At 44.2% G+C, this 481,902-nt stretch overlaps 6 protein-coding genes and 2 long non-coding RNA genes across 13 annotated transcripts; 5 read left to right on the top strand and 3 right to left on the bottom strand.

Moving 5' to 3' along the window:
* Window positions 1–3,331: 3,331 nt before the first annotated feature.
* Window positions 3,332–14,486, bottom strand: FGF16 (fibroblast growth factor 16). Its single transcript, XM_021525318.1, has 3 exons — window positions 14,204–14,486; window positions 7,903–8,006; window positions 3,332–4,343 (listed from the first exon to the last, which is right to left on the bottom strand). The coding sequence occupies exons 1-3, from the start codon at window positions 14,478–14,480 to the stop codon at window positions 4,098–4,100; spliced, it is 627 nt and encodes a 208-aa protein (XP_021380993.1). The 5' UTR covers window positions 14,481–14,486; the 3' UTR covers window positions 3,332–4,097.
* Window positions 14,487–182,744: 168,258 nt separating this feature from the next.
* ZDHHC15 (zDHHC palmitoyltransferase 15) lies at window positions 182,745–203,368 on the top strand. Its single transcript, XM_021525273.3, has 12 exons — window positions 182,745–182,904; window positions 185,758–185,784; window positions 187,759–187,853; window positions 188,511–188,631; window positions 190,099–190,168; window positions 190,536–190,568; window positions 191,640–191,760; window positions 192,894–193,026; window positions 194,179–194,305; window positions 194,880–194,989; window positions 196,121–196,203; window positions 197,153–203,368. The coding sequence occupies exons 1-11, from the start codon at window positions 182,787–182,789 to the stop codon at window positions 196,162–196,164; spliced, it is 999 nt and encodes a 332-aa protein (XP_021380948.1). The 5' UTR covers window positions 182,745–182,786; the 3' UTR covers window positions 196,165–196,203; window positions 197,153–203,368.
* UPRT (uracil phosphoribosyltransferase homolog) lies at window positions 201,211–218,022 on the bottom strand. Of its 2 annotated transcripts, XM_077786586.1 has the most exons (8): window positions 217,711–218,022; window positions 212,195–212,237; window positions 208,454–208,523; window positions 207,327–207,389; window positions 206,082–206,243; window positions 205,383–205,481; window positions 204,507–204,656; window positions 201,211–204,034 (listed from the first exon to the last, which is right to left on the bottom strand). In XM_077786586.1, exons 1-7 carry the CDS (start codon window positions 217,998–218,000, stop codon window positions 204,550–204,552), a joined length of 834 nt encoding a protein of 277 aa, XP_077642712.1. In that variant the 5' UTR covers window positions 218,001–218,022; the 3' UTR covers window positions 201,211–204,034; window positions 204,507–204,549. The 2 variants fall into 2 exon arrangements, with proteins under 2 accessions (XP_077642712.1, XP_031360678.1); XM_031504818.2 differs by lacking the exon at window positions 201,211–204,034 and having other exon boundaries at window positions 204,258–204,656; window positions 217,711–218,021.
* A 670-nt stretch (window positions 218,023–218,692) lies between these two features.
* Window positions 218,693–220,804, bottom strand: LOC110467904 (uncharacterized). 2 transcript variants are annotated; one of them, XR_004148300.2, is made up of 3 exons: window positions 220,732–220,804; window positions 219,986–220,105; window positions 218,693–219,182 (listed from the first exon to the last, which is right to left on the bottom strand). It is a non-coding gene; the product is annotated as an uncharacterized LOC110467904 (long non-coding RNA). The 2 variants fall into 2 exon arrangements; XR_002464939.3 differs by lacking the exon at window positions 220,732–220,804 and adding an exon at window positions 220,369–220,696 and having other exon boundaries at window positions 219,028–219,182.
* Window positions 220,805–225,229: 4,425 nt separating this feature from the next.
* On the top strand, window positions 225,230–260,674 carry ABCB7 (ATP binding cassette subfamily B member 7). Its single transcript, XM_077786585.1, has 16 exons — window positions 225,230–225,403; window positions 231,138–231,215; window positions 232,692–232,778; window positions 237,494–237,613; window positions 244,829–244,961; window positions 245,812–246,080; window positions 247,247–247,335; window positions 247,857–247,944; window positions 248,574–248,748; window positions 250,133–250,290; window positions 250,823–250,986; window positions 251,161–251,290; window positions 251,786–251,957; window positions 255,520–255,623; window positions 257,096–257,203; window positions 259,683–260,674. The coding sequence occupies exons 1-16, from the start codon at window positions 225,230–225,232 to the stop codon at window positions 259,899–259,901; spliced, it is 2,268 nt and encodes a 755-aa protein (XP_077642711.1). The 3' UTR covers window positions 259,902–260,674.
* A 15,996-nt stretch (window positions 260,675–276,670) lies between these two features.
* On the top strand, window positions 276,671–440,963 carry NEXMIF (neurite extension and migration factor). Of its 3 annotated transcripts, XM_077786584.1 has the most exons (5): window positions 277,343–277,456; window positions 384,811–384,945; window positions 425,208–425,332; window positions 428,960–433,232; window positions 433,956–440,963. In XM_077786584.1, the coding sequence occupies exons 3-5, from the start codon at window positions 425,257–425,259 to the stop codon at window positions 434,116–434,118; spliced, it is 4,512 nt and encodes a 1,503-aa protein (XP_077642710.1). In that variant the 5' UTR covers window positions 277,343–277,456; window positions 384,811–384,945; window positions 425,208–425,256; the 3' UTR covers window positions 434,119–440,963. The 3 variants fall into 3 exon arrangements, with proteins under 3 accessions (XP_021380951.1, XP_077642710.1, XP_021380953.1); XM_021525276.3 differs by lacking the exons at window positions 277,343–277,456; window positions 433,956–440,963 and adding an exon at window positions 276,671–276,686 and having other exon boundaries at window positions 428,960–433,618; XM_021525278.3 differs by lacking the exon at window positions 277,343–277,456 and adding an exon at window positions 278,099–278,218 and having other exon boundaries at window positions 428,960–433,959.
* Window positions 353,413–355,236, top strand: LOC144247102 (uncharacterized). The gene is made up of 2 exons (XR_013340780.1): window positions 353,413–353,585; window positions 355,100–355,236. It is a non-coding gene; the product is annotated as an uncharacterized LOC144247102 (long non-coding RNA).
* A 15,434-nt stretch (window positions 440,964–456,397) lies between the features above and the next one.
* RLIM (ring finger protein, LIM domain interacting) lies at window positions 456,398–473,578 on the top strand. Of its 2 annotated transcripts, XM_021525281.3 has the most exons (4): window positions 456,401–456,523; window positions 465,686–465,874; window positions 466,696–466,779; window positions 467,615–473,578. In XM_021525281.3, the coding sequence occupies exons 2-4, from the start codon at window positions 465,706–465,708 to the stop codon at window positions 469,147–469,149; spliced, it is 1,788 nt and encodes a 595-aa protein (XP_021380956.2). In that variant the 5' UTR covers window positions 456,401–456,523; window positions 465,686–465,705; the 3' UTR covers window positions 469,150–473,578. The 2 variants fall into 2 exon arrangements, with proteins under 2 accessions (XP_021380957.2, XP_021380956.2); XM_021525282.3 differs by lacking the exon at window positions 466,696–466,779 and having other exon boundaries at window positions 456,398–456,523.
* Window positions 473,579–481,902: the final 8,324 nt, after the last annotated feature.

The following is a 481,902-nucleotide window of genomic DNA, read 5'->3' as shown; positions in this document are numbered from 1 at the left end:
CGGCAGAGGACGCGTGCCCTGGCCGTGTCTGGTGTGGTGACCTGCCCTGCTCGGTGGCATCTCGGTGCCAGATACCTCCTGGCACAGCGAGGGAGGAGCCTGAGAATCCCTGGCATTTGCTGGTCTCCTGCCCCAGCGCAGGTGGGAGGTGACAGCCTTGGTGTTCTCCATGATGAGAATTCAGCAGCTCTGGGGCAGTTTTGGAAAAAGCAATAACCAGTGCTGTCCCAAGGGGTGCAGATGTCTTTGTCTCCACATCAACACAGGAACTTCAGCCCTTCTCCTTCAGGAATGCTCCATCCCTGGGTGCCCTTCCAGGAACGTCTCAGCCACAGTCTGGCAGCAGCAGCAGCACATCTCTCTGGATGTCCAGCCAGATGGGACAACACCAGGACATCTTCATTGCCTTCCAGCAGTTTCTAGATTTTCTGGAGTTCTTCGGAGTTTCTGGAATCCCTCTGCAGTTTTGGGCTCTCCATCACTGTCTCCACATGAGGTGAGTCTTTGAGGCCTCCTCTCCTTTTCCCCCTTGGAGAAAGGAGCCCCAGGCTGTGCATTCCACCCAGAAGAGCTTCCCACAGGCAGCAGGGTCTCCATGGGGATGTCCCTCAGGGCACATGGATATTGCCACTTGTATGTCAGTCTCCAGACAATCCATCCCTGTGGCCTGGATCATGAGCCAAAGCCAGGGAGAAAGGCACTGCCGTGCTGGGCTCCACGTTGGCCTCTCCCAGGCAGCTCCCCTCTGTTCCTGCACCCTCCATAGTGAGACTCCAGCACTTTCCCACCTCTTTGCTGGAGCCTCCTCCCTCCTGCTCTGCACAGCTGTCCCAGGATAATGTTTCCCCCGGAGCAGGCCCACCCCTCTCGGGTGGAAGGAGGAGGGTTGAAGAGATGCCTTTGTCCCTTTTGCTATGGTGTTTCCAGACCCACAGCCTTGTGTGTAGAACAGCTCTGGGGTCAGGGGCACAGTGGGGTTTCTGGGGATCACAGCCATCCCCTGCACCAGCCTTTGCCTCCCCTTTGAGAGAAGTTTCCAGCTGGCTGTTGTGACTTTGAATCCCATGGAATCTACATGAGCTGAGACCCCAGACAAACACTTTCCTTTTGCTGACTTGGGAGATTCTGTTAGCTTGAAGCAACCCAAACATGTTTTCCTCTCAAACTTTCCTAGCAAGGTCCATCTGCCAGCCCTGTAACCCGTCCAGGTTGAAGGAGCAGTTGGCATCTTCAGCTGGGGTAAGAGCTGGGCCAGAGGGGATGGGATGGGGTGGAGAGATGAGTGTGTCCACACAAACCCGCTGTGCATCACAGCCCCCTCCTGTGCCACTCAAAATGCACCCCATGTCTCTGGTGGTTCCCTCTGCTCCTGTTCAGCTCCCAGGTCACTCAGGTCACTCACATCTTCAGTTGCTTTGCTGAACCAGAATCAAACAATGTAGATTCCTGTGAAAGAACAATTTGGGTGGGATTTAGCAGTGCTGAATTCCCCATTTAATGAATGCACTGCACAGGACAGGACACCAGCCTTTACCAAGGGCTTTCCAGTACATTCTTTGTGGATTTTGCTTTTTTGCAAGTATGAGTTTTTTGAACACAGATCCTGAAAAGGTGTTTTACAGCATCCCTGGTACCTGCGTGTCCCTTTGTGGCAGGAGGCTCTGCTGGAGCATCTCTTTGAGTTGGGTATCAGAAGAACACATCCAGTGTTGCCCCCATGGGCAAAATCATCTCTCTTTGGAGTTGGTAAAAAATGTACTTGGCATTGCTGAGATCAGGTTTTGACCTCCATTTAGAAAAGGAGCACAATCTTAACCACCAGATTTATCTTCAAGCACAACGGAAAGCCTTGGCTGGAGGGAGCAGGATCATCCCAGGGGGCAGAGCAAGGCTCCAGGGCTGAGGGATTTCCCTTCATGCAGGGGAAGGTCAAAAGTGCACCTGAGGACATGTCTCGTGATTGAGCCCCCAACACAGCAGCCAGGACGAGATGTTTCAGCAGTGACTCAGAGGAAGAAGCTAAATAAACTCTTTTTATTTCAAACACAGGATTAAATTCCTTCATGTCTGGATCATTGAAGGTAAAGCTCCTGTAATCTCCTCATTGCCAAACCCAGCCTGTTGTCTGGTGGCTGCTGGACCTGCTGGGACAGTGAAGGGACATGGCAGGGACATGGGAGGTGGCAGAGAAGGCGAGAGACAGTCGGGAGCAGAGCTGGCCTCTAGGGCTGCTGCTCCATTAGTGATGTAGCTCATGAAGAAGCTGGTGTGGATCATCTCCAGGTCACGGAAAATGTCCTGGGAATTCACAGGCTGAAGATGAAGGAGCTGAAGGTGTTGCCATGACTGTTTTGCAAGAAGGAGGAGGTTAAGAAACAGCACTGGACAAAGCAGTTGTGGTAAGGAAAAGCCAGAGGCACCACAGCTGTAGTTGTTCAGGTTTTTGCACACCCCAGAGAACCCTTTTTACTGTCAGCCTCTCCTCGTGCTGCAAAGTTCCTGTGCCTCTGCAACCACACCTGGTCCCACCGTGTGCTGAAATCCCTCTCTGCTGATCACAGGGGACAAAACATGAGCTGGCATCATTGCTGGAAGCTTTCCCTGCAGGTCTGTGACATCCCAAGCAGGCAGCAAAGGGCAGGCGTGGCACAAGTGTCACTTGAGGGCCTGTGCTGGCTCAGCCAAGCCTCCCCCATGAGTGTCCCTGGCCTGGCCTGGCTGGAGGAGGGCTGTGCTCCCTGGCACTGTTGGGCACCAACTGGGAATACGGGACTCGTTCAGGGATGCCACATGTCATCAGGTTTGCTGAGCCCAGGTGGAAGCAGAGGAAAGGCAACAGGACTGTGGGACCAGGCAGCTTCTGCAGAGGAAAATGCCACACAGCCATGAACATCCAAGCACTGCCTGCAGCAGGGGATGACCCTCATGCACGGTAATTGCCTAAAAGTTGAGGGGGTTTTAGAATTGCTGCTGTTGCTTTCTATTTCTCCATGGATTTTTCATGGTGCTGCAGGTAAACCTCATGCAAGATGTGCTGGTTTTATTGCAGGACTGATGGGTCCACCCAAAACACAGCAGATGCTCCAAATGTTTGTCCTCTTGGTTTTGAGCAGGATGGTAAATCCACGAGGGTGCCTCATGCCCCAAGGAGACCGAGCCGGTGCTTCCCAGACCTGTGATTTGATGTCATCTTCCTGCAGGAGTTTGGGGCTTAGGTAATTGATCTTTACTGCACAAAGCCCTTTCAGAGGTGGATTTATTGTTCATGTTGCTGGGGAAATACCGGGTTAGTTGTTGAAGAGGGCCAAAAAAAAAGGGCTAGCAAGAAATCTATAATATAAAGACAATTTTATTGCCGATAAGCTCTTAAAACGCATTTTTTTTTTCCTGTTTCAGTAGGACCTTATTCTTCCTGATGAAAATCCGGTCATAGCATCTCTCATTAAAAATAAAATTATTTTGAAATAAATAAATATATAAAATAAATATCATATACATTTTATAAATAGTTTTGTCCTTATGCACAGTATCCATGCTTACATCTGAATTATGTTCCTTGCCCCATTCCCACCCCAACAGCAGGAAGAACCCCACAAATCAGGACCAGTCCATGGAGCATCATCCATGTAGCAAACTCCCAGGCTGCTTAAGCAGGGCACCACTCAAAGGCTTTTCCTTAGCAGGGAACTATCCCAGCTCAGCAGCAGCATCTGCAGCAGTTCTGTGGTCTTTGTTTTCTTCTCTTCATTTTTAGTTTGTTTTGGGGCCTTCTTTTCCCCAGTGATCATTTGCTTACCTGCTCGTTCTTTTAAGCAACCGTAACATTGAATATTCAGCCTCTCTTGTAGCAACCGGGTAACAAAAGTGAACAAAAATGGAAGATTAAATGTAGGGTTCCCTCCCTTCCCCTAGCCCCACCCCATAAATAACCCAGGTTCGATATACACTGGAAACAAGGAGGAACAGCAGTGTCTGAATTCAATGTAAGTGCTTCCCTAGGTCATCTACTCTTACAGGAATGATGGAATGACTATTAATAGAGTGCTCTGGGAAAAAGCTTGGGAGCCCAAGTATGTACACTGACACCGCAGGAACCATCACCTGTAGTGGAAGAGGTCTCTGTACATGGCAGGGATTTTGGCAGGGTCCACAGGCCGGGGTAAGAAGTGGGTGAATTTCTGGTGTCTCTTAGTCCTGTACCCCTCGCGGGGGGAGCCGTCCTTGTTGAGGGCCACGTAGTACTGGCGCTCCGAGTCGGGGTGCTTGTACAGCGTCGAGGCGTACGTGTTGTACCAGTTCTCCTCAAACTGCTCGCGGAAAACGCACTCCCGGGTGAGCTTCTTCTGCCGTGGGCAGCGCAGCAGGGCAGCAAGGAGACACAAAGAGACATGTCAAAAAGGTAAAAGAGAAAGCATTGTCACCATTCCTTACTTTGTTTTTCTAGCATTTTCCCAGCTGCCTTCTCCTGGCTCCCCTGAGGATGAAGACTGTGCTGCTGGGGATGCTCCCCCTGTATGAAAACTAGAAATGGGCATAATCCAAGACCCAAGGACCTCTGGAGCTGGAGGAGGAAGGGGACAAAAGCAGGAGAAGGTGGGTGTGGATTTTGCAAAGATGCTCCATGAATACATGAGACAGGTACACAACAAAGCTGCAAACCTGTCCAGGTGTGGGGTGGTCATGCCACCAGGCAGGGACACGCCCCTCATAGCAGCCCCCTCCAAGGTACCACACACCCCAAATCCCCTCTTTTGGGTGAGAGAAGCAGCAGGCAGCACATCTGAAGGGTCTAAATAGGAAAACAGGAGCAAGCACTGCTTTGGAAGTTCAGGGCACAGAGTTGGATGCACTGAGATGGGAATGAAAGCATGGCTCAGGATTTTACCTCCTGGAGTGGCAGTGACCTGTGATGGGAGGCTGTAACAAGACCCAGAGGGATGTGGGATGTCAGACCCCAGGGAAGATTTAGGGTGGTGATAGGTGATGTGATGAGGGTGTGCAGCTGGTGCACCCCATGCTGGCGTGGGGACACAGATGGCACTGGTGTCACCACAGACAGAGCCAGCCTTCCCATCCAGCCCTTACAGCTGGGGGCTCTTGGCAGTGGCTGTTTGATGATGGACTTTTCATTCATGTCGTGTTCCTTCCGTCTCCCTACCATCTCCATGTGTCAGCTACAGGGATGTGCCTGGCTGCAGTGGGAGCAAGGCTGTCCCTCTGCCCCACAAGGACAAAGGTAGCTTTGCCAGCTCTGCTGTGCTGTCACAGAGGGTCCAGCCCCCCCGTCCCATCCCACAAGGGTACTGCCAGGGTGACTGGAAGCCCTTTCAGCTGAAGGGCAGCCTGCAAATGTAGAGTGCTCTAATATTACAGCCACTGTCCCTCCGCTGTAAACTATCTGGGCAGGGAATGTGTCCCCTCCACGGCACACTGAGTGCTCAGTAAATGTTACTGCCTGCAGTAAATGTGTTTTGTAACACAATCTAGGAGCTCACCTGTGCTCAGAACCTGTTTTCAATGTTCTGCTGCTAATTAAATAAAGCCTGAGGTGAGTTGTGAGCCCTCCAAAAGTCCTAGGCCACAGCCTTGGCCATCTGAGACCCACAGAACTGCAGGCTTCTCTTCCCAGCTCTGTCAATAAATACAGGCTGGGTTTTTTCCCTCCTCTCAGATGCCATCTACTTGGAATATGTTGGAACCTGATGACTGGCTGAACTCTGGCTGTTGCTTTGTCCCCATTCCCCCGAGCTGCATTGGGCAGTTTGGAGTACAGTGCTTGTGGAAAATGTTTGGCGAGTCTGGGGTGATTCTGCAAGGTGTGATTTATTCCTTTCCAAGCCCTGGGATGTCCCCACTGAACCTGACACCACACAGGCAGCACAAGGTGCTGCCCACAACTTTTGCTGCCCTAAGTATTAGTGGCATTTCTGAAATCCTTGGGGAGCTTTGCAGAAATGCTGGCACGAGGTCAACAGGGACAGGCGGAAAAGCTCTGTGTCCTGAGGGGACTCCACGTGTCGCTGTGGGGATGGTTGGCCCTGGCTGCATCAACACAGGCATCAAGCAAAATTGGCACAGAGGGAAATAATAAACTTGCTGAAAATTTAAAAATACTGCTGTACTGTGATCTCCCAAAATACCATTGTAATGCTAATGCTGTTGTCAGGCGCTGTTTTATGGACCTTTAATTAAGAATACTGTAGTGGCTTTTGAGTTCCAAAAGCCATCATTGTACAACCCACGTGTCCCAGATTTTAAAACTCCGAGGTTATTTGGGGACCTGGCTCGTGACACTGGAAGTTTGGATGAGCCTTTTGAGTGTGTGTCCCTGCAGTGTCCTGCCTGGTGCATAAGATCCCAGAATGGTTTGGGTTGGAAAAAACCTTAAAGCTCACCTCATTACAGACCCCTGCCATGGGCAGGGACAGCTCCCACAACTGTCTTCAGGTCAATTCTGTTTCCAGATTCAGTGCTGTAAAATGTTACCCTATTTTTGTTTCTGTGTTGTAACATGAACATGGGATCTAGAATTTAATTAACCCATCATGAAACTCAATTCACAATCAGAGCTGCAGGGTTTGAATTCAAAGAGGGGGGGATACAAGGGCTCATGTTCTCCAGCAGTCATGAGTGAAAGCTGAAACTCCAGGAGCTGCTGAGCAGCCTTAGAATTTGACAGGAGAGGTGCTGCTCCAGCTCTGCTTTGTGACGTGTTCTTCAGGAGATTTTGTGTTTTGTGTAATCCTGGTGATTTTTTTTTTTTCTGTTTTGCACATTTTTAATTTAACCACTGTTTTGCATTTAACTGCTGTGCAGGGCAGAAGCTGTTACAGAAATGAGATGGGAGAAGAACAGTTATTGGTGCATGCAGTGTTTGATGATCAGAGAATCACAGAGTGGTTTGGGTTGGAAGGGACATAAAGCTCATCCCTGCCCTGGGCAGAGACACCTTCCACTGTCCCACATTGCTCCAAGCCCCATCCAGCCTGGCCTTGGACACTTGCTGGGATGGGGCAGTCACAGCTTCTGTGGACAACTATCTCATATAAACATCAGCAGATGTGTCTTAAATGATGGAAGGGTCTGTGGTAGTCTCAGGTGGAAATGTGACAGGGAAAAATGAGCTGAACTCATGATTTACTGTTTGCCAAACAAAGGTTTTCTTACAGCTTCTGGGTATGCAGAGTACATGAGTTTTAACTTGTACAATGAGGCTTATCTGATGGTGAGAGGAAGTGCTGCCTTTTGCTTTGGTTTAAAACTGGTTTATTTAGTTTTATTTTTACAGTGATCCACCCTTAATTGAGCTAAATAATTACGAATTGAGCTAAATTAACCTGTAGGAAGCACCTCTGCCCAGCTGTTAAGATCTGACATTTTGACTGTAAGTCATAACAATTAATGAGTTTACACATTTGGTTTTTAGTCAAAACATGGAAAATTTTAGCCTGAAAAGGGGACTTCTAGGAAATCATGAACAGCAGCCCTAAACTTCAGATTCTGTTGGTTAAAGAGCTGTAATACAAAGATAAGACCTGCAGATAGGTGCAGACCTGACCACAAGGAGAATGCAACTGATGTGTTACTCAGGCTGTATAAACACATAAACAGTTCGTAGCTTTATGCTTAATGTCCCCCTGCCTTTACCTGGCCATTGTCACATCATTTGTGAAAGGCAAAACCTCAGTGTGATGTCTGGGGGCTGGGCACCACTGTGGGTTCCTACAGCAGGAGTGAATCCTCCCTCAAACCTGATTTCCTATATATCATTTATGTTAAAACAGCAGTGGCATCAAGGGTAGGATGGAAATCACGGGCACCACAAGGACGTGGAGGGCCTGTGACAGAGCATTTGTGACACAGCTGAGGCCACAGGCTGCAGTCAGCCCAGCCTGAACTTACCGACCCATAGAGCTCGCCTCTCTCATTCATGCCGAGGTAGAGTCCGGAGTCCACCCCACGGATGCTCACCAGCCCCACTGCCAGGCTAATAAACTCCAAAATCCCTAAAAAAGAAAAAAACCTGCAAATCATACAGAGGGAAAAAAACAACACCCAGCATCAGCAACAAAAACAAACCAGCCATTCCCAGCAACAATACAGTTCTTAACTCTGTACTCCCATCTGTGCGCAATCTTCTGATTTCCAGTCTGGGCTTCTCCCCAGCATTGTGAATTTGAGTTGCCCAAGAGGGATTGTCTTTGCTAATGAGAAAAGCTTTGCAAGGTTTTGTTGGTTTGAGTTTGGATTTTTTTCATAATTATCACCAAGAAGACAGATGTAGAAACTTGGGCCTGGCCACTAGCAATGTCAGAAGGCTGTTACCATGCTACATTTTATTCTTCAACAAAATGAGTGCCGTTTTGTCTTCTAGAATAAGATGATAGTCCTACAGGTTTTAAAGTCATGGGTACAGTAAAAAGAAGTGAAAAGCACTAGAAGAGATGTCTGTGAGGACTATCTTCATCCTGGCACTCCAGTGGCATACTTGCCAACCCAAATGTATATACAAGCCATAGGGATAAAATCCAGCTTCAAAGCACGCAGGTAAAAATGCATCTTCCTCTGCAGCCATCGGAGCCATGACACTGCCAGTCCTTTCTCTGTCACCCCCTGCCACTGTTACTGCCAGAACCCCTTCCTGCCCACTATGTCCTGCTGCCTGACCCAGCCTCCTGCCAGCCTCTTCCCAGTCCAGCAGCATCTGTCCCAGCCATCCCTAGACCTGCAACAGCAACTGTTTTACCCACGGGCTGCAGCCTGCTATGATGGTGGCAGCCTCATTTCCTCTGGAAGGAAGCAGCAGGGTCTGGCTACTGCACCCCCACAGCTGCAGCTGTTTCAATGGGGAAAGACTTGTAACAGGAGAACCTTTGGTGAAGCACTTAAAAACAAACGGCCCCGTCCCAACACCACAAGTGGTGGGGACCTTCAATCTTCCCAGGAAGACTGCCTGAAGGCAGTGGTGGGACTGTGTTATTATGGATTTCACACACTACCTATGTAGAGGTCACAGGCAGTTGTGCCAGTGTCCAGTGCAGCATTAATTATCTGGGAGGCAGGAAGGAAGAGGGTTTTCCTCATCTCATTTGATGACTGTATGTCCCCATTGACTGGAGGGGAAAGCTGCTCTAACCTTTAGCGTGGCTCCAGCTCTCCTAATATAGCTCCCAAAACATCTAGCCCTGGGTAATTGATGCTCTGATCAGGTAACCTCCGAGAGCTCTTCTTAAAAGTATTGCCTTGGTTTTAAGTATTGCCTCGTCACCGCGTGACAAGCGGCCACCTGAGCCAGCTGACTTCAGTGGCAGCCACAGCTCTGGGTCACCCCACAGCCTGGGGCATGGATGTGACAACTCTCAGATGACACTGCATCACTGCCTAAATACAGGACAGCCCAGACGGCGATGGATACCCCTGACCCACTTTGTGCAGTGCAGACTCATCGTCAGGTGCTGGCAGCTACGATGGCTGCAGAAATTCCTGCCTACCCTCAGACCTTCTGTCCTCCTTTTCCCCTGTGCATCTAATCCAGCCCTCCCTGAAACCAGTGGGTGCTAGAGGACATGAAATATGGACTTGGGAGCAGCAAGGCTTGGAGACAAACAGAGAAGCAAACACCACAAAACACTCTTTATGGACTGGAGCAGACATTTTACAGGCTGAAATATACTCAGCTACACATCCTGGCCTGGGGACACATCCTGCCTGCAGAAACATCAGGAACAGGCAGCCTAGGTAAGGAAGGCAGCCTTTCCAAGCCAGACAGGCACAGACCCTGGCTCTGTTCTTCTCAGTAGCTCTTGTGGTTTCTTAGCTGAAAAGAATCCCAAACAGGGAGGAGAGAGGTGCAGGATGAGAGGTGGTTTCCTCCCTTAACTGTCCACCAGTTCTGACATGAGGAAGTTACTGAACTGCTGAGTGCTTTTTCCCATCTGCAGACAAGAAATTAGCACAGTCACTCTTTGAAAAGAAGGGAGTGAGGAAAGATGGACAACTACAGGGAGCATAAAAAGTAAAGTAGGAATACAGAGATACACCCAGGCATGGGGGAGTCTTTCCTAGGCTGGAGACCAAGGAATATTCAAGTGAAACATATCAAGTAACTGGAGAATGGTAGATGGACCTTCCTGTAGATATAGACACAGTCCTCAGCATCAGTACTTTGTCTCCTGTCACTTCTGAGAAGCAGGAAAATGTTGTTGGTTCCACTGAGGAATGTCTAAAGCGGGGGAACTCAGATCTTGAGTATGCCCACACACGTGCTGTATGAGGCATATCAATCCAGATCTCCAAAGACCTGGGAAGGACCAAGCCAGGAGCAACATCAGCATCTTCCTTCTCTGAGCAACGAGGCATCCCTCAGCTGGTGCAAGTTGGATAGATATGGGTTTTGCAAATGGAATTTCTTCCAAGATGTGCCCATGACAATCTCTTCTGACAACATCCCTTGTAGTATTCCTCTTTTCTGATCTCTGAGTGGCATTTGGAGACATGCATGGAAGATAACTATGTTGAAAGAGCATTAAGAACGTAACTTGAGCCCACAAAAGTCAGGAGACAGAGTGAAGGCTGAAAATATGTGGGCGGATATCCATCCTGTCCTTAACTCACTCCAATTCTAGACAAAATTGCAGCTTCGTACATCTGATCTCCAGCAGCACAGGGAGTGGCCACTGGGGCCAGCTCAAGAATCTGCTTTCCAATTGTAGCGGTGTGTTTTTGTGGTAGACCATGCTTTTGTTTTTTTCTTTTGCTTTTTTTTTTCCTTCCCCCAGGACTTTCCTCTTTTTTTTCCCCCACTTTATTCATTCTCTTTGTTCCTTGAGTCTTTCCAGATAAGACTTGGAGAGATTTGATTAAGACTCTGACTGGATTCATTTACCACTAAAGCACTGAATAATCTCCTGAGCTTTGCCATAGCCAGACCCACACACTCTCGCCTTACTCTAAACCACCCCTCAAAGAAAAATTCAGCTCCCTGCACCTGTCTCTTCTTACATGACTGTATTCAGGAGCTGGGGTACAGAAACATCAGATGTTGTATTAATGGCTACAAACTTAAAGCTTCGGCTAAAAACCTCAACAACTGTTCAGCAACAGGTGCACTATGGTCTGAATGTCAAAATTACAGCCAAACTTTCTCTGGAGGTCTCAGCAGCTTCTCTAGGAGTCTGTGTAACATATCCATGAGCAGGTTTGTACCCCTGAAGAGCTTTGTTTTCTGCTTTTATTCATCTGCAGTGCAACCTCAAGGCCTCTTTCCTCCACTGCATGAATAGCACCGTTGGGTTCACTTCTTTAATGCTGCTGTAAAAGAGGCAGAAAAGGAGCAGTTCTTCCTGGCAGGGATTTTCCTGGCAAATTTCTCTCAGTTTCATTCTGGGAAGGATTGTCCTTGGGGTGTTAATGTCAGTCCAGACACCCTCCAGATTTTGATTGTCCTTTATTTCTTTGTTTGAGCAGATGCAGTGAGAGAGATACATTCTGGAAAACACTTTATTTTTTGGGGGGTGAACTTGCCAGAGCTGCCAGTTCAGAGACTGAATTTGGGCACTTCTGTAGTGCAAGAATGAGCTTTCTTCCAAGAAACCTAGAGGGCTTTTCCACATTTTGCATTAAAGCTCCTCTAGGAAAAATAAGTTGCACTCCATTGTTCTTGCAAGAATCTGTGGTTTTAGAAGTATAAAATATCACATTCCAGAAGACAGGTGTGATTTAGGAAAGCTCCAGTCCTTGACAGATAAGAGGCAGTAGTTCCTGTGATTGCTCAGCCAGTGTGGGTGGATGATGCCAGTACCTCCCATGTCCTACAGTCACACCCCCAAATGCTGTGGTACAAAAGAATCTCTTCTTTTAACCCTCACTGTTGGGACCTTGGGACTCCGTTCTGCATCAGCAGGTCTTTGGGTATTTTCCTCTCTGGAAGATGTGGATGTCTTGCACATCTGGTAGCTTTTGGGATAGCTGCTCATGGGAGGGTGCAGATACCCTCATGGAAGGGTGCAGATTCAGGGATTCTATCCCTGAATCCCTTCCAGATTAAGAGACAGGGATGCCAAGTCCTGTTCTACCCTACATCACACCTGCAGCTGGACACGTTCCTGGGCTGTGGCATCACAGCCATCCATGGAGCACCTTAATTATCTGCTCATTGTACCAGCGAGAACATTCCAGCCACGTGGGCTTGATCCTGGATTTCTAAGTATTTCTCCAGGTGCTTCAAGATTTAAGGCAGCTTTAAAGTGCTTCCCTGAACCCCTCATCTACCTCTGCATCCCTCACCATAGCTTTGGAGTCCCCAGAATCACTCAGGCTGCCTATTCCCATTATAAGTTACTTCTTTCTGACTGTTGCATGCAAAATTTAGGAATGCATCGATACATGACATCCTAATATGAACCATACCAGTAACATTGGAATTTAAATATTCATGGCTACTGAACACAGATGGTGAATACTTTGTGCCAATACATTATTGCTTTGAGTCTCTGCTGAAGCAAGGCTTAGTCCAACTTGATCTGAACGCAAGGATTCCAGTCTAATCCTTTGGGGCTTTGTCTTGCAATTACAACAAATAACTATTTATTTTACACCACCTCTGGGAAAACCCTGAAGCAGAAAACTATAATATCTGAAGTCTGGTCTAGTTTACAGAGCTGGATGCGGACTGCTAAAACACTTAGGGAATGCCAATGTTTCAATTTATTGAAATCACTGTGTGACTTAAACTTCAGTGTGCAAAATCCATGGAAAGTTTTAGCATGTCTAACATGTTTTTCCAAGTTGAAAAATATACTTGTTTTACTCAATCTTTATAAAAAAATGGACCTGAAATAAATGCTGCCATTTGAAACTGGCTGTTTAGTTCTACGAAGGTAGAGAAAAAGAACTGATAGACAGAAACACTACGTGGCAGCTTGAACTAAAACCAACCAGATGCAATGGGTTTGCTTTCAACTCTTTGAATGTGGAAACCCATTGCATATTACAGCACAAAAGGTTAAAAGATGGGTGTTTTCAGGAGGTAATTAAAGAGCACTCGCCCCACGAACATATTAGTGCCTGACTCTGACCCGCGGGTTATGACTTTCTTGTTGATTTAGGCAGGGACATGCCATGCACACACCTGGTGTTTATGGAAAGATAAGCTTCCCCAATTGTTCCAAAAACCTGCCTTACACCTCCAACAATAGCAGTGGCAGCACTTCTCGGAGTATCAGAACTGACTGGTTGCAAACAAGTAAAGGCAAAAAAATAATTCCTTTCACTGAGGAATTAAATCACTTGAAAACTGTAAAAAGTCTTGCAAGCACGTCTTGCAACCTGTTGACAACATAGCTGAGATCACTGGCATGGGACTTGTTGATAGCTTATACAGACACCTGCACTAGATGCTGGAGTAGCGGGAATTTCTCTTTACTGTGCTCAAACTGACTGTACTCTTTTGCCTGTGGCTTGGGATGCATTTTTTGAAGATTACATATAGTCTCATTAGAGGTCACTGCTCGTGTATGCCACTGATACAGGCACCGCAGTCTTCTAGCTTGGTCAGCAAGGTAAATCCATGGTACTCTGCCTATTGTTCCATCTTCTTTCTTCCGAGGTTCCCTAAGTGTTTTTCCCTCTTCAGCTTCCCCCTTTCCTTTCCAACAACCTTCCCAAACTTAGCTCCTGACACCCCTCCAGCCAACAGATCCCTGCCCGGGAGAAGCTCTTCTAATCAAAGTCATGCATATAAAAGAAAGCAGCTCACAAGTATCTACAGATGCCAGAAAGGAGGAGTTAAAAAAAAAAAAAAAAAAAAAAAAAAAAAAGCCCGAAACAACTAAAAAAAGCAAGGAATTTCTTTTTCCAACCTAGGAATTTCCAAGAAATTCCAACGAGGAACGTCTCTGTTTTGCCTCCCTCCTCACCACTAACTTCAGAGGCAGAGCTAAAACTGGTCATCGTTCTCTTTTTTTAATTAATTTTTTTTTTAACTTTTTCTCTTTTTCCCCCTTGCAAAGGCATGTTTTAGTGCACCTGCAGAAAGGCTGAGCGCCGGGAGAGTAGGAAATTGGAAATAAAAACTCCCGCATTGCTGGGGAGTGAGCGCATTTGTTTAGGAGGCCAATTATATCCATCCCGGGATGATTTATATTAGCGGGGTAATTAGTTGTGCGCGCGGGGCACCTGCTCGGGCACCCCCCCGGCCCCTTACCGAAGCGGCTGTGGTCCTGCCGGGTGCCCTGCACCGTGCCGTTGGGGAAGATCTCCAGGTGGAAGCCGGTGCGGCAGTAGAGCTGCCGCCGCCGCAGGATGCCCTTGAGGTGAGCGAAGTCGGTGGGGGAGCCCCGCTGCAGCCGCCCCTCGATCTGCCCCAGGCGCTCGTTGAGGAAGCCGGGGGAGTCGGCGAGGGGCAGCCCGGCGCCCAGCGCGGGGGGAAAGCCGTGCAGGTCGGGGTCCAGCGCGCCCAGGAAGCCACCCACCTCGGCCATGGGCGCGGAGCGGAGCGGCCCCGGGGGCGCGGGCAGAGCGGCCGCTCAGAGCGCGGGCTGCGGCCGCCCGGCCCCGCGCTGCCGGCCCCGGCCCGGCCCCGCGCCGCCCGCGCCTCCCATCGCTGGATCCAGTGTCCCGCCGTCGGATGCGAACTGCACTTTATATACGTACACACTCCCCTTACATTGACATATTGGATATTTAAATGCAAGCCACACCTCACTGGCATCCCCTTTGGCTATTGCTTCCCTCCCCCCCCCCCCCCCCCCTCATTCTCTGATGCATTTGGCTCTTTTTTTTCCCTTTAAAAAAAAAAGGGCCCGCTTCACTCCCTCTTTTATTATGAAAAAAATGGCAGGAAAAAGCTACACATCGCAGTGAGGCGTAACAGCTCTTGGCAGGTCCCCGCCAGCCGACGATGAAATCATGGAGCCCCCGCACGCACCCGCTCCCGCACCGCCGGCAGCCGGGGCCCCGCTCCCGGCCCTGCCCGGCCCCGCAGCCGCGGCCCCAGACCCCGCACGGGCCCGCTGGGTCGGACCCCAGCCGGGTCACCGGCCCCGGGGCCGTCGGCAGCCCCGGGGCTGTCGGTGCCGCCACCGCCGCAGCCCCGAGCGTGCCCCCCACCCACCGCCCCCCGGAACGGACACGGTGGAAAAAAGCAACACGTGAGGAGAGGGTCGAGTCGCGTTTTTCAGCCGAATGTGTAAAAACGGAATGTGATCTTTCTGAAAGGCGATCCCGCGGGCTGTACGGCCGGGTTACAGCCACCGAGAGGGGAGGGAGCCCGCGGCGGGGCCGGGCAGTGCCGCTCGCTGTCCCTCCCCACCTTCCCCATGTTGGAAACAGGTGTTTCCGCGCTCTCCCGGCCCGCCGACGCCGTATCCGCGGCGGCAGCTGCGGCCGCGCTGCAGACAGACGGAGCCGGCGGAGCGGCGGGCAGCGGGCACGGACGGGCCGGCAGGGCCCCAGGGCGGGGAGCGCCCCCGCCCTGCCCGGCAGGCGGCGCTGCTGCTCGCGCCGCGCCGCCCCGGGGCGCCGGGCCCATGGCGGTGCTGAGGGGGGCGGGCGGGCCCGGACCGGGCTGTCGTGTCCCGGGAGCGGGGTACCGCCCGCGCCCTCTGCCGTGCCCCGCCAGGGGACACAGGCTCCACAAACAACCAGAAGCACCCAAAACTGCTCCCAAGCCACCGGTCCGCTCTGCTGCAGCGGCTCCCCCGGGTGGCATCAGCGTGCAGAGCTGAGGCATCGGTGATGTCCTCCTCAGCGGGTCTCCCACACGGGGTAGCCCCACCGTGGGGTCTCCTCCCAGGCGGGTATCCTCTCAGAAGGTCTCTCCCCTCAGTGGGTCCCCCCGTAGTGGGTATTCCCTCAGCAGGTTTGTCCCCTTATCTGGTCTCTTACTTCAGCAGATCTCTCTGCAGCGTTTCTCTCACAGTGAGTCTCTTCCTCCAGCAAGTCTTCTCTCAGAAGTTGTCTCAGTAGGTCTCTCCTCAGCAAGCCTACCACATGGCGGAAGAGGACTCAGCATGTCTGTCACTTGAGAAACTCTCACCCTTCCAGTAGAATTTCCTTCAGGGGGTTCCCACTAAAGTGGGTCTATCCCCTCATCAGGTCTCTTCCCTCAGAAAGTCTATCCCATAGGAGATCTAAGCCCTCAGCAGGTCTTTCCCCTGGGAGAGTACGTGCCCTACTGTGGATATGCTCTCGGTGAGTTCCCACCATAGTGGGTCTCTCCCCTCACGGAGTATCTTCCCTGCTGTGGATTCTCCCTCAGAGGGTCCCCACCATGGTGGGTCTTCCCTCAGCGGGTCTCTCCCCTCAGAAATGGTCTCCACTGCAGTGTGGCCCCCCATTTTGAGTCTTTCCTCAGCAAGTCTATCCCATAGTGGGTCTCCCCTCAATGGGTGTCTCCCTCACAATGGATTCCTCAGGGGCTTCCTGCCACAGCAAGTCTCTCCCCTCAGGGAGTGTCTCCCACACCGTGGTTGTGCTCTCAGCAGGTTCAGACTCACCATGGGATAGACAATGTCACCATCGTGAGTCTCCCCTTAGAGTGTCTCTTCCTCAGCAGGTCTATCCCACGGTGACTCTCCCCGCAATGTGTCTCTCCCCTCAGACTGTGTCTCCCCCACAGCAGATTCCCCCCTCAGAGTGTTCCTGCCATGGCGTGTCTCCCCTCAGTGTATCTCTCCCATCAGAAAGTCTCTCCCCATCAGGAAGTTCCTGCCATGGTGGGTCTCCCCTCAGCAGGTCTCTCAATTTGGAGAGGGTCTCTCTCACAGTGGATTCCTCCTAAGTGGATTCCTGCCATGTGGAGAAAATCTCTCCCCCTCAGAAGGGTTCCTGCCATGGTGGGTCTTTCCCCCTCAGCTGGGTTCCCACCATGGTGGGTCTCCCCTCAGCATGTCTCTTCCCCTCAGTAAGGTGCTGCTCCCCACATCACCCTAGAGGGAGGGTTAAAATGGTCCCTGCTTGCAGGTCCTTTCCCCCATACCCAGGCAGTGCTCTCCTGTGAAGACCTGAAGGAATTTGTGATACAGTGATATGAAACCGTGAAACGCCCATGTGTCTGCAGTAGGTGAAGAGTCTGGTTTGTAAATGGGGTTGGGGTGGTTTTCCTGTCAGAGCTGTGGCTATTAATGGGGTGTTGATGCAGAATTTTACACATGAAGCCTAAACTTATGTTTTTTATAAAAATATAGGCTGTTTCAGAGGTAGTAAAATCTACTGAAGTGCATTTGTTGACTATTTGTTTATCATGTTTGGTTACATGGAGATATCACCGTCTGAGGAGTTCAAGCATCCCACTGCAAAAATTATGGTTTTATTGCTGTAGTAGCTATATAAAAACTCAGGTGTGATGACATAACTGAAGGAAATAAATCGTGCTTTGGTGAAAATGACAGAGGTCCAAGATGAGGAGGTGCCAGACACTGCTGATGGGACACTCCAAACCTGGAATTACTGTTAAGGATGTAATCCTGTAAAGGCTATGAATTTAAAGCATAAGATTAATGTAAAGTGAACGATCCTGCTACAATCAAAGACACTCTTCTGTGAAACCTGGATTTGCTGATATGTGTGAGGTTTGCTTGTGGATCCATAGCAAATTCATGGTTTTGAATCCTTATTTCTGCACGTCTGAAGGCTGATCCCAGGGGGATTAAGAAGTGAGGAAGACCTAGTTTCCACAGAGGAGGACTAGCCAAACTCTGCAGAGGCCTCTGCCACAGACTTCAATCTCCTCTGGATCTGTCTATAATATCCTTAAACCCAAATCCACACAAGCACTTAGTGGAACACTTAGGAAACTGAAAAAAGGTAACAGAGTTCAATTATAGTACAGTAAAATCCAAGATAAAGTAAAAACCCACAAACCTTCGTGCTTAACTAATGTATAACAAAAGCAGCACAATCCCCCATCCAAGCTGACATTCCTCACTTAACTCTCCTGATTATGGTCAGCTTTTGAAGTGTCCGCAATACATTTTATTGAGAAATTGTACATGCTGGTACAACATGTTCTATTTAGGCACAACAGGATGTGGAAAAGGTAGCTTTCTCATCTTTTTTCTTTTTTTCTTTTTTTTGTCTTTAATTTCCTGGTTTATTTATGCTTTTACTAAGCTGAGGAAAAAAGCAGATTTGTGCCCTGTGTTTTTGAAAAGAAAGAGGGATATATTTTAAGTACTGAAAAAGCTAGAATGATTCCTCCAAAAGCAGAAAATATCTTAGCGATTGTTTTATGCATGACAAAGAACACAGTTCTGCACTCAGTAATTTCTTAAAGGAGGACTAAAACTTACTTACAGTTTGTGTCACAGAACACAGTGTTACAAAATTAACTTTCTGCTCTGCTTTGTTTTGGTTGATTTTCAGTTCCGCCACGTTTATTCTTTGATTACAGTTTGTATTGCCTACCTTGGGAACTAAAATGGCTACTGCCAAACTGCTCAGTCTTTCAGTTTTCAGAGGAATTAACTATGATTTTTATACCCAGTTTGCTAAAACAGACCTTGCAGACTCCTTCCACACGCTGTAGAAGTGTATTTAGTGAGGTAGTAAAAATATCAATGGCACTTACTCTCAGAGTAATTTCTATCCATGGAGTGTAGCCACATTTGGTATCTGGCTATAAAATCAAAGGAAGAGCAGGACTGGGATCCGAACAGTAAATAGATTAGAAAAGAATAAGATAAATAACTGCAATGAGCCAGCCCAGTATCTGAGCTACTAGATACTGCATATCCTCTGCCTGGGGCTATTCCATTTGGTAAAGAAAAGATCAAGACAGCTGAAATAATTTGAAGTAACAATGGCCATGAATGCAAAAACAGACGTGAAGAATATCTGAGGATAAAGAAACAACAGAGCCCTGAGCTTTAATAAATAATACTTCTGATTCCTTGGCACTTCCCACCTTGAGATCTTACAACAATCTTTGTAAACTAGTTAATTAAGAATCACAAGGTCATTGTGCAGCACCTTTTCCCTGGACAGTCTCCTTTTCCGCTAAGAGATGTTGTCAAAAGGATATTGATGGCTTTCTGTATTTGTTTGGGATTTTGGATGCATAGCAGCCCTGCTGGAGCAGAAGCTCTGACCAGGTTTCTGTATATCCAGAAACCAGACATGTCCACTGTGAGCCTTTCTGCCTTTTGTGGTGTGGTGACCATCTGTGCTGCACATGCAAGGAATGTCTGAGCTCTCAGGGCAGATAAATACGGCAATCTCCTTTGTCAGGGGGTGAATAAATAAATTTTCTTAAGGGGAACAGAGGATGGCTTATTGTTTTTTATCTTTGATTGGTTTTACTTAAGCTACTATTATTATTATTATTATTATCATCTTTTGCAGTACCACTTCCAGGCCGTAGACCCTATTTGTGCTGGATACTTCGTTAACAAGTGTGTAACAAACCTGAGTGCTTGACCTGAGGAATCTCACTGTTCTGCCTTGTGGAAGGATTCCTACTGGAAGGCAACAGAATCTCCATCAAGGTATAGAACCAGGTGTAAAAGTATGGAGTTTTGACACACTTAAATTGGTGGCAGAATGAAGGTAAGAGTCTAAAGGATAAAGCTCTGAACTTGCCTACCTGGGTCTTGGAATCAAATGCCTAAATAAATGATGTGACTTTCAAAAGAGGAAGTACCCAGCTCTTCCAGTTATTGATAGTTTGGTGTCAAACACGAACCTGCTGGTTTTAATTATCCCAGTATGGATTAACAGTAAAAAGCAGAACTGTTCTGGCTCAACTCTGACTTATGAAAACTCACACTTGGAGATGATTGTTGTAACTGAGGTCTGCAGTCTTTAGGGGAACAAATCAGGGACAAATATGTGCAAATGAGCATCATGTGCAAATGAACATGGGAGCTTTGCTGACCCTCAGGTAGGTTGTTTTGCCATGGTTCTGTCCCATTTGAAAATTACAGGTTCCCTGGCATGGCTAAAGACAGGTTTGAATCCTGACTCAAATGATTCATGTTAATACATGTCCAAGTGCTGTATGCTGACTGAAGAATGGGGAAGGCTCCTTTCTTGGAGTAAAGTGGTGCATAATACTGTTGCCTCCATTTGTAACTTTTTTTCCCCTGGGGATTTGGGCTAGAATTACAGGACCACTGAGTCATTAAGCCTAACAGCCAACTTTTGTAGCTGGTTCTCAATTGAAGCTTGCCCCTTTTGCTGTAATTACAGAATAAAAAGGAGGTTGACACTGCAACTCCTCTCTGGAAAATACAGAACGCATCAAATTAAATACAAGAACTGGTTCTGGTCTTCCTCAAATAAAAAATGCTGTCCTTTATAATGTTACTCTTCTAAGTGTGCACCTTTTAACTGTAGCAGCTTCTTATGGTGGGGTGTGTGTTTATATTTGCATCAGTGAGTATTAGTCAAATACAAAAAAGAGTCACAGCAAAGTTCTGTCTAGCCCCATATCCTGCCTCTTGATAATGGCTAATAACTTGTATATAGAAAACAGGACGAGTATAGAATGACACTTCCTTTGGTAAACCCTCCCAGCTTCCAGTGGTTTCTGGTTTAGAGACCTTCCTGAGCTGGAGACTGCAGCTGTATCATTGTTTTTGATATTCCTTGATGGACCTTTTTCCATAAAATTGTCTAATCTTTTTTTTTTAACCACTTGTATTTTTGGCTGCCATAACATCCCGTGGCAATGAGTTCCACAACATCATTAGGCATTGTGTGAAAATGAACTTCCTTTTGTTTGCTTTTCAACCCGCTTGCTGCCTGCCAGTTTGAGTTGGTGCCCTATTATTTCTGTTAAGAATACTTTAAAATAATCATTTCTGTTTACCTTTTCTGTGCTGTAACAACTTGTCTAGAACTTAATTGTTATTATCCTTGTTTTCCAGGTTGAAAGGCTCTGGCTTGCTTAAGTTTCCCTTGTGCTAAGGCTTTCTAACACCTTGCACGCAGCTTTGGTACATTATGCTTCTTGCCCTTTCTGTGGCTCTCTATTTCCACAGTTACTAGAACTGCACTCAGTACTGAAGAGATGGGCATACTGTGGGTTTATTCAGAGGAATAATACAATTTTCTACTTTGTTCCCATTCTTCTAAAAATTGTTAACAGGATAGTTTTCCCCAAATGCTGACAGCTGACACTGTGCTGGTCTTTTTGCAGAATGATCCACTTCTCCAATATTTCTTTCATTACTGGTAATAGAGGATTTAAAGTATGGCAAGAATGGCATTTTCCTCATCCAGTATTTTTTATCCATGCACTTAGAGTTAAATTTACTATTTTAACACCCACTGGCCTTGTATCATTAGCCACATACCCACAGCATTTCCAGATCATTTATGGATTATGAAGCAGCAGGAGACACATCACAGACCCTATTTGGAGTCTATAGGGAGCTCCAACATTCCTGACATCAAACATTTATTTTTCTTGGTTATAATCACCAGTTATGTCACTTATTCTCTCATCCTTGCAGTGAGGCTTGTTCACGACCTGGATTTCATACCAAAGTTAATGGCCTGGCAATTTCCCATGGGATACCTGCAGGGATCATCAGTTAATCTTCATATCATTGTGTTATTTTCATCTGTGATGCTGCCTTAAATTCATTCTCCTTGCAAAATAGCCGTAGGTGTCTGTATTGAACATCAGCACAAAGATTCATTGAGTTTTCTTGCTATCATCTTTTCACCTGGGACTATCTTTTCAATGCCTTAGGCAACTCTTGGTGCTGTGACTGTCCAGATTGAGGCACAGATTTACACAGTGGAACAGGGTCTGTAGTGTTCTGTGGTCAAGTTGCTTTGGAAGTTTTGGCCCAGTATCTCTATATGTGTCTTTAGGGATGACACTTGTTCTCTCACTGGAGACTAGAACTGAAATATATTGGTGTGTGAGGTGGAGTTAGGAATCTGAACTCAGGGTTATTCTAGAAATGAATGATTAGATGGGACATCCTAAAATAAAAAATAAAGGGACAAAAAAGGGAAAAATAAAGTAAAATTAAAAAAAAGATGTCTCCTACTTATGCTGAAAAGCTCCAGTTTGTGCATTTTTGGTGACTGAATCTTTTCAGCTTTACTGCTGTTCATGTGAATAACATGACTCAAGTTCCTTTGTACAATACTGGGTTAATGTGTATAGCATGCTTATAAAAAGATGCATAAAAACTTGAGAACATAAATAACCTGATTTGATAATTATTCTGTAATTATTATTTTCTGTATATTAATTCAGTATACCTTACAAAGTTTGTTCTTTTCTCTAATGAATCAGGTAATTAAAATGCAGCATTAAAAAAGCATCTAGGTACTTTGCAAACTTGGTTAGAGAAATGGTAGTTCCACAATCAAGCAACCAACTGCCCCACAAATCATGATGCTTCATCACTAGATCTCTGTGGAGAGAGGAATTAATGGGCTGAGAAAAACACAGTGAAGGTGTACTTGTGATGAGTTCTGCAAATACCCAAAGGATAGGGAGGGCACAGATCTGCTTGCATCCCAAGACACCCACAGAGATGTTTGTTTTCAGGAGAGCCACTTGAGTTTCATAACATGAGTTTCCTTAAAATCTGCCTTATAAATCAGGAGTTAAAGAACCCAGTTTCTATAGTCTTAACCTTTCATAAATGCAGTATTTAGTAATCACAGTTCTGGTAGATTGAGTTTCATGTGAGATCTCAAAATGTTTGTTTTACAGCATCCTTTGCTGTGTTTGTGCTGCGTTTCTGTTGCCTTTCTCCAGATGGGAACATGCAGGAATGCAGGAACCAGGTGGATTGCTCAAGGACATGAGGATGTATCTTGAGTGCAGTTAACTGGTGCCTTACTGGCACTCTTGTTAGTTCTGCTTTGGTCTGAGCAGTCACCTGGGTTGTGTTTACTTCCCTTAGCATTCCTCAACTCCACGTCCTGCAAGGAAGTTACCCTGAGGATGTGTAGGGTCCTGAGCAACAAGCAGAACTCTGGATTCTCAAACTTCTGCTTTAATAGTATGGGTTATTTATGGCCTTATAAAATTTGGGAAAAAAGATGAGAGGCATCTTCTCATGCAGTAGTGTTGGGAAATCCTGTTGCTGAAGTTTTCTAAAAGATTAGAAATTTCTCAGATATCTCACTCAGCATTAAACTAGTCAAAAGATGAAAATTCAAGTATCCTTCTCAAAAACTTGTGAGCTTCAGTGTGGCAATAACTTTGAAGATCATGCTGGGGCTCCAGTTTAGTGTAGTTGGAGTCTGGTTCTGTCATTAGAAAAATTAGAATCAAATGAAAAAATTAAAATAACACTTCTGCAGCTTCCTTTGTAAACAAATCTGAAACCTTAAGGCCAGGAGAAGAGTACTGTGGCTACCAACTGGTATAACTCAGTTTGGGCTTCATAGAAGGAAATGATAGATCTCAGATATACCTCACAGGAATATTGTAATGAAATCCAGACAGCTTCAAGGGAAAAACAAAACTTATTGATTTTATTCCAAGGGAAGGAAGAGAAAAAGAACAGATGTGTGGAGTCTTCTGTCCACTCACTGCAATCTGTAGTGCCGACTTAAGCCATTGTTTCTTCTTGTGCCTACTTCTCTAGAAATGCCTGGGTTTAGGCACTAAATGATTCAATTTGGGATAGTAGAGAGGAAGGGGAACAAGGACCTCACGCAAGAACTGACCTAAACTCTGAGGAGGTTTGTATAATCTAATTTGCAATAAAATGGTATTTACAATGTTATCAGACAAAGCTTAGCAGTGTTAAGTTAAACAGCATATAATGTGATTAGTGGGGGAGTCATGCCCATGATGTCATACACATTCTCTGAGCTCTTGGAATGGGCAGATAATGTCTCAGGCATTTATTCTCTTGTGACACACACCAAAAACTCCGTAAAGCTTTGGGGGATGGGAAGGAAATGTGCACATGCTCTCGGCACCGCGCGTGGAGCTCGCAGCACCACAGACGGCTTCTCCCTTTGGCGCAGAGCTCGACCTGTGGTTGCACCCTGCCAGCACAGTGCTGTGTAGTGGTTAAAACAGGCCTTTGGGAATAGTTTAGAAGCTTGAAATTCTATTCTTGACTCTGCCGCAGACTTGGGTTTTGACCGCTAAATCTTCTTTGCCTCTGGTAACTCCATTTTTAACTAGCAAAGGTAGTCAGCCGTGTCTGTGGAGTGCCCGGAGTGAGGAGCTGTATGGAGATGGAAACCACTGGCATTCTGTTCATTATGCAGAACAAATACAGCTAGACCACAAAGAGCTTTGCTGTAGATAACGGCGAGCAATTTCACAGCTAGTAATGGCCCATTCAGAGAAAATTAAATCTTTATCTTTCTGTCTCTCCAAGGCATGCAAAATGGTATTTAAAATTTTGTCTAGTCTAATTCATACGGATAAGCAATATAAATCTCACCTATAGGTTCACATAAAATGTAATCTAGACTGCATTTATTTTATTGTTTTGCTTTAAAAAACTCTTGCTAAAAGCTGCTGAACCAGGCAGAGCTCCTTTTAAACTTTCAGGTTATTTTAGTGGTTGTGAAAGGACAGATTCTGGAACATTAAGAGTATTTTGCTCCTCAAGTCCACCAGGGACAATAAGCCCATATCACTTCATGCATGTTAATGTTTAAAAAAAACCACAAAGATTGCATAAACATTTTTTCTGCCATGGGGTGAAGGCTGCATAAACTGTTTAACTCTGCTGCAGAGATTGACTAGGTATTATTCCTGTTTTCAGTGATGTAAGGAATTAATATGGACTAGACATGAGGTGAAATGGGAGTTGCAGATGTGCAGAATGAGATGGGGGCTGCAGAGCTGAAAGAAATTTAAAGGAAGGAGGTGGACAGGAGGGAGTAAGGGAGCTTGGAAACTATGGCTCATGCAATGTCAACTCTATTATATGTTAAAATCAACTGCAGCATTTGCATGATCCCCATCTTTTATCAGAACAAGTAGTCATTGTCTTGTCTTGTAACATTCATGTCAGTTTATGGCATTGGTGTGGATTTGTTGAGAAATGCATACAAGGATTTTATTTGACTGCAGAGGGATGCCATCAAGAATAAATCTTTGTTGTTCAGAAAGGGGAAGCCAAGCTTTTGTCTCTATGGCTGATAAATGAGGAACAGGGGCCAAGTGTAATATGAACAGAGCATTGGCCAGTCTGGTCAGACATGTGGGATGTACTAACAACAACAGGGAATGAAAGCAAAGCCTGCAGGTAGACACCTTTTAAATAATCAAGGCTGACAGTTTTACTACAGTAGCACTGTTTAACACTTTGTAGGTATGTGCTGCATCCCAGATGCTGCTTATATTAAATAGTCTGCAAGTATTACACAGCTTATTTAAAGGATACCTTTTATTTCAGGCATTTTAACGTTTGTTAATGTAATTACAAGTGAAATATCCCATTGTTGCAGATGCTATTCCCGGTGGATGACTCTGAATGATGTACCAGAAAGACATTTTAGATTACTTAGACTAAACTCACAGAGGACTGGGCATCCCAGTTATTTCTCAAACACGGAACACTTCCAGGAACGGGCATTTCTGACACTCCTTACTGAAGCCATGTACAAATAGTTACTAGATACTTGAGTAATCAGAGAAGCTGTGTTGAGGCAGATTGCACACAGTGCCTTAAATCTTGAGGGCTGGATTATGGACATGCTGGACTACCATGGTGAGATGTGCTGGCCCGTGCCTCAGTTTACCTACCTGTAAAAAGTGGGTGTGATGCTATGTATAGAAACTGGCCTAGGAAAAGTATTTTGAATTGCTAGTGACAAACACCAATTAGGGATATACACAGTCCTTAAGGCAAAAGACTTCACAAACTGTAGAGCCTGAAATCTCAGTAAGCAAAATGCCTTCCTCCCAGCTCTCACAGGAAGCAAGTTAATTGGGAGGCCAATAACTATAATGAGGCAGAACCTGGGGTTTTGCATGTGTATAGCAAAATCCTCCCCTTGGGGCCAGATTCCTGTTCCATATTATGAAAGCAGTAAAAGGTCCCCTCAGCAGGTGCTGTGTAAAGGCATTTCAGCTTTGCCTTTGCAGTGCTGGAATTGCCAAGCTATTGCTTCCCTGAGTCTCCAAATGAATTCCCCAAGTCAATGCGGAACAGCTGTGTGAGAGATACAGCCTTGAGAAAAGGGGTGGCAAAGGAACACAACAAATGGGGATTTAATCAAATAGCACATGGCTGTGAAACAGCATCAGTGTCTTTCAGCTCAGCTTTCCTCTGGGTAAGGGAGAAACTCTCTGTATCAAAGCTCAGAGAAGAGAGGCAAGGTGTGATCACTGTGTGCTATCGAGGGTCTTTTGTGTGGTGAGAGTGAGCCAGTGGCACCGGCTGTATTCATTCCTGCAGTGAGAGACAGCAGCACTTACCTGCAAGGATGCCTAAGAACTGGAGAAAGAGCTTTCTTTTTTCCTCCTACCTGAGTGTGGCTGCTGCCTCTGCAGAGGTTTCCCAGAGCACCCAGGCTTGAGCTACTGGAGCCAGGAAGTGAAGTGGGGCAAGTCTGGGCAGGTGGAATCAATTCTTGTGCCCTGTTAGGGTATGGAAGCTTTTCCTCCATATATGATTGTGGAAGTAGTTGTTTTCTCCCTTATTGAAGCCTTCTGAAATATGGTTTGCACATAAAAAAAAAAAAAAAAAAAAAAAAAAAAAAAAAAAAAAGAGTCCTCTCAACTGAAAAAAATATTTTTCTAAGGCCACAAATGGTGAGAGTTACTGTTTTTCACTTGAAATTATTTTATTTAATAACTTTTGAAAGGAAAGTTTGTTGTGTGTCAAGTCTACCTACCTGAATTTCCAGAGTGCTTCATAAGAGCTTTTTAGAAATCCATCTACTCTGTCAAATACTGACTGTGCCTGTTGGAGTGATTGCTTAGTTATAAGTGTTATGTCTGAAATATAAAGCAGACAGGGGATAAAGGAAAATGAAGGAGAGTTTGTAACAAGCAAAATATAGCTGGCTAATTACTGTGGCAGGATAATGTCTTAGAAAAAAACCACCATTATGAAACTCATTTTTTTTCTTGTTTCCATGACATAGAATTTCCTTGAAATCTTTTGCTTTTGAGTGTGTGTGCACTTTCCAAAGTGATCAGAGCTAAATGGCAGCATCTGTCAGAGAAGATAAATGACCTACCAGCAAATCCTCTCAGTTAAAAGGAAGACAAAAATCTATGGAGTAGGGGAATGAGTTTTAAATTAGCCATTTCACTTAACTTTGCCCTAATGAAGGACTAATCTTTGGACCCCTGCAAAACAAATGAGAGCATCTCTTAGATCCAACGGAAACTGGTCATTGAAAAGGCTTTTGCCTTATGAACCTAATTGGAAGCAAAGTAATTCCTTTGATAGCTGTCTTCATTGAACAGTATCTTTCCCTTTTCCTGATTTATATACAGTAAATGAAGGACTCTGTTAATTACAAGCACATTTGCCTGTTTGCAGATTGACAACTAAATATGCTTGGGTGAAGCTTGGTAGGCACAAAGGTCTGCAGTGCCAGTTCTTCAGGGGTTGTCTGAGCAGAGTCTCCTGCAGAAGAAAGAAAGGGAGCTGCTCTTAAAAATGCTTTCCTGGATATTGAGGTGACCACGTGCTCAGGTTTAAGCAGACTGAGGGCCACTGTGGAAATTAGCTAAATTTACACAAGCTAAAACCTGATCTGGGATTTCAAAAATATTTATTTATTAAATTAGCTTGCTCTTCTATTTCTGTATGTAATGGTAAAATAAGGATTCCCCCCCCCCCCCCGCCAAAATCCAATGAATGATAGAAAAAACACTGGACACTTGCTGTAGAAGCAGGATTGTGCCTTTAAGGCAGATGGAAGGAATGTGTCAGTCATGGCCCCTCTAAAACTGGGACTTATCTTGATTACAGTGTTAGCTTGGCAGTAGAATATGATCTCATCACTGTGAAAGATTACATGAAGTATCAACTTGGCTGCCCTTGAACCAGCTCTATTCTCAGTTACATTTTCGATTGCTGCAGCTGACATGGGGTTTTGTAAATTGAAGAGATGGCCATAAAGATGGTTTGCAGGATTTGGCCCTGCAAACCATTGGCTGCTTCATATGTTTTCCCTTTGACTGTATATATTTTATCAGTTTTGTTTTTGAGAATGACAAGACTAAGCAAGACTTGGATACTCTTAATTTTACAGTACTTAGAACTGATATAAAACCTAGGAAGATAGATACCTGTCTGGTAGAAAGTCACTGAGGTCCATCTAGGCTAAAATGAAAATTATTTTCTACCTTCAAGGATTTATACTCTTGAGAAGATTAAGTGTGTAAGACAGTAATGAGCAGTTGGTGTTCTGGGTGCTCTAACTAGAGGCTAATTCAGAAGGTATATTAATTTGCTTTCTGTGTATATGCAGTGTATCTCCTTTAGGTATTGATCATTATACCTTATGCCCAAATTCAGATATAAACACTACTTTTTAAAAAATACTGTTCTCAGTGTGACTTCTCCAGGGGTTTAGTAGATGCCATGCACTAAATGAAATAAATGTCAAATGATGGAAGCCATTTGGGCATGGTGTGAACCCTGGATCTGTGCAAATTAAACATCAGTAGACCTGCCAAGCCTAAGAAAATCTGTTGTATTTCTGGGGATGTATCCCAGAGATAGTGATGAAACAAGGTAGCTCTTAGTCCTGTTTCTCTGTAATAATCCTGGAAAAGAGTGCAAACCATGAAGAAAGTCATTGCAGAGCTTTCCACTAGAGTGCAATAGGTGTTGGCTCAGAACCACAATTCCTTTAACTTGTCCTTCAATGTTCAAAAATTTCCTTCTTTGTCATGGTGCTCAAAAATCCTGGGAGTCTAACCTGAAGCTCAGAGGTGTTTTCTCTGCAACAAACCTGCAGTGGCTCTCAGGAGGTGCAGAGAGAGGTGTGAGGTTGTGGTGAAACACTCCCCTGCAACTCTGCAGGGTCTGACAGATTTTTTGAGATGAAAGGGAATTGTGCATTGAGTATCTTAAATTCTTTCCAAAGAATCTCATAGATAATTGGGAGTGAAGACAATGAGGAATTTCTTGGGAGAGGATTTTGGTTTTATATCCTCAATACAACATGTTGCAATAATAATAATAATAATAATAATAATAATAATAATAATAATAATAATAATAATAACAGATAGAAACAAATCCATTCAGGCTGGAGTTTTGACCCAGTCTGTTTCTGCTGCTACTTTGCATTGATATTTGCTGGTGTGAATTGTATGGTTTTGATTTTTCTCTCAGCAACAGTATTTCTTATTATGCCAAGTGGGACCAGCAAGAAATAGAACAACACAAGTTTATGCTTTAAGCCTTTATGCTTATTTCACATGAGCCAGGCCTATGCTGTAGTTCTCTGTTTCTTTGAGGAGGTTTAAAATTTGTCTAAATAAACCCTGAAGCATCTAGTTTTTCATTCATAAGTTAGAAATGTGCAGCATGTGTTACACTGGCTTAAGGGAATTTGCTTTTCTTGAGCTACTGAGATAGTGTACATTTTTCATTAGATTTTTTTTTTCTTTTTCCCTCCATAGTTTTCCTGTTCTTGGTCTCTGCTAATCAAATCTGAACTTAATGCTTGAATCAAATTCTAAACTCAGATCTTCAAAGTAGATTTGTGACTAGGCTGAAATAATTCATTCTGGCTATGCTGAACCCACCTAATCTACTTGCAGGTTGTATTCTTGCCCTGTGTAGTGCAACATTTATGTCACCCAAGAAAGAATAATAGATCTTTACATGCTTGGCTGATTCTTGTAAGCCACTGTTCAGTGAATAGCCCCTTTGGTGTGTCTTTTTTTTTTTTTTTTTTTTTTTTTTTTTCCCTGCTTGTTTGATAAACTTGAGACATAGTTACTTTGAAGACTGGGCATTATCTACCTGCTCTGGGAACAGTTCCATGAAAACTGAGATTGGATCTCTGGGCTGCTGACAAGCTAATTCTGGACATTATTGGGAGCCTCAAGGTCAGTGTGCTTTCAACAGCAGAATAGAATTTCTGGTGCATTCATCTCTCATTTTAAATAGGTCTCCCTAAACCTCAGCTATGCTTTCCTAGTGCTGTGAGAATTCAGGCTTACATACATTGTAGAGAATTTTAAAGATACTGAGATAGGAAAAGAAGACAGCCTTCAGACCCTCGGGAGGTTATTAAGTAACAGTGTGAGTTTTCACCCTAATGAACCTCCATTCAGCATCTTGGCTGAACAAAACCACGTTACTGTGTTACAGTAACTGATGTGAAAAGAGCTGCTGAACACATACATGTTTTCTGGGAGACAAATGCAAGGGGCTTCTGGAGTGATTGTTATTATTTATAGGCAGAACTGCAATAAGCCAATTTATTGGCAGTTTCAGTGAGGAGGTGAAAGAGATGAAAGACAGAGATGCTGAACTTGATTTTTCCAGAGCAAAAAGAAGGTGTTGATATGAGGCCATAGGGACCTTTGTGATTTGTAGGTGCCACTCTTCTCTGACTATCTGCGAGAGCATTTGCCCCTAAAATTCACTCCTGGCAGTTGTGTGCAGTTAGGGGACTATACTGCTGTCAGAAAGGATTATTGGGTGACTTCTGCTGTGCTGTCAAAGCCTGCTTAGCTTTTCTATTGTTGCCAATTAGTCTGGATCAAGTATTTAGGCAGAGTAGAACTCTAGTGTGTGTTGATAGTGTATAGAAATCTGGCAAAGAGGATACCTTGCAACAAATAGCAAGTGATAATTCAATCAAGTTAATGCTGTTACCTGCAGACTGACAGGATTTTTTTTTGCCAATAGAATAGTTTAGATTGGGAAGGACTTTTAATTGCCATCTGATCCAACCCCCTTGCAATGAGCAAGGGCATCTTCAACTAGATCAGGTTGCTCAGAGCCCCATCCAACCTAACTTGAATATTCCTGACTTGAATATCCAGCACCTCTCTGGGCAACCTGTGCCAGTGTTTCACTGTCTTTGTAATTAAAAATGTCTTCCTTATTTCTAGTTGAGATTCATCCTTTTTGAGTTTAAAACAATTGCACCTTGTCCTATTGCACAGGCCCTCTTAGAAGGTCTGTCCCCATCTTTCTTGTAGGCCATCTTTAGGTACTGAAAGGTCTCCTGGGAATTTTCTCCAGGCTGAACATCCCCAGCTCTCCCACCTATCTCCATGGCAGAGGGGCTCCAGCCCTCAGAGCATCTTTGTGACTTCCTCTGGACTTGCTCCAACAGGTCCACGTCCTTCCTGTGCTGGGGACCCCAGAGCTGGACACAGCTCTGCAAGTGGGGTCTGACCAGAGCAGGGCAGAGGGGCACAATCCCCCCTCACCTGCTGCCCACGCTGTCTGTGGTGCAGACCAGGACACAGTTGGCTCTCTGGGCTGCCAGTGCAAATGGCCAGGGAATGTCCAGCTTTTCATCCATGAGCACCCCCAGAGTCTTTCTCAGCAGGGCTTCTCCCAGTCTCTGCACACCCCAGCCTGTGCTGATAGCAGGGGTTGCCTTGATCCAGGTGCAGGGTTTTGCACTCTTCAGGATTGAGTTTCTGCAAAGAACCTGGAGTAGACGTTGGATTTGCCAGCCCTTACAAATCTGTAATGAAGCCACCTCCTTATGGAGCGTCAGGAGAAGCTGGGCCAGCACCCCCTACCCTATGAGATCAGTGTCCCTCAACAGGTGTTGGGTGTGCCAGAACAGAGGATCCACCTCTTCCTTGGGAAGTCAGCCAGGAGGCCTTGTTGCTTCACACTGCAGTCTCCTGTGTATCTCTGACCAACAAATCAGCTCTGGGGTGTAGATAGTTCCCAGCTAGATGGAACCAAACAGCTTCATGACGAAAAAGATCAGCAGTCAGAAACACTTCAGTTTTCAGGCAATGGGGTAACAAACATAAACACAGTAACTCATAAAGAGATTTAGGAGTACAGAATCTCTAGTCATTCCTTTCCAGGCTGTGGAGAAACAGAGAGGATGTGTCCTGCAAGAGATGTGTGCTCTGATACACTCACTGTGCATGAATGTGTGCAAATTGTTATCTTTGTGCTTTGATTTGTCCAGGAAATAGGGGAAAATTGCAGTCAGATGAAATATACCATGTCAATTATTTTTCTTTCTTATGAAAGATCCTTCCTCTTTATCCACACCCTGCAATGTGTGCCATGTTTTGCATGCTCTCTCCGAACACTCTGACTTGCTGACCTTCTTTGGGCAAATGAAGGTCTGATGTAACTTCCCATGAGTCCCATCTGATACAACTTCCTTTTGAACCCATCACAGCTGGTTTATGATGACTGGAGAGAATGCTGCAGAGCTCCCAAAGTTCAGGTTCTTGTCTGACCACTGTAGACCCCGACTGTCTGGAAAATCAGAACTGCCTCTGGAGAGAGTCCCTCAGCTTGCTGGAAAGTAGCAGAGAATGGCAGCTAAATTTAAACTTTAATAAAGGTTTTCTGAGCAGGATTAGGTGTTTATGGAATGTCTGCACTAGTGCATAATATGAAAGAATATCTTAACATTATTGCAATTGCATTTGAGCAGGGGAGAAGACACTGTAATTTTTAATGAAGTGCTTATGGCTTTGTTGATTGCAGACGTGTCCAGTTCCCAGTGCTGTGCAATTGCAGAGGTCCTGAAGAGGTGGTTTAGCTTGGGTCTGCATGTTCAGACTGATGTGGCTGAGTCTGGACTACTGACTGCTGAAATCCCATCTTTGACCTTGCATGATTTAAGTAGAAGTTGGCAGAAATCTTGCAGGAGTAACTTTCTACCTCATAGAGGACCCTATCACCATGGGATGAGATTTGCTAAGGCAGGACTCTGGTTTGGTCATGCTGGAATCAGCTCTGTGTTTCTTCTGAATCAAAATCTGCATAAATTAAAACCAAAGCATGGTACTTCATTCAGAGACTTTAAATCCAGCCTGTTCGTACTCTATTTTCAAGAGGTTCACAACTGAGTGTTGGATTTCAGGAAACTTTGATTGAGGGAGTGACTCTTTAAAGAGTTGCAAGAGCCCTAGAAACCAGAGTTCTTTATTCACAAGCCATGCACAGCACAGACAGCAGCAATTGCAGCAATCCTTTTCCCCAGGAATTGCAAACAAGCTTAACCCTGAGCTGGAAAGCCCATGCTCTGGAGAGGTGAAAGGAAATTCAATATCTGAGCTGAATGTGTTCTGACTTCCTTGGAAGACAGAGTGCCAACTGTACAAAGAGATGATGATGATGATGATGATGATGATGATGATGATGATTGATGATGATGATGTGGTGAGGACCCAAGGTTCACTGAGGCCTCCATCAGCTAGGGACATGCATGGAGGACTCCAAGATCAGCAGTCCCATGGGGTGGGGGACATGGGGTCGACAGTAGGCCTGTGTTATTCTTATCCCTACTGCACTTGGATGCCTTGGACAGCTTCAAGGTAAACCTTTTGATGACTTTTTTACAATGACCTGTTTCTCCACATATTTTGAAATGTCTGGTTCCAATGGTACTAAAAATTTGCTGTGACTGAGAACTTTTCCAGTGCAAAGTACTTGTTAAAATACAACACAAGTCCAGAGTAGTCTTGAATAAAGATTGTACTATTCTTCAAATTATATTAGAACTTTGGCAATTTTCTTGTACTTACAATATAACTTTCCATTGAAGTCTAATTATAGACTTAAAATTAAAAAGTCTTCCCTGTTTTATAAAGCATAATAGTGACATTCTATTAATTCAATCTCTATTGGACTTGGTAAATGTCACTATTTTTGAAGTGACATTTTGGAAAATCTCTATTTTTAAAGTCAGATATTCAGAGATGTTACTATTTGTGCTTTTTTTCTTCTACTTAAAACAGTGTCATTTTTCCCAGTCTGTTTTCTGAGCAATGCCATTTCTGTTTGCAGCCCTCTTTGTCATAGGTAAATGTTCCTGCTGGACTATTTGTGTCACCTTTCCATGTGCTGCTTCTGTCCCTGTTGGTGTGGGTCTTGTTTCTTTATCCTTACAGCTGTTATTTGGCCCTGGTCTGTGTTTGTTCCCCAGCTGGAGGTGGGTGTTGCATGATACTGCTCCTTTTGGATCTTTCTCTTCTCTTAAAGAGAATTTTCCTAGCATAGCAAGCAGGTGACATTTTCTAATAAAAGGAATGTCCTCTCTTTTCCTGAAACCAATATTGTCTTCTCAGTCCAATGCTTGGATTTTAAGAGTTAAAATACTGCTTTTATTTGCATATTTCTCATCGTTTTAATGCATCTGCCTGTTCTGTCAATCTCTTTAATTCAGTGAAAGCTCTGGGGTAAAGAGATACTGTGGAAAAACAGCTATTTTTGATTCTGTGTCCCTTCACAAACTTCTTTCTGTTCAAGTTTAGTTGATTATTTTATGATTTTCCACTAGTGAGATTTATACTGTGCAATTTTATCCAACCAGCACAAGAGCTCAAAGCCTTTAGTACAAAATATTTTGATTGAGAGCTTAATAGAGATAATCAGAAGCATCTATTTAAATATTTCTGTAGAAAATATCAGCCAGATTTTTGAATGAAGACTTGTGTATATGTTTTATTTTTATAAATTTATTCATATTTTCTTTGCCTGTCTTTCTCTACCTTAAATATGACAGGCCAGAAATTGTATTTTTGTGGATGGCACGGACTTTTCTTTTTGGGTATATGATTCCTTATGGCTCTTGCAAAATTATTCAGAAGTAAAATCCTTAATTATAATTATAGGAACTAGATAATTAAGGGCTTGTACTTTCTGACATAATATGGCTAGACAGGTAGGTACTTTTCATTTGGTACCCTTGGATTCAGATCTTGAGTCCATTATTCTGCTTAATAAAATATTTCCTTGCAATGGCATAAGGTTTTGCCATTACTGAAAGGAGAGAAAAAAATAGATGGAAAAAAGCAGGTGAGAAAGATACAAAAGGAAGGCTGTGGTATTTTCTTTTCAAAGAACTTGTAAACATAGATGTGAGGCTTCTCCAGCATGAGATATGTAAAATATTAGACATGTTCCTTCTCTATCAAAGTTCATTTTTTGTTCTCATAAACAGTCTGTATTAGATTTTGAAATCTAACCTGAAGGTTGCTAAGATTGGAACAACTCAGTCTCAGGACCCTCTGTACAGGTCACTTCCACAAAGAAACACCCAGTCCTATTTTCAAAACAAAGGGTGTCAGATCAATAATAAAACCATGGGACCATCTGAGGTTTAGTCATCACCTTTATTTTCTCACATATGCATATGTTACACATGTGCTATGTAAAAATTAGAGGTTTTTGCTCCCCATTAGAGATTTGTGCTCCCCTTTAGAGATTTGTGTTCCCCCTGGTTACAGCTGTTTTTTATGATTTATTACATTGTGGCAACACCGAGGGGCTGGGATTCCCATGTGTTGAGTGCTGGGCAGGCAGTGGGGGAAGCTCCTTCAGGAACCTCCTTGTTTTTGCTTCAGCCCTCCCTGGGGAGGAGGTGGCCTTGCTGCTGGAGTCCCCTGAAGGGGGGCAGGTTTGTGTTGTCACTGCTCTCAAGCATGATCTTCACTTGGCACAAACCCAGGAGTCAGCCCAGGTGGGTTAGACCAGACACACACTGGGAGTGACTGGCAGGGACATGGGGATGAGCATGGGGGGTGTTTGTATGCATTAATCCTAAAATCATGCTGAGAGAAACCGTGCTCTGGGGTGTATTCTCCTGTGTCCTCCCAGTGTTGTACTCTCATGTCTGATTTTGATTTGAGCAGGTGAATGACTTGAGAGCCCATTAGTGAGCATTTGACCTGCTGTGTTCCCCATTTCCCTTCCCACTCTGACACTCCCTGTAATTTATGTAGCGATTACACTTCAGCTGTAACTCAATTCCCGGATTTGTTCCTTTTCCAGAAATTAGTACTGAAAGGCATAGCAGTGATGGAGGGCTTGGAATAACCACCAAGTTATTTGTCTATTTAATACACATTTTTTTTAAAAAAATAGAATTTTAATGTTTGAGAGAGCACAAGGAAGTTGACTGTACTTCAGAAGTTCGGGACAGGTTTTCAGACTCTTCAAATTTGAAGCTGCACCATCAACACTGAGTGATATCACTAAAGAAATGTGAAATGCAGAGCTACCCTCTCCCCCCTTCCTATTCCCCTTGCAGAATAAAAAGCAGGGCAGAAAAACAATGCTATTCTGACTTATTTATCTTTATCCAGTTCCTCTGTCAGTAAGGGGATGAAGCGAAAAATTCAGAACAAAGTAACTTAAAAAAATCAAAGGATTAAAGCCCCATGTATGTGATCCTGATGAATTGGATGATTCAGAAGATGTTAACCAGAGCAGCAGCTGTAATGGAAGGAGAGTCTGTAGCAAACAGGTTTTCTGATTTATCGGGGTAATCAAGCATAGAAGTGGGCAGGCACTGGGTGGTACAGAATACCAACATTTTTTTTGTGCTGCCTGGGAGATATATTTGAACCTCTAGGGAAGAATTGCCCTCTCCCCCTTAATTCCCCTGAAGATTTTTTTTCCTTTTTTTTCCTGAAAACGAAAGCAGGGAGCAAGCATTTCCCTGAATCCCATTTTGAATCTTTCTAAGTTTGAAATGGTTATTGCTTGTTTATTATTTTTGGCAATGTAATGACCCTCACAGGAGAGACTAATCCTGCGTGGTGAGGACTCCATTCCTTAACATAAGGGAGATAATGAGGGTGGGGAACCTGGCAAATACAAATCTAGAGATGCTGCTCTGCTTAGAAAACAATTGCCCTGTGCTGTTTTCAGGGTGGTTTATTCTGATAGCAGCTACTGGTCCTTGGGTTGAAGACTTCTAAGAACCCACCTCCAAATTTCTCTTAAGCCCATCTCTAATGTTTTTTTCCTTGCTTGCTAAGGCAATATCCCAACCTCTCTTTCATGTGTAAAAACAACAGGAACATGATGCAGACAAAGTTTAACATGACCTGACCATGTTCAGGTTCTTAGAGATAATAACCTACATCCAGTGTAGTGGGACTGAGGCTTTCATCCAGTTTTGTCCCCTCTAATACCCATCACAGAACGGGCTGTGCAGGTTTGCACTCAGGGAGCACATCCCAGGCTCTCTAAGGCTACTCCCTGAAATCCCTTGAGTGATATATTTGCTGAAAAATGACAAGTCTTGGAATTCTCAGCCTGGAAGTTTTCTTCTGCACAGCCATTTTCTTCTTTGGATCCCATGCCCAAAGAGAATCCCTATCTAACCTTGACTGGGCATTTTGAGCTTATACATGTCTGGTTGCATCATCAGTTTCTTTGGTTTTATTACTTATGGGTATTTTCCATGGTGTGCCCAGCAGCATGATGGGCTCATCTCAGTCCCATCCACAGCACGTTGCAAAGCTGCCTCTATGCAACACCAGCCATAAGTAATCCATGTGTGTCAATTCCAGCCACTCTTGACTGGAAGAAGGAAAGATTTTCTTTTCATCAATATCACAGGTTTTTTTCTTACTCTTAAGATCTTTCTCAGTAGTGCTTTTGTCTGTTGAATGTTTATTAAGAAAATAATTTTTGTTTGCTTGTTACAAGAAGAAAGAAGTTCTCTGCACACATGGGATAATATTTGTTTGATTTCCTGATGTGGTTCCTGAAGCCAGAGAGTGAAAATGTTGATATTGCCTCTTGAGATTAATATCACAGGAAAGTAGTCTTTTCCATTGTGTGTGCACAATTACCCGGATTTACTTACTTTTTTAAAATTATCACTATTATTCTTGTACTATAGACCCCTCAGAATAGGCTATTAGTGGTTGTTACTGTTGGTTTTAACATGATACATGATTTCGTGGTCAATAATTTCTCTGAAAGACTTTCAGCAAAGCCTTTACCAGGTTGTAAGTTTGCTGAGAGAGTTGAACTTTCTTTCTCTTCCCCAGCTGGATGCAAGTTCAAAACCATTGCCTACTCTTAGCTTTGGCCATTTGCTCTTTCTACTGCTGGATCTGCTGCATTTGCTGCTTTGAGATTAATTTTTCTGTGAGGGAAGAACACTCAGAGACTGGGAAGCTATTCTATTAGGCTGAATCCAGTGTCTCCTTAAATGAGAAATCACCTAAAAATAATATTGGAATAATATCACAGAGCATCCAAACAAGCAAAAGAAATAAAAAAATAAATGAAAAAAACAGACTGCCTTCTGTGCCTTCAGGTGGAGCAAATCTGGCCTTCAGTAAATATTTTCCCTGGGTTTGTGATTTCATAGCTGAGCGACTCCCAACAGAGCCACCTGTTTGCCAGCTTTCTACCAGCCCCAAGCTACTCCTTTCTCCCCCAAGCCTTCCAGAAATGTTCCTGCTTTGAGCACCCCTAAAACAAAGCCCCTGAAACTGCTGTGGTTGCCTGCCTGGCTGTCACATCCCCTCTTCCCTCCCACGCTGGTCTTTGCCTCTCCTTGGCCATTCTGGTCCACTGAGTCCACCCATTGATTCACCTTTCACCACAGAAAGCAGTTCCCCATCTTCTGGGGCATTGCTCTGGTAGCAATTTAGCAATTAGCTCTGGTAGCAATTTAAGAAAACCTGGACGCCAGCTGGGACTTCCAAGGAAGAAAAATAAGATGTGTCTGAGAGAAAACAGGTGCACCACAACTCTGGGTTTGGTGAGCTCTAACAATACATCTGATGAAGCAGCGAAAATATTTTGGGTAACCTTAAGAAAAGCTGTCTTCTGCACTACATTATCATTAATAATGGCACATTCTTGGTTTCAGTAAGTATATCCAGGATGTTTATTTTAAGGAGAAAGGGCACAGTTTATTTTGCACAGAACCTGCTTGGGAATGTTTGTCATGATGTGTCAATGACAATCCCAAAGACCTGGTGCTGCCCTCTTTGCCTATCACTGCCTCCCTTAGCTCCCATCAGTTTGCTTACTTGGTATTGAATGTATCTCCCCCAGTGAAATGTAGGTAGTATTTTTGACAAAAAGAGCCTTTGTATAATTGATATCTGCAAGAAACTGAGCTCCAAAAGCATGTTTTAACCTGTGTATTTTGTAAACACAACATGAAAAATTCACAGAGAATTTCTGTTACATCCTGAGGCAACTGTGAGTCTTTTCCAAAGTAAAGGCTATGGAGCTCTATGGTGTATAAGGAAGAGAAAGTGAACAAAGAGATGCCAGATGCGAGTCTACAGGTAGAGCTTGCAATTAGTATGTCTTGTGCATCCAGCAAAAGCTCTTCATTGTGCTGTGGCTGCAGGACAGACAACCTCGTGGAGGCACAGCATATTCTGCCAGCAGGTTTTTTGGTGGCTTAGGGACTTCACCTTCCTGAACAGCAGAAGGTGCACTCACCTGGATTTTGCTGCAAGCACAGATAATATCAAGTCCCCAGAGTCCCACCATTGTAACAGTGTCAGCTATAGGATGTGTATTTTCCATGCCCTGAGCTGACCTTGGGAGTGCAAAACTTTGGTGAAGCCTTGCTGCGTAGACATGGCCTAAGGCAGGTAGGATTTGCCAAACGTGGTGTTTAATGAGACAGCCAAGTGTGTGTAGCACACAGCAAGTTCAGTAAAGCCCCTGAGGGCTGGGGTCCGAGGAATGTGCTGTGATGGAGCAAAAGAAGCCAATGATCCTTTTCATCCACCTCCCTGGTTAGGCTGAGCCTGGCTCCTCAGGGATGCAGCAGGGCAGAGCTCAGAGCAGAGGGATACCAGCAGAGCTGCCTCTCTCCTGCAGTGTTTATTGGTGCCTCTCTGCACTCCCTGGGCTCTGTCCTCCTGTCTGGGTGCTCAGAGCACAGCCGTGTCCTCAGGACACTTCCACAGGCAACAGGAGAAGGGCCCAGAGGTGCTGTACCTGCCTGGTGCAGAGCCAGGCAAAAGCCATGTGGTGTCATGGAAGCACTGCCCAGGCAAGGGGAGGGTGAGCCCAGAGGGAGGATATCAGGCAACGACTAGAGATGCTTCAGCTGTGAGTTTACTCCCTTATTATCAGCTCCTGGTATAGGAGATTTTATGTGGGATCCCCAAATTTAGACGCTGTAATTTGGTGCCACTACAGAACAATCAAGTATGTAATTTTTTTGGTTAGAAACATAGTTATTCTGAAATGCATGTTTCCTGGTTTGAATAGTTTTTATCTCAAGGATTTAAGGTACAGCAGTTGCACGTTACTGTATTCCCCTAAAATGTTTTGACACTACCATTGCAAATTCTGTATCTCTTTTGTAAGTAAACCTGCACCTCTGCACAAATGACTGTATCACATCACAGACACACAGATCAAACCTGTCTACTGCCCTGTCATTGTCAACATTTCTACAGTTGGATACACGAAGAAAAGATTAAAAAGTGGATTTCTAAAGAGTCCAAAAGACAAGTGAGGTTTTTCTGGGATGGTCTATTTTGTCTTTTATATATATATATATATATATATATATATATATATATATATATATTTTTTTTTTTTTTTTTTTTTTTTTTTTTTTTAAGGCAAATTCTTCCATGTCTTCTGCTACAAGAGCTGCTCACTGATCTTGGGGTTTGTGTGGATGAGGAGCAGAACCCATTGCTCTGTACACAGGAGAGAAGGCAGTGATCACTGACTGAGGCTTTCCTGTCTTTAGCACCTGCTGGGAGATGTAACACCTTTTGAATCTCAGAAAATGACACTTGATTGAATTTTCTTTCATTTCTGGATAAAGTTCTTTTCTCCTTTCCCACAGCTCTTGTTCTTTTAGATTGATTTAATCACAGATTAGATCCATTAGAAACATATGGGTTTGAGAGACCTCCTGGACAGGCATCAGACCACACCCAACAGATTTGTCTGTATTTTGCTGGCAAAAGTTTAAACTGCAAGGAGAACCTAATGGGAATGTTAGGAGTTGCAGTTCTAAAAACGGAGCTCTCTCTGAACACAATCTCTTTGAATGTGAGAGAAATTAGTTCTGTTTCATCAAGGAGATAAAAAAATAAACATGATCATTCCTTGGCTCTGAAATGCTTTTTATTCAACAAAGTAATCTGTGTTTGGAAAGACATTTAGAGCTTGCCTGCTTGACAGTAGCTTGTTCTCTGACACTCTTCTGTAGATTTTAAGAAAAAATTGAATAATGCTGCTTATTTGTAGAATTTGGAAATCTTTTGAGAAGACTCTGTGAAGCAAACAGAAGTTTAAGCCAGAAGGAAGGCCTGGAGGGTGGGAGCATAGCCCTGGAAGGGTAGGGCATAGCACAGAGGGGGAGGAGAGAGATTGAAGTGCTGCCTGCTTGGCTCCCTCTTCTCCCATTTCTGCTCTGTGAGCACAACCTGAAGCACACTCCCTGCTGATGTGGAGGTCACACGGTTTATTTCTGTCACACTCACGTGGCCTTGCCAATACTGCGGGAACATGAATCAGAAGCTTATTTTAAAACCAAAAATATATGGTGTCACTTTGTATTCTGATAGCATCCAAGGACCAGTTAGGATCAGGGCTTTGTCTGTTACATGCTGAATCTATTACAAGGTGAACACGTGTGGTATTTGATCCTCTGAGAAATTTCAACCCAAGATGCAACCAGCTGTAGGAGGAGAAGGGAGGGCAAAGGAGCCGAGTGTTGGGTGGTCTGCATAATGCTGGAAAGGAGGCAGAGAGCTGTATGTAAAAAACTGTCACTTAGAACTATTTAGGCAAGTAACTGAAAGACTTGGAACAGAGGAAAAGACCTTCTTTGTTTAACTAAACATTAAAGACATCTGAAAGATCTGGGGTTGATGTGGGGCTGGGGTGGGAGGAGGCAGGACAGGCAGGTGAGCAGATTAATGGCATTGTTGCAGCTTGCCCATATGGTGTTTGGGCTCTATTTCCTCAGCTATGTTTGTCTGCTGGGATATTCTTAATACAAGCTTGATCTGGAAAAGTAAAATCAATGTATTTGAAAAGTTCAGCTTCATGAGAATTGTCTGATTGAGCACCTACTGTTTTTCAGAGCTTGTAATCTGTGTGTGCAGGTGACTGACAGCCATGACTGCCAAACAAATTGGAGAAGAGATGAAGACATGACTTGTGCTGAGGATGTAAAATGGTGAGGAGAGAGAATGAAACCAGTTTGTTGCATGTTGCGAAAGTGTCTCTTTCTGTCACATATTCCACTTCTTAATTATTCTCTTCAGGCACTCAAATGAAAAGGCAATTAAGTGATTTGTGCATAGATGCTACTGCCATCTCCAGAAGGAAAAAAAAATAATGCTTGATCAGAATAAGAAATTCAATAAACTCTGGCTACTGATACTCTCCTTCAACCTAAACAGCACTCCTGGAGTAGGATATTCAAAATCTTCCTGTCTCCTGGAAAGTCCATGGAGTTGGAGGCAGTATGATGGGAACCTCAGCTGGGTATGTAGCATTCAGCAGCTTCACAGATGAGCTTCCAGGAAATCTTTACAGCTTTTGTAATAAAAATAGCATTCATATATGACTTTGTTTATGGTGAGGCCCCAGGGTGAATTGTTTGGGCTTTGTCTGTAAAATTTCTTGCCAGTTGGTCTTGCAGAGAACAAGTGTAAATTGGAGCCTCGTGGAGTTTAAACTCAGTGAGAAGGAAATAATATTTGAAGAGAAATAATATTTTGGACCCAGCAAGTTTGACACTGGCTAATGCTGCCAGAGTTTGAATATTATTGAATTCGACAATCTTTTCCATCAAATTCCAGAATCATCTGGAACATTCCCTCTTACGTGAAATAAATGCTTGCAAACTGCCAGGTGATTAACTCTGTTAACTGAGATGTGAGGGTGTCTCAGGAGACTCTGCTTTGTTTTGCTACTGTAATTTCCAGTAAAGATTTGGTCAATTCTTGAAACTGTCTCAAATGATGTATTTTGCAGCTTTAAGTTAAATTCAGACCTGCCAAAAGGTTCTTGATTGTTAGTTTTTCTGGCTGAAACCTGCTGATTTTTCCACTGTGCTTTGTCCATGGAATTATGGATCACTGTTTTATCTCTCTGGCTTCAGAAAAGACAAACACTGTATCATCTTCTAAGTGTGAGGGCAAAAAAACCTACTAAAATATTAGTAAGAATTTTCAAAGGGTTGCAAAATAATCAGATATTGTACAAATAAACACTGAGAGTGTAGGCCTAGTGAAAAGATTTAAAGCCTGAAAGAGGCAAGCCATTGGTTGCATTTAAAGGAAAGTGTAGAAGTGGAGAAACTGGATTTGAGGAGGAATCTAAATTGAGAGATCATTTGGCAGATAAAATGAAAGAATAATCAAGCATAAAGAACAGCAAAAAATCAGTTACAAAATAAAGCAAGGAAGAAGTATAATCAGTTACATAATTTAGTAATTTTTGCCTTTTCACAGTTGAAATACAGTTAAACAGATCTAAACATTATTTATAGGAAAGAAATGCATTTGGAATGAAAAACCATCAGAAGCATGTGAACATTGCTGCTTTGTAAGCCATAAAATTGTTATTTATAAAGAAATGGTGGCTGGGACTAAAGATTTCAAGAAGCATTCCATCTGTGTATTATCCTTCAGCTGTATCCTACATCAAATGAGTGACAGGTCTTGCTCTTCCCACACTGGTTAGAGTTTGAAGAGTCCCCAAAGTAAGCAGATCCCAACTTTCTGAGAGGAAAGGCCCAGGATTGGATCTTTCTGTATTAGACTTCAGTATTCAAGAGATGAGTTACTATGAGGAGACCTTAAGAAAGTGACGTTGAAAAGACAACTCAATTTGCTTGAAAAATATAATGACAACATGCAATAGGAAAGCAAAATCCTGAAGTTTTGCTGCCATGTAAGTGCTGCAATGTCAGATAACCTCCAGCACGGGGCGTGGATGGCAGACGAGGTAACGTGGAAGTCAGATAAACGGAGGCAGGATCTCAAATAGATCCTTCAGGGAAGAGCCAGTTGAGGTTTCCAGGTCAGCACATGAAGCTCTCAGCATCCTTCATTACATAACCTGGGCAGGAGATCCTGCAGCCTCTTGGGCGTGAGCCAGGGTGGAGAGCTGCAGTGTAGGAACCTTCTCTGGCAGGAGCAGGAGGAGATGCAGGACTGACCTAGGAGGTATTTCCCTACTCATCAAAAAGGAACAGGAATAGAGAAGCCATGGAGAGCACAGATTGCCTTCTGTACAGCTCGAGTGTCTCACCTTCTATTTTTAACTGTCTTGTGGAAGCATTTAGGAAAAGCAATATAAAAGAGAAAGAATGTAAATATTATGGTTTCAAGGATATCAGCCCCAGTCCAAGTGCAAAAATCTGCCTTTCAGTGAAAGCTTTGAGGGGCTTCTAGTTCAAAGGATTCCAGAGCTATGGAGAGGCAGCTATGCACATTACTTTCTTCTCTATCAATTAGTCCTTATTGATGGCAGCCAAGTTAAAATAAGGAAGAGTATCTCTCTTAAACAGTTCTGAGAGGATAGAAAAACTGCCATGGGAAAGAGCAGCTACAAGGTGGTAAATACTTTTTCAAATGACAGAATAATTTTTCTGCTGAGGTTGGAAATGTCAGTGTTGAACTTTTGCTTGTGCCTCAGACCTCCTCAAGCAATTGGCTATTTTATTGTGTGGCAAAATAATCAGGGAAACTCCCCACAGTTACAAGGCTTTGTTTTAGGAGGGCTTTTTGTCCTGCATAAATGTAATGATCTTATTCTGGTTTATCTTTCAGGATTAAAGGACTACTGGCAGATATTTTAGGATTAAAATATGGGTTAGACTTGGCTTTCTGTTTTGTTTTTTACAGAGTCTGATATGAGTGGGAATATCTGTGAGATGGAAAATACATCCACAATACCCTGGAAACTGCATGTTTTTATTTAAACAGTCCTGCTGTGTTTAGTGTTAGGGCTAAAAAGGGAACCTGGTATGAACAGAAAATGAAGCAGAAAACTACAGTTTGGCTTTCCCAAATCAGTGAATGGCAAAATCAAGAGACTGTAAAAAGTGGATGCTTAAAATGTTTTGGATTTAATCATGCTTTTTGTTAAGACTCATTTTTAAAAAGACACTGTTTGCTAAAATAGCATCTTACATGTTCACAGACTGCAGAGCAGCCTGCAAAATTCTGTCCAATTAATTACTTGGTACATTAGCATAAGCATACTTTCAAAGATTTTGATAGTTTTTGTTTTATTTCTCATATCTGTATTCACATAAGGTCTCTGTGTTGACAACATGAAAATGCTTTCTAATTTGTGATTAATGCAGAGCAGCAAGAGGAAGAGTTGGCAGGAATAGCTCTCAACAAGTAAGGTATGTGATTCTTTTTTATCTCTCAGCCAGGGCTTTGTCAGAGCAGAGGAGCTGAGACTGGTTAATACTCAGACAGCCTGCTGAAGTTCCAGTCTGGTTTTCTAATTTAGAAGTGCTACTGGATGACATAAATGGTAGGAATAATTGTGAATTCTATGTGAAAAAATCAAATGGGAGTCATGGAGACTGTAGGAATAGGTCTAAAGTAGCCCTTTGAAAGTTAGAAACAGCTTCAAAAATTATTATACTCTCAGTGTGGTTGTTTTGCTTATATTTCAAGTGAATATTTTTCTCACTATGCATTGTTTAAGCTCACATTATGTTTATTTGCAATCTAGTTCAAATCAAGAAAACTAAAAACACTGAATGTTAATCAGTGAGCTATCCTTGAAAAAATACAGGACTGAGAGACTGGACAAAGCCAGCAAGAAAAAGGGTGTTTAGTCTTTTCAGAGCCCTTCTCATCTCTGGGAAGGCTGCAAGAGAAAAAGGTTGAGGGCAGATAATGGTAATACAGGTTTGGGGAAAATATTGGTCTTATTGTGTTTCTTTTCTTTTTTCTTGTCTTGCCTTTTTTGGTCTGCTTTTATTTTCCCTAATTTTTTTCCCCACTGTTTGAAGAGAGAAGAACATAGAAAACCCAACAGGTCATCTGTAGCCAGAGTGTTCTGCAGCTTCAGCACAGACTCTTAAGAGATGCTTCCCTTCCATCATCCCTAAAAGCAAAGGTAATCTTAGTTTATCATGCCTCTCAACTAACCTGTCACAGAAGGCAATATTTCAAGAGTACCAAGTTTGTTTGAAAACCATGAAGTCTTGCAATGGATTACTTGGGCAGAGGGGATAACTGGGCTGGAGATGGTGGGGGACTGAGCAGTCTCACCTGGTGAAAGGAAAAGATTGGTGGGGAAGGAAAAGCCTCCTGTGCCTGCTTAAAATGCCATGTACCTAGGACTGGTCCTGTGTAAACTGTCAGAGCTCCCGAGTCCTGGCTTTTTGTACTGTACTTGAAGTGAGACCAAAGGATGGAAAACTGGTTGTCTGAGCTATATTGAGGTTTTTATTATGTTCAGGGATTAATTTGGATAACAACAATGGTGTTTTCAGTGCAGCAAGTAGAATTAAATAAGCAGGCTGGCAGAAGATCTGAGAAGCAGATGGTGAAAATAAATAAAATGGAGCAGTGAAGAATGCAGAAAGAAACAGAAAGTGTTCAAAGGCATGTAAATGCCATGAAGGCTGAAGCCAAATCCATATGCAAATACCTAAGGTACAAATCCTCTTCCCTCCTTTTCTCCTTGCCCTGACCAGGTGCCTATGCAGCCCCTTGCCCCCTCTTGTGTTTACTCTCATGGCAGAATTTAAGCAATGGAACAGAGGAAAAAGGAGGCAGATGTGACTATGTGGGAAGTTGCTTTGCCACTCAGATGTGTATGGGAACCACATCTTTTTCTGTAGTTTGTGGAAGAGGGATTTATTCTTTCAGCATTTTGAGAAAGACTTATGATTCCACCTGGATTTATGCACAATAGCTTTTCTGTCTGTACTTTTTATCTTTCCTTGAGAGCTTTCTGACTAAGTTATTTTCCTCCTGGGATGTATAAAGTATACTCTCACCTACAGTGGGATAAAAGACTCTTGAACACAAAGGCCTCTGCTGAAGGCCTTTTGCAAGTATTGTCCGTTCCCATCTAATTTCACCTGGAGCTCATCTGTAGGGCCTTGCTTAGGTTGGGCCATATGGTAAGGCTTTACAAACTCAAAATGGTGTAGCTGTGTGCTGTGATACTCACTCTAGGAAGTTCACACCAAAGCTCTAAATTAGCCATTTAGGCTTTCTAATTGTAATGGTTTTTAAGTCATCTCACTCCAGGCAGTGGTACAGTGAAAGCTGAAATCATGCTGGAGTGCTTTGCTGGCTCACAGCCCAAGCTGGCTCTCAGTGTGTTATAGGCAGCCTTTCCTGGGATGGTGGTGAATTAGAATTGTGGTAAAGTAGTTCTAGCAAGATGACAAATCACCTTGCATCTAAAGGTTTTATTGCTTTTTCCGCTGTCTATGAACTCAAAAACGAGGCCATTTCTATGAAAAATGGCACTTGAGAATATGAAATTTCCAGAAGAATTCGGGATCTCTTTTCTAACAGAAGCTGAATGCATGGTGAACAATCCCTTTTGTTACCTCAGGAAATAGTTGTCACACGACTGTGTAAAGCTTTGGGCCTGCAAAATTAACCAAATTCTGGGATATACATCTGGTTCTAAATTAAATTTACCTTAGTGTCCAATCCTGCACTGAGTTCTGCCCAGAGCTGGTGTGAGAGGGCTTCAGAGAAGCCTGTGAACCTGCACGACTGTGTCCGGTTCCTGCTAATGCTTCTGTTCTCAATTTCTCAGTACAGAGCTGCTTAGCGAGTCCACCCAACATGCTGCTCCTGAAGAAGAGACTGCTGTTTGTGAAACAGAAAGAAAGTAATGGCCAAGAGTTACACAGTATTGAGAGTTTCTGCTCTTCTTTGTGTGTTTCTCCACACACTTTTGTTGTGCTCTAGCAGGTACTCCAAAGAGCCAGACTCTTCTGTAGTCTGTAGTTGCAGAGTGAGTAATCTGAAACCATGTAATTTATTTAACGCCACTTCACTACTTAGCTTGCAGAATCTCTGTGAGAAATATTCCAGGTGCCTTGACCTTATTTTTTTTAGATTTGTTTTGAACAGCATGTCTGGAACATGTGTTTCATGTGTTATATTTCCTCTGTGGATTCATCTTTGACATTCAATGTGTGAACTTTTCTTATAATTAGTTCTGATCAGTAGAGCTAGTTCAAGTACCACTGCAGATAGTTTAACTCGGATTTCTTGTTGGCAGTCACAAAACTCTCACAGGATGCAGTGCTGTAGCTGGGCAGGAGCGGATTCCTGCTCCTAACTCGCGTTGTACTCAAGTCAGAGGGTATCAGGCATACTTTGGATGCCCACAACAGGTTTGCAAAACCAGTGGTTAAGAATCTAGTAAATGTATTCAACACACAAATTTACTCAAATCCCTCAGTTTTTTTAGTTAGATAAATCTGTCTCTCAGATGGATGAGGTTTTATTCCATGATTTCATAAGTACTTGCTTTACAAACATCTGTAAATTTAAAGCAGATTTACTTTCAATACCTTTACCAGTTGGGTTTTATTGCTTCAAGTGCCACCTGAGGAGAAAAACAAAAGGAGCATTTCAGTACTTAGAGCAGACTCTTTGAATATACTGAAATATTCTTTTTTTGCCTTTGCTTGCTTGGGTTTTTGAGTAGATTTAAGGAAGAGATGTGTTAATTAGTCATGGGAAAAAAATCCAAAGTAGCAAGAGCCTAAAACCCAGACTGCTCCGGAAACGGTGTGAGATTTTTTCTTTACCTTTGATTGTATATCTTGCCTGCACTATTTTTGCCAACAATTGCAGAAGTCTTGCCTTTCAGGAAGGAGATGAGGCCACTGGAGAAATGTTGACTGTTTTATTCATGATTATCTTAGTATCATTAAATAGTTCACTGTGCTGTCCCCGCTTGTATTACGTGATGACTTTTGTGTCTCTGAGTGAGAGGACAGAGAGAGCCGCTAGAGCAGAGAACACGAGCTGCGTTTTGGGCACGCTTTTTGCCAGGGAACCTGTTGCCCATGGGCTGGGAGGCTGTTCCCTGGCCCCAGCTGCCGGCCTGCCCGGCACACCCTCTGTGTACATTCTGCACATTCCAGCCGGGAATTTGCTTACATAACCCCGGCTGCCCTGCCTTCCTCTCCCCGCACAGGTGAAGTGCCGGCTGCCCTGGCTCCGGCTCCCCGCCCTGACCCACGGCCGCGCTGCGCTGCGGGTTGGGCGCTCTGCTTTCTACGGCCAAGCAGAGTGCCAGGCTCGGGGCATTGCTTTCAGGACAGAGTTAAGGCAGTTGTGTGGCAGCTGCAGGAGCCCCAGTGGCTTTGTGTGTTACTGTACATTCCTGAACTGAACTCCTCAAAGCTGCCCACCCAGGAGGCTGGAGCAGTGTGGGTGCTGGAAGGCTGAGCCCAGCACACGAGGCTGCCGCTGTTTGCATTGAAATGCCTCATGCTGAGCAAACCTGGGCACCTCTTCCCTTCCCACAGAGAAGGGAATGCTAACTCAGCTTGTTAAAAAAAAAAACAACCCAACCAAAAAGAACCCCCCAGACAAACAGTCCCCCCAAACCTGTGAGATCCTTGCATGCAGATTTGCTTTAGGTACCAAGAATACCTACATACATCTAAAATATTTATGCAGGACATGAGTTCAGGTATCAGCTTTTCTTGCCAGGTATTGGTGATTCCACAGAAGTGAGCATTTTCCTGCTTGGATTGCTCTACCTATGTTGTCAATATTCTCTTGGGAATAATTGGTAACAAATAATTCTAATGATAGTGATGTCAACGGCAGTACCCTTAATAAATAAAGAAGTTCCTGCTCAGTGGCAGGTTGCACATGCAAAGGGAGTAATAGTCTCAGAAATCTCTGTTCTATAAACAAGCTTATTGTGTTCTACTGGTTTAGGATTTCTAGTTTTAAAATTTGGTTTCCTAAAATTTTAAGTGTTCCCTTTTAACAATCATTGGATTCATCTGTGAAAATTTCTGCTGGAAAGAACAGAGGACAGTTTTCATTTCCAGAGCTGCAGAGCATTTCTGGCTTTCACTGCAATTGTGGGCATACAGGAACTTTAGGAATGAATTGTTAGTTGTTGTTATTAATTTATTTGGGAAACACAAACACTGTGACTCATTAACTCATGTCTTGAAAAATGCTGTACTCTTTCTTCACAATCATCAAACTGCTAGAAAGCTCTCCCTTCTGACAGTGACATGAAGTAGGATCTGAGCAACAGAATTATGAATGTAGACTTACTTCAGTAACCTAAAAAGCCCGGGAAAACTGGTGGTGATACAGACAAACACAGACAAAAAACCCAGGAGTTCAAAATTATGTGCCTTATATCATTAATGAAACCACCAGAAAATGTCTGAATGACACAGGACATATATAAATATGATGTCACCAGCTTGAGAGCATGTCTTCCTGAGGTCGGCGCATTGGTTCCTGATCTGGGATTTTAATTTGATGTCATCTATTTGATCATTATATCCTGTTTCTTTTTAAATTATTGGCTAATTTACTTTCTTTTGCTGTAATTTCCATTTCCAAATTCTCTGATAAGTGTCAGCCAGTGCCATTTCAGACATTTCCTCTGTATACAACCCAGAGAGCTGCTTAATCATAAGTCATATGTGCAGCAATATGGTTTTATTATTATTCATGTCTTTCTAAAAGCTGAAGCCAGATCTTAATTTGAGAGCAGAATAGCTGAGGCTTTGAAAAAAAGGTAAAGAATAGGAAGGCAGTCACTGTGCACCCAAAAATTTCCTTAGCAGCCTTTCATAATACAGACCTCTGTAAGGCACTTTTCACTCGTAGATTCTGTCACCCGTGTGTCTCTGCATCTGCCCCTTTGCTCTTGTGCCAGTCCTTGCTCAGGCAGGTTCTGGACCAGAACTGAAGGGATGTGTTTCTGAAAGCTGGACTTCAGAAGGAATCACCTTTCTGACTCTTCTTTGCTCTGCTCCTTTTTGGTAAGGTCAGAATCCCTCTGGGAGGGACCTCTGTGTCACTGAGGGCCAGTTCATGGTGTCATCTTTGAGAGTGGCGGTAGTCCCAGGACCTCTCAGTGCTGTAAGTAACAAATTTCACATCTATGTTCTTAGTGAGAAATACAAATAGAAATCAAAACCAGTTGGGCAAATGTGTTCTGTAAATAAGCTGCAAAAAAAAGCCTCCTGCCTGCACTGAAACTCTGTCTGTACTTCCATCGATACATTCTGTTTGCTGGCTGTAAATCAAAATCACTGTGGCTGAAGATACTTGCAAACAGATCATCTGGTGGAGAACTATTAAGAGAGAGAGATCATCTAGCACAGGAAATATTTTATTGGCATGAAGAAAAAAATTGATAAATTGACTAAAAATGCACTATGTTTTGCATGTTTAACGCTCTAAAAATAAACTGGGAAATTCTTTGCTTTTGTTCTTCTCCTTACCAGACATGTGTACTCATAATATTTAATGGAGTGGAATTGCCTGAAAGAACTGGACCATTAATACACCTTTCTGTGGCTCCTTGGTACATATGTGAACAATTTGAACAAAAAAATGTTGATTTGTAGCGATTCTTAGACATCTTGTGGTAGATCATCTGTACTGGACAGATGGATTTGGTCACTGTAAGCCAAATAAATAAATTAGCGCTATCTTTGAAATGTATAGCCACAACTGGCATCTCTTGTTACTGTACTCCCCTCCCTTAGCTCAGATGCCTTCCCCTGCACTGCTGAACTGGCCTAACTTTATATTCTGCTTGGCCTTGAGTCAGAACAGAGGACCACCTGCAGGAGAGAGATGTGAAATGTTATGCGTGCCTTTGCAATGGGATAAAGCACCAGAGTACCAAGTCTGCAAATATTTTACTGAGCAGGTCATGTATTAAGTAAAGCAATGAAAGGTAAAATGATAAATGATGAGGTCATCGTTTTAAAAGTGGTGTCCAGGTGGTGGAAAGCCAAAGGGCTGAGATGTAGAAAAAAGGGACTTCCTTTCAACTTGCCTGACTTAGTGTGTTGCCTTCATTGCATGGGATGAAGTCGAACTGTCTTGGGGAGAGTTTTGGCTTGTTTGTGTAGAGATCTGCCTATAAAGCAGACTCCTTCTAAAGGAAGGATATAAATCTGCCTTTAACTGTCTTGATTAATCTGTTCAAGTGCCTCACAGTCTGCAAAAATGTATTCTGTATAATGCTAGATTTTTACCTAGTTTAATGTAACTATTTGTGAAATGCTTTAATTAACTCTTCCTGACAGGGCCAGTCATAAAGGCTGAATTTGACATTTTTCCTCTCCTCCTTTGCCCCATTTTTAACCCAAAGCTGTGTATCAGCTGGTACCTGCAATCTCTAAACCAACCAACTTTCCAACCCATTGTAAAAAACTTCAGGAGAAAACTTTCTGTCCTGTCCTGTGTTTTGGAGTTAGTTTTCTGCCAAATTACTAGGTTGCAGCAGAATCTAATAACTGCAGGAAATGGGGTAAAAGGTGTTGGATTGAAGCAGGGCATTTCATGCAACTTCTCTGTCACTTCTGCTATGAAGTGGTGTTAGTGTATCCCAAAGGGAGATGCTGTTTGATTTGGACCTGCCTCTCTCAGCTGAGTAGGTTCCTTTCCTTCAGTGTGTGATCTGGGGGCCTGGGTGTGAAAATACACATGTAGACTGATGTGGGTAGCACAAAGGTATGGGGTGGAGGGCCCATCAGTCATTTTTCAAAGCACTCATGCTTTGTCAACTATGCAGCAAGCTGCTTTATTCTCCTCCTTCTGCCTGGGGCAGTAGAGCATCAGTCAAGTATTTTCAGAGTGAAAGTCAGTTGTTTTCTGGTGGTCTGGAGAGCTTAGTGTGCTTCCTAAGGGCCAGTTCAAGCCAGGACTGAGGAGAAGGGAGAAGGGAGAGAATGTGGGCAGGGGAAGGGCAGGTAGAGGGACAAAGCTTATCTGTGGCAGCAAGCTGGGAGCAGGTAGAAAAGGTGGTCCTGTAAACTGGCACGATTAAAAGAGAGTTTCAAGAAAAGAATTCAGGATTGAATTATATGCATATGTAATTTTTGCCTTTAGGCTCCCTCCTTAAAAAGTTAAATGCACTGATGTTCAAGGACTGTAGTTTCCTTATTTCTCAGGGACTTTATTTCTGAGGGACAGAATTCATCTCCTCCTTACCTGTTACTGCCCTAAGGCATTTCCCTGACAGTAATGTCATTGCCTCCTTTCCTGAGTGGAAAGCTCATCACAGATTCAGAGGTGGGGTGGTGGCCCATTGCCATCATCCTGGCAGTCTGTACTATCTGGAAGGTGCTACCTTGTTGCATAAAAGGTTTTCTGGTGGAAATATATCCTGGGGTGCCCGTGGCCAGGGCACAGCAGTGGTGAAGAGACAAGAGAGTTGTGTCCAGCCTGGCTGTGCACTTGCTCAGTGCCAAGTTCTGAACTCTGTCTTGAACCTTCTTTCTGTTTGGAGAGAGGAGATAGCAAGAAAATGCACACCTTGCCTAAATGTAGTGGAGAATTTGTCCTCAGGCAGGAGAATCACACAGTTACCCCATGAGAATTTATTTCTCTTTCTGTGTTTATTTGAATGTAATAACACTTGGAAAGCGTACAAACACTCACAGCTCAGCTCTGAGAGAGGCAGTGCTGAAGCACAAAGTAGGCAAATTTGAAATTGTTTGGAGACTTTTCAGAGCTTTTCATTATCTCATTTGTGCATTTAATGATTCTTGTGGGTGCAGTTTTTGAGGTTTGGATGCCACTGGCAGCCTGTTGGAGAGAAGAGTCCTACCTGCAGCAGGGCACAGCAACAGCATTGATAGCCTGGGTCATTCTGTGTGGCCAGAACAGGCAGTCCTGTGTGGGATGGGTGATCTGCTTTTTTATCTTGGGGAGGCAGGAATTTGGGAAGAGTTCCAGTACATTAAGAGTGGAATCATCCCTGAAAAACAGGAGTTTTACGATTTTAAGTCATCTGTGAGCTTTTGAAAATGATGTTGTCTCTGAAGTCCTCAGCAGAAGCTCTCAGCTAATAAAGGCGTTCAAAGCAGAAAATACTCCTCACACAGCAGGGGTGGAGCCCAGGTGGGTGTGCAGCCAGGGAGGTTTTGCTCAAACAGGATGAGGTGGTGCTCAGAACAGGCTGAGAAGCTGACAGGCTTAGCTCTGTTGTAGTGATTTGTCTGAAAGGCCATGAAATCAGTACAGGATTCTCATGCATGTGTCATAAACCCAGTCCTAGCTGAAAAGAGAGAGAGGCTAAACAATGAGGTTTAGAGGTTTTTACCTGTAATTGCTCTTATAACAATAAAATATGAAAGCATGAAACTAAGGGCTGCCTATAACTCCTGTCCAAGGCACTGCTTACTTATGATTGAAGCAACAGGATGCAGTAAGGTGAAGAAATTAAACCACAATAATTGAGTGAAATTTCTGATGAATTAAAAAATTAAATTAAAACCTTATGTAAAAATTCTACAGATAAATCAATTCATTTTCCCCCTGTCTTTCTTTTTCTCTCTTTCTGTCTTTCTTGGAATCCACCCTGAACCAGATGTTGGGAGTCTGTAGTTTAGTGTTTTTGGATCCGTGCCCAGACTTTTACCTATCTTTTCAGCTATTTACATGGGTTTTATTTCTCCAGCTGTGCTTTCACTGATACTGTACAGTCACAGACTTTCTCAGTCACTAATGGAGGCAGTTACTGGATTCTCATTGAGATGAACAGTGATACCAAACATCAAGTGGAAATAATTTTGTCTTTACTCAAATAGTAAGGGAATCAGGACTAATGAAGGGTGTGAAGAAATCTGCTGTGGACAATGATAACACAGGAGGAGGGAAGGGAGTGGTACAGGAATTTTCTTTCCAATGCCATCACAGAGAAGGAGGAGACAGCTGCTGCTGCTGTGTATGGGAAAAGGTGCAGGGAAATGTCTTTTGTTTAAAGCAGACACAGCTTCCATTGTGTCATTTGGCTTTAAGTGATTTTTTAAAGTTTTGATGGTCCCTAAGATTTAATTTCCATTAAAGTGATTTTCTCCTTTTTATACTTAGCCATTATTAAGGATTTTTAGTTGGATTATTGATCCATAAATATTAATAATGGAGGGAATTAAAGATTATTGACATAACTGCTCTGGACATAGAGAACTGTTGCCATTTGTCTCTTTTGTTGTAGTGGGACTATTTTTGAACAGAAAATCATGACCCTACACATCCCTCCTCTGAAAGACCACTAAATCTAGCTCATGGCATTGCACAAAAACTTTTATTTTGTGTTGGCATAACATTTTGCACATTTCTGAATTAAAGCTTTCCAACTTGTCTCAGCTGTGAGGTTCAGACTGGAAAGAGGAGAAAGTTTCTCAGCAGAGGGCTGGTGAAGGCTCTCCCGAGTGAGGCTCTATGATTTTTAAAGGTGTTGTGTGGCAGCCTGCCTAAGAGACTGATGCTTCTCATTTGGTCCTGACTCTGGATTGGAGCCAGTGCCCTAGAGATTAAATATTCCACAGCCTGTTAACAATCCCCTGAGCAATCTCCTGTCTCCAGGTGCTGGTCTTTTACACAGACTTCTCAAAAGCAATTTCATTGGCAGGAAGAATCAGCTAGTTCAGTTCAACTGGAATGTTTTAATGAAGTCTCTCATACCAGTCAGGCTGAGGATCATCTAATGGAAGGAAAGGCAAGGGAAAATGGGGATATTCTGGAAGGCTGTTTTGCAGTGCTGTGTCTAGGAAGAGATGTCAAAAGTGTATGACTGATGCCTTTTGGTGCTATCTATAAACAGAGGCCAGACAAAATGAGAGAATAAAAAGCAGTTCTATTTATTGAAGGGCCTTCAGGTACATTCGGGACAGACAAACCCCTCAGAGAGGCTACACCCAAAATGGACCATGGGTCATGGGTTTTTCACACTTTTATAAGTTTGATCCATTTGCATATAGGGGGTTAATTTTCCTATTACACCTTCAGGTAATGAAGTAATTTACCCCCAGTTTGCTCCTCCCCAACTCACTTTTGTTTACATCTCTTGGGGCCTGAGGCAGTGGGGAGTCCTTGATTCCCAGGACTGGAGAGGAATTAGTGTGCCTGACCCAAAAGTGAAGAGAGTAGCTAGCACTGTGTATGGAGTACAGAGTTATACACAAAAGAATTATAGGATTACAAATATATGAAAAAGATAAAAGCTAAAATCCTGAGGTCTCATAAGGATGGCTGTAATGAGCCTGGATGTCTCAGCTAGCTCAGGACAGCCACACTGTGCTGAGTTTGCTGTGGGAAATGCAGAACTTATTTCCCAAACAGCTTTAGCAGTAACTATTTGAAAGAAACCCCCCTAAAACATAGCTTGTCAGGATGGTCATAAAATGGAGGCCTGAAATATTGTGACCCTGCACAGGTGACAGTGGTGGCCCTATTCTTTAAGGGGATTATATCCCACAATCACTTTGCTTGTCCCCTGCTGGTGGCTACTCTACAAATATCCAAAGTTTATACAAATCTGGGTACTTACGAATGTTAATGTTGTATTAGTAGCTTCCTTTAGGACAGTATTTCTGAAGGCAAGTTAAAATGAGACAGATTTAAAGTTACTAACTTTAGTGCCCAGAGTCAGACAGAGGTGATCAATGGATCAAGATTGTATTTTGTAACCCAGACTCTCTCCTTGGTGCTCCTAATTCAGTTACATGTTTTATATTTACAGCGACATTTTGGCCCTACAGTTCCTTTTCTTCCACACTATTTTCTACCAAAGACAAAGTCTACTACCTGAAAATGGCCATTTAGATTAGTATTTTTTTATCATGTGGATTTTGATCCCTTTGATTCCTAAATAGTTTATTGGGAATTTTAAAGTTTTGCTAAAAAATTGAAAAAGTGCACAGTTGATGTGTAAGAGGTATGAGGGGGATCACTTTGTGTAAAAGTGTATGGCCACATGAACCAAAAGAGACTGAAAGAGAACTCTTTATTTTTTTAATTTATACAATTTGTTAATGCTGTGTTCCATTTTAAGGACATCTTGAGGCTGCCCAGTTTGTGCCTTGCAGAGATGCTTCGTTGCAAACATGGCTCCTGTTAAAACCCGAGGCTCTGGTTCTCTACTTACATGGTGATTGTGATTTGATCCTTATTTCTACAACTCACATTTCACCATTTTCTTCCCTTCAATTTTTTTCCCATCCCAGCAGCCATATGGTACTTTCTTCTGTCAGCCAAGTTTCTGTTCTTTACCTGGAGCCTTTCAAACAGCCACTCTTGAAGAGAGTGGATTAACAGTTGTCACTGGAAAATGAGTTTACTTCCAGCTGGAAAAGCTGTGAAATATAACTATTCATTCATTGATATGTTATGCACTTCTGCTTGGACACTCTTAATTCTATTTGAAGGCAATTACCTGGGAACAGTTTTCCTTAAAAATCTGTGAGAAGACTGTTAGTACCTTTAAAGTGAGTTGGCTGATTTGACTTGCTCCTATTATGCATAGGGTCTCAACATAACAAATATGTTCTTTGGCAGGCAGGTATTTGGGATTAGCCAGAGATGATTTTTGAAACTTTAATCTGTGTCAGATTTAGTCCAAATGGAAGAGATTTGCGAGCATTCTGCTATGCTTATTTTTTCTTTTTCCTTCCTTTTCTTTAGCAAAATATGAAGTTTGTATTTGTCCTGCATCATCTTTGTTCCTTTTAAAATAAAAGTAGAAGTGCATGGGTCACTTGAGAAGCAACTTATTCTCTTTTCTCTCGTTTATTTTCAGCATCCAAAGAATAAAATTTTCTCATGTACTATTAATTATCTCAAGAAAAAAATATCTAGGCTAGTAGTAAAAGTGTCATGAAATTACCGTGAGGTTGCTTGAGTTTTGGCTGTAAATCTTATTCACCTTGACTAGATCTCATACTTTAATTCACTAGGGTATAAAATACCATTTACATTAGTTCTTAGTTCACTTAATCATAATTAAATTACTTCAGAGGCCAATAATTCTTAGAGACTCTTTCTTTGATGTGACACAAATAACAAACTGTGTTTGTAATGTGAAGGTGTTCTACTTCACTTTTACATTTGTCCCAGCCTTATCCAGCATATAATGTTCTCTTTAGGTGCAGACATATGCTCTTGTTACATGCACCATATGGGTCACAGATGTGGCTGACATGGCTACATGACATCTTTTTTAATTTCATTGCACTATACCAAGGCTGTGCACAGACCTTTTCATGATGGTTTGAAGGGATTTCTGCTCAAGATTTTAATTTTTTTTTCACCAGAATGTTGAGTTGGGGGAGGGAGCCCACCTTTTCTGCTATCAGGTTATATTGTGGTAATAAAAACCATCAGGAAGGTAATATTTTGTGGCTGCTGAATTCATTGTCACCTTAAACATGGCTTCTCTGCAAAGTACTTGTAGTTCCTTTTTCTAATACTTAAACTTTGCCTTGGTTAAGAGGAAAACACTTCTGATCACAAAGGATGATTTTTGGAAGAAGAAGTGCATGGTTTCACCCTAAACATAAAAAGTTTGAAACCCAGATTTCAGTTTTTCAACTGAATTTTGATTTAAATGCTACTTAAGAAATAGTTTTATGGTAAGGAGCATATTTGGAAGCAGGGTTTTGCTGCAGTGAATGGAACATTTGGATGTTACCTTAGTCAGAATCTGTCTAACTAACTAATTAATTAACTAACTAATTAATTAACTAACTAACTAACTAATTACAGGCTTAGTGAACTCTCAGTTTGGTTATAAGAGATTGAGGAACAGAAGTTATCTGAAAAACAGTGCTGGTTAGGAAGTGAGCTAATAAAATTCCAGAGCAATACTTGTTAAAGGCTCTCATCATTTATAAATATTTTTTTTATTGTTGCCTCCAGAGGAAGCTGGGTTAGTTCTGAGAGGAAACATATAATTTATTCTATCAAATTTGAACAGGAGATTATTTGTGTTCTCCCAACAGCAGCAAACACAGCCATGGAGGAAGAGTGCCCATGTTAGGTTAGAGGTGAAGATCGGTCATGACTTGGATTGGCTGCCAATGAACCATGGACAGGCAATGAGCACAAAAAGGGATATTTGGATTAGGCAATTGATCCAACACTATCCTTGTTCATCCAGTGAAACCCATTCTTGGCCAGACTGAAAACTGTCTGTTTCATCCACCTAAACTCTTTTTTGTCAGTATATCATGTAGCCTAATGTGAAGATGAGAGGACTGAAGGGCACAAAGCCCTAAAGGACAGGACTGGAGCACTCCTGGGTGGGGGAGAACCTGTCACACTTAGCAACATTCTTTGCTGCAATTTGAGGTTCTGATGAGTGGCTGACAGCTTGCAACTTGGTACTTCTTAGGATAGAAAAAATTATAATTAAGCCAGAAGTGGTTTCATTAAAACATTTTATACATGTAAAAATTTTTTTCTTCTTTTCCAATGCATGAAAAAATCCATGAGTTGTGTAAGTATGGCATTTGTTTTTAACAAAGTGACCACACATAAAACCAGACACTGAAGGACAGGGAGTGACGTGGAGCTGCTTCAAGTGCTCTGACAACCCAAAGAGCAAATTTGGTGTGAGTGTGGTGGAGCTCAGGAGATCTCAGGAGATCTCTGCTGTCTCGGTACACAGCGAGTTCCAGGGCATGTGGTGGCTTCCTGTCATTAATGCTATCTAGGAGATCAGGGCAATTCTTTTTATGACATTTGGAAAGTTCTCATCTCAACTTTGACCTTTTATTTGAATGTATGTTCATTTCAAATTGAAAAGCAGAACTAGATTGCAATTCAAAGGAACTAATTTGTTCAAAATATTTTGGAAAGGACATTGGGACATTTTCAAAAGGTTTTGGCTTTGTTTTGATGGGAAATTTGCCCAAATTAATTTGCTTCCACAGTTTCTGTTTTGCTGAAACAGCAGACAGTCTTCATGTACCTCCCCACCCATATACTCTCTTCTTAATAAACCTTCTGAATCTTACTGATATTGCCAGAAATTAGATATAAATTATATTCATGTGAAAAAAGTAAATTCAGAAATGGGTTTGAATTGACATTCATCACTGTTGGCAAAGATAATTGGACTAATTATACCAAATTTGCCTCTTTATTTTGCAATCCAGAGGCTGGGTACTGCAAGTGGAACCATCTCTGGCCTGGATCTCTTGATCATAGTTTTTCCATCAATATATTCAATATATTCAAGGTTCTCCTTGATTCTTTACAGCTCTTATGGGATCATTTCAGCTTACAGCATCTTTTCCCAAGGTTATCTTGTAAAACATTATGCAAAGGGAAGTAGTCCTGTTTCTGCAGAATAATTGTTGAAGGTCACAGCCTTTTTCCTCCTTCTGAAACTTTAGGAGAACTTTAGGTTTCGTATCCCCTACAAGTATTAAGAATTCCATTTCAAAGCAGTGAATGTGAGAGATGTACACATGAATCTTTCTAACAAATAACTGGATTTTTTTTTTTTTTTACTTGATCCTTTTAAGCACAACATTGAAAACTTACCCAACAGCATCCATCTGAAAAGTCTTCAGTCATTCTCTAGGATAGAGAATTTATGGGCAAACAAGGTTTGAGCTTTGATTAATTTGATCTGTGTTACTGTAAGCAAAAGATAATTAATTGTCTTCTGGCCATTTAGATTCCATGGGGCAACTGCTGCCAAAGTTGACCATGGCAAGGTCCAGTTGTACTGTAGCCTACTGATATAGGTAGGGGAAGGTGTGCCCATAACCCTGCTGCTGGACAAGGAACTTATTTCCCAGCTCTGTTGCTGGCCCATAACATCCTGACACCCCATGCTGGTAAACTGGCACTTCATCCTGTCAGCTGCTTCCACATCAGCTTTTCACAGCAATCTGGAATGCACTTTTTTGAGAGATTGCTTCTCTATGTCTTGTTAAGGTTCAGACAACTGAAATTCAGCTTCAAACCATGGGTATCCTGTGAGGAGGAGTTCCCATCACAAAGAAAGGTCAGCTGAGAAGAGAAACTGAGAGGTAAGGGAGGGCAGGGACTGTGAGAGATGGACAGGCAGGCTGGGATAGTGGTGGCTGGGAGCTGAGATTGTAGAACAGCCATTAAAAAGCTGAGCATTGAAAGGGGAGACTGAAAAAATGAACCCAAGGTCCATTCCCAGTTTTTCATGTCACAGGAGTCCTTGATGAGAACAACCTGAATTCACCTGGCACATTTACCTGCTAGACTTGCCTAAACTCAAATGGGCTGATCCTCTTTTCCTCTGCAGAGACCATGAAGTCCATGGTAGGTTTCTTGTTGCTTTGTGACATTGTCACTCAAACCCAAATATTTGGCAAGTCCTGTAGAGAGGGACTTTCTGAGCTTGGCTTCAGCCAAGGCAAAGATCAAGCTTGTACTGAAGGTGTTTCATGGATTCAGGACAGGAGCTGCACAAAGGCAGCTGAGACCTAATGGGACCATTTCCTGAGGTGCTTTCAAACTATCTGTGTCCTGAGAGGTTCTGAAAGAGGAGCTGGCTTTGAGCCAGAAGCAGTCTAAGGGGAAAAAAAAAGCAACTGGATGAATTAGATGGAATAAGTAATATAATTATATAACTGGATACAGTCAGAGGTAATTCTAGCAAGTCAGTTTTTGACTCTGCTCCCAGACATTAAATCTCCAATACCACAGCATAATTCTGTAGTCTAAATACCAGTATGAACCCTGAATAAATCAATGGAAAAAACCTTTCTATTACCTCTTAAAGAATGAGGGCTGGGGGTTGTCATTTTTATACAGTGAAAACCAATTGCACTTACCCTTGGATATATCTGTGGATGAGGTATTTCTTTAATAGTGTGTGGCTACTGATCTATGGCCTCAGAAGGTATCCTCCATCTGGATGATTCATTCAGCTGGATTACTTATCCAATCCTGGGATCTCTAGTAGAAAAGCAAGCAATTAACCTTTCCTAATAAGAGCCAGAAGTAGGCCTTAAGGAAGTTAAAATGAAGAAGGAAGCTGGTGTTTAGTTTCCAGAGCAAGTTTTAACACCAGCAGATGGTGCTAAAATGTCCATTAAAAGGGGAAACAACCCCAACAACCCAAACATCTCAAATTTCCTTAAAATCATAAACTGTCAGGGAAAGATAAATTGAGATACTTTAGCTAATTGCTGTGGAAAGTTGAATCTAGGGTGATGTTAGTCATCTTTTTACTTAGACTAGCTTAACACACATGAAGATGTGTGTAGCCCTTATTTTCTAGTTTGCTTTCAAGATGGATCAGTTTTCCTCGAGTCAGGTCTTTATCTTGAATAAGGCAACTCAAGTATTTCAGGAATTTTCATTCATATTCAAAGAAGGGATTAAAAGCTTTGTTGTATAATTTTGCTGATGAATTATAGGAATGATTTATGATTTTTAGACTCATTTTCACTCTGAACAACTACTTGAAGCAACTGGCAGTTGTTTTTCAAAGGATATTGCTGTATAATTTTGTTAGTCACTAAAGAAAAGCTATGCGGTTTTTTATATACAGAAACCCCTAAAATCACAAAAAGAATAATCTTAAAAATACATTGTAAAGGAGTTGTGTGGTTAAATTAAGGAAATTGGCATAAGAATTAAGAAATATTCTGTTCTAATTCAACATTGGTCCAAAGCTGGTAACTTCTGAAGGCTGCTGGCCACTAAGAAGTGTGTTAGGAGAGTTTAGTGAGGCAGCCTGCAGGCACCCTGGGCAGTCTGCAACCAGAACAAGAAATTAAAACCGTCTTGATGGCCTCTGCAAATGGGGAACACCGTGAAAATGGCTCTTTTCCTCTTAGATCTAAATGTAATATGGATTTGCACACGTGGTAGCAAAGAGAAAAATGGGGGTTGAGGGGGTAGTTTGTGGAGAGAAGGTGATCTCAGAACTCCCCAGCTGTTTAGGGAATATCCACTTTTCCTGGGTTCACTGCTTGGATCTCAGCCCCTCAGGTATGGGATGTGTGGAAAAATGGAAATGCAGGGATTTATAATGGGGGCATTTAGGGTCAGTGTCGGGCACATTTCTTTAGGCAGTGTAAAGAAACTATGCTGGAATTTCTGAGCACTAATGCTGCAGTAGAGGCCCAAAGCAACTGACAGGCATTCCAAATGCCATATTCAAGTTTAAAATGTACTGCCCTGGGAGATTTGGGAGTTAAGGACTCTGCAACAAACTTGGTTTATATTTAAAAGTCCTTGGCTTCATAACCAGTGACTGTCCTATGTCTCATCAGAGGATGAAGAAACATGTAAGTACTGCAAGTCTAGAAAACCTGCAAAGCCAATCCTACAGAATGACACCATCCCTTCTAAGGATCTAAAAGTTATTCCTAACAAGATAAGTAATACAAAATTATTTCTAGCAGAATAATTTTGCCAAATGTATCCATGAGTGGTGAGCTACATCCTGGTGTCTCTTACATGCTTACATTACTTGTGACAGCTGTGCCTGAATAAGGGCTGAGAAATAGCTTCTAAATGTTCATTAATTGTGTGGCCACTTGGGACTGCACATCTGCACCTCCCTGCTGCTTCCTTCATGAAAACTTCTCTGCAAGAATCATCCAGGTGACCGAGTGATGCAAGGTGTAGGTGTACACAGTGATGCATTATAATATCCTATTTAATTATTTTTTGGCAGGGATGGTGTATAATTATTTACTGACCTGTGGAATTGGTCACTCAATGACTGTGAAATTCAGATTCTAAGCAGCACTGTCATTTTGGTAATTAGAGACTCTGCCTTACGAGAATGTGTGCTCATTAAGTTGTAATTTGCTTAAAAAAATAAATTAAAGACAGAGGTTATTTAGGAAGGAAGGCTTAAGACCAAGATTATATTCAAAGGAAATTAAAGACAGGAAGCCCCAGGGTATTCCAGCCCTGCCATGCAGCTCCTATTAACAAAAATGAAGTCTTACAAGCAGTACAAATCGTGGTGTCTGCCATAAGGCTGCCCAGCACTTTCTGTTATAAGGTCTTGTTTTCTATTGCTTATGGCTTTGCAAAACTTAAAATTTTGGCCAGAATGTTTTCCATGCTGTCTATCTTGGGCAAATATTTTTGAAAGTTTGTACTCAAAGTCCTCTTCCATTTCTCCAACTGGAATTAGGGAAAAAAAAAGACAGATATTATTTGCCCATGTTTACAGGGCTGTGTGAAGGTAATTATGGCCATGTGTAAGAAACCCAAGAAATTTTGAGAAATATTAGTGCCTACATGGTCTGCAGTGGGGCGATGAGGACTTTGATGTTGAATCTGAAAACGGACAATTTTAACATGCTCAGCTGAGAGTAATTTGAATTTTTCAACTATATTTTTGGGAGGTGCTACCAGAATGCTCTGATATGGAATCAGCTCACATGCAGCCCCTTCGGCAGACAAACTGAGCATGGGCTGGAGAGGCCTTAGCAATCATTTGCATCTCCTGGTTGCACTGTAGCTGTAGTAAGTGTGGTCAGAACAGAGAAAAATAGGAATGGCTGGTGTTCCTAAACTCCCAGTGCTCCTCCTGGCTTGTGCTAAGGCACTGGAGAAGAGGAGGAGTCTGCTTTGCTGAGGTACAAAAGTTGGAGAGCAGTGGATGAGGGGAAGAATGGCAGGGCAAGAGCCGAGTAGTAAAGGAAACAAAAGGAATTTAAGAAGGCAAGGGTACAAAAACCCTGAAAAAATAGTAGTGAAAAATTGGAAAACATGCTCTGGAAGCAGAGAAACATCCCAGAGAAACAGGGACAGAAGTGCTTTATAATCATTACACCTCTGCACTTGAAACACAGAGAGGAGGTTTGTTTCTCCATCTCTTTCTAGTGGCAAATGAGGCAGAGTGGGTTGTGTATCCTGGGCAGGCTGACCACCTGGAGGAGTGGAATTCTGCCTTGTGACTTTTGATTTGCAGTGTAAGCTTTTCAAAGGATCCATAAATAACCCCTTCTCTCTACAAACTATTAAAATAATCCCTACAATGTGAAGTCAAAGGTCTTATGATGGTTAATTAAGAACTTAAACATTATTTTAATATCTTGGGGTGTGTTGTTCATTTATGTCCATTTGCCATTGATCTACAGCTTTCACCCTGTGCCTCCCACACCATGTTCCCATTTCCCATCTCATCGCTGCCCTCTTCAGTGAACTCCTTTACTATTCTCCTTCCTTCATACCCTTTTTTCCATTACAGTTTTGCTCCCTTTGTTAGACCATTTCCCTCAAATCCTAGTCGCTACATTTACACTTTTTGTTGCATTCCCCTTTCCTTTCACTCTCATGAGCAGACAGAACATTCTCCCATTGCTGAAGGCAGGATCTTGGTTTCTTTTTCATCTCTTCTCTAGCCTGGCACAGGCTGGCTCTGGGAAAATCCTTCTATCTCTTCAGCAGGGCATGCAGAGCCCCTGCCCTGTCCATCAGTAGGTGCCCTAATTTGCACAGATGTTTCTGGGCTCCTCTTGGCTCAGGTTTTACCAAGGCGGAGCCCTCCCCTCTGCCCTTGCTCTCGGCAGCCTCACCCTTACACAGTCCCTTTGATGCCTTGAGGATGACCTAGAACAGAGGCTGGACAGAGTTAAAGAATAAAGCAGAGATTTATTCAAAGGATCTACTCCATAGATCCACCTTGGGCAGCACAAGAGCCCAGCCAGGGCTGCACCCAAGATGAACCAAAATGGTCCCAAAATGCACAAGCGCTCCCAGGGGCTCTCACTTTGATCAGTTCTGCTCCATTTCCAGATTGGAGTTCATTTTCCAATTCCAGCTCCAGCCCATGAAGTCCCATCCTGCTTGTTTTTCTCTCTCCAGCCCACGTTGTGCTCTTGGGCCTGAGATTTGGATCATTTGTCCTTGGTCCCCAGCTAGAGAAGGAATTGTTTTGTCTCCCTACTCTGTGAAGAGAGCTCACCATCCCACAATATGAAGCTCGGATTAAAGCAGTACAGAATCTGAAAAATATAAAAGCTAAAACCTGAAGCATCACCTTCAAACTCTGCTCCTTAGATCATTTTCCTGGCTCTTCATCCTATTTCACACGTTCTGCTGTCTTGCTCTTCTCTCTTCCACTTGTTCTGTGTCTCAGCTGCTGCTACATCATTTACAGCTGTCTTCACTTCCCAGCAGTGCGAGCTTTTGCCATGTGGGAATTCTGCTCCTGCAATCATTTCCATGCTTTTTCTTGTGATCTGAGGTGTCTAAGAAAGCCTACAAAGCTAACAATTTATTATTTAAAACTTCTAAAACTGCCTTCTATCAAAATGCTTGCTGAACAATGCTGGCATGCCAAGCTACATGAGCATCTCTACTGATTTCTGCTGCCTTGTCTTTCCATTCATATTGGTCAGCCTTTTTCCCCATTCAATCCTCTGTTTCTTGAAATTAACTCTGAGTATAAGGTATGACCTGCGTTTTTTTTACAGATTACAGTAAGTCTTTTTTCCAACCCTTGACAAGCCTCAGGCCATTATGATATATGTAATTTTAGAAGTAATTTATACCATTTTGAAAGAACCCAAATAATTTAGAGATTTGCCTTTTGAAAAATGGGGCCAGTATCACAGCGGTAGCAAAGTCTCATTTTATGTAATTAGGACAGAGTATCTTACATTGTTGTTGAGCATTTTGAGTATTTATGGAGGTTTTTTCCTTTCATCTTATGTTGGTGTGTGTTGTCTTTGCAACAATACTTTTCGCTATGGTAACAACTCTTTTATTGGAATCCAGAGCATGAACATGTAATGCTGCATCGACCCTTTTACTCTTGAGACAAATTAACTTCAGGAAGATTTGTTTTGGCCAAACTTTCAAGGAGGAAACAAAGTGTAAAAATGTGCATTAATTGAAAAAAGGCTTGCTTTTAAACAATATTTCCTATTATTATTGCCATTATTGTCCTTTCATTAGAGCCGTAGGTTTGAGGTCATTAGTAATTTTTCTGTAAATCACAGGGTGGGGAATATTATTTTGCTCCCATTATTTTATCCTCATTTTGCACATCAGAAAGCAAATGATTTCTTAAGTCAAATGCACAACAGCTGGATGTTCCTGTACCCCCTCCCATTCTTACACTTGGGAATCCACATCAGCTGTGGCTTTGTGCAGAGGCACAGAGTAGGATCAAGGCTGATTTAGCATCCCATTCAGCTGATATGAATATGTAATTATACTTAGGAGCTCCAGGGTCCATCAGCACATGCACAAGCCTGGAATTTAGTTTGTGTTTTGATGTATTATACCTCTCAACTCCCTGGTGGGTAATAGATATGCAAGCCAAGAAAAGCCAGAGGTGAGAACTTTGTCTGGAGGTACTGCAGGGCTTCCCTGGAGGTCCTTCAAACAGTGAATCATCAATGTTGAAGTGCTTGCAGCTGAATTCCCAGCTCAGGCTCAGCTACAGAAAGAAGAAAATTGAAGGCAAATTGGGCAATTGAATTGTCCACTCAGGATGCCTGGTGCTTGACAGACCTCTAAAATTAGGACAACACAAAATACTGAGGGCACAGAGCTTGACTAGCCCTAACTCTGCTGTATGCCAAGGACCTTTTAAGATCTTCCAAGTATCATCTTTTCTGTCCAAAGTCAATGGGAGCACTGCCTAGTGATCAAGGAAGGACAAGAGAGTCCAGGGCTGTTCACCTGGCACTGGGCTTCCAGACTGTTCCTTCCTGAGGCAGAATCTTGCATTTCGTGAGGGGGCTCAGCTCTCATTTGGAACAGAAACTGTTGTGCCCCATAATACAGGTAAGGATTTGATGGTTTTTTAAACACCAAAAGAATACTCAGTGTATTCTTTACCCTTATCTGTGAACTAGTAGTTATTAGACCATTTTGTCCCTGAGCCACCTTTCGAATATCTCTTGGTTTTGCTACATTTTAATATAAATAATGCAGAAAGAGGCTAAAACTGCTGGGTTTCACTCAGATAAAACTCCATGTATGTCAGTGGGTTCAGATCTAATTTGCAAAAGTCCTCCCCCTTCTCAATGAGGTTTGCACAGGTTTGAAATTAGTCCCTTGATGGGATATCCATTCTCGCAGAAATTAGGGACTAGAACTTCCTCTCTCCTATAGGCCCTGCTTTGGTTTCCACAACTCCTGCAACTCAGCCTTTACAGGAAGGATCTGCCTTCAGCTCATTGTCAGCACTTGGTCCCCAGAGTAACCAGGAATCAGTTCTGTTTTGAGATGTGCCAGTGGCCCCAGAGCAAACTTAGGGTGAACGTGCAGTTAATCATCTCACCCTACCTGTGGGCACTAGCCAAGGTTTTCTGTTTGTTTTAGTGCCCAGGAGAAGGAGGTTACACTGATCAAATAAATTTTGCACTAATTTATGAAGTGAATGATTAGAATGTAAGCTGACCTGAGGTAGCATTCCTGGCAATCCCATTTTTCCAGCCACAGTGTCAGAATGGTTGGGATGGACCTGGACAATCATTTGATGTGAACATCAGCCAGAGCTTAGGGGACAAGTGATCCTCACAGATTCAGAGACTTTCTGCTGCAGCCCCTTTGATCTTGTGGCGATGCTGAGCGACAGCTTCCTTGAATGAGACTTATCTACCTGTGGGAAAAGGACTATTAAAGCAATAACCTTTCATATCCACTTGAAGAAAGGAATTTCAAAAATGCCAAAAAAAAAAAAAAAAGTATAAATGAATCTGTGCTAATGGGAACTGTCAGCAGGGGAATCTTGTGCAAGCAGTTCCCAAACGGATGCAAGATATTGTAGATAACCAAGACTGTTCCACTCTGGAAATAAAATAAAGCACCGAGAATGGAAAATGTATATTTAACACATTTGCAAGAAAAATCTTCAACTTCATATAAGGTAGAATGAATATTCTTCTTTCTTTTGAAATTCTTGGATAGTCTGTAGAAAACTTTGTAACTTTGGAATGCTGTCCAGGGGCTGTGTTAATATCTGTCAAAGCATGTAGTGCAACAACTCTAGGTAAATTCCAAATTATAGGAATCCCACTTATTTCATAGTTATATAAAAAAAAAGACAGAATTTTGATGTTCCTTTTAGATTTATACCAGTCCGTCCACTCTGGTATAAGTGGAATTATTGATTTCCTTCCGCCTGGATATTTAGGTACAAAGCCACATCAGATGCTTGTGTGAGCACTTCAGAACCCTGCCTGAGGTACCTAAAATGCACCAAAGCAGCATGAAACAGAGGCCAGTTAATATCCAGTGAAGAGGTCGGGTGGGACAGGGATTTTTGGAAAGGTACTGAAGGATGTGAGTTCTGTAGTTTCATTCTTCTGGACGTAGGAATTGAGAAAATTGTGTTGGTTTAAGTTGGAGGTCTGGGTGAAAATGTCTCTAATATGAAAATGATTTTGTTAAGGACTCTGCAAAAAGGAATTTTGATGTTAGGCTCCTAGACTTCACAGTTCTGACTATTTATGCCATTAACCAAGCAGAGATACCTTATAAATTTGAAAGAATCTTACATAAGAGTGTAAATTGCTGAATTTTATAGCTTTGATGTTTACATATTTCAGTTACTAAAGAAAATGGGGCCAATAATCCATATTTGGCAGCCCCAATACAAAAGTTTCCTTATTTCTCTATTTTTTCTATTCTAATTTTATTTAATTAGGAGAGTTTTAAAAATTGTGCTGTAATTACCTGTTTCTAGGCATTATGTAGAAGGATGTTGAGAGACATGTGATTATAAAATCCAGACTGCTGTGTGCTGACATTTATGGCTTTCTCTCTCAGCACTAGCATAAATAGATGCTAAATTTTTTCAAGGTAAAATGTAGCTGGAAGGTTTCTGGTAAAAAGCAATTTGCATTTTTGGACAACAAACAGAAAAAAGGGCAGATACAATTTTCCAACACCTGCTCTGGTTTTTAACTTCTTCCATTGAGTCTCTGTATTGTTCAGAAATGATTGTCTGCCTTTCCCTGGAATGCCTAAAACTGGCCTCTGACAGAAATAAAATATTAGAATAATTGGATTCTGTCCTTTTTCATTATATCATTCTTTGTTTCTGTCAACATGAAATCCATTGAAGAGATATTTCTAACATTTCCTGAAAAATGTCTTTCAGCATAAGCTTTTTCCATCTGCTTTTGGAAAATCAGAATATTTTATAACTTTACAGTCATCTTGCTAGAGTTACTTGTTTTCTATTAAAACATTTTGTACTGTATGAGGTGTCATCTAAGAAAGATTTAGGAAAAGTGAGAACTAAAATTCACCTTTCTGTCTAAAATTTGCTCATAGAGAAAGATAACTGGACAGGCTTGCATTTTTGAGAATGATGTCAGAATTTCTCTCTAGATATCAATTATCTATTAGCTTATGATGCAATTACATCATTCATCTTAAACATTGGGTAATGAAGCTTTTGCTAACTGTTCCCTAACTGTGGTTTAATGGATGAAGCCCTCACTAGTTTCTTAAAACTGTTATTCCAGCTTGGAACTGATATGCTTGAGATAAATTTGGACTATTAAGTGAGAGTTTCATAGAATCATAGGTTTGGGTTGGAGGCACCTCAAAGCTCATCCAGTGCCATCCCTGCCATGGCAGGGACACCTCCCACTGTCCCAGGCTGCTCCAAGCCCCATCCAGCCTGGCCTTGGGCACTGCCAGGGATCCAGGGGCAGCCACAGCAGCTCTGGGCACCTGTGCCAGGGCCTGCCCACCCTCACAGGGAACAATTCCTTCCTAACCTAAAGCCTGCTGTGAGTAAGGGTCCAGTTAAAATAGAAGAGTCAACCAGTATGGTAATTGGAACCTGTTAAGATGTTTGAGATTGAGATAAATTGAGTGTGGGGGATTGACTCAATCTAATGTACTTTTAAATTTTTTAACTTCTAGATAGTTGGAAATCAGGAAGGAATGAAGAAACCTATAGCGATAAAATACATTAAAAATTACATAATCTGAGTAAAAGAAAAAAAATGTAGCTCATTTGAGACTTGTCAGGATAATCCTCATCCTGCTGGGCTCTGCTTGCTATTCTTGCTCGGCTTCTTGATGAACACCCTGAAAGGATGAGCACAGAGAGGAGCTCTGCCCCTCGCTGGGCTGTGCTGGGCACGCTGTGGGGCCCCGCAGGGAGCGCAGCGCCGGCAGCGCCCCGATCCCCGCGGCCGCGCCCCGGGCTCGGCTCGGAGCGCGCCTGCTCCCTGGCCCGCTCACCGCAGGGCACGGGCGGGTTAAAAACGGTTCGAGGGTCAGCTCCTACCAAGACGTGAAAAACCAGCTCTGGAGAAGTGGCTGCAGGAAAGTCCTGCAGCGCCATGCCAGGAGTTCTGTGAATTATTAGGTTTGCAGTACGTAAATAATGTGCTTTAACTCAGTTTGTGTGTACGGCTCGCTGCTGGACGAAGCCGTGGCTCCCACTGGCTTCGGTGACCGCTGTAAGTGCACAGTCTGATGTGTGATATGGTTCCTAAATGCTGCGTTCAAAAGAGATAGAAGCCCTGAATTAACCCTTTCAAACCAATAATTCCTGCAAAAACACTCCTGCTTTCTTGTCTCAGGTTTGTATATCCAGGCATTTACCAGGTGTCATCATGCTCTGATCACCCCAGAGCAGTTTTCATGTGCTCAGAAGCCTCACTCATCTATGATACACACATGTGCAGGGTTCAGTCAATTTAATTGCATTTAATTGTGTATAAATATGCAAATCATGTGCTTGTCCAAGAAGCTGAGCAAATTCTTCTATTACAGCCACGTTGTGTAATGGAAGCAAAAACCTGCCTATTTGTTAATTACAATGGATTAGACCCTGAGTGCTGGTGGATGGTTCCCATGAATAAAAAAGGGAGAGTAAAAGGAAAGGCGTTTGAAAGTTTTGCTAGACCATAGTCTTGGATATAGAAAATATAGGAAGGCAAATAGCAATGACAGAATGTCCATGTCCTTGTTGTTTAGAGTGGAATGACCAGGAGAAAGAGTAGAAAACATATGTATAAATGGTCCAGTGGGAATTCAGACACATGGACTGAAGAATTTCTCTTATGGAAAAAAAAAAGGGCAATGTTGGTTTATATCTGAAAGGTGATTACAAAACCAGGGATGTTGATGGGACCTTCACTGTAGGTGTACTGTGGCCACATTTCCTGGAACAGGGAGGAACATGAATAATTAGGTTTAACAGCAATTAGGTTCAATATGCTGGATTATCTGAATATTTTTAGAACCAGAATTGGATGTAAGATAATAAAGATGTTCTTTTGTGGAAGTGATTAACAGACTGTGTTTATGGGGGTGAAAAAAATAAATAAAAGCAGTAGACATGGTAACATTTCCTAATGCTCTTTCACCTCATCTGAATCCATACTTGTCAGGGAAGGTAAGGCTTAAAAAGGAAACCCTCTGGAAAAGCCTGGGAGCTGCTACTTTAATCTTCATCTTCTGAGAAGTTTCAAATATCAAGAGCAGAGAGAGAGGCTGAGTCTCTAATTAGTGAGTGAGGCAGGTAGGACATTAATTGATTTGCTATGCTACTTCTTTGACCTGAGCTGTTTTTGAGAACAATAGAGGAGCTGTAATGTTCTCCACAACAGAGCAGAGCTTTAATGTGATAGCAACTTAAAAGCCTTTAATCACAAACGGGGGCTGTAAATATGTAATTTTATAATAGTAATTTTTTAGTAATTTTTGCTACATGTATTTTATTTTTAGGGGTTTTTTTGTTTTGGTTTGGTTTGGTTTTTTTTTTTTTTTTTTTTTTGCTTGGGAACCAGTTTCTCTGACTTTGGGCTACTTTCTCATTTTACACAGGGTTTGGAAATCCTGAAATCAATGAATCAATGTCACTTTTCTAGTAATGGCATAGTACAAATCTAGCAATGTTCGTGAGGAAGTGGGATAGTCTGGATTTATGTATGATCAGGTCATTATAAATGTAAAAAAAAAAAAAGAAAATATGAGAAAGAAGGTGCAGAAAGACAGAGGAAGGATTACTTTTTACCTGTCCTGGATTTTCATCTAGGGTCTAACCTACTGTGTAACTGTGTCTGTCATGGCTCCAGAGTCCCAGATTTCACAGTGAAACTTGATCCTTTTCAATCCTGTCACTGCACAGTCCTTTGAAAATGGTTTTGGTAAAGGTGCTTATTACTGCAAAGATTTTCATTAATGTTTTAAAAAGAAAGAGGTGTACCTATTGGGACAATTTGGTATCAAAACTGTTGGTTTACAAAAATGTGTGGGCTTAGGCCTAATTTAATCAGTTTGTTGGGAAGGAGAACAAATAACAAAAAGGATGTCCCAACTCCTATATAGTCCCAGAGCAAAATAATTAACTAAGAATTCAGTGAAAATGTGCAACACAAACACACAAGCATCAGAGGTCTCTAAAAAGAAACTTATTTACAAATTATTTATTTGAAAACATTTATTTGCAAATAAAAGGTCCTTAACACTGAAGATAACTCCTGGTGATGGGTTTTAACCTTTTTTTTGGGGGGAAAGATGGCTTTCCCTGATGTCAGCAGCCAGTTTAAAAGAGATCAGGCAATCAGCCAGAGTTCCAGATAAAAAATTTAGGTTTCTGTTTGTCAGGGTTCCCTGTGTAGCAAAAAGAAAAGACAGGGGTAATCCATCACACTACAGAGAGATGGCTCAGGTATTCAAGATATTGTGCCCTGGTGGGATAAATTGTCCTTTGCAAGTGCTGGTCCAAAATCACAATCCAATGGCAACAGAATGATCTTGAATCTTGTATCTCAGCTAGACTGTGGATGGAAAACAACATAATTGCATGGTAAAATAATTTAAGTAAACACTCTTATCTGGGCAAGTCACTTCGGAGAGGATTTCACCTGAAACAAAGCAAACCATTTTTTATTTGGTAGAAGAATGCCCAGATAGGGAAATGGGCTTGTTTATTTGTAGTGGTTTAACTCAACATCTGTGTAATGAATAACATTTTAGATGTGGGACAAGTCCATATATCAAAGCAAAGTGTTGCCTTTCCTGAAAGGAGCATTTCTTGGCTGTGGCCAGATGGCTCCCTGTGCTTAAGAGCCTCAAGACCAATTGTTTTGTATGGGGTGATGGGTTTGAACATAACATTTCTTGTTTATCCCTCTTTACCTTGAACCATGCTTGTGCTTGTCATTCTACAAGATTATGTCAATTGCAGTTCAGTGTATTATGTACAAAATTAGGAAATTCTTTACTTGGTTTTGGTACATGAAGGTCCAAGTGAAAGAATGAACTTTACGTTTTCAGGAGAACACAACTGTCTATTTGTTTATAAAGTGGCATTCTCTTTCATGGCCCTCTGGATAGTAGAATATAAAATAATACTTGTGGGTGGGAAGAATATCCAGTCCTGCTCTGGAAAAAAACCCTTCAGCCAAAATAAGTATTTGACTGTTTTGTAAGATAATGTCCAGCATGATGTAATACCAGGCACCTGGTGCAGACTCATCGCCATTGGTTTCAGCTTTTCATCATGACTAACAAAAATTAGGCAACATATTCCAAAACCAAAACAAAACAGAAAAACAACCAAAAAAGAAAAAAACTCTAGGCCAGATGGTTTTTGAGAGCTGACTAAAGTGGGAGGTGAAGTAAGCACTTGACAGGAATGCATGGGGAAACGATTAATCATCACTTCATGTTCTGTGTCCAAAACAATAGTGTCTTTGTTATCTGTGATGCCTGATTTTGAGTAAGACAACAGGCATTCCTTTTCTGGGACACTCAACTGTCCCTCTGAATGAAAAATGGGATTGGGCAGATGCAAAGAGCCTGCATTAGTCAGATATCCACAACACAAAATTAATTAGAGTTATTTATACAACTTCATCACAAACTACAACCATGGTATGCCAAAGTCAACAGATGAGCTGTCTGAAGCACAGAATAATGCATATTTAAATAGATAAAAATATTTTCATCTCAAATTAAAGGCCACCCTGGCTATTTGTGTTTGTTTATTTGCAATAGGATTCATGGAACATCCTGGGAACATGCAAGAGATGTGTAAATTGTGTCAAGTTGAGCTGCAGGGGTAGCAGGTAGCACCTTCAGGCAGCACCTGCTTGTTCTGAACTTTTTATCTGTGTGCATGCCATGACCTGGGAGTGATGTGAGTGTCTGAAACCATCCCTGGGTGTGTTGCCACATCCCCAGAGCTAAACACGGCAGAAAGTTGGATGCAAGTGGTTTACAAATTGAACATTGCACTTGTCAGAACACTCATGTTCCTTGAAGAACATTTGTTTTGTAGATCAGAGAGCAAACACTGGATAGAAGAACAAACAAGGGACAGAGGACAGGAAATCATAACTATACTCCCATTAGCCTTTTCATTCATATAAACATATGTAGAGTATGTTGAATTTTGTATTTTAATGACAATGCTAAGTGTGGTCTGCCAAACTTTTCCAGCATTTTTAAATTTTATAATCAAATTCCAAAAGCATTGATCAAAGTTCTACTACAAAGCTAATAACTATTTGCAAATAACCTGATACAGGCCATAGGTTTCTATGATAAGAATAATTTTGTTAAATAATGTTCTTTTGGGACAGTTTCCTCTAAGGACCTGGCAGCTGGTTATTTTGTGCACAAAGTGAATACTTAACTCATTTCTATGCAGGTAGCTAGCAGTGGTCCTAATACACACACAAACACACTCTATTTGTCTATGTATATACATATGTATTATATATAAGTACAACATTTGACACAAATATAAATTTTTGAATTTTTATGTTCCTGATTAATATTATCTTGTAGTATTCTGTGACTATTTGATCTATTAAAGCCTGTAATATTTAGAGTGTTAACACTATTACAAAAGCAAAGTTCTTTTTTTTTTTTTTTTCATTACTCTCAGGGCTATCAGCCTTCATTTCACATCCTGTTTTGTGAAAAGAGAGGCCAGTTTCAACAGGTTTGGATTTCACTTTTGGGAAAGAGAAGAATTAGGAGTTCAGAAACGGCTCAGATAAGCCTGACCTTAACTGACACAGTGTATGGTTAGTTTGTGCTCAGTCAAGGAGAAAAAGGGAGAAGCAACATTGCCAAAAACTTAAAAATCAGGAAGATTTCAATTTAGATTTTCTACAGATGACTAAAAAGACATAGAAACTTTTATAGTTAAACATATTTTATCTCAGTGACCTCACATTAGGATATCCTGGGCAATCCCTTTTTGCCATGAGCACAGTCCCTGCTGCAGGGGACACTTCATGTGTGGGTTTTGATTCTGACCTTTCCAGCTTCTCTCATTTTCATGGCACTCACATTGTTACTCTGGATGGCTCAGCCTTGGCTTAAAACCAGCTTGGGTTTCCCTGTTCTATCTTTCTGGATTAAATGGTGTTTGCGATTGCTAAGCATTTTTTTTTTTTTCTGCTAAATTTCTTTTCTGCTGCTCGTATAGCTTTGACAGTAAGAAACTTCCAAATGATCTCTAGGTATAAGCTGCTTACAGGTGAGTTTTGCAGGGGCATATGTTGCCTTTATTCATCCAGGCTGATGCTGTGCCTCCAAAACTGGGATAAAGGCACAATGAACATGACAGCTGCTAGTTTCAGAAAAACTCCCCTAAAGAAAACATTCTTTCCTGATATCTGGTAATTAAAAATTCACATCTTAGGGTTTATTTCCATTCTAATTCTCTCCCGAGGTTCAAAAATATTTTATTTCTTAGTAATGTAGTTATTGATGTTGTTGTCATTGATGAAATATTTGGTTCTTTGGTATGTAGCTTTACTCTTGGTCTTAATTATGTCATGGAGCATTAGGTGCTCATGGAAGGAACAGATAAACACTGCAGGCAGCAGCAGCAGCACATGCTCCAGTGCTATCCAGCCAACATTCCTCAACTCTGACCCGAGGACCACCTCTGGAGATAAGAGTCCCTTCTTATCAGTGAGTCCTCGCTTGCTCTGCCAAGACTGTCAGCAAAAAAAGGACAGTCAGAGCCAGCTGTGCAGTTGTACAGCAGGGGCTTGTTCACCAAAAACTGCTCTGTGATCACTAAAGGGATTTCACATCCACCACCACAAGATTTATATTGTAACATATTCACATTCCCATTTCACCCAGAGCTTGAACCCTGGAGATCTGGCGCAGGGCCAGGGCTGTAACTCATTTGTTTCCTCCAGACCTGGCACTTATGTAAGTGTTTCTCTCTGAAGTGAATCAGGAGTCGCACGCACGCTGGCTGCGCTCTGCAAACCAGGAGGTGTTGTTACCTCTTTAAAGGTGAAACCTTAGAACTGTTGAATATTCTCGAAAAATCAAACATTTTAATCACTATCTCTACTCTTATCTACTCTTGATGTAAGCTGTCATGTTATGGAATTTAAATATTCATCCTGTGACTATTTGCCTAAATAAAAAATTTTAGTTTTCCTTCACACATAGCTGATATGGCAATTGCTGATTTTCAATTCTCCAAAGCCATTGCCTTATAATCAGAGGGGTGGCTGACAGACCAGTTATCTTAAAAGTTTTGGTTCTGCAGACTTGGCTGTCTGTTGTTCAGTAGCAACATAGAATAGCAACACAAAAGAGCAACATGGATTTCTCAGAGTGCCAAGCCATCTTGAATAACTCTGCATTCAGTTTTCCAAAATATGCATGAAAAGATTAGAAATTAGCTAATAATTTCTCAGTCATGACCTTCCAGTCATATAATTTTCCTAGGATGACCTTAAAACAGTTAATAATTTTGTTTCGTGTATCTGTCTGAGTATAAAACTGTGCTCATGCATCATTTCACACTGCTCAGCTGGGGAGGGTCCTTGTTTTGGCAGAGCTGGGTGCTGACGTCTTTATGGATGGAAAATTTTGGTTTTATATTATATCAGTAACTCTAGAAAATGTGATACTGGGATTTAGGGATCTCATCTCCTGGAAAATGATGGGTGAGGCCCAGCTCTATTATTGCTAAGCTTTGAGAGACAGGCTGACACCAGGTGCATCTGCAAGAGCTGTTTAGTTGTTTGCTTGAAACTGGAAGTCTGAAGAACATTTGTAGCCTGGCTCCAGCATATGTATTTATAGAATACCCAGATTCTCTTTATATTTTATTTTTAAAGTAAAGCTTTAAAAAGCCTGAAACTTGAAATGTCATTCTCTTGGAATAGGACATTATGGAATATTTATTCTTCCTCTTGTCCAATATTTATTGTCTTACAGCCTGCAACTACTGTCTCACAGCACAGAGAAAAGAAATCCTGATTAAATCTGACAATTTCACCTTTGCAATGTGAACAGCATGGGCTATTTTCTGTTTCTACAGAAGCTTGTTGGAATCTACCATGGAAGTTTTGTGAGTGCTTCAGGTTTGTTCTTCTCTATACATGACCTGTCTGTATATTGCAGAAAATGTTCATCCTCATTTCCTTGGCAATGATCTTTGCCTTTCTTGTATTTAGCATGAATTAAAGTACAATAACTGAAGATTAGAGTATCAAAAGAGCAGCCACTTTCCACCCTCTGTGGACCCAAATCATGTGGGATCCATTTTCAGGATACTACTACAAGACAGAGCAGGTCTGTAGCCTCACTGTGCTGTGGAGCAGAGAATTCCACAAAGCTTGAGGTCAGGCAGCTTTGCAGGATTCTTCTTAATGCTCCATGACACTTTGTATCCAAAAGCAGTAAATCCCAAGTTTCCCCCTCCTGGGTATTACAAATGATGTCTTAATTTACCAGCACTAAGAAAATTCATTTTTATATCTTTGTTTATAACACATTTTAAAATTTCTAACAGAAAAATACAAAAGCAAGTCCCACAAGCTTTCAATTTAATTTTTTAAACTAAATTAGCTGTCCTGAGTCTGTCTACAGCAGGCACTGTCAAGACAATTCCATCTTGAATACTTTCTGTTTTAAAAATATTCTGCTCAGAATATATGTTTTAAAATTTTGATTAGTCTTTTTTAAGTGATAGGCATCTGTTGTTGAATATATTGAGATGAACAGAGAAAGTTTTTCCTACTAATTATTACAGTGTTAACGCTTATGTCACATTCCAAATTTATTCCCAAATTTGGGAGGTAGGTAAATAAAGATAGAGATTCTCCTTCTGCAGAAGGAAGGGCAAAGGTGGAATAACAAGGTAGAGCCAGGTTCTGGAGCCAGCAGTTTACAGTTTCAAGTTCTGTGCTCAGATCACTCCACACCATTATAGTGACTGTCACTGGTTCATTCAGGGCCTCCAGAAATCTAATAATTTTCAACTTTCCAGTGTTCAAGTTCACAGTAACATTTATTACAACGCAGAAGTCTGGTTTTTTCAAGACAATTAAGAGATATGAAGAGAATTGGTGGAAAAGTGAATCAGGGGTCATAGTGTAGTTCAGTATACAGCCAAGCAGTGCTCAATCTGACAAATGAAAATAAAATACAAAGCTTGAGAGGAGCCAAACAAGATGTTAATAGATAATTAGAGTTTCTGTGTTTCAGGGAGCTGGGTTTTCTTGGCGACAGTGAGCAGCAGTGGTTTCTGAACAAACAAGATTGAGTTTGTGTCTTGTGGAGCAGTGCTGGGAGCCTGTTTGTCGTGCTGCGCCGCGGCCGTTTCCGACTCTCCGTGCCAGCTGAACTTCCTCCAGCTACTGGAGGTGGACAGGAATGTGGTGCACTCACAGGATGTGCCTCAGCTGAGATCGTCCTGTTCTCCGAAGGCATCTCAGGCAGGGATGAGTGTGTGGGACAGTGCTGGGGACATCTGCTTTGAGTGAATGAGGAGCTGACGAGTTGTACCTGTGCTTTGGAGCCCAGGGGTGCTGAGCTCCTGCACCCAGCCATGGCCAGGGGGGTGCTATGAGTTCAGCAGCTAAGAACAAACAAACCAACAAAACCCCAAGGCCTGCAGGTGAGATTTATAGGTGCCTGCAGTGCAAGCACAGCAGTTCATTCCTGTCCTGAGTGTGATATGGGGAATAAATGCATTTCTACAAGAGGCCAGCCCTGGGAAACACCTCCATAATCAGCTGCCAGTCATGCTTACAGAAGGGCTTTGCCACAACAAGGTATTAACTGGTGGCAAGAGCAAAATGGAAACCTGAGGAGTAGGAAGCAGCCAGGGTTGCCTCTCTCCTCATTATGTGTGGTGGTGGGGAGCCCAGACTCTGGATTATTGTCCTTTCCCATTCCCTGTGGGATCTTCCTTCCAGCCCACTGCAGCACAGGCAGGGCTGGGGGTGAGCAGCCAGAGGGGCTCTGGAGCAATGGGCCACGAGGGGAGCAGGATTCACCCTTCTCTGCATTTGCTGCCTCTGCCAGAGGCTCCTCTCATTCCCCCAGTGGCCTTAAAATAAAGCACCCCCCTCCTTCTGCACCTCTCCCCTCTGTGCAGCTCCTCCTGTCCCTCAGCTTCTAGGGGAAGGAAAAAACAGGTACAAAATTAACACTTCTTCCCTTTTCTACAGCTCTCTTGCACCATCCTTTTCTCCCCTTTGGCCTTAAGGGGACTGTTCCAGCCTTGACTGCCATCACCCCTTTAACTCCTGGCACCTGGTGCCCTGCTCACATTTAAAGGTTTGCAGCTTTAAGAGAGTGTTTGCTATAATTAGGAGGGAATGTAAAAAACCTGTTGCCAATGATTGGTGCCAAAGCCTGATTGGTTGTGAGGAGAGGTATGGATGTTGTTTCCTGCTCTTCACCTCTGCTGGAGGGTAGCTTGGCTTTGCTGAGGAGAGGTGGTGGAGGTCACATAAGGTGTGTGAGTACAACCCCACTGAGGGCTGGAGGGAAAAGGGGAGTTAGAGGAGGGTCTCAAACTGCTGCTGACTTCAGTTGGGTCTGATACACTGGATAGAGTTAATGCTGAAAGGTTTGGAGTTATGGAGCAGAGCTGGTGCTTCTGTGAGGAGAACCTTAATTTGCGAAAGAGAGAAGACTCTCTGGATCTGGGATAATTTGGGATTTCTATGGAGGAGCTTGCCAGCTGAGCTAGGGAGTCTTGGTTCCTGCTGGTATGGCTCAGCCTTCCTAAGAAGACACTTCAATGTGTGTTTAATTAAGAAGAAAATGGGCAGAACAAGTGGAAAATAACAGTATATCTCAAATAAAATTCCAGTGGGCAAGAGCTGTTAGTTGGCTTCAGATAGAAAGGCTGGGCTGTTCTAAGTGATCAGCTTTTTGGAGGTGAGGGAGAGGGGTACAAGTGCATGCTCCAGGGTGTGAGGAATTAAAGGGCAGCACAGCTGCTAAAAAATTGGAGCTGATGTATTTGCCTCTCTAAATGCAGCATGTTTGCCAGAACTCTGCAGTTGGATTAAACTCAAAGCATATGTTCTCTGACTTCAGAATTATCCCACACTGGGATGTATCCATCACTCCTGCTCTCTCCTCAGCAGAACAGCTGAAGTTCTGGAAATGAGCAGAGTTGCCCATCTGAAGTCCAGCAATCCTTGCACTTCCAGTTCATGCCTTAAACTTCCTTTTCTCCCTTGTCCACTTCTTTCTCCATATAGCTGCTTGCCCTTTTTTTTTTTTTTTCCCTCTTCTCTTTCTTTTTCTTTTTAGTGTCTTGATTTCTAATGTCCCTTCCTTAGTTTTTTTAGAGCTTTGGCTCTGCTATTTGTTCAGTGACATTCTAGGTAAAGTAAGTTTATGTTCTTGCTTTTACTTCCTTCACGTTTTGGAGAGGCTCCTTAGAATCACCTCAAAATAAACCAAACTTTCTGTTTTCACATGAACAAAAATCAACTGCAATAGGCTTCTGGTTTCCTGAGATTACTCCTGTTTATTGTCAGCAATGCTTCTTTGGTGTTTCCTTGCTATTTTCAGTCTTGTTTTGATTGTATAAAAATTGGATCAGGGTCTTGTCTTTCTATTACAATATTGAAAACTAGGATGATTAAATTTGTCTTGTTCTTAAGACTCACAGTGAATCCTAAGCTGCTGATACCAAAATAATTCAGCAAAGTGAAATCCACCTTTCTGTGAAAGGTATTTTCTACAGTCATTGAGAATCCATAAAAAAGATGAATATTTTCCAGTGGAACATGAAACATATTGATGACCTCAAGTTGTCTACTTATCTTTGTAACTGGCATGAAATCCAGTATGGCTGGGAGTCCAAATCCTGTCATTTTGGCTTTGCGTGGTCATCCTGCAACATCTGTTCATGAAACCTCTCTCTGGGAAAGTGGGTTGGAAACATTTAGGTGAAGATTTTTATTTTAGTATAGATTTGCTGTTTTGTAAAAGCATAAGAATGTTAATGATAGAATAAAAGACTCTGAACTTTCCTGTTGCAAGCCATGATAGTTATACTAACTCAAAAAGAATAAGCTCTTTACATTGCAGTGGTTTTGCCATTTTTGTCTTATTCAGTTTTGAAATATTAAAATTGAGACTGATTAAAAAAAAAAAAAACAACAAGAATTTAATTCTGCTACTTAGTGGTACTGTAGCTTATGAATTCTACTGGACAGAGCTGTAAAAACTACATTTGCTGCAATTACAGAAATATACTGATGTCAATACAGAGCTTATTGTGCCAAAGGCAAACTGCAAGGAACATTGATTTTTCTTCTCTGTTCTTGCCTTGACTTAATTTTCTCAGACCATTTTGCCTCATCTGCACCTCTTTTCCAAACCTGCTGTACCCAAGCTGTCTCTTGTGCCTGGCAGACCTCTTTGTCCTTCTGGTTTGGGGTGAGGCCCCACTCAGAGGGTCTTGACTTCCAGAGTTGCCATTGTTTTAGTTGACAGCTTCAACTGAGGAGATGAATTCTTTCTGTAGCCATCCTACAGGGATGGAAGGATGTTACAGCATAACTGGGAGCTATTTCCATGTTCTGGCCATGAGATAGTGGCTGCTAGGATTGGTCATGTGTGGCTCCAGTTGTATGTGAAAATTGATATTTGTGACCTTCCTTTTCAATGTATTCAGCACTTCTGATCCAGGGGAGGTTTCAGATCCAAGGGAGGAAGGAGATGCATAATTAAGAATAACTTGATACTTAATCTAGATTGATGGGGGGGAATAATAATTAAAACTGCTATTAAAGGTTTAAGCAAGTCCAACCATGTAGGATGCTGAGTTCCCTGTGGACTGATTGCCAGGTACAGAGTGTGAGCCCTGGGATCTGCCCACAGGAGGAGCAGAGGAACCAGAGGACAGCAAAAAACTGGGAGAAACCATCATGAGCATGGCCCAGAAGGATAATGGCAGTAGGACTCCACAAATTGCAGAAAAGAAAGCAAACTGGAAATTGTGCATGATGAATCTACTCACTGTTTTCTCATTGTGTTGTGGAGACTTGATTTTATAATCTGAATTGTGCCAAAGAAATATCTGGTTTGTATTATCAATCTTGTCTCTGTATGGAAACAAGTCAGATCAAATATCAAGATTTCTTATTCTTTTAAGTGTGATTGTGTTTTACTGCATCTTTTGATATCGCTCATAACGTTTTCCTTTTTATTTATCCTAAATGATTAATTCACTAGGCAGCCAACCTCCCTTGAGTGCTGCACGGCTCTAAATTGCTTATTTTGCCAGAAAATATTTGTTACTGGATCAGAAAAGCTTGACTGACTACTAAGGAGGGAATTCTTCCATGTAAATGTTTCTTCTGGGTGAGTATGACTCTACATTGGAAAAAAGAGAATATTTCTGAGAAGTGTTCAGAGTTGTTTTACTTACTGTACAAATTGGAGTTGTAAGAGGCACTTTGCCATTCCTGCCTTGTGAAGATGTTCTGACAGACAGAATAAATTTTTAATCTCAAAAATTATTTTTGACTGGGAGGGAGATTTTATAATGTGCAATATTACAAAAAAAACCCCTCAGATCTATTATTCACACCTTAATGCAGATATAATATTAATGTTAGACTGATGTAGTGGTGCATTTTTCTGGACTCTAATTTCTGAAACTGCTTGCAGAGAGGGACAGGCTTTCTGATTTTTGTCAACATAATTATACAGCTCTCAAAGGATTTGCTCCTATTTTCACCAGTCAGGAGAGCAGTAGTAGACTTGTAATATGCAACTAATAAATTCCACTTCCTGCCTTCAGATCGCTTGGTCAGAGAGATGAAGGAAGATAAAGGAAAAAAAAGCACACAAACAAAGGGGTGAAAGTCATATTTGGTCTTTTTGGAGAAAATGAGAGTGGAGTTGCTCTGGCTGGACTGTAATAAGAGTTGCTTCAAAGAGGAGGGGGTGGCAGGAGGTGGGTCATTCCCTCTGCCAGATTTTGATTTAAACCTGAACACAATGCTCAGGCACCTGTTGAGAGCTGAAAGCTTTTCTGGAGATCGTGGTGCTAATTGTCCCTCAAAGCTGGGGGATTATGTGTAACCCGAGCAGCCAGCCCTGCACTTCTCAGGGCAGCCCTGACAAGCACTGAAGGGGAAAGTTCCTCTGTTTTCTGCTCTTAATTCCACAAATGGGGAGTTGTAAAGTTTATCTTTAATCTCATTTTGCAGTGATGCCCTCTGCAGAAAGAGAACTACAATCTGCAAGTAAAGCCACTGTAAATAAAAGTATTTTAACTTCACAAGAATATTATATTACATACATGGCTGAATCAAATCTCTCGTTCTCTGTGCAGTAGGACAGTGTGTTGGGGGTATTTTGCCTCCCTTTCTGCATTTTAAAAATACCTTTCATTGTATAAACACACTTAATCTAAATGGATCTTTTGATGCCTGGAATTGCTGAGTTAATAGAGCAACAAGAGTTTATTTTATTACTGCTTAAGTCTCCATTCACTTCATAGAGCCATACTGAGATCAGTGTATTTGAATATGAGGAGAATTCATGCAGTTTTTTCATGTCCCAAGGAAGCAGAATGACTTGGGTGCTATCAGCCTTTCCTCAGTCACCTGAGGCCAGGCAGTAGAAAGCATCCCTAGAGGAATTGTAACTGGGTGCCATGCAGAAGGAAAAGCAGCAAGTCAGGAAATTAGGTTTAAAACCTTTTTCTTCTTCACTTATAATCCAAAATAGCTCTGGAAGCTTCTTAAGGTTTACATTAAAATGTGGTTATGGATGACAGTTCAGCACAAATTTGGGGTTCTTAATTTACTATGGCCTAGACTCTAACAAAAAATAATTAAGAAGCAATTTAATTTAATGTTTCTTACATAAGCACTGCAACCCACTTTTGGAGAACATTAGCTATAAGTTACTTTTCAGCAAATCAAACCAGCTGCATTTGTTGTCTGCCCTATTTTTTTCTAAAGTTATCAATCTATAGTTAAAAAATCATTGTGGAAGCATTAAGAAAAAGAACCAAAGAATAGTGTTTCCTCCACAGGTGCCTTTAGAAGATACTGTGTACCTATTGAGCGTATAAATGTTTATGTGAAGTCTGACAATTTTGGTGACAAAATTTTGAAGACGTTCTAGCGCAGGATTATTTCATTAGAAAATGGTGTTGTATTCTCTTCCCCCTTGATAACACTGGATTCTCATCTGAAAGCTGCTTTTTTTTCCCTGTACCAGACAAAATGCTTCATATTTAGGACTAGCTGAGCTTCTGTCAAAAAAAGGCATCTGAATTTCAGTAGCATTTCTAGTCTTTTGTTTAATAACAAGGGCTACAAAAGAATACAGAACATTCCTTTGCCCCAAAGGAATGCCTTTGGATTGCTTAGACAGCTTTCAATTTACCCACCTACCTTGACCATGCTGCAGTTTATCCCCACATTTCAGAAGGGAAATGATCCCAATGTTTACAGCACAAGCTGTAATGGAATTATTTTATTTAGGTTCAAGCCTGGCAATGAAGATGCAATTTCTGCAGTGGGGAGCTGGGTGTGGACTTGATAACACTGACAGAGGAAGTAGTAACACCTGAGACTGATGAGCACTGGATGAAAGCTCCTGTGTAGTTCAGCTGAGGCTTCCAACAAGGTAAAATGCAAAACTTTCATCAGAACTGCTAAAAGGAGGAGGTTATCTTGAATATTGCAGTGACAGAACTGTAATTTCTGCAACTGAGTGATTTTTGTTGTTTATTTACACTGTTTGGAAGAGTGGAATGCAGTACTGGCACTTGTCACCTTTAAAAGCTTTCTTGAAAATGAAAAAATATTCTGGTTTGCCTGGTTTATCTTATTATTCATGTTCAGTATTTCCAGTGGGTTATCTACAGCTCACTAAGCAGGCAGACATAATTTCATAAATGTTATTCAGTGCAACAGGGATAAATCTAAAACAAAAAATGTCATTTCAGTATGGTAAGTGCAGCAACTTGTATTGTTTTAGTTTAGCATAGTTGCAAATATAAATCTCCTAAAAAGAACCAGGAGAAAAGGTACACTTACACACATTTTTAAAAGACATGGTCACTTGCTTGTGTTAAAAGCTGCTCATCTATAGGAAATACTTGGAACATTCAGGTTTTTGAACGATTGACTAATTTTTAAAAAATTAAGATGCATGGTGAAAGGAAATTTTCTTGTTGAAGAAACGTGAAAGTAACATTTTTGGCAGGCTACTTTGGGTGATGTCACTCTCCCAAATGTGCCAAAGTCTGGTATTTTGCAGCAAGAACTGATTTCTCAAGGCAGGCAGAATCCATGGGCACTTGGTGCTGCTCTCAGCTTCAGCCAGCCAAGATTTGTGTGTTTTTACACCCTGTTTGATGTAATAAACCATGCACACTTCTAAACATGGCACTCAGAGGCTTCACTTTAATGTGCAAACACACTCACATGGAGCTTTACATGCCTGAAATGCTTTGCACACTTTTCATTGTGTGGGTTTGTCTCTTGGCTGAGGATCTGCTCAATGCTAGTGTTGGGTATTCATTGCCTTCTGTGTTAATTGTTAAACTGATTGGAATCTGTGTAAGTTATCGAAGAGGGAGCACAAATCCAATCATCTTTGGAGGCCTTAAAGGATTGTCCCACTAAGGGCCAATAAATGTAGATCACTTGTGTGAAAATGCAGCCAATATTTGGATTTCTAGCATTTTATATTATTTTATTCCATCAATTTGAACAACTTGGCCCGATAGTGTGGAATAGGTACTTTAAAATAAAAATCGTAAAGAATACAGATGGTAGCAAGGAATACCCAAGGCCTGATTCTGGAGAAATTTTGTGGACTGCTAATGGAATGAGGTGTTTCTTGTCCCATGGTAGACTGCCCTTGTGATTATTGCATCTGAAAGAAAACTGCTGCATACTTTTCCCTGTTTTACTTCTAGTGACAAATACCATGGCAACAGTCTGAGTAAAATTTTTGTTACTAGGTGTATATTGAAATAATGTTATATCAATCAAGATATCAGTGGCTTATGAGCAGGTTTATTCCTTATGATATTAGGAATATAATCAATATTAGAAATCAATATGATTTATGTCACAAAGTACCAAATCAATATTTTCATGCTAGCAAACCAAATAAAGGAATAATGATACTGCTTTATTCAATTTGCTAGCATGAAAATACTGATTTGGTACTTTGTGATTCAAGGACTTTCTACATCTATTGAGGAAAATCTGTTTGGTAAAGGTCTGGAAAGAAAATCCATCAAGTCCTCTCAAGTTTTATCAAGTCTTATTAACATTAAAAAAACGTATGTATTTGATCCAAGTTTGGTGGGCACCCTTTATTATAAGACTCATTTTATAATGTTGAGTATTCAAAACCAGCATTTTGGAAGATTTCTGCCTGTAGATAGATTATAGTAACTCTTTGGCTGTGGGATCCCAAAAGAGTAGCACCCCTTACAGGCACACCTGCATTAATGGTGGAAAGTGCATCAGGACCTCAGTCTTTGTCCCAAATAAAGATTTCAGGTAGGTTGCAGCAGAGGAAGGGTGTGGCAGCAGTGGAAGAATGGAGGTAAGACAAAAATTTGAACAGTTGTTCTTCTCATTCCCCAAATGAGCCCTGAATGAAGAATGTTTAAAGCTGTCTGAGAACCAAAGTTTAAAAATGTCTATCCATATAAAAATTACTTGGCAGTAGTGAAAGCTTCATAGTTCATTAAATGCAGTGCAAAATTGTATCTGTTTCTGTTTCAAAGTAGTTATCAGTGCTCTTCACTGGTACCATGAACTATTTAATATTCAATATACTTGCCAGGTGCTGAAGGTCTAATTTCATTTTTAAAAAGTCACTGCCAGCCAGGCTTAGAATCCACTGTCACTGTAGGACTCCTTGGCTGTCATAACCAAAGCTGAAACTGGAGCTTTGTGCCTGGTGTTGACCAAATAATTTCACTTAAAAATAGGTAATTTTAGCAAGTCTTCATTAACAAAATGCAAAAGCATTTTTGTTATGACTACTAGACCTTCCTAATAAAAAGAAATAATCAATGAATATCTGGACTATAGTAGGCTTAGCATCTAATTGCAAAATGTAAATAACTATAATGGATATTTCTGTAACTATTCAATATTTTTATTATGTTTGTGGTCTTGGACATGTCCGGCTGTGTTTGAGTGTTTAAATGTGTCACTGAAACCTGCTGTGCCTCTGCAAAAACTCTTGGGAGCAGCTGCTGCCTGGGCTGGGCTTGCTGGGGTACAGGAGGATTCTCCCCCCTCTTCCTGAGCCAAGATTTTATTTGGCTGGCTTGTAAATCAGAGGGATAGATGTCTGCTGAGTTGGGATTTTTGGTTATTGCTGCTCTGAACCAGGACTTTGGTGTTTTAAACATTCAGCAGCTTGACTGTATTGAGTTATTTGGGAGTGAGCAGCAGCTGGGGGAGATTCAGCACCATTTGCTGGCAGTACCTGTGCGCTGACAAATCCAACAGGCAGATCTACACTCAGGAGTGTCCTACAACAACCTCGTGGACTTCTGGGTTGCACTAAAAATGGGGAGGAGAGGCACCTTCATCTAGGGCAAAACTGCTTTATCATGTTGTATAACCCATGTCCTCCCTTTCCATTGTAGGACTTAATTCCTCAGGATTTGGACTTTCTGGAAGTCTTGTTTTAATTTTACAACATAAAGAATTACAGGGGCAGAGACCGTGTCTTATTTATTGCTTTTATGAGTCATTTAGTTCATTTTTGGATGCTTGACAGATAATAATGTGTTTGATTGCATCATGTGGTACACCAGGTCTGGAGGAAAACAGACTTTCAACTCTGTAATGAAGTCTTAAGTCTGATTTACTGTTTACTCATTCAACAGCAGATGCAGGCCAGAATTCAGCTCATTTAAATTCTATGGACTGGCTCAGCCAAAGGCAATATAAAATCAGGTGTCATCAGTGTACATCTAATAGTTCATACTGTGTAACAATGTCTAGATTTTCATCATTAATATTCCTGGACTAAACATGGAGCATTGGATAGCAGAAAACTTGGATGAATTTCAGCTGGAAAATATTTCCAGTATCTAAGAGTTCTATAGAATAACATGTTAATGGTTGTCACTTTGCACTAGTCCTTATGCACTCCATATTTCCCAATTGTTGAACCCTACTCTAAACTCATTAAAACAAAAACCTTTCCCCCTTTTTGATCCCACCCCACTTGTGTGGTCTTAGGAAAGCCAGAGTTGTAGAAACACCAACAAATTAATTCTTAACAGAACAATTGAGCTGACAGCTAAAGAAAAGCTCACTTTCTCAAACACTTAAAAAAAGAATACTTTTGTTAGAATTTTGTTCTCCATTATTGATTTTTTCCTTTGAGTGAAGCTGAGTCTGGTGCAGAGGGTTAAGGAGGCCTGGGGAAGTGGTGTTCAGCCTGAGCAGCCCAGGGAGGAGCTCTGGATTCCTTTTCCTCCTGAGGGACATGGCAGTGGTCAGTAGTTGAGGACAGACCTCATTCTGGGGCATGTGCTCAGCCAAGGAAACTTGATCAAGCTGCGTTATGTGAGCAAAAATCCCAACCTGACATGAATGGGGAGTGTCAGAAAGGCAGGGCAGCTCTGGCTGTGGTGAAACTCTTGTGACAGAGGGGTGAATTAACACTTACTGCAATGGGGCTGCCTTGGGGTCTGAGCTTCCAGTCTCCCTGAGGTTTCTCAGTGAGCTCAGCCATGGCAAAGGGCTGAGAAAGAAAAAGGACTTAAATGTGATGGAACATTAATTGAGCCTTCTTGGTAATGGAGGGATTTCCAAAGCGGGGGAGGCCAAAGTGGTCAAGTCCAAATAATGCAAAACTGACTTGATATATTTGATTCAGATTTATAACATCTCAGTTGAATGGCTGGACAGAATCATGCAAGTTAATTTGGACTTCCAGAGCAAGATCAGGAAAGGGAAACCAAGGATGCCCTCAGGAGACCATTGAGTCCATCAGTGAATCCTAATAACTTACTGGAGAAGTTAAAAGAAATTGTCTTTAATGAGGAGAATGGAAGTTGGAAACTATTTTTGTTCAATTTTGTCTTTTAACACTTGATCCTAACCCAGCTTATGACACATGAGAAGATAAATTCCAGATGAGTTCTCAAATTAGCATTAGATATAGGCACTAACTGGAGACTTATGCCCATCCAAAACCTGAACCGGTTTTAAAAAATGGACTTCTGGAATTTAAAAAAAAATCTTTGTAGCTATGAAAATGAGTGAATGGACTGGTATTTTATTATGACTAATACCTTTATTGAAATGTCAGACGAATTCAGGCATTAAAAGCTTTAATAATGTGACTCAGATCAAGAGATGATTTGGTTTTTGGGTTGCATATTTTGTTGATAAATTACTGTGTTTTGAAGGACAGAAGGCCTAATGTCACCATAACCTACTTCTGAGAAGGTAAAGGGAATATCTGACACTTATTTTGAAATCTGAAATCACACCTGTGGAAGTTCAAATATTTTCCATTCAAACTGCAATATCTCAAATCTCCAAATTTCAGCTCAGTTCTTGGATCAGTAGTAGGTGATATTCTGGTAGAGTTATCAGTTGGTTTGTTCCAGAGCCTTTGTGTTTGTATTTATTAGACACAATACCATTCTTACAGAAAGAATTCTCCATTCTTTTAAGTGCTACTGCCATTATCCAAAATGTTACATATATGAGGAAAACCACTTTATTGGGAAATCTAGGAAGATTCAGATAATTCTCTTGCTCATTATAGTTCTTTATATTGTATGTCAGAATTCCCTAGAGACTCTTGGAAACTATGTATGCCTCTACATACACACAAGCTGCTCTTGACTTTGCCTTTTCTATATATTCGTTGATCTATATATGTTAAAAGAACAAATCCTATGGACCAGAGGTCCTCATGAGCTGCCAGATTATGCTCCCACATGTAAAGATTTTTGTAAAGGAATAATGTGAGTTGAAGCATTGTCAGACCAGAGCTTTTTAAAATGTCTGTTGTAACTGCTAAATTGTTGACTCAAGGGCCAGGTTGTTTCGCTAAGCATTTTGAACAGGTAGTTTCTAAGAAACAAACCCAGAAAGAGGAGGCAAAATTGTGTTTTCACTGAAGCCTGTGATAGCTTTACAATGTTTTATGCAGGGCTGGTGTTTGCTTCTTGCTTATTGGTGTATCTTAATTTGTAGTTCTTGCCAGGGCTTGGTCTCATGCACTCTGACCACATCTGCTCAAACATGCTGGCAAAGGAGCAGGAATTCTTTCAACAGTCCTTTGAGTAAGGATCAGCTACTTTTAATTTACCATGAGATGAAAACATTTACATGATGTTCCCACAGCACAGGTAATGCACCCTAAAGGTTCATAATGCAGTTTACCCTGTACTGATTTGCTCCTCTATCTCTGTTTTAGTCTTCTGGTAGCTGCTTTATTGTGTGAATCAGCTGTAACTACCATGAACAACATGTTTATGTCATGTAAAGGAGACAAAACCTTTTTAAAAGACACTTTTAAATTTCATTAGATTCAATATCATATGGTGAAACACACCGTTTAGTAACTTCCTCTGAATGCTTAGCAAACAGCATTTCTAATTAGACACGTTGTGCTTGCCCTTATATTCCTTTTGTATTACACAAATGGTTGGAGCAGAAAATGGTCACGAAAGCCAGGAGTGCCTAATAACTGGTGTGATAGAAAAGCAAATTGGTAGCTCAGTACCTTTTAAAACAGCTGTAAAGTTTTTACTTGGTAGCAGAAGTCAATTGATTTTTTCCTTTCTTCCTTACTTTGCTTTTTGGGCTGTAGTCTGACGATATATTTTTTTTCCTGCCACAGCTGCCTGCAAAAGCGCCAGGTTTGGCAGCTCCCACCTGTGTAAGCACTTGAGGTAGAGTGGTGTGAATTAGCCAAAAACTGCTCAGCTCAAACTGTTGTGCTCAGAGGAGGCTGAGGAGGGAGCTGCTACCAGGAAGGGTTTCCTGCCTTCTAAACTAAAATAATTTTTGTAAATGTGGGTCTCTGGTTTTTGGCTTTGGCTGTGTTGCATATATTCAGGGCTCTTTATGTGAGATTTTTGTTTCCTTGTCCAGTTAGGAAATCAACTGGACTCTCTAGCCTCTGCCCTTGGAGACTTTATTGTTTTTACATATTTGTATATTGCATCAGTAGTAATTGGGAACATGAAATAAAAACTGAACTTTCAAGAAGGGGATTGACTATTTTTATCATTGTAAGCTTTATTTAAAAAAAAAAAATCTCTTGACTTTTGCCTTGTAAACATTTGAGAACCCAAGTGCTCCCATGCCCACTTAGATTGGGCCACTGAAATCACCTTCCACTGCCCAACCTGCTCAATCCACAGAGAGCATACCTTGATTTCCATGTTTCCTGTGAGCAATGGAAACAGTGATCCTGTTGTAAAAGCACAGCTTAAGCATCTTGATTCTGTGGCTGGTTTCAGGTTGTATTTAATGTTTATTCCTTGGGGTTTGTTGCTGCAGAAATAGAACTGCTCTCTCTGCTCTGCAGTCCTGGGTATCCACCTTGGGCTTTCTCCTTTCCGAGGAGGGTGTTTTTAGAGGCATTGAGCCTACAAGATATCAAAACCAGTCAAGTCCACCCCATTAGCAAGGACTACTCAGTCTATTCACACAACAAAGGGAGGGAAATTTCAGGTTCCTTATTGTGTTTGAAGCCAACTCTGGTGATGGATGTACTGTCCAAAACCAGGTGAGTGAAGACTCAGTTGGAGTGGTTGCCATGTTTATCCAGAAGCTGACAAATCTTAAAAAGAAGTTATTCTCAAAGTACAGCTGAAACAAAGAATGTGGGGTGTGTTTAGGAATCGTGCTCTCTGGGTGAGTGGGTAATCTGTGTGCATTTTCACATTTGTAGCTGTGTGGATGAGCTCCTTTGTACCAAGTCCTCCTCTGGAAAGGAAGAGGAGGTTTTCTTGGTTCTTGCCCCTCTGGAGGACATGGGGAGGGGTGGAGTTGAAGCAGGTGGTCGCTACCAGAGGTTGTTACTATATTTGAGCACCACCTTGGCTTCGGAGTGAGAATTGCTCCCATGGAGAAGGGCTTCTCTGGCAAAAGGGGAAAAGTGTTTCCTGGGATTAACAGCAATTCCTGCTGTTACTGTTATCTGGTGTTTGTGTTTTTGCTGGCAAGTGATGGTCCTGCTTTGGTTAATTACAGTCAGTCCTATTTAATGCTGTGATGTGGTGAATGGCCCACAATTGTCAAACAAAACAATTCATTAGGCTCCTAAATCTGTTGAGTCCTCCTTATTCCCTTTTAATTCAGTCTAGTGTGTTCCCTTATTGCTATCTTAAAGATATCATAGCTGCCCAAAGCTGTTCATATTTCTGTAACCCCTCTGTGTTACTGAAGACTGAGTTTTTCACTACCAGCTTTGACTGGGAGTTTTGTGATTCCACTAAGAAATTTTACCTACAAAAACCTGTCTCAGCAATAAAAGGTTTTAGAAGGATAGGGCATAACTCAGGAGTCCTTCCTTTGGAGTCTAACTCATGAATCTGGGATCCAGTGTGAATACATGATGTTATCTTGGACCTAGAAGTTGGCTGTGTTTTTTCCTTATTGACCTGTGGCTGATTATCCTTGGTTTATGTGGCTGGAGTTTGTACAGTGACCTGTCATGGGTAACTATGAATATTTTGTGTTAATAAACTGAAGTGTGTTTCCAGCTTGGCTTGTTAGTCAGTTGAGCTGGGATAGCCACTTGAGGGGGAACATCTTCTGTCTTTACAGTGGTTAGACTTAGTTGAGTTCAAAAGTTACAAACCCAGCCTAGCAGTCTGCACCATTATTATGGGACAAAAAGAAGGTATTTACTATGCTAAAGAAAAAGAATCCAAAATAACCAAACCACTTCTACTTATTATAAACAAACTGTGCAAATTTCTATCCTATGCAGTATCACTGCCTTTACCACAGATGAACAGTGTGAATCAGTGACTGCAGTGATTCATCCTGCAGTTTTTTTTCTTTCCTTGCTTTACTTTTTTAGCATAAATGTGACACTTGCAGAAATCAAGGAGAAAAAAACATTTCACTTTGGCAAGCATAGTGTGGGTAGAGAGTATAAAATTGCAAACACAGCTGTGCCAATGTGCTTCAGTCCTAACTTAAAACATTTCCTGCTCTTCCAGAGCTGGGGCTGTCTCAGGGATTGCCAGTCATGGCACTTTTTATGGTGGTTTTGTGCTGTGCACCAATGGGGACCAGAATGAAAGCAGCAGACTAATTTTAGTTCATGATCTGAGGCTTTGAGTCCAGGTCTGCAGAAGTGAAAGATTAGTGTGTATTAGCTCACTGAAAATTTGAGCCCATTCTCCAGCTGGACTGCCTTGACACCTGCTAACTTGTTGATAAGGTGAGAGATTGGGCACTTTGGGTCCAATTCTGACCTCATGTGCCCTGGTGTAACTTACGTGGGTTTGAAAAATCAGTTTCAATTGTTTGATTTAAACTTTAGCTAGCCTAGATCTCTCTGCTCTTTATTATTTTAAATAAAACCATAGCACATTTGTTTTTTGCTTGTATAACCTTTTTTTCTTTCCAATTTCTCAGTTTCCTGAGCCATCAATTTTTCTGCTGGTCTTGCTTTTCATAATACCACCATAAAATAGCTTTGTGTTTGTCTTCTGTGATCCTTTCTTCTTCCAGTGTATGTACCTAAATGTGTTAGAATGTACCTAAAATGTGTTTGCTGTCTTGGTATTGCCTTTTCTCCACCTTTGTAAAGTTTCATGGCAATAATTCAGAGACTACATAGAGCACCCTGCTTTGTCATTGCTTCAGAACACAAGAATATTGGTTGTATGGGATGGTCTGCAGGTGGGTCATGGCATCCTGTTCAGAACTAGCTACTGCATTTCAAATCCTTGGATGCTCTGTATGAGGAGTCCTGAAGGGAATTTGCCTATTCCCCGTTGGATGTGAGAAATTTTGAGCAAGTTCTTACCTCCTGGGTAAGTCACTGACCTCGAATGGCTTCATTACCTGGCTCTGACACAGGTTTCCTTTGTGGCTTTGACCATAAAATTTAATTCCTTGAAGGCTGGCTTTCCTTATCAGTGTGCTGTCCAGAGATAATAGAGCCCCCTTGCATCCCAACAGCTCTGGAAATAATTGCATGCCAATTTGGTTGGCAGAACACACCAAGACCTTGCTGTTTCAGGGCAGCTGCATCTTTGCATGCCATCAACTCTGACTTGTCCAGTGTTTACAGAGGCAATCAGATTTTCAGAAATTAATCACAACTTTTTCTTGACTGCTTAGTGGCACCAAGTAAGGCAACATGTCAGTGTGGTATTTTCCCTGAAATTTAAAGATTGTTCTAAAGTTGCTTGCAGTGAATGAAACTGCTTGTTCATTTCTAATTAAAAAAAAAAAAAAATTAGAATAACTAATGTTTACCCATGTAAAACAGAAGAATGCTCTAATTTTTTATTTATAATGAGGCACTGCTATATTAGATGGCATTTTCTAGGACACATTCCCACGTAAAGAATTAAAAACCCACGTTCTTGACCCGACTAAAATCCAGGTGCCTGTGTTTGGAAAAGAGGGTGAGCAGAGGGCTCTGCAAGCCCTGAAGAGCTGAATGCTCGGGTGCCACCTAGTGCTGCAGGGCCCGGGGATGGCTGCAGCCTCCGCGGCTCCTGTCCCCTCTGCTCGGGAGATGAATGAGCTGACTGGAAATGCACCATCAGCCCATGTCCCCCTGAACTTTACATTTGAATGAATTGCTGAGAAACTCTGGGTTGGAGTTGCAAGAGGAACATGTGTATATATATATATATATATATATATATATATATATATATATATATATATATATATATATGCACATTTATATACACACACACAACATAACAGGCTAAACTTAAAGGAGCTGATTCTTTTCCTCATAACGTTGTTTGAAAATGAAGAGATTAAGATACATTTACTGATGAGAAAGCAGTGTGAGAAAAAAAGAATAAAATCATCATGCTTCAATTAAAATAAGCATCTAGGAGTTTGGGAGCTAATCCAAATGTAGAGGAATCTCTTGAGGCATCAGTGTAATCTGGATTTCCAAGTTTTGCAACTTCTTTCACTTTTTGGTTCTTTCATTCATGAGCTCCATGCAAGAACCCTACTGAACTGAGAAAATAAGAAAAGGAGCGGATTTAGTCTATTTCTTTTAAACTGCACACTGCAGGTTGGTGGGAGTTTAGCAGCTCTTTAAATTTGTTCTTACTCTTACTGGGTTGGTTTTTTTGTTTGTTTGTTTTGGATTTTTGGTTGTTTTTTTTTTTAAGGGGGCGAGAATGGCTAAATGTGATTTAAGGGTACAATATAAGAACTGAATCATCACAGGTGTCAGTTTTGATCTGCATCAGAATGTGGTATCACCATGATAATGATTTCAATGAACATAGAACTTCTTAAAACATACTTGACTATAGGTACTGTTGAAATGGGGGCAAATGTGCATTTAAAGAAGAATCTTGTAAACAACTTTACAAATATGGGCACAGCCTTTCTTTCTGTACAATCAAGGTAACTGCATTGGTTTTGAAAGGAAATTAAAATGGAAGAAATATATGTAATACCCATGACAGCTCTCTTTTTTAACAGAGCATTTTAAAATAGTAAAAAATCCATAGCTGCTTTCCCCACAGCTGTTTAATAAGTAGTCTCTGAAAGCTGGATGGAAAACTCCCCTCTGATCTGCTACTGCATTGCTGTGCATTTACTTTTTGACCAGGCTGCTCACATGATGAATTTTCTCCTTACCCTCAAGGAAGGAGAAGGAAGCAGTTTCAAATAACAACACAAAAGTCTTTCCTTAAGAAGAACTGGTCACCAGCCCAATTACAGCAGAGCCTCCCCTACCTCAGGCTGGTGAGCAGAATGTTTTTCTGGCATGGAAGTTTTCCAGCCATGTGAAATAACCATGAAGGGATTTCTAAGGCTCTAATGGCTTTTGAAAAAAACTGTACTATGTGAGCCCTTACAGCTCTGGCTCAGGAACTCTTTCCCAAGTAGAGCTATGTGGAAGTAAATGGCAACTGTTGCATTTTGACAGTCTTAAAGCTTTTGTGCTTTAATCTCTTGTCCTCCTTAGAAATTCCTTATTACAGTATCTTGCAAGCCCTGGTAAATTAAGCCATGTGCTTGGCTGAATCCCACTTTCTGTTGTTAACTTACTGAGTGATTACAAGTGAATCACTTCCCACAAATGCAAAATAGGAATTGGAGTACTTGGATGATAATTTCTTTGGCCCAAGTCTGTCTTTTGTTCCATTCTAGAAGAGTAGCACAGCAGGGGTGCAATTCTAGACTGGGTCCCAAAGTGCTACCACAGCCCAGCCACTGCTGCCTTTGAGTGCTGCTGAGGCATTCCTTCTTGGATATCATGATGGAGCATCATCAAAATTATTGGAACAGAATGAGATAATGCATATAAAATACTTTTGCTTCAAACTTCTTCTGTAGAAGAGCTTGCATTAATTGAAGGATGGTTGTGTTCCAAGGTGATGTCACATGCCAAGCTGGCCATTAAAATATGCTCAGTTTGTGAGTCTGGGCTTGGATTGTAACCAGTTGCCTTTGGTAGAGGAGGTGGAACACTGGGGTTTGGCCTGAGCTCCTCTGTAGATAATGAGGAGCATTTATAACCTTGCAGTTTTCATTCTAGGAAGGGGTTTTTAATTTTACCCAGAGAGGCTGTGGATTCCCCATCCCAGGAAGTGCCCAAGGCTAGGTTGGATGGGGGCCTGAGTAATGTAATCTGGAGAATGTCATCCCTGTCCATGGCAGGGGGTTGGAACTGGATGATCTTAGAAGTCCCTTCCAACCCAAACCATTGGGTGATTCTATAACAGAACATTCCACTTGATAGGGAATGGAAGTGCCACCTGGTTTTCTTGAAAGTTCATTCAGTGCATTCTGTCCTTCAAGGGAGACCCTACTTCTTATCATCTTTGTCCAAAACCAAGACTCTTGTTTGATTTTTTTTTTTTTTTTTAATTTCATGATGAGAAATACTTGACCTCCTTTTTGTCTCTCTTAGCAAAGCAATTGAATTTAGAAAGATTTTCAAGGAAGATGTAGAAATTATGAATTCTGTATTCCACAACTTCTGTTGAAAGCTGCTCTAGATATTGAAACTTGCTCTTGGTTGTACATTGAGGGGTTTTTGGAAGAAAGCTTTTTTCCACTTCTAGAAGGCTGCATCCTATTAAAGGTTTTGTTCTTATCAGGGAATGCTTTTTACTTCACTCATGCAGGTGATGCATTATTACTCCTGGAGAGAATGGCAGTGTCCATGGATTTTACACAGAGGGCATCTAAGTGTGACTAATATCTTCTAGTGAAGGGTTTTGAGAGCAGCTAAACTTAGATTAGATACTGCACTGCTTCGTTTGGATGGATTAATAAAGACAAAAGGGGTAGAAAGAAATTGTATCTCACAGAGATTTAATGCTGAAAAATCCCACAGCACTTTGTCCAGCTGTTGAACACTCATTAAATCTATACAGTGATTAAGTATAAGAATCACAAATACTATTAGAGGTAAAATAGTTACCTAACTTGAAATGTTGTAAGGTTTAGCATTCATAGTCCTATTCAAAAAAAAAAAAAAAAAAAAGCAAAAACTTGGGGTTTTTGCTCAGTTTCTGCAAGTTGCCATTTGAGAGGATGCTGCTGCTTCCAGAGCCTTAATGGTGATTCTGGGGATGAAAAGATGGATGGAACAGGGAATGCCACTGGTTCATAAATAATTACCTGCAGATAGCTTGGGGGAGAATAATTTGAATGGTAATGTCTGTAACAGTGCAGCATTCTTAGAACCAAGCTCGGGCATTGGCTGGCACTGAGTTGGAGGAGAAACTGCAGGGCATTGTTTTGACAAAGAAGGGATGGGAACAAGGTGGGAGCTGCTTGGGGAAGGGATTGAAGCTCAAGTCAGTAGTTTAAAGCCAGTGCTAGATTAGGGCAAGTAGCACTGGTGTCAGAGGATGAAAGTCTGGGGGAGAGCCCACACTTCAAACTTTCTAACTCTGGAGAGTATTGCCAAAATGTGTGTCCTTGCAAGATCAACTAAAGCGAGGAAATCACCAGCAGTGAAGTGGTCCTGGGCTATACAAAAAGAATCATTAATGGCCTGTTTGACTTGTCCTGTCCTGAACTCTTTTGCAGGTTGGCAGGTTCTTCTCTCTGTGTCCTGCATAAACAATGTTCTTATTTTATTGAATTTAAAGTCATGAGTAGACAAGGAGATAGAGGTGCTGTCCTGAGACTATTCCCTAAATGCACTTGCCCTGCTGTCTCTGGGGCTGCAGCAGTTTCCGAGCTTGGTGTTGTCTAATTCCCCAGCACAGTGTTTTTTCACTGCTAGTGCAGTTTGCTTTGGCCTTCTGGTGAGAAGATATCCATGGAAAGCCACAGTGCCCAGCCAGACACCTATTTTTGTCCTGAATCAATAGAGCTCTGCAAGCACAGGTCCAGGATCAACAGAGATCCATGGAAACTCTTGCAGTGCTCCCAGCAGCGAGGGCTCTGTGCGCTCCAGAAATTGCTTTGTCCTTCTAATCTGTGTTCTGGGTAAAGCACAAACCAGTGCAGGGAGAAATGGGGGGAAATACTAAATCTGTGAGGTATTTCTGGAATAAATGAGATGTTCTGGCACCTACAGTAAGGATTCTTACTGAACTTTACCCCATTTCAGCTTGAGCACAGGTGTGCAGTCAAGGCACAGCTGCTACCACATGGCTTTGAGTTTTCAGAGTTGGGAAAGAAGAATCCAGAATAACACAGGGAGAAAATACATCCATTTCCTTTAATAGCTGCAGGAAACAGATTGTGTGTTATGATTGCAACTTTTATTTTAATGCATGGCTGCTTTAAATGTGGAAGCTTATCCCAGTGAGGAAAGTGAGGCATAAACAAATAACCTGACTGGTTCTGTAAGACACAGAGCTGTTGGGATAGGCTGGGAGGGCAACCTAGACATTCCAGGCCCTTTGTGTAATCAGCAGCAGATAACTGTGCAGCCTGAGAGGAGGCTGGTCCAACCAATCAGCTGCAGGACTTGAACCCCAAATATTCTTCCAGGCTGCATTGTCTGCTTGGGAATGGAAATGGCACAGAATTATTTATTTATATATATTATTTGTCTGCCTTGCTGCTGACACAGGAATTAATTACTCTAGATAAGGTGTGAGGCCTTACAGAATAGGACCTCATTTTACCTAGTAATAAGCCTAGGGCAAAATATTACAATATTATTTTAGGGATGTTTTTCTCCCAGGAATCCTGAATTCAAGAACTGCTGCAGACTGATTGTGCCTTAAACCCCTCTGAATGTCTTTCATTTTCTTGTTTGATCTTTCCATGAACACCTGTAAACTTTCAGCACAGACAAGTCTCTCTGAACCAAGTATTCCATGCTGTAAATTCTGTACTGTGAAACTGAGGAGCTGTGTAAAATTCAGATACATTCAAATATTTTCAACAGAAGCCTAAATTCCTTTTTTGCAACTTGAGAAGAAAAGTGGGGTGAGATTCTGGTTTTGACCTATAGATGTGCTGAGAGAACATTTAAGAATTAACCATGGATAACCTGCTTTGGTGACCCTGGTGTCTTCCTTGTGAGTAAACCAGGAAAAGCATCTGTTCTTCTCTCTTATACGTGGAACGTGGGAAAAGCAGGGGAGCAGTTCCTCACCTATTGAAGCTGTTCTGCTTTGCAGAAAAGCTGACAATTCCCTGTGTTGTGTAAAGGTGGAATGAGGGATGCTCTGGTTCTGTCTCTGAGCTCTTATGGGAGAGACATTCCAGCCCCACAGAGCAGCTCAGTTTGGGTTTAGTTACAAGGCTCATTTGTCTGTCTTAGGGAGTGTAGGCTAGAGGGACACAAAACTTTCTGCTTCAGTTTCCTGTACAATTGTTTAAACTGTTCTACAGAAAAAAGCCCTGTGTGCTCAGTGGGAAAGGGAGTTGCAGCAACTTGCTTTTGAAATACAGCAATGAACCTTGGAGAACTCTTGGAAATTTGTATTGTGATGTATTTTTCTAGTAGCGAGTGGTATTGAATAGCCTCCTGTAATGTATTCTCTCTCTGGAATAATTCATTATAATATCTTTCTAAAAATATACTCAATCACCCCAGCTGAACCCTGTCCTTAAAAGTTCAAGCCTGTATCACACTGTTTAGGATTGTGTGTTACTAGAGAAATGACATAGGTTAGGACAAATTTCAGAAAGACTTTGAGACTGACTTAGCAATGAAATGGCTGATGTAATTCAGCTTCTAAAAAATGTTGTTTTATGTGGGGAAATGACAATAGTGCTTTCACATATAAAATGTGAGGCAAGATCTTGGGGGTGATGACAACAGTTCCAAGGGAAGATCACCTTAGACCCTGGCAACAGCAGGAGGAAGAAAGGAAATTGCGTATTGGTAGTACTGGATTAGAAAATCTGACTTGCTTCTTGTGTGCTACCTGTATCTCTAAAAGGACATAAAAGTGAATTTGTAATGAGGAAGGACACAACAGGTGAAAAAAAAAAAATTATAGGTGGAGTCAATTCAGTATTAGAAATGAGTAAGGCCTTCAGTCAGGAAGGAAACAAATAAAATGGTGGATATTTGCACAGTCTCAATGGCACAGAGTGGGTCAGGTGTTTATTACTTCTCTTGATACAAGAACTAAAGGGCTATCTTGTGAAGCTGTTGGGGCTCACTCAAAATGGGAGCAAGGGAAGGTCTTCATGGGATGAGGAGCAGACCTGTAGAACCTGCTAAAGGACACTGTGGATGCTCCAAACTTGAGAGGCTTCAGAACAGACAGAGCAAGCTCATCAAGGAGAAGCCCCTTGAGGATTAGCAACTTGGAATGGAAAATATGTCGAGGCTGGAAAGGAAGTGTAGTATACATATTCCAATTAACAGAATTACTCGAGATAGGCTGGGTGGACCTTGGAGCTGTTCTGATGTGCAATCTGACATGTGTCCCTTCTCTGGACAGTGCCTGTACATTGTGTACAGCTGGGGAGAGTGGACAAAAAAGTTTCCTGCTCCATTGGAAGGATCAGAATTGTTCTGTCTGCACAGATGTTGAAAAAACGCCCACCTGGCTGCACCTCAGGCTGCCCTGGGCAGCCAAGAGAGCAGGAACACACCTGGAAGAGATGTGGCACCTACACCTGCAAAGGAGAGGTCTCCTCCTCACAGGTATCATTTCCAGGTGGCTTTTTCCCCCTCAGAGGAATTCTGAAGTGAAGATTTCAGCACAGACGCTGACTCTGCTGCTGCAGCAGATTCTGAAGCCTTACAATGGAGAGGAGACAATAGCATTTTCTTACCTCTGTTTGGCCTCCTTGCTCTGTACCATTAGAGAGTTCTCAGTAATTCTGTTAAACAACATTTCCATCAAAACTTATTCTTGGCATTTCCTGCAGATTTTGCCAGGACTGACTCAATATGGCTCGTGTTTCATGCAGTGGAACTTATGGCATGGTGGGTTTTTTCTTCTAGAGGATTTGAAATTAGTCAGGCAACAGAATATTTTAAAACTTTTTTTAATGATGAGACTTCTGATGTTTCTCAGTTGAATATTTTGCTAGGTTCTCTATTTGAAGTTGTTTGGCTTAAAAAGTCCAGGTTTGTCTCAATGAGATAATTTTGTCAGGAACTTAATATTCACTATTTGGGTGCTCAGTCTGGGCTTTAGTTTTTGAGTGTGATATCTGCTTTTGATATAAAAATGGAGTTTATAAACTCAAAGTTGCCATAGTGGAGGAAAAAAGGGAGAGACAAACACTGAGAAGCAGGGGCAAACCAACAGGTAAAGAATGGCCTGGAGCTGGGGCAGTGTTATCAGATAGCTTCATCCTTGGAGAGCAGAGGCAAATTTGAAATAGCTCAGATTCCCCATGACTGGTGAAGGTTGTCTGAGGACCAATATTGGAGATGCTTTTTCAGTAGAATTACATGCATTGGTTTAAAAAAAAAAAAGAAAAAAATAGGATTTGCATCTCTTTCCAGTTCCCCAAAGTCAGAGGAGTTATTTGGGAATAGTTCCCCAGATGTTATATACTGGTGCTGCTGTTGTAAAATAAAGCATGAACACAAGGACTTAACCAGGGGACTATGAAACTTTAAGTTGTAAAATAAGATTTCAGATAAATTATATACCTGACATGGAGATACTCTAAACAACATAATATGTATTTCCAGAGCCCTTTACTTCACTGGCATATGGGGCTGGATCTGACTTCCTCATTGAAAATCCTCTAAACGTTTCATATTCTTTGTTAAGGCTGTCCTTATCAATATTATCTGTATTTATGTTAGAAATCATATGGGCTGGCAGTTTCTAAGGTTGATAATAAATGCAGATAGAACTAAAAAAACTGGTTGTCAGTTATGGCCCATTTTATTTTCACCATTGCTTGTTTTTGTTTCTGCAAGCCTTTGTGGGTTTGTTTAGTTGGGCTTTTTTAAATGGTTGTTGGCTGTTTGGTTTGCTTTGTTTAAATTTCAAATTGACTCAAAGTTTTTCTAGTATTTCTGGAAAATACTTGTGTGTTTTCTTGGGAAGAAAGATACAATTTCCACTAGCTCTGTTTGGTACTTTGACTAAAGGATTTGTGCAACTGCTTGCTCCTCTTCTTGCCCAAACTTTTTAACTTGGTCATCTTTATCAGCTTCCTATAGAGTAAGGGAAAACAATACTTAGTTTTAAAAAATAAATAAGCAAACATCTTATGCTTTATTTTTATTGTGGCTCTGACAGCTTTTCCAAATTCTCTGGGAGGGGAAAGCATCTTCTCCTTAGCTGGTCAATACAGGGGGAAAAGAATCTAGATTTTTGCATAATGCACATATCTTTGTAGGGAAGTTTTTACAGCATCAAGAGGGGTTGCCACTTTTTTGGGTTGTGTTGGGGTTTTTTGCTTTTTTCACATGGTGGAATGCATCAAATTACTTCTCATAACTCTGGAGTTATTATTCACCTCACTTCCTGGAGGTTGGTGGGAACATTGTTTCTTGGTGCCCAGCACTCTGGGTTTTCATGAAAAGAGGGCAAATGCTTTCATTTTTACCATTTCTAAAGTTTTTTTGGACATAGAAACTGGCAGAAATTGTCTTTTCATATGAGTATTTGATTTGGCATGGAATGCTCTGGCTGGAATTGTTTTGTATTAGAAGTATTCCTCCAAAGAGATATAAACATATGATTTATTAATCACTGCTATTTTATTTTAAGAGATAAATTCCTGCCTCCCTTTCTTGTTCAGCATGTGGACAAGGTTTACATATTGTCACTGTTAAAGCTGGAATCAACATGATTAAACATGGAATTAGCTCAGGCTTGGGTGGGTTCTGAAGCTGGGCTGATCCAGATGTTAGCAGTAACTGGTGTCTTAAAAGCTGCAAAAATTTGGAAGTCGATCCTGTTCTTATGTAGTCAGATTTTAACTAACTCCTGGAATCCTGTGATGCAGAACAGTGAGAACCAGGGAAAATTCAGTGCCTAATTCATCACAGCTTTTATCTGCTGCCTGGAATTACAGATCTGATCACTGTCACCCTGCTGGAGGGGAACTGCTGTCTGTGGCTTGATTTTTAAACATTTAGGTTTATTCTCTTTCCTGATTATTCCTGCTTAATATTCAATGCAAGGGAAAGAGATCCCTCTCTAAGATATGAAGGGTTTGGTTTTTTTAAAACTTTTCTTCTGGGTCAATCTGTAAAAATCCATTTTGTTTCTCCTATTCCATGATGTTCAAATACTGCTGTATCCAAATACCACATATCCAGCTTGTCTCAAAGTGTTTGGAAAGCGTTTTTCTAGGATGATTCACTGTGTGTAAAATGAAATATGTATATGGTGAAATTCTAGCCGTCCCTAGCTTTCTCCTAGAGTTACTGAATCCTGGCCCTGAGAGAAGCTTCTATAGACCTTGCATATCTTTGGAACAAGGTTTGGCTCTAGCTTAATAATGAAAGCTCTCATTTTATGTTCTTAAACCAGAAAATGTAGGCATTGGTTGTGTGTAGGCCTGGTACCTTAGTGATAGCAAATATTTGCTGCAAGCTCTACCTCATCCTCCTGTGGCGTGGACAGCCCTGGCTGAGTGCAGAGGAGCAGGAGCTCTGAGGTCAGATGTTGTTCTTCTCCCCATGTGGAGACTGACAGCTTGGAAAGCAGAAAGGGATTTCTTTGTGACTCTTCTTAGTTCATCTTCTTTAGGAAACTGAACTGGTGTTCCAAAGCCTCCTCACTGGTTTGGGAATCACGTGGGAAATCACCGGTTCTTCTGGAAACCAGAATTTTATTGGGTATTTCTCGGTGCATTTTACGTTAGTTGTTATATTTGCATTCTCTTGTACTAATAGAGTTTACTCCTTTTTAAAATATCTTTGCAATTTGTTAAACAGTTCCAAATGTGCAGTGTATGGGCAGATGCCTTTTAGTGTCTCTGCTTAGTGCCCAGCACTGGCACCAATCCTGTCCTGATTCACATTTTCCTGAAGCTCACAAAGGCAGCAGGGAAGAGGTGGAAGAAAAGAAAGATAATTACATTTACAGAAGTGATAGAAACACATAATCCTGATGGGAAGTTTTGGAAAAAAATTGTCTTTAGCTGGAATTTGGGGCCATGAATATAGCTTCACAGGCTTCCAGTTCTTTCTTACCATGCATTTCATCCAGCATTTTATGCTATTCTTTGGAGGAACAGTAATTAAGTAATACTTCATGAACTGACAGGTAAGATGCACCAAAACTCTTCTTGTTTTCTTTCCAGCATCACACTCTTGATGGCAGTTTTATGACAGTTTTCACTAGGCTGAGCTGTGAGTGACAGATCACTACCAGCACTGCACGGTGCATCAACACAAATTCAACAACAATTAACATATTTGTGTTTATAAAACTTCCATTTTATCCCTTCACTCTCTCCACCCTGTTCTGAGATAGGATCTTTTTATGGATAAGAAAATATAAGAATATAAGGGTATGGTTGTCCAGAATAGTGGATACAATCAAAAACTCAGGCTTTTGAGTTCCATCCTTGGGTCACTGCACTACACTTGGGTGTGCTTTGTTTTCTTGTGTTATTGAGGCAGCAACATGTGCTAGTTCTTAATTGATTTAATTCAGAAATCTTCTGTGGTGACATCCTTTTATGGCCTGAAAGTATTCCCCAACTTGGGATACACTGACTGTGGAAATAACACTTCCATAACATGTCTTATTATTATTATTCAAACCCAGTGATTTAAGATAATGGAAGTGCCTTGGATGTGTAATGTTTTTTCTTGCTGGCAGGGATGTGCTGCGGACTCAGGCCTAAGAAAACTGTTGACCTGGACATTCACTGACCAGCTTTCCTGAGGATTCTGTACAGGGTCTTTCATGACATTTTGGGTGTACCTCAAATTCTTGCCAAACCCTTTGGAACAGTTCAAAAGAGCTTTGATTGTGTGCAGTCCTCTGAAGTAGGAGGTGCCAAAAATATAAAGGTCTTTTTTAATATTTTCCACAATGTTGCAAAGCTATTAATGTAAATTACAAAAAGACTTTTTGATTACCAAGGCAAGCTACAAAAAGGGAAAATGTGGTGTAATCCATATAAATCATTTGACTAAACCATGCACAATAAATCCAGTGTTGGTGAAGCTGAGTTCCTCTATCTGGTACCACTGTTTGCTCTTCACAATCAACATTTACTTTCTTCATTTGGTGTTTGCCATGGACCCCCTTAACCTTTGTTCACATCCTTGTGATCTGTACTGTGCAGCATTCTGGCATCTTGTTGGCATCATTAAAAAAATAATTAAAACTTGAAAAGCAGTGGGTAAGTTGCCACAGAAACAGTTAAATATTTGACACTGTTTACTGCCAGCTTAGATAAAAATCAGATTTACTTCCTTGTGAAGAAAAATTCTTCAACCCATTTTATGTGCACTGACAGTGTTAGGTTTTTTGCAGCCCATTGGAATAAAGGATTTCACATGTGTTGCCGTGAGGGGAACATTTTAACCATTTGCTCCTGTTTGCCACCTGTTTCCTTCAACCACTCAGTGAATTTCACAGCTGCAAATGTTGCCTCAGGTTTTAGGTTTTCTATTTTTCAGATTCTGTGCTGCTTTAGTGTGTAGTTCTGAGCTTCATATTAAGGGATAGTAAGCTCTCTTCACAGAGTAGGGAGACAAAACAGTTCCTAGCTTGGGACCAAGGACAACCACCCAAACCTCAGGTCCAAGAGTACAAACAACATGGGCTGAAGAGAGAAAAATAAGGATGGGACTTCATAGCCTAAAGCTGTAACTGGACAATGAACTCCAATATGCAAATGGAGCAAAACTTATAAAAATGGGTGACCCTGTGACCGCTCATGCAATTTGGGACTGTTTTGGTTCATCTTGGGTGTAGCCCTGGCTGGGCTCTTGTGCTGCCCAAGGTGGATCCATTGAGATCCTTTGAATAAATCCCTGCTTGGTTCTTTAATTCCATCCAGCCTCTGTTCTAGGTCAGCCTTCTCAAGGCATCACTTCTGGCAACCCAGATGGGATAAGGTATCACAGGTGGCATTTCTTGGGCCACAAAGAACCCAGGCATCCCTGCCTCCTTCCATGTGTCCAGATTGGTCCCAGCAGGGGCTGCAAGGTGTTTGTCCCTGCCCCATGTCCCTAATGTCCCTGGTGGGCTCAGCCCCACATTCCCTCAGATGAGAGACTGGCTGGGCTGGGGTTGGGTCATTGCTGGCACCTGGGAGCCAGTGAAATGTCCACTCCTTGTGCAACTTAGAGAAAAACTGTTAGGTTTTCCTCTGTAAAAACCTGTTATTACAAATGCACACCTGCCTTTCACTGCCATCTAAGCACTTAATTTAGAATCTATCTAATCTATATATTAATTAACAACTAAGGGCTTTGTTGTGTGGGCTCTGTTATCTGGGAGTGAGGTCCCTTCCTGGTTTGTTTGGTCTGGAGCTGGTGAAGAGTTGGATATTTCTGCTTGGCTGTAGTATTCTGCTGGTTAGACTGTGCTTAGTTCTCTTCCCCATGCAGAACCTTCCAAAGGGGATGGCTGAGGGAAGAACACAGAGTTTATAGAAGTGATCATGCTCCTCTGTGTGCAGATGGAATTTTAAGAAATCTAGGGACTACTGAATGCTTGGGACCCAAGGAATTCAAAGTACTTGCCAGCTGGTAGCAGATTTATCTGGCTTAAAAAACCAGAACTGAAATGGGGACATATGGCTTGTAAATAATGGCCTATGCAATGTGCTCGTTTTCTTTTTGTTGTTCTATTATTCTTTTAATGATTGAGAGACTTGTATTCAAATAAAAGGCCTTATTTGGTTTATTCAATAGTTTTATTGAGGAATCCTACTATGAAATGTGATAAACTAGTACAGCTATTCTCCCTTGTCTTGGTGCATGCTTGGCTGTCTTGGGGTTCATTTGAGTTCTGGACTTTCTGGAAATACTCCTTGGAGCAGCAGGAGGAAAGAAGATCTCTCTGGAAAGGTCCCATCTTCAAGAGACTGTAAATGTGAGAGTGAAGAGAGGCAGTGATCTTGGGATAGCATCAGTGGCTCTGGCTATCTTGGCCTGCACCTGACTCTTCCCCTTTGCTGCTGATGTCCAGGATTCCCAGGGTGGTACTTAAAAACACAGACAGGGCTTAGGATTCATGTAGTCACATCTCAGCATGTTGTTGAGAGTCACTCTCTCTGTGTTGTACTGAGCTGTAACATCCTGAGGAAAGCCTGAAATAAATTAAGTCCTGGTATAAGATAAATGTTATCCTTTCTAGAGTTAGATATATTTCCCATCTGTTAGTGGTTCTCAAATCTTCCACCTCTATCCTGTGCCATTGGCTGAAGAGCAGAGTAAGTTGGCTGTTAAATCTGCCTCCTACAAAGTGCTGTGACATGACAAATGCCATCACCTTGTGACACCTGCTGCAGGATTTTGGTAGTGAATTGATGCAGTGAAACTGATTCTAGGTTTTTGTGCAAGAAATCAGGTGTATTAGATGTGATTGATTAATATTACAAATCATCAGTAGGAGACCCACAGAGGCTTTGGAGTTTTGTTTCAGAAAAGTGCTCACAAATCTGACAAAAGATGACAGTTCTAAGGCTCTCCAGGTTCTTGGATGCACAAAACTGGGTTATGAGAAAATTTTTTAATGAGATTTTGGGTTCAGATACTACGAGCCCTTGCCTGTAATCCCACAGACACTCAGCTAAGCAAACTCCAGCCTGCAGGTGATGGTCACCAGGAGCTGTGGATGCACTGCTGGTGGCTCAGTGGGCAAAGCCTCTGCCCTGCTGTGTGCAGGATGATAGCACCAACCTGATTAAAGCCGTGTGGTGCAGGGCAAGGGGCAGCCAGTGCTGTGTGTATGGCCTAAACCTTTATTTGACAAAGTAAGATTGCCCAAATCTTGTTGTGGAGCTGCTGTCACCTTTGCCATGGAAGCAACCTTTCTGTGAAGTTGAGCTTGTCATTCTAGCTGCACTACAGGTGAGTATTTGCAGTCAGGTGCTGCCAGGAGGTGAGTACACCATCCATTTCTGGCTTGGCTTGCTTATACTCCCTTTGCTTCCTGCAGTGTCAGTGAACTGCTAGCTGCAGGTGCAAGTTGGTGTTGAATTTTCCAATTAATTGTCTGGTTCCACAGCCACCTCTCCATCTGGCTCAGCAGGCAGTCCCTGTTCAACAGGGGCCCAGGGCACAAACCCTGGGCTTTGACAGGCCAGCAGTGAGATGTGTTGGCAGAGCTGTGCTGGGGGCTGGAGGGTGTTCATAGATCAAGGCTGAGTGGACTGACACCGCTGTGTCCAGGGAAAATTGCCCTTTCTCTCAGTGCTGGCATTGACTAGTCCATGATTTTTGTGTGCCAAAGCTGGTGAGGGCTGTGCACGTGGTGGTAGAAGAAGCAGGGCTGAGCCTGGCAGCCAGGAGTGCTAATGATTGTAATCCTGCTGCACTGACTCACTCGGCAACCTCAGGTTAATCGCTCGACCTTCCCTGGCTGCTCTGCTGCAGCTGTGAAAATGGGCAAAAGTGAAATTTCATCAGCCTCCAGATGCTGAATCGGAGCAGGGTTTGCTTGGGGAAGCAGCTCATACAGAATATTAATATCCATCATAAGTAAAAAATGGATGAAGGTGGTTGGTTAACTTGTAGTTTCTTAGGGAATTGTCTTCTCCTGAATGTGACGTTGGATTGCAACATACACTAAAAATGCATGTTAAACTTTTCATTTATTTTGTGAATTGTAATGTTTTGAAAAGCAAAGCATGAGGTCCTTTTCATTCAAACTTTGTCCAAAAGGGGAAGGATATAGAGCAAAAAACTATAAATCCTTTCCATTTGACGGCTCCATGTATGTCCCCTATTGTGGTGTTTGAGCTATAATAGATCCTTGTATGAAAGACTATATGTATTATTTATAGATATTTGAAATTAGTTATGGGGGAAAATGAATACCAAAAGCTCGAGGCCAATACAGGATTTTTCTGTAGTGTGAATGAAGGTTGCTTTGTTTTGGTCCCCAAGTATTTCTTGAATAATTGTGGTTTGGAAAACCATGTACATGTTGAGTCCATTGCTGTATTTCAGCTGTGGATTTGATTTTTCAGATGGGAGCATATAGACTGGCACAGGGACTTTGGCATTTAAATAGTCCCTCCAGAGAGCTGCAATGCAAGACTTGAATGCACGTCTAAAAGTTAAAAAATTGGGATGAAGACACACTGAAAAACTGGAGTTAAGGTGTAAAATAATCAGCATTCAAAATAAGCTGACCTTAAACCCTATTTGTTAATAAGCTTGGATCCAAATTCACCCTTAGCGAACATCCCACAAGTACAGAGTACAGTGAATTTTGGTTTTAGCTTGTTGCCATTTTGGTCTGGATGAGTTTGTTGCAGCCTGTGTTTGGGTCTGGAGTCATTTCCCTGCAGAAGGCATTGTCTGTGCAGTGGTGCAGAGCGTGGCACGGCGCTGTGGTTTCTTACGGGGAGATTTTTAACCTGGTACGTAATTCTTGTTAACGTTCACATGATATCCATCCCGTTGGTAAGAGTGCAAGTCAGGGCTATCCCCTCAGGCAGACTTCATTTAAACACTCTTCCTAGTGCCAAATTTCTAGGCATTTTTCTCTTCTAATGAATGCATGTGTTTTAGAGCAGAGACCTTTCCAGCCCTCTTCTCCCCTTCCCCCAGTCCTGCCCGTTTCAGTGCCGTGTATTGCACAGGGTCGTTACTCAAATGTTGCTCTGAAGAGTTTCAGAAAACCTGTCAAAATGATTAAGAGTCTGAAATTCTATATTACATTAATGTTTTTAAAACATCTTATTCAACAGACAATATAATATGAAATATAACAAAAAAAAATTCAAATACTGGCTCATACATAACACTTCTTGAGGGGCTGCTGTCACATTGTTGAAAGCAAATATTTTGAAAAGTGTGTCTAGTTCTGCAATGTGAGGAAAAAAATTGAAATAGTCTGTGCTGGTGTCAAATCATTTTTTAATAAACTTGAGAGCATTTATAGTTTTCAGTCTCCATTAGAAGATTTTCTTGGGCAGATTTGACTGTAAACTCACACAGTTTATTTTAAAAGGGCTTCAAGACCATCTGGGATTTTGAAGTTTGGGGTTTTAAAATATTCTGTTCCTTACTGCGATGAGCAAGAAACTTCTTTGGAAATACTTCATGTTGGCTAAGCTGGCAGGGCCATCCAGCCCTTAAAGGGAAACTGATTCATTTAATAATTTCACACAAATGGGGAGGAAAAAGCCTAGTACTGGTAAAGTAACAAAAGAAACTCCTGGTTAAATAGTCACTTGGAGTGAGGGAGGACAGTGATGAACAAAGTGGGCAGTTCTGAATAAAGACTGCCAGACATGAATCAAGTTGATTTTCACAAGCTAATTATAATGGATTATTTTCTTCCTCACAGATTTAGGAGCTTAAATTTTTAATTTGGTGTCAGAGCTCAGTCCCCATGTTTCTTGTAGACCACCTTTAAGTCCTGAAAGATCACAAGAAGTTGTCCCCAGACTGTTCAGGTTGAACAGCCCCAGGTGTTCACCCCCAGCCTGGCCCCAGAGCAGAGGGGCTCCAGCCCATGGGGCATCTCCGTGGGCTCCTCTGCACTGCCCCAAGAGATCCCTGTCTCTTTTGGTGCTGTGCCTGGTGCTGGTTTGTACCCTGCCTGTGTCTGTCCTGTTCTGCTCTGAGCTGAGGCCCAGCACATAAGGATGGGTGGCTTCTTACGGTGTTTTACCCACCAAGTGAGTACAACCAACCTACACCTGGTTTCCTTCCAGCACTTTCAACTCACCTGTTCTTGAAAGCCCCAGTGATGCCATTCCAACCTTCTATGGGCAATTTAGTTAATTAAGCTACAACTGCTGGGTAATTCCTTACATGCCTAAGATGAATGTTTTGTGATGAAATCCAGCCTTCTTTCTTCTCATTCTACTCATGGAACACTCATCCTTTTTGCAGGGATGTGTCTGAAGGCTGTTACCCATCTGCCTCCACCCCTGTCTCCAGACAGAATGATATCATGTATTCTTTTTCAGCTTGGCATCTCCAGGGAGTTACATTTCTGCAAGTTTTGTGGAAAAGAGGAGTTGAATAAAGGAAAGATGAGGAAACTGGTGCTTTTTTGAAGAGACGCATATATAGAGAAATCAAATGTTGCCCATTCTGAGGCATCATCCTGCCAATGAGCTGACTCCCAGTGGCTGCCTGTTCTGTGGACAAACAGAAAAGGGTTGGGAGATGGAAAGCCTGGGAGATGTGACTGGGGGAAGGAAGGCAAGGGGATGTTGAAAGGACTGTCTTGAAGAAAATAAGTGCTGAGATTGGAGTGAATAGGACTAAACACAGAAATTTTTCGTTTCAATGTTTGCTGAACTGTTGATGTTAAGACTTGTTTTGAGCAAGCGTGGGAGTCTGGTACACATCCTAGGACCCAAAATTCCTGAACTTTCCTTAAGGTCATTTTGTAGTCTGAGCCAGTCTAATTATTTTATAATGGGATGTAAATTATTTGGAAAACATATTGAACTGAGTGTTCAGACTCACAAATTTTGTTCCATGTTTTACTGTTGGAATGAGAAGAAAGATCTTTTTATCAGGATTTTCATTATTAAATTTTGGTGATAATTATCTGCATTTGAAATACATGAGTGAAGAACAGCACAGACATACTGAGTTATCAGTCTGTATCTTTTATCAGAGGAGGGAAGAATGTTGAATATCCTACAGAAGCATTATATAAAGAAAAAAACCTTGCAATTTGCCTAACAAAAAAAATACCACGTCTCTACAACTGAGATCTTGGTACCTTGCTCTTACATGAGATAACATGCCAATCTAAGCATTTCAGCAAGTATATGATTTATACTCGGGGATATTTGTGCTGGAAAAGTGTGGTGATCTGTAGAGGAAAAAATCAGACTTGTCATATGAACTCATTTCAGCACAAGAGTCAGTCAAGAGAAACATGAGAGAAGTGTGTGTGCGAAGGGGGGACTCACTGCCAGGATTTACTTGCAGTCATTTTGTTCGTCTGTGATTTCCATTGCAATTTCTGTTTTGAGAGAATTTCCTCCTAAATGGCTCTAACTCCAGTTTAGGTTTAGTGAGCATTATTTACTGTTCAGGTTCCCAGCATGTCAACAGCCATGGGCATTGTCATATTCCTACAATGTGGTTGCCTCTACCATCTTTTGATGGTCCGTTTCAAAGTTCCCATTTAATCCATTCCTTCACCTTTGTCCCACAGGATAAGAGAAGTTGAATTGCTGCACTAAATCCACATTAGAAAGCTCAATAACATATTATTCTTCTTTCTTCAGTAAGGATTTTATATTTTTTTTTTCACTATTTATTTCCTGATTTTACAGCTTCTGAAGAAGTTGTTTTGAAACACACAAGTACAGGTTAATATAATTGGAAACCTAGAATTTGCTTCAGATGCTTCTTGAGAATCTACATTTTTGGATTGACCAGAGATTTAATTGAAAGAATGTTCATGAGTTCTTAAAAGACAGGAGAAAAACAGTGACAGCTGAAAAAACCCCAAATGTGGCATTTGAGTTTTAGTTTTACATTGATTGTCTTCAAAGTGGTGTTTCAACAAAAACTTCTGGAAAAATTTTTTTCAATAAAACAGTCTACATGCCTCTGTGGAAATAATGACACAGAGGTTGGTGCTGGAGCAGATTGATAGTGGAAGGGTAGAAAAAGTGTAGGAAATTTTGTTCTTGTTAAATGGTAAATGAGATTTTGTGGCTGGCCTGTTAAAGAGCAGAGGTACCTGCTGGAAGCAGCTCCGTGAGGAGATCCACAGGCTGGAGCTCAGAGGGGTTCCCTGCAAGGTGACTTTTTTTCCTGAGTGGCTGTGTAAGAACCCCTGGCCCTGGGGGATTTTGTGTCACCAGAGGACACCCCTGTCCTGCTAGCACAGCCTTTCCCACTGGCCACTGAAGAGTTTATAAGAAACTTTAGACATTTTTCACAGGTAAGGAAAGAATGGACAAAATGTGTTGCTAAATTATTTTGGCAAACAATCCCAAGAAACCCAACCATGGCATGGCTGAGGTCAGGGACCAGGTTCCACTGGGCTGAGTTTTCTATTTAAACCACTAAACCACACTTTGAGGACAGCTTGCAAGTAATTGCTGTCAAAACTCTTTTTTTCCCTTTTGTCCATTCTCTGTCTATCCTTGTCAACCAATTTCATATGGTTGTTAAAAACTAATTAAATCTCATTAGCGTGTTTTGAATGTGAAGAGTATCTAAAGTGCTAGTAAATAATTCTCAGGGGATTTTAACTCTCAAGTAGTGCAATGTTCCCTTCACATACAGACATCATCCTCTCCACCTTAAATCCCCTCTGCAAATCCTATGGCTTCACTGAAATAAATAAGTTAAGTTTATAAATGAAACCCATGTGGTCTTCAACCTGCAAGCTCTGGGCATCAGGTATCCTTTGAACTTAAAATTTCATCAGTGTGTACTGCAGCATCTGCAGGAGGTGTGTGGAAGTAAATTTTGGTGAAAATAAGCTGTTCTTCGAATACAGAGTTGAAGTAGAAGAATATTTTTACATCATGATTCTGAAACTTACTGTTTTTTTCATGAAGTTGGTTACTAATATCAAAGTCTGAGGCCTTCAGTCTCATAAGAGCACTACTCCATAGGAACCACATTAAGGCATTTATGTAACTGGTAATGAAGAGAAGGGAATTGTGTAGTTTGAGTGTGGAGATTGAGGGAATGGACAAAACTAAATTCAGCTAAATTGTGACATTAAATGCCTCAGGAAATGCATCAGAGACTCAAAGTGATGTAAAACTCTGACTTCTGGAACTCTGCTAGACTTGAATTTCTTGCCCAGATATTTCTATATAGTAGATGCAGATTCCAGGATCTGATTATTGTGGTGGCTGAAGAAAAAAAAAGTTTGATTCTCACTTTGCAGTCATGTAGTCCCACTAACTTCACCACAACTTGCTACTGCTTAGCAGCTATTTCTGAGAGCAGTAACTTCCAGGTCTGAACTGGGAATGGTGGATTAGTGGAAGTTGGGACAAGGTGGTGAGTGTGATACGACCTCTCCTGTGGAATGGTCTCATTTACTGAGTCTCAAAAAAAGCCATCGTATTCTATCCCCATGAAATGATAAACTCAGTAATGTGACGCAAAGGTAGCGATTGTTCTTTGCTGTCCCACACTTTGGAGAACAAAAGGAAAGTCAAGCCCTTAAGTCTCAGGGTTAATCTGAACCAAAATAGAGGAAAAACAAAGCTGTGTCTTAAAGGTGATGCACCTTTCCTGCAGTTCCCATTTTTCTTTTATTTTCCATTAGTGAATGTCTGCTCCACTGTGAGGCTTTTCTCTGAACATTTGGAAATATTTTAATGCCCTTAAAACTACAGATTTCTCTTAACAGGCTGTGCTTTCCTCTTGCTTTGGTATCCTCACACCTGTTTTGCCTTTGGCACTAGGCAGTGCGTAATGAGGTTACCTAATGTGTTGACTGTTGGCTCCAAGCTCTTTAATAGTCCAGCAGGATGCCTTTCCTGAACTTGTTTGAGGTTTTTTTTGGTGGGCACAGGGGAGAAATGCTGTATAAGGAGTCTTTCCTTCTAGAGGCCTATGTTTGGTACTCTTTTCAGTTGAGTTTTTTGATGCATCATGAATTGAAGAGAGTGGTGTCTGCTTGCAGTAGGGAAAAGTGCTTGTCTTGGCTTTGGCATGGTGCAGGGTTTGTTGTGGGAGAGGAGGTGCTCCAGGTCTCATCCTTTCTCCTACCTTCTATAGAAGCCCATGACCTTAGAGACAGTGCTGATGGAAGCTGTCACAGCCCATTCTATGGCAGCTGATGAAGCTGCAAAATGAAGCGTGACCTTCTAGTAGGAAGGAAGAATGTGAACTCTGGCTCATTTCTTCCCAGATTTAATAAATAAGTTAATAACCATTTTTAAAAGCACTGTTTTACTGGGAGATCTCAACTTGAAGTTGTAGATGAATTTGTGTATTTTATTATGATTATAATCTTTTAACACTCACTACATTTATCGGAATAGAAGAATGGCTTGGGTTGGAAGGTACCTAAAAGCTCATCTTATTCTTCCTACCTTGGTACATCTTACACTAGCTCCAAGCCCCAGCCTGGCCTTGAACACTTTTGAAGTCCCACAGTGAGACTTTCTTAGGTGTTGCACCTGAAGAAGAGAAAGAAGCATAAGAAAAGGTCTGCAAACCACACATTGTTATTTTGAGGTTCCCCCTCTCTTCCCCAGATTTTCAACTATATTTTCATGATAATCAATTCTGACCCATATCAACATGTCATTTTGTATCTTCCATTCAAACTGCAAAGGGAGAACCTAATTTTGATCATCAAACCCACAAAGGGCAGGTAAGGATTGTGGTGGAAGGAATCAGAACAAATCATGGAAGCAGCATAGTTCTGTAAGTGCCAGCTACACTTGTGGCTCTACCAGATTGGTTTCCTCTGTCCTGGCATGGAACAGAGCTAGAAAAATCTAGAAAGTGGCCAATGATACTGAGAGGTGCAGAATGGAGCAGAACTGGAGCAGCCTCTGTCTGGATTGGGAAAGGTGTTTGGAGGGAGAGCAGGGAGGAGCCCCGGTGCATGGTTATTGTCTGGGGGGTTTTCACAGTACAGAAACTGGGTGATGTGCAAGAAAATTAAAAGGTGAGATGTTAAGACAAAAACAAGTGCTTTTTAAACAACTTGCTTGAAAACTTTAAAATGAGACAATGAAGATATTTTTTCAATAACATAAGTAAAATTAACGGAATAATGAGATCCCTGATTCTAAGTACCTCTGAAATATGTAGCAGAGCATGTGGATGTCCAGGTTGTCCTCACCAGATGCCAAATCAAGTGAAGATTTCCCTGCTTCTGAAGGTATGGACAGACAGCAGGTTCTCTTGGTAGTATGAAAGTATTTAGGAGAAAACAAGCAATAGAAGAGAGAAAACTATGTGTACAGAGAGATGAAAAGATCTTCAGGATGGAGAAGTTTTTCCCACTGAAGTCCAGAAAGCTGGTATTGAAGAATCAGGAAGGTTTTTAGCAAATTATATCAAAGGTCTCCTGAAGGATCAATTTTTTAGACTTATGGTCATAGCAGCTTAACTGAATTTCATTCCCCACTTAAAAGCATAACTGGAAGCAGAACCAGGCTTTTTTGTGTTTCATAATAGGGTCATACTCCTACTTTTCGAAGAAGGCAATTATTTTGTTTAAAGGTTCTGCAAGTTGCATGGAAAAAGCTTGAAAAGAAATCAAATCTATGTAAGGTTTAGCAATTGTTCAAATATTCCAAATTTCTCTTGCCCAGTGCAGCATTCAGACCCTGATTCTTCTGGGCAAGATTCAGAATTAGTTTTGTGGCACCCTATGGTAAAACATTACTGTAGTTCCTAGAATTTGGTGAAAAATGTAGGGAAAATGAAATCCATATGCTACCCTTTGAGGCAGACCTGTATCCCCCCTGTTACCCTTAAGCTCCTGAATTTCATAAAGCAGTTTTTTTCCTTGTTAAAATTAATACCAGATTTAAGTTAGATAAGGTCACATGTTATTTAGTCCCCAATGAGGATGTCAGAATAGAAATGATTTACACTGGAAATAGAATTGCTGCTTGTTATTGCAGAATGGTGAGAAGAGGTTGTTGATTGTATAGAGATATAATATGGTGAGATACATTTATATATTTTTGTGGAGAGATAACTCATTGATGCTGTTGGTGCTTTGCTCTGAATGGGCTCCCTCATTTTTGAGGCTTTGAATTTTTATAATACTTTTTAAAAGTATGCTGCTGAGAATTAGGTGTAACTTTCTAGAATGAATGAGTTTGATGCATTTCATATTTAGTAATAATCATAGATGACCCTGTTCTTTAGGGAGGAAAGTAGGATCATAGATTCCTGCTCCTTTTATTCAAATTAAGATAGACTGCTTTCTCAGATTATTATACCCTGGATATGGATACTTTGGGTAAAAGTGAACTTATAGGTTTGTTTTTGTTGTGTTGTTTTTTGGTTTTCTGGGGTTTTTTTGGGGGGGGGGTTTTGTTTGTTTGTTTTTGTTTTTGTTTTTTTGTTCTTAAGCCTTTGCTGAGGATTCCCAGGCACTCAGAGGGGTGGCTCAGACCATGTTGCTGGATGTCTGGGAATCTTGGATGTGTTTTTCACTGATCACCTCTGCAGCCTGTGTGTAGTCAGTGCAGCACTCCTGGGAGGTATCAGCCCTAATCCATATGGGATAAAAGAAAAATATATCCTTGTCTAGGAAGTTTGATGCATCCTGGAGCTGAGATCTTGCTACACATATGCATTTTTGCCTTCAGGGCAGGGTAGAGAAATTCTCCTGACACAAAAAGCAGAGTAAAAATGTCATCAGGTCTGAAGTCAGACTTGCTTTTATGTCTGACTCACTGAATTTTGACAACACATTTCAGTCTTCTGTGCTTTTTTCCCTTCATATCTGCAGTCTGTTTACACCGTGGGCTCTGCAGAGAAGGTCTGTTCCTCAGTTTAGACACAATCCCTAGAGCATGGAGGGAGGGGGGAGAGGCTTCAGCTCAGTTTGGCCCCCTGGGAAATTTTGTACTGTAAATAGAAGTAGTAAAATCTATCAGGTGATGACACTTTTTGGGCTGAGTTTTTTTGAACTGGAGACCTAAAGGTGAAATCATCTGTATCACATTACCCACCAGTCTGCTGTCCAGACACTCTTAACTTTCCATGCACTGACAGATTCCTACTGGAGTAGCACACTCAGTCTTGTGGAAAGATTGCTGCTGTGCCCACAAACCAAGCTGTGTGCTGCTTTGGAAAGCCACCTTGGGACACTCCTTCTGCAGCTGCCACCAACTCAGATGGTTTTCTTAGGTATTTATTGTATTCAGAAGGGAAAATTAATTCCTCAATTTCAATGTTATAGCTGTGTTTATTTCCTGAGAAACTGTCATGTGGAGTAGTGTTTTTCACAGATTCAATATTGAGAGCACAAAAAATTGACAGTTCCACATAGGTGGCAGCTGATCAGGGCCACCTTAATACATACCTAGGAGAATTATCTGGGCTGGTTTTTACTCTGGTTTTCGTGTGTTTTACCTTTTCTATTTTCTTACTGCATTTTCTCACATTTTCTTCATTCTCTCCATCATCCATTTTGTTTCTTGTTGTATTTTTGTCTTTGTTTGTTTTTTTTTTTGCAAAAAACCCCCGATGATTCTGCATTTCTACCACACCTGTATTGCCTTCAGTAAGTGTAAGAGTAAATCAGTAAGGCTCTTTGTATATGCACAGAGCCATAAAGGTTTGGGAGTGCAGGTTTGCTCATGGGTAGAACAGCCATGAGCTCTTCCATTCAGTTTATGAAACATTTTACTCATTATTCAGCTAAGAGCTGAAATTACATTTCCTGTGATTATTCTTGAGTGGTTTTATTCCACTGAAGAATATAACCAAATGAAAACTTAGAGTAATATTTTCAGGGTTTTTTACATGTATAGACTTAATATTTTATCATTACCTTTGAGATAATTATCCTCTAACATAAAGCTAGACTTGGCTTTTGGTGAGATGGAAAGATGGTTCACAGAAAGCATTCTGAAGGTGATCCCTCAGTTTGTCTCCCCAGACTGAGCCATCTTTTCACATGCACAGAGCCATTGCTTTTGCCCAAGTGGAATTTTGATTGGAAAAGCCTGACCCGCCAAGCACTCTGAGTTCACTACACCTGTGCAGGGGCACGAGCAGCCAAGTTCTCTTTCCCGTAATTTCTAAATAACTGCAAAACGCATAAATTCCTAGGGCTGACCTCTCAGTGCATTCCACACGGTTTTGGCACGGGAACAGAGCTGCCTCCAGCCCAGACGCGCGCTGCAGCGCGGCAGATCCCGGGCAGGAGAGCGCCGCTAACGTTCTGTGCACTTGCGCGTTTATATCCATTTCTTCAGGGCCCGTAAAGCAGGAGCTGCTGGGGTTTAATGCACAGCTCCACTTTTTCCCGTAAGCATTTCCAGGCCGTTGGTCTCAGCTGGTTATTGGTGTCTCTGGACACGGGGGGTTGGATTGCACCTTGTTAATGTTGGCCTCTCCTCCAGAGTCTGGGACTGCTGCAAGGCTGGAGAGGAGGCGGAGGATGCAGAGACATGGGGAACCTCATCCCTGCAGCAGTCTCTCAGCAATTAAGAACGATTTCTTAGTTCATAAAACCTGGAGATTAAGGTAGTGGAACCTGGACAGGAATTAAGTTCTTTCAGTGGAATGAAACTGTATCAGTTAAAAACAATTTTGGCAATATATGATTGTGATTGATCCAGTCTTAAAACAGCGACTCAAAATGTTTGGGTGGTGCTAATTCTTGAATTGCTGATGTTGAAGGAGCCAAAACCTTTGAAATTCAACTGTTGGAGAGTAGGTGGAGCAAGGTGTTTGGGATGTTTTCCTTTCCTTTGAAGGAAATTGCAAAGATATTTATGAAAATATGCTGCATCAGAGATTGGGATAAATTGTTAAATTTTCCCTTAGAGAATACAGCTTGAAATATTGGCCCTTTTGAAATATAATGGAGTGGTGAGGTGGATTTGCCATAATAATCCTCTTCCCAGTAGAGGAAGGGGAACTGGTTGTGAATTACAAAGTTGTTATCTGTATATCTGCCTCTGGGTTTCCTTCACTGCTTAACAAAACCAAATATTCCACTATAGCACTTGTACTCATGAGAAGAGTGGAGACTCTGGGATTCATTTGGGGAGTAATTTAGGATGAGAATCTGGAAATCCTGTATGGATATACCTTTATAAGCAATAGATCCACACAATAGATTCAAGAGGACTGGTGATTGAAGGCTCTGTGGGAGAGAAAAAGTATGATTTATTTACATGTTTTTAAAAATCTATTTTTAAAATGTTATTTATTAACCACTTATATTGTGGTTAATAATTGATACGCTTTTAACATCAACTGAACAGATGAACTTGTTAAGAAGAAAAGATAATTGTCTTTAATTTGTGCCCTGGGAATGAAGAGAAACTGTTGCTTTACACTGGTGGGTGCAGAGGGAAGTGAATATTTGTGTATGGTGATCAGGGTTTAACAATCTTAAAAGCTGATATGAACACAGATGTTCCTCCTTACAAAATCTTTGTAAGGAAAACCAAAAAGACTGTGCAGGTTAAAAGGAGACAGGGAAGGAGCTTTGAAGGTAAAAATATTCTATTTAATGTCCTGCCTGTCTATTTCTCTCCAGGGCATCACACCTACACAGTGCAGGTATGTAGGAAAGTTTGGCTTATCGTGCCATGCTCAATTACAAAAATCAATTAAGTCTGATGTAGCCTATTTGGACAATGCGTGCATACTGCAAATCATATCTTATATCTCTTGCAAGTTGATCAAGTTAGCATTTTGTTCTCAATTTCTTGTAAATATTTTTCTTTGGAATAGTTGGCACTCACTGCCATTGAATTATAAGCTTGGCTTTGTTGTCTTAGTTTTAGAGAAATATTTTTAAGGGCTTTTTTACTTGTATTTAAATGTCTTGGGTGCTTTGGTGCTTCTTTCTCCCTTTCTGCCTCATGTAGATATTTGCTTTGCATGAGCTTGCTTTGAATTTGACTTTTTTCCCTGTAGGTATTGCAAAAAGCATGATCTCAGTTCTTCTGGCTTGTTCTCTTAATAACATACCTGAATACTTGGCAAAACCCCATCATTTGATGATTGCTGAGCAGCTCCAAGTTTCTCTGGCTACCCAAAGGAAATATAAAATTAATTAGCAACATAATTTAGGTTTTTACCTGCCTTGTAAAAGTGCACAAATGTTTGCACTATTTAGAGGCTTCTGGCTGCAATCCTGTTCTCCTGTTTGAGGATATCAAATGCTGAAATTCAACTGAATTGCTGAAAAGTTGACAATTGGTATTGGAGATTCTCCTGCAGTCTTTTACTGTCCATGTATTCATTTGCATGTTAAATGGCTTTTGAGGTGAAGTAGATACTAAAAATAGGAGGCTTTTGCATTAATAACTGCTTTTTAAAACAGGGAGTGATGTTTTCCTAGCTGAGGACATTGGTCACCTTCAAGTTGCATCAGAGTTTTTACCATCAGCCCTAAACTGTTGTATGTAGTATGAAATGTCTGTCTCTTCTGGATGATGAAAAGCCTGATTTTCTCATCTTAGTGGGTTATAAAGCTGCATCAACACTTTTCATTTTATATCAGGTTCTGATTCTTGAATTTTGATGGAAATTTATCCCCTGGAGACACTGATGTGATAATCTAATTCTCTGATGGCCCTTTGTACTTACAGTTCATTTGTCTTTGTTATCTAAGTGTTACTTCTTGGGTTTCAGCTGATTTTTGTAGTGTAGCAAGATGATACAATCTTTCCTTTCTTCCAAGGTTCCTTAATCTGATTTTCAGGAAGAAGTAGTTCCGACTGCCTTTTATTTCCTTGGCAGGGGACCAGCTTTTAATGAGGACATGTGTCCAGACAGCAGCTGGTCCCTAAGATGCTGAGCAAGAGTTGACTCAAGCCCTTTGTTGGGGTGACACACGCTCTCCCAGCTCCCACTTTCCAAGGTTGCATGGTAACCAAAAGGTCAGCCTTATTCCCTCAGCAGTGGAAATCAAATGAAACTTCACAATCCTGAGCATTTTTCATTCATCAAATCCTTCAGGGCCCATTCAGTGCTGGTGTACGTGTCCGGGTGGATCTCTGCTTTTCCATGATCCCTCTGTGCAGCTGGGCAGATGTGCGGGCCAGATGAACACCCAAAGCTGTCCTGATGGCTCCACACACAACTGCAGCTTCCTTGTGAGGGAGTGGAGCCTTCCCATTTTTATTTTGGCTGTCATTGTTGAAACAGGATTATTAGATGTGCATGGAAATATGCAAAAAGCCTTTTAAAGGAAGGTAAAGCTGGTGGTGTCCTGTTCCTATAGCACTGCTGATGGGTAGGGTTTGATTACCTGGGTAAAATGGGAGAATCTGTTTCCTTTTCTGCCAAACTCTAGTAGGGCCAGCAAAAAGCCAGCTGGAACATTCTGAGTGCCACTGAGGGATTAGAGCACTTCTCCTGTGGGGAAAGGCTGTGAGAGCTGGGGGTGTTCAGCCTGGAGAAGAGGAGGCCCCAGGGGACTTCATGGCAGCCCCTGAAGGGGCTCCAAGAGAGCTGGGGAGCGACTTGGGACTCGGATTTGTAGTCATAGAACAAGGAGAAATGGTTTTAAACTGCCAGAGGGAAGGGTTAGATGGGATATTGAGTAGAAATCCTTCCCTGTGAGGGTGGGCAGGCCCTGGCACAGGGTGCCCTGAGAAGCTCTGGCTGCTCCTGGATCCCTGGAAGTGTCCAAGGCCAGGATGCTTGGAGCACCCTGGGGCAGTGGAAGGTCTTTTCCCACAGCAGGGAGAATGGAATGAGATGAGCCTAAATGTCCCTTCCAACCCAAACCATTCTGTGCTTCTATGATAATAAATAGCTCCTTTGCTCTGCTTTTACACCAGTGTTTTCATATTGACTCATGTCTCATACAATTGTGAAATGTTTGATAATGAGATCTAGTCCAGAGAGGCTTGGAGTTCTTTTTAGAACATGGTTACCTGAGAAGCTCATGGTCACTTTTCTGTGGCCCAGACTCAGTGGCTGATCCCTTTTTTCTTAAATGTGTGTTTAACATAACTTCATGTGGCCTTTTAAAAAGATCCGAGTCTGCCCATTCTAGGGAGTTCCAACTTAAAATAGACAGCTGGTTAGAAAAATGCATTACTTACAGGTTCCATGAAAAATTTTGAGTGTTTGCTTCTTCCATATATATGTATATGTGTGCGTATATATATGTGTATATGTATTTATATAAAGAGACAGAGATAGATAGAATAGATAGATCTCAGTTTGAATAGTTTATCTAGAATGCAAAAATGTGTCCATTCCATTAGATCAAATAATGTATGGTAATGTTGTTTTTAAATTTTTGGTTACCCACAGTGAGAAAAATGAAATTAGTGAAAGGGACAGTTTATAGTTATAGACATGGATTATGCAGTCATAAAAGTAAATAACTAACATTTGTTCACCATTGCAAATAATATCAATAAATGCAAATTGGTAATTTTTTTACCAAAAAGCTGTTAGATTGGCTCTGATGTTATCAGCCTGGAAAGTTATGCTGAAAATGCCTTTTTGCTGTCCAATTGCCTCAACACTCTGCTTGGCAAGCCTCTTCTGTTTTGTTCCTCACAGTAATATGGAGGTGAACTACATCTGAGTGTATTTTGTTTGGTTTTAAAGTTAGAAAAGCACTTATCCAGGTCTTGATGTAACTGTCTGTTGTTAATGGTAACCTCCAAATAAAAAAGATGGGAGATGAGTAGTGATCATCTGTTACTTCTGGCATTGCATGAGGAAGATTCAAACTTGAAAAAGTGGCTTCTCTTCCTTCTTTCTTGCCCTTTAAGTTTAAAAGTGCAATTTCATCAAGATAAACACTGCAAAGATTAACCAGATTTTCCTTGTGAATGAATGTGCCCTATATTTTGAAGCATTTGCTGGTTTGATTTTTCCTTGATTAATGTTGAAGTGAAAACCCAGTGTCCTGCCTTGCGTCTCATGCACATTGCCCTGGATCATGTAGCACAGGCAATATGGGAAGCACAAGGTCAATGCCAAACATCTGTTCTCTTACTCAAGCTAAAAGTGGGTGCTTTCAAGCACTGAAAAATCCCATATATCCCCAGAGGGCCATTGTAAAGGCAATTTCAAGGCTTTAGCAAAAGAAATAATAGGAAATATTTTCCAAAGGATTTGAAGTCACTGTACCTGGGTCTCTTGGCTGTCTTTGGGGCAGAGGTTGTTGCTTCAGCAGAAGGAAATTAATGATTGCACCTTGAATTTCTCCATTGCTTCAGTTCATTTTGTGCCTTTATGGAGATTCTTCCACTCTTGAGTGTTATCATAAAGGAGGAACTTGAAAATTGGAGTCAGGGCTGACACCCTTCCTTTTTAGCAGCAAAACGTGCAAACAATGCTGAATGTGTTCTGAGTGCATCATTCAGTGGTGACCTCCCTGATGGCACTGCCACATTCCCAGACACTCCTCCAGGCTTGTTCAGCTTCCAGCCCCATACGGAACTTCCCCAGGTGCCAGAGGAAACATCCCCACGTTTCCTGTCTTTGGAAACCCTCCATCCCTCAGGGAAAGCAGCAATATTCAGCCTCCCGTGACAAACTTTTTGCTGACACAAGACCATTTCTCCAGTGGCCTCTCATCTTCCTGCTCACTCAAGGCTGCTGTAGCTCTGTTCTGACATTTGTGGATGTGTAAGATTCTCCTGCCAGAAGTCTGTGTCCTCTGCACCGTGGTGTTCTCTCCTTGGTCTTGGGAGCAGAAAACAGGAGTAATATTTCTGCAGCGTGTCGGTCTCCTCCATGCCAAAGCAACAGTTGCCTGTGTTTATCTAAAGTTTATTTCACTGCCTTGTAAAATACTTGTTTTAAGCAGCAATGGGCTTTCAACACCACAGATCAGCTGAACTTTGCTGCAGATTCTGGTCAGAATTTGGCCTGCTCTGTGTTTTCTATTTGGTCTAAAGTACAAGAGATCAGACTTTCAGAGAAACGTTAAACTTGTGTGTATGTGCACATGTGTTTTCTTGCTAAAGTACTAATGATTAAAAAGAGCATTTCTGACAGCAGGAAAGTTTTGTGTTACAGGTTATTTTTGTGTAGCAGTCTCACTCCAACCTGAAGCACTGCAAGCACTGACAATCTTTGGAAACATTTCTGAGCACCTTATGCTCTGTTTTGCTGTAGGCTTCTAACTCGGGCTATTTTCTCGTGTCTTAATCATCTTTTGTTCCCTTAGGCCAGGAGCCGAGTCCAAACCTCAGCCTGAGCTCTTGGACAGGTGTTATGCTTGAGCTTCAGATGGCACAGGAGTGAAAAGCTATATGCTCTAAAAAGTGGCCATGGACTTAACACTGTGGTTTAGTCCCAAGCTGTATCAGATATTTCCACCTACTTTTCAGTTTCCCAAGATTCTAATGGGATTCTCATTTCTGTAGCAGCTCTAGGCATAGGTTTCTTTCCTCTTACAAAGTGCTTCAGCAAAATGCTTCCCCAGAAAAAGGAGCTGAGATCCCTGGAACAAACGTTTTGCAAGACTTTAATAATTTCATGAAAATACAGCTTTCCAGTGATGAGCTGAGACCTGATGGAAGACGTAAAAATAGAACAGTGTTTTTAGAAATAGTTCTACTGTCATCTAGGATTGAGACATTTTAATTTCATCAGTGTTTTCTTAGTGGTTGCCAGGCTCTGTGCATTCAGTGGTCTTGTCTTTTTAGGACAGGTCAGCACTTCAGTACAGCAAGATAAGTGATTGATCCACTGATTGTAGTTGGATATCAACTTCTTCCACAGTGCTCACAGATGTGGACATTGCCATGACACCACCCTGGTGTTTGGCTAAGCTTGAAGCAGGGATCCCACCAACAGAAGTGCCTCAAAATGCAATTCCTGGACTTAGTGGGAGGACAGACCCTGGGTCTCAAAGTTATCTTGTGTCCTGTCATCTACACTGCATTTGAAAAATCATACATAATTTTCTCTATTATTAAAATAAAAATCTGGAAGTGAGTGAATAATTATTTGTGAACCTAATAGATCTTGCTTTCTAGTGCTTTTAGTAGCAAAGGTCTTCTCTCAGTTGGCTTTGAAGAGCACTTATGCTCAACAGTGACTGAAAAATACACTTTCCAAAGCTTGGAAAGACTGTAAGCAGACAGGTTCATCCCACTTCTCTTGTGCTTTCCTATCCCTCTACACTTCTGCAACAATATATTGTGAGATCCCTTTTTACGTATCTTTTCCCTGTACAAAAAGCTTTTACTGTAAAAGAGGAGATTATGTTCTGGTAAATATACCTGCTACTTCCAAGTAACAAAGTCATTAAAAAGTCAATAGGCCTTTTATGTAACTCCAGTCTAATTTGCTTCTCCTGTTCACCCTGTCTTCTGTGCTGCTCTGTTCAAGCCAACACCCATATCCACTAAAGCAGGGTGTGCGTAGTAGCTCGGGGTCCCAGACACTGAGCTCCAGAATGTATTTTTCCAGCAGCTTTGGATTTGCCTGGCTGGCTTCTTAGCTGGCCTCAGCTCAGGCATTTTGGCTGGCTCCACTGCTGGCTGCTCTCTTAACTCCCAAAGGCTCTGATAATGGGGTCAACTCGCTCCTTGAGATACCATTTGCCTTTTTAACAGAGCTCAGATGGAAAAGAGTTTGCACTACTACACCAGTGAACTGTGGTTAGTACTGGGAATCACACAGGCGAGGAGGAGAGCAAAGAAAACATCTGAGTTCCTGAAGTTGGTGTGTGTTTGTCACCATTATTGGTGTCTTTCATTTCTAGACAATCCTTGCTCTGGTGGGAGCTCCTGATTTCCCCTGACAGGGCTGGCAGAGCACTGGGGCTAAATCCTGCCCTCAGCCTTCCTCTGGCTCCTGGGGAAAGAACAGCATCAGCAGGAAAAGCTTTTAAAAGGCTGATGGCAGCCTGTGGCTGTGCTGGGTTACTGCCACCACCACGGCATGGCAGAGACCAGGAACCAGTTCTGTGATGGGACTGAAAAATAAATCTTCACAAAATCTCCTCCCTTCAGAGGTGATTGTGCAGGTTGTGTCAGCTTTTCCTTCTGCGCAGGGTGCACTGTGTATATGATGTATGTAGCAATACTGCTTTGCAGTAGTTTTTATTTTAAAGAAAATTTCAGTTTCTAGAGCTGGACAGAAGGACTGAAGGATTAAATGACTGTTTCACGGTGCATCAAAACTGAGATTTCTCTTGGGGTTTGTGTTTGTGTGTTTTGCAGAATGACAAGTTGAAAGAACTTTGGTTGAGAGGAATCTAGATCTGAAAAAATAATGGGCTGGAATTGTAAGGAATTTCTGCTTCAAAATAGTATTGCTGCTATTTCTAAAGGTTCTGCTTTGAAATTTGCCTCATTCAGGTGTCATTCCATGTTTCTTTACAGTTGGCACTCCCCAGTCCAACTTCTAAAGGGGATTTTGTGAAAGTGTCTGAGACTTGCACAATCCCAGAGATATTTTACTTTCCAACATCAACTTTGAAAGCTAATTGTGGCATAAATAGATCTAATTGTTTGCTTAAGATGGATTACAGGTTATTGAAGGAGCTGGGAAAGAACCCAGAACTCTACATTTCTTCTGCACTCCTTGTTTGGGTCTCCATTATCAATACTGCTATGATTTAAATCTGGAGTTTCCCAACTCTTGGCCAAACTGAGCAGTGATGTAAGTGGATGAAATGAACTTGCATTGTTTGATGCACCCAGGGAGCTGATGGTTCAGTGGACAAACCCTGAGAAGTGAGAAGTCAATCCCAACTGTTGTTCTTTCCGGTACGGCGTAGGGTCGGAAAATCTGCAACCCTGTGAATGAAAGCCTGCACTGGCACCCTCCCCAGCTAGGGGTGGAGGTGGAACAAAAGGAAACTCCACATTTTATAGATTCAGAGAGCCACTACAAAGGCAGAAAAATATTTTGACTCTGACTAAGTAAGGTCTCGGCACGGCTCAAATGATCTCCCAGGAATTAGAAGCCATGCTGAGAAATCTGGGAACAACCCTGAGAAGGTCGTTGGTCCCTTTTCAGGCTAATAATTTCCAAACTATTGCATTAACCTTTTTACCTTTATCTAAAGGTCAGCAGAGGTAACATATTTGTGAAGATCTCCTATGAAAATACTTCTTTTTTCAATGGCTCATTTTCCCCTTCTTAGCACTGAATACTGGCTGGAAACATCAAGTCATATGTTGGATAAAACCCCACTTCATATTCTCAGCTCTCTGATCTTGCTCCTTTCAATTTTTAAAGCTATTCTGGATAAGGTTCTACACTGTATAAAATCATAACTCATTAAGATTAAAAAGAACAGGCTTCAAGCATACAGATTAATTTATTTTTAGTATTAAACTTACATCTAGCGAAGAACCACAACAGAATAGTCAGAGAGTGAAATTTGCCTGACCCTTTGGGACTCTTTTGAGCTACTAAGTTGTAAGAAATCTGCTACATATCTGCTTTGGAAACTTTTCTATGTGGTCCAGCTCTGGAAAAATGCTGTTGGTTCTGGATGGCTTTGCTTTTGCGTTTGTTTTTTTGGTTTTTTTTTTTAGTATGAGTGCTGTTGACTGGAGACTCATAAATGGAGACTTATCAGTTGCTTGTAATTTATAGCAGGTGAATGATTGCTCACTACAAGCATGTTTCAAAGAATAAACAAGAGCATGACTTAAATATCACTTATTCAAGATACCCTTTATTTGCTCAGCCAAGATCATATTTTCTTGCCTTGTTTTTCCATTTTTCTTTTTTTTCTTAACTATGGTGTTGTGCTGGGCAAGCGATAGTGGAGTTCCTGAGCATTACACCCTCTGCTGCCTTTCCCTGCCAAGGAACAGCCCCTCCCTACCCAGTGCTGCAGCAGCTTCATCCACCTAACACAGATGCAACATTGCCTGGTCCTTAAAACACTGATTCATGATTGATATTCTTTTCCTTATTAGTCTTTGATATTGTTTAACATCTGTATCACTTTTCTCATAAATATTTCCATCTTCTGTGGTGTTACAGAGTTTAAATAATTCACAGAATCCTGAGGAAAGAGATAAAGGCAAAATTTTTATAAAGGTAGAAGAACTTTTCATAATTTCTTTATGCATCCTGCTTCCTTTGGGAAGTGCTGCTCTATTCTTATTTACTGATGTCAATAACAGGAAAAGTTTCACTGATTCTTTGCCTAAACTGCACCATTGTGCTGTAGGAAGGGGCTATGGGGAAAATAAAGTGATCAGGTCCTGCAGGAGCTCCACCTCATGTGTGGGGGTTCTAAGAACAGGGTGGGATCCCTGAGACCAGAAATCTTGAACAAAGCCAAGTACCAGCCCCAGCAAGCACTCTTGTATATTGTGCTGTGCCATGACAATGCCTCTGTACATTGTGCTTTGCTGCCCTACAGCTCTGAGCACAGGTGCTGCTGAAGTTACTGCCCAGCACTAAGAATAACCCCTTAGAACATGAAACTCTTGGTTTTTCTGGTTTGTCAGAGCGTGCTGCTCAGCTCCCCTGGCTGTCGGGGTGTTTGCTGCACCTCTGTTCTCTAAATTTGTGGAGGAAAACATCCACCAAAATTATTCCCCAGCCAATGGAGCAGTGTGTGAACTAAACAAAGCCAACATTCAATTAAAGATAAGGACAAATACAAGATCTTTTCAAGGAGAAAAAAAAGAATCCCAACTGCCAAATGTCAACCTATGGATTCTTGTTTGACTGAAATCCATGCCACTGTTTTTTTGCTCAGCAAGGCTCAAAGGAGGAGACAAACTGAGGCAGTTCCTGGGGTCTGTCCCTGCCTGGCTGCCAGGGCAGGGAGCACTGGCAGCACCTGCCTGAGCATGGCAAGAGTCACCTCAGCACACAGCTGCCATCACTTGGACTTACCTACATGTAGGGAATGGATTCTTTTGTTCAGGCTGGGGATATTCTCTGCACATACCCTGACAGTAAAGGCATGATATTTGTTGTCCACTCTTAGTTATTATCTGGCAGCGTCAAGTGGAAAATACTGATAACATTAAAGCCTGCAAAATTACAATGTTTTAATAGGCCTTAACTTTGTCCTGCGTGACACCCTTTTAATGCTCTGATTTCTAACAGCCAAGGCAAATTTTCCCCCATTATGTTTTGTAAATTACTCCAGCTGTGGGGCATTATTTATTTATTTATTGCCCTCCATTGCTAACAGGTACTTAGACTATAAACCACTTTTAGATCCCAAAAACATCTGATTTAATTTGCCTTGTGGTCACCACAACAACTGTAATATTTGATATTAATAAGGTAAAGGAAAGAATTCCATTGCCTGAAGTGTTCATTCAAGAATTGGGAAAACCTTTCTAACAACAGAGATGTCTAATTGCCAACCAATAACTCATAAAACCAAAAAATAGACTTTGAGAGGAAAACTACAGGGAGAGTGGGATGGGAGAAGGGATTGAGACAAAACAACAGAAGTGTAGTGGAAGCTCTTGTGCTTAATCAAATGAGTTCTAATTAGTGCATTACTTCTATGATGATAGAGAAAGGATCACAACAGATGTTCCAGTAGGCCTTCCTCAAGAATTACAGAAAAATTAGGGGAGAAAAAGAGAGCAGAAATATCTGAGAAAAGTTTCTAAATATGCCATGGGCTTTTTTTCTTTCAGGATACATTTTACTAAGAAAGCCATTTCCTCTCCTCCCTTTTCTGTCTGCCTACCAGAACTGCAGGATATTCAGTTACCAATGGGAGAAGAAAAGATTGCAATACCTTTCATAAAATTTTATAGAATTGCAGTTTGGTGTTTTCTTCTAAGCTAATTCACAGTTCAGCAGTCTAGTCTGCCTTCAAATATTCTGTAGCTGATTTCCCATAAGGAAACCTGCAAATTGTATAACAGGGACTTGATTCCCAGAAATTAATATTATGATCTCTCATGCATAAACAGTTCTTAATATTGCACGTGTGGTTAAGTGGCCTCTTTTAGAAGGACCTTGGTCTAGACTGAAGAACCTTGTGTGACTGAGATCTTGACACATTCCTTGGTAACCTGTCTGTGAAAATTTTCCATCTCATTTCTAGTTTGAAGGTAGGGACTTGAGCTCTTGCTATACCTTTGCTAAGTTCAGGATTACTTACTCTTTCCTTATAAAGTAATTCTGAAAGACTGCACTTAAATTTTTTACTTTTTCTTAATTGACAAATTGAATAGATCAGGACCTTTCAGGTCCTTTAGTAGGTATATTTCCCTGAAGTTTTTCTCTTTGTTCAAACCTTTTAAGTATGGATGCACATTCTAACCCATGTTCTATAGCAGAATCAAATGTACTTCTCTTAAGAGCAGACGGCTTCCAGAGGCAAAGCAGCAATAAATAAGTTATGGTCATGAGTCTGGAGAAACTGAAATTTCCCCCTAACGTGAGGAATGTTTGAACCTGCTCGTGTGAGTGGCAGGGTTATGTTGATGGCTGAGTCCTCCCAGCAGCTGTTACCTGCTGAGGCCAGGCCCTGCTCTCAGCCCCAGGGAGATCATCAACCTTTGGAATCTCTGTGGAAAACTCAAGGGTCATGCTCAGTCTAGACCAAAAGAAAACTCTTAAGTGTCTGCAAACATATTTAAGGACTGTTAGGGAAAGGACAGGGACCAATTATTTTGATTGAGTTATAAGGCCAGAGAAGGCTTAGGAAAAACCAGGTGAGAAAGATCAGTGCAGTGAGGTTCCAGGGGAGGTGCCCAGCCCCAGCAGGTGAGGGATTGACACCACTTCTTGGGGGGAATTTAGGGCTGGTGAGCTCCTTCTGCTCTGAAGGAAGATGATGGACTGGGTTGACCCATCTGGGATTTCTTCTAAGCCTGATGATCCTGTAGGTCGCTGTCTGCCAGCACACCGCATCAGGAAACTTTCCAGAAATAAAAATCTATTCATAAAAAGTGTGTGTGTACATGTAAGTGTGAAATTCTAAGGGGTAGCAAGTTTGGGATCTCTTTGTACATCACAGACTGTGGTTGAAAGGCAGCTCCTCATCTGGCTTTGTGCTGCTTCTGACTGTGACACAGAACTAAACCCAAGTTAATTATCCAAGAATATCCTGTATTTTCTTGTAACTCTAAGCTTCTGTCTCTGTGCTCATGAATCTTTGACCCTCCTTTATTTAGCAGGTGTCACAGGGAGAAGTGTGAAATTTTTATTTTGCAGGTGTAGAAAGAGATATTTTGAGACATTCAGCTTGGCTTTTATTTTCTCAAACATCCCCAGTATTCTCCAGAACTGAAGTACAACCTTCATCTGAGGAGAACGTGCTTGGATCTGGCTTGGTCAGAAGGTGTCTGCTGCAGGCTTCAGGATATTTGAAATGAAAGCAGTGAAAGATCCTTCCCTCTCCTTAAGGACATCACTGCTGGGGAACTGGTTATAGACTATTGATCTAGGACTCCAGTCTGGGGATTTTGGCAGTTTACCAGTTTAGTAAAAGGAAGGAAAAAGAATCAATTTCAAGAGGAAAGGAAGGAAAAAGATATGTTAACTTTTTTGGAAGTAAAAGTCAGGTGCTGAAGTTTATTTTTTATCAGATTCAGTACATCTAGGAAAGTTTAAAGTTCTATTAATACTGAATTATTTATGTGGCTTCATTCAGCAGCATCATAAATTCCTGGATTTTGCACTTATAACAGTTTGTTTTTAATACATCCTTTGCAGGTCTGTCTTGGTGATATTCCACATGGCTGGGTGGAAGGTGGGGAAGAACCTTTCAGCATGACCATTCTTTGGCTGCACATTTTAACAGCCACCTTCTAACTGAACAGAAGTACAGAATGATTTTCAAGACTAGCACTGTAGTTATTGGAGAGATGTGCCCACACAGTGGCATTTACAAGCACAAGGCCTAGAGATGGTTGACTCCAATGAGGTCCAGCTTTTTAAAAAGCTGATGTAGCAGGGCTTTTTGTGCTGTTTCGTGCTGCTTGCTTCCTGTGTTATTGTGGTTAGATGCCTTCAAAACAAGCTGCTTACTAAATTTCATACTGTTCTTGTTACACTGAAACTGCAGATCTGTAGGTATCAAAAGTCTGAGCTTTGGTGGCTGAAATTCCGCTATAAAAGATCAGTAAAAATTGTTTAGAATCTTTTAGTCTTATATTCTGTCAAAGAGAGATTTAAATATATGTGACTTGGCATCTTTAATTCTGATTCCTCCAGACAATTATTAATTAAATCCCAGGTTCCTGGTAGAGTAGGAGAGTACAGATGTCAAACTGATGGTGTTGCAGAGCCCTTGAGTGGCTTATGGAAGGATCAGAATCTGGTTTGTGGCATTCTGTTTATGTTTCTATTGCTATTTAGGATTCACCTTAAAGACCTGTTCAACCCTGTGCTTACCAACCTTCATTCCTGGAATCCCCTTAGTTCAGCCTCTCTCTCTAACATGCAACTCATTCTGTGTATCTCTATAAGACATCTGCATGTCTGTAAATAACAGAAATGTTATTTATTTATGATATATTCTCTTATACTTTGACTTTTAAAGGTAATTTTCTTTCGAGACAGCTTGACCACTGTCTTTCCAAAAGCACCCATAATCACCTCCAGCTCCAACTCCTGCCCCTTAGAAGCTATTGTGTACAAATATTTAATGTCACGTCTCGCACTAGGCAGTGTTTCCTGGTATGCCTTGAGTAGCTATTAGGATTTAGTGCTCTTATGTGGGTACTGCAATTTCAGGCAGTGCCAGGAAAAAACTAATAACTAGACTTTAGCAGAGCTTAGGTTTTAAAAGTTAATGAGGGACACTTGAAAACTGGCAGCTTTTCAGTCTCAGAAGAAAGAATCAGACTAAGTATGATGTAATAAAAAAGGGAAAAATAGAAAGCTCTTCCTTTTTGTCCTGCTGTTTGTGAGTTTGGAGTTGAAGGTGTGATGCTACAGCAGCAGCAATGGAAGGTCACTAATGCTCCCAAGTGTGTTTTCCAGAGTCTGACAAGAAAAACAAGTTTCCAAATGGGTCTGCAATGTTAGGAGAGGCAATAAAGGACACAGAACATCTTCTTGTTTCTTATCATTTTTTCTTTTGGTCATTTCCTGGATTTATAGGAGTGAGCATTTATGTGTGTGGGTGTAACTTAAAATAAATTTTTTAAAAGTCCTCTAGTCTGGAAATGAAAACCAGCAGAATTAAATCATAAATATTGTTTAGTCACTGCTGGACTGCCTGAAAATCACAGAAGGATCATAAAGTCCAATGGGAAAGGATTAGGAATATTAGTGGGAGAATTTCTTTAGGCTATAGCAGTGTTATTGCAGAGTTTTTACCAGGGATTATGAGCATTAATCTGTGGTTACATCTGCAATTTACAGACCCCCTGGGACTTCTTTCAGAATGTGGCCATACATGGATAATAAATCTCAGCCATGGGATTATTAAGACTTGGACTTTGGCAGGATGAGGGAGCATTAGGAACCCCTTTCAGAGGTTAAGGACCTCATTTGCTTTTATCTCCATCATCTATCGCCTCTTATTTTGATACTCTGAGCAGATTTGTACCTTGTCTAATGCAACCAATACTACACAAGTGAGCAAGTGCAGGGAGTTTTTAATTATCATTCCCCATTCCATGAATATTTTGATTGAGCCCATGTTTAGTTCTACATAAGTGGCTTGGAAAATCTACAGGTATGACTTTATCCCAGTATATCCCAGGAAAAATTTAAACCCATGGTGATGGGTCATCCTGAACACTCAGGGTGTCTCTGGCTCCCACTGGGAGCTTTCCCAAGGAATGCTCACACAAGTTATATCACACTCTGAGCAAAAGGATTGCTGGAAGTGATGGAAGATTTCACTGCAATTATCAGAAAATGGCAGGAATTTAAAAATTTTATCAGAGTCCTGCAAAAAAATTCTGCAGCCTGGTTTTCCTTAGCTCCAGCTGTCAGCCAAAATAATTTGGCAGAGCTTTTTTTAACAGTAAAACCTTTCCAGAACTCAACACTTTGTTTGAAAATATGAATTTTTTTTTTTGCATTGGAAATTACATTGCTCTGTAAGAAATGGGGAGGAGAAAGTTAGATTACTGAGTGGAGAATAAGTGCTACATTTTGGTTTTGTTATTTTCAGGCAATAGGTTTGAGCCAGTGCTCCATCTGATTTCAGTGAATTACCTCTAGGAGCAGGATTAACCAAAATAAATTAGAAAGATGTGGATACAAAATGCAGCTGAAGTTGTTTCTCTTGAAGTTCGGATTTTAAATTCTGGTTTCAGAATCTTCCTAGGTCTGTGATGTACCTGAAAATGGGTGGGGAGTGTTAGAAAATGTGGTGGGCAAAAACTGATAATAATGAATTAATATTTCATATTTCTTTTTTTCAAACTCCATTACCAATCTTTATTTTCTTGCTCTGTGGTAAAGACTTTTTATTAAAATACTTTTTTGATTGCTATGGTAATAAAAATAAAGAGTAAAAAAATAATAATTAAAATGTGATTTGCTACCCTTAGAAAGTCATTATTGGGTAAGCTTGTGCAGAATCTAAAATTAGTAAAAAACCACTTAATCCATATCCTTGTCTCTAGAGAGAGAGTGAGAGACATTAACTTTCTTATCTGATTTTTTTAACTTTAACCACTTCTGGTTAGATCTGGCGCTTTTTAAAAATATATTTTGCCTTTTAACTGGTTAAGACAAATTCACTAACAACTTTTCTGTCAGAACCAGTGACTCCATGACAATGAAACACTTCCATAAAAGAGATGGCAATTTTTTGGAGAGCACCTCTACAGGTGGAAGAAAACAAATTCACTGTACACTTTTAATTCAGCAATTAGGAGTATCAGTAACATGTCAATGGCTGTGAAAAGGCCAGACCTGCCTGTGTTTGTTGCTGGAATTGTGCTGAGGAGGTCTGTGATGGAGTTAGGGTGTTATGGCTGCAGGACAAGTTGGGTTTGAGGGAGAAGGAGGACATGTGGCTCTTCAGACTACCCTGCTGCAGTCACAGTGCCCAACAGAACTTAATTTCTTCCACACTAAATAGGAAAAAGACTTCTGGATCTGAAGGCTAACTCTTAGAGGAAACCAGGAATGTTTTCCTTACAAAGTGGGCCCAGTGCTCAGCTGCAAAGAGTTACTGCCCTTGGCTCAGGGGAGCTGTGTCCTGAACAGCTGAGAATCTGTTACAACAAGAGAAAGGCTTAGGAATTGCCCCAGCCCTCTCATAAAGAAGCAATGAGGAACAGAGATTGAAATGGCTGAAGGGCTGGAAGTGGCTCTGAGTTTGCTCTGAAGTGCTCCCCCGTGCTGCTGGGCAGGCTGTGGTGTGAGATGGGCAGCTAGGATGGTGCTGGGGCTGTGCTGCTGTGAGGGACAGCTCCAGGGCAGCACGGAGGGGTGAAGGACACCTTGGCACTCCTGGCAGCTCCCTAAACTGCTCTGGGAGGCCCAGCCCTAGGGAGAAGGTGCTGCAGTTGTGACTGATTCCTGTCTGGAGTATTTTATGGAGGAAACTCTCTTATTGCCCAGAGAAGTTGTGAATTCCCCATCCCTAGAAATGTTCAAGGACAAATTCACCAGGGCTTGGAACAGCCTTGTCTGGTGGAAGGTGTCCCTGCCCATGGAAGGAATGAGATTACCTTTAAAGTCCATCCCAACCCAAACAATTCTGGGATTCTGTGCACCCGTCTGGGAGAAATGGGATGATAGAGCTGTGGCTGCAGGGTGAATTGTGTCAGGCATGAGACAGCTTGGGAGTCTCCAAAACTCTTCCCAAGCCAGCTGAAAATACTTGCACACATTTGTCCATGCTCTGTTCCTGCAGTGCATGAACAACATGCTATCTGCACATCTCGCCAGTGGAGCACTTTGGGGAACAAAAAGCATTGTTTTTGTGATATCCAGTACTAGGCTGCTTCCAGCTAGTCTGAGATTTTGTGTGACTTTCTCTCATTTTTTATTGATTGAAGCCAACTCTCCTATCCCAGTGATAGTTCCTGAGAACCCTTTCATCCCTTCATCCTTCCATCCTTCCTGGGGATGCTCCCCCCATAGGAAATTTTCAGTGCAGCACTTGAGAATCAATGGAAGGAGCCATGCAAGACAAGATATGTTGTATAAATAATCCATTTTCACTTTTATCTGCCTTTCTTGTCATTCACTTTCCTGCAGTCAGAGCAGCAGCACACCAGATTTCACCAGCAGTCCCTCAGCATGGCTGTGCTCTGATTGCTCAGCACAAGCTTTCTCATAGAACAGCTTTTAAGGTTTGATTACTTTTTTATTACCTTAAAGCCATTCCTCCCATGTAAATCACAGTAACACCCACCTGTGCATCTGCCACATGAACAAAGTTATTGGACAGAAAGCTGTTTTGCAAATTTTCATAGTTCCCAACTCTGTGCTTGGGGAATGTTGCTGTGGGAATTTTCATCTGATGAAAGGTCAGTTGGGAAATGTGAGGTCTGACATTTCTGTTTTGCACAGACAGCTATAATTATCATCATACTTTTTTGCTCCACACTTATTGAAAACAGATTTAAGGAAAGAAAAAAGAAAGCAAAACTTTAATTCAAAACTCACTAGAAGAAAATGCAGGCTATTTCCATGAGCTCCCCAGCCAGAGCTGAGCTTTATGTTATTCCTGCCTATAACCTACTTCTGTCCATTGCTGCCTGTAGAGATTCTGGGATATCTCTTTTATATGTCTGTATAACAAGAAAACAAGAGTGACTTCGCTACATCCAGGGCCTAAAATACAATGCCCAGGGAAGAAGTTGGAGTGGAATGATGCTTCATCTTACATTCTTCCCAGTTTTTTCATTAATAAGCTCTGGCTATAAAAAAAAAAAATCCTTTTGATTCAAAAAGGAAGGATAATTTTTCTCTCTTTCCCAATGTGCCATTGTTGAGATGGACAAACAACATACACACACACACACGTGTGCAGAGACAACAAGGGCTACTACTTCATTATTTATACCCTTAACAAAGCATGATTTTAAGTCATTAGTTACATCAAAACAGCATGTTCTATTAATTAGACAAAGCAATAGCTCATTATAGTAATAGCTATTATTAGTACAAAAGCAATTAACATCAATAATTAATTGGTAAGAGTTTACAACAAATTATTAAGGCACATATCCTCTAACTGCAAAGATCCCTTGTGTGTCTGTTTTATCAGTTTCCCTGCTAAGAGCCTTGCTTTCTTCCTTGCTCTGGATAAAGCCCTATTTTATCAGTTTCTTCTGCTAACTCAATTGTTTGGCCTGCAGAGCAGCTGCTAAGCCTGTCCACACCAAAGGATATCAGTAGCCTCAGTGTAAGAAGCTCCTGTTCCATTGCCAAGGAGTTTGTGAGTGAAATGTCCAGGGCAAGGGAGGGCAAACAGCTCCTGACCTGAGAGCAGCAGCCTGTCCTAGGTGGGACCTTTTAGCATCAGTTTTATTTGCCAACCAAACAATGTTGCTGCTAACACTTCTTTACTCAGACTAAACTGAATGCACTCAGCAGTGTGTAAAATAAACATAACTGGCCTCCTTCTATAGAGTGTAATTCCCTCTGGCTTCATAGATCATCTCTTTCCAGGAATCTTGTGGATGTGAGGAGCACTGCTTTGTGGTGGGAAGTTCTGCTTTATTACAGCTTTCTGCTCAGTGTTTTCTCTGCTGAGCTGCATTTCCAGCCCTGCTGTGGATTTGGTTTCCAGCTGGTGCCAAACACCAAAATAGATGTTTGTAGATGTTTATCAGGTTGGCCTTTCTGCTTTGCACTTGTGCCATAGCTTAGAAATATAATAAATCTGGCTTTCAGATTCCTGGTACCTGATAAGAATTCAGTATTCTCCTAGTTTAGATCACTGAGATGTGTTCAGAATATCAGAGGAGGTTAAAATCATGCTGATTGACTTTATTCTAGTTCAGGGCTTCTCTGTGGTACTGCTGTGCTTTTATGCTTGGTCTGCTGCTGGCAGGGAGCCATAGAAAACTGGCACAAGCTCCACTTTAGGGGTTCTGGCTAATTTTAGAAACATTTGATCCTGTGCCCACACCTGATCTGAATCAAACTGTGCCACGGGGTGATCTGGTGGTGCATGACCTGGTGTTGGTGCTGGTGTAAGTTTGAATAACCTGGAGATGAACCTGGTACATTCAGACTGATACTGGTTTCTCTCCTGAAAACAAGTCTACAAGCATTTACACGTGAAGGATCTTGCACAGGATGAAATAGCAGCACTGTTACATTTTCTGAGCTGAAAAATAGCATTATTTAAACAAAGTTCCTGTAGATAAGTCATACAGTCCTAGCAGTTATTCAGTGCTTTAACTTCTCACCAGTTTATCAGCCTTTGTCTCTGCAGAGTGTCATGTAGCCATCATTTTTTATTTTAAATGAAATTTTTATCCCTAAGTCAGTGTGAAACTCAGTTGTAGGCACCAGAAGAAAGCCAAGGTGGCAGGAGGGGGATCTCTGGCACAGTCAGTTGTTTTAGGCTAGAACCTTTGTGAGAAAGCACAAGCTGACTCCCTGCCAGCCCTTCCTTCTCTGCTCTGCTGCCCAGCTTCAGGTTTAAAGAATAAAGCCTAGGAAAATACATTGAAAGCTGACAAATGTCTATTCTTGCTGTGACAATCTCTTCACTCACTTGCTCCAGTTTGCCAAATGTCTGGTTGCTATTTTCATTTACATGGATGCTACTTCATGGCATTGCTGTGCCCACTCAAAGCATTCCCAAAACTCCTGTGGGAGTTCAGACAGCCTTAAGGAGTGTTTGAAGGTTAGAGAGCAGTGGTTGTTGGTTCATTTTTAAACTTTGTCTAACTCTGTAAGGAAGTGCATCTTACAAACTCTTTTTAGAGGATTTTAGACATATTTTTCTACTAAAAGTATTTTTGCATCTGTTCTTGCTTTTTCAAGTTGGTTCTGAATTTAATTCAAGCAGAATGTTTTCATGCTTTCATCTAAAAATAGTTTGCCTGCATTTTTTACCTATTAGTCCAAAAGAGGCTGTGGCTCTGTTCTCCCACCTCATCATCCTGTTCTTCCTCAGAGGGCAGCAGCAGTGCCAAGCAGTAAAGATCCCTTCCAGTGCTGGTGTCCAGCCTCTTCTAGCAGTGACACGGAGTTCTGCTGGCCCTGCAAAACCCAGCTGTGGGCCTGGCATGTGGCTGGACCTATTGAGGCATGGCTGAGGTGTCTCTGGTGGGTTCAGTTCCTCTGTCCTGCTCAGTCAAGGCATTACAAATGCTGCTGCTGCAGTGCAGGCTCCTGGAAAGGCTTGGTGATGTCCTGGAAAGGGAAACTGAAAAATGGGATTATTCAGACTGGGGGCACATGGCCCAAGGAAAGGGAGCCATCACTAGGAACCAAAATACTGATGTTTGCACCAAAGTGTGATTTCCCAGGAGTGTTGTGAGTAGCTGCACAGAGATTAGGAAACCAGGAAATCCCACCAGCAGAAACAACAGCCCATCGAGGGAAACCAGTGTAAGTTTGATTGGTCCCTTAGAGCAGGAGGCAGGTTTGGACAAACAGCCAAGGGACACCTGCGACGTTAATGTGGGGATGATAGTGAAGAACTGCTAGCTCTGATTTCTCAGGGACTGAGCAAGAAGCCCAGTCCTTGATCAGCCTGTAGCTCCTGCTCAGTCTGGCCTTGCTGCCCCAGGTTCTTGCTGCCTGGGAAGTTGGTAGCTGGCAGATTGTCCAGAGGCAGCCCCACAGCAGGGAACTTCCCCAGGGCACCCCTTGGCACAAACCCTGGCAGCCTGTGCTCAGTTAGGATCAAGGCTCCCAAATCCATCTGGGACCATTTCATGTCTATCCCAGATACTTACTGATGACAGTGTAGACAGAGCTGTGAAATGTCTGCCTTTCCCCAAAGCCATGCTGGGAGAAGTTATGCTTTTGGAGAACGTTCCCATTCCCTCACAGCTCAAGTTTGTTGTGGGCTTCAGTTTTGTGAGGGCTTCCTGTGGCTGTTGCATTTGGGAAGCTGGGTCTTTGGCTACTTGAGTGGGGGCGTGTCCCTGTTATTTTTTTAATCCAAGTTTTGAAATTATTCCGCAACTGCTGTTGCTATTGTCTTGAGACAATGCTCAATTCATTTGTTTTATTTCCATATATTCATCGACTCATTTCTGTGCTGCTCTACAGGGCCTGGCTGCCTGTGTTGTAACCCTTCTTAATTTCAGTTTATGTGACCTTTGAGCCACCTGTAAAAGGTATCATAACTTAATGATTTCAGAGCTTGAGCCATGAAAGCTGAGGTGGTTTGAAGGTTGATCACAGCACAGAAGTGACCAAACACCTCTTGGTTTGCCACACCGTTTGGAGTTTCATTGACTAAGAGGCAGCATCAAGGATGTTCACTGAATTTGAGTGTAAATTGGGATTTAAATGACTGGGGAGGCAGATGATGCCTTCAACAGAAGCAAAGGAATCTCGTGGATGGTGCTGGGATGGGGAGGAAAAGCCACTGCTGTGTGTGCTCCAGGAGTGCACTTCCCACGGCTCCGGTCTGCGGGATTCAGGAATCCTCACCGTGGTCTTGCTGAACATCTTCCTGCCCTTGCCTGGCCTTGTTGTGACTTTCCTCTCTTTTGTCACAGCCTTGCAAAGTGCCTCACCCTGATTTGAACCACATGCACTGGGATGGTGTCATGCTTGGAGAGGAACCAGGCACACAAGGCACGAGGGGTGGGCAGGCCTCACTTGTTTTAACAAAATTAAGGAAAACATTTTGGAGGGGACCTTTTAGAAAACCACGCTTCCTCCAGGGTCGTGGAACTGAGGGTTCAGCTCATGTCTCTCTCTGCTTCCCAGGTATCTCTGAGGGAAGACCAACTCAGATAAAATTTGGATTTACAGTGAGCTCCATTCTTTTGTCGCGTATCCCTGGTTTTAATTAAGGACATAGACAGGTGGAACCACGAGCACCAGTGTCTTCACACACCTTTTACAAATTATCTGTCCAGTGGAGACCTTGCTGTTAATTTTGCTGACACATCTGATTGTGTGCCACACCAGTTCTTAAAAATGCACACAAATCCTCAGTGTTGTTCTGCTTAGGTTACTAAAATAAAGAGCAGCGTGAAGGAGGAAACTGGTGGTGGAGGGTATCCGAGGACTGATAATCCTACCAGCTAAAGGGGTAGGCAGGGAAACAGTGGAATGTTTTAATTAACAGGTGTTAAATCATTATTTCTAGAGTGATGTCTAGCATAGATGTTTTTCTGAGGTCATACCATTATTCAAACTTTAACAGAGCTGTTTCACATTTTCTCAGCTTTTTGTCTGGATTTGTCCTCATATCAAATTCTTCCTTAGTAAGGAATAAAACAATTTTCAAGATACCATAAGTTTATTTCTGTAAGACACAGAAATTGGCTAGCATATTCATGTAAATATATATATTTATAGGGTATGTTACATCTGTTTGATTAGTCACAAACAATATTAAACTCCTGGAGGGACAGAGGAGAAATTCAGCAGGAGAAATAGATTCTACTATTTATAGAACTTTAACTTTTACATTTTTTATGAAGTCTGTCTAATTTAATAATAACCTTATATTAATCTAGTAAAATACAATGGATTGTTATCATGAATATGGTTATTTTTTTAACTAAGCTCCCATCATAGAACAAACCAGCAGGTAGATATTATATCATTAATAATATTATTGCCCATCCATATTACCAAATTTCAAATGCATTTTTACAGTTCTTTTACATCTAACACCAATATTAGCTCTTCATCATCTCTTTTTAACAATTCCATTTGCATCTCTCATTAAATGCTGCATGGTTTATGGTTACTTTTTCACTATTTTAACCCAAATCTGTGTTTCTGTAGATCCAAGATTTTATTGTGTCACCTTGCTATGTTCTAATTTGTACATCTTGCTTTATAGAAGTTATTTGCTATGGATAAGTAACTATATTTTGATTTATATTGAAAACTCCTTGATTTTAGCTACAGAAAGCACACATTTCAGCCAGCAGCATTTAATTCCTAGTCTGTAATGGTCTTGAACTAATTAGAAAAAGTATTGAGATAGAATTTCCTCTCATTTTTGATGACAAATTTCTGTTTATTCCATAAGTGCCACCTTCATTGCTGCTATGTGGGCTTGTGTTTAAATCCCTTCCCACAGCTCTGTTTTTGCAGAGGCTGCAGATGGATGAGAACAGGCTGCTTACAATGGTCAGGCCCCTAAAATCTGCTGAAACGTGCACAGGGGCCACCAAATTTTTTTAATATATTTGATTTTATGGTGAAAAAGACAAAAAGACTGGTGGTAGCACCCCGTTTTGCATTAAGGAATTGATTTTTCTGCTTCTAATATTACTTCAAAGTAATCAACAAAATTTCTAAGGGGTGATCCCACCATAGAAAGGGGGAAATTTGCTTTTGGTGTAAATTGAAGCCTGTTTTGACTCAGTGCAAGCGAGGAAGAATTTCCCTGCTGCCAGTGGATTTCTGTCATCACAAAGCAGGGCAGAGGAGCCCCAGGGCACTCTCCAAGAGCCATGAACACAAGACGTGGCACTATAGTGCTTCTTCACTGCCTCTGCCAAATTCTAATGGCATTTCTTGGCAACTTGGGGAAACTGGATAAGGCTGAAGTTGCAAGAGGCACATTGTAATGGCTGTAGATGTTGTTTATATTTGATATCTTCAGCAGATACCCCCCCAAAGAAACATTTTTGGCCATAGTTTTCTGTGCTGATCACCACGGAGCTGAGGGTGAGAAGTCTCAGCCCTCCTGCAAAGTGTTCCCAGCTGTGCAAAGCAGCAGCCCCAGTGCAATCCCAACACATCCAGCATATGGAAAAGGGGGATCTTGTTTCCTGCAGTCTGTTTGGTTTTTGGTTATGCTCTTTTATGACCAAGTAGAGATAGTAATTCAACATTACTTCTTCCAACAGAATGTGCACTAGGAAAGAGCTGGAGATTTTTACTCAATGATTATTAATTCCCCATTTCCATATTCTCCAAAAGTCTTTGTTAGCAGGTTTTTTCCTCACTAAAAAGAGAATTATTGGCTAATTATCACCCACAGATGTGATCCCTGATACCCAGATTTGATTCCACTGGGTACAGTGGGTGGGATGATCAAATAGAAGAATTGAGGAATTCTTGGGCATCTCAAGTTGTTTTCCAATAAACTCACAATAAATGTTTTATTCCTAAGTGACCTAATCCTCCTTTTGTCGAGCTCAAAGCAAAAGTATGACAATAAAAACTCACAACACTTTATTTTGTTATCCTGACACTCCCTTCTCTTTTCTTTTAAAGATGCATTTTTCAGCCAATTTGCTTTTTGTTCCTAAATCTCTCCACAGATCCAGCCTAAGCATAATTATATACTTAGATTAATTTTCAGATGGCAAAGTTATATTTTCATTTCTGTACACACCTGTGTGTGCAGTTCCTTACATCAGAGCTTTGTCCAAAATGGTGATTGCATACATCTGCTTGAGTGCTCCTGCCTATATATTCCCATCAGTGACCAAGAGATAATTTTGTTATTCCCACTCCGCTCTGGGATAAATCCTACCTGCAGTTAATCAAATATTTCAAAAATGCTATTAGTTCCTCCTCAGCTTGATGTACAGCTGGTCTCAACACTGAATTGGAGAAGATAAAGTATAAATTTAATATTACTCCTTTTATTCCAAGGAAAGAGTGGCTTATTAGATGAGAAGTGAAGAAGGAAATTTTAAACTTGAATCTTGAGGTCTTGTCTCTGCTTTATGTAGTTGAAACTACATAAATTGAAAATACTTGTGTGTGTTTTAAATGCACTTGAGAGTTCCCAGAGCAGTTTTCACAGGAAGGGAGTTTTGACAACATTATCTTTGCCAACGTTTGATTTCCCTCAGACGTTGTACGATGTGTTTTTAGTTGCCACTGTCTGCCACGAGCATGGTTCTGTTTCAGTGACACTGGAGTCATTTGTGAGTGTTGGAATGAAATGTTTGATGTAAAAACAAGGTTTGACACCCATCAAATTCATCACCCCTTGTTTGGAGTGTGATTATTGCTGCTCACTCAGGGCACAGGCAGACAATGCCTCTGTAGTGCCCAACACTTCACCAATGTGAAACAACCCCTGAGCTGGTCTTGACTGCAAGGAACTGGGAATTTCCTGGCTGTTTTTGCAAGGATAATCTGAGTTTTAGCAAAGCTATTCTCATGCCACCAGACCTACATAAAATGAGGACATTTTCTGTAAATATCCCATAGCAATTGTTCTGTTGTTCTCTAAGCAGTTCTAGTGAGGAAATGGTGTGGTTTAAGTATTTATATGAGTTGGGAGGGTGGGATATCTTGCCTAGCCCCCTTTATTTTGGCTGAATTGTCCTGTAAAACCCGTAGATGAAGGAAGAGTTTAATTTTCAAATTCCAGCTGTAGCTGGCAAGCCCAACAGCTGATACCTGTGTCTGGCTTGAAAGATGATTATCCGAGGCTTCAGAGAGCAGCTGGTTACCAGTGTGGTACCTGCTCTATAGACACAGGATTCACAGGAGGTGTTTGTGCCTCCAGAGATGTTTTTCAGTGCACTTTGCCTGGTGGTATTTATCACGTGAACATGAGCCAAAAGATTTTCCACAAAGGGGTTTTTGCAGTCAGAGCTTTCCCTGGGATCTCGTGTGTAGCAGGGAGCTTGGTGCCCCCCCTGCTCTCTTTGCTTATTACTGTGAATGAAGGAATGAGACCACACCAGCATTAGCATTGATTCTGAAGAATTGGTAATTACAGACAAAAAGCCTGAAGATGAAGTTCTGTGACTGTCAATATTTCACTGATAAATCTGCCAGAAAAACAGAGACCTCTTAAACCATTTTTAGTGGATGCCAACTAATTTAAGAGCCTGGTCCCATGCTGTGTGGGAGCCAGAAAATCTGGTAATCAGAGCAAGGACAGTCTCTGTCACTTCTGTTTCCCAGCTGCTCCTCTTGGGATGTAAATGGCAATACAGAATTTCCTTGCAAAAGCTGAAATCCAAATAATTATCTGGATTATTATATATCACAGTCTTTCAATGATTTCAAATCTCATCACGACTCAGGAATGAAAAGTGTTTGTTTCAGGCTATTTGTCCTCACCTCCTAAAAGAAAGCACCAAAATCATAAACAAATCACCTGCCTGTCACCAGAGGAGATCACCAAAACTTCTGAGAGGTGGCAAAAGCCACTTAACAGTTGGAAATAGCAATTGCTAGAAAAGATCTGACTTTGTATTTGAAAACAGTCCAAGCTCAGGCCAGTGCTCCAGCTCCCAGGCTGCCCATTGCAGCTGGGCCTGGTTGTTTTCACTGCAGAACAATGGAAATTAGAGGTAATGGAAACTCCCTGCACAACAGAACCATGCAGGGTTTAAGTGCACCTGCACTCTCCTTCTCTGTCTGTGGGTCTCTCTAGTAAAAGGTAACATGGAAATGTTATAGGAAAAGCAAGAAAAGACAAAGCTATAAAAAAGTTCCAACTGTCACAGCTCAGAGTGGGGTAGGGTTACTGTGCCAAGAAATGGAGCAGGGATTTTCAAGAGTTTGAATATTATATCATCCAAAGCAATGGTTAATCTGAGTGAAAAGCTGAAGGTTTTGGGTTTTTGTTTTTTTGTTTTTTTTTTTTTTTTTTGGCAGCTTGTTCCAAAAGCTAGAACTGAATATTGGGTCCTTTTAATCTCTGGAAAAGTTCCGCTCCAGACTATGCAGGCAGCTCTTCCTTCATTGCAGACTGAATTAAAGCTAAAACAAAGGTGTCCCATTTGAATCTGGACTCAAATTTGGTTTCTGGGGCACCTCTCTTTGTCAGTGTCCTTGTCAAAACCTCCTTTGCACTGTAAAATCTTACAAAGCCATTGTGTGTGTGAGCCTTCCCCTTGTGGATGGGCTGGAGAGCAGAAATGCTCACATGTGGCAGATTTATTGTTGACTGGTGCTGTGGACTTCCCTGGCTCACCTGGCAGCCCCTCCACCTCTAACTCTGGAGTCTTATTTTCACAGTGTATTTTGGATAAAGCAGAAAGAAGTGGAGGAATGTCTAGAGGGATGTTGAAGCTTTGTGTCATTTGCTGAGGTGCTTGTATGCCTGATTAATTATTGCTTAATTATAAACCCTCAGGGTCATAACTTTCACCAGTGAGAAGAAAATATCATGCAGACTGCCAAGAAGTATCAGATTTTCCATCCCAGCTGTTTTCTGATTAAATGGCTACACCATGAATTTAAGAGAGCTGTTCAGCTGCACTTGGGGATGGTTTGCCTTTTGTTTATCCCTCTAATGTCATCCCAAGCAGAACCCCCACTTTTCCTCTCTTCCAGCAGAGGATTTTTTGGTGTCTAGCAGCAGTGGATAGATGCAGCTGAAATGACATGCTTGGTTTTGCCTTTTTGCATCCCAGAATGTTGCTGTGCCCACTCCTGGGGAAAGGGGCAGAAACACAGTAATACTCACACTATGTACTGGGCAAAGGAACAGTGAAATTCTTTCTTTTTTCTTTTTCTATTTAAAGACAGAACAAAACTGTTCCGAAAACTTTGGAAAGTGTTTTGGAGATGGTGGTGCTCCTGTTCCTAATTTCCCCAATCTTTTCAAAAGCACAGAAACTTAGTCCTTGACATTGTGGTTCACAAACACCCTCAAGTTTCTTCCAATGCACTTGAGAGCATTTTGGAGCCATGAGTAGCAGAGTTATCATTGCCTGTGTGAAAAATAAACCCTGGGTTTGGTCCTGCTCTCTGCAGAGCTGCTCTGTGGGAGGTGTAAGGGGCAGTTTGGTCACAGGGCTCTTTTTGACACCATATTCCAGAGTCAAAGGAAAGATGCAGTTTGGAGACTTTCTGACCCCTGGGCTGCTGGGGTAGACAAGGACTTCCAACAAATTCAGGATAGTGAGTGATGGAGAACTTGCAGGTCCCTAACACTGATTTGTGCAAGTTAAATTATCTTTAGTTTATTGCAAGAAAGGAGCAGATTACACTGGGGATTTATCAACAGCGGAGCTATTTAATAGACATGCAGCAGGTTTACTGCTGTTTTGACATATGTCTCTGGCAAAGAATTGTCATAAGTATGAAAAATATTCATGACAAAAAGAAAAAAAATTAGGGACCAGCAAGTGACCTGAGAAGAGCACAGAAATCTGGTATGAGTGACCTCTGAGGAGCTGCTGAAGCCTGTGGGATGTGTGGGATGTGTGATGGCTGAGGGCAGGCAATGCTGGGCTGTTTGTAAGGGGAGGGCAGGGAACACTCTGCTCTAAGCAAAGAAACAGAATAAAAACCAGCAGGCAAGAGAATGCCGGAGTTAGACATTTTTGCAACTTGTTAAAATGCTGATAATTGCTCACTGGAAGACATTCTTTAAGGAGAGTCTCTATTGTTGTAGATTGCAAAATCCTATTGGGATAAACACCTGCTAAAATTGTGTAGGGCTGTTCTACCACCACATCTGGGGGCGAGCTCCATTTTCTGTGGACTATATAATGAGTCTGTGCAGAAATGAAACATCACATTTCCATTAAAAGGCAACATGCAGAAAGTTCTCCTTTTTGTCCAGCTGTGCTTTTCAGGAAACTTAATAGTCCAGAAGGATGTTCATTTTGTCTTAGGACAGGAAGCAAAGACTATTGTTAGAGCTGTGCTAGAGCCATTAGGAAGTCACTGCCCTGTAGAATTTAAACTGTGCAGTAGGAGTGGATATCTTAAAGGTATCAAAAACAGGAGGACACCTGAGTTAATAAGCAAAATACAATTGTTCCTAGCAAATGTCTCTCTACTTTGTCTACATCTAGAAAGGAATTTTGGCCTTTGCCCAGGGTGTGATACATACACGTGTGCCAAGGGGCATTTCAAGCCACTGCAATGTCTTGTTTAGAGGACTTATTGCAGAGCTCTGCTTGAGATTAGCTACTTCCACTGTCAAAGGATCATCATCAACCTGGGTCTCCTGGGAGAAAAACCAAAACATCCCATCAAACAGCTAGTCTGGTCCAAAACTTTTATTTACTTATTTATTTTTATTTTCCCTCTAATCTTTGAAATGTGCCTTGGACCAAAGTAAGTTATTTGGAGGTTTAGATCTAAAATTTTTGTTGGTATTCACTATATGCCAATTCCCAGTCTGTCCTATATGCTGCCATGTTTAATCATCTTGCCAAGCACCTTCTTTCTTCTATTCAAATCTGATAAGGCTTCTAGAAAAATCTTTTATCAGTATTTCAGAATGAGCTTTACTTATAGGTGTTTGCCTGGAAACTGTCAGCAGGAGAGTTGTGTTTACTGTGGGAGAAGATAAACCTTCTGCTACTCACTGCAAGACATTAAATTCTCCTGTTTCTGCCCTTTTAAATATCATTTTTTTCAGTGTTAGCACAAGTACTTGTCCTTAAGCACCTGTCCCTGCCCTGCAGCTCATTCTGAATTCAGCCACTCTGTCAGTACAGCACCAGCACTAATGGAACACACTTGGATTTGTCAGCACAGCGAGCTGTTCTTCCTGAGTGGGGAGCAAATATAGATAAATAAACTGCTTCATTTCAAAATTAATCCAAAGGAGAATGGATCCTTACAATGACTCCCCACTGACACAGGTGCTTGCTGTTCTTCTGTTTGACCAGTCTGTTCACCTCAGAGTGCTCCTAAAATGATTTTGTTATAACACCCTCTCTTTTTTTTTCTTTTTAAAATATTTACGCAACATTTTCTTCTTGAAAAACCCCACTATTTTTGTGTTAGAGGACTTGAATTTGACCTGTTCCCCAGATGTATGAGCAACAGGCTCGTGGTTTCTTCCCCAAGAACTTAATCCTGCAAGCACAGCTCACATGGAGCAAGCCCTTAGTCAGAGAGCAGTTTGTTTTGACAGTCCTAAATGATCCATACAAGTCACCCTTGCTGTACAAGAATTAAGTAATGTCTCCATGTCAACACGTTGTAGAGAGCATGCTGAAGTTAATTTGCACCCCAGGTCAGAGCCCAGATTCTTTCAAAAGAGTGACATTGAGCATGACTGGTTGGATTTCTGTAGCCCTTGGCAGCAGAGTTTGTGTGAGTGTCCCGCACAGGACCGGTGTGAAACCAGAGCAGAGAGCTGTTCACAGGCTTGGGCTTGACTTATGACTAGTCCCAGAAATTGTGCAAATTCATTTCACTGCTGTGCACATCAGCAAGTGGAGAGCTGTGAAATTACCAGTGGTAATTGCCATTGCTTTTTTGTGATACTTTGTGTTTAAAAGATAAATAAAAATCCTCCTGAACATCTTTGGTTTCAGTGTGCTGCCTATGACAAAGGAGCTCCACATCTCTTCCTGCACTTCCCTGCTTTTGCTGTCAAAGTATGAAGCCAGAAACTTCATGTAATCACAACTCTGTACAGAGAGTAAAAATCAATTACAAACATCAGTGTAACCTTAATTTTCCTGTCATTTACCCATTTAAAATGATGCTTAGAATTAGCATGCAATCAAGTATTATCTTCAAGAGAAAAAATAGTTGTGCAGAGTCAGAGCTTTCTTTTTTTATGTGATTCATCCTTAATTGCCTGCATTCAACAACGGACAATTCAGTTTGTATGGAAATGGAGGAGATTTCCAAGGGAGAATAGTGTTAGCTATAAACAGTTCCTTCTTGATGGAGCTGTAATGGACCAATATCAACAGAGCCAATCCCAGCTGCTGGTTATTTCAAATTTATCTAGCAAAGCAGAAAAGACCTGGAACGGGACCCATTAATACCCATATTGTTATACTTTGCATAGAATTTTTGATACAGAAAATAATTAATTGTAATTTTGATTTTGCTCAGCCATTGCTCCTCTGTTCCCAGTAAAACTGGCATTTTTTCCCCCTTCATTTTTTTATAGCAATATCCTGGTAATTATCTGAAGTCTTTGTAACTCAGCCCAGTGACTTAGATGGGAATCTGCTGGTGAGATTAACCCCAAATTTTTTCTTATTGCATTTTTATTAGTATTTTCCATGTGAAGAGTTTGATTCTGTAGGGATTGGTAACCCTATTCTGTAGGGATGGAGTCCAAACTCACAATTGGAGATGTCTTCTGTAGTATTTGCAGCCAGCTGCCAACTGCTGACACACAAAGTGGACTTCCAAGGCCATCTGGTTCATGACAGAGATGCTCATCAGGATCTTCATCCTTTCAGAATTTCTCTTTGGTGTTTTTCTCTGTATGTAAAAGTTGTCATGAGCATAAAATTATGCCACTGTCAGATGGGAGCAGATTAAAAAAAAAATACTGGAAACTATGCTTGAGAAAAGGGAGTAAGGAGCATCCCCTCTGCCATCTGTGAGCTGGGAGGGTTGACCCTAAACTCAGCAGTGCTAATGCTGCTGCTTGCTAGGACTGCAGGTGGGCTGTGCTGCTTTTCTTTTGTGGACATCCAAGAGCTGCAATTCCTTGGGGAAAGGGAGGCTTTGTTATGAGAAGCAATCCCAGGGACTCACTTTTTCCAAAAGGTGCCTTGTACTTGCTCTAAGATTGTTGCACTGTGTGGTGATGAATAACACTTGGAAGCAGATGTCAAAGGCATCAGTTCTCAGTGGAAATAGTACATTTTTTCCATTTTATGTCTAGTTTAGACTATATTAAGGAGGAGGGAAAAAATTTAAAAGCTGAAAACATGTTGAAACAAGTTACGGTTGTAAGAGAACTGACGACAGCCAGGAAATTCCAAATTCGGGTCCTCACTCCATCCTCTCTGGGCACTCAGAATATGAGTTCAAGGTCCAAGCCCTTGGGTTAGTGTTGGTCACAACAGCTTCAGCCTTGTTATTTGCTATTATGTGTGTGCCTGTTTGGTGCTGGCTGTTTTCCTCTTTTCTTTTGATCTTTCACAAAAATTTATAAAGTCCCTGTTCTGCACCATGTGCCTTCATACCAGCTCAAAGCTGTTAGGTAACTATGAACTTTATAAACACTGGTCTAAAATGCTCTGCATCTCAGAAAGGTCACAGAAGTTTTGTTCTAGAGACAAGAATGAACACAAATATGAACTTCTATCACTGTTTATTAAAGCATGTGATATTCACATAAACATTGCAATATTTTCTTCGCATGTGTTAGTAATAAAAACATTCCACATTACTAAAATATGAATATTTAAATAATGTTGTGTTGTTTTTTCTTGAAATATCAAATTTTGCTCAAATGTTGACAATAAAAACTGCTCTGAGTGGGTTTGCTTTGATGGCACAGAGCAGCTCCATGTAGACACAGGGAGGCACAGGCCAGGTTACACATTAATAGATGCAGTATAAGCATGCCAGTCTTGATGCCTCTGCTCTGTTTACCTTGCTCCTCTGATGTGGCTGGATTGTGCATTTCTGCCATTCGTTAGATTTGGGAAGGTGATAATATCTGGGGACTTAAGAGATCATAAAGGTTGTAGTCAGAAGTGAGCTCCTGTGGTCACATACAGCAGTTATGGATCACTAGGCTTAATCCCTGTTGAACAGGAAGAATCCTGATCTTACAGTTTCCACTGATTCATCACAGTCTGTCTTCACTTATTCCAATAGTTGGTAACCAGAGCGTCTAAATTTGCTCCTTAACTCCTACTCTGTGTTTGTGCCCGCTGGACTTAAAAACATTCTTTTCTCTAGACCGAAATGTTCTTCTTCTTGGAGTTCTTCAATTTTTTTAGGTACCTTAAAAGTTAGCACAGAATCCTCTCCTTAATAAGTTAAGCCAGTGTTGCTCCTAGACTTCTTTACCCAGAACAAATTTGGTTTTTAATCAAATCAAATTAAGATCAAGGCAGATTTTGTCGATACCAAATGTTGGGGTGGTACGTGCACCAGTAGCACACCCGGCGATGGTGTAACCACACTTCCCATATGGGATATCCCACCTTTGGGAGCGCTTGGTTGCCGGGTTATGCAGTGGGATCCCTGCAGAGGCTCTGCAGTGGCTGTGGAGCAGAGGGAATTGGCTGCAGCAGGGCTGAGGCTGTGTCTGACACGGGGTTTGGCTGCTCTGGGGCTGCTGCTCAGCTTCCCACGTGCTGCACATCACAGTGACAAAATCTCTTCCTGCTTTCCCCTCCCACAATGTTCTTTGCGCTCACCTTTGGTCAATGTTTATTGCTTGTTTCTTCCAGTTAACAACAGAATGTGTTCATGCATTCTCACAATTACTTTGGGATTCAGTAGGCAGGTACATTTCTGACTCCCCATTTAAATGCAGACAAATGCCATTTAACCAACTTTAAATCCTCTTAATATTGACCATTGTTGATTTTATCTTTCTCCCTTCTCAACAAACAGCTTTCGCTGACGTTCAGCCAAAAGAGTTTTCTGTAGACCTCTATTGATTTGGATTAATTACAAATCCTCTTTGAGCTGCATGGGTTGAAACGTGTGCTGTTTCTCCTATATTTTCTTGTCTGGGAAGCGAGGCTGACCAGGCTGTCTTTGCCAGACTGTCCAACCTACCCATTTTAGAAAACTGGCACACCACCAGCTTTCTTTTAGTCCTCTGGAAATTCCACCTCTTTCAAGAATTCCAAGTATTCCAAGACTTACGATGTCGTGCGATCTTGAATCCAAACTCCCCACCACATTTCCCTTCACAAAAATAACTATGAACTTTCTAAATTATATTTATTTCTTTAAAGCACTTCCAAAGGTATAATTTTTTGTAGAATGTCTTTTATTGCAAAACCTAAATTTGAAGCTGAAAAGCTAGTTGGCTTTATCTTTATAAACATGTTCTTTTAAAGATTCTCATTGTTCTACCCAAGCAATTCCAGTCTGTGGTATAAACAATTGTTTTAGTGTCTATTATGCTTAAGCACACTGTGTGAAGAAAGTGAAATTCCAGCCGGACATGTGTAGATAATTAATTTTGGGAGCAAGTTGTATCTCAAGTATATAGGGTTTGAATTTTCTGTTTGAAGTAAAATCATTATTCTATCTACAGACAAGGCTCTAATGTGTACTTGCTGAAGAAATATCATCCAAAACACACTTCAGAACAGGTGAATTTGAAGTAAACAGAGAAGCTGGACACCCATGAGATGTTAGGGCAGGGAAAGCTATAAATTATCAACACCAAAGTGCCTAAAGAGAAAGGAAGGCTTTAAAGGACAAGTGTCACAAGGGCTCTGGGATCACTTGGAGTTATTTGTTGGACTGAGAGCAAGGTTTTGAGATCTCAGGGTTCTGAGGAAGAGATCACAGCATGGAAAGAACAGGGTCAGCACTGAGGACATCCTGGTGGTCCCACTCATAGGAAGGGATGATCACAGCTCCTGTGGTTTTTTAAGGCATGCCCTAAAGTTCAAAAGCCTCTTGTCTGGAGCTGCTCCTCTTCTCTTGCCCTCCTGATGTGAGTGAGAAACCTTTTAGCCCTCGGGCAGGTCCTTCAAAGGTCTTTCAGGAGCACAAGCTGCAAACAGGACCTGGGCCATTGCTTGTCTGAGCAAGCTGAAGGATCCATGTGATTTTTAACCACACAACTGCATTCTCCTGTGCTTGATAAAACTATTTGTTCTCAGAAAACCCCTAACAATGGAGCAGAGGCCAGATGCTTATTCCTAATAGCACTGGTTTATGCTACAAGCTTTTAGTTATCCCTCAAGGCTTGATGCCTTCAGTGGTTTGGTTTCTCTAAAATGCCACTGGAAATTGTCACACATGAAATTAGTGTCAGTTATTGTCTATTTAAAACTGAAAGTGCCTCAGTGGTGTATGTATATGGCTTACAAGTTTAAAGCATTTTAAACCCTGTAACCTATTAAATACAGAACAGTTTTGTAGCATGAGAACCACTTTGTGTTTTACAGCTAAGGGAAACAGATGAATAAAAAACACCAGTGGCAGAGCTGGTGGGAAAACTCTCAAGTGTTGAACATCAGGGCACCTTCAAGGACCCTGATTTTTTAACCTCAGCTCATATGGCTTCTATTATTTTTTGCATTTCACTTTTTTATCAGTGGCTTTAATATTAAAAGATGTTATCCTTGGTGAACTTCTGTTCAGCAAATGTGCTTTCTGCCTTTAATCTGTTACATGCAATCCAGAGCTTCCAAGGTTACTGCCAAGTTATAAACCCCTGTGAAAATGGGCAAAACAACCAAAATGAGCCAAAAGGAGACCCAAGATCAGTTTCCCTCACCCCAGTTTTGTTGTCAGGGAGCATAAGGACTGATGTGAACTCAATGGCCTAAATGGAATATTTGGAAGTTCTGCCTTTTGGGAACACAGCTAATCTCCAGCATCCCTGCCAGCTAATGCTGCTGGCTACATGTGGCATTTGTGGGTGAGAATGAGTTTTTGGTGCTACTTTTTATTAAACTGGAAAAAAAAAGAGATCAGCTCCAGTCTAATGCAAGCTGCTTCCCATCCAAGTATCTGAGCAGGCAGAGCAATGGGATATTTGGGGTTGGGTGACAAGGGATATTGTTTTGTTTGTCCATCCAAACTCTGTGGCAGTGACCTGGCTGTGATATCTGCTCCTGATTGTGAATTCAGCCCTGATTCATTAGGCAGCCACAGGAGGCTGCAAAACATCCCTGGAAGTGCTCATGGTGCTTTTTCTTTTCCTTTTCTTTCCCACATCGTTTCAGACACATTTCTAAAACTTGATGAACTAAAAATAGTAATAACAACCCAGATGAAAGTTCATGATCTTAACTGAGATCTGGTTTAGGTTTTAGGCTTTGTTAAAAATCTGCAAATCAAAACCTGCATATTTGTGGGTTTGCAGTGACCTCACTGTGAAATCCTGGCTGCCAGGTCAGCACCCAGAGCCCTGTGACCCTCCTGCAGGGCCACTGCCACCCTTCCCCAGCCCTCCACACCCCACACCATTAAACCTCGGGAAAATTTGGTACTTACAGGTCTAGCACAGGAGTTGAGGATTTCAGTTATGCTTCTGTATGTTTGGGTCTTCAGTTTTGATTGGAATTCTTTATTCTGCCAATATGCTGCTCACACAGCGTGATACCAAGTGTTCTCACTTCTGAAAGTCTTTGTAGCTGGAGTATGAATTTATTGTCTCTGAAAACAGAGTTGATCTTAAATTAGGATGCTTTCAGCTTTGCCAACCTGAAGCTCATAAAGTAATTAATGCACTTATTTAGTGAGTCTTTGTTGTCATTATCTGTAGATGGGTCCCAAAATGACTTTACTCCCTACTAGAGCAATAAGTCTTCCCTTGTACTTCTGTGAACATCTGCAGTCCCACAGGAAAAGATTCTGCACAATTACAGCGATGCCTTTTTCCAGGAAATATCTGCAAATCGTGTCAGTCAATCAATAAACAAAACTCCCTCTTGTTTTTATCTTTGGTTCTTGTAAATGCTACGGTCAAAGCACTGCCTCTATTGGAAACTTCTTTTACAAGTGCTGTAAGAGTTTGGGAAATGTGTCAAACATCCCGAGCAGCTGCTGAGCAGAGCCCTGCGATCCCTGTGTGCTTTGGCACCGGGGGGATGCACAGGAGCAGCGAGTGAGTGGAGGAGCAGGGCTTTGAAGTCTGCCTGGTGATGTTATATTATTCTTGGCTCTCTGCACTCTGGAAAATCCACTGCAGCGAGTTCTCAGCGCTGCTGCAGCTCACGGCTTTTCTGGAGGCTGGGGAAGGGTGGTTTTAGCATTACACTCGCCTATGAAACACCTCGGTCGTTTTGCTGCTGAGATTATGTTATTTTATTCAATTCCCATTAGGTTTTTCCTTTTATGATTGGAGCAGTTTCCCAGTTTGTTTCTTGGGGTGTTTCGTGCTTTCACCACAATGCTGATGAGTCCCCTCCTGCATTTGCAGTAGGGTTTTGTAATGACTAAATCACAGCTGAATTTTCTGCTTTGTAATTGGATTCACCTACACCTCACACTTGAAAAATAGAATTACTTCACCTTCTATTGCATCTTCCACCTACAGCTGAAAAAGCTCTTTACAACCTGTAATGTACTCAAGCTCAAAAGACAAAACCGCAGTTCTGGGGCACTTAATAATTGGAATATGGGATGTTTTCATGGTTATGTGATTGGTGGTCTCTGAGGGATGGATGGGAGTCAGTGAACTCTGGGTAAGGAAAGTGCTGCGCTACAATAACTCTTTGTGAGACAACAGCCACCTGTGCTTGTGCACCAGGACTGTCTGGAAGGCACCACCACTCTCTGAGCGGCCAAGTGACAACAACTGGGCTAAGCTGTTATCTCAAACTCACCCCAGTGTTCTCCCTGAAGCCAAGAGAAAAACAACAGTAGGGAAGATTCAGGGAAGGGGCAGTGGCAGGAGAGAGGGACATGAGATGATTTAAGACACAGGAAAATGCTTTTCTCTCAAGGCAGACTTGAAAACCCATAGGGCTGTTCAGGAGAGTCTGAGTCTCCCTCCAGCTGCATCCCAAAGAGTCATCCCCCTCTGGTACAAATCGTGTAGTTTGCACTCTTAACTAGAAGAGCATGTTGAGTCCAAAGTGCCAAATTCTGCTTGCCAAATATTGCTACAGATCTAGAGGGTTTTTTTCTTCTTCTGTTTCAAAGTTTTGGGTTGCTACTTCACGGCTTGGTAATGTTTTCCTACATGCACACTGGCATTCCCATTTGTGTCCTTCTTCTTATTATTGTTTGTTATTATTAGTGTTCCTGTTGTTATTTCAGTGAATGCCTCACAGCTGCATTTTCCTAATCTTTAAATTGTAGCGCAACATTTTTGAACCCATTACCTTATCTCCCCTCATGGCTTGAATGAAGTATTTCCTTCAGAGCTTTCTTTATACCTCCATGTCTGAAAACACTCCCATGGCTCAAAGTCCAAACCAAGCTGTAGACAAACAGTTCATCTCAAACTGACCTTTGGTTGTACTTCAAGACAAGTAGAAACAATAAAGGACAAAGGAATTCTCATGGACTTTTAAATTATGGTGTGCCTTTGGTGTGGGCACAATGCATGGATTCATTCAAAATTTGTAGCAGAACCCAATTTTATTTTTATTTTGCAAAGATTCAAACTTTTTAAAGAGCTTCACAACCTTATCAAGTATTCTTGCAAATGAGTCTCATGTCATGTGAGCAAAGGGTGTTGAAGCAGGCTCTGAAATACTACTGATCCAAATTGATGCTCTTCTCTCTTAATTTGGATGTTTTTGTCTTGTTGTGCACATTAAAGGGATGTGAGGGTTTTTTCCTGGACTACTGTCAATTTAAAATTAATATTATTATTGATAATATGCACTAAGATTGGAAAAGAGCCCAGTTGTTCTCCGTGTGGGCATTAATCATAGTCAGAAGGGGTTCAGCACCTGCTGCTTTGACTTGTGATCTTCCAGTGGGAGCAGTTGCTGCATTTCTGCCTTTCTGCAGCTCAGGGAAGTTTGCTCAGAAGGGGTTAAAGAACTGGCACTGGCAGGATTACATGGAGCTCACAGGTGAGAAGAAAAGGAAGGAAAATAGGAGCAAGAGCAGGAATGGATATGCAGGAGGAGTTAAAAGCTTCTCCTTGAGTTTGTAAATAAAGTATTTCTGTAGTTCACCGAGGTCTAATTTATTATTTTCTTTTCCAGAAGCAGTAGGGGCAGAAGAGCACTGAAAAGCTGTTCCTAGGCCTTTAGGGAAAAGGGAATGTTTAAAAAAGCAATAGACTAATGCCAGGAAGGTGCCAATGCTTGCAATGGGTCTGAATATCCCAGAGCCCCCATGAGGGACAGTGGGGAGCTGCTGGGGCACTAATTTAATGTACTTGTGCACTGTCTCCAGTCACACGAGGCTGGATTTATTCCCTCTTTTTTTCAATCATCAGAGTTTTGGGGCCTCAAGTACTGAGATTTTAGAAAGAAAAAAGCTCCATACAGAGGCTCACAGAAAATAATTTATTGAAACACTCCTAAAATGGTTTTATCATCCTCTGGTTTACTACTTGAAAGACAAACGGGAGTTTAAATATAGGACAGATATAAATTCACGTAGCAGAAAAGTTGCTTCACCTTCTTCTACTGATTGATTTGAGAATTCTCTTCTGTCACTGCCTGTTTTCCTTCTTGACACAGAAGTCACCCTGTTGGCCTGCAGGAGATGCTGAGCCATGAGCAGAGGGCACATTTTACTGTCTGACAACAGAAAATCTATGAGGCAGCACTTGACTGAGGAAACAGGATTGTGAGCGTGTCACAAGCATTGACAGGACTGCTCTGGCTCTGCAGCATCTGCCCTGGTCTCCTTTGCTGGTTTCACAGCAAGAGGTGATGGCCAGGTGTCCCCAGGAGCTCCTGGTGCTTCACAGCACAGCCAGCTCACTTCCATGGCCTTGCTTGGTGTGTGTCAGACACGCTCGTTCCATCCTGCTCTCCCTGGCAGCGCCCCCAGCTCCTCTTGCACACCAGAGCATCATGCTCCTGGGAGATGCAGCATCTCCTCAGAGTCTGGGGCTGTTTCTGAAGGATCTTTGCAGCTGCTGAAGGCACCAGAGGTGCACAACAGGGTTTAATTGCCCGTGCAGCAGCACCTCTCCAAGCACGTGCTCCAGACAGCCAAAGCCCCAGAAATTTGATGCTCCATGTGAAGAACACAATGTTCACCTGGTGCTTGCTGCCAAGACTTGAAGGATGATTTTTAAGACCAGGGCAGCCTATAAACTCACACATTAGGCTGAGTCACTGTTCTGGCAGGATAGGTCTAATTTCTCTTTATATAAACTTATCTCCAAAGTACTTTATCATCCAGCAACTGCTCCAACACAACAGCCTCTGAATGGCTGAGCATTGCAGAAGCAATTATTTACATCAGGTGGGGGAAATAACTCTGTGGTAGGTCTTCCAAGGCAATGAAGCAAACCCAGATATTTTATTTTTGTGCTTTGTTTTAGTACTCAACTCCCCTTTGGATGATTCAGATCTCTCAGTTTTCCATGCCAATTTGTCTTATCCTTCCCAAGAGCATTGGGTCAGCTCATGCAGCTTTTCATAAAGGCCCCATCTCTTCCACAAACACACACGCACTGACACCACTCAGAAATGGCCCCTGGTAAACAAGAATGGTAATTGCTGGTAATTATAGGCTACGAGGAGGAGGGAGGCACTTAAAAGAAGCTGCAGACTTTGGAAGACAACAATTTGTAGCTGGATTAAGCTGGAATAAACCCAGGTCCCAGGAGTGAAAAGACAGCATTTCTAAGCCTAAAGCAACACTTGTCTGCCAGTTAGCTTGGAGTGTGCAGTGCCCAGTTGTAGTTCCAGGCTCTCTGGAAGCATTTAACAACCAAACATTAAGGGGACAGGAGCTTAACCCTTACATGCTGGAGGCCTGAGTTCTTTAGAATTTTCTACCTGAATGTATGAGTCTAGGAGGGTGTTTAATAGTTTTTTAACCTAAACATAATAAAAATTCTTTTTCTGTAGTATCTCATGAGCATCACTTGCTTAAAAAGCTACTTCAACAGTTAAAAGAATTAAGCTGAAATTCTTGGATTTCACTGGAAGGGCATCCTGTCCCTATCCATCAAGGTCTTGTTGCCAACAGTTTTGCCGGAGATTTTGTTCTGAAGAGTGATGGATGGGCAAATGTTTGTTAAAGTGTTTATTGGAGACTTTTCTAACTCCAAGAGCACATTGGCCACGATGCTTATCTTGACAGACATGGGAGAGTGGCCATGCAGGACAGGTATATTGTGATTTTGGGCTGTGAATGCTTTGCAGAACTTTTCTCTCCTGGGGTGTTGGTATTTCCAGACATGAGGGGATTGCCAGAGGTCAGAGTTTTGAAGAAATTAATCCCTGTTTTGGACTATCCCAGAGTCTTTATGTCAAACAGCACAGACAGTTTGCAGCACATGGTTTGTGCACTTGGGTAGTTTTTCCTATTCCCCCTTTTCTGGCTACGAATGCAAAGAGCAGATGCAGGTTTTACAGAAAAGTGCTCACAGGAAAAAAATTGTCCTCACAAGACCTGGGCAAACTTTAGAGGGGGCTGGAAAGTTATTGGCTTCATCAGCATAACTCAGGACTGTTAGGTAAATATACACAGCAGAAGCATACTTAAAAATTGTTTTTCTCTGCTGATCCCTGTGTAGAACTCCCTTGCAGGAGCTGATGCCATCAGGGATTGTGGAAGGAAAATACTCTGTTCAAGGCTGGGTTTTAGCAGAGCTTCAGGGAGCTTGGTGCTTCAAAGGTGAACTGCAGGACAAGGGTATGTAGGGTGTGAAGGGGAAGATGCTGGGGAGTCCATCAGGATCGTTTTTAGGTGCCTTTGATGCTACAGAAAATACTCATGGAACTGCATCCTCAGGTTCTAGTTGTACTCTCCCAGAGCATTCTTTAGGGCATGCAAACAGATTAAAGATTTGGCAGGGTCTTTCTATAATAATAATTTTTTCTATATGGAGTATTCAGTGTCTCTTTTTAAGTATTCACTTTCTAAGAAAACACATGCAGCAGAAAAAAAAATCATTTCAGGCTTAACATATTTTGGGTTGTTTTTCAGTTGTTGCAATTACATTTTCTGAAGTTTTCCTTTAAAAATGCCAAGCAGATTAGTCTAGCTAGCTGCTTTCCCAGCCTAGCAGCCTCTTGCAGGGTTAAAGTAAAAAAGCAACAATTGCTAGATCTTTTAATTTCTGGGCCTCACTGAACGTGCTGCCTGTTAACCCCTGAGGACTGCTGAAACATTTGTGCTCTGCAGGCCCGTGGCCAAGCTTAGCATGCCACAGATGAAGTAATGCCATACCTGTCCATCTGTTTGGCCTATTGCTTTACAATATTTGGAATAAAAATTAAATTTCATCTCATTTTCTCTGACATTGTTTAGAAATAGACTGTTCTGACGTGTCAGAATGAAATGCAAATCACCCCTTTAGCAAACCAAAGTGTGATTTCTGACTGATATTTTGCAAGCCCTGACTGTTATGATTGCTACCCAGTTGTATATCCTCCCCTTCCTCCAGCAGAAAATGTAATGGAAAACGTAACCCTGACAATTACATACAGATGGCACCATCCCATGATTTCAGCTCTGTGTGGTGGCTTAGATTTCTGTGCTACAACTGGTGCAAATTAAATTGTAGTCATCCCCTGCACATGGATTATATTGTATCTGCAGCAGCAGTGAGAGCTGCACATCTGCTGGGTGAGAGGCCGTGCTGGCAATATTCAATTTATTTGCTTGGGACACATTGCAAGTGCCAGTGAGGGCCCAGGGATGCAGCTGAATTTGCTGGAGACTGTATGAAATGTCTCGGATCACCCCAGCCAGGATTTATCATCTCTGTGTGCTGACAGAGCAGGCTGGGGTGTCATTTTTAATTCATCTTCTCCCATGCTGAGAACAGCAGCCTTTTCCAACTGGAGTTATGGGATCTGTTTGGGATCATTATAATTCAGGGGGGGAGAGGTTGGGTTTGTCAAAGCAGAGGAGGGCAAGGAAGGAAACAAAAGTCTGCACCCTGCCCACCTTTGAAAATCAGTTTTCTCTCCTTTTCTGTCTCTCAAATTCTTAATTTTCCTTTGAAAAAGCATCAGAATAAGGAAGGCTGTGGTGTCCCTGAGCCACACACGGGGTCCAGCTCAGCTCCAGTGGCAGCCACTATGGCCAACACTGCTGTCACTTGTCCTTCCCTACACCTGGCACGGTTCTGCAGCCTCAGGAGATTTGGTCTTCAGCTGAACTGGGTGAGAAGATCTTTGAGAGGCAAATTGAAATGATTTCAGGGCTTGTCAGAAGAGTCAAAACATCAGCAGTAGAGCTTTATCCACTGGTGTTCCCAGGGCTCTTGCTGGAGGGATTCAGCTAATTAAAATGACTTTTACCTACATTTTCCTTTACTGCTTCAGGTGGTTATAAGAACCTTCATTTAATGTCCCCAGCTATTCTAATGTGTAAACCAGATGCTCTGTTCCACTCTGAAGTGGCAGCATTTCAACAGTGGATCAAATGATCCTCCTGCATAAGATCTGTTACTGGCTTGTGCCTTCGAAGATTGTGGCAAGAATTTTAATGAAAAGTCTAAGAATAACATGAAATTTTTAGATTATAAGACTTTGTGCAGTATGAAGTGCTGTTTTTATTTGATTCTACCTTCTTTCCATTCCATGGGTACGTGTGTGTTTATGTGTGCATATATATCTCAATAAATTAAATTAGGAGCTCTTTCTAAAAAGACCTGGCTGTGTGATTCATGCAGGGGAAAAGGGACAATACCAAACATGTGAGTTGTTACTGTAAGATTATGAGCCCAGTCTTATTCCCAGGGAAATTGGTTTAAAGCAAGGCCTATATCCTTAATGTTTTCTACAGAAAAGCCTGAGACAGTAACCTTAGGAGAATGAAATGTGAAACCCCCGGGGCAATTTAAGTAGGGCCACAGTTGAAAAGCAGCAAGAACAGGTTCCCTTTGTACTTGTCTGAGCTGCACTTGGCATCCCTTGGGGCAAATTGGGAGAATTTCAGCCTTCAGTGTCTACACAATCCCTCATTTTTCAGGAGGGAGGCTGTTACAGAGGAATGCTCTCTGTTCTTGTGAGCCTGGAGTGGAAGGTGATCACTGATTAAAGCAGAAGCTTTTGATTAAATGATGAGGCTACTTTAGTGATTAAACACACACAAAAAAAGGGATTTTGGAGGGTGCTTTCTGCAGGAGCTTGGGTAGCAGCTGAAGTGGAAGGCTCAATGGTGGTTTTGGTGGTTGGGAAGGTGCAGGGCTTGGAAGGGGAAATTATAGTTTCAGGATTATGCCAGTATTCATATGTAAGTGGATCTCTGTTTATTTTTGTTTCCCGAATGCTGTCACAGGCATGTATTGTATTTACCTTTCTGACTGCAGACACACAACGCTGTGTCACTCATCACAGATAAAAGGCTTCAGTGTCCTCGGGTAATTACGGAAGTTTTATTAGCTATGATGAAACAATGATAAAAGGTATCAAGCCTTTGATTCCATCTTTTGGAAGGGAGCCTATTTTTTTTGTCCACATTTTCCTTTTATTGGAGCAATTTTTAAAGGACTGGTAATTTTTTAGGAGTCAAACTACCCATTTTCATGAAGCTTTTACCCACATTCTCAAGGCATTGACTTCTGTAATCACCATAATTAGCATTGCACACAGACCCACTGTTGCAGGATGATTCATTAGTGGGACAGCACTGAAATCTCCTACCCAATACTCTCAGTGCACAGAACCACAGAGGTTTTGTTCACCAGGACAGGAACTCTGGTTTATGTGTAACTCTGCTCTGGTTTGTGTGTGCAATCCCAGCTCTGTGGAACTCCTATAAAATCGTGGAAAAAGGCTGTTCTGCTAACATTTGTTTCCATGTATTTTGCTGAGTTGCTATGCTTGCATTTTTTAGTGTTTACATGCTGCAGGGATGTAAAAAGCATAATGTTATGGGGGAAAGGGCAGGGCTTGCTTCAAATTATCATTGAAAGGAAGAAAAAAATGCAGAGAAATGTCAGGAGATCTTGATGAACATGTTTCTGCGGGAACTGGAAAAAAGACCAAGCCACAAAATTGAGAACTAGATCCAGATTCCATATCCTTCAGCCTCACCCCTAAGGGGATGAGAAATTCAGAGCTGAAATACCACAAGTTTGGATGAAGTTTCTTGACTTCAACCCCTCTCTCCACAGCCTGGTTACACTGATAACCTCCTCAGAAATGTCAGTGGAGCAACACCTCTATCTGGTTGTTGTATCTGAGCACAACAAGAGGGTTTGCAATCAGATTAGGCATAAATGTGAGCTCTTCCTATTTTTTCCATTACGTGAATGCATTGTTTGAAACGAGCAGTTAGGCTAAAAATTACTGAGTTGCCTACAAAAACATTGTGAGATGTTTTCTGTTTTAAATTCAAACTAAAAAAATCATTGAACTTGTTTACACTCTGGCTCTTTAACCGATAAAACATAAATTAGTGGTTGTAAGAGATGGGCAAACATGTCAGCTTTTGGACTGAAAGTTAGAGGGTTTTTAAATCTGAAAAACAAATTCGATTCCAAGCCAAACCAGCCCACAAGCCAATTCCAGAAGCTGCATTTGACTAAATAACCCAGCCTTTTCTCCCAACTATTTAGATAAATGAATATTTATGTCAGAAATCTGTGATACTGATTTTTATTTCTAAATATCTCGATGACATTAAGTGAGAACTAGTTGTAACATGTCTTTGGGTACCACAGAATTTCCCCTTCCTGCATAACAACATTTCAGCTAAAGCAAAAAAAGGAAGTCTTCCTGTGAATTTTAAGATTCACATTAGTGTTGTTATAATAATTAAATGAAAGTGGGGTTTGGTGTCTTGGGTTGGCAAGAAGAGATCAGAGGATGTGCTGAAGCCAGAGGTGCTGGTTCATGACCCAGCTCCAGGCACCTGCTGGGATCCCCATAGTGTGATTAAAGCACAGAGATTGATGCCTTTTGTCCTTCAGTGTTGTACAGAAAATGGTCTGTCCCTGAGCCTTTGGTATTCTGCTGCTTATGCCAGCTGAGACTTGTAGGAGCTTCAGTCATTTAATTTATTATGTAAAACTCTGCTAATATCTTCACAGGCAGAATGTTCTCCTTCCTATTTTCTCTCTTCTGGCTGAATTCCTCTGATAAAATAGAAGTGCAACTGTACAATGATGGGAAGGAAGAACCACATTTCTTACTCAGGGTAGCCAAGACATAAAAGATGAGATAAAGAGACTGAGGAACAAGAATACATCACATCAGCCTGATCCTGGCTGTCTGCCTTGTGCCTTTTATCCTCTTTCACAATGGTACCTGCTTGTCTCTCTCTAAGTAACAAGTTTTATATCATTGATCTGCTGCCAGCTATGACAAAAGAGAGTTTACTTTCTGTAAAGAGAAAGTAACTGTTGAACAGGTAAAATGACATATTTTGGGGGGGAAATGATAGAATTATAGATATAGAAAAATGACAGAGTATTTTTATCATAATTATACACAGCACCAGTTCAGTTGGTTCAGCCATACCTGAGCAGTATAATTGGCTTTCAATAACAATCATGTGTTTACAGCTAATCCTAGTTCAATACCTTGACTTAGGTCAGTTAGTTTATTGATTAGGACTAGGAATATTACAACCTTTGAGTAGAAATCTCATTTATTGCACTGTTTTACTTGGTTCACATGTTGCAATTCATTTAAAAAGACATCTAGTAGATAAGGGTGATATTTAGGTAAATTTAATCTGAGTTCTGCAGAGCTACCTTATTAAATTCAAAAGCAGGAACCCAAAGCTGTCATTGCACCAGAACAGCAGCAGCAACCGAGCTGTGAAACGTGTGAGGATGATAATTGCCTTCAGCCCTCTCCGTACATTCAGTCTTTTGACAGGATTCCCACCAATGTTCTTCTAGTAATGTCCAAAACGTTGTCCTAGTAATGAAAACTACCTGGATTTGTAAGGGGCTTTTTGGTTTTCAGGGCTGCCTGTGCTGGGTTTGTGCTCTGCTGTGGGAAGGGGCTGTGGGACCCAGGGGCAGGAGGAGGCTGCAGGAGGAGGAAGGTGCTGGAGGAGGCCAGGAGGAGCCGGGGTTGTCCCTCCCAGCCCAGCCAAGAGCCAGGACCGGTTGGTGGGGCACAGGAAAGGACCCGGCTGAAGGTGTTTGGAGACTTAAATCATCACAGCTGCCTTTTTCCACCCGGTTTTGTTCTGCCTCCTCTGAATTCCGACACCTACACAGTGCTCTGTCTTTTCAAAACAATGTTGGAGTTCCTGACATTGAACTCTGCAAACAAGTGTGTTCTCAATTAAGGGAAGAACTTCTCCTGCCCCCCCTGCTCCATCCCAGCCCTGGCTCAGATGTGCCGGCCTCCAGAGGAATCACACCAGCACATTTTTCACAAGGTTTCCCCCTCCCAAAATCCCATTGAATGGCTGTTTCTTATAAACCAATGGAGATAATTTCATGGCTTTTCCCTTTCATGGCCACCCACCTCCTCTTCCCAGCTAGCTTTGATATAAAAAGACAAATCCTTTCCCATTCACATCAAAAGCAGGAGGGTCGCCCTGTGTCACCTACCCTGGGATTTTGACTCAAGCTTATGGAAAAAAATTAATGGAAAGAGCAACTTGGTTTTAACTCCACCACAGTGTGTGTCACCGAGAGTTTTCAGGGTCACTGACAGATCAGTTTCATAGACCAAACAGATAAATAGGCACAAGTTATTCTTTATTATTATTGTTCATAATTTGTTCATGCCATAAGTGTGCTGAGTGCACTGCAGGGATACCAGCCCTTCCTCAGGGATCACAGGGTCTAAGTTGGACATATGTTTTGTATATTTTCAGTGTGTATTCAGGCACCTCCAGCACTGGATAGGCACTTTTAAAAACAAATTTGAAGTAATAACAATAACATGGTGAGTGATAACAACAGGCATGAGGGTGAGAGGAGGACGAGGGTTACAAAAATAAAGATCATGTGAATTGTTTGCTTTATGTCACACATGAGGCTTGGGATCTCTCTGTTTTTCTTTTTCTTTGAATGCTTTTTTCATTCCTTTCTCTTTGGCAAGAAAAGCTGACAGACTTCAGAGGCAGAGGAATTGCTGCTGGAGTGAAGGAGCAGAGGCAAAGAGGCTGCTCCTGCTGATACCTGAGAAACCTCTGGCCTTGCTGCAGGCTGAGGACTGACTTAGAGAAGGGGAAAGAAAGTCTGAACACAATTTCTGCCATCTCTGTTGTTTGAGGCTGTCCCTAGTACAAGGCTTAACTCTAATTTTTTGAGGGTTAAAACTAGGAATACCTTTCTTCGTTCTTATTCCAACTGCCCTTAGCAATAGTGAAAGTTTGTGAATGCAAGAGAAAAACTGAGTGAAGTTCCCAGGACTCAGCACTGATAGTTCAGTGCTCATTCTCAGCACATTCACCTGGTTCTACACATACCTGGTGTCTTTCCCTGAATCTGCTCAGTGCTTGGAGCAACCCCTGCACATGGTGGATGTCTCTAATACACGTTTAGCCTCAGACAACTGCTGGACGCTCTACTCTTCTGAAAGGTTTCATCTTTCTCAGACCCATCCTTGAGCATCCTTCCTGGTGCATGGTACCAGGACCTCTGGGTAAACTCCTGTTTGTTGCTGTTTGCTCCTGTGGGGTCTCTGAAGAGGCTCTGAAGAGCTGTTTACACACTGGAGGATCTGCTAGGAGCACAGGCAAGTCCCAGCTCCACACCACCCTCCCTGCCCCGGCCAGAGGGGACAGCCCAGCACAGATCTGTGTTTATGTCTGCCCTGGCTGCTGGGCCAGCCCTTGGACAGAACCAGGAGTCACTTGGACTCGTGGTGGGAGTCACTGGCTCATACTTTGTCTCAAAAAGTGGGGTGTAAATTTATTACTTTCTTTGACAAGGTTGTCATTACACAAATGCCTTTTTGCCTGTGCCTTACATCCTGCAAAGCCCTTCTATTTCAGTATATTCCCACCACTGCATTCCCAGTGCCAAGATCTGTGCCTGCCAGGAGATGTGGGCTATTTGTGCTTTTGTTTCCAGTTAAGTCTATTTTTTTTCTTCATCAGCACTTGAGAAATGCTGTGGCCTGTAGAGATAGAACACATTTTTCATTTTCTCCATTGTGTGAATGAGTTAGCTGCTAATAAAGCCAATTCCTTTATCAGATGTTGTTTGCAAAAATATTTGTTACACATGCTGGAACTAATTTTTTTATCAGTTATTTGCTTCATGTGGGGATTACAATGGGCTGTGCTTCATCTGATAACTTTTGCAGCTTATTAGATGTGAATTTACTAGCTGTGAACAGTTGAATAATATAAAACTCACAGAAGAAACAAGCTGCACCATCACTAGTGTAACGATCTCTCTTAAATTAGCTCTGGCCGAAGTTCATATTTCACAATCCACTAAATAGCTTTCTTATGGATCATAAGATGAAGATACTCTGAGTGAGGCAACTGAGTTTGTAATAGCTTTGGTATAAGGTGAACACTTTCTAACAGATCATGACATTATCAAAGTGCTATTTGAAATTGGCTCCATATGTTGCAGCAATGCTGTGAGATTTCACCCAGAATTTCATTTTCAAATGTTTTCCATTCAAGTTCACTGAGGGTAAATTGGAAACACTTGGGTATATCCCACTTATGGACCTGTTAAGACCCATTTAATTTTAACATGTGGATGTGCAGAGAGAGAGGAAGGAGAGGGGAGAGCTCTAGGATGGGGTGAGCAGGAATGACTCTATCTACTGATGGCTTTGGAAAATCTGAACAGCGTGTGTTGGGTAGGGGTTGCACAAGCTGATTTAAACCCCCCTCACCAGGCATGGCTTGTGTCAAGGATGGGACTTTGCTGTGCAGGGGGTGAGAGAGAGTCACCTTTGGCTCTGCCTGCTGCAGTGGACAGCAGGCACCAAGGAAGAGCCAAGGTAGAGCTGCACTGGAGCTGTGCTGTGGCTGGCAGGCTCTGGGCTGGCTGCAAACCTGCCCTGCCAGAGCAGGATCTGCTCAGGATGCCCTGGGCTGGCTGCAAACCTGCCCTGCCAGAGCAGGATCTGCTCAGGATGCCCTGGGCTGGCTGCAAACCTGCCCTGCCAGAGCAGGATCTGCTCAGGATGCCCTGGGAGTGGGGCTGGGAGTTGCTCGTTTTGCTTTGTCAGGCTCTGCAAGACAAATGTGGTGATCTCAGTATAATTTTTTTTTTTTTTTGTGATGCATCATTGGGTTTAAATTATTTCTTTTCTTTAGAAGAAACTGTATGAGGGACTTTATGTTGCAAAAAAAAGATTCAAGTTTCTTATTTCATCAACGAGAGCAGTTGAGGAAGGGACCAAACTGCTTCAGTGGCCACTGGCTACAGAGATGAGGAATCCAAGAGCTTTGTTACACTTGTAGGCTAATGGCATTCCTTACATGGATATTCTGCATCTGCTCCTAGGAATGGGTATAAGAAATGGGATTTGGTAGCAGTGCTAAAGAGTCTTTTTAGCTATTTGTATAAGGTATTATAAAGTACTTTAATTTGGATCCCAGGGGCTGGACTCAATAATCCTTGTGGGTCCCTTCCAACTCAGGATTCTATGGATCATGATAATTAATTCAATTTAACATGTTATTTGGAATAATGCCTGAAGGGGAAAAGTGCAATTTTCTTACTGCTAGTTCAGTTCTGCATTTACATTTATCTGTGATATTTAATTATGGGCAGAAACACTGACTATTATTTGCATTAAGTATCTTGGTATCCGTCTGGTCCTATTACATATATTTGATTTTTCTGGTGCTGATAGTTGTTTTTGTAGGTTAACCACATTCTCTAAACGTGTGGGTTTTTATCACACTGTTTCTAGCAGGTTTTCAGTGCCAGACAGGACATCTTTTCCCTAAGGGGAAAATGCAGAAGAGAGCTAACTGGGAGATGAGATGCAACAGCTATCACAGCTCCACCACATCACCCAGCAGAAACCACGTCAGGGGAGGTGATTGTACAGCTTGTCCATGGCTGGAAGGGTATGGTTCTCATTTGGAAACTGCTATTCATCTAAAATCTCCAATTCTTCTGCCCTCAGCGTGAGTGTTTCTGAGTTTTGCATCAGAGCCTGGAGTGGAGCCGCACACGTGCGCACCTTTACATCTGGTGTTTTATGGATCGTTTGGAGGAGCTGTTACTAAGCAGCAGCTATATCAGGGCTCCATTTTATAAAGAGGAAGGGCTGTGTTACTCATTTTGTTTCCAAAAAATTCATTTGTTTTGCATTCCCAGAAGGTACTTTTATTCTCCCAGAAAGGTCAAGCAGAAACATTGATGTAAGTCCTGTTTATGGCAATTTTGTTAGATTTCCAGCAACTGCAATGGAACATATTTATAACAAGTGTGTTTCTCTCTAGGGTGATGCCATTAGTCAAAATATGCTTTCTCATATTTCCTCTACATAAACACAAATATGTTTTAAGATTCAAACTCACTGGTCTTGAGGATTCCCACAGCCACATCTCATTAGAGGTTCAGAAGGCTGCACTAGCCATGGTTTCAATTTGGGATGAAAAAGTTTTGTTAGGAGAAAGAACTTCAACCAAACTAGAAGGGTGAAAAACAGGATAATATTCCATGTGTGGGCTGTGGTCCTGAACAACACAGCAAGCCTGAGAAGTCCAGTGCTTTAAACATGCACAATGTGATTTGATGTGCTGGGGATCCAGGTCTGGGCTGGGATTTGTGCCATTTCTATAGCAGCCAGCATCTCACAAACTTCCACTTGGTGTGCTCAGGATCCAGCTGTCATCTGTGGTGCAGTGCAGCCACAGCCTCTGTTCTCTCCAGGTATCCCAAAATAAGTGGGGTCCTAGCAGAAAGTGTAAGGAAGCAAACTGTGCCCTGCTACAAATGTCAGGAACAGACTTGACAAGTAAAACTGATGGCTGGGAAGGAGATCAGGGGTTCAGAAGATCAGGAGTTTGGACTGATATAACCATGGGGATAAAATAAGTGTCATCCTGATTTTTTAATATTTTCTAAAGCCTTCTGACTTTACATTCTTGTAGCAAACTTTCTCACACACTTTCTGAAAATAACTTATTGTTTTTGCATTCCTCCATAGAGGCAGAGAAATTTGATGGACTAGTAGTTTGTCCAGTGTTGTTGGAGAGGTGGCACTTTCACCCTCCAATCCACTGTCACCTTTGGAAAACTATAAATGCTAGAGTCAGAAAATAAACTTCCCTTTCTTTACCTTTACAATAGCAGCAGCATGTGTCATGTTTTCTCATGTCCTGTAGTGACAAATAAGTTCTGTATCTCCACTTCCATCTCATTTCTTCACTCACAGGGCTTCTCTTTCAATAACCCTAGTGTTAATCTGGAAAGGGTCCAGACAGGTAAAAATCAGTCAAGCTGAAATGACATTTTGGATTTCAATGTAATAATGAACTGGCCACAAATTAATTATTGAAAGCAAACCTTCTGTGATGCCTTAGGAGGATGTGTCTGCAGTGTGTGTCAGCTACATTCTTCCATGTACATCTCAGTCTGAACAGAGCCTGGCACAGACACAAAAACTGGGTTTATGGGAATTTTAGAATTCTAGTACCTTGAACTCTACATTTAAATGCAAATCTCACTGATGTATGTGGAACAAAAGGGAATAAAACTGGAAAGTGCAAAACCTCTTTTTTTTCCTCTCCTCCTGCTCCAGTTGAAGAGCAGCTGTTTAAATGCAGAGGCCCCCCTTCCTGGGGTCTACCAGCACATGCATTAACTATTTTTTGGCAGCAATATCTCCAGCTGATCTCCATGTCCTAGGACCTCAGTGAGTTGAAACAGAATTTCAGGCTGAAGTTCCAAGGAACAGCATTAAGGGCGTTGTTATGTATTGCTATGTTAAAAACACTAACTACAATTCAGCAGGAAAAAAGCTGGCAAAACCCTGCCTCCTTTGCTCTGCCAATATTTATGAGCACTCTGGGGGCTCATCGGTGCTGAGAGGGAAGAGTGAAACGAGTGCTTAGATTATGTTCTGAATATTTGGGGCCAAAACTTGTTTTTTTCACACAGCATTTCTAGAAAATTATTTTGTTTTTCCCACAGATTAGAATGGACAATTGAAAATAAGCTGCATTTTTCTCAGGGTCATCAGCCGTCCTTCCCAACACCCATCACATCCCTTGCAGTCACAGTTTAGAGGAGATGGAGCTCGTGTAAGGCAAGAGAAAAGGGACGTGGGCTGTCAAAGGTGGGTTTGACCAGCAGTAGCCACTGCACTATTATTATATCTTTTTGTACATTGAAGGCTAAAAGTGACAATATGAAAGTGTCCTAGTTTTGTGTGAAATGGATTTACTGGAGATTCGTAACAATGAGAACAAAACATTCATCGCTGATGGACTCAGTTGTATCACAGTGAATAGAATTTGCTGAAGCTAAGACAGATCCCATGGTAGCTCAGAAGAGAAAAAATATGTCCTAGAACTAGAGAACAATTTAAATTACACAATACTCACCAAATCTTCTTTAGTATCTCATTAATAGAATAAGAACTGGGGAGAAAAAGTGATGAATAAACAGAGGTGAAGAATTAAATTAAAAACTTTCTGTGCAACTAATTTTCACCAACTTTCTTACAGCTAAAAATAAGTTTAGAAATAAAGCCATGTGGATAATGTGGTCTTTTCTTTTGATTACTTTGGAATCTTCTGATTTGCACCTCATCGATTGTGGATTTCTCTACACCTTATGTTTCTCTACCCCAAAGTCTCTATCAGACAATGAAAGCAAAGAAAATTTATTGGAACTGAAGATAAAATAATAATGAAGAAAATGGATGTTATCTCTAAAATGTAGTAAAAGAAACAATTCATCCATTGGAATACTATGGACAGAACAACAAAGTGTTTGCTAAGCACAGTTGAGAAACACATTCTGAGGTGATTCCCACTAGAAAATGTTTCCCTGTGTGCACCAAAATCATGCTGGGCTCTGACTCTCACTGCTGGGGTGGTTGAACATCATGCAAAGAAAAACAGGGCAAGATTGTCATGATTGACAAGAGATTAAAGGATTAAACAATACTGACTTGGCTAAATGACAACTAAGGATGAGAAAACTTTCTGAAAATGATTGAGGTTGAGCTCTGGAGAGAGAGTAGAACTGCTCAGGGTTTTTCATGGGGCTGCAGGTAGGAAACTGAGAGAAGGAACTTGGTAAAACTGAGAGTAAAACCCTGAACTTTGGTGCAGTTGTTCTGGTTAAGGTGCTACAAGCTCCATCACCAAGTCCTTTATATGTCAATGTTATAAATCTTCTTATGCTGATGTGTGACTTCAGATGTGCAAACTAAATCTAACATTGTTAATAGATATTGTCTTTTGTGTGTCCTTGCTGCTTAGATAGGGCAGAGAGGGAAAAGGTCATGGAATTAACAATTCATCAGCTATAATTTGTTTCTCTTTAGAAGTATATCTTACACATGTAGTAGTAGATTCTTGTGGGCTTTTCCATATGTTTTCTGAGTCAGGAGTGAATATATTATAAATGAAAGCAATAAAAAATTGTTCACAGGACCAGCTAAACTTTTGTGTATCTTGGATCCATAGCTTTAGACAGGCAAATATTTGAATAGATCTTTTTTCCAAAAAATCAACAATTCCAGTGTCCTAGCAACAGTTCCATAGTTGATTACAAATATCAGACTTCCCAGGGTATTGTGGAATTCATTCTAGCAATCCAATTTAATTAATTCTCTCTTCAAACTGATTACCAGAATGACACAGCTTCTAAAGCTTGGAAGAAACCTCAGATGTGAATGAGAGTGGAGCATCCTCCAGGAGATGGGCATGGATCTGTTAAAAAAGGAGTAAGAAAATCCATTGCCAGCAGTGATGGCACTGATTTTAAAAAGCTGCCTAAAGCCAAAGCTTTTTTCTGTTTCATGGTGATGGAGGAGTAGCAGAATGTTTGAGAGATTTCTGCAGCATTTATCATTGTACTAAAGGAATGGACACTGCTGCTCCAGGGGAGACTGTGTCTTGGGAAGTGCAAAACCTGAGAAATCAGCTCAGGAGGTTCAGTTTGTGTTTTACTTCCAGAGGCTGAAGAGCAATGAACTGCTGGAGTCACACCAGCTCTGTTCTGTGGGGCATGGAGGGCGTTATCAGTGTGAAACCCTTTAAAGAAAAAAAGAAAACTTCAGTAAGATAAGGAAAAATTACATAAAAAGGAAAAAACAGTTGCTTTTTCTGTATGAGTGGTTCTGTAGGCAAAAGAACTTGAGTCAAATGCTGAAAATACCTCCCTTGGTTCATTAAGGATGGCTCCTTGTTGCCCTAATTAGTCCAAATGAGGGAGTTCTGAGCCAGGGGCTCATCAGCAGGACCATGGGGTTGGATTTCTGGTGTCCTGATCCTGTGCTGGCTCTTCCTGAGGCTCTGCCAGGTCAGCCCAGTTCTGTGCTACGCTGCCTCGGGCCTGGGCTTTCAGTCACAGAGTGCAGGTTCTCCTCACTGAAATACATTCATGTTTCATTATTTTGCAAAGGACAGTCCTGCAAGGACCACGAGCACTGTTTTCAAGCCCATCCCTTGAGTAGAAACTCCAAGCCACGTTGTTCTCCCGATTTCCTTGAGATTTTTCCTCCTTCAGTGCCTGGGGGATAAAACCAGTAATTTGAAATTTGCATCCATATTATCTGCTGCCTTCCCCATCCATATGCAGCGTCTCCAAGAGCCCAGGGCAAAGATGCCATTATGCTCAGTCACTGCCCAGCCAGGTGCAGTCAGGAGATCTAACAATGTTAATAAAAGGGTTGATGAAGAACAAAAAATAAACAAACCTGCTATTGTGCCTGTAAGAATTGCTGCTACCAGGAAATTAAAAAATTACACGTGGCATATGCTGCCTGGCTGCACTCAGCACTGCTGTTCAACTCCGAAATCGTGGCCACCAGGTACAAAGAAAACCAAGATTTGCAAAGAAAATATCAATTTACAAAAAGTGGTGAGGTTACAAAAGTGTAGTTTTCTTTTCTGCATCTCTGAGGCTGCATATTTATTTTTATGGCTTAAAACTCAACTCTAAGAAATCACATTACTGTGTACATCTCATTCTTGAAAGATGGCCTACACTTAAATTAAAAAAAAAGTTTTTCTGAAGCTTCACCACACTCAGAGGACTACAAGCTCCACAGTGTGTTATTTTAAAAGATAAGGAAATAACAAATTGGCTGGGAGTGTGTTTATCTGCTTTCAAAAGTCTAATGTGAGGGAAAAAGGATATCAGAGAGTGTTTGAAAAATACACAGATTTAAAAAAACTAATTATAGAAGGCAGCTATTTCAGAAACCACACACTGGGTATCCTGCTGTAGTGCTCACAGATGTGGAAGATGGGATCCATGGAGGAACTGAGTCAAAAAGCCCAGATTTCTGTCATTCCACCAGACACTGCTTCCACTTCTGTGGGACCAAAGTCAGGGTTTGCAGCCCTGCAAGTGTTTTGCAGCCCTGGGCTGGTGGAGCCCTGGGACTTTGGAAATGCTCCTGTATTTTTTTTTTTTTGAGAGCTGCACTGATTGAAACCACTGAAAGCAGCATTTTCTCTTGTTTGTGTTCCCCTCGTGGGGTTTTCTGTGCACAGACATTTCAGGGACAGAGGGTGGTGTCGCCCCAGAGGAGTAGCAACCCACATTCACCTGGGACTGGTGGGACTCAACAACCTTAAAGGTCTTTTCCAACCTAAAATCTGTGATTCCAAGGCTTTTAACCACTGTAGCAACTCAAGGTTTTTCCCAGCATTCATCCCATCCGTTCCCTTGAGAGAGTCAAGTGGGACAAGGACACCTTTGGCTGAAAAGAGAGATTTAGGGCATCACAGAGGAACCTCCCTGCATGTAGTTTCTCTCCATATCTCTCCTTCTCTAAGGACACTGTGTGAGGAAGGCCTTTTTGCTTCACAGAGTGAAAGGAAAAAGACTTCTCTAACAGGTCAGTAGAGTCAGTCAGTGCCAAAACTGTGGTTAATCCAATGTCAAATAGCAAATGTCAGTGGGAAAAACTCAGGATTCACTTGGTCACCCCAGGAGAAGAGGAGGGATGATTAAGATAGGCTGGTTGTGGGTCTATAGAATATTTGTGTTAATGTTTTACCTTTAAAAGGCATGAAAAAATTATATCTGCTGTGTTATTAAAGGACGTTATGTAGGGTGCAAAAATTAAGAATTTAGAAGATAGGAAATGTCAGGTTTATGGTATTTCATGGCACTTTTTACCTAAATCTACTTTATAAGTGCATTTGATCAGACCTTTGATCTTTGTGGAGTCTGTGAAGACAATAGCTGTGGGGAAATATTTCAGTTGATATTTGGGCAAGGCTTATACATGTGACAAAACAAGATTATGGTTTTTCATCCCCAGATTTGTCTTTCTGAGACTCTGCTGTCCCTGAGGAGAACGAGCAGCTCTGGAGCTGGATGGAACTGGATGTGGATTGGGATTGTGTGGACTCCAGCACCCTCTAATGGTGCCAGCACTGGCTCCCTGTGCGTCCCTAAATCCTTACAAATCCTTTCAAACCGTGTAATAATGAGAACAATTCTCCTGCAAATGGCCAATTTTTCACTCGGTGGCAATTAACAGTTTTGTGCTATTTTAAACAGCTTTAATTGCAATCTGTGCTGCCAGACCCTGTTGCACACTCCATATATCCTGCCCATATTTCCACATTAAATTAGGATAAAATGTTCTAGTGGGGGATGGGACAAATGAGAAATCAGAGTGAGCAGATGCAGGTGATGACTAAGAGCAAACAACATCCCGTGTGCAGCTTGGCAGGGCTGGTAATTCTGGGTAAGAAAAAAAAAAAAAGCTGAGAAATCTGAAGGGAAAAAGTCAATCCACTTTGGTTTAGTATTAATGGGAGGATAATTTTCTAAATCTAACTTTTGTCTGAGAGCTGAAGAGAAAACTGAATGTTCAAACAAAGCTCCACCTGCTTCATTAGAGCTCTGCTGATTTACATGAGTATGTTCATGTAGCAGTTTCCTAATTTACTTTCTCCACTGCAAGGTAGCATCCATGGGTTATGTAGATAAAGGAAAGGTAGGACCATTGTCTGCATGCACAAACTCCTGTGAAATGCAGGAGTCCCAGTACAGAGCTGCAAAATCCTGCTGAAATAACAAAAACGAGCTTTTCCTGGGGTTTCTGGGAAGGTGTTAATGTGTAAATGTGGTGGCTTATCCCACATAGTAGAGAGTTCTTAATGCTTCTAACAAAAATACAACTTGCTCGTAGGTCAGTGCCAATCCTCAGTGCATGATCCAGCAAAGCTTTGCCTGGCTCCTCTGCACGAGCTGGGGTGCAGCAATTCTGATAGAAAGCCCAAATCTGGTATGATAACGTTGAGCATTTTAGATTAGATTTATCTCCTTACCTACAAGTACAGTGTGTGAAAGGCCAAGATGGGATTGAGATAGGGAGGGTTGCTGTGTTTTCCTACAATAAAGGACAAAACGGGCCAGCCCGGGGGCTCACAAGCTTTTTCAGCTCAGCAGGAGCTCAGGAGCCAGCCAAGGTTGGGTTTAGTTCCCATTTTAGCTCATGGATTATCAATCTTCTTGGATCTCTGTCACTGATAAGCAAATCCACATGTAACCTACCCAGACATAAATTTGTCTGACAATTGGGTCACACCTTCATTTTACATGCCCTGGCTTCAGAGTCGTTTGAAAAGTTGGCTGTGCCCAAGATTTGGCTCCCTGCAGTTTGCAGGGCTTGTAGCTGACTTTCCCCACAACTCCAAGGCTCATGCGTTACCAGCTCAAGCAAGATTTGGAAATGAACAGCCGGGAAGTAACTTGTGCAATTTTGGTTTTTGAATCAGAATATAATTTTGAAATGCAGACAGTAACTGCACTGCAAAGACAAACTGCATTTGCCAGTTGTGGCTTTTTTACAGGACAAGACAATTGAGCATTTTCTACCATGAGTGATTTTTTTAAAGCATTTTCTCACAGGAAAGAGCATCTCATTGAAATTGGTACATGTGGGGTTTTATGCAATTGTTGTAAAAACTGGCATTTCTTTCCTGATTTCTACTATTTCCTGATTTATTTTAGCTGGTTTTGGACCAGTGCCAAAGCCATCTTAGCTGCTGTCAGCCTTGGTCTTCAGCTCTTGGGGATGAGTGTTCCCTGGTGCCCAGAGTGCCACTGGTGAGTCACCACCATCTTCCCTTCTTTAATCACCCAACAATAAGGCTCAGTGATGATGAGCCTTATTTAAATTACCCTAAAGCTGCTGGGATTTGGGTTTTTTTCTGCAGTCTGTGGCAGCAGTTTTGAACAGCAGAGTTACACCGTGGCTGCAATCACAGCTTGCTGAACTCTGCAGAAGTGTCCCTGTTGAAGGTTGTGGGAAATGTGTCTTAGCAGGAAACTGTTCATGGTCAGGGTTAAATTCAAAGATAGGGATGTTAGGATAATCCCACTGTTGTAGTTCCTGTGGAGCCCAATCAGGCTGCACACCCAGAGAGGTTTCTCTCTACCTTTACAATTGGCTGAGGGTCAATTTAGATTTAATATTTACTTTGAATAACACGTGCAGTGTTGATTTCTGGAAAGGGCACAAGGTGCCTTATCCCACTTATATCTCACTCCAGCTTTTTCAAATGGGGAGCTACCAGCAACACATCCTAAGAATCACAAGATTTAAGGTCACCTGATTGTTTTGTTTCAAAGAGCTGTATTTAGGAATCTTACCTCAGATGAGCTCATGTTTATATAACTAGTGTCCCCTGGAAGCCCAGGAAAAAAGAATGCTGAGGATGATCCATGTTGGCCTTAGAGCACCTAGAAAAACTGGCTGTTGAACAAAAAGAAAAGTCTTAACTTTATTTGCAGAGGCATTATCTGACACAGTCTGCTCACTTTCGTCTGTTCCCTTGCTGTGTGTTGGGAAGGTGCCTTCCTCATTCACAGGAACATCAGGAAAAACGTCCCATGGATGTGCTGTTCATCCCATCTGTCTCAGGAGAGGAGATTCTGTGAGTTGCTTCAGGGAGTGATCTAACAAGAGTGATTTTTTTAATCTTACTGATTATAAAATGTATTGCTGGCAAGAATACTCCTCCTCAGCACTTACACTGGGGGGAAGGAGGGAAAGCAAGGGGGCACTCACATCTTCTTCTCCTAAATCCTCAAAACTTGGAGTGCATGTGTTCTAAATCCCCTTCCTGAATCTCCTGGGAGGAGGTTTTTCATATGTGTGTAGATATATACACACACACACACACACACACACACACACACACACACACACACACATATATATATATATTTCTAGTTAAGGGTTGCATGCAGCTCAGGCCAATCTGTGTCAATCTGTCTGCAGGGCACTTTTGCTACAGCAGGGGCTGTCCAAAATCTTGGTTAAGTTCAACCACCCATAAAAAAATTAAAACAAGTACCAAAAAGTTCAGGTTTTATATTAAAGGAAGAATTTTGTAGCCTGGAGAAGAGGATAATACTGATTATAAAGCCTGAGCAGGGTAGAGAAGAGGTTAAGACAGCTGTCACCTCAGTAGTGAACAGATTTTTTGAAAAAAAACCAGAAGTTGTAGATCATATCCATCTTAAAATATTGAGAGAACTAAATATGGAATTACAGGTGTGGTCTGAGGATTTGTGGGTGATGTCTTAATTCATTGATCTGGGCAGGAGAAAGGCAAATGTGGTGCCTGTAGCCAAAAAGAGAAAAGGGATGGTAGAGGCAGCACAGTTCTGAGTGTGATCCCATTAAAGGAAGTTTTAGAACAAATTCTGAGGGGAAAAAAACCTTACGGAACAAAGCGGTGACCAGAAAGTGTCACAAATTACACCAGGGGTTTGTCAGAAGAACATTCTGTCAGATAAATTATTCTCTTGATGAGAAAACTAATTTCCTTAGCAGACGTGATAGAGAGGAGTTAATTACCCGGAGCTGCAGCTCAAATCACTGAGAGTGGGAATGAGGAGATTCCTACCAGAATTCAGAGAGGGTTGTGGAGCAGTATGGGGCGAGGGGGTTCTTTTTGTTCTCTTTTTTGTACATTAAATGCCACGTTGGAGAAGGCACTCCTTTTGTTCCACGAGTTGTCTGGAATCTGATCCTCCCATGGGCATTCCATAGTAATAAGGGAATATTACATATATCTTCACGTGTAGGTTTGTGTGTGTTTGTTTGTTTATTTATTTACGTACTCCTAGGTGTGTGCTGAGGGAATGGAAGGCAATGCCAAGCTCCTGTCTGTGCAGGGGACAGGACAGCGCTCCGGGATCCCGGGATGGGGCGGGATGGCGGCACCGCGGCCCCACAGCGGGTCCGCCCGGTGCCAGCTCCGTGCCCCGGCACAGGGACAGGGCACAGGGACAGGGCACAGGGACAGGGCACAGGGACAGGGCACAGGGCACAGGATGGTGCCAGACAGCTCCGGGGCATCCCCAGGAGGAGACCCCACAGCCTCTCTGCTCAGGCTGGGCGCTGCCCAGGGAAGCTCTTCCTCACGTCCAGCTGAAACTCCTGAGCATCAGCTTCTCTGGTGCCCCCGGAGCAGAGCCTGCTGCACGCTCTGACACCTTTTAGACATTTACGGATGAGCCGTCTCCTCCCGAGGCTGCTGAGCCCCAGCTCCCTCAGCCTTCCCCTCAGAGAGGCTCCAGCCCCGCCATCACCGCGGCAGCCCCGGGTGTGCCGAGTGCGGAGCCCGGAGCGGTGCACAGCGCCGCAGGTGTGCCGCACAGGGCTGAGCAGAGCGCCAGCAGCACGTCCCGCCGCCCCCAGCAGCTCGCAGGGCGGGCGGGCTGTGAGGGGACAGAGCGGCCGGAGCGCGGCTCCCCCAGCGCGGCTCCCTCAGCCCAGCCCGGCTCCCTCATCGCATTCCCCTCAGCGCGGCTCCCTCAGCCGGCCCGCCCGCCCCGCCAGGGGGCGCCGCCGCGCGCAGGCCGCGCAGCCGAGCGCCGAGCGCACCGAGCGCGCCGGCCGCGGGCCGGGCCGCGCAGCCGCGCGCAGTGCGCGGCGCTGAGGGCGGCGGGATGGCGCTGTGGCGGGGGCTGCGCTGCTGCCGCCGCGCCTTCGCCTGGCTGCCCGTGCTGCTCATCGCGCTGCTCCTGCTCTGGTCCTACTACGGATACGTCTGCGAGCTCTGCCTCGGTGAGCGCCCCCGCGGGGCCCGCCCGCCCCGGGCCGTGCCTCGGCGCCGCCGGGGCCCCCGCGGAGCTGCGGGCGGGGGGCGCGGCGGGCCGGGGGCTTCGGCCGTTCCCCTTCTCCTCTTCCTCCTCCTTCTCCTCTTCCTCCTTCTTCTCCTCTTCCTCCTCCTTCTCCTCTTCCCCTTCTTCTCCTCTCCCCCTCTTCCTTCTCTTCCTCGCCTTCTCCCCTTCCTCCTCGTGCTCCTCATCCTCTCCTCCCGGCCCCGCGGTGTCCGAGGCTCCGAGCCCGCCGCGGTCCGTGCGCAGGGACCGACGCCTCAGCCCGAGTCGTGCTGGGGTTACGGGGGTTCGGGGGTGCTGCCCTGTTCTCCGCAGGGTTCATGCCCGACCGGGCTGGGGGTGCTGCTGTTAGCCATGAGCCCGTGTTCTCTGCGTCCCTGGCAGCAGGGAGGTGGCGTTTGAGAGGGCTGGGAGGGTGATCCCACTCTGAAAGCCAGCGCTGTTGTCATTTGATAACGTCCAGATGTGATTTATGAGCTAAACAGTAACAAACGTCAGTCTGTGCCCTGCCTTACAATCGTTTTATGTTTATATTCTGAAAAGGAAAGAAATAGGTTGAATGGGATCGCACTCAGGTGTGGAGTTGTTACAGTAGCACGGAAAACACTGCGTTTTGGAAGAGGAAGTTTTATGCTGGCTAGTAATTGTATATTTAACCTAGCAGTTTAACTGTATAGTAAGTCGTAAACTTCCCTTTGTTTTTTATTTCTGGTTTAGTGTGCTACTAGAAAAAAGTGTTGCCCATTCTCGTGCAGAGAAGAGCTGGAAGCTTGGGTTTGTGAAATTGTGAGAAGGAAATGTGGCTCCTCAGGACAGAGTGAGGCAGATAAACGGAACCAGAGGTCCCAGAAAGGGTAGTCTGAGATGATCCTGGGGCCCGAGCTGCCTTCTGGTGCTGCACAGCAAGCATAAATCAGGTGTTTGTTAGGGTTGGCAGTGCAGTAAGATCTGCTGGTTTTTTCTCAACGGGAGCTAGAATGAAATGCAGTTTCTTTGGTCTGTTTTAATCAGCAGCTTGGCAAAGTCCCCAAACACTTCATCACATTTATCCCATCTCTGAGACTGTGGGCTGTTTCCTTCAAGAATTCACATAGGATGATATCTCTGAGGTGCATGTAACTGTCATTAGAACATGTGACAAAAAACGTGGAGCATTTTCCTGAAGCACTGTCAGTCTTTTGAAATGTGCTGTGCAAGTTCAGTCCTACTGAGCACGGGCTGATGCCAGCTCTCAGTGCAGCTGCTGGAGGAGGCTCAGGTGATCTGAGTAAGGTTTGGATTTGGGCCGTGCTGCTCTGCAAGTGCTGGTTCAGTTGGCAGGAGCTTAGCTTGCTGTGTGGAATCACAGCTTAAATTCATTCATTTGCCCACACCCACCTGTTTGGTTTTGTTTTTTTTTTTTGCCCCATTTCTCTCTCATCTCCTTTATTTGCCTGTGGAGGAGTTTATCCATGCAGAAGTTGAAATTACTGAATTATTTCAGGATTTGAGCATGAACTGTTGGCCTGTGCTGTTACTTGCCAAGCAGGATGTTGTCTCTCTCCACATTTCTATCACAGCAAGGCTTGCTGAGCTGGCTGCCTCTTCTCAGCTGCTGGGAGCCTGTAAATAGTGAGTGCTTTGTCTGTAACCTTGTTTGCATTTTCAGCTGTGCCGAGCACTGGGAGTGCTGTGGGGGTGATGTCTGGGAGGCATCTCCTGATGCTGGGTTTGAGCTCTCAGTGCTGGGGTGGCCAGTGAGTCACAGGAGGAGGCCTCAGTTCTTGTTTGGTTGGTGTTTGCTGCCAGGGTGACAACAATGATCCTGCCACAGGACCTTTTATATCATTGTGTTTGTGCTCTTGTCTCAGGTAAATCCTTAGCCAGGCCCTGCTGCAGGTGTGGTCAGGAGGGAGCCAGGCAGTGCTTGTGAAAAGCTCATCATAACTTGTTTGGCAGCAAAGCAAAGGAGAAACTAAAGTTTTCCTAACAATCTTGTTTACCTGAAATTGAGACACAGCAAAGATTCGGTTTCTTTTTACATTTACATTGCTGTGTGTCAGCAATGCTCTATCAAAATATCACAGAACTCCCTGTTTTCAGTTCAAAGAAACAGTCCTTGTCTCTTCTGTTAAACTTGGATGCTGGCTTTTAAACTAACAGATGGATTTTCAAATAGTCACTACAAGAAGGCATTGAACAATGCACCTTTTGCTGGTTGCTCAGAGGGCTTCTGTTAGTAGGGGCTTTTCTCTCATTATGGTGAAGTAAGAAGGGGTTGTAAAATTTCTGCTGGTAGGTAGTGTAAAAAAATTAAGTCATTGCAATTGCTGGCTTGGTCAAAGCTGAGAAATTTAGAACTTTTTAATCCTGCTGATGCAGAAATGCTTTGGGACAGTGCTTACAGTGGAGGGTCAAGACCACCTGGAGACCAGCAGAAAGCAGCTGCAAGTATGTGGTGAATGCAGAGAGATACAGCTTGGACAGTGCTAGAGGAGGCCTGGTGATCTTATCCCTGTCACTGGAGGATTGCTTTTATCATATTTCTAATGCAAAATATACAGAATATATTCTATAAGCATGGAAAACACAGCACAAGGAAGAGTGACTGAACATCTTGCTGTGGGTGTGTGCGTGAGTGAAGAAGACTTGTTATGGATGCTTTAGGTTTGATGCTGTACTGTGGGCTCTCTCTTTGCCTCTTGAATTTGAACATTTTTCCTAAAATGGCTGTATTTCACACAGAAATGTTAATTCTCACAAACTTCTCTGGGATTTATATTTCCTCTGTGGACACATGGTTTTTTTTCTTTTCCAGTGACTGTGAGCAACCCTGTGGAGAAAGGTATGTGTGATAATTTATTATTTGCCATTCAACCCTCGTGTAAAAGGACTCACAATTGTTCTGGCTGAGATATCAGAAATATTTGCTGTCATTTTTTTAAAGCTACATCCTCTTTCAGTGTTTCCTTCCTGTGACTGCACCCTCCTGAGGTACTGAGCATGCTGCACCTCCTGGGTGCACTGGGAAATGCTCTGTTTAGTCACAGTCTGGGCAGAACATGGAAAGGCTCTGATCCCTCTGACTCTTTCAGGAAAAGCTGTGTGTGTCTAAGCACACCCACACCCCTCTTCTCCCTTTCCCTTTCACATTTCCAGAGCTGTTTTTACAAGCCAAACAGAAAACACTGGTTCCCATCTGCAGCCCACCTGGCTTTTTTCGCTGTTCCATTTGATCTTTCAGTGAAAGCTATTTTGGATAAGCTTTCTCTCTCAGCTCTGGTGCCCACTGACAGATCCTGAGTCACAGCACAGTAGGATTGCTCAGTGACACTTCAGACCAGTGTGTTGGTGGAGGTAATGGCCATGTGCTAAGAATAAGGAGTCAGTGGCTGTTTTAATATTTTTCTCCTTTCCTGGAGGTGCTTTGGATGCTTTTGGCTAATCCAGGTGTTCTCTTGGTGACTTTCTTCTTTAGGGGTTATGAAGGACAGTAGGTGTAGTGTAAGCTGTTCCATGAAGAGCAGTGCCAGCTGACATTTCAAGATTATCCAGTAAATTCTCTTTCCCCTATAGAGCAGTTCTAATTTTTGAAATTGCTACAGAGAAGCTGCAGAAAGCAGGATGTTAATGACTACTTAGCAGAAGAAAGTTAATTGTTGCCTAATCTGTTAGTGCATCTCCAGGTTAGCTTCCTCTAATGTGCTGATAGATTTATCTCCTTCCATATTAATTAAAAATGGCTCAGCTCCACCTGTAGTGTGAGGATAACATCTCAAACCAGCTTGGAGCACAAGAATGACTTAGCTGTGATTCACAGCTCCTTCCCACAGTCCATCACATCCTTGTGAGATGTGTCCCATCATTTCCCATCTCATTAGAAAGTCTCACTGATGCATTTGACCTTTTTTACCAGTTTTCACACAGGAAAAGAAGTGTTTTGACATAGTTAAGAAGTGTTTGAATTTTAGATTTCTCTTTCCAACTAGTTCTTTTAATCTTGCTTTCTAGAATTTGAAGCTTAAATGAAATGGGGGAATGAGATTGTTATTGCAATGAAATGATGTGTTTAAATAAAACTAACATGTAACTTTGATAATGCCTTAATGAGTTGAGTTTTAAAGTAGTCTGGGCAGCTGAAGGACAGCTCCTTTGGCTCCCTGTCCATGGAATGCCTGCTAATGCCAAAGGCTCTGGAATCAGGTTTGCACGTTGAAGCAAGACTGTTCTGACACTGGCTTGTCTGCAATTTTTCCTCAGTAATTTGAAACCCTATTTTGCTCAAATTGAGGGAAATTTTCCTGATTTATTGTATCAACTGTGGCAAATGTAAAAGGTGTTTAATAAGAAATTTGGCTTTTTCTGGTGATGTAAAGGTTACATTATTTCCCTCAGTTCTTGCAAGAAGAATGTGGGGCAAGAGTGGGCAGTGCACACTCTGCTTCCCACTGCTTTTAGTAACAACTGAACCCCAATACTGGGAGGTCAGAATTCACCTTTACACTGCTCAGCAGCAGCCAGTTCTGCTGAGTTTGTGCCTGGGATATGGGGAAGAGACAGGAATCCTGTCATTCCCAGGGATACGGGGTTGTCACCTGCCCTGTGGGACAATTCTCTGTGCTGACCCTGAGCCATAAGGTTTAGCTGGACTGCAATAATGGGTGGCACTGGATGGACATCTGTTTTTTCCTTCTTCTTCTTTTTTTTTTTTTTTTTATATTGTTGTGAAAATTTTTAATTATGCCCATCATGGATGAAACCTTTCCTTAATAAGTCATTACTCTGTTTCTGTTTTTTTCTTTTCTCGTTTTGTTTTTAGTGGCCTATCTTGTAGTATTCCATATTCTTTTTGTGCTCTTTGTGTGGACGTATTGGAAGTCTGTTTTCACTCTCCCAATACAACCAGGCAAAAAGGTAAGAGAGCCAACACCTTTCATTCCTTGCAAAACAAAAGAACAGATGTTAAAGAGAACTCAAAAATCCTTCAGTCTAGTTGATCTGAAGAGGAGAGTTAGAGGCAAATGTGTCTTAATTCTTTTCAACCCAATATTTACTTTGTCATGTTGCTTGGATTACTAGATTTACATTTTTTTTCATATTTGGTTTTACCTCTCTATGAAATACTAATGGAGCACTCAGATTGAGGCAACAAAATGAGGTCAGTATTTGTGTGGCACTCCAAATATACTCAGGCTTGCTCTGATCCTGATTACAAGAATGTAAATTTATAAATAACAAGTAATCCCAGTTTTAAACATTCGAAAATATAAGGGTTCTTGCTCACTAGAGAGATGCTGAATGTGTTATAAAGGAGAGTAATGGTATTCATTGAGGGCAGCAATAGGAGCAATTCTAGTAAGTCGTTTTATGAGCCTTAATTCCACTTTTTCATTTCTTATTGCTGGGTCTCTCAGTATTCTGCCTCTCCAGCACTCACTCCCTCCCTTTGTCTTCTTAACAACCACATTTTCCCACTGATTAGCCTCAGGAGCAGGAGGTAGAAACGTTTCCAAGCTGACCCGTGTTTGAGATGCTCTCTGCTGACGGCTGCTCTGGTGCCTCTGCTTGCAGTTCCACATGTCCTACGCTGACCAGGAGCGCTACGAGAACGAGGAGCGGCCCGAGGTGCAGCGGCAGATCCTCGCCGAGATCGCCAGGAAGCTGCCGGTGTACACCAGGACAGGGAGTGGAGGTCAGCTCAGCACGGAGCCCAGGCCCACCCACACACACCCCAGCAGCCAGGCTGGCACCCAGGGCATCCTGCTGACCAGCAGCATCCCAGGCACCCACTTACTGTAAATGCAGGCGAACCCAGTGGGAAGAAATGACAATGTCTGACTCAATTCAGAAGGCTGAATTATTTCCTTATTATAACTATGCTAAAATACATTAATATACTATGTAAAAGCAGGATACTAAAACTACATACTACTTTCTCTGACTCTAACACAACTCGTGACCCTCTCGCGCGAGTCCAGACACAGGTGGGTTGGATTGGATTGGATTGGATTGGATTGGATTGGATTGGATTGGATTGGATTGGATTGGATTGGATTGGCCATCAGGCTCAAACAATCCTCACCAGAATCCAATCAAGCACTCACTCCAGGTAAACAATTCTCCAAGCACCTTCCCCATAGGAAAAACAAGGAGCAGAAATAGAAATTGTTTTCTCTTTCATTTCTCTCTGTGCACCTCTATGAAAAATCCTGAGAGGGAGAGAAATGTGCTTGCCACACCCACTGACTCCTGCTCTTCCTTGCTCGAAGGGAAAACAAAAAAAGCCTTGAACTCTCTAATTCAGTGCAGTTCCAGGTGCTGCCTTTCAGAAGCAAGATGTTACCCTTTGGATTTACAGTCTGAAAGCCCACATGTGCTGTCTGTATTTAGAAATAGTAATAGAATAATCAAATCTGTCATCATTTTTACTTAAAATGAGTCTGGCTGAGAGATGCAGGACATACTTCTGTGACTAGTTTTCTGGACTGTGTTTAGTGATTAAATGCCTGCTGCACTCCTTTCGCAGCTTAAAGAGATCTGTGTTCATATTGGAGGCTCTGACCTGCTCATTTCTGTCAGGCAAGCCAAAGAATTTTGAAGCAGAGAACTGGATTAAAAAGGGAATTATCAAAATGAAGTGTAGGTAGTAAATGTGGATGCAAGCATACAGCTTTGGTTTGTCACTTTTGAGCTGGCTCTATGGGTTAGGGTATGTTTGGGATAGATGTTAGGAAGGAATTCCTTCCTGTGAGAGTAGTGAGGCCCTAGCACAGGTTCACAGAGGAGCTGTGGCTGACTCTGGATCCCTGGAAGTGTCCAAGGCCAGGCTGGACAGGGCTGGGAGCAACCTGGGATAGTGGGAAGTGTCCTTGCCCATGGCAGGGGGTGGAACAAGATGCACTTTAGAGTCCCTGACAACCCAAAGCATTCCATGAATGTATGATTTTATGCTTTCACTGATTGTTGCCCCATCTGCAAGTCTCTCCATCAGAACTATGAGTGTTGCTTAGCTGATTGTGACCTGCAGCAAACACCAGGTCACATGCTGAAGTGAGAGAGGAAAGAAAAAGAATAGTTAGGAAATGAGCACAGTCTCAACTAATGCATGAAAAGTAAAGCACTTTTCCATTGTCTTGTGTTAATTTGTCTCTGATTCCAGGGATTCGGTTCTGTGACAGATGCCAGCTGATCAAACCTGATCGTTGTCACCATTGCTCTGTTTGTGCCATGTAAGTCACAGGTTGTCCTTTACCCAGGTGCAGTCACCACAAGGTTTTGGGAGTGGGCTGCTCCTTCATCTTTTTACACAAAGGGGTTCCCCAGGGTCTGTTCCAGTTGCAGCTATTAATGCTCTAAGGCAGAAATCATTTTCATGTCTCTTTATCAACACAAGGTCCTTGAAGACATAGTTGGTCTTCAAACACTAAGAACTGTTCCATTTTAAAATTATATCTACCTTAAAAAACTTAAGAGACAGCATCATTTTGAGAATTTGTTGTGTAGAAACCTCACAAAAATCTTTTTTTGCTGTTGATCTGCAGCTGTTAATGAAGTACCAATTAAAATCTTACATATTTCTTTTTTGTCCTTTTGCAGGTGTGTGCTAAAAATGGATCATCACTGTCCATGGTATGTCCTAGATATTGGTTTGTGGTTTTCTGAAAAGAAGGGCTACTTAGATATATTTCTGTATGCCTCACATGTCTGTATGCCTCTCACATTTTAGGCCATCCATCTCTTTAGTTTGGGACACTTATAAAATAATTGCACTTTGAAATTGCCTGAAATTAAATTTTAACAAATCATTCACATTTGCTCCATAACCCTTGTGTAAAAATGCTATTATATTGACAAAATTTAAACCCCAACTTCTAATTCACTCATTAACTACTATTCAAATTTGAAAGGAGCTCTAGCTTAGCCTTTCCTTTGGGCTCTCAGTGTTTCAGCTGCACTTGGGGTGCTTCCAATAACAACACTTGCATGTGGATTGTTTCTGGACTGGTGCTGGTCAGAGACAGTCTGTGCAAAAAGCTGCATGGAATAAATGAGCTTTACACCTTTCAGAATTGCTGCCACTACATTTCTTAAATTCCTCTTTTTCTTTAAAGAAAAAAAGGAAGATTTAAGAATTCAGAAACGACACCAAACATTTCCCTACCTGAACCTTCCTGGTGATCAAAATTGTGGAGGATTTTCCAAATCTGAGTTCTGACACAAACACCCACTAGGGTTTTTTGTACATCCCCGTGTTCCTTTCTAGAGCTGTCCTGTGCAGGGAGAATTCTCACTAAGTGTGGGGTTAATTGGGCTGTATGTAAGCAAACAGGCAGGGGTGAGGTGGCTCCTGAGGTTTGCAAAGGAATAAAGCAGCACAGAACTCCCAGCTCTGATTTCCTCGGCAGACAAGAAGCAGACAGGAGGAACGAGCTGCTGCCTCTGGGACCCATTTACCTGTGGTACCAGCCTTAAAACAATTCCAAACCTCTGAGCTGTGCTTCTCCTCGGCCCCCGGGAAGGGTTGGAGTGGAAAGCAGAGGCACCAGCTCTGTTCCCTTTCGGCCACTGAGGGGAGCTGCTCATTGGCAAATTCGGTTGTGTGATCCAGGGCTTTCAACCCCCAGAACTGCTCGAGCTCTTTGTGTTACAACCACTGTGTGCTGCACCAATCCTGATTTCAACTTTGCTTTTGTCCTCCAGGGTGAATAACTGCATTGGATTTTCTAACTACAAATTCTTTCTACTGTTCTTAGCCTATTCTTTGTTGTATTGCTTGTATATTGCTGCAACAGTCTTCAAGTATTTCATTAAGTATTGGACAGTAAGTCATGAAATCCGGTTACTTTTCCATCTCCTGTCAATCTCGTGGGCTTTAGTGACTCGTGGTGCTTTGTTGCTCTCAGGCAGTGGAGGGGCTGCATTTTCCTGGGAGGTGTTTCCTGGGCCCTTTGGGAGTCCACTGCCTGTTAGATGTCCAAAATGAACAGAGCAAGAAGACAGTAGCCTTCAGGAATTTCAGACTGTAGATGATTTTCTGGCAGAGGAGTTCTATTCCTTCCGTTTCCTTGTGTTTGCCTGAGTGTCCCTTGGAAAGTTTGGCATTGATGTGTAAGATCCTGGCAATGATTTGTACATATTTACTAAATAGAAAAAAATGGGTCAAAACCCCTTGTTCATTTTCTAACTCCCATAGGCCTCCTTTCTCAATTTAAAAACAGTGACCCAAAGGAGGCCTTTATGCAGTTACTGCTGGTTGTTTCTATGCAAGCAAGAGCAGCTGACAGCTCCAGTAAGACACTGGTCTCTAGTTCTGTCCCCTCTGCTCAATAACTCTGTATGTTTGAGTTCAGGTACCTTTGCTGTGCACCAGTTGTTCCCCACGCTCAGCAAGGCACAGCCCTGAGCCCAGGAAGTCCCCAGAGCCTGCCTGTGTCACTGCTGGGCACTTCTGGCACCTGGCTCTTCTGCTGCAGAGGGAAAGAAGCCTTTCTTCTGCTTGGAACACCCCACTTTGCTTTTAAACTTTCCCCATCCATCTGTGCTCTAACACTCCCCAGTAGCTGCAGATGTGGAGAGCAGGTTTCTCTGAGCTTACCTTGAGCAAGGTGAAGAATTTTAATGTATGCACAGGAAACTCAGCAGAACTTAAAACAGGGCTTCAAGAGCCCCTGCCTGTTCATTTCCCACAGGCACAGGGTGCTCTTCATGCCCACCTGGACAGCTGTGATGGGCTGGCTCAGAGCCATACAAGGGTTAATAACACCCCACACTCTTTGTGCTGTGGTACAGGAGGGGAAATGAACCACATTCATTTCTTTGTCTCTTTTTCCTTTATATAGTAATGTCCACTTTTGTCTGTAGAAGTTTGAGAACTCCCAATAGGAGTTTTAGAATTATATTTCTAAGTACAAATAATTTCCATCTTTAATTTGTTCCTATTGCTTTCCTTTCCAGGGTGAGCTGACCAATGGACGTTCCAAATTTCACATCCTTTTCCTTCTCTTTGTGGCAATCATGTTCTTTGTAAGCCTCATGTTTCTGTTTGGCTACCACTGCTGGCTCGTCAGCAGGAACAGATCCACTCTAGGTAAGGCTCTTCTGTCTCTTCCTTCTAGTAAGACACACCAAAGGTGCTGTAAGAAGAAAAAAAGAGAAGAAAAAAGGCATTTGTTCTATTTCAGTACATTCCCGTTGGTTTATGAGGGGAGGAAGACTTAAGATGTTGGTACAAGCTGCAGAAAATTGTCACTGCAAATGAGCTGCATTTATTAGTTGGTGTGACAAAAGCTTTGTTAGGGAAACCAAAGCCTTAAAGTGTAGAAGTCCAATTATAAATGTGTTATGCATATGTAAAACTACATTTGCTGTGAAATGAGTACAGCTTTTGAGGAATAATGGTTTGTTACGCTCCTGTGCTGGAGTGCGCCCCTATCAGCTTGGTGAGCTTGGGAAACCCAGTGTCCATCTTTACTGATAAAGGCAAAAAAGTTGTGACTGTAAAATCAAAGAAGTTATCATCTAAAATTGTATAATTTTGCCAAAATTTCTTTGCCTTTCCTCAGATAAATGTTCAGCTTTCAAAGCTTTTGGGATAAAATTTTGTAACAAAACAGACACTATTGAGAGTGAGCAAATATTCTGATTTTATCAAGTTATTTACTTCAAAAGTCATTTCATGGGGCACTGAAGCTCATCTATCTCAAAACATCAGACCTGTGCAGCAGCTGAGAAGGGAGATCAAACTGTTCCTAAGGCACTCAAGGCTCTTCTCTCCTTTTCTTAATTTTATGCCCCACCAGAGCCCAGAGTTCATTTGCATTTGTTTGTCCCTTTTCATTATAACATTAACAAATGCGGTGACTTAAATCTGGAGTGCCACTTCTGGAATATGCACTGAACACCAACCTACTTCATTCTGCAGTTTTTTACTATAAACTTTTCCCCTCTGAATTTCATCAAGTCCCACAGGAATATATTTTAACTGCATTCTCTGGATGAATTGTGGGTTGGTGTGACTGTTCTCTAGCTTCAGTTGCACACCAAATTCCTGCCTTCAGTTGGAAAGTCTTTATAGGCTTTGCAAAATGGGGAGAATCATTATTTTGAAACTTTGTAGTGATAGGTCTTTATAATCTGATAAATCATGTTGTCTTTAGATGGTTACAAGATGCACAACCCTGTTTCACAGTGTTTGCTATTGATTTTCTTTTTTTTCCACTGAAATTGCCTCTGTTTGCAGAGGCTTTCTCAGCTCCAGTGTTTCAAAATGGCCCAGATAAAAATGGATTCAATCTTGGCTTTGTGAAGAATCTCCAGCAAGTGTTTGGGGAAGAAAAAAAGCTCTGGTTGCTGCCTATTGCCTCTAGGTAAGTAACCCTACTAAAAGCTAAAGTGCTGGAAGCTGATGGGATTACAGTTTTTCACATTTTGTGTCCAGGTTTAGGTCACAGGAAAGTGGGGGGATTTGTGTCTTTCAGTAAGAATGGGGCCATTTTCTAGCAAGTGTCAGTCATACAAAAGTGAGATTTCTGCCCTGAAGAATCTGTGGGAAAAATTGATAAAATTAATACCTATTAATTGCTTTGTTTTCCTAAATGTTTTTCCTAGTTCCTCTGTCACTTTTAACTGCCCACAAGTTAGTTTTTCCAGGGCTTTTTTTTCTGTATTCAAATTACTTGATCAAATTAGCACATTTACCTTCTGCTAAAAATTACTTGATTCCAGGCCACAAGTTTCAACTTTTGTACTCCAGACACCTTGAAAAAAATTGAGAACCAAAATGAAAGATAAACCTGGTACTTTTCAAGCTTAAAGATGATTTTAATTAAACATGGGAAATACTGGCAACAGAAAATTTTGCAGAAAAATCGTAGAGAAAATGTCATCTTTTAGAGTCACTTGCTGCTTTTGCAGTGTCCCTCTCTGCCTTTTTCCATGCAGCCAGGGGGATGGACATTTTTTCCCAATGAGAGCCTTGAGTGAAGCTCGGAACCCTCTCCTGACAAATGAGGAGCAGTGGGAAGAGGATGGGCTAGACGAAGAGCCTCAGGGTAAGGAATTAGTGAAATTACTTGTCCTGACCTACAGTGGCCAATATATTAACTATAAGAGCTAATCAAATAAAAAAACTGTGTTGGTTAAGTCCCTGGGCAGCTCAGACTTGATTAATGAGCCCAGACTAAAACTAAGCTCTGCTTTGGAAACAATTCTTCCTTTTTTTTTAGCAACTTTCTACTTGCAGGTGAATGAACTTAAAAGATCAAGGGTTAGAGAAACTGAAGCTGGCACAGACTGAGAATATTTACATGTAAATGTTGCTGCATGCAGCCCAGTTTTTTGGGATGTAAAGTGGTGCCCAGAAGAAGGAGAATACTTAGATTTTTTAAAATGTATTTATCCTCTGAGAGTGTGTGAAATCAGGCATGCAAACACCTGAGTGCAGGGATACATTTAGGAAGCTGCTTTATACTTTGTCCACCTTTATTTCCAGAGTAAATTTACCTCCTCTCCCTGGATGGTTCTATACATTATGGGACTTACACAAGGTAACACAAATGAGTTTTAAAACCAACAAAAATTGGCTTTAAAATAGCAAACTATGGCACTTCTGTGAATTTTTAATGATGCTTAAAATAACTCTAGGAATGAGTCAGAGCTTTTTCCAATTTTTACAAACTTTAAATTCTCTGAATAAATAATGAATTCTTCCACATGAAAACGGTGCCAGTGAGGTGATTTTTGGCTAGATCAGCCTCCAGATTATGGTCTGGATCTTATATGAAGTCTCCCAATTTATAATGCTTATAAAGTAACTGACATTTCCAGGCAGTTGAACTGGATGATCACTGTGGGTCCTTTCAACTGAAATATTCAGATTCTCTCTTACACAAGAGAGGTAAACCAGTAAAAACAGCTAACCAGAAAGATCTGAAATGTTCCATTAAAACTGCAAGACCTTTATTTGTCCTTGTGGCTTTAAAGCTTGTGACTTGGTTATGAAATAAATAAAGCCAGTAATAGAGTAATCTCAGTTAAAAACAGCTGTTCACTTCTCTCTGACAAGAGGTTGTCTTTTTTTTTTTTTTAATTATCCTTAAAAACACAATCCTATGCTTAGTGAAAAATGTGTTTTCAGTGGGAAAACCAGATTGATTTGCCTCTAACTGCTTTGGCTTTCACAGGTTCTGGTGAGGCCTCATCCCTTGCCATAGAAAGGGAGACATAGCAGTGTGAAAACACAGTGGTGTAAAGCTGGATCAGAAAGGTCAGTGTTTCTTTCTTTATTTCCCTCAAAACCACTGCTCTGCAGGGAGTGGGGAGGTGATGTTGAACAGGTTTGGGCTTTAGCAGAAAAACATTTCTCCAGCTTGCCCAGAAATGCCTTGTTCAAGGGCCTCTGAAAGGAAGCAGAGGCTTTCAGAGGCCCTGGGCTGCTGTGGCACAGGTGACAGCAGAGCCACCAGCACTCTGAAGGGGAGGACACCAACCCTGCAGCCCCTCTGGAAAGCATGACCTGGACAGGAGCGAGATGGAAATCCTGGGATCCCTGGGAGGTGTGGGAAGGTGCAGGTGAGGTGTTAAACTGAAGCTGAGCACAGCCAAGTTGCAGCTGGGGATACAACAAAGTGCCTTGTAATGTCACATTAGCTGTCACACTTTTTCTCCCCCTGGGAAAGGTGGGTCCCACCTTTCCAACTGGGGCAGGTGCTGCTTCCAGAACATTCCTGCTCTGCCTCCTGCTCTGACTTGGAGAACAGGAATAGTGCTGGCCCCACTCATCCTGCCCAGGAGCTGCAGGCAGTGAGGAGAGCACAGTCCTGTTGTCCCAGGGGAATGGAACTGATTCCAGCAGCATCCTCTGGCAGGAGGTGGAATTGCCAGGTGGAGTTTGCCCCTCTCAGCTCCAGGCAGTCAATGACTGGTGTGGCAGAGCCCTGCAATCCCTGCCTGGCTCCCCTGGCACACAGGGCCCCTCCACACTGCTAGCAGGGCTTCTGGCACGGTGTAGGAGTCTACCCTGTTCCACTAAGAAAAACCCCAGAGTGTTTTTCTGTCAGCAGTGAGGGCTGCATCCTGCCATCCCACCAGGACAGGCAAAATCAGCATGTTCCTGTTCTTCATGGCTTTAAAGTGACTCCCAAAGCCCAGATAAGCCTTCAATCCCTCATAACAGCAGTGCTATGGTTGCACATTTGCATTTCTTTAAATTTCAGCTTCCCTCTCAGGAGCCAACATCCCTTCTCTTGGCAAGGACTTCAGTTTTGAGGAGCAGAAAACAGGTGGATCTTCAAGATGAGAAAACATCCTGAAGTATTGTCTGATGGGAATCTACATTCCAGAGTGCTTCTCCAGGAATCCTGCTGTCCAGATGTCCCAAGGCTTTAAAAATTTCAGTTACAGAGTTAACAGAACAATTTTACAGAGTGATTCTGGCCAATCTTCTTTGGCCTGCTCTTTTTATTTTATAAATACTATATATTTTTTATTCAAAATAGGTAAAAATATTGATGCAAGTGCATTTCCAAAGGCCTTTTCATTTTGCAAACATCAGGGACTCGAGCTCTTGAAATTCTTCCAAGCCATAATATTCTTGGGGATTTATTTTGAGGCTGATTCTCCAACCTTCTCCGACAAGTGGCATTTTCTAATGTATTTAAATTCTGAGTCAGTTCAGCTCAATGCAAGACAGACCCCATTAAATCTGGCACTAAATTGGTAGCTGAATGTAAGAGTGTTGAAAGCAAAAGTGCTGAACATGCACATGTACATGTGCAGCTGTGAATGAAAATAAAATATTCACATTGGCAGTATCAAGATTCAAGAATATTGTGGCCACAGATTTTTTAAACATTTTTAGGGGGGTGTTATTTTCTTTGCATTTGGGTTATAGTGCTCTTGCATTCTACTTGCAGGCTCCTAAAATGCAAAAGGGAACTTCAGACAGTCCAGTTTGCATTAATTCCTAGGGCTAAAGTATTATCTCATTCCTGGATCAGTGTTTGATGGAGATTTGTGTGTTCATGGAGTCAGAAAGGAAGATGTGACTTTGAAACGTGCACTGAAAGTTTGGCTCCAGGAGTCATGCTTGGAGTTTACCCTCCACAGGGGTGGCTTGAACCCCAAAATGCTGAAGACACAATTGATACATTGAATTTTTTCAGACTTCTTCCCAGCTCAGTGCACTGACTGGCTTCAGGGGTTTCTGCACTAAGAGGTGATCTGATTTGTTTCTGCATTTTGCTGCATTTGCAGTCAAAGAGGTGTATCCCTGTTCTGGGGAATGGAACTGAGACTTGGATGGCTGATTATGGATATTCTTCTAGACCTGACCTTTTTTTTAAATCTGCATGATTCAGCCCAGTCCATCATTCTTGTTTGAATTAGGTGCATGCTAAAAGTATTTGTGTACTGCCTCTAAGATAATTTAGTACCATTTTCTATCCCATTTTTGTGTTTCTTTATCAGCCCACTGGTGTTGGCAGTGACTACAGGAGCAGCTGTGTGTGTCAGGAGAAAGGAGCTGATGAGTGAGTCTGGTGATGGAGGCTTTGCCTACAGACTAAACCCCTTTTTCCTCTGTTCCTCTGCTGCTGCTGCCACAGGGAATGTGTCTGTGAGCCTGGGGAGCTTTGCAGAGGTTCCTTCCTTAAAAGAAGGTGTTTCACTCCTGGCTGATCCGTGCCCTGGGGGCAGGATTTTGTCCCTCAGCCTGTGCAGTTTGTGTGAAGCAGGCAGTGCTGGCCTCCCTGGGATGTCCCACTGCCGAATTTGGAGGTGAAGGGCCAAGGTGGGCTGGCCCAGGCTCGTGTGGGTTTGTGTCTCTCCTCAGGCTGGCCCTGAACACTGAAAATGTTCCTGCTTCAGCCACCTGAGCCCCATCTGTTGAGTGGCTCTGTCACCAAATGGCTGCTGAGTGCTGGAAGGGTTTTCCTGTCAATCTAAAGCTGCATTTCGAATGTAAATCTGGTGTTGGACCTTGTGCTGTGTGTGATGTGAGGTGGCAGCTGAATTAATCCCCTCATTCCTGGAAAAATCTGCTCTGGAGGGGGAGCTTGAGAGGATGATGGCAGCTAAACACAGCCAGAATTTAGCACCTATGGAGGTGCTATTTGTGCCTTTAAAGACTTTCAATTCCTTGAATATAAAACCAGGAAGGTCATTTGGTGACTTTCTGTTTCATCCTGCCAGCTGAAGTGTATTTTTCCAGAGCTTGTGTGGATTTACAAAGTTTTCTGAGCAGGTTATTGTGCCCTTCCTGCATTTGGTTCTGGTTACAGCCCTGCCATTATTCGAGTTGTTTCTGTGCAGGGCAGCAGCAGCAGAACTGAGCAGGAGCTCCCCTGCCTGCTCCTGCTGCTGCACTGCTCACTGGGGAGTACAGAAAATCAGGTTTTGTCTTCTAATGCTAAGGCAGATACCTTTGAGATGGGACAGGTACCAAGCTCAGATTGAGAAAGGGTTTAAAATGTTTCCAAGTAACTTTTATTCAGTCCCTTTTCCTGTAATTAATTATGGTAATCTCTTCCCTTTCCTTCAAAGCAGCTCAGCCTTCCATAGTTATAACAAATTCTTGTCCGGGTAGAAACAATACAAAGTTTGTCACTTTGGAGGCACTTCTCAATATCCACACATCAGATGGTGGATGGCTTCATGAAATGTGAAAGAAATGCAAAAGTTGTGTTAAATGAGGCAGAACAAAATGGGGAAAACCCACATGTCTGAGTGAGCAGCTCCATTTTGTTCCCTTCTGCTCACTTAAGGTGATATCCTTATTTTACCCCTGGCCTTTGTCCTTTTTATGGTGAGTAAATGCACTGGAAAAAAAGAAGTTCCTCGGGCTGCTCTGGTCACTCTGCAGGTGGCAAAAGAGAGAATATTCAGCCCAGTGTGTGATAGTTTTTTTAACCTGCAAATGGTTCTTCAGGGATTTTCCATGCCCTGATCCTCATCAGTGTCTGTAAGGGCTGTATCATCAAACCTCCCCCCTACCTGCCCTGCCTCCATCCCAGCATTGCAGGAGTGGGATTCATCGTCCCAGGTCCCATCAGCACCAAGGACACTGCAGCTGTGGGAGCTGGCCGGTGACTCCAGCTCATCCTGGGTGTATCTCACGCTGCCTGTGCTGCTGGCCCAGCATTCCAGGCACACCCTGAGCCCCCCATGTGCCAGGAGCAGCTGAAGTGTCCCCAGTGGGACTGCCACCAGTGTTCACTGTCACTCTGGGTGTGTGCTGCAGGTGCAGCTCCATTCAGAGAACCTGGAGAATGGTTAAGGCTTGAGTCTCGGTGCTGGTGTCAGTTGTGTGGCTGTAGGGATTGCTGAAGGTGCTCCACTCCAGCCTGGAGCAGTGTGGGGGCAGCAAGGCAGCTGTCTCAACCCCCTCCAGGGGCTGTTGTCCCTGCTTAGCACTGATCTGCTCTACAGCCTTCTCAGCTATGAGCAGCTTTTCCAAGTGATGGCACCATGGGAAAGGAGGGAACTCTTTTGTTAGACTTTACTGTGATGCCTCCATTGTTATCCCTCTGCTCCTGGATTCATCCTCTAAAATAACTGACCACTAACAGCCACCTTTTCACCTCTTCCTCTTCTCTCCCATTTCCATTCAGGTACAAAAGCCCAGACAGCATCATATTGATGTTTCTCTGTGTGCAACTGTCCTAAGTCCAGGCCTGGGCCAGCGAGTCCTGCCCAAGGAACCAGGACTTGTGCAACCTCACTGCACTGCCAGGTTTCTCTTGCTGAGTTGGAAGTTTTTGGAGTAGGATAATCTTGTTTTCCTTCAAGCAGGGAGCACATCTGCATGTTTGAGGAGGCTGTACCCAGTGTGTGGGGGGTGCAGTCACTGGTGAGAATCAGGAAGCTTCCAAATCACACTATGCAATGAATGTTTGCTTCCTGGAACAAACAGGAATGGATTCAGCAAAATCCACACCAGCTGCAGCTCTGTAGTTCTAGATGCTGGTCTGGACTGAAAGCACAACTTGATTCATAAAGTCCATCATGTGATATGAATGTAAAATGTCAAGGGGAAAAAATTACTATTTTTCCCCTGGATTTAGCTATGAAGAATGATGTACTGAGCAGTTACTCTGTACAGAGTTACTCTGCTGAGCAGTTACTCTGTGAGAGCTGTTGGACTCATGGAAGGGTTTAATTAGCAGGGGGAGGAGCCACTGCTGACCTTGTTTATTAAGCCAGAACTAATTAACTCAAAGGGTCACGTTTTCATTTTGGTGACTCCTGTGGTACAGATTTCTGAAATAGATCCATAGTACTTGAAAATACCTCAATTTTATTGATATTTTTCCAGTTCTACCAGTTTCTGTTTTATTACAGAACACTTGCAAACCTAAACTCATTCTGAACTGATCAGATCATTCAGATCACTGAAGGTGTTTGCATGGTGGAGGGGCTCTGGTCTGGCAGACCCTGCCCAGGTTTTTCCTGCCTAGTGCTGCATTTCTGCCCTGGTCACAAACACTGAGCTCACACCCACTGCTGCAGGGTTTTAGTCTCTTGTCCTTTTTCCATCCCAGTTTGAGTCCTCCCTCTTCTTCCTGAACATACAGTTAAATGTTTTCAGCTTTGAGCTGCTTGTGCTGGTTTTTTGGATACTGTGAAGGTGAGTAGGTGTCATTTGATGCAGTTGTGCCACGTATTTTATTTGTAATTAATCTCTCTGTTTGTCAGGTATTGATTTGTGGTTCCCATCATCAGGCCCAGCTGGCTTTGCTTAGAGCAGGATCCCACTTCTTGCATTTTCTCTTTCCTAAAAGCCTCATTTCTTCATTGTCCAGCTTCCGTTTGGGATGTAAACCTTGTGAAATAAAATGTAAGTTTACATTTCAAATACAAGCCTGTAAGTTGCTCATGCCTGCATGCTCCTTAAAATACTATTTTTTTCTGTATGAGGTTTTAAGATTTACAGCAGCATTTGCAAAACTTTAGTGGGTAACAGCCATTGTTTTAAAGACAGAAATTGTGTTAAGGAGGGGGATAAAAAACACGATGACAAAAAATTCCAAAAAAAAGACAAAGGGATAATCTCTGCTTCTTGTTCCAGCTGTGCTTGAAAAGAAATGCCTGCTTGCATCCAGTGCTGGTGTCACACAGCCCTGGGAACACGCAGGTACCTCACCTGAGGGCTTCCCTGCCCTTTCAGTAATTCCTGAAGCACTTCCTTGAGTTAAACCTTGGACTAAATCCCACAGGAAGCCTGGAACCCAACAACCTCGGCCCCTCCCTCTCCTTTCTAACTTGTGGAAGCTGTGTGCACCCCCTTCCCAGCACCTCCCTCTGTAAGAGAAACAGGCCCAAAGTGAAAGCGTTGGTGTATTTCCCCCACACCTTTCTCTGGAGGATCCAGGAGCCTCCAGGTCGTGTCCCAGAACTCCCTCAGCACCTGGAGTGCTGTGATGTCATGAACTGCTGGGCTGGTGCAGGTGACCTTCCCTGGGAGGGACAAGGCTGTGACTGAGAGCTGGGGTGAGGAGGTGGAACTGTGGCTCCTCTGTTCTGATGTAAATCCAGTCTTCTTTGAAATTAACTGAACTATGGAATGGCTTCCTGCTGTACTCACAGAGCTACTCCAGAGTGATTCCAAATCCATTGCTGGAGTAGGGAGCTTTGGGTTAGGAACACGGGAAATAGGAAAGGTCTTGTTATTTTATGAATTTACAATCTGCCTGTTCAGATGGCTGCTCCTCATCTGCAAATGCTGTTTGTGGTGCAAATGGGCCCCTCAAGATAGAACTGAGCTAAATCTCAGGGTCAGAGAATAGCAGAGCCGTGGTGTTGTCAGTGTAGCAGGAGGTTTCACTCCCTCCCAGAAAAGCCAGGGGCCTTCACACACTGACAAATGGGGCTGGAGCAGAACCCCAGCTGCAGGGGCTGCTGTGGGTCAGGGGGAGTCCTCTGGGAGCTCCTCTGGGGCAGGATCAGCACTGTCATTCCCCATGGAGCTGACAGAATTGGGACACAGCAGCCCTGCCCTGGAGTGGTTTGCAACTGCACCCAGCTGCTTTTTAGGAACCCAGCATGGCCTGGAGCTGGCAGTTGTTCCAGTCAGAAGCGGTGGCCTAGTACACATCCCTCCCTGCTAATGCAATGGGAAGTAATTATTTTGCAAGGAGTGTCACACCAGATTGCTGCCCACCTTTGGGGTGTTGTGTTCAGGAGTTTTATGCTGCTGCTGCTGGCATTGAGACTTTTGATATCAAATGGGTTTTTACAAAAGCCTTGAATAATTTTTACTGTTGAACCAATGCTCTGACTATGCTGATGCTCTGTGGAGTTTCATTGGCATTTTCCAAGTGTTTGTACAGTTTCTACAGCTGAATATCCTGTATGTTCTGCTTTGTTGTTTTTTATTATGGTTTATACTTGCACTGCAGGCAAGGACTGCATTAAAACCATTTTTGGCTAATTCATTAGACTTGTGAATGGTTATTTCCTATGCTCGGGCTAAACATTCTCTCTCTGGAAGTGTTACATAATTTTAATTAACTGGAATTACTGCTTGGAACAGAAATGGTTCTTAATCTATGACAAAAAGATTCATTGGTGCGGGCAGCCCAACACCTCAGCACTCGACTCACCTGATGAGAGGTAAGGACAGTACCTTGAGACAACATTCCCTAATCCTGCAATTGTAGAATATGGAGATATTTTAAAATAATGGCATCTATTGTATTTATGGATCTCTCCAGAGTTACAGTAAGGGGAGGTACTGGCCAGCTGGGTATGGTGTACTTGATGCCCAGGGATTTAAAGAAAGAAGGGATTTGGCTGCAGATTGATGTTTAATGTGACCCCAAACAATGAGTGCCCTGAGACTTCGGAAAGGCTGCTGAGCTCCGAGGGCCACGTTTGTCTTCTGGCTCTGGTGCTCTGTGAGCAGGACTTGCAATCAAGTTCCAGCTTTTTGCTGCTGTGTTCTGTCATTTAAAGGGTTGGTGAGACTGATCCAGCCACAACTTTTGTCTTGTAGAACTCCCGAGTTCTGTATGTGTAGAATTTCCAGAGGCAATGCTGCTCCCACTCCCAGTTCCCAGTTTGCACCTGTGCTGCAACAGGAATCTTCTTCATTCAGGACCCTGGAGCAAGAGAACCAGGGGTGTTTCACTATTTGAGAATAATGTTTGCAGAGCAAAATTCCAAGAGTTGTACTTTTGGTTCTTGGCCACCAGCCGAAGACCAAAAATGCATGTGGCTGTTCAGGAGGACCTTGAGATCCAAGTGCACCCTGAGATGTGGAAGCACTGGGAGTGGCTGTGGCTGGAGTGATGCCAAGTGACCCTAGAAATGAAGGACACTCTCTTGGGGTTCAGTTGGGTTTATTTTGCTCTTGCAAGTGGCCACATACAGGCTAGAGAAGAATAAATAGGTTAAAAAGCAGAGTGTGGCAGTTATAGAACCCCAACATGGAGATGCTTGACCATGTAACCAGAGTGCTTTGTCACTGTACCTGATCCCTGTTCAGGCCAGCACTAACCTAAGTTAGTTGGCCAGAAAGGTTTTTAGACATGCCCTCGACCAACTCAATAGTAATAAAATGTAAAAAAAAACCTCTTGTAATGCCACAGAGTCATATCCAGTTGTTCCAAGACTGTCAGTCTGTCCCAAAATACTTCTGTCCAAAGTGCGTTGGTGCAACAGGATGCACTTCTGTAGTTAAAATGGTGATTTCTGGGAATTCCTGAATAATGGATTTGGCACCTTGGAAGAGACAGCAAAGGCATTAATGACTAGAGTGCTTCAGCCCACGTCAAACTGTGATCAGCAGCATTCCAAAAGTCAGTCAGGCTCTGTGCTTGTCTCCTCTTACTGTCCCTGCCTTAGCTAACTATCTATGAGGAAAACTGACTTTGGGGGATTGCATTTTTGGGGTTTTCTTCTTTCAAATTGCCTTTCCCACACACCCGTACTCCCAATTAAAGTGGTTACAAGCTGCTCTGCAGTTCAGTTGATTTTTCTGATAGTGATTTCTTTCACAGCCAATTTCTAATGCAACACACAAGATCCTCCCAGGGAAGCAAATGTTCCTCATTTAGATCCCCTTTTACCTTTAACCTGCAGCCAGGCCAGTTCTGTAGTTCCATTCAGCTCCCACTCCTGGTGTTGTTCTGGTGCTGGACCAACCCACACATTCCATAGTCTTGAACAGCAACTGGCCTGGCACTGCTCTGTGAGCCATGGACCTGGCAGTGCTGCAAACTCCTGCTTTTAGGAACACTCTCCATTTGCAGTTTTGCCATTCAGTCCCCTCCTCACTGCCCACACCAAACATGGCGCTGTTTGCTCAGTTTTACAATTCAGCCAAAAAAAAACCCCAAACCTACTCTGACAAAGTGATGCTGCCATGGCAGAGGCACAGCTCTGCCCTGCCTGTCCCCTGCGTGGCTGATGTCACTGTCCCCAGCTGACACGGCTGTGCTCACTCACCGTGAGGTGTGGAGAAGAGGCTGAGCAGGATGATGACGCTGGGCTGGACCCCGTGTTCCACGAGCACTTTGACAGCCTCGATGACCGTGTTCCCAGTACCTGAGAGGGCAAAGAGGGACAGAGGGTTTAGGGGTTTTGCCCTGGTTGATGAACTTGTCCTAAGCTGTCTGAGAATACCTGTGGTAGCTGGTGTGACTGAATGGTGACTCTCTCCTTTCCCACTGAAAAGGTATCACCTCTGCATGTACTCCTTGTTCTCCTAATGGCAGAACTCAGAGTGCACAAGTAACATCATCCCAACAAACTCCTTAAAACATTAATCTAGAAATGTCTCAGAATAGAATAAGAAAAATACTGAGTCTTTTCCCATGGCAAAATTCATATAATTAAATTTACATCAAATCTTAATCTCAGCCTTTCTCCCAAAAGCAGCTATGCCCAAACAATTTGCTGTGCATTTGGTGCAGCTGAGTAATGTGTGTCCTGGCACAGCCTGATCAATTCCCTCCTCTGTCACCTGTGTCCTGGCACAGCCTGATCAATTCCCTCTTCTGTCACCTGTGTCCTGGCACAACCTGATCTCTGTCCCCTAAACCAAGCCGAAAACCCAATCAGAGCCCCAGCACATGGCTGTTCTCAGTCCGTGCCAGCGCTCAGTGCCCAGAGGAGCTGCCTGGCCGTGCTGGGGCAGACACTCACTGAGGATTGGGTACATGAGCAGCACTTTCCTCCTGTAGATGTCTGGGGGGAACTTGGCGTAGTACACCTTGGCTCGCTGCGTCTCCTCGTCGCTCTGGATCAGGATTTTCCCGATGCGGATGGATCGGCAGCAGTCCCGCAGGCCCTGCTCCATCGCCTCCCCTGCACGGGGCAGCACAGACACAGTGGCAGATGTGACACTGGGGAAGGGCTCAGGGCAAGGGGCTGCAGGGAAAGGCACAGTCCCAAAGAGCCCCTGAAGGGACTGTCCCAAAGGAACAGTCCCAAAGGAACAGTCCCAAACAGCCCCTGAAGGGACAGTCCCAAAGGAACAGTCCCAAACAGCTCCCAAAGGAACAGTCCCAAAGGAACAGTCCCCAAAGGAACAGTCCCCAAAGGGACAGTCCCAGATGGACAGTCCCAAAGGAACAGTCCCAAACAGCCTCCAAAGGGACAGTCCCAAAGAGCCCCCAAAGGGACAGTCCCCAAAGGTACAGTTCCAAAGGAACAGTCCCAGATGGACAGTCCCCAAAGGGACAGTCCCCAGATGGAGATTCCCAAATGGGAATCTCATGTCCCCCCAAACTGTCCTCCCAAAGGGAGAGTCCCCAAACAGTCCTAAAGGAATAGTCCCAAACAGACAGCCCCAAATAGACAATCCCCAAATGGACAGTCCCACCCCTGTGCTGGTAGACGGTTCCAAGCATTAAAACACCTGAAGCTCTTTCCCTTTTCCCTCTGTTCACAGCAAACCGAGTCTCCTCGGTGTTGCTGAGCCTTGGGTTTGGTGCTCCCAGCGGTGCTGAGCTCTCACAGGACAGAGCTGGGAAGGTCAGAAGGGGCGGGTGGGGTTTGGGGACATCCTGGTGACAGAGGGTGGGGCAGAGCCTGGGGCTGCTGGGTTTGCCAGCACAGCTCCAAAGGTTTGCCCAGCACTGGGCACTGACAGGGACTCTGCCCCCGCAGAGCGTGGCTGGGGTGGGGCCCTGGCCCTGGGCACGAGTGGGAAACAGGGGAGGGCACTTGGCCCCTCACAGGGACCAGCTGCCAGGGAAGGGCCACAGGAGATCTGTTCCAGCCATTTGTCTCTTTAAAGGTTAATGGGAGATATTCCTGGATATTCTGTTATCAAGGACACCTAAGAAAGAATTTGGGTAAACCTGTTGTTGCACATCTTTGAAAGGAAGCTGCTTCCAGGTTTCCAAAGCATTTAATGTGTGTCCTTCAGCAGCGAGCACCACCTACCACTTCTCATGATGCTGACCCCGCAGTTTCCCTTTTCGAATCGAACTCCTTCATACTTGTGTCCTGTGAGGAAAGAAACCAGGGCTGAGTGGCAGTGGCTGCTCCCTTCTGCCCTCTCTGCACAGAGAGAAGCTGCTCCTGGATCTGTCACTGACTGAGGGGAACAGATGTGACACCAATGCTCAAGAGGTGAAGCGGCTGCTGTTTGACACAAAAAGGAACACAGCTAAGGGATGGTGCCTCCTGGGTGGGTGCCTGAACTCAGCCTGGTTCCACAGTTGAGGATTTGCAGTTCATCATTTCTCTAAGTGTTAAGTAAAGCCACACCAATGCTTTACTGCAGAGTGGGAGTGTCACCCTGCAGGAATGTTCTCAGGGGGAACAGGACTCAGCTGGTGCACATCTCACAGGTGTGCTCTGGGTCACACCATGGAGCTGAGCAGTTCCCCCAGTCTGCTGATGAACTCGGCAGCTGCCTCTGAGTACTGCACACCTGAGTATCTGTAGCCTTAGAGATCTTTACAGCTGACAGGAGGAACCACAACTCCTGCAATGGTTTTCTCTAGTGCCAACATAGCCACTTTGCATTTCCTGCTCATCCTCACGCCCAGCTGGCCCCAGTTGCAGGGCCAGATTTAGGCTGGCAAGGCAAAGCTGCTTGTGCCAAGTACTTTTTCCTTAATGGGCATGTGAAATGTCATCAGTTTTAGTTCAAGGTTGTGGTGTTGGCAGGTGAATTGATATTGCACATACACTGCTACATTTTCATCATGGTTTTGCAAGATCACTGTAATCTTTAGTGAAATGACAGTGTTGACTGTTTTGCTCAGTTGTGATGTTATGTGCCTTGTAGCTTGTTAAACAGGGACAGTCACTCTGCCCTGCTGAGCTCCCCAGGGAATGCTCGTGGCACCAAGTCTGTCAGAGTTCAAAGACCATCTGGATGTTGCAGGGTTCAGTTTTAGGCAGTTCTCTGAGGAGCAGGGAATTAGATTCAATGATCCTCTGAGTCCCTTCCAGAAGCTCAGGATACTCTGTAACTCTAATAATAATTGTAATAATTCTATGTATTTTGATATCAGTTCCACTTCCAGTCCTACCCAGGCCAGGGGTGATTTCCCACATACCTGTTGGAGTGGTCACAGTACATTCTGTGTAGGGCAGTTGATTCAGTCCCTCTTCAACCACGAGTCTGATCTGTGGAACCAAAGGGATGGATTAATAAAGGCATTATTATCTCTGGAGATAAGGCATTACATGGCAGTAGTAGTTATAAGGACTGGGTGAGCCCCAAGGGTCTAAAAGGGTCTCTTTAACAGCAGTTAGGGACTGAATTTAGAGACCTTTTTGGGGTGAGGCCTTTGTTTTGGCCACAAATCAAACAAAGGCATGGCAGATCAAAACTGGGAGAAGAGAGGGGTTCATAAGCAATCATAAAACATAAATCATATTTACATCTGGTAGGCAGAGGCTTCACAGACAAATTATTCTCAACAGATGTGTGAGGCACCAATGTAACTCCATCTGCTGTCAGGAAATTCTGGTGAGGGAAAGGTGAAGTTCCCCTTCAGCCAGGCTGTATTTTCCCATCCCTGTTTCAGGACTAACTGCAGCTGGGCTGCCAGAACAGCCCCAGAAGCTGCAGCAATGCGCACACACCACCAGTGCCCAAAGACAAGTCAGCAGGTCTAGGAATCTCTTTATCACCTTCATCTCCCAGCTACTGCAGCTCTGGTTTCCATGTGGTGCTCTGCCAATCCCTGCACTTTTGGATGGTCCAGGTAGAGGGGCAGCTCATGAGCCCCCCAGCCCTCCCCTGGTGCTGCCCTGTAAAGTACCAAACACATCACCTGCAGCCAGAATGCCTGTCCTGAAGGGTGCTCTGGGTATGAAAGATGTGAGAATTCTCTCTGTTTGTGAGCCAAAGATTCGCAGCCTAGAACTGCTCAAGGAAAGTGACTGCCAAGCAAGAGCTTTAACTAAAAAATCACTGATTACTCAAAATTCCCTGTGGGATGGAGAGTAAGGCAATGCTCCTGGGATGGAGCAGGTGTACTGCTCACCTCAGGCAGTTCTTATTCCAGAGGGCAGCCTGGAAGGTTTTCCTATCCCTTCTATTCTGCCCCACTTCCTGGCACACAAGCAGCCTCTGCTAGAAATGGCCCCTTACATTTATAATCTCTCTTTCTATATATTTTTAGTCATTTTAATACAACTTTTTTTTTTCCTAGAGTTGTGTTTATGGCAGCCATACTCAGAGGTTATGGTCAGTTTCTTGGACATTTGTACCCAAGTTTATGTTTTTGAATTTAATTCACCAGAAAAAAAAAAAAAAAAAAAAAAAAAAAAAAAAAAAAAAAGCCAACCTATTTGCCGGGTTTGGAAGAAAAGCCTTTTTAATCTTGCTGTAGTGCTGGCATTGTTCCATATAATCTGCCAAAAGTTTAGAGTAATCCAGTAAAGGTCTTATGGTCAAATAATCTCTGTGATCTCCCTACACTTATCAGTGTTTTACACAGAGGCTGGAAGGATTCTTTGTAAACTTGTCAGTGTTGATAAAACATTTCTTTTTGCACTGTGGTTCCTGCCACCTCCACACTCAGGGATTCATTTCCTCCTCTCTTCTCTCATGCCCCAAGAACCAGCTGCTCCTCTCCCAGAGAGGTGGCTGCCATTGCTTAGAAGATAAAACTGGTGTTATTACAGGAAGTAAAGCTTTGGTCCCAAGGTAGAAGAGTCTGACCAGAACATCCTCTAACCCATTATGTGTGGCTTCTCTTGGAAGCACAAGAGGAGGCAGAACATCCTCTGTATCTGTACAACTCTTTGCAGCTCAGCATTTCAAATCATTTTGAATGCTCACCCCCTGAAAGAGGCAGGAGGACAGAAAGGTGAAGTGACCTGTCAGTGTTACACAGGGAGCTGCTGGTAGGGCTGAGAAATGAATTCATGGCTCCACTTCAGGCCTCCAGTCACCCCCCAAAAACGTGCTTTGTGCTGCAAAGCACCAGCAGCTGTGACACCAGTTCAGTGCCTCCAGTGTGTGGGTGCTGGGATCAGGGGGAACCTCCTGCCCTGAGACGAGCTCTGTGCCCTTCCCACCACCTGCCCTGAGTTCCAGCTGTCCCCAGTTCCACCACCAGCACAAGGACTGATTGTCTCCCATGCCAGGGGCTGCTTCTCCTCCTTCACAAACACCACACAGATTTGTCTTGGTCCTTCCTCCTCATGACTTTAACCTGACTTCTTCCAGTTTCAGGATCACAGCCCTGGCAGTGGCTTTCAGACACCCCCTGCCAACCTCCACTGCCCATTAACTCCTTTTTCTCACAAGGAACTTCAAACACTTCTTTGGTGTCATTCCCTTATGTGTGAAACAAACTGCACCACCAGAAATCCATTACCTTGCCTTTAGAATCCCTCCTTAAGAGCTCTCCCTCTGGTGATCTCAGGAGACACTCTCCCTAACAGCTGCCAAGGTAGGAGCAAGTTTAACTTCATTCTCATTTCCTCACTGCAATAAGGTGTATTTTTATTTTCTTCCCCTATAATCCCACACTTTTCTTCATGCATTGCCTCTTGCCATTAAACTCTGTTTGCTCTCTGGGTGGAAAACATACCAAGTCAAAACTGTTTGCACCTTGCCAAGTTTAGTAGAGACCAAATCCTACATGAAATTATAACTGGTTTTTGTCACACCTAGGAAAAATATTCAGAAAATGAGAGTTCTACATATTCTTTTGTGCAAAATCCCTCCCACAAGATGGAAAACAGAGCAGGCTCTGTGGCAAAGAGCTGCAGGACCAACACCCAGAGGCTCTCTGGCTGTGCTGGCCAGCCCATAGAGGACACTGGTGCAAGGACCTGAACGCACTGCCTGGATCTGCAGTTACCAGCAATAAGAGGGGAAAAAAAAAAAAAATCTGTGTTTATCTCAGAATAGAGCAGGACACACAAGAAAGGTGAGAAGGTACATGGAAAAAGGTCCTTCACACTAATTACTGACAGTAAGGTACTGGAATGCAGGAAACATCGTCAAGAAGGGGAAAGTAGGGAGGAAAGTGGAAAGCCATGAAGATAAACAGCACTGCAGTCACAATCTTAGATTGTGGTCATAGCTAAACCTGAGCAAGCCTGGATTAAGACTGGGCTCATCACAGGGAAGCTGCCTGCTGTGACTCTAACTGTGAATGGCCTCTGGACTACGCTGGAAGGGGAAAAACACTTCCCTCTGTTAATGAGAGTGGATTTGCAAAAAGCAAACACCCTTGTGGACACAAGCAAGTGTGTGTGTGTAGTAGCAAGTGCTGGGGTTTTTTTTAAGCTTGTAAATTTAAATGAGATAAAGGCTACACTCCCAGCAGTCTTTGTTCTGACTTACCAAAACATGTGAAAACTTCAAACTGCTTTGTCCCTGCCAGTAACCACCATATGGCTAAAGACAAATTCTCCATGTGGATGCATCCAGAGCTAATAATCTAATACACAGCAAGCCAGGAGGCACTTCTTCATGCAAGCAACTGGTAACATCTAGGCTGTAAGAAATTGTGCTTTGTTCACAAGATCAAAAGTACTGCTTCCAACTAAAACTCAATTATCTGCAACCTCTGTGCATCTGTTTTTGAACAGAATTCTCTTATTACGACAGGTCTCTGTCCTCATATAGCTGTGTCTGGTAACACCATGGTTTCTGGAACCTGCTGAGATGAAACAGTGAACAGAAGTCTCTATACAGAAAGTTGCAGTCATACAGCAATTTCCTTTGGGTAGAAAAGTTGCTGTCACACTACCATTCTTCTGTTCTGAAAGACCCATTTTATGAAAGAGATGCAAAGTACAATACCAAGAAGAAGAAACTCTTCACCTACCAGACGATCAGCAGAAAATACGAAGTCTCCTCTACTGGATTTCCTGAAAAGGTAATAATTTACATTTTAAGTTGGGGAATAACTTTAAGAACATTGCTTAAATACTATATTAAATACTATATTCCAAGGCAGTTCAGAGAAAAGTCTCCTGTCATATACTAAATTTATCCCAGAGGTTCTGCATCATGGGTTTCCTGCTTGGTGGCAGAGATGCAGTGACCCAGCACTGGGGTTTGGCTCTTGCTGCTGGCAGTGCTGCTCTGCACCTGCAGCAATTAAACACAAGAGGATGATGTCCTGTAGCTTTCCCATGGTACTGCTGCTCCAGCTCAGTTCCAAAACACCTCCTGAGCTCAGATACTCCTGCACTCCCTGCAGCTCTGAGCAAGTGAGCTTTGCTTGCCTGTCCTCCAGTCAGACAGAACAGTGGGACAGTGATCATGCAGATCCTTAACCCAGGGCTGACAACACACCTGATAAGCAGGAGATACATCCTATCTTATCTGGAACTCACTGAGTGTGATTAGATCAGTGAATGTGAGGTTAAACTGAGGGATTAATGAAACACCTCTCTGCTTCTTATTAGTTTGGGTACAACCTTCTGCTCATGTGGCTTTGGGCCCCTTCAGAAGGCAAAATGAAAGGTTAAAAGCCTGCATTTTAAAAGCAGCATTAACTCTTTGCTTCCCATGCCAAGAGTAACTCTCACTACACCAGAAGAAGACACATTTTTGATCAAGGAGCCAACACTCACCAGACAGTAGCTCTGAAAACCCTCAGACACAGCACCAACATGGTAACAGGTACTTTTAAATGAAATGTTCTATTAATCCCTCTCATGTTTTCAAACGCTAATACTCTGCATGTATCCTTAAATACCATTTTGTATTTAATCCCCAAGATTCTGAGACACCTCATGCTTACATGAATGAAAGTCAAAAGGTTTGCCTGCTCATTGCCTAGGAACCAGTCACTTATTCCCCACTTTAAAAGAGAGGTTTTAAAAGAGCATTAACTTAATCTAGTTTCATTCCTTGCATTGTTAAAATACTGTTTGCCTTTTTCTTTTTTTTTCCCTCTTTCTGGTACTGACAGGTTATTCCTAACTTTGTTATTTTGATATTAACTAGACAGGCAATGCTCAAAAAGACCCTAAAACTTAAAAAAAAAAAAAAAATAAAAAAAAAAAATATATATATATAAACAACCCAACCCCAAATCTGTACAATTATATGACCTGATTTTATTAAGGTTTTTGGAATGTTTCATACTTCTGTGGTGTAGACAAGTATTTTTAAAAGAGAGAAGTGGCTAAGTGGCATATCTACGTTCTTCTGGACTAACATTTCAGAAAAATAAGCTGAATTTCACAAATAGGTGTAAGACATATCCAACAATGTCCAGACCACAGTTTTGAATGCAAAGTGACAATGTGTTCCAAGTGAATATTCCAAGTTATTAATGCAAATTATGAGGCTTTGAACCAACTCCTCTGTCCTTGCAGAGACACAGATGTTCCTCTGCACAGTTCACTGAACACCCTTCATTAGTCATACCTGGTTTTTGAGAAGGGGTGGGAAACAGAAAATGACAGTGCATACAAACAACAGCAATACAGAAAATGTCAGACCTCATGCACAGGGGCAGCTGGAAAGCTGAGACCACATCTCAAACATCCTGTCAGAACTGCCAGAGGGCAGGAAAAAAAACAGGGCTTATGTGACAACAGTAACTGTTCTTCCTAAATACCAGGTAGAAATACATAAAGCAACAACTCATGTCAGACTAGAAACTGTTTCAGCTGCTTCATCAAGTAACAAGACATCTAAAAATATAAGGCATTAAAACCTAACTTGTAGCAGGAACATTGTGTTACACAATATAAATGAGTTTCACTTTGTTTCTGAAGGCAGGGGAGTGTGGCTGATGTCACAGTGTCTGTCTTGAGAGTTGAGAAGAAATGGGGATTTTTTTGGACTGTATTGTAGTATAAAGTAGCTGCAGGGTTTCCTCCTGCTTTAGCACTTGGTACTAATGACAAACACTGTCAGGTCTGCAGGTATTGGGGCTTCAGTAATTCCTGTTTCTCTCATTACCTCACAGAACTTGTTGAGAGACACTCAAAAAGCCACTTCCCTACAGAGGATTTGTAAAACATTTTTATGAAAACTGAAGGCACTGGATGAGCTGTTGGCACTCAGGGAGATGATGTAGCTGGGAACAGGTCCACATTCTACCTGCAGCACTTTAGCACTCCATTGACTGCAGTCCTTAATTTTTTCCATGCTGGGGCTGGGATGCAGAGGGATCCACCCTCCCTGCCTTCAGCAGTTGTCCTTACCCAGCACAGGTGAGTTGCACACTCCTGAATCCCCCTGCTCTGTGCAGCAGCTAGGACTGCACATCCAACCACTGCCATGTGCATTTCCATATTATGACTCTGTTCCTTAGGGAATAAGAAGCTTTAGCAGAATATCACAGAATGATCTCAACCAACAGACACTTAAAGCACCTAGATTTAAATCATATCTCCTGTTAAATCATGAGTTAAAATACACTGCCAGCCTGAGCTAATGAATTTTCTCCTATATATACACATCACTGCACTATTCATTTCAGCTTCCAGATCCCTGGTTCACATCTGAGGCTAGAAATTACCTTGAGATCATTGCCTCCTTGTAAAGAGACTGTAACTGTTCTAGAATGTTCAGTACTTCAGTGCATCAGCTCACATCCCATTAGAGCACTTGATGTTCATATCCCACTCAGTATAAAAGGCACCTGCCTCCATTAAGCATTTGCTGAGCAGAAAAGTGACAAGCTTGAGGGAAAATGAGGAAACCCAGGCACAGTGAAGTGATCTATCTCCCCGACTCTGGCACACAGACCAAGTTCTTGTTAATTTTAAGGAAGCAAAAGTGCCATTTCAGTCTACCAGCAGGACATCCCTGACCCAGCCAGCCACCTCTGAATTGCACGAGACACCATGACCAGCCACATGAAGGTGGCTTTTTCTTACACTAACACCAATTGAAAAGGCCATGATTCCTTTTTCTGAATCCACTTAGGAACAAGGAAAGAACTTTACACTTCTCTGAGCAGCTCATGCTATGGACAAAATAGAGTCCTCAAGGTCTTCTGCACCTGGCCTGACCAGACCTTAGTTCCATCACAGCTCCCTGGGATTATCTATCTGAGTATTTACCCCTTGCTCACTTACACTAATAATCCCAAATGTACTCAGTTTGTTCCCTACCTTTGTTCCATTTCTCACTCCCCAGAAGCTTGCCTTTTAATGTCTGCCATTTTCAGGTATTGCTGTAGTTGGGACATCCATCCTCTGCAGTGTTAAGGAATCTAAATATTCTCCTTAAATTAAGGTGCTACCTGTTATTTTGAATCCAGAAAGTCCAAGTGACAGGGCTCTAATTGTCTGTACATGACAGCTTCTCCCTCTTCCTAAAGCACTATATGTCAACATACCTCTCTATCAACTTAAATCAGATTTTTTGACCAGTAGCTGCTCTGAGCCACATTGCTGCCAGTTCACAAAAACAGTTCTGAGGAGAAGGAGTTTCTTTTAGCACCTGGTTTAAATGCTACAATAGCTACAGAGTTGTCTTAGGGCAGATTGCAGCTGTCCAGGGTAAGGTTAATGAACAGTGCCTAAAAAATCCTCTTCTCCCTTCAGCATCTTTCTGAATGACAGGTATGAAAATAGGTCAGTCTGAGGTCTCTTAACAAGATGCAGCTGGATTCCTGGGACAGAACAAAAAAAAAAATATTTCCCTACTGTCCTTACCTACAAACCCAACCTTTCTGAGCAGGCTGCTATCTGATTTCCTCACTGGTTGGGAAGCGAGCTTGGAAGTGACAGTTCCATCCCCACTTACAGGGCAACATCACACTGAGAATAAAGTACAGCCTGTGATTGCTGCAGCTGCTCTGGTAATTCACTGTTTACAAGTCCTATTCTAGACTCCTTCTTAGCAAAATCTTTTGCAATAAAGCAGATGTCACTCTAAAACATGTCCTTCAAGTTAAAATCACAGCTGCTGCTTTCTGGATAAGCTCATTGTAATGAGAAATCTCTTAAATGTATTTTAAAAAGGTCAAAACCTGTGTAAAACATAATAATGATAAAACCACTGAGTAAAGTAATTGCATTGCTAGTATTTGTCTAGACATCAAAACTACATGGTTATCCCTAACCTCAAAACCTTTCACAGGCCATCACCAAGCCTAGTTTGGATCTCCTATCTGCTTAGCCCACTCCCAGCTTCCTTTTCTGCTCCACAGAGAAGCTGCCAGGTGGGTGTTCTCACCTGCAGAGATCTTCTGTGTGGTCTTGCCACAAGTGCCCTCCTTACATCAAGACTGCACTGCCTCCGGTGTTCCTGCTGCCAGGTTTCGTTTTTTCCACAATGCTTTGAAAATTAAGGAAAATCCTCCACAAGCTAGTCTAAGATATGGAGGCTCAGCTTAGTTAATAAAATTAATGGAAGTATTGTCTTTGAGAAACAGTGATCAGTTTTGCATTAAAAAATTACTAACTGTTAGCTACAAAGTTAAGCCTCGAGAGCCAGAAAATAGCAACACATGGACTATGCAGATGGGCAGATATGAAACATAGCAAGGAACATTGTCTCTGCAATGACTTACTGCAGATGTCAGAAAGCCACTGTCACAGGAAGAGAGGGTTTATATTCAGAACTGATTACTCTATTAATAGGCTTGATTTCACACCTCTTTGCTGGTGGTTCTTGCAAACCAGTAGCTTTTAATAAAGAGACGGATGCTACTGAAGTTTGTGTTATATGGTATGCTATATTTAGTACCTTCCCAGTGCTGAGCAAGCACAGCTAAAAACCTTATTAGTGGAAGGGACGTGTTCAACACCTGAGCTGCGCTGTGGAACATGGTGCTCACAGGTGTCTCGAGTTAGAGCCTGGGAACGGGTCCCCACCTCATCCTGCCTGCAGGATGCGATCTCCAGAGCGCGATAATGAGCCCCAGCTGCCGCCGGGCCCGCCCGCGGTACCCTAAGGTACAGCCTCCTTTCTCAAGGGCTTTACACACTATTGTACCGCACGCTCCCTGCGGTGATGATGTGGCACGCAAGCGCCAAGCCGCCCACAGGAGCGCCCGCACAAACCCCCATCGGGTCCCGTCCAGGTGTGAGAGGGGTTTAAAGACCCGCCGAGCCGCTCAGCCGCCGGCAGCCCCGCGCAGAGAAGCGACAAGCCCAAGGGAGCCCCGGCTCGCTGCCCTGCCCTGCCCCCGGGGCCGCGTCACCAGACATGGCCGCGCCGCCGGCACGGCGCTCGACCCCGGCGCACGCGGCACGGCCCGGCGGCAGCGCCGAGCCGGCACCAGGGCCCGGCCGACAGCGGCTCGGCGGGGCTGCGGCTCCCTGAAGAGAACGGAGGGAGGGAGTGAGCGACAAGCGACGATCCCGCTCCGTCTCCCCGGCCCGCCGCGGCTCCTCCCCAGCCCGCCCGGCGCGGCGCGCTCACTTGTCCCTGATGATGGTCTGCAGCTCCCGCAGCTGGTCGTTCATGGGCAGCAGCTTCAGCTGCGGCCCGATGGCCGGCGCGCCGCCCTCCCCCGCGGGGATCGGCCCCGCCGCCACCACCCCGTTGCTGCTGCTGCTGCTGCTGTCCGGGCTGGGGCAGCCGCTGTCCTCGCTGGGCTCGGCGAAGCGGATCAGCCGGGAGCCGCCGCTCGCCGTGGCCGTGGCGGCCGCCGGCGGCTCATCCTGCGGCCGCGGGCCCAGGCGCTGGTTCTGGCAGGGCATCGCCTCCATGCGCCGGGGCCGCGCCCCCGTGCGCGCCGCCGGGGCGGGGGAAGCGCGCCCGCCGCCCGCGCTCCATTGGCGGCCGCCGCCGCCGCTCAGGCCCGCGGCGGGAGCGCAGCGCGGGGGCGGGACCGCGCCGGGCGGGCACGGACTGCCCCGGCCCTGCCCGCACTGCCCGCACTGCCCGGCCCTGCCCGGCCCAGCCCCGGCCCTGCCCGGCCCTGCCCGCACTGCCCGGCTCTGCCCCGGCCCTGCCCCGGCCCTGCCCGGCTCTGCCCCGGCCCTGCCCGACCCTGCCCCGGCCCTGCCCCGGCCCTGCCCGACCCTGCCCGGCCCAGCCCCGGCCCTGCCCGGCCCTGCCCGCACTGCCCCGGCCCTGCCCGGCTCTGCCCCGGCCCTGCCCGGCCCTGCCCCGGCCCTGCCCCGGCCCTGCCCGGCTCTGCCCCGGCCCTGCCCGCACTGCCCGGCCCTGCCCCGGCCCTGCCCCGGCCCTGCCCCGGCCCAGCCCCGGCCCTGCCCCGGCCCTGCCCCGGCCCAGCCCCGGCCCTGCCCCGGCCCTGCCCCGGCCCAGCCCCGGCCCTGCCCCGGCCCAGCCCCGGCCCTGCCCGGCCCTGCCCGCACTGCGCGCTCCGGGACAGCCCCTGGGAACTGCATAAAGGCCTCCTTTGGGTCACTGTTTTTAAATTGAGAAAGGAGGCCTGTGGGGGTTAGAAAATGAACAAGGGGTTTTGACCCATTTTTTTCTATTCAGTAAATATGTACAAATCATTGCCAGGATCTTACACATCAATGCCAAACTTTCCAAGGGACACTCAGGCAAACACAAGGAAACGGAAGGAATAGAACTCCTCTGCCAGAAAATCATCTACAGTCTAAAATTCCTGAAGGCTACTGTCTTCTTGCTCTGTTCATTTTGGATATCTAACAGGCGGTGGACTCCCAAAGGGCCCAGGAAACACCTCCCAGGAAAATGCAGCCCCTCCACTGCCTGAGAGCAACAAAGCACCACGAGTCACTAAAGCCCACGAGACTGACAGGAGATGGAAAAGTAACCGGATTTCATGACTTACTGTCCAATACTTAATGAAATACTTGAAGACTGTTGCAGCAATATACAAGCAATACAACAAAGAATAGGCTAAGAACAGTAGAAAGAATTTGTAGTTAGAAAATCCAATGCAGTTATTCACCCTGGAGGACAAAAGCAAAGTTGAAATCAGGATTGGTGCAGCACACAGTGGTTGTAACACAAAGAGCTCGAGCAGTTCTGGGGGTTGAAAGCCCTGGATCACACAACCGAATTTGCCAATGAGCAGCTCCCCTCAGTGGCCGAAAGGGAACTGAGCTGGTGCCTCTGCTTTTCACTCCAACCCTTCCCGGGGGCCGAGGAGAAGCACAGCTCAGAGGTTTGGAATTGTTTTAAGGCTGGTACCACAGGTAAATGGGTCCCAGAGGCAGCAGCTCGTTCCTCCTGTCTGCTTCTTGTCTGCCGAGGAAATCAGAGCTGGGAGTTCTGTGCTACTTTATTCCTTTGCAAACCTCAGGAGCCACCTCACCCCTGCCTGTTTGCTTACATACAGCCCAATTAACCCCACACTTAGTGAGAATTCTCCCTGCACAGGACAGCTCTAGAAAGGAACACGGGGATGTACAAAAAACCCTAGTGGGTGTTTGTGTCAGAACTCAGGTTTGGAAAATCCTCCACAATTTGATCACCACGACGGTTCAGGTAGGAAATGTTTGGTGTCATTTCTAAATTTTTAAATCTTCCTTTTTTTTTTTTTCTTAAAAAAAATGAGGAATTTAAGAAATGTAGTGGCAGCAATTCTGAAAGGTGTAAAGCTCAATTATTCTATGCAGCTTTCTGCACAGACTGTCTAAAATGAGAGAGACATATAGACATGTAGCAGTAATATATATATAAAAGGCTCTCTTTTCTGAAAAGTGCTTTTAAAAAAGAGAAACTGAATGAGAAAAGAAAGACAGGGCCTCACCCTCTCTCCTCCTCTTTCCTTCCCAGGTGTTGGTGTGTGATGTAAAAGCAGCAGTGGGCTGTGGGAAATAGCACTGAGCCAGCAAACAGTCAGTCCTTCTTACTGAATCCAGAGCCATTCCTGAAGAAGAAAGTTGGAATCATGAACTGCACACACTGAATTTCTCCTTTCCTCTCTGGCACACCTGTCAAGCCTTACAGCTTTGGCAGAAAACCATCCCAAAGCACCCAAACCAGCAGTGCAGGCTGAGCCCCCGGCTGCAGACACACTCCCCCTGCATTCCTGGCTGTTTCATGCCCCCTGAGCACTGTCTCAGAGCAGCTGCAGGAGCAGAGCTGATGTTCAGCCCACACCTTCTCTTTGCCCCCATGTTCCAGACTTACCCCATAGATGCTCAGGGCCGTCACTGACCATGTGGGAAGGACAAATTTCCAACATGCCTGACAGAGCTGCGGAAGGAGCGAAGGTGAGGAGGGTCCCAGAGGAGTTTCCAGGCTTCTCCTTTCCTTGACAGGCTCCAAAGACACCCAGCACTGCCTCGCAAGGCTAAAAACCTCCTTGTTCAAGTCAGGCAGTTCCAGCAGGGTCACAGCCTCTGAGGCTCCCCTGGCCCCACTAAACTGCACTACTAACGGGCTCTGAGCCCCCCAAATCTGTCCCTGTCCATTCCTTCCTTTCTTCCACCTTCCTCCCAACATCTCAACGTGACATTGTAAATTTTCCTTTAAATTGTGCATTTCTCTTACCGGTTTCCATGGCCAAACTCCTCCTTAGTGGTGCCTTCTGAACAGGAGGAAAGGAAAGCTCCCATTTGTGCCTGGGCCAAGGCGAGCGCTCTGTGGACAGAAGGCTTTGTGTGCCCTCGTTCCCTTGGCAGGAATAACAGCCTCGGCCACTTCAGGGGAGGTGACTGGATTAGCAGGGGAGAAAGGAAAAAACAGGGAAGAAGAAAAGCAACCAGTAAGAGCCAAAAAGTCTCAAGCATGGCCTGGTGTATTTGCAGTGAGCCAGAGCACAGGTTGGAACAAAACCTGGAGAAGGCACAGGGATCAGGACATCCCAGAGTCACAAACTGCTGTGGATTCACTGCAAGTTTGATCTTCTCACAGGCAGTAAATCCATAACCTGGGCAATGCTGGATACCTCTGTTTTGTGCTGGGCTGATGAAACAACATTCTGTTGTTTCTTGAGCACTTCAAGAAATGGTAACTCCACCACTGTCCTGGGAGATCCCTTCCAATGCCACATTTTCATTGAAAACAACTGGACATAGTATTTTTGTAACATAAACAAACACATTTTAAAACACAGCTCTTTTTTGCCACATATTTAATTGGCTGTGAGATATAATTCAGACTGCATTTCCAAAGTGTGTGCAGCTGCTCAGTTCTTAAATGCAGGGTCTAAGGATTAATAGTTCATATTTTTCTAGAAATATATGCAACAGTTGCTATCTCCAAAAGAGCACTGTGCCTTTCAGCATGCATTCTACTTGCCAAAATTATTTTATACCTCTGAAAAAGGGCTTCTATCTGCCCCCAGCCTTGTCCTGTTTCTCTATTTTTATTTTCTTTGCATTACCCTGTTCTCATTAATTTTCCCTCTTGGAAGCATTCCCCTCCTTGTGTTCATACCCTTCCTATACCATTGACTGGAAGGGACGTTTGAATATTGATGGTTTTCTTTTTCCTCTATCCTGACTCCTGAATTGATTTGGATTCCCAGAGCCATGGGGGACTTCCTTTTAGGCTGATGCCTGCCACAGCTGGAACCGTCAATGTTACCATACAGAGCAGAGGTTTCAGTCTCCCTTTGGCATATTGATTATCTGGAATTCAGTGTTGATTCTTTCCATTTTATAGGAATGTTATTAATTATAAATCTTACTTCTAGAAGATATAAATACTTATTGCTGGAAGTGAAGTTCATTACAGTGCTCGAATCATATTAAGCACCTTTAATGAGAAAGAAGCTAAGAACTTCAAGAAACTCTAAATGAAATGTTATTTCACATCCACAAGATGAGTGTTGTATTTGTGTTGCTGAGCTGCTTCTGTAAACTTTTCTAGCCAAAAAACAAACATGTTCTCATTCAGTACACTGACCTTGTTCTCAATCCCTGGTTTGTTGTCTACACAGCTCCTGGAAATAGGCCAGATTAGATATATTTTAGGATTATATTCACTAATCTCCTTTGTGGTGAGTTATTTCCATTACTGGAGCTTCTATTTCTTCGACTGAGTTGCTTCTGTCATTTTTCCAGAGCGCCAGCTCTGGAGCAGGCATTGATTTGTCTGTCTCCAAGGAGATCCTCTGCTTCCACAGCTAAATCTGCAGAGAAATAGATATTTATTTTGTGGTGAGCTACTTTAAACAGTGTAAGTTCATAAAACTCCTCTGTTGGCTTTCTGTGTCTCTATCATGAGCTCTGTTCTCCTGGTTCAGTCACTCTGGGATAGAGGGCTCTTTTCACCCTGGGTGTCTCTCAGGGTTTGAGCAGTGCCTTGTGCAGGTATCAGTAATCTGAGATCACATAAATAAAGTGGTATCAGAAGGAGAAAGAGAAGATCAGAACTGGAAACAAGACTGAAATATTAGCAGGAGGAAATAAAGCCAGTAGCGTGGGAGAGTTATTAAAGAAGGAAGAGCAGCTAAAGTAAAATTTACAGGGAGAATATTCATGTCAATATATTACAGGTGGAAAAACTAAAATGGTACATTATCCAACAATGACAAGGCTGAGATAATGCAGGGATTGTGTGGTTTGACAATAAAAGTTTGCTAAGGGATTTGTAAGTCTCTGTTAGAGGCATTGGAACTGTGAGATCCTGTGACAGCACAGCACAGGGTGTTGTTATCCCTGTGCAGGATGTTCCATGTAGCACGTGTCCAAAGAGCTTAACATGGTCAAAACACTGGACACATTTCACAGGGCTGAGAGCCTGTGCTGCATTTTGGATCAGCTCATAAAGCACCACATGTGCACACAGACACTGTGCATGAAACCATTGCAGCCGTGCATGTGGGAAAATTGCAGAAACATTTGAAATCACTCATAAGATGCTGCAATGTTGGCCAGCCTGTCTGTCCAGGCTATCCCAGACAGAGCTGTGATTATCCCATTTTGCCTGGTCAAACCTCCATGTAGAGCAGAGCATAGGGATGGAAGCAGATGTGTGGAAGCCAGAAGCCCAGAATCCCTGTTTATCCCTCTGAATGATGCCACGGGGCGGCACTGTTCAGACCCAGCTCTGCCAAATGCAATTATGATGAAGAATTAGATTAGCGCCAGAGAAATGTCGCCTCTGTCGTTTGAAGTGGATCCTGGTCAGGAGCAAAGTTGCGTATCAAAGTACAGACTAGAGAAATCCTGCCTCATTAAAAATCAACTTTAAGCCAATTGTCCTCTTCCTTTCTGTCTGTCTGTCTGTCTTTCTCCCCTGCAAATGAGCTTACAACTCTCCCTCAAGGCAAGAGCATCAGCAGTCAAGCTCTGGTAGCTTTGAAGAAATCTTTGTGCGATTAGAAATGCCACACAGAGTTACAGCCTTCTGACAGCTCTGCATGCCGATCACATGGGAGTATGTAGGCCATTGGAAATGTAATCCATGGCATAGCTCTATCTTCCTAAGTGGGTGTTTAATTAGGAACTGTACTATCGCTGCATTATTCTGGCTCAAAGGAACTACGGCTGAGCTGTGTGGGCTGGAGGAGGCCTCTGAGGTAGCTCAGAACTTAACCCTGGAAAGGTGTGGAATACAGGATTAGGTCTGCATGGAGATGTATCAGCTCACATGCCATCCAGAGTCTCTGCTTCCCCTCCAGTCTGTGCTTCCTCATGGTGCTGTGGGCCAGGGCTTTTCTGTGCCCCAGGCAAGGAAATTTCCTGGGCAGCTGCTCTGTGGGGGATCCAAAATCCAGAGAGACTGTGTGCCAGCTTGAGCACTTCTTTCTTTCTGCATCAATATCAGTGTCCAACTGCATCAGGACAAAGCATGGGAGTGCTACCAGCAGCTTAGAAGGAGCACCCTGTATGAAGTACTGACAGAGCTGCTGACCAGTATGAGCGATGCTTGCAGCTGTGCTGTTTGTCCTGAGGACACCCATATTCCAACAGTGCAGTGCCTCAAAGAGAAGGCTTTTATCTGTACAGCCAGAAGAGAAAGGCTTCTGAGCGGGGCATGGCTCAGAAGGGCCTGGTTCATTCCAGCTTAGAAGGGCCTAGTTAATTCCCAGCTCAGCAGGGGTGTGCTTGTTCCCCTCAGGGTGCCATTGCAAGATGAGAGCAGCCCCTTTCTGGATGCTGTTGTGGGACTGAGGGCAGCCCCTCTCACTGCAGGCTTTGGTAGGGCTGTGGGCTGCTCCTCTGGGAGTTGCCATGGTTGCACTCGGGACACTTGAGACAGCACAGCAGGGGCCGAGGGCTGCTCATCTCTGGGCTCCATGGTGGGGCAGAGGGCAGCCCCTCAGAGAGTGCAGTGGCAGTACTCAGGACTGCTCCTCTCTGAGTCCAGTGGTGAGGCTGAGGGCTGCCCCTCTCTGGGTGCCATGGTGGGACTGAGGGCTGCCCCTCTCACTGCAGGCTTTGGTAGGGCTGTGGGCTGCTCCTCTGGGAGTTGCCACGGTGGCACTCAGGACACTTGAGACAGCACAGCAGGGGCTGAGGGCTGCACCTCTCTGGGCACCATGGTGGGGCTGAGAGCTGCACCTCTCTGAGTGCCATGGTGGGGCTGAGGGCTGCACCTCTCTGGGTGCCATGGTGGGACTGAGGGCTGCACCTCTCTGGGTGCCATGGTGGGACTGAGGGCTGCACCTCTCTGAGTGCCATGGTGGGGCTGAGGGCTGTCCTGCTCTGGGCACCATGGTTCAGGACACGCACCATGGGGAATGAGGGCAGCCCCTCTCAGGGTGCCCTGGTAGGGCTGAGGGCTGCCCTTCCCAGGGTGCCATGCTGGATCTGAGGGCAGCCCCTGTCGGAGTGCTATGGGGGTGCTCAAACTGCCCATCTTGGGCCACTATAGGACAGCCCCTCTCACAGAATGCCAGAGGGAGGCCCAGGGCAGCCGCTCTCTCCCCGCCACGATGGGTCTGAGGGGGCCCCTCTCGCGGTCCCGCCAGGGCGGCTCCGAGGGCAGCCGAACCCACCACGGACCAGCCTCCCCTCAGGGCGGCCCGCCCCGCCCCGCCCCGCCCCGCCGCGGGGCCGCCGCCGTCCCACAATCCCCTGCGCGCCGGCCTCGCAAGATGGCGGTGCTGGGGGCACCGCGGGGCCTGGCGGCCGCAGCCTCCCGCAAGCGGCGGCTGCTGCTCGCCCTGGCCCTGCTGCGCCCGCCGCCCGCCGCCGCCCTCGCTTGCTTCTCCGGGGGGACTGTAGGGAGCGGACGGCGAGGCGTCCGAGCCGCCCCGGGGGGCGCACAGGTGCGTGGGGGCGCCGGGGCGGGCGGTGTGAGGCTGGGAGGGCGCCGGTGCCCGCGGCTCTGCGAGCGCCCCCGGTTCGGCCTTGCCTGCCGGTATGGGCGCCCGCTCGCCCCGGGGCCGCCGGCCCGGTGTCGGGGCGGCCGCGACCCGCGGGGACCGCGCGGAGGGGCCGGGCTGTCGTGGGGTCTCTCTGGGGACAGGCACCGAAAGGCTCCGTGTGTTGAAGCGGACGCTTTGGATGTGTGTGTAGGACTAATTTGTGCTGACAGCTAATTGTGGCGCTGTGTGCGGGAAGGCGGTTGGAGTTGGGATGCTGTCTGTCAGCTGGGGAGGGCTGTAATGTGTCCTAGTGAGTTATTTTTTATTGCAAGTAAAGTACTGATACTTTATCTCAAACTAAGTCCAGCTTTCAGTAATTCACGTGCATTTTTCACCAGCTTTCAGTAATTCACGTGCATTTTTCAAAGTGGCTTAAGGAAGCATATCCCAAAGACTGAGGGAATGAATGAACTTTCATAAACTCTCAGCTTGTAATTCTGTTTGATAATAAACTTTTTTATCCTCTCTTATTGCTGCTGTTTATAAATAACTTCTTTGTCACTCACCTTGATTAGTTTTCCCTGACAGGCAAAATTCTGTCAGAGACTACAGTCAACTTTATGTTACTAGATAAGATGAGCAGGACTGAAAGGGTAAATTCTGGAGGTTTTAATTTTGAAACTTGTGCGAGAGGCTGAGAGCTAAAGTTGATGCAGATCAAATATTTTACTCAGGTATTTGCATACATTAAAATACACCTGAATACTCAGTATTGTCTGGTGTTCCTGGAGATGTATTTCAGCTGTTAGGGAACAAACAGCAATGTTATCATGGTGATGAATAGAAGTATTAATTATATTCCTGGTTTCCTTTTGAATGACTTTATTTTCATCTGAGAAATGCCAGTCCCTGCTGATCAGTTTTAATTGCTATGTGTCACTAAATGTGGATTTGCATTAGATTTGCTGAACTAGAAAGCTAATATTACATCTGTGGGATATATGTATATATGTGTGTTCATCTCTTTGGCTTTTTAGTTTCTAGGCATTTTTTAATTAGAAAATGGTCAATTAATGCATTTTTTATGGTCTGGTAATAAATTTTCACTTTTTCACCAAGCTCTATTTGGCTGAAAATTAGATTTCATTAAATGCATGAGCATTTACTTTATTAACCAAAAACTCTTAACAGGAGGCTCAAACTTAAGTGTTCTGGACTTCTTGGTTATAATGTCGTTCAAATTTTTGAGACATGGTTTTTCAGACATTTAGATAAATTTGCTGACAGAGGAAGATGTGTTTTCCTGACAGTAAGAACTTTTCCTGGTGTGGCACAGTTACACCAGAGCTCCTCACTGCTGGGGTAAAACCCAGTGAACTCCACAGCTCTGCTTTAATTGATATAATTACACAAATAGGAGAAGTTTGTGGCACCAGAGCTGGGTCAGTCAAGAGTTGTGCCTGTTACAGCTCAAGCTGGTGAATAGTACAGCCATAGCTTAACTCCTGAAGAAGAATGGGATTAAAGGAATGAAGAACCTCTGGTAAAATGACCGTAAGAGCAAAGTTGCACCCATTCTTTTTGAAAAAGTTAATTTGCTTGGCTCTCATCCTGCTACTCTGCTTTGCATTCATGTGGTATTTGGTCTCCTGACTTCATAGTTTCGTGTCCATTGTAGATTTTTTTAAGCTTACAATTAATTGTAAACCTAATTGTATTGCAATACAATGTATGTATTTTCTATGATACTTAGTACCATGAGAGTCAAATACAGTAGAGTCGTTTGGGTGCTGTTGCATTACAGATTCAAATATTTTTTCCCCTCACATTTATATTTTTCAGTAGTTTTGATTAGAGGCTTGCTTTTCTGGATCCTAAGGCATGTAACACTTGTATCCTGGAGAGGAAAAAAGCTAAATTTATGGAGGGGAAAACCAGGTTTCAGGAACTGGGATCAGGCCTCATTTTTTTGATATTAAGATCAGCTTGTATTTCCATAACCACAGTTCCTTCAGCTCACCCTCCTGTGGCTGGAGCAGGCAGGGGTTCATCATGTCCAAACTTGTGTTTGGAATTTAGGATCTCTGCTGAGTAGAGAGCTGGAACACTGGCTTGATAAACTTTCATGAGTAACTGAACAATTGCTGTTGGTTTTTTCCTAGGAAACTTGTGGGGGGATTTTTTGTTGTTGTTTGGGTTTTTTTGTTTTTTTGTTTTTTTTGTAGAGGTTTGCTTATATTCAAAAGAAAAGCAATGGCAAATTCTGTTCAATGTTAATATGGAAATTAAATGAATCTAAAAATTAGTTAAATTAGCTAAATGGAAACAAAATAGCTTTTCACGGGAAGGGTTGAACAGCCCTCAACTTAGGATAATTATTTTTCTAGGAAGCTTTCTAAGCAAAGAAATACATGGAGAAGTTTTTTTGGGGAGAACTTTGGCAGTTGTAGAAAACAGGGCTGTGTAAATTTTTGTTACTGTAACAGTACAAAATAGAGGCTTTTCCCTTCCATTATCTTGCCTTTCCAGCTGCTAGTGATAAAGAGCTTGTTCTTCTGCATAACTAAATAATATCCCTTGCACTGGCAGGGGTTGCAAGAGAAGTTTCAGGTGTTTCTGTTACATTTATTTATATTTTACCTTAGTTTTTTATTTATTTATTTTCACCTGAAGCTAGCTCTGTTCTGTAAAATGGCACTGGTGTTTATTGTCCAGACATTTCATGTGTTTGTGTGCACTGCTAAATTCTCTTCTCTGGACTCTGAAGGTGCAGTTGGACAGTCCCTGGCAGTCAGCAATCCTCACTGCTAAGTACCTGCTTTGTAAGGGGCTGTTTGAAATTCCCTGAGTTTTAAAATCCCTTTAGAGAGGCGATGCTGCTGAGCAGAGCAGCAATCCCATACGTCTGCCTATAAAAATGGACATCTCAAACTGCTGTGAGGAAGGATGCTCCATCCCTTGGAGTGTTCAAGGCCAGGTTGGATGGGCTTGGAGCACCTGGTGTCTTGGAAGGTGTCCCTGCCCATGGCAGAGGGCGACACTGGATGAGCTTTAAGGTTCCTTCCTTTGCTCTGTACACATCCATCCAAGTGTCCTGAGCAATTGCACATTGGCCACTGGTAAATGTAGCTCCAGCTAAGTTTTTATTATTCATACTGGTGGCAGTTTAGCCTATCTTTTTACCAGAATATTTCTACCTTTTTCTCTCATTTTCCTCCTCTCTTTCCTAGCATTATTTCTTTTCTTGCTTTGTAAACTCAGCAGGATTAACTGTGGGACTTAAATGCTGCAGAAGAACTTGAATCCCACCTTAAGTTATCTTTTCTGTCACAGTTAGTTAAAAAAAAAAAATCCCCTGAGATGAGTGCAGCATGTCTGGAACACAAGGTATCATATTCCAGAGAGAAGCTTCTAAGTGTGGGTTTGACCTTGCACAAATGTGTTTAATCCGTGTTGTTTGTTTGCATTTGTAGTATTTAAACTACTACCCACAGTCATGACACTTTAACATTACTTTTATGTGCAATTGGTACTAGACATCTGTTTCATCCTTTGGAGTTTATAGAATCATATCCAAAAATACTTTAAAAGAACATAATGGTGCAGAGTCAGGCATTCAGGAGTTAGGAAATGCCAGAATTCAAGTTGCCTGCGTTATTTCTTTAATTCTGAAATAAGCAGGACTTGCTCCTGGTTCTTTAAAGCAATAACCTGTTTCTTTTATGTGTTGTGATTAGATTAAAGTGTGGCTTTTCTTTGTAGTCTTAAAGCTCTTGGGAGCCCTGGTGAGGGAAGGTGGAATCCTAAGTCTTGCTGCAGGATGTGTGGAGAGTGGCAAGGAGAGCTGCAGCCCCTCTCATTTGGGCAGTTTTGCTGTCTGTACTGTGATGGTCAGAGGAATTACCAGTGAAAGAAATTGTTCACCTTGTTTAACTCTTTGTTTCTTTGCTGAGATTTATTCTTAGCAGGAGCTTGAGAGAGGATTGAAACCTCCAGTGTTCCAGGCTCAAGACTGAAAATAAGTTTTTCTGTGTATCTTGTGCAAAACCTTTAATGTTTTTGCTGTCTTAACCCCATGACAGTTTGTAGCTTCAGTGAAGAAATTAGGCTATTTATCTAATGCAGTAGTTGAGACCAAATCTACTGGTGATTCAGTAGAAGTTTTTTCTGTGATGTTGTTTGCTTCATATTTCAGTCAGAAGTGAACTCTGAGAACTTTGAGGTCAAAAGAGATGGATTTTTAGTAAAACACTTTTATGATGTCCTGTGTATACACTCCAGAGAACAGTAATTAGCTGCTTTCCAATACATCATAATTTTTCCATTGTATTTTCTGTTTATGACACTCTCATCATTCCTGTGGAAAATGTCTTGCTTTAGATGGAATTCTCTGTGCTGACACAAAGCTGTTGAGTTAGAAGTGCATCTGCAAGGAAAGGCTTTAGAAATGCAAGTTCTTTGTTTAACCCAGGTCTTGGAAGTATCAGGATCGTTCACACAGGCCAGTTAGCTCTACTAAATGCAAAATGTATAATTACGATGTTCACCCTTTCTCTGTATATAATGTCATATAATAGAAATGTTTGGAATAAGCAGGTACATGTGATGACTTGTGGAGAAATGGTTTTAATTTTCTTTGAAATTACTCATTAAATTATTACTTGAGATACGTGTCTTAGGAAGAAAAGGATGTTTAAGGCAAGGTATAAAATATATGCTGGTTCTGCTGTTTGGCACGGTTAAAATTACCCTTTTTTATGCTCAAGTTCCCTTTTTTTTTTTTTTTTTTTTTTCTCCTTTTCTTTTTTTACTGTTTGTCCTGGGTGGGTGAGCAGCTCTTTGGCTCTTTTGCTCTTGGTGTGATTGTTATATGGAGTGAGGGATATGGTTAATTCTGTCACAGAGCAGTGAAAAATGGGATACTGAGTATCAGAGCTGATGTGGCACCATCAGTGCTGACCAGGAGAGGTCCTGTGTTTTGCCATGGGGAAGCACTGCCAGCTTCCTGTTAAACTATTTTGGCCCTTTAAAACATAAAAAAATGGATTGCTTTGCAAGGTAACATGTATAGCGTGGTACAGTTGGTGGCAGCTCTGCATTACAGGTTGAGGTGCATTGAAGGATCTGTGAATATTGCATATTTTGTGTCCTGATAAGCTAGAACTTGTCAGCCCTGCTCCACTTTCTCATAGTCCCAGTGCTTCCCAGGCAAAAGCTGTAACTTGGATTTGCCTGCTGGAGACAAGCAAGGCATGAGCTGAGCTAAGAGGAATTGGGAATGGCAGACTCTATCAGCATAAAAATAACATTACTTAATGACAAACAGGACAAAAGACTATTTGAAAGAATTGAGAAGACAACCTGGGAGAAAATTAAAATGAGAGGAGAGGGAAAACTGGGCTTTTGTTGTACAGAAGAAACAAAGTCTGATGAGAGTGGGGATTCAGGGAAGGGAAATTGAGTTCATTGTCACTGAACATTTATGATGTGTGGATGTAATTTATTTTACAGCTGCTCCTCGCCAATTTTCTTTTTCTTTGGTCAGTTGTTAAAAAACAAAGCCATCTGCCTTCTTTTCATGTTATGCTTGTTTACATAAACTGGATGAATATTCTCTGAATGTGAAGTGCATGTTCTGCATGACTCTGCTTTCATTTCTCTTTTTTTTCTTTTTTCCTCCTGTTTTATTCTGCAGATTCCACCAATCTGCAGGCAAGGATCATGGCACAGTCTGGGAGGGAACTATTCAAGACCATTATTGGAGCATTCAGAGGTGGGTATAAACTGTTTTTCCAACTTGTAGGTCATGAGAAACTTAAGCCTTTGGAGCATCTTTCAGTTTAGACTGCTGTTACTTTTATTTTTTTAGTTTCACTATTTATAGTTCTGAAGTTAAATGGCAACTTATATTTCTGCCCCTAGAAATGTTTTTGAATCTTTGAAAACCAATGGTAACACAGTAACTTCAAAAAAGAGTTCTTAAAAGTGTGAGTTTTGCATGGTGATATTTAGATGGATTTATTAAATACTGTGAGTTTTCTTTCACTGTGTAGGGTTTTATTAGTTCAAAATTCTGCTTAAGTGTTGAATAAGCTAAGAATATTCTCATAACTGAGTGTCATAACTAAGTCAGGCTCTTATTCCTATCAGGTCTGCTTGCCTTAAAACCAGTGCAAACACAGGAAAGATGCAATTATTCCTGTTCATGGAAGAAATTACACATTTCTGAGTAACACACTTCTTTGAGGGAAACTGGGAAATGTATTTGTCTTGCTTTTCTTTTTTGTTTTTAATTATAAAATAATAACTACTCATAACTGACTTAAGTAGTTAAAATCTTGTGAGGGTCATTGTACCTTCAAAGCATGAAATCTACTTAGATTGGGGTTTTTGGATGCTTTTCTTTAAAATGTAAAAAGCGACATTTTGATTTGAGAAACCCTCGGGTCTGCTATCAACAAACATATATAAAATAAGATTGCTAATGAGCTTTTACATAACTTGAACCTGGAAATTGTCAACATGTAGCAAATCTTTTAATCAAAAAGCAGATTCTTTTTTGAAAAGTTTAACAGCTCCATTATTTGTGGCAGGCACTTTGAACTTGGAAAAATACATGGTGGTAGCGAGTTGTTATTTTTTAGTACATCTACATGCATAAATAAATTCAGAAATTTTCTCCAGGGAATCTTTGCTACATACTAAGAGAAGTGAGCATTTGTTTTTAACAAGCAGGTTCTTTTCCAAGCTGGCCCTGGAATGGATTGCAGCAGGGCCTCTGGAATTGGATAACATGTGCCCATTCCCATGCTGGTAGGAAAGACAAGTATGAAGCAGATTTATCTATTTTTTTTTCCCTCAAGTAAAGTTACTCTTACATACATGGAGAGAGTATTATTGCTTAAATGTGTTCCACTTTACATATTAATGTGCCCAAGTGTGGTTATCCTCCAAAACCTCAAGGTTTTTCTGTGTTCTTCAGCTCATTTTCAGTATTTAAGGATCTGTTATCTTTCCCTCCTGGCTGCTTGGAACACGGTCTTTGCTGCTAGGATTGTTATATCCCTTTTTTGTTACTGTTTTCTTAAGCAGGGCAAGGTTTTTAGAGGGAGGTGAGATCTTTTATTAAAACAAGTTTAAACTGTTTGATGATGAGAGAGATAAACCAAACCAGTAGTTTTTCTTTTTGCTGGCTTTTATGTGCCTGGTTCCTGAGGTTCTTGCAAATTGACTTTTCATTTTCACACAGATCCTGCCCAGGTGGCAACTGATGGAGAAGAGGATGTGTTGGCATGGCCATGCTGGTGGAGGGCTTCACACAGATCCAAAGGAAGGGGTAAAACTTGCTCAATTATTATTTCTTTTTAAATAAAAAAATGTTATCAGCTTCCCCAGAAAAACTAAACCTAAAAACTGAAGACCTCAAGCAACAATATGTCCAAAATTCTCTTGGTAGATATATAAATATTGTAATAGATACTGTTAAATTGTTAATGTAGACTTGCTGGCTCTTAAATCACCAAATGTTTGTGATAATAGTGTTGAAGGAGTTTATTTGTTTTATTAAAAATACCATTTTACTGTTACACACTCCCTTGAAATTGCCTTGGATTAGAGTCTTTTGATGGAAAATATGTTTTCTTGTCATGCATTAGTCTGTTGATCTTGTTTGTGACTGATATTTCCCTGTGACTTGGCAGACAGAATAGTAGAAATCAGCTTGTGGATTATTGCATCAGTTGGTAAAATTACACTTGAAATGGGAGGGGAGAGAAGCAATTAAACTGTGTGTATTTTTACTTGGAATTAATGGCAATACATCTGGTATATTTTGACTGTATTTCTATTCAGGAAGCACATTAAAGTAATGATGATGGTCTATGAGGAGAAGCAGGATCTTTTATTAGACCAAATGATTACAATCAGAAAATGAGGCAAACTTTTGGTTAAAACAGGACAGTATCAACTGTGTGATTAAAATTGCCAAATCAAAGTTCTTGAGTGTACAGAACTTCCATCTTCTCATTTCCTGGGCACACTTATTTCTGATGCTTTGTGTATTTGCAGAATCATTCTGTATGAATGTTTATAACTTGTTCAAACTTGGCTGGAATATTCCCTAAAATTAATGAAGGCTACATTGATGACAAACAATTTTCAGTTTCAGAATCCAGGTCTTTCAGGGCTGCTTTGCTGGTTAAACTATTCTGAGGATGCCTCTCCTACAGCCTCAGTTGCAAAGAAATTGAAGAGTTCAATTTAGGATTTTCTTTCAACTTTTCATCTGAGAGTTGTCCCTTCAGTGAATCCAGACCTGTTTGTGCTACAGGCAGAAGTCAGAAGAGGTGTATGTTTTCTAGTAAGAGGGAATTTCATAACTGAGGTGTAGCCAGCTTGTTTCAGTAAACACCTGTGATCTTTTCTGCATGGAGCACAGGGGGAAACAAAATAATTGGCCATCTCCAGTCAGTGATACCCATGGCTGTGCATGTAACATTAACTTCAAACTCATTTTAAGACCCTCCTGGCAACAGGTGTAAGTTCTTTTCAGAGATTTCCTGGGCAAAACAGATTTCAAACCTTCCTTCTCTGTTTCACATGTTTAAACTCCCAGGTTTTCTCTGATCAGAAAGGAAATTGAAGGTTCTTTTTACCACAGCACAAGTAACCTTAAGGGATGTTGGATGTTCTTTAACACTAAAACTCACTAGCAATATATTATCCAAAAATTTTGATGCCAGATGATATTTTTTTTAATTTGCTGTCAGTGTAAAATTCCATTGGCATTCTCCCTTCAGCCACTACTTGAAGCTATTCCTGTATAAATCAATCCCTTAACTTCTTTATTCCAATAAATGCAGCTGAAACATGGTTAATACAGGACATGGTCAGTTAAGGCTGTTGTCTGACTAAACAAATACCAGCTGTCCAGGAGAAAGCAGCAAGAACCAGCTGTGGAAGAGGTGAAATGTGTGGAGAGTGGAAAAAAAATAGGGTAAGGTTTGCCTGGAATTTCTCAGCAAAACTGAAGGGAAGGAAATACTCTGCTGCTCCAAGTGCAGTTCCTGTATCTCATGTATGCATGCACTTGTATTCAGTGTGTAAAAATACTGGCACCCTATTTACTACATTTTCCCCATAGGATTGTACTTCCAGGAGAACTACAGGTGAGGTACCTGTCAGCTCTAGTACACCTTTCCCTAGTCCATATTTTTCTGACAAACCAGGCTGTTTATTCTGACTTTGGGAGTGACATTTTAAATTGCCCCTTTTACAGCAGCTTCTGCAGGTACAGAACTGAACCCTAAGGATGAGCACAAAGTGAAGAGCACATTACCTTCATCTCACATATAACTACTAAAGAAACACTTTTTGAAATTCCAAACTAGCTTTTTACTTACAGCAGTGGCTGCTGTGCTGAGTACTGAGATCAGAACTGATCCTTACCAGCTTTGTGGGATATTTTGGTGCTGGTTGGAAGAATTGCCTCGTGCAGAGGGAGAAACTTGTGCTGGTACAATAAAAGGGATGATAGAGCTCCCTGAGGGAGCACATGGGGAGCCAGAATTGTGTCTTTCTCTCTTCATCAGCAGTGACAGCTTAAATTCATGTCAAATTACCACTTTCTTGTATCCCAGTTCTGACAGCTCATCATCCTGGCACAGGCTTTATCCACCAAGTGACAGGGTCAGCCCAGTGAATGCCTTGCAGTACTCAATAACCATGGAGATGGTGAAGAGGAATTATGGCTTTCTTTTTTTTCCCCTTCTTTAAGTACTTTAAAAGGTCCCAGAACCTGGATGGGATGGGTAGAAGGGAAAAGAAGTTGGTCAATGGTCATTCTTTTGCAGATAATCTTCAGTATTACATAGTGTTTTAAAACCATGCTGTATTCAAAAAGAGGAAAAGGCTTTCCTTCTTTGCTCCCTGCTGTATTAGTTTTATAATATTTTTCCTTCCATTCCTTGCATTTCTGTATAAATAGACCTGTAAAGAAAATGTAAAACATTACTACCATTTAAAAGGAAGTAAAATAAATTCATCTCTTAACCTTTTTATGTACCTCAGAGAATCAAAAAAGGGCCTGAGTCCATTGAACAGATTGCTCATTTTAATTCTTAATGTTGCTACTTGCATATTTAAACAAATTTTTAACTCATGTTTCTGTACAACAGTAACATTTATTTCATGGTAAACTTTGATGTAATATGTGTGCATTTTGCATCCTTTGATATTCCTTCTTGTTCCTTTGCAAGGCCTGTGGCAAGTGAGTGGCTGCCTCCTGACTTTTTTCTAAATGGATTTACTTCTGTCACCGTTCAGAGCCATGAAAAAAGGAAATAGATTCCTTGTTTGCAGCCAATATATTTTGTTCCTTTTAATAGATTTTCTGTGCAAAGTCTGCCTAGCCAATAGCAACATATAATTAGAACTGCTCTGATTGTACTTTTGTATCTTCTGTGTTAATGTGGTACCAATTTTTTTAACTTCCTTTTAACCTGTAAGTGGTGATCAAAGATATTTTCCACGTGTTTGAACCACATTTTATGCATATCCTTGGCTCAAATGGAAAGATTCATGTATATGCTGCAGCAGTTATCTCCATCTTTCAAGTGGGTAGGACACAACAGAAGCATTTTTGCATCCTCTCTCCACTGACAAATCTCCATATACCTGTTTTTTAAAAGTAGTTTGAAATGTGCTTATCCTGCGTAATGTTCCAATGGATTTGCAGTGACATTTGGTGACAAAATGCCTTGGTTTTGCTTGAAGCTGTGACTAGAAAAACTGAGATGAATTTCCTGGTGCTTTTAAAAGCTTACCTTTATAGGATTGGCTTCCCTGGTTGCCTCAGCAATTTTACCTTTTAACAGACCTCTCCTTTCTTGCTTATTCACCCCAGACCTTAACAGAGAATTTCTTTCCTAATTTGGTTTATCCTCAAACAGTAAGATTTATTATAACGCTCCCCCTTCCTACTGACTTCTGTCACAAGAGTCATCTTTGAAAGGTGTGCACTAACTTTTTGTTTCCCTCCCTCCTCCCCACTACAAAATATTGCCTGAAATGGGGAGATTAGCTGCCCTTGTTGCCCTCCTTTCTGTCTTAGCCCTCATTCTTTCAAGCTAACCCCAGTGTAGCCAACATAGAAGGAGTTGCTAATAGTTGTGCTCTGTGTTGCTGCACATCCTCTTGTCCTCAATTAGGAAATGTGGTTTAGGCTGCAGTTAATTCAGCTTGGGAATTCAGTGGGATTATCAAAAGTGTCAGTGGTAAACATCTGTCCATCTGGAAAATAGCCTCCCTTGCTGTAAAAAAATACAGCAACCACACCCAACAGTAGAAGAATAATCCCAAAACAAAACTTAAAATAAACCCAAATAGGAAAAGGAATGTTTTTCAAGCTGTCTTGTTAAATGGATCGTGCTCTTACTTAGAGCAAAATTTGAGATTTGGAGGAGAATCTATTTAAAGAATTCAGTTAAAATTGATAGCATCAGTTATCAATAAACATAGCCAGGACATGGCCATGTACATCTTCTGCTTTGTAAAGCCTGATTATCCAGTGTTAGGGAATGTTCTCCAAATGATGTTTATTGTGGACATTTCAGGCTTCCTTCTTGCCTTAGTTATTTTGTTAATGTGTTAAATTTTTTTGCATTTCTCTCCTGCTATCTTAAAACATCTTCCAAAAAAGAAGTAGCAAGCCCTTGAATTTTGTACAGCAATCTTGAGGAGATAAAAAAGAAGGGTCAGTTTGTTCTGTGAAGTATTTCAAGATGGGGAATTGTGGCTTTCTCTATGTTCCAGCTGCAGCCAGTCAGACTTGCACTCTGGAGAACATGGAACATTTTAATGGCATGTCATGGATATAAACTTCCACCTTGAAATGTTCACAGGCAGTCCTAGTCTCAGACATTGTCCAGTGTCTGTTTCCTATCAAATAAAACACAGAAGTGATCCAATTGTATAAAATTCATTCTTTTTTATAGTTCTTTTACTTCTCAAGTCTCTTTGTAAGGCGGTGCCTTTGTTTGTCCTGTCCCACAGCTGAAGGAGATCGATGCCAAGAAGATCATCAGGGCAATGCTGTCCTACGTGTGGCCCAAAGACAGGCCCGACCTGCAGGCCAGGGTCGCCATTTCCCTGGCCTTTCTGGCAAGTGCCAAGGTAAGAACAGACACTTGTTGTGCTCTCACAGTTGCTGTTCATCTGTATAAGGAATCGTTTTCTTTTCTAGTATTTATGGGCTTTTATGCTCTTAAGATGTCTGGGTTTTTCACAGGAGCATATACGAGAAATGATAGCTTGGATTTCGGAGCAGGGTATATCTGCAGGTAATGTTTAGGGAAGTGATGATGTGCATGTGGATGTTTAGGAAGGTGATGATAACTAGAATTTTTGTTTCCCTTGATCTCATTAGTTTAGCCCAGGATTTTCCATTGCTGGTTAATTATTTACCTCAGAAATTACAGAAAAAAGGAGTTAAAGGCTGTTCTTCTCTGCTTGTGTGGTGCTGTCAGACAAGCTTGCTTCAAGGCTCTCTGCCCATTCTCAGCCCTGAACTTGATCAATGTGGTGGTGCCTATTCACAGGTCTTGCTGTGCTGTGGAAGGAGGATTTGAGCTCCAGTCTGTTGATATTTCTCTGTGAGATAACAGAAGAATTAATTATTTTAGGGACTCCTTTGGTGTCCTAATATGAGAGAAGCTGTACAACCTTTTGTATTTAACAGCCCTGCTTTCATTCAAATGATTTTTCATGTAGTCTTTGATTATGAAATGGAAGATTGCTCTTACTTTTATTTCATTATGTGAAAGGATCTTCTATATTTTTACTTGCAACAGCATTAGTGTTTATTTGTTCTTTCAAAGAATTTGGCATGCAAAAGTGTTCTGCAGATTAAAAGGGGATATAATTCAAATTCTGTGCAAACCTTGTAGAAATAGTTCCTAAGAGCAAATGTTAGCTTCCTTTTGCTTTAAATAAAAAAAGTATTTGATTGCAAAATACTGGGAGGAAGTTTTGCGAATTCCATTGAGACATACAGCTCAGCTGGGTTGCTTATAAGTACAGCAATTTTAACCAAACATAAAGCTAATATTAGCACTAAGCACCATTGCCATGCTATGAAAAGAGAGAAGAGACAAATTTCAGCTCTGTAGGTGTTAAAAGGGGAGTGCTTGGGAGGAATTGCTGGTCTATAGTGCTTTCTCAAGAGGTTTTTATCTCTCAGGTACTCGTGGGTACTGTCTCCAGCAGATATTTGGGTTGTGCTGCAGTTTAGGATGTTGCTGATAATGCAAGTGATGACATGCAGAATATGGCTGGACTGTGCAAGTGAACTTTTCCCCTTTTTGTGTGCCTGGGCAAAACACGCAGCAATGCTTTCCACTGCATTTTAAAACTCTGGGGGAAACTCTTCTCAAAATGCAGATGCCTTCAGGTTTTGTGATGTGGATCTACCAGGTGGATATAAAAGTTAGTCTAACACACTTCCTTTCTCAAGACTCTTATTAGTAATGTTAATAGTAAACTGAAGGCAGTTTTTAAATGTTTGAAGTATTTTTTTCTCTTCTCCCCACTTGCCTATTCCCTAATTTGTAGTGTAATATGGATATGATGGAGAATGTGAATGAATCCAGCCTCTAATCCTGCATGTGGCAGCACTGTACCTTGCCTTTAAGAAGTCTTATTAATGTTTCAAGCAGCTTTCTGGGGTGTTAAGAAAACAAAATTGATGACCAGCATGCCTTGACTCTAGCAAATAGTATTTGGTGTAACAAAGAGCTATTCTATTTCTACTGAGAGAGAGAGAGAGACTTTCCCCCATCAGAATATCATTGAACTGCTGTTTTGGGAAATAATTGAGTGTTTGGACCTTTTAAGTATTCTCTTAAGTTTCCTACTTTATATTTGTACAAGGCAGCCTAGAAGCCCTGATGTCCAGAGCAGACTCTCAGAAGAAAAGCAGAAAATCTGTTGAGCTTTTCCCAGGTTTTAGGAGATGCTTGTTAAAGCAGAAGGGTTTTGTGAGAATGTTTGGGCAAACAAGGATTTCATTAGGAAAACACACAGCAAGCTCTCTATAGAAAGTAAATATCATAACTGGCAGGGGTGAAAAATTTTATAGACATCTTTTAGCTGTCCTTTGCTACTGTTCTTTGTTTTGTTCTGTTACTACAAAGCTGTGTTGGATAACTCCAAATTAAGGAGTTACCCCTCATCTTAGGAGCTGTGCTCACTCTTCCTTTGTGGGAAGAACTTTTCTTGAGTTGCTTCATACTTTACACATACTGTGTGTGTCAGTGTGACACAAGTGATGTGCAATAGTTTACTCCAGAGCTGTAGTGAGTCTGTCACATCTTTGGGCCCTGAACATCTGCTGCCCTTCCAGAGCACACAAAAGGTCACTTTGTCCTGGAGAAAATGCAGTACAAAGTAGTTTACCTGTATCTTTCCTGGACCATGTGTAATTGTGTGTGGTTTCGTCATTATCCCATTTGGGAGCCCTTTGTTCTGGTTGCTTGTGAGGTTAATTACAATGCACTCCAAAGACCACACAAGCTGTTTGTTAAAGTTTTTCTGCTATATAATTGTGTCAGCACAGGAACACCAGCATGTTTTTTTTCCTCCCTGCAGTCCTGGCCTGATTTCTTTGTTCACTATGGAACAAAGTGAATTCTGTGTCTGAAGGATTTACATCTTTATTGTGGATTTTGTCTAAAGGCCCCTCGTTCTGAGGGGGTTTGCATAGAGAACTGTATGGTCACGATGGCTGCTGCAAGTTACCTCCCCCCAAAAGAAACACTTCTATAAGCCTTTTGGCCAATTCCTTCTGAGTTTGACAAAAAATTTTTAGGTTTTATACCTCTGAATTTACAGCATTAGGTTTCAAGTTAAAATACAGCAGCTGTAATGTGGCTTTGGCTTTATTCTGTGAAAATTCCAAGGAATCACAGAGGACAGGTAGGTTATGAAATTCTCAGCTATGAGGGAAAGATGTAAGGAATGACACCCCCAGTTTAATTTGGTTACTTACCCACAAAACAGCTGGAGTTCACTTCTCCTTGTGCTGTTGCTTGAGAAATAATTTGTCTCTTTAAATCTTCCAGTTCAGTAAAATACACTTTCAAAACAAAAGTCAGTTTGTGTGCAGCTACTGAAGAGCCTGCAGTTACAATCTGTCTTGACTCCTTTTGTGGGGCCCAGTTGCCTGTCATTGAACAAATTATTGTGATTTTTGGTTCCTTTTTGTCTCCACATAACTGCCAGTGGTATTGTGAGCCTTCAAAGCGAGCTGTTAGTATGGCTTTTTATGACAGGATGGAGTCTGCTCTAGGGCTAGTGAGGTCTTTTCTTCCTTGCAAGACTTGTTGTATTATTATGACACACTTTAAATTTTTACCTTAAATATTTATAGCCTATCTAGATGTGTGTACATGATCTGAAGGATGCAAGAGGAAGGCAGGTGAGAGGAGTACACAGGGCATTATCTGTGTTTTCAGTCACATAGCTGAGCCTGCTCAGCTTCTGCATATCTGGATTTTCTTTCTCCATGTTCTCCCCCCTTTTTTGGCTTCTCTACTGGTGATTGTATAGCAAATGCTTCCTTACTTTTCTGATTTTTCCCTTTTTCTTCTGTGGCACAAGGAGAAAGTGCTGAGGCTTCTGAGGAGCTGGATTAAACACATGAATATGACAAAATCACTTGTCACCTCTGTCAGCCTGCAATGGGTTTTGGCCTCCTGGTCACAGACCAGGCATGTGTTATTCATGAGCTAAAGAATTCTTTCAGACTCTCTGCATTTCTACTGACTGCTAATTCCATCAGTTTCAGAACAGGAATGGTTGGCTAAGGAGGCAGGACACAAGGGTTGAATTGCAAATTCTGCCTGTACGCAAAGATAACGATATCCAGCTGATCAGTGAAGCATGTTCCTATGATCTTGGTGTTTGAGCTCTTTCTAAGGGCTCAGATGGAGTTAGATAATTGCAATAAACCTTTAGAAATTGTTCGCTTTTTGAGGAGTTTCAGGTGAAAAGTATTTAGATTGGTTTAGGTTTTTTCCCTACTGGAAAAAGATTAGTTCAGGTCATCATTAAATTTGAAGAAACCATGAAGCCAGGTGCTTTTTCCCTCATCTGGAGCACATTTTGGAGCTTCTTCAGCAGTCTTGCCTCAAGGGATGGCGATTTCTGTGTGTATCTCCACAAATGGAGCTGTTGGATGTATATGTTTGTATTGGTCCAGAGATAAATTCAGTCATCTTCATGCCAGCGTTTCTCACTGAATTATTGGCAAAGAACAGTTCACTGTGGACCAGTTTTATCTTGTTGGGGCTCAGCCTGTCATTAATTCATCATCTTTATTAAACAAAAAATGCTGGGAAGAGCAAAATGAAAGATAAGGCTGTTTGCCTTGAAAGTAGTGTAGTCCCATGGGGGAATAAAGATGATACTGCACTGTCAGCTTAAAACAGTGCAGTCATTAAAAAAATGTTTAAACTCATTTACTCATGATTCATTCTAGGGCAACCTGCTGTTAAATGTGGGCAATTGAGTTGGGATGATTTCATGGAATGCTGTACTTGCTTTCCAATAAATTCAAGCAAGGATAAGCTATTAATTCAAACCCAGAAATAGAAAATGTACAAATTCATATTGAAAGAGTCTTTTTAATGGGAATTGTTATCAAGCTTTCAGGCATTAGGCGGAGGAGGGAAGCCTGTACAGATATATTGTGTAAGACAATTGTTTTTCATGGTAGATTTTCATGGTCTACCAAGGTGTGCTTAAAGCTTTTTGTTCTGTGCCGGCAAATACAAAGAGAGAACTGTGAATTTATGCAGAAGGATGAAATTTTGTTTCCATTACTATGAACGTGATCTCATTGACTTAACAAATTGAGTAGGAAAGGCCTGTTTCTATTAATGGCCTCTCATCTCTTGCTATAAACTTTGTAAGATTAACTTTTTTCTTTTTAAATTATTGGAAACCAGACTGTCTTGATTGCTAATGAAATGCAATACTGTGCTGCCTTGTTCTTATTCAAGCTTTACCCTCCAGGAGTCAGAACAACTATAACCCAAGACCAGGCTTTAAATTTCATTTAAAACTCTATTGGGAAGAATTATATTGATGTAAAAGAAGACATTTCTGCAAAATTGTAGGCTGTTACCACTTAAATTAATTGTAAGTGGAAAAGAGCAGATTGAAGAATACATCTCTTTTCTTTAAATGGACTTTACATATATGTGTAGTTCTATTTCAAAACTACCTGTAGTGTAGCACAGTCTAGTGAGGAATAAAATCCCTGCAGAGAGATTTGTGAGAACCTGCAGCAAACGAAGACCATCTGCATTACAATATTCTTATTTTCTCCTGAGAGGTCTCTCCCAGGAAAACCTGCACTTTGTCATGTTGGTTGTCACTGGAACACACATGGCTGTAGATTCATCTTTATCAACAACAAAATGCCATCCCAAAATCGAGTTTCAGTATCTCTGAAGGCAAAGTGGAGTTGTTTGGTTATACTGGGGAAGGGAGAGGGATTTGGGATTTCCACAGTTCCCATCTGCTAGAAGGGGAGCTGTGGCTGAAGGACTCTCAGGCCGCACTGGACAAGTTCCAGAGGAATGTTGGAAGTAGATCCTGGTCTTTCAGCTGTTTTCTCTCTTCAGTCACTAACAAACCAGCACTAATCTCACCCAGGTGCCCTCATATCTCATGTGTCTCCTCTCAGGAGTTATCTAAATTATGCTGTGTTGAGAATTTTATGTGTTTTTTCTAATGTATTTCTTAGGGAATACATGGAGGAAGAGGAGAAAATGAATTCCTTCCTCATTTGCATTTAAATCTTTAGCCTAAAACACTGTCTAAAAAAACAGCACAGATTCAAAAAAATAATTTACATTTTTTTCTTTAAGTCCGTAGTTTACAAAAATATTTTCAAAACCCAATTACTCTGCTTGGTGAAGTTTGTACTTTCCACTATTTGCCATAACTTGTAAAACTGGGAATATTGGATCCTGGGACAGTTATTAGAGCTTCTGGAAGTCTGTCTTCCCCCTTGAATTTGGACTGAACTTAAGAATGACTTTATCATTCTTTTCTTTCAAAATCTAGTTTTATCCAGTTAATCTACAGTTTTTCCCCTGGGCTTTCAGCTCTGACAGATGTCCCTAAATACAATTGAGATCTAAGTGGGTATCCAAAACATTTGGTGGAGAGAGCTGAAATATCTGTATCAATCTGGTTTCTGTTTTTTGTTTCTTCTCATGTAAAACAATTTGTCATCTACTCACAAGTTTTTTTCCAAAATACTAAAAAAAAAAAATGCCCAACCTTAAGCAAAGTCAACTTGCTGTAAAGTATTTTAACATCTGCTGTGATTGTAAGACAGTAGTCATAACATGCTTGTTCAACTGCTAAAAATGTTATATCCTTATTTTCAAATCTCAACAGTTAGGAACAGTTTGAATTAAGAAATTCTATTAATTTTATGAAGTTTGTCTGTGAATTGCCTTTCTTGTTGGTATAAGTGAGCAATGTAACAATGGTGCATTAACAAGGAATTTTATGTTTTCTGTGAGATTTTCCATATTTTCTTGTGCTACAGTTGTGCAAATAAAAAACTGCTGAAGTCGGTATGTTTACATATCTGTTCGTTTGGGGTTTCACATCTAGAGGGGCCACCACTGTTGACACACTGAGTGATAGGTGGTGGATGTGACTTTTTTGCTTGAAAACTAATATTTGTACAGTAATTTGTAGTGTCTTAAAGACTGTACAGAAAATCTTTTGTGCTGCTGTGCCAAACCCCTGGGTTTATGCTGACACCATATTAATATTTGGAGAGATGTTGCAAATGGGATTATTTAAATTTTAGGGGCGTATTAACAGAGACAAAGGAGGAGTTGGTTTATTTTCTTTGACTTCCTTGGAGCTTTGGTTTAATCCATCCCAGTGACCCAGTGTTAGCAAAGTGCAGGTGAGTGGTTTCCTGTGGAGCAGAGCTTCTTCACACTGTCAGCACCACAAAGTGCAAACAGCTCCAAATGCTGACACAGTTTCATAGCACCGTGTGTGCCATGCAATGGCTGCTGCTTGATTAATTTCCTGGGCTTGCCATGCTGTCCTGAGAGCTCAGCCTCACTTCAAGGGCCTTTGCAGTGTAGTTTGTTGAGGATAGAAATCCATATTTAAAAGGAAACAGTAAGAGAGACAAAGTAACCCTGCAATCCCAGCAGCAGTGAAGAGCCAGCTCACCTGCACCAAGTGCTTAGAGACTAAATATAACAGTAGAGCAAATTCAGAAAAAAATAGTCGTGATCCATACATGTTTCAATGCAAAAAGTCTAATTGTTGTGCTCCTGCTTTCAGGCCATGAATATATTGGTTCCCTTCATGTTCAAATATGCAGTGGACAACCTCAACCAGGTGTCTGGGAACGTGCTCAACCTCGGCGATGCCCCAAGCTCTGTGGCCACCCTGGCAACTGCTGTCCTCGTGGGCTGTGAGTGCATTCCCAACTCATGGATGGGAGCTAAGGCTCTGCAGGGAGGGAGGGAGGGGCTCCTGCCCATTGCTGAGCATCACAGCTGGTTGTGAATCTCAGAATCACAGGGTGGTTTGGGCTGGAAGGCACCTTAAAGGTCATCTGTGGGCAGGAGCACTTCTCAATACCCCAGGCTGCTCCAAGCCCTGTCCAGCCTGGCCTTGGGCACTGCCAGGGATCCAGGGGCAGCCACAGCTGCTCTGGGCACCTGTGCCAGGGCCTGCCCACCCTCCCAGGGAGCAATTCCTGCCCAATATCCCACCTAACCCTGCCCTCTGGCTGTGGAAGCCATTCCCTGTGTCCTGTCCCTCCATGCCTTGTCCCAAGTTCCTCTCCAGCTCTCCTGGAGCTCCTTTAGGCCCTGAAAGGGGCTCTAAGGTCTCCCTGGAGCCTTCTCCTCTCCAGGTGAACGTCCTCAGCTCTGCCAGAGCCCCCAGAGCAGAGGGGCTCCAGCCCTAGGAGTGTTGTAATAATTTTGTAGTTACTCTGTGTTGATGTCTGTTCCCAATATTCTCTGACCTTGCTTCTGGAATTCCAATTAAAAAATGAAATAATGCTTATAGAAATTATTCTTGATTATAAATCCTGCCCTTTCTTATAACCAGCTATAAAAAGAAACTGATTTAAATGTGTGCACAATGGTTTATAAATGAAAAACTGCATAAAGCTTGGGCCAATTAAGTATAAATTACCTTTGAACTAAAATTGTTGAAAATTTATAAAGAATGAGTCTAGTGTAATTTCATGCATGAAGGGAAGTTGAAAATATAATTATTTTCATTTTGTAAACTTTTTCATCCCTTTTTAGATGGTATCTCAAGAGCTGGGGCAGCCTTATTTAATGAAGCGAGAAATGCAGTGTTTGGGAAAGTAGCTCAAAATTCAATCAGGAGGATTGCCAAGAATGTTTTCCTGCACCTTCACAACCTGGATCTGGCCTTCCATCTAAGCAGGCAAACAGGAGCTCTGTCAAAAACCATCGACAGAGGCACCAGGGGCATCAGCTTTGTTCTCAGTGCTTTAGTGTTTAACCTGGGACCCACAATGTTCGAAGTGGCTCTGGTCAGTGGAATTCTGGTAAGTGTGGTTTAGTCATTGTTGGAATTGTCTCATTCAGGAATGATGTTCTTACCAAAGTCTACTGAGTATTACTAATAATAATTGATTTTATAAGGTGAAAGCAACTACATGAAAAGAGAGGAACCCATAGTTTTCAAATATCTGTAGCTTTAAATAAGCTTATTTGAAATTATTTTCACATTTAAAGCCTCTCTTCAGCCAGTTGCATTTATGTGGACAGTTTGTAATGTTTTTCATCAGAATTGTTGGAAAAATGACATCAGAAAAGTAAACTGTGCCCACAAGTGTCAAATCTACCCAGGTGAATAATGGAGAAACAGAATGAAAATGTTGTGGTTCGGTGTATTCAGGATGGAGGAGGGGGTGATTATTGGTTCTTTCCTGAATACTGATTTGGATTTATCCAGAACTTAAAAGTGAAAATTAGCTTTTGACAACAGGCTTCTCCTGGCAGGTTTTAAGCTTAATGCCCTGAAATTTAAACTTCTACAAAATAAATCACACATTTTGTCTTCAAAGTCAAGATCTTTGAGTGTTATTTGGGTGCAAAAATCTAAATCTTGATTATGTATCTTGGTTTAAATTAAAAATAAGAGTCTTGTTCTGTATATTGGCCTTTTTAGAAGGACTTAATCAAGTTTGAATGGAACAGTGAAATGCCTGTTGGGTTACATTTTCTAACCAGTGGAAGTTGCAGACCAGGCTGGCTGTCAGCCAACCCTCCTTAGGGCTTTTCTCTCCTGATGTGCCCTGAAGTACAGAAAATGCTTCCTAAGTTGTTTTGCAAGGCTATTTATTTCTTCTTCTACAGTCCAGCTTTCTTTCAAAATCCACTGAAAAAGCATAGAAACAAATACTTATTTGTGAAAACAGCACAAGCATCAGCAGCATTTATGTTTTATAATGGGAAAAATAACTTTGCAGTATTATATATACTGGCTCTTGGTTATTGCCTCCAATCTTTTCATCTAAATCCTTCTTGCTGCTTTCCTTTGGAGTTTAAGCCTTTATTTAGCCTTAAGCTGTTCAGAGCAGGGATTGTGTTAGGAGGGACCATCATTTCTTGTCTTAAAATTAGAATAGCTTAGCTGGAGACAACAGTGAAGTTTTGAAAAAGATGATGATTCTTTTTTAATTTATTTATTTGATTTTAAATCTTCCAGTATTACAAATGCGGTGCTGAGTTTGCTTTGGTGACTCTGGGGACACTGGGAGCCTACGCAGCGTTCACGATAGGAGTCACACAGTGGAGGTAAGGCAGGCCCTGCCCTCAGTTCCTCAGGGTGCTCTGGTGCCTCAGCCTGAACTTGGGATGGTGCCTTGCAGTGCCTGCCTGGACCAGAGCCCAGACAAGATAAAGAGATTAAAGTGGGTATTCATTAAAGGCCTTCAATAGGTTCACCTTGGGCAGTGCAAAAGCCAAAGACACACCCAGGATGGACGATGGTCATGAGTTTTTCAGACAATTATAAGTTTAGTCCATTTACATATCAGGGGTTAATCCTCTAATTACAGCTTCAGGCAATGAAGTCATATTCCCCCTGTTTGCTCCCCCCCAATTCACTTTTGTTGACACTTTTCAGGGCCTGATGCAGTAGAGTATCCTTGAATCTCAGGCCTAGAGGGATTGTTTTGTCTGGCCAAAATGTGAATACAGTTAACTCACACTCTAGATAGAGTTTAGAGTTTTACACTAATGCAGTACAGGGTTGGAAGGATATGAAAGCTAAAATCCTCAGACATCAGTGATTGGATCAAACCTTTCTTTCCCAGGACAAAGTTTCGGATAGAAATGAACAAAGCTGACAATGATGCTGGCAATGCTGCCATTGACTCGCTCCTGAATTATGAGACTGTGAAGGTAAGGCCAGTCTACTACCAGGCTCTTTGTCTTGCTTCTGTCAGCCTTAGGGAAGTGAGTCATAAGATTCATCTTTAAAGGAATGCATATTTAGAGCAATAGCATATTTTTAAGCATTATTCATTTGAAGAGGAGTGCGTGGCATTGACAGAGTAGCAGGAAGGTTGTTAGCGTGGGCTGGAAAAAATCTCTTTCTTAATAAAGAGTAAGAAGTTTCTTTCATGGCTGAATCACCTTGACCATCAATTTCTGCAAAGAGTAAACTTAGTCTTGAAGAGGAGGCTTAGGTTATTGGGGAAAGGTTCTTCACCCAGAGGATGGTGGGGCACTGAACAGGCTCCCAGGGAATGGGCATGGCCCCGAGGCTGTCAGAGCTCCAGGAGTGTTTAGACAGCTCTGTCAGGCACAGGGTGGGATTGTTGTTGTGTCCTGGGCAGTAACTGGACTGCATGACCCTTGTGGGTTCTTTCCAAGTCAGGATATTCTGTGATTCTTTCCTTCAGTTGTGAGAACTTTGGAGAGGAGCTGTGTGTCAATGCACTCAGTCTGTTCATGATGGATTTTACAGCTACTTAAACAGTGCAACATGTTTGTCACTGTCATATTTACCATTTTTGTTTATATTGTAGTATTTCAATAACGAAAAATACGAAGCCCAACGGTATGATGAGTTCCTGAAGACTTATGAAAAAGCCTCCCTGAAGACTACCTCTACTTTAGCTCTCCTCAACTTTGGCCAGAGTGCTATATTTAGTGTTGGTTTAACAGCCATCATGGTGCTCGCCAGCCAGGGCATTATTGCAGGTAACTCACCTGTCTGTAAGCCTAAAATGAATCTCCTTTACCTCAGTTCATCCATAACAGAGGTGTTAGTCTTAATTAACTGAGGGTTGATGTGATAGTTCATTTTGAGAAGTTTTGGTTGAGAGTTTTTTGCTTAAATTTTGTCTATATGTTTCTGCTTCTTGGAGTATTATTAACTTTATTATATCTCTCTCTCAATGACTCTCTCAATCATACTATAATTTTATCAAACACATTATAAAGGTTTAGCAGTTAAAGAAAGCTCCCAAGAAAATGTCACTTCAGGAAGTATTTCTTGAAGGTTTTTGAAAGGCACTTCTATAGATAAAAATATTTCTGTGGACATTGTACAAAGATCCTTTCTTTTTGCCCTTCTCCCTTCCCATGTTGGCAAGACTCCATGTATATATACCCCTGTGCTTTGTGTCCAGTAGTTTTGTTACCAATAATTCACTCTCCTTCCATTAATAAGGGCACATTATTAAAAGAATTGCTTCCATCTGTTCTACACTTGTCTAATTTACTGCATAAAGTAAAGCCTGCTTGATTAGGAAGACACAGTACAAGCTTCAAATACAGAATTGGGATGAAGCTCTGCTAAAGCAAGGTAGTTTTAGAGTAAAAATAATGATGCTTTAAAGACTGTTAACATCCAGGAGTGTTTGAAGGGCAGACCTTTATACCATGTGCTCTTTCTTGCATCTGCTTTACCCTTTTTAAAGATGCCAGAGCAGGGAAGGGTTACACTGAACAGATCAGTCAGTAGGTGCAGTTTATAGCTGTTCTCAGGAAGATTTAGAATAGCTTGAAGCAGGATGGTAGACATATGGCTTTAAATCATCTTTCTGGGCCTGTTTCAGCTGAACTGACCTGCCACTTACCTTTAGCTGCTGTGACATCCTGAGTTTTCCCTTGATCAGCCTGTTTGATACTGAGCTGGCCAGAGGTTCTCAGTGTGTTTTAGCAGCTCTGTGGTACATACAGTATGAAAGCTCTCTCTTGATCATGACAAAATCTATCACTTAGATTTGTCTGTAATTGTACTTTAGATTGTCTTTCCTGATTTGTGCTTCCATATATTATTTCCTCCCCTTTTAACTTCCTTAGGCCTCTCTGTGGATTTTACAATCTGATGCTGTATGTGCTGCTTGCCTTATTTGCCAGTGCTATTACATCTTTTTTAAAGTGGAATCAACACAAACATTGCCATTCGTTTCAGGCACCCCTATATAAAATCTGGGAATGGATTCTGGGGTTTTGCTTGTTATTTAAACATCTGTGTTTAGAAATGGGATAAAAAAATTAGGTTTGATGGACTTGGTTCTTTCTTTTGGTGCATCCTAAAAGGAAAACCCTTCAAGTCTCACACCCTTTTTGTCTTAAGGCAGCCTTTCTGTTGGAGATCTGGTAATGGTGAATGGATTGTTGTTCCAACTTTCTCTGCCCCTGAACTTCCTGGGAACAGTGTACAGAGAGACAAGACAAGCACTGATAGATATGAATACCTTGTTTACACTTCTCAGTGTAGATACCAAAATTAAAGTAAGTAGTAGCTTATTTTCCTAAAGTATCTGGGCTTTTAACAGGGCTTTTAGTGGCAATGCTATAATTTCACCATGTTCTCATCTTCCAGGTTTAATTTCTATTCATAAAAGAGTTGTTGTGTGTGAGGTTGCTGTTCTGCCTCTTCTTTAAGTGCAGTTACTGCAATCAGTTGATTTTTTTTTCTTGCAGAGAAGCAAACATTGCTTCATAGAAGCTGTGTTTGTATTGAGATTTTTTTAATTTAAGTATTCATGCCTCATGCTTGAATTTTTATTGGTAATTAATGATGCAGAATATATTGCAAAAGAAGTTATGAAGCAGAGTGTTTACAGCAGGAATTTTTACCTCCTTTGGGGAAAAGGAGGAGCAAACCAATGTCACTTGTGCAGCAAATTATGATTATTTTCCACATATCTGAGCTGGAGTGTCTGTTTGCCTTTTTCTGAGGTGGGAAGGGGACTGTTGAGCTTGTTGAAGTGTTGGAGATAATATCTGGGCAGCAGATAAAGTGTAACTCTTCTTTTCATAGGACAAAGAGCTGGCTGCACCCCTGCAGATCACCCCCCAGACTGCTTCCATTGCCTTTGACAATGTGCATTTTCAATATCTGGAGGGGCAGAAAGTCCTTGCCGGAGTGTCCTTTGAAGTCCCTGCAGGAAAGAAAGTGGCCATTGTAGGAGGTAGTGGGTCAGGGTGGGTAAATGGACTAAATATGCCAATCAATGCAGAATTTAGTTTCTTAAATGTGGTGCTGCTTGTGTTTGCTTTTTATTTTGTATTATATTTATGTTTGTACATCATTCCTGATTGGAGATTGTAAATGGCAAAACAGAATGTAACATTAACTTCAGTTCTTTTCAATTCCAGGAAAAGCACCATTGTGAGGTTATTATTTCGTTTCTATGAACCTCAGAAAGGAAATATTTATGTTGCTGGACAGAACATTCAAGATGTCAGTTTGGAAAGTCTGAGAAGGGCAATAGGAGTTGTGCCTCAGGTATTCCATGTTTCCTACTCCCCATTGGAACAGTAGTTCTAGTCCATTGTACTAGTAATTCTCAATATCTAGCACTGTTCAGTGAAGGCCAGTCCTAATGTAGTGGTGTTGCATGGTGACTTTCAAAACAGCTAGACTTTTTTTCCCCAGGAAATATTATGGTTTTATATGCATCATCATATAGATCCAATTTTCTGAAATGTGTTTAAGCCTCCCCATGAGAAACTGCCTCCAGCTTTAAGTGATTTAGCCTTATAGTTGATTACGACCCGTAATGAGTTAGCAAAGTGGTGAAACTATGCATGACATACATATTTAGGACACAAAAATATATTAATCCCCTTTTTGGGTAAAGAAATGTCCCCAAACACTTTTACCTTCAGGCTGCGTAAAGAAAATACAAGCCATTCTGTATTGATTCTTTCACAGGCTGGGGACAGTTTTGAAGCTGATGTTCATAATTTCTTATTTAAAATGTGCTTCCCACAAATGCAGGATCCTGTTCTCTTCCATAACACCATCTACTACAACCTGCTCTATGGCAACACGGGGGCCACGGCAGAGGAGGTGTACGCGGTGGCCAAGCTGGCAGGGATCCACGATGCCATCCTGAGGATGCCCAAGGGCTACGACACCCAGGTCGGGGAGCGAGGACTCAAACTCTCAGGTTGGCTCCCAGCTTCTTTGTATCCCCTTTGCTGCCTCGAAGTTTCACGCAGAGTTTAATCCTCAGGTTTGCTTTTAGTTTATTTAGCTTATAACACAGAATCATTAAGGTGGGAGATCTCCAAGATCAAGTCCAACCTTTGAGTAAATCCCACCATGCCCACTAAGCCACAACACCAAGTGCCACATCCACTCCTTTTTGGAACACTTTCAGGGATGGTGACTCCACCAACTCCCTGGGCAGCCTGTTCCAATGCACGACCCTTCAGTGAAGAAATCTTTCCTATCATCCAACCTGAACCTCCCCTGGCCCAGCCTGAGGCTGTTCCCTCTCCCCTGTCCATGTTCCCTGGAGCAGAACCTGACCCTCCCAGCTGTCCCCTCCTGTCAGGAGTTGTGCAGAGCCACAAGGTCCCCCCTGAGCCTCCTTTTCTCCAGACTGAGCCCCTTCCCAGCTCCCTCAGCTGCTCCTCATTGGACTTATGTTCCAAACCCTTCCCCACATCCATTCCCTTCTCTGGACACTCTCCAGCCCCTTAATGTCCTTGCAGAGAAGAGCCCAAAATACCTACCTGCAAAGGCTAAATATTAATATGAAGGTCTGCAGTTTAAGGCAGATGTAGTCTGCAAGGTGTTCAAAGGAATGTATTTTCAGGGGATAGTGTTAAATGAGATTGTAAGTGAGGTTGGCAGTGTATCTAAGTAAAAATTATTTCTCTCATGATCCTTTTGGGTAGTGGACTAGAATTGGGAACTTCATTTGTGTTTTGGGCCCTGCTCGTGCTGAGGGATGCAGTGGGTGAAGAAGGAGGTGCTGCCTGTTACAGAGACAGTTCTGAGGGGCATTTCTTTCTCTGCAGCTGCTGCAGTTAGGAGTCCTGGTGCCTTTGAAAAAGAGGGTCAGAGGGTACAGCCAGTACCTAGAACATGAGTGCAGGAGAAAGTGTGCATGCTGCAGAAGGGGATTATGCAGACACCTAAAAGAGAAAAAAATATGTGAAGCACAGATCTGGGTGAGGGAATAGAAGGTGCTAAATAGGTACTGGCAGAACTGAAGAGAATCGTGCTAACAATGAAAGATTTGTCTTGTGCTGCCTGTCTCCCCACACTTATAATTGCTAGAAAGAGGATTTGACTGACAATAGGTTTGACGTGTCTTGCTGTTGATAGAATAGAATGGTTTCAATTGGAGGGAACCTTCTAAAAATCATCTAAACCAACGCTTCTGCTGCAAGCAGAGGCATCTGACTAGACCAGGTTGCTCCATGCCTTAACCTTATGTTGAGGTTTAGACTAGATTTTAGGAAAAATCTCTTCACCCTAAGGTTTGATCAGGCTTCTCAGGGTAGTGGTGGAGTCCTCATGCCTGGAGGGATTTAACAGCCATGGATGTGGCACTTGGGGACATGGGTCAGTGGTGGTGGCTGTGGTGGCTGGGGGAATGTTGGGCTCCATGGTCTTGTGGGGCTTTTCCTACCTGCATGATTCTGTGTCCCTGAGTCTGGAGCATTGTGTGTGGGTATGTTGGAGTTTCCTTCTGACCTCGTGACTCCTGTAACAGAGCCTTTCTGAAAACGGGTTCTGCCTTTCCTCCATGCTTCAGTTTGTGCTGCCACTGGGATGGTCATAAGCACCTTCCTGCCAGTGCTTCCACAAAGGTGGTGTTGAGAAAGGTAAGGGAATTGTGTTCTTTTACTGCTTTGTTTATATTTAAAGAAGAAAGAGTATGTAAAATACTCAGGAGAAAGACAATGGAATTATTTTGAGCTGTGAATGAGTATCTGCCGCTGAAAGAACAGCTTCAGTTTCTTATTTTCAACAATTAGGTAAGTATTGACAAATACCAGTGGTAAACAAGCTTCAGGAATGTGTGCAGCCAGGGTACAGGAGTCTCAGGCCAGTGCTCTCAGAACTGGTGTCATTGTTGAAAGGATTTGAGATATCAAATGGAAGACTCTGAGTTCCTTCCGTGGCTCTGTAAAAAGCTACTGCTAATTGGAATCTATAGTCCTCCCAATAGTAGATTGGCTTCCTAAATTCTTATAAAGATATGTATTGGATTCATTTCAGAATCAGTTTGTGAGGGTTTTTTTTTAAGTTGAGTGAGGCTTCTTTAAGTCTAAGGAGAACACAGAGTCCTGATTTGTTCCGTTATTTTGTGGCAGGAATAGGGGGAGTAAAAGCTGCGTGAATTGAAGTGATTCTCTTTAAAATCCAGGGGTTTATGTGCACAATGGAAAAACAATGCCACAATGACAGATTTGCCAATTTAAGTGGTGATGTAGCATTTCATGCAGTTCTTACTGTTCTCAAGGATTGATTCATCAAGAGTAAAGAGTGAAAAACAAGTTGTTTGGGTTGTTGCAATTAGAACCCACATCAGTGTTGTCTAATAGATGTGTAATAGGCAGAGCTGCAACTGCCCCAAATCCCTGACTCTGAATGGAACAGTTACTGTGCTGCTGCCCTCAGTGTGAATGAGGAACAACATGACACGAGTAGATCTGCTGCAAATATGAGGGATCTGGTTACTGAAATATGTCTTTTAAACATGGATATTGTCAAGCTGTGAGTTTTGAAGATGCTGTACAGGGGAGGGAGGGAGAGCACACTAAAACAGACTGAGTAAATCATGAAGTTCTAATTGCTCCTGAGTTCTGCCAAAGACAGTTTGAAATGTGAACTGCAGCATTACCACCAGCCTTTTAAATGGTTTATGAAAGCATGTTCTCTCCTGATAGGAATGGAACATTAACAAGAATATAATGGTATTAAATGGAATGTTTTGAAGTCTTGCATAAAACAAAGGAGGACAAGTGCACAAATGTGACGTGCTTGCGTCGCATACCAAATGTTTAGCAGATTTTAAGTTCTCAAATGCACCTGTTTTCCTGTCTGTAAAAGTTGCCCTGAGTTATTCTTGAGTAGATGTTGGCTGTAAGAATTGTTTAAGAAGGAAACTCATCTGAAACTGGGTTATGTCAGAAACCACCAGGCTATAGATTGCAGGCTGAAGGTGGTTTTCTGTACAATATTAACTGTTCTTGAGTGAAATTTGCCAGGATGGGGTGGGAAGTTGGATGAAAATCAAAGAGAGACTTGAAAGACACAATGTGTGAGCAGGATGCCTGAAATCCAATACAGCAGGTGTGGACAGAGCAGTGGTGAGAGAAAATTGGATTTGTATGTGTAGAGTTACTGGATGGAGCAGAGCTTAGGCCTGGTGAATGGGCTCCTACTCCCAGGTGTACAGAGTGGGTAACTGTACAGCATTGTTACTCACCTGTGTCAGACTCTTGCTTTGGAGTAGATACAAAATAGTTCTCTGTCCTTTTCCAAAAGGATGAGCAATCTTGAATCACTAAATTTATCAGGGAGCAGGAACTTGTGTGCTGTCTTATGTAACATGTCAGACATTTGTCAGCAGTGACTATGATGTCTATTAAAAAAGGAGGAAAAACCCAAGAACCAGCTCTCCAAAATCATGTCTGCTCTTGAATTTAGACTATCACAATTGTAACTTAATCTTTTTTCTTTTTTTTTCCTCTTTCCCCCTCATTCAGGAGGAGAAAAGCAAAGAGTTGCAATTGCTAGAGCAATGTTAAAGGAGCCACTTATTTTTCTCTATGATGAAGCCACATCATCTTTAGATTCAATTACAGAAGAGGTAAATTGGGATAAAAAAATCTAGAAATTAAGTGATACAATGATGTTTGATTCTGATGCTTTTCCTTGTTCTTTTCCTCTCAGAATTCTGTTCCTTTTCAAGTGTTTTCTCAGTATGATTAAGAGATGCTGTATCGAAGCAGTTCTCCTAAAGCATGGAGCAGAGATGCTCAGTCCATCTACCCTGGAGATAGTGAGGGATATCAGCTGTATCTGGGATATTTTGTTTCCACTCTGGGAGTCCCATTCACCTTGACACATTCATCCCTTGAAGCTGATGCAGGTGGCCATGAAAAAAGCCTTCTAAGTAGTTGAGACCTAATGAAGGACAAACCCCCCTGGTTTATTGTGCAGCAGATGCAGGTGATGTAGGTGTGACCTGCAGTGCTGGTGTTTGTTTGTGTTCATTCCACAGGAAGGGCTGTGACATGGATGTGGTGACCCTGTGACAGGACCTGCATCAGCCTTCATAACAACATCTTTGCTTAAGCACAAAACTCTCAGCACCAGCAGTAATTTCCCAAACTAATGTTGTCCAAAATGAGCTAAGCAACAGCTCTGTGCACTTATGCAGATTGAGTGAATTTATTGACCTGTAATCACTAAATTACTTTCATTCTCCAGATGCAAAGAATCCAGAGGATGAGCTGTACATCCATATAGCACAGCACTGAAATGTAGCACAGCTTCCTCGTGGGCCAGAAATGTCCACATCACACTGAGTTCTCAGATTTTTCCTCTCTTGTTTTGCTGTATCTGTGCAAGTCATAAGCAAAGCAGAAAGTTTCAGAGTAGAAATGCACTTGGAAGACAGCAAATGAAAATGAGGCTTTTCCACAAGAGTATGCCTGGGAATGGAAATGTTTTCTGACAAAAATTTTCAGTGAAATAAAGTGGACACTTCACGTATGGTAGTGAGGGCACAAATTCCCCATCACTGCTCCTTGCAGAGGGATGTGGTTTGGAAGGTGGCATAGAGATCACAAAGAAAACACTGAATAGATAGATAGATCGATCCATTATTCCCAGAATTGCTCTGCCTTTGTCCCACATTAGCATAATACTGAGAGGGATTTTTTTCTTTAACAATTGTGAGAAAGCATTTATATTACGACCACGAGGAGTTCTTATTTTCAGATGCTTTTACTGCTGTTTGCTGCTTGTGTAGCATGGCTCCGTGGGGAAGTTTTTCCTGAAATGAAGTGACACTTCCTTTGTCCCTGGGGATAGCTGTGTTTTTCTGTGAATACAAGTTTTTTTTTCAGTTTGAGCAAAACCACAGATATTTCATGTTTGGGACTCTTCTGTTTCTCCTGTACATACTCGTGGCTATTTGTTATTGGAAAGCTGTAGCAGTACCAGAGATGATTTTCAAAACTTATTTACAGTAATTTGCATATTTCCAGCAGCATTTTATTTCTCCTCATCTCACTCAGGAGTGTGTAAGAGTTTGTGTCTATTCCAATCTTGCAGAATATTCTCAAAGCCATGAGGGCCATGGTGAAGCACCGGACGTCGATTTTCATTGCCCACAGGTTGTCCACGGTGGTGGATGCAGATGAGATCATCGTGCTGGATCAGGTGAGGGCTCACCTGGTCCTGTGGGATTTTCACATCATGTCAGGGTTTGGTTTAGGGACAATGTGTGTCCAGTTTGAATTGTTACACTCCCACCAATCTGCTGAAAGATTTTTTCTTTGGAAATGAATCATGTTTAAAAATTCCAGCCCAAGCTTGGTATGTGTGACTGTCTTGTATGTTGTTATTTTTATGCCTTACTGTTGCATGTTTTTAATCTAATTTTTTGCATGCTTCCATCATCTGAAGTTTCCTAACGTGTTCCCCCAATTCATGCTTCACTCTCATTGCTCTCATTGCTGTTTTTCACATACATCCATTTTTTCCTCTCAGTGGAGAGGACAACATGTTCCGTTTCCATGCAGCTAGAACTATTGCAGGATTGTTCAACCTCATTATGTTAAAAATCTGAGCACCATTCTCTGTTGTACCTGTAGAAAAGTGTGATTGTTCCCTTTCTGTTGGTTTATTTTCTAAGAAAAAACCAACATGTTTCAACATTTGATTCCCTAATATCAGTGTTCAGCTGTTACCTCATACTCATCCAAAGTCCATTTTTTCTCTATTACCCGTATCTGGCAAGAGATTTAAAATAAACAAATGTCCTTATGATAACTTCATAGTTATTCTTTTAACTGATAATGCTGAAAGTACAGTGCTCTAATCTGCTGATAATAGATGTTAAATTTATCTCTGCATTCATTTTTATCAGTTGCTATTTATAAGCTTGTGCTCATAGGTGTCTTTAGTGACTTAAAATACACATCTAAAAGCAAATAAATTATTCCTACACTACATCCAATGATTTCATGGACAATTAGAACCATATCTTATGAAATAGTGACATTTGCTACACAACACTTAGCTTTATATGAATCTCAGGATGAAGTAGTGGAATAAATCACTTGCAGTGCTCCATGGAGTTTTTTGTTTTGATTTGCTTTGTTTTTTCAGCTTTTGCTGAAAAATCCTCTCCTAAGGTGTATCCTTCCTACAAGTGCACGTTAAAATATCTCACAAACAGTTTGTAACGTGTCACAAGGCAATTGGCAGATTTTTGTTTTCCATGCAATTTTTCACAGCTTCTTGAGAGCGTGTTTTGTGTTGTAGTGTAACTGTTAAATTAAAAATAAAAGCACAGCCTCGAACTGTGAAGGAGCCAGGGTGCTTCCTTTGCTGAGGGATGGAATTGTGGATGAGGGAGGCAGCACTGACGTGTGCCACTGCCATCCCAGCAGGATTGATGTGCTAGCAGCCAGATAAATAAGGCTCAGGAGCAAGGATGAGACAAGGTGATTGTCTGGTTTTGCTTAGCAATGCTAATCATGGAATCACAATTCCAGCATCTTTGCTGAGGTAAGATCAGAATCATTCCTGAGTAAAGGTTGGAGTAATGATACAAATCCTTATGCTATGGAGCTGAGCAGAGAAGTTCCATTTTTAGGATTGATCAAGACTTAATAAAAAGAAGCCATAATTCAAAACCTGGTCTCTACTCCAAATTAATCACTTAAAGAATTTAAGTAAATTCTGCAGTTCTGTTGATCAAGTGTACGTTTGTTCAGATTCCACTGCCACAACTACTAATAGAAGTGCCATGACCCAAATGCTTTTCCAGCTTGTCCATCAGCAGATGTCACAAGGAGATAGATTTAATTGTAGATCAGAATTTAGAACTGATATCAAATCTATGTGGTTGTCTGTATAATGAGAAGGAAAAGTAGCTGGAGAATGAATTAATGTATCAGTTTAATTTGAAGCCAGTGAATGTGTCTCTCAAAGTAGAAAATGAGTTTGGTTTTTGAAGTGCTGGTATTTCTCTGTAGGGTTGGAGATCTCATGGGATTCTCCTCTCCAACTCTTCCTTTTCATGCTGATAGTCAATAAATCATCTCTGCTCCTCATAACAGCCCAGAGAACTGAACTGCTCACACAATTTTCATGGTGGTGATTGCAGTGATACAAGCTACAGAGCACCTATAACAGCACAGTTTGCACTAATTGTTTTCAGGATTTCATCTTAGATGTGCTTTGCTTGTTTAATATAAACCCCTGTCTGTCTGCTCTTCTCTTTTAGCTTCTTCACCTGTGTTTGTTACTGAGCAAAGATAAATCTGCATTTATTTTGGTACACTCCTGACACCTTTGCAGGAGTAGTTGAGCACCTTGCTCCTCCTATTGAGATCCACATTTACTTTAGTAACTCCTGCAGTTTAGATAGGAAACTTTCCATGCTGGTGGGCTTCAGATTTTGTCCAGATGGACAAAAGGCACCTGCAGTTTGAGAAGAGCACAGCTCCTTGTTTCAGCTGGCAGTGCCCACACAAGGGAGTGCACTGTACAGTCAATCCTTCCTTGCTGTTTCAAGCTCTTCCTCATTAATAACTGCTCTAATCCATACTGTGAAAGTGTGGTCCAGAGGCTGGCCTATTGCTAAAGATCTGGGAATATGGATTCCTGACTTCCTGCCCTTGTTTTGCAGGGTAAAGTCGCAGAACGTGGCAGGCACGCAGAGCTCCTGGCAAATCCCAGCAATCTCTACTATGAGATGTGGCACACACAGAGCAGCAAAGTGCTTCACAGTCACAACCACCCAAACTGGGAGGAGAGAAGTAGCCACACATCCAAAGAGGAGGAAAGGAAGAAGCTAGAAGAAGAAATTATTAACAGTGTGAAAGGCTGTGGGAACTGTTCATGCTGAATAGGATCTGGATCTTGTATAGTAGGTTAAAAATGCACAAGAATACAGTGAAATACAGCTCTTGTTTTTAAGTCAGCATTCAAAAACTTCTGGGTTTTGCAGTTTTTGAATTTTACAGTTTCACAGAGGGACATAATTTCAACCAAAGGAGTTCTATTTTTGCATCTTTAGGAATCTCTAATATTCAGTGGCATCTGCAAGAGCTGAGTGTTTTCAGAAACTTTAAACTTTCCAACCAAGGGTGTAATTTATGGCAATTTTTAGACATTGATAAATTCTCCTGGTAGTCACCTGATGTGGATTATTAAATTGTAAACAGACTTGTCCTTGATTTACATTATTTCTCATCATTGATGGTTGATAAATGCGTCATGTTTTAATTGTAATTGGGCTAATTTGAACTCATTTGCTAGTTAGGAAGATGCCTTTTAAATTCTTCAGTGGTGTTCTGGTTTAAAATCTTCCTTGTAAAGAGTAAGAACAGCCTCAACAAAATATTAGACTTCTAGTAGCAAACTAAATATTGGAATAACCCCTCTCACCTTTCAGAAGTTCCTTTGATATTGCACTATCAGGAAATGGATTGATATTATTCTAAAGGAAAACTAGCAGCTTTTTTAAGTGAAAAATTAGCAAATCCGAGTTCAGGATTCTGTATCCTCAGCATCTGCTGTAGCAGTCAAAGCAGAATACAGTCGCCCTTTCTAATTCAGTCATGGTCTTAGGGAGCAATTAAGATTCAATAAAGACTTCCATAAATTTCTATTATCTCATTAATGTATGAGAAAATGACCTGGATAATGCTGAAAGCATTGCTATAATAATCTCCTAATTTCAACAGCCAAAACTTCTCCAGTGGGAGGAAACCTCAGCCTTTGGGATCTGCAGGACACTGTGGATGTGTCAGGTTTGGGTGGGGGCTGCAGGGGTCACATCTGGGAGAAGGTGCCAGAAGCTTCCCCCGTGTCCAGCAGAGCCAAGGCTGAGCTCATCTGCAACAGGGCAGTGCAGTGCTGGGATCATGGATTTGGGAAGGGAGGAAAAGCCTTGGAAGTGTAAGAGCTGCTGCAGCCAGAGTGGGAAATGGGAGAGGAGCAGCCCTGCAGACACAAGGGCAGGGAAGAAGGAGGGGCAGGAGGAGCTCCAGGCATTGGAGCTGAGATTCCCTGCAGCCCATGGGGGTCCACAATGGAGCAGGGATGCACCTGCAGCCCAGGAAGGAGCCCTGCATGGAGCAGGGATGCACCTGCAGCCCAGGAAGGAGCCCTGCATGGAGCAGGGATGTGCCTGCAGCCCGGGAAGGAGCCCTGCATGGAGCAGGGATGTGCCTGCAGCCCGGGAAGGAGCCCTGCATGGAGCAGGGATGTGCCTGCAGCCCAAGAAGGAGCCCTGCATGGAGCAGGGATGCACCTGCAGCCCGGGAAGGAGTCCACGATGGAGGCAGGGGGATGTTCCCAGAGGAAGCTCTGGCTCTGCAGGAAGCCCACACTGGATCAAGCTCCTGGCAGAACTCATGGAGAGAGGAGCCTGAGATGGAGCAGGCTTGCTGTGACCCCATGGGGGACCCAAGCTGGAGCAGCCTTTTCTTGAAGGGCTGCACCCTGTGGCAAGAGGACACATGGAAAAGAAACACTGGGGCAAGGGAAGAGAATGAAGAGGAAGGAGCAGCAGGAGCAATGTGATGAACTGATCACAGCCTCCATTCCCTGCCCCCTGCACTGCTTGGAAGGAATTCTGAAGTGAAGTTGACCCTGGGAAGAAGACAGGGATGGGAGGAAGGTGTTTTAAGATTTTGTTTCATTTTATCATTACTCAACTCACACTTCTAATTCATGGTAAATGAAGTTAATTTCCTCAAGTGGAGTCTGTTTTGCCCATGACAGTAATTGCTGAGTGGTGTCTCCCTGTCCCTGCCTTTCCCACGAGCATTTTGTTGTGTTCTCTCCCCTGCCCAGCTGGGTGGGCACCCAGCATCCAGCTAGGGTCATCCCACCACAATAGAATTGTATTTTTAGGCCTTGTCTCTCCAGGGAAGTTCACCATTTCTTTAGCACGAGCTATCCTGGTGTAATTCTTTATGTTGAATTTAAAAATTAAAAACTTTCTCTTGGATGCTGAAAAATAACTTTGTTATTTCTGAGGAATTACACCGGTATAATTACACTGATATAATTGCATTTGTAAATCAGATGGAAGATTTCTCTTGTGGGCACTAGGGAAGAGCCAAATTTGGTGCTTCTGGAAATTTAATTGCAAATGGTTTTTATTTTTTTGTTATACCTCTCCCCTATAACTAAAAATAGGAACATAACTTAAAAGGAGTGAAACCTTTTCTAGTTACTTACTTTCTCTCTCTTAAAATGATGGGTGAAAAACCAACCTGGTATCAGTTTCCAGTTACAAATTATTCTAAAAGCACTTTAATTTTCATCCTTGGAGTGCAGAAGTAAAGTGAAGTCCAGTTAATGTAGTGGCAGTGCAGAATTCCAGCTTACAACCTTCTCTTTATTTTCCCTAATTGTCTCCTGGTTGAGCTGCTGACAGCAGTGAAGGGACTGTAATGGTGCAGTTATCTCCCAGCTCCCAGAAATAGCAAAGGTTTGTTAAAAGCCTTATTTATGAGGAATCTCCCTTTCCTGCATCATGACAAACCCCAAACTATGGCTCTTCCCCTGCTCTGCAGGAGATGATTTTGGAATTAATCTGTTGGCTGTTCATGCACAGGGTAACAGGCAAAATCTGTAAGTAGTAATATTTCAATCTTAAGATTGTTTTCCTTTTGGCACAAAGATGAGGAATTACTCTGGTCTGAAATGTGGAGGGAAAGGGCTTTTCTCAGTGAAAAGTTTTCCATGTTCCATGGACATCCTAGAAGGCCCCGACAGGGTGCACAGAATCAGGAATTGTCTGTGAAATGTCTGGAATCAAAAACCACTTTAATGCCAAGTCTGATTGTGTTTGTGAGGGACAATTTCAGATGAAAGCTGATGGATTTATCACAGGGGATGGACTTTGCAAGGACTGAGAGTCTTGGGCATTACAGGTTTGGAATGAGGATGGTTTTCAGGTGGTAAATGCCAGGAATGATCAATAATTGTTTAAATCTGTAGGGTTTGCAGGTCTAAGGCCATTACCTGTCTGTGCCATCCTTTTGCTGCTAGTGGATGTGCTGCAGATCTGTCCCCCTTCAAATGGAATGGCAGGAGGGAACTCTGGACGAAGGCAGTTCCTAAAACAAGAGGCTGCTTATACAGTAGAATATCTGTTCTAAAGAAGTGCAGTGAGTTTCTGGAGATGACTGAAAACTTTCCCATGTCATGGAGTTGCTGGGTAAACTTTCCTGGCTTGGTGGTGGCTGTATTGGATTGAATTGCTATGGAGAAGCAGCAGGAATACTGGGTGAGTCTCCTGTCTGCTGCAGAGTCAAACTTGTGCTGGTTTTTTTTTTGTTTTTTTTTTGGTTTTTTTTTTGGGGGGGGGGACGTGGGGGGTTCATTTAAATGTTGAATTTTTATTCCTGTGCTGTAACTCCAAAGTGTCACCACTGAAGCAGATGCTTAAAGCACTGAATGGGAGAGTAGTGGTTTTGGAGAGACTTGCTGACCCTTGGGACAGTCTGCCTGGCACCTCTCAGAAAAGCCTTACAATTCTCACAGAAACAGATTGATCTGGGGGCTGTCTCCCAGCCTCAGTGGATCTTGGTAATTCTGCTCTGCTGCAAGCTGAAACATCCCTTTTCTAAACAGCAGCTTTTCATAGTCTGGACTCGTAGCTGGTTGTTGTTCAAAATGCAAGTTATCTACTCCCACTATAAAATCTTTGCCTGCAATTTTAGAGTAGAAAAAGACATTTATGTTTTTTTCTCTTCACTTTCTGTTTTTAGAGGAAATGTGTTTGTAGAATGTGGACTTTAAGAAGGGGCTGCTGCTTGCAGCGTGTAGTGTGATCTGTTAACTGTGAATTTAGAGAAATCAATCCTAATTTCCATGAAAAACTTTTTAGGCTCAGGATATCAAGTCACAGCACACAAAATCTGGGCTATTTTAACCTCCAAGTTAGGAAACTTAATGAGTTATTGGCAGGGAGGTTGTGCTTTTTCCAAGTGGATGTTGAAAGCTTACTCCTTGCAGATGATCCCTCAGGTTATCTCAGCTCTTCTGTTCCATGGAGGTATAGTTACCTACATCTCTCAACACTGAGCTTTTGTTCACGTTTCTTTTCAGAATGGAAATGTAAAACTTACATTGTACAGGAAGGGGATGTGTTCCAGAACAACACAGAAAGTTCGGCTGAGATGAGATTGTGTAACACTTCTGCTGGAAGACTTCTTACCCCACTCCTGTGCTTCATCTGTGTGTAGATAATTCTTACTAAATAAAGGATTTATCTTTGTGAATAGAAGTGGCTGTCCTGTCACAACGGCTCTTCCAGCTCTGCAGCAATTCCCAGAGGAAACAGTCACTGCTATGGAATGTGAGTCTTAATTCAGCAATTGTTGTGGTGCTTGGTGGTGCCAGTGGAGCACATAACCAATCCTGGGGTGTGGGTTGGCATAAGGTGAGAATTCCAGGTGATCCATCAGGAGCGAGTTCATGCATCACACCTGGATTCTGCCCCCACTCAGCTTTCACACCCCCTGCATTTGTGTGTGGAGCTGCAAAAGCAGGTGAAGAGCTTGTGTTGGCTGTATCCCCCTGATGGGAATGAACATGCTGGTGAGAAGCCTGACTGTTTCTTGCTTTAAAACGCTGTGTTTTTATAAATGTAAACTCTTCACCTGTGCTCAAAGTAGAGCAATTTTAAGAATCTGCTGGAACCCTTGACATGACAGTGTAATCACTGACTGGATTTCTAATTGCAGCTGTAGCTCATTATCAAAGCAGAATGCAGGAAACATTTTTATGTTGTTACTATTATTATTATTATTATTACTATTATTATTTACTGCACTGTATTAATCTGAGCCACGACAGCCACTGTCCTGCTGTCACTGAGCTCTGTGTGGTTGTGCATGGTGCAGGATGGATGGATGGGAGATCCTAGAGCAGCCTGGAGTGTTTCAGGTCTGACTGGATGAACTTTCTGCTGCTGTTTCTAAGTGTTCATTTGTTCTACCTTTAAATCCTGTAATGGTACAGTGCAGTGAATAATAGCAAATTGTAGATAGATATATAATAATGTATAGAACGGATAGAATTCATCTACTTCTTGACTTCAGTGGATAAACCTGATGTTTTATAAGAAAATCTTAAAATGTTTAGTTCTTGAAAACTATCTTAAATTCCTCTCAGGTAACTTTTGATCCTTTTACAGACGTTGGGGCTGAACTCAGGGAACTCAACCTGGAAAACCAGCAGAAACCTTGAGAGAGGACTTCTCTAGAGGCAGTTCTTCAGGCTGGGGTGTGGGATCTCCTTCAGATGAGAAATGTCAGTTGTACTAAATGGCACAGCGGATTTATTAGTTAAAAGAAAAAGAGCCAAAATGCTTTACTGGTGTCTTTGGGCAGAATTTAAAACAGCATCCCCAAAGCTGAAAGAGTCATGTAACAGCTCAGCTCCCCCACATTCATTCCCAGTTTCTAATGCCCTTTATAATATTGTCAAGTAAAACATTTTAAACACCAACATAAACTTGTAAAGCTCTCAGCCTTGTGCTGGAGAGGGAAAAGGAGACAAGTTCTTCCCCTCCATTATGGAATGGAATAAAGAGCCTGGAGCAGAATACATCAGGTGGTGGGGTGTCTTTGAGTGCCTTGTGCAGGGCTCTGCAAGTGTAGCTGAAGATTTTACTGGCCTTGTGCACACACCAACAAATATATAGAAAAGTGAGGTTGAACAGATGAAAGGTTTCCCTATTACACTTGTCAGAGAAAATGCAATGTGAAGGTCAGTCTGTAGTTGGGAGGGAACTATTCAAAAACAGCAATGGAGGAATTACGGAATGGGCCGTGAGCTTTTAAAACATGGAAATACATCTTCATGTGTTTCCTCACAGAGTTGTAAAAATCTTTATTTCTTCAGTGAATTCATAATCTTCCTGGCTTTTGAAGAACACAGATAAAAGATTCAGCTTATTTACAATTAAAACAAGGGAATGTTCTCTGGGGAAAACAGTGTTTGCAGAATCTGTAAAAGGTGATGAGTGCTATCGCGTGTCGATGCTGCTACTTGTGATTGCAGGAACGTAGGATACTTGGCAGGATACAAGGGAGGGGGAAGAGCACAAGGCACAAGTATTTTAGGCTGGAGTTGTTCCTTCTGCCTTGTGGAAATTGCTTCACTTCAAAGCCCACACAAGGACTATGCTGGTTACACATACACACAATATTTCTGAAGTCTACAGGGTAAAAATTAATGACCTGATGTTGTACAGTAGAGACTTTTTTTTTTTAAAAAAAACACTATTTTATTTTACAGTAGTTAACTGTCAGAGGAAGAGAAATGCAGAGTGGTAAGCATGGGTTAGTGGAGAAGGAAGATTTTCTCCATTCAATCCCTTCACTCCCACCAGTGAGCGCTGATTTGGGCCCTGCATGACAGCGGGCGTGTGCAGCGGCCCCTTGGGCTTTGTGTGTGAGCTGATCTCTCCTCCTTAGACATGACCTTACCATGTGCCTCATCTTCCTCCTTCTCCCCTTATTGGGGCTGTAATTCCTAAAAATTCAGTTCTCCCTAAAACATTTCCCGTCTATAAACTGGAGGAAGCATTAGCAGTCTTAGGGCTGGGCTTTACCCCATGTGTTCTGTGGAGAGGTGCTGCTTCCAAAGGTGACCTCAGTGGAATGGGAGACTGTGAAGGCTCCTGTGCTGCCTTTGCACATCTGTAGCTGCAGCCTTGCAGGGAGAGATTTGTTCAGTGAAATGCTGCTTGAGGAGCTGTGTCACAGCCTCTGCATTTCCCAGTTTGGGCTTCAGGTCACCTGAAACAGCAGCCTGCTCCAGGTGGTTCTTTTGTGCTGGGTTCAGGTGTCACTGGGGTTCTCCAGGTGTCTCATTTTCAGCAGCATGTCTGGGTGAGGTAGTTGTGCTTCCAGAATGCTCAGGGAGCTTTGCAGACAGCAGCCAGTGCACACAATTGCCACAGCATGGAAAGATCAATTTTAATGCCATGTCCACTAAAAATCAGTGTTTGCAAGAGCCCTGCTTATTGCTGCTGCAGAGAGCAAACCCAGCTGCTCAAGCTGTGTTTGGGTGCTGTGCTGCTGCAACATGTGGAGCAATTGCATTGTCTTCTGTTTTCTTACCAGGCCCTGGAATTTTTGATGTTAGGAATCTCCAGCTGACCACAGAAACCTTCTGTCACCAAATGTAGAACTCCATGGCTAAAATGTTACTCCTGAAGAGCATGATTTAGCCTGTTAGGTGGGGTTTTTAATAGTTGCTATGCTCCCAGCAAAACTGGTAGTTGGAATTTCGAGTAGTTAATGAATTCTCAAATCAAAATACATTGTACCAAAAAGTGGCTGAAAGTTGCTTAAATATTCCCAAGACTTTGTGCAACTCCTGTCCTAGGTTTGTACATGAATTACTTTAATTCTGCCAGATACAGCTGGATATTTCCATGATGAAATGGCATCAAAGCTGGGAAGAATTTATTGGCACAACTGTGTGTCCAGCATGTGCTGGTGTGAGGTGTTTCCAACACTTTGTATCTTCCCTCGGGAGGTGTCTCTGTGTAATTCCCAGGTGAATAATGCTCACAACTCCTTATTCATACAGGAAATGCCACACCATCGAGCCCTGGTAGTAATGTACTGAGTATGTCCAGTGAAAAGGGAACAATAGAGGCTGGGCTGCAGCACTGAAATTACCTGATGGAAATGGTCCAGGAATCAAAGACAGCAAGTCAAATGCAAACAACACTCATGAAAACAAAAGGGAGCCATAAAAAACTACATTTTAGTGGATGATCAGCTCTGTAAGCTGAAAAAAAAAAAGTGGGTTTTATTGATTATTTTGTGGGATTTGTTTAATTTAATTGAAGGCCCTAAAGTTTCTGTTATTTAGCCTGCTGGGAAGTAGTCAAGTTCCAGTAAATAAACACCCATGTGATTCCAGTAGGTATCTAGAAAAGCAAATCCTCCAAATGGCTGTTTTCAGACTTGATAGCAGAGTCCCTGTAGAAATTCCTTCAGTGGGATATAAGCTCGCATCTAATGGCAGTCTCTGATTTAGGCCAAATCTGCTTTACTGACACTTGAGCTGTCCTATGGAGATCCCAAAACCCCACAGACTTTCACAGCCCATAAATCCCACGGAATACATCTCTTAAGTACTTTACTCAAAGGAATGTTAAGCTCTTTTACTAAATCTGCAAATTACAGCTATTTGACAATTCTGAGTTTACAGTCTGACAGCTCACGTCATCAGTGGAGCAGGATGAGCGGAGTCAGAGGCGGCATCGCTTGCTGCTGACTTGCAGGGATCTGGTAATAACAATCCACTGGAAAATGTTGGAAAGCTGTGACAGCCTGGGAATGGTTTGTGACATCTTGTTAAACACACTTGTTTTTATTCCCGCTGACTGCAGCAAGATCCAGTGATATTTCATGGAAAAGGAATGCTTGTGTTCCAAAGCGGTTCCCCTGAGGACCCACGCCACCATCCAGGTGAATTTCTATACAAATGACCACGTCCCAATACTTGAGTCAGATTAAAAGGAAGTTTCTCAACAAACTGTTCCTCCCTGACTGCAGGAGGTAATGAAGTGAAAACAGTGGCCAACGAACTCTGCAGGAGCAGGAGATGGAGGAGGCTGGTGAAGCCCTGGCTGCCGAGTGCTCTGGGGTGCCCAGCACTGGCTGTGTGGGGAGGGAACACTCACTAATGACTTCATGGCTCAGAGCAACTCAGGCCTGACTTAAACTGAAGTGGGCAGTGGCAGGAGAGCTGCAAACTCACAGGTGCACCAGTGTCATCTGAGGAACACACACGAGGCATACGTGTGAGCAGCCAAGGAGAAGAGCTGTGTCTTTCCAAAGAAGACTCCCTGGATAGTCAGCTGTTCCCTGTGACTGAACACAGGGTTCCTTGTAGTGCAACCAAAATTTATTACATGTTTTGTAACCACCATCTACTTGTTTTAATACACACTTGGCCTGAAGTTCTTACTGAACCTGCTGTAAGACCTATGGGAGTGGTGGCACAGGGACTAAAGGAAATATTGGTTTAGCAGGTAATGGCAGCACAGCCAACTCAATTCGGCCAGTGCTGCTCTTTAAAATAGGTGCAGAAAAGAAAAAACTGTAGAAGAAACTATACTTGCTGTATAGTATAGCTGTAGAAAAAACTATATTTGCTGAATCACCCAGCTGTTGCCAACACAGTTTTTGAATCCCAGACCCAGTTTTTGCACTGCAGACTGTACAGCAAGGTGGGCAGTGGCTGTGAGTGTGGTAATGAGTATGAAGGGAAGCCCTTGGCACTGTCTGAGTGCTGAGTTGCTGTTCAGCCAGAGGTTATCTGGGCCAGTGAAAAGCTGGGATCAGCCTGGCTGAGGCTGATTGAAGTGTTTGGTCACCCACTGGCTAAATATCCATAAACAGAAGAAATTAAATAATTGTTATTTAAAAAACCCAAACTGACCTAGAGGATAAAATCTAACTTTTCAATTTTTTCCAAAGGCTTCTCCAGCAGTTTGTGATTCTTTCCAAGGACTCCATGCCTTCCCACCACTAGGGCTGACAAGGTATGAGAACAATATAATCTATAAATCCTCTAGCTTGAAGGTCTTCTCCCACCTAAACAATTCCAGGATTCCTTTCTTTTATAATCTATAAACTAGCTAGGATGAAGTAGAGACAAGTGTGATGCAAGCACCTAAACTCTGGTCTTTCAATCCACTGAAAACTGAGTGGTTTATGCATGGGAAGTGCAGAAATGCATCCTTTAAATGTGTGTGACCTTTTCTGTAAAAGTTGCCTCAAGTCCAAGGTGAACACCTGCAGCCAAGTCCCTTGGTCACCTTGACACCATCTTATTTCTGAGGAGCAGGACAAATGTAAGGAAATGCTCACACAACTGAGAACATCTCTTTGTCCTGGAAGGAAGATCTCTAAAAACATCCAGACTTCAGCTTAGATGAATGTCTGTGGATCTCAAAATCTTGGGCCTGCCATTACAAAGGGCTCTATAAAAAGGTTGGAAATGGAGAGGCTGCTGCAGGTCCCATGGATAATTGCCTGGCTCCGTGTGCTGTGTGCAGGAAGGTCACTTCACACAGGCAGTGCAATTACCTCCTGGACAAATGGAAAATGAAATTGCAACCTTGTGTGTGATTGCCAAGAAGACACCCAAAGTGCTGGCTATGAGCAGAACCTCTGCCCTCTGCGTGGCAGGAAAGCTGGCACTGTTCTCCCTGGAAACAATGGATTTGAAAACGTCCATCTTTTAAAATGTGCCCTTTCAAGGTGTCCAGTGAAAGATGATGAGCTGCTAAGTGTTTGCAGTGGTTTCTGCAGCTCTCATCACCTGAGACCTCCCAGGGTGCTAGTGGGAAGCTGAAATTCAGACTGAGTTGAAGCAGAGCCCAAGCTGACAGGGGATGTGATGCATTGGAGAGGGATTGAATGGTTCTGTTCTGTCAGTGATGGAGTAATCACTGAATAAGTGGGGTTTTTTCCTTTTAATTATTCAAATTAGGGGCAAGAAAAAAACAGTGTACCAGCACTATGCTGCCCAGAGTGTGTGGGTTTCAGAGGACACTGAGGTGGAAGTTCTGTTCTGTTGAAGGTGGAGGCAGATGATTGACAGGTCTGATAAGCAACAAAAGAAAATTCACTGAGAGATTATGAATTACAAATTTTTTTAAAAGCTTTGGTTGTAGTCACTCAGCATATTAAAAACTTCTTTAGTTTTGACTTTGCTCCTTATTTTGGGGAAGGTAATAAGGGATACAGGAAGCACCTTTAACTTTGTGTTGTTGAAAGCAAACATTTGGCTTAAGGAAGATTTGCACAGGTGTAAAGATTTCCTTGTATGAATATTTGAACAAATGGGGGTCTGTCACTGAACTGCAATTTAGTAATTTTTTTATCAGGCTTTGTTGGGTTGGAAAGCATTTCTTCTGTCAGGCTATAAAATAAAAGGATTTATCCTTAAAATAAATTAATCAAAAATCTCTTGTGAAAATGCTGAAGCTAAGTGGAAGGTTTCCAGAAAAATCGAGCATTATTATGATTTTTTAAAAAGTGTGTGTAAAATAATCCAGTCTTCCAAAAAGATGCTTGAAGTTGTTTGGATAGAGTTGGCATCTGCCAGAGTCGAGTCACACATAAGATAACATGATTGACCATTTTTGGCATGGGATGGGCTAAATTGGCTCATCTGTTGGCTGTCAGTCTCTTCTGAATTAGATCCAATGCTTTGTAGGCACGTTTCCATCTGGTTAAGTTTAGGACTCAAGCTGTTTATATATTAAAAAAAAGTATTTTGTACCAATAACAATTTCTAGAAAAAGGGTTTTGCTTATGTTTCATTTTGAAACTATTTGGTTTTTTTTCCTGGTTAAAATAACCTCCTGAAGAGTGAAAGATGATATGTCCATGTATTATGTTAAGACCCTTGAAACATGCAAATAAAATGGAAAGAAATTAAAAATTTTATATGTACATATTTAAATATATGTATATATGCATGCATATCATTCTGTAATATGTGACTCCTCTAAATTGGAAAACCAGATTTTAAGTCTGCTAATATTTTAACCATGTGCATTAGGAAAGGAGGATGAATACATGCTGTTACACTCACATTGAGTCTTTCTAAGATTGGCCTTGCATTATTTTTATTCTGAATATTTGCCATCTGGCACTGGGAGCTGCAGTATTTAGTGCCACAAATAATAATGAAAAATATGGTAATAGCTCGTGATACTTTAACATAAAAATATAAGACAGAGGGTATAAAGCTCTGGGCGTATGATCTTACAGCTGCCAAAGCATGTTGTTCCCTCTGCCCTTGTTTTCCATAAATGAGTCTTTGATTGGAGACAGCAGCAGTAATGGGAAAGTCATTGGTTAATGCACATTAATGAAACTGCGTTACTGGAGTTAATGAACTACAGTCCTGAAGAAAAATGAGCAGGAAAAACGCCAGGGTTTGTGCCATTGTGTTCAGGTAGCTGTGGCTGCACCCAAGACACACCAGGAAAATGCCTCTGACTCCAGATTCACCTGAGAGAGAGAGGTCTCTGCCTTTTTCACTTCGGAACAGCCCCATAGAAATGCCTGAGCTTTAAACGAAATTGCCTTTTCCTTTTCTCTCCCCACATCAAAACACAATGAGGAGACTGTTGCATATTCAGCAAAGCTGTTGTTCTTGCTGCAGTTAAATTGCATAATTAGATGGGGCTTAAGGAGAGCTGAACCTCTGTGATTGTGCAGGCTGAGGCAGAGGTGAGACCAGCTCCTGGAATTTACCCAGGTGAGTTGCAAACCGACTTAGGGAACTTACTGAGGTGCTGGTGATTCAGGAGAACAGTTCCAGGATGTTTGGGCTCAAAGGCAATGGGCATTTCCTGAACGTTCCTTTCAGAGAACAGAGGAATTTAGGATTTCTGTGAGAGGGATTTATTTTTGAACATTGGCCAAGCAGCTCTGGGAATGGTAAGAGCTCTGTGGCCACGTTTTGTGGCTGCTCTGTTGGCATTAAAATCAACCCCTTCCACCAGCTCTGCTCACCACTGCAGCCTCCTCTGCATTGAAACAAGAGAGAAAAGCACAAGGTGCCTCTGGGCACAAGGAGTTTCATGTTTCCTAAAGAAAGGAAATAATTTATAGTACATTCCAAGAAACAGCTCCATCCACAATAAACAGGGCTTGACTCTGCTGGTCTGTGCAGCTGCCCCGAAGAGCCACAGTGCAATGGGAAGGATGGAGTTGCAAAACAGAAATTGAGATTCCAGCTGATACCAAAGAGTCCTGACCAGCCCTCTGGGCTCTGCCATCTTCACCCAGCACTTCCAGGTGCCAGCCAGCTCGGCCAAAGCAGCAGCAGGCTTTGAACCCTGGCATACCAGAAACTGCCCTGCACCTCAGCAGTTCATCCTTGCCAGTCATGGATTTACTGCCTGTGAGAAGATCAAACTTGCAGTGAATCCACAGCAGTTTGTGACTCTGGGATGTCCTGATCCCTGTGCCTTCTCCAGGTTTTGTTCCAACCTGTGCTCTGGCTCACTGCAAATACACCAGGCCATGCTTGAGACTTTTTGGCTCTTACTGGTTGCTTTTCTTCTTCCCTGTTTTTTCCTTTCTCCCCTGCTAATCCAGTCACCTCCCCTGAAGTGGCCGAGGCTGTTACTCCTGCCAAGGGAACGAGGGCACACAAAGCCTTCTGTCCACAGAGCGCTCGCCTTGGCCCAGGCACAAATGGGAGCTTTCCTTTCCTCCTGTTCAGAAGGCACCACTAAGGAGGAGTTTGGCCATGGAAAGCGGTAAGAGAAATGCACAATTTAAAGGAAAATTTACAATGTCACATTGAGATGTTGGGAGGAAGGTGGAAGAAAGGAAGGAATGGACAGGGACAGATTTGGGGGTCTCAGGGCCCGTTAGTAGTGCAGTTTAGTGGGGCCAGGGGAGCCTCAGAGGCTGTGACCCTGCTGGAACTGCCTGACTTGAACAAGGAGGTTTTTAGCCTTGTGAGGCAGTGCTTGGTGTCTTTGGAGCCTGTCAAGGAAAGGAGAAGCCTGGAAACTCCTCTGGGACCCTCCTCACCTTCGCTCCTTCCGCAGCTCTGTCAGGCACGTTGGAAATTTGTCCTTCCCACATGGTCAGTGACGGCCCTGAGCATCTACGGGGTGAGTCTGGAACATGGGGGCAAAGAGAAGGTGTGGGCTGAACATCAGCTCTGCTCCTGCAGCTGCTCTGAGACAGCGCTCAGGGGGCATGAAACAGCCAGGAATGCAGGGGGAGTGTGTCTGCAGCCGGGGGCTCAGCCTGCACTGCTGGTTTGGGTGCTTTGGGATGGTTTTCTGCCAAAGCTGTAAGGCTTGACAGGTGTGCCAGAGAGGAAAGGAGAAATTCAGTGTGTGCAGTTCATGATTCCAACTTTCTTCTTCAGGAATGGCTCTGGATTCAGTAAGAAGGACTCACTGTTTGCTGTCTCAGTGCTATTTCCCACAGCCCACTGCTGCTTTTACATCACACACCAACACCTGGGAAGGAAAGGGGGGGGGGGGGGAGTCCTTTACCCCCATGAGTCAAAACCCCATCCTGCCTCCTGGAGTGCTTCTCATTCTGCCAATGGTCTATGTTTGACTGTTCTTTTTCCAAAGCGTCCTGGAAGTCTGCGAGAGTGGGGAAGAAATCCTCTCCAGCTCGTTGTGTTGGAATGGGATGGGAGGGTGATGTCTCCTGCCACCCTGCTGCCTTTGCCCCTGAGTTTGTAAGATTCAGAACATCTGGCAGCTTTTTGCTTGAACCATGCTTTTCCAGGCTCACCCAAGAATGTAGGATTTGGGATCTGAAAATCCCATCTGTGCTCTACTTGTGCCTTGGGCAAACCAGAATCCCCTGGTGGACCTCTACCTCTGGTATGGTTTAGCAGAGGGGCTGTGTATGGCAGAAATTAGTTGGGCCACAGAAAATAAGGATTCGACCCATATTGGGTGTGCTGCAGTGAGACTCCTATGAATGTAGAAAAGAAGGAATCATGAAGAAAAGAAGGAATGATAGGAAATGGGCACTTGGAGACCTGGAAACCACCATGGCATTTTCCTCTTGTCATAACCCAGGTTCTTTTATCTTAGACTGACTCCTGCTTCCTAGAGAGACCAGCAGGCAGAGGATCCTGGCTTATATCCATGTCTGGGCACATGGATTCTGTGTGAAGACAGCTGGAAGGCTGGGACAGATGTAAATGTCTGATCTTCTCCGTGGTACAGGTTGCAGTGAATGATCACGGTGCTGGGTGCAGCAGGAGCTGCAGGGAGGGCAGGAGGACAGCAGGGCTGTGGGGCAGGGCTGGGCTGGCAGCACTGTCACCCCTGGCTCAGGGGCTGTCATCCCTTCCTGCCAAAAGGAGCTTTCTTAGCACCTTGTTCTCACACCTGCGAGCCTCTATTCGACAGCCTGGAAAATTAATACCCTGCCAAGGTGGAAAATGAATACCCTGCCAAGGGTGCCCTGTCATTGCCCCTTCCACATCTGTTTGTGGCAGTACATGGAAAGATCACAGTGCACAGACTGTTAATTTTTCAGATTGCCCGAGATGCTGTGCAGAACTTCATGCTGCCTGCCGATCACCATTGTGGTGGTTCTGTAACTGAAGGACCTTCAATGGGTGGTGTGGGTAAGTGGAACTAAAGGCATTATGTTGTTTCACAGCCCCAAGGATAATCTTTGAGCCTCATGTTTGTGTTCCCTCTAAAATACAGCACTTAAATAAAAACTTGGGTTGTCTTTCTAAATTGGATCCTGGTGCAAGGCTCGCTTAATTGAATGTGTCTTTTCATCTCCACCAAGGCCCTCCCCGAGTTTACATCTAATCTTATCTTGGTGATTATACTCAGGTGATTGCCATCACCTCCAGCACACAGCTCCAGTGTGGCACCTTCCCAAAGGCATTGGCAGCAGCTGGGTGGGTCTGCCAGGTGCTTCTGGCCATGTTATTCCTGCCCTGGGAGGTGCCTCAGCAGAAGAGCTGCCAAATTTGCTTGTGTGCCTTTGGTGGCACTTTTCAAGGGCACAGCCCCTATGTGAGGTTGCTGAGGGCAAAACCTGCCCCCAGCTCATTCTGAAAGCAGTTCATGACCACCATCCACCTGTGTGTTTATTTTAGTGAGCACTGCCAGGTGTGCTGTCACCATCTCACCTGACCCTGATTAATTACTTATTTATATTACTCGAATCTTTCTGCCAAGAAAATGACGGGGTAGTGAAACAAAATGCAGCATTACAAACATGGAAATGTACAGGGACTGAATGTGTAATTCCCACAGCAATGTGGTGAGGCTGGAGAGGAAAACCATCACTTGGGATAGGACTGGCAAGTGCTACTTCCCAGGAACTGACACCACCTCACTCTGTGGCCTTGGGCAAAGCATTTACTGCTGGTCTCAGTTTCTGGACCCCTTCAAGAGTGTGCCCTGACACAGTGGGAATGAATAATTTATTCACATGTGATGTATGGCATGTCCTGATCCTGGGTACTGCTGTCAATGAAGAAAAGATGAGATTAGTTCCTTATTTTGCAATGCTGAGGGTTCCTGTGTAAAGTGCTCTGAATTGAGAGAGCATTCCATATGTTGTCATATGTTCCTGTTTTATTACTGCATGGATGGGGGTGTCTGATGCTGTATGAACAAGGACTAAAGTACTTGATACTTTAATATTTTAGCCACAGAGTTAGCTAATCAATTTTTAGAGTGTATGTGTTAAGATGAAAAAGCAACTCAAGCGATAACGTAAGACTAGAAACCTCTTTTCAATATCACAGTGAACTTAAATAAACCTAAAGGCTAATAGGTGTGTCTGGTTTGCCTTCTATTTGCTAAACCATTCTGTTGACTCAGGAGATGAAACAACAGAAGTTTCCTCCGGTCCCCAGCGCAGAAACTGCGGCCACGGTGCCCGTGTGAGGGTGTCACAGAGCCACAGGGCTGGGGTCCTGCTTGGAGGGAGGATTTTATCGGCTCACGGGCTCGGGAGATGTTGGCTCCTGCCTTGGCTGTTTGTCGCCCTCCTGCTCGGCCGAGGGCAGCGTCTGGTGCGTCCCTGCCTTCCCTCGGCGAGTCCTCTGCCATCCTGAGATGAGGCAGCCTCCTCCCGGGAATGGGCATCTGAAGGTAAACCACGGTTTTAGACGCTGTTATTAATAACGTGATTATGAAAATAAATCAGAAAAGCCGCTGCAAGCCCTAAGGTGATGCCCATACGCACTGTGGAGAATGAAGCCGGATGGACCGCGCTGGGAGCGGGCTCCACTCGGGGCTCCGGCCGAGCCGTGCGCGGGGGTGACAGCGGCTCGGCCCCATTGTCCCCTCCCCGCCGGGCGGCCCCCGGCCCTCCCCGCGCCCGCGGAGCCGGTGCCGCCGCCCCGGCCGCGGTTCGGCACCTGCCCGGCCCGGCGGCCGCGCGCCCGTTATGGCCGGGCCGGGCGCGGTGCGCGCTCCCGCCGGGCCGGGCCGGGCCGGGCCGGGCCGGGCGTGCGGAGCGGGCAGCGGGCGGGCGCGGGTCCCGCTCCCGGCGAACAATGGCAGCGGCGGCGCTGCCCGGCACCTCCTGAATGGGCTCAGGCCTGGGGGGGCGGCGGCGAGGAGGAGGAGGAGGAGGAGGAGGAGGCAGCGGCGGCGGGGCGAGGCGGGAGCCGCCGCCCCCCATCGTCCCTCCCGCGCTCCGCCCGTCCCTGCGCAGGGAGCGCGGGGCCGGGGGGCCCGTCCGTGGGGCGGCGGCGGCGGGGGAAGGGGCGGGGGCGGGAGGCGGGGGCCGGGGGCCGGGGGCGGGCGCGTCCACCTGCGCGCGCCGGGCCCCGGGCGCATGGAGCAGCGCTGAGCCGCAGCACCGGCAGCGCCCGGCGGGCGGGGGACCCCCGCTCCATCGCGGGCCCCGCGCCGAGGTGAGTCCCGCCGCGGCGGAGCTCCGGCCGCGCGCGGCCCCCGCTCCCGCGCCGGCACACCGCGGGGGCGGCGGGGCGGAGGAGGCGGAGGAGGAGGGGATGCTGATGGCAGCGCCGGCCTGCGCGGAGGCCTGCGGGGAAGTTGCGGGGTGTGCGTGTGTGCGAGGGTGGTCTGAGGTGACGGGGGGGGGCGGCAACTTGGCGCCGTGTCCCCCCCCGGGCAGGTGCGGCGCGGGGCGGGGGCGCCGCCCCGCCGGGCCCCGGCGGCCGCGGGGGCCGCGCTCACTTCAGCCTCGGCCAGAACAAAAACATAATGAAGGAGGGGGGATGGGATTTTTATTTTTATTTAAGGGAAAAAAAAAAAAAAAGCCCCAGCCTTGGGAGTAGCTGTCACCGCGCGCGTTAAACTAGAGAACTGGCTAATCAAATAAAACTGGCTCATTGTCTGAAACTCTATCCCAGCGCAAAATGCGGCTGTGAATGTAATTAACCATCTGTCTGGCGGGCGGCGGAGCACCGGGTCCGTGCGGTCGGCAGCCGGGCGCTGCCATCCCCGAGCCCCGGGATGTGCCCGGTGTCTGTGTGCGAGGAGGATGCTGGAGCCAGGGGGGGGAATGAAATCCTTCCCCGGCCCCGAGGCGAGCGGCGATGCGCGGGGCGAGAGATGAAGCCGAGCAAGCCGTGAGGGGCCGCGGTGGGCGCCGAGGCGATCGGTTCGCTGCGGGCGATGCTCCGCCGCGTTCCGCCTCCCGCGCAGGATGGGTGCGTATCCGCGGGAGCCGCGGGTGGATGCTGAGGCCGGAGGGAGCGCTGCGCCTGTGCGAGCCGAGGCCTCGATGAGCCTCTTGCGGGAAAACAAGACGGCTCCGTGGTGCTGAAATCCTCCCGGAGGTTTTCCCCCCGTTTCCGCCCGGCGGTTTGCTCGTGCCCCTGCCCCGCGCCGGCAGCTCCGTGCAGCCATCGACATCCTGGTACTCGGCCGTGCCGCCGGAGGTACCTGCTGGCATCGCTGGAGCGGCGTGGTACTGCGGTAACACCGAGCCCGCGGCACACGCTGCTGCCGCCGGGGCTCGGTGTGCCTCTACACACGCTCCTGCCTCTTGCTTTGCTGTTTAATTTTTTTTGTGTGTGTGTGTGCGTGCGTGTGGTTTAGTGAAGGAATAATACAGAGGCTAAAAAAAATAGCGGCAGCGCTCAGGCAGGTAGGATGCAATTTAAAAGTCACTCCAGCTAATACCCCATGCAAGACTGCATTTGTTAAGGTATGTGAGCTGTGCAGAAGGCAGCAGTCTTTAGTGAATCACTTTTGAAAAACAAATACTTGACAAAAGAACCAGACCTGCTAAATGGATAACAATTATGTAAGCCTATAGTAGGTTTTGATGTATGTCAAGTCTGTTAAATAAATCAACCTGTTCAGTGAATAAATCTGCTCTGCACCAATGCTTTATTAATTTTTTTAAGGGGAATAAACCTGTGTATTTAAGACGTTTTTACTGATGTGAATCTCATGGCCAAGCCCCATAGCTGCCAGTGACACAAGACAAATCCGTGGGGAGGGTGGGGTGCAGGAGCGTGGGGAGGGATAAGGTGGATATTAAAAATACACAAAGATGTGCATAAGGATTCCTAGTGATAAAATTCTCACTGATCCATGTCTTGATGGAGTATTTGCTTTGCAGTGGCAATGGCCCATACAAAGCTACATTGATTTAGCTTGCTCTGTTCACGATGGCAGTTCTGGTGAATAATTATTTTCCCAAAAGCCCTAACCAAGGGAAGAAAGAGAGTCCCTGCTTGGCCTACACAGTAGTACAGTATCTTTGAAAGCGCGTATCCGGCTGCAAATAAAGAGAGCCAGTTCAAGTGTTACTACACTCAGCAGGAATAAAAGGGAGGCAGAGAAGGGGAGCACCCGGCCGCCTTCCCCGTGTGCCTCGTCCCCCTTTCCCTCTCTGCTCCTCGCCCTCTGCTCAGCTTTGGGGGCGGGGAGGGGGGATTTTTGAGCGTTTGTTTTTCCTTTTTTTTTTTGTGTTTGCTGTTGCCTTTTGGAGGCGAGGCTCTGGCAGCCCACTTAAACGTTGAGTTCTGAATGCTGAGGAGTCTCTTTCAGATTGAAAAAAAGAGAAGAGGTTGTGGCCAGTGGGTTTTAACTTCCCTAGCTGGGACAGGGAGTACGTCTGCGTGGGGCAGTGCCGTGGTGGTGTCCTTCTCTTTTGAGATGCTGAGGCCTCGTGGATGTTTTTGTGATGGGTCACGTGTGTATCTTTCTCCTGGCTCTGCAAAGGAATATATGAAAAGACTCAAATGTGCTTGCAGGACCAAGAAGGCCCCAGGCTCGGGCAGAAAGTGATCCCAGACAAAGGGGTCTGGCTCGGGTTGGACCCTGGGTGTGGAACCCAACCATCGAAGCGAGGTGCATTTTTTGGATATTAAGGCTTTTCCATTGTGGCAACAACCCAACCGTGCTGCTTCCCTCCAGCACAGCAGTGAACCATCCCCTTGAAGTTTATGCCCCATTGCAAACAAAAAGCAGCATTAGGAAATAATCTTTTCCTTGGGCAGAGTCCAGGGAGGAGAGCCATGGATGCTGCAGGCCTTGCCTGGTCCTTGTGTGGGGGTTCTTTGATGCTGCTGTTGCCGAGTTTGTGTTTGGCCCTGAGAGAGTTTGGATAGCCTGAGTGTTTACCAGAGTAAAATTGCTATTGCTTCTCAGTAATGACAGCTTTTGGTCTGTGAGGGTATTTAAAAATATATATTTTGAGAATTGGGAGCAAAATAATTGTTATGTAATCCACCTGTTACGTTCAAAGTCCTGTTTTCCACCTGGGAGAGGATTGCACTTTTTTATTTTTATGCTAGATCTTTGTGTACTTTTAGCCCCGCTTGAGTTGGCTTTATAATCATTACCTGTGTATACAGTCAGGTGCTTGACGAGCCTGATTTTGTGGATGCTGCCAGCAGTGAGTAAATGAGCCATGTGGCATAAAACTGAGCAAACCATGTTTTGTTGGTACCTTGCTCTTCCCTCTTTTCTCTGAGCTGGTCGTACACACCTGTAGTGTCACCAGTGCAGGGGTCTGAGCTGTTCTAGCACAAGGACCCACCTGATTTCTTACCTGTATGTGATGTGAGAGGCGTGATGGGATCTCAGCCTTTTGGTTTTTTTTGACTTTAGGACTCCTGGGTGCCGTTACAACCAAACATTAAAAAATTGCCTTGCGTTGTGTTGTGTAGAAAGCAGCAAAGTTACAGATGCTGAAGATGACGGACTGCCTTGAGCATCCAGGCGTGGGGGTTTGCCTGAAGGGTGCACAAATTGAGAATAAAACCTGTCCTGCTGCCCGTGCCAGAGGGTTGGCCTGCCTGTGGACACGAGGAGAAATGGGCAGTACATGGGAAAGCTGAGCCAGAGCGCAGCTTGCGGGAGGAGCCGTCAGTTCTGCAAATGAGTGTTGAACCCTTATCCTTAGCAAATTCTTCTTAGGAACAGCCAGGGGAAGTGGCTTTGGTGCCGTGGTGCTTTGGACTGTGGTGGTAGTGCTGGGTGGATTTTGTTTGCAGTTCAGGGGAGTAGCATGTAATCTGTGTAATGCTGCTTTTGTGTGCCTCTATTGCAAATTGATGTCTGGGGAATGACATGAAGCAAAGGCTCTAGACCAGCAGGTCTGTGATATTTTTGTAGCAATGTCTTTTTATTCAAAGCAGGTGTCATGGAGATCTTTCATCCCAGGATTTCTTTCATCCCTGGCGTTTGTTAGCTTGTGTTAAAACTTTAAATCTTGAGAATTTCTTCTGTACAGAAGGTGTTCCTCATGTTGCTCTGGCATGGGCTGAGCTATGATTATGCAGTCTCCAAAGAGTGACAGGGATGAGGTGGATCTGTGTCTGCATGGCTACGTCAGCCCTGTAAATAATCCAGGGACGTGGCCCAGTGCCCTCCAGTCACAGGCAGGGTCTGTGCCAGCTCAGCTGGAGGAACTGCACGGGGATCTGGGAGTGGGCAGCGCTGGGGGTGTTGTCCCTGGACAGAGTTTTCTTCTAACCCTTAAACATTCAGAAGGTGATTATGCCCAGCAGTCTGAGTTCCTATTTGTAGTCTTGTTTGCCTTTAAAAAAGCTTTTGACTATGAGATAACCGATTTGCTTAATTTATCCAAGCTCTTGTCTCGATGGTCTCCCATGATGGAAAATTCTGCTGGCTAATTGTTGCCTTTCACTGATCTTACACATCTTTGTTTTGTGCTGCATCTTCAGAATCTGGGTGGATGTGTCACTAGAAGTTTCTGATCAGTCTCCTTGTCTTGATTTACTGGTGTTGCTCCCCGCTGGGAAGGTGGAACCACAGTCTGCTGGCCCGACAGCGTTGCTTCTGCTCGGACCCCAGCTAATTAATTTACCCCATCAGTTTAACACCTGTCTGCATTGTCACTATCAGGACTGGGATCTCTGTCTCTGCTGTCGCTGTTGTTTTCCTTAGGCATCAGACCATGAATCTCTGTCTTAAGAGGGAGCTTGAGGTCTGGCTTGTGCTGTCCCCTGGCGTGGTGCTGCAGTGCCAGTCCTGCTGTGCCACTGGGGCTGGCAGGAGCAGCAGCACTTCCAGGCCTGGCTTTGGCACCAGTTTGGGTTTTTCTGCCAATTTATCAGCCTCGTCCTCTCCTTGCCTGTGGGGTTTCTGTTGTGCAGAAGAGGCTCCTCGTGGTGGGTTTGGTCTGAGGGTCCCTGCCTGCTCTGTGGTGTTCCCTGCTGGTGTCTGGGGCTGCTCCACTGAGGAGTGTCAGGATTTCTAAAATAACCCCAAACATCCGAGGTGTTTTCTGCCTCTCTTCTCCCGGGGTTAGGAGCTCCTCACATACTAAAACCCAACATTGTCACTGTCCTTTCCTGATGTGCTGAAACTGCTGAGAAGGTGGCTGGTGCAATGAGACTTGCATTTCTGAGGGTGTTTGGACACTCTGATGGAGGTTATCAGGAAAATGAGCTCTTGTGGATCTTGCAGGACTCTCAGGAGTGCCAGGACGTGGCTTGGGGTGCTCAGAGCACTCCTGAGAACTTCTTGGTTGTTTCATTCCCAGCACGAGACCTGGGTCTTGGGGAGGGCTTAGGCACAAATTCCCAGCTCTTTCCCAGTTCCATTCCAGGTGAGGTCTCTGCCATGCTCTGGAGCTGCTTTTGGAGCTGTGTCCTTATTAAAGAAAATCAGATTCCTTTCCTCGCACTTGGGAGGATTTTAATTGTGAGTTACAGCACAGGGGAACCAAATGTGGCAAAGAGAAGTTCTGTGGATGAATTTTGTTTCCTCTACAATGTCCCAGTGAATGAGATGAGTCTTTGATGGAGGAGAGAAGCTGAAGCCTTACGAAGGGCCTGTTTATTGGCATTAATTATTTTTTATTAGTTACAGCATCCGTAGTTCGTTGGCAGTATAAGAGCCCAAAGTAAGAATATTAATTCTTCAGAAGTTTTTCAAAGCTTGCATTTTTCATAAGAAGCTTGTGAAGCTTCAAATCTAAAGCTTCCAAAGCCTTTTTTTTTTTATTCTTCAGAAGTGCCACTGAAGCTCTTTTTTTTTTTTTTTTTTTAATTTCTTGTATTTTAGCTGAAACTATGAGTTTTACACATGGAAAAAAAATAGTTCTTTCCTATCCACTGCATTGGCCTCAATTTTCAGGTGCCTGGCTGGGTCAGCTAAGCCCTCTGCAAGCATCAGCTGTGCTCTGGAGAGCAGGTGTGGACTCTTTACTCCTAATTTCCTGTCCTTTTCCCCCTCTGGTTGGGGTTTTACTTGGTGGCTGAAGCACAGATGGATATGAAAGGTGGGTTTGTTTGTGACTGGCCAGTCAGGACAATACTTGACCTTCACAGTTGTTGAATAACTTCACAGAAATACTTAACTGCTTCATGGGAGCGAGGAGGGTGGCTGGGAATTTAACCAGTACAGAGGGAATCTGCTCTCTGTCTGGCCAGCAAGCAGCATTTTTTTTTCCGGGTAGCCTTGCAAGGTCATGTTTAAATCCTCTGAACGTGAATTTAAGGGTCATGCTGGTATTTCAGTGGTAACACAGATGGATGCTGGGTCTTATTTCATATTGCTCCGGGGAATGGAGCAATTAGTAATCTTGGCTCTCTCTAAACCTTGAGGGGGAAAAATGAAAATTGCCTTTTTCAGGGTGGTCACTGTTCTCATTTGCATGAAAAGAACTGTTGGGGTGTGGGGTGATTTTAGCTACAAAAAGTTGGGATGTGGGTTTTTTTGTTTATGTTACTGCTAACATTACATGGACAGGTTAACCTCATTGACAAGGTGGGTAGAATTTTTGGGAAGACCAGAAGGGAAAGTGCTGCTGACCTAAATTTTCAGCTCGTGTTAAAGCAAACGAGCAAACCCCAATCTCCCTGACACCACTGGCTCTGTAGGGAGTAGCAGACAATAATTTCCCGTGGTTTGTTTATGCCTGCCTCTTACAAAATCTCCTATATCAAAATCACCTGTCCGTGCAGTGACGTGTGAGTGTGTGAGAGAGATTCATGCTGGAGTGCATGGGGCACTCCCTGGCAGCTCCTGCAGGAATTGAGCTGGCTGTGCCACCAGCAGCATGGCTCGTGGGTGCCAGTGGAGTTCAGGACCATTCCTGCCCATGGGTTGAGAGGAGCCCACATGGTGTTAGCCCAGCCAGGCATGGCAAACGCAGAGGAACCCCTCAGCCCAAACCTCCTGCAGAGCAAATAATTTGTCCTAACCCAGTAACCTTCACTTATTTAATTGTCTTATTTGTCTGGTTAGCTTATTGTTTGGTGGAGAGAGATTGTACTGCAGGAAGAGGAGTTTTGTGTATTGTGATTGTTTCTTTGGTTCATTTGTGCTCATTCCTTGCCTGCTTCTTGCTGGGTTTGAGCAGTGCCTCCTCAGCAGCCTTTTGGGAGGTGGATGGGAGGCTGGGCAGACCACTGTGTTTCCAAGGAGTTTCTGGTTTGAAAGAGAGAATTTTTGATTGGCTTGATTGCTTCAGCATCACAATTTATGGCTGTTTTAGGCAGCACAAAGTTGTGTTTCAGGATTTACATTTGGGTTATAGTTTATGTCCCTGCACAGTGTTGAGCCAAGAGCCACGTGTTCCTTACAGCTCTCTCTGCTTCTGCAAAAGGTGTTTGAACTGGTGCTTAATCATCAACAGGGTCTGGTGCTGATTTCACCCTTTGGAAGCATTGCTGGCTTTGCAGGAAGGATGGGCATTGGCTGTGCTGCAGAGCTGGGGCTCCTTAGTGACTGATGTGTTGGCCATTCTGTGGAATTACTGATTCTCATTGCTGGTGTGTGGAATTACTGGTGTGTGTTCCAGTTCACGTGTGAAGCAAACCCTGGTATCTCAGGTTCTCTCTGTTTTTTTCCCCTATAAATGACATCCTCCCTTCCTCGCTTGTTTGTGGTGTTCACTTGTCTGTGCACAACCTGTGTGCTGGATTCTTCCTCACCAGGATGGGTTCAAGCCTTCCTAAAGGTTACTTCAGGGGGAGCTTGAAAGCATTTTGGATTAACTTTTCACCCACTGCAGGTGGTCTGGAGGGGTTGTTGGGTAAAATGAGTGGCTTGAGAATAAAACCAAAACAGCCTCAATGCCAGCAAAGAGCCAATAGAAGGAATGGAGGAAGGGCTGGCTCCTAGGAAAGGATTGCTGGTGGGACATTTCAGTGTAAGTAGTGGGGAAATGAGGAAAATGCTGCTTAAATTGTGTTTTGAAGCTTTTTGTCCTGGGAAAGTCTTCATCTGCATTGTGGGCAGTGGGTTTGTGTGTGGTGGAGTCTACATATTGTATCAGAAATGCTAAACAACTGTCTTGTGCCTTAAACCTCACGTGAAAGCAGAAGGGTTATGGTCCCCATTGCAATGTGCAGTAAACCTAAAATATCTGAAATTTGCAGCTGACAATATAATTGATGAGTTCTCACCCTGCATTCCTGAGCTGATGTTAAAACAAAAGGCAGTTTAAAGGTATTAGAATATTTACATAATCTATATAAAATATATTGTATCTATATAATACAAAATTATATTTAAGGGTATTAACCTATATTATATTCTCTTATTCAGTTAGGCCTGGGCATTTGCTGAAGGGGCTGTGTTAAATCACTCCTATTTGCCAGGGTCAGGTTGAAAACTTGATGTGTAGCTCGGAGTTTAGTTGGTATTTTTGTTATTCTTTTAATACCTTCATCCCCCTCCCTGCATTTATGGGTACAGCCATACCCTGTGGTGGTGGCTGCTAAACTTGTTATCTGTGGCTCTTTGAATTATTTCTCTTTGGGGCAATATCAGGCTGCTTAAATATAAATGACAAGAGGGGAGCAGAGGGGTTGGAATGGGCATTTCCAGGTCTGGTGGGGGCTCTGCAGGGTCCTCCTCAGAGTCCCCAAATGCTTCACACTCTGCTCTGTCTGTCCTTGAACAACTTCTGTGCATTGCATGGTAAATGGAAGTCAGAATAGTTTGTTTGATGTTATTTATTCAAATCTGGAAAGGATGGTTGTGCAAAGACCAAAGAAAAATGGTTTTAGTCTGACAAATGCCAAGGGTTTTTGTTTTGTTTTTAAAGCCCAAACAAACCCTTTGGGATCCTTGGCTGGGTATATAATAGCATGAAATACACCATTCCTTTCATTCTGCTCCCTAAAAATCTAATTTTTTATGCATTTAAAGTGGGAGTTGAGGCAAAAACAGAGTTTAGCTCTGTTGACCTATATTTATGAAAAGAGAAGGCTTGCTAAGTGTTGCAAGAAAAGAATGTATAGTGCTGTTGGTATACTCTGACAAAATGTACACACATACTAAAACCACTTTTGGGATTCTTCATCTTCTTACTGAATGTTTAAGCCCTTTCCAGCCAGATTCAATCCACTTTTGCAGTTCATGGCATGTATATTCAAGCTGCCATTAATAGCCATGAGGCATCAGTGAAGAAGGGCAGCAAAAGAGGGAGTCTAGAGTAAGCAAGGGAGAGTGGTGGTGCTGAAACCCTCCCTGATCCCTGGGTTTAAACATGAACTTTTTTTCCCATTTCCTTTTGTGATGCTTTATTTTTTAATTCAGCCCACTCTCTATAAAGTGCAGTTTAATGGTTATCATGCTGCTTGTTGCATAACTGTGGCACAGATGTTATTTTTTTGTAATTTTGCCTGACATATTTAAAAGGGAAAGAGAGGAAGGGAATTTATACCCTTTGGAGATGAATATGTGGAGCCTATTAGTCTTAAAAAAAGTGTGAAGAGCTAGTTAGAGCTGGAGCTGGCACATCTCTGAAAGGCTGATCTGTGGAGTGGAGCTCTTTAGATAAAGAATGAATGTGTTTTATCTTCTGGAGTCTGTTGTGTGTGTTGCCAGACAGCCTAAAACCCAAACTTGGTGGGATACGTAATGTTTAGGCACATGGTTAAATATTTTATGGATCTGAGACCAAATCCAAATGCATATTTAATGAAATGCTCTCCAGAATTAAGTTTTACGGGATAATCACTGATGGTGCTCAGAGTTAAAGGATGTGAAGATGAAATACCTTGCTCAGCATGGGTAGTACTGAATGTTTAAGTGTTTATTTCACTGCAGCTGCAAACAACACCTTTAAAGTTGCTTTCTTATGAAGCTTTGACTGGGAAAATACAGTTAGGAGTACAGTTTTAGCAGAAGGAAAAAAATTGCATTCTAGGCCTACCATTTTGGGTGGAATGGGCATGAAAACATGAAATCATCTCCTTTTGGCATTTCTAACAACGTTAGAAATTTTAAAATAGAAGAAATGCAAATAAGTAGAGTGAAAATGGTAGATGCTGTATTTATGTTTATTTATGTATAATAACAGAATGCCTGGTGTTTCAGATCAGCAGAGTGTGCCTGGATTCTCAGAGTATTTGTTTTATGAACAGGGATGGAGCTGTACAACCCACCTCTCCCTGCTCTACAGAGGAGCAAACCAGCTCACAGGGAAATTAATAACCTGCTAGAAATGCAGTTGGGAAGTGAAGCCAAGAGTCTGGGCTTCCCAGCCCTTGTTTGAGCCTATGGGCTGGGCAGTGGGATAATTGGGATAAATTGATAAGGGGAAAAGAGGAGAGAAGAGGGAGATATGACTGTCATGGAGCATCTTTTTGAAGTTGTGGAATAAAGATAATTCAAATGATTCTTCTAAAAGAACTTGAAAAAAACAGAGGTGAGCAGTTATAAAAACAGAATGAAACCTGAGAGTGTTTTTGACTTGTTTCTGCCTGGGGCAAGACATTTCGGTTAGTTTTTATTTTGCTTTTGTTCTGCCCTTTGCCCCTCCCCTTGCTGGCTTACCTACTGCAGGAAATAACAAATCAGGCAAAAGAAATCCTAAATTTTGTTGTTACAGTTGGAGGAGGCAGGAGCAGCTGTGTGAGGGTGAAATTGCAAAGGCTCAGGTGTAAATTGGAGGGGAGTCCTTGTGCCTGGGATTTTGTTCCCCAAAGAAGGGTGGGCTGTGAGTTCATCCCTCAGCTCTGGGGGTCCTGGGTGGGAGAGGAGATGTCTCACCCTCCTCCCTTGCTCCACCAGAGGTGAGGTTTCCTCACCTGGCAGGTGGGCACAGCTCCAGGGCTGGGAATTTTCTCCCTTTCCAACCCAGTGGCACCCATGCTCCCAGCCCAGTTTGGTGTGTGGTGCTCTGAAAACATCCTGTTCTGGCTGAGCAAGGAAAGGATGGAAAATACAAGGCTAAAATAGAAGGTTGGTGCTGATGCAAGCTGTGTTTACTTTTGAAAATTCAGTTTATTAAACTCAAGGCTGCAGAACTCCAGGGATCAGTGATGCTGTCTGAACATCACCTTCTGCACCGCACAAGCAATTTTTCAAAATTACTTTTTTAATTAAAAGTTGTATCGGTTTAATGCGAGTTAAAGGAAAGTTCACAGGCTTAGCATCGTCTGAAACATGCTGCAGATTTGGGAAAGAGCCTTTCCCTGCCTTCCAAAAGTTTATCCAAAATAGTGAATATGCATGGCAAGAGAGGGAGATCTCCTCCTGGACTCAGCCTCTGAGGGATTGCAGGGTGGAGGCATTTATTGATTATCAGTCCAGCTCCACTTCCATTACCTTTGGAAGGAGCTGCAGAGCAGCAGAGTTGGAATATGAACATAAGGAAAACAAGGAGGACTCGAAGTACAGCAGAGGAAAGTCAATACAGAGCTTATTTAAATGTCAGCTGCCTGCAAGAGCTGTGCTCAAAAGCTGTGAGCAGAGATGAGGTCTGGGACACGGCTGGGAGGGAGGGAGGAGGTGGCTGAGCAAGGCTGGTGCTGTGGGCAATGCCTGCACGAGGAATATGTTAAGGAGGGAGAAGGAACTGCTGACTGGAAATTGCATCCGACAATTAGTTCTGAGCAGCTAATTGGAGAAGTTCCGTGCCTCTTGGACAGGGGAAGCCTGTGACTGTAGTTGGTGGGCGATCTGATCCATGTTAACAGTGTTATTCATCAGTGCTGCTGACAGGGATAAGTGACACCCTTTACAAATCTGTTTACTACCTCTAGATAATGTATTTAGTTTCTGAACGTATGTGCAGGGTAGGGAATCTCTGTGAGCACAGGTTTCCTGGAATTTTATAGAGCTGTGGAATATCCTGGGTTGGAAGGGACCCACAGGGATCATCGAGCCCAACTCTGAGCCCTTTGAATCATTTAAAATCACATTGACTTTATTTACCCAATAGGTCAGAGTTGTAATTCTGTGGCATTTGTCAATGTAAGGGGTTTTGTATTCGGGGAGAGCTTGGACAAAAAAATTACTGGTTTGTAGAAGGATATCCTGATTCTGAATTTCATGGCCATTTTTATTTTGGAAAGTTAGCCACTAATTATGTGTTGTAATAAGAAGTAGTTTTATTGCTGTTGTGCCTGAATTAAAATTACGTTGAGCACTTTGATGCAGAAAACATTATTGGAGTCAACCTCCAAAATGTTGCACTTGGGGATGTGACTTAGTGGTGGACTTGGCAGTGCTGGAGTAATGGTTGGATTGATGATCTGGGAGGTCTTCTCCAACCTAAATGATTCTACAAAGTCCTCAGCATTTTAGGCAGGACTGAGGTGAGAAAGATGGGGTCTTGTAGCTGTGCTGTAGCTCACTGCAACCCAGCCAAGTTGTCCTTTATTTTGTCAGCCTCCTGCTTCATTCTGAACGGAGTTTGGTGTTTTGTCTGCAGGGGGCTGAGTGGTTGTTCGTGTGCCAGAGGATGGGAAGGCTTTGACATCCAGCCCGTTCCTGGCTGTGCTGGTTCCTTGGCACGGCCAAACTTTGTCTTAACCTGATCAAAACCTGTGTGGTGAAACAGGTGCTTGCTGGGGCCAGTGGGGCCATGACCATGGGAGCACAGGACCAAACAAACTCTGCTTTGGATGTGTTTGTTTCCATCTGCATAAACACCCAGCAGCAAGCCCTTGTGTTCTTCCTGGCCATCCCTTACGGTCCCACGCTGCCTGCAAAGGTGCATTTACTGAAAAACGTCCAGCTCTGCACGGGATCCTCTCCTGCAGGGAGGATGGGAGAGCAAACACCGTGTGATGAGCTCTGTTTGCATTGTGTGATGCTCTTCTGAGCAGAAGGCCTGCCAGCAGAAGGCACTTTATTGTCCAGAAGGGCAGGTGACCACGCTGGGAAGGCAAGGATTTTACAAGTTGGTGGGATGTGAAGCAGTGGGCTAAAGTTGCTGTCCCCCTCTCTGGCATTGGCTTTTATTTCCCAAAAGGTGTGATGACAGCAGAACAGTGGACAGGGGAAGTAGGTTTGCATTTAAAATACACAGGAGGTACCACGGAGGCAGTGTTGACTTCTCTCCTGGCCCTGTAACAGTGCCATCACTCTTCTGTCCTGTTCACCCCACTTGTTTAATGGGATTATTAATATGGATGTGTTTGCTTCCCAGGAGTGTCCTGAAAATCAGTTAAAGTTGGAAAAGCATGTTGAAGAACTGCTTTAAAAATTTAGAAACCTTAAAAATTTAAATTTTACAATTAAAAAACTTCTTGATTTCTTTTAGTAAAAAGAAGTTCAGCTCCTCCCCTGCTGGAGTTTCCTCCTTGCATTTTTCCTGTTGCTTGTGTGTAGTATGCCATGGCTCTTCCAGTCTGCATGCTGCTTTATAAAATGCTGCATTTTATCCTGTATTGGAGAGTCAGATTTTCAGTATGTATCTTATTACACAGAATGGGGAACAGGAGGCAACCTTCAAAATTTGGGCTGTAAAACTTCTTCCCCTTTACATGACATAGAGGAGTTCTCATGCTTAATTGAAAGGTTCAGGATTCTATTTTCAAGACTTCTATTCTAGTGAAAGGTGGAGAGCTCTTTTTGCATATTACTTGCGGCCAGGACTGATTTCTTGTCCAAAAATTAAACTCCTTTAGCAGTTTTTTTTTCAAAAGGCAACTGAGGAGCCAGTGTCAAGAGGGGGTAGAGTTAAGAGGAACACTTTCTGTAGCATTTAAATGAGATCTGTCTTGGAGGGGATCTTTCCAAGGGGGGTTATCTGTAGGTGGTGTTAAAATCCTTGGATGTTACTGGAAGTTGGATTGAAGATGAAGGGAGGGAACAAGGACATGAATGCTGGGAGGAGTGAAGAGTTTGTTCTTGCAGGGCAAGGAAGCACAGCACCTTCTCCCTTACAATTCTCACCTGAAGGCCATGTTTCTTTCCCCTCATGGACTTCTTTGGTTCTCCTTTGGTTGTCTTTCCCTTCAGTATCAAAGCTGCATCCCCTGGAGGTTTTCTTGGCTTCTGGTACCCGAGTTCACACAGGGAATGAGATGAAACAAGGCAAACTTGGTTCTAATCGCTCTCGTCTAATTCTGCTGCATAATGGAGATGAGCAGTACTTACATAACAATATCCTGGGATGTTAATAGATTTAATAACCCAGAAAGGTGGGAAGAGGTTCTGAATTACCTGCAAAATGGCATCTAACTAATGAAGTTTACGGGAAGCTCATCTCTTTGAAGGAGGGTCAGATGGTAGGAGCAAGACTTCTGCATATGCTCAGAAGAGGAGACAAAATGAAGCTGCCTGTCCTAATCAGAATAAAACTCCCATTAAAAATAAGTTCTGAGGTGCTGTTGGATTATGCCAGTAATACAGGGCTTCTAATTCAAGTCTTGCAATAATGTAAACAACACAGATTCCTTTAGATTTCATCTTTTTTTTTCCAAGTGTTGATATGTTCCAATCTTGGGGATTAGAACTCTGTATGTGCCCAGCAAAAACAATTGGTTCATTAATGCTGTTTTGTTAGACCTTGCCCCCCTCTTGCCATGGTGATAAGGGACCTTAATTAGATCCCAGAACAAATGCTGGAGAGCTTGACAAAAAGGAGAAACATGGGGAGGGGGTGGAGAAATACTGAGATGTTGTTAGCAGATACATGCGGAGAGCTGTATCCTGCAGAGGGGAGACTGTGTTTTATGGAAAACACTGGTTTCCTTTCCCAGGAACACAGCCTGGGCTGGAAACATCCATGGACAGTGTGTAGGACTGGCACTGGCAGCTTCCTGCACATCAGATCCTGCCCCATGGGCCCGGGAGAGCGGACAAGGAACGCGCTGCTGCCGGAGCCGTGGATTTAAACTGTGCATTCCGAAATCTCTGCTGGATGCTGCTGCTGATGTTCCCCCATGGGAAGTGGCCAAATCATTGGGTTGATTCACATGTTCATTTGTGAACAAGAAAATGTCTGTGTGGGGAGGGCTGGAAAGGGAGAAGGAGGAGAATTCGGAGGATTTTTATGAATACCGTCGGCAGAGAGGGTGTAGGCAAAAGAGGGGGAATTGTGGTGCTGAACAATGGAAAGGAAGGTTGGCAAATAATGCTGGCTGGGAGAAGGAAGAGAGGTTTCTCTGTGAAGCAGATCTCCATGTGGTTTCAAAAAAGCAAGCATGCAGAAACACGGGCGTTAAAAATTAAGAAATGCGGGGTTATTCTGTTTGTTTTCTATTGCTGGGTGCTCAGGTTACACCTTCAAAACTTCCTGTGCCGTCGTTCAAGGTAGAACATTAACTTCAGGTTAAAATCCCAGCTTCTCATTAACTGCATTTCCAGGCTGAAATCTGGGGACTGTGGCTATCAGCTCTCATACCTTTGTCTCCAGTCTTAAATTACATGCTGCCTGATTAGCTGTACTTCATAATTATTCCTTACTTAAATTACCTTTCAATAAAATAAGACTATCTCTCAGAGTCTGTCATAGGAAGTGCTGTTTTTTTGGCCATAAGACAGTTGTTCTCTGAGCAACTAATTTATTAATTTATTTTTATTTTCATGTCAGGTTTTCTGTATCACAGTGACATGTCTTGGTACACAGGTGAAGATGTTTCAAGAGAAATTTATTGCATTACAAGATGATGCATAAAAGCCAACCCTGTTGTCAAGGTCTATCAAGCAGTTTAAAGCTTGGAATTGGATCTCTGTCTAGCCTAATATTTTAGAAACTTTTAAGTAAGAACAAGGTGTAATTCCTCTATTTTAAAAAATAGGCCTCTGCAAAGCATGCATCAAACCTGCCAGCATTTCAGTAAATATATCAAAAAGCAAATTCAGGTGCCTGTAGACCTACATCTCATTTAAGCACATTATACTAGGTGCTAAAGTAATCCTGTGAGAGGCAGGTGTTATCTCTGAGTAAACACAGAACTGTCCATCAGCCCTGCTGATGTGAGAGTGCCTCTGTGTGATCTCCCTGAGCTCCCTGTGCCTGGGGAAGCAACAGGAACGAGCTGTGTGGCACTGGAAGCTGCTGGGTTTGGTGGTTTGTGCCAGTTCCTCCCGAGCTGGTTGGGTTTGGACAGGGTTTGGTTCTCGGGAGTAAAAAAAGCTCCAGGTGTCGTGGTGTGCTGCCCTGCCCGGGCTGGCTGTGGCAAGTGTGGCAATAGGATCAGTTTAACAAAGGTAGCTTTGTTTTTCCTGAAATGTGTTCAGAAAAGAGAAAGTATTTGAAGATTGCTAAGTATGAGATGTCCTGCATTTTCTTACTCATCCACTATTTCTGTATGTTTCCAATACCCCTTTTAGGTTATTTATTCAAGGTTAACAGAACCTTCTTTACAGTTCTTGCTGTTCTTTAAAAACCCTTGAATTCATTACTTCTTAATTTATCTAGAGAGCACAGTGGCCTAAAACATCCAGGACTATGCAGTATTAGTTTCTGTTTTGCAAGAAGATTAAGAGGCTTCTCTTTGGGACTGGATGGGAACTGAGGTGGTTCAGTTTAAGTTTTCCAATTTTTCTTTGCAGACTGAGAGTGACTGTTTAAGCTTAAACAAGTTGTAAGTGTTACGAAGATTATTTCATGGACTCTCAATGGAGAAGAATTTCAGCTAAATACATACAAGATGACTGTAGTTTTAGTAACATTAATAAAATAAGAGATAAAGGTAAAGTAGGGGGAGGAGATTTGAATTTTCAGATGGCTCAGATGGAGAAGTGAGGTGGGTGAGCAGCAGTACCTCTGCCTGCCACTTAATTGGACCTCAGAATAAACTGCAGACCAGGTGTCCCTGCTCTGTAAACCTGTGGTCTGCAAAATTATTGTCAAATAAACATTACTGCAGGAAAGAAACCTGTAAGCTCAGGTTTTTATGGGTTATAACACTGTTAGTTGTAAATAACACCATTAAAATCCACCCTTTTCAGACAGAAGCTTCAGGAAAAGTGAGTGTGAACTCCTGCCTGTCTGTAGGAGTCTGATTGCTACAGAATTCAGGGAAGGTCTCAGTGGGCCTGGAGCTGCTCTGGAAGTGGCTGCTGGTGTGGTGTGAGCATGGTGAAACCAGAGCAGCAAGTTTGGAAATTGCCTAAATTTGTTTTTAAAGCTGCAGGGGTTGCTTCCATGGTTGAACATCTTGGAGTTCTGGGGGGAAAAAAGGCAAGCAGAGGATAAGCAAACTACATCACTTAATATTAAGCTGAACTTGCTTATGGGTTTTAGTTTGAAAGGAATAAAATGAGTATTTCCATCTTTATTGTTAGTCCCTCCCTTGGCAGACTCACTGTGTGTGCTGGTGATGGAACTGTCTGACTTGGGTTGGAGTTGCTCCTGTCAGAGCAGGAAATGCAAGGTACTAAATAATGTGATTAGATGGTCTAGAGGATTTAATCTTAAATCATGATTTATTTTTTAAGCTGTTGTTCCTACGGCTTGTACGTATTAACTGAGAAGGTCTGTTTGGATTTTCCTAAGTCAAACCATTGTAGGAGAGTTTTTAACGTCACCATTTAAAGCTCAGATTATGAGTTAAAACTCAGACCTTTGCTAATTCCCACCAGTGGCTGGCTGGTCTGCGTGCAGAGGAACACAGGGAACAAAGTGGAAGTGCCAAAATTCCAAATGCTCCCTGCTCCCAGGGCAGCAGCAGCACGGGGAAGATGTGTGACTTCAGGAAGACACCTCTGAGCTAAGCTGATAAAACCTCTCTTTAATCCTTACTCTGGTTTCCACCTACTTCAATTAATTACGGAGATGAGTTGTTAGTGGTGAGTTTTATGAAACCACGTGTAAACAGTGTGTATAATGAAAACAATAAAGACCTCATTTGTAGATCAGACATGAGGGAGATAGGATTATTTCCTGGCTCAAAGCAGGTGTCAGTTATGTGGATAGTTCCCTTTGTGTGCAAGTTTCATGGCAGGCAAGTGTTTTGCAGGGAATAGAGCACTTTGGAGAAGTGTCTGGATTTTATGGGCTGGGTTTGTACAAGTGCTGCTCCAGCTGGTGCATCCACATCCGTGCTGGAGCTGTGTAATAGTGCTGCAGCCACACCAGCAGAGAGAGATGTGTGTGGGAGAAGTCCTTGGTGGCCTGGCTTCTGCTTTTACAGTTTCTCCTGAGCTAATTGTTGAAGCCTTGCATTAAAAAATGAAACCTAATTAAGGATTATGTGAGTTGAACAGCGTATTTGCAATGAGTCTGTTGGAAGTCTTGATTCGACAGCTCAGTGTGTTCTCTTGAGAGAGTTTCATGATGTATCTGAAGCATGTCCAGGAGCAGGACTGTGAGAGAAGGAATCAAGGTCGTATGAAAATGATGCACAGCTTGTTTAACACCAGATCAGCAATCCCAGCCAGGGTCAGGAGTCACTTGCCAGATGTGTGTGCTTGACCTGGGGAGAGCCCAGCCCTGGGACTCCTTGGCTGCTGTCAGGTGGCAGCTGATGCTTGTCTTGGGGCAGGAGGAATTCCACTCATCTTCTGCAGCTGGGCTGCTCTTCCTGTCTTCTTTCCAGCCCTCCTGGGCAGAAAAGTAGTCCAGCAAAAAAATTTGGGATGATAGCTGTGCCTAAGGGAAAGCTGAAGCTGCAGGGAACATGGCACTGCTGTCTCCAAAAAACACAGCTCTGGTCTGGGACACGCTGTGGCCGTGGTGTCTCTGGGGTGCTGTCAGCAGTGCTGATGGGATGGTGTTGGATTATGCCCTTTTCTGACCCAGAGATGGGGTAACTGAGAGGCAACTAAAAAACTTTTATTCTATTTTCAGTCTCACATGAAGGGTAAAACAATACAGATGTTATAAATCATGCCATCACAATCAGAAGTTGCTATTTCCTAATTACAATACACTATAAGCGTTTCTTGGCCTATCAGCTTTTAGCACACCAAATTCCTTAAAATCAAAAATCTAAAATTAACCTTTGTGGGTCCTACTACAATGCATCTTTCATAGTTCTATTTCTCCAAAATGTAGTCTTATTTGTAGAGCCATCCTTTGAAACATGTTTCTAGTTCCATTTCTCTCTTGACAATGTCTGTCCTATTCTCATCTCAAGTTTGCATTCACACTATGAGAGCCTTCTTGTCAGGCTTTGAAAATTCCTAAAATCCATTTCCCAGGATGGCAGAGCTCAGGGAGCAGAAATGGTGATGATGGGATGGCGGAGCTCAGGGAGCAGCAGTGATGATGATGATGGTGATGGGATGGTGGAGCTCAGGGAACAGCAGTGGTGATGGTGATGGTGATGGGATGGCAGAGCTCAGGGAGCAGCAGTGATGATGGTGATGGGATGGTGGAGCTCAGGGAGCAGCAGTGATGATGGTGATGGTGATGCCAGAGCTCAGGGAGCAGCAGTGATGATGGTGATGGGATGGCAGAGCTCAGGGAGCAGCAGTGATGATGGTGATGGGATAATGGGATGGCAGAGCTCAGGGAGCAGCAGTGATGATGGTGATGGTGATGGGATGGCGGAGCTCAGGGAGCAGCAGTGATGATGGTGATGGTGATGGGATGGCAGAGCTCAGGGAGCAGCAGTGATGATGGTGATGGTGATGGCAGAGCTCAGGGAGCAGCAGTGATGATGGTGATGGTGATGGGATGGCAGAGCTCAGGGAGCAGCAGTGATGATGGTGATGGTGATGGGATGGCAGAGCTCAGGGAGCAGCAGTGATGATGGTGATGGTGATGGGATGGCAGAGCTCAGGGAGCAGCAGTGATGATGGTGATGGGATGGCAGAGCTCAGGGAGCAGCAGTGATGATGGTGATGGGATGGCAGAGCTCAGGGAGCAGCAGTGATGATGGTGATGGGATGGCAGAGCTCAGGGAGCAGCAGTGATGATGGTGATGGGATGGCAGAGCTCAGGGAGCAGCAGTGATGATGGTGATGGGATGGCAGAGCTCAGGGAGCAGCAGTGATGATGGTGATGGGATGGCAGAGCTCAGGGAGCAGTGCTCTGGCTCCAGCAGTGGTACTGGTACTTGGAGGAGCCTGGAGTCTGCACGGGGCTGGATGATCACACTGGCCTGAAATGGTGCTGGCAAGAAAGCTGGGGCCCTGCCTGGCTGTTTGATTTGTCTCCCTGGCTTCCCCTGCCTCGGCTCCTTTGTGTTCCTGGCAGGGAGGCTGCATCTCGAGCTGCAGATGGTCGCAGGGAGCAGGGAGGTGTGAGCTGGGCTGGAAGTGATCGGGTGCTGGCAGCCACCAGGCAGGAGGAGCCAAACAGCCTCTCACACAGAGCCCTTGCAGGACTGATTTACTGCCTGCAGGACCCTCCTACAGAATAAAGTGGCCTGTAATGTTGCATATATATTTAAAATACAAAATTCATTATGGTCCTTCATCTCACAACTACGTGGAGTTTGTCGTTGGTTTAACCGAGTGATGCAGTCAAACTCATAGGTGCAAAAATGTCTAATAAATTAAATTAGCCAGCCAAAAGTGATGGTGTGGAAGGGGGCAGGAGGTAATTAAAAGTTAAGGCTTTGTAACAATCTTGATTCAAAGATTTGTAAGCAGATGTTCACAGTGTAATTTTTTTCTTTGTGTTAACTGGGAAGTTTCTATTTTATTCCTGCTTCTCAGCTGATGACAGAATAACAATACAGCTCCCAAGTCTGTTGTACACAAACTTCTGTGAGCTTTTTTCCATAAAAATCCTTTTTGCAGTATGTGGAAGTTTACCACAGGCACATCATGGCTGTGTGATTGTGTACAAGTGCTAAACGCTCTTGGTATCCATCAAATTTAGTTCTGCTGCAAAAGCAATACTCTGGTCCTTTTGCTTGCTGGTGATGTTCATTAGCAAGTGTTTTTAACCCTTTTTTTTTCCACAGAACGTTAAACTGAGAGTAGGAAGTTATGGTCCAGTTGTGCTATACACTCCCAGTTCCCAAGGATGTCAGTGATGACAGTCAGGGCTGCAGAGCAAGAAAACTCCTGTTCTCTCATTGAATCATTCAGTGCAGGGTTCCTTGTACATAACAGGAGTTGCTGGATGTTTGTCCATGCATTGAGCTGAAGTAATTTTATTTATTGTACTTTCTATGTCCTAGGAGGACCTGAAGCAGTGGCAGCTACAAGAGCCACTGCAAGCTGGTCTGCCCCATCCCTGGAAGTGTCCAAGGCCAGGTCTGACAGAGCTCTGAGCTACCTGGGGTGTAGTGGAAGGTTTCCCTGCCTATTTATATGGAAAGAGATGAGCTTTAATGTCCCTTCCAGCCCAGGCCATTGTGATTTTCTGATTGTCTGATCCGTGTAAAATCCCATGTGTTCCTGAAAGTTCATATTTTCTGCAATTGCACACCAACTTCTGATCTCCAGTGGTGGGTGCAGGCAGCGATCACGGGGCTCTGCAGGAGTGTCTCAGAGTAAATGAGGTTGTTAATCAAGGCTGGGGCTTTCTCTACTTGCTGAAAGCTAATTAGGATTTGCCCAAAAATATGTGTTTTAAATAGCTTAATTGAACTACTCAACAGTTGAATTTAGCTGTGATGCAGGCTTCAAGTTTTGGTTGTTGTTGTCAGAGTAGGAGAAGACATTTATGATTTGTGGTGGTCAGTGTGCAACAGTGCAGTTACATTGCAGCTCCATCTTCCAGTGGAATAAAACCCATGTTCCAGTGGAATAAAAAAGAATCAGAGTCCCACTTTTACTGGCTTGGATGCAACAGAGAGCAACCTTATCCCCAAAATCACTGGCTAAATTTGACTAGAGCCTTTCCCTGCTTCCTAAACTCCCCATTATTGTTTTAAGTGCAGGCATTCAGTGTTCTTGATGCCTGTCCTAAAGCTGCATAGCATTTCTGTAAAACACAAAATACCTTGTGACACTTGCCATTTCTTACTACACGTATGACCTCTGGAATATCTCCAAAGCTCTGAGAAAGAATGAGATTTTCAGTAATGGCTACAGGCATTAAGGGCATAAATACTGTTGAGTATCAGTGGGATTTATGCTCCTAAGTTGCTGTAAATGCTTTTGAAAGTCACATCCAAAAATGCATCATTAAAAACAAGATATGCTGCTAGTGGTTTTTAAAGCAGATGTGTGATATAGATGAACAATAAAATGAAAGGTGCTTTATAATGTTATTCTTGTGGAAGAATTGTTAAATACATAATTATTACAAACAGCTGAATTTTGGAGAGCTTTCTTGTCAGAATTGCAGTTTGGCATGTTGAAATTCATCCAGCTCCAGAGAGAAACCAAGGGACTGAGATTTCAGGGCAAAACTCCTGTAATCTGTTGTTAATCAAGAAGAAATTTCTATATATTCCTACTGAGACAAGAAAATACCCCCAGTTCCCAAGAAATGTTCTAGTACACTGATTGTTAAATGTAAATGAGACCCTGTCATTAAAATCCATAGATTCACAGTGCTAAATGACAAATTGCAGTTACCACATCGCTTAATACACCATTCTTTTATTTTCATATCTTGCAGGTTTGTTACTGCTCAGCGGTGTCTGCGAGGTTTTCTGGGGTTTGGGCTGGTGGCTGTTGTGGCTGGGAGGTTCTCAGGGATGGTGACTGTTGTATCTCCAGTGGAACTTTGCTTTCCACTGACCCTTGAATTTCCTGAAGGCAGGAAATGTGCTGCTGCTCCACGAGCAGATTCCTCCCACTTTTCTTCTCACGAGTCCCAAGCTGTCTTTTTCCCCACGTGCTCTAAAGATGGACCATTTCCCCTCCTTCCTTCCTGATTTCAGCACTGTGTGTCATTATTTAGATTTGTAATTTCTGACTTTTCTTCCTGAAGAGGTGGCAATTCCTCTGGGAGCGTCTCCGGCGTCTTGCCTGTGCCCAGCTGCTCTCCCATCATATCACTGTGTATTTATGGGGCTGGGCACTCCTATTAGCAGTTGTAGTTACATATTTAAACATACTTCACATAACTAATTATGTTTCATGGCCTGTAGCCAAATTGACTAATTCTGCCTCCTTGAAGCTCCAGAAAAATACACATATTTAGAAGGTGGCTAAAACTTCCCTTTAGCGACTCAGTGACATCTCCTTGAGGTTGGGCTGTTTTAAGTGGGCAAATAAAGGTGTTTCAGTGTGAGAAAATTTTGAACCAATTTTCCCATCTGTCTTGTCTCCTTCTTTGTTTTTTTTGGGTTTTTTTGGAGCCTGTCTTGGTGGCAGCTGCCTCCTGTTCCAGCCGAGGGGGCTTGTTCTGTGTGGATGTGCTGCTCGGGCTCCTTCACATCATCAATGCAAAAGATTTGTCTTAAGTAAACTCCTGAGGTGTCTGCTTTTTAAAAAATCATCACACAGAGCAAGAGGCTGGGCCAGCTGCTTGCATTATTTTCCCAGAGAGGAAATACAGACCAACTGTGCTGGAAATGGAAGTGGTTGGACTTACATTTAGGATTGCTAGTTTTTATTTGTAGAGCTGATTACAGATTTGTATATGCAATTACCAAAATAAGGGAAGTCTTGGAATCTTTTTTTTCCTTGGTGTTGCTCTGCAGGTTGTGTGTTCCCTCTGAAATGCTCATTCCTGACTTGCTGCAGGCTGGGGCTGGGTATTTCTGCCTGGTGCCTGGCTGTAATTCCATTTTTTGGAGCCCCAGCATCCCACCTGACAGCTCTCACATCCTGCTGCCATCGTGCTAATTGCTTGGCATTCCCAGGATTTTAGTGCAAGGTGTTCATGTGCAGAGATCTCCCTCTCACAGGTGGAAGGGGGGTTTTTTTATTTATTTGGTTTTGCTAGCCTAACTTAGGTTTGGAATGGGAAGCCATTAAAGGATAAAAGCAACACACATGCCTGTAGAGGTCAATTTAACTGGTACAGCAGCACAAAAACACACAAAGGACCCATGTAACAAAACCTAATCGGCTTTAGCTTGAGGGTTACCAGAACCCACATCTTGGAGATTGCTGCTATCAGTTACATTTTTACAGTTCAGCACTATTTTTTATTGCAAGTGAAGCACAATATTTGTACCTATTAGCCTTTGAGTTTCCTTTTTAGCTCCCTCCCCATAAAGCGAGATGCAGCATTATTATTAAACTGTTCTCCGGGCTAAACACTGTGAATGTCATTCATGTCTGTGTTTATTAATAAAGCAGGAAGAGGGAGAAGCTTTAGCTTGTCTGGTTTGCTTGACTTGCATCAAGGATAACTTTGCAAGAGAGAGCGAGCTTTCAATAAGTATTCAAAATTGCATAATGAAAAGGTTCTGGAAATAATTATAAAAATCAGACTGAAATCACTTTGGAGAATTGTTGAGGGTTTTTTTTTTTTTTTCAGTGGTGATTTTTTTTTTTTTTTTTTTTTACATTCAAATTGGCAATGAAGTGTAATGAAGACAGTCAGAAATAACCCCTGCCGCCCACGCAGGGTATATATAGAGATTGTATTTACTCTGCTGTGCAAGCATCTACTGCAAGATGGCACATTAAAATGTGAACAAAACAGCACATCCCTGCTCCTGGCTGCCGCAGTGCTGCTGGGATCTGATAAACACTTGGAGTGCTGAGTGTGTGCAGCAGCTGTGCCACGGCCTCCTGCCATCCCCGGCCACCAGCTCTGCCCCTGCCAAACCTGGGCATCTCCTCCTCCTCCTCCTCCTCCTCCTCCTCCTCCTCCTCCTCTTCCCAGCGCAGTTTTCCAAACCTTATCCAAAACCTGGAGCGCTCAAACTTCCCAACTTTCTGCCGTTCTCGCTGCCAGGTGTGTGAGCACACCCAAGGAGTGGGGTGGTGATGATTTTTTGGTTGAGGTGGTGTCTGAAATCAACAGAGCTCTTCTTCGCTCTTCAGCACCACGATTTATTTTCTTTCAGGTGTAAGCTTTTTTTTTTTTTTTTCCCCCCACCCAACACAAAATTGTTTCCAGTCCTTGTCGATGTGTGTGTGACCTTCAGTGGGTAATCTCTTAATTAATTTTTGTACTGAATATGTAGCATATTGAGATGTGAGCTTTAGGCACTCATCTCGGAGGCTGTGTTAATTCTAAAAATCAAATGCATCAAATTTGGCAAGAAAAGCCCAATTGCAAGTAACCAACCTCTTTCTGCTTCCCTCCTGCTCTTTCACCTCAAAAAATGTCATCTTGCCTATATTTGCATGTGATAATTTAGCATAAAAAGCATTTTGAGCACCCTGGAATGAACGTTTTGACATTCAACTGGATGTTTGCTTTTACATTTGCCATACTTGGGTGCACCTCTGTGAGAAATGCATTGCAGAATTTTTGTATCTGAGGTTATACAAATTGTTTTAAATGCTGGTAATTGATTCCCAGCTAATGCTTTCAGCATGGGTTGCTCAGGCTGAGAAGTGCAGGCAGAGGTTGAATTTGAAATTGGAGTTTATTGTGTGCCTGTCTTCCTTCCATTAAGTTCTGAATGCTGGGGGAGAGCTGGTGGAAGGATTTTTGGTTGGTTTGGGTTAGGTTTTGGGTCCTGTGGTGAGGTTGGTTTTTGGTTTTGTGGTAGGTGTTTTTTGTTTGTTTTTTTTCCTGTCACAATGATAAAATCAACTTTCTAGTCAGCAAAAATGGGCATGTGGCTTTTAGGCTGCAATCCTGTGGGCTCCCATTTCGTGCGTTCTCGCTCTAATTAAAAGGAGTGTTCCTTACAAGTGTAGGTATGGTAGAGGGGGAGAAAAAAAATGTGTGGCTAGTTGTTGGCAGCAGCTACTGTTTGCAAAGGGATGTCATCACCTTCAAAATTTGTTGTTTGTAAGAAGGCTTTTTTACCTCCCAGTGCTGCAAGTAGCATTTAAAATAAGCAATCCTGAGAAAAGATCATCAGAGTTCTTGTATTTTTCCCCAGCTATTTTCTTGAAGATACTGATACAAGTACATTCAAAGAGTCTTTCCATATTGTATATAGATTTTTAATGTAGCTGTAGAAGAGAACAAAGGTTCCATGCTGGAAAAAAATAGTGTTTGTAATTTTTTAGGGAGAAACTCTGACATCAAGATTTGAAATTAATTTCCAAGTTCTGTACATTTTTATGGGTTTAAAAATCTGATTGGCCTTTTATTTTATTATCTTGTCCAGATACTGTCATGTAGTATAAACAATAAAATTAAACCACTACATTCTTTATGTGTTTTTCATCAATAATTAAAATTAATTCTTGATGTGGAAATTCTTGAAGGGGTTAGTTTACCATAGCTTAGATATGCACTGTGGTGTCATGATGTGTTATTTACTGATTCTGGTTGGGGGGTTTTGTTCTTTTTTTGTTCTCTCTAGGGTATTTTTGTCTGCATTTATTTGTACAGTACTGAAATTAGTGCAGCAGCCAGCTTTCCTTGGCACAAAACCACTGTGGACAAAAAGGAAGGTCCACACACCTAGAAACTTCCTTTGTGGCTGTAAAATTAGTGACTTGATGGTGACAAAGATGTTGCTCAGAGAGGAGAGCTCTGTGCTGAGCAGAGGAAATCCAAGGCATGGCCCAGCGTTGCATCTGCACCGAGTGGAGATGTGCAACAACAGAATTCTGGATTTACACTGATTTATGAGTGTAATAAAAGTGCATCTGCCGTGACTCTTGGGGATGGTGCTGTGCAGGGCCAGGGCCTGGCATTGATCTTCATGGGTCTCATCCAGCTGGGAATATTGTGTGATCCTGTGGGTGCAGGGATCCTTTTGCTTCCAGTTCAGCACAGCCTGCTCTGGTTGTGCCTTCCTTGGTGTCTGGGTGCCCCTGGGGAGGGGAGCAGCCCTGAGCCAAGCACTGCTGGGTGTCCCAGCCCTGCATCCCCTGCGAGCTCTGCCGTGCTTGCCATGGACCAGCGGCCGTGCCTGGCCTTTTCCAGCCCTCCAAAGCCTTCCCAAACGGAGAAGCCACAAAAAAACTGAACCCAGGCAAACCTGAAGCTCACTTAGAGAACTGAAAATTGCCATGAGAAGTACCACCAGGTACGCCTGCCCGGGGAAGGGATGCTGAGGATGCTGCTGGGGAGGGTGGCATCAGCATCTCTTAACTCCTTCCTGCCTGCATTTCCATCCCCCAGCACCGCCTGCAAACATATGGTTCACCCCCACCCCGTGTTGTGCTTGGTTTCTTATGTTACAGCTTTTTTTTTATTTATTTTTTTTTCCCCTCTCTCCCGTTTTCTCTGCGTGGTTGGGTTTTTGTTTGGATTTTTTTTTGTCATCGTGGTTTGGGTTTTGTTGTTTGTTATGCTGTCTGTTGTTGTTTTGGTTTTCTGTTTTGTTTTGTTTCTTTCCCAGAAAAAGGCAGAGGCAAAATACTTGGTATCACCTGTAGGTATTGGATATGTGGCTTTTTGGAAATGTCATCAGTTTGTCTTTGCTAAGCTTTTAATTTGAAAGACAAACCTCTCAAATGATGAATTGCAAGGCACACTGACCCTTCTCCATCCATGTGAGGATTTTTTACCCCATTATTAGCACTACCTGTCTAGGCTTGAGCACTATTTTAATCACCTTTACATTCCCTGCAACTCACAGAGCTTAATTTTTTTTAATTCTCAAAGATACTTCACCAAGCATAAATATTTCATTCCATATTTGCATACCTTCCTTACCACTGGCCTGCTATATTTAATAAATGAAAAGACAGGAAAATAGCTGCTACAGTTGCTTGTTGCACAGAACTCAAATTTTAATGATTAATGTAAATACTTGGTCTTTTCAAGTTTAAGTCTGTTTTAAAAAAATCACCAAGACAGTGTTGTTTGCATGAAAATGGTAAAAGTAAATCCTGTTTGTATGAACATAAAGTGGCCTATAATCTCGCAACAAACAAGTTTTTTTTTTAACATAGTCAATAGGTATGTTTATGAACACTTTTTTTTCTTTTTAATAAGTCACTTCTTAGTGTCTCCCACCCTACAAAGATATCAGCAATCAACCTCACAGAATAATCTCGTTTTTGTTTTTATGTAAGCATTAAATCCTTCATGTTAACACTTGATTTGTTTTGAAAAGCAGATCCTAGAGTAGATCCAGGGCTTTGCTTTTTTAATGTTGAGTTTCAGGTTAGAACAGATCTTCAAAATAAGGATAAGCAAGTGGAAATACTGCATTGAGTGTCCATGAGTCTTGTTGATGTACAGCTATGACAGCAATTAAATGCCATGGTTTAATTTTATCTTTTGACCTCCCTGCCAAAATCATCCTTGTCTAATTTCAAATATCTGACAACTTCATGTCCCCTTTTCTCAGTTTTATTTCTGTAAACCTGTGTTGCTATTTGTGATCCCAGGATAAATGCTCAGATCCCAGAACTCTTGGAACCTGTGGGCTTTTCCCATCCCAACCTGGTCAGGTGCATCCTCCTGCTGCTCCTTCCCTTTCTCCTGGGGACAGGACAGGGTTGCCCTTTCCCAGGGGTGATTTTTCCTGGTGTTTTCCCAGCAGGAGCAGAGCAGCAGGGTGCTCTGGAGCTCCTCTTTCCCACATCTCTGGCTGGACAGGGCTTTTGGAAAATGCAGCCTGTGTAAAAATAGTTAATCATCCATCCTGTTAGTGGTGCTGGTCTGGTGGTTGTGGGATTTTTTTTGTTGGTTTTTTTTTTTTTGAACTGCTGAAGAAAAAGATAATGCTGCCAACTGGAGATGGGTGAGGTGGGTATTCAGTGTTTGTAATGTTCCCTTCCCTCCCCCGGCCTTCCTTTCAAAGGAGCTGGAGCATTGCTGGAGTCTGCAGCTCATTCTTAGGGATGCAGTTCCCCGTGAGGTGACTCAAAGTGGCTGTTCCAGCTCGGCTCCTGCAGTGGGAATCCCCAGCTGAGGTGATGGGGCCGTGTGGGATGGCAGCAGGGTGTGGGAGGGGTGGCTGCTTCCTTACCCTGCTTCAAAAACCCTTCCCTGGGCACTGCCACCTCTGCCCGGTTTGTGGCCCTGAGTTTTGTCAGGTGGGAAAAACTAAAGCTCACTTAGAGAACTAAAAATCGTTGTAAGAAGTAACACCAGCTGCTCTCTAATTGTTCACGTTTTTGTGTTGTTGGTGTGATCTTTGTTCGGTGGAGACCCTTCAGCCTCTGCCCCTCCTGTGGGTGATGCCAGGGCAGAGGAGCCGTGGTTTGGGCAGGTCCCACATGCCTGCCCTTCCTCCCTTCCCCTGCTCCCACTGTCAGCATTGTCAGTCAAGTGATAATCCTGCCTCATTTTCACTGACTAACAGTGGTGATTAACCTTTTCAATTTTGACGTTATAGATAATAAATCAAGTGTATTGGCATCACGTCTGCAGTGGTGCAAGTTTTTAAAGGATAACAAAACAGGAATCAGAGCACAGCACAGGCACTGCCTGCTGCCCATCGTGTGGAAGTGTTTAAGGTTGGAAAAAACCTCTCAGATCATCAGGTCCAGCTGTCAACCCAGCACCACCACCAGGTTCACCCCTAAACCATGTCCTAGTGCCACACCCACACGTTTTTCCAGCACTTCAGGGATAGTGACCCCTCCACTTCCCTGGACAGCCTGTTCCAATGCTTTGCAACCTTTTCTGGGAAAAATATGTTTCTAATACCCAGTCTAAACTTCTCCTGGTGCAAATTGCAGCTGTTCCCTCTCCTCCTGTCCCTGTTCCCTGGGAGTAGAGTCCCATCCCCCAGCTGTCCCCTCCTGTCAGGAGCTGTGCAGAGCCACAAGGTCCCTCCGAGCCTCCTTTTCTCCAGGCTCAGCCCCTTCCCAGCTCCCTCAGCCTCTCCTGGTGCTCCAGCCCCTTCCCTGGACATGCTCCAGCCCCTCCAGGTCCTTCTTGTCCTGAGGGGCCCAGAACTGCCCCCAGGACTGGAGGTGCCTCAGCAGTGCCCAGCACAGAGAAATAAATGATCACTTCCCAAATCTTGCTGGCCCCATCATCTCCTGTAAATCAGCACTAATTGCTGTGCAGCTTGGGGAATTTCAGACATGGGCATCCATGTGCTGCGTGTGAGCCTGGAGTCCGTGTGCAGGGACAGTGTGGTAATCTGTTTATAGCCTTGGATGTGGATATTTTCAGATCTTTCTCCCCCCTGCTTTCAGTCTGTGGAAGGAACAAATCCTGCAAGGATGAGAGCTCCTACGGGGAAAGGCAGCGAGGGCGGCAGTGGTGATGGAGGGAAGAGAAACTCAGTTTTGTTTTCTCCCCGGCGTGGCTGTGCCAGATGGGACACCCAGCCTGGCTCATGGTGCCTTTCTCTTGCTGGTGCCATTCAGGGGTGACAGTGCTGGGACACTCCATTCACAGGCTCTGTGAATCCAGGAGCTCTCCTGGCAGGTAGATCCAGGAGGATCCCCACGGTGTGTTGAACATTTTGTTTTGTGGCACTGCCAGCGGATCGGGGATAGAAACGTGTGACCCTGCGGAGTGGCAGCGAGGAGCACAGGCTGTCAGTGGCAGGTGGGTGCAGGCATCTCTCTGTCCCTTTGTGTCCCTCCTGCTTCCCAGCACATCCCTGCTGCTGCTGGGGATCCTGCCCAGCCCATCACGTGTGCCAGGTGTTGTTTGCTCAGGTTTAATTTGCCGTGGTGCATCGGAGCGCTGGCAGTCACATGATAGCTGGGGACCTCACCGTGCCTTCCTTCTTGGAGATATTGTTAATTAAATTTTTTATGAAGGAGCTGAGGCACACCAGCAGCGATCTCCTTTCAAGCAGAAATGTAGCAGGCAGTTCCCAAAGAGACCTCATCTGCTCTCTTCTCTATGAAAATCAATTAGTGTTATGAATGTGTGATAGCTTCTTAAAAATCTGTCGTGTTGGAGAAGTCTTTGCACCTCAGAAAGGCAAAGGGAAGGATGTGGCCTCTTGCTCCTCCTCCCTTCCCTGCTCCCTGCCCTGCTCTGGCTGCTGAGCATGGCTGTGGGCATCCACTTGAACTTTCTTTTTGTTCAGGTGCCTCAAGTTTTTCTGAATTCTCATTTAAGAAAAAAACAAGCGTAGAGTTGTTTGGCTTGATAAGAGTGATATGTAAATGAAGACATCCATACTTTGGTACCTCTTATTTCATCAGCATCCCCAGGCAGGGGTTTGCTGAGGTAAATTCTTGTTTGATGTTTTCTAAGAAGCACTTTTTATTTAGTGAGTGACCTATGGTACGAGCTGTAGATGTGGCATCACTGACTTTGTCATGTGGCAGCCATTTGTGCTCCTACTTAAATGCTGTTTTAATTCTCTCTCTGCAGTGTAAACACCATCTCCTTGTTGACTGTTGTGTTTGTTTCTTGAACTTCCTATCCGTACTTAATCACTGATTTTATTTTCCCCCACACCTATCCAAGCAGAGCTACACACTAAAGAAGAAAAATATCATACTTATATGCTAAAATGCTTAATAGCTATGTAGCAGTTATAGACAAAAGATCATTTTCTCAGCATGACAGTGTTACTGGAGTAAATGACTTCAACCTAATGAAAAAGGTGATGTTTGCAGTATATATTTTTGCCTAAGCCTTTATTTTCTGTTGTGGCTTATACAATATTTGACATCTAGAATATGCTTTCAGGAGATTTTTCTAAACAAATTGTGTAAGAAAAGAAAATGAGGGATTAATCTGTGAAAATATAAAAGTTGCTTTTGAAACCACCTTCCCAAAACCACTCAAATTGGAGAGTAGCAATTTGGCTTTTTACCTGGGATGCTGAAGTGTTGCCACTGCTGTTCCACCTTCCTGTCACTCCTTTGTTCCCTCTGTCACAGAAGTGACTTTCACCCATGCAAAATGTATGATTGCACAGGCTTTGACCTTTACAAACTGTGCTGTGGTTTCCTCCCCATCAGTCCTTAGAGAAATAGCACAGATTTCCCTGCTTTGCCTCTCCTGGTTCACATCTCAGAAACAATCCTAGGCCTGCACTTACGTTGGGGAGAGAGAGAGGAAGGAGGAAATCAGTTTTGAGTTCACTGATTGCAGGGTGAGCCCACCCCAGGCGTGGAAGACCTGGTGGGCTCTGGAGTGTCCTTGTCCCAGCTCTGAGGGAACTGCTGGGGAGATCAGGGATGTAGAAAGGGGAAAAGGAGCATCCCAAGATGCAGAGAAGTGGGTGTTGGGTTGTCCCCCCAGTGTGGGGAGGGAGAAGCTGTCATCCCTCTTGCTCTTCTTGTCCTCACTCCAGAGCTTTTTGTCTTTTCCTCTGCCTTGTCCCTCATTGTCATCATTTTTCCTGGTTATTTACCTTCCAGCTATGCCTGTCCATAAGATCCTAGGGGGAGATCTTGTTTCAGGCCTCACTGCAGGTGCTGTTCCTGTTTGCTAAACACCTTTTCCTCTCCTAATACATCACAGACTCCCAGCTACTCTGACAAGGACTTCAGACTCCTTTTTGCACATGCACACCTGTGAGGTCCTGCCTCTTTAGACATTGCCACAGATACGTGGTGACACTTAATCTATGTCAGATTATATTTTTTTCCTTCCCTCTCCTTAGAATTTTGGAGGTGTATGAACAGTCTCAACACCTTGCAGCAGATGACTGGGTTCCTAGAAAAGTATTCCTTAGCCTTTCCTTACAGATCCTCATCTGCAAAAAAGAGGTAAATAATTCAGGCATAAGTTAAAGGAATAGCATGAGGATAAATTGTTATTTGAGAACTAGTTTTGGAAGTGTTTTAGCTGCTTGGGATCTTTCTGTTCCCAGAGTTCCAGGAGAACCATTCTGGATGTATGTATTTTGTGATTTATTTAGCAGGCACTTCCAAGCATGTGCTGAGCTGCTGCAGTGAGCCAGAGCCTGAGGAGGCAAGCCTGGGATGACTGTTTTATCTCCAGGTGATGGACAAGATCTCTGCTTCCTTTGTGTTTTCTGTGCCTGGGAATGTGTCAGCTCCCAGTGTGAGCAGAGCCATCTCTGCTGCACCAGCCAGAAAAAGCCAACTATAAGCAGCTGAATTTCAAGGGTGGAAGGTAATTTCCAAAGGAAGTGTTTGTGGGAATGAAAATCTCCTGGTTTTTACAAACATACTTGTGCTCTTGATTGCATTCTGGAGCCCATCCCAGGCCTGGATCTTCTGGGTTCAGCCAAGGCTTTCTGCTCTTCCATTGCCTCAGCATCCCCCTTTGCAGTGCTGTTCTCCAGGTGGCCCTGCAGTGTGCTGGATGTACCTGCTGCTGGCAGTTTGGAGTTCTTCAGATGTGACTTTTCCCAGTGTACAAACCAAACTGGCAGAGACAGATCTCGTTTTCAACCCTTGCATAGTTTTTAAACATTTACATTGAAGTCGAGTATTAATGATCCAGTGGCTGTTCCACACCAGGGTATAAAGCATTTCAAAGTCCTGCAGGCTGCTGAATTTTGCATGGAGGCAGGTTGAGCAGATCTTTAATTGAGCTCCCAGGAAAATCAGGAGAGCGTGGTGTGGCTTTCAGAGTGGCTTTTCATTCTGAGCTTTGTGGCTGGGAAATGCAAACACGCTCAGCACCCTCATCTCCCTGGCATTGTAGTTACTACAGGACAGGACTTAATGAGTAGGCAAAGAAAGGTGTTTGCAAAGCCTGATGTGATATTTAGTTTTACCTTTTCCTGAGGTTTGCCTTTAACTGTGTTTATTTTTGTGAGGAGGAAATAGTCATGTCAAAATATGCAAGAGGTGTTGGTGTTCTGCAGGCTCCTGCCCCAGGGGTGGTGTGTCACTGTTCCTGTGATCAGCTGCCTGGATGATGATAAAACACACCCTTTTCCTCCTGCACAGGTGCAGCATTTGAGGTTTTTGGAGTTACCATGTGCCTGCAGGCTCTGAGGTGATCCTGGGGAGCAGAAGGCATGGGGTGTCTTGCAGTGTGCAGCCAGCAGCTCTGGGATTCATTTATCACCAGATTCATTTATCAGATCTGCTGCATTTACCTTGTTCAGGAGCTGCTGATGTGGGACCTCTGTTGTTCAGTCTGTTTTGTGTCTTGCTGATGCCGGACGTGTTTTGGTAATTGAGTGATGTAATGGTATTTCAATTTCTTTATCCCTCAAAACCAAACTAAAGCCTTCTTACCCAAAAAGCCCTTCAACACCTACATTAAACAAAGATGTTTTGCAAAGAGGATCTCTTGGAAATTCCTTGTTTCTACAGTTTAGAATGCAATGGTTTAAACAACTAAGTATGTCACAGAATCACAGAATATCCTGGGTTGGAAGGGATCCACCAGGATCATCCAGTCCAATCCTGGCCCTGCACAGACACCCCAAATCCCACCGTGGCATCCCTGGGAGTGGGGCCCAGACACTCCTGGAGCTCCTCAGGGCTCTGCCCATTCCCTGGGGAGCCTGGGCAGTGCCAGCACCCTCTGGGGGAAAAAAATCTGATATCCAACCTAAACTTGCCCTGACACAGCTCCAGCCTTTAATTTGAGGGCTGACATGGGTCACCAGAGAGAAGAGAGATTTTTGTTGACTCTGTGTGTCCCTTTTGTTTGGGTGGGTAGTGTCACACCCAGCTCACCAGGAATAATCCAGAGCATCCTCTGAAGGATGCAGATGCTCCTTGGGTCTGTCTCCTCCCTGCACACCAGCCATCTTGTTTACAGAGCTCAGGTATTTCAGTACCACGGGTGTAAATCCACATCTGCCCTGCCTACAGAACTTGTTCCTGGATCAGACAGAGATTGACAAGACTTTTCCCGTCTGTTCTGCATCACTTGCTGCTTCCCATCAAACCAGAGAGCTGAAGGAGGCAGAGGTCCTGCAGGAAAAGGAGTTTGTGATCTCTTAAAGAGTGAATAGCAGCGTGTGTACACAGGGGACAGCACTGCACTGCTCAAGTGGGCTCTGCTTAGATGCTGTCAGATCTGGAGTCTTTAAACTTGGACTTATTTTACATGGAATTCTTCAGGGTTTTAGAAGAGGGAAAAAAAACCCCAAACCTCCTCTCTTGTGGAACTCTGTGCTAGGCAGCCAAAAAGCTGCTGTGTTTTAATAAGAAGCTGATCCCTTTCTTCTTTGCCTCATAGAGTTTGCTCATCTCGTGTTGATTGAGCCATAACTCTCTTGGGCACCTTTGCAAATACAATTTGTGGGAATTATCCTGGGCTTCCCCCTGTCCCCAACCTCTCACCTTCCTCTGCACCTCGTGGGCACAGGGAGTCGTGCCTGGCCCACCAGGTGTCTGAGCCAGGTGCTCACCTTGCTCTGTCTCGCAGGGTCTGGAAGGTAAAACCTGCTGTTCATGCCATGGAAAACCCAAACTTCCCAGTGTAATTTGTGATTTCCAAGATGTAAATGTTCACGGGATAGCTGTCATTTAAAAATGAGCCTACATCAAAATTTCTGCCTAAGGAAACCTTTCCCTCCTGCTCTCCACCACAGGCTCAGGGATTTTTTAAGCCTTTGGAGGAGCTTGGCTGCTCTGGCCTCAACCCATCATGAGTTCAGGGCAGCTTAGGTGATGGGGGAGTGATGTGGTGAATACTGCACGTGTAAATCCTGTCACTAGTCCCTGCATGCATAGGAGGATGGATTAGGAAATGGAGCCCTGGTGAAAGTAGCTGTGGTGTGATGGAAGCTGCTCATTCTGCTGACATGCTGGATGCTTAAAAACAAAGGCTTGTCCCCCAAAGTTTCAAGTACTGCCATATAATCTTTTCCCCACTGAACTGAATTGTTCCTGTGGTCTCTAATGGGAGTTGTGTGGCTCACTCCCCTGCACTGGGCTTTGAGGAGCAAGCAGGGGTTAATATTAAAGCAGTGCCTGCTGCTTTAGAAATGGGGGAAAGTAGATGCAAATTACTGTGAATGCTAATTGTTTCTATTTGAAAATTCTTGTAGTGTTTTTCTGAAAACACTCCCATTAAGTAAGCATTAGGTGGATGGCTGAACTGCTTGCAGAAAATCTCCTCAGCCATGTGTGGAGGGGCACGGTTGCGTAAGAAGATGAAAAATGCATATGGAGCCTTCTGGTGTCTCATCTACCCTTCCTTGGGAGCTTGGAGCTGTGCCTGTCACACAGGGAGCAGCGTGGACTTGAGGGACCTGTGTAAAAAAAGGGGAGGGAACAGATTAATAAAAACGTGTGTATCTGAAATCCTGATGTGGGGAGAGAGCGTCTGGAGTAGAGCAGGGTCAGGGAAATAACTCCTTTTTACACCACACACAGGCAGGTATCTCTCTGAGCCTTCCCACTGGCTGTGCTGCCAGTTTTGTGGCCATCACTGTGGCTTTTTGTGCAACAAGGGCCTGATCCCATCCTATTAAAAAAATGAGGATCTCTTCATTGACCAGCAATGCAAGGGTGCAGTCCCAAGGAATGAGCACGGCTCTGCCAGCTCTGGGATCACTCATCCAGGTGGGAAGGTGGAAACAGCTCTGCCAGTCCCCTAGTGCTGGACTGTAATTGAATCAGGAGTTGGGTGCCATCAAATTAACTACGAGCTGCCACAGCCTCTTCCTGCTCCTGGGCCCCTCTCTTCCTTCCCTGCTCCGTGGGCTCAGGTGAATCCTGTAATTGGATTGCCAGGGAAGCAGGGTGGGTGCTCTGTGTCACGCTGCAACCCTTTCATCTGGATGCAGCCTTGGCAGCTGTGCTGAGCACAGCAAAGGTAAGAGGGCAGCTGGCAGGGTTTGCTGTGGAAGAGTGGGAAGGAGGAGAGCAGGGCTGGCTCCTTCCCCATGCTCGGACTCCTGCCAGGGTCTGTGTTGTTGATGTGTGTTCATGTTTTATGCCTGTGTTCACATTTCACACCTGTGTTCACGTTTCACACCTGTGTTCATGTTTCACACTCGTGTTCATGTGTGTGCACCTGTGTTCATGTTTTATGCCTGTGTTCATGTTTCACACCTGTGTTCATGTTTCACACTCGTGTTCATGTGTGTGCAACTGTGTTCATGTTTTATGCCTGTGTTCATGTTTCACACCTGTGTTCAAGTTTCACACCTGTGTTCATGTTTCACACTCGTGTTCAAGTTTCACACCCGTGTTCACGTTTCACACCTGTGTCCATGTTTTATACCTGTGTTCATGTGTGTGCACCTGTGTTCATGTTTTATACCTGTGTTCACGTTTCACACCTGTGTTCATGTGTGTGCACCTGTGTTCATGTTTTATGCCTGTGTTCATGTTTCACACTCGTGTTCATGTGTGTGCACCTGCCCCTGCTTGCCTGGCAGCACAAGCCAGGGGCACTTTTGCTGCCTGGCTCAGCTTCCAGCAGTTTCCATGTTTTAAGAGGCAGAGGCAGGCAAGGCTGTGATGTAAAATGCAGATGTGAGGAGGGCAGCAGGGACAGCTCAGGACTGGGCTCAGGGCTGAGCTGCTGCCCTGCCTGCTGCAGAGCTCTGCACAGGGTGTTGCAGCTCTGGCTGTGTTCACACCAGTGAAGCTGGCCAAGTGACAGGGGGGTTTGAGTGCCACGGTGTGTTTGCCTTCAGCTGTGTTGTGGTTTAGTGGTGAGTTGGGTTTTTCCCTGCTCCTTGAATGTGGTGAAGGGAGATGTAGTGGGTTCATCCACCAAAGCCTCTCTCTCACTCCCCTCTGCATGGGAGAGGAAATGTTATGAGTGGTTCATGAGCTGAGTTAAGGTCCAGGAGGGATCACTCACCAAATACCATCACAGGCGAAACAGGCTTGAATTAGAGATATTAATTGAATTTATTACTAACAAAGCCAAAGCAGGATGAAGGCAAGTGAAGTAAGACCTTCAAAACACCTGCCCCCACTTCTCCCTTTGTCCCAGCTCTACCTCCTCCCTTCGGTGGTGCAGGGAGACAGGGAATGGGGGTCTTGTTCCCACTCCCTACCCTGAGCAGGGACACTTTCACTATCCCTGCTTGCTCCAAGCCTCTCCTGGAAGAGGAAATTCCCTGACTTGTATCCCTTGGTTGCTGCTCCTTTGGGATGGTGCAGTTTTTGTCCTTAACCAGCTGGTGCCATACACATGATTATCCCAAACCACAAACTCCTACTTTATTTAAGGCAGGAATTTTACAATCTATAACTTTTTATTTGATCTTAGGGTTCTTTAATCTTCCTGCCATAGTCTCAGATTAACATGAGAATTAGGTGGCAGGGACTGATGGGTTTGCTTGTGTTTATCCTTTTGTTTGTGTTGACAGATAATCCCATTACTGCTCATCTTAGTAGTTTGATGGCTGTGATTGCTTCTATTACTGATGTCTGGCTTTAAACCTGTAAGCTTATCTGAGCACTTGATTATACCTTTGGCACTGAACACCTCTCCACCCTCCTGAGGAGTGGACAGGATGAGTATGAATATTCTTCACTTAAATACTTGTAAGAAAGAAAATGACAAAAAGAGAAGACAGAAGCAAAAGGCACGTAGAGTTCAGGGAAATACTTGCTTTGACTTCAGAGGGTTTCAGATCTGTTAAAACTGGATATGGAATGGCTGGAGCTCCTTGCATTGTGTCCTTTTAGTGAACTTTGCCTTGCTCTGGGTATCAAGAGGTGTAAACCATAACATAAAATGATGGGAAGGAGCCCAGGCCTGTTGGGTTCCTTCTCCCTCCAAGAAAAAATTCTCACCATGCCCCTCCCTGCCCTGTTTTGCCCTCCTTGGTACAAATGGTGTGTCACTCCCACTGAAGCTTTATTTTTGCTTTTGTGGCTTTAATTCTTGGTGTTGGAAATCTGCAACCCATGTATGACCAGCTGAAGTTTGTAATGATTCCTGCAAGGGGTCTGGTCATGAATAAACCAGTTACTGCAGCTCTGCTGAGCCCCAGCAGCCCACGGCCACCACCCTTGGGCACAAGTCTGCTCTGGGCACCTGGAACAGCTGGAATTACCCTGGGAAAGCCTTTGCCACTGGGAGCTGCCAGCTGGGCAAGGAGTGGCTGTGTATCCATCTGTCTATCCCTCCATGGATCCATCCCTCCATCTATGGATCCATCCATCCATCCATCATCCATCTATCCATCATCCATCCGTCCATCCATCATGGATCCATGGATCCATTCATCCATGGATCCATCCATCCATGGATTCATCCATGGATCCATCCATCCATGCATGGATCCATCCATTCATCCATGGATCCATCCCTTCATGGATCCATCCCTCCATGGATCCATCCATCCATCATCCATCTGTCTATCCATCCATGGATCCATGGATCCATCCATCCATGGATCCATCCATGGATCCATCCATCCATCATCCATCCATCATCCATCCATCCATCCATCCATCCATCATCCATCCATCCATCCATCCATCCATGCATGCTGAGCTGTGGCTCCTGGAGCAGGACATGCGGCTGCTCCTGTTTCTGGCTGCCTTGGGCAGAGCCGGTGGCTGTCCCTGCCGGGCTGGGCAGGGCAGGCCTGGCTGGTGCAGCAGGAGTGGCAGGGAACCTCAGCAGTGCCAGCAGCAGGATGTGAACGTGCCCTGCGGGACTGCAGCAGGCACCTGCTTCTCAATTAAATTACATTAAAATGAGGGAAAAGATGTTTTGCAAACACAGGTCAGTGGAAGGCGAGCTAGAGGCTTTGTGGTGAGGATTGAAAGGTGCTCCTGAGATGTTTCCCTCTTCCCCAGAAAAGCAAACTGGATGGAGCTTGCGTGGGGAAGGGCAGGTGGTGGAGCAGAGGCCACTTCTTACAAGCCTCATTGTGTGTGTGGCAGGAGAGATTTTGAGCTGTGACACAGTTATACTGAAAAAACCCAAAGCTTTAAGCAGTATAAAAATCCAGGATACTTCTTTCAAATGAGCTGTAAAGCTTCCTGAGCTGTAGAAACCAAAAAAGGGCATTTGTCTGCTGGTGGGTCCATCTAGCATGTGATGTTCCAGCTTAAATGCATCTCCTGTGGGAGGGGAGTGGGTCCTGGCCAGGCTTCCATGGAGCTCATCCTGATGGGGCTCTGCCTGGCAGCAAGCAGAGGTATTTCCCTGTATTTCTCTGGGTCTTTGTACTTCCTTGATGTTTTTCCACTGCTTGAAGCTGTAGAGACCCCTGGAAGGGTGGGCTGAGTGCATGAAGCCTTCAGAGGCTAAAAATCTGAATTTGGCTGCTGCAGCGCTTGTCCTCCAGCAGCCTTTTGTCTTCACATTTCATATTTAAATATTTTTATATTAATTTGTAGCCTTCATCACTTGAAAGCAGTGAATTTTCTTTCTTCTATCTGGATCTGATTGTTTGAAAAACATTAAGAAGAGAACTACAGTTTTGCCCTTATGTACCTGCTGTGGCTTCACCCAAAATTTAAGCTGTGATTTATAGAAATTAGCAAGTTTTATTAACTAGCCAAGGCTTCTGACAGCTCTTTTTTGTATAAAATTTTATTTTCCTGAATAGTCAGTAGGGTTGTTTTATTCCCTTCTAAACGGCTCTTATAAATATCAAAAGAGTCATAAAAACCCTTATAAATTTTTTTTTATTGATTCAGGAAAAATAAACCCAAGACTTTTACTTAAAGGGTAATATTACAAAATAGTTTTGGTTTGGCTGGTTTTTACAGGTTTATTCTTAAAGGAGCCAGGTTGAGGCACCCAAATCTTATTGAATGCTCGTTTTGTTTTACTAATCCAGCTGGAATTAGTCAAAAATCAGTGTCACCTGCACCCAAAATACACAAATGCATGCTGTAACCTGGAGCAGGCTTGGGATCTGAGATGTGGGATAAGGGAGGGGGAGAAAAGAAGGGAGTGGAGTTATTTAGATGGCTTTTGGATCACTTGTTTCTCAGATTACTTCATTTTATTCTTTAACATTATGATTTGGTTCACCCCTTTGGATAATTGGGTGTAAAGTTTCAGGGGACTGGGTTGTCAGGAGGGTTTGTAAGAAAGTGGTGGCTGTGGAAAGAGATGTGAGCAGAGGAAATAGAGCTGTCATTTCCCAGCAGAAAGTGAGCAGCATTTCCTCTTCTAGCTCTCAGCAGAACACTTCTTGTTCCATCACTGACACCATTCCCCAGTTCTTCCTCAGAAATCTTCTCCAGAGTGTGCCTGCACAGCTTTATTAAGTGTGGAGGAGATGGGGCTTTGGGAAAGCCTGTGAGTGGGCAGATGAAGATGGGATTTTGGGGATGGATGGGGTGTGACAGGAGGTGATCCTTCTCCCTCCTGAACAATCACATGTGCACGTGGTGGGATTGGGATTTTTGACAAGCAGAGGAACTTGTATTAATGGATTATCAATCTTGTCAAAAGGTGCCCTGTTAACCATTACAGTCTATTCATTTATCTGCCAGGGTCTTTATCTAGAGCTTACCAAACAAAAATGGGAAGTTTCAAACATGCTTTGGGGTGATTGTTTGAGCAGGGAAAAAAATTACATTCCAATGGTTTGGGTTGGAAGGAACTGTAAAGCCCATTTTGGTCCAACCCCCTGCCATGGGCTGGGACAATTTCCAGTGTGCCAGGCTGCTCCAAGCCCTGTCCAGCCTGGCCCTGGACACTCCCAGGGATCCCAAAGCACCACATTTTAGCACAGGTTTAGTTCTCCACTCCTGTGTGTGCCTTGTCCCCTTTGCCATCTTCCCTCATGTGTTTGCCCAGTGTCACATTTGTCATGGTGATGGGGGAGGGGCTGCTGAAATCATGCCCACGTCTGCTTGTTAGAATCTCTTTTTGGTTTTTTTCTCTTTTTAATGGACTAATGCAGCAGGAACATATTTCTGTCTATTTGCTCATGCTGCGTGCTGCTTTATGAAACGAGGCACACCGAGCACACCTATTTCTTTAAAACAGGGAGCAGCAACTAGTTTTGCATAATTTCTAAATCCTCTGGACATGAGTGACTTCAAAAGAAACCCACAACAAAACCACCCAAAACCCCACTATAAAAGTAAAAGGCAAATTGAGATACCAGACTACAAAAGTATTCTGAATAATTGGGGATTATCCTTTAATTTCATGAATTGAGGAAGAACTAAATCTTTTTCTTTTTGTGCAAATTCTGTATTTCACCGTGATGATGATTGCTGGTGCTGGGGATTAAATGCTGAGAATTTCTTTTAAAAACTCAGCTGTGGTACCTGTGGCCCTGAATGGAATCACAGAAACCAGGTGGGAGCTGCTTTTGGTGGTGGATGGGGAGTCGAGAGGAGGTTTGGGCTCCTTTGCCTGGGAGTTACCATAACCTGGGAAGTGCTGGGGAGAAGCTGATTCTTGGAAATGAGTTTGAATTTTTTTGTTTTGTTTTAATTTTTCCTGCTGCAGCCCTGTGTAGCCCAGATGTATTGTGCAGGTGCAGAGCAGCTCCAGGAAGCTGAGAATGGCATGTTCAGAGCCATTGATGAGAACTGAGGTTACTTTTAATGTCTTGTACCACAAGTATTTCGTGTATTTTTCATCCTTAATGGCATTCAGGCTTGTTATAGGAATTAAGCACTGTAAGTTAAAATAACAAATCTGCACTATGCTTTGCTGGGTTTTGAATCAAAATGGCATTCTTTTTTCATGAGCCCATAATCCTTTCTTTTATACAGTTTGATGCTAGCCAGCTCTTGCTTCCTGAGGCAGAACCATTAGATATCAAAAATATAATTGCTCTCTATATGAGTGCTCCTTTGTAGCCCAGCCCTTTCATGTTTTGAGGCTGCAGCACTTTTATTTCTTTAAAAATATTCTATTAAGTTCTTCTGAATTGTGAATCCCAGCCTCCACAGGTAAGGGGTGAGTGCCCTGTTGGGAATCAGCGGAGAAGTGGAGGTTCATGGTTAGGATTTGCTTTTTGGTGTGGGAGTTCAGCTGGAAATAGTGAAATCCAGAGACAGGAGACTGTAATTATCCCATCAGTGCCAGTTGGGAGTTAATTAATCTATAGTTCCCCACCTGGCATCCAAAGTGGAAACTGTTTTGGGTGAGGGAGAGAATAGTAATGGCTTATCTTGCACTTGCTTGAGTGTGAGAGGTTTGGAATACACAGATGCTGAAATATATACATTGCATTTATTAATGTGCTGCAGGAGCACTGCTTTGCCTCGTTCCACACAAAAAGACGTGGAGGTGTCTGATTTGTGTGGACAGGTGTTTTAAAACCCCAGGGGGTCTTTTTTGTTCCTTGCTTCTTTCCATTCTGTATCTGTAATTAAAAGCACTGCAGAGACCTGCAAAGCAAACCCCCCCCCGCCCATCCTTCTGTCCCTTGGGAATTTCAGATCCCTGGACGAGGAGAGGCTGTGGGAAGTTCAGCTGACCTGTGCTGGACACCAGCAATTGCTCCTCTCTTGCTGAAGGTTAGAATTATAAAAGCCCAGGAACACAGACATTTCCTTTAATAATACAAACCCGTTTTCTCTAGTCTGCCAGAATTGGGAGCGTCTGGTGGTTTCCATGGAGAAGGATATTTCTTACAAGGCCCAGCTATTTTTGCAGACTATTTTGTAATGTATTTGAACTTGCAGTCTTGTGCCATTTCTGTTCTCCAGCTCCACGAGCAGGACAGGGAAATACAGCCAAATTCCCATTAAGGAGCAGCCAAGGGCCTCTGTCCTGGCTGGTTTAGAGGGTCAAGGTGCTGTCCTTGTGCTGGCCCCTGGTTTTGCTGTGTTTTCAAGGAGAATCCCCATGCAGGTGTGAGAGGTGCAGCCTCTGCTGTGCACTAGCACAAAGATGCTGCTCAGACCCCAGGAAATGTTCCTTTGGGAGAGGTAATTTCTCTGCTGCCATTTCCTGTTCTGCATTTTACATGGTCTGAGTTTGTTTTCCAATTGACAGCTTGGCTTTCTCCAATTTTGTAATTATATATAAAGTTTTGTCTAACAAATGCCATCTCTTCTTCCTTGATTCCTCTAATTAGAAGATAAAGTGTGTTATTGGTCCTTCAGTGCTTTCTTCTCGTGGCTGCAAGAAGAGAAAGCTCAGAAAAACGTGCCTAGACAACATCCTGTCTTTGCAGCTCGTCCCCTATTGCTTCAGTGTTGTCCACTACAAGTTTAATTACTGTGTGAGAAATACTTTTCTCAAGTGGAGCCAAAATCTAGGATTTAAGCCAAAGTAAATTAACAGTTCTCAGAAAACCTGGAGTCCCAAAGCCAAGAATTTCAAGGCTTTTAGGCATCTCTCTGTTATTGGCAGGCGTCTCGTGATGTCATGTGGTAGAACAAATGGACACCCAAAAGCTGGAGTCAACGCTGTGCCAGTTTAGCACGAAAGATTAAAACCGATTTAATTTGGGGAGGCCAAACTGAAAATAATGATTATACACAGAAACGGTGGGGTTATTTCATAAGCCATATCTGTTCTTCTCTATTAGTGGCAAATTTCCAAGCTTCATTCTCAGTTCCTAAATTTGCACTCTAGTTTTTCTTTTTTATTTTGGGGGTAGAGGGGACTGCTTATTTGTGAAGTTGTGTTTGATTCATTGTATTTCCAAATGTGTTAAATGCAGTACCCTTTTTTTTTTTTTTTCCTTCTTCCCCCTCCCCCCCACCCCCCGCAAATTGCCATACCACACAGACCAAACATTGAATTTGGTATAAAATAACTGGTGTTCAAGGACTTAGAAGGAAAAGAGCTATTGGCTGATGGAGTGAGGTTAACATAACAACGTTTGAGGAAAATTCCTGCTGCTTGATTTTACCTGGTGTGTGCAATCAGGAGGGCTCTGTGTGTGTGTGTGTGTGTTCAGCGCAGAGCTGATAATAAGAGTCCCTCTTTGTGTCTGGTTCTTGCAAACACAAAGCCCTGAGGAAGAAAGGGAGCTGTGGTGCTCTCAGGCTGTGCTGGTGGCTTTCTCTGGGGTGGTCAGACCGGGTGCTGCAGATCCAAACGTGTGGGACGTGCTGGGGACACACACAGGAGATCTGGGTTCTGCACATGGGAGAGCTCTTGGGAGCCCTGGGGGTCGTTGTGCTGGTAAATCTTTGTGGGATCCAGGCTGGTTGGGGTGGGAGGGGACTTTAAAGCACATCTCATGCCATCCCCTGCTATGGGACACCTTCCTCTGGACCAGGATGCTCCAAGCCCCACCCAGACTGGCTGGAGGGGCCAAAGGCAGCAGGGCTGGAATCTCCCCCCACCCCGCCTTGACCTGAGCCCCCTCCTCTTGGACCAGGGTCTCTCCTGCAGCACAGCCCTGAGGGGAGGGAGGTCTGGGGGCTTCTCTGGCATCCCTCCCTCCTCCCCAGCCTCTCCTGTGTCTGCTCAGCTCTCACCAGCCACGGCTTTGCTGTTTAACGCTTCCTTCTGCTCAGTGCCAAGGTTCAGAGGCTGGAAAGGCTTTGGGAGCTGAACAAATCCATCCTGCCTGGTGGGCACCAGCCGTGGCAGAGCCACCCAGGCTGCTCCAGGCACTTCCAGGGTGCCCATGCCCTGAGCAGCCACCTGGCCACGTGCCACCTGTGTCCCTGGGCCAGGTGTGCAGCCCTTGCATGTCTGGCAGTGCTCATCCTGTCCTTGCTCTGTGTGCTGATGTGTTTGTGGGGGTGTGTGTGCTCTTACAATCATAATAATTAAAAAAAAAAAATAGGGGAAATTCTCTCCCTGAATTTGTTTGTTGAGTTCTGTATCCTGTTGAAGTGCTCAAGGAAGGAAATGCAAAGCAAATCCTGATATATCAGCTTTGCCTCCTGGGTGCTGGGAGGGAGTCACCCAGTAGGAAGGTGGGATGGCAGCATCCTATACCAGCCCTACCTGGACTGGCAGATGTTCCTCATCTGGATATTGTCTTGTACCAGCCCTACCTGGACTGGCAGATGTTCCAGATCTGGGTATTGCTCTGGGCTGGCAGGTGCTCCAGGTCTGGGAATTGTCCTGTACCAGCCTGTCCTGGGCTGGCAGGTGCTCCAGGTCTGGGAATTGTCCTGTACCAGCCCTGCCTGGGCTGGCAGGTGCTCCAGGTCTGGGAATTGTCCTGTACCAGCCCTGCCTGGGCTGGCAGGTGCTCCAGGTCTGGGAATTGTCCTGTACCAGCCCTGCCTGGGCTGGCAGGTGCTCCAGGTCTGGGAATTGTCCTGTACCAGCCCTGCCTGGGCTGGCAGGTGCTCCAGGTCTCTCTGGGTGGGACAGGCTGTGGTGCTGTGTGATTCCTGCACCAGTGGCACCTGCTGCCATCCCTGGTGTGTCCCTGCACGTCAGAACCTCACCCTTTACTGCAGCTGGTGGGCAAATGGTGTAGTGTGAGAGTGAGGAGGGGAGCAGCACAGAGAGCAGGGTCAGAATATTTTACTGTTTATTTTGTACCAACCATTATTCAATAGGTGTATGTGTGCTGTCACAAAATGCCTTTGCTCGTGCAGGAAAGCAGGGTGGGCTGAGGACGAACCCCCCACAAAGTGGACATGTGTACCTGTGTGTAGCTACACCTGAAAACATAAAAGATGCTGCTGAAGGAGCTTGCTGGGTGTAGCTGTGACAGAATCCACGGAAAAAAGAAGAATCGTGTATTACAACCAATGTGACTGACTGAGTTCCTTGTTTTGATGTTTGCTGTGGGTGTCAAGGATGTATAAATGCAAACAGCACATTCATAAATTATTTTGCATTGCTGGTAGCTTTCTGAAGAAAATAATTTGTAATGAGCTTCATTTATGCACCAGAAATAAAGATGGGATTAGGCGAATATTGAACTGTAAATGCACTGGTGATTTTTGGCTTTTGTGAGTAGCTCAGAGAATCTCATCATCTATCTCTGCTCTGATCTTGAATATGCAGAGCTGGCTGTGCCTTTCATGCAGCAGCTATTTTAGTGTGCAGCAGTCTGGCCTTGAGTGTGTTTGGTGAGCTTGGCAGCAGCACCTGCCGTGGCTCGGGGGCTCTGCTGGGCTTTGAGAGCAGAGCCTGGCCCGCAGAGCCCCTGCTCACCTCTGCCAGGAGGGCTCAGCTCCCTGGGCTGGGCTCCTGTGGCACCTCCAGCTCCTCAGGTGGGGCTGGGCTGCAGAGGGGTGCCCACGTGAGGAGCTGGGCTTGGCAGGAATAGCAGATGTTACACCTGGAGGTTTTGCCTTCCAGGTGTCCTGCTGGGATCCGCGTGCTGTGAATTCCCAGGGCTACCTTTGAGCGGCTCACTTGAAGGATGTGGTTTTTGGCCAGGCTGAAAGGCTGGCGTGTGCTGAGCTGGAGTGCCATGGCCAGCCTTGCTGTATGTGAGGGGTGTCTCTGTCTGAGGGGATTTACTCTGTGCAGAAGCTGAGAATGTGCTTTAGCACCCCTGGAGCTGCAGGCACCCCCACACAGCCCTGTGGCCAGTGCTCACATGGGGCAGGGGCTCACTGACATCTCAGTTCAGGGGGCACACATATTGACAAGCCCTGGTTTTGCTGCAAAAGAAAGGTGCATCAGCTCATTTTTGGAGTCTTTTAGATGAGGAAATGTGCTCTTTGCTGATGCATTTTAACGAGGCTGCTGAACCCTTGGGTGATTAGTGTATTGGTGCCACAGCGTGCACGGTGCTGAGAGCACTTACAGCCCTGATCTCAATTTCACACAGGTGCAGACAGCAAATATTTTTTCTTAGCAATTTCAGGCTCACACACTTAGAACGAACTTAGATATCTCCTCCATTTGTCTCTTTATATCTGCTGTGCATAATGGTTTAGGAGGGGCTGGGGTTAGTCACAAGCCATGTGTTTTGGGCTGAATTGCTTGAACTGAGCCAAACCAGTTGTGTTCATGTAAATCAGGTTCACTGAGGAAGCAGCTTCTTAAACCCTGCCCATACCTCTGACCATTCAATGTGAGGGGCTCTGAGTAGGAAGGTTTGATGTTGGTGTAATTTTCCCAGTTCAGGTCCAGGGTTGTTCATCCTGGAGCAGAGAGGGCTCTGAGGAGAGCTCAGAGCCTCTTCCAGGGCCTGAGGAGGCTCCAGGAGAGCTGGAGAGGGACTTTGGCAAAGGGCATGGAGTGCCAAGGCAAGGGGGGATGGCTTCCCACTGCCAGGGGTCAGGGATGGGATGGGATTTTGGGAATTAGGAATCCTTGCTGGGAGGGTGGGCAGGCCCTGGCACAGGTGCCCAGAGCAGCTGTGGCTGGATCCCTGAAGTGCCCAAGGCCAGGTTGGACAAGGCTTGGAACAGCCTGGGACAGTGGGAGGTGTCCCTGCCCATGGCAGGAGGTTGAATGAGTCAGTTTTCAAGGTCCCTTCCATCCCAAATCATTGTGGGATTCCTAATTCCATGATGACCAATGACATTATCAGTGCCATTTTTTTTTTTTTAATGAGCTAATTCTTTAGCTTGAAGGTCTGCTTCATCTTACTTAGCTTTTTAGATCTTGCAAAACAGCCTTGCCCCTTGTTGGGCTGCCTGGAATTGTACTTCCACTTTAATTTAGTCACCTTGAAAGGGGACTGCCAAAAACAAAGGCAGGATTCAGTGATACGGATCAGCTTACACCAAATCAGCATTGTTGCCTGAGAATATCTCTTGCAGTGAGAGGAGCTTGAAACCTGCAGGGTGTCTTTTTATGAAAAAAGCAAAATATATACTTATTTGTATGCATAGACCACCTAGGGGAGTTTCTTTTGAATTTTGCAGTGTTTTAAACACTCATTGATGTGAGTGCTTATTGCAAAAGCAAGGACAAATAAGATGTACAGTAGCTAAAGGGCCATTTTTGCCTGGAGGTGCACAGGAGAGGAGTAAACAGGATTCATTAGAATCAGAGGAAGGGGGAACAGCTGTGGGGACATGTCCCCTGCCAGCACAGTGGCTCAGGACCTCGGTGGTGGGAGCAGTGTTGTCTTACACCTTTTAATAGATGCCAGATTAAAGTGTTGCCTTTACAGGCTGGAGGGTGGTGAGTGTGATTTGATTAATATGTCTGCATTTCTTTATTGGATGCTTAATACCTGATAGTTCTCTTCCCCTCACTGGTGTCCAGCTCTGGGATATTCCTCACTGATCCTTTCACAGACAGCTAAAGCCAGTTCCCTCTAGGCTTGCCAGCCTTCCTGAGGTGGGACAGGCAGGACAAGGCAGAGCTGCCCAGCCATGGTTGTCTCCTTGGGTTGGCTTTTGGGTTGACACGTGGAGCAGAGGAGTTGCTGTTTGTGACGTTCACAAGAAGCCATGAAATGTGATCAGAACCGAGGAAAATAATGAAATCTAGACTCTGATACATCTTATTGCATAGAAATGCATCCTTTATAGTTTTTGGGCAAAGTTTAATGTCTCAATTTGCACAGTGTAAGGGAATAATTGAATTAATGAAGTCTCAGAGACGGGAAATGGAAGTACAAGAATTTCTGAACACAAGGTGTTGGGTACAACTTATGGAAATAAGATGGGAGGTACCTGTGGGCTTTTTAGGGCCTATTGTGACCTATTCATTGTGAAATTCATTTTCTAGGTGCCAGTGCAGTAAAATTTAGGAAGAAGTTTTTATCATGAGGGCTCTCAGTGTTGCAGGTTTTCTGCCCAGCACACCGAATCAGAACCAGCTCTAGGGTGGGTTGTAAGAACCTTTTAAGACTTGAGTAGTAGCTCAGAAGTCATCTGATATATATTCAAAAGCAGCAAGATGAACTGTTAGTTCATCAGACTGTGGTGCTAATGTGGTGTGGGAAGGTCACTGTGCTGCCCACGCAGGTCTCACAGCACTGCTCAGCAGCTTGGCAGGGACTGCCGAGGTGGCCGAGAAATTTTGGTAAAATTTATGAATAGCCATTAAATAATTGGACATTAAAACCAATATCCTGCGAGCTGGGAGGCTGCTGTGTGCCCACCTGCCCTCCCTAACTGGGTGTTTGAACTTTGAATGTTGTCATCTTCCCGTGCAGGTTTCTGCTAATGAGTTCAAAAGCACCTGTGAGCCTTTCCTGCAGGTGGGAGCTTCCCTTCCCCTCCTCTCCGAGTCTGTCATTCAGCCTCACATTTGAAATCCTTGGATCCTTCCTGAAGCTGGTTGAGAGCAGTGCAGCCATGGTGTGGGATGGGTTTGCTTTAACGCTGAGGGGGAGGTTTGTGGGCTGGATATATCTTTATATCAGCTATCAGTCAGTGTTGGCATCCCTGGCATCCAGGCATTATTCCAGCCTTTTCTCCTCCAGCTCCCTGCCCTTTCCAAGGCTCTTAGGGGGATGATGGCCCTGCCCCATTCCCCCATGCCACTTAGCCAGAGCAAGCCCTGGGTCTGCATTCCTCACCCCAAGGTTATTTTGGAAAAACGTGCTCCCAGGAGTAGCCTGGAGCTTGTAGGAAGCAGCTGTGGATTTCCAGGATGTGCAGGCAGACAGGGATGGGGCAGGTGTGCTGCTGCAAGAACAATCTGCTCTTGTGGCTGTCAGGTGCTTTAGGGGTGGTTCTTTGAGTTGTTGTGAAAGATTTGATTTTTTTCTGTTGTTTTTTCTTAAGTGGCCTCAATCACCGTGGTTTATAGAATTGATTCCTCACGCCTTTTCCCGGAAGGTACCATCACACCTGAATAGACCTTTCAAATTCAGCTCCCTTGAAAATAATGGACTTAGGCTGCGGTGTTGTTCCTTTTTAGGAAATCAGTCTCTTTTTGAAAACCCTCGTGCTTTTAGGGAGAGCAGAACCTACCTGACAGAAGGATCTACCTTCCCTGGGCAGAATTCCCCTGGAGTCATCTGCTCGTGGTGGGCATCCCTTGGTGTTCGCGTCCCTGTTGGGGGGGGGATTTGCTGTGGTTTTGGAGCTGCCATTTCCTCCGGTAGTTCTGTGCTGTTGCCTCTGTTAGTATTTAATGCTGATCTCTTCCCACTCTCCCTTTATCTCTTATGACATTTATGTCAGGCCGTGGACAAATAGCGATGTGCTGGGGTTTTATTTTCGGCAGCGCTCTCCTGGCGCAGCACAACCACCAGACTGCATTTCACAACCATCCCCTCTGCCAGAACTGTGAAAACTGCTCCTCTCTTCATTCAGAAGAGCTCATTACTGCTGCTGGGTCCTCCGTGGCCTCTTTCCAGAGCTTCTTAGTCCTTTCAGAGCCAATTCTTTGCTTTCCCTGGTTGGACACCGAGTCGTGGGGGTGTCCTCGATGATTTGTTGATGAGAGGCTGTGGATCCGTGGAAAGCCACGGGTTTCTTCTTGACAGTCCTGAGTGGTGCAATATTGTGTTGGCTGCTCTGCTTTTATTTCCCCTCTTCGTTCTGCTGTATTTTTATATATATAAATTATACATATATAAAATAAACAAGGAAGTTTCTGTAGAAAATAAATCGTTGTTGAGAGAGGGCAAAATGACACTAAATTGGCAGCTTTACAGAAGGTATGATGCCTTTGATTGATTAGTTGTCAAAGAAATGTAATGTACTAAACATCATGAAGATTAAGGATGTGAAGATGGTTAAAATTCAAGTTGCATAAGTGTTTGGTGTTAGGTTTAGAGCCTCTTCCAGAATTTTAATTTTGAAAATGCAAAGTATTTGTTTTATGCTATTCCTTAGGAGCCCTCTAGATGTTTTGAAAATTTTGAGTTCTTCAAAAAACAACAACAAACAAAACACAATCTGAAAGTATTTATTATTCACAGTTCATGAATTAGATAGAGACACTTTTTTTTTTTTTTTGAGATTAATAATGAGTATCTGAGATGCATTAGACACCAGATAGAGAAACTGAGCACCAGAAATAATAGTAGCATTATCCTGAACCTCATAATTACTCTCAGGGTCTGATTTTATATTGTATCTACTGTTCGTGCAATAACAGCAGCATATTTTGGAAAGGGGCTTTTTACGATGACATCTAATGATAAAAGGGGAAGGGCAGGGTAGGGTAGATGGGATATTGGGAAGAAATCCTTCCCTGTGAGGGTGGGCAGGCCCTGGCACAGGTGCCCAGAGAAGCTGTGGCTGCCCCTGGATCCCTGGCAGTGCCCAGGGTTGGTTGGAGCTGGGAGCAGTGGGATGGTGAGTGGTGTCCCTCTGCCCAAGGAATCTTCAAGTCCCTTCCTACCCAAACTGTTCTGTTTCATTCTGACAAGAACCCTCCTCAAACCTGTGCTACCAGCTCCTGTTGCTCCCTTCCTAAAACAGCCCAGTAAGCATCTTGCTGTCCCTCCTGGGAGCTTTCTCTCCAGATCTGCACAGACACCACAGTGTTGTTCTCAATCATCTCTGCCGCCGTGATGCTGAGCAAGTGAAAAAAATGAAGTGCCCCAGACCTGACAACAGTTCAGCTGGTGACAAATGACTGTCACAGTGGCCAGTGTAGTCTGCTTGTTCCTATTCCCCTCTCCCTTCAGAGTGAGACCGAGTTGGACTGCGAGCTGAAATCATCTCTGTGTTCCGTGCTTGCACCACAGCTGGGACTCAGCGTTGCCATTGCCACGAGCTGCACTTCAGGAGAGACCAGGGAACACATTTTCAGACATGTTGGCAGGTGACAGGGACCTCCAGGCTGCTCTGACCACGGTAATTTGTCAAAAGCTGCACCATTTGCAGGGACTTGGCCTCTGAAAGCTGCCCTGGGTTAGTGAAGGTGAGGTGATGACAGCTCTGGTTTTCCTTGTGAAGACAAACTGAGAGGTTTTAGGCAGGAATTTTATTGTGAGGCCCTGCCAGTGCCAGCAGGGTTTTGGGTTGTCCACAGACACGTCTTGCTGTGAAAAGGCACTGGGTGAACTTTAAACTTGTGTTTGCTCTGGCTGTGTTTTGCTGCTCTGAGCTGTATTTTGCTCTTCTCTTCTGAGCGTGGTGGGATGAGGGTTTATCTGCAAACCTTCTGCAACCTTGCCCAGGTGTTTGATGTGCTGCAGACCTCTCACACAGGGACCTGGGTGTGGGAGGAGGAATCTGTCTGTGGATCCTGCTCCCAGCTGTGTCACAAATCCAGCTCAGTAAAGTTGGATGTTGATCATCTCTGCCGCTTGTGTGGTGGACCCACAGTGACACCAAACCCTTCCACGTCCCCCAGGAGTGTTTAACCCCTGCAGTCAGACACAGTGATGGCCTTTCACCATCCTGCATGAGCAGAACGAGCCAACTTCTGCCCCTGCTGCTGCCTCAGTGTGTGATTTGTAGGCAGCTCTTGCAGGAGCTCCTCGTGTGGTGTCTGGAATGAGTTTGTCAGAGCAGGCTTGAGATGAAAGTCACTAAGCTACAATAAATGGGGAGCTCCAAGGTATCGCTTTTAGAGCTTCATTTAAGAGTGTCAGCTCTTTAAACTGATTTCAGTAATGAATAATTAAAGCATAAGGTACAAGAAAAGTAAATATTTCATTGAAATGCTAAACTGTAAAACCTGTTGAAGACAAAAGAAGCTTTATTTTTTTTTCTTCTTTCCCCCAACTTCTTCTTGTCCTACACGGAGAGCCCTGGTCTGGACAGGAGGAAACAGGGGGATATGCAACCATCAAACCACTGCTGGAGATGAGAATTTCCTCCTTACTTTTTAAACATTTTCTTCTGAATTGTCCTTCCTTGGTTAACTTGTCGATATAACGATTCAGGTAATACCCCATTTATTCCTTTCCTGGCAATGTTTATGAACTTTGTAATCACAGAGGTTGGGAAGTTTCATAGCTGTTCTAGTGAGAAAAAACTGTGTCCAAGCTGGAGTCCTGAGGTGCTCAGCAGGAGTTAAATAGGGACTAAAGGAGATGAATATATGAACTTGTGTTGTGTGTTTGCTGTTAAAATTAATAAAACCTTCCTAGAAATGCCTGATTAAGAAATGTATGTCACTAGGTAGTAAATACAAAAACAAAGCTAGTCTTTTGAGTAATTTCTTCAGATTCACTCTTACCCCCTCCATGTTCTGGACTCAAAACATCAGCTTATTTAGGGTCTCTGTGGTTAGAAGTCAGGTTAGATATTGGTTGGGGCTGTGTTTATTAAGCAAGACTAGTGACTGGCAAGGGCTGTTCACTTCCAGGAGGTATTGAAGCAATCCTCACCAAAGCCCAGCAAGGATGGATAAATAATTTGTGTAACTGGTAGATCAAGAACAAGCAGTCAAGGTTGATGAAGACCTAATTTCCATTTAAAAACAAAACCAAACCTAATCTGAGGCATTAGAAATAATAAGAGTGATACATTAAGGGTGTTCATCTTTATTCTGCACTGAAGGCTCCTGGGCCCCAGGTGAGGGGAACCTACCTTGTACCTCAGGAAATGACAGCAAAAGCAGATCCAAAAACCCATGGACTCTCTGTCTGTGACAGTCACCTGTGAATGGCCTTCTCCAACCCTGTTTTTCCAGGATTTCTTGTATTTGAACAAAAATCCACGGAGTGATTACACAGCCATGACTCTGCCATCCCTCCCAGGGGCTGTGTGGGTGACGTGCACCAGGTTCCCGCAAGGCCCAAATCCCGAGATTGTTCCCAGCTTTTCCTCCTCATCATTGAGCTGATTGTGTAGCAGAGCTGTTCACTGATGGTTGGTGGATTAGTCACTGTGGCTCTGATGTCAGAGGTTGCTTGGGATTAAATTCAATAGAAGACTTGGCTTTTGCAGCATCTTGTTTTTAAGTGCTTGGATCCCTGAGTGGAGCCCTAAATTTGGGTTAAATACAGACCGCATAGAAGGGTTTGGCACTGGATAAGGTGATCTTTTAAAGCATGGAGGATCTGGAGCACTTTCCAGGAGGGACAGAGGGGACAGTTCTTGATATCCAGAGAGATGCTGGGCACAGAGCTGGAGGGATGTGAGGGGAAGTTTTGGACTCAGCACCTTGGGGAATGTGGCCATGAGCTCAGGTGCCTGCAGATTTAGGGGGCTGCCACACCTGGGGGTTCTTGGTGAGCCCAGTTCCTGCCCAAACCCTGTCCTAGGCACCCAGTCCTTCTCTCTGTTCAGCCTCTGAGTTGCTCCATCAGAGCAGCCACCAGGGAGTTCTGGATATTGGCTGGTGCTTGTCAAGCACTTGAAGATTAAATATACTGTGTTGTGAACAAGTTTTTGCTTTTCTTGTATTGAGCTGGGATACTGAGGTGATGAGCATGGTGTAAATATCTGGAGAGAGGAATGCTGAGCATAATAATTTGTATTGATCTCAAAAGCTAAAAGGCCTTTCTGCAACACTCTGCTTTCTTGGTATATATTATGGCCATGTAATAACAGAATTATTATTTCAGCAAAAGAATCAGGAGGAAGAGATTATTATTCTAATAAACCAAATTTGGAAAGAATAATTAATTTGGTTCAAGGTGAAAACTAGTGGCCTAACTTAGTGTGGGATTAGCATATTGTGTATGTTTGAACATTTCTTGGCTCTGCAAAAACAGTGGTTTACAGGATAATGTTTGTTTTATTTATAATGATCCTCTGCTTAGAAGATCTTTTAGAGTTTGTTTTTGGTTTTTTTTTCTCTTTTAAAAGGCTGACATTATTGAAAAAACAGTCTAAAAACAATGGTCCCTTATCCCTGAGATAAGCTTTTTATAAATGTGGCTTTTTTTTTCCTAAACAAACAAAGCCCCCTAATTATAAAGGATTGCAGCTCTCAGATAGCACTGGTATGATTTAATTTGCCAGTTGCTGTCATTATCTGAGTCATTCCCAGGGAAGAAAACACAGAGAGTACTCCTAGATGTGCTGCAGCAGGACTGATGCTGCTCCAGTGCACTGTGGTAGTGATTCTTTGATGAGTTTGTTCCTTATGGGTTCAGTACACATAATTCCTGAAGTGTTTAGAACATGTAAACCCTTTCAATCTAAGGTATGTGAACAATTCTACAGTTACTAGTCCTTTTGCTCTTTTTCAATTTTTATTTATTTTTTAAATCTGTTGCTATCTGAAGTGTGAAATGTTTTGAACTGGCCTAATTAAATGGTCACTGATGCCTTTTGATGAGCTGAAATACAATATTGCAAAGCTGTTCCCACTCTGCCCTGAGAAGTGGTCAGGACTGGATTTGCTGCAGACATTTGGCAATGGAATGGAGATTTTCAGCCCTGCCTGGGATGGAAATACTCACTTATTGAGGAGATCCTTATGAAATATCTTGATGAGTAGTTGGTGCTCCTCACGGAGACACTTTGTGGAGCGATGGCTGAGCAGCTGTGCTCGGACTCCTTTCAGCACAGTTGTGCCTCAGCTCTGCCAGAGGCAGCAGATGATGCTCCACAGCTTGACAAGGCCCTGGCCCAGAGGGATGGAGTAGGGTGAGTGAGCTGACAGAGGTTCTAGTTCACAAAATGGGCTGGAATTATTAATTCTGGTAGCGGGAGTGTGAAATACAGAATCCCTGTGTCTGTGGAGAAAAAAGGAGGGGCCACCACGTTAAACATCTACCAGTCCCTTCTGAGCTGGTTCCAGAAGGAACAGTGCATTTTCTTTATTTAATATTTTCTCTGATATGTGCTCAAATTATTTAAATGCTGCATGCGAGGCAAAAAAACCAACCCCACGAAGAAAACACAATTAAAACATTAATTATTAGTGCTGGGAGTATTTTGAGTCATTTTTGTATTCAATCGGCTGTAATTAAATACTCAGTGAACACAAAATTAGGTCATATATTATGTAAATAGGATGAGACATCCACTAGCTCCAGCAAGAAATGTGTTGGAGTCCTTCAGGGTACAATTCAGGAATGGCCTCTTGGAGCCTGGTGGGTTGTGTCTGACCCTGATCTCCTCCTGTGCCACACACCCAGCTGGGCAGGGAGCAGATCCCGTGGGATGGGATCCACGCCGGGCCACCTGCTGCCTCCTGAGCCTCATCTTCTCAGCCAGGTTGAGCTCTCCCAGGGGAGAGATTTCCTCCATGTCCCCAGTGCCTCTCTCTGCTGTGACCCAGCCACGTGCCTTGAGCTCATCCTTCAGACACAGAATGAATTTAGGTGTATTAAACAAAAATTAATAGATGCTTTGATGGTTTCGCTGAGCGATGCTGGGAGCGCTCGGCACTGCCCAGGATCAAGCCCTCTATTCTCTAACATGACACTTGACAACTCCTGCTTTAGCAGTCATAATTGCAAATGCCAAACCTGATTTTCCTCCCTTTGGGGATAGTGGAAGCAGTAACAGGTCCATTATTATTAATCAGAACATTTATGTAGCTCTTAAAGAAAGAAATAACAAATACAAAATCAAGCTGCTGGGTTCTGCTCTCTTCTGACAGGGGCTTGCTGGGGGAAGCAGCATCTCCTGTCAGTCTGAGCTGCTTCATCCTCATATCCTCCATTCATTGTGCTCCTTGTTCCCATCTCCAGAAGTGGCTCTCAGAGCCCTCCCTTCCTTCCCCAGTCCTTTTTTCCCCAACTCTCCAAGTTCTCACTTTTAAATCCAGACATGAACACCATTCCTAGTCCTCCACCCCTGTCTGTGTCCCATGGAACAGCTGCCCAGGGCAGTGGTGGAATCTCCATGTCTGGAAGGGTTCAAAAACCCTGTGGATGTGGCACTTGGGGACGTGGTTTGGTGGTGGCCTTGGCAGTGCTGGGGGAGTGGTTGGACTTGATAATCTTGAAGGGATTTTCCAACCTTGACGATGACACAATTCCATTTTGTTCCCTCATGGAAGAGGCTGCAATTCAGAGCTGAGGAAATGTTGTATATCAAATATTCTGTTGGGGTCCTTCAGGTAATAGTTTTCTACAGTGGGTGCAGTTTGGTGCTGTTTGTATTCTTCAGGTGATGGACGAATCAAATTGTGGTTGTTTATATTTTGATTTTTTAAGAGAGCTAATGTCTTTTCTATCCTCCCTCCTTCTTCTCTGGCTCCCCCTTCCCCACATCCCAAACAAAAAAATCTTTCTTTTATAGAATTTCTTTTCGTAGCCCACAACTGATTCTTCGTAGATCCCTGAAAAAAGCAGGGTGGGTTTAAATCAGGAAGAAGAGATCAGCCTTGGCACTGGGTAATCCATGGACAGGTGCAGTGGGAACTCTGCTGCTCCCAAACCCTGACATGGGGATCCCAGATAACCCACTGAAGGGAAATCAGTGAGGATATTTCTGTAAGGGAGGTGCCATGTGGTTTTTATACCCAGGTAGCTTTTTGTCCTAACTCTCCATGAGGTAAGAAAGAGCTCATCTGGTCTGTGCCTCTGGAATTGACATGTCTGGAATCCTCAGGAGAAGGAAGGATGGCGGTGTCTGGGCTCTGGGGAAGGGACCTGTGCCTGGGGCCCTTCTCCCACCTCTTGTGACTCTGAAAGCCAGGTTACACAGTCACCTCCCTTGTTTGCCATGCCATTTTTACCTCTGGAATTGGGGTATAATCCAATATTTAGGATGGAAAGCTTATTCCTCCGTCTAAGCTGCGATAAACCTACGTGGACCTTCAGGATGGATGGTTGGTGGATTGCAGATGTGGGCAGCTTGTTGGAGCTGGTGGTGTGACCCCAGGAAGGGGATGTCAGGCACTGTGTGCTTAGAGTAACTGTGGAGGAAAAACAAGGCAGAGTGGCCACTCTGAGGCCCTGATATTTCACTTTCAAACTTCCTTCTAGCTGGGAGGGTCAGGCTTGGCTGCTCTCAGCTCCGTACTGTCAGGAGGCATGGATTCGGCTTATCAAGCAGTGCTGGGCTTGCTAAGTGCTTGGCAGACATTATAGAAAAGCGAGATGCTATTCATGCTGCAGTGGATAAGGAGTTGGAAAGCTTTGGTTTGAGATTGCGAGAGGCTGAGAGGAAAATTGAAGTCATGGAGATAATGATCATTGGACCTAATGCTGCTCTTGCTGAGAATGCCAAAGGCCAGGTTGTAAGGCGTGCAGAAGTCCAGTTGATCATCTGGAAAATAAGTGCAGATTGAGTATTGTCATCTTGGTGGGAGAATCTTGTGAATATATTGATGGAGGAGCGCAGAAATTCGTGTGCTGGTTGCAGGGTGCTGGTTGAGTGGCAGAAATGTGAGGTGGAATTTTTCAAGTGCTTCAGTCGTGTTACTGAAATGTCAAGCTGCTAAGCACTGATTTCCCAGGACAATAAACCAGTGAATATTATTGCTAATATTATTATGACACAGTGGCTTGAAGCTGGTGCATATGATGCAACTCCAATAACAAAAAAAAAAAATCTGTGTTTTTTTTTGCTAACTGTTGGGGGATTGTTCAGTGTAAAATATCAGGGGGTAATTCTCATGCTCTGTGACTTCTGTGTGTCATTTGGATTTGGCTTTTTCTTGTATATCCTAAAAAATAGTTCAATTAGGTGACACTGAAAATCATCTGGAGTATTCTGCCTTCTTATTGCCAATAGGTTATAATTTAATAAAACACGTGATACATAAAAATCAGCAGAGAGACATCTGGACTGGAGTTGCTGCCATAGGCCTACAGCTTTTCTTTCCTTCTTTTTCTAAAGAGGAGAATGAGATTTTAGTTTAAACTGTTTTTACCCAGCACATTGTGTGCCAATAGGCAGTGAATAGATACCATCTCCTCAGATGTGCACACAATCAGATTTTATCCTCCAGCACTGGAGGTTCTGTGTGCAGCTGCTGACAGAAGATTTTATTTGCCTTACAGAGGTCCCTGTGGACAGAGAAATTGTTCCCCACTGACAAGAGTGGTCCTTCAGCATATTTTTGGATTGTCTTCCTTCAGAATTGTTCCTTCTTAAAGGTCGACTTATTTCCTCCAAACTATTAAACATCCTCTGTTAAGGAAAAATAAAATAGTTGTGCTATAAATAATATGAAAATTACCATTCTGACCTTTTTCTCTGCATTTCTTCTGTTTCCTTGACCTGCTTTCCTCCCCGTGGGACACCAGTGATGTGTCCCTCAGCCCGGGCTGGCAGCCTGCTGGGGGCACACAGGGTGGCTGTGCCTGCCTGGGGTTTTACACTTGCTTGGGAGGGGTGTAAAGAGGAATAGGTGGATCAATAATTCACTTTTGGTATCCTTGCTTATGTGGCAGATCCGTGGTGTGCCTGGTGCTGGGTGTTCCTTGCAGGAGTGCTGTGGTGCCATGGTGCATAGGGTTATTTTCCTTCACAAGAGAAGCAGGAATTTCTTCCCTTGGTTCTTTGGGAAAGCAGTTGTGCACAATAAAGGGATTTGTGATACTGGGTCCTACCTCCTCAGACTGCTGGGATTTCAAACTTTGTTTTCCTGTTCTGAAAATGGATGGATGCTGGGAGTTCTCCTGTGGCCTGGGGCTTTCTGTAGTAAAAGAGAAATTGGAAACCAAGGGTTATATTCTAGGCACAGGATAATTTAACATCATGCAAGGTCAATCTGAACATTTCTTGACCCCTGTTACTATGATGTACTTTTCCCTGAAATCCTCATGAAGTGGGTGGAGTTTTTTATTGCCTGTGAGGGTGTTGTTCTCTCTGACACAGCATGTACAATTTGGGATGGACTCTGTGAGATTGTGTTGGATTATTGCCTCCTGGGTTACTCCAGCATCACAAGTGGTCAGCAGTGCCCCTGTGGCATCTGTGTGGTGGTGTGCAGTGGGAGGACACATGGCCCAGCTCCTCTCCCAGCCAAGGAGATGCTTTGGGAGTGCCCATGGTGTTTCCATGACACCCTCACTGCTGTCTGTGGACATGTCTGGGACACGGGACAGCCTGGCCAAGCCACCAGGAGAAGGGAACAGGAGGAGGGGGAAGCAGGGCAATTAACTCACCTCTCAAAGGACAAAACTTTTGTGTGTTGTGCTAAAAGCACATGGCCACAGTGCTGATCCCACATCTCACAGCAGTGGCACAGGCACAGTGATCCCACATCTCACAGCAGTGGCACAGGCACAGTGCTGATCCCACATCTCACAGCAGTGGCACTGCCCCAGTGATCCCACATCTCACAGCAGTGGCACTGCCCCAGTGATCCCACATCTCACAGCAGTGGCACAGGCACAGTGCTGATCCCACATCTCACAGCAGTGGCACAGGCACAGTGATCCCACATCTCACAGCAGTGGCACTGCCCCAGTGATCCCACATCTCACAGCAGTGGCACTGCCCCAGTGATCCCACATCTCACAGCAGTGGCTCCTTCGAGATGCTGAACAGCAGCAGGGCAGTGGCTGCAGCTCTGCTGGGAGAACTGTGGTGGCCAGAAGTGTGCTGAGGAGAGCACACAGTGGCCAGGAACATCAGCAAAGTGGTCTCAAGCACAGGGACTGTCACCCCAGGGAAGGCTGTGGGGGTGACTTCAGTGTGGGAGTCACCCCGTTTTTGAGGGGCTGAGATGTTGTTTCACCAGGGAGATGTGAAGAGGGTTCAGGGACCCGTTGGTGTATGGGGGTGCCCATCACCCTGACCTCTGGATGGTGAATTTGACACGGGGGTGTGCAAGGGCTGCTCTTCAGTCTTGGAGCACTTTTTCTTTCCAAGCAGCTGCTTGTAGGACCCAAGGGGCTGTGGGGGAACAAAACACCCCCTTGCCCAGCACTTTCTCCCAAAACTGCACTCCCAGCAAAGTTTCCATTTCCCAATTCCTTATGACTTTTGGTTTAACTCCTGTGCTTTCCTGTGCCTTACCAAAAAGTGTGGGAATACGCTTCCATGTGCTGCTTGAAAATGTGATTTTTGATTATCTGGGAGCTTGCTTAGGAAATCTCTGGGCTTTGTTGCATTGCACATGCTCCGATCCCATTTACAAGCAAGCCACACACTGGGACAGAACTAGGTCACTGGAAGACTCCTTACTGGACACATGTTTAGTTTTCCTAATTCACCCCCTAGATTAAGCAACATAATTGGGATTTTAGAGGTAGCTGAGTCTTGCTGACCATAGCTAATTTTTATTGTGGGTCCATCAGAAGGTTGAATTTTGGAGGCACAAAATGAGAGGTTTTGGTACATGGGAGAAAGTGGGATATTTTGTCTTTGACTCGCAGTGGGAGGTCACAGCCTTTTGTGCTGGCAGCTCTGAAACCAGCACAAACTGGGGTGATTAGCTCCCTTTTCTAATGAGTACACAAAGCTGATTGTGAATGAGCCAGTGGGTTCATTGTGCACCCTTGGCCTGCGTTTAATCCTTTATGTGAGACCCCCTTTTACACAGGGACAGCAATTGGAATCCAATTTACACCAGCTCGGCATTAAATCTCCTTACTCCAGCGATGCTGGCTAATCAATGGAATTGAAATTCCGGTGCCATCAGGAGCCTCCTCCCTCCAGCTCTGCCACTCTTTCTGCTGTGTTTTTAGGAGAGATGAAGCCCTTTAAGTGGGAAACACTTTGTCTCCCTAATACAAGAATAAACAATGTCTCGCTTCTTGGCAAAACACATCGCAGCGCTGTGTAACAAGCAGCAGAGATCTTAAAAGTCCATCAAGAGATGTTATGGTAATTTCACAAGAACGACCACCTTGCTTTTAGTGAGAATTATCTAAATATGAAGATAAAAGGAAGAAGAAAGGGAGCTTGACGTGTAGAGAGACACATGAAAGGTTTCAGGAGAGGCTTTCGGTGCTGCACAGAAAGATTTTGCAGCTGAGTTTTCTGGCAAGCACCTGAATAGCAGGAAGAATTTCTGCCTGCCTGGTTTTCACTTTAACAAGCAGGACTTGTTAAATCAGTTTTAGGGGATATCAGAGATCAGTAAATTAAAAAGAGGAGACCTCAATCAGCCCCTCCCAACAACTTTCGGAATGGTGGTATTTCAGGTGAAGGAGCTTCCCCCTTGTTGCAGTTGAGTCAGGGGAAGAGAAACTAAATTTTTTAGGAGAGCCAGTGTTTGTGCACCCACCTGTGATGGAGAGGAGTGATTTCAGAAGTGCTGAATGCCTGGAAACAAAGCAGATGGAATATCTCACCTGAGTAGGGTATAAATGGGAATGCCATGAATTGTGGCTTGCTTCTGGAAATTTTGGCTGGTCATGGCTTTTGAAAGCCAGCTCACTTTGTGCCAGGGAACAGCTCAGCTCAGGAGTGCTCAGTTCTCATCCCCATCCATTACTTCTGGTGCTGCAGCCCCTTGAAATATTCATTCTGCCTTTTATTCCTCAGTGCTGTTTAATACCCCAGGCAGAACAGTGATCTGGAGGGTTTGTATTCAGTTACAGCCATTGTTGTGGGACAAGCTGGTACCTGGAAAGCTGACACTGGTCTGGAAATTAATGAGTATATATTCCCATTGCAATCTGTGTGCCAGGTGTATTTATTTAAAAAGTCATGAAGCAGCCTCCCCAAAATGAGAGGATATTTTTTACACAACTCTATGAATTTGCTCTTTGTTTCTCACCTTGTTTCTGAGCTGTTGGGATGCACATTGGTTGCTTTTGAGGTGCCCATGCTTGATAAATCCTGTGTTGGTTTGTTTATCTCCCTCCACTTTGGCTGTTTTGGTGCCCTTTTCTCTCTGCTGTCTGGTTGGAGCTGTTGTGTTGTTTTCTGAACAAGGCAGACTCAAAGGCCTTGAAAAGTACAAAATGCAACTGCCTGCCTGGTTTATGGCCATCAGGTTTGGTCCTGATCTTGGTACCCATCAGTGCTGATGGCTTGATCTGCAGTGGCTCACACTTATTTCCACACATAAATATAAAATAAATTTAAAACCACCCCAAACCAAGGAGCCCCCACAAATATTTTTTCAAGCTGCAGCTCCCATTCAGAGATGCCACTTATCCATCCATAAACCACTGAGGATTACCTGGAAGGATGATGAGGTAATCATTGCATAATAGCCCCAAGTTTTAAACCACTGGATTATTTTTCAGTGGTCAGGATCTTAATTTTGCCATTGATTCAGTTGTGGAAAGTCTGGTTGACATTTCAGTCAGAGCTGATTTGCCAGCCTTTAAGGTGAGGGTATTTTACGTTCTATTTTGTATAAACCCAGCAGTCTGAATTAAGGACAAATACCCTGAAGTGTGCAACTGAGCCTGTTTTAATAACTGAAATATTTGGGGCCATTTGATTTGGTGAGCTCTTTTTCTATAAAAAAAAAAACAAAACCAAAAACAAGGAGCGAACTGATCTCCAGCATTGTGCAGGGAACCTTATTTTGTGGAGAGAGAACACTGATCTTATTTTGCAGAAAATAAATGGATGTTTGTGTTATGACGCCTATTCAAGTACTTCCTTTTATGTATGTGCAGGATGCTCTGTCCTGAAATCAGATCTCGTCTGACTGATACATTTTAAGGAGAGTGATTCTGACTCTTTCACAACTTTCAAGTGTAAATGTGTTAATGTTTTACCCAGCACATTATTTCTAACAGGCTGAACTTTCATTGTGTTTTCGCAGTTTGGGTTTAGGTTTAACTCAAGCCTTTTCATAGCTATTTAATTCCTCATAATTTCTGACATTCTGGTAGCCTCACGGTTCCCTCAGGATTGCAGAGACAACCACAAACACCCAGCCTCCCTGGCTTTATTTTTTAAAAATCTTCCTTTCTCTCCCCAAGCTCCCAGCTCCCAAATGTGAGCCCCAGGGGGAAATCGGAAGTTCTTCCTCAGACCTGTCAACTCTTGTGCTTTCAGGGTGAGCCTAATGATGTTGAGCCCTATATGATTCTTTCACACTTGTCTACTTCAATCTCACCCTGCAAGACGAGCAGTGGCTGTGCAGAGGGAGGGGATGAAAGTCCTGCTACGGTGGAAATCTGCAAAACATACGTGCAGGCTGTGAAGGAAATTTGGGATCAAATGCAAATCCTGTGTGTAGCATTGCTGCTTGGGTTGTGGTTTTTTTCCTTTTTTTTTTTTTTTTTTTTTTTTTTTTTTCCTGCATTTTAATATGATTTTTGTCTTGCTGCATAGGAAACCAGATCAGGTTTTGGAGGGACACGGGGAGGGATCAGAGTGAAGAATTATGCTGAGTGTCTCCCATCTGCCTGATGATATGTAGGTGGGAGTAAATAGCAGGATTTCACCGTGGAGAGAAGAGAAATAGTAGTGAAATTGAGTACAGAGGTAGCCACAAGCTTAATGTTTCAGAGATTGACCCTCCCTGCCTTTTTTAACAATTATGAGGCCACTTGTCCTCAGGACATTTTGTGCCTGGAGGCTCCATATAAAAGCCCTGGCGTGGCACTGGGAGACTCATACATGCCTCTGTAAGCAGTGCATGCAGCCCACCCTGTCCCCTGTGGTTTTCCTCACTGAGCATGGATAGGCAATGCCACCAGGGTGAATTTTTGGGAGCAGCTGGTGTGCAGCATCACCAGACTGCTCGGACCCCGGAGTGTGAAGTCATCCTTTTTTCTCTGTGTTTGCTTTTCAGCTTAATCTCTGAGCAGTTTCCTCCACTTCCATTTTTCTGGTGAGTCACAGAGGAGAGAAGAAACAGGCTAAACACAGATGGAAATGAAAAATCTGGATCCCAGAGCCTTCTGCCTCAGTTTCTCTCCAGAGTGCAGTCTTTACAGATAGCAATTGGAAAATGGTGTGTGGGTGCTATGAACACCCCCAAAATCATGCGGACACAGGGCTCGTTTCCCCCTTTGCTGTTAAATTGGTTTTATACACCATGTGAATCAGGTTTATGTTGTGTGTGAGCAGTGTGGCTGCCTCTTCTCTATTATCCAGTGGTTTTTCGCTCCTTGTGGGTATTTACCAGCTGGTTTTGTACAGCGCTCTGGTTTTGGTGTGTCAGAAAAATACCTGAAGCCATGTAGGCAAATGCTGAGCTTCTCCCCCTGACAAGACTCTGTAAGACACAGTGGAAATCCCTCCCTTGTGTGGGGCTGAGTGACAGTCCCTGAATGAAATAGGTGGAGAGGAATGGGGTGGAAGGAGAGAAAAAAAGAAGTGGGGAGCGGCAATCTTCCTAAATTTTTCCTGCTTTATCTATGCTTTCTCATTTCTAAATAGACCTGGGTCTTTTTTACTTACCACTCTTTGTAGAGGGCCCCCCCATCCAAACCCAGGCTCTGCTGAACTGCACCTTTCCACGTACACACACACAGCTGCAGCTCAACATTACTCGGGCTTGTTTTTGTTGTGTTTTTTGGAGACTGTTTTGCCAGCAAAGGCTGATGTCATATCTCTGGGTAGTTAAAAAGCAAATTCAGGCAGCCTGTGGTGGAGAACCTGTGGAAGTGGTGCTGCCAGCCAGGTTCTCAGGGAATGCTGGCCCTTGCCCAGCGGTCAGGCGGGTGATTTACTGAGTGCTTTTCCCATTGCTGTGCAGCAGCCAGAACGGCTTTGTGGAGTTACTAAATATTTTTTATTTCTTTAAAGACCTCCGTGGTTGGGTTTTTGAGTTTCTTCGAGGTTTGCCACTTTGGGCAGCGTTGAAAATGACAGCTTTTAGTTGTAGGCTTTAAGATTGTGGTAGCAAATTGGAATTCTGGTGTTGGAAATGGGGCTTTGCAAGAGGCAGATTTATAAATCAAGGGGGAGCTGAGGAAATGTGAGCTTTTGTGAGGCTCTGCCATGGGGCTCAGGGTGTTCAGCTTCTTGGCTGAAAGTTCCTGAGGGATCAGCAGTGAAGGAGGAAGGTGTGCTCCCAGACCAGTGTGGCTGTGTCCCCCTAGCTGAGGTGGCATTGGTCACCTCCAGCTGTGTTTCTGCCTCTTCCTTATGGGCTCTGCCTTCAGAGCTTCCTCCTGCAGCAAACAGTCAACTGCAACTGGGCTAAACACAAAATGTATGAGGATTTTCAAGTCTAAATGCATATTAACTGCTCTTTTTGTGTCTGCTCCCTCATTTCTTCTAGCAGCCACTCTTTGGGCATTGAAAGCTGCAAGTGTTCTCCATTCCAAACTGTTCTTCCCAGCTGGACAGTGAGAACCAAACCAATCACTGCTTCCTCTGGGAGCTGAGAGACCTCTGTAAGAGACACATCAGACTTGTACCTTGGAAAATAGGATAGAAGCAGCAGGTTTAGAAAAGTTTGCATTGATACTCTGTCCTGAAGACTTCCTGAAAGCTGTGCTGAGGGCAGATCTCCCTGTCCAGAGCTGTGTTGTTACCCTGGGATGTGGATGGGCACCCCAGAGGTGTTTGGAGCTGTCAGTCCCAGTCTGCCCATGTGTTAACCCAGTATTGTGTTACTACATACCTACACCAGTGACTGCATTTATTCAATATGCACTATGCTAAGCATGAAGTCCAGAGAAATCCCCCAGGGACATTTTCTGTTTTTGACTGCTCTGAAATCCCGTTCGAGCGCATTTGAGTTACTCATCCAACATCTGCTTGCTTTTCTTTCCTATCAGCTCTGATTCAGAGGTAAACTTTTAGGGTTAACCTTTGCCAGCTCTTCCCTGAATACTCAGTGATACACGGGGAGCACAGGAGCGTGCTCAGATGGTTTTAATCCACTCCAGTGATGGCAGGATGCAGCTGCCACCTGCAGACCGGCATTCACAGGGTGACCCTGACATTCGGGCTGTGCCTAAAAGCTTCTCTGTGAACCCTAAAAAATGGGTTCACTGAGTTTTTATTACTATGATTATTCTGATATTTTTTAATCCTTCGTGTGCAACAGCTTGATTTTGGGGTTGGTGGCACTGGAGGGAGGGAGAGTTGGTGAGAAAGGAGAGGATGTGGCTGGCGCGGGAGCTCTGGGCAGCCGTGGTGGAGCTGGGAATGGTGGGGGGCAGTGCCTGCTGCTGGCATCGCTCAGGAGCATTTTCCTGAGGTTCAGCACAGCAGCCATGAGGAAGAAGCTGACTGTCATTCTGATCATCATTAACTCAGCCTTCTACACCTTCACTCTTCTGGGTGTATTTGGAGAATTCCTCTGGCAGATGCCATTGCTTCATTAAACAATGAAAAGTTATGCCTGCTTGCCCTGGTTAGTCACTGCAAACCAGCTGCTGTGTTTGGGTCTAACCTGGTGCTAATCTGCTGCTCCTACTAACAATATTAGTCACAAAAAATAAATGTTCTGCTTGTCTAAATGGCCCTTCCATCCCGTGGTGCTCTCCTGAAGGTTGATTTGTAGCTGTTCATTTCCGTCCCAGCGCGGCTCTTCCCCAGGATTTGAAGGGACAAGTTGTTGTTGGCATAAATTTGGCAATTTTTAGTGTGAAGAACGAGGATATGGAGCCAGCTGGGAGGAAGGGAACACCTGGAATGTTGGTTTAGGTGGTCCATTGTTTCCAGCCAGTGTCCTTTGCTGCTCCAAGGCCCCTCCAGCCTGGCCTTGGACACTTGTAGGGATGGAACTTTTTTGGGCACCCTGTGCCAGGGCCTGACCACCCTCACAGGGAAGAACTTCATCCCAATGTCCCATCCATCCCTGCCCTCTGACAGTGGAAGCCATTCCCCCTTGTCCTGTCCCTCCATCCTTTGTCCCCAGTCCCTCTCCAGCTCTCCTGGAGCCCCTTTAGGCACTGGAAGGAGCTTTCAGTCTCTGGAACCTTCTTTTAGGGAAGGGTGCAATTTGCCCTTTGTTTCAGTGGCAGTTAATATTAAAATTAATTCTTATTTTGTGTCCTTTGTTCTTGATCCCCACTATGTGATTTTTTTTTTTTTCTTATTGCAAATTAAGCACGAGACGTTGTGGTGGGTTGCAGACTCAAGGGATTAATTCTGCAATTTCCAGCCCGACGTTCTTTTGTCCTGGAATGAAAATGGTCGTCTTAGGTAATGGCTATTTTTATACAGCCATTTGTTCACTGAGAACTGGGTTGAGACCTCCAGTAGTGTATCATTGACTGCTGAACAGCCATCGTGCAGTGCAAATCACTTCTGAGCTTGGCTACGCCCTCACCCGAGATGGAAAAGCTGGTTCCAAAAACCCCCTTGATGGTCTCACCCCACTCAAGGCTCCCCTTTCAATCTTGTCCCTTTTTCTTGGTGGGACTCAGGAAATCTTCATTGTAGGGGACAGGTAGAAATACCAATGTGCAAGTTTGTGCTTTTTTGTTGTGGAAAAAAAAAAGAAAAATGGGAAATGTTGCTGCAGTATCTTGTGGTTCACTGGAAGGACAGCAGTGCTTGGGGTGTCTGGGTTGTTGGAGTGATGACAGGAGCTGGGTGGTTTCTATCCTCCAGCAGCATATTTAGGCTGGGAAGGCACATCTTCAGGTGTTCTGCAGCTCTGGGAAGGGATTTTTGGATTGTTTGTGTGTAACATGTTTGGCCCGTGCCAGCAGCCGAGGTGATGTTTCCTGCGCTGCTTCTGGCTGTGGATGCTCCAGAGTCTCCCAAAGTCATCACTGTGCCCTAAATAAAACCCTTGAAGAGCTTAAAGATGCATCTTATTTTTTTTGAAGCCCATCTGCAGGTGGTTTTGGTGAAGACACTGTGGGAAGGTGCTGGAGAGAGTTTGTTGTGATATGCTGGTGGCATGTGGGCTCCTGGTCTTCTGGGTGAGGAGAAGATGCTCCTGTGCTTCCTGACAGAGATTTCATCTTTTTAAGCACGTTTGTGGTTAATTCCCAGCCCAGGGGTGTTGCCTTTACCTTAGAGAGAAGAGCAAACTGAGGCAGAGACTCACAGAGTGCCAGAGGCACATTTAGAACCATGATGGTCTTGCTGCAGATCAGCTTGGTTGGGCCAAACTTTTTCTAAATTACACTATTAAAAAGCTAATAGTGAAAATACTGGAGCAAGCCAAGCTCAACATGCAGAGTGGAAAGTAGAATACTGTAAGCAATGGGGTTTTAGTCCTCATGCAGTGGAGATGCAGGCAGTTATTTCTTAGGAATTATTTTATTTCGTTAACACCAAATAAATGCCATTGTTACTTTTTCAAAGCCTTTTTTTTTTTTTCTTTTTTTCTTTTCATTAATAAGCCCAGCCAAACAGGCAGGACATTGCCCTGGTGCTGAATTGGCTCATGGATCACAGTGCTGGGAAGTTTGTATTAATCAGCACTCTGCAGTCAGTGTATTGTTGCTTCATTAACCTACTTGTTTTTAAGTATCTGTAAATCACAAAGAGGGGAAGTCCTGCTGCTTGCTGAGAAAGCAGCCCTGTTTGCAGCATCTCTCCTCTCTGAAGCACATTGCTGGTTTGCACTTAGGGTTTGGGGGCTTTTTTCCCCTGTTTTTCTCACCTGTGAAATTTGTGGTGTAGCTTAGAAGGACGTTTCAGATGTGTATATCCAAAATTGCAAGTGCTGTTGCTTTTAACATCCAAGCTCCCTGGGGATATTTGGTTCTGGAATACATCTATTCTCCAAGTGTTATTTCGCTGCTCACAATGTCACAGCTAAGGTCTTGTTGTTCAGTAGGTACATTTTATTTGTCAGGATGCTGTATCTTCCTAAAGAGGCAGGGAAGTGCAATAAAAAATGATTTATTTTCTTTTTTAAGTGAATCATTACAGGAGTTGTTAAAGGACTCTCATAAATGTTGTTACTGGAGAGCTGGTTCTAGGGTCTAGAGGAGGAGAAAAGGTTGGTGTCAGGTTGTACAATCTAACAGTGATTATGTGTTAATATTTCCCTGGCTAACAGAGATGCTCTTCAGTGTCCTCTGCTTCTGAGGAGGACTTTGAGGGGATGGGAAGAAATAAGGAAAGGTTGTTTGTGGTGCTGATACTGAGGTTTGTGCCCTGGTGAGTGTAAATCCTTGAAATCCTGTAGTGGTGGAATGGACCCGGAACTCATCACTGCTGTCTTGGCTTTTAATCAGAGAATCACAGAACGGGTTTGGGCTGGGAGGGACCTTAAAGATCATCCAGGCCAACCCCCTGCCATGGCAGGGACACCTCCCAGTGTCCCAGGCTGCTCCAGCCCCAGTGTCCAACCTGGCATTGGGCACTGCCAGGGATCCAGGGGCAGCCACAGCTGCTCTGGGCACCTGTGCCAGGGCCTGCCCACCCGCACAGGGAACAATTCCTAAATCCCAATGTCCCATCTAAATGGAAGCCATTCCCTGTGTCCTGTCCCTCCATCCCCTGTCCCCAGTCCCTCTCCAGCTCTCCTGGAGCCCTTCAGGCCCTGGAAGGGGCTCTGGGGTCTCTTCTCTCCACCTTTCCTTCAGGCTGAACCATCCTGACTCCCTCAGCTTTTCCTCACAGCAGAGAACCTCCATCTCTCCTCTGGTGCTGTCTGAGCAGCTCTTGGGACCATTTTTGGACAGGACAGGGGGTCTCAGAGGTGGCCCTTGCACCCACACACACTTTGGAGTGTGCAGCCAACAACGCAGGAGCTGCTTCTGCTTTCCCATTATTTCTTGGAACTGCAATGTCAAGATGTAACACGGAGGAGAGGATGTTCTCTGTCCTCTCTCAGGAGCTCTGTCGGTGTCTCTCTGCTGCTGTTGTCAGTGCCAGGGCTGTTGAAATCTCTATTGTTTAGCTCTGGAGCTCAGGGCACAGGGCTTCTCCTGCAGCCGAGCCCCAGCCGTGACTCATGGTGATAATTTGGAATTGCAGGCACTGAATGTGCAACTTGCTTTCCTTTGCCACAAGGCCTATTATGCAACAGGAACTGACAAGTACATTTTTGAACGTTTTCACTTACTCCACATAAGCATCGGTTCTGAAATTTGGAGAGCTTTCTAATTGAGTGATATTCTCTAGGAGAATCAAATGTATATTAACAAAATTTTTTTAAATGTAACAAGGAATAATTGAACTTCAATAGTATCTGATTACATTTGGTGTATTTCAAAAATCCGTTTTTTTTTCCTTACTGATTTCAATTGCATTTCTATATTTGTATTTTCCTGCCTTGTGGAAAGTACCACATGCAGTATTGGCACTGCAGTGCCTGACTTCTGGATGAAGGACTTAATCAAAGTAAATCTGGATGGTTTCTGTGAGGTGCCAGCCAAGGATAATCATCATTTTTGTTGCTGTTTACCAGCCTGTCCTACCTGTTGCGAAATGGAATATAATCTGTAAACACACCCTCTGGGTTTTAAAGTCTTCTTCCCCAAATTCCTAAAGCGTGTAACACTGCCTCTAGATTAATATTTAGACCAAATTTATTAACTGAGCGTGATTTTTCTTTTAAATTAATTTATCAGCCTCTTTCTTCATGCTGCTAAAAGAGACAAAAGCAAATCTGTCGCTGTTATTTAGATTTATTTCACAGACATATTTTCCCATTTGTGTGGATAAATGCTGGTCTGACTTCATCACCATTTTTAGATGTTCTGCAATGCCGAACACAAAATATGAGCTGTCCTTTTTAGAAATAGTCCTCAAAACACTCTGTACTCGTAACCCATTTGTACAGCTGGGCGAGCGGACGCGCCCAGAGCCTGCAGCTTGTCCTGGCTGGGCAGGAGCTGCTGAGCCCTGGCAGTGCCAACAGGTTTCATGGGCTCAGAGAGGAGCACAGACTCTGGAAGAGCTTCCAGGAGCTGGATCTGGCTCCCTGGAGGTGGATGCACAGCGTCAGTGTGGATTGGGCTGGAGCTCCCTCCCTGCCAGCGCTGCCTGGGGTGGGCACGGGGCTGGTGGCACCTGGCTGGACGTGGTGGGAAACCCAGCCCAGCCTCCTGGCCATCTCTGCTCAGCTGTCCTCCTTGCCCCGTTTTCCCAGGCTTTTACCTCCTCATCCCTCCTGGGAAAGCCTTGCCCGTGTGTCTTCCCCACCTGGGAGTTGCAGGGAGAAATCTGAAAACATGAATTGAGGCACTTTTTGAGTTTTCAGGTGTTTGTTTAGGTGAGATGGTGGGGAGCTTCAGCTGTGCTTTTTAAAGGGCAGGATGACCCCAGTGCCAAGTCTCTCAGGCTCAGTGGCCCCACTTTCCACATGCCCTGGGTCAAACCATGTGTTGCTGAGCCCTGGAGAAGTTTTAGGATGATTGATCCGTAAAACTTGTGGTTAATGCTGTAAATCTAAATAGATATAACAATGTTCATGCTGCCTTTTGTTGTCTCTACTTACAAATAAACAAGCAGCATCCCCTGCTCCCTAAACCCGGTGGAACTGAGGTCAAAATGCATTTGATGCTTGGGGATTGTCTGCTGGAGGTGCTGTGACCCCTGCCCAGCCCATGGTGGGGCTGAGCCCAAAAATCTCCGGGATGTGCAGAGAGCATGAGGCACGGAGCCGCCTTTGATAGAGCAGCTCTCAGGAGGCACAAACTTGTCCCCTGCGTTGTCAGGATGGGGACAGCTCATCATGAGGGGTTTGGTCACACTCGTTACGGGTGGTGAGGGGTGTTTGATCAAGTGGAGCCCAAGGTAAGGCGAAGTAAAGCGTTGTAAAGCGCTTTTTGTTAACGCCGCGCACCGAGGTGGCTCCCCGCAACCCAGTGCAAGCATCTCATGGCTCCTGGTTTATCCTCCTCTCCTGAAATGTGCTCGGCTTAAGTGGAAGCAGCTGCCTCCTGCACAGGGAAGAGGAGGCAGACCCTCCTCTCAGCCCCCCCAGCCCCTGCCTTCAATTAGCTGCTGGTTTGCCTGGAGTGCTGCAGTGTGACCACTCCTACTGTCAGAGGCAGGAGGGAAAATGCAGCACAGTAATGAATTTGTAACTAGAGAGTGGGGCTAACGAGTGTCCTCAGCACAGGAATGCAGTGGGGATATATTAAGCCAGGTGTATAGAGGAGGGAAAGAGGAAAAAAAAAAAAAAAAACAGCATCTCCAGGCTGGATTTTATAATTAGGGCACATGGTGTAACTCTTTTGTTTTGCAGAAGCCAGCTTTATTAATTGGTGTAGAAGGTTGCTGTGTGCTATTCATTGTTTGATTAAAATGCCTGTATAAATAATTAGGCCTCTTCTGTTTGTTTTATTTTTGCACCCAATTTACATTTTCGTACGGAACAAAAAATGAATTAGCAAACGCGTTTATTCCCCAAATATTTCAACTCGTAGCTGCTCTCCCTCGGCCGCCCCCCACTGCAGTAATGACGTGACCTTTGTGCCACGCTGGCTCAGACCTCAGGAGCTCTGTTCTCTTTGGAGAAGCCGTGGTGGTCCTCCCTCCTTTGTGTGTGTGCTGCGGGGGCCGCGGGCTCGGAATCCCTCCGGAAAACACAAATAAACGCGGATATTCAGGCTCTGCTGGAAGCAGCAGGTCAGCGCTGTATCTGGTGGCATTTTGCTGAAGAAAGGAGGATTCAGGCAGGCTGGGTTTGTGCCTGTCTCCTTGCAGGGCTGTGGAACAGGGTGGAAATGCTGCTGTTTGTGCAGCAGCTGGAGAAGCTGCTGTACATCTGGAGCCAGGGCGAGGAAGGCCTTTTGAAACTGTTATTGTTATCAGGGACTGCCTTTCTGTGATAATACGTGAAAAATCTGCCTGCCTGCAGTACCTCTGAGCAGCCTGTACATAATCTTTATCCTGGGAAGAGTTTGCTGTGAGCTGCTGCTGTTAATGTCGATGCATCCTTTGACTTTTCCTTGAGAAGATTGTTCAGGAGCAATGCCAGATGTGGTCATCGTGGTTCCCTGATTTTTCCCTGGACTGTGGTGGTCTCTCCTTGCCCCTCTGAAGCCCAGCAAAGGCAAGGCTCAGATGAGGCACTTGCACAGATGTGAGGGTGTTCTCCACTCGGCAGCATTTGCAAAGTGCCCTGAGGAGGTCAGTGGACATGCCTATGGACTGGTGCACCTTAAAAATGTCCTTTGAAACCTAAGGTCTGAAAATCAGTGCCCTAAACCATGGTCTCTTATATTTGCCTGTTTGTAAAGGCAAAATCGAGCAGAAAATAGTAGTTCATGAACAATGCCAGGAGTGGTTGTGTGTGGCCAGGGCATCACACCCAAAATGATCCCTGCACAAACAGCAGTTATGGTAGAAAATGAGGAGAATTTGGGTTTTTTCACCTGTTTTTCCACCCTTCGAACTCTCTCTGGTGTGCAGGTTGCGTGGCCTGTCCCATGGGTGGGGAGAGGCTGTCAGAGGAGCTTTCTTCTGTCAGGATGTGGCTGGTCCTTCCCCTGGCAGGGCTTAGCCAGGAGCATGAGTTTCCTGAAGTTTTTTCAGGCATGGATCGATCGGTAAGAACAGTTTAACAGCAGCTGCAACAAAAACCAGAGAGAGAGAGAGAGAGCGAGCTCCATGCGGCTGATCCCTGGGGACAAGTGGAGAATTGTCACTGTAATAAGAGAGACTCAGGAGTGAGTCTCTCTCCCTGGGAAAGGAAGAGCAGGGACTGTCTGGCTGAGGCAGGGCTGGGAAGTGCTGCTCTTCATCCTGCAGCTCTGCAGCCAGCCCTTGGTGCATTCCCACTGTGACCTTCCCACGCTGCAGGGAGTGGTGGTGGCATCACTGCCACTGCCCCCTGGAAAGGCCACAGAGGGCTGGGGGCTCCTGCCTGGGGGTCAGCGATGCTGGTGACACTAATGTGACAATGAGGCACTTGGCAGTCACACACTGGGGCTCACCCCACCGCTCTGTGCCCCAGCTCTGAGGCAGGAGTGGTTTGATTTGGGGCTGGCTCCAGGAATGGGTTGGTTTTGGTCGCTGGCTCACTACAGCATGTCCTTTGCTGGTGGCTTTTTTCCAGCTCTCCTCATGCTCCTCGACAGACCCACCCTTCACAGATGGTTCAATGGTTTGGGTTGGGAGGGACCTCAAAGGTCACCCAGATCCACCCCCTGCCATGGGCAGGGATGCGTTCCACCATCCCAGGCTGCTCCAAGCTCCATCCAGCCTGGCCTTGGACACTTCAGGGATCCAGGGGCAGCCACAGCTCTGTGGACCTGTGCCAGGGCCTCACCACTCACACAGGGAACACTTTTTTCCCCCAATACTTAATGAAAACCCTCTCCCTTTGGGTTTAAAGCCATTCCCCCGTGTTCTCTCTCTCTGCCCTGCTTTGTTTTGTCCTCACTGTGGTGAGGCTGTGCCTGATCTGTGTGTGCCTGTGCCTGGCAGCTGTGCTGGGAGAGGTGAGAACTCCCTGCTGCTGCCAGCCAGCGTGGATTCCCACCCAAAACCACAGATTCTTGCCTTTAGTTGGGCTTTGCTACTACTGCTGGTTTGCCTGCCTGTGCTGTGGAGTGGCAGTGTGCACAAACCCCAGCAGACTTGGCTGAGCTCTCTGTGTCTTTCCCGTGCTCTAGGACAGAGTGCAGTATTTTTTCCTTCCCTGTTACTAAAAACTTGAGGGTTTTTTTGTCTGAATTTGCTCATTGCATATGAGAAGCCCTTGGAGGAGGCTGCTAGTGGGGTTTAGTGTTTGAGCTGTGCCTGGTGAGGCTCTGGGTTTGCTGCAGCTCCATCCTGCTGGGATTCAGGGTTAGGAGCTGGCTGAAGGTGCTGGGAAAGGCTGGCAAAGTTCAAACTCACAGAACTGCCATTTAATCTCGGGTGTTTTTAATTTGCAATGTTTTTCTAGTAACGTTATGCTTTGGAACAAAGATAGTATTTTTTCCCTTAACCTAAATGCTGCATCCTCTATTTATTCCTTTTCCCTTCCCTGCCAAGCACAGAGCAGTCAATGGGTGGAATTTTTTGCAAGAAATTCAGACTTTTCAATTTAAAAAAAAAGTTGAGAACATGCCATAATGCTATGCATGTGCCAGCGAGCAAGTTGTAATGCACACAGCCAAATCAAAATGATCCCACCCTCACTTTTTCCTATCATTTACAAAAACCAGCTGGAAGGACTCAGCCCAGCAGACTGTGTCTCTAGCAAAGGGGAGCAAAAATGTTTGGGTGGTGTGTATAATATCAGGTCCAGTGCCATCGTTTCAGGGCATGTGTGCTGGCTGGAAGGACTGGAAATTCGGATATCCGTGTCTAAATCCGGATTGGGCTTTCTGCACTGTTTGGTACATGACAGAATCCGTGCCCAGCCACAAAATGAAGCGAGTTGTGCTCATCTGATTTGGGGATTGAAGGTTTAAAGTAATGTGTAATGTGCTTTAACACAGAATCATGGAATCATTTAGATTGGAAAAGACCTTTGGGATCATCAAGTCCAACTGGTTCCACAGCACTGCCCTGGCCACCACTGACCGGTGTCCCCAAGTGCCACATCCACAGGTCTGTTAAATCCCTGCAGGGATGGGGATTCCTCCTCCTCCCTGGGCAGCTGTGCCAGGGCTGGACAGCCCTTTCAGTGAAAAATTTTATCTAATACCCAATCTAAACCTCCCCTGGCCCAGCCTGAGGCTGTTCCCTCTCCTCCTGTCCCTGTTCCCTGGGATAAGATCCCAAATCCCCCTGGCTGTCCCCTCCTGTCAGGAGCTGTGCAGAGCCACAAGGTCCCCCCTGAGCCTCCTTTTCTCCAGGCTGAGCCCCTTCCCCAGTTCCCTCAGCCCCTCTTGGTGCTCCAGCCCCTTCCCAGCTCCATTCCCTTCCCTGGACATGCTCCAGCCCCTCCAGGTCCTTCTCCAGAACTGCCCCAGGACCGGAGGTTGCTCAGCAGTGCCCAGTGCAGGACAGATATTCCTGCTCTAAAGTTTCTATAAATAGGGCCTGTGGTATGTACCAGGTCCAGGTTTGTTCTCCTAAATATGCATATTTTGCATAAAATTGCACATGAACAGTTTTTCTGTTTTCAAAAATTGCCCAAATGTATAACTTTGGTGACAAAAATCTTCTGGCTGAGAGGGAGTGGGAACCACGTGGAAAGTCTGAGTCAAATGCTGTTGCAGGTTGAATAGCACAGAAACGTATCTATTTGAAAGAAAAACTGTGTTTTTTCATAGGTTTTTTAAGAAGTCCAAAGGACAAAACATGATACTGTTAAAGTAGTTATTTTTACTTCATGCCTTTTAGTTTACTTTGGGCTGTACGTAGTGAACAATTTTTTGTAGCAGTGATATGGCTCTAGTTTTTCTGGCCATTGGAATACATGGGGTGTTCCCCTGTTTTTAGAGCAAATTACACTTTTCCTGCCTTTATGTATGAAAATATCATGATTTGCTGTTGCAGAAAATTAAGCTGCTTGAGCCTTGCTGTGTTGGAGATAGGGCAAGGCTAGTTTTAATCTCAGTGTAAGCACAAAGTAATTGTCTACAGTTTGGCTTTTCTTTTTAACAAATAACATCTTGGGTTTTTAAAGGAGATTTTAAATTACAAAGTGTGTCTGTCACTGTCCTCATGATGGTCTCTTTTCCCTGTGTTGTCCATGGAGGTGACCAGGGAGGATTTGGCTGGTGCTTAATGCTTCCCTGTCCTCGTGGTGTGCGTGGCTCCAGCCTGTGCTGCTGGGGTGGCTGCCCACAGATCTCCCCTGTGGGGTCCCAGGGTTATAGAGTTGAGGAATAAACCAGGGAACTGAATTTGTTTCACTCCTGTTCTTAGGTGGTTTTTAGGCCCTTTGGAGGCTGCCACCAGAAAGGACCTTTCCCCCCACTCTATTCTCCATTCACACTGGAGAGGGGAGATCCCAAAAGTTCCCCCCCAGAGCATCTCTGCAGATCCTGGAGCACAGGGAACGTGGCTGATGGATGGAAGAGCTCCGGGCTGGGCGGCTCAGTGGGAATCTAGGGGGGGAAGGAGCTGGAGATGGTTGGAAAGATGCTTGGTAATTTTATTCCTTGTCATTTCAGACACGGCTCTGTGACAGTCCTTATGATCTTTAGCCATGCATTAATCTCGCTGCTGCTGAGCTTCACACCACTGCTCTTCCACCATTATAGTGCAAGGTTTCTGTGCATTCCAATTGGAAATAAATTTCTTTATTACACATTCTTTGACCTTGGCATGTTTGTAACCCTGGTGATTGTTAGAGGGGTAAAAGGAGGACTTCTGGGATAATTGCCTTGTTTGTTCTTTAGCTCTGAAGCATTGATACCTGCAGTTCTGGGCTGAGATAATTAAATCTCAGAATCGCAACCACACCAAGAGAATCTTTCTGTTTCTGTGGGCAACGTTTTATTTTTTCTGTGGGTATAAAAGTGCAGTTTCCATTTACAAACCCTCCACAGTGACTTTTGGAAACAGGCCGTGCTGAATGTCCAGCTAGAACTGTTTTCCTTTGAGGTTGTAGTTCTGTGAAATAGATGACACCTTAAAAATAATCCCAGAAAAACACGTGCAGGAAGGGGAGTCAGGAATCAGGTGGTGCTTCTTGGTATCCATAGCAAAAACAATTTTAGAAACCACTCCTCTCATAAATACTGCATTTTTGGGATAGCTCTTCTTGTATTCTCTATTGCCAAGTGCACTGGCATGAAAGCAGCTTTCCTCAAAAATTAATCCACGCCTGCTGTCTTTTCCCGATGGGGTGACAAGCGCTGTTGTAAGCAGAGCTGTGAAGCTCCATGAAAAAATTTAGGGCATAAAATTTATTAAGGACTCGAAAAACAAAATGTTCAGGTATTTTGGAAAGAAAAAAAAAAATCCCCAAATCAAACAAAATGACCTTTTCCCATGGCAGCTTGAGTTGTGCTGGGTTTGAGCGGCTGCGCAGCTGCAGCCTGGAGCTTCCCATTCCTACTGCTGCATCCCGGATTCCTCCAGCTGCAGAGCATCCCAGCACAGCTCAGCTTCAGCTTGGGCCTGCTCTGCAGAGACAGGGAAGGAATTCTTCCCTTTGAGTAAGTGCAAAGTTGCCCAGAGCAGCTGTGGAAGTGTCCCAGGCCAGGTTGGATGGGGCTTGGAGCAATCTAGGACAGTGGGGGGTGTCCCTGCCATGGCAGAGGGGACAACAGGATGATCTTTAAGGTCCCTCCCATCCCAAACCACTCTGGGATTCTCTTTTGTGGCTTTGCTGGTGATCTGCTGAGTAGGAGAGTAGATCTGCTCACTGCACTCACCTTCCTCCTCCCTGAACTTACACAAAGATCTTTTGTTTCTTCTTTGTAAGCATTGCCCCAGTGTAAGAGTAGTTTTATACAGGAGCCAGTGAAGTTTGTTTTTTTTTTTTTTTTAAATGTGTTTTCTCTGCTCTCTCTTTTCCCTAAGGACACAGTAGGATATTCTTCCAGTGTAATCGAAGTCATTTCAACACCTTGTTTTCTAGCACCTGCAATTTATACAAAGACAACTGGTTGTTCTGTGTAGAATATCCAGAAAAAAATAAAATAAAAGCAGAGAGAGTCTTGTTAGCAGCTGGGGCAGACTTGTTGTGCTTGTCAGGATGTCAGCTGTGTTCACATGGAGGCACGAGCCTGTCTTGGGTGAGAAGCAGCCTTGGGGAGACAAGGGCTTGCTGGTGGGGTGTGGGGTGTCACCCACTGCCTGGCTGGGAGAGCAGTGCCTCCCCCAGGGGCTCAGGGAGAGGAGCATCCCAGGGCTGCCTTCCTGCTCTGTGGGTACCCAGGAACCCCTTCCTCACACAGGTTTTGTAGGATCCTAAACCACACTGGAGTGAAGCACCTGTGTCACACGCAATGGAGCCTTTTCCAGCTCAGCCCTGCCTCAGTGTAACCTGTGTGGCAGCACATCCTCCTTGGAGGTGAAGCTGGAGGCAGGGGAGTGTCCAGAGAGGCCCTGGGACCTCCTGGGATACAGCTGGACATGGCTGTGGAAATCTTGTGGAGTATGGAGATGGCACCTGTGGAGCTGTGCTGAAGGATTCATGGGGGAATAGCCCCAGAGTGGAGGTCCAGTTTGGGAGCTGGACATTGGCAAGCAGAGGAATAACTCTGGGATCTCATCACCCTTGAGCTTCATTCTGGTGCAGCACAGGAGGAAATTAGAGCCTTTGTAGAGGGGCTGATTTGACATGCACATGGGAACAGAGAGTGTGGTGGGGCAGAATCTTTGCAGAAATGAGAGCAGGATGGATGTGTTCACTTTCCTGCTGAAATCCTGGTCTGGTGCAGACCCCTCTAGAGTTCTGAGGGTGTTGGCTGAAGTTTCTTCTGAATTAGCCAAGCTGAAAGAACCCTCTTGGACATCAGGGCTGGGGGAAGAGTCAGGGAATTGCTGTGCAAATGGCATCACTTACCTGTGCTGTGTGCAGGTTGATGCAGTTGAACCAGGCTCCTCTAACCCACAGAACCCCTGAGGATCAGCACAGTGGCCTCTTAAGTGTGCTCGTCTCACGTGGTGTTACCTCCCAAGCAAAGGTAACACAGATCTAATCACATCTCAGCATCAAATTCACATTAGCTGAAGAATTAGGGATTCAGGAATCTGCCCTCCAAAGGTTTTCCTGACAAACCTCAGCTCTTGGCTCTTGCTGGCCCTGTCTTTAGGTTGGGTGATGCTTTATTAGAATACCCATATTTTCATTTGCATATTAGCACACAGTATCATCATACAGCTGCCAAAATCCTCTTCTTTTTTAGGGCTTTCTTCCCACTTGTGCTGTTCCTTCTCCTGCGCATCCTGAATTTCCAGTGATATTCCTTGCAGGCTGGGCTGTGGGGCAGGGATGGTGCAGGAAGCAGCAGGGTGGGGTGCTCAGTTGGCCATTCTGCGTTGGGATCTCGATGCTTCCCTCTGGAAAGCTCTCCCATTCCTGGTGATTGACAGATCTGTGTCTGCATTATTGCAGCGTCTGGGACGCGCTTCCAGAGGAGAACACTGTTCCCCTGACATGGGGAGGTGTGAAACAAGCTGCTTGGCTCAGGCTGCTGTAAATCCTGCCTCAGCAAGCAACAAACATTGACATTTTCACACGGTAAAAGCCTGCCAACACTCCTTGTAGTGTTTTGGGGAGGGAAGAATTGATCAAGAAGTTTATTACTTTATTGGGAGCTACCACGGGGGCTGCAGACAGTGAGCACAGCACTGTGGCAGTGCTGTGAGACTGGGAAGGAATCCTATAGACACAGACAATTCATTAAGAACTGCAAAAAGCCCTAAAAAAAGGTATTTGCTGCTGTTCCTCTGCCTGAGTAAATAGGATATCAGGAGCTGGGGACGCTCGGTGCCAGGTTTTCAGTGGGAAGCTAGAAGGGAACCATCGAGTTTGCTGAAGGATGTTCAAACCTCCCTTTGTCATGGTAATGAGGCAGTGCCTGGGCATCACAGGCTGCCAACCTCTGCAGAGGTTCCTCTTGTTCTCCTTCAGAATGTTTGGAGAAAAAGAGAGACCCTGGGCACGGAGTGTGCAGCAGCCCAGGCTGAGGCACATCAATAACCCATAAACACAGCCCCGTGTGGGTGCCAGAGAGAGCCTCTACATGACCTGGCTGGCAGATTTTCTGTCTTTTACAGTTTAACCTCCTGTTATATTTCCAAAAGGAAAAAAAAAAAAAAAAAAAAAAAAAAAAAAAAAAAAAAAAAAAAAAAGAAAGAAAAAAAAAAAAAGGAATCCTGAAGCGTTCTATGGCTCTGTGTCTGTCTGCAGCTAGGCTCAACCCAGTGCTCTGGTTCTGGGGTTGGATGAGGAGCTGCTGTCTGCCTTCCCTTAGGAAAGGGAAATAAATCCCCTGTGCTCAGTGCTTTTGACTGCAGAAACACTGCCAAGGGCAGCCTGGCACCTGTGTGTGCCAGTGGAAAGGTATTGCCTGGATGAGACTTGCTGCTGGAGCAGAAAGGGGAGAACAACACCAGGTTTTTCTATCAAATTGCCTGGTTTGGTGTTGGTTTTTCCCTACTTGCTGCTCTGAAAGGCTCTTTTCAAAGAAAATTCCATGGTTTAGTTCTTCAGGTAACAACCTGCTGGATGGGGCACAGCTACCAAGTGTCACTCTGATGACAGGAGTCATTAAACGGTGCTGTGGGCTTGCATCTGGCTTAATGTAGTTTTTTAATCATCTCCTTTCAGTGGAAGGTTGATTTCAGTTAGTTGTTGGTACACTCGGAGGTGAGCAGAAGAGGAGGAATGTGTTGCTATTGAACATGTCCTCATACAAAAGCTTAATCTGACCTGGCAGGATCTCCTTGGGCAAAGTCTGATGGACTTGGAGACAGTGCTTGCTTGGGAAAGGTTTGTGGCCCTGGCAGGGAGGGTGTAAGAGCTGCCTGGGCTATTTAAAGCAGCTCTAGCAGGTTTCCCCCCCATTTTGTCTCTCTTTGTAGTTTTTGTTACTGTTAGAGACCTGCTGCAGTTTTGGGAGATCAAGGGATGATTGGATTGAGTCCTTCAGCTGGGATGTGCCTTGGGGGAGCCATGCATATCTGCTGCTACTTTGATTTATTGAATTGGTCCAGGTCTTTAGATAAAGTACCTATGTGAAAGTCCACAACTAGATCCCATCAGTATCTAAGATAAGAGGGGGAACAGATGTCAGAGATCACCATGGAAGTTCTAAACCTCTCCTGGCTGCTGGACATTTATTAAGGATTGGTCCAGTCTGGTTCCCTTGCAAACATGTACCACAATCCCTCGAGACAAGCTGTACATCCTAGTAGGGCAACAAGATTTTCATCTCAACTTTTCTTTTTTATGAATTTGATTCCATTTTTCCTGCTAAAAACCCTCCATGCTGGTTTTTCTGCTTGATGTTTACACCTTTAAGCACATACTGATACATATTTTGTCCAACTTAGCTGTGCTCTTGCTTTGAGCTGGACATATTCAAATCTTTTGATCTTCCCAGAGAAATTTTTCCCTTCAAACCCTTAAACATTTTTGTTGTTTTCTCTGTACTTGGTTCCATTTGTCAATGTCTTTTCTGGTAATGAGGTGTCCAGAAGTGAATACATTATTCCATTTATGGATTAATTACATCTGTGGAGAGAGGAGACTGGAACATCCTGCTATGTGAGACGTGTGTGTTCTGCCTCTGAAACCAAACTGTCCTTTTAGCTGCCACATCCTTCTGCAATTTCATCTCCAGCTGCTTGGCCTCTGCCTTTCCAGCTCCCTCTTTGGGTGGATGCATCCCCAACAGCTCCTTCTTGGAGTGTGGCTGTGGTTTGGTGATACCACCTCAGTTTCAATTCTGTTTTTTCCAAAAGGAAAAGTCTTTGTGTGATTTTGGCATCTCCTTTCAGATCTGGCAGTTTTGGGAGGGCCTCCTCAAGAAGACATGGAAATTTCTTGAGTGCTGTTCACCAGGTGGTCCTGAGTGAAGTGAGGCACTTTCCCAAATTTGTGATGTCCCAGGCAATCAAAGCAAGACTTCCTTTGTTTGTATTTATTTTTCCTGTCTAATCCTGTGATACATTTCACTACATAATAGGTGAAACTTAATAAACTCTGTTCTTTTCTCTTCCACATTGTTAACAAAGGTGTTAAAATTAAATCTAACACAGATCCATGTGATTCCTTGGCTGTTTTCTCTAACTGCTTTGTTTCCAGTTAGCCTTGCAGGTGCTAAATCCTAATCCCTTCTAAAGTTGAGAGAATTGAGGCTGCTCAGATTTTTGCTTTTAATTTTAGGATTGTCTCAGGAAAATGCTCCTGTAATCCACATGGCATTTCCATTCTTCTTTTCCTTAAATAAATAGTTTGTGCTAACTGACTGTGCCTGGCGAGGTGTTCTCTGTAAGACTCTGCTTGCAGCTTGCTGAGCTGCTCTCTGCAACAGATACTTCTTTGTTTTTTATGTTCTCCCTATTCTTTTCCTAGGAATAGAACTTAATTGCATCCATCCATTTAAGTAATTTCCAAAATTAGGTATTAGCCTTATGTTTTGAAGGAATTTGTTAGATTTCCCTTTTAAAAAATAATTCTTTACAAATAACAACACTTTATTTCCTTGGTTAATTGCACAGATTGAGTGATTTGGCACATGTCTGCATTTTCCAGATACTCCCTTTTTCCTTCCTTCAGTGGAAGCTATTTTTGTAAACTCACCCTCACTCTCATAGCACAGGCATCTTCCCTTAATTTACTTTTGAAGACAAATTTAATAAAGGAATTCCCCTTCTTAGCCATATTGGAATAATTCCTTTTTATATTTTATTAATTCCCCTACTTCTTCTTAACCAGATTTTCGTGTGGATTTTTATAAATAAGTCTTCCCTCATTCCTTTATCCTTTTGTCCAGTGTTAACTCAGACTGTATTTTATTGTTTCCATTTAATTGGCTCTGTAGGAATCAAATGTCCATGTGGTACTTGCTTGTTCTCATCCTTGTACAAAATAAGATTTTTCTTAGTTCTCAGCTCTTAGGAGAGCAGCGAATGCTTTAAATGCTGTGGGCTTGGGGAGGGTCTCTGCTTGCAGGGTTTTGTGTTTTTTTTGGTTTAGTGTTATTTAAATAATATTGTATTAATCATGATGTTCTTCTGAAGTTGCCAACTGGCCTCTTTTCAGCATGGGGGGAATTTATGGTCTCCCTTTGGTTGTCCTTCAGGATGCTGGTGGTGCCACATCTGGGAAATTCTTACAGAAATGGAGCTGGACTTTCCAGTGCACAGGAAGCAAACAGCCTGATTTACCTGAGCTGACACCATTTGTGGCTGCTGGTCCCAAATTTTAGTGAGCCTGTGATGAAAAGTTAAGATCCAATTGAACTCTCCAACAGCTGCAATGCAAAATTATATCCTGTATAAATTCAGCCTAACTTGGAAGTGCTCTCAAGTCACTTCAAATCCTCTGCAATGGGTTGGGCTGGGAATGTTTTTTCTTTTTTTTTTTCACTTCTCATTATTTTTCAGTCTACATTTGGATTTGCAGCCAAAGGCTACAGCCTCTTGCAGTTGATTTTTTCAGTGCTGATAACTCAACACAATAATTTAGTCAACCTGATCTTCCCTGTTGAATTTCAGCTTATTGGCATTATAATTAATTTTGACATGTAACACCACCCCTCCAACTTTCACTCCCAAATCTATTAATGCGTAATGATGAAAAGTATGTGCTGTGCATAATATTGTTTGGGAGTTATGGATCTTACATCCTTGTTGTCGGGGAGTAAAAGAGTATTAATGCATTAATTCCTGCTGGCTGCAGCTTGCTGATGACTGGAGATGTGCTAAAGTTTCTTACTTTGTGGTGACAACTTCTCTCAGTCTGAACCAGGAGGGTTAGAGGTGAATTTTATTAAAACTTCATACAATCCTAGAATGGTTTGAGTTGGGAGGGACCTTAAATCCCACGAGAGAATGAGGTGACCTTCCAGGGCACCTTCCACCATGCCAGGTTGCTCCAAGCCCCATCCAGCCTGGCCGTGGACACTTCCAGGGATCCAGGGGCAACCTCTGAGCCAAATTTGTCACTTCAGAGTCCTTCTGCTGCACTTCCCAATGTGCTGATCAATTATAAAACGCTGGACTTACTGCCATCACACCCAGCCTCGTGGTGTTTGTGGGGCTGCGGCATTTTCTGCTCAGTTTTCATCGATTTACAAAACCTGATGATGGCTGTTGGTCAGAAAAATCCCAAACCCTCCCAAAAATCCCCACCCGTGCTCTGTTCTTTCCGAAGGCCGCGAGTGATTGCATCACCAGCGTGTGGTTAGATCTCATTTTCCTGCTGCACTTGGAGAAACTCGGGAGCGAATGCCCAGGAGGAATTAAGCTATAAAGACACGGCGAAGGAAGTGCGTTAGAAGCAATTAGCAGAAATTTAACAAAGTAGATGAAAATCAAATCTCAGCGCGTGCCGAGCTCCCGACCCGGCGCTCCGCGTTTGCAGGAGGGGAAGATGTGGTGTGGCAGCTCACAGGGCTTTGTCCCCACTGCTGGGGGCTTGGGGTGGGCAGGGGGACATGGACAGGCACTGGGGACAAGGGATGGAGGCACAGGACACAGGGAATGGCTTCCCACTGCCAGAGGAATATTGGGTAGGAATAACGGGATATGGGGATATTGGGAAGGAATAATGGGATATTGGGAAGGAATTGTTCCCTGGGAGGTTCGACAAGCCCTGCACAGGGTGCCCAGAGAAGCTGTGGCTGCCCCTGGATCCCTGGAAGTGCCCAAGGATGGACAGGATTTGGAGCAGCCTGGAATAGTGGAAAGTCTTCCTGCCCATGGCAGGGGTGGATCAAGATGGTTTGTAAGGTCCTTCCCAGCCCAAACCTTTTTGTAATTTTATGAAGCCCTTCAGCCTTGGCACACAGTGAAAATTCTAGGAAATTCACATTTTCACGGCCAAGAGTCTTTCTATTTGCTTTATTTTTTATTTTTTTTATGTTACTGTCAGGCCAGTGTGTTTGATTGAGATGCCAATTCCTGACTGTTCTTGGGGGTTTTGGGGTTTTTTTTTTGCTTTCCCCTCTCCTTTATTAAAGGGAAATAGACTGATTGTGCTGCCTGGGGAGCAAACCCAAGCAGCTGGTTTGGTTTGAGATCAGGAGGGGAGGAAACAAGAGCACAGGAGTGCTTGGAGAGAAAGGGAGCAAACATTTGGGGGCAAACCAGTTTCACTTTATTCTGCAAACAAAATGGAAGCATTAGCAGAAGGGGCATGACTGATCTGCTGAGGGCTGGGGTGATGGTCTCAGTGCTTTTCACAATAACCATTCTGAGTGTGCCCTGTCCTTGGTGTGCACTGAAGAGCCACTCCAGCCCTGGCGGGCTCGGGAGATGCTGAGGTGCAGGAGATTCTCATTATTTCTTCTAACAGCAATATATTATAACCCCATTGTTATCAGCAGTGCTGCACTGGAACACTCGCTGAAAGGAAATCAAGATTGAAAAGGACCAAGATGAAGCAAAAATGCTTTGGCAGGGTTCAGTTTGGGGGGCCTGTGAGGAGGGTGGGGAGCTGCAGATGGGTGCTGTGCTCCCTCTGCAATCCTGGAGAAGCCTTGGGAAGGGATGGCTGAGAAGCAAAAGCTGCTCCTGGGCAGGGGCCAGCCTGGGTAGGTCCTGTCCCAGCCCTGCTGTGGTGGATGGAGGCTTGGGGATGCAGGAGACACAGATTTAGTGCAGATTTAGTGACCTAAATCCCATTTAGGTGGGGATGGGATGCAACTGAGATGGTGGGAGATGAGTGGGGCTCTCTGCTGGTGGGGTTGTTCCTGAGGTAGGATTGTATCCCCAGCCCAGTGGGTCCACCCAACGTGGGTGATGGGTTGAACCTTTCAGTCTGTGACAGTTCTCAAGGAGATTGAGACCCTGGGATGGCTGCAGAGCTCCTGCTTCCCAAATATCAGTGGGGATCTGGGCACCTGGACATGTGTAATGGCACCAAGGTCATTGTAAGAAACAACTGGGAGGAGGAGGAGGGAGCTGTGGAGGTGAGGAGATGTCTTTGCACAGCTTTGGAGCTTGGGCAGTTGCAGTTTTTGGTCATCCTCCTCCTTTGCTGTGCCCTGGGCTGGGCCCCTGTCTGGCTGCAGCATCCCTGGGAATGCCCAGAGCCCCATTCCCAGTCCCCCTGTGCTGCTGGGAGTGAAGAGGTGCAGAAATCAGGAGTGGGGGCTGGTCTGGGAAGAAGGAGGGCTGGGGGGAAGGTGCTTTCCAGATGTACTTCTTATTTCTGCTTCCATTGGTAATAAAAGAAATTTATTTCCCCATGTTTTGGCCATGACAGTAATTGCTGAGTGATCTCGTCCTGTCCTTACCCCGACCCACAAATCTTGTACTGTATTTTCTCTCCCAAAACCAGCTGGGGAGGCAGGGATGGAGTGGCTGAGTGCCCACCTGGGGTCCAGCTGAGGTCAACCCACCACAGTGTGCCAGTGCTCCTTCCTCTCCATATACACTTTGGAGAAATGAAAATTCCTTTTGGAAATGGTTTTCCAAACCTCCTGGCAGCCACCAGGGTTCTCAGCCTGGCTGGGAGCTGCTGCTGCTGAGCAGCCTTTCTCCAAAAACTCCCGAATTATGGGTATTGTGAGTTTAATGTAAAGGTGTCAGGTATCTCTGAAGAGAAATTAAGAGAACGTCAAAGGTAAAAACTAAACAAAAGGGCAGATACAAAAAGGCTGTAAATGAGGTGGAAATTGCAGGCAAATAGACAATAGAATAAAGTTTAAGTAGCAATTTGCACTCCGTTGCACAAGGAAATGCACTTCATTTTTAATAAAAAAAAAATCTTGGAGGATGCTGCACTTCTAAATACAGAGCTAAATATACCCTGGAAAAACCAAAACTGGTTTTTGTGCAGCCGCTCGGAATGCACACGCAGCAAAACAAAAGTGAGGAGTGATTGACAGAGTTAATCTGTCCTTAATAAATGTTTTATTTAAATATTCATTTTCCTCATTTGCATGAATTCCGTGCTGCAGGCCGGCTCTCGGTGCGGTACCTGTTCCTCATCGTGAGGAGCGGGCCAGCATCTCCTGCTGTCCTCCAGGACGGAGCCTTCCCATGGCAGGGAAGTTGGGAAAGATCATTTTCTCCTTGAAATAAGAGCTCTCCATTTGTCCTCGCATTTCATGTGAGATAAAAGCAACAAAAGGGACAAAAACCCTGCGAGGTGAGAGCTGCTGCTGTGCGCTGAAGACTCTTCATGATGGTGATGATGATGATGACAGAGTAGAGGAGGGATGGGTGCGTTTCCAAAATATTCTTCACAGTTTTTCAGAGGGAGGGAAAAAAAAAAAAAAAGGCTTTTTCTGGCTGTACTGATGTGATCTCTCCCAGTTAGGGAGTTCTGGAGTTGGGCTGGAAGGCCTGGCTGGAGCTGGAGCAGTTCAGGTGTCCCCTGGGAATGTCTCGCTGTGCTCAAAGTGTTGGGAGTTAACTCAACACCCACAGCAATCCATGGAAATCCATAATCCTCCAAGTGGGGCTAAGGTGGTTGTTTTCCGTGCAAAGAATTGCTGGATTAGATGAAATGCCCATCAAACCTGCAGCTGCCAGGGATTTGGAGGGTGTTGCTAATTAAGGGATGTTTGTATTTGGTTCACATGTCAGCAGGGGGAGAAGGAACAATTCCTTCCTTCCTTTTCCACTTCCCTAATCCATATCTGAGGCACACCAGGACAGCTCCCGTGCTCCTGGGGATGGCTCTGGTGGCACGTGCTGGCCACAGGCAAAGTTGGCAAAGCTGCTGTGTTGGGATGCTGTGCCTGGAGCCAGCAGAGCTGCTGTGCTGCTGGGATGTGCTCCCCATCCCAGGGGAAGGGGGATTTTTCCAGGTGGTTTAGGAGGATGAAAACTCAGCAGTGCCTGGTGCCTGCTGTGGTGGGGGCTTGGAGTGACAGCAGAAGAAAAGGGGATGGGGGGAGGACTTCACCCACTTTGTCTCAAACATTCTCAGAGTTTGGGATCTGGGCTTGGCTGCTTTTGCAGCCCCAGGCAGGGCGTGGGTCTGATTCCTCCCCACCAACCCCAGGTGTGCCATTCTCTGTACAGATTTCTTTAATCTCACTCCTCTCAATGGGAAATTTGTGACTGCCTCCTCCTCATTGCTCCCAGCTCTGAAACATTCACTGGGATAATGTCTGTGACATGAGGGCTTCCTCCACACCTCCTGCTTCTCTGGCTCCAGATCTCCCTAAATGTGTCCCTGGGACAAACCCTTAGCTTTCCACAGGGATTTTGTAGAGTAGGTTTGTTAGAGCTGGAGAACTGAGGATCCTAACACAAAATATTTCTGTGTAGTAGCACAGAGATCTTGATTTAGGTGAGAAATCAGTAACATAAAGTAGGTTAAGTGTTGAATTGAAAAGAAAGCCAGGGAAAATGTCAATATCTTCTTGCTAAAAGAAAACAAAATTAAATGACCCCACCAAACTCCACCTTATCTATGTAAGTACTTGAGCTGGGATATCCACAATTCCTTCTGTGCCTGTGCAGAGTTCAGGTGCTCTTTAAAGTTCAGATTGCTTGTTTATATGTGAATTAGTGATAGGATTTCTGTACTGCCTTAAGAAATGAGGCAGAATTTGTTTCAAAGATCTAATGAGTGCTGGGCTGTCTGCAGCCAGCAGAACATCTCTGTCCTGCCTGGAATCAGGCTCTGTCAACTCTGGCTGTGCTTGCTTCAAGAGATGCCGTCACCATCAAAGACACTTACTATAAATGATTCTGAATGTGTGCATTTTTTGCTTTGCAGCTATTTCTGCATATCCAGGATATTAAAGGGAATGTGTTTTCCTTGAAGGAGGTAGTTTGTATGTTGGAGTTCTTAGAACATGTGCAGAGTGCATTTGTTTTATCTCAATTTATCTTATTTTGCCCATTTGTGTTTGTTTACGGGTTGGTTTTTTTTTTTTGTAAATCAGGTTTAATGCTGAAAGCCATTTATAGAACTGAATAATGCAAGGCTGACTCCTGAATGATGAGATAAATGCTTGGAGCAGGAAGGATCTCATGTTGGTTTAACCATGAGTACCCCACAATGACCAGGACAGCTGGATGATGCTACCTGAGAAGCTGTGGCTAACCAAGAGGCTGCCTGCCCTTCTTCTCCAGATGAAAATCATCTGGAGAAGATCTGGAAATGAACATGATGGTGATGATGATGATGATGATGATGATGATTTAGCATGGAACAAGCTGGTCTTGAGCAAGGTGTCCCTGCCCGTGGCAGGGGGGGTTGGAACTACATGATCTTTATGGTCCCTTCCAACCCAAGCCATTCTGGGGTTCTAAAATCCGTTCTCAGAGATGTGCAGAACAGATACACTCAATAAAAAGCAGCTTATTAAACTGTGGGTTTGTTTGGTTGATCACTTTTTGAGTGTGTTTGTGTCAACAGAGGCTCAGGGCTGCGACTGTCGTTTTCAGAATTCAGCGGGTTCCTTTCTGCTGCTGTGGAATGAGTCAGTACAGTTCCTGCTTTGATTTACAAAATTGGATTTGAATCTCTTTGAAACCATTATGCTAAATCAATTTTTAACATAGCAGAGCAAGGAGGTACAAAGCCTTCCTTGTTCTCCAGTTGTGAACTCTTTGGATGAGTGAGCACTGTATAAACAAGACTTAAACAGCATCAAGGGGGAAGGGCTTTGCCAGGGTAGAACCATGGAATGAATGGTTTGGGTCAGAGGGGACCTTCAAACTCATCCTATTCCACCCCTGTCATGGCAGGGACACCTTCCACTGTGCCAGGCTGCTCCAAGCCTTGTCCTTGAAAATTTTCAAAGATCCAGGGGCAGCCACAGCTTCCCTGGGCAGCCTGTGCCAGGGCCTCCCCACCCTCACAGGGAAGAGTTTCTATCTAATATTTAACCTAAATTTCCTCTCTTTGTTTGAACCCATTACTCTTTGTCCTGTCACTCCAGTTCCTGATGGAACTGGAATGGAATAGAGTTTTGCTCTGTTTGTGGCTCTGGCAGGATTTGAGATCTCTCCATCCTTTGGTATTTGGGTTTTTGGGTCTCCCCCCCTCCCCATCCCAGCCCAGCTCCAGAGCTGTCAAGGCATCAGATGAATCACCCCTGTGATGTTTTGGATTTCTGGCAACAGTAGTTTTGGGCAATCATCCAAATCTGGCAAGGCACTGATAGTAATGAATGGGAAGCTCACGTGGTTCCATATGGAAAGCAGGGCAGGAAAAGTTTTAAGATGACTCTGTGAGAAAACAGACAAGCCTCCATTTGCCCTTTATCCTCCTCTGCTTTTCCCAAATCCGTGCTATCCCACTGTCTGGCTTGCTGTAGGCTGGGGAAGGGTCAAACCCCTTACAAAATACTACATTGGAATTCCAGACAGTATTTCAGGCTGCTCAAATGCTCACAAAATTCCAGGTTTTTCAGACCCATCCTTCTTGCCTGGTGCCCATTTGGAGAGGCCAATTGCACGTCCTGTTTGTAATCCTCACCCAGGAGCTTCTGCCCCCAACTCTCCAGGGAAGAAAATCTAACAAAGAGCATTTATAAGCTTTATGACTTTAATTAAAACTTGGAGAATGAGACCTTCCAGAAAACTTCACTGGCACTTCTAAAGAGCCACATTGCTGAGCCCTGACCCCATTATTGTTTTTCCTCGGTTCTGGGAAGAAAGAAAAAAAATTTGATCTGTTTTACTCCTCAAGTAAAAAAAGGGCATGTGACATTTTACACTTGACCAAATTCTAGTTTGTAAAACCAAAAAAATAAGCACAAAAGTTGGCTGCAAAATAACTAGAGTTAGGGAGGAAGATGAAGAGCAGGGAAATTTCAATTTCCTCTAGGATTAAAAAAAAGTCTCATGCAAGATTTGGGAAATTTCCTACAGGATAGATCTCATTGCCTAAGAGCTGAGGATATTCCTGAAACAATAATCCAGAGCTGGGAAAGGGGCTCAGCCTGGAGAAAAGGAGGCTCGGGGGAGACCTTTGGGCTCTGCTCCCAGGGAACAGGGACAGGAGGAGAGGGAACAGCCTCAGGCTGGGCCAGGGGAGGTTTGTTGAATATCAGGGATAAATTCTTCATGGAAAGGTTTGTCCAGCCCTGGCACAGCTGCCTGGGGCAGAGGTGGAGTCCCCATCCCTGGAAGGATGTAAAAACCATGTGGATGTGGCACTTGGGGACATGGGTGAGTGGTGGCCTCGGCAGTGCTGGACTGGATAATTTCAGAGGGATTTTCTACCTAAATGATCCTGTGATTCCTTGATTTTAAGAGCCTGGGGTCAGAGCTGTGTTCATCCTGTCTGTGCTGTCACATGGTGTTGGGTATTTCTGGCTTTTTGTTTTGTTCCTGCCCCTGCAGACCCACTTTTTTTTGGAACAGCCCCATAACTGAGCTCCTGGGGCCTTTACTTTGTGGGGAAAACATGGTTCTGGTTTCCTTTTTGGCCAAAATGGCAACTTCTTTCTAATCCCCTTCTAATTTGAGAGGGAGCACCTGAATTTGCTGATAATCTGTGATTATTCCATGCTAATCTTGCCACTGTAGAGGATGTCTCTGCTTGACACTCAGCAGATGAGTTCATTATTTTCCTTTATATCATCTGCCCTCCAGGCCAGTCTTCCCAACAGCTTTTGATCCCTCTTCGTTTCCTTCAGTGTTCAACATGGATTAGTTCTCTGTGCTCTCCTTGTCTGGCGTAGGTCAGATTGCTCAGCATCTCCAAAAACTGTCATTTTGTGTTCTTTGGGTAGCAATTTTACCAGATAAATCACCACTGCCTGGTTGTTTTGCAGGCTGTGGGATGTGTGGTGCCCTTTGGAGTAGGCAGCCCAGGCTAAATCCCAGGATAAGGCTTGGCACAAAAGCTCAGGGTTGCAGGCAAACAGGAGAAAATCACTGGAACCTCACAGTGCTGCCAGTGCTGGAATATAAAAAAAAAATTCAAAATGCTGCACTGAACTACTTAGTTCTGAGCCAGGATCCCAAAATAACCACCTTTCAGTTGGTAAAATAAATTATCAAAGTCTTTCAGATCCAAATGTAATGCTTGGGCAAATTAATCCATTGTTGTATTGTTATAGTGTTCTAATCATATTTTTATATATCCCAGGAGCTGGAACTAAGAAGCATTTTGCTGTCAGTGCAAACACAATAATAAGAATAGTCTTAACAAAGTGACGTGCACTTAGCTGACTTTCTGAAATACATTTCAGCGGAAATTACAGATGTTTTTTTACTTTTCATTATCATTAAGGTCCAAATAACTTCCTTGTATTGAAACCCAGGTTTACTTTATCTGCTTTAATAATTATATTGAGGCTCATTATGGACACCTTGTTTGTAATTCTGGCTTTTCTTATTGAATTCTGAATGTGTTATTACAAAAGTATGTACTTTAACAGATGGAGTATATTATGGCAACGTTTAGTTCCAGTTGATCTTTTCTAAAGAGCATGCTGAGTGATCTCGGGCTAAATACAACCAAGACAGCATCTAGCTGGATTTTTTTTTTTTTCTTCCCCTAATAGCATTTTCCAGGCTGCTTTGGGGAAAGCAAAAACCAAGAAATGCCACTGGATTGAGCAGGGCAGCTGGAAAGGGTGGGATGATGAAGATCTGGTGATGGGGAAGAGGTGTGGAAGCTGCATCAAAGGCAGGGGAGAGTTCTCCAAGAAAATATCATAGTTGATGTCAAGGTTGTCTCATTTGCCAGTGGGATATTGCTTTAATGGTGTTCTTTTTTCCTTTCCAGTTTACATAATGAGATCAAGCTAATTAAACCATGTCTAGCTCTGGGAAAAGATCAAAATGTGAGCTTTTTTTATTGCACTTTATTAAAACCTTCACCCTGTAATGGAAGATTATAGGAAGTACTTTGCTACCAGTGCATCTTGCTCATCCATGAAAAATGCAACTCCTCTTTTTTACCAATACTTCCTTGGTTTTAATTGTTTTTTCTCCAAGTTGATCATATTTTGGGAACTCTCAGAAGGTGCATACTAAAGGGGTTGGGTAGATTAGGTGAAAAGTAATAATAAGTAGATGCAGTGAGGTGTTTCATGCAAAAGCCAACAACAGTAAAACCTTCTGAAAAATGTCTTTTTCTGTAGAGTCGTGGAGGAATTGCTTAGCCCAGTTTATTCAACACAATCCTTGTCCCACACAGCTGACTGGGAGGACACTCAGGGCCTCCCTGGACTTAAGAATGGATTTCTTTACAGCCTCCTTACATTTGAATGTATTTTTTTCCCATTCAATTTTGTGTTCCTGAAAATAAAAAACAAAGGACTCGAAAACAAAACAAAAAGAAAAGCAGGGGAATGGAAAGATGGTAATTTCTGTTGAGGTTAAATGCACACAGGGACTCACTGCACTTGGGGATGGTGGTGACAGGGAGCCCACCCTGCTGGGACAGCAGCTCCAGGTGTGCTGCTGGATGACCACAGCGGTGGCTGATGTGTTGCCCTGTTCTTTTGAGAGTTTTAGAGTTCTAAAAGTTCATATGCCTTCTGAGGTTTACATATATCCACTGAGTTTTCTCACACACTGTTCATGTAAATAATGATTGTTTTGCATTCTTCTTTGTGGGTGGAGAGAATTGATGGACTCTTGGTTTGACCAGTGGATTGGAGAGGTGGCAGTTTCACCCTCCAATCCACTGTCCCTTTGGCTGTTGTATATATAGTGGAGTCAGAAAATAAAGTTTACTTTTTTGGGTTCTTTTTCTTTCCATTTACATCCAGCCTGCTTCTGTGAGTTATTTCGTGTCGCAGTGTGGCACTGATGTCCCACAGAGCTGGCTGTCCCCTCTCCAGGGTCACAGAGGAGTCCCCTGGTGTCAGTACCTGCCAGGGTGTGGTGGTGGCACTGCTGTCACCTCGCTGTCACCTTGCAGGACCAGGGCACCAGCAGGACCAGATTATGGGAGGCTTTCCGGGCTGGTATTAAGGCAAGGACTCTTGCCAACATTAATATATGACTGTATTAGATCATCATAATTATATTTCGAGCTGGAATGATTTCAGAGGCTCTCCCATGCCTTCTCCCCCTCGCAGAGGAGGCGAGGTTCAGGTGTTGCTCTCTCCTCCATAGGGGAGGCTGTGGTGGGGCTGGGAAGGAAGTTTCTCCTGAATTGCAGAGTGCCTTAGAGGTCCCACTCAAATCCCTGCAATTTCCCAATTTCTCCAAAGAGCTCCCCATTTTGAGCCTTGATGGTGACTTGGAGGGAAAGGAGGGGAAAAAGAAGGGAAACATTTGGAGTGTGTTGGGTTGTCCCCACCTGACAGGGTGGCAGTGTGGCTGTGCTCTGCCAGCTCTGTGCTCTTCCTCACCCTGCCAGAGCCCCACATCCCTGCACTGGGATGTGCAGGGGGACCAGGGCATGGGTCCTGTAGGATCTCCCTGCGTCGGTAGCTGCGCTGTCTCCCGATGAATTATTGATAAATAAAGTGTGGGAGCAGAGCTGGATCCACAGGGGTCAGCACGAGCCTCTCCCCACCTTGATGGGCTTTTAGATGAGGCCCTGCAGAATAACTGATGGTGGGCTGGGGTTTTTTTTTTTTTTTTTAATCTGTGCAAGATCTTAAAATATATTAGGGTTAATGAAATCAGTGCAATTGGGAAGCGCTGCCTGTGACGGACAGATGGCCAAAAGCACTTGGAAGCACAAGTGGGTTTGCACCAGAAGGAGGGAGCTGGGATCTGGCTGATGGATGCCACGTGCTGTGGGCATGGACTGGTGATGCAGGAGGAGGGAGCACCCTGAGCTCCCACCCTGCTGAGATGGTGCTGCTTTGCTCCACCTCAAGGTGCCAGTCCTGCTCTCCTCCCACTGGAATAAATTCCAGCCCATCCAGCATTTGAGCTTCCAAGTAAAATCTTTTCTTTTAAAGAAAGCATTCCTTGTCATAATTATAGATATGTGTGTGCTTTCTTTTCCTGTTCAACTCGAGCAGCCACTGAACACACTTAATAATGTTTTTTGCAGTATTTTGGTGATATGAATGTACATGGAAATTACAGCAAAGGCATCATTTTTTTAACAGCTGTGTTTAGTTGAATAACAGATTTAGAAAGTGCAGACTTTAATTAATCTGTGTTTTCTGCTGGGATTTCAGCACCATCTGATTTACTTTTCATGGCTGAAAAGTGTAATTGTAGTTTTTCCCTTTAGCTGCGAGTTTATCCTCCCAAGAAATCAATTTGGTTTTTCTTTTTCTTAAAGCAAACTCAATATCAAACTGATGGTACCTGAGATGCAATACAGGTAATGCCCTGGCTCGGGCTGCTGTGGAGGTGAGAACAAATATCTGTCAAATGCTTTGCCTGGAAATGCTGTTTTTCCTCTTCCCTGCCTTGCTGTATAACACAGCAAGCATCCAAATCCTGTCCTCTGGGGCTGGAGGGCAGATGGGTGACTGGAAGGTCAGGACTGGTGAGACTGGAGAAACCTCTGAGCACAAAGGATTTTTGTTATCTTTGGTACAGTTTTGTTAGTTGGAATTACGGTAGGGAGACTCTGTGTGTGCTTGCTCCTCCATTGTAAAGCATGTTTTTGTGAGACTTTTGCTGTAACTCTGCAGATGTTCCTCAAAAAATTCTCTCCTGGAGGTGCTGGGGGATGCCTGAGGATCACAAACAGTGGTGGAAGCAGAGTCAGGGGCTGGGGAGCTGTGATGTTAAATTGCATTTCTCATGCGCTGTTGATCACTCATTGCTCTGTCTCTGTCAGGATCAGTTGTGAGTTCTGTGAACATGCAGAGGTTCTGTGGCTCTGCTTTGGGGTTTTTCTTTAAAAATCAGCCTGTTGTAGAAATGTGTCTTTGCCCCACCTCTGCTTTTGCCCTGGGACAAAGTTCCCAAAGCTGAGATGGGAACTTGTGCCTGGGTGGTTGGAGTTGTTCTGTCAAGTTGCTCTGTTCAGTTCTGCTGGCTCTGGAGAATCCACGGGGGAATGAGTGTCCTTGTCATCCAAATCCTTGGGTGAACCAGCCTTTTCTTCCCTGGGAGGGTGGGCAGGCCCTGGCACAGGTGCCCAGAGCATCTGTGGCTGCCCCTGTATCCCTGGCAGTGCCCAAGGCCAGGCTGGACGGGGCTTGGAGCAGCCTGGGACAGTTGGAGGTGTCCCTGCCATGGCAGGGGTGGCACTGGATGATCTTCAAGGTCCATTCCCACACAAACCATTCCATGGTTCTGTGAGGAAGGAAATCTTCTTGGACCCTCTGTGAGTAGAGTTGTGCTGCCAACAGTGCTTGTCATGAGCTGGGCTGGTTGGAAGTTTTTTACAAAATAAGGGCATTACTTGCATTCCTGGAGAAGTCTGTATAATTTTAGTCACTGTTAGATGTGCTTTCCCCCCGTTTCTATTTTCTGGGCTTGGTGTGGGGTGTGATATCTTAAGGGCTTTGTGTGCAAAGCCCCCAATGGCAGAAGGGAAGCAGCACTTTTAGGTTCCAAGTGGAATCTTAGCATGGCTGCTAATCTGAATAAGATAAAAAAAAAATCTTGATGGGCTTTAAAACTTATTTTAATTAAGTTTTTTCCTTTCATCTCACCAAAGCCTTGAATTAGCTCCTTCATTCTCCCACAAATACACACAGTCCCTGCTGGTATAGGCACTCAGACACATGGAGAGCTTCAGCTGAAGGGTCAAATCCAGATTAGGAAACACCCTGTACCCAAAATGAATTAAAGCAGGGTTTGGGCAAAGTTAAAAAAGGCCAAACTACCCAGCTGGCTGCCTGATCTGGAGGGTGCTGAGATCCTCCAGCGGAGTCCTGTGCTTCCCAGCTTTATTGAAGAACATGGGACTGGAAGAGCTGCTTTTACCAGCCTGTGGAGGTGCAGATTTGACAGGCTGGATTTTTTTCTTTGTAGAGGCTTGTCCAGACACTTGTACCTTTTTGTGCTGCTCCACAACCTTGGATGGTTTTTGCTCCACAACCTTGGATGGTTGTTGCTCCACACCCTGGATTGTTTTGCTCCACAACCTTGGATGGTTTTTGCTCCACAACCTTGGATGGTTGTTGCTCCACACCCTTGGATGGTTTTTGCTCCACACCCTTGGATGTATTTTGCTCCACACCCTTGGATTTTGCTCCCTGGGCTTTGCCCCCGGAGCTTTGGGAGATGCTTGGTGACACAGCAGGGTCCTGAACCCAGGTCTCTCTGCCTCGGAGATGATGCTGTGATCTGCTCTGGATGTCTGGGGTTTCCAAGACATTCCTGGTGTGATTTCTGCTAAAACCAGCATGTTCTGACACAACACTGTCCTCGATGAATTGGTGGACAAATTCAACAGGGATTTTTCGAGCAGCTCCACTCTGGAGCTCTCCTGCCGTGCCAGCTTTTGGCTGGCGGCGTTGTTGGTGGAGGAGCCCTCCCTGGATGTGCCAGCACGCTGCTTCGTCCGGGGGAGAACCAGGGGGAGTGCTGAGAGCGACGGGGTTGGGCTGGAGCATCTCTGCGGGTGCTGATGCTGCAGCAGCCGAGCTGAGCGGCTCAGGGTGTGAAATTCCCACTGCTTCGGCTGTGTGAGCCCACAGGCTGCACCGCCAGCAAACAGCCTGGGAGGAAAACAAGGCCTTTTAAAGAGCATTTTCATCCTCTGCTGGTCGTAAGAATGGGTGGAGGGAGGCAGAGAGGTGGCATGGGGTGCAGATGCCACTGTCACTGTGCTGCTCCTGGTTGGCAGCAGCCCATTCCCACCTTGACAGAGAGGATTTGTTTTGGAGAGGGAGAGTGTGAGATGTGTGTGGCCACGTAAGGAAGGCACATGAAAATCGCCATCCCACTCCAGCCCCACATTGCCCCATGCCTGTCACCCACAGAAGGATCTAGCCCAATACATCAATGAATTTTTGGTCTCCTGTTAGGGTAGGCCTTGATAGGATGTCTTTTAAACAGCAAGGGAGATTCACTCCCACCATTTTTCAAGGGCTGCAGGAGTGGATTCAGTGCAGTCCCTGCCCTCTCCTTGCTGTGCTGACTGCAAGGCAAGGGGAAGCCGGTCTCCAAAGTGCTGCGAAAGGAAACTCACTCTTGCGAAGCTGGGCCAAAAATGAAGGGTTTTTATAGCATACAAATGTTACCTACAGCTATTTATACACCCTCCTCAAAGGCTATTTATACCCTTCCCTGCTTTTGTGCTTGCTGGCTGGAGAATATCCTTACATTCGATGTTTTCGGCAGCGTGGGATGTTCTTCAGCCGTCGCCCGACTGCAAGGCCCGTCTGTTTCCAGCATCATTCCTGGAAGAAGAGGAGGTTCATGGGCTGCAGCCACTGCCATGGCTCTGACAGCAGGGTTGGCATCCTGGGTGCCAGTCTGACGGAGGGGAGAAGCGGATGAAATGCTCACAGTGTTAATGAAAGCCATCGGTTCATTCAGAAGGGAGTGGCTCACTGTGCCGAGGGTCAGGAGTAAGTTTTGCCCCCCCTTTCCCACACTGAGGATCAGGAGTAAGTTGCCCCCCCTTCCCCACATCGTGCAGTCGATCAGGAGCAGTGTAAGGTTATTTTATTGTTTCCAGGAGCGCCGGACCCAGGCTCCCTGCGGGAGGTCGCATGCTTGGCTTGCTGCATCATTGATCCAGCCTGCCAGAGAAATTCTTTATTCCTCTTAAATGTGGACTTGCACTTAGAAAGCAAACAATCCTTTAACGTTTCTAAGGCTGAAGGCAGAAAAACGAGTGGCTTTTGTCATCAGGGATGCTGTCTTTTTTTGATCGCTCTGGGAATCTAAGGGAATGTGCTACCCAACAAAGCAATTTTGTTAAAAAAAAAAAAAGGGGGGGAAAGGGAAGGGATTTCAGCTTCCTGGATAATTGGGGCTGTCTTCTCTGCATCTACATGGCACTCTGGTGACTGGGTTTGGAAGTTGAATGGTTTTCAGGTTTCCCTGACTCACATCATGAAGTTTCCAGTTCAGTCTGTACCAGCCAGCACTGGTGTGCTGAGTTTGGCAGCCACCCCTTCTTTCAGTTGTGGATATTTGCTTATGACAGAAAAACAGAAATATCTTCATTATCTTTGGAAAAATGCTGTGTCCTGTTGAAAGATCATCGCTGTGTCCAAGATTGGTTTTGTTTTTAGAAATGCTGATGGAATGGCTTTTTGTGGGAAGCTTTTCCCAGAGGAGTCTCCAGGAGCAGAACTTGCTTTGCCTTGGTCTGCTGCATAATTAAAGCACTGTGCCTTGTGCCACGGAGCTGTGGTGCAGAGGGAGAGGTGCTCCTGAGCTTTTCCAGCACTGATGGGGCCAGGACAGCATTGGTGCCACTTCTCAAATAGCAGAAATTTGGGCAGTAATTCTCCCTTTCAGTTGTTGCTTGGTTTTTCTTATCCCAAGCCAAACTTCTCCCAGGTTGCCTGCAAGTTCTCTGTGCCTCTGGCTCTGGGTGCTGCTGATGGGGAGATGGGTGTGCAGTGTTTGTAAATCCTCCTCTCCTCCATTCCCCTCACTACTTCTGTTGTCCCTTTCTCCACGATGATGACAAAGAGACTTTCTGTCATTATTTTGTGCAGAAAGAACCTTCCAACTCCCTCTGAACCTGTGAATGGATTTCTCAACCTCCAGCTGTCCGAGGTGTAAATGAGATGGGAGTGGGGGCTTTGCACAAATCCCACCTTCTCGCCAGCAGCCTGCTCCCTGCCTGCTTCATCTGACATTTTTCTCCCCTAATAGGGATTATTTTTTCCAGAAATCCCTCCCAAATTTGTTAATTGTCAGCGCTGCCAAGCTGGCATTGGGAGGTGCTGGCGCTGTGCAGCACCAGGGGCAGGGACCCCCAAATCCTGAACAATTGTGCTGTACTGTGCAGCTTGGGCAAAGTGCATTTGTTGCCTTGGAAACAAATAGCAGCAGTGAACAACTCAATGAAATTTATGGAATCAACTTCAATAAATCTTGATGATAAACGTGCAAAAACATACCCAGTTTGATGAAGACCTCCAGTATGCAGATGTGAAGGGTGGTAGTAAGTTGTATAAGTGCTTTGGTGCTGATTTTGGGCTGCCACAGTCGTGTTCCTATAATACAGGCTTTTTTTGTTGTTTCTGAGGAAGCTGTCTTCTGCTTTTCATAGATATGCCATTTAATTTTAATTTCCAGGGTATCTTTTAGTTTAATTGGCATGCTGGATGATTACAGTGGGTTGTTTTGTCTTTTGCAAAGCCTGATTCATATCGAACCCGGGATAAAAATAAAATTGAGAGCGGTGGCAATCCAAGGGAGCACAGAGGGCCACGTCGCCCGCCTCCAAGAAGGGTGCAAAATTTCACAAATTAATTAAAGCAGTTATGTAGGACATCTCCCTAATTCCTTGTATCAGCCTGTGAGTGTTACAGATGGGGACAGGTCAGGGATTTTGTAGTTACAGCCAAGCTCTCTGGCAGATTTCGCTCTCACTTGGAAAGGTCTCTCTGTTTACCTGTGCATAGGGACAGGGTAGGTTTATTGTATCTCAGCCAGTGATATTTTCTGCAATTGATATTTTTCGTTCCTGGTTTGACCTGTGGATCGATGAGGGTTCAGGAATATCAGTGAGCTTGTCTGGAGATGATGCTGTAAACCTTTAACACAGCCCTTAATGCAATGAGATGTTTTCCCATTAGTTCCCTCGCCTCTTCTCCTTACAGAGCCTTATTTTCACGATTTTCTGCCAGGTCAGGAAGCACTGGGAATATTTATTTCTTCCTTTCATGGTGTGCTGGGCCCCAGTTTTGCCCTTCAGCAGCTGAAGGGGCTGCATGGGGCCACACTCTCCCTCTGTCCCCTCTGCTGCTGGCACCCAAACCCAAACCTGCCCCATGGACAGGGGTGCCAGAGAATCCCAGAATGGGGTGGCTGAAAGGGACCTTAAACCCCTCCTGTCCCACCCTGTCATGGGCAGGGACACTTTCCACCAGTCCCAGGCTGCTCCAGCCCCATCCAGCCTGGCCTTGGGCACTGCCAGGGATCCAGGGACAGCCACAGCTGCTCTGGGCACCTGTGCCAGGGCCTGCCCACCCTCACAGGGGACAATTCCCAATTCCCAAAATCCATCCCTGCCTCTGGCAGTGGGAGCCATTCCCTGTGTCCTGTTCCTCCATCCCCTGTCCCCAGCCCCTCTCCAGCTCTCCTGGAGCTCCTTTAGGCCCTGGAAGGTGTTATATAGTGACATTTTCACCTTTAAGAAATTGCCTCCCTGTATTTTAAGCCAGTTTCTCTTTTTCCCAGTAGGTGCTTTGGTTTTGATGGATTTTGGAGCTCTGTTGGGTGGACTGGTCTTCTCTTAACCTTGGCACTCCCTTTTTCTTCTCTTACACCATCTTCCCTTACTCTTGGAAATGAGATTGTTCCAGAAAGTAAGGACTTCATGTTAGTGCTGTCCTTGGACTATCAGTGAGTGAAAAAAAACCCACCCAGGATCCTGCTCCTGCCCTGGCACCCAAATTGCTGCTGTTATTTCAGAGGCACCACTTTAATTTGTTGCTTGGATCTGCCCAGATTCCCAGCCAAGCCCTCGTGCTGCTCAGTATCTTCCAGCCCACAAAGTCAGTGTTTCCCTATGTCAGCCCTTATATTTTGTATGGATTAGGAAAATCCCTATGGATGTTGAGGATCACACTTGTGAATCACCTCAGGTCTGGTACCAGAGCTTGGGATGTGGCTCTGCAGAACCTGGGGCTTGCCCAGAGCTCATGGCAATGGATTTTAATTTATTTAATGCTGGCTGTATTCCTTGCCTTGGCTGGGATCAAAATCTGAGTTTCCCTTAGATTTACTCAGGTATGGAGGGCTGGAAACCCAAAGGGCTTCTCCAGAAACCCCAGGCACATGGGATGGTTGCTGAGCTCTGCTCTGATGTTTACAGACCACCACAGCTCTTCCCATTAACATACAACTGTATAAGACAGCTTGAACTCCATTAGGAGCTAAATTTAGTGACTCACTAACTCCTCTTTGATATGTTTTTATAATTTCATTGTATTATGACACTTGGTTTTAAATTTGCATGAGTAAATGAGCCTCTTACTAAGTCAGGTAAAAAGATTTTTCACTTATCTACCATGAAATAAGATGTTAAAAAAATAGTGAGTGGAGAAAGCAACGTATCCTTGACATATTTAGTTTACATTTTTCCAACTGTGCTGACTGAACATTTCTAACCATTAATGATCCAATAAAGCTGTTTGTACCGCTTTAACAGGCTAAATAATTTCACATTAGGAATACATTTTGTAATTAATTTAGTATTTTGTGGGGGAACCCTATTTTTGGAAAATACAAATTTACATTTAATTGCACTAACAATCTGACTTGGAAGATGCTGCGAGTGAAAACTGGCCTTTTATAGTTCACCTCCAAACAGGAAAGTCCATGGAAGCAGTTAACAGTAGTGAATAACTTTAATTGGGATTTCCATGACTTGTTCAATGAATTCCTGCAGGGTTCCTTAAAAACACCCCCTGGGCAGGGAAGCTCCTGCAGCTGGTGAAAGATGAGACCACACACCTCCATCCCTGGGGTTCCACCAGCTTCTGATTCACTAACATGGATTTATGGGTTGGTTTTTCCAAGTATTTCTGAACTTTCATTCAGGATAACCTTGGCGAGACCTGAACAACTTTGGGATTTGCACTTCAAAAGTGTTTTCCCCCTCATTTCCTATTGGAGAAGAGACCACCCAAGGCCCTGCTGCCAGTGGGATCTGGGGGATGTGTTCGGGGAGCATCCCTTTGTTTTGTTCAGGTGATGAGCAGCAAGGAGATGGCACTGGTGATCTTTTGATCCTGACCTGGGCTCTGGTGATGATCTCATGGGGAGCTAAAGTTCCTCTGTTAATTATCCAGCTTTTTTACTCTCTCCATCTCTCTGGACACCACCAGCTTTAATTTTTTTGTGTTATGATATTTTTTTATTCTCTTTCCTCCCATTTCATTAACAGTGACAGATGCTTTTAATTAAAAAGAAACGACAAAACAAAATCCTGAGTAAAACAAAAAGAGAATATTCTAATTTGGCGTGACATTATGAGGCAGGATGGCTCCTGGCATCCAAGGTATGGAAAAGGTCATCTTCCACAGCTCCAGCCTTTTGCAACAGTGGAATTAAGTTCAAACTCAGGCTGGTTTTGAAGTCTTAAGTCTCTCCAGGGATTCCTTTCATAACATCTTCGAACTGGATAACACTACAGTAAATGAAATACACTGCACTGGATTAAAGGGTTATTTCCCCTGTGTATCGAGCTGACACAGAATCCCAACCCTCAGGTTGCCTCCAAGTTGTCTCTATCTGCTGATCCCCTCCCTGCTTTACATAACAGCTCTTGGAGTTTTTGCAGGGGAAGTTTTGCCATTATTTATTCAGCTTCAGCGCTCGCGGAACAATTTTATGCAGCCAGGAGCTGAAATAAAGCAACTAAATGGGAAGGAATTTAATGGGCATCAAAACGTGAGGGAAGCAATGCAGGGAAGAGCAGAGCTGCCTCTCCAGGTCTGTGGTGCTGCTCTGTAATTTGTACTGAAACACAAACTGTGGCTGTGCCTGCGCTGCCACTCACACGTTCAGCACAGAGCCCGCAGTAACAACAGGGCTGAGAGATGCTGCTGTGCTCTGAGCTGGCTGCTCCAGCAGCTGCAATTTGTTAGGGGTCGTTTGCAATGTGTTTTCTTGTAGAACAAATGTTCCTTTTGACTTTGAACTTGGTGCCTGGTGCAGCTCGTGCAGATTTTGTTGCGGGACGGGCGCCCAAACCGCTGCCATCGGCTGAGCTCCAGAGCACGGGGAAAACCAATGCCTTGGAACCTGGGATGGCTCCTCCAGTTCTGTTGTGCCATCCCATGGCCAGTGCCCCGTGCCATGCTGGCCCTCTGGATGCTGGGGAAGGTGGTGTCTCCAAGCTTGGCATGGCAAAGCACATGGAATCAGTTGAACCTGCTCTGGAACTGCACAAATGGTCGATTAAAGACCCGTCCAAAATCATGAGGAGCCTGTGAAACATGAAATCTCCAGGAACATTTTGACAAGGAAGAGGGAGAGAACTGTTTCTTCTCCATCGCTGGCTCCTCACATTTTATTTTATGCGAGGCTGGCTGGGTCAGATGGAAAACAGGAGTTGTGTTATGAAGTGTTTATTTAAGATAAAATGGATCCTCCATATGCTTGATCCATTTGGGCGTGGCAGGAACAGGGCACTGTGCTCTGTGTGTCCCCGTGTGCCTCTGGATCCTGCTCCCTGTTGAATCTCTTCTCCCACACCACGATTTTCTCTGGATGTGCTTATGGGTACCTCTGGAATAACCACAGCTCCTCTCAGCCCCAAACCCCTCTCCTAAGAGCTGGAGGATCGATGGGGCTGCTGCTCTTCACAAGGATGCTCCTCATAATTCTGACATGCTTTGTCTCCGTGAACTTTTGGGATGAGGCACCTGGGGCTCTGTGGAAGGTGCTCAGCAGGATTTGTTCCTGCTGAAGGGCTTCTGCTGGTGAGGAGGTGACCCCACAGGCATCAGGTTCCTCTGTTTCCAAGTGTTATTTGCATATAAACACCCACACGCATTAAAAACGTGGGAAACGATACTTTGGGGATTCTGCTGTCCACGAGTAATTAAAATCAATGATGTTTTTAGACTTCCCTCTTACTGAACAATCTGTGAGCAAAAGCAAGGGCAGGGAGTTGCATCTGCTGGGTGGCTGGAGGTACCCTCATGCTCCCAGAGCCTCTGTGATAATCACTGTCTTTCCAGGAGGTCTCAAATCTCCCTGGAAAAGCTGGGACATATTGAAAATACGCTCCGAGCTTTTAGCACTTCCTCCAGATTATTTCTTCAAGTATTTAAAAATATATTTTATAGCACTAAAATAAATGTTAATGAGTCTGCATGGCTTGGGGCTAACAATAGTATTTCTATTTCCATCCAGCAGCCTGGCAGGGCATTTGGCGATGGAAGAGCTGGATGTGGAGACCTGGCTGTTTCTTTCTCACTCGGTCCTTGATGTCTTGAACAGTTTTATTCTCTTGTGCTTTACTTTCCCTGTTTTGCTAAATAGCAATGAAAAAGCTTCTTTGCTTTGTTCAGGCACCTGGGATTTATCAAAGGCCTCTGGGCAAGTGTTAAATGCTGAGCTGGGTATAAAAAGCGTTATTTAGTGTTATGTTTATACCTCTTCAATGTTAGCATGTATTTTTATATACTCCTTGTGGTGACCTTTGTGTTTTTCCAACCAAGCAGACAAATCTCCTTGACTCGAGGGGTTGGTTTTTTCCACTGCCTGCCATGACATCTTCCAAGTGATTTTGTAAATATGCTTTTTTTGGGGTGTTTTCAGTGTTTGGGCTGGGACTCATGGTGCTGGAGGTGCCAGTTGCCTACAGAGGATGGGAGCGTTGCCATGAGGAAAATAATAGTATGGAAGTCCATTCCTCTCATTCCTCACCTTCCTTGTTTTTCTCAGCTACAGTCAAAGGATATTTTGAGGCTCCCAGGCTGCCATGTTGGATGGGCAGTGATCTGGGGGGTACCCCAAGCCTTAAGGAGGCTGCAGAGGAGCAGGGTGTGGGGAGAGGTGTGGGAGTAAATGGGATGGCAGGAATTCAACCCTGGCACCGTGTCAAAGGCAGCGAGCCCTGCTCAGAGCAGCTGCGTTCCCCGGGACTGCGGGAAGCCAAATGGTTTGTTTGTCTGTTTACATGGATATGTGGGGCTGTGTAGGGGAAAACCACTTAGCAGAAATTCTGCTATTAAAGCAGATGGTGGCAGATTAATCTGTTTTTTAGGGGGGTACTTGCTGCTACGATGACCACGTTATTAATTCCTTCCCGTGCTAGGAGTCCTTCCATCGTTGCAGGGGATGGGGGCATTGTGTTTCCTGAAGCTCTCTCTCAGCTCCTTCCTTGCTTCCTCACAAGCTGAGGTGGTATTTTGGGAAGCAGAGGAGCATTCTGTCAGGGTTGTTGTTGCAGTTTCTCTACCCCTGCTCCTTCCATGCTATCCTCTGCTCCAGCCCTTTCCACTGCTCCCAGCAGTTCCTCCTGGCCCTCCTGCAGACCAGCAGCAGCCCCTTTGCTGCTGCTCAAACGCTGGTTGTTAGCCTAGATTTCCTTTTTTCCCTTCCATTTTAGAAATTGCTCTTTTTTCCCCCCTGCCGTATCACTGACAACCACATTCTCCTTGACAGTTGTGATATTTGTATGTGTGCATAAAAACAGTAGGAAGCATTTATGTAGGTGTCACTAATTTAATTTAATATAATCTGATCTGTACGTATAGGGGAGGACTGCTCTGTGCTGAAAATGCTTCTCTTTATTTTACAGTCTCCATCGTCATCAAATACAACTCCTGTCATTCTCCTCTTCCATTCACCTACCCAAAGACCAAATCTGGAAATAGTAACCAAAAGAGAAGCCCACGTCACGCACAGAGCAGGGAAAGGTTGAAATAATTGAAGGGTAAGTGATTTTTTTTTTCACTCTTATTCTGTGTGTAAAGCTACAATAGGAAGTGCAAGACTGTGTAAAGAAGCTGTTAAGCACACACACAGCTGCTCCGTGTGCAAAGTGGAAAAAATGACTGAAATGCTGCTTTGCTGATCAAAGCAAGGTGAGAAAGTGCCCGGGAGGGGCAGTTTGGAGTGCTGGTGCTGGTTCTGCTCGCCCTGGATCCGTCTGCTCCTGCCTGGGGGAGGCAGAGGCTCTGCCCAGGTTGGCAGGGCTGTGGCTGGTCTGAAGGAGCTCTCCAGCTGGGAGGGAGCCGGGATCTCGGAGTCTCCCGCTGCTGAAGGGCTCTTGTGTCATTTCCTTCTCTCTTCCCCACTTCAAACCCCTCTCAGCTGGGGTGGTGAGCTGTGTGCGTGGGGCAGGATGTTTTGCCTTGCTCCTGCTCTCTGCAGTCCCTTGGCTCCGGGAGCTTTTCCTGGAGAGCGAGCTGTGCCGGGATTCTCCGAAGGGAAGCGTTGATGGGGGCTGGAGGAGGCACAGACTGACTGGCAGAGCCAGGAGGCCTCTCCCTGGAAATGTTTGCCTTCAGGCTTTCCTTTTGCTGCGAGGGTGGTGGATGAGATAGGAGGAGATAGAAAATCAGCTTCTGTGAAATCCAGAACCCTGGCTGAAGCATTAGTGAGCTCCAAACGGTGGGGAGCTCATTTTCCCACCCCATTCCCAGCTCTGTGCTTGCATATATTGTATTTCCACACATGTTCTCGTGTAGATGGACAGGATATGCCTTTGCTTGTATTTGAGAACTTCTCTTCAAACATCTGGGTTTTCTGGTTTATTGCTGTTGTGGGCTTGTTTTTTTGGGTTTTTTTTTACCCCTGCAATGTTTGTTCATGCAAAATTCATATCTGGGAAGGGCATCTTAAATCCCTGCTTCTGAGTCAAAAAGGGAAAGTATGGAAGTGAAAAGAGAGATTGTATCATTTAAGAAATATGATTCATGAATTAATCCTCGTCTGCTCCACCATCTGTGGCGTGTGTTTCAACACAGAAATCCTGGGTTATATCTCTTTAAAAAGCTTCCTTCTTGCTGATTGCCTGAGTTTGCTGCAGCTCTAATGGGGAATTTGCTTCTTTTTGGGGAGAGAGTGGTGGGATTTATTCACAGCCTGGGTGGGTGCCTCCACCTGTGTGCAAGCTTGGGTCAGCTGGACCTACCAGCTGAGGAGGCTGCAGAGCTCTTTGTTTTGGGGTGCCAGCTCTCTGTGAAGTGCCACGAGCCTGATGTGCAGGCAAAGCTCGTGCATGGCTGTTTTTGCTGTGGAATTGTGGCTGGATCTCTGGAGCAAGAGATGGGCAGTGATGGCAGGAGGTGCAGGAACCTGTCTGAAAAAGAAGTGACTCTGAAATGGATGGGAGCTCCAGAAAATAAAGCACTGAGGTAGTTCCCATCCTCTGTTTCTTGGTGATGTCTTTATAATTTCTTTGTAGATTAAGAGAGAGAGGAGGTTTCCCATCTTGGCTCCAAAAAGAAGCTGCCATGCTTTGTGCTTCCAGGAGAAACGGGGGAGTTTTGGGGTGACCTTTTTCTGGTTTGCTTCTTTGAATTGTTTCCCAGATTTTTGCAGGGAACAACTTTCCTTTTTAAACATATTGCTCAGGTTCCTTTTCCTAAAGCAGGTCAGACCCAGGACGGGTGAGCCCTTTTCATCCTTCCTGGACAGGATCCCTGAGCAGGAGAGTTTCAATCCTGCATCCACCATCAGGGCCTTTCCTGGGTTGCTCCTTTTCCTGGTTATGGGATTTGCCCTATCCCTTTTCTCTCGTGCCTCGTGTGAGATCCTGGTAAAAGCTGGAGTGTTTTCCCTGTTCTGGAGGGGGGTCTGAGTTGCTGGAGGTGGTGGATGTTGGGTGCCCTTGCCACAGCTCGTGGTGGCCCCAGCCCGTGGCTTGGTGATGCTCCCACGTGGCCACAGCCCCTGCTGTGCCAGTGCCACTGGTGTGAGCTCAGCCTGGCTGGCTCTGCTCGTGCTGATGGATGGAGGTGATGCAGAGCTGAGTCCCTCAGTGAGATACTGTGGGTTTATTGCCTTCCCATTCATCCTGTTTTCACGCCTCTCTGCCTCCCTGACTCACTGCCATCCAGCCTTGCCTTGCAGCTCCTGTTTGCTCTGGGAACACCCACTGGACAAGGCTGGAGCAAAGCTCTGATGCTTCCTATTACCTTGGGAGCTTCTTTTCTAATTAAGCATCTAAAGCTAGGACGGGAAAAGAAAATGCCTTTTTTTAGGAGCAATAAAGTGTTAAAAAGAAGGAGGATGTGGGGGATGCTCTGTTCTATGTCCATGTGCTGAGCCCATCGAGGCTCTTCCATGGTCCCTAAGAAATGTTTTCCCATTCCCTACATTATCACAAATGCCTTCCTGCCCACTCACCAGGGAACCCTTGGATGTGCAGGTGCTTCGTGACAAAAACACTCAACTCCACAAGCAGCCAGGATCCCAACACTGCCATAAATAGCTGTGTCTGAAGGGAAGAGTGTGTCAGCAGTGGTTCAGCAAATGTTCAACCCAAACTGGAATTTGGCTGAAATACATCCCTGTCGCAGGAACAGGACCCATGGAAGGGCTGGAGCTGGACCAGGGCAGGGTTAGGATGGATATAAGGAAAAGGTTCTTCCCCCAGAGGGTGCTGGCACTGCCCAGGCTCCCCAGGGAATGGTCCCAAGGCTGCCAGAGCTGCAGGAGGGTTGGGATACTGCTCCAAGGGACAAGATGGGATTGTACCCTCTTGGAGTTGGATTCAATGATCTTGGTAGTCCCTTCCAGCTCAGGATATTCCATGTTTCTGTGGCACACCCCTGCATGGCAGTGCTGGTGGGAGTAGAGGCCAGAGGGGTGCCTGGTTCTGTCCATCTCATCCACACAGACAAACCTGGACATTCACAGATTTTGACAGCAACTTGCTCATTCCCTGTGTGCCTTTACAATATTTCATCATTTTGTGCATTTCTTAATTGCCTCAATAATTTCTGTTCAGTGAGAGTTTCTAAGCTTGTTTGCCATCCTTTATCTGCCCCATGCTAGTCTGGGAATCACAGATGGTTTCCTGGGGGCTCTCCTGCAAACCTCCACCCCTGTCAGCTGTGTGCTGGTCCCCCCTGTGCCAGCTGATGCTGGTAACCACTTTTCCAAAGTCTCTATAAAACAAGGCTTATGGACTTTGTGCCTGGAGAATGTCCTGTGTTTACCTGCATGGCCAGTTTTGGCATTTTTTTAAATACTTTCAGCTCCCACAGAAGCATTGCTGCTAAAAAAACCCCACCAAACCAACAAGAGGTAAAACAATTTCTGTCAGAAATGGGAAACAGAAGCAGTCCAGGCAGATTCCATTAGCCACAGGTTTTACTTTCTGTTTTAAGCTTTGATTAAAATCAGCAGCTTTTATTTAAAGTTTTTTTAAAAAATATTTATGCTCACCTTTATTTCCACCACAGTGTGGGGTGGTACACGAGGGGTCTGGTGGATGCCCCCAGCTTCTCCTCCCTCTGCAGGGTCCCCTGGCAGGGTGACAATGCTGGTGGCACAGGACATGGGACTTTCCTCCAAGGTTTCTTGTGAACAAAGAAAGGAGAAGCACTGATTCCCCATCAATTCTTTAGGACCCCAGTGAAACAGCTGCTTGTTTCTCCTAAACAATTATGCCAAGACGGAAATTGGCTGGTGTCTGTACGGACTTTCTGGATGGGGAAAATTAAGCAGTAATAGCTGGAAAAATAATATGGGCTATGAGATAATAGATGCCTGAGGGATAAAATTAAGCAGTATTTTACAACGAAGGAAGAGGGTTTGGCAATAAATAGTTTGCCTTTGACTTCCTTTTGTTTGCCAGAGGACTGATGTTTGGAAGAGGTTGTCCTGGGCTGTATTTTCCAAGCAGATGTAGGAAAATAGTGAAGGTATGGAGGATTTTCAGTCCCTCCCAGAAGGCTGGTGCCAGGCTGGGGTGCAGCTCACCCTGCCAGCACTGCCTGCATGTTGGATGTGACAGGGATGTGGCACTGGAGCTGCTGTGGGAAATTCCACCCTTCCAGGGGGATGTTCAGAAGAGAATAGCAAAGTTTACCAAACAAAATGGGGACAGGATTGGGTTTAAATGCCATGGGGAGCCCAGAAAGCCCAGGAAGGGGCGGTGGCATGTTCAGCACCCCAGCAGGGTCCCAGTGGAGGTGATTCCCACTCTCCCTGGGTGCTGTGCTGTGCAGCAGCCCCTTCCCAATAATGTCACCACAGTCGGATTTGGTTTATTCTGCCATCTCTCCATAATGTGCTTTTCTGTAACAGCTCCATGAGCACCTGGGTGAGGAGGAAATGCTGCTTTCTCCATGTCAGGTGCCTCCTCAGGGTACCACCTGTGCACTTGTGCCAGGATGGGCTGGGAAACGCTGTGCTTGCCTCCTGGTGCCAGTGGGGACATCCTGGGGAGTGCAGGACTCTCTCTGCTCCATCGTGGGCAGGGCTTGTTCCTCTTCACTTTGCATGAAATAAAAGCACAGTTCAAACAGAGCTGCAGCCCCTAATCCCACCTTCCCAGTGATGGATTTGGGTGCAGCAGGTCGAGATAAAGGTCCTTAGCCCAGGCCAACTGCTGGGAGCTTTTCATTTCACAGATCTCAGGGAAAGCCTTCCCTGCCAGGTGGGAGATTTCCTCAGAGTGGAGGATCTCAGGGGAGTTTGGAGTCCTGGCTGTCCCCAGGAGCTGAGTGGGACTTGGGAATGCTCAGCACCTCTGCAAACGAGGCCAAACTGTCTCATGCATCCAGAATGGAATCATTAAGTTGCTGTGCATTGAGACTCTGTTTTTATTCATGGAGTGTAATGTGATTCATTTGCCCTTTTGCTCTCGTGTTGAGAAGGCCATCATCTCGTATGCATCGCTGGCTGCAGGCACAGCTCTGCTCAGTTATTATTTTTAGGGTTTTTGGCTGGCAGGGAACAGATATTTTCATCATGTGCAGAGTGGCTGCAGAGCTGAGTGGCCACAAATCTGGTGCTCTCCCAGCCCTGGTGGGGAGCATTTGGCTGAGCTCAGTTCTCCTTCTCCAAACCTGCCAGTGGGGATCCTTTCTCCTGCTCCAGCCCCTCATGGCAGGGCAGTGCTGGAGCCCCTGCACCTCATCCAGGGCAGAGCTGGAGGCAGGAGGGGCACGCTGAGGGAGCAGCATCCTGGGTGTCCCGGTGACACCCAGTCCCCACCAGCTCCTTGCAGAGGGGTTTAAGCTGTTCACGGGGGAACCCAAACCCCAGGTTATGGATGTGGCACAGGCTCCTGTGCTAGATGTGGGATGGGACCTTGCTCTGCCTGATGAACTGATGAAAAATGGGTGAAGGACACTGGGAATGCTCACTGCTGCAGGTGTCTTAGTGCAGCCAAGGAGGGAAATTATTCCTCCTTGGAGTTCAAAGAAGAAAGACACCAAGCAGGGCAAGAGCAAAGGATACAAAAGGATGGACAAAAGTATTTTTTTTTAATGTTAGCATGGGAAGCATCAATTAATCCACTAAATCCTAAAGAATATTAATGAGTGAAGCAGTTGGAGTCATTACCTCTCATAGTGGGACAGGCCCAGAGCATTTCAACTCCGCATGTTGGATCTCCACCTGCAAAACAAGTCAGGAATTCCCTCCCAGCCCTGACTGTGGTGGCCAGTCCTTTTTAATCACAAAGCCCTGAACTCTGTCCTGCTGGCAGATTCCAAGTGGTCGCCCTGCATGGCCCAGTGACCATCTCCAAGTCCTCAGTGACCCTGGGTTTCTGATGCTGCAGGGGGTCACAGCACATGTGAAACTCAGTGGGATTTTAGAAGCAAAGGGCAGGAGGAGGAGAGTTAACTCCATGTGTTTCTTTTCTTTCTTGCCTTGTCCTCTTCTTTGTTTTTTTATCTTCCCCTATACACTTCAGAGCCCAAATCCATGCTGGGAAGGACCCACAGAAAATTACATCTGAGGCACAGGCAAGGGGCAAGTCATGAGCACAGTGTTTAAATTGATGATTTTCTTACACTTTGTAGATGGGGGAGGCATAAAAGAGGGTCAGGTGTGGATATAGATGAGGGGATAGGGTTTTCAGAAGAGCTTGGAGCCAGTTTGGGAAGGGCAGGTTTTTAGCCTCCAACAGTTTGGGAAGACAAAAGAGGTGGAAGCAGGGAGGTAACAACGCCGACCTTCTCCGCTCTTTGTTTGCAAGAAATGCACAAAGCGCTGCTGATACTGCTGAGTGCTTTCCTGCTGCTTTGTGGCTTGATTTGGAGCTGCTGCCCTTCTGAGCCTGGTTCCTGACTTCCAAAAACATCCCCCCCAAAAACAGAAACCCAAACGAAACAACCAAACAGATCCCTGCCAATGGAATTGTAATCGTTCCCTCTGTGGTGTCCGCTGGGAGGATCGGGACACCAACGCCTTCACCTTGCACCAGCCTTAGATCCTGGGTGGATTTGGTACAGATTAATGCATCTTGGAGAGTTCTAGAAAGGTCAGAAACAGGGAAGAAGCTCTAATAGCAGTGTAGCAACCAGCTGGCTGCGTTGGGTTTCGTTTTAGTGCCATAATAACACCAGGAGCCTTGGTGTCAGTACTGTGCCCACTGAATGCCAGTGACCCCCTCTTTTTGTCAAGACACAAGCCCATAAGAAGGTCTTTTCTTCCTGAAGAATTTCTCTGAGGCAGTAATGGGCTTTTTGGAGGGTTTGGTACTCATACCCAGAGATGTAAGGTGGGTGATTTACAAGGCACTGTGCAAATGCCAAATTGTTAGGCAGAACTGCTGCTGATTTAGAAGGCAGTTAAAGCTCTGAATGTGCCAAGTGCCAGTAGAGTGTTTCTACAGATGGAATAACTGGAAATATTGGAGAGATTCCAAAGGTTTAATCAAATTCAACCAGGTTTTTTTCCCCTTTTTCTTTTTTTTTTTCTTTTTTTTTTTTTTTTTTTTTTTTAACTGCAGAATTCTCTGAGGAATGCGGGTTGAAATAGTAGATTATTCCACTGCCTTTAGTACCGTGGGGGAGATTTTTACAGATGAATATGAAACAAACACACCAGACTTTGAAGCAAACGCATAAGTGGGTCTGTAAATGAGTGCTGGAGCAGCAATGCCCTGAAATGCTGGACCAGAGTAGGGAACATCTCAGATTTCCTGGCAGGAGGCTCTTTGGAAGCAGAGTGATGGGTTTGCAGTCCCTCAGCACAAAGGGAAGTGGCAGCCACAGCGTTCCTGGTCCAGTTCTGCTGGACCCAGGCAGGTTTTGGTGGGATTCTGGGCATCCTCTCCGTGCTCGCAGTGCAGTGCTGGGACATGCATATGTTTCTGCACAGATGCCCACCTTCCTCTAGTCTTGTTGACAGCCTTTCCAAGGCTTCTTATTTAGCCAGACCATATGTGCTTGGGCATGGAGATAGTGGGATGTGGAAAGAGCAGCGCATTATCCTTGGGCTGCAAACACCATCAGGAGCAATTCCCAGCAAATTCCACCGGCGCAGAGCTCCAGAGCTGCTGGATCATCACTGGGCACACGGAGCCGTCGGGGGCAATTCCTCCCCTCATTTGTCAAAACCAGGCTCCAGAAAGCCATTTCCCTTTGTTCTATCCTCAAACCAGCTCTTGCCATCCACTCTTTGAATATTCATCCACAGTATGGATGGAGGCCAAGGGGGAGAGGGGAAATGGTGTCTCCAGGTAGAAGCTTTGCTGCTGAGGAACAAGCTGGGGAAGGGGTTGGAGATTTTTCCGTGCATTTTCCCTTGTTGATACAGAAAATGAAGATCCCATCTCCATTTCTGGCAGCAGGGTTTTGTCTGGGGTGAGGTGACAGGGCCAGGGTGTGGCCTGTCCCAGGAGCAATGCTGGGACAGCGCTGGAGCTTTTACCTTGCTGGGTGGGGGTTTTTTCAGCAGAAGTTTTGGGTTTTGCAGATGGCCTGATTTGATCCATTAATTGTCATTTATTTATTCTTGTAAGAGGAGAAGTTTCCTGCTTTTCCTGGAGTGTTTGGTATTGATCCTCCCTGGATTTGGGGACTGTCCCTCCGAGGCGCTGCCATGCTCCTGGCACAGACCCCGTGTGGCTCTGAGCTGTGTTTCTCATGGAATAAATGGCTCCAAAGCCATTAGCCTCAATGCCACAGTCTGCTGCTCCTGCTTTCCTGCCCCCACCTCCACCCTGCCATTGATCCAGCCTGCTCCCTGCTCGCTGCAGTCGGGGCTGCCTCTGCTGCTGCGCACAAATTGCCTTAAAATTGAATTGGTTAAAACCATTTCATAAACATTCCCTCCCCTTCCTGATCCTGGCCGCTGCGCCAGCCAGAGCTGGAGCTTTCATGTGATTTTATCTGGCCAAGGGGTGGGGCAAGATTCCCAATTTTATAGGTGTGTTTGTGTGGGGCTTTTTTTGTTGTTTTTAAGTCAGGGTAAAAATTAAAGCTGATGTTGTTATAGGAATCAGGTCCCTGAAGAAGCTGTTGTCTGTTTATGAATCTGTGTCCTCGGTGGTGTATCCTGCTCAAAGGATGTCCTGGTGTGCCTCAGCTCCTCTTGGCTTTGCAGGGATTGGCATTCTCTCTGTGCCATGTGCCACCAGCCCCTCTGAGATGAGAGCTCTGGCAGCTTCGAGGCTCCAGGATCATTGTTTTCCTGCTGATGAGGTTGTGTCTGAGCAGGGGCAGTTGGGAGATGTGGAGTTGTGGTATTTTGGAGGTGTTTAATTGGTATAACACCCCGGGGTACAGCAGGTCCACAGCAGGATGGTGCTGGTGCCTGGGATTTTGGAGCACAAAGCACCTGGGGACTGCAGGGAGGAGGTGAGTCCCTGCTCACCTCCCTGGAGCTGAGGAGATGTGCTCTCCTACAGAGGTGTAGATGCCTCTGCTGGGGCTGCAGGAGCACTCTGAGCCAGTGACACAGGAACTCTCTGCGTCAGGCACATCCAAATGCAGCTGTGCTGATGCCAAGAAGCTTTTGTAAGGACTGTGGAAAGAAGGCTTGGGAATAAGAAATGGTTTTGCAGGTAGTTTTGTGTCACTCTGAAAAAGGTGTGTTTGTACAAAAGGTGGCACAGTCTCCCAGCAGCTGGTGATGTTCCATTGTCCCTCGTTCACCATCCATCCCTCCAAACTCCTCTTCAGGCCTGATACTCTCACAAGAGCCCTTCTGCAGCAACGTTTATCTCAAGTGCTGCTATATCAGGATCCATTGATCTTGTCACAAGATCCTCTGCACCCAGTCAAAGCTGTGAGGGTGGAAAAGTGACACGAGCTCTCTGCTCCTCTGGGCCTGGTTTTTGGTGCTTCCAAGAGACTGGATCTGCTGGGACTTGCTTGGATCTTCCTTGCGGGGTGTGACCTGTCCCAGAGCATCCCCAGCGTGGAGGGCCCAGCCCTAGGTGATCATCTGTCTCCAGGAGGTGACAGGACCCAGCTGAGTCTCAGTCCTCTGGCACCCTCTTAGCAAGTTTGCAAGTCCTTGTGGGAATCTGCCTGAATTCAGCCTTCTCCCAAGATTCCTCCTTCCTGCCCTTGCCCAGGGGCTCTTGCTCCTCCAGTCTCTGGGGCATCCCTTGCATGTCCTGGAGAATATCCTGGCTGGGCCTTCCCAACACTTGGAAGTTTCCTGTTGTGTTACACTGGAAGCAGTGTGAAAAATCCTGCAGGATTATTTCCCGTGCCTACAGATCCTCCCTGAGCTCTCCTCTAGCATTGTCTGCAGGAGGTGATGGTGTGAAAGGACAGCAGACACGTCTGGCACCTTGTGCCCTCACCCTGTGACCTCTCTGCCTGCTGTGGCTCCTCCACCCTTGTCTCTTGATGGCAAACTCTTGTTGTTGAGGTTGTTACGACACAAAGTAGAGATAGCAAGTAGTCTTAGATGGCAGCTCTTTAATTGAAACTCTTTGTTATTTATTATTGAAGATGGCTGACTTTTTATACACTTTCTAATTGTTTGTACTTCTTTTACTTAACTATTAGCTACAATAAGTCAACATAACACCATTATGAAAAGTAACAGTGACTTCAGCAAACTTTTTAAAAATACTTTCTCTAACTGCAAAGTTCTTTCTTATCTTTCTTCAATTCTTCTCTTCTTTTAGTTTCTTTAATAACAACCTTAGAAAAAGCTCTTTATCAGCTTCTTACTTCTTAACTTCTTCTCACTCCTTTAGCTAACAGACTTGCTGTGGCCCCTTCCACAGCAAACATGGTGCTGCTGCATCCAGTACATTTTTCTGTGTCATGACATCTGTACAGGCTTCTTCTTTGGCTATTTCACATGCAGTAATGATTATAAGAAATCAGTGTGGTTAATGGTGGTGAGGCCCTGGCCCAGAGCAGCTGTGGCTGCCCCAGGATCTCTGGAAGTGTCCAAGGCCAGGCTGGACAGAGCTTGGAGCAGCCTGGGACAGTGGGAGGTGTTCCTGCCCATGGTGGGGGGTGGAATAAGATGTTCTTTAAGGTTCTTGCCAACCCAAGCAATTCTGTAAATCTTACTGACAGCCCTGAAGCTCACACAGAGAACCCAACACCAGCGGTGGAATTTTATTTGCACATTTTAGTTCAGACAGAGCCACCTTGAAATGCAGACAGCAATTTCAGTTTCTGTAGGTGTTGTCATTCCTGGTGTCCTGTCAGGCAGGAGGTGGTGGTGCTGCTGATGCCTGTGTCAGGCTCAAAGCAGGCTCAGCAATAAACCTTCTGTCAGGAAATCCTTGCTTTACTCCTGCTCTGGGGCCAGACTGGAGCTGGAGGTGAGGTGCTGCTGCCAACATGTTGTGGTCCCAGCCCTTCTTCTTATCCTCAAACTCTTCCTTTACATCTGTTTGGAAAATGTTATTACCCCTGGAGCCAGATTCCCTCTTTCCTCCCAAGAAAAAGAGAAGGAAAATACCTGGACAATGCTGTGTGTCCATGTTTTACAGCGCTGACCTCGTGTGCCACAGCCAGGTGCCAGCCCAGATCTGCTGGGGTTTGTTTGGCTGTGTCATGCTGCCCTTGCTGGAGAGGACAGGACAGGACAGGACAGAGAGTGACACGAGGTGTAGCCTGAAACCCCTCACCCAAGGGCACACTGAGTGCTCCCCATTGAGGTTTTCAAAGGAAGGAGATGGAATCCCACCCCAGAATGAGATTATAAACCAGAATCTCCTCTTCTGGGACAAGTGCCCCAAAGAACAATGTTTTGAGGCTCTCTCTCAGGTTTTCCTCTTTTTTATTCAGAGGGAACAGAACATTTCTTTCCAAGGAAATAGACTCTTCCACTCAGTAGTGATTTTTGGTCAGCTCCTGGTGGTTGTTCCCCTGCAGTGGAGCTGACAGGGAGGCACTGGGATGTCCCTGGAGCCATCACCCACCTGGGACCTGCTTCTGCTCTTCTCTCCTTCCCCTTCCCACACCACCCAGTGCTCATCCTGTGGCTCTTGGCCCTGCAAGGAATTTAGTATTCAGGAAGTTGGGAAGTTTGACTGTCCTTGGTCTAATTAGTTCCTTAAGCACAGGGGAGCTCAGATGGAGTTCAAATGGCTGTAATTTGAGTGAGCTTGAGACAATAGGAGAGGATTAAGTAGCAAAATTGTGTCTATTACTTTGGCCAAAAAAAAAGGAAAAAACTATTCAATTTGAGTATAATATATAATTTTCCAAGCATGAGGGTTAGGTATTAATGTGGGCTTGGCAGAGTGCATCATTTGTAAGACTACACTGAGAGTTCTTCATGTGCTGATCTGAGATCAAGGCTGGAAGTCAAGCACAACTTTCTGGAAATTTCCCTCTGAACAAATAAATTGGCCTCAACAAAGAGGTGACTGGGGAAGATTTAATTGCTTATTTCTGTAGGAGGTCCTCCTAAATGGTCTTCAGGTCTTTAACCCTGTGGACGTCTATAAAATTTTGGAGGTGGCTTTTCTCAGAGAGGGTCCCTGCAAGCGTCTGCCTCCCTTTTCCAGGCTAAGAACTTCCCTGAAGGGATCCATCTCCAGAGGTGTCTCCCCTCAAAAGAGCATGGTAGAAACACAAAAGCCCAAACACCCTGGGGATTCAAAATAATGCACCCTGGAGTGAAAGCCTGGCTTTTCCCCCTGTCTCTGTTGGCAGCAGATGTTGCAATCCAGGTGTTCTGCACGCAGAGGGCTGCAGCAGCCGCAGCCCCGCGCATGTGCTGCGTCCCTGGGAGTCCTAAGTGGTGTTTTCATGCTTTTAGTGGTATTGTGCAAGGCATGGCGGAGAGACAAAATCATTCTTTGTCCATCTAGAATGGGTAAATGGTGTATTTTATATATTTTTTTTTCTTTTTTAATACTGTGTGCCTGCATCTGTTCCGATACGGGAAAAACAATGCTAATTGGAACATTTGAAGGGGTTTGGAATGAATGAGAACAAACATTACCAGGCTGAGAAATTTAAAGGGAATTTAGTCAAAATATCTGAGTTAAGGATTTCCAGGAGTGGTTTTGGTTGGCTTGAACTTGAGCATGGTTAGAATAAAAGGCCTGTGATGGCTGATTTCTGCATTAGCTGAACTCGCAGGGCAGTGTGACAGCATAGCTTGGTTCATGGAATTATTTTGGTTGGAAAAGCCCTTTAAGATCTTTGAGTCCAGCCATTCCTTCAGCACTGCCAAGGCCACGTCTCACTCGTGTCCCCAGGTGCCACATCCATATGGCTTTAAATCCCTCCAGGGATGGGCACTCCACCACTGCCCTGGGCAGCTGTGCCAGGGCTGGGCAGCCTTTTGGGGGAAGAAGTTTTCCCTATTATCCAACCTAAACCTCCCCTGGCACACCTTGAGGGCAGGGATGTCCTTCTACTGCTTTTATTTTCCTGTAATAAATCAGGTTGGAACATTGCACACATAATGTGGGAAAACCACCCAGATTTGTCCTTCCTTGCTGTCCCATTGGTGTCTGTGACCTGTGAGGGGTTCAGAAGGTGTGGGATCAGCAGATCCCTGCTGGAACCAGGTCCTTCCCATGCCAGCCATGATTCCAGGGAGCATTAAATAGGTTTTTTTTTTTTCTGCTGTAGATACTCGTGCTGCACTGGGGAATGTTCTGAGGTACCAGGCAGCTGTGGTTGTATTTTCTGCATGGATAAAGAGGTTCCTACACAGGCACACTTAGCACTTACAAAGCTTTTGGCTGAGAATTTGCTGTGCAGGGCAGAGGGACACAGAGACACCCTAATGCTGCCTCCAGTCTCCTTTGAAGTATGGGCAGAGGTAATGTTTACTGGTGGTTTTTTAATTTTGGCCTATCTTTTCAGATCTGCCCTTTTTTTTTTTTTTTCTCCTCTAACCTGAAGGTTTGTGCTTGCTTGGTTCTCCTGCCTGGCCACCTTTAAATCAACCAGGGAGCGATGCATTGGCTTCACCAGCATTTCATTTATTCCTCCTGTGTTGGTTTCTTTGCTTGAAGCCTCTCAGTAGGCAAGGGGTTAAACAGCATCCTTATGGTTCTTCCAGTTACCCCATCAGGACTGTTTAAAAATTAGCTTCTCCCCACTTACTGCACTATAATTAGGATCCAGGAGTTGTGGGGAATGATTTCACAAAGTGACTTGGTGTACTCGCCCGTGCACCCCAGGGAGCCAGGCAATTATGCATACATAATTCCACTCTTTGAATATTTTCTCTTTCTCTGCATAATTTCTCTCTATTCATCTTTCCAGTGTCCTTCTGAGATAAACTTAGAAGTCTCAGCTTTCAGAATTTAAAAAAAGCTCCTGTGCCTGCATGTGCACTATTTGCATTTGAGCCAGCAGCTGTTCTGGGGGCTGTGGTGGAGGGGAGAGGCCGGCCAGGAGGGCATGGAGCCGGGGAAGGAGGCAGAGAACCCCTCCACTGCTTCTGGGGAAGGATCAGTCAGAGGCTGGGAACCACGGAATAGAATCATAGAATAGTTCAGGGTGGAAAAGCCCTCTCAGATCGAGTCCAGCCACTCCCTCAGCACTGCCAGGGCCACCACTGACCTGTGTCCCCAAGTGCCACATCCACATTAAATCCCTCCAGGGATGGGGACTCCTCCACTGCCCTGGGCAGCCCTTTGGGTGAAGAAATTTCTCCTAAAATCCAATCTAAACCTCAACAAAAGGTTATGGCTTTGAGTAACCTGATCTAGTGAAAGATGCCCTGCTCACAGCTGGCACTTTGGTTGGGATGACTTTTAGGAAGTTCCCTCCAGGGATATTTTGGAGCTGCTCCTTCCAGGGGTGTGTTTTGGTTCTCATGCCCTGTGTGTGCTGTTCTCAGGGAATTCACTGCAGCCTGCCAGGGAAGCACAAGTGACTGCAGCATCTTCCCCCTGCTCCAGTCACTTTATCTCCATGAAGTTGCCGTTGACATGATGCAATTTCTCCTGGTTGCAGTGTAGCTGTGGAGCAGCAAAGTTGTGATAAAAGACAACTTGTTGAAGGGATTCTTTGTCATACTCACGATTCATCTACAATTCCTTCTTTTCCCTGGCCAGGAGTGTGGTGGTGCTTTGCAATTATCCCTGCATTTGATGCCTGTTCCTTCTTTCCCCCTCCAGCTCTCTTTCTTCCTGATTCAAGTTCCCCATTCATTCTGTCTTCTTTTTACCTTCTTCTCCCTTTTTTTTATTTTATCCACCACTTTCTCAAGGCACTGAAGCTGTAAGTGCTTCACTGTGATGTGAGGAAAAGCTACTGTTCTACTTCCCAAAGAAAGCTCATTGTGTAGTGCCCCGAAAAACGGTTTAAACAACACAAGGGAATAAAGGCACCACATTGCTCTGAAAGTTTTTCTTTTCTTTTCTTTTCCTTTTTTATTTTTTTTATTTTTTAAGGAATAATACATAAGCTGCTAGGAGAGGGCAGAAATGTCTCCTGCTTCTCTCTGGTCGTGCCTGTCAGGCTGTGAAATTCTAAGGAAACCTGTGTTTTTACATGGGAGCTTGAAAGCTGGACACTCCACCTCCAAACCTTTGCTGCTTTCAGCATTATCCTCATAAGCCAAACAAAAAAAAATCCTCAGATTGTTCCCAAACAGCAGAGAATCAAAGCTTACAAGGCAGTAGTGTAATTACTTGCTTTCTTTTTTGGTGCCAGTTTATTGCCATCTTATGTAAGACACTCCAGCACGTTCAAAGAGGCTTTTTAGCAGTGAGAGCTCAGTGATTCCACTCTCAGCAGAGTTACTGGGGGCTGCCAGCAGGACAGGGGTGGGTTTGGATCCTGGCTCCAGTTCTGCAAGCAGGCAGAGGCTCTGGATGTGCCAGAGCCATCCCTGCTGGACTCAGCCCTGCTGGATCCCTCTCAGCCCCTGGTACACAATGGACCCTCTGCAGCACCTCAGCCCTGGGCACTTCCATCCCTTCCTGGCCAAAAAGGCTTTCAGGCACCATTTCAAATTTATTTAGTCAGTTAGACAGGTATGTGCGTGGGGCTTTTAAAATAAAAATTATTTAAAACATTCTATTAGGCATATATTTATATATTTAGTATTTTATATATAGTACACACAATATATCTATTGCATATTTATTTATCTTAAGTATTGAGAAATCACATAAAAGTAATGACACCTTAAGGAAATTAATGGGATCATTATTATTATGACTGTTACTGTTGCCATTATCATCATCATCCCTATTCTTTTCCCTCCTCATTATTGTTATTATCACTTCCATTCCTGGTGTTTCCTTGTTGGCAGAACCTCACCCAGATGTGCTGCTGAGCCCTGGGGTGGTGAGGAGTGATCCCTGTCTGTCCCAGGGTCAGGGAGTGCAGGGCAGTGCTGCCTCCTGCTTTAACATCAGGATCTTTATCCACAGGGATTGCCCCCACGAGCCTTGTCCTTTGCCCAGCACATGGTGGAAAGAGGGAATTTTGGGGGGGAATTTTGTCAGCTCTTCCCATTTCTGCTCAGCATGGCCACTAAGGCATCACACTGTTTAAATAAAAGGGACTTTAATTCTCTTCTCTTTTCACCACTGATGGATGTGGACAATGAATATCCACCAGTCCCACTTCCACGTTTGGTTACTTTTCCAGTGATTTCCTCCCCACTCATAGAGCTGAGGGAGCTGGGAAGGGGCTGAGCCTGGAGAAAAGGAGGCTCAGGGGGGACCTTGTGGCTCTGCACAGCTCCTGACAGGAGGGGACAGCCAGGGGGATTTGGGATCTTATCCCAGGGAACAGGGGCAGGAGGAGAGGGAACAGCCCCAGGCTGGGCCAGGGGAGGTTGGGTTGGATATTCAGACAATTTTTTAATGGAAGGGGCTGCCCAGCCCTGGCATGAGCTGTCCAGGACAGTGGTGGAATGATTGTTCTTAAGGGATTTAAAAGCTGTGTAGATGTAGCACTTGGGGGACATGGGGTGATGTTGGGTTTGGCAGTGTTGTGGGAATGGTTGGACTCCAGGATCTTAGAGAGCTTTTCCTTCCTAAGCAATTCCATGATTCTCTGATTTTATGGCTTCAAACAATGATGCAAATTTGGTGCAGCTTAAACACAGAAGAAGGAAGTTCAAACAAAATAGCTCTTTAATTGAAGCTAATAAAGAGGAAATGTTTGTTTTGCTCATATCTGTGTTGTGCTTTTCTTAAGCCTTAAGCTGCACCTAAATCCACTTGTGTTTCCATGTGAACATTTATTCCTAGTTCTGTTTGTGCTCTGCTTCCCCAAAACACAGGCAGGGTGCAAGGGTAGGAATGTTCCTGCCTAGCAAAGCCACTTTTGTGGAGTGAAATGCAAATGTTGTTTTGTTTCCAGTAGTGCTGCAGCCAGTGGGGATTATTTTAGTAATAACACCCAGAAGGAAAGCCACCCTTGGTCCATACAGTGTGTAAGTGTCAGCTTTAAAGACAGCACCAGGAAATTGGGAAGTGATGGAGAGTTTGTGGCTTGATAGGGAAGAAATCCTAGGTGGATTTACTGCAGTCTCAGCCATCTCTGTCACCAGCCCATGCAACCAGGTGACACACACTACCCAGGAGCCACAGAGCTGTTGTTATGACCTAAACTGTGTAGAGATACCATGAGCTGAATTTCTGTGATTTCTCCTGCTTTTCACCACGGATTCTCCATCAGGACTCTGGGAATGCTCAACTTTGTGGAGTTGAGACAGGCTCTTCCTGGTGGAAAATCATTTCAGAAAAACAGGCCCATGTTGCAGCATTTCTGAGAGAGAGAGGGCATGATCTACGTTTGGAATGAGATTTGAACTACTCCAGTCCAGGCCTCAGATCTGGGCCTTGTGAGGCCTTCCAGCCTCTGACACAGAAATTCAGAGTTTGTGGTTAAGTTAGCACTGGGCTGTCTGGGTGTGAAGTAGCACAGGTTTATAGTGTGAGGTTTAGGCCACCTTAAGACAAAGACAAAAAATGTTGGCTTGCCAATGAGAGTGCCTTTGTAAACTGTAAACTATATAGAGGTGTATAAAAACTGCCACATTCTCTGGAATAAAGGGAGAACGTTGCATTGATCATTTTGGTTGGATGTGGGTCCTGTCCTGTCCAGCTTTGCTGTTTTGTGAGGTCCCTGGTCGTAGGCCCAAGCTGGGACTTGTGCTCCCAGCCACAGCATCCTTGGGCTCATCCCCTGAGGGCTTTGGACACCCGAGGGGAAGCTCCCCTTTGGCAGGGAGGTGCTGGGGACACGGGGCCGTGTCCAGGCTGGTGACACTCGTGTGGCTCACGGCGCCATGTGCTCCTCCGGCCAGGCTTGCCCAGAACTGCCAAGCTGGACTCCACAGAGTTCTTTGGAAGCTGCATCTTGGCAAGCAGGGGCTGCTGACAGATGCTCACTCTTTGTTTTTCCCGGGATAAATACGGTCAGGCTTTTGGAGGTTGTTATTATTAGCATCGGCGTTCCAGGCTTTTCAGGACAGAGTGCCTCTGCCACGCCTCCTCTCCTGGGACAAGAAGGACATGGAGGGGCTGGAGAGAAGGGAACAGGGCTGGGGAAGGGGCTGGAGCACCAGGAGAGGCTGAGGGAGCTGGGAAGGGGCTCAGCCTGGAGAAAAGGAGGCTCAGGGGGGACCTTGTGGCTCTGCACAGCTCCTGACAGGAGGGGACAGCCGGGGCTTGGGATCTTATCCCAGGGAACAGGGACAGGAGGAGAGGGAACAGCCTCAGGCTGGGCCAGGGCAGGCTCAGGTTGGATATTGGGAAAAATTTCTTCACTGGAAGAGTGGTTAATCACTGGAACAGGCTGCCCAGGGCAGTGGTGAAGCCCCCATCCCTGAAAATGTCCAAAAACCGAGTGTTTGTGGCACTTTGCGATATTCTTTATTTGTCATGGTGGTGTCCAGGCAAGGGCTGGATCATTGAGGTCATTTTCCAGCCTTGATCTGTGGTTCTCCTGGTTTCTCCACTGCTTCAACCCCAGATTCCAAACTGCCAGCACTTGGGCTGCCTTCAAAACCCTGTTCCTCCTGCTTTTTCCCAGTGGCACAGATTCCCAGGGGCTTGTAAGGTTTTTAAACATTTTCTGTGACAGCACTGTCACCCACGGGAGACACGGCATTCCAGCTCTTCCTCCACAGCCTACCTGGCAGAGGGAAAGCCTCTTCCCAGCACTCCTGCAGGCACAGCCTGCCTGCATGCAGCAGCTCCCCGGCCACGTGGGCTGTGTGTGGCAGGAGCTGTATTGCACTTTGTGCTTTCATTATCTGAACATTGACCCATTTCTGCATCTGGTGGTCCGTGGGAGGCAGGAGCACGAGGTTTGTTTCCTCACCTTGTTTGCTTCCCTTGGAACTCACACAGGATTTAAATGAAGTGTCTCCCCTGCCTATGCTGGCGTTTGTTCCCGCTGGTGTTACTCTCCTCCTCTTCCTCCTCCTCCTCCTCACGTTTCCCTGCCTGTGTTGTAGCACTTGTTGTGCTCTGCCACAAATGAGAGCGTGACATTTTCCCAGTAGGGGTGAAATGGTTTCTGTGGGGGTCTGGGCACTGCAGGGCTGGACCCTGCCCGGGCTACAAGGGGTGACAGCAGGGCAGGTGATGGCAGGGACTTGGCAAGCTGAGATGGTCACAGGTGGCTGCTCTTTTGGACCTGGATTAACAGCTGAGATTGAGTAGTTACCAGCATCATGAGGTACCATCAGCTGCATCAAAAGGTTGTTGCTTTGGTTCCTGAAGTGCTGTTTAAGTGGGGTGATCCCTGCTGGGATGCTCCTGCTGTGCTCCTGGTGGAGTTGCTGGTGCTTGGTGTAACCCAGCAGGGGAACCCCCCACGGTCAGCCAGCACCTGCCTGGGGAAAACACGAGGTCAGCAGGCCTTAATGGATATTTAATGGATTTCTCCTCTGCCCAGGGCAGCCCTTTCTCCCCACAGCAGTTCTGGGGCAGGCATGGCAGGAGGGGGAGGACGGGAGGCGGCGTTTCTCCCCTTGGATGCCTGCTGGCTTTGGGGCACAGAGGGATAGCCTGGAGCTGCGGGAACGCTGAGCCTGGTGCACACAGAGCCCGGGCTCTGGAGCTGGGCTGGGAGAGCTGGGGGTGCTCCCCTGGAGAGGAGGAGCTCCAGGGAGAGCTGGGGATGCTCACCTGGAGATTTGGAGCTCCAGGGAGAGCTGGGGATGCTCACCTGGAGATTTGGAGCTCCAGGGAGAGCTGGGGATGCTCACCTGGAGATTTGGAGCTCCAGGGAGAGCTGGGGGTGCTCACCTGGAGAGGAGAAGCTCCAGGGAGAGCTGGGGGTGCTCACCTGGAGAGGAGAAGCTCCAGGGAGAGCTCAGAGCCCTGCCAGGGCCTGAGGGGCTCCAGGAGAGCTGGAGAAGAGCCTGGGGTTTGCTCCTGCTGAGCCCCAGGGATCCGTGCTGGGGAAATGCCACGCCCACCCCAAAATGAGGAGGTTCGTTTGGAAGATTTAGACTCCTGGAAATTAGTGTGCAGCTCCAGATCACAGGATGGATGGGATCCTTCCCTGTGTGGGTGGTGAGGCCAGAGCAGCTGGGGCTGCCCCTGGATCCCTGAAGTGACCAAGGCCAGGTTGGACAGGGTTGGAGCAGCCTGGGACAGTGGAAGTTGTCCCTGCCCATGGTAGGGGATGGAACAAAAGGATCTTTAAGGTCCCTTCCAAACCATTGTGTGGTTCGCCATAGAGGGAATTTCTTTTTTCCAACTGCATCATGTGGAATGTGGACACTGATATTTAGGATATGCCAAAGGCAGGCAGACCAGAATCCCTTTTTTATCACAATACTCTTTGATTAAGATCATTACAGCAACTGGGAGCACACTGCTGGTACAAGTGAGTTGGTATTTCTGTCTCACAGGCTGCAGCTCAGTGTTCAAGCTGTCAGCCCAGATGCAATTTAAAAAAAAACAAAACCAACAAAAACAAACCAAAAAAAAACCAAACCAAAAAATAACAGAAAACTGAAAATTATTTTCATCTATTAAGCCATTTTAGAGCTGTGGTTTTAAAAGTAGATTCTAACTTGCTGGGGAATATTTTTATGGATATACATCTATATGTTGTAAGAATTCAAGAAAAATCTCTTGTACATATTTGGATTTCTTTACTTTGTTAAGTGAGAAGGGGCTCATGCCTGTTAAAGGCACCTTTCATGGGGAATTGGTACCAAACACAATTGCTCTTTGCATGCTATTTTAAGTCCAATTTAATTTGCCATGCAGAACTGGGTTTTTTGGTTTTTTTGAAGCTCTGTAAAAAGAGGGGAACAATGCAGTTCCAAGCAAATCAACACCATTTAATGCAATGGTGGCATCATGCAGGTAAATCAGAGCAGGAACTGTAACAACTGTGAATGTGTAAGGGAGGACTCAGGGGAAAATGTGGACAGACTAGATAAATGATAAAAGATAAGAAACATGGTGCATCCTTACATGCTCAGAAATTGTGAGACTGGCTTAAACCATGCCATTTAAAAAGTAAATCTTGATTTCTTTTATGTGTGTGCTGGGTTTTTGAGCTTCTAAGTCACACTTGTTTCATGTTTTCAAGCATTTCATTACAGTGTGGTGGGCCAGGCACAGGCTTTGGTTCAGGTGAGACTGTCAAGTCTCAACTCCAGGAGCTCAAGCATTGGGAAAGACACCAAACAGCCAGAGCTGATCACACAGGGCGAGCTGGAAGCACTAAATTTAGATCATTTAAAGTCTTTCCCCTCTGCAGTGCTGCTGGGTTGTTAACTCAGGTGGAAAAACCACAGAAGTGCTCTGAGTTCCAAACTGATCGCATCCTTTTCAATTCTGTGGCACTTCACCTCCCTCCCACAGCCAGGCCCAAAGAGTCAGAGGAGTGCTGTCATTTTCCTCCCCATGCATCCAAAGGACAGATACCAGGGATCTGCTAATGAAATATTGGCAGATCCACGCCAGGAGAAGCAACAGTAAGAGAAATCTGTGCTGGTAGACAGGGGAGTTGCAGCAGTGACCTGACACGACTGAGCCAATTCAACCCAGAGATCTGATTGCTATTGAGAGAAAATATTCCTGGCTCCAAGAAAGGAGGGCAAAAACCCTTTAGTGGGATGGAGTTGCACCATCTGTGACACCTGCATTCAGTGCTGGGCATGGGGGATAATGGGGAATGAGATTGTGCAGCAAAACATGCGTCATTTACCTCGCAATAAAGAGGTTTAATTTCTGAAAGGCTCTCAGCACATCTTGAAGTAAATGGGAGCCAAGGACGTTTGTCATCTGGCAGACTGAGGCACGGAACTGGACTGGATAAACCCTACAGGGCTTGCACATGGAAATTTCCTGCCTTTCCCTGGGCTGTCGGAGCGGGGAGGATCCCTGAGGCTGCTCCGGGAGCAGCAGTGTGGAGCTGAAAGGTGGGTGGGGGCCAGAGCCACCACTGGGAGATGTTCTTGCCCAGTTCCTCCTCATGTCTCAGGTTTTGGCTTTTATATTTTGCAGATTCTGAGCTGCTTTAGTGTGTGCTTCTGAGCTTCATATTATGGGATGGTGAACTCTCTTCACAGAGTATGGAGACAAAACAATTCCTTCTCTAGCTGGGGACCAAAGACAAATGATCCAAATCTCAGGCCCAAGAGCACAAACAACGTGGACTGAAGAGAGAAAAACAAGGATGGGAATTTATAACCTAAAGCTGTAATTGGACAATTAACCTCAATATGCAAATGGAGCAGAACTGATCACAGTGAGAGCCCCCGTGAGCAGTCGTGCATTTTGGGACCATTTTGATTCACCTTGGGTACAACCCTGGCTGGGCTCTGGTGCTGCCCAAGGTGGATCCATTGAGGAGATCCTTTTAATAAATCCCTGCCTTATTCTTTAGCTCTGTCCAGCCTCTGGTCTGAGTCAGCCTTCACAAGGCATCACTCCCTGCCCTGGCTGGTTGTTGTCCAGGGGTCTGAGTGGCAGCTCCCTGCTCAGGGATGTAGAGTGAGCCTGAGGGCTGGGGAGCATCCTGTGCACCCCCAGCCTGGCCCCTCTTCTCTGGGCCACATCAGGTACCAGAGCAGTTTGTGATGGGTTATGATACAGGCCTCTCTATTAAAGGAAAAAGGCCAGGAAATGTTTAATATTCTGAGATTTTAAAGATGTCTTCAGTTGATGTGAGACTAGGAAGTCTACACCTTGAGCTGTGCTTTTCAGTTGCTCCCTTCCTTCCTTGGATCTGGATTTTTTTTTCACAGAATCACAGAATCATTAAGGTTGGAAAGATCAGCAAGGAGGAGTGGGCCCTGGCTGGGGTTGGGTGCAGAATCAGAGCACTACAGGGTGCCTGGGTGTCTCATCCCAGGGGATTCCCATCTCTTTCAAAACCCATTACACATAAGTAGGGTCTGTCATTTCTAGCAGGTTATTCCCAGACAAATAGCAGTGAAAATGTTTTATGGACTGAATCACTGTGAGGGGTTTAATTGCTTCCTTTCTGCAGCACTTAATTCTTGCTGGGATAATTCACTCTTCTGGCAAGACCTTTGTGTTTTTCAGGTGAGGATGAACCCAAAGCAGAAGCCCTAAATCCATCCCATAAATTGTTTTAAACCAGGGGTGAGGCAGGCTGTAGCTCTAGGGTTGCTGCTTGCCACTGGAAGAGCTCTGGTTTTCCTACAGAGCCGTGGAATCAGAGGCTCATTCAGGCTGGAGAATCCCTCTGAGACTCTCAGGTCCAAGCACTGCCAGGGCCACCACTCACCCCTGTGCCCAGGCAGCAGATCCACCTGGCTTTTACATCCTTCCAGGAATGGGGGCTCCACCACTGGACAGCTTGTGCCAGGGCTGGACAGCCCATCCCAGGAAGGAATTTCCCCAAATATCCAACCTGAGCCTCTTCTGGAACAATCTGAGGCCGTTCCCTCTCCTCCTGTCCCTGTTCCCTGGGATATGATCCCAAATCCCCCCGGCTGTCCCCTCCTGCCAGGAGCTGTGCAGAGCCACAAGGTCCCCCCTGAGCCTCCTTTTCTCCAGGCTCAGCCCCTTCCCAGCTCCCTCAGCCTCTCCTGGTGCTCCAGCCCCTTCCCCAGCTCCATTCCCTTCCCTGGACATGCTCCAACCCCAGAATGTTTTTAAATACTGACAAACTTGCAAATGAGCCTTTGGGAGCAGAGCGCAGCGCCAGGGCCTGGCCGGGCTGACAGCTCCGTTCTCACTCAGGCAGTGACAGCTCCACCTCGCCGTGCCCAGGCTAAATTGGCTCTTTTTGAAACCACTCACATTTCTTGGGGTGCAGCGTGAGCTGTGCAGCCCTGAGCTCAGCACAGCCCATTTATCAGCTCCTGCTCCGAGGTTTTGAGCAGGGATATCATGTGGGTTTAGCAAACAGGCCGGGATTCACCATCCGGCACCTTCCCCATTAACCTCTCCAGCGTGGCGAGCCAAAAGCCATGGCTTTGGATTGCTGCAGGGCCTGTCCTGCTGGGAGAGCAGCCTGTCCCCTGTGCTTTAAATACACTTGGACATGCCAGTCCCCATTTTTAAGATCCAGGCTGGGAAAGCAGACTCTGCCTGCAGCATCATTAGTGGCGTCACCTCGCCAGGGTAATATCCAGGAATCCTCTAAGTGACTTTAAGACGCTGTGCTAATGCCTTTTCCATAAACAACAGCCATGGGCACAGCTAGAGGACTGCTTTAGGACTTAATTTATGCATTGCTCAGGAGTTTATTTGGTGGCTTGTTGCTTTCTTGCTAAGATAAAGGATGGATATTTCACAGTGGTGGCTTGTGTCAGACCCCCCCCCATCCGCAGAGCTGCTTCCAGCTCTGGAGTCCCCAGCACAGGAAGGCCATGGAGCTGCTGGAGCAAGTCCAGAGGAGGCCACAAAGGTGATGGAAGTGATGTAATTCTTATCATCTAACTCCTGTCCTGTGAGGAAGGGCTCAGGGAGACCTTAGAGCCCCTTCCAGTGCCTAATGGGGCTCTGGGAGAGCTGGAGAGGGAATTGGGACATGGACCTGCAGTGACAGGACACAGGGAGTGGCTTCCCACTGCCAGGGGGCAGGGGTATATGGGATATTGGGAAGGAATTCTTCCCTGGGAGGGTGGGCAGGCCTGGCACAGGTGCCCAGAGCAGCTGTGGCTGCTCCTGGATCCCTGGCAGTGCCCAAGGCCAGGCTGGATGGGACTGGAGCAGCCTGGGACAGTGGGAAGTGTCCCTGCCATGGCAGGGGGTGGAACTGGATGATCTTTAAGGTCCCTTCCAACCCAAACTGTTTTATTATTCTGTGAGTCTCTGTCAAGTGTCTCCAGACCACTTTCCCATTCTTTAGTCAGGAAAACTTCTCCATTGCATCAGCAGAAAGGCTGCAGTGACGGTGACTTCTCACACGTGACCACATCTCTGCCCACTGCCCACCACGCTTCATCCCACCATGGTCACTCTCCATGCTGGAGCTCACAGACTCCCATGTTCCAGCTGGGTTTTTTCAGCAAAAATGAGATTTGATCAATTCTGCTTTGGGATTTTGCAGGTAGAATTCACCTGAGGTCCAGGACCACGACAAAGATTTTGGTTCCTTCCTGTCCCTCCTAGCAAAGGCTCAGCCCCACTTTCCCTGCAGCCTCCATGCCCACCAGCTGCTGCTTCTGTCACTGCTCCCAGAGGCAGAATCCCTGATTTTCTGCAAATCAAATGCCTATGCATCATTTGCTTTAACCGAGATACCTTTGAAAGAGTTTCTACAGACTGAATTTGTAATGCACATTTGGGAAGGGCTTTTTCCCCACCATTATCAGCTCTAATGAAATCCCAGGTCAGTTTATGCAGCCTGTTATCTCTGTGATCTGGAGCTCCACACTAATTTCCAGGAGTCTAAATCTTCCAAACGAACCTCCTCGTTTTGGGGTGGGTGTGGCATCTCCCCAGCACGGATCCCTGGGGCTCAGGAGGAGCAAACCCCAGGCTCTTCTCCCTGGGCAGCACTTACCCCATGCACCTTTTACCCTGACTTTGATTTTAAAAGCCTCTTGTGTGGTTTGAATGTCTTCACTTTCAGCTCTGTTCCCACACTGGCTTTATGGTCAGAGGGATTTTCTTATTTCCTTCTTTATGTGCATTTGTCACTCTTGCAGGGGTACCAAATCTTTCCATCAGCAAATCAAGGAATCACAGAGTGGTTTGGGTTGGGAGGGACTGTAAAGCTTATCTGGTTCCAAGCTGCAGGATCATCTGGTTCAGGTTGGACATTAAGAAAATATTATTCACAGTCAGGGTGATTAGAAATTGGAAGGGGCTACCCAGGGAGGTGGTGGAGTCCCCATCCCTGGAGGTGTTTAAGGAAAGACTGGATGTGGCACTCAGTGATACATTTGGTTCATTTATTTACAGGATTCTGCTTTGTCCCTAGACACCATCCCTGTTGGTTAATTTGATTGAAATGAAGTTAAATAAAAACCTGCACAACGTGTTTTGCTGGACTTCCATCAAATTGCTCAACAATAGCACCACTTATGGTGTGTACAAATATGACTTTTCCACTCTCAGAGTGAAAGTAATTTATCAACAAGTGGTCCTTGTCCCTGTACTGTGGCAAGTCTTTGTGAAATCTACTTTTTAGAGCAGGCTGTGGTTTATGCAACGTGTATCTTCGTTACAAATACGCTGTATTTTTTAAATGTTAAGATGCACGAGAATGAAAAGCAAGCGTGCTTTTGGAATAATTTTTGAAGGGGAAAACTGTCCATTGTGCAGACACTCCTTGAAATGAATAGATCTGCATTAAATGTGTTCTTGAACTTGGTGATGGACTTTGATTCTATCCATTGTGGAGGATATTTCACCAGTGTAAGGGAAATGGTGGAAGGGGAGCTGGGTGATTTATCCTTCCATCTCCACTTTTCTGTTTGCCAGCCAGCAGAGAGGTCTTTATTGGTTTTTTGGGATAGCCTGTGGTGGGAACACCCTTCTGCACATGGGAGACTCGTTTTTCTGCTGGAAAGTTTTAACCCACATCTCCTGAAGAGCTGTTTCCCCCACACTTGCTGCTGTCTGTCCCACGTGGATGCAGCACAGCCCCTTCTCACAGGATCCTGCCCTCTGCACCACACACCGAACCCAAACAACCTCGGCTGACCCATGGCAGTGACCAGGACCAGCCTTGGGTGCGTGTCCCTGCTTGGAGTTTGGATGATGATTTTTGGTGTATCTGACTGAAACTTTTAATTTTATCTCATTAGAAATGTGAAATGATGAGCTGGAAAATAAGACAACACAGTGTCACAGTCTGATTGTGTCTCCGTGGTGGGAGATTCTTTGTCTTGGAGTGGGAGTTGATGTCCCGAGTTCTCCAGACCCTGATGGGAGGTGCTGGGATCTCACCTGTGGTGCAGAAGGGAGGGATCCATCCATGTTCATCTCAGAGGATGGAGGCACAGACTCTCCTGCAGGCTGTTAGGCCACAGAGGATGCTCCCTAAAGCTCTGCTGGGGGAAGGCAGAGCTGAGCAGGGCTTGAAGTCAGACGGTGGCACCCACGTGCTCAGGGCAGACCCTTTTGCCACTTGTCACAAAGCCCTGGCTCTCCCTGTTGCCACTAAAAGGATTTAGAGACAACTTGGTATAAGAAGAATTTTAAATCTTTTTTTGTGTCTGTCAATATTTCCTTGGAGAGATACTTTATTTTTCAGCTGGATGAATGGCCTTTCCCAGGCGTGGTTGACACTCAGCATGTCAGAGGTGCAGAGCTGCAGCGTGATCCGTGTGTGCCAACGTGGGTGGCACTGGGAAGGCACCTGCAGCCTGGGACAGGCCACGGCCACCACAGAACCACTTGGTTTTCTGAAAATACTGAAACCCTAAGTGGTTGTTATCATTGATTTGATGTGAGCAGCCATCTGGAATCTGGAATCACTGCGGAGCAGGGAAAAACTGGGGAGGCTGCAGCATTCCAGGCAGGCAAGATGATGGCTCCAGAGCGGGCAGCCTCAGCTCAGCATTCCCTGGCTGATCTCAGTTTTGTGTCTCAGCACTGATGTTATTTTAATACAGTTCTATGGCTGGAGTTGCTGTGATTAGCAGAGCAATTTGCAGCGCGTTCTTCAAAATTGCCAATCAATTTGAGCCCAAAATAGAAGGAAGCTGCTGCCCAAAAAAGCCCTGAATGGTTTTGTAAAGTCTGAGCAGGATTCGAGGTGCCTCTGTGACGTGCAGGATCCCCAGGCTCCTGCCTTGCGCCCCTGCTCATTGCAGAGTGGAGAACAAGACTGTTGAGGGTAAAAGGGAATGAGGTGTTGTAGGGATTTTGGTAAATCCCTTGGAGGTGGTTGTGTCTCCTTGTGGTGCCACAGAATGCCAAGGTCACACCCTTCCCACCTCCTTTTACCCAGCAGCAGGGCTGGATTTAGGAGGTTTAGAGATGAGTTTAGAAGAGAAGCGACTTTCTCCTCTTTCACATGGTAACTGTGCACCCTGGTCATCCACTAGCACTGACTTTGAGGGTGGAATTTGCTGGATTTTGGCCACCTCGGGCCAACAGCAGTGGCAGCAGCTGCTGGAGCAGCACAGGGTACAGATGGCAGCGTGCAGCCCGTCCATGGCACTCTTCCTCCCTGACGGTGTTTCTACTGCCAAGCCAGAGCTCGTGGGCTCCATTTTCCTTTGCATTCCCCCTCTCCTTGCTGTTCGCAGGGGTCTGGGAGGAAGATCAGCCAATGTTCTGTTCGGGGGATGGAGATTTTGGGTTGGGGAGCTCCAGGTGCCCAGCCATCACATCCATCTTTCCCTTGGAAACTGAGGCGTGCTGCCCGTTGGGCAAACTTGTAGCCAGGACCCGCTCAAAGGTGGTCACCCCTTAAATCTTGGCATGTGTTTGAGGGTCAGGGTGTCACAGGTGGGTGACAGAGGGGACATGAGCAAAGCCACCCAAGGGGGGATCCTCGAGGTGCATCCTGTCTGCTATCTGGTCTTGGTTTTCATGGGGAATTGGTACAAAACTATGAATTCATCCTTCAGCTGGAATTCATGAATCTGTTTTCAGTTGGGTTTTGACTTTGTTGAGATCTTACTCTTTACAGTGAGAGGCTGAGAAGTATAGCAAGAAATAAGATGGGATTTGAAGTGATTTTAAATGTTTTTTAGCTTTGCTGAAGAGAAGTTGGGTTTTTTGGTTTTACTTTTACTTAGTAGTTCCATCATTGCTCTCAATTTATCTGGGGAACTTTAGAACTGACAATGAAGTGTCCTTGAGAGGCTGGGAACACATTGCTGCTGACTCCTGAGAAAGTTTTTAAAAAGCCAGATTGTTTACTTTGAGGAAAAACGACAAAACCCTTATTTTGTGCAAAGCAAAGCCCTCAGCAGGGGTTGGCATGAGGAGGAGACAAGAGAGGCCTGGAGCCTCCAGCCAAGCTGAAGTTTCCCTCCCCTCACATTGTCCCTTGCCTTGCAAGCGCAGATTTGGATACGAGTTTTTTATTTTTACTGAAGAATTGATTTCATGGCTGCCCTGAGTGAGCAGAGCTGTGATGCATTAAGTGATGTCAGGCAGGGGATGTTTACCTATTTATCTTGGCTGCGGCAGCGCCTGTAGTATTTTCTTCCTCTGTTCTCCAAGACTCATTAAACGTTACAAACACCAGCGAAGTCCTAATGAAACAATTGCATCCTCATGGCTTGATATGCAAAGTAACTCCTCCAGCAAAGGCTGATAAATGCCTGTCTTTATGATTTTTTTCTTTCCACTACATTCATATGGAGGAGAAATGTAGGAAATGTATTGACTTTCTCTGCTCCGGAGCCAGCTTGGGAGAGCTGGGGGTGCTCCCCTGGAGAGGAGAAGCTCCAGGGAGAGCTCAGAGCCCTGCCAGGACCTGAGGGGCTCCAGGAGAGCTGGAGAGGGGCTGGGGACAGGGGATGGAGAGACAGGACACAGGGAATGGCTTCCACTGCCACAGGGCAGGGATGGATGGGACATTGGAAGGAATTGTTCCCTGGGAGCGTGGGCAGGCCCTGGCACAGGGTGCCCAGAGCAGCTGTGGCTGCCCCTGGATCCCTGGCAGTGCCCAAGGCCAGGCTGGACACTGGGGCTGGAGCAGCCTGGGACAGTGGGAGGTGTCCCTGCCATGGCAGGGGCTGGAGTGAGCTGATCTTTATGATCCTTTCCAACCCAAACCATGCCTCGATTTGTGCCTGATGCTGCAGGTGGGATGTTGGGGCAGATCCCTGGCAGCCCCAGGTTGTTCTGTGTCCTCTCCCAGCTCAGGGCTTCATCTCTCTTGGCTTGGGCAAGCGGCTGCTGCATGTGTGCCCCCCTGTGCCCTGCCAGGCCGTGCCAGGAGCCGTCGGATCGTGCGAGAGCCGCGGTGTTAGCGCCGGGGGAGTCCCGGCCTGGCTGATTGGTGTAGCAGGGTTTGAATTCTGCACTGAATATGACTAATAATCCATGACCTGGCTGTGATTATAGATGAAAGAAAGCTGATGAAGAGACCCTGCAGTGGCACAGAAAGGAATTAGCCATTGTCTAAAGCCGGGGCAGTACCGGAGCATTTGGATTTCACATCTGAGATTCACGGGTGAATAATTCAGCACTTGAAAAAATGCTTCAGCCTCAGTGTGACATCTCCACATCTTCTTTCAGTGATATCCAAGACTTTAACTAAACATTGCTTCCCAGGGAGCTGGGGCAGCTGTCCAGATACTTTTCCTCTTAAATATCAGCATTCCAGATTGTTACCTGGATACGGATGGAGATTTGGACTGATATCTTAGGAGATGCAATCTCTCTTAATGCAGGATTTTGCCTTCAGAAATCGCCTCCGACGCTCGGCGGAACCCAGAATCTTTCCAAGTAAAATGAAGAGAAGTGCCTTTAGATTTAATTGTTGTTTCCATCTAATTGTGTGATCTGCTAAGGCCTGTGGAGTGGGGATGGGGTTGTTTGGCGTGGGGAATTTTGAATAAATGAAACAGTTCTCAAAGGGAAAATGTTGGTGGATTTCTTACATGTGAATAGGAAAGTGGAGGAAAAGTAGGTTGTGTATGAAACAGCCTTGGAAAATGGCTTGGTATTTTCTACAGGGGCCCTGTAACCCTAAAACAAAATCCAGTGCTATTAAATCTCTGCATTTGAGTGGAAAGGAAGGACCAGCCAGGAGTGTAAGTGTTAAAGTGTTCCTACAACCTCAGCTCGCTTCCTCCAGCGTATACATTAGTATAAGTCTTTAAATAAATGATCACATATTATTCCTCAAATAATTAATCCATTTTCTGAATTATTAGCTAAAAATTGATGGTATCTTATAATTGTCATCAATTCCAACTCCTTATTGGGCCTAATAAGTTCTTTTCTCAGAGTGATAAGTGTTTTGATCATTTCCTTTTCCTACCTCCCTTGATTCCCTTTATAGCCAGAAGCATTCACTCCTTGGGATGCACATCACGGGATGAGACTGGGAAGCTGTTTTACCTGTAAAATCTGTGGTCCAGCTGTGTCAGCTGTAGGAAGCTACTCAGGAAAATAAACCCAAGTCAGTAGGTGCTGCATGTTTTCCCTAAGTGTAGCTCGCTTTTAGGCTCACCTTGCCAGGCAGAGCCACTGCACCGAGGTGGTCTCAGGGCAAAATGATGTATTTGAGAGTTGCTAGCTGCTTGTGTAGTTAAAAGTTTTAAAAGCAAAACCAAAGGAGCAGAAGTAACCGCAGCTTTGTGCTCCGGAGCTGAAAGCACAAGCATTCCTTTCCAAGCACAAGGAATATGCAGGAGTTGCATGAAGTTGGAAGTTTAAAAAGGAAATCGTATGGAAGGGCCCATCTGCTATCAGTGCAGTCATTTATATGTACATGGAAAGGAAAAATCCTTATGAAACTTGGGAGTTGTTCAGGAATATTCAAAGGATCTGGCTAGAAACTTGGCTATAATGTCTAAGGGGATTTTGTCTTCCACATCCCTGTGGAACATCACCCTTTTTTGGGGGGGATTTCTCACCGTTGCCTCTTTTCTGGCAATCTTTAGTTTCTTGAAGCTGATGGCCTGGGATTTAGCACGTGGCATGGCCCTGCTCATGGGAACAAGATGAGCTTTGAAGTCCCTTCCAACCCAAACAGTTCTGGGATTCTGGAATTCCGTGTCCTGTAATAAGGGAACAGCAGCTCCATGAACCAGTTCTTTGTGTAAAACATGGGAGGAATGAGCTCTTCCTCCCTTGCTCCATCTTAATTCCTTCCTGTGCCTAAGCCAAGCACTCGGTTCTTTGGTTTCCTATCTGTGCTTTTATGAAAATTATGTGTATTTTAGAAATTAACACTTTTTATCCGGAGTCCACTTTGGCTAATTGCTAATAAGAGACAAACGAGATTTGTTAAAATTTCTTTTTCTCCTATAAAATTTCTAATTTGAAGATATTAGAAAAGAGAAATGTTTACCCCACTAGGGTTACTGCAAATATCCTGATGAGCTTTCACATCCTCCTCCAGCACCAGCCTAATTACCCTCCTTAGTCCAAACTTTAACATATTACAAATTTGTACAGAAAAAAAAATTCTTCTTTTCCTCCTTCTTTTTTTAAACCTGGTGTTCTTTTTTTAACAGGGAAAATAAGAGAATATTTCTCATAGGGAAAGAGGCAATGGCAAAATTTAGGACTGAGACTTTTCTTTAGCATATCCCTGTGAAATCCAACTCTTTGTGCTGTTTTGGCTCTGCATTAATCCATATCTCTAAACAATATTTTACACGCCCTTCTTCAGCTGAGTTATTTCATATTACCCACAGTGTGAGGGACTCTGAAACATCTCCTTTCTTCATCAGCTTCTCTAATCTTAATGCACTTGACCTTGGCCTCTCCTATTTCCTGATGAGGTTCACAGGAAGAGTTTGTTAAGCTTTTCAAACACTGGTTTGTCAATGGATCCATAAATACAGCAGCAGAAAGAGAATCTGGGCAATAATTTCATTTAAATGAAGCAATTCTGCCCATCAAGAAATCTCCATCCCAAACTATTCTTTTACTGGGTTTTGTTATTTTAGAGCAGACTGATGTATAATTAGCTGTGGAGAGTCCTTGTGTTTTTGTGAGGTTAATACCCCATGAGCCTGCTGAATTTCCAACCTCTGCAGATTTATGAGAGTTGGAGTTTTCAATCATTCCACTCTAATTTTCTCAGAAATCCAGGCCCTTAACATTTCTGATTTTACTTAACTTCATTTCCAGAGATGAAGTGAAAATGACATGTTTGGAATACAGTCGCTTTTAAGGAGGAAAGGAAAAAACAACATAATGGGATATCTTTGGGCATCTTGCTACTTAAAGGGAGCTTTGAAAAAAGATGGAGGGAGGCAGACAGGACAGGGAGAGATTAAACTGCCAGAGGGGAGATCCAGATTAGGAATGCAGAGGAAATTCTTCCCTGGGAGGGTGGGCAGGCCTGGCACAGGTGCCCAGAGCAGCTGTGGCTGCCCCTGGATCCCTGGCAGTGCCCAAGGCCAGGCTGGACACTGGGGCTGGAGCAGCCTGGGACAGTGGGAGGTGTCCCTGCCATGGCAGGGGGTGGGATGGGCTTTGAGGTCATTTCCAATCCAACTCATTCTGTGATTCTATTAATTAGAAATGTTTTTACTCTTGGCCATCACAGCTAAACTAAAGTTTGTGTTCTTACTCATTTTCAGGAGATGAAAATCTCCCCCTCACTTGCCAGTGCTTTTCGAAACTATGCAGCTGCTGACACTAATTATTGCTTCATTTCCTTCCACTTCTATAAAATATGAGAAGATGACCCAAAAAAATCCCAGCGACTCTTCTTAATCATCCTCCCTTGCTCTTGGTAGGCAGGAATTCTCTTTATGCTTCTTGTCCTCAGAACAGGGTGCACTCTCTGAAACCCTCATGAGGTCCACCTGGGCTCCTGCTTTTCCTCACCCTCATTATTCCCAGTGGAATGTTTACCCAGCCCTACGTGCAAATTCATCCCACATTGGATAAGAAGGGATATTTAATTCTTCCTGCCTTGAATCATTAAGGTTTCCTCAGGTTCTTGATCTCTGTCTGTGGGGACATGGAGTGGAGCTGTGCTGATCTGAGGACACAACCTTTGTTTGTGGCCCTGGGCCAGCCTTTTCCCTTCCATTTCCTCAGTCTCTCTGTTCTTCATTTCCCCACGAGCTTCCCCTGCTCTGCTCTGATTCTTCCCTGACTCTTCCCTTTCCTGCTTTGCATTTTGGAGCTCTCCTCTCTGGGGTTTGGCAGCCCTGCCTTCCCTAACCCAGGACAGTATTATGCTGAAACCCTCCACATTTCAGACGTTCCCTCATGCGTTTCAGCTCCTCCAGGATTTTAATTGCCACCTTTTTCCCTTTGTGATACGCTGCTGCTCTTGATGTCTGAGAATACATTTACAGAGAAAGCTCCTTTGGTATTTAACGTGTGCTTTGTCAGGAAGGCTGTAATTTTGTTCACTTCCTTCCTTTTGCCTTTAAGTTGTTTGTGACAGGTCTTGAAACACTCACACCTTATGTCCTCCCAGAGCAAGGTCAGAAACTGTCATTTATTTGAGAGCTGGCTTTAAAATAGCCTGTTCTTAATATCATATCTGAGGGTCTGCTGGAGTTGGGGCTTGGGCTCTGCAGTAATTGTTGCATCTGCTTTCAGCTGAGGAAAAGTGGAGGCTTGCTATGAATATTAACAACTCATCCATCCTTTACACCTTCTGGGAACACACCAGTTCTGAAATTGTTTCCTCTTTTAATGGTTTTTGTGTTCTCCATTTTCTCTGCAACCTCCTTTTTCTTTCATCAACTTCATTCCCCCCCAGATTTATTCCTAATTGGAGGCTGTTATCTGTATTTATACCTGAACCTATTCTCAGCTAACGTTGGCTCTATCAGGCCTTACCTTCTTGTAGGGTTTTAAATGTCTCACAGCTGGGATTGACCCACAAAACCCTTCTTTGTTTCCTATTTCTCCTTCACTTGGGCTTTTCTCTGGTGTGCTCACCATCATTGATAGGAACAGCCCAGGGAACTGCTGGGAGATGCAATTTCCTTGTGAGATTTTGCTGGGAAAAGAGCTTTGAAACCAGAGCCCTCGAGTCCAACATCCCTTTGGTGGGCTGGAGCAGCACTTGGTGATGGGCAGAGTGGGAGGATGGGTCCACACTGTACCTTTCCTTAGAACTTCACCTTTCTGACCCTGTCTGATCTGGAAACCTCAGGCACTCTGCATTTTTTCCTTATTTCAGCAAAAATCAGACTCTTTGCCTAGGTAGAAATGAAATAGAGCTTTACTCAGAGAGGTGCTGTTAGTATTAAAATACTAACATTACTAATAAAATGTTAGTATTGAAATAAAATAAAACATTAATATTAAAACACTAGCATTACTAATGAAATGTTAATATTAAAAGATAATAAAACATTAATATTAAAATAATAACATTACTTATACCCTCATTTGCTGGCAAGTGAAAACTTTGAGCACTTCATGCCCCAGTTATGAAATTATAGTAAAAAAACAAGGATCAAGTGGCATCCCTGGAAAAAAAAAAGATCAGGGAATTTCAGAATCTGGTAGGAAAAGAGCATCCTTCAGGGCAGTGAACGACCAGCCTGGCATTGCTGTGGTTTCTGGTGCTGCCTCACCACAATTTCTCCATGGGAAGTTCTGTCCTGTGTCCTGCTGTGGGACTAAAGAGGAAAAAAAAAGGGGGAAAAGAACACAAGAAAAAACCAACCAAGCAGAAAACCACCTGGCTTTTATCCTCTGCAGAGCTCCAGCTGCCCGTGTCAGCACAGGAGGGGGTGTGTGATGTCCTTGTTGCTGAGAGGAGCTGGGTGCCAGGGATGGAGCCTGGAGGGGAGGCACAGGTGGCTCAGCATTTTGGGGGGAGCCTGGGTTCTCTTCCCAGCCAGTTCCTGGCCCTGAACTCTGCTCTGAGCTCTGCAGCAGTCACTGAGGTCCTGCTTGGGCAGGAGATGTGGTTAGGAGGAGCATGGAGCATCCCCCATCCACGGGGAGAGCTGAATCCTCTCCCACTATTACTCCACTGACTGTAAATATCTCGGAGACATTTACATGGTATTTCTTTTTAAGTATATAATGTTTTCATTCAAAAGTATCACAATTCTTAAAAGACCTGTCAGAGGCTCTGACATGTAATTAATTTCTCTAAAGCTCTTTTTTTGAAAGATACAACTGCATATATAGAACACCTGCACTTATTCACAATTCTGCAGGAAAAAAAAGGTAAAGCTTCTTCTTCACTTTCTTCTCCCACTTCTCCCTAAAAATATTCTCCTTCACTTTGGATACTCCCTCTCCATCTCCCCTCATGAGCTCCAGCACTCAGGTTGTGGAAGCTGTGTGTAAATAGGAGCTGGCATGTTGAGTTTTTTCTGGGTGTGTGACTTTTTGTTTATTCAGCTTGAAGGGGAAACACTCTTGAAACTTTAATTCCCGAGCAGCCACCACCAGCTCAGAACCTTTTCCACCTCACAGAATTCCCTCGTGTGCAGCTGGGCTTTCAGTCATGGGCTCATGGGCTGGTTCTTATTTTCACCTGGTAGATTTTTTTCCCTCCTCTGTCTGGGCAGAATATTGAGCTCCATGGTGTAATGGTGGTACCCAGAAAATATGAATGAGGTGATGTTCAACCAGCAGTGGATAAATATTTGTATTTATAGATTATATTGAGATATAGATACATAGATTTAAGTGGCCAAGCACTGGATTCTGTGGCAGTCATGACCACCTCATTTGTTTTATCCCCTCTAAGTGCATCCAGGGCATCACTGTGACCATCCCTGCTTCTGCTGGGAAATGCCAGGAGCCAGATCACTGCTGCTTCCCAAGGAAGAGTCTTCAGGGAGTCCTCAGAGGGGGAAACCTCTCCAACAGGTCCCTTGGCACAGTTCCTCCTTGGGTTGGCATCTGGGGATCTCTGGAGCAGGAGAGGCTGAAGGGGATGTCATCTCTCCATGGCACCTCTGGCAGAGTGAAGTGATGGACCTGTGCACTTTGTGAAAACCCATTCAGAAAAGCTGCAACAGAAAATGGGCATTTTCTGGCTGACAAAGAAGCAAAGCAACTTGTTGCTTTCTTTGTAGAGGGCAGCCATTAAGCAGATGCCTTTTTTTTTTTTTTTTTGGTTGTTTAAAAAGATGGCATTTTCCCTTTTGTCTTTGTAAAATCAGTGTTAACAGGAACATCCTTAAATCCTAGAGTTTGGATGGGCTTAAGTGAGCAACAGATCCATCATTTATGTCACTGGAGGTGAGTGAGGGAACATGTCCAGGATTTTTAGATTTGCAATTTGGGTGTTTCCTTCTCTGTCCAAGGGTTCCTTCCAACCCTGATCCTTCTGAGATTCTCCGATTCTAGGAATTTCTAGAACAAGAAATAATCTGATTTTACTCCAAGGAACTGGTGCAGGGACATTCCACCAGGACCTTGCTCTGTGTTGGGAGCAGAGGGAGCTGGTGCAGCCTCAGCTGGGACATCATTTTCCAGCCACGTTTGCCTCCACTCCAGCAGCACCAACACTCATAAAACCTCTGGAGTGTCTCAGGAGGTTTTTTAATAGAGAATAAAAGTGTATTTCAGGTTTTTTGGCCCCCTGGGCTGAAGGACCTGCTTGAAGGCAGCAGGAGGTTTGTGGCAGAGGGTCCATTGTGGTGCTGTGTTTGTGTTCTCCCAGATGTGTGCATGTGGGCTGGCCACAGCATGTTTTGTATGGCCCTGTTAGCACTAGAAATAGGAAAATTGACAGGAATTGTGAGGAATGGGGAATTTCCTCAGCTGGGGGTTTTGGAGGCAGTTGCAGTCTTCCACCTGACCTGAGCCATAGGGCTGAAAGGGGTTTCTCCAGGTCAATGAGCCCTGTGTATTGCTGCCACAGCTCTGCATCCTGGCCTTCTGCCCATTAATTTGTCCATCTTGTGCTTAAAACTAGTTGGATTATTATTGAGCTCCACTGCTTGCTTCCTATTGCTTCCTCCCCTCCATCTCCTTGCTAGCCAGTGACTCTCTGTGGTGCCAGCTGTGATCTGAGCAGGCCGATGCCCTCAAGTCCATGGTGCAATCAGCAGAAATGCTTCTGAGTTCTTCCCAGTGATGAACGTGCTGTGCCTGTCCTTGAAGCACAGCCAGCCCAGCCCTGCTGTGCTCCTGTCCTCCTCCTCCAAAGGCTGCAGTTCATCTGACCCCACGTCTTTGCCCGTCGCCTTCCTCCCTCCATCCTCTTCCTCCATCCCCTCTGGCTCCAGTCAAGTTCATAAACTTGGAGCTGGTGCCTGACTTTCTTCCTGCCAGCTCTTCATAATATCGTGACCCCAGCAGTGCCTCTCTTCAGTGGCCTGACATCATCTGAAATCTATATTCTCTCCCTTTTATACCTCAGTCTGCAGATGACTCCTGTGTTCTGTGCTCTCCTGCTACCCCTGTATTCTCTGCACACTGCCCTCATCCCCTAGACCTCTCCTGCTTTCTTTTTCTTGCCTGGGACCCAGCTGTTCTTCTCCTCTTTGTTATCCCCAGCCTTCTGTTCCTTCTTGTTCTGCATCACATCCGGCCCCTTTGTCAGCTTTTCTTTCCCAGTTGCTGCTGTTTCTTCCCATCCCTTTTGGGGTCTCACCTTTCCTGGTCACACTGGTCCCAAAGGTCCCCTTCTTCAGCAGGTCTCAGCAGACTTGGGTTGTCTGTCCCACTTGTACTTCATCTCTGTCTGCCCCTTCTGGGCCCTTCTCAGTTCCCAGCTGGTTTCTGGAGCTCAGCTCTGCTCTCAGGTCACTGCAGTTGAGGAGAAGGCTTGTCCCCAGGCACATCCCCTTTGTTGTTGCATTTCATTGTCTTCTCCAGCCTTTGGATCTCATCCACAGGAACATCCCTGGTGTGCTTCCCTCCCTCTTGTGCACACACATCCCAAAAATCCCTAGTACTACGAGATTAAAGGTCTGTACACTCTCCCCTTGTGCCTGTTTGCTTGGCTGCCTGCGTGCTCATGGCTTGGCCCCCTGCCTGTTCCCCGCTCTCTCTCAAGGTTGGCCCTCAAGCTTCCATCAGAACCAAGGAAAGATGGACTCCTTCCTCATGGATGGGGCTTGGAGCAGCCTGGGACACTGAAAGGTGTCCCTGCCCATGGCAGGGGGGGCACTGGATGGGCTTTAATGTCCCTTCCCACCCAAACCATTCTGCTTGGGTGACACCTCAGCCCCCTCCCCAGCAGCCACACTGGCCCATGTGTGGAGCCAGTGGTGGTTCTCCCGAGGCTGAAAATATTTTATTAATATTTTCATTAATAGATATTCTAAAAACTTAATTTATTAATACTTCTGTTAATTAAGGCACATTTAACAGGCAGGAGATATTATCAAGGAGGCACGAAGCTGTAGCCTGTCAGTGGCAGATGCAGAGCACCTTCCACACTCAGACATTAATCTCCTTCATGGAAAAATAACTCTGATCTCTGCTCTGGCTTTTGGAATCTCTCCTGCTCCAGCATGTCAGCAATGAGGAAGGGCACAGAGGGAGCTGAGGCTGTGGGGAGGGTGCTGGCAGGAGAGGGGTCTTACCACAGCAAACAGGCTGGCTTGGAGAGCTTTGAGATGGGGATTTGCATCAAAGGAAAACTCTCGGGGTTAGTTAAATATTCCTCTAAATATGCAAAGGAATGGAGTTACTGATGCTTGTTATTCTTATCTTCCTCTCGGTGTCACAACATCTTTAAGTTGGGTGAAGGTTTCACTTACTAAGGCGGTTGTAAAGATTTCACGTTAATTAAGAGGACTCCACTGCAAATCTGAATATGAATGAAGTTTGGCTGCTGAACCCCAGGGCAATGAGTGCTGTGGGAACAGCAGACACTGACAAATGTTGATGTGAAAAGTAAAAAGCCAAACAAAAAAAAAAAACCAAACCCAGAAAAACACCTAAACCAATGCTGCAATCTAGTACCAGTTCTGTGAGAGAGAAAAAATTGAGTTTGAGTTGCCAGAAGGGTATAAAATAGATTTTGACTTGAATTTGCAGTTAAATTGCTCCTGATTGACAGAAAGTCTGTCAGTCAGAGCACTGATGAGGCTTCTCCAGTGCCACCCTTGCCCAGGTTTCAGCCACTTCACCCTGTTGTCCGCAGGCAGGTGGTGGCTTTGAAGGGTGGGGGGACCTCAGTGGAGGAATGAGAAGATCTGGGCTGGATCCTCATCTCAGGTCCTTTGCTCTGGAGAAGCCCCACCAATTCCAGTCATCCTGGACTCTTCATCACTCCCTGGGGCTGGAGCTTCACCCGTGGTGACAGTGGGGGCAGTTGTAGGGGTGTGGGGAATGAGGCTTCCACGGATGGAGCTCTCATGGTGAACAGTGAGACTGGAGATACTTTCCACAACAAACTGCTTTTTTTGGGGAAGTTTTTCGTACCTGCCAGTGCTTGGAAGGGCAGTGGCTGATAGCGAGGGTGAGCAGCTGTCACTACACATCTGTGGTTTTTTTCCAGCTCCATCGTAAAGTTGCTGGGATGAATCCTCTCCTTCATCTCTCCACTGATCCATCTGGAGATGGATGGGCTTTCCTGGCTGGACATGACTAGTGTGCCTTTGCACAGCAATTTTGGGTGATGTGGAGGGTCCTGCAGAAGTGCTGAGCACCTCTCCAGCTCCCAGAGCAGGATTTTGGGGAAGGAAATGCTGATACACAACATTTTCACCTTGTTGAAAATACATGGGACTTGGCTTTTGGAGTGGAAAAGTGACAAGCTGAGAGCCTAAATAAATTGGATTTGTCCTCTTAAGGAGGATGCAGGCAGCGTGTGAGGGTGTGTGGGGGTGTTTTATTGTTGTTATTTTTTATTCACGGTTCCTTGAGCTGATCCTGGGGATTGCACTGACTGTGGTTGTGTTTCTGGAAATGTGCAGGTTGGCCAGATGCAGTGGGGCATGGAGTGAACAGAAAGAGGTTAAATTGATGGATGACCAACAAGAGCAGGATTGTGCCTCAGAAGACCAAGAAACTATCCTGATTAATGGGGTGAGAGAAAATGGTAAGGAACTTAATTATGGTACATGAGGGAGCAGCGACAACTTGGATGCCAACTTATTTTCCTAATTCCTTTTATGCATTTAATATTAGCAGTTTATGAGGATCTGCAGTGTGGAGCAGGGGAGTAAATGGGTGTTTTCTGCACAGGAATCATTCCAGCCATAAATCTACACCTTTTTAGGCTTTAACAAGAACTGCTTTTACCTGTGCATGGGCATGGCTGGAAATGTTTTTGTGCACATGCAATTTGAATTAGAGATTTTAGTTTGGTTTCTTGGGGGAAAAAAGTCATCCAGGACTTTGTAGCCCCTCCATCTGTTGGGAATCTTTCCCTCTCTGAGCATTATGATCCCATGAGCCAATATAAGCAAAATTTGGCTGAAGGATACTTAGTGCCTACAAACTGGGGGGAAATTGGAGAAAGAAACCAGGATTAGTGAGAAAGGAAGGTTGGATTTGTGAGCTTGTTCTTGCCTGTGTCCCATCCCCCAGCACGTGGGATTCCCTATCCTGTAATCCCTTTTCTCCACAGATGGGTAGTGTTCCTGGGAGCCACCATGGGAAGGGAAGGATCAGCCCCTTGCAGCAGCCTCCCAGAATGCCCAACTTTGTATCTGTTCCATCGATTCTACATTTGCTTTCAGAATAACTAATTAGGAGTAACAGTACTCAGCTGTCTGAAACCCTGATTGAAATAAATAAGCCTCTGAGCATTTTCTGAGGCTGTTTGGACTGTAATCACTGGCCACTTAAAATGCAGAGGGGAGGCAGAGCATGATGCTTTCATTCTTCAATGTGTTTTATGCTTAATTTCATGGCTTTTTACATTTTGTATTGGCCCATAAATCTTGAGATAGATAGATAGATATAGATAGAGATATTTTATTTATATATAAATTTGATCCTGTTAGATGTCAAGGACTCGGTCCTCTGACATATGTTCAGATCTTTCTGTCAGCTCTAAACAAGGTGGTAGAGACAAATGTTCTTGTTCTTTGCCAAAACTTTGGAGCAGCTCCAGCCATGTGGGTACCCATGAGGACCCCACAGCTCGTGCTGGTGGCAGGTGAGGCACATGCTCACGCTTGTCCCTGGGATGTGATTTGGGAAGTGTCTGTCCCTGCCAGCCCATCTCCTTCCTGACTGCACAGGGTAAAGCTGCAGCTGCTGGAGCTGCAGAGGGATTTTATAGCCATGGTCCCTTTGTCTGATCCAGTGGACAACAAAGTCCGTGCTGCCCTGATCAGTAAGGAGGAGATTTTTAGAACCTCATACCACTTACATGGAATTCAATTAAACAGGGCTTAAAAAGTGCTTTAATTAGACATTACACTGTAGAGTGCTTTAGGTTAGAACAGACCTTGAAGCCCATCCAGTGCCACCCCTGCCACGGGCAGGGACACCTTGCACTATCCCAGGTTGTTCCAAGCTCCATCCAACCTTGGGCACTTCCAGAGATCCAGGAGCAGTCACAGCTTCTCTGGGCACCCTGTGCCAGGGCCTCCCCACCCTCTGAGCTAAGAATTCCTTCCCCAAATCCCATCCCAGCCTCCCCTGTCAGTTGAAACTTTCAGTTTGAACACTGCTGTGTGGGAGTTGCTGCTGAATCCAAGGCCAGGAGCCAGCACGAAGCTCTGGAGTTGCCACCTCCCCTTGCCCATGTGCTGAGGGAAACTGGGAAAAGTGGTTTTGTTTCTCCAGCATTTTCTGTGTGAACTGTATTCCCTTGGAACATCACTTGAACGCAGGCCTGATTTTAGGAGCCCCAGAACATCAGGTTTTGGCATCTGTATTTCACAAGAGTTAAGTTCACTCACACGAGTATAAACCTAAAGAAATGCCCAGAGACGGTTTAGTTTATATAATAGCAGCTTTGCCTATTGAATGCAGCTTTTGAGATTGAATTTCAGCTTTCTGCCTCCCCCTTCTTTGAGTCTTACAGCATTCACAGACATTCTTCTTTTATCCTCAAATTTTCCATGCTTCCTGTCAGCTCCAAGCTGATTTTTATTTTATTTTGCTTCTGAAGTGGAACTGCACTGGTTAATTTGTTTTGGTGCTTAAGGAAAAAGATACCACCTCTGCATTTCTGATCTGAAGACTGGTGGGAGGGACTCAAAAATCAGCTCTTTTATTTATTTCCTTTTTTTAACTGTTTTCAAGCAAGCCAGTCTGGCCTTTCCCAAGTTGTTCATGTTGAAGATGATGACAGGCTTTGCATTGCACTTCTGGTTAGAGTTAGGGAGTCTCTGGGAGAAGGTTTAAAGTCCTGGGAGCGCTGCAAGACTGCAGCTGCAGTTTGTGCTTTGTTCAGACTTTGCTGATGGCTCCTAAGGCCCCTGTAGCACAAAACTTATGGGAGTGAAATTAGGGGGTTTTGAGCTCCTGCTTGGCACAGGCAGGCACCCTGCTCCTTCCATGGCATCCTGTTCCTTTCCATCCTCCCCACCTGGGGGGTTTGCCACGGTGCTGGTGGTACCTGTGCCAGCACCAGCCTCCCCTCCCCAGGCTGCCAAGGATGCAGGAGATTCACTTTCCTCTCAGTTTGGAATAAGAGCACTTGTGTAGGGTCGCAGCAGCCAAATAAATCCCTTTGCATGCCCCATTTAATGCCACATCCTCATGTTCTAGTTGTGTTTTAAAGCACTTGTCCCTCCTTGGAAAGCTTTGGCTCTCACCCCTCTGCCTTCAGTGGAGCCACCAAAAAGGAAAGACCTGAGCCATGACAAAAGCACCAGGCTCCAAGTCGGCAGAGCTCTCTGGCTGGGATGAATGCACTCATTAGAATATATTTTTTTTTAGTACAGAGGTATCAGAGCGTGTTCATGGATGAAAAGACATAGTATTTAAATTTCAAGGGTCATACCGTCCGTTGAGCCAGGAGTCAGATAAAAGTACATTCATAACTTTATTCTGCCATAAAAGAGGTGCAACGAGGTAAAACTAAAAAAATCCGTAGGTTAAAAAATCCTTACATGACTAAAAAGACATTTTTAGCGATTAGGGAAGAATGGCAAACCCCACAATAATTCTAACAATAATTGCTTTAAATTCTGTGTTATCGTCTGCCTTCCCTTGGTGTGGACAGTGACAAAAAGACCACTGGGTTTTTAAAATCAGCCGTCACTCCCTGAGTCTGGAGCAGTAAAGCAGCTCAGGTGTGTGCAAGCCCAGACCCTGCCAGGGGGTGCTTTGTTTCTTTAAGAATCTCACTTTCCTGTTAATTTTTTCAATGTTAATGAGAACATTTTTATTAGGCTTGTTTTGTTTTTTTAATAACATTGTGAGGTTTGAGAGGCAGTTTCCAGGTAACCGTATGGATATGAGGAGGGAAGAGCGGATGCGTTGCGTGTTTTAAACGTACTCTTGTACCTCTTCCAGCTGGCTGCAGGGAGCGGCCTGTTTACCTCTGCTTTCCACGCACATCACCACATTAATGGATCCAGGAGGGAAGGGATGCTGGGAAGGGCTTCCCAAAGGAGCACTTGGGATAAGTCGCTGGGAGCAGGGAAAAGGGGTGGCGAGCCTGAGACCTACAAGGGCGGTAACCTTTGTAACCCTCTCTCTTTTTACACCTCCAAGGGTGGTAACCCCTCTCTCCTCTTCTCCCTTTCCTCCATCCCCGCAGAGTCGCACGCCCTGGACGGCGATGAGAGGCCGTGCAGCGCCGCCGAGGCAGCGGCGCCGTTCCCGGCGCTGAGCACGGCTCCCAAGGAGGGCCCCGCGTGCCACCGCGCCCCGACGGCCAAGAAGGCCTGCCTGCTGAGCCCGCCGTCGCCGCTGCGCCTCACCGATGTCCCCGAGCACGCCTCGGACGACTCCTCCGCCCACGCCATCTCCCTCACGTCCTGCGTGACCAAGGGCATGAGCTCCTGGTCGCTGCCGGGCGACTGCGAGAAGGCTCCTTTCACCATGATGGAGCCCGGGGGGATGTCGGCGCTGACGGGAGACTGCCTGATGCAGCCGAGCCGGACCTGTCTGGGCTGCTTTATTGAATCCAAGGACGGCATTGATGCGGAGCCGGGAATAAGCTTGAAAGTGGGGGATATAAATAGGGATTATGACACCTGTTCGGTCTCTGATATAGGGATTCACTGCATGAGCACAGGAGAAACCATGAGATATGGGGATCAACTGCTTTCAGACCAGCTTTTAAGCTTCCCTATGCATAAATCGAGGGCAGCGGACAAAAGAGATGCAGAGAAATCTGACAGTGATTCAGAGGACCCCACTCAGAAAAATTATTACGAGGGATTACTATTAGACAAATGCAATGGTGAGGAACCTTTACTAACAAATCCCAACCAGGAATGGGGCTATTTTGAATCTTTCATTAGTGAAAGTAAAATTGAGCTGCTTGACCTCTGCTCCAAAAATGAGCTTTCTGTAAATCTGTTTTCTGAGGAAGACGTGGACAATTACATGTTCGATGATGACGATTCCACCTTGGGAAGTGATGTCTGCTCCCTAAAGATTAGATACGAATCTTTCCAGGACAATGTGCGGGAGAAGACCACCACCCTACAAGAGGATGCCCAGTTCAACTTCTTCCCCAGCGTGTTCAGCAACTGCACCAAAAGGGACAGCAGGAGCACCCTGAAAAGGGGGCCCAGTGGTGCCACCGAATCTTCTCAATTCAAATCCGAGGAAGGCATCATCTGGGGGGAGGAGGAGGAGGACGGCGAGGAAGAGGACGGTGACGAGGAGGAGAAAGCTGCCTTAAATAAATCTTGCAACAGCACAGAGATGGTGCAGTACGTGGGCTCCAAGAGGAGCCACTTCTTGGACTCGGTGAATTCCACAGAGGACTCCGGGGAGTTCAGTGATGACAGCACTTGCACGGAGTCCTCCTATGATGTGCTGCGGGACATCAAGGACTGCAGCCGGTACCTGGCCCGGGACCACTCCGGCTCCTTCATCCAGCAGAACTACGGGTTGCGGGCCAAGAGGAAAGTGCGATACAGTGACGACTACCTGTACGATGTGGACTCCATCGAGAACGAGAAGATCCTGGACAAGAAGGAGTGGCTCCCGGATGGGCCCAAGGAGGAGGACGATGACGAGTGGTGCCCCAAGAAACGGCGAAAAGTCTCTCGCAAGGAGCCCCCCGTGATCATCAAGTACATCATCATTAACAGGTTTAAAGGGGAGAAGCATATGCTGGTGAAGCTCAGCAAAGTGGATGCCAACGAGACAACTGTTACTCTGAATGAGGAGCTGCTCAGCAAATACAAGAAGCTGGCCCCACTGAAGGGCTTCTGGCAAGAGAGGCAGCAGAGCCGGCTGGATTTGCTCAGATCGTCTCTCTACCACAAGCAGAATTTCTATCTTAACGGCTCAGATGCTTCGTTCCTCCCTCACCCACGGAAGCGAAAATGCAAGCTAGCAAACAGGCACCGGATTCAAAGAATTAAAGCCATCGAGCAATCAGTGAACAAGCTGGGCTCTTGCTCCTCTGATCACAAGCAGCCTTGCAGCAGTAAGGAGGACGTGGGCCTGAAAGGGCTGTCGGCATTAGCCATTGCCACCCCCGGCTGTGCCAACGGATTACACGTCCATGACATCGCGGGCATCGCCGTGAAATGCAAACCGCAGGAGCGGGAGCACAAGGGGACAGAGCGGAAAGTGCTCCGCAGAATCAAATTCAAAAGTGAAGCCAGGTTGAAGTGCAAGAAGATTAAAGCTGCCACCAGTACGGCAGAGGAGTCCCCAGCACTAGAAAACCAGGACTCCGCAGCGCGTCTGAAGGACGAAAACAGTCCCTGTGCTTCAGACAGCTCCCATCTCCCAGAGTGCCACGAGGATAAGGTTGCTAAAAATTCTCCTTTCCTACCATCCACCTCCTCTTCAGACAAGCCTCTGCCATCTGCTAATATCACCACCAATGTACCCCTGATCCCCGGAGGGTATCTGCAGACGTTGTTAGATGCTTCAGATCTGTCGAGCAACACCGCTATCCCGTATTTTGCCCAGCACGCCCCCGAGCAGCAGCAGCAGCACCCGCTCCCCAGCATCGTCCCGCCGGAAAAGCCCTTCCCGTCCCTGCAGCCGGCGCAGAGCTGCGTGCTCTCCCCGCCCTCCGAGTCGGAGCTGCAGCAGTCGCCCGGCCACTTGGAGATGGAGCAGGGCAGCTTCGGCAGCATGTGGCCGGCCAGCAAGGGCAGCGAGCGCCAGGACTTCCCCGGGGACATGCCGGAGGCGGCCGGAATGCCGAGCGAGTTTGCCCCGGGCGCGGACGGCCTCCCCGCCTCTGGATACACTCAAGTCAATCTGAATAGCGGCAAATTGCTATACCAAAAAAATTACATGCCGGATAGCCAACAAGTGCAGTCTGATGATTCTTATCAGTCATGTCATTTCAATAATGGAGAGGGGCGCTTTCATTTCCAACGAGGTACACTCAGTACGGATGATGGCAGGCTCATTAGTTTTGATTCAGTGGGTTCATTGTCAGTTAGTTCTAGCAATTACAGTTCTTTAAGTTTAAAATCTTGTGAAAAGGACGGCGAGGATGATATTAATGATGATTTCTTGGCCCATTGCAGTCCCAAGCTAGTGATCCAGCAGAGCATAGATGAAATCACCCCTTTAAAGGAGTCCACGGACCTTTTAGACATTTCCAACTTCACGCCTGATAGGTTCCGCCAGTCGTCGCTTTCGGAGATGTCCCCTCCAGACACTCCCAACCTGTCCCCACAGATAGCTGGCTCCGATGCCAAGCCTCTGGGCACCCTGAAGGGCTTTCAGGAGAGCCCCCAGGCCTCCCTCAACAGTTCTGAGAAGGTCAAGTGGAACTGTGGGGTCCTGCAGACCGAGGATCAGGCAGATAATGGATTTGCTTTAAATAATCACCAGTTCCAGTTCCATATGTTCAACGATGAAGATTCTGTCAGCCTTCTCGAAAAGAGTCCATGCTTGTCAACATTTAATGAGCCATCTGGTCAAATTAGCACCAATAGCAAAGTGTCAAAATCGAAGAGGAAAAGTTCATCCAGCAAGAATGTGGGTACAAACCAAAGCTCTTCCCAGAAAGCCACCCGGAAAAAATCACCCAAAGCCAACAAAGGAACCGATAAGCCGCAAGGGAAAAACTCCAGGCAGGCACCCAAATCCACCAGGAAAGGGAAAAATACAGCAGGAGTTAACGGCGAGAAGGCTCCAGCTGTTGGTGGCAGGGCAGTCACTCAGCTGGGCACTATGGCCACGGCCACCAAGGGTGTGGCCGAGGGCACTCAGCACTGTGGCCCAGCAGGGGTGAAGCTGGGCAAGCACAACGGGCTCTCTGGAGAGTGGGCACTGGGAAAAGAGGGGGGCACGGGCTGGTCGGAAGCCAGCCTGGGCAACGCCACCAGCCTCCTGGACGACGACCAGAGGGAGTTCGAGGAACCTTCCAACATCCTGTCCAACATTGCGTCGGGAATGGCCGATGTCCAGAGGTTTATGATGGCCTCCATTGAGCCCTTGTGGGGGCCCGTCAGCCACAACAGCGTTCCAGACATATTCCGGTCACCGGAGTCCAACAGCCTGAAACTGAAAACTCTTAAGATTTTGGCAGGGACATCCCAAGAGTCGAAGAAGAAGGCGAACGGTGGCTCGCCGGGGGCGGTGAAGAACCACAAGTCAAACAACAAGGGCTCAAGCAAAAACAGCAAAGCTGTGACCTGTGACCCCGGTCGCCCCAACTGCTCCACCGGGTTCACCACGGACATTCACGCTCCCTTTTTTGATAAAAACTATAGTAACCTGAGCACTTTAGGCAATAATGGACCTACCCATAAAAAACTCTACCGTCATAAATCCAGTTCGAAATCGCTGAGGGATGAGAACTGTAAAATCAAGCGGACGGACCGTGAACAGCCCCACAAGGACCCACCCATGACAGCTGCTTTTGAGAAACTGAGGTAATGCTGCACCAAACTGGCTGGAATGCCCCTAACCTCCCTCCCACCTGCTAGGCCTGCTGTTCCTCAGTTTTTTCCTTCCTGAAAGCAAAAGTTTGCATGAAAAAAAAAAAAAAAAAAAGACATTCCCCTTTTACCGTTTTGGTTGATTTTGGTTTTGGGGTTGGTTTCTTTTTTTTGTTTGTTTGGTTTTTTTAATTATTATTTTTAAATGCATGAAAATACTTATGACTTGCAAGCTACCTAAAAGAATGACCAATTTTCTGGCTTGGCTGGGGTTAAAAAACTAACAAGGCTACTCTTTTCTGCTGTTTGGCTTCTTCAGTTTTTAATTACTTATTTATTGGGGGAAAAACAAAAACAAAAACTAAAAAAAAAAAAAGATTACATGCTCTTTTTAATGATTTTGACGAGGAAAGACTTTTTTTTTTTTTGGAACATTTTGTAAAAAATAAACCACAAAAAAAAAAAAAAAAAGAGGTTCTGCATCCAAAAGCCAAGATCTCAAAGGCTCTTTACTTTGCAAATGAGAACTCGTTCCTAATTGAGCTTCACGTGGCAATTTTTGAGTGCTTTCTGGCCCCCTCTGCTGTTGTGTCTCCTAACCTGCATCATCTAAAGCTGCATCTTCTCTACCCGCCCGCCTGTAGCGCGTTCGCTCTGTCGTGGTGACTCCAGACGAGCTAACTTAGATGGCATCAAATGTTTGATTTTTTCCTGCAGGGAATCAGACTCCATTCTTCTTAAAGCAGAAACAGCATTTTTGGGTTTTCCTGTATTTGAAGAAGAGACTCCCTTTTCTAGAAAGACGGTTGATGTTTGGTTCTTTTCTTACCTTTTTTTTCCGGTTGTTTTTTCTTTTTTTCCCCCATCAGTTCCTTTTTGAAATCTGCCTTGTGGTCTGTTGAAATGTAAGTGCTGAAATGAAGAGTTTGAAATTGTGGGAATTTTATTATTTGAAAGCAAACCTAATCTGGTATTCTCTGTGAAAGACTGTTTTAAAAGTCATACTGTTGTACAGTAGTTTATGCACTATTACCCACAACAACAAAAAATTGTGCCAAACTATGAACAAGTGACTGTATTGTATATATTTTTACTTCTCTATCAACATTGGGTTGTGAGTGTTTTCTGCAGCTATGCCTTTTGGTTTTACTAGAAACATTCCAGTTGTTAAGTACTAACCACCCCCCTTCGAAAGCACCCGTAACTCACGATGAAATACTATATTGTTCACTGATACAACTTACCAAAAGTTTTATGGACATGACTAGAAGTGTGCCAAATTTACTTACCTCATTTCATGGATTCACCCTGTGGTTTAAAGCTCATAAAGGGAAGGAAAAAAAAAAAAAAAAGGAAACAAAAAGGGGGGAAAAAGAAAGGAAAAAAAGGAACTTTGAAACCAATGCTGGGAAATGGTAATGTCCTCTCTTTGAAACCACGAACAGAAAAACTTAATGGTGAAATGTTGAGTTTCATTATAGGAGAGAGTTGCAATGGTGGAGGAGTTCAGAAAACCACTGACGGTAAGTTTGCCAGGAACTCAAGTGTCTGCATCTAGAGACTACAAAACAGCTGCTTTTCAAGTGTCTGTTTTCTTAAAGCAAAACCTGTAGCTGAAGATCATTTGAAATGCAAAGTTACATTGCTAATTCTTTGTATCTCAGTTTTATATATTTTATAAGAACCTGGGATAAATTCTGAAATAGGTATAAAAACAGAACTAATACATTTCATACATTGAGTGCTATTTACTTTTTCTTTGAATAGTTTCTTAAGCATTTTCGATGCAGAGCCTGTCAGAAGCGCTCTCCCATCATAGCTTTGGTGTTTCCTCCATGTCTAAACCTTGCGATGCCAATATAGTTTGAACTTTCATAAGCAGAGTCATAAATTTAAAATACAACTCTGAACTTTTTCTTTGATTCAGTTCATGCAACACATACAACCAATGGAGCTATTTGTGATCTCACCAATCAGGGCCAGACCATGACTGGACTTTATTAAGACAGCGTTAAGTATTGAACATTAAATGTATTCTCAAAAGGCCTTATTTGTAACCCTCCTCACCACACCCTCGCCCTCCATGAGAATAACGAGCCCAACAAAGATCTATTTTCCTTGTGCAACTGAGAACCTGTGCGTTTTGCTGCTGATTTCTCATGAAAAACCTTGATATGCAAGAGCCCTGGGAGCAGAGGGATGTGAGGCTTGGACACCTTGTGCAATAGCAGGCGGTGAGGAAGAGGAGCCTTTCTAGCAGTGGACAGATCACGTTGCTGATACAGCCACAGGTGTAGACGTGGTGTCACACAGAGGGCAGGACTGGGCTCAGGTTTCCTCCCAAGTCAGTTTTTTTCCACCCACACGCCAGGCAGAGCAGCAGAATTAAGTTAATTTAGTAGAAAAGCAGAGCGATCACTTAAAATCAAAATGGAGATGTAGAGTGTTAGTTTAGATTTGTGTTTTCAGCTCTTACAGATCTTAGGGTGCAGCTTAGCTCGGCTCTGCAGTCCCAGAGAGAACAGCTCAGTAGTTGCATTATGTTTTATTTAACAGATGAAAGGACAAACTCTGAAAAAAAAAATAGCGATTATAAAAAACATCATGTAAGTTCATTTCCTCATGGAATAAATGCTGGCGTTGCCTGGAGTGAGTTGCTCTGGATGAGAGTGGTCCCTGGTGCCCCATGGCATGCAGCATCCCACCCCTGCTCTGGCTCCAGGAGGGACATCCAGAAGATGCTCAGGATTTAGTCTGGAGGCAAGAGCTGTGGTAGGCCTCCATCCCTGGGCTCTGGGCTGGCCTGCAGCCACCACGCTCTCCCTGCTTCCCCAGCAGCTCTCTTTTCCATTCACAGGCTCATCAGGTACTACAAGCTCCAACCACTGCTGTGGTGTTGGCATATCCCAGTTTTTCAGCATTCTCCCCACGTGCTGCAGGAAGGTCTGGCAGCTCGCTTCTTTTGGATATTCTGGCTGCTGCTTTTACAGAGACAGGTCAGGCCCAGGGCTGGGATGTGGCACAGACCTTCTTTCTGACCCAGAATCATCAGCTGAAAGCACATTTCACCTGGCCTGCACTGTGCTCCTTACGCTTAATGTTATGAATATGGGACTCATAATAAAACCCCTTGTACCGGATGGGATAGCAATACTTACTGCATTTGAGGAATGTGCAATAGGGCATGAAGATCAGGCATGAAACATATTGACTGTTTTATCCATGAATACCCAGCTGGGTGTTTCAGAACGCTGTTAATCACAAATTCCAGCTGCCTTGTTGCTCTCTTTCAGTCCTTCTACCATTCCAGTTGTTGACAGCTTTGGTGGTCATCCCATGTCCTCCAAAAATCTCTGCTGGGGAGATGTTAAAGAGCCTGGGTCTCTCACAGTGTGGCACTGACCCTTGAGCCAACCATTTGCCCTCCTCCCGTTTGATCTTTATAGAGCCGTTGGGAGGGAAGGAACTTTTGAAGGCCATCTAGTCCAACTTCCCTGCAAGAAGTAGGGACATTTTCTAGTAGACCAGGTTGCTCAGAGCCCTGTCTGACGTGACCTTGAATGTTTCCAGGGAGGGGACAGCCACCACCTCTCTGGGCAACCTGAACCAGCATTTCACCACCCTCATAAAAAATTTCTTTCTCAAGGTGTTGTCGGCAGGACTGCTCTAAATCCCTTCATTCCCCAGCCTGTAGACCCCAGGGATTGCCCATCCCAGGTGCAGCACATCATATTTGGCCTTGTTGAACCTTATGAGGTTCCTCTGGGCCCACTTCTCAAGCTTGTCCCTGTCCCTGTGGATGTCACTGTCCCTGAGGCATGTTAACCTCACCACTCAGTTTGGTGTCATCTGCAAAGCTGCTGAGGGGATGTGATCCCAGTGTCTACAGTGTTGGTGAAGATACTCCACATTGCTGGTCCCAGTACAGACCCCTGAGGGACAGCACTCACCACTGATGTCCTCCTGGACAGTGAGCTGTTGACCACTGACCTCTGAATGTGACTGTCCAACCAATTCCTCATCTGCTGAATACTTCATCCTTCAAATCTGTTTTTCTTCAGTTTAGAAAGGTGTTGTGGGGGATTGTGTCAAAGGCTTTACAGAAGTCCAGACAAATGACACCTGGAGCCCTTCTCTCATCCATGCATGCAGTCACTCCAACCTAGAAGGCCACTGGGCTGGCCAGGCAGGGCTTGCCCTTGGTGAAGCTGGGCTGGCTGTCCTGAGTCACCCCCCTGTCCTCCATGAGCCCCAGCATAGTTTCTAGGAGGATCTAGCCCATTGGTGTTCCCAGGCACAGAGTGGAGGTGGTTCAATTGTTTAGTTTTCCCAGTCATCCAATGCTTCACCTGACTGCCAGGACTTTCAGATACGGTGGAGAGTGACTTGGCAGCTTCATCAGCCAGTTCCCTCTGGGCTCTGGGATGCATCTCATCAGGTTCCATAGTCTTAGGTATATTCAGGTTCCTCAGGTGGTCACAAATTTGATTTTCTCTTACTGTGTGAGGGACTTTGCTTCTCCAATCTCTGTCCTGTAGTTCCACCACTCATGGGAGATGTAAAGAGGGTTCCTCAACCTTCTCATCCATTGTTACCAGTCTGCCAATTGTGTTACACCTGCTTTGACCCTTCCTTTTCACGCTGACACACCTGTAGAGGCCCTTGTTATTCTCTGTGTCTCTTGCCACATTCAGCTCCATCTGCACCTTGCCTTCCTCTCCCTGTCCCTGAACAACCTGAGTGTCCCATTACCCTTCCCAGGATATCTGACCCTGCTCCTGCTGCCTGTGCATCTCCTCTTGCCCTTCAGCCTGACCAGCAGGTCCCGACTCAGCCAGGCCAATCTCTTGCCTTCCTTGCCTGATTTCTTACACCTGGGGATCGGAAGCTCTTGCTTTCTAGGAAAAGCATCCTGAAAGATCTGCCAGCTCTGTTGTACTCCCTCCTCCCTGAGAGCAGTTTCCCAGGGGATCCTACTGATTAACTCCTCGGAGACCTGGCACTTTACTTTCCTAGTATTCATCTCCACCTGCCTATCACTACCTCAAGGTTTTCACTTCCCCACCTTTGCCTCATCCCTCACCATACAAGCTCTTGTTCTCTAATTGCATTTTTGTCTTTCATGGCACTGCTCACAGCTGTGGGAGGACAGGGATGTGAGTCCCACCCATCCCTGCCTGCCACCCACACTCCCAGGGCTCCCTGCCCCTGCTTGTGCTGGCTCCCACCTCGGACCGTCCTCTTGCCCAGTCCTAGTGCAACTTCCATCCTCCTCTTGCATCTTCTCGTTGGGCTCTGGGAGATTGCTTGGCTTTTGGGAGCAATGAAGCCAAGCCTCACAAAAGATGTTTATTCTGCAGCATCCCTTAAAATGTCTTCTCTGGTTCATCTCTTTTCACTCCTATGCCAGTGCGGGATGGGAGGATGGTGCCAGCAGTGCTGCTGAGCCGTGGTGGCACCGCGGTCTGGGTGACTTCGAATTGGCACTGGCGATAGAAAGCAGGGATCAGCCACTTCCAAAGGCTGTAAAATCCATCTGAGAGGAGAATTCCACAGAACAAAGTGGTACTCACCACTCTGCCACAGGAGCACAGGTCTCCCATGGCACAGGAATAGCAGAGATGTCCTACTGAAAGGAATCCTGCAGCAGGAGCCAGCCCAGCCCACGGCCATCAATTGCATTTAGAGTTTCTGTAAATAAAAAAATATCAGTGATGGGGATCCAATAAAAACCTTTTGGGTTTTTATTACAAAATACATCTTACCAGGTTTACATCTTGCTTTTCTTTCTCTTTTTTTTTTTTTTTTTTTTTTTTTTTTTTTTTTTTTTTGAGCATAGGAGGATGGATGTTTTTAAAAAACATCTGGAGAATAATGACTTGTGAACCAGAAGTAGCCAGGCATTTTGAGAGGAGGAGTAGAGGAGTAGCAAGAGGAAGGCAGTAGCCACAGGACTGTTCTTGCCATGCTGTGCTGTCCTACTGAGGCTGGGTCGTCTCGGAGAAGAGAAGCCAAGGCTGGCTGGTGACTGCTTGGAGAAACCATTGCTGCACCATTTGCTCTTTTAAAAAATCAGGATTGCTATTAATTTTTTTGGCATTATGGGCCAAACAAGCCAGGAACCAAAATAAAAATGTTTTAAGCATTGTCATCCTTTAGCTGCTGGACCATGTTCTTTCTCTAAACTCCCGATCTAGCAAAGCACTTAGGTGGGAGCTCACTCCTGGGGGCTCCCATGTCCCCCCAAGTGCTTTCCCAGGCAGTGATGTCAAGTCCCAAGAGAAACTCCCTTGAAGTCAGTGTAAGTGGGAAGAGGATCAGGTGCGTGGACTTGGGTTGGTGCAGGATCAGGCCCTCAGTCTTTAATTTCTCAACTCAGTGTGTTGGACTTTGCCTGTGCAGCTCCCAGGGTATCCAGTGGAGGTTGCATGGTTCAAACTGCTGACATCTATTGGAGAATGTGCCTCTTTATCTCTTCAGCATGTGAAATAATGCAAAAAAAAAAAAAAAAAAAAGAAAAAAATATATAAAATAAACCAAGTACAATGTCTGTGGTAGAAGCAAGGCTTTTCAAATCTGTTTCTCAGGTAAACAAGTGACACTAATGACAGTGGAGTAACAGCCATCTAAGGGAATTGGGATCTGAAGCAGGAGGATTCCCTCCATCTCGCAGGACGCTTGGGTTGCCAGACACGTTTACTGAGCCTTTAAACACTTGGTGCAAAAGGAAACGAGAAATAAAATTGGTCTTTTCACTACCCTTCGCTAGCTAGACAGACAGACAGACAGACAAACGTCCATTTCTAAAGCACAAAGGGAAGACTTAAACTTAGACTAAACCACACACAACACAAAACCAAGGTACCAGTGAAACTCCTTTTGTCTCTTACTCCCGGTGGGAAGCAGGGTAGAAATCCAAGGAGCTGCTCTGTTCCGCTGCCCCGGTGCCGGCCGGGCGCTTCGACTGCTGCCTCCAGAGATGTGAATGTACTGCTCCTTGAGTTCCCTTCCATAGAACTAGAGGCACCTCGTTAGGAAGTTGCTCCTGTTTTATGGTGCTAAAGAAAACTTTTATTCCCCCCCTTGAGCATTTAAGAACTATTAAATGGCCCTTTTTATGAATGTAACATATCCATTTCTGTTCCACATTTTACACTGCAATTTTAACATGTTTGGAAATGATTTGCCTTTTTTCTTTTAGAATAAGCTTTATAAATATTCTGTAGAGTCAATTGAAGTATAATTCTTAAGGATCACTCTAAGACGCCTACAAAATCTTGTATATTTTTAAGTGTGCCAATTTGTAAAATATTTTGTAAGTGTATATTTTTCTTAGAAAAGTGCTGTGAAGTGTTTGTATGTGTGAGGTTTCCCTTTTTTTGCACCTTCGGGTGTTAATAAAAGGATGTATACTTAAGAGTTTCTGGTTTTAAAAACCAAAATACAAAGAAAAAAATTAAACTTTTGTTGGGAATTTTGTAATAAAAAGAAATGTTGTGAAAGAGTGTAGTGATATTGTGTAAAGGAAACTGGAAAATTTGTGAGCGCTTTGCTGTTTTATAGATCCTCTTGTAAATTATTCTTGTAATATTTTGGGTTTTGTTGTTCTTGTTGCAAAGGTTTTAAATATTTGTGACTGACTCTGTATGGTGAAAACGTCATATTGTTAACTTGCTGAGTTTTGTTATATTGTTTATGGAATAAATAAAAAAATTTAAAATCTCATTTTAAGATCATGTATGAAGAAGAAATTAAAACTGCCATTTATTGAATATTAGGAATCGTTTCTTTAACCAAAGCGCTGCAATAGATGAGGATCTGTCTGGCTGCCCCCTCCCAGGGCACTCCAGGCCCCGGCCTAGTTGGGCTGATGCTCGTTAGTGTGGAGCACATCAGGGAGGGAGGTGCGGCTGTGGGTGGGGAAAAGTGGGGAAAAAAGGCTTGGATCACTTCTGCTGCAAAGTGGGGCTGCTTTAACTGGGAAATTTAAACTTCAGCAAGTCGACAGAGAGTTGAGACTTTGCCTTCCGCGGGTGCAGAGGTGGGAGCTCCGACTCCGACGGGAGCGGAGCCTCTGCCCAGCCCCCTGTCCCCGGGCAGGGTCCCTGTCCTGGTGCTGTCCCAGCACACTCCCAGACTGGCCTTTCCCTGGGAAGGAGCCGGTGTCTGTGAAATGCCACTGTCTTCAATTTCTTGTGGAAAAGGAATAAAACTTAATTGTTTTAAAAACGGCAATTCCTTTTAGTAGCTCTTCATAGGCGTCATGAAGGAGCAGGGCATTAATTCAGGCTGGGTCATTCCCAGCCCTGCCAGCGGAAAGCAGGACATGAACACTCTGTTCTGCAACTGGATCCCTTGGCAGGGGGCTGGGAAATAATCCCAAAAGCAGAGCTGCTAGCTCTACAAGCTGCCTGTGTTCACAGAGGGGTTTCAGATGAGTAAAGTGGGGCACAGGAGGGGTTTCAGTGCTCCAGTGGCCGTGAGGATCCCAGTGCCAGGAGCTAGGGCAGGGCAGGGCTGGAGTGGGGCCATGGTCCAGGGAAGCCCATCAGCAGCTCAGCTTTGTGAAGGGCTGAGCTCCATCTGGCACTGGAAGCTTTACAGAGGGCTGGGCCAGGCCCACGGCCACCAAAAGCATCAGGTGTGTCCCATGTGGGATCAATCCTGTGACCCATGGGCTGAAAATAGTTCCAGCTCCTTAGTGCAAGTCTTGGGGAGAGACTTTTCAGCAGGTCCTGTTGCCACAGAGGTTGGGGAATGGTTTTAAATGAAAGAAGGTAGATTCAGGCTAAATGTAGGGAAAAAATTTTTTACACTGAGGGTGGCAAGGCCCTGGCACACATTTGCCCAGAGAAGCTGTGGATGCCCCATCCCTGGAAGTGTTCAAGGCCATGTTGGATGGAATTTGGAACAAATTGGAAGGCTGCTGTTTCTCTGAGCTATTATTGCATGTTTTCTCCATCATCAGGGTTATGTTGCTCAAAAATTCATTTTGGGGACTCTCGTACTTTCTCAAGTGCTGACACAACCCCCCCCGGCTGGTCCATGTTTGGCATGAGTAGTACCAAAACACATTTAATCAAACAAGCAGAGCCTTCATCCACCAGAGCAATGCTACAGAAAGGACCTGTTAAATGGGGTTGTGTTTATCTACTGTATTTATATTATATAAAAGCACATATAATTAAAACACTTGTAACTTCTAGATGAACCATCGTCCATGTCTGTGCGCAGCCCAGTGGCTTCTCCTTGTGGGTGACAGCAGAGTCAGATTTTAATTGGGATGTAATTTAATACCACCAGCTTCTCTGTCCTGCCAGTGGGATCTGCTGCCCCTGGGGAGAGTTTGGATGGGGACAAACCTGCCCTGGGTGACACCAGCCTTTCCTCAATGTCTCTGGGGTTGGTTAGTGGCCTTCACCATGTCTCAAAGTAGCAACAGAATTTTGCAGACAATTCCACAGGATAGTTTGGGACACCTGCAGCATTGGCAGCCTGGAGGCCTCTAGAAGGTGTCAGGTAATGACTTAAATTGACGATGAATTTGTGTCTCTTCATGCAAGGAAGTCAACAGGGGAACAAATAGGAATTTCTTTGTCTGGGGTATTCATAAGTGCTTCTCTTAAATATATTTCAAACTCAGAAATATATTTAACTTCCTCAAAGTCAACACAGAGCCTAATTCTGCCCAAAATCTCAGCCATGTAGACCCCAGCACAGTCCAGCTCCTGCACGGCTGATCCACTGGCAACATCCCATCCCAGAGGTTTCTTACACCTCCCAACATTCCAGGTGTGATCTGTCAGGACAGGTGCCATGTGGTTTATGTTGATAAATGCCCACAGGTTCCCCCATCCCCCATTTTTTATGGAATTACACCTATAGGAGTAGCTTTTGCTTGGCAAATATACTTTGTGTTCTGCAAAAGCACTGGTTCAATAAAGCACTTAAATATACACTTTATCTTGAGCATGTTGGAGATTATATCCCTCTTTAGCAAAGCATTTAAGTATGTGCTTAATTTAAGGATTTAATTAAGGATTTTAATTGTAGACTTCAGTATGTGCTTACCTGCTTGGCTGAATGTGGGTGAGATTACTACAAGCTGAAGATTTCGACATAAAGTCAGTGACTAATTCTGTCTGAATGAAGGTGTTACATTATTCTCACACAATGCTGTTAAAATATAAATAGGAAAAAGGCAAGAGGTAGTTAACTCGATTCTTTCAGCTGAAAGCAGCATCCACGACCAAATCTGAGTTGATGAAAATCTAATATTATTAGTTAGAATCTCTAAAGTGGCATTACAGATCAATAGAAAGGAGCACCTTAGAAATGAGTCTCCAGCTCATGAGCTTTAATTATGAGAAAGGAAGGATTCAGCCATCCTCTCCCTCTCCTCAGTGACAGCGACCTTGGAATGTAAGTGGCCACCAGCTAATGGGCTGTGGCATCATTTCTCCAGTCATTAGGGGATTTAAGTTGATTTGCTAAGAAAAGAGAGTTTCTGCAATTGCATCACCAGCCTGTCTTTTGGACCATTTCCATAACTTTTGAACTCTGTGACAAATTTCATCTAATTGAGGAAAAAAAAAAAAAAAAAAAAAAAAAGGAAAAAAAAAAAGGATTCCAAAAATATCAAACTCTGACAAGTTGAATGCAAAACAAGTGTCTGGGTTTCCGTTTGTCCAGTAGGATTTGCTGTCACTGAAGAGCCTTCCCCATCCCAGGACTGGGACAGTGTGCTGGTTTTGGGTGGGATGAAGTTCATTTTCTTGACAGTGCTAAAATTGAATGGTTTTTATCTTCTTGTGTCATACCACAAGGTATCACAACTCCTAACTGGATTCTTCTACTAAAATTTATATATTGAGCCATCTTAAAATGCAGAAGGGGATGTGATTGCTATCCAGAGAGACCAGCTAGCTGACACTCCTACAGGGCACCCATCTGAGAGCAGTTCCTGCAGATGAGTCACCCAGGGAGATAACCCAGGCAGCCAAAATGACAGTGCAGGGGCCTACTGATCCCTTTAACAAACACAAGTGAGTTTCTGTGAAATTTTACATCTTGTATCTCTTTGTTTTCCATGAGAAGCACAAGAGACGTTTCTACTTCTTGCCTATACCTGCACCTCTTTTTTTTTTACCCTCAGATTTCATTTTGAGATCTCAGACTACATGATTATGCAGTATTAGGCTTCCAACCTTTTAATGGAAATAGCAGTAGGGGTGAGTGGCAATAAAGGCAGTTCCAGACAGCAAATCCACTCACTGAGAGGAAAGTACTTAAGGATCTCAGGAGCAAGAGGCATTTTACAGCTCAGGTGTGTGGCAGACATGCCTCAAGAAGGGTGGCTGGAAGCTGGGATGTGGATATCAAGGAAAACAGGGAACACAGAGCCATGCTGCCTGTTCAGCCTGGCAGTGACTGTTTGTGTGAGCTGAGTTTGCTTCTCAGTATCACCACTTCAGGGAGGTGCCAAGCATCAGGATTTATTTGTATGTCACACATCCTTGCTTCTTGGAGAGCAGGGGAAAGAGAAATCTATGGCATTTAAAGACTGGGAATGGGGAAAATGTCCTGAGCTGTAATCCCAAGGCTGTGGTGACCAGGATCCTTCGTGGCTTGCACTGGGAAGTGTGGTGTTAGCACAGACACCTCTGTGTGCAAGGAGGGCTGGGACTGACATCCTCCTGTCTCAGCACAGAGAGAAGCAAAGCTCTGCCAGTTCTGAGCTGTAGAAGGTATATGACCTGCAGATGAGTCAATCTAATTTTATCCTGTAGTGAGCACTGGCGCACCTGTATAATGAATAGCACATTATCACATCTTTGCTTGACTATCTCAATATAATATATTAATATAGTCTTCATAGCCTTCGGTTATCATGTTATTTAATCTTTAATCTAATGTATTTGGAGCAACTGGCTAGTGAGATGCAGCCCTCTTTATCCTTCTGAGGACAACAATAGCAGGAATAAATGTTAAACTAAAGGAAGGAATGAAGAAAAAAAATAGCAGCTCTATTTGTGCTACGTTGAGATGCACTTCTTGGCAGCCCCAGAGATTCAACAGTCTGGTATTTATCACGACAAAACGCAGAAATGTCTGATGATTACATGAAGGGAAATAAAGAGACTGAGCATAAACTGCAGTCTGAGAGATAAGGGCACATTTTTACAGCAGGCAGCTGCTAAAACAGGGCTATGTGGCACCAGCCCCTGCTGCAGCAGAGCAGGGGACACAGCCAGGGCAGGGACAGGGGCACAGCTGCAGCCAGGGATGAACAAGGCAGTTTAATACTGAGGGGGAGAATTAGCCAGCCTGCTTAATCACATTATGTACCACCAGGAGGATTATTTTTAAGGAGTGTATCCCTCCTTCATCTCCCATCGGATAGCACTGCAAAAGGCTAGAATTGGCTCACTGGCTGTGGAGATTATTTAGGATCTTTCTTGCTGAAATGACCCCCTGGTGTAGTGTTCAGTGAGGGAAGCCTGTCCAGCAGTGCCCAGAGGGATTTAGCATCATGCCAAGTCCCGTGAGGGCATGGTCTGGATCCGTGCTTGAGGTACTTGCTCTGCCCTGGCTCTGTTCCAAGGTGGGTGCCTGGCAGGACCCCTCTGAGATGCTTCCAGGCTCTGCTGGGGTTATGTCACCAAGATGATGGAAACCAAGAGCTGAAAAGTCACTCTTCTTACTGACTCCAAGAGCTCCAGGGAGCTCCTGGTGTGAGAAACACAGTCACTGCACAGCTCTGGCCAAGGTTGTTTGATGTTAGGGCTGGGATCTGAGAACAGAAGGGTACAGATCTCTCAATTATTGCCAAGTGTGTGAAGTCAACAATCCTACAGGGAACATGCTGAGGAGGAGACTTGTGTTGGTTAAGAAGAGCAGTGGTTGGGTGGTCAAGCTGGGAGCAATCACCAGTTTAATTTTAGGGCTACAGTTATGAATTAGGACACGATTCCAGCACAAAAAAGGAAATGTGGGAAATGTGCCATTGCCTGAACTCCCCAAGACATCACACAGGCCACATTCTTCATTGAAGGATGAAGGATGCTACTGAAATTCATTATTCTGTACACAGGGACAGAAGTTCCTGGGGTTTAGCAGTTGAATCCCAATGGTGGAAATCCTTAATTTCCCTGGCACGAGCACAGAGCAAAGTAACACATGATCCCTGTGGTCTGGCTTCATTTCATCCTTTTGCAGAATGACATATTTGATGCAGGACTTGAGGGAAAGATGAATTGCATTCTAAGAACAATTCAATGAAAACATATGGACATGCTGTATATGATACAGATCTTATGGTCTTTGTAGGGTTAGCATAGGGTTGTCCCGTGAATCTCTGAGTGGAAAACTCTTCTGATGGATACTTTACTCATCCTTTCTGCCCCAGATAAAACCATTTTTTTAGGATCCATTACCTCTTCTTGTGGAGATGAGGACATTGCTGAGTTCCCCAAGAAGCCTCTAAGGATGGAGAGCAGACCCTGTCACTCAACAGTGCCAAAGGCATCAGAAGCAATTAAAGAAAAATAAGAGTTGATTTGAAGAATGTAATGATCATTCATCTAGCTGCAGAAAAAAATAGGGTTTTATCACTGAAATATGAGAAAGACTAGCATTTATATTCTGATAAGTATGGCACTGCAAACTGTGAGGAATTGTGAAGGAATTTTGAATGAGTTAGAGATGGGACTTCTGAGTTTTTTTAGATAATGGGATTTATTTTTCTTATCTTCTACATAGGTAGGAAGGGTGAGGTCAGCTCACATTTTTACTGCATGGTTCAAAAGGTCACAAGACCTCTAATTACAAGACCTTTAAAGGATTTATTAACTAAATAAACATTGCTAGCAAGGATATTTATGTTTTTAACCTAATCCTTAAATATTTAGTCTTATGGACTCTTGCTACATTGTAAATTTTCTTAACCAATCATGTTGTAAGACACAAACCTACAGTACTGTACTCTAAAACTCTGAACTTTTTTTTACTTAGCTTAACATGTCTCTGCTTTAAACAATAAATCCACATTCTCACTTCTAGTACCTAAGTTTGGAAGCTTTTTCCAAGGTCTCAGATCAAATTGTATGTTTAATTCTAAGCTTTAGCATACAAGCCCAAAATTCTGAGAGTTCCCTACATCTCAGATTCTAACAGCAAATTATTTAATTTTAGATCAAGAAAACAATAATGTAGCAAATCAATGCAAGAGGCTAAGGCTGCTCCAAGTGGGCAGGGAGAGATCTTCTGACTCCAGTCTTGACCAAAGGAAGAAGCCAGGGATCTCCCTGGCCCCCATGCCTGCTTTTCCACAGCAATTTTGCCTCCCAGCGTATCATGCCCAGCTCCTTTTGTAACCATTCCTCCAGCTCCTGTTGCATGTTCACCCTTCATGGCTCTCATGTGTCCTGTCCTGTTGAAGCAGATGAGCTCATTGCAGGATAAGCTTAAATGAGGATGGTGACCTCCAGGTGCATGAGATAGAAAATCAAAGATGTGTAACAAAACAAGGTGTTTTTGAGGAAGAAGCTGAAAATTGCCAAGCCTGTAATTGTCTCTGCTTGTGCTTTGGCGGCTGCCCTTAGACAGGCAGTTTTGTCACTCTGCTCAGCTTCTCCTTGCTTTAACAAGGGACAAGGAACTCCACTGATCTTTGAAAAGCCTTCAGTAAGTGCCACGTTTTTCTTTCATGTTCTGGATGTCCCTGCTACAGCACACATACATCAAACCCTGTCCATAAAGGAGTAATTAATGGCACAGCTAAAGGGATGTCATAGGATGGGCCTGATTACAGCTCACCCAGAAATGTCTTCCCAAGTCCCAGGCTCTTTGACATTATTCTCCCCCCTTTATCTGGATTTCTTCCAGCATTAATTTCAGCCAGTCCTGGGATTATTTGAAAGAGGGCCTTGGGGGACTTGTTCAAAGGCACTGCCACCACAGACGACTTTGCTTTCTGAACTGAAGCATTTCACTCCTATCTGTCTGGACATATGAGCTGCTCAGCACTGCTTCATTAGGCAAGTTATTTTTAAATTCCCAGAAAGAGCAAAACATTGAGAGAGGAATTAGCATTTGCTGTTGAAACAGCTGCCAAACAGAAGAGGCAGAAGGCACTCCGGGTCCCGCCTGCTATCCCTGGGATTAACCAGGCACCAGTACCCAGTCACTGACACACTCTCAGACTGCACATGACACGTCAGAAATCATGGCCCAAGATAAGGATAGGTAAGTGACCATCAGAACTCTGTTCTGGATGTAAGTAAGAAAGTGACCATCAACACAAAACAAGAAAAAATCTTGGAAATCTCTCTTTTCCTCCAGCCCTGTTCTCTGTTTCCCCCTTTTTCTTACCTGAACTATTCAGTTAAAGGATTTTAACTCCATTCTGGTTTCTCCACACAAATGAATGAAGCAATAAAGCCTGTCCAGAGTCTTTGCTGCCCTTAAACAGCAAGACCCAGTGGGCACCCAGCACTTTCCAAATGCCACGGGACTGCAATAAAGCTGATGCTGCTTGATTGCATTCTCACTCTGTAATGGGTTTAAGTTTCCCAGTGGCTGATGGTGCTCTTTCAGGCCAGAGTTAAAGCAAAAGGCTTGGCAATGAATTGTCTGAGGCACGTTTTGGTCTCTGTTCACAAATGCTGATTGCCCCGTGGTTGGTGCTGCTGAGGGCAGCCAGGATTCCCACTGATAATGTTAATAATGCAAAAAAAAAGTGTTGAATATGGGAAGGCGGAATAGGTTAGGTAAAAATATCCTTTCCACCTCTCTGGGAGCACACAGGCAGCACCTGTGCTCCTGCCTGCAGCCACAGGGTTTCTGTATTTATCCAGAACAAATCTAGCAGGAGCTGTTCTCATAACCTGCTCCCAATTCCTGTCTAATGAAGGCTACTGGATTCCTCTGAATTAATGCTTGTTCAAACCAGAGTGTTTGCTTTGGAAAAAAAAAGATCTCATTAAGTATTTCCAGTGATTCTTCAGTGGCAGGCACTCTGCCACAGTCGGCAAACTGCCTGTGGATCTTCCAGTGGACACCTTTCCCCAGTCCTAAAAATGCACAGCAACCTGTATTGACATCCACCTACCAAACACCCCTCAGCCAGATAAATCATGGAATCACAGAATGGTTTGGGTTGGAGGGGACCTTAAAGACCATCCCATTCCACCTGCCAGGGCAGGAACACCTTCAACCATCCCAAGTTGCTTCAAGCCCCATCCAACCTGGCCCTGAACAATTCCAGTGATGGAGCAGCCACAGCCCTTCAGGCTGTGCCAGGACCTTACTATCTATAGGGTTAAATCTGTCATGTGCCTTCCCAGAGACTGCATTTAAAATGTCCCTTCACCTTTTATTTCTTAGTAAACTGTGTTCCTTGGGTGCTTTTTCACCAAAGTATGTTTTCCAGCTCTCTTCCTGGAGCACACACAGAGGTAATAAAACCTCTCGTGTCTTCCTTGGTACCTCGTTTTGTGATTCCTTGGAAGCATTAGCTCCTCTTGGCAGAGCATCTCATTAGGAGCTCTTCTTCAGCTGATTATTCCTCTTCTGAGTCACTGCTTTCCATGACTTTGTCACCCACCCCTTAGTCCAGCTGCTGCTCTATTCTTAGGCTAACGACTTAACATCTGGTGGCACGAAAAACATGTTGTTTATTTAAACTCATCTCATTAAGTGATCCAGATTAGGTTTGGTATTGGCGACCTGCCCCAACTTCTGTGCAGCTGCAGATCAACAGTAATTATTTGGCATTTTCTCACAGGTCAGTGATCACACGTTAAGTGTTGTGGGGTCAAGATCGGGCAGGAAGGGAGCTCTGCCGTGTTCAGTGCTCTGCTTACAATTACACTTGGAGACCTATCAGTTAGTTTTCAATCCAATTAATATTTGTCATATTGACACATTGTTCCTCTCAATCAAAGTACAGTGAAAGACAAGATCTGGTCTCTGGCTGAAGATTTCTTCTAACAGCTCTACTACTGTGAACTATGATATTAAAGAAAATATCTGATTAACGGGACAAAGCCTACTTTTCATAATGCTACAGGATCTCCTTGAAATGATTTATCAGCTTATTATCTGTTACCTTTTTTCTTAAGTATCTGTGACAACAGAATATCCAGGAATATCTCCCATTAACCTTTAAAGAGACAAATGGCTGGAACAGATCTCCTGTGGCCCCTTCCCTGGCAGCTGTTCCCTGTGAGGGGCCAAGTGCCCTCCCCTGTTTCCCACTCGTGCCCAGGGCCAGGGCCCCACCCCAGCCACGCTCTGCGGGGGCAGAGTCCCTGTCAGTGCCCAGTGCTGGGCAAACCTTTGGAGCTGTGCTGGCAAACCCAGCAGCCCCAGGCTCTGCCCCACCCTCTGTCACCAGGATGTCCCCAAACCCCACCCGCCCCTTCTGACCTTCCCAGCTCTGTCCTGTGAGAGCTCAGCACCGCTGGGAGCACCAAACCCAGAGCTCGGCAACACCGAGGAGACTCGGTTTGCTGTGAACAGAGGGAAAAGGGAAAGAGCTTCAGGTGTTTTAATGCTTGGAACCGTCTACCAGCACAGGGGTGGGACTGTCCATTTGGGGACTGTTCCTTTGGGACTGTCCATTTGGGGACTGTCCTTTTGGGGGCTGTCCATTTGGGTACTCTCCATTTGTGGGGACAGTTTGCAGGGACATAAGATTCCTATTTGGGAATCTCCATCTTGGGACTGTCCATTTGGGACTGTCCTTTTGGCACTGTCCAGTTGGGGACTGTTCACCTGGGATTGTCCCTTTGTGGACTGTTTAGGACTGTTCCTTTGGGACTGTCCATCTGGGATGGTTCCTTTGGGACTGTCCCTTTGGGACTGTCCCTTTGGGACTGTTCCTTTGGGACTGTCCCTTCGGGAGCTGTTTGGGACTGTCCCTTTCCCTGCAGCCCCTTTCCCTGAGCCCTTCCCCAGTGTCACATCTGCCACTGTGTCTGTGCTGCCCCGTGCAGGGGAGGCGATGGAGCAGGGCCTGTGGGACTGAAAACAGCTATGTTCTGGGGCTCTGATTGGGTTTTCGGCTTGGTTTAGGGGACAGAGATCAGGCTGTGCCAGGACACACATTACTCAGCTGCACCAGTGTGAATGCACAGCAAATTGTTTGGGCATGGCTGCTTTTGGGAGAAAGGCTGAGATTAAGACTTGATGTAAATTTAATTTTTTAAGTTTTGTCATGAGGAAAGACTCAAACAGTGTTTTTCTTGCGATTCTGAAAGATGTTTTTTGACCAACGTTATAATCCTAGAAGAAAGTTACTTTAAAATTAAATAAAGCGAATGCTAACCAAAATAAAGTTAATCCAGTAAGCATGGTAAGGAGTTCATCAAGATGGGGTAACTTTTCCAGTCTAGATTTTATTCTGTCCTACCTATGGAGCTTTTAATTTCCATTTGACTACTTTAGATGAGCTTTCTTGCCTCAGGGTTTTAATAAAATCAATGAACTTCTGTGCTTAAAACCTGGCAGAGATGGCTTTTTCAGAATAGAAATAAAGTTCCTTCATCAGGAGACAAGTTTTCTTGAATTAATACCTGCAAAGGTGAGTTTTCCAGAAAGGAAAAATAATAGTTTAATTGCACATGGATGTTCTTGGATGGCCTGGGGTAATTTTGTTAACCAGAAGGAAAAATAAAACCTCACTTTTTCCCACTTGACTTTGGTTATTTCTGGCCGGAACAGGGCTCAGGTGCAGTGATGAAGCACTTTGGTGACATGAGCAAGCACCTCTATGTTTGGGTTGTATAAATTGCCACACTCTGCTTTAACTACTTCATCTTCTGCAGCCTGAATTTTTTAGGTACAACTGGATTTATAGAATTTAACTAGGTGACAGTAAACAGCAGAGAAATCCTTTGGGATTAAGCAAATTCAGCAGAAGTTTCCACATCCTACATTTATCACAGACTTTGTATGTAACTTTCTGCCAGAATCTACAGAAAGACAAAGTCAATGTAAAAAGTAAACAGCAGCTCAGCTTTAAGCGCAGGTAGCTGGGAAAAATCAGAATTCCTGCATTTACACTCCCCAGCTGGCTTCATCTCCCCACTCAGTTCCTGGCTCTACCTCTACTTGGAGTATACAAAGATCTGAGTTTGGTGGGTCTGTTATTTTTAATTTTTTTGCTCAGGTTTAGAAGCTCCCAAGAGATTCAGATTTCCACACCTCACTGCATTTGGATTATTACTTAGCTATACTGAGAATGAGTTATTTTAATATATTTTTAGAAAAAAAAAAATAAGCCAACATTTTTTTCATCTATCACTGCATACCTAATAAGCAGTTTTTAAAACTCTAGGGAATTTAAAACAAATTTATTTACCCCCATTGAAGGAAACGACATTAAACTTACCATGGAAAAGTGTTGCAATTCTCTTTTGCTATACACACAGTAGCAAATTGAAAACACTTAAGTAGGAATTACACCATGCTTTTGCTGTAGATTTTGAATTTTTCCCTATACTGCAAATTTTTCTATGCAAATATATTTTCCCCTACAAGCTTTTTGAAATATGCTGCTACACTGCTCCTAATTTTGTCAAAGCTGTTTAGGAGATGTGTGTGCACAGGTCATTAATTATTATTAATGTCAAGTGGATACTGAAATCCATTAAGTGGTTTTGAAAAATCAGAGCTTATTCTGTACCTGATCAACTCTGTGAGGGCATTTGCAAATAAATCCACCAAATCGCACCCAGGGAGAGACTTTTCTTCAGCTGTGTGCCCTGGACCTCAGCTCCAAGTTTTTACTGCTAAGGAAGGTGTGAATCAGCAGGATCCAGCTGCTGTCTCTGCTCCTCACGGGTGTTCATCTCCCAGCAAACTACAAATGTCTGCCTCAAGAGTCGGAGCTCACCCACAGACGTGAAGAGGAATGTTTTATTGCTCTGTTGCTTTGCCATTTGATGATTTTCAAGACTTTCGGTAGGGTTAATCAAGTAAACCTATTCTGTTGAGGGGGAAAGATACAAACAAAATGATGTGTCAGATGTCAGGAGGCTGTTCCAAGAACATAAACCATCATCTTATCCCTCCATCCAAACAGAATATGCTCCACCTCCCATTTGCTCAATAATCCCTCATATTTTGCTGCTTAGGTTACTGGTGTCTAAACAAAGCCACTTTTATCCTGCTCTGACCTTGCCTTGTTTCCAGAAAAGGTGGGGGGAAAGGCAGGATTCACTTTCATGCATGACCAGCCTGTGGCAGTGCCCTCACCTCTGATTTCTTTTGAGGTGACACAGAAATGTCCTGCTGCTGTGCTAATTGCCAACACTCATACTCATGGCTGCCTTATCAATCCTGGGCACAAGGCTTCCCATGATAAGCTGGATCAATTGTGTGCCCATCACCTGCTCCCTGAATTATCCACGTTTGAAAAATGGAATGGGTTTTTTGCCAGCTTCAGTGGTGCCTGTCAAATATAAAGCAGTGTCCACACACTAAGCCACAGGGTCTCCATTTGGGGGATACAGTTTCTCTGGCCACTGGATTTTGTAGGGGTTGGACCACATAAAACATACGTTTGTCATGGGTCAGGAGCAAGACAACTTTTCCCAGTGGCAAATATTTTGGTGCATTAAATATTTGGTGCATTAAGTATTGTGATGCATTAAAACCACAAAATTGCTTTGTGACATTAAATTTACTCTTCTTTGGGGTTTTTTTTATAATATTACTCACATTTAACAGCCAAAGCAGAGCTGTTAGGTCACAGTTTGACCCAGCAGTACATTTAATTGTAACTTTAGCAACGATGCAAAAGACTGGTCTGATGTAAACTCACCCTCCCAACCCCAATTTACTTTTAAAATCATAAGAAGTGAACATTGTCCAAGCAAGTTTTATGCTGTGTTAAGTACTACCTCTCCATCACTCCAGGTATGTGGTGTATCAATACTCAATTGCTTCATGTACAGGTTATTTGAACAAAAACATAGTTGGGAACCTACACCTGCTCCAGATGAAAGTGGGACTCCTTCCTGCTCTCTGTTATTAAGGATTTTGGCATCTTCCTTTCCTGGTCACAGGCTGTGGCAAGTAAAACTGATGAGAAATATGCCCTGTACCTGTTCCTTCCCTCTTCTCTCGCCCGGACACTGTGGCTGCCTTTGAGTTCTCAAGTCTGCTGGAGGGAATTTAAAGTGTGAATTGTGAAAAACACCAATCACTTGTTTTTTGTTTTTTTTTTTTTAATCTTAAAAGTTAATAATAAAATAGTTATAAAAATAGTAATAAAATTAGAGTAGTAAAAATTTGGACACAGGATTAGGACACTACAAGACAATAAAAAGCAAAGAATTACAGACATCTGGATGTTTTGGGGCACTGAACTGCCAAAAACACGTCTTGGGAGCAAAGGAATAACCCTTAAAAGCAACAGCCAGTTGCATATTCATCTATCTCATACATGATGCATAAATTCTTTGCAAATTAAGAATGTTTCTGGTTTTTGTCAAATTCTTCCCCTTAATCCTGGTGGTTCCATAAAGATGGAGAGAAGGTGGAAGAATGTTTGTCTTTTCTGATAAGGAGGCTGTAATTCTTTAGATTTTCTGTTGCTGTTATCTCTATGCGAAGAGTTTCTTGATTATCATATCCCTTTTCTTGAGCTAGTAAAAAATATCCTACATTGCAGAGTTTCTATTTTAACATTATGTTGTAACCTAAAACTGTATTTAACACACTACTTAAAAAGGATTAATACAGTATTACAAAATAACCCTCCATAACACACATAGTATTCAATTTAATATTTGTGAAGAGGCAATCATAAAATATGCATTTTTCACATTAATATATAAAACCACTTCATTTACATTAGAAGTTGGACTTGTATTGTTGAGTAGAAACTTAACAGCTTCCACAATCTTTAAATGCAACACCCCCCTCAACTTGACAGTGCTATTTTTATAATGAACCACCAAAAGGAGAAAAAAAGGTGTCTCGTGGGCTTCCTGAAATGGTGTAAAATCCTCAGGAATACGTTTTTTCTCTATGTATCAGATACTATGAAGATAACTTCCTTGCAAGACCTTAGCAAGATATGACATTTTGGGCATTAAAATGGGATCTTTCAAAACTCAGCTGCCCTCGGTAATTCCAGCAGTGAGGGGGAACACTGCAGAAGTGCTTAACCCTACATAACATGGGAAGTCTGGCGTTCAACTCATTAAGGCTCACATAGGAAAACATGAATATCTCAGTTTTCAGAGCTGCATGTAGTACACACCACCAAGTGAGGGGGGAAAACCCTGCCATAGTTATAGAGGGGAAAGAACGTTCACGGTTTGAGGTGGAGGAATGTCAAAGCTTGGAGGGAAAGGAATGTCCGTGGTTAGAGGGGGAGGAATGCCCATGGTTAGAGGGGGAGGAATGCCCATGGTTAGAGGTGGAGGAATGACCAAGGTTAGAGGGGAAGGAATGCCCATAGTTAGAGGGGGAGGAATGCCCATGGTTAGAGGGGGAGGAATGACCATGGTTAGAGGTGGAGGAATGACCATAGTTAGAGGGGGAGGAATGCCCATGGTTAGAGGGGGAGGAATGCCCATGGTTAGAGGGGGAGGAATGCCCATGGTTAGAGGGGGAGGAATGCCCATGGTTAGAGGTGGAGGAATGACCATAGTTAGAGGGGGAGGAATGCCCATGGTTAGAGGGGGAGGAATGTCCATGCTTGGAAGGATGAATACCCGCACCGACAGACGCCAGTACTGCCAGTATTTGTTTTTTTGGCACTGCTGGCCACCATCGACCATGCACGGAATCCCCTCTCTCCAGCGCCCACACCTGAGACAACATGAAACTTAGGGGACCGCGGGGATACGGACCCTACAGTGAACGGGCAGGCACTGCTGAACCCCGGTCCCCCCCGCATTCCCTGGGTGCTGGGTGCTCTGAGCTGAGGAGCAGCCACGGCAGCCCCGCCCCGCCCTCAGCCTCTGCCCGCACCAAAATGGCGGCGGCCCCTGAGGGCCGCGGCCGCGCGCGCTGGGCGGGGCTGCCCTCGCGGGCCGCGCCTGCGCGGGGCCGCGCGCGCCCCCACTTCCGGCTGCCGGCGGCCGCTTCCGGCCCCCCGTTCCTTGGTAACAATGGAGCAGAAAATGGCCGCCTGAGCGGGCAGGAGGCGGCGCGGCGGCGGAGCGGCACGGGCGGAGCGCGGACAGCCGGCACCCAGCCCCGAGCGGCGCGGGCAGCGGCGCACCCACAGCCGGGGCGGCGGCGGGCGTCGGCGGCGGCGGGCGGTGAGCAGCGGGGCGGGGGCGGGCTCTCAAAATGGCCCGGGGACGGGAGAGGCCCAGGCCCGGGGGAGGCGGCGGCGTCCTCTGCCCGCAGCGGGAGGCGGGAGCGGAGCCCCTCAGTGCCGGCTCGGGGCCGGCGGGGCGGCTCGGCGGGGCGCGGGAGGCTCCGTCCGCGGTGCCGTGAGGGAGCGGGGGGCGGTGATGGCGGTCTGGGCGGGTGTGCCCGGATGGGCCGCGCTCCGTCACCCCGGGGCCTCTCCCGCCGGAGCCGCCCGGATCCTCCGCTGCGGGCTGGAGCGGGGGCTGCGCTGCCTGCGGGGAGGGCAGACGGGCCCCGCGCCCTGCGGGTGTCCGGCCGGGCTGGGGAGGAATGGTGAGCGGCTCCTTCGGGAGGGGTGGGGGAGGGGGTGGTCAGAGCTGCTGCCCTGGGCCTCGTCCGCGCTTGGGCGTCTGCTGCGGGAACCGCAGCCTCTCACGGCCGCGTTTTCCGCCCGTGCTCCCCGAGAGCTGGGCCAAGAAGCCTTGTTGTGGAAGACAGGCGAGAAGAACTCTTCCTCTCCCGCTGTGCAGAGCTTTGGATCAGCCTGTGACCTGTTCAGACCTGTGCTGTTTGCTATTCCTGTGCTGAGTTTCTCCCCAGTTAAGCACGTCATCTTTGCTCTGTCACCTTAGCTTCCTGTGCAGGTTTTCCCCTGCCCCTTTTAACGATGTTTGTTAGTATTTAAGGGTTCTGGTTCTCTGTTTCAAAACCTTTGTCGAGTCCAGCTGCATGTATGTGTTTATCTCGAGTCTGCTTTAACTGAGGAGCAATGTCAAGCTGTGTGTATGTATATCTGCCTGGCATGTAGTGATGATTAAGGTTTGTTTATAAAATTTATTATGTGTCCCGATTTTAGTGTGCAGCAGAAGTCTGACAAAAGGTTTCACAGGAAAAAAACCTGAATTTTTAAAATAATAGTAGTATTATTTTGCTGTTTCTCAGCAAGGTGGAGCCTTGATGCAGAGAAGCTCCTAAACAAGAATACAAACTTGATAATACCCAATAGTATCGTCACACATCACATTTATTTTCCTGAACGTGTTGGCAGTATTGGGTAATTTCAGCTTGGAAATACTTGTCAAATGTTCAAAAGAACTTCTAATTTGTCCCCGAGTTTTAATTGCAGTGACTTGTCAAGTCTTTTTAAAACAAACAGTTCGCTGCTTCTCGGGCAGTTAATTATCTTAATTGAGGGTCAGATATTTAGTTTAGTTGTAGTGGTCACCTAGCACTTAAACTGACTCTGTTCCCTCTACAGGTTTACCATTTTGGAATTAAAATAATGATAGCTTGGAATTATGTCTTGGGAAGGGAAAACACACCACACATTATAAAATTAAGGGTTTCTTGTTATGTTAGACCACTAAAGCACAACAACTGCAGTGTTCCCTTCATCAGCAACTCTGACTGGGTAAATGTTTGTCCCTGAAATAACCACACACCAGTGTTTTTCAAGCTCTAGTGGTTGCCATCTCTATCATATTTATTTTCCATATTACTGAATTCCTAGAAAAGGCTGTTGCAAGTGTCTGCTCTCCAATATGTGTAGTTGGGTTTTTTTTTTGAGGAATGGATAGCGTGATCCTTAGATTGAAATGTTTTCAAAACACCCTTACATCAGACACCTGCCTTGCTTGTTCTTTAGTCCTCTTCCCTGTGGGGATGTAGCAAAATAAATCCCTTGATCTTAGCAGAATAATTCCAATTGCAGTGGAGGTGTTACATTTTTTTAAAAATCACAGCATAATAACAATGCAATTAATATAGAACACAATGCTATATATTAATAACATGTTATTAATATTAATAAACATAATATGTTTATATAACATATGACTCCATATGTCTAAAGTTTGTGTTTAAGTCCAGCCTAATGTAGCTTAACACATTACTGGAGTGTCCTAAATTCTTTTTTTGTAGAGAACTTCAGTTTCCATGTCTTAAAACACTTGAATCCAGACATGATTATTGGGTGTTTAGCCAAGGTTTTGTGGTTTAATCTCAGTCTTGGTGAAAACTTATCAGCGGCTGAGTTTGCAAAAATTATTCGTGAAGGGATAAAACCAAATGTGAACACTTCCTTCATGATCCCTTTATGGGAGTCTTGTGCTTCTCAAAACCAAAACTTCTAAAGAGTTTAGTAGTGTCATAACTTAGTCGGGAGCTTTGTGTGCTGAGTAGGGATAGCCAGGAGCATCCCAGGGACTGGTTTTGCCTTTGCACAGCTTCTGGCTGCAGGTAAGATCATAAACACAAGCCTGTGTCTCCTTCAGAGTGCTCAGGTTTGTATTAATGAGGTGCTTGTTAGGAGCTTTTGGCTGCTGCATGGTGTTCAGGATCAGCTTTTGACTCGGGGAGGTCTGCAGGGTTGGATGGTCTCATAAAACCACCTGATGGTTATGGAATGTAGGAAAAGCCAGCACGTATTTTATCTTCATTCAGTATTTAAAATCATCTTGTGCTCAGAGCACTCTGGGTTTCGATGTGCAAGGTATATGTGCACATAGTCCTATTAAAATGCTGGAGCTTCTCTGCCTTGGGATGGTATCAGAAATGGAATTGTCATGGTACAGATGCCTGTTTAAATTCAGATAAATAGATAAATTTGCCTTAATTTGATTTCCCACCTCTCTTTGTTGGGCAGTGGATATCAGCAAGAACAGGAACGCACGTATCGGAATTCCTCTGTGGTTTGTGGTTGCAGTGATTGTTGCTCTTTTACTGTTAGCAGTGCCTGCATTAGCAGCAGTTGTGTGGAGACAGCAAGATTCAGCAGTCAATTTAAAGATGGCTTTTTCTTTTTTAATTGAAAGTCAGTGAGTGTTGATTGGCTTGGTGTTTTCACTAACCACAGCTTGTGTTTCTTCAGGAATCAAAACTCTACTTGTCCTTGGCTATCAGTCCTGTTCCAGTGCTGTCTCTCAGGGTCAGCACTGCTTACTTGTGTGCAGCTTTACTTCTTTTGAGTTCAGCGTGGGCCTTCTGCTGCTGACCCAGCTGGAAGTTCATTTCTGGGCAAAAAGAGCATCACTTCACGAGCCTGCAGTGCTGGAAACTTGCTGCACCTCGTATACGCCAAGCTTTCTCTTCTGTGCTATCTGAATTTGATGGCAAAGGCAGTGTTATCTTAATTTTATTTTCCACTTGTATGTGGAAAGTGTTGTTTTAGTAACTGCAGATGATAAAAGGCAAAGCCCAGCATTTTGGCAGTTGTTACTGCATTTTATTTTCAGAGCTCCATCTTGGTTCCACATGCTCTCAGTATTCTGGAATTGCTAAGTTCTGCCCTGATTTCCTCACTTCTTTCTGACTTATCAGGAGTTGTTAGTGTTTCTTTATCTCAGCAGTTGGTTCAGCTGAAGTGTTTTTCCTCTCTGGTCTGTTGGGGTTTTTTATTCTGTGGAACTTTCTGCCACTGTTCTGCACAAGTATTCATTTGCTTTCTGTTGTTTGAAATGTATGTTCAGAATGACATCTTGTTTGAGGGCCTTTGCTTTCAAACACTGGGTAATGAAAAAGCTGAATCGATGTTTAAAACTCATTATTAAAGTGGCATTTAAATTTTACAGGACTTTTCATAGAACACTTTATAGAATACAAAACTTTCTTCCAGCTTTGCAAGACTGGTGCATTTCTGATTTTAAAACTTGTGGTAGATTTATTAAAAAGCTAATAAGAACCTAAACCTGCTGTTCATCACAGTGGAAATAAAAAGCCACAATAGAAGGGAAAAGAATCCCAAAATTCGTTATGCCACTTCGAAAATTAGAAAAGTTTCTTCTTTTTTACTGTTTCTAAGATGGAGATGAGTATATTGGACCTGTGGTATCAAAGACTTCGGTGTGATCACAAAAGGCACCTTGTGCACCTGCACAAAAAGAAAAAGCCAAACAACTTGACATAATGAAGCTCCATGTATAATGCAAACAGATTACTTTCATTTCACTGTCTTAGGGTGTCTTTTTCCTTTAATGATGGGATTCACTGACAGTTTTTCCTTCTGCTTTTGAGCTTGCAGACTTGAGTGATGAAATATTTAAGATGAAAATGTAGTTTCTGTTATGTCTTACTTCCAGTTTTGAGTATGGAGAAATTGGATACTGACTGGCATGGAAACTGTTTTTTCCACTTTGAATTCTTCTAGGAAAATGAGGTGGAGTGGGTTGGATGAGTGCTGTGTGTGAAGTGGGTTCAGTTTGTGCTTGAAGGAGCTGGGGTAAGAGGACTGCCTGTTCTAGCTGCTGTTCCTGTGTCATTTGAGACATGGAATTGGAGCGAGGCTGGCTGGGGCCGTGCTGCCATGGCACGTCAGAGCTGCTGAAGTCACAGTTCGTGGAAAGCGCTTGGACACGCAGCTGTGCTGTGCTTCTCTGGAGCTGAAGTGTCTTTGAGGCATGTTCACTGCAAGCTGGGCAGGGAAAATAGCCTCTAACGACCCAAAGCAAACAAATCCCAAGCAAATCCGTGCTTCTGGATTCCATCCTGAGTCACTCCTTTAGTCCAAGGGTTTGATCAGTTCTGTGGACTGCAAGTACGCAAGGTGCTCTACCGGTTGGAGTAGCTAATTAAGATGAGGGTATGAATCATAAATGAGAAGCTGGCCTTCTGCTGAGGACATCTCTGGAACACCCACACTGCCATCCTCTTTTTTGTTTATCCAGAGGTATTAACTGTGTTGCTGGGACGTGAGGTAACTCAGGAAACATTCCTGCCACACAGGGCACAAGAGATTCTCAGGTGAGGTTGATATACCGGTAACACCGACATGGGGGAGTTCTAGAGAAACTTCTTCTTGCACACCTGACTCATGACCAGCTGAGTTGGTTTTTCAGTTTAATTAAATTCCGTGCCTTCTGTTAAAATTTGAGGCTTGCCCCATAAATCTAATGAAAATTTTAATTTTAAGGTGTCGCTTTTTCATTAACCCTGCCAATTAGTGATTTCAGGGTTTGTCAGATTTTCTAAGTTCTGCCTAGTTGGTTTAATGAGAGCTCTAATGTTTTATGGGATTTCTTTTAAATGTAAAAAAGAAACCAGGAATACAGGCTAAGGTAGTGTCTTGGTGTTCAAGTAAGGTAACTAATGTCAGGAGATATTACACATTTTTGAAGGAGGAAGAACTAGAGATTCATTACTGTGCATTATAGTCCATTAATACTTTTTCTGGGAAGAATCCTGTAGTCCACAAGTGCTGTGCAGTATGGAGATAGGCTGTGTTACTGTTGAAGGTAAATGGGTGACACACACATGTTATCCCTGCTTGCTGTCCCACTAGAATTGAAGCAGTAGCACATTCCTGACTGGATTTAGTTCACACACAACCTGGCATGAAAGAAAACAAAATATTTCTTAGGCTGTATGAATGATAACTTTGTATTATTGAGGGAATATCCAGTACTCTTAAATTGTCCCTGTCCAAAAACATATAGTATTGCTTCCTCTTGAATTAAAAGAATGTAACAAACAATGGCTTTTGTGGGCTTACTGCAGTCTGGAGCAGCAGTGGGGAGACAGGCAGTCATTTGTGCTTGGAAATCTCTGAGGTTGTTGAAGCGTAACTGCAGGGAAGATACTTTTCTGATTTGTGGCAGGACAGGAACACCAATTAAGAATTCACTCTGTAGCTACTCTTGTCTGGATATTCAGCTGCTGAATAATTTTTTTTTTTTTTTTCCCAAGGAGAAAATTGTTTATCCTGTCTCCGATTCTCGTGCTTTGTGCAGTCCTTAGGTGGCCACCCCCTCACTTCCCTGTAAAGAGGTTTTTCATACCTGGATAATCTCAGCTGAAGTTGGCAATAACCACCAGATCTGAACTTCCTGCTCATAGCTGTGACCTTCCCCACCCTGTGTCAACTCAGTGCTGACAAGGAAGGACACTAAAGGAGAAATTTCTGAATCTTTTAGCTTGGATAAGAACAAAGCCTTGTACTGGAAGAAGGAAAGCAGAGTTGAACTGTTCTTGCTTATTAGATAGCCAAATGTTGGTTATTTTGTTGTAAGCTAATAGTGCGCCTGTTGGTTTTCCCTCATCAGGCTTCCCTGTATTACTGGCTTCCTTCAGCCAGTCTTAATTGTCCGCAGGCTGTGAGCTGAGAGCAGCATCCTGAAGGGCAGGGGTTCAGGTTCTTTCTGCCTCTCTGTGCAGAGCCGTGGTGGCTCCCACCGTGGAAATTCTGCTGCCCAGCCAGATGGGCTCTGTGGAGCCATGCTGAGGCAGGAGCAGTCTAAACATTCCAGTAACTTCAGTCTGGCCATGGAGAGCTCTGCAGCGGGCTGGGAGGTGAGGCTTATGCTGGACAATGAGCACAATGAGGAGATAGAAACTAGCAGAAGCCTTGGGGTAGAAATCCTGGTTTTCATTTGCTGGTTTCATTTTCGTCAGAGCTCTGGTTTGAACAGTATCATCCCATTTGCTGTCATCAGTCACATAGCGAGAACGTGTTTTTGCTGCTGTGTTTCTGTGCCATCAGTGTAAACATCCCATAGAGATTCACAGCATTTCTGGGATCCTGAAATCTGGATATGGGGGACTGGTGTAACCTGTTAGTAGCTTGCAATAGGAAAATACAGCAATTTGTCACTAGCAGAAAGGTCCTTATGTAAATTAAATTCTTCATTCATGCCACCTCTGAGGCTTTTTTCTCAGCAGTAGACTCTGTTCAGCCTTGACAATTAGCTGATTGTATGGTTTAAGAGGGAAGGTAAGAGGTGATGGAGGACAAAAGAGGAGCAAACCTGGAAATAAGTAGTAATGACTTATTCCAGGCATTTCCTAAAGAATATCCACTGAACTGTACATCAGCCTGTTGGTAAATAAGAGATTTATAAATTCCACCCCCTCCTTTTGACTTGTTTTGACTCTCCCTTTTTCCCTGACCAAGAATGGTGCCCTTCATTTTCTGAAATGGAATAGGCAAATATCTTTGAATCACGTAGGCATTAGATAGCTGAGGTGCCTGCAAGCATTTTCAGTTAAAAGGAAAGTAATAAATAAGTAGTAAACAAATGTTACGTTTTGTATGTGTAGTGCATCTTTCTGTTTTAAGAGCTGTTGAAGAATTGGTCTAATGCTTATTAAGGTGTTAATATTGCCATCTTTCTGAAGATGTTCCACGTGTTTCCAAGTTTGATGTGTATTCCCAAAGAACGGATGTATTTCAAGGTTTTATTTTGGATGCAAATCTCACATTCTACTTGAGACTTTTGTTCAGATATTACCAGAACCAGTGAGAGCTGCTTTTAAAAGTATCTTCTCCGTCACGTCTTTAAATAATACTGCTTGGAGTAATAATTCTGCTGCAGAAAGCTTGTAAAAAAGTTGTTTGAAGCTGTGTTCTCACTAGAAATACGTGCCTGGCACGTGAAGGGCACAGGGATTTCCTAAGTGAGGCCGGTCAGAGCTGAACACACCTGCAGAAGCTATTGCTCAACTGTCCTGTGAATGGGGTCATTTATCGGTGTTTATCAGCACGTCACAGCACACAACACTCGCATGTCACATGCCAGTCTGCAGTCTTTAGATTGCACCAGGGATTTAGAAATGCAGAGAAAGCTGATCAGCTCCCATCTGACTCAGGAGTGGCTCTGGTAATTGCTGCTGCTTCCCTATTCCTGGTTTCACAGAACCAAACAGCACCGGTAGCCCCGAGTGGCAATAAGTTAATATCACTGACTTACTTAAAATCAAGTTCTGCTGGATCAGAACTGAAGACAAAGAGGGTCAGAGCAGCAGTTTCATAATTTTCAAGTCTGCAATAGCAGGATGTCCTGTCCTGTGGAATTTTTCTGGTGCTGCACACCGAGGTCGTTGGTGCACTTTAATTTTCACCATAGCAGCTGAAATAAAGTGCCCGTGGAGATCATGCAGGGCTGCTCTTCTGGAGAAGCACTAATGTAAACTGTGGGCAGTCTTGACTTGACAGCTGTGCTGACAAACCAAAAAAAGATGCTTTTTGCACTAGACAGATGTCTAAGTGTTGGAAATTTTCCAGTGAGAAGCAGAAAAGCTTTATTCTTCCAGTATTTCCATGTCACTTGAAGTATGGTTTAAATGAAAGGAATGTTTTCTGATGGGGAATGTTATTGCAGAGCTTTTTAGCATGCAGAGGATTAGCTTCTTAATCACCTCTCTGAGTAACTAGATTCTACCAGTTGTACAGGAAAATTCTTGGTGCTGTGAATAGTGAGGCATAGTGATCAAGGAAACTGGTTATTTTATCTTCATTTGATGTATTTGCATGGCACAGCCAGTGCCAGAACGTCTCCTGCATTTGCATGTGTTTCTTATAATATTTATCAGATACAGACACGGCATTCATCGATTATTTTCCTTGAAAGAGAGACGTTGTCAAGTATTTAATCCAAATTAAAAACAATATGAGAAGGTTATATTTAAAAATATGCAGCCCAGAAGACAGCTTTTTAAAGCAGTGGTGTACCTGGTATATGCTGGAGTTTTGTCTTGGAAATTTACTCATCAACATCAATAGTTCAGTAAAAGAAACTTGAAAAGAAAATTCCTCTCTTGATGTAAATCTATAAAATTGATTTTACAAACTTTTTGTTTTTTGAGGGAATGAGAACCTGTCCCTTCTTTTTTGTGTGTGCATGGTTCAACAGCATTTTCTTTGAGTTCTTCATAACGACTTCATTCTGTTAAAATTCACTAGTGTGGTGAAGAGGGTGTTTCTGTAGCAGGCAGGAAAAAACAAGGAACACATAATCCTGTGCTCAGAGAGCACGATCAAGGATGGCTTATGCCTTGTACTGCACGTCTGTAAGGCTGCTTGGAGAGGCAGTTGTGATACTAGGAATATTTTATGCAAAAAGCAGATGATCATGGTCACCTACTCTGTGAATTCAAAAATGGGCTATAAGGCTTATGGCAGATTATATTCTGTGTTCAGATTGCTGCTTTGATGAGTATTTGGGCATCAGTTTTGTTTGTACTTCTTGAGGAGGTTCATGCTTTGTTTTTGATCCCTGTGGTGATGAACCTGATCTTAACTAAAGCTTCATTAGCAAACTGCTTTAACCTGTACTTCACTCTCCATTGCAAACATGCACAAATTCCATGCTGTATTTCACTGCCCTCATGAAGGGTTTTGTTTTCTCCTTTTTTAGGTACTTTTCTACTCATCAAGATGGAAAGCTCAGATTCTAGTGATAAAGGAAGTATTGATCAATCAGAAGCCCAACGCCAGAGCCAGCTGGATCGGTTAGATCGAGAAGAAGCTTTCTATCAGTTTGTGAACAACCTGAGTGAAGAGGACTACAGGCTTATGAGAGATAACAATTTGCTAGGAACACCAGGTAGGTAGTGCTTGCCTATGTCCATCCTGCTAGAGTTGCTTGTAGGCAGTTTGTGTCATTTTCCGTTCTCCTGAAACCCTTTCACCCGTCTGTGTGCTGCAGCCGTGTTCCGTGGTAGGAAGTAGCTTCTTGCTAATTTGTGCACATTCAAATTCAAGTGGTCCCTTGACTTGTGGAGACATAGGATGGTGTGGATTCATCAGATACAAAAGTCTGGTGTTTGCACAACTTGGCAGGAACACCCAGATTTGACTCGGTTCCAGTTATGAACCCTTAGATGGACAGAAAATCTCCTTTAAGCATCTGTGTGCAGATTTTGTGCTGGTGAGGTTAGGAGTTTGTACCAGGGTAAGTAGTCTGGGATGACATTCTGCATGGGCATTTTGATGTCAGCTCTCAATCAACTTGATGGATTTCCTCTTCATAGGTTGATACGTAATTCAAACCATGACTCAAGTAATTGAAACCTTCTTTTCCTGCTTGTGGAAGTGTTAACCTCAAATATTTCACACTGGATACCATACTGGGTGTTGGATGACAAATACTGCTGCTCAGTTGTTGAGGTTACAGAACCAGAGAGCACATCTCTCTTTAATAGGATGGAGCTGTTGGGTATTTCAGCTTCAGGAAAACTTACTTGGGACAACAGTGCTAAAGTGTCTGAACTTCCCCTTAGCAATGTGCTTGGCAGTGCCATTATGGCAGGATTTAATTAGACAAAACACAAGCAGTGGCTTGTACCTTCTTTAGAAGCTTTTATAATGCTTGCCATACATATATGATTTGGAAATATTTTTGGAAAATTTTGCTTATTTTCTAAGGTGAAATTACTGAAGAAGAGTTGCTGAGAAGGCTACACCAAGTTAAAGAAGGTCCGCCACAGCAAAACAGTGATGAGAATAGAGGTATATACAGTATTTGTGAAAACTCTTAACTTTAGCACCCCATACGGACCTTAACTTGAGTGCAGGAGTGGAACAAGTTAAGCCTAGGCAGGTGCAAGGTGAGCTTTGTTTCAAAACTCAGTGAACCTTATGTCTGATATCTGCTGCAGAGGTCAGTTTGGGACAGGTTTCGTTCATAACACATCTCTTACTTCTATCAAAATAAAGTTTTGTTTAGATTTGTTTATTTTTTTATTTAATTTTTTTAAGATTGCCTTTCTCTCTGCTCCCTTTGGGGATGCTTTCTGGTGATCCCTCTTTTTTAATTCACCACTTCTTCCGTTCCAAAGATGCTGCATTGCTTTTGTTGTCACCCTTCTGTAGAACTTGGTGGGGGATGCTCAGAGCTGACCACTGGGGTTCATTCTTCAGTGAGACAGATTTGCTATAAAGCTCTGCGGGTGAAGGTTCAGGACAAACTTAATTCTCTGTTTCACGGTCGATAGATCACTTAATTGTTTGCAAAGGAAAATACAGAATATTGATGTGTTATGACACCTGACATGTGACTTTCCATTTACTTATGATAGAAAATACGTGTTCTTTCAGTGACTTGTTTGCTCTCTGATGGCTGCAGCCTATCTGTGCATATTAGAGCAATGTCCACTCCTGCTCCCTTAGAAGAGCTCTGGTAGTTACAGAATTGTCACACTGCCTGTGAAACCACAGTAGCACTCAGTAGGATTCAGCACTTCTAAATTGTCACTTGTTAAGCTAAGCAATTATGTTCTTGGAAAAGATGGCTCCAGAATTAGCTCAGTACTCTAATTTTGGTAGTTCCCTGTCTTTTTCACAGGTGCAGAGTCCGCAGAAGATGTTTCAAATGGAGATTCTATAATAGACTGGCTTAATTCAGTCCGACAGACTGGAAATACAACACGAAGTGGGCAGCGAGGAAACCAGTCCTGGAGAGCAGTGAGCCGGACTAACCCAAGTAGTGGCGACTTCAGATTCAGTTTGGAAATAAATGTCAACCGTAATAATGGGAACACGAATCCAGAAACTGAGAATGAGCCATCTGTAGAGCCTTCCAGTGGGGAGGATTTGGAAAACAGCCAAAGTGACTCTGAAATTCCAAGGTCTGAATCACCGTCTGTAAGGCAGCCTGGATCAGAAAGGAGCAGTGCGGAGGAGCTGACAGCTGAGGAGGCTTCCCCTCCTAGAGGGCAGAGGAGAGCCAGGAGTAGGAGTCCAGAGCAGCGGCGGACACGGGCTAGGACTGATAGAAGTAGGTCACCTATTAATGCAGTGAGTGAGGCCCCTCGCAGGTCTCATCACAACACATCATCTCAAACACTTGACCACTCCTCAGCGAGCGAGGCTGAAGGTAGCTCTAGAACCAGGCAGCACGTGACGTTAAGGCAGCACGCAGTGGGGACTGAGGTGCCAAGTGAAAATGCAGTTCTGTTTTCCCCCCCTGAAACGAGGCCTGCTCCTCAAGCAGCAGGTTCTTCAGAAACCACCGGCACCAGTGAGTCCACGGCTCCTGGGCAGAGGCCTCCCACCATAGTGCTTGACCTGCAGGTGAGAAGAGTTCGCCCGGGCGAGTACCGGCAGAGGGACAGCATAGCCAACAGGACCCGCTCCCGGTCCCAGACCCCCAACAACACGGTCACCTACGAGAGCGAGCGCGGAGGCTTCCGGCGCACCTTCTCCCGCTCGGAGCGGGCCGGCGTGAGAACTTACGTCAGCACCATCAGGATTCCCATCCGCAGGATCTTAAACACCGGCCTGAGCGAGACCACGTCAGTCGCCATCCAGACCATGCTGAGGCAGATCATGACAGGCTTTGGGGAGCTCAGCTACTTCATGTACAGCGATAGCGATGCAGATCCTAGTGGGCCAGCTCCCAGTCAGAACGTGGAGACTTCTGAGCCGCAGAGCGGAGGCGGGGGCGCCTCGGGCAATGAGAACGCAGATGTTAGCTCAGGGGAGGTGTACGAGGGTGGGCACGAGGCTAGCTCAACATCTGGTGCCAGGCGGGAAGGCCGGAATATGAGGGGATCGGTCACTTTTGAAGAAAGTGGTTCTCTACCATTCCTTAGCCTTGCACAATTTTTCCTACTCAATGAAGATGACGATGACCAACCAAGAGGACTCACCAAAGAACAAATTGACAACCTAGCCATGAGGAATTTTGGTGAGAGCGACGCTCTGAAAACCTGCAGCGTGTGCATCACAGAGTACACGGAGGGCAACAAGCTCCGCAAGCTGCCGTGCTCGCACGAGTACCACGTGCACTGCATCGACCGCTGGCTGTCGGAGAACTCCACCTGCCCCATCTGCCGCAGGGCAGTCTTAGCTTCTGGCAACAGAGAGAGCGTTGTCTAAAGGAGAGCTCAGTCGATGGCCAGGCAGCTGGTGTGATAGTGATGGGCAAAGAAGTCACTTCCTTTATGGCCACTTTTTGAGTGGTACCTCGATGTATAGTAATGACTCGGAGTGATTCTTCCCTCATGAAAGCATTTTCTCTGGATTCAAGCTTTGGGAATTGGAAAATTTCGTTAATTAGGTTTTTTGAATTCTAGTTGGTTTGGGTGTTCAATTTCACTTGTTCGAAGACATCTCCCCACTTCAAAATATTGTTTTTTCTTTGTGAAGATATTAAGTTCTTTCTCCTGCCCAGCCCTTGCCATCCCTGTCCAATAAACAGTTTGTCCTCAAGATTATGCTTCTGAGGAGTTATTTGAGAAGTTATCCCAGCTCAGTGTCCATGAGTTATAGAGGAATTTTTGCAAGAAATCCAACTCTGAAAAAATAATATTAATTTTATTGCACATTTGAACATACTTTTAATTTTCCTCTTGGGTTAATATTGGACATGTCTGTGTAAATAACACTAATGTTAGCCCTTTCCCCATCACTATGGCACGCTGTAGGATGAGCTGTTAGCGTAATTGGGATATTTATCTTGTTGTGGAAATATAAGAATTGCCTATGCTTGTTTAAATAAAGGAAAAAAATCTGTTTTAAAATTGTAAAGCTTTTTTGTAGAAGCTCAGTACTTTTCCAATGCACTGTTGTACTAACGCATTAAGAATTAAAATTGTACCATGCTTAGATATCAAGAACGCTTTTCATACAAACCCCACTACACAGAGAGCAAACTGAACAGGAGAGAGCTGCTTTTGTGACTGTGTACCTGTCAAGAGCAGTGCATATATGTACTATTTATGTGAACAGCTACTGTAACATAAAAACAGTTGGATTTAGACATTTAATTGCATTTAAAAAAACGGAAATTGAATGTTATAGTTGCAGTGTTTCGGCTCAGTAATGCCACCAAAAAAAGATGATAAAAATTAGAAACTGTTCTAATGGCTGGTTATTTCTTGGTGTGGTTGCAAATATGGAATAGTACAAACCTGTGTGTTCTGGCTTGTTCACTGAGGTTTGTTCCCAATTTTTCTATCAGCTTTTCCTCTCAGTTTTTGAGGCAATGTTGTAACTTCAGCAGACAAATACGGACAGGTTGGTTTTTAGTTCTTCACAAGCTTCAGCTGTATTGGTAACCTCTGGATGTGTTGAGTGGTCCGGTGTTGGTACCTTTGGTGCTAGTGCCTCAGGGAATAACTGGAAAGCACATCATTAGTATTGGGTTACATTTTAAAATGAATGCACTTAAATGTGTAGGAGATTCTTGAGACTAACAGTAAAAACCCAACAAGCTCTTTATATTCCTGTTGGACAGAATGAAAATGAATTTACTTTTAAAATTATGTACGTGACCTGTTGCAGTTGAGAATTGGAGAACGTACCTCAACTCTCATCAGTGTGTGTGGGGGGAAGCATCCTTCACCCTCAGTGACCCCTTCTTTGTTTTATTCTCTAAGGTTTTGGGTTTTTCCTGGCTTACATATGCAGTGGAAATACGGTTTTTATTTATTTCCACTCTAGGGCAGAATTTCTGAAGGGATATGAGCTGCTCTTGCTGGCTGGATGGGAAATGTTGCTTGTTCCTCAGATGACAAAACCAAAGCTGGCCTATCTCTTTTTTCCTAATTAAAACACATTTTTGGTGTGTTTTATAGTGGTGGGTGCATTAACTATAACTGCTGCTCTAAGCCATTTTAACATCTCATCAGCTAGTTCAGGATTCCACAGCATCCTTTCTGGACTTTTTTTCCTCCATGTGCATTTAGTGCTGTTGTTTCAGTGGGAAGCCCTGGCTGTTGAGCTTGCTTTCCTCCTGGTGGGACACGCCATCATGGCAGAGGGAACATGAGGGATCTTTGGGAACAGAGCAATCAGTCAGCTCAGGGGTTTGGTTTTTTCCCTTGGACACACATCACTGTAAAATTGGAGTTGGCTGTTGATTCTGGGTGCTGCGTTCTCTGTGCCAAAATTTCACAGCAAAATAACACTTCTGAATTTCACAGAGCAAATACTCACTCTCAGTTGCAGTTTCCAGACTTACAGAGCATAGAATTAGAAGGAAAAAAAAAAACCCTCTCTACATGAGTACCATGTTAGATGTTGAAAGTCAGAGATGTTAATCTCAGACTAGAGCTGGTGACCACCAGGAAGGGAGCCCATTTTCCCAAACCCACGCACAGCATGGCTGTGGTACCTGTCACCCCATGTTTTCCATGGAATTTCCACCTTCGTAGAACTGCTCTCACAGTTTTGTTATAGCTTATGGCATGTCTTAACATTTTATCTTTCTGTAACAAGAGCAATTAATAAAATCTTGGAGGTTCCCCAAACGGTACCAAGAACAAATAATTTAATCTCAGTTGAGGAGATGTTCATCGTTCTCCATGGTTTCTGTGCCTTTCACAGTGTGCTAAAGGGGCTGGGGGCTCATTGTCTGCAGCAAAAACTTCTTTATGTAGCTCAGTTAATTAGGGTAATTATATTTCTGTTTATCTAAATTTAGATTGGAGTTAGGAAAAGCCAATATTAACATTTCAGTTGCTTACAAAATGTAAAACACTTTCATAATTAAGACTAATTTACATTTCATGAATTATTTTGATAGTGAACATGTGTATTTAGTTCTTCCCTTAGTATTTTTTTAGTATTTCTGGAGGGACTCAGCATCTTCACTGGTGCCTGGAGGGGTACGAAGAGTTAACCCTTTAAAAGGGTTTTGGCATGTTCCTAGGTCTGGTTTGTAGGAGTGCTGGCTTTGGAGAGGCAGAGCCCTGTGTGCAGTGGCTGGGTCACAGTGCCACCGTGTGGGATCCGCCTTCAGCACCAGCGGCATTCCTTGCAGGATCGGCAGCTTTTGTTTTGGTTCTGAAGGATTCTCCTTGTCATTGCCCGACTCAGTGCCTACCATGGGGTTTTTTCCCAAATGTCCAAACTCCTGCTGGGATCAGCTGGTGTAGGAGCTTCATTCCTTTCTGGAAGGGACAGAGCCCTGCCCACAGCAGTGACAGCGGTCACCCGGCCAAAGCCTTGGCACAAGCACAGTTTTAATCATTACATTGGTTACAGGTTGCTGTTAGTTAATATTTTAATTCACATTGTGAACAAACACAAAGTTCTGGGTACTCACTTTTTTTGGGGGTTGGAGGGCTTTATCTGTGAAAAGTCTGAACTCCTGGTGCTGATCGGACTTCCCTTTCACGTGCATTGCATATTTTTTATTTCTTCCAACAAGCCGGGTTTTTTGCAGAGAGCGTGGAGGCGGTTGTTTTAAAAACGGTTTGATTACGTAGGTACTTCGTGCATGGAAATCAGGGAATTTTAAGGGCCTTTTGTAAGAAGCGCTGCCGTGCAGGCACAGCAGCTGCGGGACAGACACCCACCGGGTCTGAAGGAGCTCCAATTGTCCATTGTGTGCCTTGCAGACAAGGGCTTTCCCACCAGAGCCGGCACAATGGCTCGTAATGAGTGTCATCCCAGTTTCCTGTCACTTGGCTGGGTTATGCAAATGTGGGACTCCAAGGCCCCTTTCCCGGGTGGCTCCACAGTGGATAAACAGTTGCCCACAAACGCAGTGATCTCACAGTAAGAATGAGGGGATGGATCGTGGGGGGTGAGGAGAGGTGCGGGTTGGGCTGACTGGTCTCACCCTTCATTTGGGATCGCTGTGTCCATGGAAGCAGTGTCCTGCTTTGGGAAAGGGTCTGGGGAGCCGAGGAGGAGCCCAGCCGTCCCAAATGTCTGCCTGCTCCTCTGCCTTCTCCCGGGAGGAGGAGCTTTGGATGAAGGTTGGCTTGGAGCCACATGGAGGGAATTTATAACAACTTCAGAAATATTTCCAGCCCTTACGTACAGTAGGCTTTTTGTTTATCCTCGACGGGGGGGCGGGAAGCAGGAGGCTGAAGAGACACAATTAATGGTAATGTACCCAAAGTACAAATAAGTGGTGGTGTGTTAAAAAAAGAGGTTGGCATCTGTTATACCAGGGCTTCCCAGCGTCTCAGATAGACTGTATCTCTTTTGTCTTATGGGGAAGCATAATATTGGATTTATTTGATTTATATCTGGTTTTATTCCCTTTAGCTACAATATTTGAGCTTCTTTCTGAATTTCACTCTGCTGGGAAGGCTGTTGGTTGTGAAGCCCTGAATTCCACTGTGAATGTAACACTTTCCTTTATCATTCCTTTTTTTTTTTTTTTTTTTTTTTATTTTTAAACAGTGCTTTACATTTATTTATACTGGACTTGTTTAATACAAACTGGTACTCAGAGGTTGTTGGACACAGTTTGACCAGGTATGCAAGCTAACACTTAGGAGGAGTTTGTTCCCTATGTAAGGTGTTATAATGCAAATTTAAATAGACTCAATAAAATGCATGAAGTGTTCATTTTGTGCTGGATCATCACTCCTTGGGTTTATTCTTACAGTGGGAACGCACTGGAGTACACGGTGGTGGATGTGGCAGGAATTTATTTCCTCCATACACCTTTCCCCTTGAGGCAGAAAGGAAGGAGCTGGAGTGGTACAGAATTAACTCCCCAGAAGAATTTATTGCATTAGGACATAAAGCCAAAGAAATAAATACCTCTGTGTCCCAGACTTTGTAAGTCTGTCAGTGGATAATGTAGGATACAAAAGCAGCATTTCCAAATTGTCTTGCAGGGAAAAGCTGTGACTGCAGGTGCTCATTGGAAGCAGCAGGGCTGAGTCTCCCTGCAGATACAGCCAGGATCCAGGGACAGTCTCACATGAGGCTTAAAGCTCCCTCCTAAAATTAGCAGCTGAGGTATGTGCAAACTTGCTGGAATGGGAAGGAAGTTTTTTAGGGTGTGGGAAGCTGTATTTATCATCTGTGCTTCCCTCACCTCAATCCCATTCCTTGGGTAGGAAGTGGGAGCTGCTCGCCGAGAATGGCGCAATGGCATTGGTGCGAAAGGGAACAGGAAGGTGTTGTGTCCCTGAAAAAGGACATTTTGGGTGCCAGGGCAAGGGCTCAGTGCCACAGCTGGGCTGATGCTCCTCAGGACTGCCAGTGATGCTCTTCTCCAGCAAGAAGAAGTTGTGGGCTGCTCCAGGGAGGCATGGAGTTGGGATTCTGCTCCAGCTTCACTCTCCAGAGGGAGAGCTCTTGGATAAAGGGGTTTTTCTCATTCCCACATGCTTCTTGCTCTTTGAGTGTTCAGTTCAGTCTGAAACTGGGTATTTAACACAAGTGTGGCTTTGATTTCAGTGACTATTCATGAAGTGACTCCCACACTTTGTGTGTCAGGAACTCTTTGCCTGGTATCTGTCTCCAGCCCCTCATGTTCCTGTAGGATCTCCTTCCGTTTGGGTAACCCTGGATTTGTTCCTCAAAAACTCTTCATCAGCCCTTGGATTGCTTAAAGAGCCCAAGCCAACCTTGGCACTCGTGTGAGGCTGACTTCATCCCTCTGTTTATTTTCTTTAATATATTTGAGGTCTTTGTCCTGACCTGTAAAACTTTATATAACCTTGTTCCTCCCTCTTGGTGCTTAAACTCTGTAACCTTTTACGTTGTTTTACTCCTCCCTTCAGGATATATTTCCATGGCACATCCAGACCTTCTCAGGGGAATGTGTTTGGCTTCTTTGCTGGTCCTGCTGCTGGGTGGGAGGAGGGAGGTTGTGTTTGGTGACCTTTGCATCACAGAGGGATGGGGTGGGGGGCAGGAATAACCATTTTGGGGGCTTCTCCCCTTTTCTGACCCCTCCTTGGTGGGATGGAGTTTTTGGAAAGAGAAGGGGGGAGAGTAGCACAGGCTAGCTGCTCCTCCTTGCCCTTCCCAGCTATTTCAAGTGTGATTGAACCCGTTCTGCAACTTTTAACACAAGAAATCTAAACTCAGCTGTGTTGTGGCTCCCCAAACTCTTACAATGAATTTATATAGGGAAAATTAACCCTACTTTTTAGTCTTAGACTGTCTGGGCATTGTCTGTGACACTAATGAGATGCTGCTGCCACATGCTCCAGCTGTTCCCCTGAGTAAATCCCCTGCTAAGCCGAGCATGTGAAAATCCAGGAGTCAGGTCCCCTCAACAACAATTACTTCATCCCACGTTTGTGGAGGGTTCCTTGAGCTCTGGCACCCTACCCCAGCAGGGTTCTGGGGTTTCAAGGGTTGCAAGGAGGTGCCCTTGTGCTGGTGCTGGGGATGCTGGGCTGCAGCACATTCCCTGTGACCGTGGCACAGCCAGGAGAGGAGAGGAGCCAGCCAGGCTCCTGGTGTCCAGCAGGGACGTCTTCACACTGGTCTGATTTCTCAGGATGCATTTGCAGAATGTGATTTCTCCAGGTTGAAAGTTTGAGGCCAGTGGATTTTAGCTCTGGAGCATCAGCTTTGCTTGTTGTTTCCTGTAGAAAATGCCATGAAGGACAAAGTGCCTGGTTTGGTTTCTTGGCTTTAATACATTCTTTAATCTTTCCTTTCACAGCATGGAAACAGCTCTGGCACCTCTCCAGACCCAAACCCCAGTGTTTGCCCTGTGTCTGCAGAGCCAGACCTTGGCTGGCCAGTGGGTTTGGAGGCACCAGAGGGTTTATTGGGATAAAAACTCAAAATAACTTCATTTCAGGAGCCCATAAGATTCCTCTGCAGAGAAAGGATTTATGGAATGGAGATGGGACCAGTGTGTGCCTGCCCTGAGCATCATTCCCTGCTCACCATGCAGGTGAAGGGCTGGAAAAGATGCAGTGGAAGAAATAGGTTAATCTCTCTGGGTACTGCTAAACTAAACTAAATAAATCCTAAATAAACTTGGAAATACTCAGCCTTTGCTGCTGGCACCTTTGGGATGGTTGTGTGTTAATTTATAAAGATGCATCTAAATAAATGGAAATATTTATGGGATGGAAGAAAGTGGGAAATGCCCTGAGAGCCACTCGATGCCAGCTGGAATTCAGCAGTGCTGGTTGCCCATCTTCCCTAAAAACATGACATGGCCAGGAGGGAAAGGTGAGGGTGGAAAAGATGGAAAGGATTGAAGGACAGAGGATGGGAAGGAAAATAGGAGGAGAATTAAACCCAAGGAAAACTAAAGGGTGAAAAAAAGCCTTTTGAGCTGTGCTTGTCTGGGTGGGATTAAACATCAGCAGAGGTGGAAGAAGAGAATGGGTGAGAGCCAAGCCATGGAGAGATGCCCTGGATGGGAGGATGCAGAGCAGGTCCAGGGGTCCGTGGGGCCGAGCAGAGGGCGGCGGGCGCTGCTGGGACCCTGCGGTGTCAGTCACGGACAGCGGGACAGGCCGGCCTGAGAGATGCTCCAGATGAGCCCAGAGCAGACTATAAACAAACACCAAATTGCCATAGAGCAGATTATAAACACCAAATCACCATAGAGCAGATTATAAACAAACACCAAATCGTGATAGAACAGATTATAAACACCAAATCACGATAGAACAGAATACAAATACCAAATTGCCATAGAGCAGATTAAAGAACAAACACCAAATTGTGATAGAACAGATTATAAACACCAAATCACGATAGAGCAGATTATAAACAAACACCAAATTGTGCTAGAACATAATATAAACACCAAATCATGCTAGAACATATTATAAACACCAAATCATGATAGAGCAGATTATAAACACTGAATCACCATAGAACAGATTATAAACACCAAATCACGAAAGAGCAGATTATAAACAAGCACCAAATCGTGATAGAACAGATTATAAACACCAAATTTCAACTGAACAGATTATAAACACCAAATCATGATAAAACATATTATAAACGCCAAATTGCAGCAGAACAGATTATAAACCCCAAATTGCCATAGAACATAATATAAACACCAAATCATGATAGAACAGAATATAAACACCAAACAACGATAGAACATCTTATAAACAAAACACCAAATCACCACAGAACAGATTATAAACACCAAATCATGACAGAACAGTTTATAAACACCAAATCACCATAGAGCAGATTGTAAACGCCAAATCACGGTAGAACATTTATAAACCAAATTGTGACAGAACAGATTACAAACACCAAATCGTGACAGAAGAGATTACAAACACCAACTGGCGACAGAAGAGATTACAAACACAAAATCACGACAGAACAAATTACAAACACCAAATCGTGACAGAAGAGATTACAAACACCAAATGGTGACAGAACAGATTACAAACACAAAATCACGACAGAACAAATTACAAACACCAAATTGTGACAGAAGAGATTACAAACACCAAATGGTGACAGAACAGATTACAAACACAAAATCACAACAGAACAAATTACAAACACCAAATCGTGACAGAAGAGATTACAAACACCAAATGGTGACAGAACAGATTACAAACACAAAATCACGACAGAACAAATTACAAACACCAAATGGTGACAGAACAGATTACAAACACAAAATCACGACAGAACAAATTGCAAACACAAAATCACGACAGAACAAATTACAAACACCAAACGGTGACAGAACAGATTGCAAACACCAGATCGCGACGCTGGGCGGGACAGGAGCTGCTGGAACGGCAGCTGGAGCCGCCAGGGCGGTGAGGGGGCACACGGGGCCCGGAGGGGATTTCTGCACCGCCCTGCCCAAAACCCCCGGACTCTGCTCGTGGTTCCAGGGCTGCAGGTGATGGGGAGACTCGCTCGGTGTGGCTACTGTGCCAAAACAGAGAGCGCAGTAAAGCCAGCACAGCCTTGGCCGGGACAAACACCACTCCAAAGGCAATCCTTGCATCCCAAGGGATTTCTGCTCCTGCTCCGGGACTGTGGGAACTCAAAATGTCCCTCAGGCATTTTTGGATGTTCTGGGCCCAGGTCAGAAGCATTTGAGACCCTGGCAGGCAGCTGGAAACAGCTGTGATTTTGGGTTTGAGCCATGGAATGATTTACCAACCTTGCAGGAAGAACAAGAAGTCACAAAAGTTTAGATATTAGAGTAGAAGTGGTCACAAAGTAAAGGGAAGAATTTTTGAGTGCTGTACAGGGGGGTTTTAACACCTGTACAGGGGGGGTTCTGTTTTGTACATGAGGGTCAGAGGTTTTAAGATGGAGGAATGTAGGCCGGTCCTGTTCCTCCTCTTCCTTCTTCCTCACCTCCATGTTCTTGGTGATGTTGGCACTCCCAGATTGGTTTAGAGCAGAAAATCACCATTTAATATAGGTAATAGGCATTGGGGAAAACTGTAACCATGTAACACGTAATGTACCATATAAAAGATAGAAAATCCCCATTTAATATAGGTAATAGGCACTGGGGAAAAACTGTAACCATATAACACGTAATGTACCATATAACAGACAGCAGCAGCCCTGGCGGGGAGAGAAGAAGCAGTCGGGGTCAGAGAGGATGTCAGGGTGTGTGTGTGCCTCTGCCTGAGCTGTGAGCAAACCACAGCAGCCCCAGGAGAAATCTTTTAGATAACTTGCAATAAACTGCCTTGAGACCGAACAACAGAGACTGCTGAGCCTTTCTTTGGAAGCTCGGGCTGGAGGAGAGACTTTTCCACCACACAGAGCCACCCCTGACCCAGGGTGGTCTTCGACACGGAACCATCTCGGGCTGCCCCCTCACCATGGGGGTAGTTGTTAAGAGTAAAAACTTTAGGGTTAAAACTAATTAAACTATTTAATTGATTTTTTTGAAGTTTTTTAAGGATAGAGATTTTTTTAATATAGTAAACTTTTTTAAAAAAGATTTGAAAGTGGTGATAGATAGGATTATGAGTTTGGATTTGGACACTGAAAGTGTGAAGATGGGGGAAGTGTAGTTGAATGAGAGATTGATTACTTAGTATGACATTTAAAGAAAGAAGTTCATGTTATATTTGGATTTCTTTTGTTGGAGTATTTTTGTAATAATAATTGAAGAAAGTGATGAGATTCATAGTTTGGATAAAGGAGATGTATAAGTAGTTATACATCTGTATAAGTAGTATATAAAGGAGGTGTATAAGTAGTTATACATCTGTAGTTATACAGTGTATACTAGTATGTATAAGAAAATAAAAAGAAGGATTTTGAAGAGATATGTGTTTTGTAGGTGATTGTATAAAGAGATGGCAAAACGTGAAAGTTGCTTGCAATGCTCTGTAATGCTAACGCTGGCTGCGGATGCTTTGGGGCCTCTCTCCTGGCCCTCAATCCCCTCTCCCCCGTGCCGTGTTTCCCTCACATCCAGGATGGGATCTGAGGGAATTTCCTGGCTCTGCTCCTCTGCCAGGGATGCCGATGCTTTCTCCCAGGAATTGAAATCCCATTCCCCGCGTCCCCCTGGCCCGGGCTCACAGCCTCGGGAAGGGATCCTGCCCAAATTCTTCCTTTCAATAACGACAGCAAAAAATCTCCTGCCACTCCTCAGTGCATCCTTCAAAGGCGCTTTTGCCCTTTTTCTTTTTTTTTCCCCTGAAGGATTATAACAATTATGTCCTGCAAAAAGAAAAGAAATGGAGAAGAAGACAATGAAAGAAAGCAAAGCCAGCCCAGAGCCCGCAGGGAGAGGAGCAGTGGCCGGGCACAGCAGTGCCCAGCTCGTGTGCACACTGCACATACATAGATAGATATATTAGTGTCTGAATCTATGTGTAAACTTAAAAAAACAATTGATAGATGCTGTTTGCACCATTTATTGGTCTAAATCATATGTAATTTAAAGCTATGACATTAATACAAAACATTGACATGTGGCTCATATTTGATCTAGAAAACATACTTGTAATTATATATATTTAATATGTAAAACACACATGTGTTTTGTAGCACAAATATCAGCTATTACATCTAATTAACTTGCTTCAATCCATGATATTTCAATGTTAATGTACAAATAGATATCTAAATACTGAACCACTGAGTTATAGTAATGAAAACACCCTTGTATTTTGTTGTGGTTTGGTTTGTTTTTTTAATCTTATTCACAGCCTTTTTGTGGAAAAACTCAGGGTTTTTTCTGATGCAAAATGCTTTTTCCCCCATTTTTTGTGTCAGTTAGGGCAGATCCAGCAGTCTGGCAGAGCAGGAGGAGATGGCTGCTGCTCCCTGCCCTGTGCTCAGCCAAGCTCAGCGGGGATTTCCAGGGGCCCATGCACAAACACACCTTTGGAGATGCACACACATATATATACACACATGTGTATGTGTATATATTTATTTACATGGAATTGGTGGGATGGGCTGTGATGAGCTGCTGCTCTGGGGGTGCTGGAGCAGCAGGGCAGGGTGTCCCCTCCCTCACCTCTCTGAGTGTCCCCATGGATGCACAGCCCACTTTTACCCCAGCACCTTCCCAATTCTCCCCCAACTTTCCAGCCATCCCAAGAAGATAATTTTGATATCAAGCTAAAATTGCCACTTTTCCTGGTGCCTGTAAGTGAAGGGCTGTGCTTGCCCCTCTCAGGAATGGGATGCAGCATTCCCTCTCCCTGCTCTGTCCCTGCATGCACAGCACAGAGTTCTCTGGAGGATCTCACTGCTGTGCTCTCATTCCCTTTGAATCTCTGTTTACCATCTCTTATCTCCTCATGGGGTTTTTTTTAAACACTATTTGCAGTAAATATCCCCAACTTGTAAAAGAGTTGAGGTGGAAATTAAAAAAATATATATATATATAGCCTGAGTTATATAAAATTAATGCACGTGTCAGCTTTCATCTAATGGCAATTAAAGCACCTCATATAAACAAATTATTAATAGAAAACCCTGGATGAAAGTTGTGTTTTCAGTGTCTCACAAGCTCTGTAACCTCACTCATGAATCCCTGATCTTTCCCAACCTTCCCATATCTTCTCTTATGAAATAAAATATTCTCTTGTGAGCAGAAGGTACCTGGAAGGCCTCATCGTGCCCCTCAACCACTGCCAAGTGGAAGAAATAATATTAATGATACTTAAAACCAGCTCTGGTGCTGTGGCTGTGTGTGAGCCCACACGGAGTGAAGAGGCTGCAGCCCCTGGAGATGCTGGGGGTAAAATCCAGACCCAAAGCTGCTCCCGGGGGAATGGAAAACATCCAGGAGGTTTTGGGTTCATCCTGGGCACCCAGATGTTCTTGGGGTGGGTTTAAAAATCATTTTTACTTCTAAATGCCTCAGTGGGACAAGGATTATCCACTTCAGCAGCCACCCTTGTCCAGCTCATGGGAACATCTCCCCTGTTGGGTTCCAGGGCCTGGGCTCAGCCTTTGCTCAAGGTGCATCAAACACTTAAAAATAATTCCCAGCATGAACCTTTGCCTCTCCAGCCCCTCTGGAGGGGTGGCAGCATCTGAAAAAGCTGCTGAGAACCATGAGCAGCCATCAGGAGAGACCTGGCATAACACAGGAACAAATCCCTTTTCTTTTTAAACTGGTTTATTCTACACAAATCTTTTAAACAACATTCATAAAACATTAATTACAAACATGTGCTAATATGGGGTAAGTTTCTTTTTTTTTTTTTTTTTTTTTTTTTTTACTTCCAACAATCAGAGATTCACATTTTGAAAGGCTAGGCATACTTTTAAGAGACACATTCACTTTACTTCCAGATACAAAATTTTGAGGGGTTATAAATCACTTACAAGGAGCAGATGTAAAAAAAAAAAAAAAAAACCCAAAAGAAAAAAGCAATAATTTTAAGCTTCAGGGTCTGATTTCAGCATTGAATTGAGCAGCTGCTTTTAGACCATTGGCTCTGCTGCTCTGCCCAGGGTGCCCAGCAGGCC

The sequence above is a fragment of the Lonchura striata genome, chromosome 14 (assembly GCF_046129695.1).
Source record: "Lonchura striata isolate bLonStr1 chromosome 14, bLonStr1.mat, whole genome shotgun sequence".
Classification (NCBI taxonomy): domain Eukaryota; kingdom Metazoa; phylum Chordata; class Aves; order Passeriformes; family Estrildidae; genus Lonchura; species Lonchura striata.
The sequence above is the reverse complement of the archived record's forward strand: the minus strand, read 5'-3'. Positions and strand labels throughout refer to the sequence as shown.

What these genes read in the sequence shown, in the direction of transcription:
- NEXMIF (XM_077786584.1), top strand. Translation starts at nt 425,257, where the DNA reads ATGGATGACCAACAAGAGCAGGATTGTGCCTCAGAAGACCAAGAAACT. An exon ending in TAATGGGGTGAGAGAAAATG is followed by an intron (nt 425,333 to 428,959) that starts GTAAGGAACTTA and finishes CCATCCCCGCAG; the next exon opens with AGTCGCACGCCCTGGACGGC. An exon ending in GCTGCTTTTGAGAAACTGAG is followed by an intron (nt 433,233 to 433,955) that starts GTAATGCTGCAC and finishes TTTTTCCTGCAG; the next exon opens with GGAATCAGACTCCATTCTTC.
- FGF16 (XM_021525318.1), bottom strand. Translation starts at nt 14,480, where the DNA reads ATGGCCGAGGTGGGTGGCTTCCTGGGCGCGCTGGACCCCGACCTGCAC. An exon ending in GCAGGACCACAGCCGCTTCG is followed by an intron (nt 8,007 to 14,203) that starts GTAAGGGGCCGG and finishes TTTCTTTTTTAG; the next exon opens with GGATTTTGGAGTTTATTAGC. An exon ending in GAGGCGAGCTCTATGGGTCG is followed by an intron (nt 4,344 to 7,902) that starts GTAAGTTCAGGC and finishes TGCCCACGGCAG; the next exon opens with AAGAAGCTCACCCGGGAGTG.
- ABCB7 (XM_077786585.1), top strand. Translation starts at nt 225,230, where the DNA reads ATGGCGGTGCTGGGGGCACCGCGGGGCCTGGCGGCCGCAGCCTCCCGC. An exon ending in CCGCCCCGGGGGGCGCACAG is followed by an intron (nt 225,404 to 231,137) that starts GTGCGTGGGGGC and finishes TTTATTCTGCAG; the next exon opens with ATTCCACCAATCTGCAGGCA. An exon ending in GCGAGGACTCAAACTCTCAG is followed by an intron (nt 251,958 to 255,519) that starts GTTGGCTCCCAG and finishes CCCCTCATTCAG; the next exon opens with GAGGAGAAAAGCAAAGAGTT.
- ZDHHC15 (XM_021525273.3), top strand. Translation starts at nt 182,787, where the DNA reads ATGGCGCTGTGGCGGGGGCTGCGCTGCTGCCGCCGCGCCTTCGCCTGG. An exon ending in CGTCTGCGAGCTCTGCCTCG is followed by an intron (nt 182,905 to 185,757) that starts GTGAGCGCCCCC and finishes TTTCTTTTCCAG; the next exon opens with TGACTGTGAGCAACCCTGTG. An exon ending in CATTGCTCTGTTTGTGCCAT is followed by an intron (nt 190,169 to 190,535) that starts GTAAGTCACAGG and finishes GTCCTTTTGCAG; the next exon opens with GTGTGTGCTAAAAATGGATC.
- RLIM (XM_021525281.3), top strand. Translation starts at nt 465,706, where the DNA reads ATGGAAAGCTCAGATTCTAGTGATAAAGGAAGTATTGATCAATCAGAA. An exon ending in CAATTTGCTAGGAACACCAG is followed by an intron (nt 465,875 to 466,695) that starts GTAGGTAGTGCT and finishes TTATTTTCTAAG; the next exon opens with GTGAAATTACTGAAGAAGAG. An exon ending in AAACAGTGATGAGAATAGAG is followed by an intron (nt 466,780 to 467,614) that starts GTATATACAGTA and finishes TCTTTTTCACAG; the next exon opens with GTGCAGAGTCCGCAGAAGAT.
- UPRT (XM_077786586.1), bottom strand. Translation starts at nt 218,000, where the DNA reads ATGGAGGCGATGCCCTGCCAGAACCAGCGCCTGGGCCCGCGGCCGCAG. An exon ending in TATTTTCTGCTGATCGTCTG is followed by an intron (nt 208,524 to 212,194) that starts GTAGGTGAAGAG and finishes TTGGTTCCACAG; the next exon opens with ATCAGACTCGTGGTTGAAGA. An exon ending in GCTCATGTACCCAATCCTCA is followed by an intron (nt 205,482 to 206,081) that starts GTGAGTGTCTGC and finishes TTGCCCTCTCAG; the next exon opens with GTACTGGGAACACGGTCATC.